Below are 416,251 nucleotides of genomic sequence, written 5' to 3'. Positions count from 1 at the left end.
CAGGGAAAGCCTTTGCTGTTTCCCTTGCTTTCTTTTCACTTGACAAACTCCTACTCAACCTTCAAAACCCAACTCAGCAAACATCTCCCCTAGGAAGCTCTCCTTAACTTTTTCTGCTGGGTCCCGCTGCCTCTGCTAAAGTCCACGTGAGGGACTGCCAAGAGGTTTGCTCTGTCTCACAGATTGAGTGCCAAGAGGGCAGGGACCTCTCTTTGAGAGAGTTTAACCTCTGTAACATAAGCAAGTTTACTTAATCACTGATTAAACCACTTTGTGCCTCAGTTTCCCCATTTGTTAAGCATGAATTATCACTGTCACTATTTGCCAGGACTGTGAAGGGGGTGTAAATGCATGAACATCATAAAGTGCTTAGAAGCATGCCTGGTACAAAGGAAGTTCTCTAGGAAAACAAAAAACAAAAAACAAACAAAAAAAAACAAAACAGAAATGTATCTAGAGGTCAGATACCAGTCCCACATCGAGTGCAGATAATGGGCTAAGTAACCAAGGAGCAATGGAGACAAGGATGTAAATGGGGTGGGGCACGATGGCTCACACCTGTAATCCCAGCACTTTGGGAGGCTGAGGCGGGTGGATCACTTTAGGTCTGGAGTTTGAGACCAGCCTGGGCAACATGGCGAAACCCCGTCTCTACTAAAAATACAAAAATTAGCCAGGTGTGGTGGTGTGTGCCAGTAATCCCATCTACTCTGGAGGCTGAGGCAGGAGAATCACTTGAACCCAGGAGGCGGAGTTTGCAGTGAGTTAAGATTGCACCACTGCACTCCAGCCTGGGTGTCAGAGCAAGACTCCATCTCAAAAAGAGAAAAAAAAAAAAATGCAATGGAGGAAAGGAGGAACCAGGGCACGGGGGTGAAGGAGACACTAACCCAGCCCCTCCCTAAGTGCAGGTATGGTGTCCTGCCCCGTTATGTGTCAGGCATAAAACTGGTGAACATTTTCTTTCTTTTTTTTCCTCCAAATTCCTGGTTTAATAAAGACTTGTTTGTTTTGAGGAAAAAAGTTCCCAAATATCAGGCTGTTCACAAAAATAACCCACAGTATCAACTTTAGAAAACAAATCTTTTTTTTTTTTTTTTGAGACAGAGTCTCGCTCTGTTGCCCAGGCTGGAGTGCAGTGACACGATCTCAGCTCACTGCGAGCTCCGCCTCCTGGGTTCACGCCATTCTCCTGCCTCAGCCTCCCAAGTAGCTGGGACTACAAGCGCCCGCCACCATGCCCGGCTGATTTTTTTTTTTTTTTTTGTATTTTTTAGTAGAGACGGGTTTCACTGTGTTAGCCAGGATGGTCTCGATCTCCTGACCTTGTGATCCGCCCGCCTTGGCCTCTCAAAGTGCTGGGATTACAGACGTGAGCCACGGCGCCTGGCCTAGAAAACAAATCTTCAGACTATAACACTAATTATTTTTCTAGAGGCTACATTTGACATGCCAACTCTCATTCACAAAAATACATTGTTACATTTGCATTTGTACATTGTTCATTGTTATGCATGCCAACTCTCATTCACAAAAATACATCGTTACGTTTGTACATTTGTTACATTGTGCATTGTTACACAGCACACTAATGTAGGGGTGTAACACACATACTTCGAACTCAAAGCTGCTTTCAGGAGCTGCTCAACTCAATGAGATTGCCTTTGCAGTTAGGAAAGCAATTACTGAACTTACGTATGAATGAAAAGAACTGTACTCCCTGCACGACAAGATATTATTTTGGAAGCAGTTGATAACACCATACATCCTTTTTACTGTTAAAGTCATAAAGAGATATCAAAATTAAAAGCAAAAATTACAGGGTAAGACTTAACAAAACTACTAGGAGTGTCAAAGGAAGTGAAAATGGGACTAGGCGCAGGGTAATATGAATTAATGAATACGGGAAGGACAAGGGTGAGGAGGACAGTGAGCATGTGCTGAAGACACTAGAGGAGAGGGTCTGGTGAAACATTTGATCTTAGACAAGCACCTAGGTAAAGAAATAATGGGAGAAGATTTCTAAGCCCCACCATGTGCTTAAGAGTCATCTTCACCATTGGTGCTGTCTCTGTCATCCTCTCCTTCCTCAGCCTCTTTTTCATCATCCTTGATCAACTCCAGCTGGTCATCCCCCAATCTTCATTATCCTCATCATCCAGTAGGTCCCTCTCCTCAGCAGAGTCATCTGCACCACCTTCAGACTCTATCTTCACATGAGTCTCACGTGAGCTGCTGCTCTGCTTCTCTTCTGACTTACCATTCTTCATCTCTACTGCTTGTTTGCTCTGTTTCTTTTCCATTTTTTCCGGGTCTTCCAGGAGAGAATCCACTTTTTGTTTTATCTGGGTCAACTCCTGCTTAATGGCCTGAAGGTCATCTCCTTTCAACTTTCCAGACTTGGAAGATCCCCGCTGTCCACTCTTAGAATTGAAGCCACTTTTGCCCCTTTGTGAGGTGTTTCCTGATACACGCTGATGTTTCAAGGGCACTACAGCCCGAGCAATAGGAGGAGGAGGAGGTACACGTGCTGGGTAACTGTACATCCTATCATAATCCCGTTGAAAGTCATAGTCCAAGTCAAAAGAGGAGCTGAGTAGAGGAATGGAGAAGGGTGTTCTGTTTCTGACCCGTACGTCTCCACTGCTGATCATTTCATACCTGCTTTTCCTCGGTTCACTTTTGGCTCTGCAGCCAGGTTACTATGTAAAACCTGGCCAGCGATTATTCTGCCATCTGCTGCTGCTACAGCGGCCCGGGCATTTCTCTCATTAACATACTGAATGAAAACAAAGCCCTTAAGAACAGCGCAGCCCACAATTTTGCCATACTTCTAAAAGATTGCCTCCACATCAGATTTCTTGACCACAAGAGTGTTGAGATTCCCAACGAACACGCGTTCATGGAGCGAGGATCTCTCTTGTTGGTAACATTGCTGGCCGTTGTGTTTGATGATAAGATTTCTCACAAAGCTGAAAATGTAGCTGAAGATCAAAAAAGTCTCACAGGAGCGGGCAGGGAGAAGAGATTCAATTCTGAGTCTCCTACTCCCGGGTTCTACGTGGAGAAGCCAACTACTGCTTGAGGTCGGCAACGCGGCCACAACCGCTCAGTCTTCATCTCTTCATCCCCCACCCCCTTTAAAAAAAAATAGAGACAGAATCTTCCTATGTTGCCCAGGCTGGTCTCGAACTCCTGGGCTCAAGCAATCTACCTGCCTCAGCCTGCCAAAGTGCCAGGATTACAGTGGTGAGCCACCACACCTGGCTGCAAACATTCTCTTAATGGTTGTGTTGATTTCAGTGTGTATTAGGGAAAAATGTATCTCATAAAACCTTAGATGTGATGGTTATTATTCCCTGAGACAACACTATAGTAGACATTTAGATTGCTTTAATGTTCAGGGGAACATCTGTTTCGAACAATACGGTGAAAAATTGTTTTTGGGCATGGCAGCTGACACCTGTAATCCCAGCAGTTTGGGAGGCCAAGACAGGTGGATTGCTTGAACCCAGAAGTTCAAGACCAGCCTAGGCAACATGGCAAAACCCCATCTCTACAAAAAATACAAAAATTAGCTGGGCCTGGTGGTGCATATCTGTAGTCCCAATACCCAGGAGGCTGAGGTGGGAGGATCACTTGAGCCTAGGAGGTCAAGGCTACAGTGAGCTGTGATCACACCACTGCACTCCAGCCTGGGGTGACAGAGTGAGACAACAATAACAAAATAACAAATAACAAAAATACAACAATAACAAAAACATTGTCTTAAGTGAACGAGGCAGTTTGAGGAATGCTGAACAAAGAAAAGAAAGTAAGAGAGGCATATTGGGGGAAAGGAGGCAGAGAGATAGAGAGAGTTGGGGAGATGAGGGAGAAAGGGATGGAGCCACCCAGAAAGGATGGAGAGAGAAGGAGCAACACACACAGATGGAGGGACAGAGAGGGAGAGGAGAGAAGGTGGGGCGAGGGAAAAATGAGAAGGGAAACAAGACAAGAGAAAACAGGGAGAGAACCTAAGGACAACAGAAAGGAGACATGGATGAATGAATGAGCGAGTGAAGGAATGAATAATCTAAGGCATGTATAAAATAAATGGTGAGGCTGGTTGCAGTGGCTCACACCTGTCATCCCAACAATTTGGGAGGCTGAGGCAGGAGGATGGCTTGAGCCCAGGAGTTTGAGACCAGCCTGGGCAACATAGTGAGTCTCTCATTAGTACAAAAAATACAAAAATTAACCAGGCGTGGTGGTGCATGTCTGTGGTCCCAGCTACTTGGGAGGCTGAGGCAGGAGGATTGACTGACCTGGGAGGTCGAGGCTGCAGTGAGCTGATTGTGCCACTGCACTCCAGCCTGGGCAACAGAGCAAGATCATGTCTCAGTAAATAAGCAAATAAATAAATAAAGGACAAATGGATGAGCCAGGGACCAGGAGCGAGGACGCAGGCTTTCAGATGCTGTATCCTGCCTGGGAGCCCCCAGTGACAGCTGCTCACTGCACCCACCCTCATGCCTGTGTTGCTGGGGCCAAGCGGAGCCACTCTGGGCTCCAGGCCTGGTCTATGTCCCGAAGTGGTGGCTATTTTTGACTCTAAGAGGCTGTGACTGCGCCACCCTCCCCTTCCCACTGAGAACCCTGGGCACCTGCTTTGCTCCAGCTCCAGAAAACTGAAAGTAAAAGCCGTCCCAATCATCCTTTGCCCCAGCCTTCCTGTCCCTCAACTGGTTTCTTAGAAATCAGCCACCTGGGCTTCCAGATGCAGCCTGGACTTCCTCTCCTGCCCAAAGGCCCCCTCCTCCGGGAAGGTGTCATGTTGCCAGCAAAGCCAACATCAGAGGCCTGTGCTGGAGTTGGGTGACCCCCAGAAAGCTTAGAGGGCATCTGCTGATCCTGCAAACGTTGATTCAGTGCCTTCTGCATGCCAGGCACAGAGCAGGCAGAGGAATCTGAGCCATTCACAGTTAGGATAAAAAGGATATAGGTGCTGGCTCATACCCGTAATTCCAGCACTTTGGGAGGCCGAGGTGGGCAGATCATTTGAGGTCAGAGACCAGACTGGCCAACATAGTGAAACCCCATCTCTACTAAAAATGCAAAAATTAGCCAGGTATGGTGGCGGGAGCCTGTAATCCCAGCTACTCGGGAGGCAGAGGCAGAAGAACCACTTGAACCCAGGAGGCAGAGGTTGCAGTGAGCCGAGGTTGCGCCACTGCACTCCAGCCTGGGTGACAGAGCAAGACACTGTCTCAAAACAAACAAACAGATAAACAAAAAACCAACCAAACAACCAACCAAACAAACAAAAAAACGGACTCAGACATGGCTTCAACACTACCGGACCCAGGCCTCAGCAGGAGCATGGCTAATCAGGCCTAGGAATTGTGAGGAGGATGATAGGAGATGTGAAATCAGGGGAGGCTCCCTGGAGGAGTTGCTGTCTGAGTCTTCAAACATGGGTGGCAAGGAGTTTCCCCCAGAAGCTGCAGGAAAGACATCTCAGGCAGCAGGAACAGCATCAGCAAAGGCCTGGAGGTGTGATCTCTAGCAATGGGCCCGTGTTACCTGCCATCATCAGAATAACTGTCCCTGTAGTAGCCATGTGCTATGGTTTGAATATTTGTCCCCTCCAAAACTCATGTTGAAACTGAATCCCCAGTGTGGCAGTATTGACAGGTGGGACCTTTAAGAGGTGACTGGGTCAAGAGAGACCCATGGATTAACGGATAGAATGAGTAATAGATTAATGGGTTATCATGGGTGTGGCCCTGGTGGCTTTATGAGAAGAGGGAGAGAGATGTGAACAAACACACTCAGCCCACTCACCATGGGATGCCCTGTGCCACCTTGGGACTCTGCACTGAGTCCCCACCAGCAAGAAGGCCCTCACCAAATGCAGTCCTTGACCTTGGACTTCTCAGCCTCCATAACCTTTCTTTATAAATTACCCAGTTTCAGGTATTGTGTGATATGCAACAGAAAATGAACTAAGGGCCAGGCACAGTGGCTCAGGCCTGTAATCCCAGCACTTTGGGATGCTGAGGCAGGCAGACCACCTGAGGTCAGGAGTTCGAGACCAGCCTGGCCAACATGGTGAAACCCCATCTCTACAAAAATACGAAAATTAGCAGGGCATGTTGGCAGGCACCTGTAATCCCAGCTACTCAAGAGGCTGAGGCGAGAAGTTGCTTGAACCCAGGAGGCAGAGGTCGCTATGAGCCAAGATCGTGCCACTGCACTCCAGCCTGGGCGACAGAGGGAGACTCCATCTCAGAAAAACAAAAAACAAAAAAAAAAAAAAGAAAGAAAGAAAACAGACTAAGATAGCATGTTTCTCTATTTTTTGCAAGGGAAGAAACTGAGGTTTAGAGAAGTGTTATCTGCCCAAGACTGCACAGCCTGAGTGGAGATCCAAACTTTTCTCACGTGAGATACAGGCAGTGCCCCGATCCCCATCATGGCTGTCAGGTCCGGACTAGGGCCTAGGTTCCCACTCTGCCCTTAAGGACTAACTTAAATCCTTGGCACCATCCTGTAGGGAGACATGTTTGGGAGCGAAAATAAGGCTTAGAGAGGTAAAGTGACCTGCGGCGCTTGGATTCACACCCAGGTCTGTTGGAGCCCAAAGTCCCTCCTCCTTCCGCTATATGAGGCGTCCCAGCCCTAGGAACACAGACCTGAGCCGATGGTCTCTGTCCCACATTCTAAGGAGCTGGAGGGCTGGAGAGCAGAAATCACGTGTGGCGTACTGTGAGCCAGAGCTTTGCTCTCAGGGAACTGTCTGGCCCGCATGCTCTATGGTCCTGAAGGAGCTGTCAATCACAGCACCCTGGCCAGAGATGGGTGTGGACCAGACCTGGCCAATCAGAGTTCCCCATGCCCCAATTCAGGGTAGGGACATGACCTAAGCTGGACCAATCAGACACCTCCCTTTTCAGCTGAAACTAACAGAATTGGCCCTAATTTAGCCAATTTAGCACACTGGCCCTAATTTAGCCAATGTGCCCACTGTATCAAGAGAGTTGATGAGAAAGACACGAGACAGAGCCCTGATGCATTGTGTGATCGCCTGCATCCAGCCATGCCTGAAGTCCACCTTGATGTCCTTGTTCCATGCGCCACATTTCCATTTTCACTTATGCTGCCTGAGTTTTGTTTCTGTCACTTACAACCCAGAGTCCTGGGTAACTGGAGTCTGGAGAACAGCATGGGTCAGAGGTCAGGTTTGGCTGGAATGAAGTGAAATGGAGCCACATGTCTTAAGAAGAGACACAATGATCTTCCAGTGTGAAAGAGCCAAGACCAGTTTTGCCAGGAGCTGGGGCCGACAGTGGCCCCCGTCACTTGCTGATGTCTGTGGTCAAGGAAAGCTTGAGGGAGAGCAAGTGGAACGCAGGGCTTCTACACTTTCACACCCCCTGATTTGTGGTTGCTTTATTTAGCTAGTTAGTTTTGAAATGGAGTCTCTCTGTCACCCAGGCTGGAGTGCCGTGGCGCGATCTCGGCTCACTGCAACCTGTGCCTTCCGGGTTCAAGCGATTCTCCTGCCTCAGCCTCCCGAGGAGCTGGGATTACAGGCGTGTACCACCACGTCCAGCTAATTTTTGTATTTTTTGTAGAGATGGGGTTTCACTATGTTGGCCAGGATGGTCTGGAACTCCTGACCTCAAGTGATGCACCTGCCTTGGCCTCCCAAAGTGCTGGGATTACAGGCATCAGCCACTGCGCCTGGCCTCACGGTTGCTTTTAATAACTTAGTATTTATTAGAGCAGTTTTAGGTTTACATCAAAATGGAGTGGAAAGTACATAGTGTTCCCATGTTCTCCCTGCCCCCACGTGCACAGCCTCCCCCTCATTAACATTCCCCACCAGCCCATGTTATTTTTTAATTTCCACATTTGTTTCAAAAAATGTTTAAAGAACCTACCAATAACGTTAGTATTAAATAAATTATATATATATACACACACATATGTATGTGTGTGTGTAATGTGTGTATTTCTAACCTGATTTCTGCAGATACACACACATATATAGTTTTTTCTTTCTCTTTTTTTTGAGACACGGTCTTGCTCTGTCACCCAGGTTGAAGTGCAGTGGTGTGATCACGGTTCACTGCAGCCTCAAATTCCTTGGGTTCAAGTGATCCTTCCACCTCAGTCTCAGAGTAGCTGTGACTACAGGCACGTGCCACCACATCTGGCTAATTTTTAAAAATTTTTTATGGATACAGAGGTCTCACTATGTTGCCCAGGTTGGTCTCGAACTCCTGGCCTCAAGTGATCTTCCTGCTTTGGCCTCCCAAATTGTAGGGATTACAGGAGTGAGCCACTGCACCCAGCCTATTCTCTCTTTAGAAAAGAAAAGACACCATTTCTTATGACCCATATTGCAACACACTTTTTTTCCACTTAGCATTTCATAAGCATCCTTCTAGGTCATTGACTAGCTAGGGAGGAGCTGTCATCCCCATCAGGGCAGTAAGGAAGCCCAGGCCCAGCCAGAATGGGGAACGGACCCAGTGTTGACCTTGGGATGTGGTTTACTTCACCAAGTGCTCCTAACCGTCCACTGCGGGTTTGTTCCCTTTTCATGGATGGGAAAACTGAGGCTTAGACTGGGGAAGTCACTCTGGCTGGGAGCCCCAAAGCCCTGGGCCAAGTGGGAAGCGGCTGCTGGTCAGTCCCTGTCAAACTAGACACAACCAAGGCTTTGAGGCTGCATTATGAGAGGAGGGAGACTGGCCTCCTAGGGAGCCTGCATGGAGGCCTGGCACTCCAGTCCCTAAGGGACAGCCTTGCCTCCCTCCTGCCTCTGCCAAATTGCTGGCCCTGGAGACGTGCTGTTGTTCAACTTTTCAGGATCCATCTGGTGCAGAGACGCTCCATGGCTCTGGCTCAAACTGCGATGGCACGCCAGGCACTGCTGGAAGTGCCATGTACACCGTCTCAGTCATCCTTTCTACCACCCCATAGGGGGAAAACTGTTACAATCTCCATTTCTCAGATGAGAAAACTGAGGCCCGGAGAGGTGAAACAACTTGCTCAAGGTCACACAGCTAACATGTGGCAAGGCCAAAATTAGCCTTCAATGAGTTGTGTTTTTATTTATTTATTTATTTATTTATTTGAGACAGAGTTTCAGTCTTGTCCCCAAGCTGGAGTGCAGTGGTGTGATCTCGGCTCACTGCTGCAACCTCCGCCTCCTGGGTTCAAGTGATTCTCGTGCCTCAGCCTCCTGAGTAGCTGGGATTACAGGCACGTGCCATCATGTCCAGCTAATTTTTATATTTTTAGTAGAGACGGGTTTTCACCATATTGGTCAGGCTGGTCTCGAACTCCTGACCTCGTGATCCGCCTGCCTTGGCCTCCCAAAGTGCTGAGCTTACAGGCATGAGCTACTGCGCCCGGCCCTTCAGTGAGGTTTAAAGCCAGACAGAAGCATTAATATCCAGGTTGGAAACTTTATAAATGTGTTTTACTTTTTTTTTTTTTTTTTAAGCCGGGGTCTTGCCCTGTTGCCAGGACTGGAGTGCAGTGGCATGATCCTAGCTCACTGCAGCCTTAAACTCCTGGACTCAAGCAATCCTCCAGCCTCAGCCTCCCAAGTAGCTGGGATTATATAGACTGTGCTACCACACCTGGCTAATTTTGTTTTGTTTTGTTTTGTTTTTGTAGAGACGGAGTCTATGTTGTCTAGGCTGGTCTCAAACTCCTGGCCCCAAGTAATCCTGCATCAGCCTCCCAAAGTGTTGGGATTATAGGCATGAGCCACTGCACCTGGCGGCCAACTCTGTAAATTATTAACTACACACACACACACCACACGCTTGCACACACATGTGACAGCTGGCTGAGCGGTCTTATGTGGTATGCCACAGGGCTCCGGCCTCAGCTAATGCTCTTCCTTCCTTCTTCCTGGATTCCTTCATTAGAAGCCAGACAACCTGCTTATTGCAAGGACAATGAATTCACTGGGCAACAGAGCCAGATCCCAAACAAACCCTGGACTGGGACACTGAGTGGGTACAAAGATGAAATTGAAGACATAAATATCCTACATTTGGCTTAAAAATATCAATTGCTCCAATAGAAGGTGACTTTTTTTTTTGAGACAGAGTCTTGCTCTGTTGCCCAGGCTGGAGTACAGTGGCGCCATCTCGGCTCACTGCAACCTCTGCCTCCCAGGTTCAAGTGATTCTCGTGCCTCAATGTGTAACTGGGATTACACCACGCCCAGCTAATTTTTTGTGTTTTTAGTAGAGACAGGGTTTCGCCATGTTGGTCAGGCTGGTCTTGAACTCCTGACCACAAGTGACCTGCCCGCCTCGGCCTCCCAAAGTGCTAGGATTACAGGCTTGAGTCACCACGCCTGGCCAAGGATGACTTTTGATCTTAACACTATAGTAGGATATAAACTCAAGATTAACCATGAGCGTGGTGTGGCTTGCACAAGTTAATGTAGCAATAGGGCCATCCTCAGCAAGCATGCGCCAAATGAGGAGAGACTGGTTCTCACTCTGGAGTGAGATGGCCAGAATGAGAAGGGACACAGAATGAGATCGTGCTGGCTTATATGCTGTGTACACATGAATCCTGAGCTCTGACACCATGCCTGCACAGGCTCACGCTTGTGGGTGACAGTAAGTGGTGAAAACCGAATGGAGAACATTTATATCTGTCCTGGGTGCACAGTGTGCTCAGTAAGTGGAAGTGGCTGTGGGTTTGACAAGGAGAGGATGGGTGAAAGAATTAGGAGCACTGCCATTATTATTACTGGTGACATATCATTAGATAGGAGATATAAGAGATATAAGATATATATTATGGCCGGGTGCAGTGGCTCACACCTGTAATCCCACTTTGGGAGGCCAAGGCAGGAGGATCGCTTGAGCCCGGGAGTTCAAGACCAGCCTAGGCAACCTAGTGAGACCCCCGTCTCTACAAAAAAATAATATTTTTATTTGAAAAAGTATTATAACATAAGGCCTATTGTTTATTGAGCACCTATTATATGCAATCACTCTGCTAAGCACTTTGCAGGATCTCATTTCAGTCTGCAGTTTTCCAGATAAGTCATGTTAGAGCATCATATGAAATTGCTGGTTTTGGAGGTCGAAACCACAAGAGTGTTGGCAATTTCATATGGCTCAAGCTAATATCATTTTCATTTTATAGAGGAGGAAACTGAGGCCCAGAGAGACCAAAAGCCTGACAGTCTTTCCTTCCCAAAAGCAGGTTAAGAAAACCCCATTGGCCTGGAGGCTTCTGCCTTTTCAGAGGAATCAGATTTTGTCCTTGGTTCTTCCTCCTCACTCCCCATCTCACTCTGCCCCTGGGCCCACCACCCCGCCCCATTGTGGCCAGGTCTATATTTACAACTGGGGTTTCTGTGAACTGGGGAACTGAGGAAGTGACTTATCCCAGAGTCATCACCGAGATGGTGGTACCCAAGAATTTGAGTTCTCAGCCACCCCACCTCCACCAAAGTGAGGTTTTAGCCCCTTCTCTGGATTTCTAGGGCCTAGTCAGCCAGAAACAGAAACTATCCGCCTGGATCCAGAGAGGCCCCTGTCTGGTGGGCAGGATGAATGGGGTGGGAGATTTGTTTCCATTTCTTTTCTTTCTTTTCTTTTCTTTTCTTTTTTTTTTTTTTTAGATGGAATCTCGCTCTATTGTCCAGGCTGGAGTGCAGTGGTTCACTCTCAGCTCACTGCAACCTCTGCCTCCTGGGTTCAAGTGATTCTTGTGCCTCAACCTCCTGAGTAGCTGTGATTACAGGCGCCCACCACCACGCCTGGCTAATTTTTGTGTTTTTAGTAGAGACGGGATTTCACCATGTTGGCCAGGCTGGTCTCGAACTCCTGACCTCAAATGATCCGCCCACCTCGGCCTCCCAAAGTGCTAGGATTACAGGTGTGAGCTACTGCGTCTAGCCTTGTGTTCATTTCTCTGAGAGCAACACTGAGGCACATCTGTGCTAAGTCTGATTGTCAGCTGCCCTGAGAAGCTTGTTCAGGGGCAGAAACAAGAGGAAGTGGGTTTCTGGGCACCTAGGGGTCCCGGGCTGGTGCAGCCCGGCCTGAACATCACAGAGGCTGGCGGAGCAGCCCCTGCCCCACCGCTCCCGGGGTTGCCGGTGACCTGGCAGCTGAGCCGAGGGCCGCTGGGCTGGAGGGTGGAGTGCTGCTTCCAGGTAGTCAGACTGAGATAGACGCGGCCGCGGAGGCAGCGGAGGAGGAAGGGGGCAGCCTTGTCCCCGCTGTGCGCAGCCCGCCCGCCAGGCACAGCCGGTCTTCGGGGAAGTCGCCGAGTTGGAGTTCCAGGAAACGATAACGCTTGTTGAAACCTCTTTCTTGTGGCCTGGTCTCGTCACATGGCTTGATGGGGACCAACGTCAGGCAGGGCCACAGGCCTGAGCCCGCTCGCACCCGGCAGCCGCTGCCACCCCCAGTTCCCCCCATGAAGAGGGAGGAGGGGGTTGGGCAGGAAGGTGGGCATTTGCTGCTTCCCCATCCCAGGCACCTGGCGGGCCACAAGCAGACTGGTCCCCGCTGGCTGTTTTCACCCCAGTAACACTCCTTGTAGGCTGGCTAAGCTGGCCAGGCCTCAAATGCCCCCTCCAGCAAAACGGGCTGAGAATGCCTAGGCTACAGGCTTGCTGCCAAAGTGAAGACAGAGCTTCCTCCTGCCCCTGGAACATAGCAGATGCTGAGGATCTAGAAATTATTTTTTTTCTCTTTTCTTTTCTCTTCTTTTTTTGATAGAGACAAGGTCTTGATATGTTGCCCAGGCTGGTCTCAGACTCCTGGGTTCAAGGCATCCTCCCACCTCATCCTCCCAAAGTGCTGGGATTACAGGTGCGAGCCACTGTGCCTGGCCAGAACTAGAAATTATTTGCCCCTTTCCTATGAAGCCAGGGAATGTGTCTTTCATCTTGCTAGAGCAGGGTCTTTCTTTTTTTCTTTCTTTCTTTTTCTTTCTTTCTTTTTTCTTTCTTTCTTTTCTTTCTCTTTTCTTCCTTCCTTCTTTACTCTTCTTCTTCTACTTCTCTCCCTCCCTCCCCCTCCCCCTCGCCCTCCTCCTCCCCCCTCCTCCTCCCCCCTCCCCCTCCTCCTCCCCCCTGCCCCTCCTCCTCCTCCTCCTCCTCCTCCTCCTCCTCCTCCTTCTTCTTCTTCTTTTACTTTTTCTTCTTCCTTCTCTCTCTCTCTCAGCAGAGTCTCGCTCTGTCACCCAGGCTGGAGTTCATGGAATGATCTTGGCTCACTTCCACCTCCATCTCCCAGGTTCAAGTGATTCTCCTGCCTCAGCCTCCCAAGCAGTTGGGATTACAGGCATGTGCCACCACACCCAGCTAATATTTTTGTTTTTTTGGGGGGCATTTTTAGTAGAGATGGGGTTTCATTTATGTTGACCAGGCTGGTCTTGAACTCCTGACCTCAAACGATCTGCCCACCTCAGCCTCCCAAAGTGCTGGGATTATGGGCGTGAGCCAGTGTGCCCGGCTGGAACCAGAAATTCTTTACTCCTGTCCTGTGAAGTCAGGGAATGTGTCTTTCATCTTTCTAGAGCAGGGTTTCTTGACCTTGGCTCTATTCACATTCAGAGCCTGGTATGGGAGGCTGCACTGTGCACTTTAGGACGCTTAGTGGCATCCCTGGCCTCTACCCACTAGATACCAGTAGTACCCACCCCTACAGCGATTTGTAACACTGAAAATGTCTCCAGACATGCCCAGATGTTCCCTGCATGGCAAAACCCTGATTTAGATTCAGCGCCTGACACATAGTAGTTGCTCAATAATTAGCAGGTCTTCAACCAGCAGGTCTGGTTCATTTTCACACCCTACCACCTGGCATCCGAGGGGTGCCAAGGGGTAAGTTGGGAGGCCATTTACCCTCCAATCTTTATCAACACCCATCATAAATATACTATCTAAATAAAACCTGTGCTGGAGGCTTAGAGTTTGAGGACAGCAAAGTGAATTGGGGTGGGTCAGTCCTGAAACAAGGAGGGAAGGGAAAGGCCACGTGCCTGTCAGGGAGACGCCCCTGGCCCCATCCCCCTGCTTGCTTCCTGGAAGCTGGCAGCCTGCTTTCTCTGCAGTCAGGAGGTCACAGGGATCCTCTCAGACGACGCTTCCGATGCTGGCTTTGGGATCTTACAAGGACAGCCAGATCCCAACAAGCCTCCCCTGTCCACACGTCCTGCCACAGACATGGAGCTTCCAAGGGTCTTCATTTCCCAGTATCTTTTTCAGTTCCCTGCTCTTCAATACGAACGTGCAATGGAGGGTCACTGAAACCTTGAGGGCAGCTTGTAAAATGAAAGTCAAAGACCGAAACCAAGAGAGGAAAAAAACTCCAAAAAAACAGAGCCAGGTGGGGAGAAACAAAAGTCTTCGAGAAAATAAGGAAGCTTCAGAGAAATAAAATATATTGCATTCATATAAGAAGAATAAGATGCTGTGAAAAGGAACACTCAGAATAAGAGAATAAGAAAGAACTAGAGGCTGGGCACAATGGCTCACGCCTGTAATCCCAGCACTTTGGGAGGCCGAGGCAGGGGGATCACGAGGTCAGGAGATTGAGACCATCTTGGCTAACACGGTGAAACCCCACCTGTACTAAAAATACAAAAAATTAGCCGGACGTGATGGTGGGTGCCTGTAGTCCCAGCTACTCGGGAGTCACATTATTATTATCATTGTCATCCAACTCGATGTGCTTCTTTCTAGCCAAATGACCTTGGGACAATTCCTTCACCAATTTGAGTTTGTATTTCCCCATCTATGAGATGGGGAGACATTATCCCCAAGAAGGATCAGAATAGGGCTGAAATGAAATAAAAATAGCAGCTGGGTGCGGTGGCTCACGCCTGTAATCCCAGCCCTTTGGGAGGCCTAGGCAGATGGATCACTTGAGGTCAGGAGTTCGAGACCAGCCTGGCTAACATGGCGAAACCCCTTCTCTACTAAAAATACAAAAATTAGCCGGGCATGGTGGCAGGTGCCTGTAATCCCAGCTACTCGGGAGGCTGAGGCAGGAGAATCGCTTGAACCTGGGAGGCGGAGGTTGCAGTGAGCTGAGATTGCACCGTTGCACTCCAGCCTGGGCAACAGAGCGAGACTCTGCCTCAAATAAGTAAGTAAGCAAGTAAGTAAATGAATAAATAAAAGTTAAAATAGCCCCCTTTGAAGGACCCTCCTGCGTCTGTCCCCCACTTTAATACCTAAGTCTGAATCACCCCTGGCTCTTAGGCCTATCCATGAGGAGCCCAGAGCAGAGGCTCAGGGAGGGTTTGTGGGCCTGATTCAACTCTGACCTCTGAGCTGTGAAGGACACTGTCCTTCCCAGGGCTGGTCCTGCCACTCAGGACTCCTTCCTCTCACCTGCTTCCTCCTCAGAAAGGCCTTTGTCCACTTGACTGTCCCTTGGTCCTGCTCCAGGCCTCCAGGGCTCTCCCAGTACGATGTTGCCATCAGACAACACATGAGGCTTTGCAGAGATGCCAACAGGAAGGGCCCTCTGGCATCTGGCCCAGGATCAGGCCTTACCTGGCAGATCCAGAAGCAGAGACCTTAAAAGGGCCAAGGCAGGTGCTGTGCAGAGTCCTGGCTCTGCAGCTCAAGGCGGCTCCACATCAGAGTCCCACCACGGCTCCTTCTGCCGTGCCAATGGGAGCCAGTTCACTTCTTGAGCTCTTGCGTCGCAGCTGAAAAATGGGAATAACACTGGCATTTATCCTATAGGGGCATATACATTGTTCATTTATTCAACAAACATTCACTGAACATTTATTATATGACAGGCATTCTTCCTGGCTCTGGGCTGTTGGCAGTGAATAAAACAGACCAAATCCTCTGCCCTTGAGGAACGTATGGTCTAGCAGGGAGAGAGGCAAACTCTAGCCAACAAACCTGTTAAACAGTACGTGGGCTGGGCACGGAGGCTCACCCCCATCATCCCAGCACTTGGGAGGTGGAGGTGGGAGGATTGCTTGAGCCCAGGAGTTTGAGACCAACCTGGGTAACACAGCAAGGCTCCGTTTGTACAAAAATTATTTTAAAAATTAGCTGGGTGTGGTGGTGTGCGCCTGTGGTCCCAACTACTCTGGAAGCTGAGGTGGGAGGATTGCTTGAGTTGGAGAGGCTGAGGCTGCAGTGAGCCAAGATCATGCCACTGCACTCCAGCCTGGGTGATGGAGCAAGAACCTGTCTCAAAAACAAAACAAGCAAAAGCAAAAAACTAACAAACAAAAAATCAGTATGTCAGAGGGAAGTAAAGTAAAGCAGGCAGTGGCGGGTGGGGTGTGGCTAGGAGGTGCCAGGTGTGGGTTGGTATTTTATTATGATGGCTAGGGAAGCCTTCTCCAAGAAGCTGGGAGCTGGAAGGGATGAGCAAGCTGCCCATCTGGACGTAGAGCCTTTCAGGCAGGTGGAAGAGCAGGTGCCAAGGGCCTGAGGTAGGACTGTTCCCAGTGTGTTCAAAGAAAGGTCAGTGTGGCTGCTGCAGCATGCGTGAGGGGTGAGAAGTCAGAGGTGAGGATGGAGAGGTGAGGAGTAGAATCAGATCACGCACAGACCATGGGTCCTGGAAAGGAGCGAGGCTTTGAGGCAGAGTAGGACGGGAGTGTCCTGAGCACAGAAGATTTTAAATGAGATGGTGCATGCACGACCATCTGCAGTGTGCCTGGCGCGGAGCAGGTGCTCCCTAATTGCTGGCTGTTACTATTACTGTTGCTGCTGTTGTTATTATTGAGAGACTAAGAAGCACATTGGAAACCATGAAAACCCAGAGATGCAAATTTTAATTGCCAGAGAGAGATTTTTCAACATTTTCAATGTGCTGTCATGAAGTATGAACCATGCAAATGTAGGTTTGACTACTTCGTTTTGTGGAAGAGCCACCTACGGCTAAGAGAGGTTAGAAGACTTACCTGATGTTGCACAGTGACAAAGGGTGGAGTCCAATTCACCAGAACCCAGGTCTGTCTCCTGAATCCAGGATCGTGACTGCTGGTTTGGCCGTGGGGGCTGAGAGGCCTTGGTACAGTGGGCAGACGGGAGGTCCCTGTATATGAAGGGCAGAAGCTTGGGGCTGCACCTGGGACCCTCCAACATCATTGGGAGAAAAGCCTGGAGCTCTCAAGCTCTGACCTGGCACAGTCAGGCAGACACGGCTCACAAAGACCAAAATAACCAGAGGCATCATTAAGGATGTCTTCGGGGTCAAGTAAAAGGAATCCTGATGTAAACCGGCTTAAAGAATCTGGAAATGGGCCAAGCATGTGCGGCTCACACCTGTAATCCCAGCACTTTGGGAGGTTTAGGCAGGAGGATCGTTGAGGCCAGGAGTTCAAGACCAGCCTAGGCAACATAGTGAGACCGTGTCTCTACTTTAAAAAATATTTTTTTAAAAAGGATCTGGAAATGGGCCAGGTGTGGTGGCTCACATCCGTAATCCTAGTGCTTTGGGAGGCCAGAGTGGGAGGATTACTTGAGGACAGGAGATCGAGGCTATAGTGAGCTATGATCACACCACTGCACTCCAGCCTGGATGATAGAACAAGACCCCATCTCTTAAAAAAAAAAAAAAAGGAAGAATCTGGACATGTAATATCTTGTTCAATAGGAAATCCAAGTTCATTTTCCTTCCATCTTTCAGCTGATATCTCGCTGTTGGTTTTATCTGAGGTCAGTCCTAAGAGGGCCAGTGAAGTTTCAGCCACCACATCAGGAAGAACAGAAAACCATGTCTCTCCCTGGGGCTTCCCTTAGGAGCAAGGAAAGCTTTCTTCATGTCTCATTGGCCAGAATTGAGTTACCTGCCCATTGTTGAAAGTCAGTGACCTAGCCGGGCGCGGTGGCTCACACCTGTAATCCCAGCACTTTGGGAGGCCGAGGTGGGCGGATCACCTGAGGTCAGGAGTTCAAGACCAGCCTGACCAACATGGAGAAATCCCGTCTCTACTAAAAATACAAAAAAAATTAGCCAGGCATGGTGGTGCCTGCCTGTAATCCCAGCTACTCAGGAGGCTGAGGCGGGAGAATTGCTTGAACCTGGGAGGCGGAGGTTGCGGTGAGCCGAGATCGCGCCATTGCACTCCAGCCTGGGCAACAAGAGCAAAACTCTGTCTCAAAAAAAAAAAAAAAAAAAAGAAAAGAAAGTCAGTGACCAGGAACTGGAAGTTTTTTTTGAGACAGGGTCTCACTCTGTCTCCCAGGCTGGAGTACATTAGAGTGATCACAGTTCACTGCAGCCTCGACCTCTCAGACTCAAGCAATCCTCCCACCTCAGCCTCCCAGATAGCTGGGATACAGGGAAGCACCACCACACCCGGTTAATTTTTTATTTTTTGTAGAGACAGGGTCTCACCATGATGTCCAGGCTGGTCTCAAACTCCTGGGCTCAAGACGTCCTCCCGTCTCAGCCTCCCAAAGTGTTGGGATTACAGGTGTGAGCCACCTTGATTGGCCTGGAACTTAATTGACAAGGGATGATTGTTGGGGAGTTCATCAGAGTGATTGAAAAACCAGCCCTGCCAGGCGCAGTGGCTCACGCCTGTAATCTCAACACTTTGGAAGGCTGTGGTGAGCAATTCATTTGAAGACAGAAGTTCGAGACCAGCCTGGCCAACATGGTGAAACCCTGCCTCTACTAAAAATACAAAAATTAGCCAGGCGTGGTGGCAGGCACCCGTAGTCCCAGCTACTTGGGAGGCTGAGGAAGGAGAATAGATTGAACCCGGGAGGTGGAGGTTGCAGTGAGCTTACGACAATGCACTCCAGCCTGGGTGACAAAGCAAGACTGTTTCAAAAAAAAAAAAAAAAAAAAGAAAGAAAGAAAAGAAAAAGAAAAACCATTCCTAACTCTTCATCCCTCCCTGTGTCCCTGCCCTTGGCAGTGTGACTTTGCTACTTCTCCCATCAAGAAGTTGAGTCTAGATCCCCATCCCTAGAATTGGGCTGCTTTGGCCAATAGGATGAAATGAAGGGATGAAGTGACGCGGTGATGTGCTAGATCTCAGCCTAGGCCTCAAGACACCTGTGGCTTCCACTTGCTCCCTCTGGACTCTGCCAACACCGGGAGAACAAGCCCGACCTCTCAGACTCAAGCAATCCTCCCACCTCAGCCTCCTAGATAGCTGGGATACAGGCAAGTGCCACCACAGGCTGTTGGATGATGAAAGTCACATGGAGCAAGAGGAACCCTTCTCAAGCCCTGTACTCTGTGCCCCAGGACCTTAGCATGTGCTGACCGTGCCCTCTGGACTGCTCTGGCTCATCTCCCGTGACTTAAGGCCACTGTTCTGTTTGGAGACTCAGCTCAGGCAACCCTCTCCCAAGAGGCTTTGCAGAACCATCCCCGGCCCCAGCCTGGGTCGAGGGCCTCCAGGGTTTCCTGTAGCCCAGTTTGTGTCACTCTGCTTTGTGACTCTCTATTCTTCAGTCCAGCTGCCTCATTCACAGATATGGAAACTGAGGCCCAGAGAGGGGAAGTGACTTGCCCAAGGTCACCCAGCTGAGGGCCGTGTTCGCTGCTCCTCCAGCAGGTTTTGTTCTTTCCTTTCCTCAGCATCTCAACCCACGAGAGCCTGGATGTGGCGGTCCCATGGCGGGAGAGGGGGCCTGTGCCCCCACCAGGTGCCCAGTCTCGAGTCAGGATGAGACTCCTGGAGGGTCCCCTGGGAGTCTCCACTGGCAGCACCCCCTCCCCACATCCCCGCAAGGTGGGCATGAGCAGCATTCCCTCTTCAGATGAGGATGTGAGGCTCAGAGGGAAGAGGCGGGCCCGGTCACGTGGCCATGGAAGGATGGGGGGATCTGATCCCAGACCTTTCTACAGCCTGCATTTGGCCTTCTCCATGGCTTTGGGGCAGAGCCAGGGCCGGCCACCACGGAGAGGAGCAGACAGAAACCCAGGGCGGGCAACGGGGAGGTCTCAGGCTGGATGGTGGGGAACCACCGAGGCAGGAAGACGCAGAGCAGAAAGTGAAAGGAACCAGAGGCCTAGAATAGCTGCGGGTGACAGAGCCAGGGGACTACAGACGCTGCCAATAAGAGAAACCAGGCGGCCCACGGAGGGGCGGGGCACCCACTCCTCAGAGAGGCGGCCCCTAGCTGAGGAGGCCCATGGCCAGGTCCCTGCTAACCCGGGCAGCCCCCGCTTGGCTTGGCAGCCTGGGTGGATGCCCAAACTGTGGGAATGGAATTGGGGTGAAGGGCTGTCTTGGGGCAGAGAGGGGCCCACTTCTAACTTTAGGCCGACCTCTGCATCATTTGGATCAATCACCATGAGCTTATAAGATCTGGGACCTGCAAAGCTCATCAAACAGTGCAGCTGGTGAAGCGGGGGCCGTGCCGTGAAGACAAGCCTGTTGGTTAACATCTCCTAGTGGCTGTCGATGTCTGTCTCCGGTGGCAGTTCCCTGCTGTGGTTATGCTGCAGGCTCCAGAGCCAGGCGGCTGGGGTTCAATCCGGGCTTGGCCTCTTGCTGGCTGTGTGACCTTGGGCAAGTCACTTCACTTCTCTGGGCCTCTGTGACTAATATCACTGACTTCACGGGGGTGTCCTGAGGATTAGCTGAATGAGTATAAGTGAAGCACATGGAACAGCTCAGAGAAAGTGCCTCATAAACAGCTTTTATTATCCACTGTCTCCATACACTGTATAGACACACACACACACACACACACACACACACGGGGAAAGTCCCTCCAGGATGTGCACAGGGACTCTTTTTTTTTGTTCACTTCTGTGTCTTCAGGGCCTAGAACAGTGGCTGGCACACAGCGGGTGCTCAATAAATGTTTGTGGAATGGAAGGAGCAGGGGAAGGAGGCGGGGAGGGAAGGAAGGGATGGGAGCGAACAGAAAGTCGGCTATTGCCCAGCGTGGGGCATTGATTCTGTTGCTGTGTTTCATTCCCCTATCACATTGCCATGCACCGCTTTGGTTAATTGAAAAACACTTGTCTTCAAGGAGAGCCAGCAACAGAGCAGGGAGGTGGCTTGCAAGCTGTGATGGTCTTTCAGTTCAGGCTGGCCCCAAGACACCCCCACCATGGCCTGCTAAGATCCCCAGAGACCCCCCTCTCCCGGGCCAGGGCCGGCGGTGGCAGCTGTGCGGCGTGTGGGCAGCTAGAGAGGTGACAGGAAGCTCAGCAGGACAGGCTGTTCCCAGCCTACCAAGAACCTCGAGGCGAGAGGACAGGCTGTTCAGGGCTGAGATCTGCATGCTCCCAGCCCCTCCCGCCCAGGGGAAGTGTCACCAGCATCCAGGGCGGGGACCTCTGCCCTGGCCTGGAGATCTTGTTGCTCTTCTGATCTCTGTGAGGAACTCGGCCCGCTTGCTTTCCAGGAACTGCCTCCTGCAACCGGCGGGCAGATGGTTCACAGGGAAGGCCCGGGGGCCCAGCCCTGCCTACCTCGCACCCTGCGCTGGGCTGCTTCGGACATGCCACTCACCTCTCTGGGCCTCAGCTTCCCCACCTGCAAAACAGAGAAAATAGGGCACCACATGTAGGCATACTGTGAAGATTCAGAGCAAAGTTCAACTTTTTTTGTTTTACCATTAATTACTTTATTTATTTATTTTTATTTATTTATTTTCCTGAGATGGAGTCTCACCTGTCCCCCAGGCTGGAGTGCAGTGGCGTCATCTTGGCTCACTGCAACCTCCACCTCCAGGGTTCAAACCATTCTCCTGCCTCAGCCTCCCGAGTAGCTGAAATTACAGGTGCATGCCAACACGCCTGGCTAATTTTTGTATTTTTAGTAGAGATGGGGTTTCACCATGTTGGCCAGGCTGGTCTCGAACTCCTGACCTCAGGTGATCTGCCCGCTTCGGCCTCCCAAAGTGCTGGGATTACAGGCATGAGCCACTGCACCCAGCCCCATTAATTACTTTAAAACAAATGGTGGCATCTAGGCACAGTGGCTCATGCCTGTAATCCTAGAATTTCGCAAGGCTGAGGTGGAAGAATTGCTTCAGGTCAGGAGTTTGAGACCAGCCTAGTCAACGTGGTGAAACCCCATCTCTACTAAAAATACAATAATTAGCTGGGTGTGGTGGCACACACCTGTAATTCCAGCTACTCGGGAGGCTGAGGCATGAAAATAGCTTGAACCTGGGAGGCAGAGGTTGCAGTGAGCTGAGATCATGCCACTGCACTTAAGTCTGGGTGACAGAGTGAGAATCTGTCTCCAAAAAAGAAAGAAAGAAAGAAAAAGGTGGTAAAATACACATCACATAAAAATCACCAATTTAAAGTACAGTTAGGTAGCATTTAGTACGTTCACAGTGTTATATAACCATCAGTCTAGTTCCAGAATGTTTTCCCCACCCTAAAATACAACCCCATATTCATAGCAGTCACCCGCCCAACCGCCCTTGTCCCAGCCCCTGGTAAACCCTAATCTATCTTTCTTTCTTTCTTTCTTTCTTTCTTTCTTTCTTTCTTTCTTTCTTTCTTTCTTTCTTTCTTTCTTTCTTTTTCTCTTTCTTTCTTTTTCTTTCCTTTCTTTCTTTCTTTCTTTTTCTTTCTTTCTTTCCTTTCTTTCTTTTCTTTCTTTTTCTTTTCTTTCTTTCTTTCTTTTCTTTGTTTCTTTCTTTCTTTCTTTCTTTCTTCCTTCCTTCCTTCTTTCCTTCCTTCCTTAATTCCTTCCTTCCTTCCTTCCTTCCTTCTCTCTCTCTCTCTCTTTCTTTTTTTGAGACAGATTCTCGCTTTGTCGCCCAGGCTGGAATGCAGTGGCGCCGTCTCAGCTCACTGCAAGCTCCATCTCCCAGGTTCACGCCATTCTCCTGCCTCAGCCTCCCGAGTAGCTGGGACTAAAGGGGCCCGTCACCACGCCCGGCTAATTTTTTGTATTTTTTAGTAGAGACGGGGTTTCACCGTGTTAGCCAGGATGGTCTCGATCTCCTGACCTTGTGATCCACCCGCCTTGGCCTCCCAAAGTGCTGGGATTACAGGCGTGAGCCACCGTGCCCGGCCAACCCTAATCCACTTTCTTCTTCTGTGGATTTGCCTATTCTGGACATTTCATATAAATGGAATCATACAGTAAGTGGCCTTTTGTGTCTGACTTCTTTCACTCAACATATTTTCAAGTTCATCCACTTTATGTAGCATGAATCAGTCTTTTATTACCATGATTCCTACAATCCATTCATTACTTTAAAAAAAAAAAAAAGGACTTCAAAAAGTGTTTATCGGCTGGGTACAGGGGCTCATGCCTGTAATCCCAGCACTTTGGGAGGCCAAGGCAGGAGGGTCGCTTGAGTCTAGGAGTTTCAGACCAACCTGGGTAATATAGCAAGACCCTGTTTCTACTAAAAATACAAAAATTAACCAGGTATGGTGGTGCATGCCTGTAGTCCCAGCTACCAGGGAGGCTGAGGTTGGAGGATCGTTTGAGCACAGGAGTTTGAGGCTGCAGTGGCCTACGATGGTGCCACTGCATTCCAGTCTGGGTGACAGAGGGAGACTCTGTGTCATAAAAAAGTGTTTATCAAGGGAAAACACAATCACTTACATGCACGCATCTGAGTGTCCAACTTGGTGAGTTCTGACATAGTTTTATGCCCACAGAGGCACCACCCAGACTGAGGTCCAGGGCGTCTCTAGCACGGTCCCTCAGACCCTCCCCACCTCCTGGCCAGAGGCAGCCCCTCCTCTGACTTTTGACACTATTGATGAGTTTAGCCTGTTGCTTCAGATGAGTGAAAGTGGACAGTGGGGATGTTTTCTAGCTCATCTCATTCCCTCAACGCCATGTCTGTGAGTTTCATTCACATCGTGTACGGCAGGAGTTTGTTCTTTTGCATTGCTGAGTGGTATTCCACTGCATGGCTGTTTCACACTTTATTTTTATTGTATTTTACTTTTTTATTGAGAAGGAGTCTCACTCTGTCATCACCCAGGCTGGAGTGCAGTGGTGCAATCTCAGCTCACTGCAGCCTCCACCTCCCGGGTTCAAGTGATTCTCCTGCCTCAGCCGCCTGAGTAGCTGGGATTACAGGCACCCGCCACCACACCTGGCTAATTTTTGTATTTTTAGTAGAGACAGGGTTTCCCCATGTTGGCCAGGCTGGTCTCGAACTCCTGGCCTCAAGTGATCCCCCTGTCTTAGCCTCCCAAAGTGCTGGGATTACAGGCGTGAGCCACTGCGCCCGGCTCCTCTTTCACACTTTATTTCTCCATGACCCTGTTGGTGGACATTGGATTTGTCTCCCCTTGGGGGCTATCCTGAGCCATGCTGCATGTGCAGGCCTGTGGTGGGCAGGTGCCTCGTTTCTCCAGGTTTTTGCCCAGGACTGGGATTGCTGGGTATAGGGTATGTGTATGGTTAGCTTTTGTGGACACCGTTCATATTTCAGATGGGTTGAATGACTTCCATTGCCCATAGTGGCACCTGAGAGTCGCTGGGCTTCCCCATCCTGAACAACACTCCGTACGGCCAGCCCTGCTGATTTTCATCCTCCTCTTGAGGGCCACTGTCACTTCTTTAGATGAAGTAAATATAATGATGAGAGAAAATAGCAACATAAATAGCCAGAGTTGATAATAATAGGTGGCTAATGCCTTCCACCACCCCAAGCCCTGGGCCAAGCACTCACATCACAACCATCCTAGGAAGTCCAGTGATTACCCCCCATTTTACCCCCATTTACCAAGGCACAGGCAGGGCATGGTGGCTTATGCCTGTAATCCCAGCACTTTGTCAGTCTGAGGTGGGAGGATCACCTGAGCCCAGGAGTTGGAGACCAGCCTGGGCAACATAGTGAGACTCCGTCTCTACTAAAAATAATTTTTAAAATTAGCTGTTGTGCACCCTTAGTCCCAGCTACTCAGGAGGCTGAGGCAAAAGGATGGCTTGAGCCCAGGAGGTCAAGGCTGCAGTGAGTTATGATTGTGCCACTGCACTCCAGCCTGGGCAACAGAATGAAATCCTATCTCAAAAACAAAACAAAACAAAACAAAACAAAACAAAACAAAACAAAACAAAACACCGAACAGAAACTGAAGCACAGAAGAAGGGGTCTCATGGGCTGCCAAGGTCACACACCCAGCAGAAGGAGCTTAGTCTCGAGTTGAAAAACCTCAGCCCACCTGGACCCCGGCCCCGACTCTGCCCTGACACAGGGCCCAGCAGGCTGTGGTTTGGGGATTTCTCAAAAGGACCTTCTGGAGCTCTATATGAGAAGCATAGATGGAGAATCCGACTCTCATCCTGCAGCCCCTCTCACACTCACCACACACCCATACACACTCAAGCATACACACACTCACACAAATGCATTCACACACATGCTACGCCCAAACACATTACACCCTCGCAAACACACACCATACATCTCATACACCACACACTCTTATACAATATACATATGCCATGCATTCTCACACACACGCTTACACACTTCCACACTCGCACAAATACCCCGCATGCATATATTCACATGTTATCACACACCTACTATGAACATACACCACACATTCCCTTACACTCAGCCTTTAGAAAGCACAAACTAGTCTGGAACACTTCTATACAAAAGGCAGTGGCAGGCTGGGTGCAGTGGCTCATGCCTGTAATCCCAGCACTTTGGGAGGTTAAGTTAGGAGGATCACTTGAGGTCAGGAGTTCAAGACCAGCCTGGCCAACATGGCGAAACCCCATCTCTATTAAAAATACAAAAATTAGCCAGGCGTGGTGGTGCACCCCTGTTATCCTAGCTATTCAGGAGGCTGAGGCAGGAGAATCGCTTGAACTTCAGAGGCGGAGGTTGCAGTGAGCTGAGATCATGCCACTGCACTCCAGCCAGGGCGACAGAGTGAGACTCCGTCTCAAAAAAAAGAAAAAAAAAAAAAGGCAGTGACAGGCAAGGGGACATTACTTCAAAGCTAATTCCCCCATTCCTGCTCCCTCCTGTATTAAAATCTAAGAAGGGTCCTATGGAAAATATCCCCCAGTGGGCAGCACTGGTGACTTCTGGGGGGCTGGGGATGTTCCACCAACAGCCCCACCAAGTCTGTAGTGCTTGTTACCCCGTGTCAGCCTGGGTACTGGCAGCCTTCTCTGGATTATCTCTCTTGACTGTCATCATGATGGGTCCGGTCCAAGATAGGATGTTATCCCCATTTTGCAGAGGAGGAAGTTGAGGCCCAGAGCAGGAAGTCACTCGGTCTAAGGCTCTTGCTCAATGTTGCATTTACAGAGAGAGGCTGCATTTGCCTCTTTGCTTTCATATCTGTCCTCTTGCTCAACTCTGTATGGTGAGAAGCAACATATCCTAGGCCTCCTTGCCAATTGACTCTCTACTGAGTTAAACAAATGGGAAGCCTGGCGGGAGGCTGAAGAGTGAGAGGAAGGGATAAACATGGTATTTCTCCCTCTCTCTGCTTCAAGTGGCATATTTGCAGCAGCAGGGACTTCTTTGTGGCTCCAGCATCCCTGGCAAAGTCTAGCCTTTGGAATGGTTCAGTTGCCATTCCTGCATTTCAGATGGCCCCAGCTCCTGGGCTCTGGTAATACAGGGTCCTCCGGTTTTCCCTCTTGCACTCCGGGTGGTACTGGCTTCCTGCTGATGCTCATCTCTGGTAGTCTCATCATTCATGTATCCATTTCCCTCTGTTTGAAATACCTGATGTGGTTTCTGTTTCCCTGAGTGGACCCTAATGGACATGCACCAAGGCAGGGATTTGAACCCAGATCCTGTGACTCCTGAGACTCAAGTGTAATCATTCTGTGACACTGTCTCTTAGTTGAGCCTTCCCTTGAAATTGTCTCCAGCTCCAGAGATTGCCCCATGTACATGTGTCTCTCACCTCCCTTTTGTCTAATAGAGCTGAGTTGCAATACCACTTATCACCAGTAGGGAGAAACCCATTCGGTGGCAAGTGCTCTGGCAGAATTTCATGTTTAGAAAGCTTTCCTCCTAACTTGTTCCTCAGTTGGATCAGAAAGCAAAAGTAAATTTAAATTTAAAAGAAAGGTCTCCTCCTACTAAAGGGAGTAATAGCTTCATTTGTTTGTTAACCAGCAGGGTAGTTAACTGTAAGACCATCTGGCCAGTTGAGATCCTCAATGAACAGAATTCTCAGCAACAGTGGAGAGTTTACACATTCCTCCCTGCCTACACAACACTGGCAGGAAGAATGGATGCACAGTTTTCCAGCGGTTTTTGCCAAAAATAGCTCCCAGAGGACCCAGGCATGGAACTTCTGATCTATTTCAGTGTATTCTTTGGGTCTAGAAATTTCTTATGGCTGAGCTGGAAAGTTCGACACAATGAGTTGTTTCCCTCTTTCAGCAAGCAACCCATGTAGGAGGGTGGGTCTGGAGCCAGAAAGACCCAAGTTAGCATCCAGGTCTTTCAGTCACCTGCTGTGATGCCTTGGGCAAGTTGCTGAACCTCTCTGAGCTCTGTTCCTCTTCTCTGTAAAATGGGGTTGATAATACTTGCCCTGCAAGATTCTTGGGAGAATTAAATGAGCTAAAGTGTATAAATGCTTGCTATACATTAAAAAAAATTGCTCATATCCTTTATTCTAGTTTTTTATGGTTTATTTCTGTTCCATGAAGACTAAGGCCTCAGCTGGGGAGGGGGTCACTCAAAATGTCTGGAGACTACTTCACTCACATGTCTGGTGGCTTTGTTGGCATGACTTGAAGGGTGGGTGTCACCATCACTGGGGACAGTGACTGATGTGCTGACATGTGGCCTCTTCAAGTGTCTTGGTCTTCCTTTCAGCATGGCAGCCTGAAGGAGTCAGACCTCTTAAGTTGCAGGTAAAGGCTCCAAGAACAAGTCTTCCAGCAAACAAGATGGAACTGTATGACCTTTTATGACCAAGTCTCAGACATCCCACGGCATTACTTCTGTAATACTCTCCTGGTTGAATTCATCAAAAGCCCACTCAGTTTCAAGGGGAGGAGATATAGATTCCATTTCCTTTTTTCTTTTTCTTTCTTTCTTTCTTTTTTCTTCTTTTTTTTTTTTTTTTTTTTTGACAGGGTCTGGCTCACCCAGGCTGGAGTGCAGTGACATGATCTTAGCTCACTGCAACTTCCTTCTCCTGGGTTTAAATGATCCTCCCACCTCAGCCTCCTGAGTAGCTAGGACTGCAGGTATGTGCCACCACGACCAGCTAATTTTTGTATTTTTGGTAGAGATGGGGCTTCACCATGTGGCCCAGGCTAGTCTCAAACTCCTAAGCTCAAGCAACCCACCTGCCTCGACCTCCCAAAGTGTTGGTGTAACACCTGGCGTAGACCCCACTTCTTAATCCAAGAAGTGGCAAAGACTTCACAGCTGTGTTTTCAAAGCACCACCCCTTTCGACTAGGCCAGTCCATCCCAGAGTATCACCCCATCAGATACGGGAAATAATGCCTCTGCAAATCAGATGGTCACTGCAGCCCTGATGGTAACAGCAAATGATCAGGAAAAACCCAAAGGTCCATCAATAGTGGGCTGGGTAAATACATCATGATGTTCCCACACAGTGGAATACTATGCAGTTTAAAAAATAGGCTGGGTGCAGTGGCTCACGCCTGGAATCCCAATATTTTTTGGGAGGCTGAGACAGGAGGAGCACTTGGGCTCAGGAGGTCGAGACCAGCCTGGGCAATATAGTGGGGCCCCATCTCTACAAAACATTTTTTGAAAATAATTAGCCAGGCATGGTGGTATGCACCTGTAGTCCCAGCTACTTGGGAGGCTGAGGTGGGAGGATCGCTTGAGTCTGGGAGGTTGAGGCTGCAGTGAGTTGTGATCGTGCCACTGTACTCCAGCCTGGGTGACAGAGTGAGACCCTAGCTCATATAAATGAATAAATAAATAAATAAATAAAAAACAAACAAGGTTATTCTGTGTATATTGATATAGAACCATTCTGAATGCTATTGTGCAGTGAAAAAAGGCAAGGTGCAGGACACTGTGTGTGCTAGGCAGCCTCCAGATGACCCACAATGATTCTCACCTCTTGGGGCCTAATGTTGTCCTCTCCCACATTAACTAAGGCTGTGTAATTAGGAGGATACAGTGGAAACATGTCTTCCAAGGCTAGGTCATAAATAATATTGCAGCTTCCACTCTGTCCTGTCTTGGACCACTTGCCCTGACAGAAGCCAGCTGCCATGTTGTGAGGACACTCAAGCAGCCCTATTGAGACATCTATGTGGTGAGGAGCTGAGACCTCCTGCCAAAAGCCACATAATGAGCCATCCAGAAAGTAGAGCCTCCAGCCCCAGTTGAGCCTTCAGATGACAGCAGCCCTGGCCAACTGCTTGACCACAGCCTCACGTGACACTGAGCCAGAATCACCCAGCTGAGTTGCTCCCAAATTCCTGCCCCTCAGAAACTGTGAGATAAAAAAGGTTTATTCATATTTCAAGCTGCCAAATTTTGGGCCTAACTTGCTATGCAGCAATAGCAATAGATAATGAATACAGTATGTACATGGATTCGTCCATTCTGACATTGCTATAAAGAAATACTAAAGACTGAGTAATTCATAAAGAAAAGAGGTTTAGTTGGTTCACAGTTCTGCAGGCTGTACAGGGAGCATGGCGCTGGCCTCTGCTCAGCTTCTGGAGAGGCCTCAGGAAACTTCCAATCATGGCAGAAGGCAAAGAGGGGGCAGGCATGTCACATGGCGGGAGCAGGAGCAAGAAGAGATGGGGGAGGTGCTATACGCTGGTAAATGACCAGATCTCATGAGAACTCACTCACTATCACAGGGATAGTACCAAGAGGGACGGTGCTAAACCACTCATGAGAAATCCACTCCCTTGATACAATCACCTCCCACCAGGCCCCACCTCCAACATCGGGGGTTACAATTCAACCTGACATTTGGGTGGGGACATAGATCCAAATCATATCAGTACAATAGTCTAACATTTGAGTAAATGTATTAAGTATTTCTGGAAGGAGGCCGGGCCTGGTGGCTCATGCCTGTAATCCCAGCACTTTGGGAGGCTGAGGTGGGCGGATCACCTGAGGTCAGGAGATTGACACCAGCTTGTCCAACATGGGGAAACTCCATCTCTATTGAAAATACAAAATTAGCTGGGCATGGTGGCAGGCGCCTGTAATCCCAGCTACTTGGGAGGCTGAGGCAGGAGAATCATGTGAGCTCGAGGGGTAGAGGTTGCAGTGAGCCAAGACCACACCACTACACTCCAGCCTGGGCGACAAGAGCAAAACTCCGTCTCAAAACAAAACAAAACAAACAAAAAAACAAACAAACAAAAAAAAACGGCTTGGCGTGGGGGCTCATGCCTGTAATCCCAGGACTTTGGGAGGCCAAGGCGGGCAGATCACGAGGTCAGGAGTTCGAGACCATCCTGGCCAACATGGTGAAACCCCATCTCTACTAAATTAGCTGGGTGTGGTGGCACATGCCTGTAGTCCCAGTTACTCAGGAGGCTGAGGCAGGAGAATCGCTTGAACCTGGGAGGCGGAGGTTGCAGTGAGCCGAGATCGTGCCACTGCACTCCAGCCTGGCGACAGAGCGAGACTCCATCTCAAAAATAAAAAGTATTTCTGGAAGGAATTGAGGAAACTGGTATCAGAAAGGGAACTGGGGTGGCTGGGGGACGACAGGGGCCAGCAGGGAAAGAGACCCTCTTATCTCTTTTGCATTTTGAACCATCTTTTCTTAAAATTGAACTAAATGTCAAATCAATAAATAAAAACAAAGTGCTGGTTTTTTGTTTTGTTTTGTTTTGTTTTGTTTGAGACGGAGTCTCGCTCTGTCGCCCAGGCTGGAGTGCAATGGTGTGATCTTGGCTCACTGCAAGCTCCGCCTCCTGGGTTCAAGTGATTCTCCTGCTTCAGTATTCTGCGTAGCTGGGACTACAGGCACCCGCCAGCACGCCCGGCTAATTTTTTGGTATTTTTTAGTAGTGACGGGGTTTCACCGTGTTAGCCAGGATGGTCTCGATCTCCTGACCTCGTGATCCGCCCGCCTCGGCCTCCCAAAGTGCTGGGATTACAGGCGTGAGCCACCGCGCCCGGCCCAAAGTGCTGTTTTCAGGCAGCCCCTACTAAGTAGCAGCTGTGATTATTCATGTCACAAGTAGTTCTCAAGCTGCCAGAAGCTTCCTGTGTGTATATGTTGGCTAGACCTGCAACCTCCATGGGTTTATGAAGAATAAGGTAGGCCCAGGGCTGAGAGGTACGTAGAAGCCCCATCATATACTAGCTGTGCGCTAGGGGTGGGCCACTTAACCTCTCTGAGCTTCCATTTCCTACCTGAAAAACAGGGATCATGGATAAAGTCATATGGGCCACGTGTTCAGCTATACGCCAGGCATGAGGTAAACACTTAATAGATTTGACTGTTATTATTGTACTTTTTTTTTTTTTTTTTTTGAGATAGGGTCTCCCTCATCTGGAGTGCAGTGGCACAATCGTAGCTCACTTCTGCCTCAAACTCCTGGGCTCAAGCATCCCCTCCTGCTTCACCCTCCCAAGTAGCTAGAAGCACGCCACCATGCTTGGCTAATTTTTAATTTTTTTTGTAGAGACAGAGTCCCGCTATGTTGTCCAGGCTGGTCTCGAATTCCTGGCCTCAAGTGATCCTCCTCCCTTGACCTCCCAAAGTGCTGGGATTACAGGTGTGAGCCACTGCACCAGCCAGATTTGGTTGTTTTTATTAATAAGGGCCAAAGATCCTGTCTTGGGCAAGGAGAAGGGAGGAACACACTGAGCCCACTGTCGCCACCCGAGGAGGTGGGCTGGAGTAGGTGGCCCACGGGGAACAAAGCTTCCCAGGATAGAAGGTGGGCAAGGGGTTATGAAGGCACCAAAGAGAGAAAGGGAGACTCCACCTGTGCACCCAGCACCCCTACCCCTCATCTCTCCCCATGCAGTATGGTGGGAGGGCAGCCCTGACTGCAGGGAAATCCACGCCTGCGCCCCTTCCCCCACCACCTGGCCTGATGGGCAAGTGCAGAGCAGGAGGCAGCTCACACTCCAGAAGGAAGAGGCGCACCCTCTCCCAGGGCCCCGGGTGTGTGCTGGGTGCCACACAGCCCTGCGTTCCAGCCATCCCTGAAGGACCCACACTAGGACAGGGCAGGACAGGGACCCACCAACCATGAGGCAGCCCCTGGAGGAGTGGGAGGGTCAAGGGGTACAGGAGGAGCTGGGGATCCCTGAGGTTGGGGGCTGCCCTGGGTGCTTGGCTCTCTCCTCCTGCTGTGCCAGAAAGGGTGCTTGGGTGACAGGCACCCACATGCCTCCAGATTACAGGGTACCAGGGCATGGCAGCAGGGTGGGCCTGGGGAATTCCCACATGGCAAACCTGTGCATCAGCCTGGTAAGGCAGAAGGGGTGTCAGGAAGCCAGGCTGTGGCTCCATGTCACTGCATGACCTCGGCAAGTCGCTTCTGCCCCTGTGCCCGGCTCTCCCGAGCTGTCGAGTGAGGCGTGGCCTCTGGGCCCCGAGGGGTTTACGGGTTGCCTGGGAGCAAGACAGAGATGAAAGGACAGGTTGGCAAGCCTGCCTGACTCTGAGGATGACTGGAGATGGTGCCCCTTTGGGGCAAGTCCCTGCGGAGGCACCTCCTGTCCTGGCCAGGGATGTGGGGGTCCCCTGCTCATGACTCACGCTTTCTGGGACTGACATTGTCCCCTGGGAGGCGCTTGCCAGGAAGGGCCTGATCTGGCCCTTTCTGCCCTGTGCAGATGTCTCAGCCTTAGCTGCGCCTGGCCCAGGCCAGGAAAATGCTGGCCGGCTCCGCCCCACGGCAGGGAGGGGGACGGCGCTGAGATGTTGGGGGCCTTTCTTCTGGACAGTGGACTGCATCTGTGCTCAGCTTGGTCGCTGCCCTGATGATTTTTGGCAACACGAAACTGATATAACCACTTGTCCTCAAGGAAACTGCACCCTGAAGCCATCCCTCGATCTGAGTCAGGGATCCCTGTCTGATGCGTCCCGTCTCGGGACTGGCCACCCTTGCACAAGTCAAAACCTTGTGCAAACGCCTTTCCTTCTTCTTCTCTCAGCCCCCAAATCTGAAGTCACCGTCCTTAGTGCATGTTCCCTAGAAGCTGACCCTAGACAGGGGTTTGGTGACCATGACATGGTGCTGGGTCACCCCGTAGGAGTCCTGATCAGGGGCAAGGGAGCTGGAATTTTATGCCCACCGCATGTGATTGGTTAAGGGATCCCCCCCTTCTGCCCTCTGGGCAGTGCGTGAATTCCTGGGAGCTTCTGCCTCTCCAGGGGTTGCAGGCAAAGCTGGTTCCAGCAGCAAAAGATGGCGCCTGACTAGAAAATGTAGGTAGCTGCTGCTGGCAGAGAAAGTTCCCTGGGGGGAGGGGTAAAGGGATGGGGGCTAGGGGAGGAATCTGGGAGGAGTTTGGGCAGCGCCTGCGACAGCAGCTGAATGCTCTCCATTTGACCTCTATTTCTGGAAAACATTTGCTTCTCTCCCTTCCCACAGCCGCCCTTATCTGTCACCAGGACACCCAGGAGCTTCCCAACTAAACTCCCTGCAGCTCCATTAACTACTACCTACCCAGGAGCAGAGGGACTTTCTAATGCCTATCTGAGCCAATTTTCTAGATCAAGCCGATTTTCTAAATGCCAATCTAGTCACTCTAACCACCTGCCCTCCGGTGGGCTCCCCCAGCCCTTAGTGGTCACAGACTCAGCCGCCCCCAGGCACAGGGAGGTGCCATGAATGAATGAAACCAGGGTGGCCACTGCAAGCCCATAGCCCTCCCCAGATACCTGTTTGATGGAGACAGCAGTTGAGAAATGCACCTCACCTCTGAGAAGATGACATCATAAGTGTGATGATGGATTGGTGTGGTGCAGCGGTAGGGGAGTGGAGGGTACAGGTCCCGTTCAAAGGAGGCAGCCTCTGCTCGGCTCCAGCAGATGGTTCTTGCAGGGCTGAGGGACAGCATGTGCGAAGGTCCTGGGGCAGGAGCGGGGCACAACCATGGGAGATGCAAAGGAAGGCCAGTGGGGCTGGAACACTGGGGAGGGGCTGGGAGATGGGGGTAAAGGAGGGGTGAGGGGCCTAGACCCTGCACTGACAGCAAGCCAGGTGGGCTGGGGGGCAGAGCAGTGTGATTCACGCCAGAGGAGATCAGGAGATCACCTGTGGTGTGGGCAGAGTTGGGATCATCGAGGAGGGGCCAGGAGACCAGATGGGAGGTTTCTGCCATGGATGGTCCAGGTGGGAGATGAGGAGGTGTGGACCCGGGCGGTGGCCTCAGGGAGGAGGGGATGAACAGGCTCAGGATGTGGTGAGGAGGCCTTGCTGAAGGGCCAAGTGTGGAGCCGGGAATGGCTGTGGCTGCATGTCAGTGGACTCGAAGGCTGGAGGCCGAGAGAGGGAGCCATCTACTCCAGAGTGCATCTCACTGCTGCTTCCAGGAGCCCTCAGGGCACCTGGGCAAAGACTGTCCTGGAGGGTCGTAGAGCCCCTTGGGGAGGGTAGGAAGGGCACCCGGGCTCCCACCCTGTCAGTAAGGTCAGATCAGCCCCACATCAGTTCTGGGGTGCAGGGGGAGGGAGAATAAAGAGGAAAAGGACCCAGGAAGCACTACATGATCCTAGAAGGGGCTGGGCACGGTGGCTCCCGCCTGTAATCCTAACATTTTGAGAGGCTATGGTGGGAGGATCACTTGAACTTCAAGGAGTTCAAGAACAGCCTGGGCAACACAGTGAGACCCCCATCTCTACAAAAAGTTAAAAAAAATTGTTTTAAATAGAAAAGCTCCAAGAAGGGGTGGAATCCCTAAAACATCTCCCACGCTGCACACCCAGGTGCTGGTGCTGGGTTTCCTCACTCACCTGCAAGGTGGTGTGAGGGGGGCTGGAGTCCACCATTGCAGGCTGAGGACTCAAAAGCTTGGAGAGGGAAAGGCCCTGCCCAAGGCCACCCAGCTAGAGGGAGAGGGTGTCATCCCCAGCACAGCCATGACGCCCCCATCTCTGCTTCCTCTTAAAGCCATGCAGAGGCCGCCTGCCCCCGCCACCAGCCCCCTGCCCTCCTGTGTTCAGCAAGCCCTGGCCACAGTCGTGACTTGCCTGAGACTTTCCCTGTCCTGGCCTTGCAGGGTTTGGTTCTGATTCTCAAAGCAAAATGGCCTCCTCTGTTGCTAAAATGTCTTCTCAGAGGATGGCGGCTTCCCAGCGGAGCTGTTGTGGGCACGAGGGGAGGAAGGAATACACAGGGGGTGTACCAAAGAGCTGCTTACCATCTTCCAGGCTCTCTGCTGAAGGCCGTGTGTGTTCCCCATTTTTTTTTTTTGAAACGGAGTCTCCCTCTGTCACCCAGGCTGGAGTGCAGTGGCGCGATCTCTGCTCACTGCAACCTCCGCCTCCTGGGTTCAAGCGATACTCCTGCCTCAGCCTCCTGAGTAGTTGGGATTACAGGTGCCCACCACTACACCTGGCTAAGTTTTGTATTTTTAGTAGAGATGGGGTTTCACCATATTGGCCAGGCTGGTCTTGAACTCCTTACCTTAAGTGATCTACCCACCTCGGCCTCCCAAAGTGCTGGGATTACAGGCATGAGCCACTGCACCCAGCTTGTGTTCCCCATTTACGGAGGAGGAAATGAAACGCGGTGAGGCGAGGAAGCAGACAAAGACAGAGCCCACTGGAGCCCTGGGCCCCTCACTCAGCTTTTAAATTGTGTGATTTGGAGGAAGAAGAAAATCAAGTACCTTGTGCAACTCTGTGTCCCAAGTTTTCATCCCTAAAATGACCCCACAGGACGGTTTCAGGATATTCTTCTGCGCCCGAGGGATGAGGTTCAGGGGACTCTGGGGGATGAGGCTGGTGCTGTTTGGGGTGCAGGGGTGAGCCCCTGAAGCAGCATCCATCCACTGCTTCCTGTGGCCAAGCTCCTTGCCCAGGGAACTCCCGGGCTGGCAGGAGGTGGCCGGGTGCCCTGTGTCTCCTTTCCCCATTTTCCCAGTCCTGTTGACTTTTCCTCCAGACCCCAGCTGTCCCATCTGAGTCCTTCTTTCTGTCTAGACAGAGGTGGCCCTGGCTGTGCCTCTCCTTTGGAACCCATGGCCCGAGGGGCGTGCTTGGCAGTGGTATGGAGTTGACAGACCTGCTTTCTATTCCTTTTTTTTTTTTTTGAGATGAGTCTTGCTCTGTTGCCCAGGCTGGAATGCAGCAGTGATCTTGGCTCACTGCAACCTATGCCTCCCGGGCTCAAGCAATCTTCTTGCCTCAGCCTGAGTAGCTGGGACTATAGGCACCCGCCACCATGCCAAGCTAATTATTGTATTTTTAGTAGAGATGGGGGTTTCACCATGTTGGCCAGGCTGGTCTCAAACTCCTGACCTCAGGAGATCTCCCTGCCTTGGCCTCCCAAATTGTTGGGATTGCAGGCGTGAGCCACTCAGCCCAGCCCTGTTTTCCATTTCTGAATCACATCTGCAAGTCTGGGTCAGCTTAGCTGGGAGGCAAGGGCACAAAGTCGGCCCTGGTGGGGAAACCCTGAGAACGAATCAGGGCTGTCCAAGTGTGAGGCAAGTGACATGTCCAGGCAGTCATGAAATTCCAACCTCACTTCCTCTTTTTTTTTTTTTTTTTTAGAGACAGGCTTTCACTCTGTTGCCCAGGCTAGAGCACAGCAGCACAGCCTTGGCTCACTGCAGCCTCGAACTCCTGGGCTCACGGGATTCACCTGCCTCAGCCTCCTGAGTAGCTGGGACTACAGGTGTATACACCACCACACCCAGCTAATATTTTAGCTTTTGTAGAGACAGGGTCTCATTATGTTGCCCAGGCTGGTCTCAAACTCCTGGGCTCAAGCGATCCTTCCACCTCAGCCTCCCGAAGTACCAGGATTACAGGCATCAGCCACCATGCTCAGCTCAACCCCACTTTCTTACGATCATGGTAGGTCACCCAAGCCTTCAATGGCTCCCCAGGGCCAGTCACACTGAATCCCAGGTCTGCCCTTGCTCATTGCCACTGCCTTGATCTTCTTTCTGGCCTCCAGGACTGTCTGCTGGGACCATTGCCGTAGTCTTTTGCCTGGTCCCCTACTCTCCCAGTCTTGCCCCATCTGGTCTAGCTTTTCCTCCTAGCAGCAGACTGAGCTTTCTGGAACCCAAATCTGACCACGTCCCACCTCCACTTACAGTATGTCACTGGGTCCCACTGCCCGCAGGCTGGCATCCAAGCTTGCTCTCGCCCTGGCATTCAGGATCAGCTGCCTTGGATCTACCCCCTGCCAACAGGTCCCCACCGAACCCCACAATCTGACCCAGATGAGCCATCATCCCCAACACTCCCTGTCGTGTCCCGGAAGCCTGACCTTGACCCTGGTCAGCTGTTTCCCACACCCCGAATGCACTTGCTGTCCTTCCCATCAACATGGGCTCCTCCTTCAAGGTTGGTCCGAGTGGTTGCCCCCAAGAGGGGCCTCCAGGATTCTTAGTGACAAGTGACAGAATCCAAATGTGGCTCATTCAAGCAGAAGAAAAGGTATTAAACAGATATTGGGGTATGCAAAACTCCCAGGAAGGCAGGAGGATCCCATGGAAAAGGGGAGGCAAGACGTCACCCCTATTCCTACCACAGAGCCAGCCTGGTGAAGTCCTCCTTCTTCACAGCTGCCAGGAACTCCATGTGGCCCAGGCTCCCCCCAGAAAGAGTCCTGGACAGGACAAGCCTCCAATTCAAACTCCAGAGCAGGTGCCTCTGATTGGCAGAGTCCAGTCACATGCCATGCCCTAGCTGCAAGGGAGGCAGGGAAAGTGGGTGTGGACTATTTGGGCTCCTCCCATGGAAGGCGGGCTCTACTTGCCCATTGTCCTATGTGGGAGGAGTTTCCTAACTCTGGGGTGGGAGTTCAGAGAGTTAGGGCTCATAGACTAAGGCTCTGTGCCTCCCCAAACCTCAGCATTCCCCATCTCAGGAGAGGCACAGTCGAATATCTGGTCACTCAGTCCTTGACACAGCCCTCTGCTGCACCCCAAGTCCACAGGTTCGACTTCCTGCGTGTGTCTTGCACCCATGGGCATTTCCACATCTCTGCCTCCTTCTCTGTGCAAGCTTCCGTGATGAGTCTCCCATGCAGTGGAGGAGACAGGCACTAAAATCATGAGGACAGCCCAGTGTGATACATGCTGTGATGGGGACATGCAGGGAGCCTAGAGGAGGCACCTGGTCCAGCTGCGGGCATCTGGGAAGGCTTCCTGGAGGTGACACTGCTGAGTGTTGGAGAAAAAATAGGAATTATAGAAACAAAGGTGTTAGGCCTTGTGCAGTGGCTCACAACTGTAATCCTAGCAGTCTGGGAGGCCAAGGTGGGCGGATCACAAGGTCAGGAGTTCGAGACCAACCTGGCCAACATGGCGAGACCCCATCTCTACTAAAAATACAAAAATTAGCTGAGCGTGGTGTACATGCCTGTAATCCCAGCTACTTGGGACGCTGAGGCACAAGAATTGCTTGAACCCAGGAGGCAGAGGCTGCAGTGAGCTGAGATCGTGCCACTGCACTCCAGCCTGGGTGACAGAGTGAGACTCGGTCTCAGAAAAAAAAAATAAAGAGAGAAAGAAAGGTGTTGGAGGCATCCTCTCAGGCTGAGGCAACAGCTTTGCAAAGCCACAGAGGTGCAAGGGGGAATTCCAAGGAGTTCTGGCATCACCAGGGGTAATGTGTGAGGCAGAGTTGTCAAGAGATGAGACCACTCAGGGTGGAAGGTACCCAATCACTGCTGGCTTATGAGGCCTGGCTTTGAGTGAGGGCTAGGTGCCAGGGCAGGGGAGTGGCATGGTCAGATGTGAGCTGAGAACGACCCCTAGGAGAGGCTGACCTGGGGAGCAGCCAGGGGTGTGACAGGACTGTGGGGAGCAGGAGAGGGACTTGACCTGGAAGACTCAGCTGGCTTCTGGGGGCAAGCAGAAGTTTGCCACTGCTGCTGCGGCATGTCTGGGCGAGGCAGAGAGACGTGGGCAAGTCCCTGGCCCAGTCTGGTGTCCTCAGTTTCCTTATGTGTAAAGAGAAGGGTGTGGTGATCTCCAGGCCAGGGGCTGAGAGCCATTGAGGCCACCCACTTCCTGGTCCTGTCCGCCCCACTCCCACGATGTACCAGGAGCTGGGGATGCAGTGACAAGAAGTGGAAGCCACAGCCCAGCTCTCATGGGCAGTGGGTCCGGGAGTGGACATGCAGTGATGACCTAGGTCTGGGCTGAAGAAGCTTTTCCCAGCAGTATGTAGCCCAGCACGCAGGAGAGATGCACCAGGAAAGGGATCTTAGCCGTTGACAACTGCCCTCCCATAGCAGCCCCACTGGGGCCAGGTTTCTTGGGACAATCAATGCCATCATTCCGGGAAGCCTACCCCAGGAGAGGCCCTGATTTCCCCCCATTTGCATAGCCACAGTAACAGGAAACAGGACTCACATTGCCTCATCAGTGCGGGCTGGGCCAGGCCAGGCCAGCTCAGGGCTCAGCTTGGATGTCCCAGCCTGGGCTGCCTCCTGGACAGCTGGCAGAAGCCCCATCTGGGCACTCCATCCGGTGGTGGCCAGACAGGTGGCCCGGGAGCTCCAAGGCTGTCCCCAGGCCCACCTGGATGTCCGACATGAAGGCTCCAAGCAGCTCAGCAGCATCCCCTGGGAAGGAAGGGGGGCTGTCAACAGTGACAGCTGGGTGCTCTATTGGGGTCAAAGTGCGCCGAGTTACTGCCAAGCTATCCTGGTTCCCAGAAATGATGTGTAGAACTTCCTGCCGCAAGGAGTGTGGCTATCTGCTACCTGGCCCCCCTCCATCCTCTCCCAGTTTCCCCCAGCTCCCTTCCAGAAAGCCAGGCTTTCAGCAGGAAGAGTGTTTCTCGGATGCCGTTCACTGGGTGCTGGGTGTGACCCAAGGCTCCACGTGCTGAGCTGGGTCCAGAAACCAGGAGTTTGGGGTGCAGAGAAGGGGCAAGCTTGAGTTTAGCCTCATCAGAGCCAGGTGCCCCTGGAGCCCTGGACCTCATGGGCCTCAGTCCTCCCACATCTGCCATGGGGATACTTGTGACTACCTCTCAGCGTTGACAGGAGGCACTAAAAGGGAAGGCGCTGTAGCAGTGCTGGTGACTGCGATACTAGCGCTCACGTCTGCCTTAGTCCCAGTGCTCCGGCCGCGTTGGGGCAGCTATTGAAAGAGAAGCCAGATTTCAACATTATATGAAGAGACAATGTGGTGGAAGTTTAGCCCTGTCCAAGATACCCTGTGGACACAGCCTGACCTGGGTTCGGATCTTGACTGTGCCACTTGCTGGCCGTATGACCCAGGGTGAGCTCCTCAGCTTCCCTGAAGCTCAGTTTCTGCATCTGTAGAATGGGAATGAATAGCGATGTCCATCCGTTAGGGCTATGGTAAGGAGTCGATGAGACACCACATGAAAGGGACCCGATAAAAGGGAAGGTGTGGATGACGGGGTCACGAGCCCACTGAGAGGATGTAAAGCTCAACCCTATAGCGGCTCCTGTGGCAGAGGCTGGGGTTATGGAAATAAGCCCCCGTGGCCGTGTTAAATCAACCCCCCAGAGAAGTCAGAGGCAGTGAGGAGGCAGGAAGCACTCAGTCCTAGACTAGGGATCCAGAAGACTAAGGAAGGCAAATGCCTGGCCAGTGACATCTGAGGAGGCTTCCTGGAGGAGGGGATGTCTGAGCTAGTGTCAAGGATGGACAGGTTTGGCCACCAACGTGAAAGGTCACATCCCAGGAAAGCAGCCAGCTGGGGCAAAGGCAGGGTGACCAATGTTTCTCTGCAGGCGTGGGAAGGACAAGCCACGTGGTTGAGGGATCACCCACTGCCTCCCCCACAGACCCCTGACTCCACCTCTCAGAGCCCTGAGCCTCCAGTCATGGGCACAGCCATTCTCTCTCTCACTCCAGGTCTTCAGACCCCTAGCAATGGGGATGCCCCCTTTCCTGGCATCACAGGAAAAAGTGGTGGCACATACCTGGTGGTATGGACCCTGTCCTTCTCCATGGGCCCCTGCTCTTCCTCCTCAGCATCATCGTTGCCAACATTGTAATTTGTAACTGTTTTCTGGTCATTTTTCTATGCAAATAATTTTTGAATGAACAAAATGGGGTTATGGTTTCCAAACTCTTACAACTTGCTTTTTCCTCTAAGGATACACATACCATGAGCATTTTCCCAGGGAAGCAATACTCCAAATCACCATTTTATTTTATTTATTTTATTTTGAGATGGAGTCTCATTCTGTCGCCCAGGCTGGAGTGCAGTGGTGGCTCACTGCAACCTCTGTCTCCCGGGTTCAAGCGATCCTCCTGCCTCAGCCTCCTCAGTAGCTGGGATTACAGGCATGTACCACCACGCCTGTTTTTTTTTTTTTTTGAGATGGGGTCTTGCTCTGTCGCCCAGGCTGGAGTGCAGTGGTGCAGTCTCAGCTCACTGCAAGCTCTACCTCCCGAGTTCACGCCATTCTCCTGCCTCAGCCTCCCCAGTAGCTGGGACCACAGGTGCCTGCCACCACGCTGGGCTAATTTTTTGTATTTTTAGTAGAGATGGGGTTTCACCGTGTTAGCCAGGATGGTCTCAATCTCCTGACCTTGTGGTCCGCCCACCTCAGCATCCCAAAGTTCTGGGATTACAGGCGTGAGCCACCGCGCCCGGCCTATGCCCGCCTAATTTTTGTGTGTTTAGCAGAGACAGGGTTTCACCATGTTGGCCATGCTGGTCTTGAAATCCTGACCTCAGATGATCTGCCTGCCTTAGCCTCCCAAAGTGCTGGGATTACAGGTGTGAGCCACCTCGCCTGGCCTCCAAATCACTATTTTAATGGCCCCATGGCATAGATGGACTGTCATGAATTTAACCAAGTCTGTAATCTCAGCAAACATTTCTTCAGGAGGGTAAGATGTGTGCAGCCAAGAGTACAAGGGTCCAGAGTCCTTCGGTTTGGTTTCTGACTCCACTTTTTTGTGTTTAAAGAGATGGGGGTCTCACTATGTTGCCCAGGCTGACCTCGAACTCCTGGGCTCAACTGATCCTCCTGCCTTGGCCTCTGGAGTAGGTGACTCTACTTCTTAGAGCTGTGTGACTCTGGACAAGTTACTCAACCTCTCTGTTTTTCCTTGGTTTCCTGAAAGATGAGAAACAGAGGAGCCCCTGCAGATGCCTAGTCATGAGACTCCCTTGAGCTCTTGGGTGTGTGGTGCTTAATGAAGCGCAGCGCCCTGGAGACAGACAGGAGGTGCCACGTGGATGGGGTAAGGGGTATTGTTGCTCTTTGTTGTTGCTATTTGGGCCAGGTATTGATTTTACAGTCTGGAGAGTGAAGGGCTCATGCCAAGTGGCATGAATGTTCAGAGTGACCACGACGGTTCAGTGAGACCTTGGTGCCTCTTCCCCTCCCTGGCCCCTTCCACGGAAAGCATCTGAGTCCCTTGCAGGGGGCAGGTCTCCAAATTCCCAGAAACATCTGGGGCTGGTTGGCCTCACAGGCCAATTACACCAGTGTCCCAGGAGTCTAGAAAGACGTTCTAGAAAGACACTCTCTGGGGAGAAAACCATACTGAAGTCTGCCCAAAATGCCACCATCACCCACCCCCTCCCTCTGGGTTCAGCACTGCCCTCTCCCTGGGTTCCCCTTTGCATGTTAAATTAATGCCCCAGAGAGGCTCTGCAGACGGCCCCAGTGACGGCCACCACTGGAGAGACTCCCTGGATGGATGGACAGATGGATGCAGCCCCAACTCCCCCACTCCCACGGGGCCCCAGCCAGAAGGCAAGAAAGCCCCTACCCAGCCTCTAACTGCTCAAAATCCCCAGCACCAAATTCCCCCAGCCTGGGGATCGCCAGGAGGGAGCCCTGCGTCCCCAGTGTTGGCCCCACCTCCCTTCCCCCAGGGGGCAGGTGCAGCCTAGCTCTGCTCTAGTGTCCCCTGGGCACTTCTGTTCCCAGACCAGGAGCCTCCCTCAGCCCCAAGCCTGGGCACCCCAAGGCTCTCCCAGGCTTGGGTGGCAGCATCCCTGGCTCTCCTTTGCAGGCTGCTCAGCCTCTCTGAGCCGTGATTTTCTGCAAAATAGGAATAATGGGACTATTAGATCGAATGACACATGAGATTGCCATTTTTGTGGGTCAAGATCAGACAGGCAATCAGCAATTTCTTATGGTTTCAGCAGACGGCTGCCTTCGGTAGGGAGCTGAGGACTAAATGAAGAAACAAACGAGCAGCCCTGGGCACAGAATTTGGCCCAACAAACTTTTCATTGTCATTCCTATTACTTATTGTGGTGGATGGGGCTATCCCTCTCCCACTTCAAGGATCAGCAAGCCCTGCCACTCGGACGAGGCTCCCTCTGAGGCCAGGAAGGGGCCAGGGGGCCCTTCCTGAGTCCTGCCCACAGCCCCTGACTCGCCAGGCTGGACACTCCTTGCTGAGTCTTTTAACTGTCATTTCCCCCAAAAAGCCCTTAATCACCCTCTGCCGGGCCAGGGGGAGGAACCGGGAGCTGCAGGAGCTGCAGGCTGGCCTGCAGGAAGATGACTCAGGGGAATCCTTCGATCCCCTTGGCACGATGTGGGGGAGTGATTAAGGGGGGCGTCACAGGTGTGCGCCATGTGTCCGTCACCTGGCCGCTGAACTTTTTCTGAGCTGGAGCTGCTGGAAGCTGACTCAGGGGGTGGGCCTCTCCTGCCCTCCTTCCCCTCCCCAGGGCCAGGTCCCCTCTCTGTGGTGCTGGGAGGCAGGCCCTGAGCATTTCATTCATTGATTCATTTCTTTCATTTGTCCATTCATTGTTATCAGATCGATCAGTGGCTCACTTGTGTGACTCATCTGTGGGTCCGGCCCTTCATTCATTAGTAATAAACTCCATGACCATTCGCCCAGCCTGTCCTCTGGGCCAGCTGCCTTGTCAAGTGGGTTTTCTCATTCAGTCCTCTCAGTGCCCTGGAGGAAGAGCTATTATTACCCCCATTACATGGAGAGGAAAACTGAGGCATGGGAAAACTCAGTAACGCCCTGTGGAGTCCGGATTCAAATCCAGACCTGCTGCTGTCTCTAGAAAAAAAAGTCACCGTCCCCCAAAGCTGTGCCTCCCCTTCTGTGTTCCTGTAGCCACGTGGCCAGGTAAAAGTTACCCAGGCCAGCCTCACCCCACGAGAGCAGGGACCTCAGCTCACCACCTGGGTCCAGCACAGGCTTCCTCCCCTTGACCCTGGGAGAGTCGAGTGTCTCTTTAGGCTAAGTAAGAGCCCCCAAACCTGAGTTCCATCCCCTGTGGAAAGCCAAGCCTTCCCCTGCAGATCTCTAATTTCCAAGGACTCACATCCTCACAGCCTCTCCAGCCCCAGTCTCCCAAATGTACGGAACTGGACCGGATTTCCTATAGTCCCACCTCTGCACATGGGCTCCCTCTGCTCCTCAATCCCGTGGACCCCAGCAGAAATGTCAGTTCTTCCCTGTATCCCTCAAAACAAAACTCATGCTCCCATGAGGCATTTGTGAGAAGCGGTGGTGACTGAGGATTTGGGGGTGTAAACGGGAAGGGGGTTTTGCAGCCACAGAGCTGCGATTTCATATTGACATCAGATCTATAAGCCACTCCAGCACAGACCACCCAGATGGACCTGCTGTGCCTGATGCTCTGTCTGTGGATTCTCCCGTGTGGTGGATTTTTCTGGTGGTTTCTAAGCTTTATTGTGAGCTCATCTTCAGCGGGGAGATTTGCTGCGTGTGCCTGTGCACGTTTGGGCTCCCACACCCCTCAGGACGAGACGTTTCCCAAAAGGGATGCGTTGAGTTTGAGTAATACTCCAGGGATTTCACCAGCTGGGGACCTGCATTCACACTGAATTCCCGGCATGAGATTCCAGCAACCCAGAGTAGAATCAACCCAGACCTCAGTCTCCCCTGCCCTGCCCCACCCCCACACTCCCAGGCTCAGACTTTCAATTTCTTAGACTTCCCGCTATCCAATCTCGGGCTGTTCCTAGGCTGGGCAGAGGGTGATGTACCTTCCCATGGGATGGGGGAAGCCCTTCAGGGTCCTGCCTTCATACTGGGGTTTCTGTTCCTGCTCCCACGAAAGTCATGACCAGGGATCAAGGCCAGTCTGAGTCCCTTTCCCCTTCCCCACCCCACCCTTCCACCTTGAGTTCCATTTTTATTAGTGACCCCTGAATTTGCTTTTCTTTGAGCTTTTTATTTTTCACTTTTTTTATTTTTGAGACAGAGTCTCGCTCTGTCACCCAGGTTGGAGTGCAGTGGCGTGATCTCGGCTCACTGCAATCTCCGCCTCCTAGGCTCAAAGGGATTCTTGTACTTCAGCCTCTCGAGTAGCTGGGATTACAGATGTGCACCACTGTGCCTGGCTAATTTTTTGTATTTTTAGTAGAGATGGGGTTTTGCCATGATGGCCAGGCTGGTTTTGAACTCCTGACCTCAGGTGATCCGCCTGCCTCAGCCTCCCAAAGTGCCGGGATTACAGGCGTGAGCCACTGTGCCTGGTCTCTTTTGAGCTTTTTAAAAACATTTGTGGCCGGGAGTGGTGGCTCACGCCTGTAATCCCGGCACTTTGGGAGGCCAAGGCAGGTGGATCATGAGGTCAGGAGTTCAAGACCAGCCTGGCCAAGATGGTGAAACCCTGTCTCTATTAAAAATACACACATTTGCCGGGTGTGGTGGCACGTACCTGTAATCCCAGCTACTCGGGAGGCTCAGGCAGAGAAATGCTTAAACCTGGGAGGCGGAGATTGTGGTGAAGCAAGATTGGTGACAAAGTGAGACTCCATCTCAAAAATAAAATAAAATAAAATAAATAAATAAATAAATAAATTGCAATTATTTATTTAATTTTTAGAGACAGGGTCTTGCTCTGTTGTCCAGGCTGGAGTACAGTGGCACAATCACAGCTCACTGCAGCCTCAACCTCCTGGGCTCAAGTGACCCTTCTGCTTCAGCCTCCTGAGTAGCTGGGACCACAGGTGCGTGCCACCATGCCTGGCTAATTTTTTTGTTTTTTTGGATAGAGATGGGGTCTCGTTATGTTGCCCAGGCTCTTCTTAAACTCCTGGAATTGAGCCATCCTCCCAACTTGGTCTCCCAAAGTGCTGGGATTACAGGCATGAGGCACCAGACCCAGTGGGGGCTTATCAATAGATATTTTAAAATCAGTTTCATTGATCCTGTATTAACTAGCTCCCTGGAAACCTCACCATGGCTTCCCACTGCCCTCAGGATCAAAACCTGGCTCCTTGGAGCCCTAGAGGCCCCACACATGACTTCATCATTTCACTTGCTTAATGCCAGGAAGGAAGCATTACTGTGTCCGAGGTGTGGATGAGGAAACTGAGGCATGGAGAAGGTGGTGATGTCGAGGAGGGGCAGAGGAGCCCTGTCTGATGCAGGGTGGCGCGGGGGGAAAGGAGACTCAGAATCCAGGCCTCCTGCTCAGTCCATCCCCCTGGGTGCCAGTCCCCAAGCTGTCTGCTGTAGCCGAGGGGGTTGGGACACACAGGAGCCACTGCCTGAGTCTGCCTAACCACTCCCTCCCTTCCCCAGAAGCAGACACGTGGTGAGACACACCCGGTCACTGGCACCTGTGAATGGCAAGTCAATACTGGGTGTGGCCCTTCCTTCTAGGAATAAGCTCCCTAGAGGTTCCCTTCACAGAAGTGGGCAGGGTCCTGCTCGTCACAGTCTGTCCCCCGGCCAGACAAAGGGCTCCATGCCTGGCCTCAGCACTCCCTAAGCCCACAGGGGACCCTGTCGTGGAGCTCCTCTGTATGCCCAGGCTGTGCAGGCATCCAGGTTTTGGCAGTGAGGATGGAGGGTCAGCGATTGAGAGCCTGAGCTGTGAGGTCAGGGGGACCTGAGTCCTAAGCATCTCTGGGATCTCGGGCAGTTTGCTTTCTCTCTCTGACCCTCGGTTTCACCATCTGTACAATTAAGCCAATGATAGCACCCACTTCATGGGGCACAGTGGGAGAGACAGAAACTGTAGGAAAAGCACTTGGTCCCTCTCCTCTCCTTTTTCCCCTCCCCTTCCCTCCCCTCCCCTTTCCTTTTTCCTTCCCTCCCTCCTTCGTTCCTTCCCTCCCTTCCCTTCCTCCCTTCCTCCCTTCCTCCCTTCCTTCTTTCCTTCCTTCCTTCTTTCCTTTTTTAAAAAAAGACAGGGTCGTGCTCTGTTGCCCAGGCTGGAGTGTAGCAGTGCGATCACAACTCACTGCAGCCTCTAACTCCTGGGCTTAAGCAATCCTCCCACCTCAGCCTGTTCAGTAGCTGAGAATACAGGCACACGCCACCCTGCCTGGCGAATTTTGGTACTTTTTGTGGAGATGGGGGTTTTGCCCAGGCTGGTCTCAAACTTCTGGACTCAAGCGATCTGCCTGCCTTGGCATATTCTTACGCTAACCTGCCTGGGTCTTGGGTTCTTTGTGAAATGGGGGAACAACAGAGCCTGCTCCTAGGGTCGGAGGGCAGAAGGAGCTGATGGGTGGGAAATGCATGGAGCAGGGCCCACTGGCGTGGGGCTGTGCAGGGCAGCTTGTTTCTCTTCTCTCCCGACGCCCATTCCTGCTGATGGCCGGGACCCTCCTCTTGTCACTTAAAGGTCTCTATGCTCTCGCATAGTCTCTTTCTGGGCTCACTCTTTTGATTCAGGACTCCTGTTTTTGTTTTCTTCCCACCCCATCCCTTTCCCTAGGGGTGGCGTCCTAATGGGAGAGGGGTCTTCTGAGCCTCTGGTTGGCTCTGGGGCTGTGCCTGGCCTTGGGTGTCCTGGAGTGGAATCTGTCTGGCTGTGGCTGGTCCCACTGTGGCATTCATTCTGGGCAGCATGGTTCTCGGGTTTGGGGCCTTCTGGAGTGTGGGAGACATTGCTAGATCCCCCAAGGTGTTCAGTTCTCTCCTCCTGGGCGTGTGCCCCCTTGCAGGTCAGTGGGGTCCTGGGCCTTGCTTCACGGAGTGAAATGTGAGCAGAAGCAACCTGTGTCTTCCTGGGCTGTCATTTCAGAGCTGGTGGCTCTCTCCAGGCTCCTTCCACTGTGGGAAGCCCTGAAACCTCATGTTGAGGCGGCAGCATTGTAAGAGCGTGAGGCCTCCATCAGCCTGGGAACCTGAGTGACTATAATGGGCTCGGTCCCTGCCACCCCATGCGGGACACGTGGTGGGTCCAGAACCACAGCCCGGCTGTGCTGAGCCACTGTGAGTTGAGGCTTGACTCTGCAGCACAACCTAGGCTGCCCTAACCAAGACACACAGACACCTAGGCCTCTCGCTGGTTCTGGGATTCCCAGGACCTGGGTGCAGGGGGACTTCCGGCCTTTTCTACGCACCTCTTATAGGCAGTGGGTACTGGGTGGGCACAGTCTCAGGCCCACTCTTAGCCTGTGTGTTCACGGGTCGCTCCCAGTCCCAACAAGAAGCAGCTCACAGGCTCGTCTGATTTCCACTGCACCTGCCCACTCCCATCCTCTGTGGGCTTTCACAGCCCACACACTCAGGGTCCAGCCAGGGCTGCTGTCTTCCTTTCTTCACCTCCCCAGAACGGGCACTTCCCACACTCCCTACCTGGTATTAAAATGATCTTTGGCCAAGCGCGGTGGCTCACACCTGTAATATCAGCAATTTGGGAGGCTGAGATGGGTGGATCACCCGCGGTCAGGAGTTCGAGACCGGCCTGGCCAACATGGTGAAACCCCTTCTGTACTAAAAATACAAAAATTAGCAGGGCATGGTGGCGGGCACTGTAGTCCTAGCTACTCGAGAGGCTAAGGTAGGAGAATCTCTTGGACCCAGGAGGCGGAGGCTGCAGTGAGCAAAGATTGTGCCACTGCACTCCAGCCTGGGTGGCAGAGAGAGACTCCATCTCGAAAAAAAAAAAAAATCTGCAAGTCTGATCTCCTTTCTGGACTCAATGTTCCTCCAGGATTGTCCCACTTACCAGCTGTTTGGCCTTGGGCAAGTTAACAAACCTCTCTGTGCCTCATGGTCTTCATCTGGAAAGACATAACATTGTTGGGAGAATTGAATACATTAATACACATAAGGCACTTAGTAAAGCAATGCCTTTTACTTGTGTTGCTTATCTACTGCCACATAACAAATTATCCCCAAAGTTTAACAGCTTAAAATAATAAACATTCATGATTTGGCACTGTTTCTGAGGGTCAGAAGTCAGGGAGTGGTTTCTCCAGCTGGTTCTGGCTCAGCCTCTCCCATGAGGCTGCAGTTAGGATATGGGCAGGGGCTGCATCATCTGAAGGTTTGGCCGGGGCTGGAGGCTCTGCTTCTGAGATGGCTCACTCACCTGGCTGTTTGCTGGAGGCCTCAGCTCCTTGTCACATGGGTCTTCCCACAGGGCTGTTTGAATGTCCTCGTGACACGACAGCTGACTACCCCCAGGGAAAGTGACCTGAGAGAGAGGAAAGAGGAGGCTGCAATGCCTTTTATATCCTAATCTTGGATGTTACACATCATTGCTTCCACATCTATTCATTAGAAGTGGGTGCAGTCTACACGTAGAGGAAGGACAGTTAAGCTCTATCTTTTGAAGGCAGGGGTGTCAAAGAATTTGCGGACATATTTGAAAGCCACCAAGTTGTCCAGGTGCGGTGGCTCATGCCTATAGGACCAGCACTTTGGGAGATGGAGGTGGGAGGATTGCTTGAGCTCAGGAGTTCGAGACCAGCCTGGGCAACACAGCGAGACCTCTTCTCTACTTAAAATAGAAAATATTAGCCAGGTGTGTTGGTGCATGCCTGTAGTCTTAGCTACCCGGGAGGCTAAGGTGGGAGGATCACTTGAGCCCAGGAAGTCAAGGCTGCAGAGAGCCATGATCGTGCCCCAGCACTCCAGTCTGGGTGACAGAGTGGGATCCTGTCTCCAAATAAAAATAGAAATAAAACCACCAAGCTGCTGAATCCACATGGGTTGCTGTTATTACTGCCAATCCTCTTGCTCCTTCCAAGGGGCCTGAGCACAGTAAGTACATAATGAATGCTTATTGAAAGTATGAGTGGACTGGGCATGGTGGCTCACGCCTGTAATCCGAACACTTTGGGAGGCTGAGGCGAGTGGATCACTTGAGGTCAGGAGTTCGAGATCAGCCTGGGAAACATGGTGAAACCCTATCTCTACTGAAAAATACAGAAATTAGCTAGGCATGGTGGTGCACACTTGTAATCCCAGCTATTCAGGAGAATAGCCCCTGCCCGTATCCTAACTGCAGCCTCATGGGAGAGGCTGAGCCAGAACCAGCTGGAGAAACCACTCCCTGACTTCTGAGGCAGGAGAATCACTTAAACTCGGGAAGTGGAGGCTACAGTGAGCCGAGATCATGCACCCCAGCCTGGGCGATAGAGCGAAACTCTGTCTGGAGGATAAAAAAAAAAGGAAAGAATAAAAAGACAAAGGAAGTATGAGTGCATGAATGGATGTGGGAGTGAAAAACATGAGCTAGAAGAGGAAGGAGAGGAGGCAGAAGGGAGGAAATGGTGTGAGGGGGAGGAGGGGCTGTGGGTTGTGCCTTCTGTGTTTCAGGCTTCAGCTCCTCTCCCTCCCTTGGCCTGGGGTCTGCCTATCCATCACCCTATCCCAGCCTGACCCCCAGGCTCCCAACCCTCTGAACCTCTGCCCTCCATCTGCCCCCTTGAGCTTGCTTTGGCACGAGACAGCCCCTGTTCTTGCTGTGGCTTCTGTGCCTCATGGTTCTAACATGGCTGCCCCAGCCCCATACATCACCTCCTTAGGAGAATAGATCCTGAGGGGGGAAAATATCTTTCTCTTCCAGGATCTTTAATTTGTCAGGGAGGAAAATCTTTTCAGGAAGCTCTCCCCTCTCCATCCAAAATTCCCCTACTCCTTATATCTCACTGGGTAAAAGAAGGTCACATGCTTACCCCCTGGACCAATCACTGGAAGGAAAAGAGGATGGCGATGATTTCTCCCTTGGTGCTGGGCTCAGTGCCTGGTGTACACAATGGGGCTCTATGGGCAGAGACATGCATGTGGCTGCTGGGCAGGCACTCAGGGTGACTGACCCCAAAAACCATGAACAAAGGTCTACAGGGGGCAGAGCTGAGGGGCTCCCAACAACTCACAGAAGCCTGGACCTGCTTCCCCAGGGAGCTGAGGCTTGAGCAGGGCTTTGAAGGATGCATGAGTTCACCAGGCCCAAGAAATCGCCTGCAAAGGCTCTGAAACACAAAATAGCAAATGTCAAGGTAATGAAGAGCCTCTCGGAGGCTAAGATAGTTGAAAAGTGAATCAACAGTCCAGCGATTAGACTGCCAGGCTAAGGGGCTCAGGTCTAACTTGTGGGCCATCCTTCTTCTAATTCAAGCCTTTAAAGTACCACTTCTGTGGTTGAACCATGGCTGAGCACCATTATTTAACAATTTATTTAAAACGCAACAATTTTAAAAGGTAATTTCAACTTAAAAGTACATCCCACAATACTCTACAAGCAGAACACCAGCCCAGCTTGCCACAAATAGCAGGTAACTAAATAAATGCAATGAAAATAAAACAAGGCCAGTGTGGTGACTCACACCTATAATCCCAGTACTTTGAAAGGCCAAGGTGGGAGGACTGCTTCAGGCCAGGAGTTTGAGACCTACCTGGGCAACATGGTGAGACCCTGTCTGTACAAAAAAACACAAAAGTTAGCCAGATGTGATGGTGTGCACCTCCCAGCTACTTGGGAGGCTGAGGTGGAAGAATCCCTTGAGCCTGGGAGACAGCAGTTACAGTGAGCTGAGATTGCACCACTGTACTCCAGCCTTGGTGACAGAGTGAGATCCCATCTCCAAAAAGAAGAGGAGGAAGAAGAAGGAAGAAGGAAGGAGGAGGAGGAGAAGAGGAGGAAGAGGAGGAAGAGGAGGAAGAAGAAGAAGAGCAGGATGAGGAGGAAGAGGGAGGCAAAGAAGGAAAAGATGAGGAGGAGGAAGAGGAGGAGTTAGAGGAGGAGGAAAAGATGATCATCATGATAATGACTGATGATGAAGAGAAAGAAGAAGAGGAAGAGGATGAAGAGGAAGGGGAAGAGAGGAAGAGGAGAAAGAAGAAAAGTTATGATGCAGATGGGCCAGGCACCATGGCTTACACCTGTAATCCCAGCACTTTGAGAGACTGAGGCAGGTGGATCACCTGAAGTCAAGAGTTCAAGACCAGCCTGACCAACATGATGAACCCCTATCTCTACTAAAAATACAAAAAACTAGCTGGTGGTGGTGGTACTTGCCTGTAATCCCAGCTACTCAGGAGGCTGAGGCAGGAGAATCGCTTGAACCTGGGAGGTGGAGGTGGCAGTGAGCCGAAATCATGCCACTACACTCCAGCCTAGCCGACAGAGCCAGACTCCGTCTAAAAAAAAAAAAAAAAAAAAAGATGATGAAGATGATGCCAGGGAAGACAAAATGATGATGGTGATTTTTGTTTGTGGAATAACAAAGGGAAGTAGAATAACAAAGGATAGGCTTGGCTTTTAGAAAGTGTTTCTCACAATCACCTTCTCACAGCTGAAAAGCATGAGAGGAAGCTCTGTGAGTAGCCACTGAGCCTGGAGTGTCCTAGGTGGGTGGCTGGACCCTGCACTGGGGCTGCTCATGGGGCTGCCTGTCCAGAGACTGCAGCTCCCTAAAGGCAGTGGTAGCTTCTTCAGCCCCCTGCCCAGCCTGGGACAATCCTGCCCAGAGGGTCATGGGACTGCAAGGCACCTCTCAGTAGCCACTCCCTGAAGCCAGAGACAAGGGCAACTGGTTTATTCACCAATCTTGTGGCATGTCAAGGAGAAAAGGGTCACTGTAGGAGTGCCTGCTGGGGGCCAGCCACTCATGACCCCTCTTGGTGAAGCTGGTGTGCAGACTTTGCACACAGGCACTCTGGAAAGAAGGTGTCTGAACTTCCATCTTGCAGGAGGGGAAACTGAAGTTCAGAGATGTCCAGTCACTTGCTCTTGGTCACACAGAAAGTTGGTTGTAGAATCAGGAGTTAAAACCATGCTTGTCTAGCCCCAGGGTCTCTCTGTACATGTGTGTACATACGGGTACACACATGCATTGCACACCTGTGTGTGTGTGTGTGTGTGTGTGTGTGTGTGTGTGTGTGCATGTCTCTGGGAGCCCTCCCCTGTGAGACTGGTAAGCTGGACTTTTGGCAGTCACCTTCTAGCTGACCTCCTGGCCTCCACCCTCACCCTGCCCCAGGGTGTTCTCCAAGCAGAGGTCTGAGTGGCCCTGTTAAAACCTAGGTTGTGCCACAGCCCTCTCCCCCCAGTCCTCCAGGGCTCCCCATCCTTCTCAGAGGAGAGGCCAAGGTATCCTCTGTGGCCTCCCCGGTCTTCCCCATCATTGCTCTGACACCTCTACCCTTACTCTCCCTAGCTCCTCTCCAGCCATGCCAGTGCTCGCAGCTCCTCCAGGGTGCTCCAGGGCCTTTGCACTGGCTGTTCCCTCTGCCTGGGGTGCTGTCACCCCAGACATCCATGAGGTTCTCTCACTCACCTCCTTCAATCTCTGCTCAAAGTCCTTTCTCAGAACAACCTTCCCTGACCTCCTGGTTTAAAACGGTAGCTCCTTTCTTCCCCTTACTGGCCTGCTGATCCCCCTTCCTTGGCTGTATTTTTATAGAATTTACCTATTTTTAATTTTCTTTGTTGCCTATGTCCCCTGCTGGGAGGTCCTTCCCTCCCTTGTCTGAGTCATTTACTGCTGCCTCCCTAGTGACCTGTACAGTGTCTGGTACACAGTATGTGCTCAGTCAACGTTTTTTGTTTGTTTGTTTTTTGTTTTTTTAGACAAAGTGCCACTCTATCACCCAAGCTGGAGTGCAGTGACATGATCTCAGCTCACTGCAACCTCCGTCTCCTGTGTTCAGGCGATTCTCATGCCTCAGCCACCTGAGTAGTTGGGACTACAGGCGCATGCCACCACACCCAGCTATTTTTTGTATTTTTAGTAGAGATGGGGTTTCGCCATGTTGGTCAGGCTGGTCTCAAACTCCTGGGCTCAAGTGATTCTCCCACCTCAGACTCCCAAAAGTGCTGGGATTACAGATGTGAGCCACTGTGCCCAGCTAAGTTTTGCTGGATCAATGTTCAAGTCCTGGGAGAAGCCAAGCCTTCCCTCTCCACCTGCTGAAGCCTCCTGGGGAGGGGCCCGAGGATGGGGCTTTCTAGTTCCCACCTCTCATGACAGATGCCATCAAGGCCCAGGCAGACGGTGCGCTGCGCCAATGGATTTTGGCAGCAGTTACTCTGAAAAGGGCTGTTCCCGCTTGGGCAGATTGGCAGGAAAAGCCCCAAGTCAATAAGGGGTGGGAGATAAGCATGTTCGAGAGAAGCCACTGAGATTGGGTGGGCTCCAGGCTGTTCCTGTGAATCTGCAGGGCAACCCAAGGTGGGGGCGGGGTGGGGCAGGTGCCCTGCTGTGGCACCTGGAGCTGGCACAAGGCCTGCTCTGGCCCTGGTCACGGTGTGGGGTGGGGGCTCCTTCTGTCTTTGGCTGCCTGTATCTGCTCTGTGAGAGGCAAAGGATGCCAGGCCCAGGGCACTGGACCAGGCTCGTGGACTCCTGCTCAAGGCACTGCCGACTTCAGATTTTAGGTCCAAGTCCCAGGGGGGACTTCGCTTCTCAGCCAAGTGGCCCTGGTTCAAGGGTCCGCCATCTGTAACATGGGGATAATAATAGTCCCAGCGCAGCAAGGTTATTGGGAGTATGAACTCCGATTAGGCTTAGAAACTGCTTAGCTAAGCCTGGCCTGGAGGAAGTGCCCATTAAGTGGGAGTTTTTGCTGCTATTTTAGCTGCAGCAACACTGCCTCATAGCTGTGTGACTCAGGATCAGTCACTCAGCCTCCCTGGTCTGGGTCTCAGTTGCTGTTCTGTAAAAGAAGATGATACTACTAGAAGGCTTCCCACCATCTACAAGAGACTCAAAATATGCAGGCTGATTGAGGCTGGGAAGCTGCTGGGGGCCTCACCTGGATCAGAGGAGACTCCAGCCCTGGAACGTCAGACCTCCAGCTGGGATGGACTAGGGACAAGTGGAGGGAGGGGGGCCGCTGGCTGTGGGAATGTCGAGGATGGAGAGGGGAAATCTGAGGAGGCTTCTCAGAGGAGGTGAACTCTGAGCTGGGCTGTAAATCGGGAAAGATTTAAAATGTACAACATTTGGCGGTGGGGAGGCTGTGGTGAGATGGGCACTTGTGTACATCGCTGGTGAGAGTGTCAGTGGTCCAATATTTTTGGAAAGCAATCTGGCAATTTGTAGCCAGAGTCTTAAGATGGTTTACCTTTCTATGATCTAGTAATTCCCATGCTCAGGACCTCTTCTGGGGAGGTAATATAAAATGTGGATAGACCATGAGGGTGCACAGCTAGCCACAGGGATACATTCCCTGCAGCAGAACTTGTTACACACTTTAGAAATGGAGTTTCCATGGCCAGACTCAGTGGCTCGCACCTGTAATCCCAGCACTTTGGGAGGCTGAGGTGGGCAAATTGCTTGAGCCCAGGAGTTTGAGATGAGGCAGGGCAACATGGGGAAAACCCATCTCTACTAAAAATACAAAAATTAGCCGGGCATGTTGGTGCATGCCTGTAATCCCAGCTACTCAGGACACCGAGGCAGGAGAATTGCCTGAACCCGGGAGGCAGAGGTTGCGGTGAGCTGAGATGGCACCACTGCACTCCTGCCTAGGCAACAGCATGAGACTCCATCTCAAAAAAAAAAAAAAAAAATGGAGTTTCCAGGATCGTGGAGAAATGATGAACCATATCATGTCACGCTGGGTCAAAAGCATGACATGAAATGACACCCACTGTGTTATTTCAATTCTAAAATGCATAGAAAAAAGACCAGAAAGAAATCTGCCAGGATGTCCACAAGGGTTGTCCTTTAATGGTGAGATTATGGGAAATACTGTTGTTCTAGACTTTGCCAAATTGCCAGGAGAGCTGTGCAGTCCTTTTGGCAACCAGTTGCAGCAACACAGCAAAAGAGAAAAATGAAACCCGGCAAAGGAAGAGGTGACGGCAGCTCAGGTAGACACCGGGCACACGGATGGTTTGTTTGGACACTTGTTGAGCCGCCGGCCTGGCCAGAGACCAAGAGCTGTCCTTTACCCGTCCTCTCCCTTGTGGCCAGTCCGACCAAACCTGTCAATTTTACCTGCTGAACATGTTGCAGGTCACCCACTTCAGCTGTGACCTGTCCCCACTGCCATGGGCTCCTCTTGATCACTCGTCACCTGCAGCTCCGGCCATCTTCTTGCCAGCCACATCCAGCCAGGCGGTTTTTTTTGTGTAAAACACTTCAGTGTGTGCCATTGCCATTGGTCCCTCGGCCAAGCTCTCCAGTGTAGCTTTGAAGGCCTCTGGGGGCTGCCCAGGCAGGCCCTCTGGGTATGGCACCGTCACGCTGCGTTCCTGCCTTTCTAGCTGGCTTCTTTACCATCTTCCATCTACGCCACGCCCAGCCTGGCCCGGGAGCTAGTGCTGCAGAGTGGAGCCAAAGAACAAACACGGGGATTGAATGAACAAGCGGAGTGGTTCCTACCATCCGCTGGGGCATGCAAATGGGGAGAGGGAACCCAGGGAGCGACCCATTTTCCAGATGAGGAAATGGAGGCCTAAGAAGTTAGTTTCTGTGCCCTGTGTGCAGATGCCACAGCTGGGAAGTCATGGTCTGCCTGTCTGTTGTTAGATCCTGTCCTTTGTGAGGGCAATGGCTGTGTTCAGGTCACCTCTGTGTCCCCAGGATGCAGCCCAAGCAGGCACACAGGCGGAGGTGGAATGAGAGAGTGAGGAGGCCCTGGGTCTCGGCCCATAGGGCAGCAACTTGAATATTTTTAGCTGCCTTCTTGGGGAGGGGACATGCGGGTAGCAGCGGAGAGTGCTCAGGAGGGTGGCCTCAGTTTACCCACAGGGGCTGGGCTAATCAAATATTGAGCTCCCTGCACCTGACCCAGGGGTTCGGAAGGGCTACTGGAGGTGAAGGGGTCAGGGTAAGGAGAAAATACTGTACCAGCCACCGATCACCAGTCTGCCCCTAGGCCCAGGTGTTGGGGGAGCTGACAGGGTGGGGAGCCCACACCTGCCAAAGACTGGTCCGTACTTCTATCCAGGTGGACAAGGGCCCAAGATCCTCACATGTGATTTTTAAAGAGAAGCCAGGAATCCAGGTATTTGTACCAGATCCCCGACGTTTAAAATCTTGGCTCAATGGTTCTTTTAAAAGCCTTTGATGGCCAAACGGAACACACAGAGGGGCTGCACTGGACCCAGGGGCTGCCCATTTGTAACCTCTGGTTTGGGGGGTGTGGCTACTGTGTTTGGGGTCTGGTAGCGCCTCCCTGCATCCACTCCAGGTCCCCAGGCCCCCACCAGTCTTCCAGCCCATGTGCCTGTTGAGTCTCCAATTTTCTGTCCAAATGAGGAGCTCACTCAGGAGCCATCTCGGCTCCAGGCGAGGCAGCTGGGAGGAAGCAGGACCTTCATGGCATGGGACAGTCCTCAGCCAACAGGGCATGAGAGTTGGGGGATAAATGCCTGACCTCCTGCCCCTCCCAGGACCAGTCCCAAGGCTCATCTATGCAGCTCTGCAGAGGGGCTCCAGAGAGGCTGAGTATCAAGTGCCCCCAGCAGTGTCTGGCGGTGACCAGGCCAGCTGTGCCCTGTCTACTGGCCTCCTGCCCTTCTCTCCCAGCTCCCACTCCAGCTTCCTGGGGCCACTACCCAAATAAACCAGCAGCACTGTGTCCTCCTTTCAGGCCTCTGATGTCAGGGGTTCCCCAAACGAAAGCCATGAGATTTTGCTCATGGCAAAGAAACAAAAATCCTTTGAGGTGTGACAAACGCCAGGAAAGAAATGGGTGGCAGCTGCTGATGGAGGAAAGCAGGGGTCTGACGTCAGAATAGTCCCTGGAAGTAACACTGATTCTGTGGACGGAGGATAACGACAGAGGATGGGTGCAGGTGCAGAGGTTGGGGAGGGGGCTGGAGGGAGGAAAGGCAGGTGCCAAGGTCCTGGGAGGGGAATCAGTTGAGGGGTCTTCCAGGACAGGGCAGAGGGCTTGTGTGCTCCAAGTGGTGGGGTGTAGCCAGGGTGGGCTGCAGAGGTGGGCCAGGCTGGCTTCTTATTTTGGGTGCTGTATCAGTCAGGATTCTTCAGAGAAACAGAACCAACAGGAGATACAGATAGGTAGGTAGATAGGTAGGCAGGTATAGATATATAGATTTATAGGCTGGGCACTGCGGTTCATGCCTGTAATCCCAGCACTTTGGGAGCCTGAGGCAGGATAATCACTTTAGGCCAGGAGTTCAAGATCAGCCTGGGCAACATAGTGAGACAAAAAAAACTAAATTACCAAGTGTGCTGGCGCACGCCCGTAGTCCCAGATGCTCCGGAGGCTGAGGCGGCAGGATCGCTTGAGCCTGGGAGTTCGAGGCTGCAGTGAGCTTTGATGGCAACACTGCACTCCAGCCTCGGTGACAGAGTGAGACCCTGTTTCTAAAATAAAATTAAATTAAAAATGAGATTTACAGATGCCCCTCAATTTACAATGAGGCTACATCCCAATAAACACATCCTAAGTTGAAAACAACTTTAGTACCTCGATAAACCTGTCATAAGGTTGAAAAATTGTCAGTTGAACCCTTATAAGTTGGGGGCCGTCTGTATTATGGGAATTGGCTCATGCAATTCTGGAGGCCAAGGGGTCCTAGAATCTGCCGTCTGCAAGCTGGGAGGCCCAGGAAAGCCAGTGTCGTTCCAGTCCAAGCTGGAAGGCCCGAGAGCCAGGGCCTCTGATGTCCAAGGGCAGGCGAAGATGGACATACGGGATCAAGCAGAAAGCAAATTTTACCTTTTTCCTCCTTGTTTTATTTGGGCCCTCAATGGATTGAATGGTGGCCGCCCACAGTGGTGAGGGTGATCTTCTTCACTCAGTCTACTCTTTCAAATGCTACTCTCTCCCCCAGCCCCCACTTTTTTTTTTGAGATAGGGTCTCACTCTGTCACCCAGGCTGGAGTGCAGTGGCCAATCTCGGCTCACTGCAGTGGCCAATCTCGGCTCACTGCAGACCTCTGCCTCCTGGGTTCAAGCGATTCTCATGTCTCAGCCTCCTGAGTAGCTGGGACTACAGGTGCCCACCACCACGCCCAGCTAATTTTTGTATTTTCGGTAGAGACAGGATTTCACCGTGTTGGTCAGGTTGGTCTCGAACTCCCGACCTCAAGTGATCCACCCACCACAGCCTCCCAAAGTGCTGGGATTACAGGCATGAGCCACCTCACCCTACTGCAAATTCTACTTTCTTGCAGAAACACCCTCCCAGTCACACTTGGAAATCATGTCATGCCGCTATCTGGGCACCCCTTAGCCCAGTCAGGCTGACACATAAACTGAATCATCACAGCTGCCTCTGAGGATCAGCTGGGGACCTTAAAAAATTCCAGGGCTCAGCTGTACCCCACAGGTGCTGGCTTTGTACCTCAGGGGGTACATGTAACTGAGGGGGCCTGGGCCTGGGCTGAAGCCTGTTTTTCTGGCTGGGCCGCTGGTGAGACCCCCTGGCTGAAATTGCATGTGCCAGGCTGGGTACAGGTGCTTGATTTACCTGCCCCCACTTCATCTACACAAGCAAGGACACTGCCAGAAAGGTTCCCATTTTACAGATGAGGAAATTGAGCCTCATGCGGTTTCACCATGTACTCAAGGCCACAGGGATGGGGAGCATTGGTGCAGGGACTTGAACCTCGTCAGCAACTCCAAAGCCTGCACTGCCACCTACTCCACCCTGCTTGAGGTCTCGCTCATCACTGAGATACCAGCAGCAGCTCGGTCTCAGCTCAGATACCTGTGGAGGGTTGGGGGACACAGAATTTCTGATGGTGGCAGAGGAAAGCCCTCAAACACTCCTACCCTTGGCAACCTGGCCCGGGCAAATTCTCCTGAAGATCTTTGGCTGGCCCTGGTAAGGCCTGGAAGACACCAGAGTGAGCACACATAGGGAGAGGCTGAAAGTTAGGGCCATGGGCATGGAGAACTGAATGGAATTCAGGCTTTAAGAATCTGGAACTGTATCCAAGAATGACTCCATCCATCAGTCCATCCATCCATCCAACATACATGCACAGAGAGCTCATGGGCCAGAGCCTGCACCCAGCTCCCACAGAACAGGTGAAAATAAAACACAGTCGTTGCCTGTGGGTGAGTCTATTGGAGAGGGAGAACTGAAATAAGAATTGCAAGGCTGGGCGCTGTGACTCACGCCTCTTGTCTTAGTGCTTTGGGAGGCTGAGGCAGGAGGACTGTTTGAGCCTAGAAGTTTGAGATCAGCCTGCACAAGTGAGACCTTCTCGCAATGAAAAAATTAATAAATTAACCAGGAGCGGCAGCATGTGCCTGTGGTCCCAGCTCTCTGGGAGGCTGAGGAAGGAGGATCGTCTGAGTCCAGGAGGTTGAAGCTGCAGTAAACTATGACCGCCCCACTGCTCTCCAGCCTTGGTGACAGAGCTTGACCCTGTCTCCAAAAAAAAAAAAAAAAGAATTCCACAGTTCGCAACACACTGTGATATGTGTGTGTCATAGTGGCATCTCTGATCTGGGATGACATTTAGGGGTACAAGGACTCAGACTTAAATACCCTAGTCCCAGAGTGAGCTGGTTCTTTTCTTCTGTCAGCATTTTTTTTTTTTTTTTTTTTGAGACAGGGTCTCACTCTGTTGCCCAAGCTGGTGTGCAATGGTGCAATCTCAGCTCACTGCAACCTCCACCTCCTGGGTTCAAGCGATTTTCCTGTTTCAGCCTCCTGAGTAGCTGGGACCACAGGCCTGGTTAATTTTTGTATTTTTAGTAGAGACGGGGTTTCACCGTGTTGGCCAGGCTGGTGTCGAACTCCTGACTTCAAGTGATCTGCCCACCTTAGCCTCCCAAAGTGCTGGGGTTATAGGCATGAGCCACCATGCCCGGCGTTTTAGCTCTTCTGATCCTATCACTGAGAAAATCTTGGTTAGGCGCCAATAGGCCTCCCCTATTAATGGCACAGGCAAGGCTGGGCCCAGAGCCTGTGGCAGGTGCTAGGACCTGGCTAAAAATTTAATGATATGGATTTGCTTGTGCTGCATTTGTTTTTATATCTTTAATTTCTGGCAAGGGTAATGGGTTGAATGGTGAGCCCTTCTAAAAAGGTGTCCATGTCCTGAATCTGGTCCCTGTGAATGTGACGTTATTTGGAAATAGGGTTTTTGCAGAGGAAATGAAGGATCTTGAGTTAAGACCACCGTCGATCAGGGCGGGCCCTAAATCCAATGACTGCTGTCCTTTCAAGAGAAAGGAGAGGGGGATTTGACACAGACACGGGGAAGAAGGTGCTGTGGGGAGAGGCAGGGACTGGAGTGATTCACTCATGGGGCGAGGAACGCCAAGTGCCGGAGCCACCGGAGCTGGGAGAGAGGCAGGAGGCAGCTTCTCCCTCTAAGCCTCCAGGAGGAGCAGCCCTGCTGGCAACTTGATTTTAGACTGGCCTGCAGAACTGTGGGAGAGTAAATATCTACTGTTTTAAGCTGCCCTGTTTGTGATCATTTGTCATGGCGGCCCTAGGAAATGAATGCTGCAGTGGTGCTGGTTTTCTGTTTCCAGCGAAAAGTCTTCCTCTTAAAAAAATTGAATTTAAAGGGCAAACCAAGAGTCAAGGAAGCAAAGCCAGGTGTGGTGGCACTTGCCTGTAGGCCCAGCTACTCAGGAGACTGAGTTGGGAGGTTTGCTTGAGTCTGGGAGATGTAGGCTGCAGCGAGCTGGGACCACACCAGTGCACTCCGGCCTGAGCAACATAGCAAGACCCCGTCTCAAAAAAAAAAAAAAAAAAAAAAGGGCAAGGAAGCGTCAGTGGAGGTGACAGGCAGGCGGCAGGCATGTGTTCAGGGGGCACGTGCTGCCCTCTGGGAGGAAGTCAGACTGAGCCAGGCAGTGTCAGGACTGCAGGGACCTGCAGAGCAGGCTGGGCCCCAAGGCAGGCGCACGGCCTGGGAGCCCAGGTGGCTGGTCTCTAAGTGGGGCAGGTAGACCCAGGGCTGGAGCAGGGCCAGCAGCCCCGGGGCCTGTGGAGGGAAGGGAAGCTTCACACTGCCCATCGGGCAGCCTTAAGTGAATCCCCAGGAAGCCCCTTCACCCCATGGGTGATTCAGAACCAACTTTCCTTTGGAGAAAAGCTCTTTAGACGTTAAGGGTTTTTTCCCAACGCCATGAAGTGCCACAGAGCAGTAGGACGTGGGGGAAGGGGGTTTCCAGCAGCTGGCTGGCCGGCAATCGGTCTTCCCCTAGAGGTCACCCGCAGGCAGGTCACTACCACCTGCCCTTGCTGGCCCCGCCCTCCGGCTAGAGTCAGGACGCTCTGGGCCTGTTGGGCATAATCACTGGACCCTGCGAGGCTTCGCTTCATGGCTACCGAGGGGAACCCTCCCGAGGCCCTGGGGAAAACACTGACAGCAGCCGGTATACGCAGGCCACTTCCAACCGCAGAGCAGGGGATATACAGACATGCTCTGGGGGCACCAGAGAAGTGGCCCCAGCCTCTCAACCAGCCCCAGGCGACCCCTGGGTTTGAACCTGGGCTGGGAATGCAAGGAGGGAGGAGCTGTCACCCAGCGGGTCTCAGACATGTAAATGCCCACGAGGCCTGAGACCCGGGTGAGGCGGGGGCATGGGAGGGCAGCTCTGCCCTGGGCAGTGGCTTCCTCCTTCTGTTGGCATAACCCCAACCCTTGGCATGCGGTGGGGGAAGGGGGTCCCTTGTTCATTCTTTCTCGACTCAACTTGGTTATCCTCTCAAGACCCAGAAGTTCCCTGCCATTTCTGGGTAGGGTTTAAGCTGGATGGTGAGATTTTGAGAACCTGTGATCCTGTTTCCAGGGATTTCAGGGTTTCACGCTGGTGGACGTTGGTGTTTCCGAGTCATGTCCACCCCCGCACTTCACCTCTGTCCTCGGTGGGGAGCCTTCCTGCTTCCCTCGGCCCAGCCTGGCAACAATGACGCTGCTCGCTACGCTTGTCCTGCGAGGTAGGGCTTGGCTGTCCAAATCCACAGATGCAGAGCCTGAGGCTTGGATGGGCAGCCACCTGCCCAACAGGGAAAAGATGCAGAATGTGGACCACGCTCCCTGTACCCGGCAGGGGTAGGGCGGGGACATTTCCTGATGGTGCCAACTGCCCCTTAGCAGTTATTCCCGGGTTGTATGAGCCCCGACAACCTCTTAGGAACCTGGGGATGGGAGGGAACCTGGTGCGGGGAGGAGGGAGAGGGAGGGGCTCCAGCCACCACACCCCTGCCAAGCAGCTGCGCCGGGATGAGGGGTCATTGGCTGGGAACCTTCCCCTGTGCCAGGCCACGGCCTCCTGCCACAGCCCCCAGGAGCAGCACGCTACATTCTTGGTAACTTTTTTTCTCTTTTATTGCCAAGTTTAAATTTACAAGGAAGTTCCAGTTTTCATTTCCACCCTCGTGTTCAGTACCCACGAAGCATGAGTCATGCTGGCGAAAGCAGGTACTTCCCTAGAGCGGTCCCGAGGCTCAGAGGCATCGAGGTTTTCTAACCCTCGGTTCTCACTGGGACAAAAATTATTTACATATTTTTAGCTCAAGGAAACATAAGGAACTCGTACAGTGTAGGCCCAATGTCAAGATGACTACATTAAATGCTTCAGATTTATTTATTGCATCTAGACAAGAAGATCAAAATCAGTTCACCCCACGCCTTTTTAAAAAACGGTGCATCTCAGAGACCTTAGAGGAATCTAGCGCGTCTGGCAGGGCTGCGCTTCTTCACCTGCCCCTTAGGTTGCTTGTGAACGCAAGTGTCTGGGTTGTGGGAGGCTGCCAAGGCTCCGGGAGAGGGACTGGGCTGGGACAGCGGCAGAGGAGGGGCTGCTCACGGAGGCCCCTCCTCCCAATCCCACGCGATGGTGAAGGCTGGCCCTTCCTGCCTGGGGGAGCGCCTCAGCTGGCCCCATCTGACCTGCTGGGACAGGTACCTTGCACGTCCAGAAAGGGACGAGCACACCTCCACAACAATATTCAAAGCCAAGGTTTGGGAGTTCCTGCGGCCAGCCCTGCTCCCTGACTTGGCAAACCCAGCCGGAGGTGCACAGGGGAAGGGTGGACCAGGGCCTGGGCCATAACTCTAAGTGCTCTCTGCAGGGACTTGGGGGGCGGGCCGGATGGGTCTGTGGGGGCTGACCTCAGACCTCTGAGGCTATGACCTGAGTGTCAGAAGCCACAGCCCCCACTGTGGGCCTTCCCACACTCCTGGCTCTTCCTCTGGATGCCAGGGGCCCAGCGTGTCCTGTCTGGACTGGCCTGTCTGGGAGCGCCCCAGCTATGAGGTTTGACGGGAGCTCCTGAAGACATAGCTGTGCCCACTGCCGCTGAGACCTGGGTGAGGTGGGGTCCTTTGAAGCCAAAATGGCTGGTGGCCTCCAATGGGCTGGCTCCCAGACCTCCTTACATAAGCAAAGCTTCTGGGAGCCCTGGTTATAGGAAATCCTCACCCCACACACCTGGAGGTGTCCCCCAGACGCAAGTTGCCAGCCCCAGCTGAAAGAGGCCCCTGAGAGTGACCCTGCAAGCCCACATGGGGACTGCCCTTTTCTTGGCCAGGGATGCAGGGTAGAAGCCCTGCCCTGAGCAGTGTCTTTTATCCTCCGCTGGTCCTCCCAGTCACCTTTAATCCTCTGCTGGTCCTCCCGGGCATGCTGTCCAGCCCTGACCAAGACCTCTCTCCTTCAGTGCTCAGTGGTTACAAGACCAGTTGGAGCCCAGAGACTTCTGACAGCAGGCTGGTGGCCCACCCGTGTGGCATGGAGTGAGCTGCAGGCTGTTCCTCCTGGTCACGCCTTGGGGTGGGGCAGCCACTTGCCTTCTCTAGTTTCTGCTGCCCCACAGACAGAGTCATTTCAAAACCAGAAGTGCATGTCTCAGGGGCTAGCCATCTCCAGCCAGGGCCAGCTTGATCCTCTCTACCCCTCTTGCTCTTAAAAAATTAAGCAACACACAGGCTGCCTGCTGGGTGTGGCGTGTCCCGTCTCCTGATGCTGTGGTCCTTCTCTCCATGATGGTCTTCCCCCCGCTCCACCCTGCCTTCCTTCTCTTCCAGGGATTCTGCAGATGGCCACGGTGGTCGTGGTTTGTCCTTCCTTTGGGTTTCTGCCCATGTGGCCCCCTTTCTGAGCTGTGCGTTTTCTCTATGGAAGCAAAGGTCCTTGTACCTGCAGCCATGAAGGCTGGGTGGGCACAGCTACCCAGAGGGCTTCTAAGGACTGAGGCCTGTCCCCATGGGCGCCACTCCCCCTCCTTGGCAGGACTGTGTTTCCTTCATGAGGTTGAAAACTGCCCTCGGCAGGCCTTGCCGGGACAGCTGGCTGGGCCGAGGAGACAGAGACCATGTTCTTCTAAAATGCAGGTGGCAAAAGATCTCAGCGCGGCTCCCGAGACTACCCTATGGCCAGGCTCCGGCGGATACCTAATGCCCCTGGTGGGCACATCTGCTGGCAGGTCTGGAGGAAAGTTGTGGAAGGTCTCACCAGTGACCAGAGAGGTGAGGGGCCGCTGGCCCTGGTGGACTTGGGGAGGGTGGATCACGGCCTGGGCTGTGAGTGCTGTGTCTGGCTCCCGAGCTGGCCGAGTAGAAAGGAACATCTTGGGGGCTGTGTCTGATGCATCTGGGTCCTTGCTTGTACACACCCAGTCCGAATGGGGAAGGGAACCATGGGGTTTCCATATTCAGATCAGCAGCAGTAGCAGAGGGAGAGTGACAGACTCAGAGCTCTGGGGACACCATGCCCTTGCAGCTGGAGGGGAACTGGCTCTGGGCCATCTCTCGGCACATGTGGGCACACACAGTCGAGGGCAGGTGACGTAGAGGGTGTCTTCCTTTGATTTCCATCATGGCCACAGGGTCGGGAGTCTTCACGGTCCCAACTGGTTCCTTCTTAGAGATGGTAACACTGAAGAAGGTGCTGGAAGCTGTCTCTGTTTGGTTTTGGTGAAGAGAAATGAGGAAGCGTCCTGAGTGGGGAGCTGGCTACATTCCTCCTTTTCCTGGAGAAATCTTTCCATGATGGGAGGCCTCTCGGCTGCTATAGCAGAAAACCATTCAGCCCTCTCAGCTCTGTGTGTACCTGAGAATACATGTATCTCCCTTGTTTTTGTTTAAAAAATAATCCAAACTTTCCAGGAAGGTACTTCATTATTCCACAGGCTTGCAGAGTTAGTGAGTAACAAAGAATCACTTAAATAAATGGAAAAAGCCACACTAAGAACTCTGAAACAAAATATCAGGAAAGGTCCAGTGAAAATGATCATGAAATCTTAACTGTTATTATTACACTTTTCACATGACATCAAACCTTAGTGTTGATGTTTTTGGACTTCTTTTAAATAGAAGTTTTAAAAATAAATGTTCACCTGCTGCCAAAAGCGGAAATAAATATCCAAAGGAGATGTTTATCTAAGTCTGCTTTTCTACAAATTTCTACGTACAGTGACCTGGTCCAATTCTTCTGTGCACACTGGGGCTGGTGACAGAGGAGCCATATGACAGAGGAAGAAAGAGGTGCCGGTGGGTCCTGCCACCCGGGGCTCAGAGACACGGAGCCCAGGCAGCTCCCTGAGTGGCCGGTGCAGTCATCTGCATTCGCCGCGGTGTCTCCGCTGGTCCCAGCCTGCACGTGAAGAGATGCAAAGTGAAAAAGGAATTCAAGGACAACGTGGGGCTTCTTCCCATTCAAGGGAGCGCAGGGATAGGTGGTTGAGATGGCTGCTGGGGGCCGCACAGAATGGTGGGTGCTCCCAGTGTGTCTTGCCAGTCAGCGGCACTGGGGTCCCTACCAGCGGGGCCACACACACAAAGGGAGGCCCCGGCACTGACTCAGTCCTCAGCGGTGCCCACAGGCTCAGCACATGCAGCCTCTTCGCCCACGGGCTCTGTGCAGGCGGCAGCCGGCGTGGACAGCGGGGGCATGCCGGTGAGGCTGCGGAGGCTGTGGGGGTCAACTGGGGGGACAAGGGTCAGCGATTCGACGCTCAGCGTGTCAGCCGTGTCCTCGCAGAGCAGGGAAATGGTGGGCTGCCGGGCAGGGACGAGGCTGGGGGACAGGCTGGCTGTCTCCACGGCTGCGCTCCTGGCCACGTTCTTGCTGGGCTTAGAGTCTGCTTCCGTTTCGTTGACGATTACCAACTGGTCAGGAAGGTGAGGCTTAGGCAGTTCTGGACTCATGGGGGCATCTGGATTGGGGGAGAAAAACCGGAAACACACTGAGCCCTTGAGACACCCCGTCGCACTGCGCCCTGTGCTCCCATCCTGAACCGCGGCCCTGGTGAGCTAGGTGGGAGGTGGCTGGCTGGCGTGAGGGCTCAGCGTGGCTCCACTCACTCCTTTTGGGGACACAGAACCTGCAAAATCCAGTCTGACTTAGGCCTGGGGAAAATACAGCAGGGCCTAGGGTTACCCTGACTTGTGATATGAGGGGAAAATTCAGGGCCTGTGCAAAATCAGCATGTGGCTTATGAAAGCACAGTTCCTGGGTGCAGAGACCCAGCTGACAGGCTTTATGTGTGGGCAAATCTCAGGCCTGCCTGATGATAAATACTTGTTTGGGAAGTAAATGGGCTTGGGTGTGCTCGTAATATCAGGCCATTTCCAGAGTATACATTTGATGACATTTACCCAAGAGGGAACCCACTGCAATATTAAAAAAAAAAAAAAAGGAAATTCTGTAGAACTTTTCAGCTTGCAAAACCAAAACAAAACCTTGGCCTGTCTCCTCCTCCTCCTCCTCAAAGTGCTGAGCCAGCACCCACCAAGGGGCTGCTGTGGTTCCTCAGGCCATTATTGTCCCGAGCTTCCCGGCAGGGGCCACTGAGAAACCACGCCAGGACAAGGCAGGTGAGGTTCCACCCAACGCAGTTATTCTTGGAGCAGCAATTTCTTTCCTTGGTGCTTTTTTTTTTTTTTTTCTTTTGGCGGAGTCTCACTCTGTTGCCCAGGCTGGAGTGCAGTGGCATGATCTTGGCTCTCTGCAACTTCCACCTCCCGGGGTCAAGTGATTCTCGTGCCTCAGCCTCCCGAGTAGCTGTGATTACAGGCATCTGCCACCACATCCGGCTAATTTTTGTATTTTTGTAGAGATGAGGTTTCACCATGTTGGCCAGGCTGGTTTCAAACTCCTGACCTCAAGTGATCCGCCCGCCTCGGCCTCCCAAAGTGCTGGGATTACAGGCATGAGCCACCGTGCCCGGCCCTTTTCAAAATCCTACAGACACATGCTGGCCCATTTGCCTTCCAGTGATGAGCCTGCCTGAACAGAAACACCAGATGCAGCTGGAATTCATTGTGGAAAACATCTTCCAGCACTTCAGATGCCGGGTGTTTAAAAACATTGAGAAGAAGACAGTGGGCATCCTGCTTGGAGGCAAATTCTCATTTGCACAGAGCTGGGGGTCCCCAAGCCATGGCGGGAGGTGCTGACGATGCTATATCGAGCTAAGAGTCTGACAGCAGCCTGGGACCCGGGAAGCATGGTAGAATTTTTTTTTGTTCAACGTGATTCCAGTTTAGTTTTTTATTTTCTCTTTTAAGTCAGGCCAAAATAAAACAGAAGAGCAAATGGAACATAAAGCAAAATAATGGAAAAACAAAGAACGAAATAAAAGCAGGCAGCATATAGAAAGGGAAGAGGGAGAGGAAGAGAGCTCCCATCACGGAGCGAAAGCACGAGAGACAGACTGGATTTCAAAGCACACACCGGCATTTCTCCCCACAAGACTCTGGGCAAGATGAACTCTAAAAGGTCACAATTCATTTCATTTCTTTTGTTTTTTTGAGACAGGGTCTCACTCTGTCACCCAGGCTGGAGTGCAGTGGCATGATCATAGCTCACTGCAGCCTCAACCTTCTGGACTCAAGTGATCCTCCTGCTTCGGCCTCCTGAGTAGCTGGGACTACAGGCCCGTGTCACCACACCTGGCTAATTTTTAAAGTTTTTTGTAGAGACGGGGTCTCATTACGTTGCCCAGGCTGGTATGGAACTCCTGGGCTCAAGCAATCCTTCTGCTTTGGCCTCTTAAAGTGCTGGGATGTGCACAGGTGTGAACCACCGTGCCCAGCCCAATTAATTTCTTCCTAATGTCTTTTTTAAAAGAGAGAGAGAGAGAGAGAGATCTAGAGGAAACCACTGCATGAGGCTTTGGTCCTCGCTCTGGGAGGGTGGCAATGGGCATCGGTGAACACTAGTGGAAAAAGTGATTTGAGGTGTGATCTGAGCCCAGAAATGCTGAGTAAACACTACATGCGAATTCTGGTTTCTTTGAATTTCAACTGATTTGCTCCATTCAGTAAGGATGGCTTGCGGTGCTGGGCTGGTTTCAGCTCAGGCGTGCGCCCTGACCTAGCACGATCTGCCTGCTGTTCCTCAGAACCTGTGGTTCCCTGAGCAGTGCTCACCTGCTCTGGTGGCCTCTGCCCTTGCTTCGAATGGGCATGAGCAGACCTGTGACAAACTCACACACATGTGGATCCACACATAAATTTTGCTGCTGAGGAGGCAGTTTAGAAATGACTAATTCCCCAAATGGCACTGTCCTACCATCTGGAGACAAAGTAGCCAAGCGTTACCTTCACGTTTTCTTAAAATTTCGATGTAAGTGTTTTCTCTCTTTGCTCAAGTCTGCATTTGCATGCAGATATTCAAAGAAGCTGGCCAACTTCGTTCCCTGCTCCTTAATGGGGTGTTTGGTTATGAGAATAATCAGGGATGTGGAAACCTTGTAGGCAAATATATCAAAAAGAGCAAACCAACTAACAATAGCATGCGCACAGAACTGATTTCTTCTTCAGGAAAAGGACCAACAATTTTTATTAAAAGGGTTGGTTTCCCCGCTAAAAGTAGCCTCTTTTTAAATAGGGAAAAAATAACCTCTTCTTACCCATCACCTATGACATGGCCTTGTTGTTGTTTAAGAACTGCTTCCTGAACTTGATCTACAAGGGTATCCAACCAAGGCAGGTGAAAAAGGAGAACTCTGCCAGGTTTTCATTGGGGGGAAAATTACCCAGTGAGGACACTTTTTTCTAGTCAAGTGCTGAGCTGCAAAAGTTACTGGTGAAGCCTTGGCTTCATGCCTGCTGGTGTTTTTGAACTCTAGGGCCACAAGTTGAGGCCAGGCTCAGGAAATGAGGGATTTGGAGAAAAGTCTGACTTCCTGGCCACGGGCTGGGGAGACAGAGCCGAGGGGGTAATGGGACATTCAGGAAGGCCACGTTTCCATAAGCAGCGGACAGACATCCCGTGGCTGTGGCCAGTGAGGACACCAAGGCAGCAGGTCCCCCATGTGCCTGGCCAGCACCTCAGAAACTGATCTGCAGGCCTAGGGTGGGGCCTTAACACATCCTTGTCAAGCAAATGGTGACTTCCAGCAAAAACTTGGATTTGTTGTGCTGGGCTGGGAAAAGGTGGGGCTGAGTGTTGTGGGGAAGAAAAGGATGGTACCTGTAGAGCAAGTGGAGGGCAAAGCTCAGAGAAAATAGGATTTCAACACAAAAGAAGGCAAAGGCTCCCAGCAGACAAGCGCAACGGCCAATGGAGAAAAGCGCATCAGAAACCACAGAAGAAGCGTCATAGGGGAGGCAGCAGGGATGGCCCCGACAGCGAGCCAGGCTGCTGGGTGGTGGCCCATGGATCAGCCTCACTGCTGTGTGGGTGCCACTCAGAAAGGGAGATGGTGGGGCCACATCCATCCATGTGTCTATGAGGGAAATGGCTCTTGGCTTCCGGTCAAAACAGGACTGAATTTGCCACTTATCTTAGATCAAGACTAGGGGAAGAAAGGAAAAAAGAAATGAGGAGACTTCTTGGTTGCTTTCTACAAATTCTCACTTTGCCAGCCAACTGCCGCCCAACCCCCATGGCCTAAACTGGGGGGACCCCTGGGGGACTTGGCAGGAGCATCTGCTTCTGGCCCGGGCCGAGCCTGACACTGGTGCACATGTCACAGAGAAGGACAGCGTTTCCAGGCTGTACAGGTCTGGCTCAGAAGGACTGTCGCGAAGGTGAAGGACTGTCGCGAAGGTCAAGGGCCGGGGATCTGGTCTTCACATGAGGTGAGGCCAGACAGGGAGCAGGGAGAACCAACTTTGGGGGAAAATGGGGAAGTGCCGCCTTGGCAAATGGCTCTGTGCTCAGGCCCAGCTTGGCCCACCTTGCCAGCGCGGACCCTGCCGACTGTGGAAATGCAGCGTGGCGAGTGGACGTCGCGGCCCGAGCGGCTCACAGGGGAGACCTGCCTGAATTGACTGTGCGTGAGGTGCCGTGGCAGCTGCCGTTCGGAGCACTAAACCCAGTGGCCGCCATGACTGTCGGCCTCCGACAGGCTGAACACTCGTCGGCGTCCTTTCCTGCCACTCCTGACTAGAGGGAAAACACAGCGACAGATCATAGAAAGCCTTTAACAATGGGACGGCAGAGGCGACATGGAGGGGACACTGAGCAGCAGCGGACGCTGAGCACTGACGAGGGGCGAGGGTCGTGGGGCAGTGCCCAGCATGGGCTTGTGGCCACCGGTGCATGGGGCGCTGGCCCCCCATGCAGAGAAGACACCCCCCATGCAACCCCCAGGATGAGGCAGGGTCGGGATCGCTGAGAACCAAATTGTTCACTCGTGCAACTTAACCGGGTTAGGGGCAGAGAAGGTGGAGTCCTGTTGGAAAGGAAAGATGGGTTCATCCGCAACATCTGGTCTTGGTCGGAAGCCTCAGGGGACGGAAGAACAGAATCACCTGTCAGTTTTAGACATGGCCCAGGAGTCAGGACACGAAAACCCGGCATCCTCAGGACAGTGTGAGGAGGGCAGGGTGTGTGGCTGGAGGACTGGCATCAAACCAGCTAAGTGAATCAAGCAGATTTCTGACCCCAAGTGAGGAGGTTCTTGGTGTCACACGCTGACGCCAACAGCACAGCTCCGAGTCCTGAGAAAGCTCAGATGCTCGAGGCGCTCCACGAGCCTCTCCACGAGCCTCTCCCTCAGCCACCTAACTGGGCAGCGACTTGGTGACCCGTGCCTTTGAAAAATCAAGACTGAACCACAGCAGGAGAGCGGAGACCAGGTGCCAGGTGGCCGAGTGGGGCTTCTAATTGGCTGAAATAAAAACGTCGGGAGCATCTCACTGCGAAGGGAGAAACCACACTCTCGGAGATGAAGGCGGGTGAGCACACAGCTTGAATGTGACGCCATAGAGCACTACAATGTGAAGGTCCTTAGATGCCACTGGACTATACACTGAAAAACGGCGAAAATGGTAGTTTATGTTACCCGTATGTTACCACAATAAAAAAGGATGATGCCACAGAGAAAACTGAGAAAAGGGACGATATCTTACTTGGGGTTTCTGTCCTTAAAACTCCAGCGGGACAGTGGTGACCGAGTTGAGTGGCATGTGGGTGGGTTTCAGGTCATCTGACTCTCAGTTGGCCCAAATGGGAGGTGTGGTGGGGTGAAGGGGGCTCTCTTGGACACAGGCACAGGGGTGGGTCCAGATGGGAGGGAAGCCGGGGAAGCTCCCTGCACTGGGCCGTCAACAGCAGCCAGACCTGTCTTTCTTTCTATAAAACCTCAGGGGACAATCAAGGTGGCCATGACTCATAACCCAATGTGGTTTTGTTTGTTTGTTTGTTTTGAGACAGAGTCCCGCTCTGTTGCCCAGGCTGGAGTACAGTGGCATGATCTCGGCTCACTGCAACCTCTGCCTCCCGGGTTCAAGCAATTCTTCTGCCTCAGCCTCCCGAGTAGCTGGGATTACAGACGCCTACCACCACGCCTGGCTAATTTTTGTATTTTTAGTAGAGATGGGGGTTCACCATGTTGGCCAGGCTGGTCTCGAACTCCTGACCTCACATGATCCACCCGCCTCAGCCTCCCAAAGTGCTGGAATTACAGGCATGAGCCACTGCACTTGGCCGTTTTTGTTTTTTAAAAATGAATGTTTAATTACACCTACTATGTGCTCCCCCAAATTAAAAATAAATAAATAAGCAGGCTGACATTCACACTGTCCTCATTTTTGATCAAACAGTTTTCTGTCTTCCCCAAGGTAGTTCACTTGGAATGTATGTGAACTCCAACTAATCTGGAGCTCAGAGGTGTGAGTGGGCTATTTAAGGAACTCACTGTAGGTCAGAGTTCTTATCTGAGGAGATGGTTTTCCTATCGGCATCTCACTCAGAGTGTGTGTGTGTATGTGACTGTGTGCATCTATGTGTGAGTGTGTATGTGTAGGTGCAGGTATGTGTGTGTGACCACGTACATACATTTGTATGCGTGTGACTGTATGAGTGTGTGCATGTATGTGAATGTGGCTGTGTATGTGAGTGTGACTATGTAAGTCCATTTGTATATGTGTGACTGTGTGAGCATGTGCAGTGGCATGTGTGACTGTGTATGTGTGTGTGACTATGCATGCAAATTTGTGTATGTGAGCATGTGCAGTGGCATGTGTGTGACTGTGTGCATGTATGTGTGTGGGAGTGTGACTATGCATGCACATTTGTAAGTGTGAGTGTGTGTATGCCCTGGTATGTGTGTGATTGTGTATGTGTGGGAGTGTGACTATGCATGCACACTTGTATGTGTGAGTGTGTATGTGTACTGGTGTGTGTGACTATGTATGCACATTTGTATGTGTGAGTGTGTATGTGCCCTGGCATGTGTGTGACTGTGTGGGAGTGTGACTATGCATGCACATTTGTATGTGTGGCTGTATGAACATGCGCATTGGCATGTGTGACTGTGTGTATGCAGAAGTGTCACTGTGTGGGTGCACAGTGGTATACCAGAAGATATTTCTAACGTTTTCCTGTGGCCCCACATGTGGTTCTAAAATTGGGTCTTTTTTCACTTTCCCGCTGTATATTCTTTGCAAGTTCAGCTTCTCAAAACCATAAAATGTTTAAGGGGAAAAAATGCTGATTCCAACCCTGCAATTTTCTCACTAGGGGCTGGCTGAGGCCTGCCAGGATAGCTCTGCTGGATGTGTGGGCGACAAGATGCCTGGCTCCTGGACACTTCGTGGGGAGGGTGTCGGGCTCTCCCCACAGAGCACTGGAGGATCTCACCACACTTCTCAAAAGGACTGGCCATTAAAGTGCCCTGGGGCACAGTTGCTCGGGTCATCAGGGAGTTCGGTGTTGACTCTCCCTTTGGTCTGGGGCCAGCACTGAAAGAGCCACTCCAGGGCACCCATAGCTCTGCCTCTGGCGTGCGAAGGAGGCTCAGAGGCAGGTGCTGCACACGGAGGGAGCCTCTGGGTGACCAGGGAGTCAGTGACCCCTCGGGGCTGTCCCCTTCCCCCTTCCAGCTGAGAGGCCCTCACCTGTACTGGGCCTGAAGCTACCGCTGGGCTATAGGCCGCGGCCCTGATGGGCATGGGGAATGTTCCTCAAAAGTGTCCTCCCCCCTGCCCACGGCCCGTCTGCATTTGGGAAGACAGAATGTACAGGCAGACCCCAGGGAGATGGGCAAAAGGAATCCACTGGTCTCTAGGAGATGTGGTTTGGGACCCTGGTGGCCTCATGTGAGACCCAAAGGCCACCTTCCTCACGGACCAGGGCCTCACCAACCCCTCATCCCCCGGCTGTCATCTGCAGCGATGCCACCTCTGGGAGCCTCCCGCACTGTTCTGCATCGGCTGTCAGAACCTGCTGCACCTTTCCTTTGTCACGGTTTGTAACTGCACATGCCTCTGGGTGGCCACCTGATAGGCCTCAGCCACCCCGCCTGCCTGCAAGATCATGCTTTTTGCCACATTGTATCCCGAATGCTGTGCACAGTAGGGACTTATCCTAATCCTGCTTGCTTGGAAAACAATAATTCACTGAGACAGGGAGTGGGGTGCCCAAACCCAGGGAAGATAAGATGCAGGGAGATGAGCCACTAAGAGGTTGGAAGGCCACGTGTGGGCCGGGCGGGTGGAGAGATCTCTTGGATCAGGTCTCAAGTCCACAAAACCAAGAGGACAGCCTGAGCCTAAATCCTGGGAGCCAGGCTGAGGTCCCCACGGGAAGGTGAGAACGTGTTTGGGATAAATGTGGAGAGTTTTCAAACTCAGGCAGGAAATCTAAGGTCCCCTGAGCTGGACGCAGGCTGGAGGCGGAAAACCCAACTGAGCATCAGCTGGTTTCACTGCCTCATGTGGGATGAACCCACGTGGGCTCCCTGGGGTCCACTTTGCTGCTGATTTTAGGAAAGCACCAGGCCTTCCTCCCCCAGGGGTTCACACCACCCAGCCTTCTGCTGGCTGGGGTTGTACATGTTAGCAGGCCTTCACGAGTGGGGCCGTGACTTTTCACTTGGGCCCTAGAGCAGCCACGCACGTTGGAAGGAGAAACATACTTCATGGGCTGCCTCCAACCAGGATCCAGATCGGGGCCCGGGTCTCTGCGACACCCTGGAGGTGCCTGAGACAGTCTTGGAAACCGCATCGGATATTCTGCTGGCATGGGCTTTAGGGCTGCCAAGGCTAGGCTTCAGATCCTGGCTCCTCTGCTGGCTAGCTGCATCCTCTGGGCCAAGTTGCACAGCCTTTCTGGGCCCCTGTGTTTTCTACTGTACAATGTGAGGCGGAGTGTGGCAGGATTCAACAAGGGGACATCTGTGAAGTGCCTATAAGCATGGTGTCTGGCACAGGTGGGCTCAATTTCAGGAGGAGTATCTACTGGGACGCCACACAGCAGGTGCACACTGAGAAGGCCCTGCCGTGGCTACAGCAGGAGCCTAGGCTGATTGGTGGGTGCCTGGGCCACACCAACTGTCAAAACAGCATGAAGGTCACTCCCAGCTTTTAACAACATCCTTGAACAATTCAAGTGTTCAAAACCGTGGGCTAGAGCTATGGAAAACTGGGCCTGTCTCATCACTTGGGGGATGGCATATCTTGTGTACTTGCCCAGCCAAACACCTGGCCATGCAAAGTGTGCAAAGGAGGGCCAGGCGTGATGGCTCATGCCTGTAATGCCAGCACTTTGGGAGGCTGAGGTGGGTGGATCACTTGAGGTCAGTAGTTCAAGACCAGCCTGGCCAACATGGTGAAACCCCATCTCTACTAAAAATACAAAAATTAGTTGGGCATGGTGGTGCGCACCTGTAATCCCAGCTACTCAGGAGGCTGAGGTGAGAGAATTGCTTGAATCTGGGAGGTGGAGGTTGCAGTGAGCCGAGACTGCGACACTGCACTTCAGCCTGGGCAACTAAGCAAGACTCTGTCTCAAAAAAACAAAACAAAACAAAAAACAAATCAATGGCAAAGAAGCCACTGGGGTTTCCTAGTTCTGACTTCGGAGGGTCTGGCAGCCGCTCTCTACAAAAGGGAGCTTCCTGGACTCTGGGAGGCTCCATAATCACAGAGACGGGATCGCCTCTGACTTAGCACTGTACCCTCAAAAACCACTTTGAGGACATGCTGCCCCTTGTAGGGGGCTGCAGCTGTCTTCTGCTGTCCAGGCTGAAGGCAGTGGGCGGTTAGGATGAATGAGCTTGGAGGAGAGGCCCTGGCCCACCCCGCTGCCTGGCTGGCCCTCCAAGGATATCATCTCTGGTGGATCAGGGCCAGGTCCCTGGTGGGTGGAAAGTTGGGTGAGCGAGCCACGCAGGGTGACCTTCCCTCATCAGAAGCCTGAATGCTGAGTCGCACTCTGAGCCAATGTCAAATCAAGCAACTGGCAGAAGGGCTCCTATCCCAACAAAGCTGTCTCCCTTCTCCTGTCCTTGGCTTTCTCTCCTCTGCGGCTTGCTGGAACAGCAGGCAGATGTTGGAGCCATCTGGTTAGGCCCATCCCTACAAGGAACATGGGAAGCCCATATGCTTTGGTCTGGGTGGACTGGGAGGGAGATTGCAGGCTGGCCTAGAAGTCTGGCCTCAAGACAGGGAGGAGCTTGTGGGCTCTGATGAGCTCTCCTGCCAGGGATCAATAGCTGCATCCTGAGGCATCTGTAAGAGTAAAGCCCAGGCTGCCCACCGGGCATGGCCCTTCATCAGGTGAGTTGTCTCAGTGTCTGCAGAGCCAGACAGGCAGGCTGGGCCTCAGGCTTTTACTGTCATGCTGCATAAAGAATGGGGACCTACACACTTGTCTCCGCAGGCCTGCTGGGGACGCACCAAATGGGAGCAGACACCTCGGAGGTCCTGACTCTCACTTATTGACTGGAACTGCCTGGCCACCTGACAGCCAAGTTAATAGCCACTGGATTTCTGAGATGAGAAGACATTACGCTGGTACCATGCAGGGGATGGTGGGGGTAGGGACAGAGGGGCTGAGGGAGGCCAAGAAAAAAGAAACTAGCACACACTGCAGACACCAGGCCCTGGGAAAGTGCAGAGTTGAAGCCTCAGGGGTCACATTCAGGTAGACATCCATATACAGAAGCCCATTTTTGATCATTTTTGATACTGTGGGTCTTTGCCGGTGTTAACTTTAGGCAAAGAAGTATATGGCTGTTTGTTCACTTAGCTGTTGGCTGTACGTCCTTAAAAATGACAGAAAGGTGACCACAGCTACAAGGGCAAGGAAGCTTTCATCCCCAGTGCAACGGTAAATATGTGCGTTGGGGTGCATGAACACACAACCCTGCATGCCCGCCCCTGAGCAAGCATGAAACGGGATCAAGAGGGCTACTGAGGGTGCGTCTTAGTTTCTGAAAGAAGCTCTGCTGGAGTTTCCCAGCTACAAGCCTGGCAACAGGGGTGGCATCTGCTTGGATGTGCAGCCAACCTTAAATTGGGCTCAGAAATAGCTCAGAAGGGGTGGTCATGCCCTGGAGCAGGTGCCGAGTGGAAGAGGATCTCTCAGTGAGGTGGCTGTGGGGTGACTTTCCTGCCTGGGCCTCGTGAAGTCAATATGAAGTGCAGGTAACATTGTGTGTGGATGGGAGAGACACAGGTGGGTTGGGGTGCTCTGAGCCACAGGCATGAACTGGAAATGCAAAAGCTGGAAGTGCCCAAGAGAGAGGTGTAGGTGCCCAGGGAGATCTTGGCTCCTGGTGCTGAGAGGATGGTGACCAAGGGCCCTCGACCTCCCTGGCTCTGCAGTAGCCCGTGTCCTCCTGCCATGATCAATCAATCCAGAACTCAATGAGAGGTGGGCCACGTGCCCCTGAAATATGATGAGTGAGGGCTCTGGAGGGGAACTTGCAGGAACAGTGAAGGATACTAAGGATCTCCAGTCAGAGGTGCAGGCAGTTGGTGTGACCCCCCGACCCATGGCGGGGGGATGCTGCTGGGGCACAGAACATCCTGCTGGCTCAAGGCCATGGATGCTCATCCCTGCTCCTCTGGCTACAATTTGGGGCCATGTTGTGCCAGAGGCCTGGTGTCTGTACTTCCCCACATCTCACACAGCGAATAGCTCACGGCAGCCGAGAACGAGGAGCTGGTGCATGTCCCATTCCAGGCTGACTCCAGGGGCTCCCATTCACTCCCGGGTTCCCTCTGTGCCATGTCTGAAGTGGAATAAGTTGAAGGATGGCAAGATACGACTTCATCACATCCTACCAAAGAGTGGCAAAGTGCGTGCCTACTCGAACAACTGGACCGCACCACATTTAAGGACAAAACTGGTATGTTACAGAGGAAAAAAAAAATCAGCAGGAACGCGATTCTTTTCCTAGACTGCAAACAATCCCCTTGGGAGACCCCTCCTTGTGACACCTAAGACTGTGGAGGTGATGATAGGGTGGGTTTAGGTGCAGCCCGCCTGCTGCCCATCAGCTCTGCAGTCAGTGACAGCTTCGGTGGGGACCGGCCTGAAAAAGGAGCAATTCTTCCCCATCTGGGAGCTGACCCAGCCTGGGAGGGAACATCAAGTTAGAGGAATCTCTAGAGGCTTCATGTGCAGATCACCTGAGCGGCATCATCCTTCAAGTGCTGTGACAAGGAGGACCTGGAGGTCAGGGGTTTTGGTAATGGTGAGGGATCACGGGGTTCTCCAAATGTCCCCATATCACTGAGTCACGTGGCCAATACCTGCTGGACTCTGGGCTGTGGAGGGGGTGGAGGACGAGCTGGTGCCTCCAGAGTCGCAGTGGCTGGTGCTCCCGCTGCCGCTGGGGCTCCCGCTGGCGGAGGGTGGCGACTGTGAGGACAGGGACGGGGAGCTGTGCTGGTTTATGCACTGGGCCACGGCGAAGCCTGCAAGACAAAGTACCAGGTGACCAAGTGGAAGCAAAGAGTAGGCCTGAGGGCCTCAATGTCATGGTTCCACTGAACAACCCAACCTCAGTTCCTTGAAAGTCCTGCTCTGTTCCCTGGAACAGGCTGACCTCACTGGTCGTGGCCCTGACCCAGCCACATTTTGAAGCTATTTCAAGGAAAAGGTTTATTACAGGTTTATTTCAAGGAACAGAGTACAACCAGCCACAGAGCTGAGTGTGGGGCCATGAGTCGTAAATCCGAGTGCCTGATACTGGCTCAGCAGCGTGCCAGCTGTGCCCTTGAAGAGGGACGTGCAGCCTCGTGGCAAGTTCACCCAGGGATGCTAGATGCCCTCATGGTAGAGTCTCAGGCTTCTGCTGATGGTGTCCAAGGAAGGGCACCGGACCCATGCTCTGAAGTCATACCTGGGGGACCCACGCTCTGAAGTCACACCCGGGCAGGAGGACAGTGCCCTGGACGCTCCTTCCAGAGAATTTGCTCTGCCCTTGAGGTTCTAGGGAAGTCAGGTTCAGGAACAACGAAAGCCCTGGCAAAGAGCTAGTGATGATGGTCTCAAATGGCCCTCAGCATCTCCGGGACCTGGAGGTGGAGTCTGCCCACACGTTTCTGCGGTAAACTGACCCAGCGGGGATGAACGAGCCCCTCATCTTGGAGACACTCAGACCTGGGTGCACCCCTGTTTCCCACACAGAAGCACCAGACACTTGAACAGCTATTGTGTTTCTCTTGAGTCTTTCCCAGCCACAACCTGGAGTATCACTACATACTCCCACTGTTGTGGGAATAAAATGAAAGAACTATTATCACACCCCAGAACAGGGTGTGGCACATGGTGAGAGCTCAGTATACATGTTTGTTCTTTATGTTTTTTTGCGATAGGGTTTCACTCTGTTGCCCAGCCTGGAGTGCAGCGGTGTGATCTCAGCTCACTGCAGCCTTGAGCTCCCAGGCTCAAGTGATCTTCCTGCCTCAGCCTCTTGAGCAGCTGGGACTACAGGGATATGCCACCATACCCAAATAATTTTTTTTTTTTTGGTAGAGATGGGGGTCCCACTGTATTGCCCAGGCTGGTCTTGAACTCCTGGACTCAAGTGATCCTCCTGCTTCAGCCTCCCAAAGTTCTGGGATTACAGGTGTGTGTCACCACACCTGGCCGATACGTGTTCTTTACGATAAATCAAAGCCCCTTTTATCCGGCCCAGGAGCCCCTCTTCTGGTGGACATGTGCTTTTCTGCAGGCCACGACTTCAGCCCCTAGGAGCCAAGCAGGACCCATGGTGATGGTGCTTCGTGGCACAGAAGCAGCCCCAAATTGCGGTGGAGATATGGGGGGGCGAGTCCTCCTTCCAGCTGAGAGAGGGGATCTCAACCCTCTTGGTCACTCCTGCAGCCTTCCCACTCCTCAAGCGAATGCATTCACCACAGCCAGCCCTGGACCCCATTCATGCCACCTGCCCTGCCTGAACTTCACACGGTCCAGCTCTCTACTAACACTACTTCCAGAAGGCCCTCTAGGCCCTGACCTCACCTTTCTTGAAACTCAGGAAGGCTGCAGGGTGTTAGCAGGGGTTGGCATCCTGCAACCTGCTGCCTGCTTGGTAAGTAAAGTTTTACTGGAACAAGCCACGGTCCTTTGTTTACAGAGACTATGGCTGCTTTCTCGATCAGCGGCAGAGTTGAGCAGTTGCCATAGCGACCACATGGCCTGCAAAGCCTAAAAGGCTTTTTTGCCAGGTTACCTGGCTCTGGACAGAAGCAGTGTGCCCATCTGGTGCAGGGGATGACACCCAGGTTATGGCACCAGGGAAGCCTGGGATTTAACCCTCCTCTGCTCACTTCCCAGCTGAGGGACCTTGGGCAAGTCCCTGATGTCCCTCAGCCTCCTTCCTTTCACCTACAGATGGGACCTGCGGCTCAGCTTAGGGCTTAGCAGGACTCTTCTCCGGGCCATCAAGGAGGGGCTATTTCCACTCAGGTTCATGTGAAGCTGTTTTCGTCTAAAGATCAGCTCCTTAAAAGGCAAGGGCCCTATTTATACCCCCAGTTGGGTTTTGGGGGTGACTTAACAAGCGCTGACTATAATGGCAAGTGCATGGGGCCCAGTGAAAGCAGGGTGAGTCTCCGAGTGAGGCGGTCATCCTGAGCACCAGCTCCTCTTGCGTGGAGGGTATTTCCTGCCCGCACCTACCGCAGAGGTCTGCTTGCGGAGAGAAAGGCAGGATGAATGTAGCTGGAGTTCTCAGGAAGAGGCACAATGTGATATATTGTGTGTGTGTGTGTCGGGGGCCCGCTCAGATGAACTATGGCAAACATCCGGCAAATCCAAACACTGGGCAGGAAGATTCCTTGGGGACACTCAGCCGCAGCCTCATGGAACCAGTTTTATAGCTGCTCACTTCTTAATCACTTAGAGCGGTAAACCCCCCAGTTTACAAGCTGTTTACTTGCCTCGAAAATGAATTACCCCTTAACAAATCAAAATGTCAAGATGGCTTTTCCCGAGCTGCCTATTTATCAGGGCCATGAACAGAGGGCCAGCCAGTGTAGTAACAGAGTTGGGATTACACCTTGTATGCTCCCGACAATGACCCCGGCTGGAAGGGATCAATGACATAGCCGTTGCCAAGGTGGTCACAGGCCCATTTGAAGAAGACACGTCTTTTCTCTTGCCCTCTTTAAAGCCATGGTTTATTACAGCATCATAAACCTGGTTTATTATCAAAAGACATCTGCAGTGGGACATGTAGGGTAGCAGATGAGAAGCTGGCACTGCAGTCAGGATGCTTAAATTCTTTTATTTTGGGAATGGGTTGGGATCAAGTCATAGATTGGCAGTAAAATCTGCATGTACTGAGTTAAACAAACAAACAAACAAAAAAATCACCAACTACCGATCCCATCCATTTGCAGGGTCTAGCTGAGCAGAGGTTACTGAACACATCTCTCCCTCACCCACTTCTACTAAAACTCCCACTTCCCTCCTTTCCACTCTCTCTCCCTTTGCCAGTGGCACTGAGACCAGAAAGCCACAGTGACTTTTGGCTTTTTTTTTCCTTTATTTTGCTGGATGGCCAAGGCCCCCCACCTGCAATTTCAAGGGGTTTTTCCCCAAATCAAAGTGGCAACACATCAGAGAATCAGGAGGGTGCTGGGGAGAATTCAGGGTGAATGTCTATGGCCAGAGCGCCCTGTCCTCTGGTTCCTGCTTCATCCCAGTCAGGCAGTCCCTGATGAACTAGCTTTGGCAGAGGTGCCAGAGGCTTTTGGTGTATGAATCAAACACACTTGGGCTGCGAAGTAGGTGCAAACACACAGACAAGCCAGAGATCGTGCGACAGGAGTGAAGGCAAACCGGCCTCCCTGAGATCCTCTCCAGTGATAACAGTCTTGGCTCTCCCTGGGTATGCTTCAAGGACAGCCTGCAAAATGTGTATCAGAGGCTGCATGGACTTTCACACCATCTGACCAATTCCACACCTGCAGCATCCCATGCTGCAGACGACACTGTGGGTGGATGCACATACCGAACTACAAGGATATTCAGCATATTGGTGTGCAGAACAGAGAACAGAAGACAGCTGATAAGTCCAAGAACTGGGGAAAGGCTAAGTGAATTCTAATCCCTCTAGATGATGAAATTCCCTGCTGCCAACCAACACGCTGGTAAGAGAAGACTAAGTGTTGGGGGAAATGCTCAAGATGGAGTCAATGAAAAAAGGTTAGAAAAAGCATGTCCCATATGTTTCCGCTCTTGCAAAAAATTTGTGCTCTCTTTCCCCCTTGTCCAGAGCAGAGAAGGCAGCTGGAGATTTGAAGCTGACACAGTGAGAGAAGCAGGTAGTTGTACTGCAGTGAGTTTTGTTATTTTTTGTGCTTGTCTGAATTTTCCAAGACTCCTATTGTAAACCTTATTTTAAACCAAAAAGAGAAAAAAAAGGGAGGATGATGGAGGGAACACAAACTGCCTGGGAACTGGATAGACTCAAGCTCCCGATCCTAACATCCTCCTGAGATCTGTTCTGCCCTCTGAAGCTCTCTCCCCTGGACTCACCAAGAGCAGGGCCAGGCAGGCCACTCCAACAGTGGGGGGAAACTATGCCCATGGTGAGACACATCCCCCACTTCCCAGGAGCCCCCAGTTTCACGGTCGGGGGGCGCAGCCCAGAGTCTTCCTGTTGCCCTCTGGCCGTGTTCTGCCAGTTATTTTGGGAAGATGAACTAATGAATAACGCTCTGGCATTTGTGAAGCACAAAAATACCAAGAAAAGGTCAGTCTTCTATTTTTAGGCCCACTGACAGAAGGAAAGCTGGGCTTGGAGTCAGAACCCCAGGTTTGAGTCCAAGCTCTGCCCAAACTGACTTCGAGACCTTGGACATGCCCCCCTCCTCCTCTTCTACAGGTCTTTAAGCTTTCCCCACCAATAATCACTTAACCATGTGATTCAAGATTCAGAGCCGGCCAGCAGCCGCCTAGGGGCTTGCACACGAGTTTCGCTTTGCTTATTTATGTTATATGTGTGTTTGTTGGAGGTACCACCATGGACACGTTGGGAGCTTTTACACACAGACCTGGATTTCTGCTTTCTTAAAAAATGAAAAGATCTGGCTTTATGGGGCCCCATTCCTGCAGGACAGCAACGGGAGAGAGATGAGCAGAGCTGGGTCCCTGCTCTTGCAACTTGCCTGGCCGTGTGGGCGTTTGAGTTGATAATCTCTGCTCTTTATGCCTAGATTGTTGGTCAAATCCATAGGACTCAGGGAAGCTGGAACCCCCAGATATCTTTCGAGTCAAGGCCCTCCTACAACCCCAGAATCACTGGGTGTGCATAGGAGTGGGGATGTGGAAATATGGCGATCTGCCTCCAGCAGCCTAGGTCAGTCCTCAGACCTCCTACCAAGAACCACTTGCTCTCAACCTTTGCTAGGCCGTTCCCTCGGTCTGGAGTTCTGTTTTGCTTCTTTTCTGTCTTTACAAACCCCTGCCCCATTCTTCATGGCTCACGCAGCTCAGCATTAGCCTGGGAGGAGTCTTTGCATAAGGTAGGGTTAACTATTCTCTCCCCTGTGCTTCTGCAGCAGCTCTGTCCAACCTTGGGGCCTTGATGGCTGTGTAGGAGTCGGCCTACCTAAGCAGGGCATAAGAAATTTGACTGCAAAGATGTTTAGGTATTTAGTGTGATGATTATCATTACATTAATAGCTAGCACCTGGAATCCTCTAGGTTAAGAGGGTTTTGTTCACTTTATTGGGAAGGCTTAAAACAAAAAAGCAAAAAGAAGAGGGTTTTGGACAGTGTTCTTGATATTGTAAGCTGTCTCTCAATAACCATTCTCCCTTTCGGTTGCAGTTACAGAACCCAGAAGCTAGTCGTGGCCAAGTGACTAAGTTGTGACCAGTGAGATAGAAATGAATGTGGCATGTGGGATTTCCTGGAAAGCTCTTTAAAAGGAAAGGGGGTATATCCTCCTCCATTCTGCTTCCTGGAAAATGGATGCAATGGCTGGAACTCCAGCAGCTGCCCTGAGCTATGAGGATGAATCACACATTAGGGACAGCAGAGCACTGAAAAGGAAGGAGTTTGGGTCCCTGACGTCTTTGTGTATCTCTTGACTACAAGGCTTCTTTTACCCGAGAGGGAAATTAACTTCCCCTTTGAGTTTATCTTTACTATGTAGTTGAACTTAATCTTAACTGATACAGTTAGGGAAAAAACTTTGTTAATGCGGGGATGTGAGTTAAGTCCCCTAGGGACAAGGGACGGGCTGGCTCCCAGAGTTTTTGGTGCAGAAAAAGCTGCCCTGTACCTGCTGGGTGGAATCTAGGTGTGGTGGGCTGAAGGGAAAGAGGGAAAGGGGCAAGTGAGGTGGGGAGGTGACCCGCCACCTAGGGCTTATGAAACACTTGGTCAACTCTTTCCCATGTGGTGCAAGTGGACTTTTTGGGTAGAAACCAGAGATGGGACCGAGTTTTTGTCTGGGTTCACACCTGGTCACAGAGATTACACACAATTGTTAAGACCCAGAAAGAGCGAGGCCCGAGAGAGACTAAAGGGTGGGAAGGGCTTGGATGTGTGTAGGCACAAAAACTAGTGGGCTTGCACCAAAAGTTTTCTGAATCTCCAAATGAGCAGGGACGCCCCCCGACCTCTGTGGCCTGCCTGGAGTTGGTGCCGCTTTGCACTTGGTAATTACTCTGAGGATACTGGCCATGTGACTAAAGTGCAACTATTTCAGGCTTAAAAAAAAATCTACCCTTGGAAGATGTGAAAACTACCTGAGATTATAGGGGATTCCACAGGAACCTTTTAGGGAGCTGAAAGGGAAGGAACCCAGTTGGCTCTGAATTCAATTTGGGGATTCTCCACTCAACTCAAAAGCACTAACCTCGCCCTGCAGCCTCATTCCCTACAGATGCCCTTACATACTACCTGTTTCCAGGAAGGGTTTGAGATGGCTTATGTTATATTTTAAAACCCAAGCCTAAATGCCATAGATACTAAATACTGAAAGCTACTAAAACAAAAAGTAAATAAGAACCCGACAATAAAAGGTGAAAAGTTATATCAGAAAGACTTCAAGCTATGGGAAGCTAATGTCACCATTTAACTCTGAGCTTCCTAGGAGCTAAGACCACAGGGAAAAAAACAGGCGATCTACACGACACACCAATTCACCCACAAGGTTTCTGTCCCATGAAACCCTCCTGGGGCATGTCTTTGAAAGCAGCTTAATGGGAGACACAACTGCCTGACTGCAGATGGAACCTCATTCCTCAAAGATAACGCCCTATGACAGCCCTTTTCAAACATTTTTTCTAAATGGTGAAACTCCAATTTATACATGAGATGAAAATGGAACTGCTCGGGCTGGCATGGTGCCTTACCAAGGAGGGCCTTCCCCTCCCCTTTCTAGACACTTCTGTGGATCCTACTTTTGAAAATCAGACAGGGCAAGGCTGGCCAGCCCGGTAATGTAATGAGGAGGGGCTGGAGATAAAACACTGGTGGTCCTCTCTATCTGTCATCTGTTTCCCTTTATTTAATAGACACACGCACACTGAGAAACCATTCTCTTCTATTAAAACAACAGTGCAGGCATGCTAATACATGCAGTCCATGGGACATTCAGCTTTTGTGCCAGGGAGATGGCAGGGCCTGGTAGAGACTGGGGCAAATCAGAAAGCACAGATTCCAGCTTCTTCTAACTGCTGCTGCAGGAGAACATGGACCTCAGTATGGCCGCAGTCTCCAGTTTGTCAAGAGAAGCTGGATATCTGGATTTTGACATAACACCTCCTGATTTTGAAAATGTTGACAGCTTCATTCATACTCCTTTTGAAAATTAAGAAGTGGGAAACCCCAAGCCAGCGAAGCCAGGCCATCTATCTTGTGAGCCGTTTGTATGCAACCAGAGGGGTCTCCAGCCTCTGTTTTTTTTTTTTCCCTGAGCTGGAGTCTCGCTCTGTCACCCAGGCTAGAGTGCAGTGGCATGATCTTGGCTCCCTGTAACCTCCGCCTCCCAGGTTCAAGCAATTCTCCTGCCTCAGTCTCCCAAGTAGCTGGGACTACAGGCATGCACCACCATGCCCAGCTAATTTTTGTATTTTTAGTAGAGATGGGTCACCAAGTTGGGCAGGCTGGCCTCGAACTCCTGACCTAAAGTGATCCTCTTCCCTCGGCCTCCCAAAGTCCTGGGATTACAGGTATGAGCCACTGCTCCCGGTCTCCAGCCTCTGTTTTTAACCCCAGGGTGTCTGTCATACCTTGGGGCCTCCTTGACCAAACTCTGGAGGTGGGGGGCTTTTGAGTCTGAGGTATGAGACTAAGACATTTAAATCTCAGTTAGAGGTGTGTCAAAGAAGTCCAGTTTTCAATAGACCTCTTTTAGGAAAAAGCTCTAAGATTTGGACAGGAGAGCTGCCTGCCCTAAGAAAAACCTACACTTATTTATGGTTGTTGCAGATTGCAAAGCATAATATAAAACCCGCTGAGGGCTGATTCGGGAGAAGCAACCCGTGCATTTTCCACAGTCTCTGCCGTGAATGAGGACCATGAGGCGTGGGTGCCCTGAGCTTGCCTTTCATTAGCAAATTCATTCCGAGGCTGTGGCTCAGGTTTCTGACGATGCAGTGTTCATATTTTCTCACCACCCATCACGATGCTGGGAAACAGTAAAAAAAAATCAATCGGCCCTGTGACCTCGCACACAAACTGAAGACAGCAAGTGTGCATGGCCTTATTTCTCCCCTTGTCGGCTCCTTCCTTGGATCTGCCCTTTCACCTCCCAGTGCAGCCTGCCAGGTCCCTGGGGCGAGAGATGGGGGGCTGGGAGGTGACTAAGTCTGGGACTTCAGCTGCTGGTGGCTCTGGACAGATTGCGGCTTACTAGAAAGATCTGCAGGTGACATAGAACCTTCTTGTTCGTGCTTCTGACTCAAGAAGCAGCTCTGGATCCTACACCCTGGCAAGATGACAGCAATACCCGAGGGCAGGCGGGGGCTAGGAGCTACTCAGTGGGGGGCTACCCTAGGAAAGCCACCTTAGGAAGACAGGGCACAGGGCCCAAACTACCCACGGCTGCTCAAAGAGCACGTGTTGGGGGCTGAGGAAGCAGGGTTCAGATTCAAGTCTAGCAACAGCACACCGACATGGGCCAGGTGAGGCCTGGGTCCTTGCCCGGGACTCCTCTTAGGAATCTACACAAAAACCAAAGAGAAACAAAAGCATTCACTGACATGTGGGCAGGGTTCAGATAGCAGTGACTCCAAGGGCCTGCAGGAGCCTTGGGGGGCCCCAGAAGTTTCCTCCCTCACTGCTAGGACCCTGAAGTTTGGGAAAGCTTCAGGTATATGCACAGAGACCCCTTTTCAGTATCCCTTTAATAAGTCTCAGATGATTTACTGTTTCAGTGCACAAAACTCTGTGCTTTCGGGGCAATGAAGGACTTGCCCCCAAATGGTGATATCTGGTTTTCTTCCTGTGCACTGGTGCTGAAGAAGCCACTTCCTGTCCAGCCCAGGGCGCAGGTCTACACATCAGGCACCTGGGGAAGGGATGTTCGTATGGCCTCCCGGGCCAAGCCTGAGCTGCCACCATGGGCGACCCCCACATCACTGATCACTGACTAGGCTGCACCTCACAACGCTTAAATACTTTTTATTTCTGATTGCTTTTCAACGGATAACATGTCCAACATACAAAAATAGCTGGGAACTTGCAGAGTCTTTTAGCCTATAGCTCTTTATCCATGGATAAATCCTCTCAGATTTTAAACACTATCCTTGAAAACCTGCAGAAAAGAAAAAATGGTCTTTCAGTATCTTGCTTTCTCTCTGTGTCCTAATTGTGCCCTTAGAAATGTTTTTGCTGTCGGGTGAAGGTCTGCCTGTGAGGGCTGCCAAGTCTAATGCCCCTTTTGCTACCGGCAGGGGGTGGGTGGGGGGGGGGGCGGGCATTTGGGCTGTGTGAATATGAGGAATGCGTGCATCTTACATGAGCACCTATCCAGGCCACAGAGGGTTGGATGGCACATGGGGGACACAGGTGGACCAGATCTTGGAATCTCTCGCAGTGGTGCAACCTTGCTTTGGATTTCTAGAACTGAAGGTCGCCAGGGCTGGGCTTGATTCCCAAGGACCCAGTCCCTGCCTCGCCCAGCCCCTGCCCTCTTCCACTGGTATTACCGTCTGTAAATTAGCAAGCAAAGACCTCCACAACAGTCTGTCAGCCAAGGCACTAGCAAGCTTGGGAGCGGCCATCTGGGCTGCCTCTCTACTGCGGCAGTCAGCAGGGCTGAAACGGCAGCAGGAGGAAGGCGGGTTAGACAGCACCCAGGAGACTCCCAGGCACAGGCGCTCACTGACCCCAGCTGGAGCAGAATCAGGAATGCACCAGGAGCAGGGTGGGTCACTATGGCCCTGCTTGCAAAGGATGGCCCCCCAAGGTTCTGGCTGGCCAAGGAGTGGCAGATTAGTTGTGTTTTTTTTTTTTTTTTTTGAGATGGAGTCTCACTCTGTCACCCAGGCTGGAGTGCAGTGGCACAATCCTGGCTCAGAGCAACCTCTGCCTCCCGCATTCAAGTGATTCTCCTGCCTCAGCCTCCCAAGTAGCTGGGACTGCAGGTGTGCGCCACCATGCTCCACTAATTTTTTTTGTTTTTGTATTTTTAGTAGAGATGGGTTTCACCATGTTGGCCAGGCTGGTCTCAAACTCCTGACCTCAGGTGATCCAGCCGTCTTGGCCTCCCAAAGTGCTGGGATTACAGGCATGAGCCACCATGCCCGGCCAGGAGCGCCAGATTCTTCCCCAGCAAGTCTCTTATCCCATCAGCCCCATTTTGACCTTTTTGGCCAGAAGCAGGGAGGCCGTACAGTGTGTATCCTACACTGACATGTTTGGCCTGCTCCGTGTGTTCTAGGAGGTGGCACTGTACAAAGGGGCCAGGGAATTAGTCTTGATTCTCTGCAAAAGGCACCTGCCGTTGACACATACTTAGTATGCACCCAAGGCAGAGAGCACCATGCCTGTGGACCCATTCCATTTGCTTGTGTTCGCCAGGACTCCGACTTTGCAGGGTGGGGTAGTTAACTTCTGCAGCTGGGTCACCTCACCAAAGTCTCTCCTACCGTGTGTTTTAACAGATTGGGGCTAGGCCAGACCGATGGCTGATGACGTTCTATGACACATCATCTACAACAAGAACTGAAGATACTATCTGGAACTATGTGAGTCAGATAGAATCAGGGAGTATGTGCGGAGCCACAGAAAGGCCGTGATGGATAACAGCACAGAACAAGCTTCAAAAACCCACAGCTGAGGTTGTTAAGTGGACAGGGCTCTGTTGACGTCTGCCCTGGCAGACCTGTGGGACATGGCTAACCGGACGGCTGGACACGAGCCTTCTGCTATCTGCAGGGGAGAAACCTGAAGAGCAGCAACTTGGCTTTAGGCTTGTCACTTTTACTCTGGCTACAGGATACGGTGGTGAGGAGAGTGCCGTGGCTCTGGGCATGTGACAGCAGGGGACCTGTTCACCCCACGAGCCTGTGTCCTCTAAAGCACTGTTGTCACTCTAAAGCAGAGTGACACCACCACACCTTACAGGGTTCGTGAGGATGAAAGCATTAACGCAATCTAAATGTTCAGGTAGCACTCGCTGTTTTGATTCCTCGGCTGGAATTTACGGTGCCTGGAACTTGGGCCCAATGAGGCAATAACTGGGATTTTCTTCTCTTTTTTTGGAGACAGGGTCTCACTCTGTCACCAAGCCTGGAGTGCAGTGGCATGATCCCGGCTCACTGCAGCCTCTTGACCTCGCCAGGCTCAGCTGATCCTCCCACCTCAGCCTCCCGTGTAGCTGGGACTACAGGTGCACACCACCACACCTGGGTAATTTTTCTGTTTTTTGTAGTGGTGGGTTTTATTTATTTATTTATTTTTGAGATGGAGTCCCGCTCTGTTGCCCAGACTGGAGTGCAATGGCACGATCTCAGCTCACTACAACCTCCGACTCCCAGGTTCAAGTGATTCTCTTACCTCAGCCTCCCAAGTAGCTGGGATTATAGGCAACTGCCACCACACCTGTCTAATTTTTTTGTATTTTTAGTAGAAATGGGGTTTCACCATGTTGGTCAGGCTGGTCTCGAACTCCTGACCTCAGGTGATCCGCCCACCTCAGCCTCCCAAAGTGCTGGGATTACAGATGTGAGCCCCCACGCCTGTCCTGGGACTTTCATTTTCGTAAGTGTCTTTAGACAAAGGGGTATGTAGCAAAAGAAATGGCCCAGCTCTTTGGAGAAAAGAACGCAACACAAAACAAAAGTCTTCCTCACATTAGCTGTTATGACTGAAGATTTTAGGAGTTAACAAAGTGAGACATGAGAGAGCCTTTCTAAAGGAACTTTAAATATCTAGGTTTAAAGGATTTATATGAAAATCGTTTACGAGAAAAATGAAGTTATTTTCATCTAGATTCTTAAAAACCTCATGTTACACTGCATTCAAGACACATGACTATTCTATTTGCATTTCTTTGATAGAGAGTTGAATGGATGAGCTTGAACCATATGCAACTGCCAATATTCAACTAACTTGACCTACAGAAACAGCCATTTCATATGGTTCAATCTACTCTAAGTCCATCCCTCTTAAAGATCCCTACCAGAATAATTCATGGAGGATGGGGACGGAGGGAACAGCCAGCAGTGTATTCAAACAAATAAATGGCTTTCCCCAATTCTCCATTTCTCTTTGCCCTGTCTGCGCATGTGTGTGCAGGAGTGTGCGTGTGTACACACCTGTGTGTGTTCCTCTCTCCAGCTACATTCATCCTTTCATTTCCAAAATCGGTAGCTTCAACAAAATGCTTAGAAATAAGGTTGGCACTTATGGGGAGGTGTGTGTCTTCTTGACAGATGACCCACAAAAAGGGGACTTATTAGGAACCAGAAGGGCTTCTCAAATGGGCTAGGTTGCTCTCTTTTCCCTTTGTTCCTCCTCACAAATGCTGAGCTAATGTGTCCAACATTAAAAATCACCCTAGCTATTATGCATTTGTAGTTTTGACTTATTTTTTTAGTATTATTAATATTTCATCATAAAAGTATTGATTTCCTTTAACTAAGAGACTTTAAAGTTTACTGTATTCTTAAGCATGATTTTATTATGTCTTGGGGTCAGATGTTTTTCCCTCCCCCAGAAGGAATGCTTTTCCTTTTCTATAATGTGCGTCAAGAAGAAAGGAGGAATTGATTCACAGAATTCTGCATTACAGGCAACTTTTAAGGAACGTATCTAGTATGTATACTTAGAGTGACGTTTCTTAAACACAACTGTACGTTTCATTGTTTAGCCTTTTTAATCTGTTAGAGGTAAGAACCAAAGCACAACATTTATGTTAAAATATGAGACAGTTTCAAAGAAGCAAATCTGGGAAAATTAAGACAACTCTGGACATGACCCTAAAGCTGTCAACTCCTCACAAGTGCTCCAGGGGTCATAAAAACCTTAGTTTCTATGTTGTCATCCTCTTCCTTCAAGAAAGGCAACAGAAAACGAGAAGGAGTCCTGCTGGCACGGGGACTACCTAGAAAAGGCACCATTTCCCTTTCTATGTAAATCGCTGGTGTCAGATGCCAATTGCACAGTTGGGGAAGGAAGGCTCCGTTTTACAGAACCCATCCAGGAAGCAGGCGGAGGGCAGTAACTGGCAAACAAACACAGCGCTCTGAAATGTTTAAATATTGAACATCCTTTCTCCTTCCTCTACATTTATTATTAACTTGGGCCCACATCACTATGTGCATTGACTTCATTTCTTCCCAAGAACCCAAGACACAATGGACAATGCTCAGAGGCTGCGGGGTCGGGGTGGAGTGGAGATTTGGGTTTCTTTCTTCATACCCTCGCTGGAGATCCTTTCCAGTCAGCCCCACGGTTTTAGAGCCATGAATTCCTGGAAGCGTCTCAGCCTTTCAATGACCCCTGGCGCCCGAACGCAGATGATTAGTGCCCCAAATATTGACAGACTGGACTTTCTTCCCCTTTGACACAGGGGAGCAGTGTCAGAGGGAGGCTGGAGGAAAGATGCCGTCACCACCTGACTGGCGAGATTGTGGGAACGTCATTAGGACAGGTGCTCTATTATTTGGGACCACAGTGGTGCCCTTAGCTTTGACCAGGTAGAAACAATGCTCAGGATGCTGTGTGAATGCTACAGGGGACCTGGTTAAAAACAAACAAAACAACCCTATCTACAGACACCAGTAACTGATGTCTTTTGCTCAGCTTCTAGACAACAGAGGGGATTGGCACTGGCCCTGCTCTGACAGGTGCAACCCACCAGATGTCAATGTCCTGGACCAGCAGCTGAGCAAACACAGAGCTTGGGCCCCCCGTCATTCCTCATGAAGATGAACATTTGGGATCAGAAATAGAAACCCCAAATCTCTCCAGAAAACAAGGCAGCACCTTTTCCTGGGAACAGATAAGGGTAGCAGGAGGACCATCTGTCAGACCCATGCAGACACCAGCCGCCCGCCTGCAGAGGGAAGATCTTGTGGGTGTGCTAGCAGCATGAGCTGGTTATGAGCACTCGTTTTTCCTGGGCTTTTAGCTGTTCAAGTGAAATTGTCCCAGATGACCGGCCTAAGGCTTCCACTTTCTTTTAAAAGACAGCACTACATTTGAGATCGATGTTTTCCCCTGAAATGCAGGCTAAATTTATCCTTCCGCGCATCTTGCTCTCTGGTCTCTGTGCTAAGCTGGCCCTTGCTGTGCTGAGTTAGGCATCTGCTGTTCAATGCTGGTTCCTAGCCGGCAGTACTCAAGCACCTAGTTCTATCCTTTTGCTCATCACACACACAAAACCCCCTGGTTCTCTGAGAGATTCCTTTGCTGCCTCATTCTCTGTAGTTCCGTTAATTAAGCTCTCACTTCCCGGGTTCCTCACCCGTCTCCAGCTCTCAGAACTACCCTAAAAAGCTATCAAAAGTTGGCTCCATTTGAAAGGCTCCAGAGAGCCCCTTCCCCAGCCGGCCCCCGCCCCCCGAAAGTGGCTGAGTACTCATTACTTGATTGCCTTTTGCAACAGTGAGCTGGTGCAGGCTGCCATGAGCTTAACGGACTGAACTAAATCAGAGAAGTCGCTACTCTCTCCTGGGCTCCCTTGGCAAGCTGCCCTGTGAGTGAAATTGCACTGATTGATTTAATGCCTGAGGCCCAGAGGGCCCAGTATTTCTGAAATCTCTATTCATCTATACAGATGCAAGAGTACATGCCCCAAACAGACATTTTGAGCTACGGTTTCTACTTTGCTATTAACCCATAGACTCTCTCTCTTTTTGGCAGGAATGAGAAATAAAAAAGTGACTTGATAGAAACAATGCCTGTGCACATGCTGGCAGAGGCGCACACATATGTGCAGAGGACTTCAGCCTGGAGCACTGGGCAGGAGTCATCTGAGAGCCCAGGTGAATGAAGACAAGGGCCCAGGTGTGACCAGGTGGGCATCCCCCTACTCTGCTTTCTGGAAGGCAATTTGGCAAGGTGCCACCCAGAGCCTGACAAATGGACAGTCCCCCTGACTCTAAGGAATGGTTTCTGGAGGAATAATTGGAAATGTAGACCAAGATTTCTGAATAAGGATGTTTGTCATAGGGTGCTTCATAAGGTAGTAGAAACAACGTAAGTGGCCAGTATAAGCGGATTAAGTAAAATCTGGCAAATTCAGACTGTTTTGTGTTTCACTGTGTCCCCTTCAAATTCTTAGGTTGAAGTCCTAACCTCTAGTACCTCAGACTCAGAATGTGACCTCGTTTGGAAATGGGGTCATTTTACAGATGCAATTAGTTAAAATGAGGTCATTAGGTTTGGTCCTAATCCAATATGTCTGTGCCTCCTAAAAAATGAAAATTTGGACGCAGATTTTCACACAGGTAGAACATCACGTGAAGATGAAGGCAAGACTGGGGTGATACTTCTATGAGCCAAAAAGTAGCAAAGATTGCCAGCAAAACACCAGAAGCCAAGGAGGGAGGCCTGGACCAGAGTCCTCCTCACACCCCTCAGAGGAAACCAGCCCTGCCAATACCTTGATTTTGCACTTCTACCCTCCAGACCTGTGAGACAATCAATTTCTGCTGTTTATGCCACCCAGTTTGTGGGACTTTGTTATGGCCACCTCAGGAAACTAACACTCAGACAATGGACTATTATGCAGTCATCAAGAATGAAGTTTAGAAGAGGCATTTTACAGTACAGGGAAGTGCTTCTGACATGATGGCAATGTTGTGAAAACAAAACCTTGTGACTTGGCAGTTCTGCTTCTTGTACTGCACGTGCACACAGAGAGAGGTGTGCCCAAGGATGCCCACTGCAACGCTGCCCGGGATAGAAAAAGACTAGGATGACTGAATCACTCAGCCAAAGAAACGCAAGTAGCCAAGCTTTGGAATACTATGCAGCCGTGAAAAGGAATGTGTGAAATCTGTAAGTGCTAACACAGATTCCTGATTTACAGTGGTGTCTGAAAAGAGCAAGGTGCAGCAGGGTATACAGAATTATGATTTTATTTAAGGGAAGCCCAAACCTTAACACAATTACAGATCCATACTTAACTCCTTATCCTAAACCTCTGTGGCCAGATATGTCTTGGAATTTAGAATCTTTAGGAGGTAAAAGGCCATGTAGGGCACACATAGGTATTACGTTACACTGTCAGCTGGGTCGTGAGCAGCTAAAACCAAACACTGAATTTTTGCAGAAACGAAAACATAAACTCACAATTACTGGCATCAATGACTCTAATAAACCCGCCCATAAATACCTGAAGGCAGGTTTTGGTTTTGCCATCATACGAGTTAGGAAAAATATTTTGATTTTCAGAGCTGTTTGGGTTTCAGAATTGCAGAGAAGGGGTGGTGGCTCTGTTCTGTTCATCAGCTCTGGCACATGTATGAAATGCAACTGCACAGAGAAGGGTCTGGAAAAATAAAAATAAGGCAAATGATGACTGAGGAAGGGTGGTAACTGATGGGGTCTTAAGTCGCACCTGCAATGTTGCAATTTTTTTTTTTTTTTTAAGACAGTCTCACTTTGTCACCCAGGCTGGAGTGAACTGGTGTGATCTTGGCTCACTGCAACCTCTGCCTCCCAGGTTCAAGCCATTCTCATGTCTCAGCTTCCCAAGTAGCTGGGATTACCGGTGGGCACCATCATGCCCAGCTATTTATATTTTTAGTGGAGATGGGGTTTTGCCATGTTGCTCAGGCTGGTCTTGAACTCTTGAGCTCAGGCAATCTGCCTGCCTCAGCCTCCCAAAGTGTTGAGATTACAGGCATGAGCCACTGTGCCCAGCCTGATTTTTTCAAAAATCAACAATCAACTCATGTATTTTTTTTTTTAAATGAGAGAAAGAGACAAAACAGGGAAGACAGAAGTGGAAAATAAACAGAAATATTAACAATGCTTTCTTCTGGGTTGATAGGATTGTGATTTCTTCTTCCTGTAGCTTCTCAGTTTTCATTTATAATATTCTACGTTCATGTATTAATGCACAAAAATTAATACAACGGGTCTGCAGTAATAGCAAAACAGCTGACCGGTTCCATCCATTCCTGTTATCAGCTCATCCCCAGGGCCTCAGTGACCCCATGGGGTCAAGTCCCGCTGCCTGCCTGACTCACCACCACTGGTGACTTGTGCTCCGACAGCCCCACACCTCCCTGGCTGTGAAGCCTGGCCCCTCCCCTGGCCTCTGCTAACATACTGGCCACTTTGATTCACCATCTCTCTTTCTCCCTGTCCTTTATTTTTCTGCCCTCTTTGGCCTTTGATTGCTTTTTGGGAGTTTATCATATTGAACTTGTATCCCTTTCCGGGAAACTCTATTAGTTTTTTCTTCCCTTTCACAATTAATAAATAATCATGAGAGCCCTTCTATGGATAGAAGTACATCCTGCCTCCTACACAGAACTGCTGGAGCTTCTCTTTTGTGGCTCTTCTGGGCCTGAGCTGAAGCGCACATCACCTGTCACAGGAGGGAGAGCATTCTGGTGCATCGCTGTGCTCGGAGAAAGGGTGCCAGCCGTTGGCTCATTATTTGAACTGCTCCTGGTCCTACAAGATGGCTGTGCTTTCCTGGCCATACAGGGGATGGAGCACTGGCCTGGGAGTCTAAAGGCTGGAGTATGGACAGGGAAACGGAGGCGCATAATATAAGCTAAGATGGTGGGCTTTGGTGGCAGACAGACATGGGTTCAAGCCACAGCCCTGATGCTGACTGGCTGTGTAATGGAAATTGTAGCCTTGAGCCTCCATTTCCCTGGCATAATATGGGGGAAATAATCCCTATGTCATACATCATTGTGAGGATTAAGTGAGAAGAGTACACACAACCTTGCTTGGCACAGTGTCTGATATGCAGTAATTGCTCAATAAACAGTACCTGTATTGTCAAGTTCTAGTGCCTCCAGACCTCCTCCACCAGGAGGTGGAGGTTTCTACCATACAAAAAGGCCACAACTAGCCCTAACTACATCCAAGACATAACATGTGGCATTTGAGATGACATTTTTAAAAGTCATTGGCATGAGTTGGACGTGGTTGCCGGCATACCATCTAGCAGCACCAGGAAATAAGTTCCGGAACAACAAACAGGTACTGGTCACCTGTTTTCCATCTCAAATCCACAACACGAACTACTCACCGCACTTCTAATGTTCACAGCAGTGATTCTAATTCTTTCTTTCCCAGAAATCATGAATCTGAGGTCAGACCACAATCAACAGAGATTTCTGGAAAGGTATGAAATGCAAACTTATCTCATAATTTACAGGAAAGAAAAGGAAACAGGAGGCTATTTTACCAGTAAGAACAGAGTTTTTTTCTCAAAGTCAAAAAGAAATGGAAAAAAGGCACGTTTTAGGGAAGAGAAAGGGTGCCAGGTGAGTCTGGATTGCATCAAGGTTTCCAAATTATTCCGGAATGTGTTGCAGGTTCCAACTTCTTTTTTTACATTTGGACTGCTTTAAGGAAAATGTTACATACATTGAACTATTTTATGATCAAAATGGGACACAAATGAGATAATCTGGTCTTTATGTGCTGTCGGATGACAGCTTTGTGACAGTCTGACAAGTTGAGAGCTGTATTTTTTAATACAACAGTTTCATTGAGATAGAATTCACATACTGTACAATGAATCCATTTAAAGTGTACAATTCATGGACTTTAAGTGTATTCATAGAGTTGTGCAACCACCTCCACAATCAATTTAGAACATTTTCATCCCCTACCTAAGAAGTTCTGAGTAGAGCTTGCAGCAGGGGATTACAAACACTTTACTCCTAACCCTGCTCTGCAGAACAACCTGGAACCTCGCCTTCAGAGAACCTTGCCCTCCAGGTTCTGTCGGCCATTCTCTTGCACGTGGCTCAAAACATTTCATCTTCAAATCAGGCCCAAGTCCAAGAACTTTCCCTTTCCAAAGAATTCATTACAGGAAAATATCCCAGGTCAAATTCCTCCTTTTGTACTAATGATGCGAGTAGTCAGGGCCACGGCAGGGCATGCTGGGCTGAATATCTACCTGGGATACAGGACTGGGGTCTCAGCTCCCCTTATCTGGCCAGGGCGGAAATTGATGACAAAGGGGAATTCTGTGCCTAGCCAAACTGTTGCCAGGTGTCAAACGGGCAGCAACATATTCATTCCTTGGGGATTGGGCAGCCTGTGGGCTGAGACATCAATGCTCTCCTGTCTATGGCAGCCCCTGTCTGGGACACAAGGTTCTCGGCGCTCTTCCTCTACCTCCTCCTCCCAGGTCAACATCCTTTCCTCAGAGAAGCCTTCCCAGACACCTGGTCTGGGTCAGATCCCCTTACTGGACATTAACTCAGCATCTGCCAGTTCCCTGAGGGCACCAAACATGGTGGGAAGTTCTAGACTATCTAAGGTGTCCACAGTGCCCATGAGCTCCAAAGGGGCTGATGTGTTTTGTTTGACTAACCCCTGAGTCCCCAGTGAACAATGTTTAGCACACAGAAGGGGGGATTAAAGATCTGTTGGCTCCACCATCCATCCATCCCTCTCTCCCTCCCTCCCTCCCATCCGGCCATCCACCCATCCATTCCTGCACCTCTATCCATCTATCCACCCAGCAGCCACCTACCCATTTACCCATCTGCCAGTCCATCTATCTATCCAGGCTTCTATCTATCCCTGTACACCAATCAATCCACCTACCCATCCATCCCTCTCTACCCATCCATCAATCCCTCTACATCCATCCATCCCCTCTCCCTCCACCTCCATCCTTCTATACCCATCCATCCTTCTACACCCATCCCTCCCTCCCTCCCTCTACATCCATTCATCCATCTACCCCTTTACCCATTTATCCATCCTCTATATTCATCTATTTATTCATTCATCCCTCTATATCCAAATATCCATCCATCGATCCATTTATCCAGTACTTACCAAGCACTACCTATATGTCTGGTATAGCCCAGGACTTGGAAATTCAGCTGTAAACAAAACACAGTGCCTGTTTTCCTGGAGCTTACAGTTTGATAATGGGATGGGACAGGGCAGGGCCAGTCAAGGAGTAGAAAATGTCAGGAGAGGTTGAGTGCTCTGAAGGAATGAGCAAGGTAGAGACCCCTGGAGTGCTGGGAGTGGGGACAGGGTTGCCACTATATAGAATATCTGGCAAGACCTTCTGAGATGGTGAGGTCTGAAGAATGATCTGAAGGAAGCAAGGACAGAGCCACATAGGTACCCAGGGCGACTTCTCCAAACAGAGGCCACCCAGGTCAGGGCCCTCCAAATAGGAGCATACCTAGCAAGGTCAAGGCTGCGGAGAGGCCCCTTAAGTTGCCTTGAAGTGGGCCAAGGGGACCATGGCGGGGGTGAGGTTAGTGTCAGGAAGTGCAGAGGGACCAAACTGTGTAAAACGTGGGGCTACCGTGAGGACTTTGGCTTTCATCTGAGTGATGGGAGCCAGCGAAGAATCTAAGTAGAGGAGACACTTGACCCGACTCACACCCTGAAAGGATCTTTGGTGCTAAGAATGGACCATAGAGGGCAAGGAGAGCAACAGTGGGGCTGAGTTTAAAGCCACCGGCCCAGGCTTGGCCAAGGTCAGGAGTCAGCACACAATGCCCTGCGGGCCAAATCCAGCCACCTGCTGTCCTGCCAGGGAAGACTGATGGGGGCACAGCCCCACCCACTTGGTAACGTATGCTCTACAGCTGCTTTGGCTGCAATGGGAGAGGCTTGTTGCGACAGAGACCATATGGCCCTAAAAGCCTGACTCTCTGCTGCTTAAAGAAGTTACCCAGCCCTTTGCCCAGGAGACAGGTGTGGTGGTGAGAGGTCCTTGTCATGACTGCATCTCCCAGGTAGAGCTGACAGGCTTGGGGAGGGACTGGATGCAGGAGTGGGAGAGGCCGCGGATGACATTGGCTTTGGTCCTGGACTAATGGGTGGATTTGGGCTCCAGCTGTGTGACTCAAGGAAGTGTTGTTGGCTGCCTCTTCCTTCCAGCTAAGTGTGGGTCATCGGGCCCCACGGGTAGCCCGCCCTAAGGCCGGCCCCATCAGTGACTGTTTTCCCGCTCCAAGGGCTGTGTGTGGTCGGAGTAGAGTGGGACCTTCGCCCTCTGCTTGAAGCCCATCAGCTATTCCCTGGGCCCTCCAACCAAGTCCAGGACAGGTAATCGGGAGCAGGGGCCATTCCCACGTGGCTTTATCTCCTGCTGACCCCTATCCTCAGGCTGCCTGCAGGACCCATGTGCACATGGTGGTTTTCACAGCCCGCTCATTCCCCCTGCCGGGATGCACCACGTGAAACCTAGCTCATCCTTTAAGACTTCCTTCCAGAGCCTTCCCTGCTCTAGGTCTGGTACAAAAGTGAGTTAGCCCCAGGACACCATGAACTCCATGAGGGCAGGGCCATCCAGAACCCATTTCCCAGTTCTTAGCACAGCCGTCCCCCAAGGCATGACAAGCTTTGTGGAATTGGCCTCTCCTGAAACTGGCCCCAGCGCACAAAACATCCCACTCCTATACCCAGAATCCCTCCTACCCCAAGCACGCTAGAGCCACTGCTCCTACAGAAGAGAATGTCACCAACGGCCCTCTCTTCACTGTGACTTAACTGGGTTAGGCCTGGATGTTGGGCTTTTCTAAAAGCTTTCAAGGTGATTTTAAAAATGCACAGCTAGGGCCGAGGACCACAGGGCTGGCCTGGCTCAGGCGTGGGCCTCAAGCTGGGGAAGATCCTACAGGCATGAGGGCTCCGTACTTCCAAAAGAACCATGCCTCTGGGCACCTAGGCACTGTTAGGGCTGCCTGTAGGTCCCTCTCAGCTGAGGGGAGGGTGGCTTTTCTTTGCCATTGTGAGGTTCCAGTTGAGTGGCTTCCTGATCATCTAGTTGGCTGTCCCACAGAAGTTGTGGAGGTACAGGACGGAGAATGAACACAGCTGTCTGCCTGGAGGAGCAAAGAGCTGACCCAAGGGCTATGCTGAGCTGAGCAGGCCTCGTCACCCCTGGCAACAGGAGACTGAGGCCGCTGTCCAGCTGCAGGCTGCAGGGACGCCCCAAGAGGATGGATGTTCACTCAGCTCCTTGCTCTCCTGGGATAGCATGATTTGCTCATTTGGGTGCAGTTCCCTACCAAGTTTCAGAGATGTATTCACTCTAAGGTGGATAAGGTAGCTTGGGAGATGACCAGCCTAGTAGTATTCTGAGAAAGTGCCGAGCGACAGGGCTAGGAGGCACTCTCAAGGCAAGGTTCTGGGTTTGCAGATTTAAGGTCAATGACTTAGAATTATCCTCCAATGGGCTTGATAATTATGGGGTTCTGATCCTTCTGGCAGGCCTCTGAGCCTTATCAGTAACAACACAGGATAGGGAATAAGAATAAAAAATGAGAACACAGAGCAGGAGGCCAGGGTCAGGCCAAGCCAGGATAGGACACTGGCTTTGCTGTGCACTAGCTGTGCAACTCCAGGTAAGTTACTTAACCACCCTGAGCCTCAGAAAACCTCAACTGCAAAATGAACATATGCCTACCTTTCCCCAGGGAGGTTCTGACGATGAGCTAATGCATGAATGGAAGATGCCTTTAACAGCTTCAAGTGCAGAAGGTGTCACATCGATGGGGACCCAGGGGAGCCTACTCTGCTCTCACCCTGGGCGCCCCTGCACATGCTATTCCCTATCCTGTCTGCTCTGAGGAACACTCCCACGATCTGCTGGACGGCAGATGCAGCTGACAGCAGTAGCTTCACTTAAGCCCTTTGTTTTAGGTTAAATGAAGGTTGCCAGGTAGAGGTTGCTAGGGGGAGGGTGCTAAGGGAAACTGCTATATAAGTGGCATGGTTTTTACAAGCGGCTGTGGCTTTCCCACCCAGCCTGCTGCCACTGGACTGACCCTGTACATTAAGTCCTTGATGAACCCTATGTCTCATTTGCTGGCACCAGGTCTCTTCTTCAGCCTCTGGAACCTGGTGCCATCCCTACTGAGGTCAAACGAGGACTGGCATGATATCTGCCCACTCACCTGCTCAAAGATGTCTTCCCCATCCCTACTAGACCAGCCAGGCTCTGTATTATAAATGCATTAGTAATGGGTGTTATTAGTTGAATGCTGTCTGTCACTCTCACAAGACTGCAAGCTCACCAGGTCACCAACCCCAAGCACAGGGCGTGGCACACAGTAGGTGCTCAATAAATGTTTACTGGATAGGCCGGGCACAGTGGGTCATGCCTGTAATCCCTGCACTTTGGGAGGCCAAGGCCGGGTGGATCACCTGAAGTCAGAAGTTCGAGACCAGCCTGGCCAACATGGTGAAACTCCATTTCTACTAAAAATACAAAAATTAGCTAGGCGTGGTGGCAGGCGCCTGTAATCTCAGCTACTTGGAAGGCTGAGGCAGGAGAATCACTTGAACCAGGGGGGCGGAGGTTGCAGTGAGCTGAGATTGTGCCACTGCACTCCAGCCTGGGTGATAGAGCAAGACTCTGTCTCCAAAAAAATAAAAAAGTTTACTGGAAAAAGGAATGAATAAAAAGACAAGCCACTGCTTTCCTCAGAAGCCTACCTCTGTAGATCCATGAAGACAATAAGCTAAAGAAGTCCCAAACTCACATCACTGAAGGGCTTAACTACACTCTTGGCCAGACCCAGAACCTTCCAGAAAGATTCTAAATTTGCTCCTGACCAGCAGACCTTAAATCTCCACTGCAGAGGCTCCTGTGCCTGGGCTGCACCAGTGTGTACCACTGCAGGTCAGTGCCTTATTATGATTTTTAAAAGAGTTCTAGCTCAGAGCCAGCCGGGGCTGTGAAAAGCAGGAGAAAAAGCTGTTGACACATCACACCTATCGGGCAAATGCCACTCGGCTCATGAAGCCTAGACAGCTGCTTAGTGCCAAGGGCCAAGCACAGGCACCTCCAGGCCTGCTTGATCACAGCGCTCTGACAGGCGTGCCCAGGAGCCACGCATGTGAGGCTGCAAGTATGATCACAGTGCCCCCAGCTTCCAACTACAGCTCCCCCAGGGCAAGGCCAAGAATTTTGTCAGGTTCCCGGGCCCTGAGGAGGATCCCTGGACACTGGACTGAGCAGACTGTGGGGGTCCGATGGCCTAGCAGTGGGTTTCAGCAACACCACCTACCACTGAGTGACTTCGGGCAAGTTACCTCACCTCTCTGGGCCTCAGCCTCCTCCCCCGGTAAGTAGGGAGAGTAACCATACCTGCCTCCCTGCTGTGAACCTGGGCTGTGGAGATACTTAGCCCAGTGCTGGCAGCTCGATGAGTCTCACAGAATGCTCTGTCAGACATCCCCAGTGCCCGAGTCATTTAAACCTTTCAACCTCAGGACAGTGTGGGGGCCAAGTGCAAAGCACACTACTGCTTCCTGTTGTGTGACCTGCGCTGGTCAGCTCACCTCTCAAGCCTCTCCCACCTCACTACGCTCTGCGGTTACTGAGATCACAAATGGGAAATGCTTTGCCTGTCCCAAGCTGCTACACGATGTGCAGAGGCAGCGCCGTTCTCAGGAGCAGATCTGTCATAACCAGGCACGCTGTCCCCACCGCCATCACTGACCATGCTAGCCAAGGGCACCTCCCACATCCCAGACCGTCCCTCACCCAGCTGCCCTGGTTTCTGGTGGGACCCCAGTGGCCCCGCACTGCTGTCTCCAATCCACTTCCCACACGGTACGTGCAAGGAGCTTGGACAGACATGCGTCAGGTCCAGCCACTTCCCTGCTTCGCGGCCCCGAGGCCACCCAGAGCACGCAGAATGAAACTCACATGTCTCCTTGCACCCCTCCAGATCCCCCACGGTCCCCGACAACCCAGTGCCCCCCACACCCCGTGCTCTGGCGGCATGAACCCTCTGGGTGACTTGCCCTGTTGAGGCCCCCACCACTTCAGGTATCCCCCTGGCCCCATGGTCATCCTTTTCCATGTCTGCCTCCTGTGAGTGAGCTGTCCTCTGCACGGGGGCCTAGGACGGGTTGCAGGAGGCACTTGGTGTGCACTGGCTGGAAGAAGGAACCATGCCAGAGATGGTGACTTCCATGGTGGCTCCAACAGGGCAGGTGCTCAGAACTCTACCTGCCTGGTGCTGTCCATATGGCTGGCAGAGCCCAAAAGCACTGGCTAGAATACTTGGGAGGACCCTACGGAAAAGCCTGGAGGAGCCAGGCCAACTGCTCTGCAAGTGACTCCAGCCAGGGCCATGAAGCTGGGAGTGCTGGCTTGCCACCCCTGAGCTTGCGACCTTGGGCAGGCAGCTCTATCCGTCTGAGCCCTGGCTCCCTCCTCAACAGCAGTGGCCATTATGACACTACGATAACGTGAAGCACTCACATGTAAAATGCTGGCCCAGCTAAGCTCCTGCTGTGTGAGGCAGGTCCTATCATCAGCCCCATTTGAAAGAAGGGGACACAGAGGCTCAGGAGCTTCACAGAACTTCCTGACATCACATAGTTGTCTAGGGGTAGGTGTGGATTTGAACCTGGGGGGTCTGGCTCCAGGGTGTGTGGCCCTAGCCTCTTGATTGCAATGGCTTCCTCGGCAGGGCTGTGGCACAGTTTAAACAACACAATGGCTTACACCTGGGCACAGCAGGTGCACTGATGATGGTGGCTTTCAAGCTGCTCAAGTCCGGCAGCTTGAGCAAGCCTTTCAGGTGCTTCGTGTTGGGTCAGCACAAAGGGCCACTCTGTGGGACATGGTGGGGACAGGAGGACAGGCCAGATTCTGCATTTGTTCTTTGCTGGATGTGGAGAGAGGGCAGGATGGGAAAGCCATGGCCTCCACCAGGCCAAGCACTGCTTTGAGATGCTAGACCACTGTGCTGAGCCCGTGGACATTTCCCTTGGGCTTCATGCTGGAAATCTGGCCAAAAAAAGAACGTTTTTCTCCCCAAATGCCCAAGACTTTGTAAATGTCAACTATTTCAGAGCATTTTCCGGGTTACTAAGAGCGGTGGTGGGGGTTTTTGAGGAAGGCTCATTCCATCCACACTGACTCTTCCTGCCACCCAGCCATCCGTGAGGTTCAACAGGACATCCGTGAGCCAGGAGGCTGGAGTGTGCCTGGAACCCAGCACCGGAGACCCAGCTGTGGGCCGGTGAGGTCATCGTGCTCAGAAAGCCACAACAAAGGGGCACGTAGGTTACCCCAGAAGCTCTGCAGAGCCTTCAAATCAACTTAGCAGGAAGAGAAAGAACAAAGGACAAGAGATAACTTTTGTTCTCAGGAAGCCGGTAGAAGAGGTAGAAGAAGCAGGCACCCTCTCCAGGGATGAACTTTGAGACTCCGGGCAGGGGACCTTGCTTTCTGACTCTTGCTTGCCCCAGCTATAAAAGTAGGACTAATAACTTTATACAGTATTTACATACTTATCTCCTTATTTTGTGTAAAGCACCTAGCCCAGTGCCTAGCACATAGTTGGCATTCAATAAATAGGATTTTTATCCTGGGACCTTAAATAAGTCTGTAAGGCTAGAAGTAGACCACATATGCCATGAGCCTGAATTTTACCAGCTAGCAAATATTTTCAGAGGAGTCACTGCACTTCACAGTCCAAACTTTGCAGTTCATACAGTTGAAGCATCTGCTCCCCAAATCACGCTGTGAATTTCTCACCCTCAACATGGAAACTGAGGCGGCGACTTTCAAGGACTGAGCTCACAGCAGGGAGTGACAGAGACAGTAAAACAATCCAGCAGCCAGGCTGATGGGTTTTGGAATGTGTTTTTGTGATTACTCTGAGGCTTCAGCAAGCAGGCTGTGTAAGTGTGAAGAGATGTTGCAAAACAGCCATTCCTATCACACTGGGATAATATTGACTTTTGGCCCTTTGGGAATTTGAGATGTTAAAAAAAATAATACTGTGTGTGTTTTTGGAGAAAAGCATATTTATACTAAATGCCATGGCTGGACAGCTGCAAATAAAGAAAACTGTATTTTAGTCATGGGATTCTGGTTATAGAGAGAAAAGAAGTGTAGAAAGCTGTAACCTCAGCAGAGGTGCCAGGAGGTGGGAACAGAACCCACTGGTGTCTCCATCATGCCAAGCTTGGAGGTTCTGTCTGAGATGACAAGCCAAGCTATGAGTGGGCCACCCCGGAGACCCCCACCAGTTCCTGGGGACCCTTCTAGTCACCACAACTCCCGAAGGCCTTCTGGACAGAACAAGACCCACAAGACACACAAGGACTGTTGGGTCAGAAGTTGGGATCATCGAGATGCCCTTGCTAGCTAAATGCACAGAGAACATTCGGGGAGGGAAACCAAGCCTTCTTAAGATTTTGCCTTAAGCTAGCTCTGTGGCTTCCCACTCCCTCAGTCAAATTGGTCACCAAATCCTGTTAGTTTCTCAGCGTAGCTATTTCTGTTTTCACTTCATGGTTATTTACCCTGAGGAAACCCTTGCGCAAGGGCACTTGGAGATGCCTATTTGTTAAAGGACAAAAAATTGGCCACCACCTAAACATCCATCAGTAGGGGACTGGCTCAATGAACAGTGGTTTGACCAGATGATCGCAGCAGTCAAAATCGAATGAGGGTGCGCCTGCGAACTAAAATGAAAAACACTCCAGGATACGCTGTTGAGTGAAAACAGTGGTCATTTAGGTTTTTTGAAACAAGCAATATAATCCTATAGTACAAGTAAGTGGCAAATGGCCAGAGAAAGGTAAGGAAGGCCGCACCCCAGCCTGTGGGACTTTTCTCATCCGCCCACGGGCATCACCTGACGCACAGCTGTGAGCATGCAGTGAAGGGGCCAGAATGTGTCTTGTGGCCTTCCCACTCCACCCTTCTCCTCTGCCCTTCCCAACTCCAGTCAGTTAAAACCCAAGTCCATTTTGCCACCCATGTCCCCTGATCTGTCTTAGAACCTTCAATGGCTTCCTGCTGCTTCTAGGATAAAATTCGAACCATGGGGCAAGCTCACAAAGCGCTTTGCTATCGGGCCCTGCTGAGCTTCCCAGCTCTCTGTTCATCCCTACCCTGCAGCCACACCTTTGCATGTGCCAAGCCAGAAGCACCACAGAGCCCACTAGCTGGCAAGACTTGCTCACAGTCCCTCCCCCTGACCCCAGGCTTCTCTGTAAGCCCTGTGCAGTGTTTATTTGATTCATCAAGGGCCTTAGTAAACGCTTGCTCAGCCAACCTTCCTTTTCCTGACCCTCGTCAACATGTTTGTCATGTCACTTCCTTGGAATTGTAAAAGTTCCTTTAAAAAATGCCAATTCTTTCCCTACCCCAATTCTTCTCCACCAGGCGGTCCCGTACCCTGGCCCCCAGGAGCTGCCGTGCTTTGAAGAGGCCATCAGCAGCATGAAGGAAACGGCCACGTGGAAAATCAAATGGCTTCTGCCTGTCTCTGAGGCACCATTATTGCTGCATCTCTGCCTTTTGATTCAGTTGGTTTTTCCCATTCTTAGTGGGTCCTCACGAACTAACTCTCCTTCCCACCAACTGTGCACTCGGCAATACTGCTTATTTGCATTTCCCTTTTTTTTGAGAGGGAGTCTCGCTCTGTTACCCAGGCTGGAGTGCAGTGGTGCGACCTTGGTTCACTGCAACCTCCACCTGCCAGGTCCAAGCAATTCTCCTGCCTCAGCCTCCTGAGTAGCTGGGACTACAGGCACACACCACCACGCCCGGCTACTTTTTGTATTTTTAGTAGAGATGGGATTTCACCATGTTGGCATTTCACTTTTTTTTTTTTTTTTTTTTTTTTAGATGGAGTCTCGCTCTGTCACCCAGCTAGTCTGGAACTCCTGACCTCAGGTGATCCACTCGCCTCGGCCTCCCAAAGTGCTGGGATTAAAGGTGTGAGCCACCACGCCCAGCTGGCATTTCATTTTCTTGGATCCCAAAGGCACTCTAATTCTTGGGAAGTGGTTCCCAAACCTTGTTCCAGGGGATTGTCTTTGAGCTAGTCAGAGAGATTTTAAGGCAAAAATCAAATCAAGATGGACTTTTATCAACTTACATACAGAATTAAGGGCTAGGAATTTTTCGTTTCTCGGTTTTCTGCCATAAAGGGGCCTTCACACCTTGGCATCTCCTATCACTTGTCTGTTAATGAGAACTTGCGGTTGATAAAACAAATGATTCAGAAGCAAAGAAAAAAAACACCAACAGAAAAGGCTTAGGATGTTTCCTTGGGTGATTTTATGGACTTTTCCTTTAGATACAGACTTGAGACACAGATGCAAGTCATGCTCTCTGATGACTTCTGTACTCTTGGTTCACACGATGGAGTAGAATACAGCAAGAATATGTGGGGTTCCCAAAGCTCACCTGATTTCCAGGTGTTCTGCCTCTGAATATGCTTCAGAACGGAGGGCATGGCGGTTCACGGAGTGGAAACCAGGGAGCCCTGGCTGGCCACTTGTGAGCTGGTAACACTGGGCACTGAGGAATGACACTAGCTTCCCAGAGCTGTTGTGAGGCTCCGGGGGACTGCCTGGCTCAGATGGGCGCAGTGCCAATGATGGCAGTCAGCACCCCAGGGGACAGGATGTGTGCTGGGCTGGAGGCCCAATTTGTGCTCTTCTCCAGCCCTGGCTCAGCCTCTGAGAGCTGTGGGGCCTCAGGCAGATTACAGGATCTCTTCTGTGTGAGGAGGAAAATTCTGCCTGCTCTATTACACCCCGGTGTTTTACCAACGCCCAGGGAAAGTCTTTGTGAAAGAGCAACTCTGTGCCACTGCAGCATGTCTTTGTAATTGACAGCAGAAGGACTACTGCATTCGTAATTTTGTTCGTGCTAATTGATTAATGTGTAGAAAAGGAACCTATTTTCTGGGGTCCCAAGGCTCAGCCCTTAACTAACAACAACAACAACAACAACAACAACAAAATGGCAAGAGCAGTTAACCTTTGCTGCACGTTTTATATGGGTCAGGCATTGTTCTGGGCACTTAGGTGAATGAACTCATTTTATGTCACAAGAGCCTAATGAGGTGACACTTGTATCCCATTTTTTGTTTTTCGGTTGTGGTACACATAACAGAATCTACCATCTGAGCCATTAGTAAGAGTACAGTTCAGTTCTTAAGTCCACTCACATTGTCGAGCATCATCCCTGTTTCTTATATGAATAAACTGAGATCCAACAAGGTGAACCAAATGGGTCAAGGCCACCTAACAATTTTCCCGTGGAGGTGGAAGGCTGGGACTTGGGCCCATACTCTTTGGCTTGTGCTGGGTGCTTTCATTCTGCTGCTTCTCACCTGGGCAAATACTCTGCTGCTGGGAAAAGAAACCCCATTGTGAATGAACAGGAAAAACAATGAAAAAAAGGATGCTGGGATTGATCATGGACACCCTGGGGTGGGAAGATTTGGTAAGTTCGATCTTTTCTTGGTGTCTTCCAGTCTTTTCTGTTATGCACTAGATGTGCTTGACTAGGAGGCTGGAGGATGAGGCTGGAGAGCTCTATCCTACGTGTGGGGCCAGGCCCGTGCTGGTGAGCACACGGGGTGTGTGGCCAAGCCACCCGCTCTGCCACTGACACTGGCCTGTGCTGTGCTGCCGGCATGGCTGCCCTGCTGCGGGCCCACCCGAGCCTACAGAACATTCTAAGGCATGGCCCAGGTCAAATGGCAGATTGCATATGGGGTTTGTTCTCTCCCCCCACCTACTGCACGGGCTTCTCTATTAGCAACCAGGGAGTGTTCCCTGCCATCTGACACACTCTTATGACCAGAAGGCTCCCGGGCATACAGTCGCTTTGGCAGTATGAGTTAGGTAATGACCCCAAAGAGTGAAGCAACACTCAGTTCTTTGGAACTCTCTTCTTCCCCTCCCTCCACCTCCCAGAAAAGCATCTGGGCAAGATGGCTGGCCCTGCCTACTGTGTCCATATTTAGCGAGAGAGGGCTCCCCATGACAAGTGCTACTGTGTCTATTGGGAAAGTGTCTTTGGGGGGCATGTTGTGAGTGGGGAAACCTTGCAGGCCCGGATCCGGGAACGCGGTTCCTTCTCTGGCTGTGTGAGCCCAGCTCCAGATTCCCTGAGGCTCTCTCTCTCCACAGCTGCTCTGGAGCCCTGAAAAGAGGCTTGGCAAACAGGAGACCCCTTGGACTCAGCTCAGGGCTGATTTTTGAGTAGGATCTGTTCCCCACACCCCTGCCCCACCACTTGAAGGCTGATCTCTTAGAGGCAATTGCCAGAAAGCTTTGAAAGGGGCTCAAATCCTGCTGCTTTTGTTCAGGCAGGATTTTGAAGTCATCCTTCTGCTTTTTGTTCATGCACACCAGGGACAAACCTGTGCAGGAACGAGCCCTGCACCGCTAGCCTGGTTTGGAAGTGGTGGTCTCAGGACGGAGCATCTTTCTGGATTGCTGCTTTGCAGGTTTGTCCTTGAAACACTGGAAGTGGGTCTTGGGGCACGAGGATGTGGGCCTATGCCAGGGTGGATGACGGAAGAGGGGAGTAGGGAACATTCTGTCTAGACCAGGGGCATCCCTTGAGGCCCCTCTCTAAGGAGGGCCTATCCTACTGATCTCTGACATTCTGAGACAGGCAGAGCTGCCATGCGAAGTAGCTCAGTCATTGCAGGTTGAGCAATCCAAATCTGAAAATCCAAAATCCAAAACTTTTTGAGTGTCGACATGACACTCAAAGGAAACACACATCGGAGCATTTCAGATTTCGGATTTTTAGATTAGTGAAGCTAAACCAGTAAGTAAGTATAATGCAAATATTCCAAAATTCCCCCAAATCCAAAATTCAAAACACTCATGGTCCCAAGCATCTTGGATAAGGAATATTCAACCTGCACCAATGCCAGCCTTGAAGCAAATGGGATTTAGAGGCAGGAAGGGGAGGTACAGATCTCAGCCTATCTCATGTGAGCTCTGCAGTCTTGCTTTGAGCCTCAGTTTCCTATCTGTGAGGCAGAGCAAGTGATACCAGCTTCCAGGGTGGTCGGGAGGATAGAATTTGTGCATATAAAGTGCCCAACATGGTTAATTCTTCCAAATTATAGCTCACACTTCCAGAAATAGATACAAATTTTTCTGTCTAAAATATGCTTAGAGTTGGAGCCGACAACGTAGTTTTGCCTGGTACCAGTGAGGCCTTAGGTGGCTGCTGTTAGGCCCTTCTTTCAAAAAAAAAAAAAAAAAAAAAATCAGAAAAGGGGAATTCACATTAGCTATGAATTAAAAGTTGGTTCAGCATGGTGGTGGGACTCAGGGTCTGACGCTGGAGGGAGGGTATCTGGTGTGACCTTGGGTAGGCCACTTTCTGACCTGCTGAAAGGGAAAATGGTAACATCTTCCTTCTGAGGGCTATTGGGAAGCTCGAACAAGAATAATGCATAAAGTGCTTAGCAGCTCAATAAATTTTGCTTTATAAAAGGCCTGAGGGTAGGAATCAAATTTCCATAACTCACGGACCCGCCTCACTAACCTGCTGGCCCAAGTCTCTAAGCAGTGAGCTGAAGGCTGGGAAAGGGTTAAGACCGGGCTGGAGAAGCTGGAGGAAGCCCCAGGTCCTTCTTCCTGTGTGACTCCAGAAAGGGTATTTTTTGCCTTGGGGAGCTACAAGGAGAGAACTGGCTCCAGTTTTATAATCAGAAACAAGAAAAATAAGAGGACTAAAAAATTAGTTCCTGGAAAATGCCACCATGAGATGACATTAGCACCTAGGACGTTATTCTCAGGGGAGGTCTGAACTGATGTCTATGAATGAAACATCAATTTTCTTTTTGCCTTTTTGGATGGCGGTCAGAGGCTTTGCGGTCAGCTCAGCTGGCTCATAGCACACTGTCATTTCTGCATTCTTCCTAAGTTACTCAGCTGCCAAGGGCTGCCTCTGGAACCGGCGAGGCTTTTCCACGGAACTATTAAGTGCTCTGGGTCACGTGACTGACCCTGCCGGTTTAGGTGCCTTTGATAAAGATAACACCGGTGAAAAGCAAGGCATGGCCCAGATACTCAGGAGAGTCAAAAAAAAAATTTTTTTTTTTTTTTGAGACAGAGTCTCACTCTGTCACCCAGGCTAGAGTGCAATGGCAAGATCTCAGCTCACTGCAACCTCCACCTCCCGGGTTCAAGTGATTCTCCTGCCTCAGCCTCCCGAGTAGCTGGGACTACAGGTGCCCGCCACCACACTGGGATAATTTTTGTACTTTTAGTAGAGACGAGGTTTCGCCATGTCGGCCAGGCTGGTCTCGAACTCCTGACCTCAGGTGATACAGGGGAGTTAAATATCTACCACAAGACAGCTGGAGCCCCAAACCCAGTAGGAAGCTGGGACAGGAAGTGAATAAAGTCCAGCTTAGCCCTTAAGGGATGAAGTCCAACTTGCCAGCTCACACCCAAACCACCACCAACTGGCACAGGGTACCAGACCTGAATAAGACAGAAATACCCTGGCCTTAGGGGTTTACAGTCTGTTGGGAAAACAAGACTGAACAATTCCTCCAGCCCCATCCTCTGTCCCCCAGCCTCCCATCCACCAATGCATCCATCCGCCCACACATCGGTATTCACTGAGCAACTACTTCATAGGCATCCATGAGCACTGTCAAGGACAAGACAAACGAGGTTCCCCACAACCCTGTACCCACCCCCTGGCCAAGTGCCTTCCATTCTAGTGCAGGATAGTGTCAGAGAACAAGGAATACAAGAGGCAATTTCAGCTAAAGCTAAGGACTATGAAGACCATGGGAAAACGGTCTGGCAATTCCTCAGAAAGTTAGATTGTCACATGACCTACTTTTTACTCCTAGGTATATACCAGAAATAACTGAAAACAAAACAGGCGTTCAAACAAAAGCTTGTGCACGAATGTTCGCAGCAACCCATTCAACAATAGCCAAAAGGCAGACACAGCCCAAATGTGCATTGATGGATGAAGGTGGAAGCAAAACAACGTCTATCCATATAATGCATATTATTCAGCTAAAAGAAGGATAGATGCACCTTGAAAACATGATGCAAACTGAAAGAAGCCAGGCATGAAAGGCCATGGATTGTATGATTGATATGAAATACCCAGACTACGTAAATCTATAGAGACAGAAAGCAGATTAGTGGATGCCAGGGGCTGGATGGGGGCGGGGGCGGGGGGGGTGGGTGGGCGATGACTACTTAATGGCTATGGGGTTTTCTTTTGAGGGGATGGAAATGTTTTGGAACTAGAGGAGAGGATGATGGCACAATCTTGGGAAGGTTCTAAATGCCACTGAATTGTTCACTTTCAAGTGGTTAGTTTTATGTTGTGTTAAATTTCACCTCAATTAAAAACAAGCTGCCGTGCAGAGAACTAGGGTGACCTGGGCACTCAGGGAAGGCCCCTTTTTGAGGTATCGGAGCAGAGCCCTGAGTGCTGAGAAGGAACCAGCCATGCAGAGGGCTCCAGGCGGAGGGAAGCACGAAAACAGAGGCCCTGAAATGGGACGCACTTGGCCCTGGTGAGGCACAGCCAGCCAGCCAGTGCGGCTGAAGGGCTGGATTGTGTCATCTGCAGAGAGCCGAGGGGAGAGAGGGCTGGGAGCTGATCCCAGAAGAGGGCAGGGGCCAGACTGCATGGGACCATGGGCCACAGAGAGGGGCTGGTGACAGGAGGGGCTGGTGGGTTTTAAGGAGAGAGCAGCAGAAGAGGCAGAGAAGTCCCTGTCCCGGAGTTAACAGGCTGGTGGGGAGCGGTTGATGGTAAACCAGGTGGGAACAGGTCACTTTTTTGTCATGTCACTAAGCCCTCATCTGCAAGGGCCAGGAGATGTCAACCTGCCTGGCTGCTCCTCTGAGCTGTGTGCTCTGCCAGCCCTTCCCACACCCACCAACCCACCAGGGTAACACCTGTAAGCAGCTCTGGTTCCCTGCGGCCTCCTGAAGCAGCCTCTGGGCCAGTAGGAGCCCAGAGTGAGGAGCAAGGCTGTTCTGGGAGGCCGTAGCCCCTGACACCCCTGGGTCATTTCTGGGGAACAGCTTCTGCTCTGGGGTCTGCTGGTCCACTTGGAGTTTATGGAAAGGGTGGCCTTGCAGGCGAGTTTTGGACACCCTGCCCATCATGACAGATTCTATCTCTAGAAGCAGCTGTTGCCATGGGCCAGGTCCATGAGGCACTAACCACAGCAACATGGCACTCAAAGCCACAGAGTGCTCAGGCTAGAGTCTAGGCCTGGCCATGCCTGCCCACCCCCACATACTGGCCGCCACTGACCCCCCTCCTTGGCCAGGCGCACGCACAATCCCTCGTGAAGCTGAACATTCTGTGAGGGTGAGAGCCATCAACATAAAACCAGCCAATAAATAGAACTTGTGATTTTTTTTTTCTGAGCCAAATGGAAGAAGAAAAATACACCAAAGTGGCTAGTCACCTATTAGCCCTGATTTATACACTACTTTAATATCTCATCCAAGGAAATGAAAGGCATATTTTCATCAAATACAATCGTTTATAGCTTCTAAAGGGGAGACAAACTGCTCTATGACAATTACCTGGGCCCGCAGATAAAATCGGAAGATGTGTCCTAATAAAACACCCTTGTCTGGCAGCCACCCCGAGGCAGCAGCCAGAGTTGTTTTCTTCCTTGTGAATTATTATCTAGGCAGAAGCAAGGACTCCATGCGCTGTGCGGCCTATGGGGAGGGGCACCATTGTGGAGGGTGGGAAGTGGTCACGCCCCAGCACCCACGGGCCCTTGATGGCAATGGTGACATGTCACAGTATCAGAGGCCAACCTGGGCCAGGTTTCTGATGACCGAATCTCCCTCCACTGCCCGGCTCCCCGTGTCACTACTCTGTGGCTTCTGTAAAACTCTGAGTAGGAGGAGGGTGGTGAAATTCAGTTGATATGCAACCAACCTAAATCTGTCACCTGGGTACATGGTCCTTGGACACACATCTTGCTCGCTTGGTGACAGAAATTTAGCCGAGGGATGCTGCTTAAGGTCTTCTCGGTTCTCAGTTCCTTTGTGTTCCCTTGTCAAAGTTCCATGGACTAAACCACCAAGTATCTAGGGCCCCAGAGGGACTTTCCTTGTCTTCCCGTGTTCAGAGAAGGGAGAAGGCCTTTGATGGGCTCTGTTCCAAGGCTGAGCAGATAACAAATGCAGGCTCATTCTTCACTCAACGATACTAAGTGGGGGCACAGAGCTAGGCGCTGAGATGCAGGGTAAACAGCACAGAAGGTTCCCACGCAGGCAACCCTCTCTGCAGGGGAGAAAGACTATGACCAGGCACACAAAGGCATCAGCCAGGTAAGGAACCTCAGTGCTGTGGATAAACGGAACCAGGCTAGGCTGGGTGCGGTGGCTCACGCCTGTAATCCCAGCACTTTGGGAGGCCGAGACAGGCGGATCACAATGTCAGGAGATCGAGACCATCCTGGCTAACACGGTGAAACCCCATCTCTACTAAAAATACAAAAAATTAACCGGGCGTGGTGGTGGGCGCCTGTAGTACCAGCTACTAGGGAGGCTGAGGCAGGAGAATGGTGTGAACCCGGGAGGCGGAGCTTGCAGTGAGCCAAGACTGTGCCACTGCACCCCAGCCTGGGCGACAGAGAGAGACTCCATCTCAAAAAAAAAAAAAAAAAAGGAACCAGGCCAATGCAGTGGCGGGAGGGGACAACCCTAGCCAGGAGCTGATCTGAAAAGGCCACTGAAGAGGCGGCACACAAACTAAGCCTGAGCCGTTAGCGGGAGGCAGCTACACCAACATCTGGGTACAGACATCCAGTGCAAGGCCCTGGGGCAGGGAAGGCCACAGTGATTTACAGGAGTGGGTCTCAAAGTGTGGTCTGGAAATCCTTGTTTTCATAAAAATAGTAAGACATTTTTCTTTTATGTTCATATTCCCAGGGGTGTACTGAGGAGTTTTCCAGAGGCCACAGAATGCATGCTATCACAACAGACAGAAAACAGAAGCAAAGAGGAGAATCCAGATGTCTTCTATTAAGCCAGGCATTAAAGAGACTTGCAGAAATGTGCAAGATCAATTTTTTTCTATGTTTTGGAAAACAGAGTTATTGTTCATAGAAAACTATGTTAGTTATGCATATATGCAATGGGTTTATTCAAGAAGTATATATTGAAAGCATTTCTTAGTTTTAATTTCTAATGTCATAAATATCTATAAATATAATCTATCTAAATGAAAGCTCTTTAAGTTCTGTAATACTTTTTAAGCAGATAAACACGTGGGTGCTGAGGCTAAAACTCTGAGAAATGCTAGCTTAGAGGAGCAGCAGGGGCTGGCAAGGCTGGGGTTGGGGCTAGAGTGAGCTTGGGGTTGGGGGAACTTCATCTGAGAGGCCAGTTGGGGCCGGATCTCACAGCCACCACCCAAGATCAGAAGGAGAGATGTGGATTTTGTTCTAAGTGCAACAGGAAACTACCAAAAAGCTGGAGGCAGGGGTATGACGTAATCTGATTTAAGTACTAGAATGATCCCACTGGCTGAATGGAAGCTAGGGATCCTGAGAAGGCTTCTGTTGCAATCTTGGGAGATCTGGGAGAGGAGATCTCGGATCTCAGTATTTTCTGGAGGCCAAGCAGGCTGGTGGGTGTGGAAGCAGGGTGAAAAGTTTTAAGAATGATTCCAAAGTGCTGAGTGGCTGCTGCTGTGGGGGACCCTGACTACTGAGATGGGGGTGGGGGCAGCCTATGCTCCCACCATGCCAAGGCTCAGGGATTTCAACTTGCTCTTCAGGACACAGCTCTGGTGCCAAGCCAAGGTGGGAGGGCAGCGAGGCCTCCCTCTTTGCGGGGGTGGTGTGATAAATAAGAATGTCTCCATCTCACTCCTCATAGCTGAGTGGCACTTCCAGGGGCAGTCAGGGGAGACACAGCCAAGGGGTGGATGCTGCCTTCAGCAGCCACCTCTGACTTGCTGTTGTCCCAGTTGGCACAGCCTCACACTTGCTGACCCTGGGACCAGCAACAGGACATGGGGCATCCCAGCTGTGCCAACCACCCCGGCAGGCAGGCCCAGGTTCTGGAGCCGGGCCACACTCCTGGCATTTGATGTTCTCACCCACCGGTGGAAGGCCAGGCAGGGTAGAAGAGGTAAGCAATAAGTCATCCTAAAGCATTCTGCAAACAGAGAAATGATCATGTAGATGCTGAAGAATGGGCCGCTTGGCTCCATGTATTTATTTACATTCTACCTTGTTCCAAAAGGGCTCAGAACAGAAATAAGGCCTGGGCTTTTCTCTTTAACCAGTAAGTTCCGAAACTGAAAGACGCCTCAATGACCCTAAAGAAGTCATTTCTTACCAGGTCAATTTGTACTTAGTTAACTTAGACTCAGTCACACTTTATATTTACTTAGCAATCATAGCCACAGAACACGAAGCAACCTGCAGAATTTTTTAAGCAAAGAATCCTCCTGACCCTGAAACAGGCAGAATCATCTCACATTTCATCACTGAAAACAGGCGGTGCCACAATCAGTCTCTCAGCCTAAGATTATTTTTTTCTTTTCTTTTTGAGACAGGGTCTCACTCTGTTGCCCAGGCTGGAGGGCAATGGTACAATCATAGCTCACTGCAGCGTCAACCTCCTGGGCTCAAGTGACCCTCCCACCTCAGCCTCCTGAGTGTAGCTGAGACCACAGGTGCCCACCACCATGCCTGGCTAATTTTTTATTTATACTAGACACGATGTCTCACTGTGTTGCCCAGGCTGGTCTCAAACTCCTGGGCTCAAGCAATCCGCCTTGTCTTAGCCTCCCAAAGTGCTAGGATTACTGGCATGAGCCGCCATGCCCAGCCCTGAGACTGGATTTAAGAAAGAAACCAATCACAAGCTGTGGGTGGCAGAGTGAATTGGTGTACTGTTTTCTAGAGTTCACGTTGGGACTACATATATCAAGATTAAAAACCTTCCCCTTTGGCAAATTCACTGCTAGGAATTTATCACACAGACATGAGAAATTTGCACAATTACACAAAGACACCCTAAGGATGCTCACTGTGACACTGTAAGAGCAAAACACTGGAAATGACCCAAATACGAAACAGCAAAAAAGATTTTTTTGCCCATCCATATGACAAAATACCATGTAACAGTTAAGGAGAATTAGGTTGATTTATACGTGTTAATGTGTGACACTTTCTATTAAGGAAGAAGTAGCAAGGTGCAGCATCAGACATACGGTATACCCCATGTGTAAAAAACAAACATATGCATGACATACAAAGAAATATTTCTGGAAAGACAGGCAAGAAACTGTTAACAATAGTTACTTCTGAAGCAAAGTAGACTTATTTTTCATTTGATCATCTCCTGTCTGGATTTTAAAAAATCATATGCCTACGGTATATACATATAAATAATGAATTATCAAACAATGAAACTAAAATAAATCACATGGGGGAACCAGGACTCGGGTTTTGAGCAGGTTCCTATGGCTGCGTTTTGTTCTTAAATCAATAACTGCTTTTGAAAACATTTCACAACACTTGCAACTTAAGTTTGAAGCCCTATATGGGGAGGGGTTAAGTTGTGAGGGAGAGCTTGGCCAGCGCTCTAAACTTTTGCAACCAAAAGAAAGGCTCTCTTTCGAGGGATCGGGGTGCATACGGATTTACTTAAAGCAGACATGTCAGAACAGGAAGGGGAGAACTCGGTCTTCTGGAGAAGTGGTCCTTTCCACTCTGACAAATCAGCAATGGACTTTCCATTCAAGTTTCTGTTTTGGGAGGAGCGGAGGAGCAGGGTTAGAGATGAGCTGTGGCAAAAGTGGGAGGAGACGCCCTCATATGGAAGGAGTGGACAGCTGACCTGTGGGCAGCACGGCCTTCTTTTGAAGTCTCACTTCTTCAGGGGGTTGTAACCGGAACCAAACACACTCTCTCTTTCTAGTCATCTTACATGGAGAAGGAAATTACTCTCCCACAACTTCAGCACTAATCATTTAAATGTTTCCAAGAAATTTCCAAGAAAATTCTTAGTCAATTCTGAGAAGTTCTTCCACATACCCAACAAATCTCTGGAAAACCAAACCAAACACTAAAGGGAAAGCCAAAATTTATTTTGGGGGCTGTGTTTAATCTTGCGCTGTGCTTTGACAAATTCTAAGAAGCTGGTGCTGCCAGCCGACGGGGCTTCTGAGAGAGGAAGGGCAGCTCACACAGGCTCCACAGAGAGAAAGACCTTGAACGCCCACCATGATGAACGAGCTGTGGCGCAGGGCGGGGGGCTGGCTCACCTGGCACCTTGTCCACCGATGCAAACACGGAGCGCTGCACTGTGGGGTCGCTGCTGCCCCGGCGCCCCTGGTCGTAGAAGCGGAAAGGCAGGTGCTGAGTGGAGGTGGAGGAGCCGAGTCCAAACCCCAGGACTTCAGTGGTGGGCTGGATTGGGAGGTCCAGGAGGGCTACGGTCAAACAATAGCATGGTTCACTCTGAGCATGTGGGATAGAGGGGGGTGGTGAGAATTTGGGGGGGGGGACATCGTAGTGGCTGTGGCCCTGCCAGGCACATCACTTGGGAGACGCCAAGTGGGCGGCAGGCAGCCTCAAGCTGCAGAGACCAGTGGAACATCAAAGTTCCCACTGAGGCTCAACGCACAAGCGGAAGCCAAGTGAGGGCTTCGGGCCAAGGTTGAGACCAAGGAGAAAGGGGTTTGAGCCTGGGCTCCTCGAGTGGAATGGAAGCTGGGTCAATTTCCACTTTGGATTCTCAGCTTCCATGTGTAAAGGACCCTGACAAAGGCTGTTTCAGACCCCAAGCGAGTGGGGCCGAGTCTGCCCAGAGAGTTCACACGTATACGTGTGTATGTATATCCGCACATGTGCAGGAGCATGCGAAAATATGGATGTGCATGTACATGTGTAACTCTGAGTGGGTGTTTATCTGTCTCAGCCACTAACCTCCCTTCCATAAATAAACCTCCCAATATATCCATACGGAGGGGCTTTTTAAAATCAATTTAAGAAATACCCAAGGCTTTAGTTCTAACAGCCACTTTACAGCATAATTCTCAATTTTCAAATGAAGTATTTGGCCTTCATGCCAGCTGTGAGAAATTGCTTTACATGAAGAAAAAAAAAAAACTCTCTGAAAATAAATCTTAAAAGAAAGGGCTGAATGATTTAAGTCACTTTGCACATTACAGAATGCTTCAGTAATGATTTTGTAGGCCAAGTTTCAGCTAAGTGAGAAATGAGACGGGGACGACAACGTGGGACGCGGGCCTGTGCAAATCAGCACAGTAAATCATCGCATCGGTAACGCCCAGAAACTGGCCCTCTGAGGGTTTATTTTGAGACAGGGTCTCACCCCGTCTCCTAAGATGGAGTGCAGTGGTGCAATCATGGCTCACTGTAACCTCCACCTCCCAGGCTCAAGTGATCCTCCCGCCTCAGCCTCCCGAATAGCTGGGACTACAGGCGTATGCCACCACGCCTGGCTCATTTTTGTAATTTCTTTGTAGAGACAGGGTCTTGCCATGTTTCCCAGGCTGGCCTCGAATTCCTGGGCGCAAGTGAGTTACCCGCCTTGGCCTCCCGAAGTGCTGAGATTACAGACATGAACCACCGTGCCTGGTCAAGGGCTTATTTTAAAGTTATCCCTTGAGAAAGCACCCCCACATCCCCAGGTAGGCTTAAAATCCTCTCAGCAGCCACCAGGATGAGCACTGGTGCCTGAACTGAATGGCACTGGGTATCTTGAGAAAGACTGTCATTTTAGGAGTTGACAGCATGCCTTCCCCCCACGCCGAGGAGAAGGCCTTGCCTTCCTGCCCAATGAACGCATCTCCCTCATTTCTGTGACTTTCCTTGTAATAAATCCTGGCCTTCCTAATACTGGGCAGTGTTGGGCTTCCTCAGAAATTCACCGCAATCCCCGTGAAATGTAAAATGACTTCCTTCCAAGGGTTCCAGCCTTTCACCAAGCAGGGCTGCCTCTTATAAGAACTGGGAAGGGGAAGGAGGAAGGGGTAAGTTTACAGTAGGAAGTTCTGCCTGTGGGTTCTGCCTGTGTGACTTTGGGCAAGTCCCTGAGCCTGTTTCCTTCTCCGTAAAATGGGCAGAGCAGGCCCTACAGAACTCCAGAGTTGTTTTAAGGATCGGAGGTGGTAGAGTAACGTCAAAGCACTTTGTTAACATATGCTTGAGAATTTCAGTGTGAAGGGCTGAGAAGAGTGGTCCCACACTGACGTCTACTTATTGCTGGCCTCCTGCCTGCTAGGGAGAGCTCCTCTTCTCTTCCATGCAGCCCTAGAAACTCACCAGAAACCAAACACCCAGGAAATGGAACTTCCTCGTATTCGTATATAAAACAATTCCTGAATCATACGTGTCTTCTTCTATGCTATGGGGGTTCTCAAGGTCAGTGTGAGAACTACAAACAGCCCTGACCCACCAAGTGCTCAGAGGATGCCCTGCCAGGGTCCAGCCACTCACCAGCTATTCTCTGCATCTTCATGCGCCTTGCCTGGATGCGGCCTTTGGCCAGGCGCTGCTTGGCGATGATGCAGCGGATGTGGTCTGAGAAGATGAAGGTGGCCTGGAGGATGGGGAAGGGCTTGGAATGGGGGCTGGACGCAGGCTTGTGGATGGTGATGTTCAGGGCACGGCTGTCGTCCTCCACGCCAGTCACCTGCATGTCCTGCACAGTGAGAAGCAAAGGAAAAGGCATTCGTTGGGTTTGGGAGGAGGGTGGCTAGGAGCTGTGGCATCATGAGGCATCTAGAAAGAGGTCTCCAAATTCATCTCTGCTTTTGATCTAAGATCGACAGCCTCCCAAGTCCAACAGAGTCATGGATGGGCACAAGGCAGACCAGGCCCAGTGGGAGAGGACAGTGTGGGAGGAGGCACAGAGTACCCCAAAGGAGCGGATGCTGGTGGTGGTGGCTGGTGCCTGTTTTCCATGAGGACTGGGGTCAGCTCATGAATAACAGCGTACCCCCACAAGCCTCTTCAAGGGGCCACAGGTAACACCACAGGCAAACTCTTACTTCTGAGAAGCCAGAGATAATGAACCAAAATTACTATTACCATCTGGCATGATCTCAGATATAGTTGCTCATCTACTCATCAATTTCTTCCTTATTTCTTCTAAGAAGGGGACATCGTTGGCAACCATTTGTATGTCTTTGACAAACTTCTGGTCCCCAAAGGGAAAAGCTAATCCTGAGAAAGGGACAGGGGCTGGGCACGGTGGCTCACGCCTATAATTCCAGCACTTTGGGAGGCCGAAGTGGGTGGAACACGAGGTCAGGAGTTCGAGACCAGCCTGGCCAAGAGGGTGAAACCCAGTCTGTACTAAAAACACAAAAATTAGCCAAGCATGGTGGCGTGCGCTTGTAGTTCCAGCTACTCAGGAGGCTAAGGCAGGAGAATCGCTTGAACCCGGAAGGCAGAGGTTGCAGTGAGCCGAGATCGAACCACTGCACTCCAGCCCGGGCAACAGAATGAGACTCCATCTCAAAAAAAAAAAAAAAAAAAAAAAAAGAAAGGGATAGGGAAGGTCATTGAGCAGAGATTTGAAGGAAACTGTGTTTCAAAGGTGGAGAATAAATGAACATGTAGCAAAATATAATAAAGACAAACCAGTCTAAAACCTCAGAACGGACTCTGCATAGACAATCTACTCCCATGAAGGTTTGAGGTGATCTGATATAAAAGCCTGAGAGGGAATGAACACAAAAGTCAGAAATGTTAAAGGAGGTGGGGACAACATTGGAAAAGGCTCACAGAGGAAGATGGTTGTGGTTCTCAGGCACTACATTTGGCACAGGCTCTTTGGAGATAACACCCCCATCAAAACGCGGCAGTAAGATCAGATGAGGCATTCTGCATTTAAAGCAGGGAGTCTGGTATAGTAAAGACCTGACAAATAGCACCCATTGGAAGACGGCCAAAAAAAAAGGTTTATGTGGCTTTCATTGTCTGATGGAAGACACATATTAATTCTTCAGGGGAGAAAAACACTTGCCTGACACTAAATTCTAAAGGAAATTAATCATAAGCCTAGATAAAGCCTAGATAGATAAGCATAAGTCACTTAATGGATAATGTCTTACATGGAGTGTTTCTTTTAAATGAAAGATTCTTCTATAGTTGTTTCTCACACCACACTTTGTAAAAGACACTTTTACAATAGAAAGATCCTGAAGAAGAGGAGGCTGGGGAAGAGGCTGTAACAGTAGCTTCAAGTATGTGGGTGGTTCTCGCAGAGAGCAGGACACAGACAGCAGGTCAGGCTGCGGCAAGGCAGAGGTGGGGCGGCCTGAGCCAAGGCCCTTCCAGAAACCAGGGCTGGCTGGCAAAGAAATGGACTGCCTTGAAGTAGGGCAAAGTTCAGGCCTGAAGTGTCAGCTGGACATCCAGGGACAAGGGGTATGGCAGAGGGGCGACCTGGGAGGCTGCTTTCAACCCTTCTGATTCTTTGCTTTATTCACTCAAAGAGCTGGTACTAGTTATCTATCACGTTGACAAACTTTTTTTTTTTTTTTTTTTTTTTTTTTTGAGACAGGGTCTCACTCTGCCGCCCAGGCTGGAGTGCAGTGGCACGATCTCAGCTCACTGCATCCTCTGCCTCCTGGGTTCAAGCGATTCTCGTGCCTCAGCCTCCTGGGTAGCTGGGATTACAGGTGCCTGCTATCATGCCCGGCTAATTTTTGTATTTTTAGTAGAGACGGGGTTTCACCATGTTGGCCAGGCTGGTCTCGAACTCCTGACCTCAAGTGATCCACCTGACTTGGCCCCTCAAAGTGCTGGGATTACAGACACGAGCCACCACGTCTGGCCCACGTTGGCAAACATTAAAAACAAAAAAAAACCCAAAAAATCCCCAAAACCCAAGCCCCAGCTTGGTACTTGGCAAGTTAGAGCCTAGCTCTGCTGGGGTGACGTTGAGCGGAAGGGAATTCACAAAAATGCCAGTGGCAACAATCATTTTAGAGTGGTATTTGGCAGTGTCTACTAACACTTAAAATTAGTACACCCCAGCTTCTTGGTATCTGCCTAGGGAAACCTTGCCCAAGTGCATAAAGAAGTAAGAGTGATTCTGTTCATGGCAGCACCGTCTGCTGAAATAGCAGAAAACTGGAAATAGCCGACACGGCATGGGTTAAGTATGCCTTGCTATAGTCACAAAGCAGTGAAAAAGAATACCAGGAAGTCTGCGTGTACTAATGTGGCTGGCTCTCCAAGACACACTATTGATATTGAATGACAAAAGCAAAGTTTAGAACATATTCAATGTGATATCATAAAAAACACACACATACACTCTCAAGTATATGTATATAATTTTTAAAAATAGTACATGTAGTTACATTTATATATGCCTTTGGCAGAAAAACAGATCTGGAAAGGTCACACTGATAATGAAGATTATCTCTGGTGGAGGGGAGGTGTAAGAATCGAGCGTTTTGGTCAAAGAGGACTTTGCTCTTATCTGTGCATTTATGTGGTATTTTAGCTTTTTTTTGGGTGACAATTTGTTCACATATACCTTGTATAATATCACTACAAATTAATGATAAAGATGACAATTGTGTGTGGTGTGTGTGTGTGTGTGTGTGTGTGTGTTTGTAGCCAACTGAGAACAGATCCCAGAGCTCCTGGCCATCTTACCTGCAATAGGCCTGCAAACTTGACCACTCCCCAGCCAAGCCTGGACACATCAGGCTCCACCAAACTCATCTGGTAAATATCCACAGCCAGGAATCGCTGGACCATGCCGCCATCCTTGGTGATCACTGTACATGCAATCAAGTCGCTGTTATCTGGGAGGAGGAAGGTGAGAAGAGAATGAGGCACAGTCTGGCTGCCCAGGGTGATGGAGACACCAAAGCTGACTCTCATTCTATCAGGAGCAGAGCTCAGTGGTTAGAGCCCAGGCCTAGAGTCACACAGACCTAGGTCTGAGTCCCTTCTCTGACAGTTATGCCGGGAAAGTTTCTTTTCCTCTCTGGACCTCAGATCCCTCATCTGGATAATAAAGAGAATGCACACTCCCTCAAACTGCTACTAGTTAGGACTGATATAAAGCATATAAAGTACATAAAGCATCTGTCCAATGTTTACTGCATGTTAGGTGCTCAAGCCGTAGCTTAAAAACAACCAGCATGGCTGGGTGCCGTGGCTCACGCCTGCAATCCCAGCACTTTGGGAGGCCAAGGCAGGTGGATCACCTGGGGTGAAGAGTTCGAGACCAGACTGGCCAACATGGTGAAATCCTGTCTCTACTAAAACTACAAAAGATTAGCTGGGTGTGGTGGTGGGCACCTGTAATCCCAGCTACTTGGGAGGCTGAGGCAGGAGAATTGCTTGTATCTGGGAGGTGGAGGTTGCAGTGAGCCAAGATCGCGCTCTGCACTCCAACCTGGGCAATAAGAGCAAAACTCCGTCTCAAACAAAACAAAACAAAACAACACAACACAAAACAAAACAACAAAACAATCAGCAATCCAAGAAAGAAACTGAAGATGACACAAACAAATGGAGAAACATCCAACGCTCATGGATCAGAAGAAATGATATCGTTAAAGTGACCATGCTACCCAAGGCGAGCTACACATTCAATGCAATTCCTATCAAAATACCAACATCATTTTTCACAGTATTAGAAAAAAAATCCTAAAATTCATATGGCACCAAAAAAGAGCCCAAAGAGCCAGAGCACACCTGAGCAAAAAGAGCAAAGCTAGGCCAGGTGTGATGGCTCACACCTGTAATTCCAGCACTTTGGGAGTCCGAGGAGGGAGGATCGCTTCAGCTCAGGAGTTGGAGACTAGCCTGGGCAACACGGCAAAACCCCATCTCTACAAAAAATGCAAAAAATTAGTTGAGTGTGGTGGCCCACACCTGTAGTCTCAGCCACTCAGGAGGCTCAGGTGGGAGGATGGCTTGAGCCCAGGGTGGTTCAAGGCTGCAATGAGCCATGATCATGCCACTGCACTCCAGCCTGGATGACAGAGACCTGGTCTCAAAACAAACAAAAAAAGAGCAAAGCTGGAAGCATCACACTACCTGACTTCAAATTACAAGGCTGTAATAACCAACACAGCATGGTACTGGTATAAAAATAGACATATAGGCTGGGTGCTGTGGCTCATGCCTGTAATTCCAGCACTCTGGGAGGCCGAGGTGGGCAGATCACTTGACGTCACGACTTACAAGGCCAACTTGGCCAACATGGTGAAACACTGTCTCTACCAAAAAATAAAAAAAATTAGCTGAGCGTGGTGGTGTGTGCCTGTAGTCCCAGCTACTCGGGAGGCTGAGGTGGAGAATCGCTTGAACCTGAGAGGCGAAGTTGCAGTGAGCCAAGATCGCACCACAGCACTTCAGCCTGGGTGACAGAATAAGACCTTGTCTCAAAAAATAACAAAAAGAAAAACACATGGACCAACAGAACAGAATAGAGAGCCCAGAAATAAAGCCACATATTTACAGTCAAGTGATCTTCAATGAAACTGATAAGAACATACGCTGGGGAAAGAACACCATCTTCAATAAATGGTGCTGAGAAAACCGGACAGCCATACGCAGAAGAATGAAACTGGACCCCTCTTTCTCACTGTATACAAAAACCAACTCAAGATAGATTAAAGACTTAAATGTAAGACCCAGAACTATAAAAATCCTAGAAGAAAATCTGGGGAAAACTCTCTGGACATTGGTCTATGCAAAGAATGTATGACTAAGACCTCAAAAGCACAGGCAACAAAGCCAAAAATAGACAAATGGAACTTACTTAAACCAAGAACCTCAGTAACATTTCAGTGCTTCTTTAAAGACTAATGGCAGTTTACAGTTGTGATGGTTAAACTGAGTTCACCTAATTAAGTAAAGACAGTAAAGCAAGAGTCCCCTGAGCCATGACAGAATCACCAAGCCCTCAACTCAGGGTATGACAATTTAAAGCCAAGCCCTGCAGTGGATGTTGTACATGGATGGGCATTGGATGTGTACAGCACTTGGCCCTTCAGAACCAGTTTTCCCATTTGTAAAATGAGAATTAACGTCCCTTATCTTGAATTGTTTGGTGCGTTAAATGAGAAAAGGCGGGAAAAGCATGGGGTCTTGTGCATAGGAGTCCTCTGCATATGCTAGGTTCCTTCTCTTACTTGAAAGTTGTCCCCAGCTGGGTGCAGTGGTTTGTGCCTGTAATCCCAACAGTTTGGGAGGCCAAGGTGGGTGGAATGCTTGAGCCCAGGAGTTCAAGACCAGCCTGGGCAACATAGTGAGACCCTGTCTCTACAAAAAGCAGAAAAAAAATTAGCCTCACAGCTACTTAGGAGGCTGATGCGGGAGGACTGCTTGAGCCCAGGAGGTAGAGGCTGCAGTGAGCCATGAGTGTACCACTGCACTGTAGCCTAGGTGACAAAAGCGAGACCCTGTCTAAAAAAAAAGAAAAGAAAAGAAAAAGAAAGTTATCCCCAAATTCAATGTCTAATTTAATGTCTACCCTTGACTTGGAAATCACCAGGGTAACATAGGACCATTAGATCTATGGTCTACCGCTGTATGCAATCCTCTGCCACTTATGTTTTAAACAAGAGAGCTCAGTCCGGAAACAACCTAAATGTCCCCAAACAGGAGAACTATTTGAGTGCAATTTTTTCCCACCAGATGCAAAATTATATACCCATTTAAAAATTGTTTAACCGAACTGTGGACAGTGGTTACCCATGAGGAGTGAAGTGAGAATTGGGGGTAGGAGTGTGTGTGTGTGGGAGAAGTATTAAGGGGAGAACTTTCATTTTTATTCTATGTCCCACTCTACTGGGACATTATTTTAAAATGAGAAAAGTATTCAAGACATACTTTCGAACACATATAATAAGCCCAAGTTAAAAATCATGTTTTACAAATAATTGCAATGACTGTGGAAAACATTATAATTTTAAATGAAAGATGATAAAAATGTTATTACCAAGAGTTTTGTATGTTTTAAAAAAAACTATCCCTACAAAGAAATACTAGTACAGAGAAAATGTGCCAAAACATTAACAGAAGCCTCTGATTAGAAGAGGGTAGGTGAGATGTTTTGTTGTTTCTTCATAGTTTTATTAAAGTATAATTTACACGCCATAAAGTTCACCTATTTTAAGTATACAGTTTACCTATTTTAAGTATACGGTTTGAGTTTTAGTAATTTTTTTCTTTTTTTGAGCATAGTACCCAACAGTTTTTCAACCCCTGTCACCCCCCTGCCTTTGGCAGTACACAGTGTCTATCGCTGCCATCTTTATGTCCATGAGTATCCAATGTTGAGCTCCCACTTATAAGTAAGAACATGCGGTATTTGGTTTTCTGTTCCCACATCAATTCACTTAGGCTGCCAGCTGCATCCATGTTGCTTCAAAGGACACGACTTAGTTCTTTTTTATGGCTGTACACAGTATTCCATAGTGTATACGTACTACATTTTCTTCATTCAGTCCACCATTGATGGGCACCTGGGTTGACTCCATGAGTCTACTATTTTGAATAGTGCTGAGTTTTAGTATATTTATGGCTATGTATTACCACATCCCAGTTGTGGAATACTTCCATCACCCCAATAGGTTCTGTTGGGAGCACATTAACCAGATATTTGGCTCAACTTTATTAGGGGAGGAGAAGGGTAACATGGGTGGTATCAATTTTGGCCAAAGCACACGATAACAAACTGGGCTCATGCATTCTCCAAGGATTTCCCCCCTCTCCTTTTTCAGTTTTCATCCTGATCTAAAAGCACAGGTAAATTTCTCTTTCCTTTCTCGGGTAACCCCCAGCAACATATGCCTCGGTTCAATCCTCCGACAGTGTAACCTGTCTGAGATTCTGGTTTCATGTGGATGTCACCCAGTTGGTCCTCTCGGTCTTTACAGGCCTCGTGTTTCCCTCTATTCTCTCCAGCACATGACCCCCGAAGTCAGCCAGGTACCCCCACAGCAAATCCCAGCTCCAGATAGGCTTTACTGAATTTGTACCTTTTTTTTTCTTTTCTTTTTCTTTTAGACAGTCTTGCTCTGTTGCACAGGCTGGAGTACAGTGGCACAATCTCAGCTCACTGCAACCTCTGCCTCCTGGGTTCAAGTGATCCTCCTGCCTCAGCCTCCCTAATAGCTAGGATTATAGGCAAACACCACCACGCCTGGCTATTTTTTTTTTTTTATTTTTAGTAGAGACAGGGTTTCACCATGTTGGCCAGGCTGGTCTCAAACTCCTGGCCTCAAGTGATCCGCCTGCCTTGACCTCCCAAAGTGCTGGGATTAGAGGCATGAGCTACCACATCTGGCCCAGTTGTGCTTTCTTATTATCTACAGCAAGAACCTTCTTTCCTTTCCCAACAGTCCAGCCGGGTATTTGAAAATATTTTTTAAAAAACATATTTTAGGGCTGGGCACGGTGGCTCATGCCTGTAATCTCAGCACTATGGGAGGCCAAGGTGGGAGGATTGCTTGAGCCCAAGAGTTCATCCTGGGCAACATAGTGAGACCTTGTCTTTAAAAAAATTTATAATATATATGTTTTAATATATTATGAAATATATTATATTAACATAAAATGTACAATAGTATGTTTATCTTATGATGAATTTTTAGTTCCATACTGGATGATTCTCTAGATGACTAGTCTTCTACATTATTAAAAAAGGAAGTCATCATATTCATTCTTATAAACATTTTCTTTGTGGTAGGTAGGGTTTGTTTTCTTTACTCAATACTTAAAACAGGCCGGGCGTGGTGGCTCATGCCTATAATCCCAACACTTTTGAAGACTGAGATGGGTGGATCGCTTGAGCCCAGGAGTTCCACACCGGCCTGTGCAACATGGCAAAACCTCACCTCTACTAAAAGTAGAAAAATCAACTGGCTGTAGTGGCATGTGCCTGTAGTCCCAGCTACTCAGGAGGCTGAGGCAGGAGGATCACTTGAGCCCAGGGAGGTTGAGGCTATAGAGAGCCGTGATCACACCACTGAACTCCGGTCTGGGTGACAGAGTGATGAGCCCTGTCTCAAAACAAACAAACAAAACTTAAAGCATTTTCTCAGTGGGAATCTTTTAAAAAATACTCTTTAAAAATAGAACAAAAACAATAAACATGTTCTTTCCTTTCTTTCTCTTTCTATCCTCCTTCCCCCTCCTCTCCTTTCCCTTTCCTCACTCTACACAGGACAACTTGACTACCTTCTGTTTTCACATTCACAAAAGAAGTTCATCTGAGAGTTTGATCTGGGAAAACGGACACAGTCATACACGTCAGTGTCAATGGGGTTTGTCCCAGGCAGTGCGACTCCCTCATAGAGCCTGGCTGCCTGAGGGGCTTCAGCGGAAGAAAGACCTGCCACCTCCACCACAAAGAACAAAAAAGGAAGGATAAAACCCCAGAACGGAACAGCTTTCAGAAATGTAATTGAGACATCAAAGCCCTGTGAGAACACAGTGAGAGATTTCATAAGAAAACTAAAATGCGGCCACACCAGTGAGACAGGAAGGATCCCAGGGAGGGAGCTCTCGCTTTTCAGAGGCTGTGGGGCAGTTAAGGAGAAATGAAGCGGCTTCTACAGATTACAAGCAAATGCTATCCGCAAGGGAGATCAAGGAATTGCGGGTTTTGGGTGACTCCTTTGTGGGTCCCGCCAGTATCATTTTAGGGAACTCCTGTACCCTGCCCCAGTCCTCGGCTGCTCCACACCCTGGCTGTGGAGCCCTGGGGGACACAGGCTAGTCACCTTGGGACTGCCATGGGGTCTTGGGTTGAGGAGAAATCCAGGAGAGAAATGCTGAATGGAATCCAACTCGGCCCACCCTCTAAAGCCTCTGCCTGCAGGCTTCATGCATGCATTTGGGAGCCAGCAGGAGTATGCTGAGTGCTAAGGTACCATGGGAAGGACTTGGTGGCAGACGGCTCTGTCGTGGTATGTGGCAGCCTCCCTGCCTGACACTCAGGAGTGGCCATGGCAAGGAGAGGCCAGTGCAGCTGACAGGTGACATGAGACTGCCTGGTCATCCATCCACCATCCCCAGATCTCACTGCCCATCGAATCTCCAATTCTACAGGGGTGGGGCTTAGGATTCTATTAAGAAAATTATCAGAAGACAATGATCAGATCAATTATCCCTATGATTTAAGAGGCCAAAGATACAGTAGTAAACGTGAAGGATTTGCATAGGCCATTCACAGATGAGGGGAAGGGGGCAGCCAGGAATGGGGATTGCCAATAAACACACACACACACACACACACACACACACACACACACACACACACACACGGCCATCCTCATGGGAAATCAGGAAACAACTCAAAATACCATCTTCTGCCCATAGGATTGGCAAGAATAAACATGTCTGATAACATCAGGTATAATGAGGATGCAGAGAAACTGGCATTTCTCAAAAGCTGCTAGTGGGAGAATAAATTAGCATAGCCGTTTTGAAGGACAAATTAGCATTATTTATTAAAACCGAAAGTTTCACATTCTATGACCTAGCAATTGGTATGTTCCCAAGAAAAACACTCACACGCGTGGGCTAAAAGACTGTGAAGAGTCAATTTTCCAGCAAGAAGGGAAAGCCTAACTAAAATGTGTTTATTCCTTCTGTGTAACACCAAGGAGCAATGACATGGAATGAATTCGCCTTCCAGAGAGTTCAAGAGAGCCAAGTCTCAAGAACATACGATGAGTAGAAAAAGAAGCTCCAAGGTGATTTTAGTTTCTTTTTCTTTCTGTTTTTTTTCTTTGAGACAGGGTCTCACTCTGTCACCCAGGCTGGAGTACAGGGGAGCGATCATGGCTTACTGCAGCCTCGGCCTCACAGGCTCGAGTGATCCTCTCACCTCAGGCTCCCAAGTTACTGGGACTAAAGGCATGCACCATCCATGCCCAGCTAATTCTTTATTTTTTGTAGAGATGGGGTTGTGCCATGTTGCCCAGGCTGGACTCGAACTGCTGGCTCAAGGGATCCTCCCACCTCAGCCTCCCAAAGTGCTGGAATTACAGGCCGATTTTAGTTTCTACACACTGCTCTGATTTTCTAAAGGGAAAATAGGTATGTTATTTGCACACTTAAAATTGAATAAAGAAATAAGTGAGTCTCTTTCCACAGCTTTACACAAAGGGACTCAGGTCTTTATGAGGCCCAGCCAGGGTTGGGGAGCAGCACTAGGCCAAGCTGCTGGCCAGCCGGGCTCTGCCTGATCATGCAGATGATAGACAATCACTGAGAACCAGGTGATGGCGTGAAGCCAAGAGCTCTCTGACAGCACCCTTGGGACATAGCTGTGGATGTTTCCAAGTGTGAGTTCTTCTCACAGTCACACCTGTGAGTTCAAGAGCTCTGGTGTCCAGTTCAGCTCACATGTGCACGTGCACAGTCTGGTGCCTACTGGGGCCAGGCTCTGTACTAGGCACTAAGTACCTATACTGAGAATGAGGCTTGGCCCCCACCAAGAGGAGTTCAGGGCCCAGGTGGAAGGCTAAGGACCATGAAAGGCTGTGCAGACCAAGCCTCCATTCTGGGGAGGAACCAGGCCCCACAGGCAAAAGGTAGGATGGCAGATGTCTCCATCTTACCCAGGACCCTGAAGGTATGGCATGCCTCCTAGCGGAACCTTGTTCCAAGGAAAGGTGACATAGCCCTCCTACTCCCAGGCACTACCTTTTATTTTTCTTTGGGGAGGGGAGAAAATTTGCTGCATGTCATATGTATGTGTGTGTGTATGTATGTATGTATGTATTGACTGAGATAGGTCTGTCACCCAGGCTGGACTGCAATGGTGCAATCATTGCTTACCGCAGCCTCAAACTCTTGCACCCAAGCGATCCTCCTGCCTCAGCCTTCTAAGTAGCTAGGACTACAGGTGTGCCATCATTCCTGGGTAATCTTTTTTTTTTTTTTTTTTTTGTAGAGATAGGATCTTGCTATGTTGTCCAGCCTGGTCTCAAACTCCTGGATCAAGTGGTCCTCCTGCCTTGGCCTCCCAAAGTGCTGGGATTATAGGTGTGAGCCACCACACCTGACCCATTCTATTTTATTTGAAAATATTAAACTTATCAACCACTTTCACTAGATAACACATTCCTAGGTTCCCATTTTAACAGGTATAAAACCTTTTTACAGTGGATAATAAGTGTCTCCTGTGCCCCTCTGCAGAGGCAACCACTGCACGGGCTCTTGTTGCCTGTCCACTGTGCATTTTCAAGCACTCATGGGGCTATGTTCTCCTCTCCATTTCCTTTCTTAAATGGTGGCATGCCACCCACACTGCCTACATTGTACTTTTGACACTTCCTGATGGCACATCGGCACTGAGACACTCCTTGTGATTTTTCATAGCTGCGTTCTCTCCCACGGTAGGGAGAACTCTACACCATTTAACAGCTCTCCAACTGGCAGACATTCGGAGTGTTTAGAAGCTTTTGCTACAACATTCAAAGGAACATTCTTATTCATACGCACATGCGAGAGTAAATTTATAGCAGCAAAGGAGAGCTTATGCTTAATTTTTCTAAAACATTTGTATTCTATTAAAATAAATTTCAGAAGGAAACTTCATATCATTACCATGAATGGAAAAACAGAATTACTTACAATCATTAAGGTAAACATGAAAACTGATTAGAGGAGAAAAGACCATTTATTAAATTACAGCCTAATGCCTGCTCTTTTGATAAAAAGAGGAAATCTGAGTTACAGAGTTTCTACGACAAACTAGTCTGAATCTGAGACCTTCTCCTTGGTGTAACAGCACAGACTAGAGGGGCACTGAAATGGATTTTCTTACGGACTATACTTTCCAAAGATGGCCACAGCAATATTTCTTACCTACATGTTCTTCTCATAGTGTGACTTTGACTCTCCTCCCATCAAGTGGTGGGGTCTACCCTTCTCCTTGAACCTGAGTGGGCCTCAGTGATTGTCTAGACCAAAAGAGTACCAATGGAAGTGATGCTTTGTGATTTCTGAGGCAAAGTCATAAAAATGCTCTTGGAACCTATCCACCATGTTGTGAGGAAGCCCAAGTAGCCATGGAGACACCCACAGAGAGAAACCAAGGTCCAGGCCCACAGCCAGCTCCCAGTCTATACACGCCAGCTGATGCCATGTGGAGCAGAGTTATTCCCATTGAGCCCTGGGCAAATTATACATTTGCTAGCAAAATGAATTCCCATAGTTGTTTTAAGCCATGAAGTTAATATATGTGGTTGGTTACTCAGCAATAGATAATTGTGATGGTAATTTAATTTAGTGCTACATCCAGGCACATCTAAAATTCTAAAATTCTTTCAGTACCACCAAGAAGCTACATGCTGCATCTCAGAAGACTGGCCTAGAGAAACAACTCAGGATTGGCTGTTTTGGGGACCTTGGAAGATCCTGCAAGTATTTAGCAGAATGAAGGGAAACTAGCACAACCATTTCCCAACACAACTTTAAGATGCTGGGAAGGAAGAGGAGAAAAGGAAAAAGCATGAAAGAAAAAGCATGCTGTTACCATGAAGAGCAGTATCACGGCAACTTGAGCTTTAGCACTGTGCAGACTGGGTTTAAAGCCCAGCTCTGCCAGTTATTAAACTGTGTGACCCTGGGCCGATCACCTCCCTTTTCTGAGTCTCAGGTTTCTGCCTTATAAGAAGAACACTTAACCACCTGCAGGACTGCCCAGGGTATCTGGGAGGGGCATGGGGCTGTGCCCAGCATGCATCACAGAGGCAAGCTATGGTGGTCATTGTCAGAAGTGGTCCTAGTGTTCTCCCAGCACAAGTCAAATTGCTCGGAAGTGCCATGACATTTCTGGAGCCATGACTCTCTCGTTGGAACCCTTCTGCCTAAGGTACTCATGTTTTCTGAATGCAAACTCTTGACTAAATGAGTCTCTTCAGAGGGAGAAAATGAATCATGGTTTTCGGTTGTTTTTCAGAATTCCCGTAAGGTCATGGAATATGCAAGATACACAGGCCCCCCGGGCTCTGCAGTGAGGCCTCCCCTGACCCCTCATCCCTGGCTGCTCCCCCAGTCCCTCTCTACATTTCCCTAATCCCCAGCCCCATCCCAGTGCCTGTCATTCTTGACTGTGTTGAAGCATCCCTGTCCAGACTGTAAGCTCCCAAAACAAGGGGTCCTGACCAGTATCACTAGCTGCTGTACCCTCTGGAGGGGGTCTGGGCAATGGCTGGTGCTGAAGAAGTATTTGTGGATGGGATGGAAGGAAGCTAATGTCTTTTGGTGCTCCCACTTGGAGGCCAGGGACTGCTCAATCAACTGTTCTTTTAGCTCCTGGGCTGAAGCCTTCCCCTACAGCCCCCTCTGACAGGCTGTAGCCCATTACTGAGCGATAAATGGGGCTGACTGACTTTTGCTGTATTTTAATAATCCCTTCACAATAAAATACGGATGCCAATCCATAATTTAATTCTTAGCATTGGTGGCTCCAGCTGCATTTAGAATGCAAGTCTTTTTCCTTACAGGGGGATATCCAGGCCAGCAGAATTCCAAGGCTTTGAAATCCAACAGCCTGTTTTAGGCTACGGCTGGAGTTTAAATTAGCAGTTCAGTAAACATTAGCAAATCTTTCAAGCACGTGTGGTTAATCAGAGGTCAGGAGGGGCTGAGGAACAGGGAACACTGATCCCTTGAGGGAAAGGCAGGCTCACCCTGGAATTCCAAGAGCAGGGCCCACAGCTGATAGGACACCTGGAGGGCCCGTGGCTGCACGTGTGAGGGAGGGGCTGTGGTCTTGGCCCCTCCACACACCCATCCAGCCTGACTTGTTTCTATTCCCGAGTCTGCGCTGGTACCAGGGATTAGTGAGGGGGAACTGCAGTGGCCTGTGGGTGGTGCAGGGAGGGCAAAAAACACTGAGCATTGCTGGCTTTCACCGGAGTTGGGGATGCAGCACCATTCCAGGCTTTGGTTCTCTAAAGCCATGTACTGAAAGATTATCAGGGCTGAGTGAGGTGGCTCATACCTGTAATCCCATTACTTTGGGAGGCCAAGGCGGGAGGATTACTTGAGCCCAGGAGCTCAAGACCAGACTGGGCAACATAGCAAGACCTCGTCTTTACAAATAATAAAAAAATTAGCTGGGTGTGGTGGTGCACACCTGTGGTCCCAGGCTGAGGTGGGAGGATAGCTTGAGCCTGGAGTTCCAGGTTGCACTGGGTCATGATCGCACCACTGCACCACTGCCTGGGTGACAGAGTGAGACTCCATCTAATAAAAAAAAAAAAGTCAGGGCTGTTTTGAATCAAGGCCCCTGCTCCCAGTTTTTTTTTTTTTTTTTTTTTTTTTGAGACAGTCTCACTCTGTCGCCCAGGCTGGAGTGCAGTGGCGCGATCTCAGCTCACTGCAAGCTCCGCCTCCCGGGTTCATGCCATTCTCCTGCCTCAGCCTCCCGAGTAACTGGGACTACAGGCGCCCGCCACCACGCCTGGCTAATTTGTTTGTATTTTTAGTAGAGATGGGGTTTCACCATGTTAGCCAGGATGGTCTCGATCTCCTGACCTCGTGATCCGCCCGCCTCGGCCTCCCAAAGTGCTGGGATTACAGGCATGAGCCACCGCGCCCGGCCCAGTAGTTTCATCAATGACAATGGCTGCTGGCACCAAGACCAACCTTTATAAAGTGCTTTTATATGCCAAGCCCCAACTTTCCACTTGACATGGTCCCAGATCCTATGAGGTGGCCACAAACTGCAGCAGGACAAGTGACTTCCCCAATGACACAAACTGATGAGTGACATATGTGGCTGAGGGATGCAGCCAGATGGCCATGTGAACTTCACACTCTCCTGAACAAGCTGATCAAAACCTGGCATTCCAGTCCCCTGGCTGAGGCCAGAGAGAGCACTCATCTGCCTCACAGCCTGGTGCCCCCTCTACCTGGGCTAGCTGCAGAGGGTGGGTGGGAGATGTTGGCTGGTTCTGGCAAGGAGACAGTCAAATGATGTGAGCTCTCAACAGGCAAGCCCTGAGGGTTTAACTCCCTGGTGGCCAAGGATCTGAAGCCACCTCCATGCTCCTGGACTGCCTTGGCAAGGTCCCCCTTTCACAGGGCACTTGGTGGCCCCTTCGAGCAGGAGACCTAGTTCCTTCTTTGGCTTAGGAAATGCTGTCTCTCTTCTACCCTTGAGAGTTTCTCTTCCTGGCATGCAGGAGAGACTGAAGCTGGGTGTCCGCCCCTTGGGCTCTTTTCAGATGCTAGAATCCATCAGTTAGCAAGACCAGTCAGCAGCCTGCCCTCATGGTGCTTCAGACCAGCAGAAGGATGGCTACCCTTCCAAGCTGCTGGACACTTGGGGAATCAGCCTCTGTGGGATGGAGACGGTTCTTTGTGGCACAGAATTACATTGGTGACTTGAGGGAAAATCAGCCTCGCATGCCTCCCTGATGACAGAATGCAGCTGCAGGAGGGGCCTTGGCCACCATACTGCACTGCTGGGGAGTACCTGGTGAGTCACGGCTCAGTGCGGGGTGGAGGGGAGAGGAAGCCTAAGTGGTCCGAGGGGTCAATCAACAGCCCAGGAGGACAGTGCAATGCATCTCTCCCAGGTCACCACCCTGTCAGAATCCACTGAAAACTGAAAACAGCAGCCATTCTGGGGCATAAACAAATCACGTTTCCTTGGGAGCTAACTTGAGTGCTTTGAAAAGGAAGCCAGTGCTGATTCCAGTGTAAGCCCAGCAGAGCTGGAGTGACAAGGAACTGGGCCCTGGTAAATTCTACAGATCACCTGAAAGAGGCAGAACAGCATGGTAGGACACCTGGACCTTCCTGAGCCTCGACTCACTCCGGTGGGGGACTTCATAATCCAGGACACTTTCAAGACAAAAGAAGGGCTGAGACTGTTCCCACCGAGGGTGTGAACTAGCACACTCAATTAGGTTGGCTGCTTCTCCTGACAGTCAAATCAATCCTTTGAAGAAAATTAAGTAACCATTTCTCCATCAACCCAGCAACAGCTTATGGGTTATTTGCTGCAAGTAGCAATCAATTACTTTTTCTTCTTTGTGGCTCCCTAAAGCATTCCTTCCCAGCATGAAAAGGGGGCAGTTGTGAAGTGTGATATTTCCTGGACAGAGAGTGGGTCTTGGCACCTTTCTACTGCCAGGCCTATAAGCCGCACCCTCTAACATGAAGAGGAAAAAAAAAAATGTACTGGTGGCATTTCTGGGATTTGTAAAGGAAACCAGCAATGAGGTATGTAGATAATGGGGTATTTGTTGAAATTCAGTTACCCGGGGAAACTGGGACCTACTGCTTGGTTTTAAGGTTTGAGCTGTTCACTGGGCGTCCCACTACAGGTGCCACACTGATGTCCGGGCCTCTGCCGCCTCTCCACACCCCTCTGCCCACACCACCAAGAGTAACCGGCAGAGCACTGTTAAGAAAACTCTTGTGTTCTCCTAACACATTCCAGCTCCACTTCCCCACCAAGAAGCACAGGTCTGAATGCAGGGGAAGCTGTGCAGGGCAACAGTCCCAAGCCGGGCCTGGGCCAAGTGCCTGGAGTTGAGTGGTAACTCTGCCACCTTCCAGCTGTGGTGACCCTGGGCATGTGACTTTGCTTCAGTTGTCTCATCTATAGGCGGGGGGTAATAAAATAATTTTATAGCTCTACTTCATGATATGCAAGCTGGAGTATTTGGGGAGAAGGGTACTGAGGCCTGCAATTTACTTTGAAATAAATTTTTAAAAAGATTCACTTCCTCACCTCTAAGGAAAAGTATCTTAAAAAAAAAAAGAAGAGAAGCCAGGTGTGGTGGCATGCAACTATAGTCCCACAACTCAGGAGGCTGAGGCAGGAGGATTGCTTGAGGCCAGGAGTTTGAGGCTACAGCACTAAGACTAAGCCTGTAAACTCCAGCTTGGTTAACATAGCCAGAGCTATTCTCGCCTGGGAAACATAGCAATACCCCATCTAAAAAAAAAAAAAAAAAAAAATTGGGCTGGGTGTGGTGGCTCACACCTGTAATCCTAGCTGCTTCGGAGGCCGAAGTGGGAAGCTCACTCGGGCCCAGGAGTTCGAGGCTGCAGTGAGCTATGATCAAAACACTGCACTCCAGCCTGGGTGAGAGAGACTCTAACTCTCCCCCACAAAAAAGTTTGGTGGATAAAGTAGATACGTGATAAGACAAGTAGACAAGTATGAGGGTGTTCACTATACAATTCTTTCAACTTGGTTGTATGCTTGGAAGGTTTCAAAATAAAATTTTTTGGGGAAAAATGGACTTCCTAGCATTGTTGTGAAGTTCAGGCAAATTACAACAGATTTGACACAAGGTGACTGGTCAGTATGCAGAATCTGCACTCAAATTATTAGTTTTCTGGCCTCCTTTATATCACTTTTGTGTGATGACTACAGGATCCTATCATTGTGAAGATCCATTTTGTTCCCAAGTTGAATAGCAAGGATTTGAATGGAAAGAGTTTGGATGGAGCCCTCTGTAGGACTCTTTCCAGAATCTCTTAACTCTGCAGAATCTTCATGTCTCCCAGCACACTCAGGGCCACTGAGGACACTGTATCAATGCTCACTTTACAGATAGAGGTGGATAAATCTGTCACTGGCTCACTCAGCAACTATCTGAGCAGTGGCTGTGTGAAGGGTTGGCTGTCTTTGTGACTGGTACACGGCCCAGGAGCAATAACTAACTGAAAGTGCCATTTTCAGGCAGGGAGCTGAAGGCTTGGGGAGGCTGGGTGCCTCAATCTCAGGTACCCACAGGCTGGGGGAAGTGCTAGCTTTGGGCTCAGCTCTGTCTGCTTCCAAAGGTGGGGTTTTCCACAGCTACTTCCTTTCTCTCAGTATGAAAGGCACATGCCATGTCTAGTAAAATGAGGTGACTGGTTTTCACAGTGGCCAGGAAAACCAGTTGTGTGTCTTCATCTTTCCCCCGTGTCAAATTTTAAGACTCTTCTTGGGAGAATGGAGGATGAGAATTTTACCCTCCTTGTTCCCATGTGTCCAGAACATGTATGGGGGCAGCCTCTCTGACTGCTGAAGTCTACTTAAGGATGAGCAACTTGCAAAAGCTTCACTCCTTGTTCCTCTTCTTCAATACGTGCAGTTCACAGCTTGACAACTTGGTGAAAACACAATTACCAGAAACCGAGTCCAAGGGAGCAGCAGTTCCAAGTACAGTCTGGCATATCCCCTTATCAAGTGACACCCAGCTGCCAGAGACACGATCTCATCTTACAATGCATCGGTGACCACACTTATCTCTGCTCTCGGAATGCCACATTTGCATAGTACATTGCATAATTTCCTCTCTGAAAATGGCCCTGTTTAGCATGAGTAAATAAAATTGCCTAACTCTGTGAGGCAGCCAAATGGAATACTTGAGATTTCCAAGAAAAGATCTGAATACTTAAGCTCATTATGCAGCCAGATAAAGTCACATGGAATCTAGGTTCACACAGCTCCTCTTCCCCGCTGTTCAGCAGCCCAGCAGCCCAGGAACAAGGGTATCCTGGTCTTCGGAAGCCCTCTGTGATGGCTCTGCTCTGGACCTTCCACAGGATGTGGTCAGGGTCTCTCTACCCCATTTGTGCCTAGGGCTATGGGGCTACTGTGTGTCGGGTACTGGGCTACAGGGATGAAGAAGGCAGATGCATCCTTACACTGGGTGACCCTTCAGAGGCTGTTTCCTTATCTGAAAAATGAGGACACCCCTACTTTGTAGGAATGCTGTTGGGAACAAGTAAGCTGGGGTGCAGAGAGGGCTTGTGATTTTTCTCCACCTTCGTGGTATGGGCCCACCTCTCCTTCCTCCCTCTGGAGAGAAGTTCTTGAAGATGGGGCTACATCTTCTCTTTCCCTTGGATTTCCTCTGTAAGGCACCTCATCAGAAAAGTACACAAGGGTATTCCAGAGAGCAGATCCTGGCCCAGGGTATTCTCCTTCCTTAGGGGGTGAGGTCCCCAGGCAGAGGACATAGTCTAGAGAATATGTTAAAACCTCTGGGATATGCTGGGTGTGGTGGCATATACCTGTAATCCCATCCTTTGGGAGGCTGAGGTGGGAGGATTGCTTGAGCTCAGAGTTTGAAAACAGCCTGGGCAATATAGTGAGACCCCATCTCTATGACTCCTAGGGAGATAATTTTAATAAAAAAAAAATTAGCTGGGTATGGTGGCACATGGCTGTAGTCCCAGGTACTTGGAAGGCTGAGGCAGGAGGACTGCTTGAGCCCAGGAGGCAGAGGTTGCAGTAAGCTGAGATTGTACCACTGTACTCCAGCCTGGGCGACAGAGTGAGACCTTGTCTCAAAAAAACCCCCCAAAACAAAACTCACCTCTGGGATCTATATTACTAACACTGCTAGAGAAGGCATCTGTGGGTGCCACACACATCTGTGGGGGATCCTGGTACCCACAGATGCTGGCCAGACCTCAAGGAGCTCTTCTGGTCAAATGGATCTGAGCCTGGCATTCAAGGCTCTTCTAAGCAAGGAGGCATTCTCTCCTGCTAACATCCAACCCAGATTCTCCTCCGACATAGGCCAGTTGTGGGGAAGAAAAGGCTTCATAGATGGAACCGGTACACCCATTCATCACTGCCTCAGACTTTTCATTCAAACATTTCTGGGGGTGCTGGACTCTGCTTGGCAAAGAGGACCACAGAGATGGGTAAGACTTGTCCCTCAGGGGTTCCTGTCTAGCATGGGAGCCCAAAGAAGTGACAATTACATGCCATGGGACAAGAGCCACAGCAGGGGAAGACCAGGAGGATGTAGACTGCTGGAAGACAGGCCATGACACAGCCCAAGGGTCAGAGAAGGCTTCTTGCAGGAGGTGATTTATTTTTATTTTTTTGAGACGGAGTTTTGTTGTGTTGCCCAGGCTGGAGTGCAATGGCGCATTCCTGGCTTATTGCAACCTCCACCTGCCAGGTTCAAGTGATTCCCCTGTGTCAGCCACCTGAGTAGCTAGGACAACAGGCATGCGCCACCACGCCTGGCTAATTTTTGTATTTTCAGTAGAGACAGGGTTTCACCATGTTGGCCAGGCTGGTCTCAAACCCCTGATCTCAGGTGATCCGCCCACCTCAGCCTCCCAAAGTGCTGGGATTACAGGAGTGAGCCCTGTGCCCAGTCAGGAGGTAATGTTTTAAATTGATCTTGAAAGAAGCCCAGCAATGGGCCAAGCAGAGGTGGAGAGCAGCGCCACTGGGCCTCTCTGGGGGGACTGCTGGCTCCTCCCCAGCATATTCTTGGATCTGACCCTTGTGGGCCCAGCACTAGCCTCCCATTTTCCACCAAACCTCTGGGGTTTGAGGCTCTTCACCTCATTTCCGCCAGAAGGTCCGGGGAGCATTCGCTTGCCCATCTCTCAGGCCCTCCCTCTGTGTCTGTCCCTGAGTTTCAGCCTCCAGGGACAGTTCAGCCTTGTGGTGAAGGCACAGTGAGGACCAGGCCGCCTGCTGCTTTAGACTGAGCTCTGCCCCTTACCAGTGTGGGACCTCGGCTTGTTGCCGTCTCCCCTCTGGCCCTCAGGTACCTCATCAGCAAATAGAGGTGATATTAACAATACTGTCCCTATAGTGTTACTATGAAAACTCAATGATGTTTGTAAGGTGCTAGGATAGTGCCTGGCACTTAGGAGTAACAGCAGCTCTCTGAGTTCCACCCAGCAAGAACCAGCAGGATTTGGTGGGGAGAACACTGAGCTGAGATGGAGAAGGGGCCTGGGTCTGATGCCCAGTGGGGCCACTTACTAGGCTGTGTGGCCTCAGTCAGGGCAACCGACCTTTCCAGGTGGACCTCAGCTTCCTTGTCACTCAAATGAAGCGGTTGGGACTAAACCACATGCCTCTTTTCTGATGGGAAAGAATGTCTAAATTTCATACCAGGGGACACATTTATAGCCGTTTGGCAGAAATTAGTTCACAGAGTGAATGCTTACCGGCACAGCAGTCTGATTTTTAATTAGCTTGTGGGAATTCAATATACTTCAAACATTAACAGTAAAATATAGGAGACCTCTGGTGGAGACAAGCTGTACCTTTGGACTTAAACAAAAGCGTATACCTCACAAACCAAATTCCCTGCTTTACGTTTTTAATCTTTTGTGTTCAAACTGATTACTAATAAACTTTGGGCAGCAGAGCAACATTCTGGAAGCATGTGATTTAAGTGAAACGCAATCTTATCAGCACAGCTGTGTGTAATACAATACCACACCCCCAATCAGATGGCCTTATTTAAACTACGTTTCAGCCATGGTAAAAATGGAGAATCTCAAACTATTTTTCCCTCTGAGTTTTTAATTCTTTTAAAAATGAACTAGGTGCGGTGGCTCACACCTATAATCCCAACACTTTGGGAGGCTGAGGTAGGCAGATTGCTCAAGCCCAAGAGTTTGAGACCAGCCTAGGCAACATGGCAAGACCGTGTCCCTACAAAAAAAAAAAAAAAAAGCAAAAATTATCTGGATGTGGTGGTGTGCACCTGTGGTCCCAGCTACTCGGGGGGCTGAGGTGGGAGGATCACTTGAGCCTAGGGAGGTCAAAGCTACAGTGACCATAATTGCATCACTGCACTCCAACTTGGGCAACAGAAGGATACCCTGTTTCAAAAAAAAAAGAAAAGAAAAGAAAAGAAAAAAATGAACTTGTACACGAACTACTTATGAAATTCATGAAGGGCAAAATAAAAAAGGGAGCTCCATTCATTCAAGAAACTTTTATGGAGTATCTTCTAGAACATTAGTTCTATGAGGGCAAGGATTTTTGTCATTTTTGTTCACTGCTCATGGCCAGGCACACGGTATGTGCTCACTAGACGTCTGTGGAGAGGAGGGATGCCTACCTTGGACATCCAAGGTGTTGGAGAGACAAGATAAAAGGCTCAGTCCCTGCTCTGTAGGACCTCACAGCCCAGTAGGGAGAAAACAGAATGAACAAGACACGCAGAGTGTGACACGCAGAGTGCGACAGTCAAGGACATGCAGGGAAGGGGCATGTACCATGGGCCAGAGGCAGGAGGGAACATGGTGAGTTTGGGAAACTCCTGTCCTTTGTTGGGGCTGGGATATGAGGAAGAGGGCAGTGAGGACTGTTGGGGGTGAGGCTGCGGAGGGTGGGGACCCATCAACAAGGGTGGCTTATTAAAGCCACACCTAGGACTATAAATAGTTGCCCAGGAACTGGGGACACTAGGAAGATCACTGCGAGAACTGAAGGTTTTTGCCTATCATTATTCAGTGAAATGTAACTCAGGCCCTTAATTGGAAGCTTATAATGAAGACCTGGACTGGAACTTAAAATATAACACGAACAAAGAGTTTACTAAGCATATTAAGAAAAAATAACATGACATTTGTTCCTTTATTTATTAATTCATCAAACAGTTACTGTGTATCTACTATGGGCCAAGCACAGTCCCAGGTACTAGGGCTGCAGGGCTGAAAATGAAGGTCTGGCCCTCACGCAGCCACAGTCTCAACAGACAGACCATAAAGCAGTAACTGAAAGAAATCTGTGAGTATAAACTGTACCAGCACAATGGAAAGGTATATTCAACCCGTTACAGACTTTGTTTAAAAGTTCATCTGCAAACCCTGCAAATAAACTCTTCAAAAGTTCCAGCCACTTGCAAACATATACCCATGCTAATTTCAGATACTAACAGTTACAGTGTAATATTTAATAAGCATCTGACACTGAGCTAAGCACTCAAAACCACCCAGCCCAGGCAGTACCATTATCTGCACATTACACATGAGAAAGCTGAGACCCTGAGAGGGTCAGTAACTGACTTGAGGTTGTGCTGCTAATGTTATCTTCCGGGAGGTCAATTCCCAGGACCCCAAGCAGGAAATGCCCAAGTGAGTCAGGTCCAAGTCCCTCCATGTGCTTGAAACCAAACCCCAATCTTGTAAAAAGATTCTCTGGGCCACACTAAGTTAGTGAAATCTGGACCAGAAGGGTAAACCACATTTGGCTGCCTGTGCTAAGAAAGAGATCAGCAGCTTTCACAGCAGGAGCAGGGGTGACTTCACTTTGGCCGGGCCGTGTGCATCACCGCCTTCAGCTGCTCTTGCTAATTTCTTGGCAGAGGAAATCCACCAGCAGGCGGAGAAAGGGAAAGGTGAAAGAGAGACAGGAGATTTTGGCAGGACCGTAGGAGGGCATGATAGGTGGTGAGAAAGCCCAGGCTCCAAATTGCTGAGTCCCCCGCAGTCTTACCTCCCTGTTAAGGAATGACTGGCTCTGAAACTCCTGCACCTTCTTCAGCTTGATGCACAGAGGCAAGTTCAGAGCTAGGAAGCCATGGATTGAATTTTTTTTAGGCAAAAGTTAAGAAAAGAGCTAGTCAGGCTGTCCAATAGTAAATAAGTGTGTCATAGGCAGAGCCACCGTGGTCAGACAGTTGGCAGGGGTGTAGAGCCTGTGTACCCAGTCAGCCGTGCCTCCAAACCCCAGGTGCAACTCTGGCTAGATAGGTAAGAATCACAATCCCCACTGTCTCTGCTTCCTGCCACATGCTGGACACTTAAACACAGCACAGGCTCTGGGCCTCTACTTTCCCATCTGTAAACAGGGGTGAAAACAGCACGTGGGTCCCAGGCAGGGAAGAATGAAAGCAGAGAGCAAGTGCCCAGTCCACACCTCTGTTACTGTTACCATCCTCACTTTGCCCCGTCCTCGCACCTGGGTGAGGAGGTAGCCACACAAATCTGGGCTTTCAGTTCCAGACGAGGACGCCTGGGCCCCAGCAGAGTTGACAGCATGCAGCCACACACTAGAAAGTGACGGAGCTGGGATCCTGAAAGACTCCAAACCCTTGCCTTTCTTGTTTCCTGATTTTACCCCACCTGCTAGACAGCGCTGCTGCCCAAAAGGACTTTCTGCATTGATGGAAATGTCCTACGACCATGCTGTCTAGTACAGAGCCACCACACATGTGGCTATTTGCATTTCAATTAAAATTAAATACAATTAAATATCCTTTTTCCGTTGTCTTGCTATCCACGACTGAGCACTTGAAATGTGGTGTGACAGTGGAACAGAAATGTTTAATTTTATTTAACCTTAATTTTCATTAATGTAGATTTAGACAGCCACAAGTGGCTACCGTGTTGGACAGCGAAGGGTTAGAGGGAAGAAAACGAGACCCTGTCCACTGTGTGGGACCGTGGGAAACAGCTCTGCTCCACGTCTGCCGATGAGCCGTGCATGAGAATGACCTGTCCTGGCAAACCCGGGTGGCATGAAGCAGCCTGGCCCAGGGCCTTGGAGCTCCCTGACCTGGAAGGAATGGGGCGCTCTGGCCACATGCACTCTTGGCTCACTCAGCCTGGGGGTTATGACTCCCATGCCTCACCTTAGCCGCCACGCTCTCTGCAGAGCACACAGAAAGCCCATTCCCACACAGCTGTCTCTCCGTGTCACAGAGCAAGTAGGTATGATCAATGGGCATGGGGTGCCACAGGTCTCACTGCTGGAAGGGATTCCTCATGGGTCACCTGCCTCCCTCCACCCTGGCCTCTGAGGATGAGCAGGGTCTGACCTGCTCACTGCCTGGGCATCTCTCTGTCCTGGCCCCCACATAGGACTGGGCCCAGTGGAGGGGTGGGAAAGGCTCTTGAACGAAGGAGTTGAAAAGTTACTCCCACACACAGCACTTGGGCGAGAATGTGCAGGCAACTGGAAAGGCTGAAGCTCACACACAGCGTCTTGGGAGAGATCCAGGGTTCCTCGAAGGGAGGCCCATTGGCAGCCTGGGGCACCCGGTACTGGGACAAAGTGCAGATTTTAGGACTCCAGCCCCACCAGGCTGGTTCTCAGGGTGCAGGGCCCTGGAGGGTCTATGGACAAGTGGTTTGGAGACTTGTCAGATCCCAAATACCATTATGGATGGCCACACTAACGCCCTCACGCTCAGCTCTTAGGAAGCCACAGCTGGGACCCCACGTCTCCTTACTGAAGAGGCTGACAGTTCTTGAAGGTGGAGGGGACTCAGCAGCAACACTAAACAGGCTGGGATGCAAATACCTGGTAGCAGTTTAGAAGAAAAGGCTACCTGCCACTTGGTCCCCTGTCCCTTTCTGCATCCTCGGCGTGCACAGGCACGCATTCTCAGTACACAGGCTCACATGGCCGTTCCTTGGAGATGGGGCTGAGCAGGATCTGACTTCTGTGTCTCCATCTTCTGGCTTTTCTGTTGAGGGGTGGGCACTGAGAACTCATTGTTTGCCACCATGCTAGTGCGTGCTGCAGAGGCCTCGGTTAATCCCTAGAGCGGTGGCTCCCAAACTCTACTGCATGTAGGATCACCTGGGATCACTGAAAACAGATGCTGGCTCCTGCCCCCAGACAGTCTGATTTAATTGGTGTGGGGTGTGACCTGGGCACCGGGCGCCTTAAAGCTCTCCAAGTGATTCTACCACACAGCCAAGTCTACATACCACTTGGCCTTGTGGCATCACTTGTGGGAGGCAGACCTCCCTACACCTGTCGCCCGTGGGCCAGCTGAGGAGACAAACCTGCCCAAGGTCATACCCTGAGCCAACACTGAAGTTGGTGGAGTCTGATCATAGGTTTGTGCTCCTGCTATTATAATGCAAGGAACTCACAGCCCATGGATAATTGAAAAACAAAGCAAAGCACAAAATCCTTTTCCTCATCACACTCTCAGACACTGGGGCAAGACGTTTCAGGCCATTCATAAAACAGACGTAAACCAATGGGGCCAAAAAGCTGCTGGATTTTTCACACACAGGGAAAGCTCACTGAAAAAACACCAGTAAATACGGAGGCTGTAATGCAACCCCAGGACTGATGGATTGCTCATAACATCCCCGGGAGTTAATTAGAACAGCCCTGAACTCAGTTCTGTGTCGGTGCTCCTTGCCATTAATGATTCAGGTAAAGAAGGAAGTAAAATAATAGGGCAGGGAAGGAAATTAATTGAACTAAGCTTTTTAAAAATATTTCTGATGCATCAAATTCTAATGAAAGATTAACACACACAATGGAAATATTAAAAGGCACTTACAGAGGCCCCCAAAACACAGAGAAAGAAACCTGTCAAGGGCGAGGGAGCTGATTAAATCTTTCAGATAAGAAAATTGGTAAGGGATGTGAGGCATTTACTCACAGTTGTGAATTTTCATCAGGAAAACAGCCCCTGGTTACTCACCCAGCTGCTCACACTGGGACAGCCTTCCTGGAGGGCAACTTGGCAATTGGCAAAGAAGTCTTTCAGCTGGGCATGTCCTTTAACCTGTTCTAGAATTTTAGGTTACCGCCGTTCTCATGGTTGGGTGTAGAGATTCAGCTACAGGGAAGTTCAAACTTGGGGTGGGGAGGACTTAAAAAGGGAAAAATTCACAGATACTGGGAAACTAAATCTTGGCAGGCCCTCATGGTGGCATGTTATACAGTCAGTTTTTTAAAAATGCTGTTAAAATGGTGGTTCCTAAACTTTAGTCATTTCCTGACCATCCTAAGGATTTTTTCCTAGTTGTACCACCTGTACCGTTTATGTGATGTTTTCTTTAGATTATGTCCCTCCCTTTGTATTGAAATTTATAAGGAAAATTTCATTTACATCAACGCAAAATCAGCATCATCTTTCATAGAAGACATGATTACGTACATGGACAAAATATTCCTACATTTGCCAACCAAGAATTGCCTCAGGCACCACCTCTGGAAAAGTCTTGATGAGACACACAGCTTGGTGATGCAGGGACAAGGCACCCCCATAAGGCCTGGAGTGAAAAATTAAGGTTATCGAACAGCGTGCACAGGGTGACCTCATTTTTGTAAAATGAACTCATGTGGTTATCTTTGGGGTATGGTATGGTTACAAGTGTTTTTTAAATGCTTGTTTCTCTTAATTTTCTACAGTGAATAGATAATACTTTTATAATCAGGAAATAAATTTAGAAAACTTTCAATGGTCTGTATTCCTCCCGTGGGTCTCTGTGTGCTTCTTGGGACACAGGTCTGGAAGAAAACATACCCACTGTGACTGTGGTTATCCAGGGAAGTGGGATGAGGAGGGTGGACATTACTTAGTTTTTATTTTATTTTACTTTTTGAGACAGGGTCTCACTCTGTCACCCAGGATGGAGTGCGGTGATGCCATCACAGCTCACTATAGGCTTGACTTCCCGGACTCAAATGATCCTCCCACCTCAGCCTCCTGAGCAGCTGGGACTATAGATGAATACCACAACACCCAGCTACATAAAATTTTTTTTTTTTAGAGATGGGGTCTTGCTATGTTGCCCAGTCTGGTCTCCAACTCCTGGGCTCAAGTGATCCCCCACAACCCTCGCCTCAGCCTCCCAAAGTAACTGGGATTACATGCGTGAGCCATGGTATCTGGCCTTAGTTTTGTTTTCTTACAAAGACAAGGTATTTGCACAGTATTTGTGTAATTAAAAGGTAATGGCTGGGTGTGATGGTGTGCACCTGCAGTCCTAGCTACTTGGGAGGCTGAAGTGGGAAGACTGCTTGAACCCAGGAGTTTGAGTCCATTAACTTCCAAAGTGAAGGTCTCCTTTGGTGCCAATCTTACGCTACAGCTACGCTTCTAGCTCCCTTTTTTTTTTTTTTTTTTTTCTTTTTGAGACAGAGTTTTGCTATGTCACCCAGGGTGGAGTGCAGCGGTACGATCTCGGCTCATAGCAACCTCTGCCTCCTGGGTTCAAGTGATTCTCTTGCCTCAGGCTCCCAGGTAGCTGGGATTACAGGAGCCTGCCACCACGCCCAGCTAATTTTTGTATTTTTAGTAGAGATGGGGTTTTACCATGTTGGCCAGGCTGGTTTCGAACTCCTGATCTCAGGTGATCTGCCTGCCTCGGCCTCCCAAAGTGTTGGGATTACAGGCGTGAGCCATCGTGCCCGGCTGTAGCTCCTGTCTTACTCAACTGTCCAGAGCACTGTGGCAAACCCTCAGCTATGCTGACTGCCTGGACTCTGTTCCTGGAGTGGTCATTCCCAACACACAGACCAGAGCTGGCCCGTGGAGAGAATGTCAGGACTGATCAAGGTGAAAATGGGGAGGTGGGGGGAGCCCTGCACCCAGAGTCAGAACATGATGTGCCAGGCTGCTATGAGGGCCTTTCCAGCCGTGACCCCTGCACAGCCTTTTTTCTTTTTCATCTTCTCTTTCCTTTCTTTCTTCTCTCTGGTTCTTGCTCTAAAAGCACGACCTAGAAAAGGCAGGCTTTCCACGTTCCATAACATTACCGCCCACTTTTTCCTGCTATTTACATCAAAGATCCCAAGCTCACACATTTGAAACAGAATGTCATTTAAAAGACTACCCACTTAAAAAAAAAAAGAAAAAAAAAGATTAGCAACTGTTCAAATAAGAAACAAGTCATGGAAAATGTGACTTTCATTCTAGTTCTGCTTGATCACACCTGCTAAGAAGAAAGTAGAAACTTCAAACGCATCACAGGTACTGAGGGAGCCCAGAGCTGCAAAAGGTTAAGTGCTTTATCGGGGATCATCCAGTAGTAGGAAACTTTTTCCATTATGTGCTTAAAGGCCCACAGCCCCTTTAAATAGCCCCCTGCTACCTCATAATAACGATAACTTGATTCATTCTACAGGCTTTATTGATTTAAATGTGATTCACGTAAAATTCATGGCAACCATGCAAACCTAATTTTTCACATTTGAGCTACATTAGAAACTACACGGCAGAGGCAGGAGGGAAATGAGAGAAGGCATATTCGGGCAGTGGGGCCAAGGCAGGCATGCAGGGCCCCACAGGAAAAAAGGGAGAGATTTTTCTAAAGAACTCAGATGCAAAAAGAGACACACAAGGTCAGTTCTTAAGAAAGGAGCTTGCCTGATGTGGCCTGGAAAAAGTTGTAGGGGGGGAGGTGGTGCCTGTAAATGCTTCAAACTTCAGAGGCAAGGCCTTGTGTGGCTCTCAGCTGCCCCTCCTCTGAGCAGCTGGAGCCAAGAGGGCCCGTTAAGCCACAAGAGCACTTCTGCCTCCTCCCACAAACCTCACATCTGTAGATGAAGCCGGCTCTGGCTTCCAGAAGGTTTACTGCAATCACACCTTAGGGCTGGAAACTTATCAGGCTCGGCCTGCCCAGGACAGGCGCAGAGCTTCTGAGTCAAGCCTCTGGAACCCCTGACTCATGTTACCCTTCAGTTTCCCCTTTGAGCCCCTGGAGCCTTCATCTTTGGTCACCTGAAGGTGACACAGCAAGGTGGTTCATTAGGACAGCCACAGGCTGGGAAGGGGCCCTGTACAAAAGAGGAAGTACTCTGGAGGAAAGGTTGAGACCAGGGCATGATTTAGAGGAATGGGGTCAGTCCTGCTTCCTAATGCCACAGTTACAAAAGAAGGCAGAAATTAACCACCATGGCTTCTACAAGCACATGATAGGACCTGCCTGTCGTCCAAAGACCCTCGTCACCCCTCCACCCCAACAGGCTAGGAAGCCTGTGGGTCCTCCCTTCTAACCAAGCCTGCCCCATCCCTGAACGCACCGTGGCTTGGGTCACTGTCCTCTCACCTGGGGTGAATGAGAGAGGCATGTTTCACCAGCTGCCGCCTCCATTCTTGCTACCTCATCCCTGCTAACTGTGCCATGGAAGTGGGCTTCCTGGAGCTGCTCCCAGCCCACTTTCCTGTCCTTCAGCAGGGCCCCTTCTCTGCACTGCCACACCCTCATATCCTGGCTCGCCTTCTACCTCCTCTTGCTCAGTCTTGTACACGCCCTGCCCTCTTCCACCTGTGCTGTGCCCAGGGTGCATCTGCCCACCCTCGGCGCCTGGCTGATATTTACTTCTTCAAAAATACGCCCACTTTGCTTTAAGACAGATTCATTTGGTGACTCCTCAGTGCCAGGCGGTATAGATATGAAGAGAAAGGTGACCAGTCACTGCCCACCTTCCAACCCTTGAGTCCGGGCAGAATCACTGAAGTGTCCAGCAGGGCATGCTCCCGGCCTGTACACTGGAAGCCTGTTTGTTCCTTTGCCTGAGTGCCACAGGAAGTGTCAGCTAGGGTTTAGGAGGCCTTGAAGCACTTTTTGAGTCCTAGACTCATACTCACTGGGACGAGTATGGCCACGGTAACCGCACTGGCTGAGGAAAAGTGGCTTTGTTCTCCAAATGTCCCAACTCCAGGGCCCAGGCTCACTGTGAGGGATGGCAGGGAAGGGCCACTCCAGTGAAGCCTACTGCCCTTCTCTCTCTCACTCTGCTGTGCTGAGCAGGTCTAGCTGAATTCATAAGAGATGAGGGTGCACACCATGTGATGCCCCAAAAGCACCATGAGAAGGGGGTGCAAAGGCTGTAGGAGCCAGCAGGGAAGTGGAGGTGGTGGGGGGTACAGGAGGAGGAGATCCCTGAGATGGGTCTGGACAGATTGCCCAGGTAAGGATGCTCCTCATCCCAGCTCCTCCCTGCTCCATGGGGGCCTCGACACTGGGGTAGGGGGAGCTTCCTGCCTCCTGGCCTGTCTCCCACTAGACTGGGGACAGTCATGATGATGAGGATAACGACAGTCACCATGCATTGGGGATTCTATTATGGATCAAACGCTTGTTAGTATATTTAATTGTCACGACCACCGTGTTTTATAGAAGAGGAAACCGAGGCCCACAGAGTTTCAGAAGCTCGGCCGAAGTCATACAGCTCATAGACGACAGACCCAGTCCTCAAACCCTGATAGATTCTGACTCCAGAGCACCTACTCTCACCATTGTGCCACGAACAAAAGGAAGGAAGGAACCAAAAGTTTTGGGGACAGGAACTGAAATCAGTTATGTTCAAATCTGTATTTGCAAAAACGTTCAAGGAAATGCTGGAAATGCCTGCAAGCCAGGGATTGGTTTAAGCATGGGCTTTTTTGTGTTTGTGTGTGTTTTTGTTTTTGAGACAGAGCCAGGCTGGAGTGCAGTGGTATGATCTTGGCTCACGGGAACCTCCCGGGAGGCTGTGATCCTCCCGCCTCAGCCTCCCAAGTAGCTGGGACTACAGGCTCCCACCACCACACCTGGCATGTGTGTGTGTGTGTGTGTGTGTGTGTGTGTGTGTGTGTGTTTGTTTTTGTTTGTTTTTTGAGACAGGTCTTACTCTATCGCCCAGACTGGAGTGCAGTGGTGTGATCTTGGCTCACTTCAGTCTTGACCTGCTGGGCTCAAGCGATCCTCCCACCTCAGCTTCCCAAGCAGCTTGGACTACAGGTGCATACCACCACACGTGGCTAGTTTTTCGTTTTTGTAGAGATGGAGTTTTGCCATGTTGCCCAGGCTGGTCTCGAACTCCTGACCTCAAGTGATCTGTCCACCTGCCTCCCAAAGTGCTGGATAAATTACAGGCGTGAGCCACTGTGCTTGGCCTAAGTGTGTTTTTAAGGAGCTTGTTTTCTGTCGATAATGGAGGGCTTCTGCACACTGAGTCCAAGCAGACCCTACAGTGAGAGAGGGCAGCCGACGGGGAAGCCTTCTGAGGAAGCAAACCCATGGCAGTCCCAGGGTGTCAGAACACCCCTGCTGAGTACCTGTTACTTAAGCACACCTTTCCTGCAAAGAAAAGTGGGGTAACTTACGAGGGGGAGCTCAGGCATCAAGTTCAGCTACCCGTGGGTTACCAGAAAGCCTAGCAGATCATCTGCAGCCTGAGTCATGGAACTTGAGCTTACACCTATCAGAGGCCTGCTGTGTTTCAGGCATCGTGCTCAAAGCTTTCCTGACAATTTTCCTCATTTTTCAGATGAAGGAAACCTGAGGCTCAGGTTAAGCCATGTGCTGAGGTCACCTGGTTGGCAAGCAGCAGAGGTAGCTTGAATGCTGGCGGTCAGACTCTGCGGAGTACCCATTTACCCACTAACTCTACCCATCTCCGAGCCAGCGCCCTTCCCTGTGCAGTGCCAGCCCCTCAGGACAGCCCTGCAGAGGTGGGGGAGGCCTGAGACTCAGTAGGTGCAGAAGGCTGCCAGGGCACACAGCCCCACCCGCCCTACGAGGTGAATCACAGCCTTCAGAGCATGCTCTTGCCTCTACCTGCTGCCTCTCAGGCGCCACTGGGGCCAGACCCGGGGGCATCCACCACAAAGTAAGGCTTCTTCATCAAGTGGCCGATACTGAATAGGCCTGTGAGCTTTTACTGAAAGCCACACACAACTTCCCTTTTACCCTTTGAAATAAGTGATATCATTTTCAACACCAGTTATCCATCTCCTGTGTCTTTTAATAGAAGCAGCTCATGGTGTGAGTTGGGGGAGATATAAACACAGGAGGGAAAACTGCTTACCTCACGTCTTTATGGAGAAAGGAGATTAGGCGCTTTAAAGGCAAAATCCTGGCTAGGCTTGGTGGCTCACGCCTGTAATCCCAACACCTTGGGAGGCCAAGGTGGGCGGGGTGCTTGAGCCCAGAAGTTTAAGACTAGCCTGGGCAACGTAGTGAGACCTCATCTCAAAAAATTAAAATAGGCTGGGCACCGTGGCTCATGCCTGTAATCCCAGCACTTTGGGAGGCTGAGGTGGGTGGATTACTTGAGGTCAGGAGTTCAAGACGAGCCTGGCCAACAAGGCAAGAAACCCTCTCTCTACTAAAAATACCAAAAAAAAAAAAAAAAAAAAAAAAAAATTAGCTGGGTATGGTAGCGCATGCCTGTAATCCCAGCTACTTGGGAGGCTGAGGCAGGAGAATCACTTGAACCAGGGAGGGAGAGGTTGCAGTGAGCCAAGATCACACCACTGCACTCCAGCCTGAACAACAGAGCGAGACTCTCTCTCAAAAACTAACTAAATAAAATAAAATAGAAACAAAAATCCAGAGAGCCTCCTAAAACACTGGACTGTAGATTCTCTGGACCTCCAGGCAGGATGTTAGGTAAGCGGGGAGTTGCGGAGAAATGTAATAGGAAAGTGGTCCACTGTGAAGGCTTCACACACAGGCTCCCCGGCAATGCTGCAGACAGCCATCAACATCACTCCGCTGCCTGAGGACATCTGGTATGGAAGAACTCCAGCTGGGTTGTCCATGGTCCCTTTCCTGACAATGGCCCCTAAGAATCATTCCATGAATCCACAAACACAGGAAAGTAACAGCCCATTCTTAAGCTCTTCTTCAACCCAAGAATTTCAAAGTGAAATTCTGACCACACTTGAGGTCCAGAGTTCGAGACCAGACTGGGCAACATAGCGAGTCCCTGTTTCTATTTTTTAAAAAAGTGAATGTCTGACAGCTCACTCCCATGACTGACGCAGCCTGGTCGTATGAGGCAGGTCCCCCTTCTGCGGTTCTTCCAGGGAACCAGAATGCAGGGGACGCATGATTCTACGCAATGGAGTGTTTGGTGGAGAACTAAATAAGCAAGCGTATTTCTGGGACTATTTTAAAATAAACAACGACCAAGCAGAGTTAGGAATGTCTAAACAGATATTCTGAGTGTAAAGGATGGTGGAGGTTTGAGAGAACACAGCTGTGTGGCCTCCAAACACACATGAAGGAGGCAGGAATTCCAACCGCTGGAAGCCTTTTCTGGCACCTCATTGATGAGCAAAGGCAGGGATGGAAAAAACGGAGCAGAGCACAGGGTTGACTGGTTTGGACCGGTGCCTGGCGGTGGCTGGGTGGGCCAGCCCATGCTGCGAGTCATGCCCAGCACCCCTCAGTAGGCTGCCCTATCATTCTTACAGATGCCATTTCCTGAGTCGGGCCCTTCCCTGGCCACCTGGGATATATGGGAAGAATTCCCATAGCCACTTCTGACCAGGTGACCAGGCGACCAGGTGGACATGCTCAGCAGATGGGTAAGCTTCTGCTCGTCATGCTGGCACAGATGACAAAGACCAACAGGGGCCAGTGTGGGACAGAGGGGAGGAACAGGCATTTCCCTGCGCTGTTGGCAGGAGGTTTGATGGGCAGCTTCTTTTATGGAGGGCAATTTGAGCAATTTCACAGCTAGGACTGCCTCCTGACAAAGTGCTGTGTTTGTGAACTGAGTTGCTAAAAGGCTGACCCCTCAGCGTTCTGTAACATGGACAATTGGACACAGCCAATGCATATCAACAAGGGTGATGCACAAGGGATGGTCCCTCGGGTGCTTCCATTTAATGCAATGACGGCAGATAAGCCCACCCTCATACCCTGATGTCCCGACGCAGGAAAACCCCACTTTAAAGTGCCAAAACCAAGTGCAGAACAAGATGTCCATGGTCCCATTCATGTAAAAACTACTGCTACTGTCATTCATTTAGTAAAAATTTAGTGGGTGTCTACTAAGTGCCAGGCCTGTGGCTGGGCTGGAGTGACCGTGGTGAACAAGACAGCCCGAGGCTATCCACCCAGAGGAATACGTATGTGTGCAGGTGCGAAGAGCTTGGTCCAGAAGGACACCCTCCCCCTCCCCTGAACGGAGGCTGGGAGTTCCTGCTGGAGAAGCAGGTGGCCTGGGGGGAAAGGGGGTACTGTGGGTGGCTGGGGAAATGGCAGGGCACTTTCACTTTTTACTCTACAAACTGCACTGTTTGAGCCTTTTACAATGTGAATATGTTTCTATATTACTTGGTAGCCTAACAAGTATGCCTTTAAACAACAAAAGGAAAACCCGAAATTACTAACTCAACGGCAGGACCCCCACCCGACTCAGCCCAGGACGGCGCCCACTCCATGGGTAAGTGATGGGTACAGATGGCAATAAGTAAGCCAATTTTCCAGCCAATGCTAAGGTTTTGATCTGGCAAACTTCTGGGTCCTGTGAAAGGAGCAGGGGTGCCAAGCACTGCCTCTAGCCGCACATCACAGCCCTCTCTGGAGAAGCTCTCCGCGCGTGGCTGGGGGCCTGGTGCACTTCCTGCCCGAGGCTGTGCACCAGATGGCACAAATCCCACTCCCTGAGAGCACCAAGCTTCCTACCCAGGGGTCGCCATGGGCCTTCCTTGGCGGCCTTCTTTGGGTGTGAGAAATACACCAAGGTCTTTCTGGGCCCATCCCCAACGAGGCTTTCACCCACACCCAGCTGAAGATGGTACACAGATAATGGCCCGGAAGCATCAGCCACAGCACCTGAAGCAGAAACATTTCAGATACCCTGGTGTGGGACAGACTGCCTCCCACCTGGCAAGGATGAGCTGGTTCTGTGGAGTCCTAGCTGTGGATGCTTGGGCTGGTCATGTGACCTCTCAGAGCCTCTGGCCTCAAAAGCATGAAACAAAGTTGTTAGCTGCTGCAGAAGTGCAGGAGGATTCCAGAGGATTTCTTTCATCTGATTCAGCAAGGGCCCAGTCAAGCACCTGGCACAGGGCAAGGCCACATGTGTGATCCGCACTGAGGGACTGGGGCTGTCAGCACAGAGGCCCCTTTCGAGACAGAGAGCCCCCAGCTGAGAGAAAGCTCTAACAGGGTGTTCTGTATGGAAAGAGGATCTGAAGGTAGCAAGAGCTCTGAAACTCTCAGGCTGCAGAGGCTTCAAAGGCTCTCAGACTTGTCCCAAGAGCTCCCAGGTGGAGGAGCCCAGGGCGGCTGCACAGCGGGGGAGCTCTGACCAGCTTCTCAGACACTTCCTGCCTCAAACTGGGTAGGCCTCCCCTCCCAGCCACCTTGTGTGGAAGCAGCACAGTGACCTGGCCAGCGACCTGGGCAAGCCCCGTCCTCCTCTCTGGGCCTCGGTGTACCCATGTAAAAGCTGACCGATGAGCTTGGGAACAGATGCAGAATCTGTCCAGCAGAGCTGCAGCCATTCCTGGTGATTGTGAGAAATAATTCATATCTGATTCTCCACCCTCCTGGAAGAAGTGTTGGTGAGGCAGATATAGAACTTCCTTGCCTGAGGCCAAAAAGAACCTGGGGTTGAATCCCACTTTTACTTGAATACTACTTTTACTCAAACACAGGGCTTAACCCAGCCTTCTAAACCAATGGTCTGCCAAGCAAAATCTGTCCACATTTAATATCTATAGGTAGCATAAAAAAACAAGTAGTAGTTTAGGTTTGTTCCACAAATTTAAAATTACAATACTGCATATTAAATGTGGTTTGTTAACTGCTTCACTCTCCCTGTGCTGTAGGACGAAAAGTCCAGCCTAACACCTGGGGAGGCAGGGCTTCCTCCTGGACGTGAGAGTGGGCCTGGCTCTTGGGACCGGGTCCAGGTGAGGCTCTGTGGGCAGGCAGGGGTCCCAGGGGAGCCTTAACAAGTCCACCTTGTGTGCAGACTATAGGGGGCAGCAGGTGGGGGATGGGGGTGGGGACAGGGACCTAAGATGGTTTTAGATGGCACCTACGTGAATGGTTTCTAATTTTATCTCAACCTCTATTTAGCTTCAGATGTTGTGAGAAAATACATATTTAGTTTATGGATCTCCTGATTTCACGGGTTTAGGTTTGGACTAGCTTAACTTACTCCATCTTGCCCTGACAGGGATAAATTGTGAGTACATTCAAAGAAAATTACTAAGTAAGTGATCACAAGGTTGGTTCTCTGACACGGCAAACATCTCAGGTGGTGCTGGAGGGCCTCCCCCTGAGGATTCCTGGTGCCCAGACACAGAACTGCCTCTGTCGAGCTGAGGTGACATGAACTGAATTGAAGGAGATGGGGTAGCGCTGACTTAAAAGATGACACCAGGCTCTGGAAAGGCAGGAACTGGGCATAAATGTCTCGGCTCTCAATCACCTGGGGTCAGGAGTTTGAGACCAGCCTGGACAACATGGTGAAACACCATCTCTACTAAAAATATAAAAATTAGCCAGGCATGGTGGCAGGCGCCTGTATTCCCAGCCACTTGGGAGGCTGAGGCAGGAGAATCGCTTGAACCTGGGAGGCGGAGGTTGCAGTGAGCAGAGATAGCGACACTGCACTCCAGCCTGGGCAACAAGAGCAAAACTCCGTCTCAAAACAAACAAACAAACAAACAAAATAATGTCTCGGCTCTCACCATCCCCATCTGAATTCCACTTTGGCTGTCCTTAACAGGAAATTACCTACCAGTGAGGTACTATCCGAAGCCTTACCATATAGCAAAGCACTGTTAAAACAACATGGATCGCATCACTGAATCCTCATAATAATCCCACAGTAAGGGGGAAACAGTTCCTAGCCCCACTTTACAGATGAGGTGGAGGAATTTGTCCAGGTCACAGAGGTAGCGAGTGGGGATCTTGAGCCAGGTGGGGTGGCCTCAGGCCTGTGCTCCTCCCCACCAGCCCCATGGCCTCCACTGTCAGCCCAGGGCATGAGCCCAGGGCCCTCCTTGAGCCTCATCCTTGGTCCAGTGCTTGTGTGCACACCCCAGAAGCCAAGGAAGCCAAAGTTCCCTGGAAACAAGCCTAACTACCAAAACAAAGGCAATAACAGTAACAATGCACTTTCAACAAACAGTGGCTCTGCGCTCCACACACTTCATCCTCACTGACTCCCTGTGAAGCGGCTATTACTTAGGATTCTCCCTACTGCCCAGAGGACTAGCTGAAGACCCGAGAGGCCTCCAAGTCACTTCCCACAGGTACTGATATGGTTTGGATGTTTGTCCCCGCCCAATCTCAGGTTGAAATGGGATTCCCGGCCAGGCACAGTGGCTCACGCCTGTAATCCCAGCTCTCTGGAAGGCTGAGGTGGGAGGGTCACTTAAGCCCAGGGGTTTGAGACTAGCCTGGGCAACAAGATGAAACCCTTTCTCTACAAAAAATACAAAAATGAGCTGGGTGTGGTGGCGCACACCTGTGGTCCCAGCTACTCACATACAACACTTGGGACCAGAGTCCCACACAGTGGGATGAAGCCACTCAGATCCAGACAGGAGGCTGTTCTTGGCTCTAGAGACCCAAGGCTACCACAGGACAATAACAACTACCAAGCACTTATAACACACGGCACTGTCTTCAGCCATTTCAAATGCATTTTCTCACCAAATCCTCCTATGTTATGTTGTTGGGCCTCATCATCTCCATTTTACAGCTGAAGAAACAGACACGCAGAAAGATGAAGAGGACAGCCAAGGCCTCACGCACGTGACAAAGCTGGGTCTTGGCCGAGTCTGCCTGCTTGCCAGCGTGCTGCCCCAGCACCTCCACGGGCACTCAACCTGAAGCAAGCGTGCTTTCTCCTTCACTAACCCATCCCGCCATCTGTTTCTTATAAGCCACAGATGTGCCCTCTGACCATCCAATTAAGGCCTGTGGAGTGAAAATGGGCCTGTCACATTCTTCTCTGACAGCCAGGCTGAAAGCCCCCTTCCCGTGATCCTCCTGGAACCCAGGGTGGGGGCTTCATGGCCTCGTCTGTAAATGAGTCCAGTGCTTGGTGCTGGCCGAGAAGGGTGGCACAGAGGTGCCTTTCAACCCTTCAGACAACGACAGGCTCCTGGGGAAGAGGGGCTTCTGGTGCTGGCTCCCTTCCCCCAGGCCTGACAAAACTCCGACTCTCTCTCTGCAAAAGGGCTGCTGATTTATATCCAGGGCCAAGGAGAGGCCTCCCCAAACTCAGGGCCCTCATGGGCCGTGAGTTATTCCAGCCTGCGTGCAGCCTTCTGGCCATGGGCCCTTTCTGCCTTCAGAATTGATGGCACCATATTAATTTTCCTCGAGGTAAATCACCACCCAGCCCCGGCTACCTCTTTCTCCACAGTGTCTTCGAGAGGCGCTGAACAAGGGCAGGCTTTTTCAGGGGAATGGAAGGGGCACCAGGTGGAACGCGAATGATTTACTAGATATTCTGACATGTCGATTGACCTTTCCAGTTTAAAATTGCCTCCCTCCACAGTGGAGATGACTCATATAGCCGGCGAGTTCAGAAGACTAATGCTGGGCCTGCGAATTAAGTCTTGATCTTATTCCAACTTCTCTGTGGAGAAAGAGACCCACGCAAAGTGTGTCAGATGTCTGTCAGACCAGGAGGTTTACAGGCTTCCTCTAGGGCCCTGGAGTCATGGTCTATTTTTGGAAAACAAGGCCAATGTCCTCATTTGTGGGCTCGGACCCTAACCCACTCGCATTTCCATTCATTCATATCTGGCCTGTCTTCACTGAGTACCTGCTACACTGTGGGCCCTGGGATCCAACTTTGAATAAGAATTGGGGTTTCTGCCCCCAAGCAGCTTGGTACCCACATGAACCAAAGAACCACATAAAAATAGAAAATCACACACAGTGGGAAATGCCATGAACAGAGAGAGATCTGGTGGTCAGGGAAGATTTTGCTAGGAAGTAAGCTGTCTGCAGAGTTGAAGGTGTCAGGGAGTTGGCCAAACACAGGGGACCATGGTGGCAGGAATAAGCATCCCAAGCAGAGGGATGGGCCTGTATGAAGGCCCAGAGCTGAAGGGGACACACTCAGCAAGCAGGGGACTAAAAGGGGTGGTATGGGTACATCCCAGAGCCAGGCCGCGGGGCTGGAGAGAGGGCTCAGTGTGGTCCTGCTGGGGCCCATACGGCTTGGGCTTGGACTCTGCTGGTGGAGAGAAAACCAGCAATGGGGGGCTGGGACAGAGGCAGTGCTGTGTTCCCTCAGGTTCCCAACCTCCTGGACAAGGTGAAAAGCTGGTTTCCATTCCGGGTAGAACACACACAGGCAAGGGGAGACCACAGCCATCCCCTTGAGCCCTGTAAGACAGACTCTTCATGTCAGGTCCCCCTGGGCCAGCCTCCCTGCCTCCCAGCGGACAGGGGAGCGCCACAGGCAGCAGGAGGCTGGAAGTGGAGGGCTTGCCCCAGTTCAGGAGAGGACTGGGGCTTAGGGCCAGGGCCACCTGTTTATTCTGGGCTCCTTTAGCCCAAATCAGTGTTGGAGGAAACTGGCAGATATTATTACATGGGCTTAGGAAGGAAAGAAAAATGGTTGGGTGATGCTAGGATGGAGTGAGAGGAGGTGAAGCTTCGGAGGAGACCGAGGGCTCTGGAGCTGAGTGGCCCTGGGGTCACGTGCTACCTGGGCCCCTCCCACATGGGGCCTCCACACTTAAATCCTCAGTGCCTGGCACATGATGAGCTGCCTTGGCCAGGCACAGTGGCTCCCTCCAGTAATCCTAGCACTTTGGGAGGCCAGGTGGAAGGATAGCTTGAGCCCAGGAGTTTAAGACTAGCCTGGGCAAAATGGCAAAATACTGTCTCTACAAAAAATCAAAAAAATTATCCAGGCGTGGTGGTGTCCACCTATAGGCCCAGCTACTTGGCAAGCTGAGGTGGGAGGATTGCTTGAGCCCAGGAGTTTGATGCTGTAGTGAGCCACGTTTGTGCCACTGCACTCCAGCCTGGGCAACAGAGCAAGACCCTGCCTCAAACAACAACAAACAAACAAACAAACAAACAACAACAACAACAACAAAACAAACAAAACCTCAATCCCCCTACATGGTGAGCTGCTGATGAGGGGCAGCTCTTACTAAGCAAACCTCCTTGGCTGGCTGTGTGTCTGCAGGACTTCTCAGAGCCTTTGTCTGGGCTCTCCAGGGGTCAGTGTTGTTGCAGGGGCTGGGGCTGAGGGTAAACCACAGATCTATGGGAGGAAGAGCTGCAACCTTAAACTTAGATGGGGAGCTCCCACTCTCCCTAACTGGATGGAGAAGCTGTTGATGCACAGCTGGGCTCCCACAATTTCCAGTGCTGAATATAACCCCACGCCCACACACAACTAAACAAAACTAGGGTACAGATTTGCCAAATATGGAAGTTTTAAAATTTTATATTCAGGGCAGGCAGGACTTCTACCTCAAGCCAGCTGTGAGTCTTAGGCCTTAAAGGAAGAAAGCGTTCCTTTCCTTCCAGAAGAGAGAGGTGGAGGAGAGGGAGCACCAGCTTAGCTTGATCGCCAGGGCTGAGCTGGCCCAGGATGCAGCAGGGCCTCCATAAACGGCTGCTGAACGAATGCACAGCCGCTCCGGCTGCCTTTACACACCACTCATTCCCAATTCACCAGTAAACCCACTGGGATAGAAGCCTCATCAAGTCTTACCTGTAGCCCCAAATTTTAACCCAAAAGAGTTCCTGTCTTTGGTGTCACCCAGCATCAAGATTTGGGGTGGGCTGGCTCCTGTTTTCAAGAGAAACACTTTCCTCACAGCAGGAAGAGAATTGAAAGACCGGACCCTAGGTCTTCTGGCAAGGAACAGCCTCAATGGGGAAGTGGCAGCCACCTGGGAGCCCTAGGGCCCTGGCCCTGCAGGGGTGAGAAACTGTCCACGAGCAGATCTGCACTTGTACAGAGCACGCCGTCGCGATTTCCCACGTGTACAGGTGTACATACACACATGCACACACTCACGTGTGCACACAGTTTCTAAGGTTATTTTGGGTTTGTTTTTTAACAAGAGCCATCAAAATCAAGGGAGACATGCACGAACCTTCACAGAACTTCAATTCTCATACATATACTTGAGGCCTGAATCAGAATGTTTTCCCATCACAGTCGACAATATTCTTCTTTTTTTTAGACGGATTCTCACTCTGTCGCCCAGGCTGGAGTGCAGTAGTGCCATCTTGGCTCACTGCAACCTCTGCCTCCCAAGCTCAAGCGATCCTCCCACCTCAACCTCCCAAGTAGCTGGGACTACAGGTGCATGCCACCACACCTGGCTACTTTTGTTCTCATTTATTGAAAAAACAAAAAGGCACATTTATTTCATTTCATTTAAAAACCAACCACTTTAGTCAAGAACTAGCGTTCTGCAGCGGACCATTTAATGACTGGAACTCTCTAATCCTTTCCTGGAGAAAGGCCTCTTTCAAAAGCCAACTTGGGCTTTTGGTTAAAATTCCTCCTGGCTCAAATTGGCTGGAGAGAACCCCTATGCTCTCCTGGCTTGGAACTGCTGTCCTGTAAGAAATGATAGGGCCCTATGGCTTGAGGAATCCAGGGAGTGGGTACCTTGTGACTAGGTGGGGAGGGGAGTGGAAGGGTCAGATGGCCATGGAGGAGGATTTTTGAGCCTTTTAGTGCAAAAAGGAAAGGAGAGCTTGGGGAGACGTGAGCCAGGGCTACCTGGAGGAGCCCTACCTGGAGGCGCCACAGCAACAAGGACATGGGTGAATGGAGAAGACGGGCAAGAAGGGCAGGATGTGGCTGGGTGCCCAGGACAGAGGAGGCAACCTGGGAACATCAGCGGGCTCAGACCAGGGGCACCCTAGAGATGGGAGTAGAGTGGAGAGGGGGCTGAGGGAAGAATTTTAACTTGTACCAACAAAGTGGGGCTCTTTTGTCCAGACAAAAGGACAAAAGGTTGCTGTTTCTGAGACCCAGGGGCCCACTGGGCATGCCTCCACCCTGCACCGGGGCTGCAAGGTCAGAGGGATCTGCCAAGGACAGGGCAGGAGGTGGGGCCCAGGCCATACAACTGAAGAGCATTTGAGGGGTAGCTGTCTCCTGCCTGCCTGTTCATCTGCTTAGTTCTCCAGGCTTCCTCAATTGCAGCGTGTCCCGCAGAGCCTCTGCCTACCCTTCCAGCCCCATCTGCTGCCAGTTTCTGCATCCCACCTGGGGTGGGCTGTAATAGCCCCCAAAGATGCCCACGACCTAATCCCTGGAACCTGTGAACATGCTACCTTACAAAAGGGATTTCATGGGTGTGACTGAATCAAAGAGCCTGAGCTGGGGGAGCTTATCTTGGATTACCTGGACAGGCCCAATCTAATCAGAAGGGGTTCTAAAAGTGAAAGAGTGAGGCAGACGAGGAGGTGAGAGTGATGCAGTGTGAGAAGGACTCATCCTGCCACTGCTGGCTTTGAGAATGGAGGGAGGGGCCATAAGCCAAAGCACAGGCGACCTTTAGAATCCAGAAAAGGCAAGAAAACAGATTCTCCCCAGAGATTTCGGGAAGGACCAACACCTAGACTTTAGCCCAGTGAGACCCGTGGCAGACTTCTAACCTCCAGAGCTGTAAGAGAATAACTGGGTGTTGTAGAAATGTGTAGCAGCAGCCATATGAAACGAATGGACCGCCCAATGTTCCAGACACGGGCTACTGACCTGGTAGCCAAACATACCTGTGTGTCTTCACTGCAGATGCCCCCTCTGCCTGGAAGGCCCTTCCCCAGGTTGTCTGCTGCTTCACACTGGCTCAGAACAACCCTTGGCTCAAAGGCTCGGACGCCCAGAAGCAATTCTTGTCCCTGTTTACCCACCCACCCCCAGCAAGGGCCCAACTACTCTGTATTCTTCTTGATCCTGCAGTTTCCAGCAGAGCACCTGCACCCACCTGCTGAAGTGCATCACTGTGCTAGATGCCTGAAGGGAGGAGGGCTCTGTCCTGTCCTTGTGTTTCTGGTGGCTAGCACAGTGCCTACCATTCAGCAAATGATGGATGGACGCGCACGGGAGTGGGTGAGGAAACACTCAGAGTCCCTGTCTACAGTCAAGTGTGCAATCTGCAGTCTGGATCTTGTGTTTCTGGTGGGAAACAGATGGGATCTATTATGGTTACTGTGCTATGATAGGAACAAGATGCCATGATAGGAAGGGAAGCCGCTGAAGCCAGGGGCCCTGGGAGACCTCAGGAAGTGGCAACAGGGGCTGCATCAATCTAGTCTGGAACCTTCTGCTAGACACTGCTTGGGACTCACATTTCCCAGAGTCTGCCAGCATGGCTCATCAGACTGGAGGCAGCAAAGGGAAGGGGGCCCAGCAGGGAACAGTGAAAGCTGTAGATGTTCATCAGTTTTGCTGCTCTGAAGAATGCAAACCATAGCTGGGAGAGAGTCGAGTTTTATGAGAAACCAGTTAAAGGCTAAAGGTTAACCGGAGTCATTTAAATGACATGCATATTTCCTGGCTTTGCACAGCTCTGGAAAACCCCAACTGCATTTAGAAAAATGCAAAGTGTATTATAAAATTCAAAGGCCAGGGTATAGGTAGTAAAAAAAAGATAAATGCAAAAAGATAATGTGGATGTGCCAAGTTGAAAAACCAGGAAGTTGCATGCGGCTTTTCTACATGAGAATTTGGAAGGAAAAGGAAAGAAAGTCTATCTCACCTTGAACCTTGTATAAAAAATGGTGGCATCCCAGTCAGTCCAAAGGCTGGAGGGAAGATGGGATGAGAACTTTTGGCTCTTAATTATTAGCAAATGACTAAAAAGTTGTGAGGACTGGGGGAGGCCAGCTCAGCCCCAACAACTTCTGAGCCTCCATGGTCTGGCTGGCTGACTCTGGCCTGGACAGTCTCTACTCCTAAGGCATTTTTATGACTGCCTGAAACAAAACAGGCCATTTCCAAGACTGGCACTGGTTCAGAACAACCACAAGAGATAGGGATGGCTGGAGTTTCAGTGCTGCAGGGAGTTTCAAGTTCTGCAAGGGAATCTCCTGCCTAGCCCATGCAAGTGATTATACACAAGGCCAAGCACAGAATGGGTTCAGCTACCTTCTGAGCACACATGTAGCTGTGTGTGGGGCTGCAGGGCTGCAGGGCTGGGGAGCATCCAGGAGGCCCAACCTATTACGCAGGCCCTTCCTCTCAAGACAGGTGCCCAAGGCTCGAGAGGGCAAGTGATTTGTCTTCAAGTCAGGTAGAGGCACACTGTATGCAAGCTTAACTTCCACAAACTCAACTACACGGATGCAGGAAAGTGGAGAGGAGAGGGAGAGAAGCGTAAACAGCTTAAATACCACAGGCCTCTCGGGCTGCCAGACCCATGAGGGAACCTTAGGGGCAGATGGGAATCTGCCTCCCTCATGGGCTTGGCTCTTCCTGCCTATCCCTTGAGCGCCCCTCAAAGTGCCCAGCATGATTCTCCCTGGTAAAGAAACCAGGATTTCATCTGACATGGCCAACCTCTTCCTCTAAAACCTGCTCAACGACGGGGTCTACTGCAGCCCTGCAGTTCAGACTGGCTGTGCCGGACCCACTCCTCATTGAGAAATGTCATTCACCCATGAGGGATCTGTGAGGGTGACTGGGACGGCAGGTGGTTTCCACCTGAGAAACTGACTTTGGAACTTAGAGAGATGTGACTGCTGTACCATGCTACCAAAGCCAGCCTTCCTGATGGCCTCTGGCTGATTAGCAGGTGGGCAAGGAGAGTTCCTAGAGGGAACTAGAATTCATGGAAAGCAGCAAAGCAGACACTGAGTGCTGAGTTCCAGAACATTCCTCACTCTGTCTAATCCCATGGTTCTCAACACTGGCTATGCAATGGAATCCTTTAGGGAGCATTTGAAAATATAGATGTCAGGGCCCCACCCCGGAGCCAGTGACTCAGAACCTTCTGGAGTGAGGTCTGGGTACAGATTGTTTTCAAAGTCCTGCTGGGCCAGAAACCACAGGGCCTTCGCACCACCCACCCTCACGCTTGGTCACAGCTCTGTCCTGGCCTGGCCTAGGAGCAAATCAGATGCCCCTAGAGCGGTTCCCCTGTGGCAAACACATTTTCACTTCTATTTTCAGGCAGGTCAAAGTAAAAATGAAAATTTATGCTTTTACATGTCCCAAGCTCAGTATTCTGTACATTTCTCTAAACACACACACACACACACACACACACACACACACACACACACACACGTTTTTTTTTGTAGAGATGGAGTTTCACCATGTTGGCCAGGCTAGTCATAACTCCTAGCCTCAAGTGATCCGCCTGCCTCAGCCTCCCAAAGTGCTGGGATTACCGGCATGAGCCACCGCGCCTAGCCATATTCTGTACATTTCTTAAAAGTTTAGAAGTATGAACAACATTTGACATTCATTTGAAAAATCTGTCCAGGCCGCCTGCAGCACCACGCATTGTGCTGGTCACCAGCAATACAGAGACCCCTCACACCCTCCACCAGAGTTCTTAAGTCTTAAATCAGGATTTTGCTCTTTTTGTTTTTGACAGGGTCTCACGTTGTCCCCTAGGCTGAAGTGCAGTGGCTCGATCACAGCTCACTACAGCCTCAATCTCCCCAGGTTTCAAGTGATCCTCCCGCCTCAACCTCCCAAGTAGCTGAAACTACAGGCACACGCCACTACGCCTGGCTAATGTTTTTTCTTTTCTTTCTTTTTTTTTTTTTTTTTTGAGACAGAGTCTCACTCTGTCACCCAGGCTGGAGTGCAGTGGCACAATCTTGGCTCACTGTAACCTCCACCTCCCTGGTTCAAGCAATTCCCCTGCCTCAGTCTCCGGTGTAACTGGGATTACAGGCGCATGCCACCACATCCGGCTAATTTTTTTGTATTTTTAGGAGAGACAGGGTTTCACCATGTCAATCAGATTGGTCTCCAACTCCTGACTTCAGGCAATCCGCTCGCCTCAGCCTCCCAAAGTGCTGGGATTACAGGAATGAGCCACCACGCCCGACCTTTTTAGTAGAGAAAAGGTCTCTCCATGTTGCCTCGGCTGGTCTTGAACTCCTAGGCTCAAGTGATCCTCCCGCCTCAGCCTCCCAAAGTCCTGGGATTACAGGCCTAAGCCACTGTGCCCGGCCCTGCTCTTTGTTTTTAAATAGATTCTAATGATCAGTCCTTGTGATTTCAGGTGCTTCCTAAGCCTCAACTTTAACGGGGATTTAGGATTCAAGGTCACAATACTTTTCAGCGTTTCTGCCTAATCTGAATAGAACCCATCTCCCTCCTACAAGAGGGTGGGAGGAAGTGCTGCTCCATTCTTCGATTCCTGATCTCCCCAGCAGGCCCTGGGGTGGGCTGGAGAGTGTGCATTGGCTGAGGGCAGGGTGGACCTGGTCAGTGGCTGGGCCAGACTCTGGGGCAATTGGCAGGCCAGCTTCCTGGGCTGGGAGAGGTGATGTATAGGAGAGATGGCCTTCTCCTGACTTACACCTTCCTTAAAGGTCGCGCTGTCTGTCACTGGTTCAGAGATTTGTTTTGGGTGTTCTGTGGTTGATCAGATATCAGGGCCAGAAGGCAACCCTCCCCTCCTGAGGCCTGAGCAATCACCGGATCCTGTGTCAAATCTGGTGGCTGGGTTCACTGGGGAAGGTGGGCGTGTGATGCAGGGGAACCCAGCAGCTTCAGGGTGAGGAGCTGTGTGTAGGCGGAGCCCCAGACAGCTCACAGAGTGGGCTGGAGCGAGGGATGTCTTGAAACTCAACGTTAATCCTCAACCCCACTCCCCCCATGAATTCCTGTTTTCTGTGGCGGCTCTTACTGCCCTCCCCTCCCCGTCAGCCAGATGTTGTCAAGGAGGCTGGCTTTGGCAGCCCTGTGGGGCAGAGTGGGGGTTTTGGGGCACCCTGAAGCCGGTGGCCCAAGGGGGAAATCTCTTGAGCTCCGTATGACTGGGCTAGCACAGTGAGGAGCAGATGGGGGGCACACATGGCACAGTGAGCTGACACCACAATGGGAAGCCAGGACCACTGAAGGGTCTGACGTCTATTTAAAAGGATTCTACTGGCTGTTGGTGTGGAAAGGGCAGAGGAGGAAGCTGACCCCCTAGTCCCAGTTTTCTAGAATCCCCACCAGCTGCAGGGGAGCTAAAGGCAGTGAGACGGAGCTGGGTTCTCTATCTATGTGATGCTTAAGCTGGCAGGATTTGCTAAGAGCTTGGTCACAGGGATGAGAAGAAACAAGGATATTCCAAGGTTTGGCTGAATAACTAGAGTGATCATTTCTTGACAGAGGAGTAGTGGGGTTTGGATGAGAAACCCAAAAACCAGCTTCTTTGCCAGCCCTCGTCAACTGGGCTCTATCAAGACGCCAGGCACAGTGCTAAACACTGATAGGCAGCGTCTCATCCTCCTGACATCTCATCCTCCCAAGCACCTCATCCTCCCCCTGGTCAAAAAACATGCCAAGGCCAGGCGCAGGGGCTCACACCTGTAATCCCAGCACTTTGGGAGGCTGAGGCAAGAGGACCGCTTGAGCCCAGGAGTTTGAGACCAGCCAGGGCAACATAGCAAGACTCCATCTCTATAAAACATTTAAAAATTAGCTGGACATGGTAGCACATGCCTGTGGTCCCAGCTACTCTAGAGGCTAAGGTGGGAGGAGCCCTTGAGCCCCCGGGGTTCAAGGTTGCAGAGAGCTATGATTATGCCACGCACTCCAGCCAAAGCAACAAAGTGACACCATGTCTCAAAACACACACACACACACACACACATACACACACACACACAGACACACACACACACACACACACACACACACACAGACATATCCAAGGTCACAGTGCTGGGCTGGGACTCAACCGCCAGCAGGACCCCTGCCCCTCCCTGGAAGCCCTCTGGTGCAGCTGCACCCAGAAGCTGTCCACATCCCAAGGGTTGATGTGCCTCGGAAGTTACTGCTTTTTGAGCAAATCTAAGCCACTAAGTCCCTTCCTTTGTGAGAAATCAAAACCATGGTCCCATTTCCAAATGTGTGGGAAGGACTGGTATTTTGAAAAAGTATTTCAACTGTAGAGTGCCTTCAGCAGAAACAATATAGATATTTTTTCTTGAGATAGGGTCTTGCTCGATTGCCCAGGCCGGAGTGCAGTGGTGCAATCATTACTCACTGCTAATTTTTAAAAAAATTTTTGTAGAGACAGGGTCTCACTATGCTGCCCAGGCTGGTCTCCAACTCCTGGGCTCAAGCAATCCTCCCACCTCAGCCTCCCAAAGTGCTGGGATTATAGGCATGATCCACTGTGCCTGGCTTAAAAACAATAATTTTAATAGGCAAAAAAAGCTCAAACAGTCTCCACTACTCAAATGCCTCATTTCTCTAATGCATAGAATTGAATCTAGAAATCCTGCTTTGTAAAGGAAAAAAGAATAATTTGTGTGTGTGTGTTTTTCAGAAGAACTGTCCTAGAGCCACTTCAATACATCAACAACAAAAGAGGGCACAGTCATTAGGTGACCTTGTGATCTCAGCAGAACATGTCTCTCTAATGTGGCTCAATTATGATTGTAAGTTTATAAAACAGGGAAAGATTACAGGAATATACATTAAACCACATCAATGAATGCCACTGAGGAAAAAAAAATAGGTCCAGCAGACAGGTACCAATCAAATAATCAATACACAGGAAACAGCTACATCACCCTCTCCTTTAAAAGAACCAAATAATACTGCAATTGGATTTACTTAAAAATTTTCCACTTGAACAAAACTGACAGCTCTATTACAATCCCATTTCCAGTCAGTTTATAGGATACAAATTTCATTTCTCCATATTTCTACTTCATTTCTGAAAAGTGGCCAGCAACATTATTCATCAAGTACACAGGGAAGAAGTTTAATTCATAGAGAGGGGAAACATTGTGAATTCCATGTTTTCCATTTCCTTAGAGAATTGGTGGTTTAACTGAAACTTGATTTTTTTCCCAATCTGTCAAGTTCAGGGTGCCTGCCTCAAAGTGGGGTAAGGAAAAAGAAAAAAGAAAAAAAAGAGAAGAAAAGAGGAAGCATTTTAGCCCTTAGAGAGGTTAAATAATTTGGGGTAGCTCAAACGTTGAAATCAAAACAATCTACATTTTTAGAAAATGCCAAGATGGGTTTAAGATACTTGGTATATGTCATTAGAGGGGGACAAAAGTCTGCAGTGGGAACCTGACTATTCAAATGTATGTTAATGATGAACAAACATCATTTTTCTAACTCACAATCCAACTGCCTGAAATTACTCAAGATGAGATTTGGAAATGCTATTTCTATGTTAATGAAAGTCCTTCAGTGTTTATGAATAATTACAGTGACTGCTAAAGCTTTAATCAGTTCAATCCAAGAAGCCTTGAGTGTCTACTATGTGCCAGGCCCTGTGCCAGGCCCTAGGGATATACAGAGCGGTAAGCGCACATCTGAAATGTGCACAAGGCACGTGGAGCAGGAGGAAGGAGGCTGGGAGGGCCATCCAGGCAGGGGCGACAAGGGCAGGCAGGCTGTGTCCAGGAGCCTGTGAGCAGCCTGGGCACTGTGTGGGCAGATGCAGCAAGACATATGGGAGAAGAGGAGTGTCGTGGGTAGCTTGGGCCGCTGCACTGCGAGGATCTGAGAGTTTACAAGCAGGGACATGATGGCGGGTTAGGCGCCTTTTACATACTGGGCATCAGGATGGATGAAGCAGCGTGGCGCAAGGCCATGGGCTGGGGTAGAATGGGGGAGATACTGGGCAGGGGAGAGGTGTGGAGAGGCCAGACCAGGGATGGGGCAGAGCTGTGGAGTCCAGGGAGCTGATGATCCCCCGATCGTGAGGTTGGAGGAGGGTTGGGAGTGATTCCAAGTCAGCAGGTCGGGTGATGAGCAGCTGCTCCATTAAATGTCTACCTGTGGAGCGACCCCATGAGGACTGAGGACTGTGCTTCCTTTAAAGACAAAAACACGGGACCCCGGGGGTGGGGGCAGAGAACAGGCCAAAGTGCCACAAAACCACACTCGCCTTGCAATCCAACTCTTTGAATGCCATGTACATACTTGCCTCTTGGGTTTCATGTTAACATTAGTCCACTTCAGAGTCAGCACTAAGCAAACCGCTTCTCCAGGGCCCATGCCTGGATGCTTGAACTAAATTGCCCCCAAGGAGCCATCTGGGTCTGATTCAAGTTCCCACCCCATCCTGTGGTTTCAGCTCTTCAATCAGACGGCACCCACTTTCCTGAAAGTCATCTTTCCAAGAACCTTATTATCTAGTTAACAAGCCTGTGTTACCTCCTCTGCTTTTCAATGTGTCCCCTGGACAGAAGCAGTCACGAGGCTGTGCTTTGTTAGGATTCCGACAAAGAACCCTCCAAAGAGAACAGACATATTTCAGTGCCCAATATGCAGTCAAGAGGAAGAATTGTAATGACTGTTTCTATCACAAACACTTGTGTACACTTAGTGTGATGCTGAGTATTTCTGATGGACTTTTCTCTTTTAATCAACAGAACAGTCCTGAGGTAGGCACTATTAGACCCACTTTACAGATGAGGAAGAAAGGCTCAGAGAGGTTAACTAATTTGTCCAAGGTCACACAGCAGGAGTTAAAACCCAGGCTTTTCTAAATCTGGGGCTCCAGTTCCTAAACATTATACTCCCCATCTATTAAATGTTGGATTTTCAAGGACTGGATTATCTCTCTCTCTCTCGTCCCTTCCTTTTTATTTTGAAGATTTTCAAATTCTCATAAAAGTTTAAAGAATAGAATAGGCCAGCTGTGGTAGCTCACACCTGTAATCCCAGTACATTGGGAAGCCGAAGCAGGAGGATCACTTGAGGCCAGGAGTTGGAGACCAGCCTGGGCAACATAGAGAGACCCCATCTCCACAAAAAATAAAAAAATAGGCAGGCATGGTGGCACGTGCCAGTAGTCCCAGATACTACAGGCTGAGGTGGGAGGATCGCTTGAGGCCAGGAGTTCGAGGCTGCAGTGAGCCAAGACTGTGCCACTGCACTCTAGCCTGGGGGACAGAACGAGATCCCGTCTCAAAAAGAAACAACAGTGTAACAGACAAACATGTACCCTTCACCTTGATTCATCACTTGTTGACAGTGGGCTGCATTTGTCTGCTCTCTCATTATACCCGCACACACACACAGTTTTATCTTCTGAATCAGTCCAACATTATAGGCATCAGACACTTTACCCCTACACACTTCAGCCCATACTTCCTAAGAACAAGAACATACTCCCACAGAACCACAATGGCATTATCACACTCAAGAAAGATAATATTAGCCAGGCCAGGGGTTCTGCCTGTAGTCCCAGCTACTTAGGAGGCTGAAGTAGGACTGCTTGAGCCCAGGGGTTCAAGACCAGCCTGGGCAACACAGCGAAACCTCATCTTAAAAAAAAAAAAAAAAAAAAAAAAAATCAGCCAGGTGTGGTGGTGCACATCTGTAGTCCCAGCTAGTCAAGAGGCTAAGGTGGGATGATCACTTCAGCCCAGGAGTTTCAGGTTGCAATACTGCACTCCAGCCTGGGTAACACAGCAAGATCCCATCTCTTAAAAAAAAAAAAAAAAAAGAAACGTAATATTGACCTCAATTATATTACTCAATCACAATCCATATGCAAATGTCTTCAGTTTGCAGAAAAATGTCCTTTAAGGCTACTTTTCCCCCTCAATCTAAGATCAATCCAGGCTGACAACTGTCATGTCACTTTGTTTCAATTATCTAGAAACAGTACCCCTCTACCTTCGTCCCCCTCTTTTTTGGTCTTCCACAACATTTACATTCTTGAAAAACTCAGGTCGGCTGTCTTCTAGAATGTTCCGTATTCTGGATTTGTTTTTCATTGTCTTTCTCATTTATGCCACTCATTTTCACTAGGATGAGAGGCACATGACAATGCCTGGGTCATCAGCAAAATAAGCCAACACAGAGAATTTTCCAGAACTGACAGGACCACAAAACTAGTACTGGTTTTACAAGAGAAAGAAATCAATGAGCTCACATTTTCACAGACTGACAGTCAAACCACATACTTGCTTGGGGAGCTTCATAATACTTTTGCTGGAAACGAATCTCCAGGCAATCCGATGAAAATAGCCAGGGACTTCCACTCTGCCTAAAAGCTCTTGTCTGCAAAGAAGCTGGGGCGAAGCACGCAGAATGCTAGGAAGTTGGATCCTGCAGAATCTTTATGATATTCACATTAATCCGCAAATGAAGAATAAACAAACAGGGCGATGTGGTCAGGATTTCAAACATGGAGCAAGAATTTGGGGTACGGTTTTCGTGTGTGAGCTTTCATGGGCCTCGTGGTGCCCTCCAGTGTACTTGTGCTAGGGAACAAATGGTTTGCAGGTTGGGGTTGGTAAGAAGGCACAGTCAGAGCAAAGACTCTGAGGTGGGTACATGCCAGGTGTGTTTGAAGAAGAGCAAGGAGGCAGAGACAGGGAGGTGGTGTCACATAATAAGCCTCAGGGGTAAAGGTCTCTGTTTTTTATTCAGACTGGCATGGGAGCCCACTTTGAACAAATGAAGAACATGATCTGGCTTCTCGTTTAAAAGGAAGACAGTTCATGCTGCTGAGAATAAACTCTAGGGGACAAAACAGAAGCAAGTGACTGGGCAAGAGACTACTGCAATAATTCAGGTAAAAGATAATGGCACAGCTGGGTGCAATGGCTCATGAATGTAATCCCAGCACCTTGGGAGGCCAAGATAAGAGGAATGCTTGAGCACAGGAGTTTGAGACCAGCCTGGGCAACATAGTGAGATCCCATCTCTAGCTTAAAAAAAAAAAAAAAGGCCGGGTGCAGTGGCTCACGCCTGTAATCTCAACACTTTGGGAGGCCGAGGCGGGCGGATCACGAGGTCAGGAGATCGTGACCATCCTGGCTACACAGTGAAACCCTGTCTCTACTAAAAATACAAAAAAATTAGCTGGGCGTGGTGGCACGCGCCTGTAGTCCCAGCTACTCGGGAGGCTGAGGCAGGAGAATGGTGTGAACCCGGGAGGCGGAGCTTGCAGTGAGTGGAGATTGCGCCACTGCACTCCAGCCTGGGCAATAGGGTGAGACTCCGTCTCAAAAAAAAAAAAAATGGTGGCAGTTCAAACAAGGTGCTGGGAGAAGCTGGGAGAGAAGGTAACATCCTGACAATACAGTCGTCCCTCCATATCCATGGGGACTGGTTCCAGAACCCCTCAGAGGACACCAGAATCCACAGATGCTCAAGTCCTTCATATAAAATGGTGTCGTATTTGCATATAACCTATGCACATCCTACCACACACTTTAAACCATCTCTAGATTACTTATAATAACTCATACAATGAGATGGCTATGTAAATAGTTGTTATGCTGTACTGTTTTTAAAATCTGCTCATTTTGCATGGTTGTATTTTTTTGTTGTTGTTTTTTAAAAATATTTTCAGTCTGGGTATGGTGGCTCATGCCTATAATCCTGGCACTTTGGGAAGCTGAGGCGGGAGGATCGCTTAAGCTCAGGAACTTGAGACCAGCCTGGGCAACATAGTGAGACCCTGTCTCTACAAAAGATTAAAAAAAAAATCAGCTGGACATGGTGGCACGAAACTGTGATCTCAGTTACTCAGGAGGCTGAGGCAGCAGTAGGATTGCTTGAGCCTGGGAGTTGGAGGCGGCAATGAGCTATGATTGCACCATTGTATTCCAGCTTGGACGACAGAGCGAGACCTTGTATAAAAAAAAAAATAGTAATAATAATAGGCCAGACACAGTGACTCATGCCTATAATCCCAATACTTTGGGAGGCCAAGGTGGGTGGATTGCTTGAGCAGAGGAGTTTGAGACCAGCCTGGGCAACATAGTGAAACCCTGTCTCTACAAAATATACAAAATCTCAGCCGGGTGTGGTGGTGCATGCCTGTAGTCCCAGTTATTTGGGAAGCTGAGGTGGGAGAATCACCCTAGCCTGGGAAGTTGGGGCTGCACTGAGCCGTGATTATACCACTGTACTTCATCCTGGGCAACAGAGTGAAACCCTGTCTCAAAATAAATAAATGGCCAGGCACAATGGCTCATGCCTGTAATCCCAGCACTTTGGGATACCAAGGCAGGCGGACTATTTGAGGCCAGGAGTTTGAGACCAGCATGGCCAACATGGTGTAACCCCATGTCTACTAAAAATACAAAAAAAAAAAAAAAAAAGAAAATTAGCCAGGCGTGATGGCATGCACCTGTAATCCCAGCTACTCGGGAGGCTGACACATGAGAATTGCTTGAATCTGGGAGGTGGAGCTTGCAGCGAGCCGAGATTGTGCCTCTGCACTCCAGCCTAGATGAAAGAGCGAGACTCTGTCTCAAAAAATAAATAAATTTTAAAAATTAAATAAAAATAGAAATGTTTTCAATCTGTGGTTGGTTGAATCTTCAGATGCAGAACCTGAGGACACATAGGGCTGACTGTATTTTGCGGCAGAGGCTGAATAGGTCTGCTGACCAACTGGAAGTTGAGCTTGAGAGAAAGAGGGGAGTCAGGGATGAGCCTGTGGTTTTTGCCACCAGCATGGAACTGCCATCAACTGTCTGGAAGCCTGCAGGGAGACAGGTTTTGTGGGAAAGCTCACATCTTGTGTTTGTGGTAACCAAGAAATGTTGGGCAGGTAGCTGAGTACACAGGTCTGGAGTTCAGCAGAGACTCTAGCAGCTGGGAGAAGGGTTCACTCCCATGAAGAGGAGCAACTGACTGCTGCCTGTGGGGATGCAGGCTCTGCGTGGACAGACTGTCACTGTCTCATATTCAAGGTGATAGCTAGGTTTTTACGATAAAATATCCTGATTTTAAAACATTAGCAACATAAAATTCGCTTGCAAATGCTTTACTAGCCATGAAGCTACATTTGTGGGCCCACCTGCCTGAGGACCAGCTGTTTGCAACCTCTATATCCACCTTATTGTTCTGCCTTACAATAACCCTGCAAAGTTGGGCATCGCTGTTCTCATTTGATCAATGAGGGAACTAAAGCACAGAGAGGGGAATAGATTTGTCCAAAGTCACATGGCTAGGAAGAAGCATGGCTGAGATTCGGTCTGCATTTGTCTAGGATCCAAGGCTTCCTCCATAACCGCAGCCTGACTTTTAAACAGGCAAGTCCTGGCCTGGAAACAGCCAGAAGGAGAGCAAAGGGAAGGTCCACAGCAGCCTGCCTTGCCAGGAGGTGAATACAACCCAAATAGTTGGGTTGTTGTTAATAATTAGCTTCAAAGGTACGACGGTTTGGAGAACACGCCGGATCCAACTGGATGGACCTCTGTGCAATAAAAGCCCCTGTACCTAGGCCACAGAGTGGACAGAGCAGCATTCAAGACAAGTCTCTGGGGCAAACCAGACTGTCCGAGCCTGGTGTGGATGCCAGCTTGTGGACACCACCTCTTAGTTCATGCCTTGTAGGCCTGGCCTCCCCATGGGGCTCCCTGCTGTAATGCTGCCCTGACCCATAAATCTCTTCCACTGAGGCCAGAGAGGGCCTTTTGAGATACAAATCTGATCACATCAGCTAGGTAAAAACTTTTCTCACTGTTTTTAAGATAGAACCCTGAACACTTGATATGCCCACAGGGCCTGCATGGCTTCCTACCCAGCCTCATCTTGCCAACCACCTTCACCCTCCCACTCCCCGACTCTGTGGCCACACTGCCGTCTCTCATCTTCCCCAAATCCCCATCGGCCCCAGGGCCTTTGCTTCTTCTGCGCCACTTCTCGGCACCCACACCCCCCCTGCAGCCCTCAAATGGGCCCCTCCTTCAGAAGCCTCCCTGACCTCCAGCCAGGTTAAACCCCGTCACCTGCTCTTAGAACAGGAAACACGGTGGTCATCTGAGTTTGATCTGTGCTGCTGTGATTGGAGTTTGCCTTCCCCATAAGCTTGGAAAGACAGAGTCACTGGCTTTTGCTAGAGTAATTGGTCTGCACTTGCTTTTTTTAAAAAAAAAAAAAAAAAAAAACAAAAACAAACAAAAAAAAAACCAAAAAAAAAACCCCCACAACAACAACAAACCCACTCCCCATTAAAGCACAGTATGTGTGTATACAGTTGCCACTACTGTTTCTTGGAAAGACTACCCTCGTTCTGAAATGATGTGCTACCTACTCAATATTAACAATGTCTTTTCTTTTATGGAATGATTGTTCATAAATGCTTTTTTTAAAAATGACTACTCGGTAAACAAACAAAAGTTGGCGATCCGTCCCCAAAAGCTTTGTTTTTTATTTTTGTTTTGATGCTTTTCTGGGCTATGAAATCCTAAGGGCTGGGACCTACTGTTCTGTACTTGATGAGTATTTTCCAGGCCCCCAGACCCTGGGAAGTATGTTCAAGCCTGGGAGAGCACTCACACCCAGTGTACAGAGGTCTGCTTATTCACAGACGTTTCTCTGCAGGTTTCAGGACTTCCCTTACACACCACATGATCTAACACACTGTCGCGAGGATCTTTTGAGGAACAGCCAGCTAGGTTATGCCAGGCAAGAGTAAAAATGACCCAAAATTGCACCATGGTTACGTCAGAAGTCTCAGACAACAGAATATCATGCAGGCTACTAAACACAAGAGTTCTGAATCTATGAAGTAGCGAGGAGGCTTCCGGACTGCTCCCCCGCCCACCGGACATCCTGGCTGAGCTCCCTCATGGCACGTCTCACCTGGCCGCCCGACCAACTTCAGCACCTTCTGCTTGGAACCAGCTCCTCCTCCAGGATCAGCCCTGCTGATGACAGAATCACCATCCTCCCAGCCCCTGCCCCCTGGACTGCCCCAAGCTCAGAACCCCAGAGTTAACCGAGCTCTCTGGCATCGCCACTGCAAACTGTCACAAAATGCTGTACCCAGACTGTCCCGTCCCTCTTTGCCCACTAGCACTGACCCCTGGTCCCTGCCACAGCCTCCTAAATGGCCTCTCTGCAATTCTGTCAGGCACTGTTCTAGGCACAGCACAGATAATGCTCATCTACTCCTCCCAGCAAGTCCTATTTCACAGCTGTGGAAACTGAAGTGCCGGGAGACTCAGTTCCCTTAAGGTAATACAGCTGGCAAGCAGAAGGCAGCAAAGCTGGGACTTCCATCCAGGCACAGTCTGGCCCCTGAGTCCATGCTCCTCGCCGCCCTGCTGCAGGCCTTTCTAGCCCCCAGTGCAGCTCGAAGGCCCCTTCTGGGACCGTCTGACCAGGCAGTGCCAGCTCTAGAAGTGTCCGTTTGGGACAGATGTCCCTGTGAGAAAGCCCTGTAGTTGAGATCTGGCTCTTCCCAGCCACTGACCCACTCTTGCTACTTGTGTGCCAGCCACCCAAGTTTCTGTGAGGACCCTGGGACACAGCACCCTCTCTCCCACCTCAGCCTCACCTCTGCCATCCTTAAAAGGCAGTCCTCATTTCTGTGCTTTCTCGTAGAAGCTTCTGGTCCCTCCTGGCACAGCACCTCTTCAGAGAGGCCTTCCCTAACCAGCCCATGAGGATTTTCCTCCTGGTTATTCTCCAGCATGGACCCTGCTCATCACCTCTATGGAGCCATCCCAATCAGTCTGTGATCATGCATTTACTTAACCTACCTGTTAGTGGTTGCTCCCTCCACAACTGGAAACACCTCAAGAACAGAAGTGAAGTCTGGCTTTTGCTCACTCTCACATCTCAGCTCCTAGCACTGTGCCTGGCATACAGCAGGTGCTCAATAAATAGCTGAATGCATGAATGGGTCTTCATTGAATGGGCTTCACGAATTGATTTTAGAAATCAGAATACAAGTTAGATACATGTAGCACATGCTATGGCTGCAACTATGTGAATGTTAGGTGCCCACATGAACAGGCTGCAAGGAAACTGGACACTGAACACACCTGGTTGCCAGGTGTCTCTTTGGGGTGTATGGATAATGGACAGATTTCTCCCCTATTGTGGTTGCTCATGATATTTGGAAACAGGCAAGAATCCTTTAAGGAGGCTCTGAGGTCAATCCCAAGGAATCTGTGGTTTCTCCTCAAAGCCTGCTTGTCCCTGTTCAGGAGGCACACTGGAGTGAGTGAGTCTCACAGCCTAGACGGGATACAGCTCCCTTCCTCTGGCCAAAGCAGCCAGAGCTATATCTTTCTTACCCCTCAAAACAGTGCCATCATCCGAGCAATGACCTGAATGTCTCAGGACACTGTTCTCAGAGTGTTGCTTAAGCAGAAAATGCCAGCCCCATGGAGCCCAGCAGGATGAGTTTCAGCTTGCGTATTCAGCAGCTGCAGCAGGGAAGCAGCCAACTCCCACTCACTGGGCACCTACTAAGTGCCAAGCATGGTGCTGTGAGCTTTACATGTGATCTCATTTGAGCTCCTTGGAAAGTCTTTTAGAACCCTGTTTTGGTTTTGTTTTTATTTTTTTGAAAGAGGGTCTCACTCTGTCCCCCAGGCTGGAGTGCAGTGGCATGATCAGGGTTCACTGCAGCCTCAACTTCCCGGGTTCAAGAGATCCTCCCACCTCAGCCCCTCAAGTATCTGGGACTACAGGTATCTGCCACCACAACCGGCTATTTTTTTGGATTTTAGTAGAGACAAGGTCTCACTACGTTGCTCAGGCTGGTCTTGAACTCCTGAGCTCAAGTGATCTTCCCACTTCAGACTCCCAAAGTGCTGAGATTACAGGTGTGAGTCACCACATCCAGCCCTAGAACCATTTCAAAGGTAAGGCTACTGAGCCTCACAGGCATGAAGACTCTGGGGAAGATTACAAAGATGATTACTCCAATGATGCCAGTGGCTGCAAAATCAAATGTCAACAAGACCCGGGCGGCAGCACATGGGTGAGCACAGGCCCTGTCTACAGGCCCCTGCACCCTGGCCTCCATTCCAAAGCAGCAGCTGGGGCTGGGGAGGCACTCGGTTTGCAAATGGTGGCAATCAATTCCATTAAAAGGAACAATACAAAGTCCTTCTCTGTTAGAGAGAGGTATTTCTAGATGTAATAATATGATGTCTTCCATTTGCTTTAATACACTGTGTGGGTGGGTGGCGTATTTTAAATAGACAGATGAAAGGGCAGATAAAATAAAACTTAGCTAAATGGTAAAAACTGTTGAAGCTGAGGGCTGGGTATATGGAGATTCATGATGCTATTTTCTCTAGAAATCCACTGTTTTATCTAGTTCCTCCCCTCTTCCCTTCCCTCCCTTCCCCTTTCTTCCTCCAATCCCTCCTTCCCTTCAACTTCCTTCCACTTCCCTCCCTCCCTTCCTCTCTCTCTTCCTTCCCACCCCAGCCCCCCATCACTCCAGCAGATGTGGCACACGTGGCTGCCAGTTCCTGACCTCTGCCCTCTGCCACTCTCCTCTCTAGTGAAAAACAAAACAGGCTTCACTTTAAGCATGACCAGTTTGCCTCTTTGCTGAGTGGTGACCACATCTTTAATGCTCCCCATGAGAAGCCACCTTTTATGACAGCCGGAGCTCGGCTGTCACACCCAGCCGAGAGACCTGCTGCTGGTCAGCAAGCACTTGGGGTGGCTTCTGGGGAATATCCTTTACGCTGTTGTTTCTTACTGAAGTGTGACAAGGGGCAGTGAATACACTTTACGCCACCTCTTCCTGCTGTTTGGAGACAGCACTCCTTTAAGCCTAGCAGACCACATGGAGTCAGGTAAATGGTGAGCAGTCCCTAACATTTCTCCCGGAGTCAGCTTTCTCAAGTTCATCAGGGAGACAAAAACATGCCCAGCTTCCAGTCATGCAGCAAGCAAGAATGGCTTCACCTGTCCTTCACCTGTATTTTGTATACAGAAGGCGTTTGGTCAGATTGCACACTAGGGTGATTTTCCCCCACAATGGAAGGTGAGGAGAAGCTCCAGCATTTACAATCCCTCCCTCAAAAAAAAAAAAAAAAAAAAAAGGAAAGAAGAAAAAAACCAAATAAACCAACAATACAGGCATATCTTATCCTAGTACCACGTGCTTCCATAATCCCTACTATTTTCTGAAAGTCGCCCTCCTTAGCAAAAGACATAATTTGCAATCAGGCTGGGCAAAGACAAACAGCCATTACTTTCTTAATGGCCAACTACCCAAAAAGGCTCAGTTAAGTGATCTCAACTAGCAATCTAATCAATTAAAATTGATAAGTGAAAAACTTTGAACCTTTATTCCAGCAGGCCATTCCTAGGGGGAGGAGAGAAGGAATGTGAATTCCCAGCATAAAATTTAATTCCATTTCACGGATGCAAACATTCTTGCTGCCCTGATGAAGTGCCCCCTCCCCACTGCCCTCCCCCACCCCCCCAAAGCAAGCTCTTTCTCTCCTTGAATCAAATCAGAGAAAGACTGGTTTATGATTCTTTGCAGCCAACTTGATCAATTTAAACCCTTAGAGAAATTCCTGTGGCCATTTCTCAAGGGCAAAAGGGCCAAAGGAGTTGGGCAGCAGGCAGAGAGGCGTCACAGCTGCTTTATTCTTCCAAGAAAGGGAAAGATAAAACATAAATAAGGCCAGAAAAAGAAACCAGACAACCAGGTAACACACAATACTCATTCACTGAGAACCTCTACGTGTCAGGCGGCATGCTATGCTCTTCACACGCATGACCTCCTGTAATACTGACTACAGTTTGCTGAGTACAGTTACACGGTAGGCACTATGCTTGGTCACGTGATATTTCATGTTCTATTTCATTCAATCCTGAAAACAATTCTGTATTTTAAGAAAGACCATCTCGTTTTACAGGAGACGAAACGGAGGCTGTGGGGGTCCTGTCATTTGTTCAAGGGAATACAAAGCAGGGTCTAGATCACAACTCTATAGTTTTGTCAAAACTCATTGAATTATACACTAACCCTTGGGGAGTTTTTTTGTATATAAATTATATCTTAATAAAGCTGATTTAAAACAGCAACAACAGTGCTACAGAGAGTGGCCCTGTGCTGTTTCTGCCCACCCAGCCACCATCCCTTCTTTGGTGGCTTTCCTTTGAGGGTCGCCTCTTCCCTCTCTCAGGTGATGGGGTTCAAAAGGAACTGGCCCTCCCTCCCTCCCAGCTCCAAGGCTGGGCATGCGACCCCAGCTTAGACAATCAGTGAGTCACATTCCTCTGACCACTGGCTGGTTCAGGGATGGTCATGTGCCCCAAGCTAGGCCAATAACACGTCTACCCCAGACTTTAGAGAATTAAAGGGAAAGAGAAGCTTCTCTTTCCATCAGGGCTGTGTAGCTGGCTCAACAAATCTTGGGGCTGCTGAAGGCCATCTTGCCACTACCTGGTGAGAGCCCTCCTGAGGATGAACAGAGGAAAGCAGAGTTGGGAGACGGAGGAAGGCAGCTTCCTGATGACAGTGTCTGAGCACCCGGATCCAGCCATGCCTGAAGGTAGCCTACTCCTGGACTTCCCAGTGACATCAGCCAATTTCCCTTTCTTTTCCTTAAGCTGGTCTAAGGTGAGTTTTCTGTCTCTTATAACCAAAGACTCCTAATATACCACAATGCCGTTAAGAAACAGAAAACCATGCTGCTCATTAGTGTGCCTGTGCCCTGTAGCAAATGGAGGAAAGAGAAAGCTATACAAATACGAGAGGGGTTCCAGGAACACGGTCAGGCTTTATGCCCATTGTCTTCTCTAAAGCTGAGCCTCATGCTGCAGATGAGAACAATGAGGCACTACACAGCGGAACAAGTAGCTCAAGGTTATGGGCTGAGCACGTGGTTCTCCAGCCTCCAAAGCCTTCATCCTTACCTAAACACTGGTGTTTTGCTTTTTACAAGTTTCTTTCTTTAGCAGCAGAACCCTTTTATCATTAGAATCATATAGAAAATGCTTAATATATAAAACCAACCAAACCGATGCCACTATGTTTATAGGGAGGACAGGAACCCTGGAGTTTGTTCACCCTTGCTTGAGCCTCCAGGTGCTCTGCAGAGACTTTTTAGAGAACCAGCTGTGTGAAAGCAGAACCCTCAAACTGATCTCAGAGAACCCAGGGGCCTTTTCTTCAAAACCTGCATGGGACATGCACACCGCTGGCTCAAGGTCACAGCTCAATAATAGTACAAAATGTAGGTTGCACACTGACCCTCCCAGTGGCGTGTGAATCAGCAGAGTGGTGTCCCATGTCCCATGTCCCCCAGCCCCCTGCTGTGACTCAGAGCAGCCAACTCACTCAGATCCAGGACATCATCAGTCTTGATCAGGTCCTCCTCCCGAGTCAGCGGCAACTGTGTCTCAGGCTCCCCTCGCAATTGCAGTGACAGGGAACGCAGCATGAAGAACACCCGGATGGCCTGGACCAACAGTTCAGAGAGCAGAGAAGAGTGAGATTGCAGAGTCATTTCAGTGAGATGCCCCACACCCAGAAATGACACCATGACTCTCTATTAAAAAAGAAAGAAACGCAATAAAGCCCACCTCTTCGGGTGTTTTGATTCTGGTACGTGCTTTTATAACAAGACAGAAAAAAAAAAATCAAAGGGGGAGTAGCCTGTTTTCAGTTATTCACAGGTTCAGGTTTGGGTTACTTTACCTGAACTGAGCACCCGTCATCTGCCAGGACCTTGTCCCCAAGTATCAGGTGACCTTCATAATAATCCCTGCCCAGCAGTCAGCCCCATTTCACAGACCGGGCAGCTGAGACCTAAGAAGGTGAAGTGACCTGCCCAGGCCATGCTTCCAGCAAGGGCTAGACCCTGAGTCTGTCTGTCCCAACCAAACCAGCATGGGCTCTGGAAAACCCAATCACTCCAAAAGCATTTCAAGGTACTACCTACTGAATACGGGGGTGGGGCAGACAGAAGAGGGTGAAATGAAATGCCTGTGGGCTGCAGGGCCTGAGACCTGAGGAAAATCCTACCCTGGGTGAGTCTCTTCAACTCCCGCTCCCTTGGTCTTACGACAGGGGGTGTGCTGCTGACGGGGCAGAGACCTCGCACCTAGCAGGTGGGCAGTGACCTTGGTTCCCTGAATGCCCCTCAGGCTTTCCCTGCCAGCAGACCAGGGGCACAGGTGGATCCACCAGCACAGGGATTCCTGGCCCATAGAAGTGGTGTCTGGTCAGAATTGTGTGGCCACCAGGTACTTTCAGAGAGCAGAAACAAAGCAGAGTCCCAGCAGTCGGAGCCGTGTGTGCAGAAAGCAGCCTCCAGCCCCAGGACAGGCTTGCCCACCAACCAGAGCAAGGAAGCAGAGGGGCAGTCCACAGAAAAGGCCACCTGCAGGCCTCTCTCCCTGAGGCACAGCTGCTGGGCCTGACTGAGGGTGCAGTGCCCCATGGGGACAGCTCCAGAGTCAGACACATGAGGTCTACATCAGATTCCCAGTTCCACTAGGCTGGGCAAGTCCCCTGACTTCTGTGAGCTTCCTTTTCCTCATCTGTAAAATGGGCATGATAGCTCGCATGCCTGCTAGGAGGTTCTGAGATAACGCAGGAGGGAAAGCAGCCAGCACAGTGGGGTTGGGGGGACAAACCACTGTCACCACTAGGGAGCTGCAAAGGCGAATCCCAGTGCGCCTTTGGGTCTTCTTGTTTATGGCTCTGAAGGCTGCAGTCTGGACCTAGGTGAGGGGAGGTGCCCTCTATACAGCAGTGTGCCTCCCAAAACTAGAAAGGGGCCAAATTACTGTCTGCAAAGAGGTGCACTCACACTGCCTCCTCATACCCCAGGCAATGAGGAGCTGGTCAGCCTGCTTACACCCAGTGCTGCCTTGCGCCCTAACCAGTGGGAGACCTTGGAGCAACTTCCTAATGTTGGAACTGGAAGAGCAATCCTATCTCCTGGCCCTATGCTAAGGTAGTGCAGTCCTCTGTAAACCAGAAAGCACTGGAGAAAGATCAGCTCTTAAGTTATAATGATGATGATGGTGGTGGTAGCATTCGTATCTGATTGTCAACAGTTTTTAAAAGTACAGTCTTCATAAAGACATCTCTAACAATTGGGAGAAAAAGAAGTGTAGTTCCATTAAAAAATTCAAAAGAACTTCTATTTTTTAAGCACTTACGGGGTGGCAGGAACTGTGGGCACCTTATTGTAACTTGAAGATTTTATGGAGGAAGAAACAGAGCTGAGAGGGGCAGAGTTATTTCAGCTCACACACCTGCTAAGTGGCTGAGCTGGGTGTGAACTCAGGAATGTATGACATGTGTGTCACTTAACCAAGTGCACCAGGAAACTTAAACATCCATGGCAGTCCAAGTACAGAAAGCCCAAGACGTGGGTGGTCACTTGAAATATTTGGCAGCTTGAGCTCTCAAATAAGGAGTCATGACCATGAGGATGAGAAAGAAAGGAAACGGCCCATCACAGCCAGGTCCAAGTCAAGGAGACGCTCATTTCTGTGCCCAAACGCCTGTTCCTCTTGGGGTTTTGAAGGCAAATAACTCATGCAGGACCAGAGCAGGTGGGTAAGAAAACAGAAACGTGTGGCTTTCTGCAGCCCACCACTCTGAAAAACTGTAACCTTTCAATAAATACTTTAAAAGTTCAGAATTTGGCTCCCAATATAGGCCAATATCTGCTTTTGCCTTGCAAACAACACATGGATAATAACAATCATCATCATAAATATAAAATAGAATATAATACACATACAGTCAGCTCTCTGTATCCATGGGTTCCATATCTGTGGATTCAACCAACTGTAGATCAAAAATATTAAAAAAAAAAAGGGTTGCATCTGTACTCAACTTGTACAGACTTTTTTCCTTATTATTCCCTAATCAATACAGTATAACAAACTATTTACATAGCATTTACATTGTACTCAGTATCATAAGTAATCTAGAGACGATTTAAAGTCTACAGGAGGATGTGCATAGGTTATATGCAAACACTACGCCGTTTATATAAGGGACTTGAGCATCTGTGGATTTTGGTATCCTTGGGGGAGCCCTAGAACCAATTCCCCATGGATACCGAGGGATGACTGTATAATAAAATCTCTCAATGTTTTTCCTGGTTCCTGCCCCAACTCCTAAGAGAAGGAAGGACACATGAGAAGCCATGTCCATGAATCTGAGGCGGGCCGATTCCCACAGGGCGGGGAGCTCCACTCGAGGCAAAACCTGGGCTCCCATGGGGGTAGGGGGGTTATAAGGGCCTGGTAGGCACATTGGGCAGCCCCACAACTCTGTAAATTCACAAAAGAAAGCTAAAATATGAGCATAAGAGCCATAAAATTCACCCCACCACACCCAAAACAATAAGCACTCTCTTGATTCCCCATGGCCTGCCGCATACTATGCCAGCTGTACGGGGTTGTCTCATCTAAGCTTTTAATGACTCTGCATGGTTCCTATTTTACAGATGGGGAAACCAAAGCTGAGCAATGACAGGCAGCCTGCCCAAGGTCAGTTAGTGAATAACTAGATTCCAAGCTCTGTGTTCTTCCAACCACACTCCTTGACCTCCAAAAGATTTAAGGCTTGGGACCCAGGGTTTTATTGAGCGCTTTTCTTTGCTAAATAAAGACGCAAATTTAAAAGTATTATTAAAAAGGAAAAATAAATTATTATTCTTTCAGATTCTTCCATAGAATATCAGGAAGGACTGACCCAGGAAGAACAGGTTAGATTTTGAAAAGGATGACAGCTGACCAAGCTCAAATATAAAGAGATTGCTCCAGTTTCTTTGCTTCAATGAGTCTGGAAGCAAATTCTGGCAAACTCAATGTCACCGGGGAATCAGTCCAATGAGCAGGGGAAGGTGGGTGGCTCTGTAGTCAGACACACTGTGGCTCAAGCTGGGGCTTGGTAATCACGTGACGTGCCCAAGCCCAGGCTTGTGTTCTGGAAATGGGGCACCCACCGTGCAGGTACAACGGGATGGCACCGGTGATGTGCTGAGCCCACGAGCTGGCCTGGAACAAAGGCTCGGTTTTCACCCTCCTGCTTCCTTGCTGCATGTGCAAGCTGCCTAGTTTAGGCGACAGTCACTCAAGTTAGAAGCCCACTGAGGCCATGTAGCTGTGAAAGTCAGTCATTCTTAAAAGAGGGCCGAAGCAGTTTAATGTGGGCACAACCCATCGGGAAAGCAATTTGGCAATATGCAGAGGGTCATGAAAAAAACACATTCATACCCTTTGAACCAGAAATTCCGCTTCTGGGAACTTATCCTAAAGAAATAATTCAAAAGAAAGAAAAACACTGTATTCATGAAGCTGCTCATTATAGTTTAGTTGAAAATAATGTAATACTGGAAGCAACGAAAATGTCTACTTGCAAGAAAATGCCAGATGAACCTTTATGAGGCCATAAGAAATGAGACTTATTTAAACTGTGACAACATGAAAAACTTCTTGTGCTACGACGAAAAGAAAGAAAAAGAAGGGATGAAAGCAAGACCACAGTACACTCTTTTTACAGACAAAGATAGGAGGAGCACAAAAGATGTCTAAGTATTGTTTGTTTAGGGTGATGAAATCATGGGAAAGACTGTTCCCTTTACTTTTGAAACTGCATGAGATGTTATTGTATTTTCTTTAATGTATAATACACATCGAAAAAATAAAGCAAAATATTCTATTTCCTCAAGGCCAATAGTGATAAACACAAAAACTGCTTGTGGTTTTACAAAGGAACAGGGAAACAATGTGGGGACAAATAAAACCTCGTGCAAATATGGGTGTTTCATAACCGCTTCCAAGATGACTATATACAGATGGCTAGTGGCTTAAACTTGGATTTTGATATTCACCAAAAAATCCTATTCCTAACTCTCTTTTCTCTGGCATTAAGCTTTGGTAGATTTAGATCATGAAAGACCCTATTTCTTTCCCACCTTACATACTAGACTGCTCCATCTCTGTTCAGACAATGCTTCCTGAGCACTTACTGTCTGCCAGGCCCTGGGCTTGTCACTTCACAGCCACACTCGTCTACTCTGGGCAACAGCTGAGAGGCAAGACCCACGAGGGACCTGAGGTTCCGGGAGGGTGAGTGGCTCGCTCAAGCTCATGCAGCTGGAGTTGGGATTTGACCCGTGGTTGGTCTGACTGACACCACTGTTTTCCTTCTTCACTGCTTCTCTCAGGTCCCCCTACATGTGGGATGGATCCAGCCTAAGCCCAAAGTTCTGCTCCAATGTTCTCACTGGACCCCAACAGCTCCAGTGACCTTCATTTCAACATGAATTTCCCTTCTCAGCTGGCATGGCTCAGTGGACCCCTTGCTGTTTTGGTCTTATTTTATATTATTTGCTCATCATTCTTGTCTTGCATCTTACTCAGAGCCTGACACCTAGAATATGTTCAACAACTATGTTGAAAGAAAGAATAAGTGATGTGGTTTTTAAAATGCAAGAGAGGGCTGGGCATGGTGGCTCACGCCTGTAATCCCAGCACCATGGGAGGCCGAGGCAGGTGGATCACCTGAGTTCAGGAGTTTGGGAGCAGCCTGGCCAACAGACTGGGGAAACCCAGTCTCTACTAAAAATACAAAAAAAATTAAAAAATCAGCTGGACGTGGTGGCTCATGCTACTGTAGAGGCTGAGGCAGGAGAATCACTTGAACCTAGGAGGAGCAGGTTGCAGTGAGCCGAGATCATGCCACTGCACTCCAGCATGGGTGACAGACTGAGACTCGTCTCAAAAAAAAAAAAAAAAAAAAAAAAAAAAAAAGCAAGAGGGAAAACGGCGTTATCGTGAGATGCCTCCCCACGGCCTGCAAAGCGCTACCACCATCCTCTCCTGTAGCTGCGCTCCTGCCCCTCCCTCACTTAACTATGCTCCTTGAACATGCCACACTTGGTGGCATCTCAGGGACTGGATGTGTGCTGTTCCCTGTTTGGAAAGTGCCTCCTTTATCACTTTAACCTTCCTGGCTCCTCCTCATGCTCCAGGTTTCAGCTCAGATGTCAACTCTGCAGAGAAGCTCTTCCGATCACTCTATCTGCAGGAGGAGCGCTCCTCAGCCCCTGGCTATGGCATGCTGTTTCTTTCCTCCAGAGCTCTGACTGTGAGTTGATACCCAACCTGCTATTCTCTTACTTGTTAATAAACTTTACCTCACTAGGTAAAAAGAGCGGTCCAGAAGGCAGGGATGTGTGCTCACTCATTTCTTCACCCCCAAGGCTAACACAGTATTTGGCACATAGCAAGAATCTAGCAGCTCTTTGATGAATCTATGAATATTTAGGAATGATTTGCCAGGAGAATTGTTTGAACCTCTTTGACAAGTCCTTAAGGAAAATAAAGGATGGAGTTTCTAAAAAGGATCAGCCTCCTTTAAAAAGTCTACTTGGTGGAAAAAAAAAAAAAAAAAGAAAGAAAACCTTTGAATCCAAAGGGGTAGCTTGGAATGTTCTTTGGATACAAGCAAAAAACTTGAAACGAACCACATAAGCCCTCAATTGCTTGCTAAACCATGTAACTTCCTTTAGCTCAGATTCAAAGCACATTGGTGTGTTCTGATTTCTGAAGTGGGCTTGAAGAGCTAAGCTTCTGGATGATTCTAGATGGCTACCTTGCAACAGGAACCGTAGTGAGATGAGTGGCCAAAGCCACCCTTCAGAAAGAAATTATTAAAGTCACAAAGGAAGCTTTTCTAAAGTGGATGCCTTGGCTTTGAGGTAGCCTGGCCTCTTTTATATCATTCTGCTACCCAGGGACCCTGGGAGGACTTGAGAGTTGCTTTTGGAAACTTGTCAGACAGGCAAAGAGACTCTAGAGAAGCTGAGATATTCTCTATCTGTGCTTCAGCCAGCCACTCGGGTTGTGCATCCTATCCAGGACAAGGGAGGTGGGCAGCACAGCCCTGGGAACCTGCAACTCTGTGACATGTGAGGGGCAAAAAGACTATCATCGAGACCTGCCATTGGCTTGCTGCCGAGTCCTCACGATAACTCTGGAAAGGCAGGCACATTTTACTTGACAGATGGAGACAGCAGCTCAGAGTAGACAAGAAGCAACCTCCCTTCTGCCACATGCCTGACAAACTGGCCCCTGCATTTCTCCCATCTCTCGCCTGTGGATCAGGACCATCTGCCCCAGCCCAGCAGGGCATGAGGTCATGAAACTGTGTTAAGAGGTGACAGCCAAGGTTCTCAAGGGGCTCCAAGGCTCCCGTGATCTGGCTCCTGCCAGCACCCCCAGCCTCATCACATCCTCCTGTGGGCTCCAGCTGCAATCACTGCCGTGTTGGTGCCAGAATGTGCCACCTGTCTCTGGGCCTATGCCTCCCTATCTGATGCCTGTCCCACTTCCTGCTCCAGGTGGGATTAGTGACCTGACCTAATGCTGCTTGAATAATGGCCTGAGCCACATGACCTGCCACTGTCTCTTCCCACTTTGACCTCTAAGGCTCTGATTTCTTCAGGACTGGGGCTGTGTTTTTGCTGTCCCAGTGTCCTGAGCAGAGCCAGCAGATCTCAAGAAGGCAGTGTGGGAAGCAGTGGATCAGAATGCCTAAGAGTCTAGGTTCTGGGGGCCACATTGCCTGGGCTGACTTGTGGCTCAGCTACTCACTAGCTGGGTGACCTTGAGCAAATCACCAGACCTCTCCATGCATCAATTTCTTCCCCTGTGGACAGGGCGTGGTGGTTCACATCTGTAATCCTAGCACTTTGAGAGGCCGAGGTGGGCGGATCGCTTGGGTCCAGGAGTTCAAGACCAGCCTGGGTAACATGGCAAAACCCCATTTCTACAAAAAATACAAAAATTAGCCGAGTGTGGTGGCACACACCTGTAATCCCAGCTACCCAGGAGGCTGAGGTGGGAGGATTGCTTGACCCCAGGGGGCAGAGTGTGTTGCAGTGAGCCAAGATGGCACCACTGCACTCCAACCTGGGTGACAGAGCAGGACCCTGTCTAAAAAAAAAAAAAATTCTTCCTCTGTAAAATGGGGATAATAATAGTGCCAATCTCCTAGGATGGTTATAGAATTTAATGAGGAAATTCACATAAAGAACTGATTTGAATTGATCTACTTCATAACAGAGGCTATGTGTTCATAGAAGTGGTAAGAAAAACCCTGATGAACTGTGAACCAAAAGAAGGTAGAGTGTGGGCTGGGTGTGGTGGTACATGTCTGTAATTTCAGCACTTTGGGAGGCCAAGGCAGGAGGATGGCTTGAGGCCAGGAGTTCAAGGCTAACTTGGGTAACTTAGCAAGACTTCATCTCTATAAAACATCTAAAAATTAGCTAGGTGTGGTAGCTTGTGCCTGTAGTTCCAGCTACCGACGCTGAGGTGGGAGGATGGCTGGAGCCCAGGAGTTTGAGGCTGCAGTGAGCTATGATCGCAACACTGCACTCCAGGATGGATCACAGCTCACTGCAGCCTCCAAAACAACAACAACAACAACAACAACAAAAAGGCAAAGTGGAATCCAGAGCAGCAGTGCTCAGCGTTCAGTCCTCTGGACCTTCTGGCTCAGGGGTGCGGGGGGATCTCCCAGGTGGGGCCTTCTTGGCACAGGATGCTGTAGCCCTGGCTGGGGGTGAGCACGTCAGCATCATGAAGCAACACATACACATCTGTCAGAACCAGTCCTCCAGTGAAAGCTGATGCCAGGACGTCCAGTGCAAACACTGCCACCCACAAACAGAATCGTGTGCCTGGCAGGGAGGACATGGAAGGAAGGCGTCAGTGGGCCGGACAGGGTGGGTCCTGCGGTGAGGCTTGTGGGTTTGGTCAGACAGTTGGAAATGTGGATTGACTCAAGACACATGGGTCCCACTTCCTCTGCACCCCCAGGCTTCCGAGGTAGAACCACCAGCTGCAGGGAGGAAGGTTCAGACTCCTCGTGTCTGAGGTGCAAATGACAGGTCATTCCTGTTTTGCAAAATCCAAAAGTGAAACACCTCTGTCACACACGAATTAACTCAGATGATAAAGGCTGACAAGGGGAGCTGTGTGCAATGAATTCCTCTGAACTATACACAAATACTCATGTCTCCAGTGAATGATTTTCTAGGAAAAGGTGATGGTGCTTTCTAAGAAAGAAACTCTGATCTTACCCGGGAGATAAAATACCATGAACACCCCTGAGGACACTGCTTCCTAGAGTACCTGCTTCGGAAAAAAAGGGCTGATAACGGAAGCACACACTGCAGCTGGTTCTGAGAACTAATCTTTTCACACATATCTGTCCTGCAGGCTGGTGAGATTCACATTTAATTTGACTGTGTCCCAAGAGCAGGTAGATGCCTTAACATCGCACTATCTCTGGGGGTCCTGAGACCGCTGGGCTACGATTTCACACCAACCTCACCTGCACTGGATGTACCGTGCTCACCCCCGATGGTTCACAGAAAACTGGCCCCATTGCCTTACACTCCTGAGCTCAGGGCTTGTCTGTCTGCACTGGTGAAGGCTACCTCTCTGCAGCCAACACTGGGTGCCAGATGCAACGGAATGCCAAACCCTACTTCCCAAAGGGTAAAAACATGCCTTGGAAAGTCATGCCTGGGGGCAAATGGGTACTCTCTATCCACTGTCTAAGCTGTGTTGAGGGCAGGCTCTTGACTTTGACAAAGAAGCCCTTTCCTCCCTGGTCTGGGAGTGGTTCTGGAGAACAGTGGCCCAGGAGATGACAGGTCCTGTGCTCACTCACCCGCCGGGTCTTCTCCACATCGCCACACGGCAGCCGCTTCACGAAGTCAATGCCCGTCAGTGGCGTGCCTGTTGGGGGCAGCAGGATGGAGGCGTCCATCATGAGATATTCCACGTTCATGGGCTTCATCTAGAAGAGACATTACAGGAAACCTCAAAGCAGATTCCTTACTTGGAAGGAGGAAGGGGCCGGGGGAGGTTGCACAGGCCCCTCGCCTTCAACCGCATTTAGTAAATGTAAATGAGTGATCTAAATCCTGGATTTAGATTGAAGTAAAGCACAGAGGCAGCCAGATAAGGGAGCAATATGCCTTTTGGTTTTCTAAATTGCAGATTTTTCCTTTAATTGAAGCAGCAGCTCAGACTCTTGAGAAGTTGCATCCTTGCTGTGAAAAGCTTGCTCCTCTTCGCATTCTCTCTCCACCTCAGCAGGGACAGGGATTCTCAGCAGGAGGCCAGGTATGCTTTATCCCTGTGGGTGCAAGCCCGTCTGCCACCTGCTTCCTCCTCTCTGTCCTTCCAGTGATGATAACAGCTATGGCGATGGCAGCTTCCGTTTAACGAGAGCTGATTCCGCTGCAAGCTGTGACCTAAGGGCTTTTGAGGAGCTGCTTCCCACTTTGCTGATGAGGGAACACAGTCTCAGAGAAGCAGAAAAATGGATCCAAGGTCGCTCAGCTGGTGGGTGGCAGAGCCAAGACATGAGCCCAGGCCTGTCTTGCTCCAGGGCCTCTGTGATTCCCACCCTAGGACCAATGTTTCCCCTTCCTTCCTTGTCCCCTTCACATCTTACCTGGGATAATATAACACAATCATTATTGGAGCATCTACTAAGTGCCAGGCACGTGCTGGGATCACCTCCTGCTGGACGGCAGGTGCTGGTGGGCCCATCATAAAAGGGACACTGAGCTCAGAGGAGGAAAGGCGCATGCCCACGGCCACTGGGCCAGAGCTGACGGCCTCTTTCCACACCACCTCTGCGAAGCCTTCTTTGAGGACTAAGACACAGGGTGACATCCCCTCCCTGCCACCTCTCCCAGATCTCTGCTGCATCAGTAGTAGTAATCAATGCACACGTGTTGTTGAACACTAACATTTCATTTCCCTGGCTTCACAGACGAAGGGTAAGCTTTCTGCAGAATTCATTTTACTCTTTCAAACATCACAAGCTTTCCTTGTGTCTTCTCTTTTCAGAAAGTGGGCTTCAAACATACCACTTTCCCCCTCCTGCTAGGTAAAGCTGACTACATAGGGCAGGGATGTAGCGAGGGCTCAGTGGCCCAGATACCTGGTGCTATGGTTTGAACGTGTCCCCCATAGTTCATGTGTTGGAAACTTAATCCCCAGTGTGACAGTGCTGAGAGGTAGGGCCTAACAAGACGGGATTGGGTCTCATGAATGGAGTAATGTTGTTATTGCAGGTGTGGCTCAATGATGGTGAGAGTGACTTTGTTATAAGAGTGAGTTCTGTTCCCTCTTGCTCTGTCTTGCCCTTTCGCATTCTACCATGGGATGATGTGGCAAGAAGGCCGTCGCCAAATGCTGGCACCTGATATTGGACTTCCCAGCCTCTAGAACTGTAAGAAATTTCTTTTTTTTATAAATTAAGTCTGTGGTATTCTGTTATAGCTGCAGAAAACATACTGAGACACCCGGTGAATGGGCCAGAGGGCCAAGGAGCCACTTGGTGCATGCTGCTTGCCTTCTTCTTTTGGACACTTTAAGTACTTTCCTCCAGAAGCCTGAGGTCCCCCACTCCAAATCCTCTAACCCCGCAGGGGTGGCAGTTCCTGCCTCACTCATTCACTTGCAGCTCCCTTCCCCTCTACTCCTGCTGCCCCCTACAACCTTCCCAGTGAACCCCTCAGGCCTGCTGGGGGCAGAGCTAGGCCATCACCTCACTGAACCTTTTGCATTAAACCAGAGGCAATAAGGGAAATGAAGGAAAGGTCACAAGTCATGGTCTGACTTTGGTACAGCAGCTGGCCTTGGAGGGCCTGTCCCCACCCCCTTCCACTCAGAAGCTGCATTCCTGAAGGCTGAGGACTGATTTTCAGATACAGAGCAAGGGCGTGGCACCTTTGTATTTCTCTGGAATGCCAGGCATTGTATAGGACACACAATACATGTTTGATTAAAACAAACAAACAAACAAACAAACAAAAAAACCTGGGAAGCTCCCCATGGTGGGAGGGGGAGGAAGTATTTGTTGTGTATAGACCCATGAGTATTTGTTGTTGTGTATGGACCCATGAGGCCTCTTGTTGGCTATTTCATATACAGCCTGGGTGGCTATGAGGTAGGGATCCCCCACCTTACGGATTTAAAAAAAAAAATTGCCAGGTGCGGTGGCTCACGCCTGTAATTCCACCACTTTGGGAGGCCAAGGCGGGCGGATCACGAGGTCAGGGGTTTGAGACCAGCCTGGCCAGCATGGTGAAACCCCGTCTCTACTAAAAATACAAAAATTAGCTGGGCGTAGTAGTGGGCGCCTGTAATCCCAGCTACTCGGGAGGCTGAGGCAGGAGAATTGCTTGAACCCAAGAGGCAGAGGTTGCAGTGAGCCGAGAACGCACTACTTGCACTCCAGCCTGGGCGACAGAGCAAAACTCTGTTCGAAAAAAAAAAAGAAAAAAATCAAGGCTCAGAATTTCAGCAATGCACTCAAGGTTGCATTGTCAAAAGCAGACACTGAGCAGGGGTTTAAGAGCTCAAGCTTTCCCACATGGTCAAGTGCCATAGAAGCCTGACATTTCCAAACAGGAAACCAAACTGTAGGAAATGACATTGCAGGGGGATGTCTCGGGGGTAAGAGGAAATAACAAATGACAACTGAATCCCTTCCACTCTAATGAATGGTCTGAAGGGTGGAAGACTGAGCCTCTCTCGAAGGGGCTGGAGGAATGATGAGGGGCTGTAGATGAGCAGCCCACGGGGGCCTGGCACAGGGTGCTGCTGGGGTGTTTCTGGAGATGACTTATGCCAATTTACACCTTTCCCCTGAAAAGGCTCCACGGCAGCCTCAGACATGCAGTGACAAAGGACGTGGTGAGGGCCCAGCTGTCCCGATTCCTAGGGAATGGGCTGCGAAGCCAAGGAGCCAATTAGTGCACGCTGCCTTTTTCTTTTTGACACTTAAAACACTTAGGTTTATTATAAACTTCCCAAATCACACATGCTTTGGTGGGTAATATCCACAAGAAGGATCACTTATCACGTACTTATGGAGTACCTAGCCAAGGGCAGGTGCTGGGATAACAGAGACAAACGCGCAAAGCAGAGAAAGCTGGGATCTTCTGAACCTATGGCTTCCCGCGATTCTGCCTGCGGGAGGAGGAAGGAAGCCCATGTGCTGGCACTACAGACTGGAGGGAGAGCTGCATGCTGAAACATTCCAGTGGAGCAGCAAACAGGGAGGCAGGGACATAATACATGGAGAAGCACGGGGGATGCGGGGCTGGGCTGTCCTCCTCTAGAAGCGTGGCTCTGCCACTCACCGGCCGGGCAGACTTGGGTACATCACTAGACCTCTCTGACTCAGTTTCCTCATTAGCAAGTGATATGGTTTGGCTCTGTGTCCTCACCCAAATCGCACCTTGAATGGTGAGACACATGAGAATCCCCACGTGTCAAGGGCAGAACCATGTGCCGGTAACTGAATCATGGGAGCAGTTTCCCTTATACTGTTCTCATGATAGTGAGTAAGTTCTCATGAAATCTGATGGTTTTCTAAGCATCTGGCATCTTTTCTCCTTGCACTAATTCTCTCTCCTGTCACCCTGTGAAGAGGTGCCTTCCACCATGATCGTAAGTTTCCTGAGGCCTCTCCGGCAATGTGGAACTGTGAGTCAATTAAACCTCTTTTCTTTATAAATTACCCAGTCTTGGGTATTTCTGCGTAGCAGTATGAGAAGAGACTAATTCAGCAAGAAAGGGACAATGGCAGTAGCTATTACCGTTGGTTGGTGTGAGGATGAAGAGATATAATCTGTACAGCATGCTATATACATCCAGCACAGAGTAAGTCCTCAATAAAATGATACTGTCCCCAAAATTACTATTCATAGCAGAGAATCATCCTGATTCATCGGACACCTCCCATGTTAGAGGGAGAGAATATAGTCTGAAATTTTAACAGTGGTGGGGATCACAAGACACCATTCTAAATCTGCTTCCCCATCAATCTGTGCTATTTGGTCACAAAGCCCTAAGTCAAAAAACTCCCTCTGGGATGGGCAGGGGGAGCTTGGCAGGGACACAGGCGCACACCAGCCCAAGTGTGTCCCAGCCCCTCACTTACTGTCATGCTCCTATACTCATCTTCAAACATGTCCAAAAAAATGTCTTCTCCCTAAAAAGAAAGGAAGGGAGGGAAGAGGAGATTATTCATATTTTTTTCCATAAACAACAGAGTATTATAAACTCTAGTTTGTGGCTTTAGAGGCCATCTGTTTCTCATTAGTGAGTTCTCGTAAATCACCAGGAAGTAAAATGCACACGTGAACACAAACACACACGCTCAAATGACAGACCAAATATCAAATTGCACTATTCAAAATTTTCTCCTTCCTTTTTAAGTATATGGAGTTAGAATTCTTCTGTCAAAGCAGTTAATTAAAAAAAAAACTACTATGTAGGATTAAAATATAGAAAAGGCTAATATTTCAAGTGTTTAACATTATCTATTTTGTCGAGAACGGCTGGAGAAATGGACAATCCTGTTTAAGTTACCACATTAAAGATACAAGGCTCCACACCTCTGGAAGGAAGAGTATAATTAAATAAGTTTAACATTACAATTACATGGCTTGTTCTATTTGTTTATGAGGAGTGCTTTCGGGGTTATGTTGTTCCTCAGGGTCATGACTGCCTGGGAGGGCCCCTTCAGAACAGCACGGTGGGCATAGTCTTGGTTCTGATACACATAACCAAATCCAGCTTTACACCTCTCGCCTCCTTGTTCCACTGCATGAATGGCATGTCTGTCTAGGGTATTGTGAAGATGAAATGAGTTAATGCACATGAAATGCGAGGAGGCACAGAACCTGTCACTCGTTCAGGGTTGGGTCAGTGTGAGCACTCACTGTCATGGTAATCTCTACTGGACAATGACCCTTAGAACTGCTGCATCTCTCTCACAAGTTCTGAATGAGACACACACACACACACACCCCACACTTGGGGTGGGAAAGGGAATAGATCCTTTTTAGGTTTTTTCAGTTGTCAGAACTACAACTAAATTTGAATATTCTTGTGTGACATAACTACCACCACCAGGAAAGACAATTCCTGAAAACATCTAAAAGCTGCTGAGAAATTATACTTAGGGTATAATAAATGTTATGGGATAAAAGTAAGAAAAATCTGGGTTGGGAGAAGGGATCCAGAATTTAAATAAAGCTCTCCTTTTGTTAATAATAAAGAATAACCCTCTGGGAAAATGCCTACCTATATGTCTTTCTGTTTTTGCAATCCAAAAGCTTTCTAGAGGACATAAACTTAGGGCAGTTATACTGGAAAGAGGTTCAAAGATGACTAATGCAACCCTGAGGTTTCTGCTTTCTCGTGGGCTTTGCTAGTGAGGGTGTATCCTCACTTGGAGGCCAAGTGCGGTTTGGGATGTTCTAAGGGGAAAGTGGGATTTCCTCCTCAGTGTGTAGGGGCCCACCACGGTGCCACCCTTGTCTGGGTATGTCCACTGCTGCAGCTGGATGGGGTCATCTGAGCCTGGCAAGGTCGATCTCCAAATCATATAACCTCATTTTATCTCAACAAACACTGACAATAATGCAGTCGCTTAAAACGATTCCTGCAAAGAAACAGCAGCTTAAAGAGGGCTTGAATAATGAAAGTACAGGGGACAAGGAAATGGCAGTGTTGCCACCTTCCCCATGTAGGAGGATCTTCATCAGCCACGTTAAGAGGGGAAACCATCACTCGCAGGATCTGCAGAGACCTGATCCGGAGGCCAGCAAACTAGAAAATGACTACTTGACCTATGGATTAATCCACCATGGCTGACGAGTGATGAGCCTTCCCTGAAAGACACATGAGGCTGGCAAGGCCTGAGTGTTTCTGCTCCCCACCACCCCCCACCACCCAAATTCATATGTTGAAATCCTAATTCCCAAGGTGATGGGATTAGTAGGTAGGGCCTTTGGGAGGTAATGAGGTCATCCAGTAAGATGGTGCCATCTATGAGAAAGTGAGCCTTCACAAGATATCAAATCTGCCTTGATCTTAGACTTCCCAGCCTCCAAAACTGACAGAAGTAAATTTCTTTTTCTTCTTTTTTTGAGATGGAGTCTCACCTATCACCCAGGCTGGAGTGCAGTGGCGCGATCTCAGCTCACTGCAAGCTTTGCCTCCCCAGTTCATGCCATCCTCCCACCTCAGCCTCCCGAGGAGCTGGGACTACAGGCGCCTGCCACCATGCCAGGCTAATTTTTTTTGTATTTCTTAGTAAAGACAGGGTTTCACCATGTTAGCCAGAATGGTCTTGGTCTCCTGACCCTTGTGATCTGACCGCCGCAGCCTCCCAAAGTGCTGGGATTGATTATAGGCATGAGCCACCATGCCCGGCCCAGAAGTAAATGTCTATTGTTTATAAGCTACCCAGTTTATGGTGTTTTGTTTTAGCATCCCAAATGGACTAAAACATATGCCTTAAAAGCTAAAACAAAACCACGGCAATTAGTTTTTTTTTTTTTTTTTTGAGATGGAGTTTTCGCTCTTGTTGCCTAGGATGGAGGGCAATGGCGCTATCTTGGCTCGCCGCAATCTCTGCCTCCTGAGTTCAAGTGATTCTCTTGCCTCAGCCTCCCGAGTAGCTGCAATTACACGCATGCGCCACCATGCCTAATTTTGTATTTTTAGTAGAGACGGGGTTTCTCCATGTTGGTCAGGCTGGTCTTAAACTCCCGACCTCAGGTGATCCACCTGCCTCGGCCTCCCAAAGTGCTGGGATTACAGGCATGAGCCACCATGCCTGGCGGCAATTAGATATTTATAAAACCATCTGGAACCTGAAGACAAAGCTCTGCAAATTTTTCAGATACTGAAAGTCATGGTGGCACTTTACAAAATCTCAATAAACGTTAATAGAGGTTTAGAAGTCTGTATAAGGTTTCTTAGCACATATCAATATAAATAATATACATGTATATGGTTCATAAATTCATATGTAATTCATAAGTAATTTTATATGTGTAAGCATATATAACTTATGAACATAAGTGCATCATATATAATTTATTTATATGTGTTTATACGTACGTAGTTCATAATTTACATATAATTATTCCCAAATAACCAAATCCATGTATTACTGAGAAACAAATTATCATATACTGGGGCTGAGTCCTCAAAAATTTTACTGATAAGACAGCTTGGACAGAAAAGTTTAGATATTGCTACTCTAGGGACTATGAAATTGAGCATTTTTATTCAGTAATTATAGGCATAAAAAATAACTGAAGACATATAACGTTTATCTGCATAGAACCAGACACCACACTTCTGTTTCTACAATACACACCATGCTGCTGTCCATCTGTGCTCTGCCAATTACCTTATAAAAATGTCGTACAAGGTGAACACTTTCTTCTCTCGCACCCTGTTAAAAGAGAAGGAAGGTGTGAAGGAGGCAGGTCTCATATAGGTGAGCAAGTCGGGCAAACTACGAATTCTAAAACATGAGTGTGTATAAAACAGATCTGGACTAATATCCTTAATGTATAAAATGGTGTTTTTTTTTTTTCCCTTTTCTTGAGATGGAGTCTTGTTCTGTCACCCAGGCTGGAGTGCATGGAGTGCAGTGGTGTGATCTTGGCTCAGTGCAACCTCCGCCTCCCAGGTTCAAGTGATTCTCCTGTCTCAACCTCCCGAGTAGCTGGTATTACAGGCACCCATCACCATGCCTGGCTAATTTTTGTATTTTTAGTAGAGATGGGGCTTCACCATGTTGGCCAGGCTGGTCTCGAACTCCTGACCTCAGGTGATCTGCCCGCCTCGGCCTCCCAAAGTGCTGGGATTACAGGCACGAGCCACCATGCCTGGCCTATAAAATAGTTCTTAATGAGAGAGAGAGGAAAGGAGACAGAGCTCAAAATGAAAATGGGGAAAGGATAGGTAATTCGATTGTAATGGCATGAGAAGCTGTTAATATACAGTTAATTGGGGGAAAATGGGTTATAAAATATGGCCATCATGACTCCTTTTTTATTTTACTTTTCCAAGACAGTCTCAATCTGTGGCCCAGGCTGGAGTGCGGTGGTACAATCATAGCTCACTGCAGTCTCAAACTCCTGGGTTCAGGCAATCTTCCAGCCTCAGCCTTCTGAGTAGCTGGGGTTACAGGCATGTCCTGGCTAATCTTTTTTGTTTTTTTAGAGATAGGGTCTCACTATGTTGTCCAGACTAGTCTCAACTTCTTGGCCTCAAGTGATCCTCTCACCTCAGCTTTCCAAAATGTTGGAATTACATGCATGAGCCACTGCACTTGGCCCAACTACATTTGTATAAGACAAAAAATTCATTTGTAAGCATGTGTGTGTGTGTGTGTATATATATACACAAACATATATACACACTTATAAATGAATTTTCATTTACATATGTAAATAGATGTTTCATTTACATATATTCACATGTACATATTTACATATTACATATGTAAATATACGTAGTGTATAATATTTACATATTGTATATGTAAATATACTTCTTTATATATATAATTATTTGCTTATAATACTTAAATATATTATTTACATATATAATATGTGTGTGTGTGTGCACAGACACAGACAAAATGTCAACTATAGTTGTTACTTTTACCTTTCTACTTCCTAAATTTTCTAAAATAAACATAGAAAATAAGAGGTACCATAAAAGCCACTGAAAATTTAACATATATTTTAAACACAAAAACCATAATCAATGTGTGTATGTGTGTTGATGTGTTTGTATGTGCAAAAAAACTTTTGTAATACCAAAGAAAAAATTCAGAAATCCTGAGGACAAATACAGAATCAAATAATTGCAACAGAAACTACTAAAACTCAATTAAGTGGACTCTTCAGCGAGTCTCGGCTGAAAGGAAGTCCCTGCTGAATAAGTAGGTTGGAGTGGGGTCTCAAGAGAGCAGCCCCTGCTGCTTCTAGCTGGTGACCGATGACACCACGGGCCAGGGCTCCTATCTGGATGCCAGCAGCTTCCCTCCTGTCCTCCTGTCCCTCTCCCTTGGCCCACAGGAAGGAGGAGCGGAGAGGGCGTTACCTCCAGGCAGGCCAGGTGCACGTCCTTCATGATGCAGCCAGCACTCATCAGGACTTGCTGCTTCAGAAGCAGGCAGCTCAGCTCCAGCGTCGCCAGCCGGATCTTCCCATCTGCAGAGCACACCAGGGTAAGCCTTGCACACCCAGGGTGGGGCGCCCTTAAACCCAAGACTGCTGCCTATCCACGTTGAGGCTAGCAGGTCACATGATAGACCAACTGCTCATGGCTCCCAACATCCAGTGGGGACACAGTGGGAACCCCCCATGCCCAAACCATTCCCCATCAGTTAGAATTCAATGTTCTCCATCAAAACTACCTATACCAAATACTTCCCTGAAGTCCCTTTACTGACAGGGTGCAGGAAAAAGAGGGTGACTAAACACTGTTGAGGCCTGGAAAGTGGCCCTGCACCCCCACTTCCTTTAGAGAGCCGCCAGTCCCACTCTGGGTCATGTGATTTGGGTGGAGCTGATCCTCCTTCCCCGTTCCAGGGTTGGGCACATCACCTGGCCAGTTGGGGTGCTCCATATTCCCTTGGTCCCAGTGACTAGGTAAGAACCAGGCAAGGGAGCCAGTCAGAGCCAGTAAGGCTCAACCTCACAATCTGCTGGAACTGCTGGGTTAAGAGAAATTCTCCTTGTGCCGGGCTGAGCAGAGGACCGTGGTGACGCCCTGAGGGGCACAAGCATTATAATCTATATCGGCCACCTCCTCACCCTTGCCAGCATTTTTAATCTTAGTAAAGTATTCTACAAATATCACTTCGAGATCTCTCTTCCAACTAGACTGTTCAAATCTAAGTGTCTCCCGTAGAGTAAGTCTAGAGTCTCAGTGCAGAAAGGGCTAGCTGGAGGGGCTGGCATTTATCTCGTCAACCCAGAAGGTGGCAGAGGCCAAAGGTAGAAAAATACTGTTTGAGCCCCTGGATCCAGCTTTGCCTGAAGCTAGGCCTCAGCAGTCTTTATAAGCTAACACAGCTTTGTCTGCTTGTATTGTTTAAGCCAGAGTGAGTCGGGTTTCTGTCAAGACCAAGAGAGCTCTAACACAGCTTACTTACTATGCTATTACTTACTTACCACTGTGAACGAGGCACAGTGCCGAACACTTTATATAGGTCCTGAAGGAATCTCTATAAAAACCTATTGCAATGAGTGCTGGAAAGATTGAGGCTTAGAAAAGTGAAGTGACTTGTCCTAGGTCTCATAGCTGGGTAGTGGTAGACTGCAGGTGCTCAGAAAGCCAAAACCCGCATCTGGCATCTCTCCTAGAAGCATCTGTAACTGACTGACTGAAGGACAACTGCTCTTATGCAAACTCCTCTGTGGGTCTTTCAAGTTTATTTCTGGTGAAAGGTCCCACTGTGGAGAGGAGGAGGCCTTCAGGCTATGCCTCTAAGGCCTTGGAAACATCAGAGACCACGATAGGTCACTGGGAAAAAACTAAAGGCAGATACACCCCTCTGCCCACCTCCCTGCCAGTCCCTTTGTTAATGCATTGTAAGTCAGGTGAAAATAAGTGAGAAAAGGGGATCTGCCTAAAAAATGAAACAGCAGGCCAGGCGCAGTGGCCCAACCTTGTAATCCCAGCACTTTGGGAGGCCGAGGTGGGTGGATCATGAGGTCAGGAGTTCGAGACCAGTCTGGCCAACATAGTGAAACCCTGTCTCAACTAAAAATACAAAAAAATAGCTGGGTGTGGTAGTGTGCACCTGTAATCCCAGCTACTCAGAAGGCTGAGGCAGGAGAATCGCATGAACCTGGGAGGCGGAGGTTGCCGTGAGCAGAGATCACTCCATTACACTCCAGCCCAGGTGACAGTGCGAGACTCCATCTCAAAAAAAAAAAAAAAAGAAAAGAAAAAGCGCTATCACAAAAAATAGGTCTTCCCAAACATAATACAAGCCCCAGGGATGACCAAGGACTGGGTGGTCTCGGCTCCATCGGCTCTCCTGGCCCCACCCCACTCAGCCCCAGCACTAGCGTAACCTCTCTTCAGCTGCCCAGTCCAAGTGAGTTTTTCTCCAAGCGCATTCTCACTCCTACCTGTTTCCATACCTACCCACAACTGTTGCTGGTAACAAAACTCTGTCTCCTACGTCTACTGGCCCGTTAAACCTTCGAATGTTCTCCCCTCACTCCACTGTCAGCCTAGTTCTTTCTCATAATATTACCTTGGGCCACCCAGACATAGCGGGGTGGGGGCGAAAACATTGACAATCTCAGCAAAAGAAGGGCGGGGTGTGGAAGAAGAAAGATGGTTACCAAGTGGCAGGGGATGGGATGGCAAAAGGAGACCCAGAGCTAAGACACAGTCCCAGCAGGCAGGAGGGCTGGCCCAGGATGCAGGGGTTGAGAGGCAGAGGGAGAGGTTGGGATGGGCCCGGATTCTCAGAAGGCTCAGGCCTAGCACCCAGGGCTCAGGCTCCCAGTGGGGTCTGCTTCCTACAACTGCGTGGCCCTGTGGACAGACAACACCCCAAGTGGGCACCTGGCTGGGCAGCGTTGTTCATGATCCTGATGAGTCTTTCAGCTAGCGGGTGGTTGTAGGTGGTCTTCTCGGCCGCATTTGGCACGGGGAGCTGGATTCGCTCTAATTTTTCAGGATCCATGCCTGGAACAGAGGAGAAGGATGTAAGTGGAGGCCTCCTGACTACCTGACCTCCTCATACCGAAAGGTCCTGTAGAGTGGGGTTTCCTCAACTTCAGCCACATATGTTCCCTCTTGGTGATTTCTTTTCCTTTTTCTTTTCTTTTTTTTAGTTTTTAATAGAGACAGGATTTTGTCATGTTTCCCAGGCTGGACTTGAACTCCTGGGCTTCCCCAAGTGCTGGGCCTCCCAAATTGCTGGGATTACTGTTGTGAGCCACTGCGCCTGTCCCCTCTTGGCAACTGCTGTCATGACTGGTTGCTGTTGGTGCCATAACTTATCGCAGAGCTCTCCATAAACTGAACTTACATAAATGTATTAAAACATACATTTTCTATTTCTTATAAATAGGAAATCAGGATTGATGCAATAATTGCCAGTAATAATATTTTAAAAATCAAAAAATGTTTTTGCATGCTAGCCAATGACTTTTGACTGCCTACTCATGGTGGCCCAAGACCTGATCTTTGTTAAAAAGGGAGGTTGGCAGGTACTTAATAGTGTTGGAGAGAAGCTAGCCCCAAATGGTGGCATTCTCCTAGACACAGGGAAGGGAGTAGAAAAAGGGGACACCATCCCATAGCACAACTCACTGCCACTGTGTGCCAGGTCTGAGGGCCACCTGAGGCCACTCCCGTATTACGCACCTTCTACGCTTGAGGAAATCCAGGCCTAGAGAAAGAGAGACTAGACACGAAGGAAATACAGTCATCCCCAACAATTGTGCCCTCAAGCTTTTAATGACAAACTCAAAAGCTGAGCCCCACCCTCAACACATGTAGGAGGAATCAAGTTGTGAGCCAGGTGAGGCAGAGGCCACGCCTGCCCCTGAGGGTGACATTAGCAGAAAGACACTAAGCTAAGCCTTTCTTACAGAAAGGTGCACATATTAGGTTGGCACAAAAGTAATTGCAGTTTTTGCCATTAAAAGCAATTGGAACACCGCAATTACTTTTGTGCCAACCTAATACAATGACACCAATACAGCAGAGATCTATCATTAAGAGGCAAGGGAATCATTTTTCCTCCAGTGAAAATTCAACAATTCTTCCTGCCAAAACTAACAGCATTTGAAAGATAAAATATTAGATGGGGGTGGGGAAGGTAAGTGGGAAAGGAAAGAAGAACAGGCAAGTGTGTGACTTTGAGCCCTGTTGTCATTTCTCCTAAAGAAGCACACAGGACCTGCAGTGACAGAAGACCTGTTAGGGCTACTAGAACAGTTCCTGCCTGGAGTAAGAGGTCTTCAAACTCCTTATCTGCTCAACTGACGTGGCTCTTCAAAAATACACTTACAGAAACAAATATTTTGCTTGATCCAAGCTTGGAGAACTGAATGGATTATTTGCGCTTGTACCACGTCTTTTCCTGTTACTCTACAAAAGGGGGAAAGGTGGCACTTCTCGGAACTCTTAAAATACGGTCCCTTGAGTACCAGATGACGCTTCATTTAGAACCTTGACAAAATAGTGGAAGATAGCATTGAAGAGATGATTGTCTGGATTCTAAGTAACTCCTGCACATGCACATTGATGTAATAAGAAGTAACAATATATCTTGCTTTTCTGAATTCCTTCCAGCTCCCAGAAAGAGGCTAAGTCATACCAAGGAGATGACCTGGGTGAGGGACGGCCTAAAGACTTGAGTAGGGTAGTAGTCTCTCTCATGCCCCAAAACGCCCCACAAATGTGGGTTTCCTCAAAAAATTTCATTGCAGTGAAAATTTAATTTGTGGCTTCTGTATCCCATGTTAATGCTAAATGTGTAACTCTGAAGGATTCTGGCTTATTGAATGGCAAGAAGAATGTCAACTGAATCTTTCTGGCATTTGTTTTTTCCAGAGATGTTAACACTGTCCTAACATCTCTCTACTCGTTAATTTCTGGCCCTTTGAGAACTGCCAGTCAGTGGTTCTGGGGGTGGGGGTGGGGGTGGGGGTGGGGAATAAAAGCTCCTCTGTGTCCCAGGTGCATTGCCCAACTTTATAACCCATCAGCAGTCACTCCGCTTCAGAGAGGATAGCAGAAAGGGCCTGGCTGCTCGCTCCTTCTAGAATGGGGCAGTGGCCACAGAACCATGGAAAGAGGCAAACTAGGACCAGGCCTTGAATTTCCAGAGAGAGGTCCATTTTGTTTCTTTCCTATCATTGCCCCTCCGTCTCCTTAGAATTTGTGGACAGTGAGGAAATCTGGGGCAAGCTCTTTTCTTGACAGGAAGAAAAGCGTCCCAAGATGATCTCGACTTTTCTCAACTCTCCGTGAAGGGAAGGTCCCAGAGGATAGAAACACTTCTCTCTGTACCAGGTTCCAAGTCCAGCCTTTTCCTTTCATGAGGAAGTTAAGGCCCAGAGTTGTTATGTTGTTTCCCCAAGGTCACAGAGCAAGTCAGAGACACAGCTCAAACCACTTTCAGGTGATCCCGAAGGTGGGTGGGGTCCAAATGGGAAAGGGTGGCAGCACCCACACAGCCAGCCCACCAGGAGCACACAGGGGGCCCGTCCTCTTGGGCTGACAAAAGCCACCCCTCTGTGTCCCTGGGCTCACCCTCTCTTAGGGGGACAGCTGGGTACAGCAGGAATGAGAAGCCTAGCGGTGGGGTGCGGGAGGAACTTTGTTTTGATACTTTACCTCTTTGAACCTCAGTTTCCTCACCTGTGAAGTGGGAATAATTATGGTAACTACCCGCCCCACGACTGCTGTCAGGATCGAAAGAGAAAAAGCACTGTCACAGGCCAACAACTTTATCTCTCATTATTATGCACAAATGGGAATTTTTAGTTTGAGCACTGCTTAATGCATGGATGAGAATTTTTAGTTTGAGCATGACTTCATGTGTTTCCTTATCATTCGTGTTATAAAAGGAAAGTTAGGCCGGGCACGGTGGCTCATGTTTTTAATACCAGCACTTTGGGAGGCCAAGGTGGGCAGATCGCCTGAGGTCAGGAGTTTGAGATCAGCCTGGCCAATGTGGTGAAACCCCGTCTCTACTAAAAATACAAAAATTAGCTGGGTGTAGTGCACATGCCTGTAGTACCAGCTACTTGAGAGGCTCAGAAATGAGAATTGCTTGAACCCAGGAGGCGGAGGTTGCAGTGGGCTGAGACTGCGCCACTGCAGTCCAGCCTGGGTGACAGAGCGAGACTCTTGTCTCAAAAAAAAAAAAAAAAAAAAAAGGAAAATTAGAACAAAAGAACACAAGGATAAAACCTAACAAGAGCTAAATCAAGCTACAGACAGCCCAAAAGAGGCATGCTGAGCTGCTGGGGGCCCCTCTCAGGGGGCGAGCTGCTCAGGTTGGATCCTAAAGGATGAACAGGAGTTTGCCTTGAACTGGACAGGGAGGGCCAGGACTTGCCAAACCAAGGTGGGACTGCAGGGAGTGGAGCAGACCCAGAGAGGTCTGGGTGGGAGAGAGCCGGGGAGGGGGTGATGAGGTGGAGGATGGGGGAAGGGACAGGCAAGGCTTCGTGCCAGGATCCTGGAGGGTGATGCAGTGGAGGGGCCCAGGAGAGGCAGCTAGCGGGCCGTAACATAATCTGGTTGTGCCCTGGCTGACTGGGGTGGTTCCATTCCCCTGACTGTTCCAAGTGGTCTCCATGCTTCCGGCCCTTTACCCCAAACTGACCTGCTAGTGCCATGCAGTCCATGTGAGGTAGATTTTACCACCAGCCCTGGGAGGCAGAGAGCAGAGGTGATTCCACACAGCACACGGCAAAACTATATAACAGAAACCCCTCTGAACATCTCCCTTCTTTCCCCAAAGCTCCTTCTGGGCCAGGGGCCCCATTCTCTCTCCCAGCTCTTTTTCCCACCATGGCCTTTAAAATCCTCTCTTTGACTCCAACTATCCAGTGTTTTGAAGGAGGCCTTATCATTTACCAAAATACTCAGTCAAAACAAACAAACAACAACAAAATCACCAGTCTCTCTGGGGAAGGACAGAGTGTCTTTGGAAGGAAGGAGGAGAGGATTCTGCTAAGATGACAAGATTGCCTTCGCATGGTAAGCTCTGAAGAAATGGTGACCATCAGCCAGGCATATGACGTAGAATGCTTCATTTCATCCTCATGACATTCCATGAAGTGGCTAATAGTATTTCCATTTTATAGACGAGGAAGCTGAGGCTCAAAAAAGACATGAGCTTGCCTGGGGTCATGTGGAGAGTGGAAAGCCCAGCCCTGAATGCAGCCATGTGGCTCTTACCTCCCTCCTCTCTGCCGTGTACCATGATCCCCGCTGGTTAACGCTCTTTCCCTCCACCTTCCCAAGCTATGTATGTCATGTGATCTAGTGGTGTTCTTGGCACAAACACAACAGTCCATACATTTTTGCTGAATTAATTTTTTAAAAAGTTAAGTAGTTTTGATCAAATTTCGGGCAGAAGATTAGACAAATCTCAAAATGAAGGGGAAACATACGTAAAATAGAAGCCACCATATGACAGCTGTGCAAAAAAGCCCAACCATCACCCACACAGAAAACATGCTAGAAAGAAATACGACACTGTCAGCAGTTGGTTATTTTAAGGTGGTACTATCAAAGGCAAGTGAAAAAGCAACTTATTCTCATTTTTGTTTTCTATAACAATCATTGCATGACCATCACTGTACTTAGGATGGCATTTAATTTGTGGCGAACATTAGATTTAGGTTTAAGCCTCCTGCCTGAAACAACCTGGTGGCTGATGGTTCTGAGTGGCTAAGGTCAATGTCACCCTGTAACAGGGGCATGCATGTGAAAGGTAAGACGGCTCCTGTGTGCAAGGACATACACACAAACACACACACACACTCATACACACACAGACACTCATTCACACACGCATGCATACCCCGTGGTTTTTGGTCACAGAAAGGCAGGTTTTGCTGCAAACCCAATAGCTTCTTTGCCAGTCATTTCCCTCTGACAGAAATAAACACTGTGGATAATATATTATCCTATTTGCTTCAACTCTTAAGTGCTTTGTGACAGACAAATTCCAAAGAAACCCTGCTGCACTTCACGGGAGCACTAGCTCATTCTGGCTTCCAGCAGACCACATGTTCCCTGCCCCGCCCACAGCCCTGCCTTAGGGGTCAGAGCCTGAGCTGCCCACCGACTCAGAACGGGTGTCCCCTGTCCACCCGTGGACAGGGGTGGAGGGCGGAACTCTCAACTAACTCATTCAAAGAATCCAAAACAGAAGGGAAGGGTGTGGCCCCACAGTGTCAGTAACTCTTACTAAGCTTCCCTCTCAGTTCTGATATCTGGATTCTTCCCCCTTAGTAGTAGCCCCCATTTAGGGTAGAGAGGTAAAAGACCCAGACCAAAGATGCATAAGAATAATTAGACAGATCTGGATAAAGACACCACGAGAACACCAGGTAAACAGTTCAAACTTTTTAAAAACGTCTGTTGACCACACAAAGTCTCCTTGGCTGCAGTCACACAAGTATTACCAGCTTTGGAAGACTATAGACCAAAGATTTCGAAAGCTAACCAGATGTTGGGCCGATTTCCAATGTACTTCTAATTCTGGTTATGTGTCAGCCAAGATCCAAACTGACGTTGTGCAAGTTCTCCGCATGGCAAAAGCTTCCCTTTAGCCTATTACCTTTCAACCTTTTCCATATCGCTCATCCATGTTCCATTAACTTCTCAGCAAAACAAAACACAAAACACAAAGAGCCCAAGACTCCTTCTTCCTGGGTAAACAATGACAAATGGAGTGGCAGGAGTAGAAGGTTGGTCACTGAACTGGGGAACCTTCAAGATACAAAAGCTGTAAAACTCACCCCCATCCCTCCACCTCTGGCCCAGGACTCAGCGGACTTGATAGAAGAGCGAAGGCTGCATTTTCTATTACAGAAACAAACCAGAATTCATTATGTGGCCCAACTGAATCACAACAAGCGCCTTCCGCCAACCGGTCAACCCTTTCCACTGTGGGATATTCATTTCGGTGCAGCATCTAATCTATTATGATTACTGGAAGGCCTGAGCTCACATTTGGTTTTTATGAACGTGGCTTTTATGTTAAAATTGACTATGAGGAAAAAATCTATGAGAAAGAGACCAGGTCACTTGGGACCTGATTTGGGGGGTAAGGATCTGGAAAAGTGAGGCTGAAGGTCAAGTGCAGCCTGATCAGCTGCTGCATAACCAAAAACCAATCACTCAACCAACCTCCACCAGCAAAGCCCCACCAAATGCAGACTCTGTGCTCACAGGCCAGGACTGAGCATAAACCAGGTGGCAGCTCCCCCACGAGGCAGCTTCCCCAGGCACCTGGGCCTCAGGGCACCGGACTTGAACTTTTCCGTTTCTTCTCCAAACCTACTCCAAGGCCCATGCTTGTTAGTTCTGGAAATGGCACTATTGGTCACACAGGGAAAGGAGTCAGGAACCTGAGCCTTACCCAGGCTCCTCCCTTCATGCCCCCTCCTTTCAAATCAACCAGAACCCCTCACCCCTAGCCTAGTGACTCTCCTTGTCTCCTCATCCTAGTAAATGCACCCCCACCATTGCTCAAGCCAAATCACAGGAGTCATCTGACTCGTCCCTTTCACTCGACCCCTACATTCAATCCATCAGCACGTCCTGGCTCTAGCGCTGAAATAATCACAAGTCCTTCCAGTTTCCTCTACTCCCCAGCCAGCAGCCTAATCCAATCCACATTATCTCGCCTGGATGACTGCAACAGCTTCTTAGCAAGTCTCTCGGTGTTCCCTCCTGCAACTCATCCCCACCCCCAGTCATCTACTTTCTGTCTGGTAGCCAACGTTTCTTTTAAAAACTTCCATCTGACCACATCACTGTCCTACTTAAAAATTCGGTAGGGGTTTCCCATTGCACTTGGAGAAAAAATGGCAATTCCTCTTCAGGGCCTTCAAGGCCCTTCATGACCTGGCCCCTGCCCGCCTGGCCAGCCTCACCTTGGCCCACTTTCTGCTCCTTCCCACCCCGGGGCCTCTGTACATGCTGCTCCCTTCACCTGGAGGACTCTTGCCCCAGGTCTTTGCAGAGCTGGCTCCTTCTCACTCTCTGGGCTGTGGCTCTGCTGGTCCTTCCTCAGAGGAGCCCTCCCCGACCACCCTGACTAGCACCTAGTAACCCCTGCAGCACAACCACTAGGCTTCCTCATCACTCCACCCTGTTCATTTCCTTCTACCATTTGTCACAGTCACAATTAATCTTCTTGTTCACTTCAGTGAGACTCATCTGGGCTTGTTTGAGTGCCTATGACGGGGCCTTGCCCTGGCAAGCGCTCAGCAAGTATCTGCTGAATGATAAGAAAGCCTCTCAGTTTCACCTCTCATCCCTCCCACCCGCTGGCTGAATTACTGCAAACCCATTCTGAGAGGTGCAGAGTGGGTCAGCTCACTAACTGACCAACTGCCCCCCAGCAGCCCCACACGGCTCATAGGAACACAGTTCAGTCGCTGCCTGTGCCACCCCCTGCAGACTGGCTCCAGATGCCTGCCTCTTGGGGCACCCGCTGCCTCGGACATGCTGCCACTCACCCTAGGGAACGGGCAGTGATCTGATGGATATGCCACAGGCTCTCATGCCCCTTCTTGCTCTGTCCTCTACCATAGCCCGGGTGTCCTCAGGAAACGGGTCCTCACTCCTGCGGGCAGAGTCCATGCTCACCACCAGGCAAGTGACCCTCTATTGTGCTGACAGCCTCCTCGTAGGACTTTTCTGTCCAAGAATGACTGATGCTTTCTTGGGCAAGGGCCTGGGTTGGTCTGCCTGGAGTTTGTAGTCCCCATGTTGAGCACACTGCCTGGCACACGGCCGGTGCTCCACATGCATTTGCTGAATAACTAATTACATGAGGAAATTCATCAGAAACTGCAAGCTATTCCTCCTGATCACTTAAGCCTCCAAGAGGCCTCTCCTGATTGCTCAGGCGGATGTAGTACCCTCTACCCTCAGCCTGCCCCACCGCATTACCTAGTTTTATTTTCACTGTTGCACTTCTCGCTACATGGGATTATTTTACTTGGTTACTAGTTTACTGTCTGTCTCCTCTAAGAGAATCCAGATTCCATGAAAGCATTTGTTTGCTTCACCACTGCATCCCCAATACTGATCCCAGTGCCTGGCATCTAACAGGGGCTTCCAAAATATTTGTTGGAAGAATGAATGAATCAATACATGCATAGCATTAGCAGAAAATGGGAGAAGGAATTCAATTTCCTTGAATATACAGTTCTACTCTTCCAAGAAGAAATTCCCAAGAAAAAGAGGTAGGATGCCCAGGCGGGAACACAGGTGAGTGGTCTCTCCAGCGCATAAGATGGATGAAGGTGCATGGCAGCACACCCAGTAAGCCATGACGTCTCTGCTCCCCGTACAGGTCAGGGCTGCAGGAAGGAAGCCCATGGAGAACACCAGTCACCAAGATGAGGAGCTTGCCCACTGTCCCATGGAGCCTGGCATCTACACCACACAGACAGCACCTTCTTTGCTGAAGCCCTGAGCTACAAGCTGCCAGGAAGAGATGGCCTTGGGGACGTGCCACATAGCTGAGCAGCAACCAATCAGCAAACTCTGGCTGAGCACTGACTGAGTGCCAGGCGGTAGGCTGGGTACTGCAGGGAGCACATGGTTTCTGCCTTCCAAGGCCTAGCAGTCCAGAATGGGAGAGAAAAAATACAGAGAAAAGGCGGTATTAAAAAGTGCCACAGGAACCTCATGGAGATTAAAAAACATCTGGTCTTCCCAAGATGTTGTTATGAAAATGAAAAGACATGCCACAGACTTGGGGGAAATCATTGCTAAATGCCTCTGATAAAGGACTTGCATTCAAAATACATAAAGAACTCTCGAGGCTGAGGCGGGTGTATCACTTGAGGTCAGGAGTTCGAGACCAGCCTGGCCAACAGGGCGAAACCCTGTCACTACTAAAAATACAAAAATCAGCCGGGCGTGGTGGCGCACACCTGTAGTCCCAGCTACTCTGGAGGCTGAGGCAGGAGAATTGCTTGAACCTGGGAGGCGGAGGTTGCAGCGAGCCAAGATTGCACCATTGCATTCTGGCCTGGGCAACAGAGTGAGACTCCGTCTTAAAAGAAACAAAACAAAAAAACCCAAAAGTCTCGAAACACAATATTTTTTTTACTCAATTCAATTTAAAAAACGGGCTAAGGATTCGAAAAGACTCTTCACTAACAAAGACATGTATGGCAAAAGAAACACATGAAAAGATGTTCAATGTCATTAGGGATATGCAAATTAAGATCATAAGATACCACTGCAAACCTATTAGAATGGTGAAAACTAAAAAGGTGGCCACACCAAATGTTGGAAAGGAGGTAAAGGAACTAGAACTCTTGTACACTGGTGATGGGATATAAAATTATATAGGCATCTTGGAAAACAGTTTGGCAGTATCTTAAAATAAAAGCAAACATACACATATCTCCCATAATTATATGGGAAATATGATTCAGCCATTCCATTCCTAGGTATTTATCCAAGAGAAAAGAATGTATATGCTCATACAACTCTCTGTATGGGCATACATTGTATGGGGCCACACAAATGCTCACAGCAGCTTTGTTTGTAATAGTCCAAAACTGGAAACAACCCAAATTTCCATTAACAGATGAATGAATAAACTGTGGTATGTTCATATAATGGAATGTTACTCAGCAAGAAGAAATGAACTACAGATACACACAACATCATGATGGATCTCAAAATAATTAAGTGGATTGAAAGAAGCCACATGAAGAGGAGTACATGTTGCATGACTCTGTTTATACAAAATTTTAGAAAGTGCAAAACTAATCTAGCATGACAGGAAGCAGACTGGTGTTACTTGGGGAGAGGGGTGTGGGAAGCAAGGGAGGGGAATGAGGAAATGTTTGGGATGCTGGATTATACACTGCCTTGATCATGGTGATGATTTCACGGGTATTTACATATGTCAAAATATTAAATTGTGCACCTTAAATATGTTCAGTTTATTGCATATCAATTAGACTTCAATCCAACTTTTTCTTTAAAGGTGCTATGCTTCTGGCCAAGATGGACTGAATTTATCCTACTAATTCAGGCAACTTAGAAAGCAAGACAATATATACAAAACAATGGTTATCAGACTCTGGATGAACAGGCAGCATAAGAGAGAGATCCCTGAGAGGGAGAAGCACAAAGGCAGTGGCCCAGTGATTGCTCCAGCTTGCTGTCCAGTGAGAGTATCCGGGCCTCAGCAAAGGGATAGAAAACCCAAAGACTGTGGTTCTCTCAGAGAAGGCAGAGTCTGGAGTTCAGGGAGATCAAGGGGTTAAAATTCATGGACAAGATAAATGAAGAGAGAGCTGCAGAGAGAGAGCTCAGACATGTGCAGAGGGTTCCTTTAGAACCTTGCTGTGTTCTGGTCTGTGCATGCACATGAAGAAAGGGAAAGACCTGCCAGAATGAAGCCTGTGGAACAATTCCTGGAGCTCACACTGGGGGGGCCAGTGTGGAGAGACCACCTCACCATGGGACACAGTAGAGTCTCAGAAGGGTAATGTCTCAGTAATAGGGCGAAGTTAGCCCTAAACTGAAGGCTGTCTGGACCAGCTCTCACAGAGCTTAAAAGCAAGCCTCAAAAAAGGATCAAACCAACTCCAATTAACTGAACCATCAGCCCAAAAATATTTACAGGAAGAATCCAGCATCCAACTGTGAAAAACCACAGTAACTGTCAACCAATCAAAAATGACCAGGCATGCAAAAAATGGGGGAAGGAATCCAAAAGCAGGAGAAAAATCAATAAGAGAAACACAGCTAGAAATTATACACATGACAAAACACAAGAAATCAAAAGGGAAACTGTGTAAAATTTTAAGCTGAATGAACCTCATATGTTAAAATTTACTGGATGCAGGTAAAGCAGTGCTTACAGGGAAATTTATAGCATTAAAGTCATAGAGAAGAAAGGTTTAAAAATCAATGACTGGAAAGGGAATAGCCTGAGGGATATTTTTCTGATAATGAAACTGTACTATCTCCTGATTAAGTGGTGTTCACACCTATCCATACATGTCCCAAAATTCACAGAATTAAATACAAAAATGAGTTAATTTTATGGTACGTTAGTTTAAAAAAATAAGCTGATTTGCTTAAAAAATCAATGATCAAAGCTTCCTACGATGATTAAAATCAATAATTAGAGCTTCTTTTTTTTTTTTTTTCCACAGCAGAGACAAGTGAACCTTTATTTTTATGCCTTTCTTCCTATGTGTATTTCAAGTCTTTTTCAAAACAAGGCTCCAGGACTCTCCAGATTCAATTATGTCCTTGGGCTTGGTCGACTGCTGCAGGAGTCTTAGGGAGCCTTGTACAAATGCTAGAGTGACTCATTTACCAACATTAAACCCTAGGATAGATGCAACAAAGCAGGACTCCTTCCTCCATGGAATGTGCCGATTTCAGACGACGCAGCACCCAATGTAGAAAACACTGGAATTTTTCCTTGGAACTAGACTCTGATGAGAGGTGCTTGACATGAACATAAGCTACTGTCTTTTCTTTTTGTTGAGACAGAGTTTCGCTCGTTGCCCAGGCTGGAGTGCAATGGCGTGATCTCAGCTCACTGCAACTTCCGCCTCCCACGTTTGAGCGATTCTCCTGCCTCAGCCTCCTGAGTAGCTGGGATTACAGGCATGCGCCACCATGCCCGGCTAATTTTTTATTTTTAGTAGAGATGGCATTTCTCCATGTTGGTCAGGCTGGTCTCGAACTCCCAACCTCAAGTGATCTGCCCACCTCAGCCTCCCAAAGTGTTGGGATTACGGGCGTGAGCCACAACGCCCAGCCAGCTACTGTCTTTTCTTTGACCCTTCCTTTCCAGTTTTTGAAGACAGAGCAGGAAATAATCTTCTCTGAAGACACTTGATAAAAATTCCCAAAACAACAAAACACATGCTTCCACTTCATTGATCAAAAATATACTGCAGTTTGGCACCTGGGTCTAGTTCAGCTGGCGGATGAGCTGATTGATGCGTTCACCCCGATAGCCAAGTGTGCCCATCTCCTTGAGGAAGCCCACTCTATTTTTGGTAGCATGATGGGCCACTGAGAGGTGGAAAGGGCGCAAGAACCATGAGATCTCCTGGAAATGCTTCCCTGGGAATGCAATTTCATGAATGAGGTCTTCCAAGCAAATGATGCCAAACTTCCCCAGGTGCTCCTCAATCACTGTGTTGTCTGTCAGAGGGATGGTCTTACTCTTGACCTTGGCTTGTCCACGTTTCAAAATGAGTTCTCGGACAGACTTCAGATTTGGAAATCCCCAGGTCACATAAGTTTCCACTATACGCAGCATTTGTAGATTCTGGGGGGTGACTTTTACAAAGACACCACTAAAAATTTTCTTTAGGCAAAGTCTTGCAATGGTTCTCTGCACCAGTAAACTCACGCCATCAATCCTTTCGATGCGTACAACAAAGGCCAAGGAATGTTTATCTGGCAATTCCACGGCATGAGGTTTCACTTCTAGTCGTCTGAGATGCACCTTGTCAGGTTTCTGCTGCCAGTAATCATGTAGGAATGATTCCAGTAGCTTAAACCTGAGCCCTTTTCCTTTCTTCTGCTCCTTCTTTGCCAAAAGTTCCTGCTTTGCCTGGGTGGCTTTGAGTGCCTGATAAGCCTTCCTCTTTTTCAGGAGATTTTCTGGAACCAAAGGGATTTTTCTTTGCTCTTCCTCCGCCATCTTTCTAGTGGTGCAGCTACTGATCATGCGCAACCCCACCACATGGGAAAGACAGCACGCGCGCTGTTTACTTGACCATAGAGACGTCTGTTCTAGCTCACGCTGGAGGACCCAGTCAGCGTTCACTTAGCCATAGTGAGCCATTGAGGTCCTGCTAACCCCCATTCCTGCCAAAAGTTGCACCGCTTCCAGGGTTTTTAGAGCCTGTGTCATTTTTAAAACCCAGCCCTTTTCTTGTAAGTTACAGTTTCATCACAAGCAGCTTGGCTGTGGACAATAAAGTGCTTCCCACAATGCCTAAAGCTTCTTTATAAGAAGTTATAAAACAAAAAGTAAATTAAATTGGAAGCAGCAGAAGGCAAAAAAAAAAAAAAAAAACCCCAAACAAACATAAGAACAGAAATCAACAAAATCAAAAACAGCAGAACAATAGAGGGTAGCAATAAAATTAATAATCCTCTAGCCAAAATGATTAGGAAAAAAAATGAAGACCTAAATTATCAATACCATCAATCAGAGAGGGAACATCACTACAGATCCTACAGACATTAAAAAGATAATAAAGGAAAAACATAAAGTTTATGCCAATAAATTTGACAGTTCAGATGAAATGACAAATTCCTTAAAAGACACAGGTTACCAAAGCTCACTCAAGAAGAAATACGTAACCTTAAAAAGCCCTATGCCTACTGAAGAAATTGAGTGGTTAAAAACCTTCCACCAAAGACAACTCCATATTCAGATGGCTTCACTGGTTTAAGGAATATTTATGGAAGAAATAATACTACAAAAATTCCTCCAGAAAATCAAGGAGAAGATAATATTTCTCAATTCATTCTATTAGGTGAGCATAACCCTGATAGCAAAACCAGACAAGAGAATTACAAGAAGACTACAGACCAGTATCAGTCATGAACATAGATGCAAAAATCCTTAATATCTATGATTTGCTCACACATTGATAAAAAAGAATGGCAGTTCTCTATGGATGTGAACCCATGTGCTGAAATATGATGATGTGAGCAGAGCAAGGTAGAAAGCACAATATGGGTATCTCCATTTACAGCTAAGTGGGCAGTCATACAAATAAAACCATATATACTCCTACTTGGGTTTGTTTGGCTATCTTTAAAAAGACACAAGAGAAACCGGTAGCAGGAACTGCCTTTGAAGAGGAGAGCTGGGGTCAAAGGTGGGAAACTTTTTCCCTATATACCCTTCTGCCACTAATCAACTTATTTATCATGATTAATGATTTAAGAACACATAAACTTAGTTATATCATGTATGTTCTAATGCCTCTAGCCATAGGCTGTCTTAGTAAAACCCAACTCTATCTACTCCCCAATAAGCTTATAAAAAACCTACTAAAATATCACTTGATTTTTTTTACTATGCCAAGCCTAGCTCTTGGCAGGGGTTAGAAGGAATATTCCTGAATTCTTCTTTGAAGAGATTCTGATGTGGAGGTTTCAGAACGTGCCCATGTCAAGCCAGGTGGGGCAAACAACAGTAACTATTCCCAGGGGTCGGCAGCAAGGCGGTGAATGAATGAATCCCAACAAAACCTGTCAACCCCATGGGAGTTGGATCCTGGCCAAGTAGCCTTAATAGGGGAAGCCAGAGAACCACACCTTTCTTCAGAAAGGAAACCTATGCTTCCACCAAGTCCACCCAGGGTCTATTTCAGCTCTGAACACAGAATAAGAACACCAAGTGTTATAAATAGCAAAACCAAGATTACAATTTGACTGATTTCAGTTCTGATGTTAGGAAAGAGGTCAGACGCTAAGTCAGTTGTAAATCAAGGGGTCAAAAGAAAACCACAGGGTGAATATAGTCATCCTGGGTTAGGCACTCAAGTCACCTTCCTCCATATTGCCTGAGTAACCAATTCCTGTGGCTTCAGTTGGTAGAAAAACACCTGAGAAATTCTAAAGAAGCTAAAGAGGAGCGGGAGTCAAAACCAAAAAGGACCACCAAAACCAGAAAGGAAATTCTGTACAGAAAGCACCTTTCTTTGTCCTCCATGCAGCAGAGGGGAAGGATGCTATGGGTATGCAGGGCCCAGCAAGGAAGTCAGGCAAGGCAAGGGTGCTTACCTTTATTATGAGACATGGCATAGAGGAGGCAGAGCACGAACAGGGCATGGTAATCATCATCCGGGCTGTCCAGCGCGTGGTACACCATATCCAGGAAGGGTCTGGAAAAGAGGAGGGGCATGTATGAGCCTCACGGTGCACAAGGGTGAACACCTCCCCTCTCTAACCTGCACATGGGGTGCTAGCTGCCTTTGACACAGCTCTTTAGGCCACAACTGTGTGCCTGGTCCAGCACCACGCACTGAGGACACAGACAAATGAGAGACAGGCTCTGCCTGCGGAAGCCGCTATCCAGAGGGGAACCTGACCAAGGAACAGACTGCTTGCTTAGTCACACAACAATCATTCACCAGGTATTCCAGACACAGGGAATCAATTATACAAACTCCCCACACCAAAGCTCCCGTGTCAGCTGGTAGACACAGAACAAACAGACATCAATGCAAAGTGATGTGTGTCACAAGCCAATGAAGAAAACAGGACAGTGTGATGTCACACAAGGCACAAACAACAATCCAAACAAGTTCAAGAACATGAGCCCTAGTGCCAGACTGTCTGGGTTCAAATTCTGATTCTGCCTCTTCTTAGCTTTTTATTCAGCAAACCCTTGGGCAAGTCACATAAAACCTATTTCCCCATCTGTATGGGGTGGAGTCCAACCTTGCAGGATTATTGTGAGGATTCAAGCGCAATGAAGACTGAAAAGCATTTAGCACAGGGTCAGGCACTGTGGACGGTGCCAATGCATGGGAGCTGCTATTTGATTTCTATTTTTAATATACCAAGGGCACTACTTCATGATTTCACTTTGGCAGGGTCCTGACCCAGCAATTTCTCAGGCTGACTTTCTCTGACTGCGAAGAATCGATAGTGAGGTCTCTCACCTCTGATGCTTTGTGGGTGAGATCTGTAGAGAGGCTGCAAAAATCGGAAATGGCACATCCCAAATGCTGCCTTTCCAGGTGAAGGGCCTCACAGAAAAATACTCTTCAACACCAGGAGAATAGAATATGCACAGGTCTGGCCCACAGGCCAGAGGCTCTGATCCTCCCACTGTCTGTGGCTGCCCCCTCTGAATGCCAGGCTGAGGCCAAGAGAACAGAGCACCTTCATGAGTGACCAAGGGCACATTTAATTTCTGGAAGGACACCCAAGCTCCAATGAACATTGGATGCCTACGGGGAGTGAAAGGGGACTGGGGAGAAACAGGGAGTGTTCACTATATAACCTTTGACACAGTTTTGAATTTTTGACTCTATACATGTATCTCTGATACAAAATATTTCATTGAAAAATGCAAAAAAAAAAAGTAGGAAAAATGTACTTGTCATAACATTTCAAACACACACGTGACACACAAAAACTAAAAAAAAAAAATGAAAATCTTAAAGGGGACATTTATGTTCCATCCCCATTTCTCCACAGCCCCAGATGGGGCACCACCTTTCAGATGTGTTAATAGTTTTGCCATGTGTAGATTTGGGTTTTGAAAGCCTCCAGCAATAACACTTCCAGACTTAGGAGTAGGATAACATTTTCTTGTAAATCAGCTGCTTGAAATTTGGATTATATTTTCATTTGGGAATAATATGAATAACCAAATGCCAATAGCTGGGTGGGTACCATCTTTTATGAGATGAAGTATCATAAAACCATTAAGCGTTTTGTTTACGCAGGGTAGAATAAGGTGAAAAGTTTGCTTGGGAGTTGATATTAGATGGAAAAAAAGAATACAAAATTATAGACACAATACGGTCCAAGCTTCTGGGAGAAGGGAGGGTGAAATTCCCAGAAAGTTCACATCGGAAAAAAAAAAAAAAAAACTGGTAAAAAAAATAACCAAAATGGTAGTCCCCCTGATTCTGAATGTTAGCAGTGAAGACTTTTTCCCCCTTTATGCTTTTTAAGATTTTGCATACTTTCATAATTTTAAACTTTTTTTTTTAAGAAAAGAAACGATGTTTCGAAAGCTTTAAGTTTCTTAGGCCTATATATACATATATATATATATATATATATTTTTGAGATGGAATCTCGCTCTGTTGCCCAGGCTGGAGTGCAGTGGTGTGATCTCGGCTCACTGCAAGCTCTGCCTCCCGGGTTCACGCCATTCTCCTGCCTCAGCCTCCTGAGTAGCTGGGACCACAAGCGCTCGCCACCACGCCCAGCTAATTTTTTGTATTTTTAGTAGAGACGGGGTTTCACCGTGTTAGCCAGGATGGTCTCGATCTCCTGACCTCATGATCTGCCCACCTTGGCCTCCCAAAGTGCTGCGATTACAGGCATGAGCCACTGCACCCGGCCTCTTAGGCCTATATTTAACCCCCAGTGCAGACAGAGCCCATAATATATGGGGAATATAAAAACAGTCTGTTTTTTACCTTGCTGTTTCTTGGGGCAAGTGGACCAACGCCAAGATCCAATTCACAGCCTAGAGAACAAACAGCCACCTTCCTTCCCACTCCCTGCCTCAGGAAGGCTGAGGCAGGAGGATTGGAGGATCACTTGAGGCCAGGAGTTCCAGACTAGCCTGAGCAACATAGTAGGATCCTGTCTTTGCAAAAAAAAAAAAAAAAAAAAAAAAGGTAGCCAGACATGGTGACTCTGGCCTGTAGTCCCAACTGCTCAAGTTGGGGGGACAGAGGGCAGTGGCAGTTTCTTACAAGCTGCAACTCGATACCTTGACAAAGGAGAAAGCTGCTCTCCACCTGGGCCAGTCTCTAACCCGGCATTCAGTCTCACAGTCTAGCAGAAATCTGGCCTGGAGGTTCCCAGGACTGCATGCGGCCTAACTCAAGGCAACTGAATCAGCTTCCATTAGAAGCCATGTGCTTCAAGATGCCCAAAGTTAAGAAACAATCTCAATCAACTCTAAGAAAACCCTTCTCTCCACCAAAATTCAGAAAAAAAGAAGTCATCAACCCCAATATTCAAACATAACATTTTGGTCTGTTTTTTTAACCCTTTTTTTGGTGGCGGGAGAAATACATGGGTGTTTCTCTTCCATTAGCAAAGCCACAGTATTACCATACTACGAAAAGTATGTTCTCTGTTTCCATTTATCAAACCCTAAGGAACTGAACACATCATGACAGTATTCACCTAAAAGCAGCAGCAGATATTCTGAGCGAGAGTCTCATTCTGTTGCCCAGGCTGGAGTGCAGTGGTGCAATCATAGTGCATTGCAGCCTTGACCTCTCTGGCTCAAGCAATCTCCCACCTCAGCCTCTCAAGTAGCCGGGACTACAGGCACCTGCCACCATGCCCGGCTAATTTTTTAATATTTTCGTAAAGATGGGGTCTCACTATGTGACTAGGCCAGTCACAAACTCCTGGGTTCAAGTGATCCTCCCCCCTTGGCCTCCCAAAGCGCTAGGATTTCAGGTGTGAACAACCATGCCTGGCCTAATCCTCCATTAAGCAGATACCTCTTCCTTTGCTTAAGCAACATCCCACTACTGGTTATTTGGGGCTCTTCTAATTATTTATAGTCTAAAGAATGCTGTGCCAAGGTTGTCCCCAACCGTCTGTGTTTAGAATTACTTATTTTTCAGAGCTTTGGGAGTTACATTTTTTGCTGTGAAGCAAAATCTAAAAGGTCTTTGTACTCCACTGTTTTTTTATTTAGCAAAAACTAAAAATGGCTCCCTTGCACATCTGATAAAAATTAATCCCATCTGTTAAGTCATTGAAACATTTGCCAAGCAAAGAGACAAATAAGATGTGGAGGAAAAAAATTAGTGGACTTCACATCTTCACTTGAAGTTGGATTACTAAAGAGGATGGGGGGCCGTGTGTATTTCCACCACCCCTCCCTAGGGGCTGAGGAAGTGAATGCCTCGCAGGCTGACAGAGAAATCCTGGTGTGGTGCATTTATGAACAGGAAGGTAGTGCTAATCAGGAGGCTGTTGCAGGGGTCTGTGCAGTGGGGCTGCGAGGTAAGGAAATAACTCTGAAATGAAGCCCTGCTACCAGCTACCAGCATACGCTGGGAGTAGCCTTCCCTCCAATCCCATTGTGGAGGGGCTGGTGCTATGGCAAGGTTCCAGGAAATGTGGGGTCACCCAGGTTTAAGAAGATGTAGCTACAGATGGCCATCGATGAAATGAACAATCAGGCAAAAAGTCAAAGGTGGATGGCAGCACCAACTCATGTGGCCAAGTCAAGAGGGCAGGCCCTATAGATGGGGTATGTGTTTGTGTGTGCAGGGCAGGGAATGAACCAGGCAGGGAGATCCAAGCCCAGCTACTGAGGGGATCCTTCCTTGGAGCAGCAGAGCATTTCTAGGAGCAGCCAATGTGAAGCAACCCATGTCCTTTAGACAGAGCCAAGCTCCAAAGTGCCAGGAGCAGGGCAGGGAGAGAGTTGCGCTATCCTGGCGAATCTCTTTGCAAAGGAGTGAGCATTACAGTGTTGAGTGATGGCTCCGTCTCCATGCTTCTGGGTGGCCAGAGCTGGAGAAGCAGGGAAAGAAAGGGAGGCAGCATGGTCGGGCTGAGGGACAGAAGAGGCTCTGGCCCTAGGGCTCAACCTCCCCACTGAGCCCTCTCCTCTTCCCTGAGAGAGCACTCAGCATCGACCTCTCGGGCAGCTACCTGCTCCATTGCGTGCTCTCAGAGCAGGTGGCGGCGGCGCTTTTCTCCTCGTCCGTGGTGTTCTGCTCCTGCACGGAGGTGCTGGCGGCCAGCTCTGAGAGCTTGCTACGCTCCATGATCACCATCTCGATCTCTGGAAGCCAAAATGGAGACTGGGATGAGTCCAGACAGCTTTTCAGCCCTAGATTTATACACATGCTCATGTTGGAGAATAAATATGCATAAATGACTCCAAACACATCAAGCACATGTCCGACAGCAGCGACCTGAACACCAGAGACACACTGGGGTGGAAATAAGACAGAGGCCAGAGCCTCTCTTTCCATTCATCACAGCAACACCAAGAAACGTGTTCCTGTCTTTGACAACAAAACACAAATTGCAATCATTTATTCTATTTCGAGAGTTTAAAATCGTCTTTTTTACTTTATTGATACCACATTTCCTTCCCAAAGGATTTCAGGCAGCTGAGAAGATATGACATGTGGTTGATAAACATAATCAACCTCACTGACAACATTCTAAAGCTCCTTACATTTTTTTTTTTTTTTTTTTTGAGACAGAGTCTCGCTCTTGTCACCCAGGCTGGAGGGCAGTGGCGCAATCTCAGCTCACTGCTACCTCCGCCTCCAGGGTTCAAGTGATTGTCCTGTCTCAGCCTCCTGAGTAGCTGGGATTACAGGCGCTTGCCACCACACCCAGCTAATTTTTGTATTTTTCGTAGAGACAGAGTTTCGCCATGTTGGCCAGGCTGGTCTCGAATTCCTGACCTCAGGTGATCCACCCACCTCGGCCTCCCAAAGTGTTGGGATTACAGGCGTCAGCCACCATGTCTGGCCTAAAGCTGCTTACATTTTTAATAGAAAGCTCTGATGTGACTGAAGCCTTTTGTTTTCCTTTTTTACTTACAACTTCCAGAAGGCAGAGAGAGATTAGGAACCTCATTTTTTCTCCCCATTAAACAAGGGTAACCTGTAGCAATCAGCTTAAGCATGGTGTGCATTTTTATTTTTCAGAAAAAGTTATGAACCACCAAAGAAAACATCTTGAATTAAAGATGGATGAGGGTTGGGCTTTATGGTGTCCCCATCAGAGTTCTTGGCTGTGCGGGCGTGGACTTTCAAACAGTCAGCCTTTGGAACTCAGAGTTCACATCTTTTTCCCCACCTTCGGGAGACATACAGGGGGTTAAAAGAGATGACAAAATGTGAACCTGCACTTCTGTTTCCAGAGGGATGTGAACACATACCTTGGGCTCAGACACCGCCTCTGCCATGGTCTCCCTCCCCCCGGCTCATGCAGGGACGTCTGCCACCTCTTCTGCCACCCTAATGTATTCTCCACACAAACCCAAGTGATTTTAATGAAATTAGCTCATGTCACTCCTCTGTTCAAAACTCCCAGTGCCTACTCATCACTCTCAAGATGAAATCCAAACACACGGCCTGGCCCCAGTCCACCTCTGACCTTACCTCCTGGCCATCCCTGCCTGGCTGGCTCATGCTGCTCCAGCTGTGCTGGGCTTCTCACTATCTCTTGAACATCCCAAGCTTGTCTCCATTTTTTTTTTTTTTTTTGAGATGGAGTCTCGCTCTGTCGCCCAGGCTGGAGTGCAGTAGCATGATCTCGGCTCACTGCAAGCTCCGCCTCCCAGGTTCACACCATTCTCCTGCCTCAGCCTCCTGAGTAGCTGGGACTACAGGCACCCGCCACCACACCCAGCTAATCTTTTGTATTTTTATTACAGACAGGGTTTCACCGTGTTGGCCAGGATGGTCTCCATCTCCTGACCTCATGATCTGCCTGTCTCGGCCTCCCAAAGTGCTGGGATTACAGGCGTGAGCTACCGCGCCTGGCCCAAGCTTGTTTCTATCCAAGGATCTTTACACAGTAATTTCCTCTGCCTGGAAGGCTCTCACACCAGGTCTCTCCTAGCCAGGTGTGACTGGGGTGCATCATTCAAGGCTCAGTTCACATGTCGCCTCCACGGAGACATCTTCCTGGACGCCCTCTTCACCTGTTTTTTTTTTTTTTTTCTTTTTTGAGACAGGGTCTTGCTCTGACACCCAGCCTAGAGTGCAGTGGTGTGATCATGGCTCACTGTAGCCTTGACCACCTGGGCTCCCGAGTAGCTAGGAACACAGGTACATGCCAGCACACCCGGCTAATTTTTTAGTATTTGTAGAGATGGGGTCTCACTATGTTGCCCAGGCTGGTCTCAAACTTCTGAGCTCAAATGATCCTCCCACCTTGGCCTCCCAAAGTGCTGGGATTATAGGCGTGAGCCACCACACCGGCCTTCACCTGCCTTTTTTTTTTTTTTTTTAATACCTCTTTAAAAATTGTTATTAACTAAACTAAACTCTACACTTTGGGCAGATTTCATTAGTTTTTCCCAATGTCTTTTTTCTGTTCCAGGATCCCTTTTACATTGAGTCCTCATTCTTAGGTTCCTCTGGATGTGACGTTTCTCAGACTGTCCTTGCTTGTGATGACCTGGACATTTTGAGGAGTACTGGTCAGGCATTCTTGAGAGTCCCTCACTCTGGGTTTGTGCAATGTCTTTCTGCTATTTAGACTGGGGTTACAGGTTTTGAGGAGGAGGACCACAGAGGGGAAGTACCCTTCTCATCACATCCTATCAGGGCACATACTATCAATATGACTTATAACTGTTGATGTTAATCTCCAATACTTGGCCAAGCTAATGTTCATCAGCTTTCGCCACTGTGAAGTCACTTTTCCTCCTCCTTCCATACCATACTCTGTGGAAGAAAGTCAGTAAACACAGGCCACACTTAGAGAATGGGACATTAGGTTCTGAAACGTCTTCGCGTATCTCCATAAATTATTTGGCATTCTTCTGTAGAGGAGATTTGTCCTTCCTCCCCCTTATCTTGATTTTACTTAATAATAATAGCATTCATTGTGACTTGGCTCTTACATTCTCTATTGTTCTGCTTCTTTACTGTCTGCCTTCCTCCACTAGAACAGGGGTTTTGTAGCTGTCTTATGTGTCTTGTTCTCCACTGTCTAATCCAGTGTCTGGCACAGAGTAGGCACACAATAAGTATCTCTTGAAGTGATAAATGAGCGACTGGTCTAGCCCAACACGAGATGTTTTGGCAGCGGGCCCGAGTGGCAATGATTCATGGTAGCTGTGATCTGAGGCGGGGTGGGCCACTCCCCGACAAAGTCTGTGATCAATGTGGTCACAAAGTGTTCTCGTGGGGAGATATCTCATGCCCCAAGAGACTCTCCCCAGACTGTTAGGCATGACTGTACCTGCAGGCACCCCTTGGCATGGAGGAGCACCCCCCCCCCCGCCCCGATATTCACATGGGCCCCGGCCCTATGTGAGGTTCACTCTCACCATCCCCCTTCCCTCCCATCTGATCTGAAGTCAGATGTCAAAGATCAGAGTCTCCCACAGGGCGGGCCCCATCACACAGGTGGGAGCCAACAGTGCTTTCTAAGTGGTGTGTGGACAAATGCTTTGTTTGCATAGTTTTGTACTTATTTCATTGTGCATTGGAAGAAAATTCTAGCTGCACAGAAAGCCTTCTGTGGATATTAGTGCTTAGAATAAGGCTAAATTTTGGGAAAAAAACAAGTGAGTCAATTCAAAGAAAGCTATCCAGTAAACAGCAGAGCAAACAGTACACAGATATGGCCAAGAGCTGGAATGTGGGCTGGGCGTGGAGGCTCATGCCTGTAATCCTAGCATTTTGGGAGGCTGAGGCAAGAGGATCCCTTGAGGTCAAGAGTTTGAGATCAGCCTGGCCAACATGGTGAAACCTATCACAAACATTAGCTGGGTGTGGTGGCGGGCGCCTGTAATCCCAACTACTGGGGAGGCTGAGGCATGAGAATCGCTTGAACCCAGGGGGTGGGGGTTGCAGTGAGCCAAGATTGGGCCACTGCACTCCAGCCTGGGTGACAGAGTGAGACTCTGTTTCAAAAAAAAAAAAGAAAAAAAAAGAAAAAAAAGAGTTCGAACGTGGTGCAGACTGCTGTCGGGGAAACATAATTCTCTTTCCCTTCTGCCATTTTCACCTTCACCAGCCTCCTTCAGGCACCTAGTGTCCTCCAACTACCTTGGCCATCTCCAAAGTGGGTATGGACCTCAGTGGGCATGCAAGATGATTCCCTAGGCAGTAGGTCTTTTAACGCTTCTCATCTTTTAAAATCTATTTTGTTTTATACTGTCCATAATACTAGCATGATCATATTATATATAATTTATAATACATAAATTTTTACACATATTTGGGAGATGTATGCTTAAATGTCATATGTATAGGTTTGCTTGTGTTTACTAACAAGGCTTGCCATCAGACATCTGAAGACTCCCAAGCAAGCCTGTGAGGCTAGCCTCCTCCTCGTCTCCCAGCCTCTGGCCTCTGCCCCATGAGGCAGAGGACGTGGCATAGGCCCACCTCCCCTACAGCTGCAAGTTCTCCTTCCCCAGGCTCAGCTCTGCCCTGCTTGGTTGACACAGTGGGAACTCAGCTCCAAGTACTTCCTAAGGTTACAGGGCCAAGCCCCAGCACCCTGGCCTGGAGGCCAAGCTTTGTGACGTAGTTGTCCCCTTTCTGGCTTAATCTCGTTGGACACCAGCAGAATTCCGGAGCAGAGAAGAGGGTGAAGACAATTCAGCACCAAGCTCATCCAACTTTTTTTTTAAGCAGCTGAATACTAATTTGCAGGACAATTTTCCAGGGCATCCCACCACAGTCAGCAGATGAGCGCAGAGCTGCTCCAGGAAAGGGTGGTGGGCATCAAATGCCTCTGACTGCCGTGGGCTCCCTCGTGCACTCCATGAGGCCCCTTTCTGGAATTCTACGGCTTCACACAAAACTGCTTGAAAACCACCGTCTGGTCCAACCCTGGATATTGAGTATGAGTGCACAGAAACCCACAAGTGCAGTGATTCTTAACACAGCTGGAAATGCAGCAGCAAAGCCAGGACCGCTCCCCCTTCCTCACCCCCAACCCCCGTGTCACATCTTGACGCAGAACCAGACCCACATGGGCCTCTCCACACAAAATGGGATTTCCACACCCTGGCTGTGACACCTGTGCGCACAGCTGCACCTCACAGTCCTCATCCAGCTAGCACAGCTGTAGAGTGAGTGGCTCCACTTAATTTTCTAGATGAATGCGGATCAGATCTTCAAATGTCAAGGAAAGGTTTCTTGCTCTTCTTTTTGATAGTTTTATCCAAACAACCCTTATAGGTACTGAAACAACCCTTATAGGTCTGCCAATTCCCTGAAGCTCTATGCAAAGTGCTATGTGGGCATGGGACCAGTTGGTAGCAGGTTTTTGGGGGAAAGGGCTCCCCAGATTCTCACTGCTCTAAAGTGAGTATCATCTTTAGAAGAGGACATCAAAGAGGACTTGACCTCCCCTGATGATCAGGGTCACAGGGAACCTCCTCATAGTGCTACACCTGAAGTTGGCACGGTTCTGTGCCACTCCGGGCCCCAACTCCAATTGTCCCTGTTGTCACTGGCCAGCCTCCCTCCCAAGGTGCGGGCGCCACACTGCTGCCACCAAGGAAAGCAGCTCAGTAGGCTATGTGGATACAGAGTTCCACCTATGGTCCCCAAGGCCGGGACTGAGGCACTGAGGCTGGATTTCCAGGGGGCTCTGACTGAACCTCAGTTATGATACTATTTGGAGTTTGAAGGGACTGAAGCAATAGTTTAATTTGCTTGCTTTTATGATTTCTGTCACGTCTCTGTGTTACCTGTACTATTTTTCATTTTATTTGAACTATTACTTTTTTTTCACTTAAATACAGCTTAAAAGGAAAGTTTAAATCACCGTTATACTCTACAACCTAGCAGCCCACTTGTAGGTCTTTCTCCGCAAGACACACCTCTGGAAGTATGCAACTGCACATGCACAAGGATATTTACTGTAGTATTCTTTGTAATTGCAAAATACTGGAAACTACCTAAATGCCCAGGCATAACAGACCGATGGAATCAACTATGGTACATACACACAGCACAGCTGTGAAAAGGAATGAAGAAGATCTGAGAAATGATATGGAGTAATTTCCGGAGACATTGCTAAGTGGAAGGAACACATATGCTACCCTGTATGTAAGAAAGGAAAAGAAGAAAACATACACAAATCTGCTTATTTTTACAGAAAGAAACACAGGAAGGAGACTTCTTCAGTACACAATCAAGTTGGTTATCTATAAGAGATGACAGGAATTAAGTGGAAGGGAGGAAGGATACTTCAGTTTGCTAATATTCCATGCATTTTTAAAATGAAAATTAAATCAATGAGAATGAGAAAGAAGAAGCCTAAACTGGAAATTTTAAAAAAGAATCCAAATTTCTTCTTCTTCTTCTTCTTCTTTTTTTTGAGACAGAGTCTCACTCTGTTGCCCAGGCTGGAGTGCAGTGGCATGATCTCAGCTCACTACAACTTCTGCCTCCCAAGTTCAAGCAATTCTCCTGCCTCAGCCTCCCGAGTAGCTAGGATTACAGGTGTACGCCACCATGCCCGGCTCATTTTTGTATTTTTATTTATTTATTTATTTTTGAGACAGAGTCTCACTCCATCGCCTAGGCTGGAGTGCGGTGGCGTGATCTTGGCTCACTGCAACCTCTGCCTCCCAGTCTAACGGGATTCTCCAGCCTCAGCCTCCCCGAATAGCTGGGACTATAGGTACACATCACCATGCCTGGCTAATTTTTTTGTATTTTCAGGGCTCCACCATGTTGGTCAGGTTGGTCTCGAACTCCTGACCTCAAATGATCTGCCTGCCTTGGCCTCCCAAAGTTCTGGGATTACAGGTGTGAGCCAGCACACCTGGCCTCATTTTTGTATTTTTAGCAGAGATGGGGTTTCACCATGTTGGCCAGGCTGGTCTCAAACTCCTGATTTCAAATGATCCGCCCATCTCAGCCTCCCAAAGTGGTGGGATTACAGGTGTGAGCCACCATGCCTAGCCTGAATCCAAATTTATTTTAAATGAATACCAAATCCACTCTGAATGGGGAAAGGAAGGATGCTCAGATTAATCCAAGTAGCTTATAAACACAATACAGCAGATCTTTGAATAACATCATTTCATTCAACATTGTTGCATTATAACATGGATGAGGATAAAAAGAAAAAAACTGATTCCCAGTCCCGGCCACCGTCTATGTGGAGTCTGCATGTTCTCGCCATGTCTGCATGGGTTTTTGCCACATATTCTGGTTTCCTCCCTCATCCCAGAGATGTACATGTTAAGTTCCCTGGCATGTCCACACAGGCGCAGTCTGAGTGAGTGTGGGGGCGTGTGAGTTTGTCCTGTGACAGGATGGTGCCCTGTCCAGAGTTGGCTCCCACCTGGCGTCCTGAAGTACCCAGGCACTGGTCATACAAGATCCTAAACTGGAAATATGCGAGTTGGAAAATAAATGAATACAAATGATTGTCAAATAACAATTCATAAAGTAGACGATAATACAAATGCATGACAATAAATGATGTGGTATGAAAGCATTCAACAAGCCTACCAGATTTGTGATTGGTTTTGAACCTCGTGCAGGAAGGAGGTGCTCCTTATGATTTTTCACTTTGCAAACATTTATTCCTTGATTTAACCCACCACCACCATGACTGCTGTTCATTCATTAATTCACCAAAAATCGGGTAAGTAATTATCTTACATGTTTTCATAAATCTTTCTTTTTTTTTTTTTTTTTTTTTTTTTTTGAGACGGAGTCTCACTCTATCGCCCAGGCTGGAGTGCAGTGGCGTGATCTCGGCTCACCACAAGCTCCGCCTCCCGGGTTCACGCCATTCTCCTGCCTCAGCCTCCCGAGTAGCTGGGACTACAGGCACGTGCCATTCCGCCTGGTTAATTTTTTGTAGTTTTAGTAGAGACAGGGTTTCACCGTATTAGCCAGGATCGTCTCGATCTCCTGACCTCATGATCCGCCCACCTCGGCCTCCCAAAGCGCTGGGATTACAGGCGTAAGCCACCGTGCCCGGCCCATAAATCTTTCTTAAGTGTATGTACAGCTCACATTTATTTCAATGTTTAATGCTAGAAGTATTTTGGGCCTTTATGTAGAAGTTAGATATGTTTTCGTGACCAGAAGTATGCCACATGAACTTAACTCCTGTTGATATCAACTCACCTATGGTAAAATTGGTTTCTTTATACATAATTTCCCTTAAGGTCACAGTTTCTAAGAACCTATCCTTGATGTTAAGTGAGGAATTAATGTGCTCAGCTATATATCCTCTATATGGGGATAAGTAAAGTATTGGGGTGGGCATGGGGGAGGGAAAATTGCAAAAACATCCTGAACTGTTTTTTAAGCAATAAACAACTCTAAGTGAAGCAATTCTGAAGCTTTTAGGTGCATTATAAGATTGGGCAAATCAGTGAGTAGACGTTGTTAGGAGTCAGGGCTCTCAGTGTACAAGAAGAAACATACAAATCTAAGATGGGAGAGGACAAGAAAAAAAAAACCTGTAAATTCACTGGAATTGGGGGTACTGGTATGAACATATGATTTCTAAAATACGTGTGTGTACGCATGCTTATATGTATGTATATGTAGGCACATATAAATGTACACTTTGTATATGTACATACATAGATTTCCTAGCTTTCTCCACTGAAAGGGCCAAACTGCAAAGATACCTCAGTAGCGATGAGCACATCCAGTGCCCAAATCTTGGCCTCTAATACCCCTGCCCATGGACAGGAGCCAGAGAAATGGTTAATTCCAAGGACAGGCAGAGGAGGTACTAGATGAACACAGAACACCATGTTATGCCAGAAAGTGTAAGTGACTGCTCAAAAAATCACCAGGCAAGCACATGACAGCCAGCTTGAAAGGGTTCCTGCAGGCCAACTCTGGGACAATTTAAGCACCAAAATAATTAAATACAGTAATGCACTATAAACCATTAGAAAATTGGAATCCATGAGTCCACACCAATAAGAGATAAATAAATAAATGAGAAGAAGGGAAAGGTCTTGCTTACAACAGAATGCCAAGGGCTGACTTTTAAACACAGAGAGAATGTTGAACGTGGAAAATCATCTTTTCCTGCCCATTACGATAGTGACTGAACCAGGCAAGAATCATCAACAAATGTCAAATCTAAGGGGGAATTTTAACAAGGGGCTGAATATCTGTATGATCCCAAAGTGTCTCCCTGTGGACTGCTTATTAGTTGGGAAGAAAAGGAAGGTCATTACACAATACAGAAACTGGGCAACACCTTAGTCATGTGACCAAAACGAACATCACCCAAGAGGGACAGAAGGACATCATGTGCCTCCAGATGTGACACCCTGAGAAGTGCATGACATCACCCATGCCGTGTTCCAGCCAAGAACGCATAATCTCAGTCTAATCACAAGGACACATCACACAAAGACAAAATGAAGGACGTTTTATTAGAACAAAAAAAGGAGGAGGTTCTGTATTCCTCAAAAAAAAGTCAATGTCGCAAAAGAGAAAGAGATCGTGGAAATGTTCCGGAGTAAAGGAGGCTGGAGGCGTGACAACGGAAGGCACCACCCGCCTCTGGATTGGACCTTGCACTGGAGGAGAGAATATGCTAGAAAGACATTATTAGGCCAATACAACAAGAACACAGCAGGAGAATACTATGAATTTGACAGCTGTGCTGTGCTCATGAATGAGAACACCTTAATCTTAGCAAATGCTCATGATGCTTCAGGAGGAAAGGGGCACGATGAATGTGCGTGGGGTGTGTGGGGCGGGTGTGCAGACAGAGAAAATACAATAGGAAAGTAAATGGTATGAAATGTTACAGGGGTAAACTGGGTAAAGGGTAAACAGGTGTTCTTTATACTATTTTTGGCTTTGCACCTTTTGTAAATTTGAAATTATTTTCAAATAAAAAGTTTGGGAAAATTACCATAAGCATAAAACCAGTATAAATAGAAAGCAACTACAAAAATATACATGATGAATAAACAAAAAGGTGCTAGGGCCTGTTGTGTGCATTGAGAAAGGGAGATGAAAGGGAGATTCATGTTTATGAAAGAGGTATTCAAGTACTAAATACCTGTCACAGCAAATATGCAGGCTCCCCCACCCACCCTATCCCCTGCCATGGAGATAATCATTTAGAATTAGAGCTCTTGCACCATCTTCTTTTTTTTTAAGAAACAAGGTCTCACTCTGTCACCCCGGCTGGAGTGTGTGGCACGATCACAGTTCACTGTAGCTTCAACCTCCTGGGCTCAAGGGATCCTTCCACCTCAGCCTCCAGAGTAGCTGGGACTACAGGCACACACCGCTGTGACTGGCTAGTTTTTTATTTTTTGTACAGACAGGGGTCTCCCTATGTTGCCTGGCTGGTCTTGAACTTCTGGGCTCAGGTGATCCTCTTGTGTTGGCCTCCCGAAGTGCTGGGATTACAGGTGTGAGCCACTGCGCCTGGCCACCATATTCTTTAAGGCTCTCCCTGTACCATCTAAAACCATCTCTATATTCTGCAGTGGTAGAAATACTTATGTACCCTCAACTCTGCATGTTAAGGCAGGGGAAACTGAAGTACCAAGGCATTAGTCTCTGCCCCAGGCTACTGTGGGCTCTTTTCTTTGCACTGCCCCCTTAAGTTGTGGAAATGAGTGCCTGCACAGTATCAGTTCCCATGCCAGGCAGCATGGCCCGTCATGTCCAACACTCCAGCGCCTAGCCTTGTAGGTGGTACGGCGCCATCACACAACTGAAGTTTCCCGCCTCTAGGAGCTGAGTAATGTGATTACCATCCCACAGCTCATGAGGCTGCAAAGCTGGGAGCAGGAACTCAAATCTCCAACTCATTTTGCTTTGGCCAGTACCACCCAGACCCTCTGCAGCCTCTATCAATTCTACAAAAGCCTCAAAGGCAGGAATGGATTTGTATACCCATGTTTATAGCGGCATTATTCCCAATAGCCAAAAGTGGAAGCAATCCAAGTGTCCATCAACAGAGGAGTGGATAAAGAAATGTAGTCCAGCCATATAACGGAATTATTATTCAGCCTAAAAAAAAGAAAGAGAAGGAAATCCCCAGCACATGCTACAACATGAATGAACCTTGAAGACTTTATGCTAAGTGATGCAAGCCAGGCACAAAAGACAATACTGTATGATTCCATTTGAATAAACGACCTAGAGCAGTCAAACCCATAAAGACAGAACATCAAAGGGTGGGGTGGGGAGTTATTAAATGGGCACAGTTTTGGTTTTACAAGATGAAAAATGAAAAGCATTCTGAAGACAGATGGTGGTGATGGTTATACAACGTGAATGTACTTTTTTATTTTTTTTGAGACAGAGTCTCGCTCTGCTGCCCAGGCTGGAGTGCAGTGGCGCGATCTCGGCTCACTGCAAGCTCCGCCTCCCGGGTTCACGCCATTCTCCTGCCTCAGCCTCCCGAGTAGCTGGGACTACAGGTGCCCGCCACCACGCCTGGCTAGTTTTTTTTTTTTTTTTTTTTTTTAGTAGAGACGGGGTGTCACTGTGTTGGCCAGGAGGGTCTCGATCTCCTGACCTTGTGATCTGCCCACCTCGGCCTCCCAAAGTGCTGGGATTACAGGCGTGAACCACCGCACCCAGCCGAATGTACTTAACACTACTGAAATGTGCACTTAGAAATGATTCAGATGGTAAATTTTGTTATACGTATTTTACCATAAGTTTAAAAAAAGGAAAAAAAAAGGGAGCAGGGAAGGCCACATCTTTCCACTTGTTGTCCAACTAGTGCCTATGTGGGGAGGCACTGGTGTGGGCCAGGAGAGTCCTGAGGGCCCTCAGCACCCAAGGACGTCCACTTCTGCCTCTCTAAATGACAGCTCTGGCCAGATTCTTGAGCTTCCCTGATACTCTGACACACTCATTTTTCAAATTACAGCAATAATTTAACAACTCGCCCGGGCTGATGTCCATTCGAATCTGATTAGTATTTGGTAAATGAAGTGCTTTTCAGGGAAATGGCAGGCATGGCCTCCCAATAGTCTTTGACTTCACAAATTCAAGGATTTTCTCAGTTGCCCTCTGTGTTCCATATTCCAGCGATCACAGCAAGGACAGACTGAAAAAAGATGGCAAGAGGGGAATAAGACCTTCAAAGGAAGGCTAAGGGGAAAGATGCCTGGCTGGTTACCTAGGATATAAGGGACAGCCTGCATGTAATTGGCTGGCTTTTTAGCAGAATTTCAAGAAGCAAACAGCCCCTGACAACGACCGAGAGTGTGTGCGCTAAGTGCTCTAAGTACTGGGGGCAGCCCTTCCTTTGTTTTTTTATTATCTTCTACTGCCCAGCAGGAGATTGAGTTGAGAACTGTTTTCGGGAAGTTGCTCTTCAGAGGCTTTGTCCTAATTCACCTCTAATTCTCCTCCTTATCCCAGTTAAGCCCATCTGAAAACCTGACAGCCCCACAACATCTCTCTACTGCAGCGCCTGGGCCTGCTGATCCTTCTTCTCCCTCTCTTCCCACCATTACACACACACATACATACAAACACACTCACTCTCACACACATACTCACCTGCACACTCACTAAGCTCACTTACTAGCTGTAGAAATTAACAGAGAAACGGGTCCCACAGAAACGTGCTTGGTGCCCAAGTGGAGGTCATGCAACCACACTCAAATTGCTGTTCGAGCGCCTCACTCTGCCCTCCACCTTGGCCAGGGTTCGTAGAAAGCTCCTGTGTCACATGCTGAACGCTACAGTGTTGATGTTCTCACTTATGACAATCTGAGGCCCAGGCATTAGGAAGTCCCCTCTATAGGTGGAGAAGTGCAGAGAGGGCAATTACTTGCCCAGAGCCACACAGCTGTTCAGGGGCAGAGCTGGGATTCAGATCTCAACTCTCCGATAGTCAGTCCCTGGCTTGCCCCAACCAAGACACTGCCAGGCCTGGGGCTGGCTCTAATTTTGAAAGAGGAGCTGGAAATGAGGCCAGGTTTCATCCCATTTCAGTAGAGACTTCCAAAAGAAAAAGAAAAAGGCAAGATGGGTCTCTAAACTCCCAGGTACCCTCTCAAACCCAGCTAACCTGGCAGGTTCAAAGGCCTATCATCTTTACTTCATGCCCTTGCTGGAATTTCAACAAATGAGTAGGCTTTGAAGGTGAGTCCGGGCAATTACTTTTTCCATAGGCAAAAAAACAGTAGTCCAGCCCTATTTTTACATGAGGAGTTTGAAGGATTCAGTCCCTAGGATATGCTTATTAAGTTACTGCTCTAAGTAAATTCCAAAAGAGATAACTGTCCTTTCAGACTCAAGGGCAAGCTAAAAAACAAGCACGTACCCTAGGAAGTCTGCCTTCCTGGGCAGAGTGAATGCTTCTTTGCCTACAGGGACGATGATATCCTTCTTTTTTTAGTATTTAATTTCTGCAAATTTAGGGGCCCTGTGATTTCTTGGTTGCAGAATGAGTCACCCATTACTTGGGACCTGAGGCAGAGCAAATTCCTCTGTAGACTGGGGAAGGGAGTGGATGGGTTAGGGGTGCACATTCATTTCACACAACTTCCTTGTCTGAGCTTAAATCTGGAGGAGGTGTGAATTCTGGGTGCTGCATTTATAAAAAATAACAACAACAACAACAAAACAATACACACTAATGCCATATCCAAATTGGGTCATGGCAAAACTGTGCCTCGTGACCACATGCCTTTTTTACTCCTGTATTTTCCCCGTCTTTTAAAGTCAAAATTTCACTACTAAAATGGGATTGGCAGGGTATGCAGAGGCAGAGTGTCAGCATCTCTTTCCTTAAGAGTCACCATGTCCATCTGTCGATAAGTCCGTGGATCTAGGGACAATGAAAGGAGCTTCTAGAGAAGAAATAATGTGGAAGAGAAAAGAGCCGCATGTCTATCTCAAAATAGGATGGCAGAAGATGGCCTTGAGAGAGAAGGGGAGTACCCAGAAATACAGTGTGACTTTCTAGGGGGAAATCTGCTATTTCTGCTGGCCCAGCATCCCTGCCCCTTGCTTCTGATAAACGCATCTCATTTTTTACTGAGGGAGCCACTGTAGCATAGATTTGTCATGCGGGCCAGGCCAATCGGTCCAGAATATCTCTGGGGGTGGGAAGAGGACCCAAGTCAGGCCCACAGTACCCACAAGCATTGGCCCCAGGACTTCAGTGGCAGCCACTGGGAAGGAGAAGCCCCCTCTCCACTTGCTGGCCAAGCTGGGACGATGTGAGCGCACCTGGGCCCAGCCCTGTCCAAGCTTCCCAGGAACATGAACAATAAACACCCTCTTTGCTTAAGCCAGTCTGAGTTGGATTTCTAAATCTTGCAATCGCAAATATCAACGTATCTTCACTTAAAAAAAAAAAAAGTCATCATGTGAATTATATTTTCTATATTCAGAAATTTCCAGACAGGAACAATGAGGTCCAGAGCTTCAAGAGGCCATCCAAGACACACAATAAACCTAGATGCTGAGACATGACTGCGAGTCAGATCTCGCATCTTCTAGGCACTGCCCAGCATCTACACTGTTCTCTGGTATGCAATGTGAATGAAGAAATGTGCCTGACACCCTTCCGACTCACAGGAATTAACAGCTGTGCAGTTTCATCCAAACACAGATACCGTCTAAGGAGAGAACACCCACCAACTGCACCTTCACATTTACAAATAATCAAGAGAGCAAATATATAATTCAGAAAGCTCCAGAATACAAGTGCTGTTGCCTGGCAGGACCGGTCTATGAAAGTTGTATGTATTTATGGTGAGCTGAGTGACAAAATGACAGATCCATCATATTTTGAAATGACTAATGTGCTCAAGAAATTAGGAGGGCATCAAAATTGCACAGGTCATTGAGAGCCATGTGTGACTGAGCCCTGAAGCACCAACTGTTCAAGCAAAGCCTCTGGGGAGATTCCTGGGTCCTGTGTGGCACGATCTGGCTAAGTAACCACCTGGAAAACAGGCTTTTGGACGTGGCAGAAATTCGTTCCCTTGTACCCTGCCCAGGGCAGCTGGGCACAGCTTCCAGGAGCCCCTACTCTAATTCAAGCAGTTCAAGCTGAAACAGCAGCCTGCAGAACTGGCCTGAAGCCCCTGTGTGCCAGGACTGGGCTGGCTGGCTGACTAATTTGATTGTGATTTTGGGGCTAAGCCTGTCTGATCCACACCACTGTTAGTCACAGCTGAGGCCTGGTTAGAGAGCATCCTTAAAAGGACTGGAATGAAAGAGGTAGCATCTTTCCAAAACAAAATCGATGAGAACACAATGCACAAAATGAGGTGAAGATGTCCATTTCTCCCCCAGTGTGGCAACAGAACAACTAAACCTAGGGATTAGGCAGACATTTTTCTTCAGCATTAACAACAAAATAATCAGAATGACCCCAATAAGCAAATTAGCATGGCTTACCTTGGGTTTGGCCTTCCCCTCCCCACCACAGTGATATTTATTGGCAAAGGCTTCCCAGGCCAAAAATGAATTCCTAAACCAAAACACCTATTGCACACTTTAAACAGAAATAAGAGGAGGCTGGAGATCTCAACCATAAAAAGAGGTCTCGGTGGCACCAGAGAGACATTTTGGTTACGCTTGTTGAAATGTGATCATGGTATTCACTGACAACTGCCAAGAAAGTCATGATGGAGCAAGCAAGGTGGTGGCGGAGGCATTCTTTGGCTGCAGAATCTCAGGCAACTCCCAAAAGCAAATGAGCTCCCAGTCACTGAACGAGTGGCTCTGTGTTACAGCTTCAGATGCCCTGGACTGGGAAGCTCACGCAGTCCTTGCTGACAGGGCTGTGGAGAGGTGGTTTCAGAGCAGCCACTGTGAGCCCAAGGCCCAGGAGGAGGGCTCACAGGAAGTGTTCCCCACACCCACAGAGACTGCAACCAGACTGCTGAGGAGATGCCAAGTTCATTCCAGAAAGTGTGGCCAGACCTTCCTGAGAAGAGCCCCAGCTCCACTTCTACCAAGTATCAAGCTCCCCATCACTTCCCGCTGCCCCCAGCCCCAGTGCCCAGGACGACGGGCAGAGACCCCAGCTGTGTGGCTGTGAGCCTGGCCCATGACACAAGCAATAGGGCAGTTCCATTCTGCTTAATCCCAAGAGTAAATGATCTCCAATTCAAGAAGGTTTTAGCATCTCAACGAGAGGGAGGTGAAAAATTGACCAGAATTCCCAAAAAGGGCAAAAGGAGGAATGAATGATTTTGCTTACAGAGCACATACGTACTACACACGAGTGCACCTCATTCTAAACAGACAGGACTTAAAAAACCTTAACGTAAGAATTGAGAGAATTATATTTGATTTTTCAGTATTTTAAAAATACTAAACACTTTTTTTTTTTTTTTTTTTGTAGAGACAGGATCTCGTCATGTTGGTGAGGCTGGTCTCAAGCTCCTGGGCTCAAGTGATCCTCCCACCTTGGCTTCCCAAAGTGCTGGGATTAAGGTGTGAGCCACTGCACTCGGCCTACAAGCATATCATTTCATTAAACACAAATCCTCTTTCTTCCCGCAGTGCACAGGATGCAAATCATAACCCCAGGTTATTGGGAATAATTATATCAGTAATAAGGATAAAGATAATAATAATTCCATGCTGCTCCTACTGTCATAATAATGACGAACACTTCTGCAGCATCGAAGCCTTTGCAGCATTTAGAATGGGCCAGGCACTGTTTGGAGCACATTGCACATATTCGCTCATTTAATTCTTGTATGAACACTACAAAGTAGGTACTATTTGTTACCCTCCTTTAATAGGTGAGGAAAACTGGCCCCAGGTCACCCATCCCATGAGGGCGGGACTTGCCCTGGACCTGCATATGACATACACCTACAGCAGCCTCCGAGTGGCAGGGCTGTATAGAATGAGGTACGCCAGTGTGAGGTAGGAATCGAATCACTGGCTGGACACTGTGGGGAGCAGAAGTCTGGGTGGAGAGGGCACAGGTGGCAGCCTCGCTGGCGGGCTGGCTGGCGGCGCAGGCACAGGGCGGCGTTCATGGGGACACTCACCTTCACTCTCCCCACTCGTCTTGATGCCTTTTGAACCACCCTCTGTACCTTTAGCCTTCTCGGCGTCTTCTTGGGCATCCTCGGTGGGCCCTTTCTCCTCATCTTCTTCTTCCCCAACGTTTTTGTAGTTGGGTCTCTTTTGCACCCGCCTCTTGCCCTTGTGCTTGTTCATCTCAAGGGACCGCTCGAGTGTCTCGGTGGGTTTAATGAAGCACCGAATGCTGGGCTTGGCCTAGGAAAGTCCAACGAAGGCAACAGGTGAATTTGAACACTAGAATCCTGCTGGATGCTATCAAGTTGCCCAAAAGTTTCTGTCCTAAGAAACTCATCTCCAAAAGAAACCATTATATCATAAGATAGCTGCACTCGCATGCTTACTGCGGGACTATTCACAATAGCAAAGACATGGAATCGGCCTAAGTGTCCACCAACAGAGGACTAGATAAAGAAGATGACATGTATACACACGATGGCATAGTATTCAGCACTAAAAAAGAAGGAAATCATGTATTTTGCAGCAACATGGGGACGATTATCTTAAGTGAAATAACTCAGACACTTACTGCATATTCTCATAAGCAGGAGCTAAATAACATGTGCACATGGCAGCAGAGTGTGGGATGATGGACAATGAGACTGGGAGGGGTGGTGGACTTGGAGGGGGTGGATGATGGGAGGGTGTTTGGTGGGTCCAGTGCGCATTACTCCAGTGATGGATGCAATGAAGGTCCTGACTTCACCACAATGCAATACATCAATGTGGCAACACTGCCATTTTACCCCATGAACACAGACAATAAAAACATATTTTAATAAAGAGAAATTAATCTCCAAAACAAATGCCACCTCCAGATCTATTATTATGCCCATTATTAACATCATCATCAAATAATCAAAACAACAGTGCCAGCTACCATTTACTGTCTACTGCCCTAAGTCAGAAATGGTGCACTTTACCAGCAGCAGCTCTACACTCCCCAAATATTAGCTGTTTGTGTAAGGAGAACTTCTGATGAACACTTCTGTGGTACTTTCTTATGTGTCAGATGCTGTTCTCAGGCTCTGACTATATGATCTCACTTGAACTTTATAGCAACTGCATGAGATATTACTGTGTCATCCTCATTTTACAGGTGAAGAAACTGAAGCACAGAGACAGAAAAGGATCTGCCCGAGGTCACACAGCCAGGAGGTGGCAGAGCCGGGATTCAAAACCACGTACCAGCCACACAAGCTGTGTCTTAGCTACAGCCCACTGATATTATTATTAATTTTAACCCAAATAAGTTCATTTTAAACAAAACTATCACTACAGGCAATGGAACACTAGCGTGCCTTGCTATTATATTAAACATAAATAACCAGAAAGAAAAAGCCAGGTGTAGTGGGTGTTGTCAAATTCTGGCTCTCATTAGAAAGGGAGCCTAGTAAGTATCAGCAATAAGTCAAAGATCAGCTCGCCCCAGAGGACAAAGTTCTTCCTTTAAAAAGTCAGAGATGGCCGGGTGTGGTGGCTCACCTCTCTAATCCCAGCACTTTGCGGGGCTGAGGTGGGAGGGATTGCTTGAGGCTGGGAGGTCAAGGCTTCAGTGAGCGAGATCGTGCCACTACACTCCATCCAGCCTGGGCGACAGAATGAGGCTAGTGTCAACTGTGGTTCATGCTTCATATTAGTATATCTCAGTCTTTATAACAACCATAATATATAGGAATTATCAGTCCCATTTTTATCATTGAGAAAATAGAGGAGCAGAAAGGTTAAATAACTTGCCCAATGTCACACAGCTACTGAGTTGGAGTCAGAATTTGAATTGGGGCTTACTGGGGCTTGCCAATTCCAAAGCTCACACTCTTCCTAAAAGAACAGTGTTTCACCAGGAGCTAAAACTTAATTCTACATTTAATGCTCTTTAAAGAGGAAGGCCAGGCACATGGCTCACACCTGTAATCCCAGCAATTTGGGAGACCAAGCTGGGAGGATCACTTGAGCCAAGGATTTGAAGACCAGCCTGGGCAACATGGCAAAACCCCATCTCTACAAAAAATAGAAAAATTAGCTGGGCATGGTGGCATGCCCATGTAGTCCCAGCTACTTCAGAGGCTGAGGTAGAAGGATCGCTCGAGCCAAGGAGGCAGAGCGCCAACATGGCGCCACTGCACTCTAGCCCAGGAGACAGAGTGAGATGTCTCAAAAAAGAAAATAAAAAAAAAAGGGTATAGACATGCAAACAGACTAGAAAGGCACAAAAGACAGAAGAAAATTGATTTGTTTAGGGCGGGATTTTGATTGAAGTGTTTTTCTCTTATCAGAGTCTGAAATAATGTTCAGATATCATTTTGTAATTTAAAAAAAGTTTCAAAATAAACTTTTCCATTATCTTGATATAGATTATCCATCTGAATTTACCCCAAACGACCACCAATTATATGCTGGGGAACACCGTACCTTGCCAATAAATGGAAATGTGCTCAAGGAACACAGATTAATTTCAATAACGCTCAAAACAAAACCTAATTGAAAGGTGAATTAGCATCCAAATATAAACATTAATTTTTATTTGCCCACTGTGGATTATTCAACCACAAAAAAATGACACATAAATTGCTGCATGATTCTACTGTCCAGGAAACCCAGATAGCGTATTACAGACGCCAATAACCGAGGGCCCCCAGATGGGAGCGTTCTGAGAATGCACTGCTTGACAGACAGCATCCATCAGAGCCCACTTAGGATGCCGGGTGATCGAATGCAGCCTAGTCGCCCTCTCATCTTCTCCTGAAGCATCCAAACCCAGGAAGTTAGCTTCCTCCCATCACTGCCAACTCCTAGTGAATTTCAGAGCCGGCCACACAGCAATCAAAGCTTTCAGAAACAGAAAATAGAGACCAAGCGCAGGGCAAAACGTCCCCTAGTTTGAAATTAAGAGCAGAAATTCACACAGACAGATATAGAACCCCTCCCTAAGCTCTGTGTGGACTCAGACATACAGAACAAACTGGCAGAACTGACGAAGTGAAATAAAGTGCTCAGCGCCTGGGGCTGGCCAGAGTGGTCTGAAACCCAACCCAGCTGGCCTGTCCTAGGCCTCAGGTTCCTGTTCTAAAACATGGAGAGTAATTCTGGCCCCCTAGAACCAAAGGAACCCATGGATATAAAGTTCATTCAGAGGCCGGGCGTGGTGGCTCACGCCTGTAATCCCAGCACTTTGGGAGGCCCAGGCAGGTGGATCACCTGAGGTCAGGTATTCAAGAGCAGCCTGGCCAATATAGTGAAACTCCGCTTCTACTAAAAATACAAAAAATTAGCCAGGTGTGGTGGCGGGCGCTTGTAGTCCCAACTACTCGGGAGGCTGAGGCAAGAGAATCGATCGAACCTGGGAGGCGGAGGTTGAAGTAAACCAAGATTAAACCACCGCACTCCAGCCTGGGCACAACAGAGTGAGACTCCGTCTCAAAATAAATAAATAAGTAATAAAGTTCCTTCAGAGAGTGCCGAAACGGTGAACATCCAACACAAAACATTACCTTCTTTTCCTGCTTACATCTAAAAAAAGAAAAAAAAAATCAGCTGCAAGAATGAATTTTAAAACTTTCCAAAGGGATCTACTTTTCTCAGTGATCAGGTGTCTGGTGTGGGAGGGCATGCTTACTGGGGAAATTTCAAACCTTTATAACACGACCTTCCAGTAAACAACTGGAAATAACCTAAATGTCCATTGATAGGGGAGTTGTTAGGTAATTATGATCTGTTTGTCCAAAGGGTGGGAATCTAAGAAGACTGGGGCCTTTTTATTCCTAAATAAACTGATGCAGACTCAGCACCAGGATGAAAATGCAGGAAGGGAGTAGGCAGTAGGGTCCCTTTCAAGTAAAGCTTTTCAAAGGCTATACGTGATGGTGTAAATGCGACTTTTCCTGGAAAGATGCCTAAGAATGTATTGGCATCTTGGGGGAATTAAAAAAAGCAGTGGCACTGTGTACACACCCACACAAGCACACTTTTTTTATTTTATACCTTTTGGTTTGAGATTTCTAATCATGAACATATATTAACTTTATTTTAAACATTCAGCTGGGTGTGGAGCTCATGTCTGTAATCCCAGCACTTTGGGAGGCTGAGATGGGAGGATTCCTTGAGCCCAGTAGTTCAAGACCAGCCGGGGCCACACAGTGAGACCCTGTCTCTAAACATATACATATAAATAGATACATAATACAAATTCAGCAGGGGTCATTTGGACATTGGGACTAAGGACTATTTTTGCTCCCTTTTATTCTATATTTTAAAAACCTGTTTTTTGTTTTTTGTTTTTTCTTAAAGCTAACACCAAAACATCACAGTTAGCATGCAGAGGCTGGTAGAATTTGGCTGGGAAATGTGGGCAGAGATTTGTGACCATTTCTGTTGCTCCGGTCACCCTGCTTCTGGCTGCCAGCCTCCAAGGATGCTCCAGTCTGAAGCCCCTAGGAGAAGGGCCCCTGTCCCTCCTCTCGCCACTGTGCTCTCATCTCTACCCCACGGTGCCTGGACCAGAGCAGGGGCGGACAGGCTGCTGCTGAGTGAGCTCATGGCTGTAGGAATGAATGTTTGTACCAGGCTGTACCCAAAGGGCAAGACAGAATGATGAAAAAAGGAGAAGAAGGAGAAGGGAGGGAAAGAAGGGGAAAAAAAGCCAAACTTTCTCAGGAGCTAAACGTAGCAGAATGAAAGAGCAAGCTCACCCAAACTAACCAGAAGTGGAAAAGCCCACTTCAGAGTAAGAAATCACAAGGCGTTTGGGTTGATTTTCTCATAAAGAAAGTACACAACACATGCCCCAGGGAAAAGTATTCTGCAAAGAAGGTCTACATGTCCCAAATGCCACAGGTTTAGGTTTCACCACGCGCTCATCTCCCAGGTGCCTGAGGCTGGGCTACAGGAGGAGCATGAAGGGAAGGAGCCTCTTTGCTGACTGCAGTGAAACACAAGGGAGCCCTGAGCTCTGCAGCTGAATATTTGGGCTGGCTTCTGGGGTGAGGGCCAGCTAACAGTCAGCAACTACATTTTAGAGGTGCCCCGGGGCCTAACTACTCCCTAAGCGTCTGCACCTGCCTGCTGGTTAATGACGTCTTCCATCAGCCTTGAACCCCTTCACCTGAGGCTTTGGTCCTTGCTTTTTCAAAAGTCAAACACTTTGGGAAAGGTGAATCCCCAGGGATCAATCTTTCATGGAATGGAGGAATCTGTGTGCAGAAACTGCAAAGGGCAGCAATGGGATGGGAGGGAGGATGGAAACAACCAAAGACTGGGTGCCTGAGTGAACGAGAGGAGACACATGGCTGAGAAGACAGATGTCAAACAAACATGTTCCACCAGGTGTGGGTACAGCAGCTTACAAAGACCTGGACACAGGCTGCACAAGAAAAAGCAAGTTGCAATCAATCAACAATTAATGATTCAGTTTATGGTTAAAATAAAACCAAAACTATAGGGCTGAAACATAAGTGCATATCATGTATTCCTGGGTTGATACTTACATGAAAATACACAGCGAAAGGTCTGGAAGAATATACAAACTGAGAACAGTGGTTCCCTCTGAGGAAGATACTGAGGTTGGAGGACCTTTCACTTTCTGCTCTACCTGCGTCTACATCACTCAATTGTTTTATTACCAGCACTATTTAGATATTACCAGCACTAGAAACTTTTATTACCAGCACTATTTACACGTAAAGAACATCTTTACAAAACGCATTAATGCCACTGAACTGAACACTTAAGAATAGTTAAGAGAGTGAATTTTATGTTTATTTTATCACAATTTAAAAAACTTTGAAAAGGCAAGTTTATAAGTTAGGATGGTGATTCTCTTGGGTGGGGTGGAGGTATGGGTTACAAACTGAGGAGGGGCTTTATGGGAATACCAGAAATGTTTTCCATCTTGACTCGAATTATACATGAATATAATCATGTGCACAAAATCATCAAGCAGTACATCTAAGATTACTAAACTTTTATGTACTTTATTGTATTTATGTGATTCCTCAATTTAAAAACTTTCCCAGGCTGGGCGCAGTGGCTCATGCCTGTAATCCCAAGATCTGGGGAGGCTAAGGCAGGAGGATCACTTGAGCCCAGAAGTTCAAGATGAGCACAGGAAGCATGGTGAGACCTTGTCTCTACAAAAAATACAAAATTTAGCTGGGTATGGTGGTGCATGCCTGCAGTCCCAGCTACTTGGGAGGCTGAGGCAGGAAGATCACTTGAGCCCAGAAGGTTGAGGCTGCAGTGAGCTGTGGTCGTGCCACTGCACTCCAGCCTGGGTGACACAGCAAGACCGTGTCTCAAAAACAAACAAACAAAAAACACCAAAAAGTTTACCAAGAGGATTTTCAATGAAGTTGGATTGCTGTAATGCCCTAAATACAAGGTAGGACAAAGCGAACAGGTGGGAGAGCTGGATTCACTGATCACTGATGAAATGAGGGGGACTCAGGTAAGCGCAGGAAGCCACAGGCCACGCCTCTCAGAGCCCACAGTCCACGCCTCTCAGAGCCCACAGTCCACCCCTCTCAGAGCCCACAGTCCACCCCAGACAGGTGAATCCTGGTGAATCCTGCATTTATTGCCACATGGCCCATGCAGACGCTGGAAGAGAAGAGGTTCACACAAGAGTGATGGGGCCGCAGAGGAAGGGAGGGAAAATGCGCCAGGGCTGGGAGGCATAGGGGGAGCTTAGGACGGCTTGATAGAGGAGGAAATGACTGATACAAGTCTTGGATGTCAACAGGACTTCAGCAGCATGCTCAGGAAGGAAAGAATAGTAGGAAAGCCAGCTCAGAGCCCAGGAGGAGCCAGCTCTCTAGGTGTGCCCAGAAGCCACTCACCTTTTACTTCTGCTAAGGCCTAGGTCACCTGGGGCTGGTGCTTGGTGACAGTGGTGGTACCCTTGGACCCAAGGTGCTCGGCCAGCTCCCCAGGTAGGGGCAGATGCACAGCCGCTGGACTTTGCAGGAAGTCAGGGCAGTGGTCCCCGGCCAGCCAGTAGCCTCTCAGTCAGGCACTAGCCCGTGCTGCTCACAAAGGGGTTCTTCAGGCTCACAGCCTCAGAAGAGATATCAGATACCTTGACTCAATGCCCTATAGATGCAACGTGTTGAGTGGGTTTCTCAGCATCTATTCAGTGGGGCAGCAGGGAGGGGAGAAAGCAGTTGTTGGCGAGTGACCAGGAAAGGGGATGTAAGGGCACCAGGCAGCCTGCCCAGGGAAGAATCTTGGTTGAGCACGAAGGAAAGAGAGACCGGTGGCCAGAGGCATCAGGTAAAGGAAGGAGAGATTCCAGGGCCTGAGATTCTGTCTGAATCTATCAAAGCTGTTGTGATAATCAAGCTAAGAAGACCCTTCCAGGCTCTCCTAGGCCGAGCCTACTCACCCTCTGAGGATGCTTCCTCAAACAGCTCTGCTAAGCGATTTGAGAAGTAGGAGAAAGGTTTTCCCCTTAAGAAAGGAGACAGGCCATGGTGACTAACAAAAAACATGCCCAGGCAGACCTGGCCCCAAGTCTGAGACCCACATTCTACTAGCCAAGCGACCCTGACCACAGGAGCCTCAGTTCCTCATCTGTAAAACAGAGACAAGAGTAGTTCCATATCACACGCCACCATGGGGGTAGTGTGGGATCCAACAGGCAAAATGCCTGGTACAAGGGGGCACCAGAGAAATTTTCATTGCCCTTCAACCCCCTGGCAAATAGATCACGAGGATGGAAGAGAGGGCAGGGGAGGGGCTTTTAAAGAACAGTCATGTTCTATGCTTTAAACTTGACTCCCAAGCTCCCAGCAACTTACTGCTCGCTGGCCTTCTGCTTTGTTAGTGGGCTAGACTCAGCCTCCCCAACATGCTCCTGGGCCCCTGGCTAACCTTCCCCATCTCCGGCCTCAGGCGCCAGGACTGGCAAGGTACACAGCAAGGTACAAAGCCAGGGTGGGATTCAGAGGCCCAGGGTCCCATCCACCGTGGTTTCAGTCCTGGCTCCACTGCTTCCTACCTTCTCCTCTATAGGTCTCAGTTGCCACAGCCATCAATGGGCATCATATTAGCATCTCCCCAACAGTGCTGCTGAGAGGTGCCAAGAGATGGCACACTCTTGTTACTCTTTCCAGGTAATAACAGCCATCCTGAATACTCAGTGAACACTTAAAATGTGCCCAGCATGGCTCTGAACACTTTATATACATTGTCTTGCTTTATCCTACAAATAACCAAATGGGGCAAGGAACTACACAGGTGAGGATCTTGCCCAAGGTCACCCACTAGTGAGAGGCAGAGGCAGGATTTGAACCCAGGAATAAACTAGCCCCAGTGCCCAGGTGCACAACCTTCCTGCCACATGGCTCAAACACGATTCCCTTCCATATGCATTTGCTGCACCTCCCAACGTTGGGCCAGCCTCCCGGGAGCACTGATGTAAAGACTAGGCCATGCCGACGTCACACTAATCAGAGAAACAGTAGCTCTTTGCAACAAAAATGCAGTGACAGTTTATGCATCACTCAACAGGTGGTCCTCTAGCCTGACAATTATATGGTTGTCTATAATGTGACTCTTTTCACTTTTTTTTTTGAGACAGGATCTTACTTTGTCACCCAGGCTGGAGTGCAGTGGTGTGATCTTAGCTCACTGCAACCTCCGTCTCCTGGGTTCAAGTGATACTCCAGCCTCAGCCTCCCATGTAGCTGGGACCACAGACACACACATCTTTTCACATTTTTACCTGATAAACACAGAGACAAAAAGTCACAGGAGGTCACACCCACTGTAACCAACAGCACTGTAGCACATGGCTTGGCCACTGGCTGAAAAAGGAAGCCGGGTGATGAGTGCAGCAGAGTGAACCTGTTCTCATCCAGAAGGAGGTGATTGGCAAGCAAGCACCAGATGGGTGATGTACCCCAGGGTGATGTATAGACATATGCCTTACTCGCCAATCCAGGAGCCGCGTGGAGCTGTGGAACCAAAGCCCAACATGCATGAAGAATGCACAGCTGCAACATCAGTGAGGCGATTTGACGGCACTGCCGAAATGTAAAGGAGAAAATGAATGCTATGGAGTGGGGAACATGCAAAGGTAGCAGGCCGCTTCCATTAACAAGGAGAACACGGCATTCTTCTCCATGAATTACCAGTTATCAAGTGTTGCAGCTGCAGAGGCGTAAAGCAAGGAAATGTCCATCTCTCAGGAATTGGAACAGACTCACAGCACTCACAGGCCTCTTGCAGCCGCGTGCTCAGCACTTGACGCTGAGATGAGGAGCAGGTAACGTCAAGATGGTGCTGCAATTTCCTCTTGGAAAGTGACCTCTGGCGTGTCACTAAGTCTGTAGGGGGCCAGCCTCCTCTCCCTTGCCTTCCCCATCCCAGGTCACCTTCTCTGTCCCTCTCAATGCCAAGCAGCATGTCTGGCACTGTCTCTGGCATTCAATCAAGAGGGAATGCTTGTGGGATGAATTAATTGCAAGATCATCACGAGCATTGAACAGGCCTCTTCAATCACACAAAATGAGGCATCTCACACTCCCTTACTAAACAATGACAAACCAAGCACTTATTTGGTATTTCTTTGGAAAGAGTATTTTACTATATTTTGAAAAAGATGAACTGTGAAACACTGGTTATTCTGTTACTCAGAACAGCCCAAAATGCTACACTGCCCTGACATCTCATGCCAAACTGGAAAACATAATTGCAAGTGGTGATAAAAAGACTTGGAATAGAAACAGTGTGAGATTTGGGGCTAGTCACCTGCAATCCCAAAGGAACAATCACGGAACCTTGGCTTCCTTATGGGGAGCGTGTGACAATAACACCACCTCGCTCTCTTTCATTATGAGCGTGAAATGAGATGTTCAATGAGACAAACAAGTAAGCTTGACTTCTTTTCTTTCTTTTTTAGACAGTCTCACTCTATTGCCCAGGCTGGAGTGCAGTGGTGTGATCATGGCTCACTGCAACCTCCGCCTCCCAGGCTCAAGAGATGGTCCCACCTCAGCCTCCTGAGTAGCTGGAATCACAGGTACGCATCATCACGCCCGGTTAATTTTTGTATTTTTTTGAAGAGACAGGGTCTTACCATGTTGTCTAGGCTGGCCTCAAGTGATCTGCCCACACCGGCCTCCCAAAGTGGTGGGATTACAGGCATGAACCACCAAGCCCAGCCAGGTTCATCTTCTATAAAACGAAAACCGTCCCTCTCTTCCACCAACCCAGGATATTTCTTGAATGCTGGCCTCTCTCCTGATCCCATATACACCCAACTCCTTCCCACAGAGGCCTCTGACTCACCATTTCTCATGTTTTGGCCACGCCCCCCGACCCAACCCCTCAACTCTCAGCAGGCCTAGCTCCCTGACCTCAGTTCTCAATATTAGGCTCCCTCCTTAGAGGGCTTCCCTCATCATACCTCCCAAAGTTGCTTCTATTTCCTTCCCATATCCAAATCTTAAATTTGTGAGGATGAGCTGGCTTACTGTCTATCCCCCACAAATAGATCATCAGGGAAGGGACAGATGTCTTGTTCATTCACAGCACCTGCCTGCAACTTGTAGGGGCTCAACAATTACTCGAGGCAGGGAGTGCACAAGGGTAAGTATGGCAGCCAGCCTCTGCCTCACAGATGGAGCACATTCTGCTCATGTCAGAAAATGACCCACCCAGAACTCAAGTGTCACCCAGCACAATATTATTTGAGTGAATAAAACCATTTAATGTTATCTTTTTCTTTTTTATTTTTTAATGGATGCATTATAATTGTACATGGTTATGGGGTACAATTTGATGTTTTAATATATGTGTACGTCATGTAATGATCACATCAGGGTACTTAGCATATCCATCGCCTCATGTATTTATCATTTCTTTGTGGTGAGAACATTCAAAACTCTGTCTTCCAGCATGATCTCACTTGTGGAATCTAAACAAAGTTGATCTCATAGAAGTAGAGAGGAGAACAGTGGTTACAGGAGACTGGGCAGGGAGGGGATGCAGGGATGCGGATGGGGAAGATGGGGAGAGGGTGGTCAACAGGTACAAAGTTCCAATTAGACAGGAGGAGTGAGATCTGGTGTTCTATTGCACAGAAGGGTGACTGTGGTTAACAGTAAGGTATTGTATTTTTTCTTCTCTTTGCCCATGAAACTAACAAATTTGTCCCCGTGCGTATCTGGAGGCTACCAGGAAGCTGTCCTGGGGCCAGGTTATAAGCAACCCAGCAAGTGGTCAGCAGGCAATCAATTTCAGGCCAGCCAGGATCTGCTACTCAACTGGCCTCAGAACTCTCTAGGGAAACTCCCACTCATTAATCACCTCCAGGGATGAGAGCTGCACTGCCCTCAGGCATGAAACGAATGACTCACACCACCAAGCCACTCTTGTGAACTCTGCTGGAATGCCCAGAAAGGGCAGGGGTCTCTGAGAAGTGAGCAAAATGCTCCCTTCTTGCTCAAGTGCAGCCCTCAGGCTCCCATCAGGCAAAGCATCCCGCAGCAAAACCAGTTTCAAGGACTCTGACACTGGCCAAGACCGGATGTCCACCGCTCATTAGAGATATGTGTTTGATTCCCGTACCGAGACTTGTCACATCAAGACAATCAACGTTGACTGCAGGAACCATGCTAGACATGGGGACACAAAGACGAAGAGGTTCCAGTCTCCTTCCACAGCAACTCCTGAGTCCTCCAATGGCACATAGGTGCCATGTCCCTTGGACACTTGTTCTCTCCAACCTCATCTCCTACTTCCCATCCCCTTGCCACATTGCCCTTTGCTGTTCCTCCAACACACTAGGCACCATCCCACCGCAGGGCCTTTGCACTGGCTGTTCTTTTTTTTTTTTTTTTTTTTTTTTGAGACGGAGTCTTGCTCTGTCGCCCAGGCTGGAGTGTAGTGGCATGATCTCGGCTCACTGCAAGCTCCGCCTCCCAGGTTCACGATGTTCTTTATGACCAAAATGCTCTTCCTCCAGATACCAACATGACTCACTCTCTTGCTTCCTTTGAGTCTGTGCTTCCACCTCACCTTCCCAACAAGGCCAACCCCAGCCACCTTACTGAGAACTGTAACACTCCAGCCTCCGAGCATTGCCCATGTCCATCCTCTGCTTCACTACTGTTTTCCCAGGGCTTCTCACATCTAACGTGCCCTGATGTTACTATTTGCTTTATTGTTCCTCTGTCTCTCTGCATGAGACCCAAGTTCCTGGAGGTCAAGGTTTTTGTTTTGCTCACTGGGTATATATCTCCAGGGCCTAGAACAGTGCCTGGCATACGGCAGATACCCAATAATTATCTGCTGAATATCTGAATAAATAATACTGACCTGGCTTCAGGTAACTCAAAATCAGGTTAAAAATCACAAATATCCGAAGAGGCTGGCCCACTCATGAAAACTAACAATGCCACAGGGGACAGAGGCCAGAAGTGGCATGTACCTCATTTGTCTGTCCTCACCCTCAATTTTCTGATTTTAATTGAAACCCAGAAGAAGTCACCAATGGCCCAACGCAATCAGAAAAGGTCCCCATTCTACATGGAGCTGCCTCCAGCCTTGTGGCTGCCCCAAGCCCATTCTGTGTCACACACTGCAGGACAGATATAGAAAAGCCAGCTAGGGTCTAAGTCACAAGGCTTCTTCCCCATCTGCCTCCTGCTCCCATCCCTGCCCACTGTGCCCACTCCATTGTTACCAATTGGCTTCTCCAGGATGTAGCAATGAAGGCACCTGCCCCTTCTCTGGCTAGCTGGCCCAAGGCCAAAACCCCGGGCCTTTGGTCACAGTCACCCGCGGCCCTGGCTAAAGCCTGCTCCCTTCTCAAGTACTAAGGGACATTGAGACCCTCCTCAGTTGTCCAGCCCACCTTCTGCCCCAGGAAACAGAGAGACGCAACTGTTTCTCAGACAACGATACGCTCCTTAGTACCGGACCTCATGTTGCACTCTGGATTTTGATTATATCAAATCCTCTTAAACATAGACCAGAGCTGCCACATTCAATACTTCGGTGGGCAAGAATGGCACCTCAGAGCCGTAACTGCAGTGAGGGATTAGGGGATAGACCTCAATGGCAAAGCCAAAAGGGAGAATATACACCAAGCTCTAATTCCCTTGTGGGAATGTCTGCAATGGGTCAATTAAGGCCCTTAATTTATAGAAGTCTATCTTTACCCTTTGATATTCACAATCAACCTTCTCCCAGAAGCCTATTAGCATTTTCAGGAAGAAGAATGTGCGCGCCTTGGAACCAGCACTGATTAGCTGGGGGATCATGAGTACAGTCAGGGTCACTAAAAGACTCAGGAACTCTAATCCTGGCCGGAAGGGGTGCTATCCTGCCTGATGCATTCAGCACACGGGAGACTCGGCTGACATCGGATACAAGTTTGAGTTGTAAAGAAAGCCCTGCAGCAGCGACCAGGGGAGCTAAGTCAACGATTAATGCTCTGAATCTGCAAACACACAACCCAGAGAAGCAAGGCTGCTACTTTCCTAGCCACTGGCTCCACACACCATATCCTGGGGGAGTATCCGGCTGGGCAGAGAGTCCTGCTACTAGAAGTGACAGGTGTCCAGAGATTCATCTGGAAACCATCCTAACTGCTAAACTGGTATCTACAGACAGACTGTCAATGTCCTTATGTGGAGATAAGCAAGCCTATTCTGCCCCAGAATCCTCAGACCCTGACTTCACAACCAGCCAACCATATGAACCCACATTAGCAGTTAAGTATTTATACTTTCCAGCTGGGTGTGATGGCTCATGCCTGTAATCCCAGCACTTTGCGAGGCCAAGGTGGGTGAATTGTTTGAGCCCAGGAGTTCGAGACCAGCTTGGGTAACACGGCGAAACCCCATCTCCACAAAACAAAAAAACAAAAAAAAACAAAAGTTATCTGGGCATGGTGGCATGTGCCTTTAGTCCCAGCTACTCAGGAGGCTGAGGTGGGAGGATCGTTTGACCTGGGGAGGCTGAGGCTGCAGTGAGCTAGGATCACACCACTGCTCTCCAGACTGGGCAACAACGCGAGATCCTGTCTCAAAAAAAAACAAAAAACAAAAAACAACGACAACAGTATTTGCACTTTCCAGAAATTAAATCTGGGTCTGGCTGAATGGAGAGCACAGTATACACACAGTATACACACAGAGGGCTTCACCTACCATCACTCAATGGCAATGGCTAACATTGGTGTTTCATCATCACTGTTATTACTAACACTTCTCCCTCTGTGCCTTGGTGTCTGCTCAAAAGCCACCCCACTGAAGGGCGCATGGTGTCTGTTTCCACATTCATCAGTCCAGAGACAGCTCGTAAGCCCAGGGAAGAAGGTCCCAGGTAGGAGGTGGAAGGTCACTGCGCAGCCTTAGGAACTAAGGTCATTATAATGATAACATCTAATATTTATGCACTTGCTGTGTACATAAAAAGGCTTTGGAGTAAGCACTTTACACGGCACTTAATTCTCATCATAAACCCATGTTTGCTATTCTCACTGGAGAGGTAAGAAACTGAGGCCCGGGAACACCTAGTAAAATCAGGGACCACGATTTGAGGAGCCCAGGGAAACTGGTTACAGCACCCACTCCACAAGGCTGCCTCTGGAGGTGGAACATGGAACAGCACCAAAAGCAGCCCACTGCAAACCCAGCCACTGAGGCAAAGAGAAGGCGGCATTCAAGGGGCAGGCTAGGAAGTGACTTCTGCTCTGAGAGTCATTACAAGAATGTCACGAGAGCCCTTGTGACTCTGCTACCACTTCACCCACTGAGTCATTCACTCCTGCACCGAACACCTCCCTGGGCATCTCTGGCAAGCCCCATGATGGCACAGGTGGCACAGGCATCTCCGAGACATGGTCCCTGTCCTCATGGGAGGAGGGAAGCCCAGGGAGGGCAGGGGTCAGGTCGTTCCAGTGCACCACCACATCCCTCATCTCTCAGCACAAGTACACAACAGATGGCTGCTGAAGGAATGGATGAATAGATGAATAAATGAATGAATGCAAAAATGAAGGAAACCATTCCACAGAAACCCAAGAGGAAAAAAAAGTCCTTTAAAAAAAGTACCTACAAGTAATGATGCATATCCCAAATTCTAATCTATATGTTCATTCTGCAAAAACAACGAGATGTTAGCAGTTTCAGAATTAGTGTTGTCCTACTCGATTTCCCCACACAAGAAACACTATCTGCTCTGCATTCGAATTATAGCAAGAATTAGCCTTTAGCAGGAACCATATGATTTTAACGCACAGATGAATTTCAATTAGACATTCATCTAACCATGCTGATGTGTTTTCCATTTAACCCTAAATTACAGTCCTTTCAAATAACTGTGATCTCCCCTCTGCTTCTCTCTCTTCAATTTTGGTTTGGTTTTGTGAAAGGTCTGCTGGTAAAAATGAGGCAATACCAGTAACTTATCTACAAATTACGGGAAGGAGAAAGTAGGTTAAAAAAGACCAAGAAACTTAAAACAAGTATAATCAAACCACATCCGAGTTGGGCAGGAAACAATAGGAGTCTGTTCTCGCTCATAGGGAAGGAAGGTAAATCGTACCAGGACTATTATCAAACAAGTCACAGAAGGAATTCAGCCTGTGCTCTTCCCAAACCTGAACGATAGTCATCAGATTACAACCAACTTCAACTTCACACTGAGAGAAAGGTAGTAACTGGAAGCAGAAAGCCGACACATGTGGGCTAGCAATTCCCTCCACGCTACAGAGTCTCATTTTCAGTTCAGGTGTCCACCACAACTGGCTCTTACATCCCAAAGGCAGTTTGTGTGTCTCTCACAAGGGAGGTGAGACCTTCATCCTAAGAAGAGGCCATATCAGGAGAGAGGACAGATCTCCTAAACACTTCCCCTGACTAAATGGTTGAGCTACAGCCAGTGTCCTAAACTGAGAGGTTGCCAGTAACCCGCAGTTTGCTTTTGCTCAAACATAAATCCTATGTATCACTGTCAATATCCTGCTTGTGAGGGTGTACTAGAGTTTTGCAAGATGTTACCACTGGGGGAAACTGAGGAAGATCTCTCTGTATTATCTGTTACAACTGCACGCAAATCTATAATTATCTCAGTAAAAAATTTCAATTAAAAAAAAAACTGCATAAAAGCTGGGTGCAGTGGCTCACACCTGTAATCCCAGCACATTGGGAGGCTAAGACGGGCAGATCACTTGAGGCCAGAAGTTCAAGACCAGCCTGGCCAACATGGTAAAATCCCATCTCTACTAAAAATACAAACAAAATTAGCTGGGTGTGGTGGTGCATGCCTGTAGTCCCAGCTATTCGGAGGCTGAGGCACGAGAATCACTTGAACCCTGGAGACAGAGGTTGCAGTGAGCCGAGATCACGCTACTGTACTCCAGCCTGGGCGACAGAGCCAGACTCTGTCAAAAACAAAACAAAACAAAACACACCAAAAAAAAAATCAAAAAAACTAAAACTGCATAATGATGGATAAATGGATAAAGAAAGAAAAAGAAAATGTGGTATATTTCTTGGTACACACACACACACACACACACACACACACATTGAGCCTTAAAGAAATAAATTCTGATATATGCGACAACATGGATGAATCTCGAGGACATTACATTAAGTGAAATGAGCCAGTGACAAAGACAAATGCTGCACGATTCTACTTATACGAGGTATCTAAAATTGTCAAACTCATGCAGAGAGGAGAATGGTGATTGCTGGGGCTGGGGGGATGGAGAGTTGTTGTCCAGTGGGTATGAAGTATCAGTCATGCAGGTGACTCCACAGAGCAATGGATAGCACATTGTACTTCTGAAGTTTCAGTATGCAAGATAAATGAGATCTAGAAATCTGCTGAATGATGCTGTGCCTACACTCAACAATAATGTTAACCATACAAATAAAAATGTGTTAAAAGGGTAGATCTCATGTTGTGTTCTTATCACAACTCTAAAAATGCAGCAGGCCGGCTCATGCCTGTAATCTCAGCACTTTGGGAGGCTGAGGCGGGTGGATCACGAGGTCAGGAGATTGAGACCATCCTGGCTAACATAGTGAAACCCCGTCTCTACTAAAAATACAAAAAATGAGCCGGGTGTGGGGGCAGGCGCCTGTAGTCCCAGCTACTTGGGAGGCTGAGGCAGGAGAATGGCGTGAACCCGGGAGGCAGAGCTTGCAGTGAGCTGAGATCGTGCCGCTGTACTCCAGCCTGGGCGACAGAGCGAGACTCAGTCTCAAAAAAAAAAAAAAAAAAAAAAAAAAAAAAAAAAAATTCTGCAGGCCAGGTGCAGTGTCTCACACTTGTAATCCCAACACTTTGGGAGGCCAAGGCAGGCAGATCAGTTGAGCTCAGGAGTTCAAGAGCAGCCTGGCCAACATGGTGAAAGCCCATTTCTACTAAAAATACAAAAATTAGCTGGGCGTGGTGGCACATGCCTGTAATCCCAGCTACTTGGGAGGCTGACGCTTGAACCCAGAGGCAGAGGCTGCAGTGAGCCGAGATCACGCCACTGCACTCCAGCCTGGGCGACAGAGACTCCATCTCAAAATAAATAAATAAATAAAAATAAATAAACAATGCTGCAAACCCCAGAGCCCAGCAATCTCTGGTTTCATCTCTTAGAACGACAAGTCTAGCTTCAGCACTGCAGAGGGTATCTTACAGTAAGACAATCTGAGATGAAGCCACGGCAGCTATCCTCAGGCTTGGAAATCATGCAACTAAAAAAAAAAAAAAGTCCCGAGGGACCCAGTACATCTCCAGTTGCTATTAACATATTAACATCAATGTAGTCCCAGTTAGCAGTGGGCAGGTTTCACGGTAAACACGCCTCATCTGATGGGGGCAGGCTCTGCGAAGCTTCCCGTAGAAACGTGCATTGATGGGGACCAGATCTTCTGACTGTTGGAGAAGATTCCAAAAATCTGGACTTTTCTTCCTAAATTTTAATGTTGGCAATTCAGAAAATTTTCTTTTAAATACTGCAAAGACCAAACCAAATGAGTCTGGTGGCCAGTTTGCAACCCAGCAGGCACTTGATGGGCACTATATATATATATATATTTTTTTTTTTTTTTTTTTGAGATGGAGTCTTGCTCTGTCGCCCAGGCTGGAGTGCAGTGGCGCAATCTCAGCTCACTGCAAGCTCCGCCTCCTGGGTTCACGCCATTCTCCTGCCTCAGCCTCCCGAGTAGCTGAGACTGCAGGCGCCTGCCACCATGCCCGGCCAATTTTTTTTGTATTTTTAGTAGAGACGGGGTTTCACCGTGTTAGCCAGGATGGTCTCGATCTCCTGACCCGGTGATCTGCCCGCCTCGGCCTCCCAAAGTGCTGGGATTACAGGGGTGAGCCACCGTGCCCAGCGGGCACTTTATATTTTGCCCCCATCTCCATCAGCTCTCTAGAGCAGGGCTTGCGCTGCCTGTTTTCTAAATGGAGTGAAACAACCTGCCCGAGACCAGGTGGCTGGCAGGGCACTCTGCACCTCTAACTGGAGGCCCTGCTGATTCTGCTGACTCAGCCTTCCGTGACTTACATTCATTTAGCAAACGCTAGTTTAAGAAAGTTGCAGAGAAATATCTAGGGCCCCATAAACTCTGAGTCAGCTGTACATTTGCCAGACCGTGTGTTGTCATGAGATGGACCACTAGGAAAATCTTTAACACATCACCCCTGTCACCTCTAGGCCAAAGCCTCTCACCAAACACTTCTTCCCTTTAGAGCGCTTATAAGAGTTAAGACAGTGAGTTATTTGCATATCTGATCCATGTCCACCTCTCTACTGTACTGTAAAGCTCGAATACGGCACAGACTCTTTATGACATTGTGTATCCCCAGAACTAGCATGATACTTGGCCCAAAGAAAGAGCTCCATCAACACTGCTGAATGAATCAAGAAAGGGATAGGCCAGACAGGGGCCATGAAAAGGCCCCAATCAATTCACTAATGCCACCACCACTAACAAGGACAGAGTTTCTGGGAAGCTTTTCAGAGGCGCTAATGCTCCCCTGAATAACAAAATGACCTGGCCAGACCATCATACACCAAAACCAGTGGAAGGGCAGGGGCCTCTTGTAATTGTACTCCATGCAGTGGTGGCCTTTCATCCACAGGGTCACATTCCACCCATTCATGTAGGTGGGGCAGCAAATCTACTACCCCAGGGCGAGCTGGCCCTTTTACCAGCCTGGCCACTGCCTGAGCACCTGGCTGCAGAGAGGAAACCTTTATGAAACAGCCCTTGTATAAAACGCACTATGCTCATCTCACTTACCCACTCTAAGCTCCTTATGGCAGGGATCTCACCTGTCACTGAATCAGCTGCAGCCTGGGCTCCGCATAAGTGAGATGAGCATTTGTGCAGCCCAGACTGCAGCTGATTCAGTGACAGGTGAGATCCCTGCCATAAGGAGCTTAGAGTGGGTAAGACCTTTGAAAAGAGGGAACCAGGTGCATCAGGAACCAGGCTGTAGGTACGGTAAAGGCGCAGGTTCAAAGGCACAAATGCTGGACATGCTGGGGGAAAAGCAAGTCAGACCAGGATTAAGGCAGCTGGAGCTCAGGACATGTGAGCAGGATCTGAGAGATGACAGCAGAGATATACAGAGGACAAGATGGAAAAGCTTCAAGAGAAGTCACAACACTGGCCATCAGGTGTTTTCCCTCAGCAGTGTACCAAATGGAACGCCAAAGCTCCTTCCTGCAGACCACAAACATGCTACTTAGTCCAAAGCTTGATGATCATTTAAAACTAGAGATTACACGTAACAATGCGTTTTTCCCGCTTCTCTAGAAACATGAAAAAACCTAGTAATCCTACATCCATATTCCTGCAGAACAGCAGCAGCCTGGGGTAGAACAGGAGCTGCTCGCCAAGGTGGCATACACTCTCCAATTTGCCACACCCCTCGCCACTCTCTACTGCCCTCACCTGGGGCCTGAGTCATTCATGGATGTTCATCGCCCAACTTCTGTAGACATTAGTTCCTCTGATAAGGCATTTTCTCACTGTGTCCCGATAACAGTGTCTCACAGATATGCAACCTAAGGCCCGGAGTGGTACAATTCCATGTTTAAGAACACACAATCAATCAAATCCAGGTGGTCCCTGATCCCAGCTTCTCTTGGGTATGCAATCAAGACTCTGATTAGGTTCACTGAATCCCGGACCAGCTTATGCATCATCACTGCTATATATTCAGAATGTTAGTTTCTGATTTTAGAGAAACACACAGATTAGCAAAATGAGCAATGGTTTCCTGTTAAGGTCAGTCCCGAAGCTAATGACTTACAGAACTTCTCTGAATATCCTGTTCAGTCTTAGCGTACATCTCAGACAGATCACCATTCAGAATGACTTCAGCTAACGAGTTCACCAGCGGTGCATGATGTATAATTAAGAAGACCTGGCGGAAAAAAAAGAAACGGGATTTGCATGAAAGTGTGCGGTATTTTCAACCTCTTGCTTCCTGGATCAGAAGCGACCAGGCTGGGCTACCTAAGTCCTGTATTAAGCAGCAATTCCTACGATGCAAAATTCAAAGAATGAGCCACAGGAAGCAGGACTCGGTTCCACTCTTGTAAGGTCAGTCTCTCCTTCAGACTGTTGCCTATTTGGCTGGCTGCTCTTCCTCGGAAGGAAGTGCATTAATGCGAGACTGTCCCTCATGGCTGGGTGAAGCCAAATCCGGCTGAAGTGGAGCAATGCGGGAAAGAACAGCCAAACCAGCACACTCCTTCCTTTCCATGGGCATTTTAGTGTCAAATTTGGTTATGAGAAGACTAGAAGGCACTGTCCCAATACTTTAGTGATACAAGAAGAAGGGGCCGGAGAGTTTTGTTCCAATCAAGGACTTGGCAGAGGGTTGGCTACACAGAGATTCCATCACGGGAGGGAGCTCTGACCCTGTGGTGGGTTTTAGCACACGGGGATTCCACAGCATCGTCAGGAGGTATGTGAACTACGGGGCTGAAAATCACACGAGACAGAGGCAAACCCAGGTGGGCCAGGATGCAAAATCAGAGGGCTGCCTCTGGGCTAAGCTGGCCCTGCTCCCACACCTGTTGCCCAATGTTCAGAGGACCAGCTTTAAGAATCAGGGTATTCAAAACTGTCTTGCAAAGCTGGCCTAGACATGCCTGCTATTTTGTTTTAAAATGTAAAGGCAAGAGGGTGTAGCACAGGGTGTGGCTTATCTACCATTTGCATAGAAAAGCGTGTGCATGTTTGTATTTGCTTATTTACATATGCATAGGCCAGGGTTTCTCAATCTTGGCACTGCTGACAATTTGGGCTATAACTGAGTATGGAGGGAGGCTGTCCCAGACACTGCAGGCTGGTGAGCAGCATCCCTGACCTCCACCCACTAGATGTCAGTAGCACCCCAGCCTCGGTCATGACAACTGAATGCATCTCCCCAGACACTGCCAGGTATCCCCTGAGGGGCAAAATTGCCCCTAGTTAAGAACCCCTGACAGATGTCTCTGTTAGGACATACGAGAACCCTGTAACCCTAATTGTCTCTGGGGATAGAAGTCAGGAGCCTGAACAAAACTAGAACAGAAACCCGGTTTTTACATGTTTGAACTTTTTAACTTTAAAAAACGTTGTTTAAAAAAAATTATTTTTTAAAAAGTGAAGGCAAAAATCAACACAGGCTGCCTCTGGGGAGTGCAGTTGGGTGCTCAGGGTATAGAGTGAGAGAGACTTTTCACATGCCATGTTTTGTACTGTTTGAACAAGGGGAATATATTATTCTAACAAATACATAGAATTCAAATTAGATAAAAGGTACAGGCAGAATGGCCATGTGGCACCTCCCTATAAAAAATTGCATCTTTTAAAAAAATACTGGGAACCTTTTCTATCACAGAGACCACATAGTATGATTCAATGAGTTAACCCACGTCCAAGGCTTGGCAGGCCCTTAAATGTTAGCAATGATGATTTTTCTCACCTTCCTTATGGCCGAATTACTGCCACACATCACTCTACCAACAACACAAAACACCAATCACTGTGGTCATTCATTCTCAAATATCCGTTACGTACCTTGAATGAATGCGGCCTTAACTGATCATTTATTCCTTCTTTTCAGTCCACAAGCATTCAGTGAGCACCTACAAAGGCCCCCCTGAACAAAGCAACCAATTCCTGCCTGTGGACACACACAGTGCTCATTTCCCTGGCTCTGAACCCAAAAAAGAGGGAGGGTGAGTAACTGTAAGGTACGTGGAAGCACGTGCAGGCCAGACTCAAAAAGCTGGGCCCAGCTGCCTACACCACACTCTGTTAGCAGTTTGGTTTTAGGAGGACAGCATCACCTGTCACACCAAATTAACGTCATCCATAAAAATTTTCATGGTTTTCTAGCTATGCTTGTAAAATAATTTGCAAGTATGCAATGATTTTATATTGAAGTAGGGGCTTTCAGGACACAGGATTTATACCTGATTTTAGGTTTTTCACACATTTAGGTCACATTTTCATTAAGCTAAATGAAAATGCAGGGGGAAACAGGGCTTCAGGTTGTTTATCTTTAAAAGGGATGTATTACTCAAGTTTGAGGAACAATGAATTACAAGCTATGTTTTCTGTGAGATACTGAAACAAGTAATTGGGTGCATGGGCTACTGGTCCTTTACAAAGCAAACCGGTGAGGGAGGAGTCTCAGAGAAAAGTCCTAACTCTCTCCACTGACGTTCCCGCTGTGGGCAGTTGGCGGCCATGCTCTCTGGAGGAGACCCTGCCCGGGCAATGCTCCAACAGCTGAAGGGTCCTGAGGATGCTTTCCATATGATTCCTGGGGCTGAGAACTGGCTTGCTTGGGTCCTGTTGGACTCTCAGAATCTCAAGCAGGAGATGCCGGCAGACTTGGAAAGAGGCAGCAGAAAAAAGCTGCCAGGAGAGGCTGGGGTTTATGCTCAGCGCCGTCGTACAGAGCGGCATTCAGACAAACTTGGCCTCGTGCAGAGCTCTGAGCAAATAGCCCCAGAATAGGACTCTGGGCTGTGAGTGATGGTCAGGACATGTCCGGATTGGCCTACCTGCCGGGGAGGAGGTGGCCTCTGAACCTCTCCTCTTGGGCCAAAAAGACAAAGCCCCGCCCCAAATTCAAAACAGCTGGGGATCAAGTCAGAAGGACAGTTCCTCATCAAAGCAAATAAATACCTGTGCCATTGCAAAAGCGGAAACAGAATTCTGGGTAAATGCTGGACTACTTAATAGTCTAATGAGATGCCCTGAGAGTCTGGACTGCTTGTAATAAAAATATTTTTAAAGTTATGTAACTGGGTCGCCATGGAGTTTTTCCCTTCTTGTAAATATTACATAATTACATGAAGGAAACACACTTGTTGAAGGAGGGGAGGGAGATAAATTGGCTCAAGACACAAATCTGAGAGCTAAGGTTGCTACAAGATTCCTTCCACACGGTAATCTGGGAACTAGAACCGCGATAAAGCCCTTTAACAATAGACTCATTTCAGGAAGTTTGTTACACCAAGGTTGCTGTGTGTATGCACGCTGTGGGTTCTGCAGTGTGGGGCTTCATTCAAAGCTGCAGGAGTAAAAGCGATGCAGCCCACATTTCCAGGGCATTTCAAGCACTCCTCAGTTGTTTTGGAAACCTCAGTCTTCATGGTAAAAATCAACTATACAAGTTAGGTTTGGTTTATTTTTCATTTCTCTTTGGATTTCCATCTCCTACCATGAAAAAGATACACACTACCTCTATTTAGTACCTGGAAAACAGAAAGCCCCTTCTGTTTTGCTGTTATTTTACTCCAGCATGGGGGGGACAGAGAAGATGGGGTGATAAGGCCTGGGGATTTTCTTCAAGGCAGTGGCACGCCAAGGGACCCCAAATGTAGTGGGGACATTGGTGAATGATCAAGCATACCTGTGACAGAAGATAAAGAGACACCGGCAGGCTAATTTTCGGCCGTTCTCCTCCCTAGTGCAGGGTGGCAGGAGAGAGAGAGAGAGATCAGGTCACACAAGCGAGCAGCACAAAATACACAAAGCCAAAAGCCTTCTGTGTGAACAAAGGCGTCCTGTCCCACTGACTTCCTCCACGGCCCTAGGGCTGTCCTTTCTTGGTGCTACTCAAAAGTCCACTCCGCAAAATCCCACTCAATACTGTTTGCAAGGACACTATTTTTCCATCTGAGAAACCTTTCACCATTACTCACGGATGAGAGGCTGACCCACGAGAACTTGCTCCTTAAGTTACCAAGCACGTTCATTTGTACCAGCTGGGGCACTGGACGCCCCGGCAGGAGAGGCCTCCAGGAGGCCTGTTCTTGGGAAGTTATTTTCAAAGCATGGGGGAGGAGGTTTAGGGCACTCTGGCCTTGGAAAAGCCCCTCGTTTATAATGAATTTCAAGATGCTCCATTTCACACCCACCCTGTTAGAGAAGAATAGTTAGGCCCTCATTTTGCAGCCGAAGAAACGGGCTCAGGTTAACTGCTTTAGGTCACAGAGTTAGGAAAGGGAAGAGGCAGAATTTGAATGCAGGTCTGAAAACTCCAATTCTCATACTTTGTCTCTGCCTCCCAGAGCTGCCTCTGGTAAAGCTAAGGCGCTTATTCACCTTTATAGTCTTCTCACACACACACTCTGTCTCTGTCTCTCAGGAAATAAGAGGAAAGGAAAGGAAAAGCAGCGTGCTTTGAAAGGAGTCTCCCTCCGGCTCAAAGCCTCAGTCCTGGCTGGGCACGGTGGCTCATGCCTGTAATCCCAGCACTTTGGGAGGCCGAGGCAGGCGTATCACCTGAGATCAGGAGTTTGAGACCAGCCCGGCCAACATGGTGAAACCCCGTTTCTACTAAAAATACACTTTCTTTTATTTACTCATCTGTAGTGAGAATCTTGAAAACTCCATCCCCTTGGAGCACCTCTGCATGGTGACCAGCTGGCTCTGTCCTGCCTCCTGCTGAGGCCCTTTTACCTCCGGAGGAACTGCACAGAGGCCTCCCCTCCAGAAGCAGCATTCCTCACAGGGGGGCCCTGAGAACCAGCAGCACAGAATCAGAATCACCTGAGGGATAGGTGAGACATGCAGATTCCTGGTCCTGAGGCCCTGCATGTTACCAGCCGTCATCCCCACAGGCCTCTGGGGCCTGCTAACAGTGGACAGTCACCACCCTGGGACCGTTCCCTGAGTGTGCTCCATCCCTTCCCTCCATGCTGCGCAAGTTCTGTCGCTGTCTGTATCTTCTCCAAATCAGTGGGTTCTGGCAACTACCAGGAAAAGTTACTGGGGAGGAGAACACTTCAGGGAAGGATGCACAGAAACCAAAACCCTACATTTGTAGATGTTTCCTGTTTCCTCCTGATGTCGGTAATCTTTTCTCATTCACTTTTATAGTCTTCTCACACACACACACTCTGTCTCTGTCTCAGGAAATAAGAGGAAAGGAAAGGAAAGGAAAGCCAGTGTGCTTTGAAAGGAATCTCCCTTGGGCTCAAAACCTCAGTTCTGGCCATAATCCCAGCACTTTGGAAGGCCCAGGCAGGTGTATCACCTGAGGTCAAGAGTTTGAGACCAGCCTGACCAACATGGTGAAATGCCGCCGTCTCTTCCAAAAAGTACAAAAATTAGTCAGGCGTGGTGGTATGCACCTGTAATCCCAGCTACTCGGGAGGCTGAGGCAGGAGAATTACTTGAATTCAGGAGGCGGAGGTTGCAGTGAGCCAAGATCGCACCACTGCACTCCAGCCTGGGTAAAAGAGCAAAACTCCGTCTTTTAAAAACAAACAAACAAAAAAAAAACCTCAGTCCTGATTTGCAATGCTCAGCCCCATTCCAGGGGACTGGGGACTGTTCTTCCCCACTTCTGATGGCCTTCAGCCAGCGGGAGCCACGGGGCTGGACCCACCTTGTCCTGGTTCTCCAGTGAGTACACGTAGAGGGGCAGGAAGAGCCTGTTGAGCAGGTGGTCAGTGAGCACATCGTTGAGGAACTCACAGTTGATGATCAGGATGTCATTGAGATAGTGCAGGTGGTCTAGGTGCTCTGCCACCAGATCACTCAGTTTACCCCGATTCCGATGCCTGCCAGGAGAAATGACCACCTCAGCCTGGAGGCCAACACTAGGAGCCTTTGAGCCTAACATCAATGGCCTGAGACTTAGGTCACTGTGAGTTCATCCACATATTTGAGTTAGTCTCAAGAGACACTTATCCTGGCCCCTACTGGGGAGATATACAAGGGAAAATGGGCAGGTTTACTAAAATCAATTTCAGGGGACTGCTGGGGTCTCCCAGAATGAGGTAAACAAAGCAAAATGCTGCTAAACTCTTCCAGCAAGCCACTGCATAAGCACAGCTACTAGCCACTGTGGCAAGATCCCCTGGCTCCCCAGATAAGCAGCACTAATGGAGCAATAAATCCACTGTAATTAAAATGCTCCAGAGGAGTTCTAAAGAGAAAAGCAGGCCTCCAGAGCCGTGGCCACCCCAGTGGCCCTGACGACATGCAGACATAGAGCAAAGACATGACACCCCTCCCCCAGGCCCCTGCCCTGGAGGTCTCCGTCTCCCAGCAGTTAGCAACAGCATGCTGGGGATGGGGGGCCAGGGGGTAATGTCTCTTGGGTGGAGTCAGTCTCACACTCCAGAAACAGCTGGTGAGGATGCTTTCACCACCCCCAAGGAGTATGCAGCAAATGCTAGCTAGGCATTTTGTTTGTATTGTTGTTATTACCCAACTGATAGATGATCATTTTTGACAACAGCAAATTAAAATATAAAAGCAAATAGAATTCAAAGTCTCAAACCCACCACTAACAAATATCCACTATTAACATTTTGGGACTTATAACCCTAATGTCTGTTTTTTCTACATTTTTACCTCTCCTAGTAGTAGTCACATCTAAAATATAGATGTCACATTTCTATCCGTCTAACTGTATATACTTGAAAAAAAAAAAGTAAAAACAAGATCAATTCTGCTTCTTTTACATAATTCTGGATAATTATTCCTTTTATTTATTTATTATTATTTTTTGAGATAGGGTCTTGTTTTGTTACCTAGGCTGGAGTGCTGTGGCATGAGCACAGCTCATTACAGCCTCAACCTCCCAGGTTCAAGGGATCCTCCCACCTCAGCCTCCAAAGCATCTCAGATTACAGGCACCTGCTACAATGCCCAACTATTTTTAAAAATTTTTCATAGAGGGTGGAGGGGTCTCACCATGTTGCCCACGCTGGTCTCAAACTCCTGGACTCAAGTGATCCTTCTGCCTCGGCCTCCCAAAGTGGTAGGATTACAGGCATGAACCACTATGCCCAGCCAATTATTTCTTATACTTCAACAAGATATTTCAGCTGGGTGCAGTGGCTCATGTCTGTAATCCCAGCACTTTGGGAGGCCAAGGCAGGCAGATTGCTTTAGGTCAGGAGTTCGAGACCAGCCTGGCCAACATGGTGAAACCCGTCTCTACTAAAAATATTAAAAAAAAAATTAGCCAGGGGTGGTGGCATGCACCTGTAGTCCCAGCTATTCAGGAGGCCGAGGCACAAGAATCACTTGAATCTGGGAGATTGGGTTGCAGTGAGCCAAGATTGCACTATTGCACTCCAGCCTGGGTGACAGAGCAAGACTCCATCTCAAAAAAGAAAAGAAAAAAGATATTTGGTAAATATTTACAGCAAATACATGTTGTAAAGCCTAACAGTATAATGAATGTCTATGAACCCACCGTGCGCCTGAGACCTAGAACATTTATGCACAATGTTTTGCACTTTTCTCCCACTTAATAAGATACTTTGGAACATTTTCTCTAATGGTATATTTAAAGTGCCTCACTTTTTAATACTTTGGTTTAAAAAATATCAAAGTAATATATGCAGCTAGGTTTAAAACTCAAATAGCATTGATAAGCTGATAATGAAAAAGAGCAGCTCCTGGCCCAGACTCGCCTCCTCCACTGTTTTTTTCTTTTCTTTGAGACAGTGTCTTGCTCTGTCACCCAGGCTGGAGTGCAGTGGTGCGATCTCAGCTCACTGCAACCTCCACCTCCTAGGTTCAAGCAATTCTCTTGCCTTGACCTCCCTGGTAGCTGGGATTACAGGGGTGCACTACCATGTCTGGCTAATTTTTGTATTTTTAGTAGAGATGGGGCCAGGCTGGTCTTCAACTCCTGGCCTCAAGTGATCTGCCCGCCTCAGCCTCCCAAAGTGCTGGGATTACAGGTGTGAGCCACCGCACCCAGCCCTCCTCTACTTCTCCTCACTGTCCAGAGGCAGTTACTTGTTTCTGCAGATAGTTCCTCCCATATTTCTAGAAAATCTGCATGGACTCCTATTTTGCAATTGAGCCATTTTAGGTATTATCTATTGACCTCCTGTTATGACAGAACTCTTCCATTCTCTCTGCCCCTTCCCCACAAGTAGTTATCAGTAATTGGGGTTGATGTCATAACATTCCCTGTGGAGCCAAATAGAGGACTATGATTTCATTTCCTTGCTTGTATAACTTTGTTCTTTCTATAGTTAAGTGTCTCATTATGTCTCGCATCCATGACTGTTTAAATCCATAAGGCTTCTAGCTTTCCCAATTGCTCCAATGGGTCTGCCCTGGTCCCTTTAGCATCCTGACCCCATCTAGGTGCACCTCTCACTAGGCCTGGGCAAAGCTGTCACCCTGGAGCAGTGGTTCTCAAGTGAGGGTGAATTTGCCTTAAAGGGGACATTTGGCAATGTCTGGGGACATTTTTGGTTGGTACGACTGGGGAGGGGTGCTACTGGCATCTAGCAGGTAGAGAGGCTGGCGATGTTGCTAAAAATCCTACAACGCACAGGACAGCCCCCCCAACAATGGTGCCCAGTTCAAGAGGTCAATAGAGCCAAGGGAAAGAAATCCTGCTCTGGAACTTCTAATCATCCCTTTGAGGACAAAACCACCATCCTAATCTGTTTTTTAAAAGAGATTTATTGAAGTATAATTCACATTCCATAACATTCAATTATTTAAAGTACACAATGTAATGGTTTTTGGTAGAGTCACATAGTTGCCTGACCATGATCACAGTCAATTTTAGAACACTGTTATCCCCCCTGCAAAAAAAAGCACCTTATGGCTGGGTACAGTGGCTCACACCTGTAATCCTAGCACTTCTGGGAGGCCCAGGTGGGTGGATCATGAGGTCAGGAGTTCAAGACTAGCCTAGCCAACACGGTGAAACCCTGTCTCTACTAAAAATACAAAAATTAGCCAGGCGTGGTGGTGCATGCCTGTAATCCCAGCTACTCCAGAGGCTGAGGCAGAAGAATCACTTGAATCCAGGAGGCAGAGGTGCAGTGAGCCAAGATTGCACCACTGCACTCCAGCCTGGGAGACAGAGCAAGACTCTGTCTCAAAAAAAAAAAAAAAAAAAAAAAAAAAAAAGCAAGCAGCCCCTTACTTGGCCGGATGTATGGCTCATACCTGTAATCCTAGCACTTTGGGAGGCCGAGACAGGAGGATTGCTTGAGCCCAGGAATGCAAGATTGGCCTGGGCAACATGACGAAACCCCATCTCTACTAAAAATCAAAAAAATTAGCTGGGCATGGTGGCACAGGCCTGGTGGTCTTAGCTACCTGGGAGGCTGAGGCAGGAGGAATGCTTAAACCTAGGAGGTCAAGGCTGCAGTGAGCCATGATCACCCCACTGCTCTCCAGCCTGGGTGACAGAGCAATACTCTGTCTCAAAAAAGAAAAAAAAGCCCTATACTCATTAGCAGTTGCTTCCTATGTCCCCACACAACATCCTAGCCCTAGGAAACCACGAATCTACTTTCTGCCCCTATAGATTCACCTATTCTGGGCATTTCACTAGGCATAATGCTTTTGAGGTTCATCTACGCCACACCAAGTGTCAGCACTTCATTCCTTTTTATCGCCAAACACTATTCCATCGTACAGACAGACTACATTTTGTTAATGCATTCATCAGCTGACAGAGCCCCTTGACCTTCTCACCAGCTGCGTAGCAGCCCCATCTATGGCTGTACTGAATTGATTTACCCCGCCTGCTCTGGGAGGCGTCTGAGTTGTTTCCAGCATTTCATTATTACAAATAGGTGAGCAGGACCTTTTACAGTACGGAAGTCCATGCTCTGCCTACACAGAGGTAGGGAAGTGCGGTTCTTGTGTTTATTTTTCCTTGATGAAAACAGAATTCTCCCCTAACCACCCTGTCTATCTACTGAGTGGCCCTGGGGGTGTCACTTACTCCTCATCAGTCTGCACGCAGTCATCGAGTTCGATCACATGGCTCCCAATGAACCAGACCAAATTGGAGAAGTAAGGAACAGCAGTTTTATCTCGGATGTAGTGCAGCATGGCCTGGTTATCCACTGAGAAAATTCACAGAAGAAAAAAAAAGTCAAGCTACCAAAAATAACTTGGGGAAGATTAAAAAAAAAACAAAAACAAAGCAAAACCCAAAAACCACAATGAAAAAGCCCTCTGCTATAATCTGAAATTGTCTGTCTTTCCTGGAAATACTTAAAAATGTTTATCTTATTCATAAAACTATAGTCATCAAGGCAGTTCTTATGATATTTTATACTTAAAAATAAATTAGTTGGGCTAAACATTAATGGTGCATGGGAGAGCCTACTTATCAGTAGCAGACTGAGCTAGACTACACTGAGAATTACACCATTCTCAAGCAAGGTATTTACATATAAGGGTAGATTAAGAAAGCAGAAAACCAGAGGTTAATAACTTACATGACACTGGAATAAGGAACACAGGAATCGTCATTGAAGGAAAAGCAAAAAACAGACAACAGTTAACAGGGTTAGGACCTGGGAAGGTGAGAGAGCTGCTCAGAGGGAGAGAGACTAGGGTGGGAGGCATCTGCACAGAGAGATAAGGTTAGAAGGAGACAGGAGAAAACAGAGCAGGAGGCAGCAGAACCAACTGTGGCTTGGACCAGGGTCACAATCTTACAAGCCTGCCACGTTGGCTAGTTGCCAGAGGTCCAGCGTGTGACCTGGGAGCACGGGCCTTGACCCCAAAGGGGCAGCTGCTTCTGTGCCAGCTGACCCCCCCAACTGCAGGACTGTGGGCCTTGACTAGCCAAATCTACATCTTCAAGGTGCAAATCCAGATTATCATGGAAGATCTCCCAATTTTTAAATACTGGCAACTACACATTTTTTCAAAAACTAAGCCAGTTAAAACATGTCTGATGGCTGGATATGGCCCACAGGTCCTCAGTTTGCGACCCCTGGGTGGGTCCAGTTGGGCTCTTAGAAAGGTTCTTAAATTTAATGTAAGCCCAGTGCTAGGCTGGAGTGAGTCCCTGAGAAGCCCCCACCCTCATTAGGGAGTAATAACATTTTGGCTCATGAAAGTCAAAGCCCTTTCATCCCTGAGAAAATAGTCCCATCTCCACTGTGGTGACTCCGGGGAAAATAACCCAGGAATTAGGCAGAGAACTTCCAAGCATCGCCTTGGAAGGGCAATTCCAGTTCAGGAAACTTGTGGCCAGGCAGCCTTTGTGTCAGTGCAGCGGAGAGTGGGGGAATGGCTTTTTCCCTGGGGCAATGTTTTGGGCATTAAGAACATCTTGAGGGAAAGGAGGAATTGTTAGTGCTGGGCTTTGCAGCCTGTTGGGAATACAACATTGCCCCCTGCTGTTCACAATGTGACATGCTTTTATATATTACTTAAAAGTCAAATTACCCCTTAGCTGTATTAAAGTATATTTCACAAGCCAAGACACAAAAATTTAAATGACACATTAAAAAGACAACTTTGCTTTCTCAAATTCTAAAACATAGCCACTCTGAATCCCACACGTGCCTCTCAGGACATCCTACTTCTATGTAGCAGCATGAGCAAGACTTCGACATGCCTGGAGAAGGCAAGGATTTCCATGAGCGGCCAGCTAAATGCTAGGGGATTCCAAGTTTTTCATGAGAGAAGCTGCCACGGCTCATCATCAATGTGCTCCCTCGTGACAATCGGAGAACTGTACGCACACACACGGGAGTGAGTGCTTGCTGCCAAGTCAGAAATCAGCCGAGACACAAGCCCATGAGGACACTTACCTTTATAGACATTCAAAGTTATGGTTCTTACAGCAATTCTAACCATGCTTTCAGGGTGGTTGAAAAACTTGATGGCTTCTGTGTACAGGGCAAAGTCATTGGTGTGCTAAAACAAAAGAAATAACGAAAACAAATTATAAGCCCATAAGCCAGGCCTGGCCCCACCCCAACTCTCTGAATTCCATCAGAGACTTCAGAAAAAGACAAAAAAAAAAAAAAAAATGTTGCCAATGTGAACCGTAAGTCAGTGGTTCATTCCCAATGGGGCATGTAGAAAGGGACAGGAAGGCAAAGCCATGGAAGAAACAGAAGAGTCCAAGTCCGTGTGGTGGTGCACACCCATAGTACCAGCTACTTGGGAGAGGCTGAGGTGGGAGGTTGGCTTGAGCCCAGGAGTTGGAGGCTGCAGTGAGATGTGATCGTGCCACTGCACGCCAGGCTGGGCAACAGAGCAAGACCCTGTCTCAAAACAAGAAAAAAGAAAAAAGAGCAGTAGTAGTGGTAGTAGTAGTAATCACTGATTGATTGGCTGGGAGTGGTGGCTCATGCCCAGAATCCCAGCACTTTGGGAGGCCAAGGAGGGGGGATTGCTTGAGGTCAGGAGTTTTGAGACCAGCCTGGGCAATGTGACGAGACCTCATCTCTACTTTGAAAATTATAATTAAAAAGAAAATGAGTCCAGATAATGTCAGACCTGGGTTCATTACCCATTCTACCACTTCTAACCTGTGCAATGCAGTATTTCTAAACCTCTGTTTCTACATCTATAACATGGGGATAATAACATCTACTTTATGGTTTCCAGATTAAATGAGATCATTTCTGGTCTTGTGCTTATCCCAGCACCTGACACCTAAGAAGTACTCAGTGGGATGCAGGGAAACATGAGGGGAAGGCTGGTGAGAACCTTCTGAGAAAGTTTTCTTTGGAAGTTAAAAAGGGACACAAGAAGGGAAGTGATCTCATCAGGCATTTTGGCAGTGGCAGCCAACCTGTGACCATGAGGGGTTGAACCTGAGGATGGATGCCAGCTGTATAGTCAGCAGAGCAGCAAGATGGGAAAGCCTGGGTCCTCGCTGATACTGTTGAACCACAGGATGAACCAGCCCCAGCACGACCAGTGCCTGGACCTTTTGGTGTGGGTGATACATTGACCCTATTGTTCAAACCCCTTTTAGGTGTGAGGACAGGAGCAATTTATTTATTTAAGTTGTTCATTTTAATAATTCTCCCAAAGAATGTCAGGGACATTATCTTATCAACAATAGCAACGTCTATGCTTTTAGGGAGCTATGTACATACTGGCACTTTGAAGACATCATCTCATTTAATTTAACCCCTAATAACCCTACAAGATGTATATTCTTATCCCCATTTCTCAGATGAGGAAACTGAGGTTCAGAAAGGGACTGGGACTTCCTTAAGGTGACACAGCAGGGAAGTGACAAAACCAGCCCTGACTGGAGTTCCTGTTTTTCCCACAGGGCAACACTTCCCCAAGACAACATCTGGGCATGTCTCCTCTCTACCAAGTATAAAGCTCTCAGAACAAACTGAATTTTACATTAACAATGGAAAGGCTGGCCAGGTGCTGTGGCTCATGCCTGTAATCCTAACACTTTGGGAGGCCAAGGTAGGAGGATCGCTTGTGCCCCGGAAGTTCAAGGCCAACCTGGGAAACATAGTAAGACCCTGTCTCTACAAAGAATTACATTTTTTTAATAGAAAGGTAACTTATTTAATTAAAAAAATTTTTTAAACATGCCAAAGTCAAAAGTGTTGCCATGAAAATCATAACAAGCATATAAGAGCTTTGTAAACAGACACAAGACCATCCAGATATAAGGCGCTGCCGTAAAAAAAAAAAAAAAAAGCCACGTGTGGCTTTACACCCACACGTGCCCCTCTGGCAATTACTTACCTCATTATAAAAGAAATGGACAGTGTGGTTGTTGAGTTTTAACGAAAGTGTTTTCAGGAACGATATATAATAGGCCATAATCTCCTCATCAGAAAAGTCAAATTTATGAACGATGATAGAATTTACGTAGTTATTTGAGAGCAAATAATCTAGAGGGAGAAAAAAACAAAACAGGTTAACTCATGCTGGAGGAAAGATAAGCCAGGTAACAAGCAGATGACCACGTTAATGTACTTGAATCAGGTAAGCCTCTGGGTTGCTGGGATTAAACACACTAACTGGGAAGAGCTTAACTTTTAACCAGCAAAGAGATCATCTTCAATGTACAGTCACCAGGAAGTTCAAAGGCATCACCAGAGAACAGCCCTTCCCCGCCCTCCCACACCAAATAAAAAAAAGACACTCCAACATTTTCTTTTCATTGATGGCAAAGTGCAACAAAGAGCTGGGAGTAGGGGGAGATTAGCTGGTGTGTGGGCATTTTCACAAACCACCCATGAATGAGGGTAAAAAGCTGCCCCCTTCTGCCATCACAAATCACATCATCAACTCTGAAGGCCACAGTAGGGTTTTTTTCCTCCTTATATAGCAACATGATTGCATAAAGGTCCCTTCCTGCTGAATCCCTACTACATGCCGGCCACTAGGCTGAGTGCTTTACATGACCATTAACCATCACATGATCCTGCTCATTCTTCCCATTTTGCAGATGAGCAAAAACATCTCGGAGATGTTAACTTACCCGTGCACAGAGACAGTCACAGAGAAGGGATTCAAACTTAGGTCTGATGTCAGAGTTTGTCATGCATTATGGGGGCCCAACAATGAAAACTGGGTGATGAGGGCCCAAGGGCACTGGGGTCAACTGAAGAGCAACCCCATTCCCCAGCTCCCAGCGCCTGGCCCTGCAGAAATGCAGGCCAGTATGGTGAGGGCTTTCAACAGTGAAGAGAGGCAAAACCAGATTCCAACACTGCATCTCCTGATCCTGACATGTTTGCCACTGAAATCAACTAGCTTTTAAAGCTGTGCTGGCCGGCAAAAACATGTCTACTAGCCAGCTGCAGCCTATGGCCTGCAGTTTGATATCTCAGTGTTGGGCCCTTGCCAGGCATATTTCCCTCTGTGTTCTTACCAGCCACCCTGCAAGGCAGGCACTGCTGTCCCATCGCCTGTCCTTTGGAATGTTGTGTGAGTGCTGCACCAGCTCACCTGCCCGGCCCCCAGGACAGCTAAAGGCAGAACACGATTCACACCTGCTGGGGGCATGGTTTGGAGCCTCGCTACTCAGAGTCTTGTCCTCAGATGGGGAGCACAGCAACCCCGGAGCTTGTCAGACCTGTAGGATCTTGGGCCCCGGCCCTGCGCCACGGAGTCAGAATCTCCAGGGGTGGGCCCAGCACTCTGCATGTGAGAAGTGTGCAGGGCTCCCCATGCGTGCTAGTGTTTGGGAAGCTCTGGGTTTAATCGTGGACTTGGACTGGCCTGCTTGTGTCCACATCTCGCCCCTGCCACTTCCTAGCTGTGCTGTGACCTTGGGCAAACTGCTGACCCTCCCCACGCCCCAGTTTCATGAAGCCAAAACTTCCTCATGAAGTAGTGGTAAGAGTTAATGGAGAAAATGCACAGAAAGCACTCAGGACAGTAGTAGTAGTCACTGATTCACTGGCTGTGTGAATGGACAGCATGGGCCGCAATGCAAGCACTCGATAATGTTAACTGCCATTCTTCTTATTATTATTACTATTATTCGGAGATTCAAAATCTCAGCTTTAGCCAGGTGTGATGGTGTGCACCTGTGGTCCCAGCTTGAGGCCAGGAGTTCAAGGCTGCAGTGAGCCATGATCGTATCACTGGAGACTAGCCTAGGCGACAGGGTGAGACCTGTCTCTAAAAACAAAACAAACAAAGAAAATCTCTACCATATTCCAGGACTGAAAACAGTTGCTCTTGGGTGAAGAGGAAATAAACCATTAAGTTATTTGGAGCCGTCGAGGTACCTAACTGAGGTCGATCAAAGTCAAACTCAACAGTCTGTTGGGAATCATCAAAAACACCACAAAGAGGAATCTGGGAGCCCGGGATCGTGATGGAAGCCACAGTGTGGGCCTGTGGCGTGGTCCTCCTTGGAAGTCAGTTCTCCGGGAAAGCCACTGCATTCAGAAAAGCCACTGTGCACTCTGAGCAGGCATGGCAGACAGGCTGTGCGGTTTGTAGTCTTAGAAGAGCAGTTTTCAAAATCGCCTGCTCATAACACTACTGAGGCAGTGCTTGGGGATCCCTCCAAGCAAGGAGTCAATGGGTCTAAGGCAGAATCTTAGGAATCTTAATGTTTTTAAAGATGGGGTTATGTATATCACAAATCCTAAGTGGACAGCTTGACATATGTGGAAATATACACACACATATATGTATGATATGGTTTGGCTATGTCCCCAACTAAGTCTCATCTTGAATTGTAGTTCCCATAATCCCCACGTGTTGTGGGAGGGATCAGGTGGAGATAATTGAATCATGGGGGTGGTTTCCCCCATCCTGTTCTCGTGATAGTGAGTTCTCACGAGATGTGATGGTTTTGTAAGGGGCTTCCCCCTTTGCTGAGCACTCATTCTTCTCCTTGCTGTTGCCATGTGAAGAAGGATGTGTTTGCTTCACCTTCTGCCATGATTGTAAGTTTCCTGAGGCCTCCCCAGCAGTGCTGAGCTGTAAGTCAATGAAACCTCTTTCCCTTATAAAGTACCCAGCCTCGGGTATATCTACGTATAAAACACATAGATACATAACCCTAAGTGCCCAGCATGATGAATTTTTACATATACACACGGTGTAAGCACCATCCAGATCCCAAATCTGACATTCCCAGCTCTCCAGAAGACTTCCTCATGCCCCTGCCCAGTCAGTACCCGCTACCCCAATGCAACCCTTATTCTGCTTCTAGCACATCAGACTCGTTTTGCCTGTCCATGAACCTTATCTAATGGAAGCAGACAGTACGCACACTTCCTATGTCTGGCCTCTTTCGCTTATTACCACATCTGAGGGCTTTCCAGGTTGCTGTGTATGCAATGGTAGTAGTTCATTCCTTCTTTCCTTTTCCTTTTTCTTTTCTTTTTTGCTATATAGTAGTACATTCTCTGAATAGTCCACAGTTTATTTATCCACCTGGAGTCTAACATGGGTATCGTGTCACCCAGGTGATTCTGATACCCAGAGCACTTCTTTTTCTTTCTGTGTCATTCTGGCTCTTGCTGGGGGAGAAGTAGGGAGGGGTAATGGGCTGGCAGGATAAGGAGCTGTTGGGGTGTCTTACTGAGCCCTGCTGTGACTGGCTAGTGGCTTCCAGACCACCAGCAGCACAGACACCATACTGGGAGCTTCAGATGTGCAACTGTGAGTCTCTCAGCTGTACCCTGGAGCTGGAACAGCGACAGGCTCCCTCCACTCCCCAGCAGGGACTTTTCCAGGGCCTCCAAGAGATGACTCTGTGGGTGGTGGGGGGCCACCATAGGACAGTTGGAGGTGCCTCTATTATCAGGCTGGGATTTTTCTACTACCCCCTCACTGTGTGGCTGACTTTCTGTGGTATCCTTTTCTAATAAACCCGGGAGCCTGTACGTAATCTCAGTCTCTCGGGACTCTGTCACTTAGGTCACTAACCCCAACAGGCAACAGGTGCATTTGTGAAATGGTAGCTTGTAATAGTGAAAAGCTGGAAACCACCTAAATGCCCGTGGTCAGGTTAAATAGATTATAGCACAACAAGCTGCCACTCCTAAACCAAACCAGGCAGGGTTACAGAACGGGACAATGAGATCTAGGATACACTGGGAAGGTGGGAAAAAGAAAAGCAAACAGCAGAATGGCTGGTGCACAATGGATCGTTAGGGTTGAATTCTGCAGAAACTTGACTTTACATTTTTCTAACATTTGGCTTTTCGTTATTTAACAATGAGGACATTTTTTCTTCTGTGATTAGAAAACAAAAATAAAAGCAAAGGTCTTCTATCCTCCTCACCCCTTACAAATCCAAGTTCTGTAAACGTGCAATGATTTCTACCCTTTTTGCAGGGCTTATAAAAGCACTGTGGTGAAGGGGCTATAAAGCCAGGGGCATCTGCCTGGGTTTCCCACAGCAGGGCACCCTTTTCGGTGCCAGGACAAGAAAAGCCACGCATACTGCATGATCTCAATTACAGGGAGAATCTAAGACAGTCAAATTCATAGAAGCAGAGAGTCAAAGGGTGGTTACCAGGGACTGGGGAGGAGGGAAATGGGGAGACGCTGATCAAAGGGTACGACGCACGATGAGTAAGTTCCGGAGCTCTCATGTACAGCACAGTGACTACAGGTCATCCTACTGTGTTACAGACTTGAAATCTGCTAACAGATCTACTGCATATTTTCATCACCCAAGGTGCACACACAACCCCCACCCACACACACGCACAAAAGTGAGGTGATGGATATGTTAATTCACTTGATTGCCGTGATTATTTCACAATGTACACATTTTTTTGTGTATATGTATATATTAAATCAAGTTGTACACATTAAATATATACAATTTTTAAAAGCCACATAATTCAGAGAAACACTCTAAAAGCCGTAAGTTTTGATCGCCCCACCCCCATCTCAATCCAGTCACCCCGTGCCTAGCTGGACTTTGAGAGGCTTCCCAGGGCAGGGACACTGAGGGTGATGTTGCCTTAAAGGATAAAACCGACACCATGGCCATGTCCTATCTGCCAGACCCTGTGCCTCGCTCTGAACACCTGCTCTCACGCTCACGCCCAGCCACTCTATGCTGCAGCCACTGTGCTCTCCTCTTGACAGATGCACAAACAGCAGCTCGGAGCCTTCACTGTCCAGGCACGTGCAGGGAGCCAGTGTGGGGCAGAACTGGGCCTGGGACCTGGTTCAGTCTGAGTCAAGGGCCTGTGCCACTGAGCTGGATCTTCCCCTCAGAGCTTTTAGAAACCGCAGTCATTTCACATCCAGTGAAACAGGCGCTGGTAACAAGGGAAACCATTTAGGGAGACAGGAGTCGGCCCACATTTGTCAACTTGCGGTCACCGGGAAGCATAAGGCGTCTCTGAGGCAGCAGCACCACCTAGCGGCGGCTGCGAGAGCCATCACTCAGCAGCCCTTTCACCTCTCCCTCTTGGCCAGAGGAATGCCACCATCTCTACCTCTTTCTGCCCACTGCAGACTTTTTTCAGACCTGTCCTGGGGACTTAGAGCCTGCCTCTGATATAGACATTTGGCCACTTGTCCCCCACTTCTGGCGGGCAGGGCCCGGGCTTGGTGAAGTCACCTTGGAATAACAAAGCTAGCAGTCTAGCGTGGAGGATTAGGAACCAAACCAGGGTTTCTCAGCCTCGGCACTGGGGACAATTTGGGCTGGGTAATTCCCTGTTGTGGGGGGCCTGTCCTTAGCAGCACCCCTACCCTCTACCCACTAGATGTCAGCAGCACCCCCAAGAATGTTTTTAGATGATGCCAAATGTCCCCTCACTGAAGACCACTGAGCTAATCGCCTGGGATGAAACCCCTTCTCTATTCTGGCTTTGCTAGAGCTGGCGCCTGGGTGTTAAAATGAAAGCACTGATGGCACCTGCCTCTCAGGGGTGGTTATTACGGATGACGAAACTGAGGCTTAGTGAGGGCAGGTAAGAAGTTCGGAGTCACACACTCACTAGCTGGGTGGAGGGACTGAAGCAGGAGGGTTGGTACCAATGCACACACCCTTGCCTGCCCTCTGGCAGAGATCTTCCTTGTCTTACTTCTTCCAGTGCTTATTCCATTGGCTGATGATTCAGCGACCCCAACTCTTTAATAGCAAGTCATAAAGAAGAACTGCAAACACCCCCAGCATCATCAGCAGAGGGGAACCCTCTGATAGTACCCACCACACAGAAACAAACACAGGCTTAGGGACTGAACTATGTCTCCCTCAGGTTCCTACATTGAAGCTCTAACCCCCATTGTGGCTGTATTTGAAGACAGGGCCTTTGGCGAGGTAATTAAGGTTAATGAGGTCATAAGGGTGGGGGTTCTCATCCAATAGGACTGGCGTCCCCATAGAAGGAGGAAGAGACACCAGCTAGCACTCTCTCAATTTCTCTCCACTCACACACAGATGAAAGGCCATGCACAGCAAGAGGGTGGCCGTCTGCAAGCCAGGAAGAGAGCCCTCACTAGAAACCAACCCTGCTGGCAACTTGATCTTGAACTTTTTTTTTTGTTGTTGTTGGAGACAAGGTCTTGCTCTGTCACCCAGGCTGGAGTGCAGTGGCACAATCACGGCTCACTGCAACCTCGACTTCCTTGACAAACAATCTTCCTGCCTCAGCCTCCTGAGTAGCTGGGACTACATGTGCACACCACCACACCCAGCTAATTTTTGTGGTTTTTTGTAGAGACGGGGTTTCACCTTGTTGTCCAGGCTGTTCTCAAACTCCTGAGCTCAAGTGATCTGCCCACCTTGGCCTCCTAAGTGCTGGGGTTACAGGGATGAGATACCATGCCTGGCCAATCTTGGACTTCAATGCTCCAGAACAGTGAGAAAACAAATCTCTATTGTTTAACCCACTCAGTCTATGGTATTTTGTTAGGATAGCCTGAGCCGACGAATAGTAAGCGCAGACACAGAAAACCACGCCCAACTTCACCCTGCTACATGCACAGCAGCACAGAGGCAAATACCAAGGAATGTCCTTACAAAGTGAGGTCTCGTGACTGATGTTCTCAAAGAGGATGTTCAAGGTCTGCAGCAGCTGAACGCACACGTAACGGCCCGACTTTTGCCGCAAGATGTTCAAGAAGAAAACAAACATATTCTTCTCCAGGAAGAAGCTGGGGAGAGAATGGAAAAGCATCAGTGGCTTGCTTCCACATGTGGAAACAGAAATTATTATCTGGTTTCATTCACAACACAAGTATTAGATTCACCCCTCTCCCCCAAGGTATCTGCACAGGTCATGCCACCCATTGTCACCCGCCACAACTGGAATTCCCAGCAAAGGAATAAGATATAATTATGAGTATTAAATGAGTTTTAGATCTGGGCACAGTGGCTCATGCCTGCAATCCCAGTACTTTGGGAGGCTGAGGCAGGATGATCGCTTGAGGCCAGTTCAAGACCCAGCCTGGGCAAAATAACAAGACCCCTACCTCTACAGAGAAGAAAAAAAAAATTAGGCGGTGGTGCATGCCTGAAGTGCCAGCTACTCAGGAGGCTAAGGTGGGAGGACCGCTTGAGCCCAGGAGTTCAAGGCTGCAGTGAGATATGATCAGGCCACTGCACTCCAGCCTGGGTGACAGAGCCAAAAAAAAAAAAAAGAAAAAAAAGAAAAAAAAGTTCCCAAAAAGCTTTAGCCCTACGGTTTTCTTCCCCTTAACTGCCAGTTTAATCATGAGAAAAGTGAGACAAACCCATTTTGGGGGACATTCCACAGAAGACCTGGCCAGCATTTCTCAAAACTTTCAGGGTCGTAAAAACAACAGAAGACTAAAAAAGAGTCACGGAACAGAGGAGGCTGGGGAGATATGACAACCAAATGTACTGTGGCTCCCAAATTGTCAAGTTCTAGGGGAAAATAACTAGAAAGAAATACACAGGTACTGATGTGGTGGAGAAACCCTACTAACCCATCCCCAGGTCTGTTTCTGCCTTTCTCCTTGTGGATAGGATACTTGTCTGTACACAGCCTAGCGGCACTGGCTTCTGGGGGTACACGTTGGCTCTTTCAGTCTTGAAAAGGAAACAGACCATCCAGTGCCTTTCTCTAAAGGAAGAGAATGACGTTTCTAGTTATGTGTTCTCTGTACTCAAGCTAACACCAGATAATCTTGCATCTGGGACACTTGGAAGAAATGAGGTGTGCCTGCGGGCTGACTCAGTTGTGGGTGCCTCTCTGTCCTCGTCTGGCATCTCCACAGTGGTGAGGTCATGGGCCTGGAACTTACTCAGTGCTGCCTGATTCTGTCTGAATCCATGAACGGATAAATGAAAAAATTTAAATGGCCTAAAAAAGACCCTTACAATCTTCTCCAACTCGGAGGCCCATCTGCCTGTAAATGCCATTCATGTTGACCTCCAGAGTATTTCTGTCATTTGGCCTATTTTTGTCTACCTTCAGTTCAAGCTGCATAAATCAGTGACTCCTAAGGGCCACCAGCAAACTCACTGCCGCACTGTGACCAACTTGGGAACTTGTTAAAATGCCTGTACCTAGATCTTGCCCCGGGGATTGACAGGGTAGGTCTAGCATAAAATCCATGAACCTAGATTTTTTAAAACTCCATAGGGGAGTGGGCAATTCATTGGGAAAAAAGGGTGATTGTAGGACTGGAGCATTTTACAGTACCAGGAAGTAAGAAGTGCTCAAAAAACAAAAGGAAGAGAGCATATCGAGGGGATACAAGAACCAGCCTGAAAGAGCTCCTAATAGCCAAGGCTGAAACAACTTGAGCAATAAAATAACAACATACTGAATTATAGCCCAAAGTATAAATAAATATCCACGAGTCCATATTAATATAAGCAAATGACTGCATAAATGAGAGAGAAGAGATGAATCTTCCATGCAGAAGAATTTCAAATAATACATGTAGATACTGCCCCCTTCTAGAAGGTAGACCTTAACCCCCACCCCCTCATCATGAAAACGTGGGGTAGACTTGGTGACTCTCTTCTAAAGAACAGTGTGGGGAAAGGAGAAGACAGTAGCTTTATAGTAGAGAAACCTGGCAGACAGCACCTTAACCAGGTGATAAAGGTAACATCACCAGGATGTCATGTGGATATTGTGAATGCCTTGTGATGATGGCAAGAGAGGGGAACTTTACTCCTATAGCTTTCTTCCCCTTAACTGCCAGTTTAATCATGAGAAAAACATGAGACAAACCCAGATTGGGAGACATTCCACAGGAGACCTGGCTAGCATTTCTCAAAACTTTCAGGGTGGCAAAAACAATGGAAGACTAAAAAAGAGTCACAGATCAGAGGCTGGGGATATACGACAACAAAATGTACTATGGGAACATGGATGGGATGCTAGGACAGAAAGGAGATATTAATGAAAAACTGGCAAAATCCAAATGAGGGCTGAAGTTGACTCAACAATACTGTACCAATGTCAGTTTCTTAGTTTTGCCCAATTCACCCCAGTAATGTAAGACACTTACAATGGGAACATTCTATACTATCTTCGAAACTATTTTATAAATCTAAAATTATTCCAAAATTTTAAAATGTAGTAAAAACAAAATTTTCTTAGGGACTTTGTTGGATAACTGTTTAAGAATCATGGAGACCCTAAGAGCTCAGCAGCTTTTCTAAGATGACAGATGGACAGGGTGTCATCTTGGGACCTAGAATGACACGTCCGTTCTAGGCAGGGTGCAGTAGCTCATGCCTGTAATCCCAGCATGTTGGGAGGCTGAGGAGGAAGAATCGTTTGAGCTCAGGAGTTTGAGACCAGCCCTGGCAACACAGCAAGACCCTGTCTCTAAAAAAAAAAATAAGTCCATTCTAGTCAAGGGGGACACAGTTTCTCATCTTTAACCCAAGGGTCTTTTTGATTTCCAAAAAGATATTTAAAAAAAAAAAATTCCAGCTGGGCACGGTGGCTCATGCCTGTAATCCCAGCACTTAGGGAACCTGAGGCTGGTGGATCACCTGAGGTCAGGAGTTTGAGACCAGCCTGGCCAACATGGCGAAACACCATCTCTACTAAAAATACAAAAATTAGCCCCACGTGGTGGTGCATGCCTGTAATCCCAACTACTCCAGAGGCTGAGGTAGGAGAATTGCTTGAAACTGGGAGGCAGAGGTTGCGGTGAGCCGGGATCCCGCCAATGCACTCCAGCCTGGATGACAGAGCAAGACTCCATCTCACAAAACAAAAAAAACAAAATTCCCCATGGATCCTTAAAGGAACTAGGTCTGTATATAAACACAAATTCATGACTCGCATGTTCTGCTTTGGAGATCATAGCCACTGTTTACAGGTTTGCATTTTAAAGAGTCTGCATTTCCACAAGTAGCTTTATTGGATAACCTTGCTGATGAAAATATAAAGCTACCCTGAACCTATATTCAGGAACTTGCTCAGTGCTGCCTAATTCTGTCTGAATCCATGAAAAGGTAATATCCTTCTTATTCGGATATCTAATAAGAAACCAGGTTAAAAATAGAACACTTTTACTTTTCAAAAATGAGTTTTAAAAGTGGCCTCAATATTTATAATACAGACACACACACACACACACACACACACACACACACACACCCGTGTTTAGTGGTTGTCATAACCCAGCCCCAAATCCTTCTGCACTAAGACATCAAGGCAGATCTATTAGGGAGGTAGTTCACAGTTAACAGCCCTTGCTATTTTTTTTTTGAGACATGGTCTCACTCTGTCACCCAGGCTGGAGTGCAGTGGCAAGATCATGGCTCATTGCAGCCTGGACCTCCTGGGCTCAGGCAATCCTCCCACCTCAACCTTCTGAGTAGCTGGGAACACAGGCACACACAACCATGCATGACTAATTTTTTAATTATACGTAGAGACGAGGTCTCTGTATGTTGCCCAGGCTGGTCTCAAACTCCTGGGCTCAAGCGATCCTCCTGCCTCAGCCTCCCAAAGTGCTGGGATTACAGGTGTGAGCCACCGCGCCTGGCGGCCCTTGCTTTTTAACTGTCCAGTGAGGCACGTCTGTCTTTATCATTTGCTATCATTTATTCCTGTACCAGGCACTAGACAAAGAGAACTTTTTCTCTCTCTTTTAAAGGTAAAGAAACTGAGGCTTAGGGAGATGAAGAGCCTGGCTGAGGACTGCTCACCTAGGAAGTGGTGAGTTGCGGGACCCCTCACTGATTCTGGGTGTGTCACTTTTCCACCGCTTACCAGCTATGTGACCTTGAGCAAAAAAGGGGACACCAACAGGGCCTCTACCATGGGGTGGGTGGGAAACTTAGGTGGACCATCTCATCAGGAGCTCAGCCCTGTGCCTGGTCATCAGTAAACATGGTAACTGGGAGCCCTCAGGGACTCCCCCAGGGCACAGGCCTTCTGTTCATGTCAAATCTAACCACCAGACATGTTCTCCTTCCTTTGGGAAAATAATCAGACACAACCTGAAGGAAAATTACCCATGACATTTTCAGGTTTTCTAGAGACACTCATTTCCATAACTTCCCCATTTTTGGCTTGCATTTCTATAGTGCTTCAAGGGCATTTTTTTTTTTTTTTTACAGCTAGACAGAGATAGATATCTAGGCAAGATCAAATTAGCGTCAAATCCTGACATCATCCAGAATGACTCATAGTATACATTTAGAAAAACATTCAAAGAAGAATAATCAAAGAACAGCAATCATTAGAAACCCTTACTCAAATACAGAGCTGTCATTTTGATCTCCCCAGATCAGGATCTCAGTGATGGAACGGATGGTCTCCACTAGCAGGTTCCGGTTCTGTTCTGTGACTGTGGTGTTTTTGGTCAAAACGTGGTACAGATACCTGAGAGAAATGAGAGAAAAGGAAATTAAAGGTTACCAACTGAAATGCAAGCCAAGTTCCATGACCATTAGCAATATTTTGGAGACAATGCAGCAATGCTTTTTCAGGTTTGGGTAATGCAATTTCCCATTCAGATTAGATGTAACTCACAACCCCAGAAAAATAGCAGACAATGCTTTGAAGGGTTAAACCAAGGACACACCAACCCAGACGGAGACAAGAAAATCGTCAAACCCTTGAAGTCAACTACTCTCAAACTGCAGTGTGCAAGAGAACCACCCGGAGAACTGAATCAAGTGGGGGCTCCTGGAGCCCCCTCGGAAATTCAGATTCAGCAGGACTGAGAGAAGAGCAAGTAGCCACCTGTTTCATATGCTTCCCATCATGTTGATGCCTTCAGAGCAAGTGGGGACATACAGCTCAGGCTGGATGCCTAACACGGGGCCTGCAGCCAGGCTAATGTTGAGGTTTAGAGAGATGGAGCCACAGCTTAGGAAGGCTGGGTCCCACAGCAGTTGCTGGGACAAAAATCACATGCAATTCCCCTTGGAATGCTCACAATCCTTCTCAAGTGCAGTGAGCCCATCAGAACTTATGGCTCAAATGATCTGGGTGGTTTGCAGCCCAAGGGCAATGGTCTTATTTGCTGAGAACAGATTGTTAAATTCACTGAGTTAAATGGGCTGGCTGGGAGCGGTGGCTCATGCCTGTAATCCCAGCACTTTGGGAGGCCAAGGTGGGTGGATCACCTGAGGTCAGGAGCTCAAGACCAGCCTGGTCAACATGGCGAAACCCTGTCTCTACTAAAAATACAAACATTAGCTGGGTGTGGTGGCGAAGTCTGTAATCCCAGCTACTCTGGAAGCTGAGGCAGGGAGAATTGCTTGAACCTGGGAGGTGGAGGTTGCAGTGAGCCGAGATCACACCATTGCACTCCAGCCTGGGTGACAGAGCGAGAGTCTAAATAAATAAATAAATAAATAAATAAGGGCTGCAGAGGCTATGGTGCTGTACTTCATCTACCCAAACAGGCCTGAATGCCAGGTGCTGGAGCTGAGACAGGTAGACACCTTCCAGTCCTCAAGGCCTCTTTGCTGGTGGGGGAGACCAAAAGAATCACCGAGGCCAGTCCTGAGCAGCGCGGGGACCAGAAGCCTAGCTGGATGCCCTGGGAGTGCCACCGGGCACGGCTTTTAAGATGGCTTCTCCAGGGCCCACAGCCCCAGGTAACTTCACCTGTCAAGGGAGCTCAGGCTTGAGAAGGAAAAGCAGACACCAAGAGGAAGTGACTCAGGAAAAGGGCCCTCCTCTCCTGATTTCTTTTATGGCTAACTTCAGTTTTCAGGGCTGGGGGTCTGGTGAGAGCAAGGAAGGAAACGTCTAGATAGGATTGTCCCATCTACAATCTCTAAAAACGGGTAAGACATAAAGAGGAAGCAGCCTGAAGATGAAACAATAAAGAACAATCTGCTATTTAAAGGGGCTAGGGTTTATTTACGAATACTGTTTGTTATGCTTTAAAGACCTAGTATAATCAAGCATTTAATTAATTTATTAGAAATTGCATGTAATTTTTAATATGCAGTAATTAGAAGAGCCCTCAAAAAACACAAATCCTCAACCACTTGTACCCAAATCTACCAAAAGGCTGCGGGAGGGGGCATGGGCCCAGTTTCCCTCTATAATTAGGTAACTCAAACAGCACTTGAACCACCCTGGGATGAATCATTGGAGGACCCACTCCCAAATCTACATCTTCATCTTGCCTCAAGTGCATCTTCCCCAAGAGTTTCAAACGGCAGAGTTTTCCAAACTGCAGTTCCCAGGCATCCTGCATCAGAATCACCTTTGTAAGTTGTCCCAGACCCATTGAATTGGACTTTTGGTGCAGGGCCCCAATCCCACTGAAGTCTGACAGTCACCGCACCACTCCAGCTGTGGCCATCAGTGACACTCTCCACGCAGGCCCCCATGTGCCTGACACCCTGCCAGTGACAAGACATCGTTGGCAATATGGGAGAAGGGCAGATTCTCCCTCCTCTCTTCTGTGTACATCTATTAGCATCACACATCATACTCCTGGTCAATGGGAGACGGTGGCTTAGGTGGGTGGGTCTGCTCTGAAGATCCCCAACAAGAAGAAGAAATTTTAAATTCTTTAGGACCACATGACTTCAATTGATGGGGCTTTCTGCTTAGAATGCCCTTGCTGTCCTTGTCATCCAGCAAACTTTTACATTTCAAAACCCAGCTCGGGCATCTCTTGGTAAAGCGTTCCCCATGCCCCCCTCCCAGGTGGATTTAATTGTTCCCTCCTCACTGGCACCTCTGTACCCACACATATTTGCTACTGCACAGCCCACCCTCATTTGCAAAGATCTGCCTCCCATACTAGACCTGAGCTCCTCAAGGTCAGCACCATCACCTTATTGATCTTGCTGACCCCAATACACTCCAAATGTCTGATACACAGCAGGTGTTCAATAAATGCTGAATGGGGCAGGGGATGGTCTTTGTAAACATAACTTAGATCAAAGCATACACGACTGAACATAGCCAGGGATCCAAACGCCAGACACGGCAAGTGACAGCACAGAGCTCTGGTGAAGAGGTCAGGCTTCGGAGTCTGGCAGACAGACTTGGGCTTGACCTTTGGCCCTGCCACCTCCTAACTGTGGCCTTGGACAAGGCGCTTCACCTCTCTGCAGCTCAGATTCTACACAGTGGTGGGAACAGTCAAGGCTTCCTCACTGGGTTGTTCCAGAGAGGCAACGTGACCATGCACAGAAAGAGCCAAGCACAGCGCCTGGCACAGAGCAAGGGCTCAACAGAAGCAGGCTTGGCTGCCATGGTGATTAGATTATGGTCATTGTGGTGGGGGCCGTTATTCACATTATTACTACATTATCTAAGGAATATTCCAGGAAGGTAGAAAAGAGATCAGGCTAGATTCAAACAGGGAAAGAGGGCTTCAGGGCAGGAGTCGTGATGGGAAGGTTCAGCGAAACCAGAGCAGGAAGTAGAGAAAGTCTGGTATTTCCTGAGAGGCACTAGAGTATATGGTTAATTACAAACACTGGTATAATTAGAACATAGGGTTAATCACAGACACTGGAATGCCTGGGTCTGAGCACACCTCCATCACTTATTAGCTGGGTGATCCTGAGCAGGTTACTTTCCCTCTGTGCACCTCAGTTGTCTCACCAGTAAAATGTAAACAGCAATGGTACCTGAATACTTTAGTATCTACCTATTTTGGTGGTGTTGGGAGATAACAGATAACTAACTTGGCAGTTACTATGTATGATACAAGTGCTAGCTATTGTTATTGTTGCCCTTATTAAATAATTTCTGGGGGAAAAAGACCTAGTAACTACCAGAAGGCCCTTATAGGCAGAGAGGGCAGGGCGGTAAGTCCTGAAAAAAAGATTCTAGGAGCCCCCACGTGCCTGGTTCTCTGCGAGGGCTTCATGTGACCTACAGACTCACAGTAACCTGAAGATGTGCACACTGTTGCCACTGCACAGGACAAGACAGCAAGTGAGGTTTGGCGACGTTCAGTAGCTCGCCCACAGACCTGTGGCCAGGAAGAAAGGTCTGAGAACTCCATTTGTTTCTTGGCCTCTCAATACTTGGTGTTCTTTGCCCTGGTCGGTGGCGCCATCTGCTGGGTATGCAGTGATATTGCGTGGGGGCTTTCTTCCAGTAGTGAAACCGGGTGCCTGTTCATATATGTTTATGGACTGTTTGAATATCTTCTTTTGTGAGGTGCCTGTGCAAGTCTTTTGCCCATTTTTTTTTTTTTGAGACGGAGTCTTGCTCTGTCGCCCAGGCTGGAGTGCAGTGGTGCGATCTCCACTCACTGCAAGCTCTGCCTCCTGGGTTCACGCCATTTCCCTGCCTCAGCCTTCCGAATAGCTGGGACTACAGGCGCCCGCCAGCACGCTCGGCTAATTGTTTTGTATTTTTAGTAGACATGGGGTTTCACTGTATTAGCCAGGATGGTCTCGATCTCCTGACCTCGTGATCCACGTACCTCAGCCTCCCAAAGTGTTTGGATTACAGGCGTGAGCCACCGCGCCTAGCCTGCCCATTTTTAAAATTAGGCTGTGTGGCTTTTTCTTGCTTTTCTTTATATACTCTGACCACAAACCCTTTACTGGAGATAAATATTGCAAATACTTTCTCTGATGGTGGCTTACCTTTTCGTTCCCTTTATACTGGGTCTTTAGATGAGTAGAGGTTCTTAATTTTAATGTAGTTCAATTTATTAATCTTTCCCTTGGATGGTGTTTCTTGTATCAAGCTTAAGAGGTTCTTACCTACCCCAAGGTTATAAGGAAATGCTTTTTACTTCTAACAAAGTTACTGTTTTACTCTTCGCATTCTGACTTTGAGTACATCTGGAACTGATTTCTGTGTAGGATATGAGGTACTGGCCAAAATTAAGTTTTTCTATATGGAAATCTACTTGACCCAGCACCATTTACAGAAAAGGCCCTCACTTCTCTACTGCACTCCAGCGCCACCATTGTCATTAATCAGGTGACTACCCATGTGGGTCTCATTCTGGATACTCCAGTTTCATTGATCTATTTGTCTATCCTTGTATCAAGACCATACTGTCTGATTACTGCAGTTTTACAGTAAATCTTGCCATATAGTAATTAAGTCTTCCAACTTCTTTCCTTCTGTTTTTCAATATTGCCTATTCTTGGCCCTTTTAATCTCCATATACATTCAAAAATCACCTTCTTCATTTCCACAAAAATACGTGCTAAAATTTTCTTAGACTTGCCCTACATCTATGGCTAAATTTGGAGAGAACTGACATATTTACAATAGTGTAACATTCTGATATTTACAGCATTTGTTTCCATGCTCACTTGACAGGAATCTTGCAGATCTATTGTTAGAGTTGCTGCTAGGTAGTCGACATTTTTTTATGCTATTGTAAATGATATTGTTTCAAATATTCATTTTCTAAATGTCTTTTGCTGGTATACAGAAATACTCAGTAGACTGCAAGCTCCAAAGCTCAATGAGGGTTACACCTTCACCTTGCTCGTCTTTCTGTCCCACAATGCCCTGGCACACCGTTTTACACAGTGTTTTAGGAAGAGATGCTCAATATACATTTGCTTGAATGTAATGGGGGGAAAGGCTGAATGGATTAAGATTTAATGTTTTAATGGTGTATCTAATTCCAGGGCTTTGGAAGATTAGGTAATTCAACCACCTCAGAGATATAAACATTTTAATAACTTTTTGTTGTTGTTGTCATTTTCTGAGATGGAGTCTTGCTCTGTCATCAGGCTGGAGTGCAGTGGCGTGATCTTGGCTCACTGCGGCCTCCGCCTCTTAGGTTCAGGCGATTCTCCTACCTCAGATTCCCAGGTAGCTGAGTTTATAGGCGCAGGCCACCATGCCCAGCTAATTTTTGTACTTTTAGTAGAGATGGGGTTTAGCCATGTTGGCCAGGCTGGTCTTGAACTCCAGACCTCAACTGATCTGCCTGCCTCGGCTTCCCAAAGTGCTGGGATTACAGGTGTGAGCCAACTCACCCGGCCCATTTTAATAAAACCTTCTGATTATAAATGTAACATTCACTTTAGAGAAGTAGGAAACTTTGACAACAATGAAAGAGAAACGGCAACCGTGGTGCCTAGAGATGACTGCTGCTGGAGTTGCAATCTATTTCCTCGGGTCTTTTTCTTTGCTATGGATATTTACATAGTTGAGGTCATGTTGCATTATCCATTTCAGTGCCAATCTTATTTCCCACCTCAGCTAAAACAAAAGCACTTTTTTTGGTTATTGACAACTGTTTGCAAATATCTGTAATGGCTACACAGTATGACACTGAAAGGACAAGCACAGTAGCAACTCTTTTGAAGGGCATTAAGATTCCTAATTGTGTGAGTGATAACAATGTTGCTATGACCATCTTTGTATGGAAAGCTGTGTCTTTATCTCAGAAAAGTTTCAAAGGACAGAATAATTACCTTGCTACTTAACGGCAGCAAATTAAAATGTTTCTCTTACAATGATAACCACTGTTAGAATGACAACGTGTTTTCTCAAACTATGTATGTACCTCAGTAAAACAGATGAAGCTTCCTATTACTGCCAGTCTCTGTCTGAGTGCTTCGTTTAATCCCAGAAACAATCGACCCTTTGGGGATGATGCTCTGGGAGCTGAGGCATCTGCCCAGGGCCCTGGTGCAGCACAGGAGGTGCCTAGGTTACAACCAGGCAGACTGAACTCCAGACCCCATGATTACAACCCTTCTAGGACTACAGAAATGCAAACAATGAAGTAAGCAACAATTTTATTGGCCAAGAATTTACATGAGGTTATGAATGCCTAACACACAAAAAATAAATTAAAAAAACACCAAATAGATAAACCAAAAAGGCATGAAAATACTATCAGATCTTATGGAAAGTCCTTATAAAAGGCTCTAACTCCCATTTGTCTGGAAAAGAGCCAGTATTCTCATATCCCCAGCAGGAGCTCTGCAGATGCAGTCTCAATATCCGAGCTTTGCCTGTTAGCTAACTCTCCACCGACAGATGAGCTTCAGAGTTTGAAATGCCTGGAGAAGAGAAACTGTAACCAACACACTCGAGGTGCATCACCAAGGATGACAGACGTAAACAAATCTGGCCTCAATAGCCTCTGCTTTCTCAAGAGTCACTAATTTCACAGGTTAAACCACTACAGTTAATAATGCCCCATATCCTTCAAAAATTAGCAATTCAGTCCATTTCAGAGACAGGAATACTAGGTCCAAGTTCATTTCAGTGACAGCATTTTCTGCACGTGCTATGCCTTGCACCATAATGAGCTTATTAGGATGCTCCTCCTTCAAGATTTTGAAATGTACATTTGCAAGGTGGGGCATGAGAAAGGATAAGCAGAATGATAGGAGGTCTGGGGGTTAGAAATTTACCCCCCAATGTCCACACAGCTCCAAATAACAATGTCTCAGGTGTGGTAGAGGGATGGGAGACACAGAGCCTGTATCTGTCTGGCCTGTTCAGCACTCGGGCAGAGGCCCTGCAGACGTTCCCCAGTGTGTCCCACTCTGTGCCCTGAAAACCACCATCTGGTCAGTGTTCAGCCTTCTGGCCAGCAGGACAAGGAGAAGCTTCACGGAGGGTGGAATCAGGCTAGAGGATTAGAGAAGGTGTTCACAGGCTGTGCTTCCCCTGGTGAATCATCCCCCAAAGATGTCAAACAGGGCCGGCAAGTGAGGCTGGGCCGGGGATGTGTAGGGTATAGGCAGGGCTATACCCTAGCTTTCTTTAGGGCTTTAGCCCTAGAGAAAGTCATGGCTGTGGCACAGGTGCTGTGACTAAACTGGGGAGAACAAGCAGTTGTTGGGAAAAGACTGGCCTTTTCTGAAAACAGAGGTCTGCCTCTCGTTCATCCTGTGACAAATATTTGTTGATTGCTTACTATCTGCCACGTCCTGTGCTGGCATACCAGTACCCAGCTGAACAAGCCATACAGGCTTTCATGATTCTTATGTTCAAATTGGGAGAAAACAACAAAAAAGATATGTAACAAAGGAAGACAATGTCTGATAGCCAAAGGACAGGAACCCCGGCCAGCTTCCTGAGGGTCTAACTCAAGGCCGAGATGAAACTTTAAGAACGCACAGGAGCTAACAGCCGACCCACTCTTTGGCGATGAGAAGTATATAATAATGTGTTAACTGTGTGGGACAGTGTGAACAGGCACAGAAGAAGTTAGAGAAGACAGCAAAACTCTTGTTGGCTGAAGTCACCAGGGCAATTTTTAGGGAAGAACTGGCATTTTCGGGATAGAGCTAGGGATTTGGATGGGCAGGAGGAAAAGAGCAGGGGACCTCAAGTGGGCAGGCGAGGTATGTGTGTGAGTGGACCACCAACAGGAGATACACCTGGATGACAGCAGCTGCTACCGTAACTCACCAGGGGACGGCAGCAGAGCCCCTGCTCCCCGCCCCACCAACACATGTGGAGGCCCACCTCCAGTCTGCCCCTCATCCAATCCATTCTGCCAGCTTCAGCCAGACCACAGCCTTTCTGTAGTTAAAAAACCTTCAGTGGCTCCCTACTGTTCTCACTCATAGTCTGAATTCCTTAAAGTGATTTACAGGGCCCCAGGGGACCTGGCCTCTGGAGACTGCCAAGCATGGCTCTGAGCTTGGGTCCTCACTTCCTCTTCACCCAGTGAACACTCCCCTGCTGAACCACGTGAGTTCTGCCAATGTGCACTGCTCCCCTTGCCCCACTAGGCTTTCTCAAATGCCTTTTCCTCTGCCTGAAACATCCTTCCTTCCACCTGACACCCCGCTGCCTGGTAACAACGACTCACCCCGTTGGTCTCCATTTAAACAGCGTCTGCCTAACAAGGATGTTCCTAACTCCCTGTGCTCCCAAACTAGATGGTGGGAAGGCCTGGAAGAACTTAGACGTGACATAGTGGGAGCCTAGGACCCATAATATGTGGCATGGTGAAGACGATATTTTAAGAAAATCAACATGGCAATATTGTACCCCAAGCTCTAACACTGTCAGTGCCACCTTAGCCAAAACTTGAAAGCACCAAGAGTAGGTGTGCGTCTGTCTACCTGCCATGGATCCATTCTCCGCCTTCTTTGGGCAATAACCCCTGATTCTCCCATGGGGAACCACTCTTTTCTCTCATTCTTTTCCACTAGCTTGAGTGGAGCTAATCCCACTCTTGCTCCAGGGAAGGGAATATGAGTGAGGAATGGCCAATCAGATCCCCCTATACCTTTGGCCAGAGTGACAGTTCAGGGGTGGCATGAGACCTTGCTGGTCCAGGGATACTCAATCTCAATTCTGGACTTCTGCTGGCAATATTGAGAAAAGAAGCTCTCTTTTTCCTCAGGAATGCTAAGCTGATATGATGTAAGCCTGCAGCCTGCCTGAAAATGACACCAACAGGAAAAAGGTAGAGCTGAAAGGTGGAAAAAGGCCGATTTCTGACGGCTCCAAACACCTGGATTCAGCCATGGTTTAGCGGGGACAGACCATTCAGTGACATGAGCTATTCAATCCATTTGAGGCTTAAGGCAATTCTAGCTGGGTTTCTGTCACTGGAACCAAAAATCTTGACCCCCACACAAAGTGGACCAGAATGAAGGCCACAATACAAAAACGACCAATTTCTACCAGCCGCAGACTTGCAGTCCCTGGTAAAGATGATGTTTCAGTAGCAATCAAACGATTCCATCACTCAGGCTTCCGCTTGGTGGTGGACATTTGTCAGTCAATGTCACAGCCTTGCCACTAATCTGGACAATAAACCACCCATGGTGTGTAGCAAATAACCTCTTGACTACTTCAATCTGCCTGAGCTAAATCACTAACTCAGTTCAGCAGACAGAGACCACAGGTATGAAGTTTTCTACCATTTAGCAAAAGTAAAACCCTAACAGGAAAATTCCTTTCCAGTTTGCAAGCTGGGAGTGTTACAAAGAATAATGAAGCTAAAAACAGTTTCCAGCTCTCTGTGCTATCTTCTCAACCTTTCTGTAAATCTCAAACTGTTCTAAAAAAGTAAAGTCTAGGCCGGGTGCAGTGGCTCATGCCTGTAATCCCAGCACTTTGGGAGGTCAAGGAGGGCAGATCACAAGGTCAGGAGATCGAGACCATCCTGGCTAACACGGTGAAACCCCGTCTCTACTAAAAATACAAAAAATTAGCTGGGCGTGGTGGCGGGCGCCTGTAGTCCCAGCTACTCTGGAGGCTGAGGCAGGAGAATGGCGTGAACCCGGGAGGCGGAGCTTGCAGTGAGCCAAGATCGTGCCACTGCACTCCAGCCTGGGCAACAGAGCAAGACTCTTATCTCAAAAAAAAAAAGAAGAGGGTTTCCAGATGCCTTGTGTATTTAAAAAATAATAATAATAAATAAATAATTCTTTTAACTATCTTAAACTTTCCCTCTCCATCCATACTGCTCTAGGTCAAGGTAAGAGTGTATTAAGAACTGTCACTTGTCACTGGTAGGGTGACCAGTTTATACTAGTTTGTCCAGGACTTTCCCAGTTTTAGCACTGAAAGTCCCATATCCTGGGAAACCCCTCAGCCCAGGCAAACCAGGACGGTTGGTCACCCGAAGTGTCAGATAAATCCCAAGCCCCTTCCTACTTCCAGCCTTGTTTCCCACAGCTATCAGCCCCCACCTGGACATGCCACAAAACCCGCAGGGTCCTGGTCACAGTGCTCCGCCTCCCGCCCCTGCTGCCCGCCAATGGTGGCTTCTGTTCATTCTTGGAGAACCCGCGCTGGTGTTGTCTCCTCCAGAAAGCTCCCAATAAGGGTTCCCACAGAACCCTGGGTCCATGGCGATCTCAGCACTTATCACACTGTACAGTCACTGGCTCTACAGCTGTCTCCCCCACCAGCCTGCAAACTCCCTCAGGGAACGAGCTGTTCTGTACCCAAGACCCAAGATGTTTACCAACAGAGCCAAATGCAGAGTGGCACAAGCCCCAGGGTGGGCACTGGCTGTTTACAAAACTCTTTTCCAAGTCACTGGGGGATCTTCTAACCCCCCCACCAATACACAAATCTCAGGTTCTTGGGGCTGTAATATGGATTAAGCTGATCTGCCTGATTCAGGGCAGGCAACTTGGGTTTCCAAAGAAGCATCCGATAGACATGTGATCTAAACAATGAACCCAGGCAGTTCCCAGGATACTGCAAAGGAACCAGAGACCGTTTACCATTCCCTGCTGGCTGGCAAAGATGCCCCATTGGCGATGAGACTCAGCCAAGTCAAAAGTGTTCTCAAACAGACTTATTGGGAAGTTTTATTCAGAAAGACAGTATAATGAGCACAAGCTCGGGAGTCAAATCCTGCCTCTGGTACCCTTCAGCTGCTGACACCTGGGGGCAAGTCACTGAAGCCCCCTGAACCTTAGTTTCCACTTCCGTAAAATGGAAACAATAATGGTTCCTGTAACTCAGACTTGTGAGGACTAAGGGAATTAACACACAGGCAGTCCTTAGCAAATACCTGGTACAGAATAATGCATTCGATAAATTAATAAATTAAGGTAATTTAAAAGGGCTAGAGTTAAGCAGAGTTAGGTGAGAACCTGGAGGTACCTGGATGCCGGCAGGAGGCCCAACCTCCTCTGGATAACTCCCCTCCCCTCCTCAGCCACCTCCGCCCACTCGATAAATTCCTGAAATCCTTCAACCACTCCCTTTCCCGGCCAGCTGCCCTCCCATCTAAGATCCCCACCTCCCTACCCACCCCAGACTTGTCCTGGGCCTCTTTCCTCCCCTTGTCTTCTCTCACCACCTCCTGCTCTAAAAGTGCCCCTCACCACATAGTGAACCCTCCTGCTCCCCACTCTTCAAGACTCACAAACGTTTACTAAATGCTGCTCCATGCTAGAAAGGTCACAGCTGAGAACTGTGGCCCTGCCACTACCCCTACCCCACTCCCGGGGACACATGAGAAGTCCCTATCTAATTCCCTCCCACCAATCCTTTCCACAGCCCCGTCTCCCTTCCACTACTTCCCACCATATCCCTAACCCTATCTTCCTCCTTTCCCATTAGTAGTCTCAGGATCTCCTTCTGGAAACCTGCCTATTTCTTGACACTGAAGATTTGTCTACTCCCCTCTTCAGCATCCCCGCCATTTCCCTCCCTAAAGCCTTTCCCTTCATACAGATCTCTATTTTTCATCATCCTCCACACCTGCCCCCAAATCCTGGGTCCTGGCCTGCATGCTCTTCATCTCTCCCCAATTCAATCATTCATTTTTCCACTCTTTAAGTAAGCAGAGAGCAGTCCTAGATGCTGGGAATACAACTGTGAACAAACCAAGCAGTCTGTGCCCTCGTGAAGTGCCAGTTTAACAGAAGACAGAAAATAAGTATAAATAAAAAATAAAGAATAATCGCAGAGAGTGGAGAAGCACTCAATGAAAGCAAGAGAAAGATGTGATGGATAGGAACTGGGATGGGGGGAGCACGTTAGGTAGGGTGGTCTGGGAAGGCCTCGCTGAGCTGATAATAAACACAGCTACCACTACTGGCCACCTACTATGTACCTACTGGGTCAGTCACCTTCCATTTCCATTACAATGTTCACGATCCCCATTTGCAAATGGGAATCTGGAGGCTCAGAGAGGTGAAGTAATTTGCCCAAGGTCACACAGCCAGTAAATGGTGGTTTCAGGATTTGAACGCAGGTGTGGCTGCAAAGCCAGCCTCTTAATTTCTGCACTCCTGGTCCCAAGACCCTATCTGCCACCTGTCCTCCCCCAGAGCTGTAGAGTCATTCCCTCCTCAGAGGTCTCTATTTTTCATCATCCTCCCCAATCGCCCCAAAATCCTGGGTCTCAGCGTGCATGCCCCCAGCTTAGACTCCCCTCGGAAAATAATCTGTTCTTTTATAATAATTAATGCCGTTTAATGAGCAATTGTACGTGTTCTGAGCTTAACGTTCATTCTCTTATCCAACCAACTCTCAACACAATAGCAGGAAGCAGGTGCTGTCACTCTACTCTTTTTACAAGTGGGGAACCTGAGGCCTACATTCACACAGATAGATTCGGACCCAGATCTGCCCGACTCCAGGACCCAGGCCTTTGACCCTCTAAGCTGTTCAGTTTAAGAAGTACCCCGCCAGGAAACTTGGTGGACACCGTCAAGAACAAAGTCTGTGTCCATAAACTGAAATCGCATCCTCTCGCTTTACAGGTGGGGATACGGAGACTCTGAGAAATTAAGCGACTTGTCCAAGGTCACACAGCCAAGAGCGACGGGGTCAGGGTTCGAACCCAGGCGCCCTGACTCCCGAGCCCTCGCTCTTAACCACCACACGGGCTTCCCCGGGCGCCCTTCGCCGCCGCTCTCACGCCTCCTAGAGCCCCGACCCGGAGCTCGGCGCCCCGTCCCCCTGTCCAGCCCCGAGGCCTCCCGCTACGCCCCCCACACTCACTTGAGGTGGTCCAAGGAGTGGATGTTGCGGGAAGTCTTGCCATGGCCCCCGCCCACCCAGCTCCGCGAGCGGCCAAACATGTCGGCGGCCCCGACCCGTCTCTCGTCTCACGGTCTCATGCCGGACCAGCAGAGCGGCCCAGCGCCCGCGGCGGTAGCACAAGCGGAGGATGCGGCGGCGGAGGCGGTGGAGGAACCGCGAGCCGCCTTCCTCCCCGGCCCACAGCCCAGCACTGACATTCAGCCGGAACCGGCCGTTCGACCGCCGCGCTTTACGGCCGCCGCCGCGTGGGGCGCTGGGAAATGCAGTTCACCCGCGTGGCCTTCGGCGGCAGGACTCCGCGAACGGACTACAAGGCCCGGCATGCATCGTGCAACCGCGGGCCTACGGCCATCCACAAAAGGCGGGGCGAGAGGAGGAGCGACCGCAGAATCCTCCGGGTGGGCGGGAATTGGAAGCTTTGGGCGCAGTCCCGGAGAGGGAATCGGCGTAGATGGGTCAAGGAAAGTCACCACTGTAGTAACAATTACTAGATTTATAATAAGAATAAGAATAGTATTGGATGGTGTATACTATGCAAAGCCACTATCCTAAGGGCTTTACATATTAAGGTATTTAATTTTCACAACCATCCTATGAATTGGGTACTATTATCGAACCTATTTTATCATCAGGGAAACGGAGTCACTGAGAGGTTGACTTACCCAAGATCATGCAGTTAACAAGTGGCAAAACCAGGGTTCATAACCACGCACGCACCCTTATTTTTCATTCCCTTTATAAACCAAAACGGCACTAGATAACAACCTTATTTGTCCTGACAGCCTTTTTCTTTTTCCACTTCAATTAAGTGTGTGTGTGTGTGTGTGTGTGTGTGTGTGTGTGTGTGTGTGTGTGTGTGTGTGTTGGAAAAGGCTGGATGCAACAATGCACCAAACTGAACATTTTGTACTTCCAGAGGATTCCTCTGGTCTTCAGCCAGAATCCATGCTATTTCCCAAAGTACCACGTTAAAATGAAAAAGGAAACACCCAACTTTCTGCATGAGCCAGAATATATCTAACTTCTACCCTGGATTAGAAGTGGTAAGTTCAGTGTGGGCAAGACTTCTCAAGTTTACCATCCATTCATTCATTCAGTCACTTCTACATATCAACCTTATTAAAGGTCCACTGTGTCCCATTAACTCTGCTCAAGAAAGAACTGGGCCAGAGGCCAATGTTCTCCCCAGTGCCTAGCACAAGGTTTGGCACATAGCAGGTGTTTAACAAATATTGGTAGAGTGCATGAATGAGTAAAGGTTTGTTTCACCTTCAGCAGTTGGAGAAATGGATAAGAGTGGAGAGTTAATGGTTTGTCCTGTAATTCATATAGAGTGGGGCAAGACAAAGTCATGGAGCAAAAAAGAACAGGATCTGGCCTCCAAAGAAACACACCCAGGCTCAGAAATGTAGGATCCCTGGGCTCGTATTTTTCATCTGTAAAAAGTACGCACATACATACTACACTGCCTTGTATACCTCCGATTAAGCGATGCATGTAAAATACTCAGCTCAGTGTGGCCTGAGATTTAAAGGTTTCTTGAACTGCTTTGGAAGGCTCTTTGGGCGAGATCATGTTTTCCTGAAAGACATGCAACGGTTACCCAAGAGCAGGGGAACCAGTGGGTGGGAGAGACTCACTTTTCTGTGTACTTCACGGTTGTTTGAATGTTTAGCCATGTGTATTATTGCTTTTAAACATGATTCACAAAGTAAAAAGAAACAAAAAGCATCCTTATGGTTGAAGATCTGAACTACCTCGGAATCTCTTTATTCAGGTGTTCCTTAACTCTAGGATGCAGGTTCCGTAGTGGGCGGACCTTCCAGCAACCAGAGTTTGGAGAAGCGAAGGGGACACTGGTGGATCTCCACCATGAAAATTGGCGCTTTGGGAATGTCCAAAATTTCCAGGGCAACCGTCCGTCGCCCCTCCCCGACCCCGCCTCCTTTTAAAGGAGAAACGGAGTCCCAAAGAGGCATGCAGCAAGGTGCAGCGGTAGCCCGGGTTTCCTTCGGCTTTTGCGGCCTTAGCATTATGTCTAGGTTTGAACTGTGTTCAGTCTCTTTTACCTCCCCCTATTCGATACGCAGAGCGAATTCGATTTGAGATCTGAGGGCAGACCCGAACCAGGAAAGCAACTCAGACGCTAGGGCCCCGAGGGGCGGAGCGAAGCGGTACCCGCCCCCTGGCGGCCGGAGCCAATCAGCGCGGGCGTTGAGCCGGCCAATTAGCGCGTGCAGGGGGCGGCCTGCCAATGAGCTCGGGGCCCCTCGGGAGGCGGAGCTCCGAGCGCCACCGGGAGGGCTACGCGGCGGCCGCAGCCATGGGTGCTGGGCCTGCGGGGGCGCGGGGGGTGCGCGAGGACCTGCGGGGCGGGGCGGGAGAGAAGGCTGCCGGGACCGGCCCTAGACACTGAGCCGCGGTGGGATCCCCACCGGCTCTGCGAGGCCCTGCGAGCGCCAGGGAGGCGCCACGAGGGAGCCGGGCAGCCGCGGGCCACTTCAGGGGGGCCCGCCTCGCCGCCCGGGCGGTCGAGAGATCCTTGGGGGCACATCTCGGGGTGCGGTGACCCGCCCGGCGCATTTCGGGGGTCGGGGCGCAATTGCCAGGGGACATCTGGAGCCCGGCCCTGCTTCTGTCGGGCTCCAGGGTACCCCTGGATGGCTGCGCTGTGCCCTCGCCGGCCGCCCGGGCGCCGCAGCGGCTGAGTTCGCCGGGATCGCCGGGCCGCCGCCCTTGCCACCCGCTGCATGCTCGGCGCCCGGGTCGCGGCCCACCTGGACGCACTGGGCCCCCTGGTCCCCTACGTGCCGCCGCCGCTGCTGCCCTCTATGTTCTACGTGGGCCTGTTCTTCGTCAATGTGCTGATCCTGTACTACGCCTTCCTCATGGAGTACATCGTCCTCAACGTGGGCCTCGTCTTCCTGCCCGAGGACATGGACCAGGCGCTCGTGGACCTCGGCGTGCTCTCCGACCCCGGCTCGGGCCTTTACGATGCTGACTCGGAGCTCGACGTCTTTGATGCGTACTTGGAGTAGGGTCTCGACTGCTGTTCCCCTCTTCCCTACACGATCCGCAACCCATGCCCTGGACCAGCCGCCCAGATCATGCCGCCGCAGCTGGTTGGGGGCACCATCTGGACGGGGATGGTTCCCCAGGAGGAGACCCTCCCCTGCCTCCGAGGCCTGTAAGTGCCCTCTCTGAACAGGATGAGGGCGGGTTGGGGCGCTAGCAAGGGAGAGGGAGGAATTCCCAGGCCGGATACACACCCCTCCCTCAGGCTTCTCCTCCGTTCACCTCCTCCAGGTCTAACTGGATGCCAGGAATGGCCAGACTCCTCTTAAGCCCTTCGTTTGGGCTGGAAAGCTTCCTCCAGCAAAGGGGACAGCTGGTGAAAAGGAAGGAGACCCCGAGACTAAGTTACATTTGGGGTAGCTCTGTGACTTACCCCCAAAGCTTATGGAAAAAGCCTTCGCTCCCAAATCCATTTGAGGCAGAGCTGTCAGCTCCTCCTCCAGTCCTCATCCTGGCTTGATGATGACCTTGGCTTTTGGGGGATTCTCGCTTGTCCTAGAAGGATAAAGATTTAGGGGTGTCAGAAGACACAGGGAGCCAGGCACGAATCACCTTTGTACTGTGGCCCTTGGGGTAGCTGGGTGGGGATTAAGTGCAGGGGCTCTAGGCCAAAGCTGTGAGAGGAGAAATCGCAAGCAAAGAAGCCCGTACTTCCTTTTGGCCTTGGGTTTGCTGCTATTTTGGAGTCAGGTTTCAGGGTGCCCCAGCTCATCAGTTCTGCAGCTCAGAACTGCAGGGGCTGCCAGTTTTGTAGGCTCCCTTCACAGAACAGGCAGGCAGGGAGCTGGTGCCAGGGCTCGCTTTGTCTGCAGTGTTTGCAAGCGCTCAGGGGGCTCTTAGGTCCTCGGGAGAAGGCACCACAGGGTCATTGCACTGAGATGGTCAAGTCCTGTCTTTGGGGCTGTGACGAGGGAGCTTTGCATCCAGCATCCAGCCCACTGTGTATGTGAGAGGTAGGGAAATGAAGGTCCAGGAAGGAGTAAGACTTGGTCATAGTCACAAGGAAGAGAGGCAGCTAGACTCAATTAGAGAGAACACGTGAGCCAGACAAGCTGTCAGGCAGCTGCCAGGTCTGGTGAGGGTCACAGGGCAGGCAGGAACGCCTTGGCTCAGCCCCTGAGACTGGACAGTACTGGAGTGTCACTGGGCACAGGGTCTAAGTGGCAATGAAGAGGGGATGCTGAGATATGGTGGGCAAGGGCTCCTTTAGGAAAATGGACACTAATGCCATTCACCGCAAGCAGGCTGAGTCCACCCCTCTCCTGCATTACCTGGCTTTGCCAAGACAACCACAGGCAGAGGGTGTCTTAGTTCAGTCTGCTATAACAGAACACCATAGGCTGGGGGACTTAAACATTTATCTCTTACTGTTCTTATAAGGGCATTAATCCCACCCATGAAGGCTCTGCCTTCGTGACCTAATCACCTCCCTAAGGCCGCACCCCGCAATACCATCATTTGGGATCAGAGTTTCAACATATGAAGTTTGAGGAGACACAAACATTGAGTCTGTTGCAGATGGTGGTACAGGGTGGGGTAGGACCTACTGACAGCATAGCTGGCGGCAGAGGGCTCTCCTAATGGGTTCACAGTGAGATTTCTTTGAAGAAAAAGCTTCAGTTGAGCTCAGTAACATCTTAGCGAGAACCAAGTGCCAGGGGGAGTGTGTGCCAGGTGCTCTGCACACCTCCCCAGCCTGCCTGCCTGCCTGCCATCCATCCGTCCGTTCTTTTACAGAATGAATGCTTGTTGGTTCAGTACAGTGCCTGGTGATTGAACACAGTGAACAAGACAGACCAAGCCTTGGCCCTTTGGCACTTGGTGAGGAAGACTAGTAGGAACCCAAACAAGAGAATCAGATTTTTTCGGAACTATGAAGGCAGGCAAGAAGGACATGAGCTTCCCTGTTGTGTTCACTGCCATGTCCTCAACACTTAAAACTGTGCCTGGCCTCTAGTAGACGGTCTCTGTAGGTGTAGACATGGAGTGAAACAGAAGTGAAACGGTAGGATAGAGATGGTGGGCTGCTTTAGCTGAGGGGTCAGAGAAAGCCTCTCTAAGGAGATGATGCTTTTGAGCTGAGCCTTAATTTGATAGAAGGATCTGGAGAAAAGCAGTCCAGGCTGAGGGAATCAGTGGTGCCAAGACCTTCAGGTGAGAGAGAGTTGGTTTTTCCGCAACCAAAAGGAGGCCCATGTGGCTGGAGAACAGCCCCAGGAAAGGTCAGTGAGGTGGGTGGGAGCCATACCATGGAGGACCTGGAAGGCCATAGCCAAGAGCAGTGGAAAGCCATTGGAAGGTTCTAGGCAGGAGATGACACAATCCCATTCCCATTTTGCAAAAATGACTCTGGCAATTGTGGACAGAATGAGCTGAGGGGTAAGAGGGGAAGCAGGGCCACCACCTCAGATGCTGTTAGTTGTCCAGGCCAGAGGTGACAGAGGCTTGGATGAGGGGAGTTTAGTGAAGATAGAGAAACATGAACAGACTGAGAACAACTCTCAAAAGTAGAACCTATGGAATCCATTCAAAATCTGTACTGAGCATTGATTGTATCGCACTCCTGTGTCTAGGCCCTTTGCATATGCACTCACTCATTCAACAGACTTTGACCCTGCCTGCTCTTCTGCCAGGCCGTGTGCTAAGGGCCTGCGATCCCAAGATAAATCCCTGTCTCCAAGCCAAGCATTTGACTTTGAAGCAGTGTAACTTGGTGAGGAACGTCTTATTTTATCTCTTTACCACATCAACAGAAACACTTCCCCTTCCAAATGAAAACATTGGCATATTCTGAACTAAAAACTGAATCCCAAATGCTTCGACATATTTTGCAGCAAACGCTGTTTAAGCAGAAACACCAGGAAATATCTCTCAGGGACACCCTTGCAAAGCTCTCGGGGTGTCAGGGCCTGACCCTGGGAAGTGGGGAGGCCTGGAGAAGTGGTGGAAGCCATGCACAGCCTTCCCTCCTCCCCACCCTCAAATCCAAGCCAAGGAGGCCTTGCCCCCAAGTGCCGAGGAAGCTCAGAACCCCAGGGTATGAGAGGGGTAGCTAGCAGCAGGGAAGCCGCCAGGAAAGACCTCAAGATGATCTGACCGAGCCTCATCTCCAGGCCCCTTTCCATAAGCAGGGGAACGCCGGTAGTCAGTCCTGCTCTTTCTCAGCCATTCTCATGTGGTCACATGTGTTCCCCACACGCCAATCCAGGAAACAGTGACTAAGGGCGTGGAGCATGTCACACAGTGGGGCCCAGGATGAATCTCAAGATGAACAGGTGCACCTACTTTTGCTCCCTCTTTTTTTTTTTTTTCTCTTATGTGTGGACCCACATAATTCAGTTCCTCAAACATTTGCTGAGCACCTACTTGAGGAGGCAGTATTAGGGTCATGGTTAAGAGCCAGGGCCCTGGGTTCACATCCCAGGGTAGCTGTGACCTTGGGCATGCTGCTTAACCTCCCTGTACTTTGGTTTCCTCTTCTAGAAGATGGAAATAATGAAAATCTCCCTTGTTGTGAGGATTAGGTGAGATATACATAAAGCACTTAGATCTCCTTGTATATAGTAAGAGATGTATTAATATTAACCACTCATATTCATAGTCGGATACAATGGAAAGCGTGTTATACCCATGCCCTTGCAAATGTACAAACCTGCACCTATACTCATGCATGAATATTTATATCCTGTGAGCAGAAGAGGACAGGCTGCCTGAGTGCCAGGGAGGTCCAGGTCTAGCCTAGCTGGGGGAGACTTCCCACTCTGCCTTCCCAGCCCCAGGACCCTTAGGAGAACTTTCTTGCTGCCCTGTGGTCCCCAGGGCACCAGAACCCTGGATAGCCGGCTCTGTGGTTTTCCTAGAGTGTTAATTGTTGCCCAGGAGCAGGGAATGGGGAATCGGGAGCTCCCTCCTTCCCAGGAGAAAGGGCTGCAGTGGCTGGCCTGGGAGCCAGGGAGAGTCTTCACGTCCCAGCAGTTCTGGTGCAGAGGCAGCTCAGTTGGATTATTCGTCCCGGTTCCTAATGAAAGTGAAAGCTGCTGGTACCTGCCAGCCCTCTCTTGGCACACAGCGAGCTGAAAATGCAGAGACTGGAGAACGTTGCCACCAGAGTCAGCTTGTCCTGGTGCAGCTCAGATTTGGAGCTGAGGGTTATCGATGCATTGGTCTATCTTATTCCAGGATTTCCTAGGCTTCAGTTATCTCCCAACTAGGAACCACAGCTGCTCCTTCCTAACCTGGTCCCTCCTTGCCAATCTGTGGCCTGTGCTATCAGCAGAACCCCTGTGCCGGACATAGAGCTGCCCAGGTCAGAAACCCAAACCTTCCACAGGGACACAGTCAGATTTGAGTTATGGGAGATCCCACAGCCAGGGGTCAGGGCGGATGCAGGAAACCAGGCCAGGAAGCTGTGGCTGTCATCTAAGCAAGAGACAGACAATGGTGACACAGGGAGGCAAGTATACCCCCAGGCCTGGCCACCTCTCCAGCTCTGCTCCTGACATGAGGCTCACCCAGAAGGTCCTTGGCCATAGGGTACATTGGTGCCAGCTGCGTCTTCAGACAGGAGAAAACCCCAGTATGTGTCTCAAGACAGTGAGATGTCAAGAGTCCTGCTCTCTTAGCCCTGAATTATACAAACTGGAGATTTCAGCCAAGAAACAGGCAGGGTCTGCCCCACTTACAGCTCATGTGTCTGTTTTGCCGAACTAAGAAAGTGAGGGCTTCTCTCAATTTGGATATTCATATTTCTGGTTTATCTGCTAGCTTTCCTCCCAGAACTTCTGAAAGCATACTCGGCTTTTGGGAAACCTAAGATCACAATAAAAGTGGCAGACCTCTTTATCCCTGTCTCACAAATAAATGGAGGCACAGAATGGGGAAGTGGAGGCCGAGGGAACAAAGCCAACTAAGACTGCCAGCCCGGTTCCCTGGCCACAGCACTGAGGGTTTGAGGGGTGCCTCCAGTGAGGGCTCCCCATCCCCGACCTTGGAACACCAGCTCATAGTTTCTGCCAGGCCTATTTCATACGCACTCTTCCAACTTTTTCCTGAATTAAAAACAAACAAACAAACAAAAACCTCTGTTATGAAGTAATTTCACACTTACAGAAAAGTTGCAAGAGCACAAACAATGCCCGCCCAAACTCACCAGTTGCACCAGTTAGCACTTTGCTCATGTACACGTGCATGCTCTTCCCTCTGTTTGTATATGCATGCCTGTGTATATGCACACATGTGTATATGTGTAATTTTCATAAGCATTTGAAAATGGGTTCATTATGCACCTTTACTCCTAAATAATTCAGTATTTATTTCCTTAGAACAAGGACAAATTTGCATAACCACAGTAGGGTTGTCAAAATCAGCAAATCTAATATTGATACACTATACAATCCTATGACCAATCTCATCTACAACTTTATTCAAATTTTATAGAGGCTGAGGTGGAAGGATCACTTGAGTTTGAAACCAGCCTGGGCAACATAGTGAGACCCCGTCTCTACAAAAAGTAGGAAAAAAAAAATAGCGAGGTGTTGTGGTACACGCCCATAGTCCCAGTTACTCGGAAGGCTCAGGCAGGAGGATTGCTTGAGTCCGGGAGTTCAAGGCTGCAGTGAGTTATTATTCCACCACTGCACTCCAGCCTGGGTGACTGAGCGAGACCCTGTCTCAAAACGAAAAAAAAAAAAAATTGTCCCAGTAGTGTCCCTTAACAATAAAAAGGGGAGAGTTGAGGTCCAAGATGCAATCCCAGATCAGCTTTTGCATTAATCTCGAGCCTTCTTCAGTCTGGATCAGCTCTTCAGTCTGTCTTTCTCTCTTGTGACATTGACATATTAAGCAGAGTACAAGGCTGGTGTTTTGTAAACTGTCTCTCAATTTGGGTTTGTCTGATGGTTATACTCGAGATTAGATTCAGATGAGGCATTCTTGGCAGGAATATTGCAGAAGTGAGTGTGTGTCTTCAGTGCATCTTATCGAGAGGCACATGCCATCTGTCCCCTTTCTGGCGATGTTAACTTTGATCAGTTGGTGAAGGTGGTGTCTGCCAGGTCTCTCCACTGTCAAGTTACTATTATTCCCTTTATAATTTGCAGTTTAAGATGAAATGCACTAGTTTTAGTGCTTCATCTGTAAAACTACTTTTTTATGTGAATTTATTTTTTAAAAAATGTCTGTCACTAAAGAGAAAATCATCATCGCTTGGCATGGATAAAAACACTAACTGCCAAAGTCATTAACTTTTGGCCAAATACCAAAGCCAGCTAAAGTCACAGGGCCTTGGCCTGTATTCTTTGTTAAAAAGAGATTAACAACTGTCGGGTGATAAACATAAGATATACCAGCACCAAACTGAACTTTCTCCTCTAAATAATCATAAGGATTGACCAAAAACTGAAAAGCAAATTGCTTGCTCACTATATGTGATTCCTTGTTACTTAGGGTCACCTCCGTATACCCTCTAAAATTGTTACTTACATGCTTTGCAGTTGGACATATTTTGGTTTAAATCCCAGCTCCACCAACACCTCAGACTTCATCTCCTAAGCCTCGGTTTCCTTCTCTGTAAAACAGGGATAATAGTAGCACCTGCCTAAGGGCTTGTGCAAATTAGATTGGGATAGTGAATGATGTATAGTTGGTGCTTGCTTAATGAATGACGTGGTCAGTGTCAATGGCGTGTCAGACCCTGAAGGGGCTCTAGCCCAGGAAGCCTTCCCCCTTTCCTTGGGTGCCCTTCCTCCTGAGGACTGGTTACCAAGGAGGGTGTGTCTGTGTGGGCAGCCTTTGAAGTAGCCCAAGGGCGGTGATAATTGGTACCCAGCGAGTCCCCAGATGGTGCTGGTGCCCTCACAGCTGCCATCCCAGGCCCCAAGCTTGGAGTGGCGGGGAACTCCCTCAAGGGTAAGGCTTCATTTCTGGGAGTCCCTCCTGGCAAGGGGCTTGGCTGGGTGGTTAAAAATAACTGCCTCTCCCACATCTCCATCACCTGCCCCAAGCATCACCCTGTGAAGCCGCCAAGGAGGGTTCCATTAGACCAGGGAGGAAACTGAGGCTTGCAGAAGTTCGATGACTCATCTCAGATACCCATCTATGAGGTGGCAGCATTGGGCTCCTGGCCACGCTGTCCTGATGTTTCCCCCAGTGAGGTGGTCTGCTGGAGGCGTCCCAGGGCGGTAGTGAATACGCAGCAGCGGATCAGATCAGCTCTCAGGGCCCCGACACCCCCTGAGCACCTACTGCTTTGCCCTTTTAACTGGCACAAGGCTCAGTTATACAGGCCAAGGGTATCAAGCTAGACTTCCTGGTTCCATTTTCATTGTATTTTTAGCATTGCCTTCTGTGTATGACAAATTCTACTGCTTTGGGTGTTATATGGTGACATAAATGATCTTATTAAAAAATTGGAGTTTAAAAAGTACATTGGTTTAAAATACTAAGTAAATAATAGTCCAGGTGGTTCTTGGATGTGGCAGGACCTGGAGGGAGGCACTGGGCAAGTGCTGCCCTTCCAGAGGGCTCAGGGAGTCTTGGGCGTGACCAGCTGGAGGCACGTGGTAGACCAGGCATCTTCACAAAGCCCGCTGCTGATCAGCTTTGGCAGCCAACGTGCAAATCCGAAGCCAGGTTTGAGAAAGTGGTCATCATTTCTCTGTGACGTTGGCTTTCCTCAGGGACATGGACCTGTGCAGAGACAGGCAGCTTCTCCTTTGCCGTCTGTCTCCTTCCGGCCACCAGGAGACAGCCAGACCCCAGCCATGCCTTCATTCTGAGATAAGGTAGAGACCCTCCTGCCACATAGCCTGTCACCAGCGTGGAGGATCAGAATGGCTGCGTGAGTAGGGGAGGGTGACGTCTGTCTTTAGCCACTTTAATTGATTTTTTGGTACATGGAGAAAGGAATGAGCAATGGGTTTCTAGAAGGCAAGGTCTTTGAAGGAGGAAAAGTGCTGCTGCTTTCAGAAGGCCCCTAGCCTTGAGAAGGTTCCCTGCCGGTATTGGTTTCTACCTGGGAACAGGTGGGGCTAAGGAGGGAAGGAACCACCCTGTACTGATGTCTCGTGTGTGCTGGGTATTGTCAGGCACTCCATGGACACAAACAGCCCAATGTGGTGGGCACTGTCCCCTTTTCCAGATGAGGAAACTGGCCCAGAGAGGGTGGGTGACTTGTCTGAGGTCACACAGCCAGGAAGGGGCAGAACCACAATCAGCACAGACAGGCTAAATGCAGATCTCACAGCATTTGCCCTGAGGAGCAGGACAGCGGGCAGCTGAACTCTAGGAAAGAATTCCCTTCTACCACTTTCAGAGCCTCACCCACCAGTGCGCGTAAAACGCCAGGGCCATCTTCTTACTTAAGCCACATCCTGAACCAGGCAGCTTCTCTGCAGAGTTACTGAGCTAAGACATTGCTTCACGAAGGGGATCTAGCACCCAACTGTCATTCTGACTACAGAAACCAGCCAGCCAGCCACGTCCTCTGTCCAGCTCTGGGGAATGGCTGGAATGAAAGGTTACAGTTTCAGAAAGGGGGAAAAAAATCTAGTGGCTGATAACTTGTCTGCTGTGCTCTGATGATGTCAGAAGGTTGGAGAACCTGCTGCCCTGGGTTCTATAAGCTCCAGCTCTGGGGTGCTTTTCAGCCTGGGGCTCTTGATGCCTTAGAAGAAACTTGTTCAATCCGTGGTGCGGCCTGTAGGCTGCATACAGCTCAGGACGGCTTTGACTGTGGCCCAACACAGATTCATAAACTTTCTTAAAACGTTATGAGATTTTAGCCTGGCCAACATGGTGAAACCCCATCTCTACTAAAAAATACATCAATTAGCCAGGCATGGTGACATGCGCCTGTAGTCCCAGCTACTCAGGAGGCTGAGGCATGAGAATTGCTTGAACCTGGAACTGCAGTGAGCCAAGATCATGCCACTGCCCTCCAGCCTGGGTGACAAAGCAAGACCCTGTCTCAAAAAAAAAAAAAAAAAAAGAATTTTTTTTTTGGTTTGTGTTTTTTTGTGTGTGTGTGTGTGATTTTGTTTTATTTTTTAGCTCATGAGCTATCATTAGTATATTTTATATGTGGCCCCAGACAGTTCTTCCACTGTGGCCCAGGGAAGCCAAAAGATTGGATACCCCCATCTCAGAGAAAAGGGACGAACCTGCAGTGCCGAGTGGTTTCGGCTTTGGGGTCAGGCCACGGGGGTTCAAATCCTGGCTCTGCCATTTATGAGCTGTGTGGCCTTGCACGGCTTGCTTAACCTCTCTGAGCTCCATGTGAAATGCAGGGATGATGGTCCTACTTGGCCCTACCTCCTAGAGTTGTTTTTGAGGGATAAGTGAGTTAAGACATGAGTTCGAGTAGTACAAGGTGAACACAAAGTAAATGCTTCATAACACAAGTGTTGTCACGATTTTCATTTAGCGTTTGCCAAGGCTGCCATTGCAAGACACAGGAGCGAAGGGGTTGATCTCTAATAGCCAAAGTGTGTGACAAATGAGAATTGAACTGTGTCCCAGAACATCCTCCCGCCCTACACATAGAAACCTGGGGTCACCTCCCTGTCCTCGACTCACTGTGTGACTTCAGGCAGAGGTCACCACCCTCTCTGGGCCCTTTCATTCTCTGCTATGGACTGAGTGGGACCAGCTTGGATCAAAATCCTCAAACCTCATACAACACTGTCAGCAGCTTTTCCTGTATCTGCCTGTTACCTGAACTATTAACAGTTTTCTTTAAATTGGCTCCTTTTAAAGTAAAATGTTTTGAAAAGAGAAACTTTTGTGTTTTTTTGAGACAGAGTCTCACTCTGTCACCTAGGCTATAGTGCAGTGGCGTGATCTCGGCTCACTGCAACCTCTGCCTCCCTAGCTCAAGCGATTCTTCTGCCTCAGCCTCCCGAGTAGCTGGGACCTCAGGCACCTGCCACCATGCCCAGCGAATTTTGTATTTTTGTTTGTTTGTTTTTAGTAGAGACGCGGTTTCGCCATGTTGGCCAGGCTAGTCTTGACCTCATTTCGCCATGTTGGCCAGGCTGGTCTCAAACTCCTGATCTCAACTGATCCACCCACCTTAGCCTCCCAAAGTGTTGGGATTACAGGTGTGAGCGACTTGGAAAAGAAAAACTATATTACTACCAGAAATGGAAACTTGGCATCACTTGCTATAAATAGAAGGTAACCCTACAGATAAACACAATGAAAACCGGAGTGTTAGTAAATTCCACGTGTAGCCCATTCAGACTGGAGATCTGCACACAAGAGGGCAGCTACAGCCAGACTAGCGCCTGGCTGGGACTGTCGGGGATGCGGTTTGTGGTCACAGGACTGGGAGAGGAGTGAGGTCCTCACCGAGTGATTCCATCTTCTCTTTTTTTTGAGACAGGGTCTCTGTCACCCAGGCTGGGTGCAGGGGCACAGTCATAGTTCACTGCAGCCTTGAACTGCTGGGCTCACGCAATCCTCCTGCCTCAGCCTTCCAAGTAGCTGAGACTACACTATGCCTGGCTAATTTTTAAATTTTTTATAGAGACAGTCTCACTGTGTTGCCCAGGCTGGTCTCAAACTCCTGGCCTCAAGTGATCCTCCCACCCCAGCCTCCCAAAGTGCTGGGATTACAAGCATGAACCACTCTATCCAGCTGATTCCATGTTCTCTAACACCCTATCCACACAAATCTGAGATGGGCTCAAGGATGACCACAGGCCTTGGAGATCTCTGCAGTGAGCATCTGTGCGGCTGAATCTGAGTAAAGGATTCTGCTTCAGGCTGCTGGCCAGCAGGTGTCTCAGGAGCAGGCTGGTGGAGGGCAGCTATGGAGAGACATTAGCTCTGCCTGCACTTACAGCCTGAGGACCAAGCAGGCTCTGGAGGCAGAGAAAGGCCTCAGCAAAGAAGGGCAGGTCGACCTGCAAGGAAGAGTGAGTGGAGGGAATGGGGCGGGGCACCCACAGCCTCTGCTAAGGTCTCATGGCACTTAGCAGGGTCCTCAGCGTCTGCTAAGAGCTCAGGAAATGGTACCTGCTCTCATTCAGACCGTTTCCATCGTTATTACCAAGCCAGTGCCAGCTTTGCCTCTCATAGCTGTGCATCTTTAGGCAGGTTACTTGGCTTCTCTGAACCTCAATTTCTTATCCTATTAAATGATAAGAACCTCAGTTTCTTATCCTATACGATGCATGGGTCTCAATGGAAACAGTTCCGCCCCCTTAGGTCGACCTTGGAAATAGGGTAGGAGGGCATTTTTAGTTGTTCCAGTGGCCAGGGGTGCTACTGGCATTTAGTGGCCTGGAGCCAGAGATGCTGCTAAATGCTCAGTGCCCAGAACAGCCACCCCACCTCCAAGAATTGTCCTACCCCAAATGTCAATAGCACCCTGTCAAACAACAATACATGTCACATGTTTAACATACAAGTTCTGCGAGATGTTCAGTGAAGTTTGCGGAAAGGATAGTGAGCTGGGAGATGAGGCTTGGAATCAGAGCAGGGCTTGAGGGGGCTGCAGAGGGGTTGGGCATGGGAACACGAGGTGCTACAGAGACACTGGCACCCGGCTAGGCACACAGAGAAGGCAGTGGGAAACGGGGACGTGCCAGGGGGCCAGGCCATGGAGATGATGCTGCATCCTGGGAGAAAGAGCCAAGTGGGGCTGCTGAGTAACTTGGCTGTGGCTATTGCCTTCCTGTAGGTTGCAAAGCATTTTTCCGGGCAAGGTGGAAGGTGTTGCCAAGCCCTGCCCACTACCCAGCGCTGGCTCAGCTGGCCCAGAGCTGCAAGTCAGCCCTCAGACCCTGGGTGACTCCTGAGCAGGCTGCACCAGCATCCCCCTCCTCCCTCCCAATAAACAGGACAGTCCTTCCTCTCCCGTGTGACATTGCACTGGTTCTCCAGCCCAGGGTCTCTGAGAAATTAGGCAAATTCATTAAAAAGAGTTTTATATTTGCAGAAAGACATTTTCAGCCTGAGTCTGGGGCTCCCAGTGGTTCCCTAAATTTGAGGGATGGAGGAAGACTTCCCTGCCCCACCCCAAGCCTCCCGAGCCTGGTGGATTGGTCCCTGTCCCCAGCCAACCTGGTGGCAGGGTGGGGCTTCCGTGCTAATAACCCCCCTTTTTCCTTCTTGTTAGACCTGCTCCCCTCAAAAGCTTCGTGCCAACAGAGAGGTTCCTGTTTGAACCCAGGAGAGTGGAAGAGAGATTGGGACTGAGTGCTGAGGTTGGGAAGGCACCTGCTCCCACAGAAGGGGGAACGCAAGAGGCATCCCAAGACCTCATCTGCCTGCAGTGTCAAATCGATGGCCTGGCCTTGGCTTCTGATTATTTGCAGCTGCGATGGATGTTTACAGGAACCCAGCCAGAGTTTGCCTCCCTGCACTTCATCCCGGAGCGCACCTGCTTCCCCCACTTCACCTTCGGAGAGGACACTTCAAACTGCGGACACACGCAAAAGCGACTCCCAGCTCCGTTTGATGTGAGTTGAGCCTTCAGGCCAGCTGGGTTTAGCCCGAGGCTGGTCTTAGATGCAGCGACTGTTTCAGGGGTGACTCAGAAGAAAAAGAAGCTGAGGAAGCTGTTGGGGGGCTGAGGGTGGGATTCTCGCTCCTTCATTTCAGGTTACTCGTTCTTCAGCAAGTTGGCAAAACAGACATCATGCTGGTGAGTGCCACGTTACTCCCCTGGCTGGAAATGCTTTTCTGAAAGTATGAGTGTTGTGCCTACTTAATTCTGATAAACCTGTCTAAGCAATACTTAGGAGGCTTACTTCTTTGGATTAAAAAAAAATGTATGCAACTCCAACCCCTGGGGCCCTGCCTTTTTTTTTAACTTTGAGATTCGGGAAAGGAGTTCTAGGCAGAACCTTGTGGCTGACAAACAGCAGAAGATCCAGTGGGGTTGAGAGAGTCTGCCCCAGTCGGGCTGGCGTGAAAGTCCCAGGCTGGCCCCCTGCCCCACTCCACAAGCCAGGGACAGCATTTGGGGTGTGGTGGGAAAAGCCTGAAGGCCAAGCTGGAAACCAGGCCTGAATCCCATAGAAGTGGGGGTGGGTATCCCCTGTGTCAGGCACATGGTAGACCTTCATTAAAGATAGGGGGGAAGGGCTTGGCATGGTGGCTCATGCCTGTAATCCCAGCACTTTGGAAGGCCGAGGCGGGCAGATCACTTGAGGTTAGGAGTTCGAGACCAGCCTGGCCACCACGGTGAAACCCCATCTCTACTAAAAATACAAAAAAATTAGCCAGGCATAGTGGCGCACACTTATAGTCCCAGCTACTCGGGAGGCTGAGGCAGGAGAATTGCTTGAAACCAGGGAGGCAGAGGTTGCAGTGAGTTGAGATCATGCCACTGCATTCCAGCCTGGGCAACAGAGCAAGAGAGGGATTAAATGAGTGGAATTGGGAGCTTGTAGTTTCACGGAATACAAGCAGTAATTCTCTCCAGTTTGCAGAGCACTTGATTTCAAAGCACCTTCACATACACACCAAGTGAAGCAGGGTTCAAACGATTGACCCCTTTCTACAGGCGAGGAGACTGAGGTGTGGGAGAGTACAGGCGGCAGAACTCTGGGGGGAGACAGTTGGAGCACCACTTGCCCTCAAGTGATGCTAAAGAAAGAAAAGCTACGAAATCTGAAAAGAAGACATTTGAGAGCCCCAGGGAAAAAGGTGAGCGTCAGGAGGGAGACATTTGTATGCAGAGAGAGGCCTGCGAGGAAGAGTGACCATTTGGAAGGTGCGTGGACTTACAATCCACTGGACATGGAATTGCACTATCATGCCCTGATTCCTCCGAGCAGCGCTTTACCACCTGACAAATGGGGTTCAGGGGCACTTCCGGCACACTGTGCCTGTCCCTGCAGAGAGGTCCTCCAAAGAAGTCAGAAGTCCATTCCTTTATAGGAGTGTGACTATAAGTATCACTTAGATCTGTGACACGGAGACAGTAATTTATCCACATCTTACGATGACTGTGCGTTAACTACGAAAAGATGCCCCTCTGGGTTAAAAGGCTCCACACCAGGACTCCCAGTTTGGCAAGCAGAACCCAGACTGGTTTGCAGCCCCCATGTTCCCCCTTGTCCCAGGTGCCTTTGTGCAGTGTACAGACTGGCCAACCTCACCTGGCAGCCCTGTCCAAAGAGTTTTTTTAATTTGCTAAAATATAAGACTCACCAGGGCAGGAACATCTTATTCATGACTGTGCTGTCAGTATGTATTTGCAGAATGAATGAAACCGTTAGGTGAGGATTATTTGTTCATTTTATGTTATTGAGCACCTATTATACACAGGCGCCTTGCTGGGTACAGAGGGCACAGCAGTGTACAAAGCGAGATGTTTCCCGCCCTCCTGGAGCTCATGTCCTAGGACAAGAGCAGACTGCATAAATAAGTGAAAAAGATAAAACTAGTGATGGGGTTGGAGAATGGGGCAAGTCCCGAAGGATGAGAAATCAGCCATATGGAGAGCTGGGAAGAACATTCCAGCCAGAGGCAAGAATGAAACACAGATATATGTAATAATGACAGCCAACATGTTATTGAGCTCCAATTCTTAACGTATTAGCTCACCACACCTTCACATAATCCTATAAAGAAGGTGCTGTGGTTATGCCCATTTTACAAATGAGGAGACTGAGGCACAGAGAACTAGCTTGCATAAGTAAGTGGTGAGGTGGGCGTTGAGCCCAGGCAATCTCGTTCTAGAGTCTCTGCCACTTGCCCCTAGACTCTTATCCCTCTTGAGTAGGAGTTTAGCACAGTGTCTGGCACACAGTCATCACTTATTGAGCTAATACTTTCTGAGCGCTTTGAATTTCCCTTGCACTGTGATAAGGGCTTTGCATGTATCTGCTCATTAAATAAACAGTAGTGGCCGGGTGCGGTGGCTCACCCCTGTAATCCCAGCACTTTGGGAGGCCAAGGCAGGCAGATTACCAGCCTGGCCAACATGGTGAAACTCCATCTCTACTAAAAATACAAAAATTAGCCAGGCGTGGTGGTGCATGCCTGTAATCCCAGCTACTTGGGAGGCTGAGGTGGGAGAATTGCTTGAACCCAGGAGGCAGAGGTTGCAGTGAGCCGAGATCATGCCACTGCACTCCAGCGTGGGCAATAAGAGTGAAAACTCTGTCTCAAAAAAATTAAATAAAATAATAAACAGTAGCTATCATTAACAAATCGTTAGTGTTAATAACTGCAGGCTCTGACCTCATTTCATCATCACACAGACCAAAAGCAGTGGGTCAGACCAAAAACCTGGCACATGGCACAGTGGATGATCAGAGCACACCTTAGTGCTCACTCCTGTAGGCGCACACACAGGAGGCCCATGGCCTCTGTAGAGTCTGCAAGTGCAGGGATCCCTTGCAGGGTGACACCTGAGCTATTTACAAGCTGAACCTGGATGGCAGCACCTGATACCCTTTGCAGCCAGTTCGAGGCAGGAGGTGCTTGCCTGTCTGCAAAGATCATCAACCACGCAGCCGGGTCTGGATTCCTCAGACCCTCTTGACACCCAGCTCTCACTTGCTGGGGAGAGGAGCAGAGCTTGGGAATCAGACTGATCCTGTGGGCACTGGGGCTGGTGAGCTGGAGCTGAACAGGCAGCTCCCACTGCCACCAGGAGTAAGCTAAGATGTCTTGAATTGGGGCTTCTGAGCAGACTATGCCCGAGTGAAAAGCAACAGTCGTGCCGGCAGCTCGCTGGGTAGAAAGCGGAGCTTCCAAGTCCCTTTCGGACTCCCTGCAGCCAAGGTGGGACTCCGTCTCCGCTAAAAACCAGCTCACTCCCAGGACAGAGCTGTGTGTCAGAGGCAGAGGCAAACATTCCCCTTGGTAAGCTTTTGGTGCTTCAACCTTTCTCATCCCCAAACAATTAATTTTCCACTGAATTTTAGGAAGCCACAAAGAAAAGTCCTCTCAGAAAAGAGGACTTGAGCCAAGGTGGGCTCTGGTGTGTGCACGCGTGTGTGTGTATGTGTGTGTACGTGCACACACGTGCATGTGCACATGTGGTGAAAGGAGGGTGGGTAGGACAGTAGCAATCCTTGTCACACTGGCCAACAGAATATGGCAGAAGTGGGCTGGGTGTGGTGGTTCACACCTGTAATCCCAGCACTTTGGGAGGCTGAGGCAGGAGAATCACTTGAGGCCAGGAGTTCAAGACCTGCCTGGGCAACATAGTGAGACCCTGGCTCTACAAAAATAAAACTAAAGATTAACTGGGCTTGGTGACTCACACCTGTAGTCCCAGCTATTCGGGAGGCTGAGGTGGGAGGATCACTTAGCCCAGGAGGTTGAGGCTGCAGTGAGCCGTGATCATACCACTGCATTCCAGACTGGGCGACAGAGTGAGACCCTGCCTCTTAAAACATATATATGTAGCAGAAGTAATACTGTGTGACTTCTAAGGCTAGGTTATGAAAAGTGGTCTCTCTCTATCCCCTCCTTTCTTTTTGGGACACCCTCCAACCCAGCCACCATACTATGAGGAAGCCCAACTAGCCCACATGGAGGGGTCCTAGCCAACTATTCCGTAGTGGCACTGAGGCCCCCAGCCAACAGCCAGCATTGCCTGTCAGACGTACAGAAGAATGAGTCTTCAGGTGACACCAGCCCAACCCTCAAGCTGCCCCACCTGACACAGAGTAGGACAGAAGGAGCTGTCCCCGCTGAGCCCTGCTCAAATGACAGATATGTGAGCAGAATAAATGTGAGTGTTGTTTTAAGCCACTATGATTTGGGGTGGCTTGTTACATATTAGATAACCAGAGCAGTGGGTACCCCAAAATGGTAACAGGGTATGAACTCAAACCCTGGACCTGCCTGTGACATTAAAGAGACATTTATAATGTAGTGAAAAAAGACACAGGAAATGAAGCTGTGCTTCCAGTCTGTTCCCCTCTCACCGCCCCATTAGTGTCCCATTAGCTGTTTCCCTGCTAAGGGCTGGTGCATCTGGCCAGGCCTAGCTTTGGCTTTGGCCAACAATGTCAGTGCATTGAGTCCCATAGACAAAAGCAGCTGCCACTGAAGCCCAGCCTGTTGCAATCTGGGGAATTAGCAGGCTGGGGGTTGCCCATCAGTGTCTTCTGAGTGCCCGGTGTGCCCTGTCAAGGTGTCTGGTCGGAGAGCAGGGTGGAGAAGTACTTTCTCTGTGGCCCGGTGCAGTGGCTCACGCTTGTAATCCCAGCACTTTGGGAGGCTGAGGTGGGTGGATCACCTGAGGTCAAGAGTTTGAGACCAGCCTGGCCAACATGGCAAAACCCTGTCTCTACTAAAAATGAAAAATTAGCCAGACATGATGGTGGGTGCCTGTAGTCCCAGCTACTCGGGAGGCTGAAGCAGAAGAATCGCTTGAACCCAAGAGGCGGAGGTTGCAGTGAACCCAGATCGCACCACTGCACGCCAGCCTGGGCAACAGTGAGACTCTGTCTAAAAATAAAAAAAAAGAAGTACTTTCTCCCCAGGGTGGCAGGGGCCTGGGCAGGCAGAATGGGGCTGCCTCTGTCACTCCCTCTGGCCTGGCCGTGGCTGTCCGCAATGTCCTTCAGAGAAGGCCTCGGGGCTCCTGGGTGGACCGCAGCTGCCACCAGGCATCCACCCAACTGGGCGCTAAAGGAGCCTGGAGCCGGGCCTGTGTCTGTCAGCAGAGCAAGATGTGGTTCATTCCGCAGCCGGGCAGGGGCCAACCCTGAACCAGCAGGGGCCGGGTGCCAGGATGCTGAGGCTCATGGGATACAGCCTGGAGAAGAGCTGTGTCCACAAGTACCCAGTTCAAGGTCCAGCGTGGTTAGTGTCCTCAGAGAACATGCTGTAGCGGGAGGAGCCAGGAGAGGGGGTTTAGGCAGGACACTCTAGGAGGGGCAGCTTGACACCTGGGAAGGGTGCTATCAAGATGGGGGGATGGGAGGGGCAGTGGAATGGAGGTGGACGTGCAGCACAGTGCGGGGAGCACAGGGCTGGGGGACAGTGATCTTCATAGTGAGGAGCAGGAGACTTGTCAAGCAAGTTCATCTGAGACAAACCCGGAGCATCAGGGCAGCCACCAAGCCGAAACAGCAGCTGGGAAGGCTTGGAGTCCCCAAAGGAAGCTCTTCCAAGCACTGAGGCTGTGGGATGTGGATGGCCAACTTTCCTGTCCCCTGATCTCTAAGCCTGACCACAGGGACCAAGCTCGCAAAGCCTGGAGGACAGCTCCACCGAGCCCAGGGTGGAGATGAGGGGATGTCTCTGATGACGCATGCGTCCAAGGGTGGTGGCCTAGCCCCACCTGTGTCCCGCCCACATTTTTTGAATGCCACCTTCACAAGGACACTGCCCCCAACCCACTGCGGCTCTCCCCTCCCAAGCCCACCCTGGTTACCCTGTCCAGAGCACAGCTGGGATCATCTCAGGCTGATCCGTGAATCCTGTTGTTGCAGGTGTTCCTGGACACTGAATGGGATGGTGGGCGTCCACATCCTGCAAGGGGGGATGGGACTCAGAGCCAGGTTAGAGGAGAGAGGGCGGCCTGGGGCCCCAGTGACAGCTGCCCCCAAATCCCTCCTTCCACCCAGCCTAGAACGTTGGGGACTTTTCCCCTGGCAAGATACCGACCGGTGTGGGTCATGGGGAAAAGGAGAAGCCTAGGAGGCCCGAGATTCCTTTATGGTTCTGCAGCTGACTTGCTGTGTGACCCCAGAAAGGTTAGTTAACTGCTCTGTGCTTTATTTTCCTCATCTGTAAAATGGGTCTTGTAAGACCCACCCTGTGCGTCTTAGAAGAGGTGAGTGATTGTGGAGATAAAAGTGCTTTGAAAGAATATAAAGTAACCAGTATTGGACATCATGGTGACTTAATAAAAGATAAACCTGAACCATATGAAATTGCCAATTTTACAGGTCAAAAATGGGTGGATGTCAGCAATTTCATATGGTTCAGCCTAATATAGCATTTATTGGCATTTTTGTGTGCCAGCTACTGTTGTTATAAGAGCTTTGTAGGGCTTGATTAGTTTAAGCCTCACAAAACCTCTTGGGTGGATATTATTACTGTCCCCACTTTACAGATGAAGAAGCTGAAGCCAGAGGGGGAAGTGTCTGCTCACCCAGGGTTGCAGATTGGTGAAGGGAAGAGCATGATTTGAGCTCCGGGGTCACACTGGGCCACACGCCTGGGGAGTGAGTTGTTCTCCACCCACCAGGGTTGCCTGGACTTACGCCAGCGTCTCCACATGAGGACACCTCCGAAGGCTGGCAGCGAGCTGCTGGGCCCCGGCAGCCGTGAACTTGTTGTACTGGACGCTGGCAAGAGAAACTCACCTTGGGGCCTGGCCCTTGGGACTCCCCAGCTCCAGACCAAGGCCACCCCCACATCCAGCTCTTCCAGGACACCAGGGAGAGACTTCAGTGTCTCCCACCCCGGGCTGAGCCACCCACCGCCCAGACTCCCACACTCACTCCATCACCCGGAGGGACACCATGTCCGGAAGCACACGAGCCAAGCTCTCGGCTCCCACGTCGCAGATGCAGTTATTGTACAAGCTGTCGGAAACAGAGGCCAGGGGGAGGGATTGGAGGCCTGTGCATGGTCAGCCTTCCAGAAGCCACCATCCCTAGATTCCAGAAAAAGCCTGGTCCCACTATCCCTGGGGGAAGGAATCAATATTTATTGCACAACAGAGCCTGGCATTGTGCCAAGTACTTACATAGGCCATTGGGATGGTTCCCATTTTCTAGATATGAAAATAGAGGCTAGGAATGAATAAGTGACTTGCTCAAAGTTTCTGTCCCCAGGTCCCACTAGTTCTCTTGTTCAGGGCTGTGGTGATTGCTTCTAGGATCTCAGTGTCCCCTGCAGCCTGGAGGTCAGCCCCGTGGGAGTCACCACCTACTGGGATTACTGCCCCATTTTAAAGACAGGCAAACCAAGACCCAGAGAGTTGAGACCACTTCTCTGTGGTCAAACAGTGAGCCCAGGAAAACAGCAGGACTAAAAGGAAGTCATTTCTTGCCTTACTGTGTGGAAACTGTCAGAACAACTTCCCAAGTTCAAATCCCAGCTATGCCTCTTACTGCCTATGTGACCTTGGGCAAGCTACTCAACTCTTCTGAGACTCAGTTTGCCCATCTGTAAAATGGGCATGATAGAGTCATTGTGGGGAGGAGTAAATGAATCAATGCTGATATAACATTTAGAACATGCCTTGGTGCCTAGAATGAACTAAATGTTAGCTATGGTTCTGACTACATCACAGGAACATTGGTGAGGGTCGCATGAGTTAACATAGAGGGTGTGACCAGCACTGGGGGCAGGAAGAGAAAAAGCCAGTCACTGGACCAGCTCCAGTTTCTGCAGCATATTCACAACCAGCATTAGTAGCAGTGAAAATAGCATGATGAGTGTCACTGATGCCAACTTCAGCTGTTTACTCGACACCAAGCAGCCTTTTAACAGGTCAGGTGCTGCTGCGGGTATGATTTCAGGGCCATGACTTTGCCATGATTCAGCCTCAGAACTCCCTTGCAGGGCTGCATATAAAAGCAGCAGGTGCAGTGGCTCACGCCTGTAATCCTAACACTTTGGAGGCCGAGGCGGGTGGATCACCTAAGGTCGGGAGTTTGAGACCAGCCTGACCAACATGGAGAAACCCCGTCTCTACTAAAAATACAAAATTAGCCGGGTGTGATGGCACATGCCTATACTCCCAGCTACTTGAGAGGCTGAGGCAGGAGAATTGCTTGAACTCGGGAGGCGGAGTTGCAGTGAACTGAGACTGCACTCCAGCCTTGGCAACAAGAGCGAAACTCTGTCTCGAAAAAAAAAGAAAAAAATAAATAAATGCAGCAGGTTTACACTGCTGCCAAGTGGATTCAGGCTAAATCAACTCACATCACGGGTCGGCCGGTACCAGTGCAGAAACTAGATGGGGGTTTTGCAATCTCTGAACCCTGGAGACCCTTCCTCCACCCCACAGGGAGAGTAATCTGACCATATTTCATCGATGCCAAGACATATATGTCACCATTTGAATATCATTGAGATCAGGATGTGTCTTATAACCAATAGCGTGTCACAGTTTGCATTTTGGCCTCATATTGGGGTCTTACAATGGATGGCATCTTAGATTCCATGAAATATGATGTTTCTTAAAGGGTAAATCAGGCTGGGCATGGTGGCTCACACCCGTAATCCCAGCACTTTGGAAGGCTGAGGTGGGTGGATCGCTTGGGCCCAGGATTTCAAGACCAGTCTGGGCCACATGGCGAAGCCCTGTCTCTACTGAAAACACAAAAATAGCCTGGTGTGGTGGCGGGCATCTGTAATCCCAGCTACTTGGGAGGCTGAGGCATGAGAATCACTTGAACCCAGGAGGCAGTGCTTGCAGTGAGCTGAGATCATGCCACTGCACCTTAGCCTGGGCAATAAAGTGAGACTTGGTCTCAAAAAGAAAAGAAAAGAAAAAAGAAAAGTGTAAATCAGATCAAGTGTCGCCTTCCCAGGCCCACCTACTTTTCCATTCACACTGAAAAACTGCAAATACCTCTTGTGACCCACAAGGGCCTCCCTGTGTGATCTGGATTCCCCTGACCTCCCCTACTTCCACCATTGCCCAGCCTCTGTCCCTCATTCACTACACACAGCCACAGTGGCCCTTCTGACCCTTAAAACACAGCCCCTTTTCCCACTTAGGGCCTTTGCACCTGCTGTTCTTTCTTCCTAGAGTCCTTTTCCCCTAGAGCTTCCCACGGAAGAATCATCTCCCCAGAAGTCCTGTACCCTCCTGGGGCTTGTTAGTTTCCTTCCCAGCATGAATCACTGTTTTACAATATTTTATTTATGTATGTGCCTAATTCCTACTACGCAAAGAAACTCAAAAGCAAGAACGACATCTGTCTAGTTCATACTTGTATCTCTAGTTTTTAGCACAATTATGAACCAGACAGATTCTATTTTTGCTTCTGAGTTTCTTTGCATAGCAAGAAGTAAGCACCTACATAAATAAAATATTGTAAAACAGTGATCATGCTGGGAAGAAATTAACAAGGCTCAGGAGGGTATAGGACCCAGCTACTTGGAAGGCTGAGGTGGGAGGTTCGCTTCAGTCCAGGTAGTCGAGGCTGTAGTGAGCCATCATTGCACCCCTGCACTACAACCTGGGTGAGACCCCATCTCCAAATAAATAAATAAATAAATAAATAAATAAGTTGGCCGGGCATGGTGGCTCACGCCTGTAATCCTAGTACTCACTTTGGGAGGCCGAGGCAGGTGGATCACCTGAGATCAGGAGTTTGAGACCAGCCTGGCCAACATGGCGAAACCCTGTCTCTACTAAAAATATAAAAACTAGCTGGACGTGGTGGTGGGCGCCTATAATCCCAGCTACTCGGAGCACTGAGGCAGGCGAATAGCTTGAACCTGGGGGGGGGCAGAAGTTGCAGTGAGCTGAGATCACACCACTTCACTCCAGCCTGGGTGACAGAGCGAGACTCCATCTCAAAAACAGAAATTAAAAAAATTAAAAATAAATAAATAATAAGGGACCAAATGCCATCTTTCCTGGGAATCTGACTCTGGTTGTCCTCAGTAAGTGAAGAGCTCTGGCGAAGAGGAGAGCAGTTTCTCTCAGTCTGGCGAGTAAGAAGAGCTGGTAATGCTGAGTTGGATGACTGGGGCTCTGGTCCAAGCTCAGTCCGCTCATTACCTCTGGGACCACACCAGGGCCTGGATGGAAGTCACTCAAAAGCAAGAGGTGCTATGCCAAGGCCTACCAGAAGGTGGCAGTGAAACACTGACCGGCATGTAAGTGACAAGGCCGGCAAAAGCTGACGTACGTGGTTAGCCTTCCAGAAGCCACCACCCCTAGGTTCCGGAAAAAGCCTGGTCCCGCCATCCCTGGGGGAAAAGGAGCAATATTTATTGCATAACAGAACCTGGCATTGTGACAAGTGCTTACATAGACCATTAGGATGGTTCCCATTTTCCAGGTAAGAAAACAGCGGCTAGGAATGAATAACTGACTTGCTCAGAGTTTCTTTCACCACGTCCCGCTAATCCTTTTGTTCAGGGCTGTGGTGATTGCTTCTAGGGTCTCAGTGTCCCCTGCAGCCAGCACGATGTGGGTTCCCTGCGCTCTGCAGCCCCCCAGCTCAGCACCTGACCGGTATCCGGGGCCCCACTCACCTTAGCCTGAGCAGGGATGCAGCGAGCGAAGGCAGGGCCTCGGCGAGTTTGTAGGCACCCAGGTCAGTGATGTTGTTCTGGGACAGACTGCGGGGACACAGTGAGGGGGAGGGCTCAGGACCAAACTTGCATGCCTCACTTTGACCTCAAGGAGAGTTCTGGGTCATAGGCTGTGAATGGCGCTGTCGACAGACTTAAGCTACCTCTCGGTAAATAGGAGGATACTGTTAGGTCCTGTGGCCAAGTGGGAGGGCAGGGATGAGGAGGTGGATGGGAGGGAGAGTGCACCCTCCTGCCCCCACCTGTCCCATGACTTTACAACATCCCCTCTTTTCCCTCTGCGCCACTTTTCAGCACTATAATGAAATAAGTGTTGGCATTATTTGTTTAATGGCTGTGTAATCCTTTCTGCCGGGTTGTGGGCTTCACATGGAGCAGGGCTGTGTCTGTTTTGCTCATTACTGTATCCCTGTGCCTAGAGCACTGCCAGGCACATAGTAGGTGCTCAATAAATACTTAAGTGGGGTGGCGGGTAAGAAAGAGGGGGACGGAAGGACTAAGGAGAAGAAATCTAGCTTACAGTGTTACCTAGGACACTAGAAATTACTGGAGAAGTCCCACAGTCCTACAATTAAGGAAATTGCTAAGTAAATTCCGGTAAATTATTTGGCCATCCTAAGACCTTGGTTGTGAGGGGGAGTGTGGGAAGATTTTGATATCCTCTAGGTTCAGTAAAAAATCATGTTGAACTGGGCGTGGTGGCTCATGCCGGTAATCCCAGCACTTTGGGAGGCTGAGGTGGGCGGATCACTTGAGGTCAGGAGTTCAAGACCAGCCTGGCCAACCTGGTGAAACCCCGTCTCTACTAAAAATACAAAAATTAGTTGGGTGTAGTGGTGCATGCCTGTAATTCCAGCTACTTGGGAGGCTGAGGTGTGAGAATTGCTTGAACCCAGGAGGTGAAGTTTGCAATAAATAGATCGTACCACTGCACTCCAGCCTGGGCTACAGAGCGAGACTCCGTGTCAAAAAAAAAAAAAAAAAATCCCATTGAACCAGGCACAGTGACTCATGCCTGTAATCCCAGTACTTTGGGAGGCAGAGGCAGGAGGATGGCTTGAGCTCAGAAGTTCAAGACCAGCCTGGGCAACGTGGTGAAACCACGTCTCTACAAAAAAATACAAAAATTAGCGGGACGTGGTGGCATGCACCTGTCCCAGCTACTCAGAAGGTTGAGATGGGAGGATTGCTTGAGCCTAGGAGATTGAGGCTGCAGTGAGCCATGATTACACCACTGCACTCCACCCTGGGTGACAGAGCGAGACCTTGTCTGAAAAAAAGAAAAAAAATCACATTGATCCTCCTGTATCTTATCCATCTCCAACTTCCCAGAGCCCAGAACAGTTTTTAAAAAGTTTTACTGTTTTGATAATAATGCTTTATTGATAAATCCTAATCTATCTCTCCTATTTCACCCCCCAGTATAATTTTCTGTCACCAAACATTATTTTCATTACTGTATACTTTATAATTACCGACTTGTTTACTTGTTCATTGTGTCTCCTCACTAGAATTTAAGATTCCTGAGGTCAGGGGATTTATTTGTTTTGTTTAAAGCTGGGTCTCCAGGGCCTAGAAAGGTGCCTGCACATAGTAGGTCCTCCTTAAATATTTGTTGATTAAATTAATAAATGGTTGGGTAAGTAAAGAAATGATTGAGTGAGCGGTTGGATGAGGGAGTAAAGAAATGACTGCATAAGTGAATGGATGAATCATTGAATGGAAGGATGAATGGCTGATTGAATAGGTGAATGAGTGAATGGATGAATCCACTGGGGCTGGGCATGGTAAGTCACACCTATAATCCCAGCACTTTGGGAAGCGGAGGTGAGGAGATTCCTTGAGGCCAGGAGTTCAAGGCTGCAGAGGTATGATCATAGCACTATATTCTAGCCTGGGTGACACAGCGAGCCCTTGTCTAAAAAAACAAATTTAAATTAATTTTGAAAAAGTCAGCCGGACTTTGGGGGCCCGATTCAGCAGGAAGGGCAGGCCCAGCTCACTCACTTGAGGGTTTCCAAGGACTTCAGCTGGGGGAAGGTGGCTGAGAGCTGCGAGACACCCTCGTCCCCGATCTTGTTCTCACTCAGCGCATCCAGGCTGCAGGTGGAATCAGATGGGGGCCATCAGCTAGCGTCCTGGGGCCATCTGACCCTTCCCATCCCAGTGAGGGCCTCCTCAGCCCTGGCACCTGCCCTTCCCACCCCCCAGCTCTAATACACCATAGGCAGCCGGCACATTCCTGAGCTTTTCAGACGAGGACTTCATCACCTGGGGGCTCCAACCAGGCAGCCAGAGGGCAAAGTCTAACTCATGATGGACTTGAATCCCTGTTTAGCTTCTTAGGAACTAAGCCCCTGAGGCTTGGCAACTTCCTTAACCTCCACTGTAAAGTAGGACTATGCTCCCCAATCCCTCCCCAGCTGAATTGCTGAGAGCAGCAAATGAGGTTGTGAGGAAAGGAGTTTCAAAGGTCACGAAAGGATCTACAACTTTTTTTGTCACTGGGGATTCCCATCTGATGTGGCGTCATCTCATCACTCATGTGCCAGCCACATTGAGGATGCAGTAGGCGGAAGAGAGAAAAAAAGGGACAAAGTGAGGGCTTTTCTTTCTGCAGGTGCCTTGGGGGCAGGATTTGGGGTTGTCAAAACCCAGAGGTTGCTGGGCACTGTAGCATGCACCTGTGGTCCCAGCTACTCAGGAGGCTGAGGCAGGAGGACTACTTGAGGCCAGGAATTCGAGGCTGCAGTGAGCTATGATCACAGCACTGCACCCAGATGTTGAGAGGAAGGGGTCCCAGAGTCTATACTCACTCCAGATGCTGCAGGGAGGAAAAGGCCGTGAGGATCCGCACCAGTTTGGGGAAAGCCTGGGGGCCTGAGACAGGGCCCAGCCTAGGAGGCAAAGAGCAAGGGTAAGACCTCCAGTCACAGTCACAGCCCCTCATTCAGCCCCAGGGTGGGGCAGAGACAAGGCACAGAAGTCAGGTCCTGTCTGAGGCCCCTCCTCTTCCCTTCCACCCCAGCCTCTTAGGTCCCTGCAACCCTTCCACGTAGGACCCCAATCTTTTCTGCTTGGGGTAGATTTCATAGCCCCCCATAAGAGGCCAGTTGAGGCTGGGAACAGTGGCTCATGTCTGTAATTCCAGCATTTTGGGAGGCCAAGGTAAGAGGACTGCTTGAGCCCAGGAGTTCAAGACCAGCTTGGGCAACATAGTGAGACTCAGTCTCTACAAAAAACACAATAATTAGCCAAGTGTGGTGGTGTGTCCTGTGGTCTCAGCTTCTTAGGAGGCTGAGGTGGAAGCATCGCTTGAGCCCAGGAGGTGGAGGATGCAGTGAGCCATGATCACACCACTGCACTCCAGCCTGGGTAAGAGCGAGACCCTGTCTCAAAAAAGAAAAAAAACAAAAAAAGAAAAGAAAAAGAGGTAAGTTGGGCTCCCATCTTGGGGCTCCCCAGCTTTTGTCTCTAAGTAGGGAGCCAGTTCTTACTCTTCCCAACATCCACAGATACCCTTCTCCCGCCGCAGCCTGGGGAAGGGGTCCTGAAATGCCAGCTGACGACCACTGCCAGTGGTAAACCAGGTGGTTGACTAATATGCCTTTGCATTTTAATAACAAAAGGAACCATTTGTTGAGCATTTATTATAAGCCAGGGGCATGCTAGGCCCTTCCCTCGGCCTAGATCTCATTTACTCCTCAAGACTCTGAGCTATGGGCTCTTATCTCCATTTTACATATAGGGAAACTGAGGCACTAGGCGATCAAATAGCTCACACAGGGTCACACAGCCTGGATCAACATTTAGAGCAGACTTCAAGGGGATGAGAAAAATAAGGACAACGAAGGGCCGTTTAGTTTAAAAATATGGTTAAATGCATTCCATATAAAGAGCTGTCTTTTATTCTGCAATTATGTCCTTTGAACTTTTTCAATATTAGAATGATCATTCTTTGGTAAAATTATGGTGCCAGCAGTGGGTATTTTGTTGTTATTTGTTTGTTTGAATGAGCATCCTTGATAAACATTAAAAAACAGTAACCGCGCACGGTCACTCGAATTCATTCCGAAATGTTCTCGGCCTCTGAAATCCTGAAGTCTGAGAACACTGGCCTCAGCAAAAGGCCACAGGATCAGAGTTTGACTCCAGGATCTGGCATTTGGCTCCCTGCTAAAGGCCTTGGCAAATCCCTTCACCCTTAAGTCTTGATCTCCTCAAATATTTCACCCCAATCTTATGGGGGTTCTTGGATTAAGGCATTCGTTGTTAAATATTGACCGCTTGCCTACTATGTGCCAGGCCCAGGGAGGAAAGTTGTGGGCCAAACAGACGAAAATCCCTGCCTTCTGGGTGCTGACATTCCAGGGGGGAAGATAGACAGATAATCAAAGAAATCGGAAAGCAAGCTGATGTCTGAGACAATGAATCATATGGAAATATACAGTGGTGAGGGGGATGGAGTTTTTTTTTTAACCATGAGGGGAATGGAGTTCTATTTATTTATTTATTTATTTATTTTTGAGATGGGGTCTCACTCTGTCATCCAAGCTGGACTGCAGTGGCGTGATCTCAGCTCACCGCAACCTCCGCCTCCCGGTTTCAAATGATTCTCCTGCCTCAGCCTCCCAAGTAGCTGTGACTACAGGCACCTGCCACCATGCCCAGCTAATTTGTTTTGTATATTTAGTAGAGATGGGGTTTCACTATGTTGGCCAGGCTGGTCTCAAACTCCTGGCCTTGTGATCCACCTGCCTCGGCCTCCCAAAGTGCTGGGATTACAGGCATAAGCCACTGCGCCTGGCCAGAGTTTTATTTTTAACTGTGAGGGTCAGAAAAGACCTCACTGAGGCCGGGTGTGGTGGCTCACGCCTGTAATCCCAGCACTTTGGGAGGCCGAGGTGGGGGGATCACGAGGTCAGAAGATTGAGACCATCCTGGCTAACACGGTGAAACCCCGTCTCTACTAAAAATACAAAAAATTAGCCAGATGTGGTGACATGTGCCTGTAGTCCCAGCTACTCGGGAGGCTGAGGCAAGAGAATCACTTGGACTTGGGAGGAGGAGGTTGCAGTGAGTCGAGATTGTGCCACTGCACTCCAGCCTGGGTGACAGAGCGAGACTCCACCTCAAAAAAAGAAAAAGAAAAAAGGAAAAAGAAAGAAAGAAAGGGAAAGAAAGAAAGAAAGGAGGGAAAGAAAGAAAGAAAGAAACAGGGAAAGAAAGAAAAGAAAAGGCCTCACTGAGTAAAGACCAGAGGAGGTGAAGGCATGAGCCATGCAGATATCTGGGGAGAAGTATTCCAGGCAGAGGGCACAGCCGGTGCAAAGGCCTGGAGGCAGAAGCATGCCTAGGAGGTTGAAAGCCAGCAAGGAGGCCCTGTGGCTGGAATGGAGAGAGCACCCAGCGAGTGTAGGAGATAAGGGTGAACAGGTGAGTGGGGACTGAACTGGGGAAGGACTCTGTGTACAAACGAAGTCCCTGTAGGGTTGTGAGTGGCTAAGAACCCTGATTTGACAGACAGATGAGGTCTACAGGGTGCCTGGGCACAGTAGAAGCCTGAGAAAATGCCAGAAATAGTCTTTTCCTTCCTTCCTTCCTTCCTCAGAACCTCCTCGGGGGCTTCCGGTCTCCAGGTGGCTGATCACCCGGCTCTAGGCTGTTCCACCCCATGGCCGCTGTTCCCCAGAGCGCAGTTCCGATCTTGAACTAGGGGCTTTTTCAGCTGAAAATAATTTAAGGCCAGAAAGGGCCCTCAGTTATTGTTTTCAGACATTTCCCCTTTTCAGCATCATTTTTACCTCTGGACAAATTTAGCACCTTGTCTCTGTTCAAAACAAGAGACACTGGCTTTTTTCTGGGGCACAGGGGAGCAGTGATCAGGGAGAGCTGATAGCTTGTGGGTGACCAGCTGGGGGACCACGGGCAAGTCACTTAACCTCACCAGGCCTCCGTCTCCTCATCTGTAAAATGGGGAAGATGATGACTGTCTGTCTTCCACAGTAGCTCTTGAGATTAATGAGATTATATATAAAATGCACTGAATTATAAGCTGGGCATGGTGGCTTACACCTGTAATCCCAGCACTTTGGGAGGCTGAGGTGGGAGGAACATCTGAGGCCAGGAGTTCAAGACCAGCCTGGCCAACATGGTTAAAGCCCGTCTCTACTAAAAATACAAAAATTAGCCAGGTGTAGTGGTGTACACCTGTAATCCCAGCTACTCGGGAGGCTGAGGCAGGAAAATTGCTTGAACCGAGAGGTGGAGATTGCAGTGAGCCAAGATCATACCACTGCATTCTAGCCTGGGTGACAGAGCAAGACCCCATCTCCAAAAAAAAACAGCACCGAATATACCACAGGCATAACAACTCCTTCCTAATCATTAGATGATCTAGACCCCTACCAAGGAACAAACATTCATTTAGCTTTTTCTGTGGAAGGAGCTTAGGGCCAGGCTGACCTGACCTTTATGACTTTGGATAAACAATTTAAAGTCTCTTGTTCTCAGCATTGCCATTTGTACAATGGGGAGATGATGACAATGCCTGTAGAGGAGGGTGGCCTGAGATAATTGAGATGGAAGGTGAGCTGCAAATTTAAAAGCCTGTTCTGGCCAGGTGCGGGAGCTCGCACCTGTAATCCTAGCACTTTGGGAGGCTGAGGTGGGAGGATTGCTTGAGCCCAGGAGCTCGAGACCAGACTGGGCAACATGGTGAAATCCTGTCTCTACAAAAAATACAAAAATTAGTCAGGTGGGGCATGCCTGTAGTCCCAGCTACTAGGGAGGCTGAGGTGGGAGGATCACTTGAGCCTAGGGAGGTTGAGGCTGTGGTGAGCTGTGATTGTGCCACTGAACTCCAGCCTGAGGGACAGAGTAAGACTCTGCCTCAAGAAAGAAAAGAAAAGGAAAGAAAAGGAAAGGAAAAAGAAGGAAGGAAGAGAAGGAAGGGAGGGAAGGAAAGAGAAAGAAAGAGAATGGAAAGAAAGAAAGAGAAAGGAGAGAAAGGAAAGAAAGAAAAGAAGGAAAGAAAGAAAGAAAGAGAGAGATAGGGAGGGAGGAAGGAAGGGAGAGAGAGAGAGAAAGAAAGAAAGAAACAGAGAGAAAGAAAAAGAAGAAAAGGGGGAAGAAGGGAGGGAGGGAAGGAAGGAAGGAGGGAGGGAGGGAAGGAAAGAAAAGGAAGGGAAAGGAAAGAAAGAGGAAAGAAAGAGAGAAAGAAAGAAAGAAGAAAGAAAGAAAAAGAAAGAGAGAAGAAAGGAAAGAAAGAAAGAAAAGCTATATTCTGACAGATCTAAATATAATAATTATTGTGCTTTCTTGGGGCCCATGTATGGTGGGCTGCCCCTCCTCAGTGACCCAGACACAACTGGACTCCCTAGAGCCTTGCCTAGGTCTCCATTTCTGTCACCCCAGCAACACTGCCTAGGGTGTGGCCCCCAGCCCTGGCCACACATAGAGCAACCAACTGTCCCAGTTTGCCTGGGACTAAGGGGCTTCTTGGGATGCAAGACTTTCAGTTTTCAAACCAGGATAGTCCCAGGCAAGTAGGGTTGCTTTTTCATCCTAGCTGCACATCAAAAGCTCCTGGGAATTTCAAAATGGGGGAAAGATTCTCCCTGGGGAGGCCATCCCTTGGCTGTGGAAGTAAACAAGCTCAGGCACAAGGGACGTTGTGCAGTTCCTGGCCACAGGAGGGAAAAGGACTCCATAGTCATAGTGGCATCCTCCTATGGAAGGTTGGGGACACATTGGGCCTTTTCTGATCCCTGGCGAAATTACAATTCCTGGAAAGCCTTTCTTACTCCCCTCTCCCCACTCAGCTCATTCCTTATCCTCACTGAAGCTTCAGTGCAGATATCACCTCCTCCAGGAAGTCCCCCTGACCTCCTCCAGAGGGGAGTTGATTAGACTGTCAGCTCATGAGGACAGCAGCCTCAGTCATTCAAGTGCTCAATACCTCTGTTGAATGAGTGATGGGAATGACCATGTTAACCAGCAAACGGGTCCATTAGCTTCAAATCTGAGAACCTCCAGCATTTGCCCACACTGGTCACTTTCCAGCTGCTGGAAGCTATTTCCAAAGTGGTGGGCAAGAGGGTAAGAATGATTCTGGAGATCTATCTCCATTCAGGTGGTACAAGCCCAGCTAATGCTGCAGGGGAAACCTTGCGCAGACCCACAAGACAATCCACCCCTTTGCTTACGCAAACTCCAGTTTCTTTAGGTCCCGAACAGCAGGGAGCTCCCCAGCTGTGTCTTCCGAGGAACTTCTCGTCCTGGAGAGAACAGGCAATGTTAGGGGGAGCAGGCACTGCTGTCACTGAGCCCTTACCCATGGGTCCCATGATGGCTGCCCCAGTGCCCCAAATTCCCCAGGGGGATTGCTTTCCTTGGGGCAACTGTTGTCCCCCTCTTAAAAAAAAAGATCTGTCTGGGTGCGGTGCCTCGTGACTGTAGTCCCAGCACTTTGGGAGGCTGAGGCAGGAGGATTGCTTGAGGCCAGGAGTTCAAGACCAGCCTGGGCAACATAGCAAGATCCCTGTGTCTACAAAAACTTAAAAAATCATCCGGTGTGATGACGTGCACCTATAATCCCAGCTACTTGGGAGGCTGAGGCAGGAGGATCGCTTGAGCTCAGGAGTTCCGAAGCTACAGTAAGCTATGATCGCACTACTGTATTCTAGCCTGGTAGACACAGCGAGACCCTGTCTTTAAGAAATAATAAAAATAAAAATAAAAGATCTCAGGACTGTATCTTTCATGGAAATGAGCCTCAGATTAGGCACTTACCAGTACCTATCCCAGACAGCACTTAAGAGGCGCTCAAACAATGTGTGATGAAGGAATGAATGAAAGACAGTTAACTTGTTCTGTAATCAAGTTTTGTCTGCCTTCTGGACCTTAGCTCTGCCGTCTATAAATTTGGGACAACAGTTGTCCTAAATGCCTCAAAGGGTGGCAGTAGGTGTCACTTCTGTTACTAGGTGCACAAGGCATCCTTGTTAACTCCTAGAAGGGGAGAGGTTCTCCATGGCTTTAGCTAAGACTTGGGCACATGATGGCAGGTTTTGAATGCAGCAAAGTTTTCAATTCTAGAGGCTCCGCCTGGGCAGCGAGTGCAGTGAGAGACTCTGGTTAGCCATTGCCCAGAAAGAGGGCATGGGGTGTCCCAGAGGACAGGGGGCACTGGAAATGCCCATGACAAACTTGAGAATGGGTCCTACATGTCCTCAACCTGCATGGCGTGAACCACCTCCCATCCGCCTCTCCTCTCACCTCTGAGTCTGCACAAGCTTTCCCAGGTCTTCCACATCCTTCAGGGACTTGGCTTTGAAAGGCTCGATGGTGAACTTCTCCTCTGCTGCCTGAAGTAGCTTGGTCTCCCCATGCTGCTGCAGGGACTCCCACAGCGCCACCGTGTCGCTCAAGGCAGCCCTGTGGAGGGAGGGCCTCAGACCCAGGCACGGTGACCAGGCTAGACCTTAATGGAAGGGCAGCTCCATGAAGGGTCCTCCTACCTATTAAAATACTTTCTTTCCTTAGCTCAACCTCTACCTTTCCCAGAAAGCCTTCCATGACCACTCCAGCCTTTATTGATTCCTACTTTCTCACAACTCACACAGTGGTTTTCTTTCCCTTTTTGCTTCGGCTACCAGGAAGCTCACTGCTAAATTATTGGCACAATTATGTAGGACCTTACAGCTTGGGTAAAGTATGTTTAGGGGGAAATATGGAAGCAATCCTCTGGCGATTAAGCTGAAATGCTCAAGCAGATTGCAGACCGACTTAATGAAACCAAATTAAGGAATTTAGCCTTCATCCTGACAGTGGTGGAGTGTCCCTGAAGGATTGTAAGCAGGGATGGGATACAATCAGATTCAAGTTCTGAGAAGATTGGTCTGGTTGCTGAATACAAAATGGAGTGGAAGAGGAGAGAATGGAGGCAGAGAGTCCAAGGGGAGGCCATGGCTTTACTCTTAGCATAAGAAAACGGTGGCGTGCTCAGGGGGTGGAAAGAATAAAACAAATTTGAGCCCAGGTCAGTCTCAGATTCTAGACATACCCCAGTGACTGGCACATGGCGGGCCTTCAAATATTGACTGGGAGAATGCCATTGCCTCTCACTTGCTGTGTGGCAAGTGGCTGCCCCTCTCTGAGCCTCAACATCCTCATCTTAAAAATGGAGAGAATCCATTCTGCCCCACCCGGCTGCTCTGCATACTAAAAGAGACCCCACAGAGCACTGGGCTTGGCACCAAGACCGCAGTTAATGCCCAACACAAGGATGTCTCTTCCCCAAGCCCCTCACCCCACCTGAAACGGGTGACACAGCTGAGTCCCACGAGGCTCCCCAATCCAGAGGGGCAAATGCCAGTGCTGCGGAGGTCCAGGGAGAAGTCTTGGCCCGCCGCCTCCAAGGCCTTGCCCAGTACATGTGCATCAGGAGGCGTGAGGCGGGTGCCCAGAAAAGAGAGGCGGCCGGGGAGCTCCTGTACCACGTGCTGCCAAATTCCAGCCTCCTCGGCCTCGTGGGCGCAGTGCAGCAGCTCCAGCAGCTGCCGCGCCCGCAGTGTCCCCGGCTGCAGCCGCTTCAGGTACCTCGCAAGCACCTTCTGCTTCCTGTCCACCGAGGCAGCCGCCGATGGCCCGAGTAGGGCTCCCAGGCAGCGGGCGGGAGGCTGGAAGATCAGCCCAGCCAGAAAGCGTGGCACGCCCTCCAGCCAGTTGTCATAGGGCCTCTTCTTCCTTGGGGTCAATGCTAGGTACTGCGGGAGCTCCTTGTCCTTGATTTCGCCACTCAGAGCCAGCCACAGGGCCCCCAGGAAGCATTGCAGGAGGAAGCTGGGGAAGGCCAGCTCGGACTCTGCGGCCCGCGGTGGGTGTTGGACTAAGCCTTTGGCCATCGCCCAGGTCCTCACGTCTGCGGATGGGAACTGGTCCTCCTGTAGGGTACTTTGATGTCTGCGGCCCAGCTCCCAGGCCAGCTTGGCCAGCTCTGCCAGGGCCCCGGGGGGGCTGTCGAGGGCTGCACGGCCCAGCAGGCCGACATAGAGTCCCGTGAGCGTGGAGGGCAGCTTGGCGTCCTCCCCAAGCTCCAGCAGGGCCTCTGAGAGCTGGCACACTGCCCGGCACAAAGTAGGGCTGTGGCTGTGACTGAGAAGAAGTGGCCGGTCCCGGAGGAGCGTCAGGGCTCTGTCTTGGTGCTCTGTCATCCCTGAGCTCTCAAAGTAGCGCATCACGTATGCCTGGGCCTGCTCCATGGAGAAGCCGGACAGCTCAAATAGGGCGTCGGCCTTGCTCAGGCTCTGGACCAGGCGGCCCCGGGGCCGGGCTGTGAGGAGGAGGGTGCAACCTCGGAGCAGCTTCTTCTGGAAAAGGCCGGCCAGCAGCCCCCGGAGGGAGCAGGGCTCCGCCGGTGCCGGTCCGCACGTGCTGTGCAGGAAGCCATCTTGCGCTTCCAGCTCCTCGAAGCCGTCTAGGATGAGCAGAACGCGGTCAGGTCTCTTCAAGATGTGGCTGAAAACCTCATCGGCCGCCACGAGTGGCTGTGGGCCCAGGGAGAAGAGCAGATCCTGCAGGCCATAGGCATCCCCCGGACGGTTCAAGCAATGGCAGGGGACAGAGAAGACAAAGTCGTACTGGGGAAGCCGGCCACAAGCCCAGGCCCGGCTCACTGCCCCAGCCCAATAGCTCTTGCCCTGACCAGCTTTGCCCAGCACAGCAATCACTCGTGTCTCACGCGGCCGCCGGTGCTCCTTGGCAGCCAACAGCACCTCAGCCAGGCCTCCTTGGGCCAGCTGCCGTTCTGCCCAGTCCGGGGTGGCCAGTTCCCGCTCCAGGCTCTTGCTGCTGCTCCTCTCCAGCCTGGCCTGCACCAGATCCACCTCCACTAGGATGCCATCCGGGCCTGCGGGCTCGGCACCATACGTGTCCTGCAGTGAGCGGTAGAACTGCTCCACCGGCTCTGCAAAGGCCAGGGGCGTGTCAGGGTGGGGGTATGTGAGAGGCAGGGCCAGGGCCAGCCACCACAAGGCCAGCACTGCCACCATCATTTACATCTGTTCCCCACACAGTTTTTTTGTTTGTTTGTTTTGTTTTGTTTTGAGACAGGGTCTGGCTTTTTTGCCCAGGCTGGAATGCAGTGGTGTGATCACAGCTCGCTGCAACCTCAACCTCCTGGGCTCATGCGATCCTCCTGACTCCACCTCCCAAGTAGCTGGGACCACAGACATGTGACACCATGCCCAGATAATTTTTTGATTTTTTTGTAGAGATGGGGTCTCACTATGTCGCCCAGGCTGGCGTGCAATGGCACAATCATGGTCCACCACAGCTTCAACCTCACAGGCTCAAGCAATCCTCCCACCTCAGCCTCCTGAGTAGCTGGGACTACAGGCGCCCACTGCCATGCCTGGCTAATTTTTCTTTTTTGTTTTTTTGTGGAGATAAGTTCTCACTATTTTGCCCAGGCTGGTCTTGAGCTCCTGGGCTCAAGCAATCGTTCCGCCTTGGCCTCCCAAAGTGCTGGGATTACAGGTGTGAGCCACCACATCTGGCCCCCATACAGTCTTCATCATTTGCTTCATTCAGTCACCCACCACTCATTCATTAGTTCACTCATTTCCACACCCATTCCTTCACTCATCGTCTCTCTTGTTTAAGTGTCCACTCCTTTTAGACCTTTTCTCTCTTTTTTTTTTTTGAGATGGATCCTGCCCTGTGCCCCAGGCTGGAGTGCACTGGCGCAATCTCAGCTCACGGCAACCTCCACCTCCTGGGTTTAGGCGATTCTCCTGCCTCGGCCTGCCAAGTAGCTGGGATTACAGGCACCCACTACCACGTCTGGCTAATTTTTGTATTTTTTAATGGAGACGGGGTTTCACTATGTTGGCCAGGCTGGTCTCGAACTCCTGACCTCAGGTGATCCACCTGCCTTGGCCTCCCAAAGTGCTGGGATTACAGGCATAAGGCACCATGCATGGCCATCTTTTCTCATTCCTTCATTTACTCACTAAGCTTTTTCTTCGCTTGATCACTACTCACTCACCATGGGGAGGTCATGGGAGGGAGTGTTAAGAGTTAAGACAGTGGAGCCCACGTGTCTGGGTTCAAATCCCGGTTCTACCACTTGCTGGAGCAATTCTGAGCATGCTATACATCCCACCATGCCTCAGTAGCCTCATCTGGAAAATGGGGATAATATTGGGATTGTGTGAGATGTTAATGATTTAGCATACCTAACATGCTTAGACCAGTATGTGAGAGTAAGCATTTAGTAATTTAGTAATTCTCTTATTCACTGGTTTATTCCCACTTTCCATTGCTCCCATCCTCATCAACTTCTCACTTCATCCACTCACTCACTTCATCATTCGCTTGCCCCTCATTCATTCTCTCAGCCTGACAATGAAGTGTTAACACCCAGTGCAGGCTTATTGAAGGGCAATAAATATTATTTGAGGGAGTGGTGGAGTGAATGGTGAAATGATGGCATAATCAAATAAGTGAATGAATGAATGAATGAATAAATAAATGAGTGTGTGAGCCAACAAAGAAGGGGTTGAATAAGTGTCAAGTGAATGAGCAATGTGAAGCCAGATATGGGCTTCCATCTCCACCACCCAGGGCAGAGAGATCCCGCATCACTCACCAGGCCATTTTGGAAGCTTGTTGGAGACCTCTCCAGCTGCCGGGCATTGGGTGGGGGACGTCTTGTGCTCTGGAGATGGAGAAGCAGGTGCCAGATTTAGGGTGAGGGTTACCCCTGGGGACCCCCCTCCCTCTGGGCCACTTAGTCCTTACAGCCTTCATGGGCTGAGTTTCCCAAGATGGAGGTTATAAGATAGCGGCCTGAGGCTGTATCTAACTCAAATATGTCTTTCTTTGGCCAACTGTACTTTTAAAAATTTCACTCATGTTTAAAAAAGAAAATCGCAATATCAGGCTGGGTGCAGTGGCTCACACCTGTAATCCCAGCACTTTGGGAGGTCGAGGCAGGTGGATCACTTGAGATCAGGAGTTCGAGACCAGCCTGGCCAACATGGTTAAACTTGTCTCTACTGAAATTACAAAAATTGGCTGGGTGTGACGGTGCACACCTGTAATTCCAGCTGCTCCGGAGGCTGAGGCAGGAGAATCACTTGAACCTGTAGGGCGGAGGTTGCAGTGATCTGAGATCGCACCACTGCACTCTAGCCTGGGCAACAGAGTGAGACTCCATCTCAACAATAAATAAATAATAAAATAAAAATTAAAAAATCACAATATCTATGTAAAAATCAGGGTTTTCAACTTCAAAAGATCTGACCACATTGTCTGGCTTTTCTGCTGGGTAACAAGCAGCTGAAGGCTGATGGCTGTATTTGGATGGGATGTGGATTCTCTAGCTGTCCATTCCCCCACAACCATGCCTCCACTCCCTGGAGACCCTCCCTGTCCCGACTGACCCCTAAACATGACCTGTTGTCCCTACAGGCAGCTTTGCTTGTGGATCTTATTTGAGACAATTCCTTCCCCAGGGCCTCGATCCTGCTTCTAGTACCTCTCACAGGCCCTAAGGGTCCTTACCTGTCATGTTTGCTCGGGAGGTCAGGGCAGGTTCAGGCATGCTGGGCAGGTCAGTGGCTGATGGAGCGAAGGGGCTGGTGGAGCCTGGCCGGTCTGGAGATGTTGGGAGGCCGTGGACAGTGAATCCACTGGGAGGGGGTACTTGGCTGGCCTGGGGCACCTCACCTACATTGGGGGTGGAGAGTGGTGTGAGAATAACCAGGTATTGATTCCAGAAATGCACTTGGGTCACCCCTACTCCAAACTGGGCTGTGGAGCTCAGGAAGTCTGGAGAGAAGAGAGTAGAACTTCCAAAGGAAGATATTTCAGGACAGAGCTGAAGAAAGAGCTCTGGAGTTACATCTAGCTCCTGGAACCTTGCTTTTCCAATCTGTGAAATGGGTGCAATTAGCTCATAAGGAACTTAGGGCAGGTACTACTATTGCACTCTTCCTGCTGTGTGGTCAGTGCTCATTTTCCTAGATATCAGGAACTGCTTCTCTGCTTCTGAGATACCAGTGCGTTATACTGAAACTGTCTTGCAACCAGGAATGGATGCTCTGGACTTGAGTGGAAGCATCCTCCTGGTCTCATCCCTGACAGCCCAAACACACCTTCCCTGAGACAAGTCACAACCCCTCAGTGTGGTGGGTCAGTAGGGACCATTTTACTGATTAGGAAACAAGACAAATCAGAGAAAGCTATGCAAGGATGCACACCAAACTATTCACATCAGTATACTAAAAGAGTGAGAGAGACAGTGAATTCTTGTAAACATCACTTGTCATTAGCTTATTAGTGAGCATGTATTGATGTTGCAATTTAAAAACAAAAACATTTAAAAAAAATAAGGAAAAACTAAGGGTCAGAAGGGGAAAGCAACATATGGAAGGCCACACAACCACTCTTGGTCATGCACCCAGACCACCTCAGGAATCTCTGCTCTTCTGCTTTGATTTTTGGGAAATAGGGACAGAGAAAGTTGTGCTGGGGAGGGAGGATCATGAGAAGGTGCTAGGGCACCACTGCCAAGTGCATGGAGTATGGGGAGGATGAGGTCAGGGAGCAGTCAGGTAGGAGGGAGAGGTGGTCGGGGAGCCAGGCCCCGCACTCACCATGGTAGATGAATATACTGGAGACCCCTGTTCCAGCCTCAGAGATTTGCCAGAGCCCATGGGGCAGAGTGGAGATGGTGGGGACAAACTGGATGGGTCCCTCAGGGAGATTCAGGCAGCTCAACGAGGAACTGGAGAAAGGCACTGCAAGAGACAAAGGCAGTGAGGTGGGATCTTGCATAGCACCTGTGTTTGCGATTCTGCTTTTGCTTATTTGATTAATGTCTGACCCCCCTAAAGGGCCCTAATTTCCCTAAGAGCAGTAGCTGTTTCTGTCCTGCCCTGATGGAATTCTTAGCACCTAGCAGAGCAGTTGGCACAGAGAAGGGGCTCCATGAAGAGCTGATGAACGAATAAGGCTGGCAGGTGAATGCTCTAATTGGTGGAGATTCCCTCCTGATGCTCGCACGGATGTGTTTCCTTCTGAGGCATGTTCTCTGCCAGGGATTGAGCTGACGGGGGCCCCAAGGATAAAACTGGCTGGGGCAGAGGTGAGTGACACTGATAGGGTTGGGGAGAGGTGAGGTCCAGTTCCTGACAGTCCCTGCCTTAGTGTCAACTCCTTATCCACCTCCCAAGAGGGAGAAAGCCCACTCTCTCCAAGCCCCCTAACATACTGGGAATCTGGTCGGTTTTCTCCAGGCGCATCTGGCCGGAGGCTGGCTCCTGGTTGAACAGCGCAGGCAGTGGCAGGCAGGGCAGGGTGGAGCAGTCGCTCACTGGTCCCACTAGGAGACTGCCAGTCACCACAGTGGGGGGCTCAGCTGTGAGGAAGTGGGCTGTGTTAGAGACTGGGTGCTTGGAGGGGCCTTCCTGGGATGGGGAGGGCCCTGGAGTGGCATGGATGTCTCTCCTGACAGAGGAAATGCTTGTCATCTTCTCAGCCCTGGCTGCAGCTGTGTTGATCAGCAACTGCTCTGTGCCAGGCAGTCCCCCAGTCCTCTCCTTGTGACTTGGCTCTGAGAGCTATGCTGAGCAGGACCCTAGGGCCTCCACACGGAGAGCTGGGGCAGAATAGAACCTATGAACAATCTGTTAGCTCCAAGCCCCTACCACCTTCCACAAACAGTCGTGAGCCCCTTAGAGGACTCTAAGGGACCCCAAGCTCTCAGCCTCTACCCAAAGAAGGGCAGGGGCTGCACCATGCACCATCCCCATCAGACTTGGGCCAGGAGTTCAATCTCTTCCATCCCCTCCCCAAGGCATCCACCCTTCCCAACCCCAGCCCACCTGCCCTGCACACCTGGCTTCCAGTGCTTCAGGTCTGCCGGAAGCTCCTCTGGGAAGGCTGCAGAGAAAACATGTGATCAGCTGCCCCAGGGAGAGGATGTCCCAAGCCAGAAGGGGCTCAGGACTCTAGCAGGCTATACGGCCTTAACTTCAAGGCTGGGTAGTGGTCTTGGGGGTCCATTTTCCTCCCCTCGCTCTAACATTCCAACCCCAGCTCCTTGGCTTGAACCCAAACCCCATCTCAAACCATACCAGGCAGTGTAGCAGCAGAAGAGGCCGAGTCACAAATGGGGACACAACATGGGTTTGAGCCAAAAAACAAAACAAAACAAAACAAAGGAACCTGCTTTTGAACCGCTTCCTAGCTGTGTGCCTTTGCAATGCAGCTTCTCTGAACCTTTGATCTCACATCTATGAAATGGGGGTGGTGGTTCCTACATTGCAGGAGTATGCCAGAAATCAGTGAGTGAGTATCAAGCACTCACAGCAACAGATTAAAAACCCACGTGTCCCTTAGCAAGGGACTGCTTAAACAAATTATGGTTCATCTACCCAACGAAACACTGCATGGCCTTAAAAGAAAGGATGCTGAAGTACACGAGGGGAGTGTAAATCTGCAATTTACATTTGAAATGTACATTGAAATGTACCAAAAATATAATGAATGGGTGTGTGGATGGATAGAGGGATGGACAGATGAATAGAGATGTGATAAGATGAATAAAACCCAACATTAATTGTAGAATCAAAATGGTACATGGTGGGTATATGGACCTTCATAGTACCATTCTTTCACTTTTATTGTATCTTGAAAACATTTTTTTTTTTTTTTGAAACAGAGTCTAGCTCTGTTGCCCAGGCTGGAGTGCACTGGCGCAATCTTGGCTCACTGCAACCTCTGCTTCTTAGGTTCAAGCGATTCTCCCACCCTAGCCTCCCTGGTAGCTGGGATTACAGGTGTTCGCCACCACGCCTGGCTAATTTTTGTATTTTTAGTAGAGATGGGGTTTCACCATGTTGGCCAGGCTGGTCTCAAACTCTTGACCTCAGGTGATCTGCCAGCCTTGGCCTCCCAAAGTGCTGGGATTACAGATGTGAGCCACCACGCCTGGCCGAAAACTTTCACAATAAAATCTTGGGGGGAAATATTTATCAAATGAAAACATAAAGAAGAAAAACAAGAAAAGAAAGAAAATAAAGAAGCTGCTGAAGATAGGACCGTGTCCTCTCCCTCAATAATATGGAACGTGACCTCCCAGACAGGGAGTAATGAAGTAAATGAAGAAAGCAAAATGCAGAATAGTGTAAATAAAATGTGGTCATTTGCATGGAAAATTAAAGCAAATACAGGAGCTCGCTTTATTTCTGACAAGGCAAAAAGGAAGCTGGTCACATAGGTTGACTAAGATAGGAGCAAAACTGAGGGACTACAGAACAGGAGTGGGAGGGAGATTTTTTTTTCACTGAATATTCTTTTGGTTGTTGTTGTTTGAGACAGAGTCTTACTCTGCCACCCAGGCTGGAGTGCAGTGGCGTGATCTTAGCTCACTGCAACCTCCACCTCCTGGGTTCAAGCGATTCTCCTGCCTCAGCCTCCCGAGTAGCTGGGATTACAGGCGTGCACCACCACACCCGGCTAATTTTTGTATTTTTTGGTAGAGACGCGGTTTCACCATGTTGGCCAGGCAGGTATCAAACTCCTGACCTCAAGTGATCCGTCCCCCTTGGCCTCCCAAACTGCTGGGATTACAGGTGTGAGCCGCTGCGCCCAGCCTTCACTGAATATTCTTTGCACTTTTAAAATCTCATACCCTGTGTGCGATTCACCTGTTTAAGAACTGAATAAATAGATACAGGACTTACACATGGTCAGACCCATAATAAGTACTCAGTTAACTGTTACACCCATTTTACAGATGTTTTCATTCAACAGATATCTACTGAGGTGCTACTGCATACCAGGCACTGCACTAGATGCTGGGGAAACAGTCACGAGCAAGAAAGACAAGGTCCCTGTCCTCACAGTGGGAGAGCAAGGCGTAAAATATGTCCAGATGGTAATGAGTGCTAAACTGCAAGGAAAAAGACACACAAGGTGAGAATAACTGAGCTAATCTACATGGAAGGATGGTCAGAGAAGGGTTCCAGGAAGAGGTGACAGTTTAGCCAACACCAGAAAGATTCAAAGGAGTCAGCCATGGGAAGAACTGGGGGAAGGGCATTCCAGATAGAGACTATAGCAACTGCAAAGGCCCCGAGGCTTGAAAGGGCACATGGGTTATAGGAGTGGAGAAGCTGGTGGTGGCTGAAGTGTGGTGTCTCATAGTGGGTTTGGAGAGGGAGGAAGGGCCATACAGGCCTTGTGGCATGTATTTTGTAGCCATTGGAGGGTTATCAGGGCCATGAAATAATCAGATGTACATTTTAAGGCTCCTGTTGGCTTTTAAAGGGCCTCCCAACCAGACAGGACTTAGCGAGGGAAGCAAGTTGGACCCACAGCAGGCTTTGGAGTCAAGGAAAGGCCAGGTCTCAAGCAAGGCTAGGTTGGATCAGGGAGGGGCTCACTCACGTCTTTTCTGACTTTTCTGCCCAACTTCTGCTGGCATCTCCATACTCTCACCGATCACTTCATCTGGTCCTATGTGCTCTACTTTGAGAAAAACCAGAGACCAACTCACACAATCAATGAAAGCCCAAGGTGAGTCTCTATTGTACCCACCTTGGGGAGAGGGGTCTGACTGCCCATCAATGAATGGTCGTCAGGTATTAGGGCACCCCCCAGGGAACAAGGCAGGAAATGCAGGCTGAGCCAAGACCTCCCCACCCACCACAAACTTACTGAAAATGTCCTTGCTCAGGCCCTCCAGCTGGGAGTCCTGGAAGACATACTGGTCCAGTTCCGCTGCCCAGACAAGGAAAAGCGCAGTCAATCAACAAGGTCTAACTGAAGGCCCACTGTGTGCCAGGCCTTGGGCTGGGGAACCTCTGGGCCTGGCACACAGTGGGGACTCAAGAAATGTTTGTTGAATGAATGAATGATCAAACAAATGAATGAACACTGACACTCCAGGGGCCCTTAATCTAATCAAAAGGATGAGGTATGTATCCATGAAAACTTATCTACTGCTACAAAGAAGAGCAAGGCAGAATGGTAGAGTTACTGCAGGATTTGAGTTCAAATTCCACCTCTACTTTCCACTAGCCCTACTAGCTGTGCAATCTTGGGCTACTTATTTAACCACTGTGGGCCTCCATTTTCTCATCTGTGTAAGATGAATAAATAATGCCTACTACCCAGGAATCGATGGTGATAATTAGAGGTTCTACATCTAGAGCATCCAACACAGTAGCTGGTATACAGTAGGCACTCAGTAAATAGTGGTAACTATATAAAGGGGTACATGGCTCAGAGCCCTTGGAATATAGGCACCATGACATGAAGTCCGAGAAAAAAGGTGTATGGTGGAATAGGGCAATCAGGGAAGGCTTCCTGGAGGAAGGGATCCTGGAACCAGGCCTTGAAAGATGAGGCAGAGTCTGGGAGAAGGAGAACAGATAGCTTTCTGGGTCACAGTGGCAGAGTGAGGAAACTTGTTCAGAGTATGTTTAGGAAACCCTGAGAGATAGGTGACGGTGGTAGAAGTTTCATGCTGGGGAAAGTTAGGACTTGATTTTATAAGCAATGGGGAGCCATAGAAGGCTTCTGAGCTGAGGAATGGAATGATGGCCATAATGAAGGTGATGAAAATGAAGATGATAATAATGATGGTGATAATAATGATAACGGTGGTTGTGGGGTAGTACCTAACATCTACTGAATGCTTACTCTGTGCAAATTCCTTTTCTAAATGCTTTACACATTGTAACTTATTCAGTCTTACAACCATCCCGTGATGGTGGGTGTGATTATTATCTCCATTTTACACATTTAGAAGCTAAGGTCATATTTCAGGATGCTGCAAAAGAATACTTGCCCAGGCCTGGGCTTCACCTTCCAGAAGCAGAGAGAAAACCCACAGACTTGAGGAGCAGACTTGGGTGAAGCTGCCTGTTATGACGTGAATGTTTGTCTTCTCCAAAACTCATGTATAAATGTAATCCCCTATGTGGCAGTATTGAGAGGTGGGGCCTTTAAGAGGTGACTGGGGCTTTTCCTTGATGAATGGGTTAATCCGTTCATGGATTAGTGGATAAACAGGTTAATAAGTTAATGGGTTGTCGTGGGAGTAAGACTAGTGGTTTTATGAGAAGAGGAAGAGAGACTATCACACCGAAACCTCTTGCCTCGTGATGCCCCACACTGCCTTGGGACTCTGCAGAGAGTCCTCACCAGTAAGAAGGCCCTCACCAGATGCAGCCCCTAACCTTGGACTTCTCAGCCTCCATAACTGTAAGAAATATTTTTTTTCTTTATAAATTACTCAGTGTCAGGTATGTTGTTTTAAGCAACAAAAAATGGACTAACGCACTGCCTCACCTATTTGCTTAGACAGCTTTCGCTGCCTGTGGAGATGCCACTAAGGGGGGAGAAAAACACCCAAATCCTATGACATGCCCAAATCCTTAATGACTGCCTCCAGTTGTGAGGAAATGTGAATGTCCTCAGCCCCAATCACTTCTGCTTCCCCCATGTAAATCCCCAGGAAGGGAAGGAAGCAGTCAAGCTCTCAGTTCTGTAATTTCTGAAACATGAACAATTACTAGTCCCCTCCATTTTCTTCCTTGGTATGATTTTCAATACACTGTGCTCTGGGGAAAAATTGGCCACATTTGGATCAAGCACAGAACTGCTGAATGCTGCTGTTCCTGGGTTGGCAGGAAGAAGACCACTAAGAAGAGTTTTGCAGGTTGTTCACTGCACACAGGTGCCCAAGCCAACAAGGAAAATGGGGGCAGGACTCCGGCTTGCACTTTGCTAGCCAAGCAGTTACTTCCTGGTAGGGGCTGCATCCTCCAGAAAAAGGCCACTTTTTTCTATTTCAACATAGGCTCTGTATGAGGTGGTGGTGATGCTGGTGAGAAGAGATTCTCTATCCCACGTCTCTCCCCCAAAAAACAAACCACTAGCAGCAACACCACCACCACCTCTCCCCAAGAGTCCTGCCCTTGTCTGAAAGCTGTAGCTCTTCTTAAGGCTACAAATTAGCTTCTCTGCTTAAGCCTTAGCAAATCTTCCAACCCCAGACACTTTCTTTTTTTGTGGTTAAAAATGGAGACTTTGAAACGAGAAAGACCTAGGTTAGAATTTCAGATCTGTACATTACTATCTCTAATGCAAACTTGGGTAGGTCGTTTCACCTCTCTAAACCTCAATTTCCTCATTTGTAAAAGACAGAAACTAATAATATGTATTTCCTTTGTTGTTGTAAGGATTCCAGATGATAATGTATGGACAGCAATGAGCATACTATGAGTATCCAGTAAATGCTAGTTATTACAAATACTAGAGTAGCTTGGCTAAGGAGCTGGGAGGAAAAGGGAAAGGGGTGTATGGTATGGGCTTTGTAGAAAGGATGGACAGAAGAGCAAGAAGCAGAAATGCGTATAGAAATGGAGGTGGAGGATGTAAACATGAGATTTTGTTTTCTTGGTGGTCATTAGTGAAGGGGCCTATTTCCCCCACTGGCCTCCATCTCCCCTCTCTTCCCTGGAGTCTCCGTTCCTCCAGCCATTGCTCCGCATCCCCCTTGCAATGATTTCTGTGGGAGGGGACTGACGTGGCTCATGATGAATGGGTGATATTGACAAGTGGCAGCAAAGAACTCTTGCCCTTGATTGTCCTTTTCTGGGCTCAGGTGCTTCCTCACCGATATTGGCATAAGCCTCCCTGGTCTCTTCATCACCTTCCATGTCACACAACAGCCTGCTGAACTGGTCGCAGTTGATGGTGTCTGTGTCGGGTTCTGGGAGGAAAAGTCCCTTGGATGAAGAAGGAAATTTCTGGAAAGAGGGCTGGTGGGGAACGAGGGAGAGGCGGGGCAGGGCTGGGAGATCATCCCCATCTGCAGAGAGCGTCCCACAGACGTGGGAGCTGTCCGTGGTGCTGACGGGAGGGCAGGGACCAGAATTTCCCCTGATTGCCGTCTCTACAGCAAGCTGAGGGGTGGGGGATACCGGAAGAGACCAGAGGGAGGAGGGCCCACCTGAGTAGAGCTCAATCTCTTCTTCTCCAGCCAGGTCCATCTGGTCATAGAAGTGGTAGAGGCACAGGGGGTCAGCATCGCTGTTAAGAAGCTCCAGGTAGCCACCTTCTAGGGGCCCCAACTCCATGGTGGCACACTGTGAGCTGCCTGGGAGGGAAGACAATGCTCAGTCACCTCACAGGGTGTTGGAAAGAGGCAGAAAATTGACACCTACAACAACTCCCAGCTGGTGAGGGCTGGGGATGAGAGGAGTGAATAAAAGCGCTCATTCAGCACCTCTTATATGCTCAGCGTGGTGGAGAGAGCAAGCCACATTCCCTTCCTCCAAGGAACTTACAACCATATGAGAAGATACCCAGGAGGTAGAAAAGGGAACTGGAAAGTGTGGATTCCATCAATCTCACACCAGAGAGTCAGGAGACCCGTCCCACATTTGGCAATGCCATGAGTGGTAACAGCTAAGGTTTATAAAGCACCTCCTATACGCCAGGCACATGAGCTGGCACATTTAATACTCATATCAGTAACCATGTAAGGAAGGTATTATTATTATCCTCACTTTGCATATGAGAAAACTGAGGCTCAGAGAGGTGAAGTGATTTATGTAAGGAAACCCATGTCCAAGTGGAACCAGGATTTGAACCCAGACAGTCTGACTGAAGTCCTGCATTTAACCACAATGCTCTACTGCTTTGGGTGGACTTGAGCAAGTCTCTGCTCCTTTCTGTGCCTCAGTTTCCTAATATGTAAACTGAAGGAGTCTGAGCAGATTCTAAGATTTCCTCATCATTTGTTGAAGGGCATATTAAATACTTTTAACACTATTTCATTTAATCTTTAAACAATCCCAAATGTGGATACCTCAAATATCCTGACATGATCATTATACCTTCTATGCATGTAATAAATATTCACATATACCCCATAAATATGTATCATATTATGTATTAATAAAACAAAAGAAAACAAGAAAAACCAGATATATCCACACAAAAACCTATACACGAATGTTCACAGAAGGATAATTCAAAATAGCCAAAATATAAAAACAGCCCAAATATCCACCAAAAAATAAATGGATAAACAAAATGTTGCTTATCTATACAATAAAGTATTCCACCATTAAAGGGAGAAAGCACTGATACATGCTGGAACATGGATGAACCTTAAAAAAAATGCTAAGTGAAGAAGCCGGACACAAAGGGTCACATATTGTATGATTCTATTTATTTGAAATGACCAAAACAGGCAAATCCATGGAGACATAAAGTAGGAGGGGTGGGGCGTGGTGGCTCATGCCTGAAATCCCAGCACTTTGGGAGGCTGAGACAGGAGAATCGCTTGAGCCCAGGTGTTCAAGACCAGCCTGGGCAACATAGCAAAAGCCTATCTCTATTAATTTTTTTTTAAGAAAGAAAGCATATTAGTGGTTGCCTAGGGCTTGGCAGAGAGGGATTTTGGAAGGAAATGGGGAACAACTGCTGATGGGTCTGGAGTTTCTTTAGGGGGTGATGAAATGTGCTAAAATTGACTGTGGGGATGGGAGATGGTCACACAACTCTCTGAGTATTCCCAAAAGAACACTGAACTCTACTTTTTTTTTTTTTTTTTTTTTTTTTTTTTTAAGACGGAGTCTCTGTCACCCAGGCTGGAGTGCAGGGGTGCAATCTTGGCTCACTGCAACGTCTGCCTCCCAGGTTCAAGCCATTCTTCTGCCTCAGCCTCCTGAGCAGCTGGGATTACAGGCACCCACCACCACACCCGGCTAATTTTTGCATTTTTAGTAGAGACAGTGTTTCACCATTTTGGCCAGGCTGTTCTCAAACTCCTGACCTCAAGTGATCCGCCTGTCTCCTCGGCCTCCCAAAGTGTTGGGATTACAGGCATGAACTGTACTTTTTAAGTGGGCAAATTGTATATGTGAATTACATCTCAATAAAGCTGTTAAAACCTAGGAAGTAAGCATTATTGTCTCCATTGGCAGATGAAGAACTTGAGACCCAGAGAAGACAAGCAGCTTCCTCAAGATCATGTAGCTCTTGCTGGGGAAAGCCAAGCTGAAGGCTCATCTGTGTGGCTCTAAGGCTCCTGCCAGGATCCGTGGTTCAGGTCCATGTTTCCATGGTATATTCATTTCCCAGGGCTGCTGAAACAAGGTACCAGCATCCAGGTAGCTCAGAACAACAGCACTTTATTCTCTCATGGTTCTGGAGGCCAGAAGTTGAAGCCAAGGTGTCAGCAGGGCCACGCTGCCTCTGGAGGCTCGAGGGGAGAATGCTTCCTTGCCTCCTCTAGCTGCTGGGAACTACTGGTGATCCTTGACTTGTGGTCTTGTGGCTGCATCACTCTAAACTCAGCTTTAGTGGCCACATCACCTACTCCTCATGTAGCAAGTCTCTTTCTCTTATAAAGACACTTGTCATTGGATTTAGGACCCACCTAGATAATCCAGGATGATGTCATTTCAAGATCTTTAATTCTTTTTTTGCCTTCTTTTGAGACAGAGGCTTGCTCTGTTGCCCAGGCTGGAATGCAGTGGCGCTGTATCGGCTCACTGCAACCTCCACCTCCCAGTTCAAGCGATTCTCCTGCCCCAGTCTCCTGAGTAGCTGGGATTACAGGTGCTCACCACCATGACCAGCTAATTTTTGTATTTTTAGTAGAAATGGGGTTTTGCCATGTTGGCCACGCTGGTCTTGAACTCCTGACCTCAGGTGATCCTCCAATCTCAGCTTCCCAAAGTGCTGGGATTACAGGCATGAGCCACTGCACCCAGCCCCTTAACTTAATTCTATCTGCAAAGACCCTTTTCCCAAATAAAGTCACACTGACAGGTTCCAGGGATTTGACATGGACATATCTTTTGGGGGGCCACCTTTCAACCCACCACACATGACATGCAGATGAAGGCTGGAAAGAAACAGAGGGAGCTTCCTGGAGGAGGTAAGAGGAGAGCTGGCCCTGAAGCTGGAAGACCAGAGGGAGGCTCCTACTGCCCTGTTCTGGGCCCAGAAGAGAATACATTGAAGAGTAAGCTCATGAGAAAACACACACTCAACTTGCCACCCCATTCCTGAGACTCATTTTCTTTTTCTTTTTTTTTTTGAGACAGAGTCTCACTCTGTCGCCCAGGCTGGAGTGCAGTGGTGCAATCTTGGCTCACTGCAACCTCTGCCTCCCGGATTCAAGCAATTCTCCTGCTTCAACCTCCCAAGTAGCTGGCATTACAGGCACCCGCCACCATGCCTGGCTAATTTTTTTATTTTTAGTAAAGATGGGGTTTCACCATGTTGGTCAGGCTGGTTTCGAACTCCCGACCTCAGGTGATCCACCCGCCTTGGCCTCCCAAAGTGCTGGGATTACAGGTGTGAGCCACCACACCCGGCCCAGAGACCCATTTTCTTTCACGCATCCACAGCTTTCACTGCCTGGGGAGAGGCTCAGCACAGACCCCCGGATGTCACAGAGAATGATCTTTCCAGTCCAAGCTGGGGCACTGGCTGGGCCCACTTGTTCATGACGGTTGAGCGGGGGCTGCAGGAACCCAAACATAACCGGCTTGCAGCGAGATCCCAGCCAACCATGACTAGAGGAAGCAGAACTGAAAGATGGGGCCACCGCCCTTTTCCTGGAGCAGGGCCAAAGCTGGGAGATGGTTGGGGGTGAGATGCTCCACCTCTCCCAGCCCCTTGGTCAGGGACACAGGCACAAAATCTGTTCTCTCAGAGCAGTGAGAAAAGACACCTTTGCCCCAGCTCCTGCCTGATGCCCGCCTCCCATTCCACCCATGCTCTTTATTAAGAACCTACATTGCAGCAATCTGCCTCCTCTTTGAGGCAGTGTGATCTCGTGACAAGAGCTCCAGACTGATCCTAGCAACTCCGTGAATGAGTTGTGTGACTTTGGACTTTGGGCCATATCTATAAAATGATTCCATATCTATAACATTTCTATAAGATAATTCCATATCTATAAAATAATAAGTTACCCAAACTCAGTTTTCTCACAGGGCATTGGGTCTGCCAGGGACCTTCAAGCTTGACCTCTTTCCTTCACTCTGCAGATGACAAGACTGAGACCCCGGGAAGGACGTGACTTGCACAAGACCTCATAGCCTGTCGGTGGCTGCCCCTGCCCCTTCTCCCCCACTCCCCCTGCCAAGACTCCCAGGCTGGTGCTCTTTCCCCCCAGTCAAAATGTTCCCAATGAAATGATCACCCTTGTCCTGTCTGGGCTCAAGCATAGAGACACAGGTGGTATCACAGATGGGGGATGGTGGGAGGGACCGCAGGGAGGAGCCTGGAGACATTTAGCCCACCCCCACTTATTGATGAGCTCTGCTTCAAACTCTGGATGACACTGCTGTGTGGTTAAGCACACAGTCAGAGAAATAAATTGAGAAGGGAAAGAAGGCAAGTATCGTGAGCTTTGGCGTAAAATTTACCAACTTTGAGACTACCCCTACCTACCAACACACTGTAACCTGGGCAAGTTCATTTTTTAAACCACTTGGAGCCTCAGTTTCCATATCTATAAAATGCGAATAATAATTGGCAACTCACAAGGATTAGGGGAGTTAAGTCACGCGGAGCCCTTAGCAATGGGACTGGCAATCAGTAAGTGCTGAATGAACAGAAGTTTAAGGCAGCACAGCTTCTACATGGTGAGTATAATATGTGTGATGGCCATCATTATTAGTTTGCTTCTTACGTTTGTGAGAGTGACAAAGGGACCCTTTCCCTTCCATTTCTTCCGAGGTCAAACTTTGTGAAGCCGAGCTTTCTGTTCTTTTGCATAAGGGGACCCTGCAGACTTCATAGGAACAAGAAGGGCCCCATAGGCCGGGCATGGTGGCTCACATCTGTAGAAATTCCAGCACTTTGGGAGTCCAAGGCAGGAGTATCACCTCAGTCCAGGAGTTTGAGACCAGCCTGGGCAACATGGTGAAGCCCTATCTCTACAAATAACACAAAACTTAGCTGGGCGTGGTGATGTGCATCTGTAGAACCAGCTACTCAGGAGGCTGAGGTGGGAGGATAGCTTGAGCCTGGGGAGGTGTCAAGGCTGCAGTGAACTGAGATTGCACCACTGCACTCCAGCCTGGGTGATAGAGCCAGACTGTGTCTCAGAAAAAAAAAAAAGGCCCCCACAGCCAGCAGGGCAGCTTGGATGGTCTGGCCACGCTCCCCATCACCACCACTGAGAAGTTGCCTGGGCAAAAAGTCACCAGAGGGCCTAAGATCTGCGTCATTGGCTCAACCTGGACAAGAAGAAACCCCCTCCCAGAAGCCCCCAATACACATTTCAGCGCCCCACTTCCTGCTTCCCTAAGACTGAAGCCTGCACCTTAAGCACTTCCTCTTGGGTGATCAAGGATTTGCAGCTCACAGTGGACTTCTGCCTCCATCCTCCACACCATCTGAGTTCCCAAAAAGCTCTGGGGAAAAGGCAGGGTAGAGTGTTATGCCCATTTGAGCTTAGAGGAGGTTCACACGCCTCAGTGAAATGGCTTGTCCAAGGTCATGTGGTTTAGGAGCTTGCATCTGAATTCTGGCTGTGATGCCTTAGCCAAGTCACTTGACCTCTCTGAACATCAGTTTTCCCAATATTAGTTCTGGAGAATGAAGATTGCCTTGCAGCCCACCACTGTGGGAGGCCGAGGCAGGCAGATCACTTGAGGTCAGGAGTTTGAGACCAGCCCGGGCAACATGGTGAAATCCCGTCTCTACTAAAAATACAAAATTAGCCAGGCATGGTGGCGTGCTTCTGTAATCCCAGCTACTTGGGAGGCTGAGGCAGGAGAATCGCTTGAACCTGGGAGGCAGAGGCTGCAGTGAACCAAGACTGCGCCACTGCACTCCAGCCTGGGCGACAAAGTGAGATACCATCTCAAAAAAAAAACAAAAAACAAAAAACAAAAAAGATTGTCCTGCAGGATCATCAGAAGGCCAAGGGAGTTCTGTGTGGGGTGCCAGCTATGTGGGAAGCCTACAGTCAAAGGAAGCCCATTACATTAGAGGGTGTCAAAGCTGAAATTCAGGCCCAAGACTCTAGGTTTCCCCACAACGCCACAGCTGCCTCCCAGTCACACCAAGATCTACTTGAATCTTGGCATGGGACCTTCCTCTATCCCCAGAGCCAAGTTTCCTATGTCTATAGATGCTTAGGAAGTGCTTCAAAGGCCCCTTCATTGGACTGTTTCTCCAAACCACATTGCCAGAGCGGGATGGAGGGAAAAGATGGCCCTGATCATCCCGTGGCAGGAGAGAGAGCCCTTCAGCTCTCCCTGAGGGCAGGGACTGTATCCCTCTAGCTCACCTTCTCCCAGCTCTCAGCATGTTTCTGCGCATGGCAGCCTCTCTTCATCCGTGGCAATGATATAGAACTAGAATTCACAGTGTCCAGCAAGTGCCAGGTACCAAATGACATGACTCGTAGGCATTACCCCATTTGGTCTAACTTACACATCAGCTATTTGTATTCCTGTTTTTCAGATGAAGAGACAGGCTCAGAGGGATTAGTGGGCTGAGATTTGAACCAAACTACCCATCTCCAAAGTCTCAGCCCACTCTATAGCCTTTTTGAATTGCTGTTGGCCCCCCAGCACCCCGGCGAGGGAAGGCGTGGGTGGCAAGACAATTTCTCCTTTTGAGGAGCCATGTGGGGGCAGGGCAGAGGCGCGGTCTGTGTCTTTTTGGTAAATGGGCAGTATTTTTAGAAGGTCCTCTTTGAAACTGTGCTTCCCCCTGGGCCACCACCTTCCACATCCAACTCGAGAAAATATTCCTGATCTTTTTGCCATCAAAAGTCCTTTTTGGGGTTTATTTTCATCCCCACTTCACACTGCATGCAGGATTTGAAAGGCTAAGTGTAGACACTAAACAGGTGTCTGAAATAACAATTCACCTCTCTCTCCCCCGAGGGAAATCAGGTGTCGCCACAATGTTCTAACTCAGACTTAAACTATCTGAAGATCAGTGCATGCATCTCTTCTGGGAACAGCATAACGTTCCATCTCAGCTGGTGGGAGATGAATGGAGCTCAGATGGTGAGCTTTGGGGTGAAATTTCCCAACTTTCAGGTTATCCCTACCTACCAACGCACTACAATCTGGGTAAGTTCATTTTTTAAACCACTTGGAGCCTCAGTTTCCTTATCTGTAAAGTGGGGGATAATAATTGGCAACTCATAGGATTAGGGGAGTTAAGTTGCATGGAGCCCTTAGAAAGGGGACTGGCGACCAGTAAGTGCTCAATGAACAGTAGCTTAAGGCAGCACAACTTCTGCATGGTGAGTACAATATGCGTGATGACCATTTTTATTATTAATGTGCTTCTTACCTCTGTGAGAGTGACCAGGGGAGATTTCTCTGTGTCTGGGGCTGTGCTAGATGCCTTGCATTTACTATTCTGTTTCAACTGTTAACGGCAACTCTGGGAGATTGTTGTTATTATAGCCATTTTACAGACGCAGGCGCTGAGATTACGTCCAGTTCATTAGATGTTTTCTTCCCAGAGGCGGGGAGTCTATCTTTGAGGGTCTAAGGAGGCACTGAAAGGGAGAAGAAGGCTCTTTTGCTACCCCTAAAAGCCTCCAGCACTGCTCTGAACTGTGATTAAAGAGCATGAGAAGGAGGCCAGGGGTGGTGGCTCACGCCTATAATCCTAGCACTTTGAGAGGCCGAGGCTGGCGGATTACTTGAGGTCAGGAGTTCAAGACCAGCCTGACCAGCATGGTGAAACCCCGTCTCTGCAAAAATACAAAAATGAGCTGGGCGTGGTGGTGGGTGCCTATAATCCCAGCTACTTGGGAGGCTGAGGCAGGAAAATTGCTTGAACCTGGGAGGCGGAGGTTGCAGTGAGCCGAGATCACGCCACTGCACTCCAGCCTCGGTGACAGAGCAAGACTCTGTCTCAGACAAAAAAAAAAAAAGCTTGAGAAGGAATACTTCCCTACTCTTGACCATGAACTTCTCCTCCTGAGGAATAATGGGAAGACCTCTGAACTGTGTGCCTAGAGACATGGTTTGAGTTTCTGCTCTGCCTTTGATCCTGAGTACATTACCTTAGCCCTCTGAGCCTCCGTTTCAACGAGTGTTGGAGCCCCTTCAATTGAGTCTTTTTGAGATTCTGATTCCTCGTTGCCTGGCAGTCTTCTCCTTTTCCTTTCCCCCAAGGCCCCCCCCAACACCAACCTGCTCCCCAACCTCATGACAAGCTGCTTCCGGGGGCCAAATGGTGTTGGGAAGCCAGGGGCCTAGGAATGCCTATCTACCATGACCAGACCCCAAACAGCTTCTTTGTGGGGGTAGTAGCTCAAATGAGTTCCGCTTTTGCTCATGCACCCTGTAGTCCTCCAGATAAACTCTAAGAAACATCTCTCACTTTTCCCCTCTAAAGCTGTAAAACAATGATTCACTGAGCACCCCGTAAGAAAGTCACTGAGCTCAGTTCCTTACTGGCCCCAAAGAGGTTTACCACACAGTCCCTGCCAAAGAGGCTTGCAATGTAGACCCAGATGATATTTTAGGAGAGAGACAAAACATAATAATAGCATAGTGGTTAAGGGTGCAGGCTCTGGGTTCAAATCTTAGTTCCACACTTGCTGTGTGACTTTGCAAATGTTACTCAACCTCTCTGAGTCACAGAATCGACTGCATTTTGTTGGCACAGTGCTTATGTCACTGGGTTGTTGTGACTTACCTAAAGTGACTTAGCGAGTAAGTGGTACTAAGATGTAAACTCCAAAAATAAAACAGCAAAGTGACACTTGATACTGTACAACTGGCAAAAGTTAGACATCTGGGAAATGCCAAGTGTTGGTTACACGGGTTTGTGGGAATGTAGATGGATGGGGCCGCTCTGGAGAACGACCTGGCATCATGTAGAATATCTAAGGATATGTAGATCCTACCACCTGGCAATTCAGCTCTTGGGTCTATATATCCTGAAGAAATGTTCCCACAACTCCCCAGGAGAACCCATCTGAGGATGGTTACTGCTGTGTTATTTGTGGTGACAGAGAGTTGGAGGTCACCTAGGTGTCCATCACTGGGGGTGTGGACAGGTGAAAAGTAACCCCTGCACTCCATAGAGAACAATGTCCGTGATTAGAAGCAAAGATCAAATGCATCAGAAGCAAGGCAAGTAGATCCTAAAAACATAGTACAGAATGCAAAAGTAAGAAACTGTGGCCAGGCGTGGTGACTCGCACCTGTAATTCCAGCACTTTGGGAGGCCGAGGCGGGTGGATCACCTGAGGTCAGGAGTTTGAGACCAGCCTGGCCAAGGTGGTAAAACCCCATCTCTACTAAAAATAGAAAACTCAGCCTGGGTGACAGAGTGAGACTCCATCTAAAAAAAAAAAAAAAAGGCAAAACATGTTTTATAAGAGCACATACAAACAGAAAGATACACCTGAAATGCATTAGAATGGGCACCCAGTATGGGAAATAGGGACATTAATGAAGAGAAAACCCTCATGTGAACCAAAGATCATAGTGTACCATGACCTGGGCTGCACTGGGCAGTTAATCGAAGGTTTAAAGGCCCAGGGGTTGAAAAGAAAAGAAACAAAGGAGGATTCATGGGGTGAGGTTGGTACCTCTATGGCTCACCAACAATAGGGCCTGCACAGAGCCTGGTACCTATAGATGTTCACAAAGAAACAAACCTCTGCTCTTGCCACCCCACAGGCTGTCTGGTGATGGCTTGATTTGTGCCCAAGAGCCCAGGGTCCTGGGGAAGAGATAGGAACATGCTGGACTTGGAGCAGGATGGGGGAGGAGCTGGATGTAGAGGAAGAAGCCCCTCACTCTCCAGCCTGCTGTTTGCAAACCAAGTGTAGATATCCCAGGAGAACGAGACAGAGAGAGGACTTAAGAGAAACTACTGGTCTCACTCAAGACTTTCACTTCCTGGAGTGGCACGAGGAGGTCACAGGAGACGGAGAGGAAACTAAGGCATGTAGCAACACTGCAATGCTCAGGGGCTTATGGGCCTGGAAACAGTTGCAGGATCTGATCATTTGTCCTCAAGGCAGGGAGACTAGAAGACGTGCGTGCATGTGCCTGCATGCATGTGTGTGCATGTGTATGTGTGTAATGGGGGCAGGAGGTCAGATGAGCTTCGTGTCAGGAGAGGTCTGGAGATATTGCTATTGGTTGGCTCTAAATCCCCTTTCTGACCTGCAAGCTCCTCAGCTGTGCCACAGGGGCTTGGCTGCAAAATCAAAAGTTGAATCCAGTCGATAGGCCTATTTGTTTTGTTTCCCAAGCCAATATAAGTGTGTGTGTGTCTAAATCACCATCACAATGTCTCTATATAGAGTACACACAATTGTTACCAGAGGCCCCACTACTCCCTATTGCCTTCTGCCTGGACACATTTTACATCATTATGGCCCCTTTGGTATTTGGATTTGCCACCCTTGGCTTGGAGGCCCTTGCAGGTCCCAAGATAATGGCTTGGGAGGGATGGGTGACTGGGGCAGGGAGAGGCAGGATTCAATTATGTCCTGTCCTGCAATGGAATTGAGGTGTACAGTAGGGTCTTTTTCTACAGAGGGTCTTGGAGGGGACTGGCCCTGGGTACCCAAACAGGCCAGTTCCACACAGAGAAGGAGCAGGAAGCACTAAAGTTGCAGCATCTGGGGTGTTGGGTGCACTTTCCCAGCTCTGCTGCCAGCTCAGATGGAAAGGTGATTAAGAGGTAAGCTGTCTGAGATCACACCTGTAATCCCAGCACTTTGGGAGGCTGAGGAGGGAGGATGACTTGAGGCCAGGAGTTTGAGACCAGCCTGGGCAACATAGTGAAACCCCATCTCTTCAGAAATAAAAGATACAAAAATTAGCTGGGTGTGGTGGAGTGCCCTTGTAGTCTCGGCTACTTGGGAGGCTGAGGCAGGAGGATGGCTTGAGCTCAGGAGCTTGAGGCTGCAGTGAGCAATGACTGTGCCACTGCACTCCAACCTGGGCAACAGAGTGAGACTTTGTCTCATAAATGAAAGGATGAATGAATGAATGAAAGAATGGTAAGCTCCCTGGGAACTGTGGGATGCAAAGAGCTGCTCCCTGCTGACACCTGCCTGCTGCTCCTTTTTGCCATCCCAATTCCAGCACCGTTGAATGGATTTCCATTGCAGCTCCCTGCCCTTTGGGTTTGAACCAACCAGCCTCTGGCAAACAAAGTAACTTCAGAGCAGGAAAGTGGAAAACAAATTAAAATTGGCTGCAATCCCTAGCCAAAGGGCTTCTCAGCAGTTGGAGGCAGGTTAAAGAAAGAAGGACAAGCTCAGTCACAAGTGAAATGAGTCTGTGTGATACTATAATGTCATATACATTACATCATGTATCTGTCCAAACCCACAGAATGTACAACACCAAGAGTAAACCCTCATGTAAACAAACCATGGACCTTGGGTAATAATGATGCATCAATGTAGGTTCATTGATTATAACAAATGTATCAGTCTGGTGCTGAGTGTTCATCATGGGGGAGGCTATGCCTGTATGGGAGGACGGAGGTAGATGAGGGATGTGAAGGTCTAGCTTCCTTGCTGTCCCAGCTTGAGTGCTCCCTATGGGATTGGCTAAGACCTCTGTTGTGACTGCATTGCACCTCAACTCCTGCTGCTTCCCAACCCTGCTTTCTTCCCTTTTCCTTCGGGTGTTCCCTCCTGTGAATGTCCCCAGTAAACCTCCTATATGCAAATCTCCATCTCCTACTTGGCTTCCCAGACAATCTGACCTGAGACAACTTACTTCTATTTTTCCTCCAAGAGGGACGTGGAAATCCTACAGGACCCCACAAAAGACACCACAGATGCCCCCTCTGAAAGTTCAGGCAAGCCACCTATCTTCTCTGGGTCCCGATTGAGGACACTGACCTCATAACAACTTGGAAAATCTTAAAACTCGAATGGGCCATCATCTCCAGCTTGTGCATTTGCCAGTAAAGGGTAAAGTTATTGTGGGTGAGGGGCCTGGTGGTCCCAGGATGAGAATGAAGATGAGCTGTATGAGCTGCAGCCAGGAGACCTTCGGTCCCTGTCCAGAATGCAGGGTTGGGATAAGAGTTCCCTTCCCCGCTTGCCTGGTCTGTCCCAGCTCCAGATAGCCTCCCTTCTGCATGCCACTCCTAACTGCAGTCAATGACCTGGAAAGGAGTCCAACAAGTTTTTCCTGGAAGGGAACCTGACCCTGGTGCTGGGGTAGGGGGTGGAGTGATGAGGATCTTGTGACTGCAGTTAGCAAAGCCAGGCCCCACACTCCAGTCCTGACCCATCCGGCTCTACTTAACACAGTCCCCCCGCCAGCACTCTGCTGGGTGCTGGAGACCCCAAGATGAACCACGAGCCAGTCCTGCTTGCTGAGATCTGACTACGGAGTCCAGCCATCGGCAGGCTTGGCTGTGAGTGAGAATTACCTGGGAAGGGTGTTAAAAACACAGCGTCCTGGGCCTCACCCCCAGTGATTCTATTCAGGGAGTCTGCAGCCGGGCCCAGGAATCTGTATTTTCTTTCATTTTTTTTGAGACGGAGTTTCACTCTTGTTGCCCAGGCTGGAGTGCAATGGTGTGATCTCGGCTCACCGCAATCTCCGCCTCCTGGGTTCAGGCGATTCTCCTCCACCAGCCTACCGAGTAGCTGGGATTACAGGCATGCACCACTACACCCGGCTAATTTTGTATTTTTAGGAGAGACGGTGTTTCACCATGTTGCCCAGGCTGGTCTCGAACTCCTGATCCCAGGTGATCCACCGGCCTCAGCCTCCCAAAGTGCTGGGGTTACAGGTGTGAGCCACCATGCCCGGCCTGGAATCTGTATTTTCAAAAATTTATTTTTATTAATTTATATATTTTTTTCCTAAAAAAAGGTCTTGCTCTGTTGCCCAGGCTGGTCTTGAACTCCTGGTCTCAAGCCATCATCCTGCCTTGACCTCCCAAGGTGATGGAATTACAGGCATGAGCCACTGCACCAGGCCCCTTTCTTAATTCTTATATCTTTCCTTCCTGAAGTCTTTCAGCTGCCCTCTGCTGCCATGCCCTTGGTCTAGTAGTCACCAGACCCTCAGCATAGATTTTACAATAGCTTCCAGGTCTTTCCTCTCATCCGGTTTCCCAAACTGCAGGCATTCGTCTTCCATCTTTACAATTTTTGGGGTCATATTGACATATCACCTGTTCTACAATTTACCTTAGTATTTTTCTTAAATTAACTTTTTAAAGAAACTTAAATAGACCGATTTTAAAAGAAAGCTTTCTAGAGTTGAAAGCGGGGAGTCAGACAGATATTTGTCCACCCATGTACCTAGCAAGATTATTCACAATAGTCAAGAGGTAGGAACAACCCAAGTGTCTATCAACAAATGAATGGATGAACAAAATATGGGATATCCACATATTAGAATACTATTCCGCCATAGAAAGGAATTACACATGGCACGACATGGATGAACCTGGAAGACATTATGCTAAGTGAAAGAAGCCAGGCACAAAAAGACAAATATCACGTAATTCTATTTATAGGCGGTGTCTAGAGTAGCCCAAAACATAGAGACAGGAAGTTGGAGTTACCACGAGCTGGGTGGAAGGGGCAGTGGGGAGTTATTGCTTATTGGGTAGAGTTTCAGTTTGGGAGGATGAAAAAGTTCTGGAGATGGATGGTAGCGGAGGTTGCACAACAGTTTGAAATATTTAATGCCACTGAAATGTACATTTGAAAGTGGTTAAAATGGTAAATTTTATGTTATATGTATTTTACCATGATTTTACAAAAAGAAAACTTTTTTTTCCATGTATAAACGGAAAAGCAAAACCAAACCAACAGTATCACTTGTGGTTGAAAAAGAAACAATGTTACTAAAATAATCTCAGCTTCTTTACCACTTTGTTAAAAAGAAATCTTAGCAAGCATTAGGGCACTGTCAAACATCAGGGAAAATCAGAGACTTTGTCCTTGATGTCAGAAGGATTGAAGGAATCTGAAAACTATCTATGTCCTTCCTATGAGAATCGGTGGTAACTAATGCCCCTTTCTGAACTGTCTTTTGACTGTGTGTGTCTTGGTCTTTGGAAACCTCCCATCTGCCTATGCTTTCCTCTCTGACTTTTTTCTCTCTCTTTTTTTTTTCCTGAGACAGTCTTGCTCTGTTGCCCAGGCTGGCGTGCAGTGGTGCAATCTCAGCTCTCGGGTAACCTCCACCTCTCGGGTAAACTCCGCCTCTTGGGTTCAAGTGATTCTCGTGCCTCAGCCTCCCAAGTAGTTGAGATTACAGGTGTGCACCACCATGCCCGGCTAAAACACAAAAAAGTGTTTTAGTAGAGTTGGGGTTTCTCCAGGTTGCCCAGGCTGGTCTTGAACTCCTGGCCTCAAGCAATCCACCCGCCTCGGCCTCCCAAAGTGCTAGGATTACAGGTGTGAACCACTGCTCCCGGCCCCTCTCTGATCTTTCTAAACAATCCCTTTAGGATCTATAATAATTATTCCCAATGCATGAATATTCTTTGGTGGTTTTCTAAAGTGCTTTTTCTGTACACATCAGACATCATCAAGCAAGCTCTCATGTTTTATCCATTTTACAGATGAACCTCAGAGAGGGGAAGTCACTTGTCAGTGTGACTCAAGGCAAATCTGAGGCTAAGTCCAGAAGTTTCCTACCTCCCTCCAGCCACTTCCCTGATTGCCTGGAACTAATCCAGAGTTTCCTTGGGTTAATTTCTGATTCTGCTCTTCTCAAGGTATCTGAGGCTGGGTCTTAGGACATGAAACCAAGCCCCAGCCATCAGACAGACTGGGTATCAACAGGTTTCTCTCTGACTGCCTGGGACCTGCCCTGCATTTGTGGAGGTTCACATCTGCTTGCTGCACTGGGCTGGGCTCTCAGTAGACCAGGGTTCAAATCCTGCGTCTGCAAACTGCTTGCTATGTGGCGTTAAGCAAAACAAAACAAAACACCTCCTGGTACTCCTTTTCTGATAGAGGTTTTGTAACAGGGAGAGAGTAAAGAGATGAGACCACATCAGCGCCTCCCAGTGTCTCTGACTTGAGGGACTTTTGCCCCACAAACGAACATTGGAGTCACCTGGGATAGATGGTTTAACCTGCAGGATCTCAGCCTCACCCCAGGCCTAGCCAACCGGGCCTGGGGGTGAGCCCGGGAACCTACATCCTGAACAGGTTGATCATCCCAGGTGATGTTCATGTGTGGGGAGCCTGGGATTCCCCACTCAGTCATCTCCAAAGACCCTGCCTCCAAACGCTCTGAGATTGTTGGAGACCAGGTCATCCCCTAAGGGAGCCGGGGGTTTGCAAGGTGATCATTTGTTGGAGTCAAGTTCCTTTGGCTCCTCTTTCTCCAAGAGGAAGAAGTACCTGTTTCCTTAATCTCACTCCGGAGAAGTATTTATTTATTTTTTCTCTGGAGTGGGGAGCAGAAACGGAAGACTTCCTGCCAAAGTTAGACACTCCAGGCTGCGGCTGGGGAGGGAGCCATGCCTTGAACTTCTAGGCTTTTGCCACCTCTCCTGTGCCACCTAGGGTGGAGAGGGGCTGTGGGACTCAGGAGGACCGCGGCTTTTAAGAGTTCCAGACTAAGCTAAGCATGGTGGCTCCGATTCCGGCTTTCCTGGACCCCAGGGAGATCCAATCTCCCACTCCCACCCCGGCATTCGCACGCTGGCTTTCCGGGGCGCTTTAGCCTCTCTCCTTAGAGGGTGTGACTCAGGGCCCCAAAGCGAGGTAGAGAAGTGAGAGATCAAGAGATCGGTTCAGTCCGGGGGGATCCCTCCCCCACCCCTCCCAACAACACACACCTTCGCCAAGATGTTCAACGAGAGTTGAGGACTTATCCCATCCTCTGGTTAAAGGTTTGGCTCCCTACTGCCTCCCTGAGCAGGGCCCCCCGCCTGGAGAGCCCAATACCCAAGATTCCAGAGTTAGAGATGGAATATGACCCAACAGGGAAAGTGAAGCTCAGGGAACGGCGGCCCTGGTCCAAAGTCTGGCGTACAAGAAGGGCGCGCACCTCTGCAGGATCCCGGGCGCGCGGAGTCGGCCAAGGGTGGCCGGGGGAGTGTGTCTGCTCCGCGCTCCCAGTCTGCGCTCCGGCTTCTCTGCAGAAGCTGCCGCCAGGCTTTCCTGCCACCCGCCCACGGCCCCGGAGCTCTGGGCACAGCAAGCCAAGCTCCGGGTTCCCGGCTCCTGGTTCCCGCGCAGAGTCGTTGCGGGGATGCTGGAAACGAGGTGTTTCCCGGCCCTACATTTTGCATATTCCATCCCCCCATCCTCCCAGACTTGCTGTGTGACCTTGAGCAAGTAGCTGACAGTCTCGGAGCCTCGATTCTCAGCCCGACCTTAGGGGTTACAGAGGAGACTTTGGTCACCTACCGCTGTTCCCCGGGCTCCCGCGCGCGCTGCTGGTGGCCTCTCCCTCCCGCCAGCTCTGGGGCCGCGGCAAGTCTGTGGCAGCTCGTCCGCTGGTCATCCTACCTCCCCGCCTCCCCGCAGTTCTTTTTCCCTTTCACTTTCTTTCTGCAGCGCTGAGCTCGGGCCAGGCTGTGGAGCAACCAAGCACCTACTGTGGCCACCACGTGCTTTATCAGAAGTGGCATCCCAACTGCCTGGGGCATCCAAGAGGTCCCTGCCTCCAGTCGGTTCCTCACAGTGGCCAGCCCCACTTCGGGGAGAGTCCCAGGCCCCGGGCCAGGAGCCAGGAGCTAGGGAGCCACTTGGGCAAGTGATCTGCAAGTCCTGAGTTGCAGGGAGCTTGTCCCCACCCCTGGGTGGGTCTCTGTTTCTCTCCAACTCAGTCCAACCGTGAAAGTGGCAAACCACCTCCGAGGGCACATGGCCCCTGAGATGAGCTAACTGAGCTATTCACTCCTCTGATGCTGGCCCTAGGGAGGAAGAGAAAATCCCTCAGGTACCTTCCATGGATGGAAAACCTGTGTTACCATGACCACACCCCCAGCCGTGGCAAGAGCCCTGCCGGTCCTTTTCAGAGGTCTTGGATTCCTGCTGGGTCCTCCAAGGCATGAGACTTTGAGGTGGTCACTTTCCCTTTTCAGGCCTGAATTTCCTCATCTGGAATTGAGGGAGGGGGCAAGGTTACCTCTGACTTCTCCCCCTCCAACACTTTCCCGTAGCAACTTAAGGCTGCACCCAACCACACCGGCAGACCTGTCATCAGTCTCTGGGTTCAAAGCAAACCATACATTTCAGGGGAGTCTGAGAAAAGGGATACCACCCCTTTAACCATCCAACAACAGCAATGCCAATAAAATTGAGCTCCTATGAGCTCAATTCCAGTTCCTATAAAATATTGGACACTGTGCTAGGTCCCTCATCATTACCCTTTCATACAGGCTTTCCCACAGGTCCATTGTACACTCCAGGAAAATTGACTCGAGAATGTAAACGACTTCTTCAGGGGCACACCCTTCCCAGCCAACGGTGTAGCTGCCATGCTGCCTTCAGAGCCGGTGCCAGGTGTCTGCACTGTGCTCTTCCCACCATCTGTTCCCCCGTCCCCTGACCCTTTTTAAACAACACCATTAGGAAACTGGGGGGAGGGCAGCATCCGCCAGCTCTCCCCAGCTGCTGAGGGCTCAACAGCTACACCTCAAGGCTGACTCCAATTTTGGTTTCCCTGCTTCTCTGGGTATGGAGTGGAGTCTGGCAGAGGTCCCGTCCTGCAGAGGCACCCCTCAGTATTTACCCAAAGGGAGGCGAGAAGACCTTGCTGTGGGCCGAGCCAGGCCAGCATGCTGAGAGTTAGTGACACACTGCCCGAAAGTCTGACTTCTAGAACCTTTCGGTGCTGATACATGGTTCATACTCCAGACACCTGGCTGACCTGAAGTCTCCCTCCGGTGGAAGGAAATAGACAACTCTTTCACATCTTCCAATGGCCTGCCCCAGCAGGACACAGACTCCTGTTCCCATCCTCACCCCCATCCCCAATTCAGAATGGTTTCTCTGTTTATCTGGAATGGCAGGACCAGCTGAGACTGCACGCTAAATTAAGATGCTTTCCCGGCCTTTTTACCTTGGGGCTCTGACAGGTAGGACCCAGCAGGGCGTGGAGCCAGGCAACGCATTGTGTAGGAATCCCAGCCAGGCAGCAGCTCCCGGAGTCTGGCAGCCCCTCCTCGTGCCCTCAGCTTCCCCAAGGATGCCTTCGGATGCCCAGCTCAGAAGCACACAGCCTCATCACTAGCCTCATCACTAACCAGTCACCAGTTGGGAGCCCGCCAAGCTAAGCCAACATGCAAAGAAACAAGTGAGGGATCATCAAAAAAACTCTCCCTGCAAGGTGGCCCCAAGCGGTCAGATTTCTGTTTCTGAACACCCTCTAATTTTACCACACTCCCTTAAGCCCTCCCCACACCTCTGAAATTAATTTCACTTCCTTACTGTGGACTGAATTTGGTGAAGACAGAAAGTTGCACAGAAAGTCTGTTGGGGGAACCTTCAACAGTCTGACGTTCAGAAATGATGATCACAATGGAACCGCACTGGTGCCAGCTGCCAATATCTGCCACCTTCTGCAGGATGGGGCCAGTATCATAGCCCTCCGCCCAGATGCCTCAAGACAAGCTGAGAGCCTCTGCTGGGGACTTCTTAGATGCTGCTCTCCTCTACCATGCCTACTCCCACACCAAATTGCCCTGAATTTCTCTGGAGATCATAAGTGGCCCACCTGTCATTTTCATCCCAAGACATTGGACTAAAACATAAATTATACCAAAAGAGTGTTAACCCAAATATGGTACCCTTGTAGTCAGATGGTTTGGGGTGACCCGCCAAAGTGATGCTAAATAATACTGACTCCCATAGGGAGAAAGTTAGTGTCTTTTCCAGTCTCTGCCCATCCTCCTGGTGGTATCAAGGAGGAAGTCTCAGCTTGGTGTGAACATGTCTTTAACACCTCTTCTAATATATGATCACTCTGTTTTATAGAAAGCAGCTCTCTAGCCTCAGAGCCTTCTACAGTCAACAGTATCTTGCTATAATCTAACATCACTCTGCTTTCTTGTTAAATGGTTACCTCCTGTTTTTGCCATTTTTTCCCTTTATAATGGGACGTAAAGTTTTATTTGAATATAAAGTAGATGGCTGGGCCAGGTGGCTTGTGCCTGTAATTCCAACATTTTGGGAGGCCGAAGCAGGAGGATTGCTTGAAGCCGGGAGTTGGAGGCTAGCCTGGGCAACATAGTGACACCCTATGTCTACAAATTGTTGGGGTTTTTTTTGTTTGTTTTTGTTTTTTTTTAGACGGAGTTTCACTCTTATTGCCAGGCTAGAGTGCAATGGCATGATCTTGGCTCGCTGCAACCTCCGCCTCCCGGGTTCTGGGTTCAACTGATTCTCCTGCCTCAGCCTCCCGAGCAGCTGGGATTACAGGCACCTGCCACTATGTCCAGCTAATTTTTCTTTTCTTTTCTTTTTTTCTTTTTTTGAGACGGAGTCGCGCTCTTTCGCCCAGGCTGGACTGCAGTGGCGCTATCTTGGCTCACTGCAAGCTCCGCCTCCTGGGTTCACGCCATTCTCCTACATCCAGCTAATTTTTCTACAAATGATTTTTTAAAAATTAGCCATGTATGATGGTGCACAACTATAGTCCCAGCTACTCTGGAGGCTGAAGTGGGAGGATCGAGTGTGCCCAGGAGTTGGAGGCTGCAGTGAGCTATGATCATGAAATACACTCCAGCCTGGGCAACAGAGTGAGATCCTGCCTCTCCTAAAGAAAAAGAAAAGAAAGATAAGTAAAAAAGGTGAGTGGTTAAAAAAAACCCTGTCATAAATAATAGTAAAGTGTTATGTGGAAAACACAAAAATGATGAAGGTGGTACTGAAATGAAGGTTTGGAAACATGACTTGTGTGCCTCATGCATTTTTGCTGAAAGAGCACTGGACGGGGAACTTAGTAGCAGGTGTGTGACCTTGGCCTCTTTACTTCCTCTCTGTGGTCCTCAGTTTCCCCATGTGTGAAATGAGGATGATGCCCTTCTTTGTAAGGTGATTACTTTGAAGCCTTCACTGTTTTCAGAAGTCCCCGGGTGAGGAGTGGGGTAGAAATTGACAAATAAGAAATGCTGAGTCAATTTGAAACAGCCTTGCTTAGTGGGGCTAACAAACGGATATGGTGAATGTCAGAAATTCTAAGAATGACCAGGCACAGTGGCTCATGCCTGTAATCCTAGTCCTTTGGGAGGCTGAGGTGGGCAGATCATTTGAGGTCAGGAGTTGAAGACCAGCCTGGCCAACGTGGCAAAATCCTTTCTCTACTAAAAATACAAAAATTAGCCTGGGCGTGATGGTGCGTGTGCTACTCGGGAGACTGAGGGATGAGAATCACATGAACCCGGGAGGTGGAGGTTGCAGTGAGCTTAGATAGTGCCACTGCACTCAAGCGTGGGTGACAGAGTGAGACTCAGTCTCAAAAAAAAGAAAAAAAAAGAAAGAAATTCTAAGAAGTCTCATTATCCTATGACCTGGTGCCACGGGAGAGGCGCCTCTGACTGCTCAGCTGTCTTGAGGTCCCATATGGGGGTCCCTTTATGTTCTCAGAGACAGCTGGTTCTGATGTCCCCCCATCCCACCCTCAGACCGATGGCCAAGGCAGCTTTGGAACTTAGAATGGGCCAGCCAGGACTACCATCTCTCACCTGGGTGACTGCAGCTGCCTGGTACATCTTCCCTGTACCAGAGGTTCGTTTCAGTACCACCTTCCTCATCTACATCTTCCCTGACTCCTCCAGACCCAGTTCTTGTCCACAAGACCTGAACCTGACCATGCCTGTGTCGGTGCAGGTCTCTGAGCAGAGCAAGTGACATCCGTCAAACTGTGTGTTTGACTGATGGCAGAGGATGCACTTTGGCACCTGAAGGCACCAGGGTAGAGAGTCTACAGATGAGTGGCAGTGGTACCCAGCCAGGAGCTGAGGCACACCTGGATTTCAGCTGTGGCAGGTGAGGGTGTGGGGATGGAGAGGGAGGGGGCCGGATGTCTCAGAGGCAGAATGACAACCTCTAGCACTGAGTGAATGGGGGCAAAGAGCACGAGGAGGAATGAAGCCCACCCCAGGCTTCCTCTCTGTTGAAACACCTGCATCCTTGTTCCTGCCTCTTAAAGACTCCTGCAGGCCGGGCGTGGTGGCTCACGCCTGTAATCTCAACACTTTAGGAGACTGAGGCGGGCGGATCACCTGAGGTCAGGAATTCGAAACCAGCCTGGCCAACATGGTGAAACCCTGTCTCTACTAAAAATAGAAAAATTATCCAGGTGTGGTGGTGCACGCCTGTAATCCCAGTTACTTGGGAGGCTGAGGCAGGAGAATTGCTTGAACCTGGGGGAGGTGGAGGTTGCAAGTGAGCCGAGATCACACCACTGCACTCCAGCCTGGGCTTCAGAGCGAGACTCTATTTCAAAAAATCAAAAACAAAAACAAAACACAACAAAACACAACAACAGCAACAACAAAAAACTCTTGCAGAGGTGATGAGGATTCCCCGAGCCCAGGTCTGCTTGGGACAAAGTCAGTTCTCTCCTGAGACGGGACCCCTGTCAGGAGAGGTGCTGCTGAAGCCGGTCTTACCCTAGGGATCTGAATTTATTTGTCTCGAGTCAGAAACTAGCATGCCAGCAACCACTAGCACCCAGCAGAACCATCATTAAGGTTGCCATGCTGGGGTCCCCTGGCAAGTCCCAGGGAGAGATGGGGAGTAACTAGGTCTTCCAAGTAAAGAACAGTTGTTCTGGAAAAATTGCCGGTCCTTGCTGCAGTCTCCCAAAACAGATTCTGCTCAGTCCTACCTTTGCACCTTGGTTCCCTGCAAGCCAAGGAAGAATGCTGGGAGCTTGCTCCCTCCCGGTGCTGCTCTCCTGCCTTCTCCCTTTTGGTCTATATTTTAGCCATCCTGCAAAGCTCGAGTTCCCACCTTCATCGCGCTTCCAGCTAACTATAATTTTCTTGCTTTGCTGTGTTTTACAAAACTTGCTGCAACATTATTTGGCAATACAACTTTAACTTTCAAGTTCATAAGCATCATCTCTGCTACCTCTGATTAGATCATACATCTGTTAATGTCTAGGATCAGGTCTTTAATTTTCTGCACTTACCCCAATACCTACACAAGACTGAGCATTTGAAAGACACATTATCAGGCGAGGTGCAGTGGCACACTGCACTTTGGGAGGCTAAGGCAGGTATGTCGCTTGAGCCCAGAAGTTTGAGACCAGCCGTGGGAAACATAGCGAGACCTCATCTCTACCACAAATAAAAAAATTAGCCGGGCATAGTGGTGCATGCCTGTAGTCCCAGCTACTTGGGAGGCTGAGATGGGAGGATGTCTTGAGCCCAGGAGATTGAGGCTGTAGTGAGCTGTGATTGCGCCACTGTGCTCCAGCCTTGGCGACAGAGCAAGACCCTGTCTCAAAAAATAAAATAAAATAATAAAATAGAAGATACACTATTCTAAGACCATTTGAAGGAATGAATGGAGTTTTAGATTTGAATGATCAAGGCAGCCTCCAGTTCCAAATGGATGAAGATTCCTCCCCTACTAGGTTAAAAGTCCTTCTTCATCTCATGCTTTTTGGTGAAAGAGCACTGGATGGGGAGTCCACCATAATTTCTAGCAGGTGCTAAATAAATGATTCAGGAGAAGGAAAGAAAGGAGGCAAGAAAGGGAGAGAAAGAGATCGGTGAATAGGGAGATAGGTGAGTAGAATACAACTGCTATGTATCCAAATTAGGGAGGGACATGGGAGGGTGTATGAGAACCTGGACCTGCTGATGGATTGTTGTAAAGGGGGCTTAGCTGGTAGGAATGCAGGGAAATACTTTGACATGTAAATACATGGGAAATATATGGGTGATTAGGTAGGTAGAGAAATGGATTAACTGATAAGTAGACATGAGTAAATAAGTGTATAAGTATGTAGACAGTAGATATAAATAGATAAATTGAGAAGTAGATTACCACCATAAGACAGGGCGAGAGGCTGGGCACAGTGGCTCACGCCTATAATCCCAGCATTTTGGGAAGCTGAGATGGGTGGATTGCTTGAGGTCAGGAGTTTGAGACCAGCCTGGCCAACATGATGAAACCCTGTCTCTACTAAAAATATAAAAATTAGCTCGGCATGGTGGCAGGCGCCTGTAATCCTAGCTACTCGGGAGGCTGAGGCAGGAGAATTGCTTGAATCTGGGAGGCAGAGGTTATAATGAGCTGAGATCACGCCACTGCATTCCAGCCTGGGCTACAAAGCAAGACTGTGTCCCCCCCACCCAAAAAAAATTAAAAAAAAGACAGGGTGAGAATAATGATAATAATAATAAAAAGAAGTAGATATAGGAAGGTAGGTACACAGATCAGGAAAGTTGGAGGGCAGGCAGGTAGGTGGATGGGAAAGTAGACAGTAAGGAACGCAGGTGAACTGCTCAAGGTCATAGCAACAGAGAACAGAAACCGTGACTGGTTGGAGAAGTGCCAGGCTTGGGGGCAAGCTGTGTTTGGAACAGGCTGGCCTGGGAAAACCCATGGGGAAATGCCAGCTTCCGGGTACAGGTGTGTCTCCTTCTGTGGTTCCTGGGGTAGAGGGCCAGAGAAGCAGTCCAAGATGAAAGGCACGAGTCTTCCTCGCCAACACATCCCCCTCCCTGAGGCAAAGGAGACTCCCAAAATCAGAACAGGGGCTGGTTCTCAGGAAAGGAAGCCCAGAAGGTGAGAGGGCACAGCCTCTCTCCTCTCTGGTGTGTCACAGCTCTGGTTTCTCACATCCTAAGGGCCAGATGGGGAAGGAAGCTGGAGGAAGGGAGCTTAGCGATCCCTAAGGGTGGGGTGTTCCTCCCTTTCCAATAAATCAGGCGACTTCCCAGAGGGAGCCTTTGTTCTGTCATTCCTAGAACTGAGACCTCATGGGCAAAAATGTCACGCAATGAAATCAGAACAACAAAAACAACCAACAAAGTAGAGTCAGAGGAATCAATAAAATGTAAGACCCTGGCAGGGGTGCCCTACAGCCTCTGAGAAAGTATGCAAAATGGGCCCCTTTGTGCCTCGCATTCCATGGTCAAACCCAAGGCCAGCTGAGGTTGCCCCCACTTACAGTCATCTTTCCACCATGCACGTTGGGCTTGTGGTTGCCTCAGACGCCAGCCTCAAGGCTGAGTCAGAACCAGCTTCCTCTTGCAGGGAGTGTATGGGGCTTACACTGAATGGTGTCCCTGAGCCCTTAGATCAGTGACTCTGAATGCTATTATCATCTCCACTTTATAGATGGGGAAACTGAGGCGGGGCGCCCGGGAAGTGCTCAAAGTCATACCTCTTGGAATTGGGAAGGCAGGACAGGCACTCAGGCTGTCTGAGGACATGGCCCATGTGCCAGTTCAACTCGAGGGCAGGGGCCACATTGATTTGTTTCTCAAATATGCACAGTACCCAAGCACTCAGCACTGCATTTTGCATGGGGTAGGTGTCTAGATATTGTCTGGGGCCCCCAGACTGCAGTAATTATTTTTCTTGGTGCCTCAAACCCCTGGTTTATCTTCTTCCTGTTCCATTCTCCTTGCTGTTAGACTCAGAGTGGTCTGATATTTATACAGTGCGACCTAATGCCAAGCACTGCCTTGGAAGGTTTCTACCTACCATCTCATTTAACCCTCACTAGAGCCCTGGGAGATTCGTATCATTGCTCCCATTTCAGAGATGAAGAAACTGAGATTCCGAGTGGTCTAGTCATGTGGCCAAGGTCACATGGTACGTAAGGAGCAGAACATGGCTTCAGATCCAGAGCTGTCCAGCTGTCCAGCCTCCAGCCTGGTTCTTTTTCCATCATCACCCATCCTAGCTCCCCCTTCTTTGGCCTCTGATAGATGTTGTTCAGATGTTGTGACCCACTGTTGACCAGGGACTGCCTAAATGTTTGCTTTAACTTCCCACTGAGGCACCTGAGTTCCTCCAGGGCAAGGACTTTGACTCTTGGGACTCACTGGAACTTTCCTGGGGCTGGATGCACACAGGTTGCTCAGTGTAGCACAGAGCGAAACCCCTAAGCTCCCATCTCCAGAACTGGGCTTTCTGCACAATTGCACCTAAGGCACTGCAATATCTGAAGGGGACTTCTGAATCATCAGGCTGGTTTCAGTTTGAAGACTGCCACCCTATTTGGGGTAGATTTACGGTAGCCCCTTGGGTTGTTTAGAAGAGGAAGCTAAAGCAGTACTTTTTTTTTTTTTTTTTTTTTTTTTTTTGCAGGAAGTACTGCAATTGGCCAGGACTCATGAGACCCCATAGTCTCCCTCCTCAGGTCATGACCAGAGGCAAATCATTAACTTCTCTGTGCCTCAGTTTACTCATTGGTAAAGTAGGAATAATGGCATTACATGAACTATCCATTCATCCATCTACCCACTCATCAACGCATCCATCCACTGAACATTCAACAAATATATATTGCATACCTACCCTGTGCTCAGGCCCTGTGCTAGGTATTTGGGACATATTGTGATCAAAACATAGATCCATGTCCATGTGGAGTTTATTTTCCAGTGGGAGGGTCAAACAATAAACAACACACACGTAATACAAAAGTAAGATATACAGAAGGTGGGGAGCCAGGCGCAGTGGCTCATGCCTGTTATCCCAGTACTTTGTGGGGTGGGCGGATCACTTGATGTCAGGAGTTCAAGACCAGCCTGGCCAACTTGGAGAAACCCTGTCTCTAAAAATACAAAAATTAGCCAGGCATAGTGGCACAAACCTGTAATCCCAGCTATTTGGGAGGCTGAGGCATGAGAACTGCATGAACCTGGGAGATGGAAGTTGCAGTGAGCTGAGATCTCACCACTGCACTCCAGGCTGGGCGATAGAGCAAGACTCTGTATCAAAAAAAAAAAAAGTGGGGAAAAAATCAATCTGGGGAGGGGGCTCAGAGTGTGGAGGGAGGAGTTGCAATTCTAAATGGCTTGGTCAGGGCAGGCTTCATTGATAAGGTGCAAAGAATAGAAGGAATTTAGGAGGTTGACCAAGAAAATGCTTAGAGAACAGTGCTCCAGGCAGAGGGAACGGCATGTGCAAAGGTTCTGAGGCAGACAGTGTGCTGAGCGTGTCTAAGGAACAGCGAGGGTGCCAACATGGCTGGAGTAGATGAACAAGGCAGACAGGAGTAGGGGATGAGAGCAGGGAGCTGATGAGGTAGGAAAGGCCTTGTGGGCCATTGTCCAGATTTAGCTTTTTCTCTGAGTAACGTGGGAGCCAGTGCAGCGTTTAGCACAGCAGAGGGCCAAGGTCATTATAGAGTGGTTGAGAGGGAGGGTCACAAAAACCCCACATGGATGATTTCCTTTTCCGAACCCCCATCAAAATGAAAGTCAGTGCCCTTTGTTTACAAACCATGCAATTCTCTTGCCCTGTCCTCTTTCTTCCCCTCTGAGAGCTGCCCAGCAGCAGCACACCTGCCCACTGTCGCAGGTCAAGCCTGGCAGCCCTGGAGGGAAGCTGGCTGGAGGGCAGAAAGAGAAAGCAGGAAAAGAGCAACTTGCCCTGCACCCCTCCCAGCTCCCCGAAGACCACACTGGGCCCCGAGTGCAGTTCCACTTTCTGGAGTCACGTGGGATCAGAAATAAATATATTACCTCCCGAGGGAGGAAACAGAGTTAAATAACAGGAACCAGCACTCTCGGAAAGAGGGGGTGGGAGGGGCTGAAGTGTCCGGCAGTGAAGGCACATGTGGCTGGGGCAGGAGGGGCTGCAGCCAGGGAGAGAGGAAGGTTCTGGCTTCTCCCCCAGGTGGCATCTGTGCCACCATCAAGACCACACTGGCTGTCTGCGCCCCTGTTGAGAAGCCAAGGGAGAATGTTTGGGTGGTAAAGATGCCCCTTTGCCTAGGTGACTGTTAGGAGGAAGAGAATTAAAGAGGAGTCCAATAGACGATGGAAACCACTTGGGTGAGAATTTGACCACAAGAAGAACCAGCCCTGTAGAAATGTTGTCTTGGCAGGAAAGCTGGTAAACAACACTGCCCTGGTGCCCAAGATAAGGCCGCCAAAATGCATTTGATGCCCTGAAGGCTAAGTTGAAGATCAAAGCTTGTCTGTCTTCAAATCCAGTCTTCACCGCTTCCCACCTGGGGGACCTGGGCAAGTTGCGTCACCCCTGGGCAGAGTCTGTTTTCTTCTTTAAGTGTTAAATAAGGATGGGGATCAAAGGGCTCAAGGTCAAGGGAGAAGTAAGAGGGTTCTAGATTGCGCTTAGGCTGTTTCTGGCACACTAAATAATCAATGTCAATCACTGTTATTCTCTCAAGACTTGCATTTCAGAAGGAGATGGAACAAACACCGTCTTTAGAAAGTTATGACCAGGTTGGGTGTGGTGGCTCATGCCTGTAAGCCCAGCAATTTGGGAGGCCAAGGTGGGAGGATCGCTTGAGCTCAGGGGTTCGCAAGCAGCCTGGTCAACATAGTGAGACCTCATCTCTACAAAAAATAATTAAAAAAAAATTAGCCAGGCATAGTGGTGCATGCCTGTAGTCCCAGCTAGTTGGGAGGCTGAGGTGGGAGGATCACTTAAGCACCGCAAATGGAGGCTGTAGTGAGCTGTGATCATGCGACTACACTCCAGCCTGGGCAAGAGAACAGACCCCGTCTCAAAAAAAGAAAGAAAGTTGTGACATTACAATGAAGGGAGGACTTCTTTGTAAGTGGGTAGGAGACGTAAAAAGTTGGAGGAGCCAAGGATGTGAGTGGAAAGAGGACAGTGCAGGCTTGTCTTTCTGGTTTGAGATGATTGTGTGCCACCAACGCTCTTAAAAATAAGGCCTTCATTCTCTCTCCCGTAAGCGAGTTCTTATTCTCTCTTTCTCTCTCTTTCTTTCCCCCACCTTCTCCCTTTTTCTCTTCCTCCATCAGCCTCCACCTTCCTTCCTCTCCCTCCCTTTTCTCCCTGTCTCTGCCTGTCTCTCTGTCTCTTTCTGTGTCTGTCTTTCTCTCCCTTCCTTTCTCGCTCTCCCTCTGTCTTTCGGTTTCTGTCTCTGTGTGTCACACAGACACACACATGCACACACAAGCAAATGCATGCAAACGCACACATGCCCCCCCCCAACACACACAGTGGGCTCTGCTTTCAGCTTTTTCTCTGGCTCCTCCTTTCTCTGCACCCCATTTCTCTATTTTTTTTTTTGAGATGGAGTCTTGCTCTGTTGCCCAGACTGGAGTGCAGTAGCGTGATCTCGGCTCATTGCAACCTCTGCCTTCCCAGTTCAAGCAATTCTCCTGCCTCAGCCTCCTGAGTAGCTGGGACTACAGGCACCCACCAGGATGTCTGGCTGTTTTTTGTATTTTTTAGTAGAGACAGGGTTTTGCCATGTTGGCCAGGCTGGTGTCGAACTGATCTCAGGTGATCCACCTGCCTTGGCCTCCCAAAATGCTGGGATTACAGGCGTGAGCCAGTGCACCCGGCCCCATTTCTCTCATTTTGACTCACACTGATTGTGCCTGCATCCATCTTCCCCACTAGACAGCAGACCCCTTTGAAGGCAGGAGCTGATCTGTCCATCCATGCCCCGTTAATGTTGGTGTATCGTCAGGGCTCAGGGAGTGAACCCAAGCAGGCATTTGGCTGCGTGCCCCTGGGATGGTTCCTTCCAGCAGAGTGGGAAGCACGCCGTTCGCTCCAGCACACCCAGCAACAGAGACAGTGCTCCAAGTTTTCACTGCTCCTGCCAGCTCACTAGACACTTGGATTTCTCACCAGTCTGCCTTCCCATTGACTTCCCTTTCAGAGAGGAGGGAAAATCCTTGAGCTGTCTACAGTCTGTCATTTCTCCTTGATTAAAAGTGATGCCAACTTACCACCATGGTCACTGTGGCCGGGGCCCCTCTCGGCTGCTGGGGGCTGCAGCCCACTCCGGGCCCACCCCAGGAGGGCCAAATCCAGGTCTCCTTTCTCTAGTAGGGTCAAAGAGATCTTCCTGGCCAGAGCCTCACTATCAGGCTCATGGAGCAGAGTGCAGTGGTATTCCCTGGAGAGGAGGTCCTCCTTCAGCAGGTTGTCCAAGAGGGCCTGCACCAGGCTGGGCTGATGGCTGGAGAGCAGCATTCTCACCTGAGTCAGGATGGCCTGGAAGTTGTTCATGGCAGCCCTTGGAGTCAGGGCAGCTGCCCTGGCCAGTGCCTGGAATCTCCGCTCACCCAGCATGCAGCATCCAAAACATGAAGTGAAAACCAGGACGAGGGAACCTCTGCAATTTATTACAGTTTATTTCTACTTAGGAAGATTTCCTCTTTTGCGTTGTAGGCTGGGGTTCCTGATGAACGGATGGATATTGGCTTTTGGGTTGATTCAGACTCCACAGATATTCTCTGGGTCCTACCCAGGTGCATGTGCCAGAGAAGCCCACAGCCTTCTGTTGGAGCCAATCTAGTATTGCTAAGAGGAAGGCGACATGCCTCCTTAGAGGACCTATAGGGTAATAGGTCTTTTCAGATGTTTTACCATAGCAAGAAGGCATTGTGGTATAGAGGTTAAGCAAATAGGCTTGGAGCTAATCTGCCTATGTTCAAGTCCCAGATCTGCTGCTCCTTGCCAATTATGTGACTTTGGGCATGTTACATAGCCTTTTTTTTTTTTTTGACAGGGTCTTGCTCTGTTGCCCAGGCTGGTGTGCAGTGGCGTGATCATAACTCACTGCAGCCTCAACTTCCCAGGCTCAAACAAACCTCCCATCTCTGTTTCCCAGTAGCTGGGACTACAGACTCACACCATCATGCCCCGCTAATTTTTTATTTTTTTATTTTTAGTAGAGACAGGGTCTCACTCTGTTTCCCAGGCTGGTCTTGAATTCCTGGGCTCAAGTGATCCTCTTGCCTCAGTCTCCCAAAGTACTGGGATTACAAGTGTGAGCCACCACGCCTGCCTTACTTAGCATTTTTAGTCTCTGTTAACAGTACTTACATGATAGGGTTGTTGGGAGGATTAAATGAGATAACATAAATAGAGTCCCTAGTGCATTATCTACAACATGATAATAATACAATAAATATGAACCATCATTATTATTGATTAATCATGCAAATTACTATCACCCTGAGTTTAACCTCACAAATCCTCAGTCTCCTCCTCTGCAAAATTTCCCACTAAAAGCAATCGAAGCTCATATGCATTTAAGGGTCTCTACACTGGACCTAGTAAGCACTTAACGAACACTGACTATTTGTTAATACTATCCCCAACTTACTAATGCACAAAACAGAGGATTTGCATAGAAGCCAGTCTGGTTTATGATTCTAAAAATCCCCAACCCAGTTTTAAAGAACCATAGGCGACTGTTCTCCTGCCCATTCTGTAACATGCCGTGACTTTGTTTCCTTCCAGACTCAGGATTACCATCTCTCAGCTGGGGCCATTTGCATTATTCATTTAAATGAGACAAAGGATTTCCATTTCCAGTGTGGCTGACCAGCTCCCATATGATCAACGCTACCACAGGTAACAACTATAAACTCTGGGGAGAATATAAAAAACAACTATCTGAAGGCACTGGAGAGTGACAGGCCAGGCAGATACTGGAAGGGAGTCAATATATGGAAAATGAGAACTTCACAGGTGAATTTCCCAGTTCATGAGTTTAGTCTGAAGGCAAGTTCCAATCAGTGCTGTGCAGGGCAGTTAAGACTTCATGCCTGTGGTCCCAGCTACTTGGAAGGCTGAGGTGGGAGGAGCACTTGAGCCTGGAGAGGTTGAGGTTGCAGTAGGCTATGATAGTGCCACTGCACTTTAGCCTGGGCAACAGAGTCAGACTCTATCTCAAAAAAAAAAAAAAAAAAAAAAAAGAAAGGTTTACTGCCCTTTATAATCAGAGGATAGAATTTGGGGCAAAAATACCTACTGGAAAGTAGAAATCCCAGACAGAGAAGGAGAAAGGAGTAGCCCAAATTCTGTATATAATTGTCTAAATATCTGGCTGGCTTCTGGACCATGTATATATTCGTAGGTCAGACTCCAAGCAGCTCAGCTAAGGCTAAATAAGCTGAACGAAGATTTGAGCTGCAATGGGTGTAGGGGTAGGAGATTTTGCATTTGATTCCAGCCAAGTTATGTCCCTACTGAAATAAAACCCAAAAATATTAATGCTGTTCAGATTATAACAGAATCCAGAGTGTTTACAACATATCCCTAATGTCCTGTGTTCAATACAAAATTACTTGACATAGGCCGGGCGCGGTGGCTCATGCCTGTAATCCCAGCACTTTGGGAGGCCAAGGCGGGTGGATCACGAGGTCAGGAGTTCAGGAACAGCCTGGTCAACATGGTGAAACCCCATCTCTACTAAAAATACAAAAATTAGACAGGCGTGGTTGCAGGTGCCTGTAATCCCAGCTACTCGGGAGGCTGAGGCAGAGAATTGCTTGAACCCAGGGGGCAGAAGTTGCAGTGAGCCGAGATTGCGCCACTGCACTCCAGCCTGGGTGACAGAGCAAGACTCCATCTCAAAAATAAATAAATAAATAAATAAAAACAAAATTAGTTGACATATAAAGAAACAGGAAAAAGGTAACATTTTCAAGAGAAAAAGACAATCAGTGAAAACTGGCCTCAAGATGATGCTGATGTTGAAATTAGCAGACAATGATTTTTAAAGCTGTGATTATAACCATGGAGGAAAAAGACATCTAAGATGTAAAGGAAAATATCCTCATCAAAACCAAATATCGTATGTTCTCACTTGTAAGTGGGAGCTAAATTATGAGGATGCAAAGGCATAAGAATGATATAATGGACTTTGGGGACTGGGGGAAGTGTTGGGGTGGGGCAGGGATAAAAGATTACACATTGGGTACAGTGTACACTGCTCAGGTGGTGGCTGCACCAAAATCTCAGAAGTCACCACTAAAGAACTTACCCATGTAACTAAAAACCACCTGTTTCCCCCAAAACTATTGAAATTTTAAAAAGTAGAAAATGGGGACAAAAGATATGGTGTGACTGTGGAAGACTAGTCAAAGAGATACAATGTTACTGGCTTCAGAGATGAAGGAAGGAAGTCACAAGCCAAGGTATGTGAGTAGCTTCTAGAAGCTTGAAAAACCGCAGAAATAGATTTTCTCCTACAACCTTTGGAAGGGAATCAAATTCACCTTGATTTTAGCCCGTTGATACCCATGTAAGACTTATACAGTAATGGTAAGAAAATAAATTAGTGTTGTTTTAAGCAAAAAAAAAAAAAAAAAAAAGAAAGAAAAGAAAAAAGAAAAATAGCCAAGGAATACAGATTTGAGAAGCTTAGCAAATCTAAGTAGGATAAATACAAGAAAACCACACCTAGGCACATAATAGCCAAACTGTTGAAAATCAAAGCTAAAAAGATACTCGTGAAAGCAGCCAGTTCAAAATAACACAGTACATATAGAACACCTGAATGATCACCGACTTCTTGTTTGAAACCATGGCGGCTGGAAGACTGTGGAAGAATATCTTAGAAGAGATAAGATTTTAAAATATGTTCATCCTGAGTTCTACATTCAGTGCAAATATCCCTCAAGAACGCAGACAGAAATAGACATTTTCAGATAAAAGAAAACTAAAAGGATAGGTTGCAGGAGATCTGCATTACAAGATGATGAAACAACAAACAGTGGGTGCACAGAGCCAGGGACAAGGATCTGCTGTCGTAATCACTTAATAAGTCTGCTTTGATTGTTCCTATCAATCCAGTGGCCACTTGCCATGTGCTTAGTCAAGAAAACCTGGGTGCCAGCCTCCACTTGGCCACTGACTCACTGTGCCTGGCAAGAAACTTCCTCTCTCTGGACCACAATGTCGTCACCCATGAAACACATAGGTTGGATTACATGATCCCCAGGATTTTTCACTTCTGAAATACTACAGTTTCCAGGGAGGTGTTACCTAGTTGCAGAACCCACTGGTCTTGAGCTCAGCAATATTCCCCTGCAATTAATCACCAGTGTATTACTTCTCCCATCTTTACTTATTCAGAGCTCCCTGCATAATTTTTTTTCTCCTCCAAATCACATGCAATCTGTACTATTATTTACCTAATATTTTGTTTTACTCTGTCTTACTGATTTAATTTGTTTTAAAAGGAAATTTCCTATCTTTATCACAATTGGAAAGCCAGTATCCCTTGTGCAAGAATAGTAGGCAACTGTAACAAAAAAACCCATGCAGAATGGAAAATGATAATATGAAAGTTTAGATTTCAGTTTCCTCGAGTTTCTGATCCTGGGGACCTATCTCCTTTTGTGACAAAAGGTAGTTAGCAAGTGTTAGAAAGGTATTAAAGATAGAGTAGCACCAAGCTAAAGCTCTCTTGCATCAGCAGATAAGTAAAAATGTTAAGGGTATAGAAAAATGGGAATTCTACTTTGTTGGAGAGCATGTAGAATGGTGTAATTGCTTAGGGTAGTAATTTGGTAATGCCTACAAAATCATTAAATAATACTCAGGATTTCCACTCTTCAGTATATATGCCAGAAAAATTCTTACACATGGGCATTATGAGACACAAAGCAGGTTTGTTTGTGCTAGAAAAAAAAAGAGAAAGAAATAAAAATCACCGTAAGAATAGATAGAAATGTCTTATAAACATTCTGGAGTTCGTATGCCTTTAACCAATTAAACTTAATAGACTTAATCAAAGTGTAGGAAGTTGATGTTTGTTAAAATAAAGTTATTCAAATAAATTACACATTGGGACAGTGAGTGAGTTTTAAAGGTTTAATAGTTGAATCTTTTATCATCTTCTCTCCTTCTGTTTCATCATAGTATAGTGTTACATGTAAAAGTGAATCCATAAGCTATGACCTGGGACTGCTACATTTCTAAGAAGAGACCCTTAACACAGGTTGCTAAAGGTACAACATTCAGATATAGGTATTCTAGAGTCTTCTCCTCATGAGCTCAGCTGCTAGTACAATCTCCACACCAATGGTAGCATTGGTCATCTATGATTACCAACCTGTAATTCCTTCCAGAATCATCATAAGTTATTTGCCATCAGGGCTCTCTGTGACTGCTCTTCCACAAAAAACTGGTCATTTTAAAGAAAATACTGTTCATCTTTTTTTTTCTTTCTTTCTGATTCAGGATCTCACTCCGTTGTCCAGGCTGGAATGCAGTGGTGCAATCATGGTTCATTGTAACCTCAACCTTCTGAGCTCAAGTGATCCTCCCACCTCAGCCTCTTCCCGTGTAGCTGGGAGTGTGCCACCATGCTTGGGTAATTTTTAAATTTTGTGTAGAAATAGGGTCTCACAACGTTGCCCAGGTTGGTCTCGAATTCCTGGCTTCCAGCGATTCTCCTGCCTCAGCCTCCCAAAGGACTGGGATTACAGGTGAGAGCCACTGCACTCAGCCTAGCCATTATTCTTTATAACTTTTTTGTTGTTGTTGTTGAGACGGAGTTTGGCTCTTTTTGCCCAGGCTGGAGTGCAATGGCATGATCTCGGCTCGCTGCAAACTCCGCCTCCTGGGTTCAAGTGATTATCCTGCCTCAGCCTCTGGAGTAGCTGGGATTACAGGCACGTGCCACCATGCCTAGCTAATTTTGTATTTTTAGTAGAGACAGGGTTTCACCATTTTAGCCAGGCTGATCTCAAACTCCTGATCCGCCTGCCTCGGTCTCCCAAAGTACTGGAATTACACGCGTGAGCCACTGCATCTGGCCTTTATTCTTTATAAGTTTTTATATGTCTAAAGAATCCTATTAGATTGAGTCATATAAAACTGCTGATATTTGTTTGTTTTAGATTCATAAAAATTGCTGTTTCATATGGTGTAACCTAATATAATGATGAAGATGATGATGATTGAGAGGGGGCTTTCTTACTAAGTGATTGGTTGTTATTTAACACCTATGGGTGAACCCCTTTTCCCTTAGTTATCTGCCTGCCAGAAGGGTGACACAGAAACCACACTTTGGGAAACACCAGTTTAGTGCTTGGTGTCATGGTTCTGTTACCAATCAAGATCTGGGTCTTGACTCTGAAGACACTAGGGGCCCTGGGGATGAGAAGCTTGGAGCCTGAGGCTGAAAGCAGGGAAAAGAGAGGGTGCTGAGGGATCTGTTGAGAGGGGCAGTGAAGTTGGTTACATGTAAAATGCCCAGGCTCTATTTCCCCAGTTCACGGCTAGGAGCTTAGGTGGTCCTTGACGTCACCTACCTGTTGGGTGGGGGGCAACTGGCTTCTCTAGTTCCTGCTCCTCCAGCTGGAAATCAATGATGATATAATTTTAAAAATTCAGATATCATTTCTTGAGTGAGAATACTGGGGAGTTAGATGCTTTCTGTATATGATCTTATCATCACCAAAAATAATTCAAGGAAAGCATCAATCATCTTACTCTATGGATGCGGCTAAGGTGTAAGTTACAGAACCTGGGCCAGACCCTGCGTTCCTGGGAGGAACACTGGGCTGCAGATTTTGAAAAGGAGAAGAGGGCTGGGAACACAGCATCTGCTGGAGTGGCTACTTCCCCTTGAGAGGAAGAGGATCAGCTCCCTGGATCTATGGGCACGTCCAGGCTGGCCCCTGTGGCTGCTGCCTGTCTGCCCACAGACCAGGTTGTTGCATCTCAGCCTGAGTCACCTTGGCTGCTGCTCAGGGCTGTGGACTGCTACCTTTGCTTTTTGGGTTTCCCTGCAAGACATATGGAGTTCACTCCTGGCTTATGACTGAAAGCAGTGGGGAGAGTGGGTGGCGTGTCGTCTACAGGATGACATCACCACCTCCGTCATCACCACCTCCATCATCACCACCACCATCATCACCATCACCATCATCACCACCACTATCGTCACCACCACCATCACCATCATCACCACCATCATCATCACCACCACCATCACCACCGCTATCGTCACCACCATCACCACCACCATCACCACCACCACCATCATCACCATCACCGCCACCATCACCACCATCGCCACCATCACCACCATCATCACCATCACCACCACCATCACCACCACCATCATCATCACCACCACCAACACCACCACCATCAACATCACCACCAACATCACTACCATCACCACCACCATCACCACCACCATCACCACCATCATTATCACCACCACCATTGCCACCATCACCATCATCACCACAACCATCACCACCGTCATCACCACCACCATCACCGCCATCACCACCATCACTACCACCATCATGACCATCATCATCACCAACACCATCACCACCACCACTATCACCACCACCACCACCATCACCACCACCATCACCACCACCACCACCACCACCATCATCACCACCATCATCATCACCACCACTGTCATCACCACCATCATCACCACCACCATTCCTGCCACCTTTATCAGTATTCTTCTATTTTTCTGAGAGAGAGTCTTGGTCTGTCACCCAGGCTGGAGTGCAGTGGCATGATCTCAGCTCACTGCAACCTCCGCCTCCCGGTTCAAGCGATTCTCCTGCCTTAGCCTCCTGAGTAGCTGGGATTACAGGCGTGCGCCATCACACTCTGCTAATTTTTGTATTTTTAGTAGAGACAGGGTTTCACCATGTTGGCCAGGCTGGTCTCAAACTCCTGGCCTCATGTAATCCACCCGCCTTGACCTCCCAAAGTGCTGCAATTACAGGTGTCGGCCACCGCGCCTGGCCATGTTGTTAGTATAAGTGGATTTGAATCCCTGCTTTATTACATATAAGCTTGAACATGCCCCCTTATAGCGCTATGTCTTAGTTTCCTCAACTGGGAAATGATGTTCATCATATGTTAGACTAGGCCTGGCGTGTAGTAGCCATCTAACAAACTCATTCATTTATTGAATAAATGAATCAACCCCAGTGGGGCACTAACAGAAACAGGGAAAACAATCATGAACAAAAAATCAAAGAAAAAAAAAAGAAAATTGCCAGTCTTATGCAGCTTACAGTCTTATTAGTTAAAGGTAAATCTGGGCCAGGTGTGGTGACTCACACCTGTAATCCTAACATCTCAGTGATCCTCCTTCCTCAGCCTTCCAAAGTCCTGGGATTATGGGTGTGAGCCACCATGCCTGGCCTGCTCTGAAGTTTTAGAAGACGTAGACTAAATAGTCAATGCAGACAAATTACATTTAGTAAACTAAGATCAAAATTTCCAGGTCAGAGTGCATTTTTTCTTTCCTTTGAAGTCTTATCAAGAGCACATTCAAGATAAATGTTCTCTTGAATAGAGATGCATATATACAAAGACATACACCTATCCTTAAGTATTACCTTTCCCATTTTCTCTGTTATTTACTTCTGAAACTCCAATTTGTTTTATGTTACACCTGTCTTCTATGTCTTTTAACATATCTCTTACATCTTTCTTCTTCAGAATTAGTGAATCAGAAAATCTACTAATTTACCATTTAATTTGTGTACTAAGTTTTCATTTTTAGTTATATTTTTCATTTCTAGAAGTCTTATTTTGTTCTTTGTAAAATTTACTCATTTAATTTTTATTTTTTGACAGAGTCTTGCGCTGTTGCCCAGGCTGGAGTGCAGTGGCGCAATCATAGCTCACTGCAGCCTCAACCTCCTGGGCTCGAGCAATTCTCCCACCTCAGCCTCCCAAGTAGCTGGACTACAAGCATGCACCACCATGTCTGGCTAATTTTTTAAATTTTTCTGTAAACATGGGGTCTCCCTATGTTGCCCAGGCTGGTCTCAAACTCTTGGGCGGCCTCCCAAAGTGTTGGAATTACAGGCATGAACCAATGTGTCCTGCCCAGTTGTTCTTTATAGTCCCTGTTCCCTGATTTTTTTTAAAGCTTCTCTGTTAATCTTCAAATAAATTCAGCATCTGATTTGAGTTGGTATTTGAAAATAAATAAATAAATAAAATAAATATATTCAGCAGTCTTCTAGTAAATGTTAAACAACTGTATCACTGTCTCTTTAAAAAAAAAAAATAGAAGCCCTAATTTAGAGTTTGCCAACCTCCGTGGTGTAAATATTCCCACCATGGACAATGTCAGGCTACCAATATGATATTGCTGCACGTGGAGTTGGGAAGAGATGCCCACAATCAGCTCTCCCGAGCTCCGCCAGCTGGCTTAAGCACATCTTTGATTTTACACATTTGTATCTCTATTCGGGTATCCGAAGTCTCTGGGTTTGTTTATTTGTCTTTTAGAGACTCTGCTGCCCAGGCTGGTGTGACCACTGCTCAATGAATTCCTCAGTTCGAATCCTTGAATTCCTGAGCTCAAGTAATCCTCCTGCCTCAGCCTCCAAAGTAGCTAGGATTATAGGCGCCTGCTACCATGCTCGGCTAATTTTTAAACTTTTTTGTAAAGATGGGGCCTCACTATTTTGCCCAGGCTGGTCTTGAACTGCTGGCCTAAAGTGATCCTTCCACCTTGACCTCCCAAAGTGGGAGGGAGCCACCGGGCCTGACCTCTGTGTTTACTGTCTATGGTTTCTATTTACTTCCACTCAAGATGCTATGCTTCTTTGCCTGTGTGTGTAATTTTTTTTTTTAATGTGAGCTCTTCATTTCTTTAGAACTTCATTGTAGGTGACCTTTGAATCCTGGAATAAAGTTAAATTCCATTAGAGAGGAGTTGACTCCACCTCTGCTAATCTTAAAGCACCCTACTTCCAGTTTATAACATCTTTATATTATTATTATTATTATTACTAGATAGCATGAATTCAGGTCACAAACCTGAGTAAGGACCCCTTTGTAATGACAAGTTCTCAGGTAAGATATTTTTCTTTTCCTACTTTCAACCCTAAGATTGGGACAGGCAAGTTTCAAAGCTGTTTCTCTGGTAGGGTTTAGCTCTTGCTCATTCTTACAGTGACAGTGTACTCCATTAGGGTTCTGCTGTATGCAGAAATCTACCATTAAATCTACCTGTGGACGGGTGCGGTGGCTCATGACTATAATCCCAGCACTTTGGGACACCGAGGCGGGCAGATCACTTGATCTCAGGAGATGGAGACCAGCCTGGGTAACATGGCGAAACCCTGTCTCTACAAAAAATACAAAAAAGTTAGCGAGGCTTGGTGGTGCCTGTAGTCCCAGCTACTTGGGAGGCTGAGGAGGGAGGATCACTTGAGCCCAGCAGGGTGAGGCTGCAGTGAATGTGAATGCACCACTGCACTCCAGCCTGGGTGATAGAGTGAGACCCTGTCTCAAAAAAACAGAAGCAAAACAAAAATTCTCACCTGAGTTCTCCTAGTATGCTCTACAGCTTTCAAAGGAGGAAGCTCAGGTTCTCTAGAGTTTGATAGGAACCTTCAGGAAAAAAAAAAACACCTTTACTGAGTGCTCACCAGCATTCTTAACTTCATGCCATTTGTAGGATCTAAGGAGCCTTATCTTTGTGCCAGACCAGCAATGTGTTTTATTTTTATATATTTATGTATATATTTTTTGAGACAGAGTCTTGCTGTGTTGCCCATGCTGGAGTGGAGTGGCACAATCTCGGCTCACTGCAACCTCCGACTCCCTGGTTCAAGCAATTCTCCTGCCTTAGCCTCCCGAGTAGCTGGTACTACAGGCATGCGCCATCACACCCAGCTGATTTTTTTGTATTTTTAGCAGTGGTGGGATTTTGCTATGTTGGCCTGGCTGGTCTCAAACTTTTGGCCTCAAGTGATCTGCCTGCTTTGGCCTCCCAAAGTGCTGGGATTACAGGCATGAACCACCATGCCTGGCCCACCAATGTGTTTTAAAATGGTTTTGTTTTTGTCTTTGTTTTGAGACAGAGTCTTCCTCTATTGCCCATGCTTGGGTGCAGTGATGTGATCATAGCTCACTGCAGCCTCCAACTCCTGGGCTCAAGCAATCCTCTCACCCTGGACTCCCAAAGTGGTGGGATTACAGGCATGAGCCCCTGCACCTGGCCTAAAAGGATGTTTTAAAATATTTTATCCAGCAGTTTAGTTGTTTCAGTGGGCAGAGAGAGTCATGAAAGTATCTAATCCTCCACAGTGGCAGAACTAGAAGTCCATTACCTTTAATATATAAATGACGTCAAGATGCATGAAATTTACTACACTATTTTCTCAGTCCTTTTCCTCCTCGAGCCCTCTATTGTCCTCACACTCTAAAAGGCATAATTTCTAGGAGTTGAGATAGCTGCTATAGTTGCCATAGGTCCTTCTGAAACTGTTTATGATAAACATGCATTAAATAAAAGGACTTCTCGGCCCGGCATGGTGGCTCATGCCTGTAATCCCAGCACTTTGGGAGACTGAGGTGGGTGGATCGCCTGAGGTCAGGAGTTCGAGACCAGCCTGGCCAACATGGTGAAACCCAGTCTCTACTAAAAATACGAAAAATTAGTTGGGTGTGGTGGCCTGCACCTGTAAACCCAGCTACTTGGGAGGCTGAGGCAGGAGAATCGCTTTAACCTGGGAAGTGGAGGTTGCAGTGAGCAGAGACTGCACCATTGCACTCTAGCCTGGGTAACAGAGTGAAACTCATCTCAAAAAAGAAACACTTCTCACGTAAAGATAAAGCGAATTAACTATGATGTGGCGATGTGGCTTCTGTCCTTCTACACATGCTCCAAAACAAATCCACTGGCTCTGAACTCAAGACCTGCTCATCTGCCTTTGTTCCCTGAGTCAGTGAATGATATTCCTTCCCGCCCGCTCCCGGGACAGCCAGGCGGGAGACCCGGAATCATCTTCCACCTTTACCATGACCTCCCACACCATGCAATCTGTTCCCAGGTCACTCGGTGATGTGTTCTTGGGATTTCTGGAGTCTCTTGTTCACCTCCATCCTTCATCCTCACCCAGCCTTAATTATCATCTGTAATTTTTGTTTTGTTTTGTTTTGTTTGAGACGAAGTCTCACTCTGTTGCCCAAGCTGGAGTGCAGTGGTGCTGTGTCAGCTCACTGCAGCCTCTGTCTCCTGCATTCAAGAGATTCTCCTGCCTCGGCCTCCCAAGAAGCTGGGATTACAGGTGTGCAGCCACCAAACCCAGCTAATTTTTTTTTTTTTTTTTGAGACGGAGTCTTGCTCTGTCACCTGGGCTGGAGTGCAGTGGTGCGATCTCGGCTCACTGCAACCTCCGCCTCCCGGGTTCACGCCATTCTCCTGCCTCAGCCTCCCGAGTAGCTGGGACTACAGGCGCCTGCCACCACGCCCGGCTCATTGTTTTGTATTTTTTAGTAGAGATGGGGTTTCACTGTGTTAGCCAGGATGGTCTCGATCTCCTGACTTCGTGATCCGCCCGCCTCGGCCTCCCAAAGTGCTGGGATTACAGGCGTGAGCCACTGCGCCCAGCCAATTTTTGTATTTTTAGTAGAGACGGGGTTTCATCGTGTTGTCCAGGCTGGTCTGGAACTCCTGACCTCAGGTGATCTGCCCCCTTCGGCCTCCCAAAGTGCTGGGATTACAGGCATGAGCCACGGCGCCCGGCCTATCATCTGTAATTTAAATTCTCTTCGTCACTTCTCATCTGAACCTGGCTCCCTACATGGTCTAAGCACATGACTTCACAGTTAGTCCTCCCAGCAATCCTATGTGGTAGGTACAATCATCATTCCCATTTTACAGATGAAGAAGCTGAGGCTCATCAAGCTTAAGTGAGGGTCCCAGGCTAGTCAGTGGTGGAGCCTGACTCCACACAGTGGTCTCATCTAGAGTCTCTATCGTAACCACCACTCTTGAAAGTTTGGCTGGGCATGGTGGCTCACACCTGTAATCCCAGCACTTTGGGAGGCCAAGGTGGGCGGATCACTTGAGGTCAGGAGTTCGAGACCAGCCTGGCCAACATGGCGAAACCCTGTCTCTACTGAAAATACAAGAATTAGCTGGGTGTGGTGGGGCGTGCCTGTAGTCCCAGCTACTCAGAAGGCTGAGGTACAAGAATTGCTTGAACCTGGGAGGTGGAGGTTGCAGTGAGCCAAGATCACACCACTGCACTCCAGCCTGGGTGACAGAGCAAGACTCTGTCTCAAATAATAGTAATAGTAATAGTAATAATAATAATAATAATAATATTTGTTTTCCTGCCTTCACCGTCATCCTCCGTGGCAGCTACAGGGATCTTTCTAAACTGCACCACTGGTCATGTCCCTCCTTATCGCAAAACCCTCCAGCAACGCTTCCCACTGCCTTGGATGAAGCGTCAGCTCTTCAGGACGGCTCTTTTCACCCACACAGGCTCATCCCCTATCACAGGAAATTGTTCCTACTTCATTCTATTCACTCTGCCTGCAACCTCACCACAGCCCAAACATGACATCAGAAAGGAAGCCATGTTCTCCTGTCCTTCTCAGACTCTGACACACTATTCTCTAACTGCACAGATTTCTCCTTCATTTTCCCTTGGTGAACTCCTACACATCTTTCAATACCCAGCCCAAATGTTACTTAGTGGAAGGCTTCGCTCACCTTCCTGCAGAACTGGTTATTGTGTCCTTTGCCCTATAATACCTTGGCAGGGGATTTTTTATCTTCAAGGATCATTAGTGCCAGAGAAAGACAGGTAAAAGCAAATCTAGTCAGAATGGGACTAAAACTTCATAGTAAATATTGAGGGGAAAAAGGATTTGATTATTTGATTGAGACTCTACCTTAAAAATGAAACTAAATGAAACTAAAATTTGTAGACATTATTCTGTCTTTAGCTAATGAAATTATAATTGCAAAACTGTACACATTTTTAGAATGAACAGAGTATGAAGCCAGGAGTGATGTATATTTTTTCTTTTAGGCATAATTTTCTGATAAAAAATTTGTTGGAACACATGATATGACCGTTTTCTGCAAGTTTCAGGCCATGATCACACAGAAAGGAAGTCATTTTTGCAAAAACGTTAGAAAGTACCACTAGTTTCCCAACGGGTCTTTCTTTGTCTTTTCATAATGAAATTATCTGTTTTAAGCGCCTGTCCAGTCTTCTTGTCAATTTCCTCTTCCTCAGTTGTTTCTTAGCCTAAGTCTACCAGATGCTTATTTGTTGATATCTTTGTGGGTGCATCATTTACATTGACTTCAGGAAATTCTGTAACTTGGCAAGGATGGCAGCTTCATTTTGCAAATGATTGCATACACTCAGAGACAGACAGACTAAAAGAGGGTGTTGATATGATGGTCAGAGCCAGACTAGGGTTCAAAAAGGAAGGTTCTGCTGGTCTGGAGTCTAGTTAATTCTATTGGACTGATGTCAATTTCCTGGTGCTAGTAATGCAATGTAGTTATGGGAGATGTTCCAGTTGGGAAGAGCTGGGTGAAAGATACACAATACCACTTGACACTCTTTTTGCAAGGTCACTTGAGTCTACAGTTATTTCAAAACAAAAAGTTAAAAATATTATAACAATAACTCACAGTCAAGAAGGGCCTAAGGAAAGGTGGAAATGAAATGCATAAGACCTAAACTTGGAAATTAAACTTACCTAAGACCAGATACTTTATTAAAACATTATTAAAATTTATTATGGATGAAGGGTGGGGGCCAGATAATGAACACTTGGATTTTCACTAAGTCCTTTCATGGAATTATAATTACTTATTTAACTGCCTGTCTTCGCCTCTTGGGACTGTGAGCTTCTTAATAGGTGGGAATGGGTCTTATTGACCTTCATGTTCCCAATGCCCATCATAGGGGCTGGCATTAGATTTAAACCCCTAGTAATGAATGAATGAATGAATGAATGAAGCCTCTGATTTGGTCTTGGCCTAGTTAAACCCTGGGAAAAACAGTGCCTATGGCTTCTCCTGTAATGGTGGCTATTGTTTGGGTTTCCATGGTAACAACAGTTGCTACAGGTTATGGAAACCCTGCTGGAAGGATTTACCTGCTATGATTCTGCCTTCTCTAAGCAGATGGTGTTTGTCCACCTACCTCTCCTACCCCCTGAATCAGCGAGGAGGGCTTGGGGAATTTCAGGAGTGGTATGTTTGGGAAAACGCAGTTTTGGGTGAAATCACCTCCATGGGCACCTGGAAAGTGACCTGTAGATAAGAATCAATTCTTCCTGTAGAGGCTGGATGCGGTGGCTCCTGCCTGTAATCCCAGCCCTTTGGGAGGCCGGGGCAGATCACCTGAGGTCAGGAGTTCGAGACCAGGCTGGCCAACATGGTGAAACCCTGTCTCTACTAAAAATACAAAAAGTTAGCTGGGCATGGTGGCACACGCCTGTAATCCCAGCTACTTGGGAGGCTGAGGTAGGAGAATTGCTTGAACCCAGGAGGCAGAGGTTGCAGTGAGCCGAGATCATGCCCTTGCACTCCAGCCTGGGCAACAGAGAGAGACTCTGTCTCAGAAAAAAAAAAAAGAATAAACTCTTCCCCATGCTGCTCAGCCTCAGATTCTAGGAGGGGGTTTCAGAGTTGGCTTTGTTCCCCTGGAAAAGAACAACTCCATCTTCAAAGTGAGAATATTATTCCCTACACTGTCCTTTCCTCGTTTCTTCTCCCTGAAACTTATAAGAAATAAATCCAGCTGTCCATACATAGTCTCTCTTTCTAGAGGCAATCTATGGAAATCTTTAAATATCATTCTGTAATTATGCTGTTATGCAACTTGACTCTCAAATGTTTCGTGTAATGTATTTTGGACCCCTTTCTATGTCAGTGCATGCAAATCTGCTTCATTCCTTTATTTGTTTTGTGTATTTACTTGCTTCATTCCTTTTAATGGCTCTACAATATTGTACAAAATGAATATATCATTGCTTATTTAACCAAGTCCTTTTAATGGTGGACGTTGACATTGATCTGGTTTGTTACAAACAATGTTGCAATAGTCATGTACATTTGACTTCCTAGCTGTTGACATCTATTGCCAACTTGCCCACTGCTATGGTTCGGATATGGTGTGTTTGTCTTCACCAGAACTCATGTTGAAATTTGACCTCCAATGTGGCGTTGTTGGGAGGTGGGGCCTAGTGGGAGGTGTTTGGGTCATGGGGATGGATCCCCCACGAATGGCTTGGTGCTAGTAATGCAGTAATGAGTGGGCTCTGCTTGACTGGATTAATTCTCATGGGAATGGATTAGTTCCTTTGAGAGTGGGTTGTTATAAAGCCAGGACACCTTTGGGTTTTGCCTCTTTGCATGTGTCTGTTTCCCATTTGACCTTCTCTGCCATGATATGATGCAGCATAAAAACTCTTGCCAGAAGCTAGTGTTGTGCCCTTGAACGTCCCAGCCTGCAGAACCACAAGCTAAATAAACTTCTTTTCTTTGTAAATTTCCCAATCTCGGGTATTCTGTTAGAGTAGCACAAAACGGGCTAACACATCCACCCAAAAGGTTGTACCTGCTTTCACACTCCCAGCTATAGCATGTGACCATGAAGCCAAATCTCTTGAAACAAAAAGAAATCGCATTAGCCATGAGGATGATGATTAGCGTGCAAAGGAAGAATGAACCTCACTTTACAGGGAGCTTTCTTAGCTATTTTTTGTTTTACTTTCAGCCTCCTAGCAACCTTGCAGGGATGAGGAGAATGATGAGTGATATGGCTATTATAATCACTACTCATTTTGCAAATATTTGGTGTCAAGTCCATGCAGGATACCATGTAGAGGGTAGGCCAGGGTGCTAGAGACGGCCAACAGGAGAAGGCACCTCTCTGGGGGATTAGGTTCCTGCACATCCTCCTCCAGCCCAGCTCCAGTTTTTTGCTACCTTTAGAGCCAGACTCCTTGAAAGCATTATCTATACTCCTCTGTCTCGGATTCTTCTCTTTTCTCTTTTTTTCTTTCTTTCTTTCCTTCCTTTTTTTTTTTTTTTTTTTTCTGAAACAGTGTCTTTTTCTGTTGCCCGGGCTGGAGTACACTGGCACAATCATGGCTCACTGCAACCTTGACCTCCCACGTTCAAGCAGTCTCACTTCAGTCTCCCACGTAACTGGGACCACAGGTATGTGCCACCATGCCTGGCTAATTTATTTTTATTTTTTAGCCATAAGGTCTCACTGGAGACCTAAATAAATAGGGAGACCTTATCTCTAAAAAATAAAAATAAATTAGCCAGGCACAGTGGCACACATCTAATTATTTAGGTCTCCCTATTTAGAGGTAAGGTCTTGCCTGGCTAATTTATTTTTATTTTTTAGAGATAAGGTCTCCCTATGTTGCTCAGGCTGGTCTTAAACTCCTGGGCTGAAGTGATCCTTCTGCCTCAGCCTCTCAAAATGCTGGGATTACAGGCATGAGCCACTGTGCTTAGTCCCATTCTGTTAAACCTCCTCCAATCAGGCTTTTACTCCTGCCTCTCTCCCAAATAGCTCTCGTCAAGGTTGCTGTTGCCACATCTAACATGAAAAACCATCAGCATTTGCCATGGTCTACCACTCGCTGCTTGAAATGTTTTTCCAATTTGGGGTTGCTTCTCCTCCTGTATTTCCCCCTCATCACCTCCACTTCTCAAATTAGAGCACACCAAAGCTCTATTCTCAACCTCTTCTCTCTCTTTTTTTTTGAGCTGGATTTTCGCTCTTGTTGCCCAGGCTGGAGTACAATGGCACGATCTCAGCTCACTGCAACCTCCGCCTCCTGGATTCAAGCGATTCTCCTGCCGCAGCCTCCTGAGTAGCTGGGATTACAGGCATGTGCCACCACGCCCAGCTAATTTTGTATTTTTAGTACAGATGGGGTTTCTCCATGTTGGTTACGCTGGTCTGCAGTGGCCCAATTTCAAGCAAATGAGTATTTCGAGCAAACTGTGTCTCCTGGGTTCAAGCGATTCTCCTGTGTCAGCCTCCCGAGTAGCTGGGCTTACAGGCATGTGCCACCACACCTGGCTAATTTTTGTATCTTTAGTAGAAATGGGGTTTCACCGTGTTGGCCAGGCTGGTCTCAAACTCCTGTGCTCAAGCGATCCTCTCACCTCGGCCTCCCAAAGTGCTGGGATTACAGGCATGAGCCACTGCACCCAGGCTTCTTTTCTCTTTTCTAGCCACATTCACTTCTTGGGCAATCCATCCAGCCCCACGTCTTTAAATACCATCTGTATGCCCTTGACTTACACACGCCAGTCACCGTTCTAGACCTCCTCCAGGAACTCAATAATCCTAATCCACTTCACAACGCAACTTTACATCTGCTTCTTCCGGGAAGGCTTCTCAGATTAATCCACCCACTGCTCACCAGTTTTGTATTCTCCTTGTCCCCAGCATTTGCAGTTGCTGACAACGTTGAAGCTTCACTGGAAGCTTGACATCTTGCAAGAGTTTTCACAGATCAAATAGCACATATTGGGGAGCCTCTCAAAAATTGCGTTACCTTGGGCAAGTTAGTTGACTTCTCTGAGCCCATATCTGTGAAATGGAAGTAGAAATAAACTCCTACTTCTTAGGGTTTCTGTGGCACCCAAAGGAGACATGGTCTATGAAACACCAGTGCCCAGTACACAGTAAGTGTCCACTACATATTAGTATTTATTACTATATATTTTTTTTGAGGCAGAGTCTCACTGTGTCGCCCAGGCTGGAGTACAGTAGTGTGATCTCCCCTTACTGCAGCCTCCGCCTCCTGGGCTCAAGTGATCCTCCCACCTCAGCCTCCCAAGTAGCTGGGACTACAGGCACATGCCACCATACCTGGAAAATTTTTGCATTTTTGGTACATATGAGGTCTTGCTATGTTGTCTGGTCTGGTCTTAAGCCCCTGGGCTCAAGGGATTCACCCGCCTCAGCCTCCCAAAATGCTGGGATTACAGGTGAGAGCCACTGCACCTGGCCAATTTATTACTATTATTATCTGGAAATGACCTGGCAAGGTAGACGTTTTGATCTCCATCTTACTATGACGAGCCCAAAGCGCACAAGACTAGAACAATTTGTGCAGCTCACAGTAGCCAGCAGGAAATCAAGCCACATTTCCTCCCTTTCTGTTTTACTTCCCCACATCTTTTAGAGATTCCTTTTCTAATATTCCACTTTACAGCCAATGGCATTGATCTTACATGTGAATTTTGAATCATTCTCCGATTTCTGGTTTCACCCCACAACAATGACAATACTCTGCTTCCCAGGCCTTTGTGACTTTTGCAAGCATGCTCATGTAGGATTTCACACTTGAATCACCCAGTAATCCTGCAATATGGGGAAGGCACATCCCACAACGTGGGCAGGCACATCCTCATTTTGCAGACAGGAAAACTGAGAATCAGAGTGGCAAAGTCACTTGTTCATGATCTCACAGCACAAAATGGCAAAAACCATTGTTAGAATTCAAGGGCTAAGCCAGGGTTCACCTTCCAGCCTACCACAAACTCATATGCCTTCTCTTTCCCCCTCTCTCCTACCACCAAAAGATTCTGCATTCAGCAGACACTCAATGAATGCTTATAGGGAGCTGCCCCCTCCAGAGAGGGTAACAGTGTGCACCATGATCATCTGCAGACCCCAAGGAAGACCCAAGAAAGGCGAGTGGGTTGAGCGGCTGCCTTAGGCTGACCCAGCTCCCGAAATTGTGTCCCCAGCTCAAGGATCACCTAGGGGATCATTCTAAGTATTCAAAGTACTTGGGTAGAAAGTATTTCAAAAACAAGTTGGTTGTTTATTCATGGAACTTCCTCCCAAGACAGAGAAACCACAGGGGTAAGTTCTCTTTTCCAAGTAAGTACATTAATCTGCTTCTCCAAATTTGAACTGTGCAGGGGACAGATTCCCCGAACTCCTGCAAAGCCAGATTCCGCCCATGCGGGAACCAACTTCAACCAATGTCCACCATTCTTCAATCAACGAACGTGTTGCTAAGAGCCTACAAACTGCCATTCTCTGTGTGTGTGTGTGTGTGTGAGTGGTGGGGTGGGAGGGTGGACAAGAGTGGTTGGCATGCAAAATGAAGTATTTTTATTTATTTATTTATTCGGAACAGGGCCTCACTCTGTCAACTAGGCTGGAGTGCAGTGGCATGATTATAGCTCACCACAGTCTTGAACTCCTGGGCTCGATCGATCCTGCCGCTTCCTGAGTAGCTGGGACTACAGGCATGTACCACCACACCCAGCTAATTTTTAAAAAAATTTTCGTAGAGATAGGGTCTTGCTATGTTGCCCAGGCTCAACATGAATTATTCTTAATGTGAAGGGAAATGTCTTCACAGAAGGTGTTAGGGGCTGAATTGAGTCCCCCACCCCTATTCATATGGTGAAGTCCTAAAACCTAGCGCCTCAGAATGTGACTGTAATTGGAGACCAACTCTTCAACAAGGACATCGGGTTAAAATGAAGTCATTAGGGGCCAGGCGCGGTAGCTCATGCCTGTTATCCCAGCACTTTGGGAGGCCGACGCAGGCAGATCATGAGGTCAAGAGACAGAGTCCATCCTGGCCACATGGTAAAACCCCGTTTCTACTAAAAATACAAAAATTAGCCGGGTGTGGTGGCAGGCGTCTGTAGTCCCAGCTACTCGGGAGGCTGAGGCAGGAGAATCTCTTCAATCGGGGAGGCGGAGGTTGCGGTGAGGTGAGATCACGCCACTGTACTTCAGCGTGGGCAACAGAGTGAGACTCTGTCTCAAAAGAAGTAAAATAAAGATGGAGGTCATGCTATGTTGCCCAGGCTAGTCTTGAACTCCTGGCCTCAAGTGATCCTCCCGCTTCAGCCTTCCAAACTCTTGGATTACAGGCATGAGCCGCTGCGCCCAGCCAGAAAATAAACCTTTTTATTGCCGAAGCCACCCAGTCCATGGTTCTTTAATATGGCAGGCTGAGCAGACTGATGCAAAGGGAACGTCCTTTTACATCACGGATTGTGTCCATTGTTGGACACAATTTCCACTCCTCCTTATCGCCTTGCACATGCCTGCTTTACTCATCAACATTGCCTCAATTCTCTTGACGGTGTGTGAGTTTATACCTACTAAAAGGCTACTTGTGGAAAGGCTAAGAACTAATTTCCATCTTCCACCCCACCTGACTGCCAAACCTGTTATCATCAGGGTGCCTTCCCATCCATTCATTGGAACAAGATATTGAAAGAACCACCATTCATCTACCGCTCCGTATTCTTCCGTTCCAGGAAAATTTCTGGCTTTATTTCTTTGATGCCTTCTTCTCTTCTGCCTTCTCACTTCTCTTTTTAGAGAATCCCTAAACTCTTTTAGTCAGTTGTCTGGATACTCATTCATAGAGGCCTCACCTGTCTTCCGTACCGACCCAGCCTTCTGTTGCCCTGTATAGAAAGCAGAATGATGGGAAAAGATGGAGGCAGGTAGAATGCAGTGAGTTAAATTGTGTCCCTAAAAAATATATGTCCGTGGCCAGGTACAGTGGCTCATGCCTGTAATCCCAGCACTTTGGGAGGCTGAGGGGGCAGATCACTTGAGGTTAGGAGTTCCAGACCAGCCTGGCCAACATGGTGAAACCCCGTCTCTACTAAAATACAAAATTACAAAATGCAAAAATACTGAAATACAAAAGTACAAAAATTAACTGGACACGGTAGTGCAAGCCTGTAATCCCAGCTACTGAGGCTGAGGCAGAAGAATCGCTTGAACCTGGGAGGCAGAGGTTGCAGTAAGCTGAGATGGCACCACTGCACTCCAGCCTGGAAGACAGAGCGAGACTCCATCTCCAAAAAAGGAAAGAACAAAAGAAAAGAAAAGAAAAGAAAGGAAAGGAAAGGAAAGGAAAGAAAAGAAAAGAAAAGAAAAGAAAAGAAAAGAAAAGAAAAGAAAAGAAAAAATGTCCGTGGCCAGGTACAGTGGCTCACACCTGTAATCCCAGCACTTTGAAAGGCGGAGGTGGGAGGATGGCTTGAGCCCAGGAGTTCAAGACCCACCTGGGCAACATAAAGAGCCCTCATTTCTACCTTAAAAAAAAAAAATGTTCAAGTCCTAACTCTCCATACATGAGCAAACTTAATTCGAAATAGGATCTTTGCAGATTTCATTAAGAATCTCAAGATGAGATCATCCTTGATATAGGTTTGACACAGGTCAAAATCCAAAGACTTGTGTCCCTATAAAGAAAGTAGAGGGAGATTTGAGACACAGGAGAGAGAGGAGAAGGCCAGGTGAAGATGGAAGCAGGGACGCCCAGGGGTGGTGGCTCACACCTGCAGCCCCAGCACTTTGGGAGGCCGAGGTGAGAGGATGGCTTGAGTCCAGGAGTTCCATACCAGCCTGGGCAACACAGAGAGACCTTGTCTCTACAAAAAAAGTTCTAAAAATTAGCAGACATGGTGGTCTGCGTCTGTAGTCCCAGCTACTCTGGTGGCTGCGGATCACTTGAGCCTGAGAGGTGGAGGCTGCAGTGGGCTATGATCATGCCACTACACTTCAGCATGGGTGACAGAGAGACCCTGTTTCAAAAAAAATAACAAGTCTCCAGCATTTTATTTTGGGGAAATTGGGTTTGGTTCATGCTGGTCCCTCTTCCCTGTTGCAATGGTTTTACTGAATGAAATCTTCTTCAGTGCATTAGCTAGTGGTGGGCTCTGTTTATCTTTGATGGGCAGAGCCAGAGGTATAAAAACAGTGTGCTCATTCTCCTCCACCTTCCAATCTCCTGTCTGGGCCCCGCATTGGCCAATGGGAGCCTGTGGGTGGTGGGCACCACAGCTGCCTGCTGATTGGGGCTCTTATGGTCAGCATCTGTGCAGACGGCAGGTGGGGAAGGGAAGAGAAGGGAGGGGAATCCCTCTGGAGGCAACAGAAGCTAGCCAGCACACCCTGCTTCCTGGGCGCTTCTCGTGGCATCAGCAACAGTCTTATCATGACTGTCCCTTAAAACATTCCAAGGCTGGGTGCGATGGCTGATGCCTATAATCCCAGCACTTTAGGAGGCTGAGGTGCGTGGATCACTTGAGCCCAGGAGTTTGAGACCACCCTGGGAAACTTGGCAAAATCCCATCTCTACAAAAAATACAAAAATTAGCCGGATGTGGTGGTGTACACCGTAGTCCCAGCTACTCGCGGGACTGAGAAGTGGAAGGATCGCTTGAGCCCAGGAGGTCAAGGCTGCAGTGAGCCAAGATTGCACCACTGCACTCCAGCCTGGGTGACACAGCAAGACCCTGTGTCCAAATTAAAAAAAAAAATTCGAAAATGTCTCACTTCTTCTGGGCAATGTGCTCTGAACTTCCAGCTTTGGTCTCAGGACACACCTAAGACACAGCGGCTCTCCAGGTGGGTTCTGATGTCAGATAAAGACATGCATGACCCTGCCTGTTGGGTCACACGGCTGGCAGGATGGCTCTGAAGGCCTCATGTGTGTCTGGCCTGTGCTTAAATCCCAGCCAAGGGAAGCAGCCGCCCAGTCCCAAGGCCTGGCTTTCGGTTTCAGGCTGCCTGTGGTCACACCAAACTCAAGGACTCTAGAAAATATTGTCCTGGTTCTGCAGCCTCTGGAAACCCCCTAAAACTCCCAGCAGGTGGGAAGGTGCAAGGGGCTGTGAGGAGGAAGCCTCAAAGGCCCCAGTCCCCACGCCTCGCTGGGGTGCCTCTCTCCTTCTAGGATCTGGGAGTAAGGTTTCTCTTCTGACATCCTCAGCCTGGCCCTCCTGCCAGCCTCCACCCCTCACCAGGAAAGGAGAATACTCATTTATTATATTTTATTTATTTATTTATTATATTTATATATTTATTATATTATTTATTTTTACAGACAGCATCTCACTTTGTCACCCAGGCTGGAGTGTAGTGACATAATCACAGCTCACTATAGCCTCGAACTCCTGGGCTCAAATGAGCCTCCTGTCTCAGCCTCCCAAGTAGCTGGGACTATAGACATGCACCACCAAGCTCAGCTAATTTTTTAATTTTTTTTAGAGACGAGGTCTCACTCTGTTGCCCAGGCTGGTTTCAAACTCATGGGCTCAAGCAATCTTCCCACTTTGGCCTCTCAACATGCTGGGATTACAGGTGTGAGGCACCATGCCTAAACTGGAGAATATTTAAAATCCAGAAAGGAAACAAAAACTGTGCTATTAGGAGGCAGGACAATGGTTCCTCTGGCAGGGGAGTGGCTGGAAGCGACTGACCCCCACAGGGGCTTCTGGGGGCTGCAAACATCCTGTTTCTTGGTCTGGATGCTGGATCTCCGGGAGTGTTCAGTTTCTGAAAATGCATTAAGTTGTACATTTATGATTTTGCACTTTATATATGTTATGCTATTGTTTAAAAAATATATATATTTTTTGATAGAGTGAAGCTTTGGAAAATAGCCTGCCAGTTTCTCAAAAGTTACAAAGGGAGCTGGGCATGGTGACTTACACCTGTAATCTCAATGCTTTGGGAGGCTGAGGCAGGAGGATCACTTGAGACCAGGAGTTGGAGATCAGCCTGGGCAACATAATGAGACCCCCATCTCTACAAATATAAAATTAGCTGAGCATGGTAGCGCACTCCTGCAGTCCCAGCTACTCAGGAGGCTGAGGCAGGAGCCCAGGAGTTGGAGGCTGCAGTGAGCTGTGATCCCACCGCTGTACTCTAGCCTGGGCCACAAAGTGAGACCCTCTCTCTCTAAAAAGAAAAAGTAAAAAAGAAAGGTGTTCTAAAATTGACTGTGGTGAAGCTTGGACAACTTTGTTTGTATACTAAAAGCCAATGGCTGGGCACAGTGGCTCACACCTGTAATCCCAGCACTTTGGGAGGCTGAGGTGAAATGATGACTTGAGCCCAGGAGTTCGAGACCAGTCTGGGCAACACAGGGAGACCTCATCGCTATAAACAAATTCGAAAAGTTAGCAGACATGGTGGTCCAGCTACTCGGAGGCGAGGTGGGAGAACTGCTTGAACCCAGGAGGCGGAGGTCGTGCTGCTGCACTCCAGCCTGGGTGATAGAGTGAGACTGTCTCCAAAAAAAGAAAGAAAAGAAAAAAAGCCATTGAATTGTACACTCTTAATGGATGAGTTGTATGGTATGGGAATTATACCTCAATAAAACTGTTATAAGAAATTCAGCAGGGCATAGAAAGGAAACATAGTGAGTTTTTGGCCAACGTCAGCACCATCACCTCAGATTATTCCACCACATCGTCTGCTACATACTTGACTAGCCTGGACTCCAGTAGACTGAGCCCTGAGGTGCAGTCGTGGCAGAGAGCAAGGGGGACGAGGCAGACGACGAGAAAAGCGAACTGATCCTTGAAGGGCGGCCTGTGGAAACCGACAGCGGGAACGAGTTTCCCATTTTCCCCACAGCTTTGACTTCGGAGAGGCTTTTCCGAGGAAAACTGCAAAAAGTGACTAAGAGCAGCCGGAGAAATTCTGAATGAAGTGAAGTAAGTTGCACCGAGGGAAGTTTAACATCAAGTTTAGATAGCCGGAGACAGCTCTTCAGTTCCCATAAACTCATCACATGTGATATTCTCTCCAGGAAAAAATCAGCGAGATTCAAGTCAGACAGTGGAAGTCTAGGAGATGCCAAGAACGAGAAAGAAACACCTTCATTAACTAAAGTGTTTGATGTTATGAAAAAAGGAAAGTCAACTGTGAGTTTACTGACACCCACCAGAGGTGGATCCGAAAAACAGGAATCCACATGGAAAACGAAAAAAGCAGATCAGCTAAAACTGAGACCCAGAGCCCCTGCGGATGACGTGTTTGGAGTAGGGAATCACAAAGCGAATGCCGCGACTGCTAAAAGGAAAAGCACCCGGCGCAGACATACGCTAGGAGGGCACAGAGATGCTACTGAAATCAGCGTTTGGAATTTTTGGAAAGCGCATGAGCGGAGTTGGGAGAGAGAATCTGAACTTTCAGCTGTAAGCCGGTTAAAACCAAAATGCTCAGCCCAGGACGTTTCCATCTCAGACTGGCTGGCCAGGAATTGCCTACACACTAGTACCTCTGACCTTAGCAGCGGAGAAAGCGGAGATCCCCAGGCAGAGAACCCAAGGACACGAGAAATAGCCACGACCGACACACCTTTGGCTTGTCAGTACGACACAGGCAGTTCTTCCAGCACCTTGGCTTCAACAAACAGGCCCCTTCTTTCCATACCACCGCAGTCACCTGACCAAATAAACGGAGAAAGCTTCCAGAACGTGAGCAAAAATGCTAGTTCTGCAGCGAATGCCCAACCTCATAAACTGTCTGAAACCTCAGGCAATAAATCACAATTTCATCCCTGTCTTTAAACTGGGGGTATGTCTACTCTAGCAAGTAAAAAGCTACTGTTACACATTCCAGCAACTCTGTCAATATTTTCTTGTACCAGAATTGTTATTATGCAGCCTTCATTTGGGCTGGTTTCATCATTTTGCACTGTAAAATAGCTTTACAGTGCATTGCTACAGCCAGAAGAACATATATATATATATTTAAAAATATATCGGATAGTCATATACAAATGAGCGAGGCATTTGTTGCAACTTACTACATAGCATATACCCCAAGTCACTGAAGAAAATCGCCGGCATTAGTGTGCAGCAAATTTGTTCTTTTGGTTTCATCACAAACAGAAGTGCCTCATCATAAAAATACATTTGGTTTTCAAGGTGCCCTATTGTTAAAATTAGATAACTTACGTTGAATAAATGAATGTGTTTTATCGGTAACAAATTTCATTACATTTACCAGTTTTAACACAGGTGGATACAGAACTTCAATTCTTTAGTCATTCCAGGTGGATCTGAGTTTTATATTCAAACTTTTGATACAGTTTTTGAGTTTTGCGTGACTTGAATTTTTAATCTTTCTGCAAAATACATAACTTAAATGAACATATTAAATGTGTATCTTTTCTGCAGATACCAGATTTGATAGAAATGTTGTAACATAGGTGTGTAGATAGTGGATCCTGGATGGAACGGGCTTCTTTATCAAGAAGAATATAATTCTGCATAAGGACTTAATGAATCCAAACCTGTGTCAAGCCTGTGTGCATACCCAATTAAACACGAAATAAAAATCATTTTGGTGAAAAAAAAACAAAAAAAAAAAAAAAGAAAGAAAGAAATTCAGCAGGGCATTAGCATTAGAAAGAATACCAGACCAAGCCGAATGAATGCCGGACAGATGGCCCCACCCACAGGGCTGCACCGTTGCCTACCAGCTGGGCTCCAGCCACCGGACAAACATAGACAGTCTGTTGGCTTCCCAGGCTCAGGAATACTCCAGATCATAACCTGGTGCAGAGAATCTTGAAGGCAGGAAGTACAGGCAAGATACAATGCAATCCTTGGGTTCCCTAGAAACAGATCCTGAGATAAGGATGCGGGTGGGAATAGTTTATTTGGGGAGGGATCCAGGAAGGAAACGAAGTCAGAATAGGTGATGAGCAACTGAGGCTCAATTCCACTTTGGGGCGAGGGAGATGGGGCATTTACCCTCCACCCAGACCATCACTACGGGGGGCTGCTCCTGGGGCATTCACTGCCTCCTTCTCACCCTGGCCCCGGTGGATGGAGCCCACAGGTGCAGAGCCACAGCTTGCCTGGGACATTGGGCATGTGCTGGATTTTCGAGTGCCAAGGAATTGGGCAGGGCAGCTCCAAATCCACCTTGCCTGAGCAGCTCTCAGGTGCTGTGAAACCCTGGGTAAGTCCTGGCCCCCACAGGCCTCAGTTTTCCCTATCTGGAAAGTGAAGGTGATGAGAGCAGTGTTCTCAATGGGGCATTTGGCCATGTCTGGAGACATTCTGCATTGTTACAACAGGGAGGGAAGGTGTGTCTGGTATCTAGTGGGTGGAGACCACAGATGCTGAATCCTACAGTGCACAGGACAGAATTTCACAACATAGAGTTATCCAACCCAAAATGTCAGCAGTGCCTCAGCTGAGAAACCTGGGCTAGGATCCACCCACCGCAGCCTCCCAAAGTGCTGGGATTACAGGTGTGAGATACCGCGCTCGGCCGAGAAATTCTAAGAATGATTTTCAACTTGAACATGCCAAGCTCTGAGTATATCCCAGGGAAGGCTTATGCCAACCTCATGCCAGTCAGGGGCCACTGCTCCTGTACCACTGAGGGCCCCAGGCTGCCCCTCAGAAGCAGACGAGCCTGGGCTCCCTGGCTCCAAATCTGCTGTAAGCCTCTCCTGGTTCTCCTGTACAATACTGGGATACCCCTCATGAGCTCTGGGACCAGAAGCCAGGACCATCCTAAAGGCCTGGAGACGGCCCTATAAGTCCTCAGTCCTCAACCCAAACCCTCAGATTTTTAAAAATAGATTCTACTTTTTAGAGCAGTTTTAGGTTCACAGCAAAACTGAACAGAAGATAGAGGTTTCCCTTGTCCGCCCTCCCCCAAAACAGGCACAGCTTGTCCCATTCTCAACATCCCTCTCCAGAGTGGAACATTTGTTACAACTGATGAATCTATATTGACACATCATCACCCCAAGTCCATGGTTTACATTAGGGTGGATGAATGTGCTCGAGGTACATTCTGTGAGGCTGGGCCAATGGGTAATGACATGAATCCACCATTACTGTGCCATACAGAGTTTGCCCTGCTCTAAAAATCCCCTGTGCTCCACCCGTTTATTCCTGTCTCCCCTCAACCCCTGGCAACCACTGATCTTTTTGCTGTCTCCATAGATTTTCCAGAATGTCATAGAGTTGGAATCATACAGAGAATAGCCTTTTCAGATTGGCTTCTTTCACTTACTAACATGCATGTAAGTTTCCTCCATGTATTTTTGTGGCTTGATAGCTCATTTCTTTTTAGCAGTGAATAATATTCCATTGTCTGGATGTACCTCGGTTTTTATCCATTCACCTGCCGAGGGACATCTTGGTTGCTTCCAAGTTCCGACAATCATGCATAAAGCTGCTATAAACATCCATGTGTAGTTTTTTGTGTAGACATGAGTTTCTAGCTCATGTGGGTAAATGCCAATGGGCCTGATTCCTGGGTTGCATGGTAGGAGTATGTTTATTTTGTTAAAAACTGCCAAGCTGTCTTCCAGAGTGGCTTCACCATTATTGCATCCCCACCAACAGTGAATGAGAATTCCTGTTGCTCCAAAGGGGGGAGGTACTACGCACTTTTAAACAAACAGATCTTGCAATAACTCACTCACTCACTATCAGAAGGACAGCACGCAGGGGATGCTGTTCATGAGCACCCATTCACGAGAAACTGCCCCCCTGATCCAATCACCTCCCACCAAGCCCCACCTCCAACATTGGGGATTACAGTTCAACATGAAATTTGGGTGGGACACAAATCCAAATCATATCACAGCTGGACTTAAGTCCTAGCTCTGCCACTTACCAGTGGGACCTTGGTCAAGTTGCTTAATCTCTCTGGGCCCTGGGAGAAGCAGCACAGTGCAAAGTAGCACTTGTGTTTTGGAGTGTCTGCCCATGTAGCTCTTACACTGGGGCACCTATGGAAACTGCCATTTTTTATGCTTAGTATCTTAATACTGAAGTCCCTTTGTCTTGGTCCATTTCATGTTGCTATAAAGGAATAACTGATGCTGGGTAATTTACAAAGAAAAGAGGTTTATTTGGCTCATGATTCTGCTGGCTGGAAGTTCAAGACTGGGCATCCAGTGAGGGCCTCAGACTGCTTCCACTTGTGGTGGGAGGTGAAGAGAAGTCCACGTGTGCAGAGATCACATGGACAGAGAAGAAGCAAGAGTAGGGGCAGGTGCCAGGCTCTTTTTAACAACCAGCTCTCTTGGAAACTAATAGAACAAGAACTCACCCCATGGGAGGGAGAGATCCATCCCCATGCCCCATGCCCTAAACACCTCCCATTTGGCCCCACCTCCAACATTGGGGATCAAATTTCAACATGAGGTTTGTAGGGAACAAATATCCAAGCCATAGCACCCTTTTCCCACTGGCAGTCCTGAGAGCCTCTCTTCATGCTTAGTTTCTACTCCTCTGTACCCTGGGTAAGTGCTTATCTCTTTAGGGGGCTTCCCCATGCATGAGTCATGGAGCCAGTGTCTTAAGCCAAAAGATCTCAAACACGACACCACAGTGGACAAATATCCATCTACCCATTTTTTGCATGATTCAAAATAAGGTAAGATATAGGTATGGCTGCTGTGACAAAGGCCAGGCAGAGACAAATGTATTTCTTTCTTGGGTAACAGTCCAAGTATCAACTATTCAGAACAGATAAGGGGGCTCTATAGGGCAGGGTCTCAGCTTCCCTCTCTTTCTTGGTTTCCCAATCTTTATTCATGGCTCCCACCTCATGATTCAACATGGCTGCTCCAGCTCCTACCATCACAACTGCATTCTATCAGAGGGAAAATATAATCCCAAAGTGGCACAACTTACTTTATTAGCTTTACTTTACATTACCATACTCCTTGCAGGGGAGGCCAAGAAGGGTGATCTTTAGCTGATAGGACCATGAGCCAGCCAAAAATCCTCATCTGATGTAAGAAGATATTAGGGTCAGCTGGTAGTTTTGCCCTACATAACAGAACAGATAAAAGTTTAATTTTATTCATGTGGTTGGATGAATACTCAGACCAAGGGGTGTGAGGAAAAGGCCCCCAAATCCCCAACAGAGTAATGGGCAAGAGGCTGGAGTGAGACAGAAGCCTGTTTGGAAAAGCTGTCAATGTTTTCTTTTGTTCAGTCAACAAACAGGCATTGAGCATCTCCACTGTGTCTGACACTATAGCAGACACTGGGTGTGTGCAGTGAGGAAAGTGGGTGAAAAAGCTAGGTCGTTCCCAGCTGACATGGTGATCAATTTCTTGCATGCCTTTAGTATCGTGCCTCTGTTTACTGAGCACCTAATATGTGCCAGGCCTGGGTAGGGGATAATGAAGCGGAAACAAATCCAGCCTGACCCCAAAAGACTCTCACAATGAATAGGCACTGCCCACAAGCCACATGGGAAAGCCCAGCTCCCTCTGTTAGAATCACACCTGCCTAGGTTGGGGTGGGGGTGAGGAAAGGAGGAAGGATGGCCTGATCTTCATCAGCATCAGTTGCCTGAGCCGTGGTTCCAATCTCACCCCATGCTGTCCGTCTGTGGCCCTTTCCCCTCCTCTGATGTTCAAGGTCTAGAGCAGGATTCATGGCCCTCTCCACAAGGCAGTGGGGATCTCAAGAGACTTGGACCTCTAGAAGTGGCCAGGGCAGCGGTGTGGCTGGCTGGTCTGTTATCCAGGTGGCATGGGGAACACGTAGAGTGACCCACTCATCCTGGTTTGCTTGGACTATCTCAGTTTTAGCACTGCAGAGCCTGCCTCCTGAGAATCCCCTTGGTCTGGGGAAACTAGGAGAGTTGGCCACCCTAGAACCTTGGATTCTGTCTGGGTCCTCCCCTACTCCCCAAATTCTAAACCAGTGGTTCTCCACCCTGGCTGCACATTGGCACCTCCTGGGCAGTTTTTTAAGAACGCTGCTGCCTGGGTCCCCCTGCCAGACGAATTCATTCAGAGTTCAGGGTTGAGGCTGGGTGTAGATCTTATAAAAACAAAAACAAAAACAAAAAAATCTCCCAGGGACCAGGGTGTGAGCCCCTCCTTGGGGATGGGGCTGAGTCAGGAGATGGTTGAAGGTAGATTTTTGTTTTCTAGCTCCAGTGAGAGCTGAGGAAGAGGGGAGAAGGAGCACTGGATTGGGGTTCATTGACTTATTCCATCACCCACTCATTCATTCATTCATTCATTCATTCATTCATCAATTATGTACAGGGGACCTGCTATCAGTCAGGAGCTGTCCTGGGGCTGGGGACATGGACTGGGGGAAGAGGGTGATCATGAACCTGTTTTCAAGAAGCTTACATTCGAGTTGGGGAAACACATAGTCAACAAGCAAGTCACCTGGATACTTCCAGATGAAGATGGGAAGGAACTTGATGGAGTGATGTGTTGGATGATTGGGGGTACATCAGCTCCTGAAAGTCAATGGTTGGGTGCAGCATCTGGGGGCTTCACCACTCCAGACCTTTGGCCTTGACTGTTGGGTCTTGAGGCTTCTAGAAGACAGAGACAGCCCCCAGGCAGAGTCCCAGGTGTTTGCCAGAGAGTGAGTGTCATAAGGTCCTAGTGTGGCACCAACCGTGGCTCCTCCAGAAAGTGACCTCTGAGCTGCCACCTGAAGGACATGGAAGAGCTGGCCGTGTGATGAGCATGCCAGGGCATGTGGAGGGCATGCCAGGCAAGGGTGATGGCGAGGGCATAGTCCCCAAAGCGTGTGGAGAGTGTTCCAGGTAAGGGAGATGGCAAGGGCATAGTCACCAAGGCGTGTGGAGGGTGTGCCAGGCAAGGGAGACGGCGAGGGCATAGTCCCCAAGTCAACTTTGGTGCATTCCAAGAGCAGCTACCAAGGACGGTGGGTGGTGTGGCCCGGGCTGGAGAGGAAGATAGAGTGGCAGGGGCTGAGAGTGGGGGAGAAGTCGCCAGGGCCAGGCCACGTGGCACTGAGATTCAACTGTGTAGGCAGGGAAGCCTCAAGAAAGTTTTGAGCAGGCGTCTACGGGATCCAGTTACTGCTGGGCAACAAGCTCACTTTGCATGTGGTCTGGAGGTGGGATTGTAGGGAAGGGCACAAGATGAAAGAGGAGAGATGGTCTCACCCCCCTGGGTGGCCTTGGCCAGTCCCTTTTCTTCTCTGAGATTCAGCCACTTATCTGGAAAATGAGGCCAAGAAGTCCCACCCCATATGCTTCAGAGGGGCATTTCAGCTGTGCACAGTGGCTCATGCCTATAGTCTCAGCATTTTGGGAGGCCAAGGTGGGAGGATCACTTGAGTCCAGGAGTTTGAGACCAGCCTGGGCAGCATAGCAAGACCCTGTTTCTAAAAAAAAAAAACAAAAAAAAAACTTTTTAATTAGCTGGGCTTGGTGGCATGCACCTGTGTTGTCCCAGCCACTCGGGAGGCTAAGGCAGGAGGATGGCATGAGCCCAGGAGGTCGAGGCTGCAGTGAGCTGTGATTGTGCCACTGCACTCCAGCCTGGATAACAGAGTGAGGCTCTGTCTCTAAAAAAATAAAAAATAAAAGAAGGGTGTTTGGTGACTCCCATGAGCGGAAGTCCCCTGGCTACAGTTGGATGAAAGTCTCCTGGCTGTGGCAGAACACAGGGAGGGGCCTTGACACCACCCTTTGGGTAGAAGTGGCCATGCCTGGACCCACCAAATGCAGACTGGGGCCTTTCTCAAGTTCTCTGCTTTGTGGTTGGGTTTTTCCAAGTGAACTGAGCTAAAATTATGAATGGTGAATGCAGCGTCTCGGAGGTATAAAGGCCAAGTGAGGCTGAGAAATGAAAATCCAGTCCTCGAGGTACCTTGGCCAAGAATCCAGGTGCCGCATTTCAAGACCTGTGTTTGAATATCCTGAGCTCACTCATGGGGAGGGCTATCTGATTTGGGGGTCCTGTTTCTCCCAGGGGCTCCTCAGTCCCTCTGTAAGTGAGTTGATGCTGATAGGTATGAGGGCTCTACCACCTCCACCTGCTGACACTCCCCAAGCGCCAGCTGGGTTGGGGTGCACATGGATGGGGGTGAGTGGGCATCATCCATTCTTTTTCCTAGCAGCTCTGGTCCCAGCTGGTGTGGACTGTATGTGGAGAAAGTAAGGCAGAGAGGCCAGTGACTCATTTAGGGCCACCCTACTGGTCAATTCCCACCAAGGTAGTGGATGACAGAGGTGGAGTAAAGACTCTTTCCTCTGTGTCACCATGATGGTGGTTGGCAGGAGCCCACAGTCCCTCGGATCCTGTCACCATCTTCATTCCCACCAGGTCCTGGTGAGCTTTCACTTCCAACAGCAGCCCCTGCACCTCTTAGCTAGAGACACTCCTCATGATGTTGGAACCTGCTTTGCCTGTGTGTTTTCCTAGAGCCAATGGGGCAAGGGCAAGATGGACAGGAGAGTATAAATACCCCAGCTCCCCCCTCCCACTGGAGACTCTGAGAACCCCCTGTGGGGTGAGCCACAGTTACCTTCTGTTAAGGGTTGACTATGTCCTTCATCTCAAAATTCCTATATTGAAGTCCTAACTTCCTGTACCTTAACATGTGACCCTACTTGGGGATAGAGTCATTGCAGACATCATTAGAAAGATGAGGTCACACTGGAGTAGGGTGGATCCCTAATCCAATATGACCGGTGTCCTTATAAAAAGGGGAAATTTGGACACAGACACGCATACAGAGAGAACATCATGTGAAGATTGGATTACGCAGCCACAGCCTAGAAAATACCAGAAACTAGGAGAGATGCTGGGGACAGATCCTTCCCTAGCGCCTGCAGAGGGAGCAGGGCTCTGTAGACACATTAATCTCAGACTTCCAGGCTCCAGAACTGGGAGACAATGAATTTCTGATTTTTAAGCCACTCAGTTTTTGGTACTTTTTGATACACCTTTGAGGGCCTTTGTCTGCTGTCACACCCCTGTGTGGCCTCCCTGCCTCTCAGCCCATCTCTCCGACCCTCCCCAGAGCCCTGCCTAATCCCTAAGGTGCTCATGCACCCTCATGCAGGGTATGGTCTGCTTCTGGGGAATCCCACCTGACAGCGGGTTTTTTTTTTTTGTCGTTGTTGTTTGTTTTTGAAACAGAGTCTCGCTTTGTCGCCCAAGCTGGAGGGCAATGGCACAATCTCAGCTCACTGCAACCTCTGCCTCCCAAGTTCAAGTGATTCTGCTGCCTCAGCCTCCTCAGTAGCTGGGATTACAGGCATGTGCCACCACAACCAGCTAATTTTTATATTTTTAGTAGAGACAGGGTTTTACCATGTTGGCCAGGCTGGTCTCAAACTCCTGACCTCAGATAATCTGTGTGTCTTGGCCTCCCAAAGTGCTGGGATTACAGGCATGAGCCACCATGCCCAGGTTACAACAGTAGGTTTTCAGGAGCAATGGCAAACTCGCCAGTGGCAGAGAATGAAGTGAGCACACTGGTGTCTGGGGGTGGTGAGCTCGACTCTGCAACCCCATCTAAGGGGGGATAGCACCGCTCAGCTCCCACCACAGGGAATTCAGGCTCCATGTCACCTGAGCTTCCTTAAGAAAAAACAGAAGTACAGACTTCAAAAAAAAAGTGACATCTGATTTTTCTTTTCTTTTCTTTCCTTTCTTTTTAAGAGACAGGGTCTCACTCTATCACCCAGGCTGGAGAGCAGTGATGTGATCACAGCTCACTGCAGGCTTGAACTCCAGGGCTCAAGCGATCCCACCACAGCCTCCCAAGTAGCAGGGACTGCAGGCACAGGCCACCATGCCCCGCCTGGTTAGTATTTTTATTTTTTATAAATAGATATGAGGTCTCGCTTTGTTGCCCAGGCTGGTCTTGAACTGGCTTCAAGAGATCCTCCTGCCTTGGCCTCCCAAAGTGCTGGAATTACTGGCGTGAGCTACTACACTTGGCCCCAATTTTCCAATACTGGCCATTAACTCCATGAACGCTGCCTATTTTTTTTTTTAACTATGCAGGTCCAACCCAAACATGTCTGGAGCCCAGAGTTGACCCTTGGGCAGGCACTTTGCAACCTTGGGTTAAAGGTTTGGCAGGGACTGTGCACCCCAGTTTTGTGTGATGGGAAAAGCTATGAGCAGGGAGCAGGTGGAGACCTGATATCTACTCATGGGTCTACCACTGGTTTGCTGTATGCACCTGCTTCAAAACCTCTCTGAGCCTCAATCACCTGATCTGTAAAATGGGTATCATGCCATGCACTTTACCTCCTGGAGTGAAAATAAAGGTGGCTTGACATAATTTATTTAGCAAACACTTACTATGTGCATGCAATGTGCTGAGTATGTGATAAAACATTAACTCCTAGCCAGACCCAGGGGCTCATGCCTGTACTCCTAGCACTTTGGGAGGCTGAGGCAGGAGGATCACTTGAGTCTATTCCAGACCACCCTGGGCTGCATAGCAAGACCTTGTCTCTATGAGAAATAAAAAATTAGCTGGGTGTGGGGTGTGCACCTGTAGTCCCAGCTACTAGGGAGGCTAAGGCAGGAGGATTGCCTGAGCCCAGGAATTGGAGGCTGTAGAGACCTATGATTGCAGCACTGCACTCCAGCCTGGGTGACAGTGAGACCCCCATCTAAAAGAAAAAAGAAAAAAAACAAATTAGCTCCTGCATTCTATCCAACAGCCCTGTAGGGAAAAGAAAGAGAGATCAGACTGTTACTGTGTCTATGTAGAAAGGAAAGACATAAGAGACTCCATTTTGAAAAAGACCTGTACTTTAAACAATTGCTTTGCTGAGATGTTGTTAATTTGTAGCTTTGCCCCAGCCACTTTGCCCCAGCCACTTTGACCCAACCTGGAGCTCACAAAAACATGTGTTGTATGAAATCAAGGTTTAAGGGATCTAGGGCTGTGCAGGACCTGCCTTGTTAACAAAACGTTTACAAGCAGTATACTTGGTAAAAGTTGTTGCCATTCTCTAGTCTCAATAAACCAGGGGCACAATGCACTATGGAAAGCCACAGGGACCTCTGCCCTTGAAAGCTGGGTATTGTCCAAGGTTTCTCCCCATGTGATAGTCTGAAATACGGTCTCGTGGGATGAGAAAGACCTGACTGTCCCCCAGCCCGACACCCGTAAAGGGTCTGTGCTGAGGTGGACTAGTAAGAGAGGAAAGCCTCTAGCAGCTGAGATAGAGGAAGGCCACTGTCTCCTGCCTGCCCCTGGGAACCGAATGTCTCGGTATAAAACCTGATTGTACATTTGTTCATTTCTGAGATGAGAGAAATACCGCCCTATGGTGGGAGGCGAGACATGTTTGCAGCAATGCTGCCTTGTTATTCTTTACTCCACTGAGATGTTTGGGTGGAGAGAAACATAAATCTGGCTTACGTGCACGTCCAGTCATAGTACCTTCCCTTGAACTTCATTATGACATAGATTCTATTGCTCACATGTTTATTGCTGATCTTCTCCTTATTATCACCCTGCCCTCCTACTGCATTCCTTTTTGCTGAAATAATGAAGATAATAATCGATAAAAACTGAGGGAACTCAGAGACCGGTGCCGGTGCCCGGTGCAGGTCCTTGGTATGCTGAGCGCGGGTCCCCTGGGCCCACTGTTATTTCTCTATACTTTGTCTCTGTGTCTTATTTCTTTTCTCAGTCTCTTGTCCCATCCGACTAGAAATACCCACAGGTGTGGAGGGGCAGGCCACCCCTTCACGGCCCTTAAAACAGGTCATGATTCTCATTTCACACTGAAGGAAACTGAGGTTCAGAGAGGTTTAGTAACTTGTCCAAGCTATTTATTTCCCGGCTGATAAGAGGCA

General features: G+C 48.8%; 3 protein-coding genes, 2 long non-coding RNA genes and 3 pseudogenes across 82 annotated transcripts, besides 67 other annotated features; 3 read left to right on the top strand and 5 right to left on the bottom strand.

The window, feature by feature from the left end:
* Positions 1 to 1,843: 1,843 nt before the first annotated feature.
* On the bottom strand, positions 1,844 to 3,127 carry HNRNPCP4 (heterogeneous nuclear ribonucleoprotein C pseudogene 4; annotated as a pseudogene).
* Positions 10,347 to 10,641: a silencer, noted in NCBI's record as "tiled region #4189; K562 Repressive DNase matched - State 5:Enh". NCBI's record gives its function as "represses a minimal TATA promoter and a strong SV40 promoter by Sharpr-MPRA in K562 cells {active_cell/tissue: K562}" and the evidence as "EXISTENCE:reporter gene assay evidence [ECO:0000049][PMID:27701403]".
* Positions 12,209 to 12,448: an enhancer, noted in NCBI's record as "active region_10425". NCBI's record gives its function as "activates an Ori minimal core promoter by ATAC-STARR-seq in GM12878 lymphoblastoid cells {active_cell/tissue: GM12878}" and the evidence as "EXISTENCE:reporter gene assay evidence [ECO:0000049][PMID:35858748]".
* Positions 13,923 to 14,219: a transcriptional cis regulatory region, noted in NCBI's record as "candidate enhancer chr16.1224 targeted for multiplex CRISPR interference". NCBI's record gives its function as "positively regulates ATF7IP2 gene expression with high confidence in K562 cells {active_cell/tissue: K562}" and the evidence as "EXISTENCE:mutant phenotype evidence [ECO:0000015][PMID:30612741]".
* Positions 19,539 to 20,098: an enhancer, noted in NCBI's record as "active region_10424". NCBI's record gives its function as "activates an Ori minimal core promoter by ATAC-STARR-seq in GM12878 lymphoblastoid cells {active_cell/tissue: GM12878}" and the evidence as "EXISTENCE:reporter gene assay evidence [ECO:0000049][PMID:35858748]".
* Positions 20,529 to 20,608: an enhancer, noted in NCBI's record as "active region_10423". NCBI's record gives its function as "activates an Ori minimal core promoter by ATAC-STARR-seq in GM12878 lymphoblastoid cells {active_cell/tissue: GM12878}" and the evidence as "EXISTENCE:reporter gene assay evidence [ECO:0000049][PMID:35858748]".
* LOC107984859 (uncharacterized) lies at positions 20,629 to 34,658 on the bottom strand. 7 transcript variants are annotated; one of them, XR_001752080.2, is made up of 5 exons: positions 34,128 to 34,658; positions 33,790 to 33,916; positions 32,318 to 32,476; positions 21,469 to 21,492; positions 20,629 to 21,371 (listed from the first exon to the last, which is right to left on the bottom strand). It is a non-coding gene; the product is annotated as an uncharacterized LOC107984859 (long non-coding RNA). The 7 variants fall into 7 exon arrangements; XR_005647017.2 differs by having other exon boundaries at positions 33,790 to 34,658; XR_007064984.1 differs by lacking the exon at positions 32,318 to 32,476 and having other exon boundaries at positions 33,790 to 33,941.
* Positions 21,089 to 21,138: an enhancer, noted in NCBI's record as "active region_10422". NCBI's record gives its function as "activates an Ori minimal core promoter by ATAC-STARR-seq in GM12878 lymphoblastoid cells {active_cell/tissue: GM12878}" and the evidence as "EXISTENCE:reporter gene assay evidence [ECO:0000049][PMID:35858748]".
* Positions 32,238 to 32,287: an enhancer, noted in NCBI's record as "active region_10421". NCBI's record gives its function as "activates an Ori minimal core promoter by ATAC-STARR-seq in GM12878 lymphoblastoid cells {active_cell/tissue: GM12878}" and the evidence as "EXISTENCE:reporter gene assay evidence [ECO:0000049][PMID:35858748]".
* Positions 32,478 to 32,737: an enhancer, noted in NCBI's record as "active region_10420". NCBI's record gives its function as "activates an Ori minimal core promoter by ATAC-STARR-seq in GM12878 lymphoblastoid cells {active_cell/tissue: GM12878}" and the evidence as "EXISTENCE:reporter gene assay evidence [ECO:0000049][PMID:35858748]".
* Positions 34,210 to 34,804: an enhancer, noted in NCBI's record as "H3K4me1 hESC enhancer chr16:11304646-11305240 (GRCh37/hg19 assembly coordinates)". NCBI's record gives its function as "activates a minimal SCP1, AML or CMV promoter by ChIP-STARR-seq in primed H9 embryonic stem cells {active_cell/tissue: H9 hESC(primed)}" and the evidence as "EXISTENCE:reporter gene assay evidence [ECO:0000049][PMID:30033119]".
* Positions 36,532 to 36,601: an enhancer, noted in NCBI's record as "active region_10419". NCBI's record gives its function as "activates an Ori minimal core promoter by ATAC-STARR-seq in GM12878 lymphoblastoid cells {active_cell/tissue: GM12878}" and the evidence as "EXISTENCE:reporter gene assay evidence [ECO:0000049][PMID:35858748]".
* Positions 38,785 to 38,854: an enhancer, noted in NCBI's record as "active region_10418". NCBI's record gives its function as "activates an Ori minimal core promoter by ATAC-STARR-seq in GM12878 lymphoblastoid cells {active_cell/tissue: GM12878}" and the evidence as "EXISTENCE:reporter gene assay evidence [ECO:0000049][PMID:35858748]".
* Positions 38,865 to 38,954: an enhancer, noted in NCBI's record as "active region_10417". NCBI's record gives its function as "activates an Ori minimal core promoter by ATAC-STARR-seq in GM12878 lymphoblastoid cells {active_cell/tissue: GM12878}" and the evidence as "EXISTENCE:reporter gene assay evidence [ECO:0000049][PMID:35858748]".
* Positions 39,275 to 39,414: an enhancer, noted in NCBI's record as "active region_10416". NCBI's record gives its function as "activates an Ori minimal core promoter by ATAC-STARR-seq in GM12878 lymphoblastoid cells {active_cell/tissue: GM12878}" and the evidence as "EXISTENCE:reporter gene assay evidence [ECO:0000049][PMID:35858748]".
* Positions 42,228 to 42,307: an enhancer, noted in NCBI's record as "active region_10415". NCBI's record gives its function as "activates an Ori minimal core promoter by ATAC-STARR-seq in GM12878 lymphoblastoid cells {active_cell/tissue: GM12878}" and the evidence as "EXISTENCE:reporter gene assay evidence [ECO:0000049][PMID:35858748]".
* Positions 42,341 to 43,137: an enhancer, noted in NCBI's record as "H3K27ac-H3K4me1 hESC enhancer chr16:11296313-11297109 (GRCh37/hg19 assembly coordinates)". NCBI's record gives its function as "activates a minimal SCP1, AML or CMV promoter by ChIP-STARR-seq in primed H9 embryonic stem cells {active_cell/tissue: H9 hESC(primed)}" and the evidence as "EXISTENCE:reporter gene assay evidence [ECO:0000049][PMID:30033119]".
* Positions 43,130 to 44,329: an enhancer, noted in NCBI's record as "P300/CBP strongly-dependent group 1 enhancer chr16:11295121-11296320 (GRCh37/hg19 assembly coordinates)". NCBI's record gives its function as "activates an origin of replication core promoter dependent on BRD2, BRD4, P300/CBP, MED14 and CDK7 cofactors, with strong dependence on P300/CBP, by STARR-seq in HCT116 cells {active_cell/tissue: HCT116}" and the evidence as "EXISTENCE:reporter gene assay evidence [ECO:0000049][PMID:35650434]".
* Positions 46,097 to 46,597: an enhancer, noted in NCBI's record as "H3K4me1 hESC enhancer chr16:11292853-11293353 (GRCh37/hg19 assembly coordinates)". NCBI's record gives its function as "activates a minimal SCP1, AML or CMV promoter by ChIP-STARR-seq in naive H9 embryonic stem cells {active_cell/tissue: H9 hESC(naive)}" and the evidence as "EXISTENCE:reporter gene assay evidence [ECO:0000049][PMID:30033119]".
* Positions 47,634 to 48,142: an enhancer, noted in NCBI's record as "H3K27ac-H3K4me1 hESC enhancer chr16:11291308-11291816 (GRCh37/hg19 assembly coordinates)". NCBI's record gives its function as "activates a minimal SCP1, AML or CMV promoter by ChIP-STARR-seq in primed H9 embryonic stem cells {active_cell/tissue: H9 hESC(primed)}" and the evidence as "EXISTENCE:reporter gene assay evidence [ECO:0000049][PMID:30033119]".
* Positions 48,143 to 48,652: an enhancer, noted in NCBI's record as "H3K27ac-H3K4me1 hESC enhancer chr16:11290798-11291307 (GRCh37/hg19 assembly coordinates)". NCBI's record gives its function as "activates a minimal SCP1, AML or CMV promoter by ChIP-STARR-seq in primed H9 embryonic stem cells {active_cell/tissue: H9 hESC(primed)}" and the evidence as "EXISTENCE:reporter gene assay evidence [ECO:0000049][PMID:30033119]".
* Positions 62,102 to 62,231: an enhancer, noted in NCBI's record as "active region_10414". NCBI's record gives its function as "activates an Ori minimal core promoter by ATAC-STARR-seq in GM12878 lymphoblastoid cells {active_cell/tissue: GM12878}" and the evidence as "EXISTENCE:reporter gene assay evidence [ECO:0000049][PMID:35858748]".
* Positions 62,102 to 63,083: a biological region, named in NCBI's record as "H3K27ac-H3K4me1 hESC enhancer GRCh37_chr16:11276367-11277253".
* Positions 62,197 to 63,083: an enhancer, noted in NCBI's record as "H3K27ac-H3K4me1 hESC enhancer chr16:11276367-11277253 (GRCh37/hg19 assembly coordinates)". NCBI's record gives its function as "activates a minimal SCP1, AML or CMV promoter by ChIP-STARR-seq in primed H9 embryonic stem cells {active_cell/tissue: H9 hESC(primed)}" and the evidence as "EXISTENCE:reporter gene assay evidence [ECO:0000049][PMID:30033119]".
* Positions 63,084 to 63,969: an enhancer, noted in NCBI's record as "H3K4me1 hESC enhancer chr16:11275481-11276366 (GRCh37/hg19 assembly coordinates)". NCBI's record gives its function as "activates a minimal SCP1, AML or CMV promoter by ChIP-STARR-seq in primed H9 embryonic stem cells {active_cell/tissue: H9 hESC(primed)}" and the evidence as "EXISTENCE:reporter gene assay evidence [ECO:0000049][PMID:30033119]".
* Positions 63,407 to 301,029, bottom strand: CLEC16A (C-type lectin domain containing 16A). Of its 40 annotated transcripts, none has more exons than NM_015226.3 (24): positions 300,796 to 301,029; positions 287,683 to 287,811; positions 283,005 to 283,138; positions 276,284 to 276,432; positions 274,363 to 274,468; positions 273,034 to 273,039; positions 272,532 to 272,655; positions 268,194 to 268,368; positions 266,211 to 266,264; positions 262,602 to 262,715; positions 242,288 to 242,519; positions 225,268 to 225,400; positions 220,672 to 220,772; positions 205,717 to 205,839; positions 203,230 to 203,339; positions 201,521 to 201,565; positions 198,251 to 198,301; positions 193,952 to 194,080; positions 184,571 to 184,691; positions 124,827 to 124,978; positions 121,647 to 121,851; positions 119,447 to 119,614; positions 79,041 to 79,205; positions 63,407 to 67,258 (listed from the first exon to the last, which is right to left on the bottom strand). In NM_015226.3, the coding sequence occupies exons 1-24, from the start codon at positions 300,873 to 300,875 to the stop codon at positions 66,903 to 66,905; spliced, it is 3,162 nt and encodes a 1,053-aa protein (NP_056041.1). In that variant the 5' UTR covers positions 300,876 to 301,029; the 3' UTR covers positions 63,407 to 66,902. The 40 variants fall into 40 exon arrangements, with proteins under 40 accessions (NP_056041.1, XP_005255268.1, XP_005255271.1 ...); XM_005255211.3 differs by having other exon boundaries at positions 242,336 to 242,519; XM_047433853.1 differs by lacking the exon at positions 63,407 to 67,258 and adding an exon at positions 71,317 to 71,439.
* Positions 64,726 to 64,885: an enhancer, noted in NCBI's record as "active region_10413". NCBI's record gives its function as "activates an Ori minimal core promoter by ATAC-STARR-seq in GM12878 lymphoblastoid cells {active_cell/tissue: GM12878}" and the evidence as "EXISTENCE:reporter gene assay evidence [ECO:0000049][PMID:35858748]".
* Positions 70,906 to 71,419: an enhancer, noted in NCBI's record as "H3K27ac-H3K4me1 hESC enhancer chr16:11268031-11268544 (GRCh37/hg19 assembly coordinates)". NCBI's record gives its function as "activates a minimal SCP1, AML or CMV promoter by ChIP-STARR-seq in primed H9 embryonic stem cells {active_cell/tissue: H9 hESC(primed)}" and the evidence as "EXISTENCE:reporter gene assay evidence [ECO:0000049][PMID:30033119]".
* Positions 99,988 to 100,655: an enhancer, noted in NCBI's record as "H3K27ac-H3K4me1 hESC enhancer chr16:11238795-11239462 (GRCh37/hg19 assembly coordinates)". NCBI's record gives its function as "activates a minimal SCP1, AML or CMV promoter by ChIP-STARR-seq in naive H9 embryonic stem cells {active_cell/tissue: H9 hESC(naive)}" and the evidence as "EXISTENCE:reporter gene assay evidence [ECO:0000049][PMID:30033119]".
* Positions 103,710 to 104,288: an enhancer, noted in NCBI's record as "H3K27ac-H3K4me1 hESC enhancer chr16:11235162-11235740 (GRCh37/hg19 assembly coordinates)". NCBI's record gives its function as "activates a minimal SCP1, AML or CMV promoter by ChIP-STARR-seq in naive H9 embryonic stem cells {active_cell/tissue: H9 hESC(naive)}" and the evidence as "EXISTENCE:reporter gene assay evidence [ECO:0000049][PMID:30033119]".
* Positions 104,289 to 104,866: an enhancer, noted in NCBI's record as "NANOG-H3K27ac-H3K4me1 hESC enhancer chr16:11234584-11235161 (GRCh37/hg19 assembly coordinates)". NCBI's record gives its function as "activates a minimal SCP1, AML or CMV promoter by ChIP-STARR-seq in naive H9 embryonic stem cells {active_cell/tissue: H9 hESC(naive)}" and the evidence as "EXISTENCE:reporter gene assay evidence [ECO:0000049][PMID:30033119]".
* Positions 104,867 to 105,445: an enhancer, noted in NCBI's record as "NANOG-H3K27ac-H3K4me1 hESC enhancer chr16:11234005-11234583 (GRCh37/hg19 assembly coordinates)". NCBI's record gives its function as "activates a minimal SCP1, AML or CMV promoter by ChIP-STARR-seq in naive H9 embryonic stem cells {active_cell/tissue: H9 hESC(naive)}" and the evidence as "EXISTENCE:reporter gene assay evidence [ECO:0000049][PMID:30033119]".
* On the top strand, positions 110,543 to 116,222 carry LOC105371081 (uncharacterized). 2 transcript variants are annotated; one of them, XR_001752081.2, is made up of 2 exons: positions 110,543 to 110,630; positions 116,095 to 116,222. It is a non-coding gene; the product is annotated as an uncharacterized LOC105371081 (long non-coding RNA). The 2 variants fall into 2 exon arrangements; XR_933069.4 differs by lacking the exon at positions 110,543 to 110,630 and adding an exon at positions 115,377 to 115,491.
* Positions 132,267 to 132,561: a silencer, noted in NCBI's record as "tiled region #12604; K562 Repressive DNase matched - State 5:Enh". NCBI's record gives its function as "weakly represses a minimal TATA promoter and a strong SV40 promoter by Sharpr-MPRA in K562 cells {active_cell/tissue: K562}" and the evidence as "EXISTENCE:reporter gene assay evidence [ECO:0000049][PMID:27701403]".
* Positions 132,267 to 132,561: an enhancer, noted in NCBI's record as "tiled region #12604; HepG2 Activating non-DNase unmatched - State 10:DNaseD". NCBI's record gives its function as "activates a minimal TATA promoter and a strong SV40 promoter by Sharpr-MPRA in HepG2 cells {active_cell/tissue: HepG2}" and the evidence as "EXISTENCE:reporter gene assay evidence [ECO:0000049][PMID:27701403]".
* Positions 140,102 to 140,241: an enhancer, noted in NCBI's record as "active region_10412". NCBI's record gives its function as "activates an Ori minimal core promoter by ATAC-STARR-seq in GM12878 lymphoblastoid cells {active_cell/tissue: GM12878}" and the evidence as "EXISTENCE:reporter gene assay evidence [ECO:0000049][PMID:35858748]".
* Positions 140,592 to 140,641: an enhancer, noted in NCBI's record as "active region_10411". NCBI's record gives its function as "activates an Ori minimal core promoter by ATAC-STARR-seq in GM12878 lymphoblastoid cells {active_cell/tissue: GM12878}" and the evidence as "EXISTENCE:reporter gene assay evidence [ECO:0000049][PMID:35858748]".
* Positions 144,934 to 145,043: an enhancer, noted in NCBI's record as "active region_10410". NCBI's record gives its function as "activates an Ori minimal core promoter by ATAC-STARR-seq in GM12878 lymphoblastoid cells {active_cell/tissue: GM12878}" and the evidence as "EXISTENCE:reporter gene assay evidence [ECO:0000049][PMID:35858748]".
* Positions 150,671 to 150,720: an enhancer, noted in NCBI's record as "active region_10409". NCBI's record gives its function as "activates an Ori minimal core promoter by ATAC-STARR-seq in GM12878 lymphoblastoid cells {active_cell/tissue: GM12878}" and the evidence as "EXISTENCE:reporter gene assay evidence [ECO:0000049][PMID:35858748]".
* Positions 154,092 to 154,181: an enhancer, noted in NCBI's record as "active region_10408". NCBI's record gives its function as "activates an Ori minimal core promoter by ATAC-STARR-seq in GM12878 lymphoblastoid cells {active_cell/tissue: GM12878}" and the evidence as "EXISTENCE:reporter gene assay evidence [ECO:0000049][PMID:35858748]".
* Positions 192,945 to 193,094: an enhancer, noted in NCBI's record as "active region_10407". NCBI's record gives its function as "activates an Ori minimal core promoter by ATAC-STARR-seq in GM12878 lymphoblastoid cells {active_cell/tissue: GM12878}" and the evidence as "EXISTENCE:reporter gene assay evidence [ECO:0000049][PMID:35858748]".
* Positions 194,107 to 194,684: an enhancer, noted in NCBI's record as "H3K4me1 hESC enhancer chr16:11144766-11145343 (GRCh37/hg19 assembly coordinates)". NCBI's record gives its function as "activates a minimal SCP1, AML or CMV promoter by ChIP-STARR-seq in primed H9 embryonic stem cells {active_cell/tissue: H9 hESC(primed)}" and the evidence as "EXISTENCE:reporter gene assay evidence [ECO:0000049][PMID:30033119]".
* Positions 194,685 to 195,261: an enhancer, noted in NCBI's record as "H3K27ac-H3K4me1 hESC enhancer chr16:11144189-11144765 (GRCh37/hg19 assembly coordinates)". NCBI's record gives its function as "activates a minimal SCP1, AML or CMV promoter by ChIP-STARR-seq in primed H9 embryonic stem cells {active_cell/tissue: H9 hESC(primed)}" and the evidence as "EXISTENCE:reporter gene assay evidence [ECO:0000049][PMID:30033119]".
* RPL7P46 (ribosomal protein L7 pseudogene 46) lies at positions 217,032 to 218,632 on the bottom strand (annotated as a pseudogene).
* Positions 228,587 to 228,881: a silencer, noted in NCBI's record as "tiled region #10204; HepG2 Repressive DNase matched - State 5:Enh". NCBI's record gives its function as "represses a minimal TATA promoter and a strong SV40 promoter by Sharpr-MPRA in HepG2 cells {active_cell/tissue: HepG2}" and the evidence as "EXISTENCE:reporter gene assay evidence [ECO:0000049][PMID:27701403]".
* Positions 237,216 to 237,920: an enhancer, noted in NCBI's record as "NANOG hESC enhancer chr16:11101530-11102234 (GRCh37/hg19 assembly coordinates)". NCBI's record gives its function as "activates a minimal SCP1, AML or CMV promoter by ChIP-STARR-seq in naive and primed H9 embryonic stem cells {active_cell/tissue: H9 hESC(naive and primed)}" and the evidence as "EXISTENCE:reporter gene assay evidence [ECO:0000049][PMID:30033119]".
* Positions 239,397 to 239,633: a silencer, noted in NCBI's record as "fragment chr16:11099817-11100053 (GRCh37/hg19 assembly coordinates)". NCBI's record gives its function as "represses an EF-1alpha promoter that drives an FKBP-Casp9 reporter gene in an ReSE screen in HepG2 liver carcinoma cells {active_cell/tissue: HepG2}" and the evidence as "EXISTENCE:reporter gene assay evidence [ECO:0000049][PMID:32094911]".
* Positions 263,554 to 263,623: a silencer, noted in NCBI's record as "silent region_7196". NCBI's record gives its function as "represses an Ori minimal core promoter by ATAC-STARR-seq in GM12878 lymphoblastoid cells {active_cell/tissue: GM12878}" and the evidence as "EXISTENCE:reporter gene assay evidence [ECO:0000049][PMID:35858748]".
* Positions 264,690 to 265,189: an enhancer, noted in NCBI's record as "H3K4me1 hESC enhancer chr16:11074261-11074760 (GRCh37/hg19 assembly coordinates)". NCBI's record gives its function as "activates a minimal SCP1, AML or CMV promoter by ChIP-STARR-seq in naive H9 embryonic stem cells {active_cell/tissue: H9 hESC(naive)}" and the evidence as "EXISTENCE:reporter gene assay evidence [ECO:0000049][PMID:30033119]".
* Positions 265,190 to 265,691: an enhancer, noted in NCBI's record as "H3K4me1 hESC enhancer chr16:11073759-11074260 (GRCh37/hg19 assembly coordinates)". NCBI's record gives its function as "activates a minimal SCP1, AML or CMV promoter by ChIP-STARR-seq in naive and primed H9 embryonic stem cells {active_cell/tissue: H9 hESC(naive and primed)}" and the evidence as "EXISTENCE:reporter gene assay evidence [ECO:0000049][PMID:30033119]".
* Positions 273,266 to 273,443: a silencer, noted in NCBI's record as "fragment chr16:11066007-11066184 (GRCh37/hg19 assembly coordinates)". NCBI's record gives its function as "represses an EF-1alpha promoter that drives an FKBP-Casp9 reporter gene in an ReSE screen in phorbol 12-myristate 13-acetate-treated (for megakaryocytic differentiation) K562 erythroleukemia cells {active_cell/tissue: K562(+PMA)}" and the evidence as "EXISTENCE:reporter gene assay evidence [ECO:0000049][PMID:32094911]".
* Positions 273,767 to 274,061: a silencer, noted in NCBI's record as "tiled region #12638; K562 Repressive DNase matched - State 5:Enh". NCBI's record gives its function as "represses a minimal TATA promoter and a strong SV40 promoter by Sharpr-MPRA in K562 cells {active_cell/tissue: K562}" and the evidence as "EXISTENCE:reporter gene assay evidence [ECO:0000049][PMID:27701403]".
* Positions 279,997 to 280,076: an enhancer, noted in NCBI's record as "active region_10406". NCBI's record gives its function as "activates an Ori minimal core promoter by ATAC-STARR-seq in GM12878 lymphoblastoid cells {active_cell/tissue: GM12878}" and the evidence as "EXISTENCE:reporter gene assay evidence [ECO:0000049][PMID:35858748]".
* Positions 291,546 to 291,615: an enhancer, noted in NCBI's record as "active region_10405". NCBI's record gives its function as "activates an Ori minimal core promoter by ATAC-STARR-seq in GM12878 lymphoblastoid cells {active_cell/tissue: GM12878}" and the evidence as "EXISTENCE:reporter gene assay evidence [ECO:0000049][PMID:35858748]".
* Positions 295,880 to 296,029: an enhancer, noted in NCBI's record as "active region_10404". NCBI's record gives its function as "activates an Ori minimal core promoter by ATAC-STARR-seq in GM12878 lymphoblastoid cells {active_cell/tissue: GM12878}" and the evidence as "EXISTENCE:reporter gene assay evidence [ECO:0000049][PMID:35858748]".
* Positions 300,957 to 301,016: an enhancer, noted in NCBI's record as "active region_10403". NCBI's record gives its function as "activates an Ori minimal core promoter by ATAC-STARR-seq in GM12878 lymphoblastoid cells {active_cell/tissue: GM12878}" and the evidence as "EXISTENCE:reporter gene assay evidence [ECO:0000049][PMID:35858748]".
* Positions 301,237 to 301,416: an enhancer, noted in NCBI's record as "active region_10402". NCBI's record gives its function as "activates an Ori minimal core promoter by ATAC-STARR-seq in GM12878 lymphoblastoid cells {active_cell/tissue: GM12878}" and the evidence as "EXISTENCE:reporter gene assay evidence [ECO:0000049][PMID:35858748]".
* On the bottom strand, positions 302,572 to 379,387 carry CIITA (class II major histocompatibility complex transactivator). 32 transcript variants are annotated; one of them, XR_007064880.1, is made up of 21 exons: positions 368,211 to 368,395; positions 350,165 to 350,311; positions 349,829 to 349,924; positions 346,861 to 346,923; positions 346,591 to 346,668; positions 344,035 to 344,079; positions 343,409 to 343,555; positions 342,792 to 342,935; positions 341,698 to 341,862; positions 340,781 to 340,849; positions 337,444 to 339,094; positions 336,406 to 336,564; positions 335,334 to 335,405; positions 329,943 to 330,023; positions 329,134 to 329,226; positions 327,067 to 327,153; positions 323,343 to 323,426; positions 323,103 to 323,186; positions 322,268 to 322,365; positions 310,393 to 310,477; positions 302,572 to 304,407 (listed from the first exon to the last, which is right to left on the bottom strand). XR_007064880.1 is itself a non-coding variant. In XM_011522485.3 (20 exons), the coding sequence occupies exons 1-19, from the start codon at positions 379,364 to 379,366 to the stop codon at positions 322,290 to 322,292; spliced, it is 3,690 nt and encodes a 1,229-aa protein (XP_011520787.1). In that variant the 5' UTR covers positions 379,367 to 379,387; the 3' UTR covers positions 302,572 to 304,407; positions 322,268 to 322,289. The 32 variants fall into 32 exon arrangements, 28 of the variants coding, with proteins under 28 accessions (XP_011520787.1, XP_047290076.1, XP_047290078.1 ...); XR_007064879.1 differs by lacking the exons at positions 302,572 to 304,407; positions 368,211 to 368,395 and adding exons at positions 307,472 to 308,960; positions 366,551 to 366,626; XM_011522485.3 differs by lacking the exons at positions 310,393 to 310,477; positions 368,211 to 368,395 and adding an exon at positions 379,021 to 379,387 and having other exon boundaries at positions 346,591 to 346,671.
* Positions 302,986 to 303,535: a silencer, noted in NCBI's record as "silent region_7195". NCBI's record gives its function as "represses an Ori minimal core promoter by ATAC-STARR-seq in GM12878 lymphoblastoid cells {active_cell/tissue: GM12878}" and the evidence as "EXISTENCE:reporter gene assay evidence [ECO:0000049][PMID:35858748]".
* DEXI (Dexi homolog) lies at positions 303,125 to 316,702 on the top strand. Its single transcript, NM_014015.4, has 2 exons — positions 303,125 to 304,024; positions 316,034 to 316,702. The coding sequence occupies exon 1, from the start codon at positions 303,588 to 303,590 to the stop codon at positions 303,873 to 303,875; it is 288 nt and encodes a 95-aa protein (NP_054734.2). The 5' UTR covers positions 303,125 to 303,587; the 3' UTR covers positions 303,876 to 304,024; positions 316,034 to 316,702.
* Positions 314,921 to 314,970: an enhancer, noted in NCBI's record as "active region_10401". NCBI's record gives its function as "activates an Ori minimal core promoter by ATAC-STARR-seq in GM12878 lymphoblastoid cells {active_cell/tissue: GM12878}" and the evidence as "EXISTENCE:reporter gene assay evidence [ECO:0000049][PMID:35858748]".
* Positions 333,136 to 333,185: an enhancer, noted in NCBI's record as "active region_10400". NCBI's record gives its function as "activates an Ori minimal core promoter by ATAC-STARR-seq in GM12878 lymphoblastoid cells {active_cell/tissue: GM12878}" and the evidence as "EXISTENCE:reporter gene assay evidence [ECO:0000049][PMID:35858748]".
* Positions 358,197 to 358,316: an enhancer, noted in NCBI's record as "active region_10399". NCBI's record gives its function as "activates an Ori minimal core promoter by ATAC-STARR-seq in GM12878 lymphoblastoid cells {active_cell/tissue: GM12878}" and the evidence as "EXISTENCE:reporter gene assay evidence [ECO:0000049][PMID:35858748]".
* Positions 365,768 to 365,847: an enhancer, noted in NCBI's record as "active region_10398". NCBI's record gives its function as "activates an Ori minimal core promoter by ATAC-STARR-seq in GM12878 lymphoblastoid cells {active_cell/tissue: GM12878}" and the evidence as "EXISTENCE:reporter gene assay evidence [ECO:0000049][PMID:35858748]".
* Positions 366,418 to 366,537: an enhancer, noted in NCBI's record as "active region_10397". NCBI's record gives its function as "activates an Ori minimal core promoter by ATAC-STARR-seq in GM12878 lymphoblastoid cells {active_cell/tissue: GM12878}" and the evidence as "EXISTENCE:reporter gene assay evidence [ECO:0000049][PMID:35858748]".
* Positions 366,618 to 366,667: an enhancer, noted in NCBI's record as "active region_10396". NCBI's record gives its function as "activates an Ori minimal core promoter by ATAC-STARR-seq in GM12878 lymphoblastoid cells {active_cell/tissue: GM12878}" and the evidence as "EXISTENCE:reporter gene assay evidence [ECO:0000049][PMID:35858748]".
* Positions 368,088 to 368,137: an enhancer, noted in NCBI's record as "active region_10395". NCBI's record gives its function as "activates an Ori minimal core promoter by ATAC-STARR-seq in GM12878 lymphoblastoid cells {active_cell/tissue: GM12878}" and the evidence as "EXISTENCE:reporter gene assay evidence [ECO:0000049][PMID:35858748]".
* Positions 368,178 to 368,257: an enhancer, noted in NCBI's record as "active region_10394". NCBI's record gives its function as "activates an Ori minimal core promoter by ATAC-STARR-seq in GM12878 lymphoblastoid cells {active_cell/tissue: GM12878}" and the evidence as "EXISTENCE:reporter gene assay evidence [ECO:0000049][PMID:35858748]".
* Positions 368,298 to 368,367: an enhancer, noted in NCBI's record as "active region_10393". NCBI's record gives its function as "activates an Ori minimal core promoter by ATAC-STARR-seq in GM12878 lymphoblastoid cells {active_cell/tissue: GM12878}" and the evidence as "EXISTENCE:reporter gene assay evidence [ECO:0000049][PMID:35858748]".
* Positions 368,698 to 368,777: an enhancer, noted in NCBI's record as "active region_10392". NCBI's record gives its function as "activates an Ori minimal core promoter by ATAC-STARR-seq in GM12878 lymphoblastoid cells {active_cell/tissue: GM12878}" and the evidence as "EXISTENCE:reporter gene assay evidence [ECO:0000049][PMID:35858748]".
* Positions 373,484 to 374,683: an enhancer, noted in NCBI's record as "BRD4-independent group 4 enhancer chr16:10964767-10965966 (GRCh37/hg19 assembly coordinates)". NCBI's record gives its function as "activates an origin of replication core promoter dependent on BRD2, P300/CBP, MED14 and CDK7 cofactors, and independent of BRD4, by STARR-seq in HCT116 cells {active_cell/tissue: HCT116}" and the evidence as "EXISTENCE:reporter gene assay evidence [ECO:0000049][PMID:35650434]".
* Positions 402,332 to 402,561: an enhancer, noted in NCBI's record as "active region_10391". NCBI's record gives its function as "activates an Ori minimal core promoter by ATAC-STARR-seq in GM12878 lymphoblastoid cells {active_cell/tissue: GM12878}" and the evidence as "EXISTENCE:reporter gene assay evidence [ECO:0000049][PMID:35858748]".
* LOC729945 (Rho GTPase activating protein 21 pseudogene) lies at positions 404,040 to 405,995 on the top strand (annotated as a pseudogene).
* Positions 406,494 to 407,013: an enhancer, noted in NCBI's record as "H3K4me1 hESC enhancer chr16:10932437-10932956 (GRCh37/hg19 assembly coordinates)". NCBI's record gives its function as "activates a minimal SCP1, AML or CMV promoter by ChIP-STARR-seq in primed H9 embryonic stem cells {active_cell/tissue: H9 hESC(primed)}" and the evidence as "EXISTENCE:reporter gene assay evidence [ECO:0000049][PMID:30033119]".
* Positions 411,263 to 411,392: an enhancer, noted in NCBI's record as "active region_10390". NCBI's record gives its function as "activates an Ori minimal core promoter by ATAC-STARR-seq in GM12878 lymphoblastoid cells {active_cell/tissue: GM12878}" and the evidence as "EXISTENCE:reporter gene assay evidence [ECO:0000049][PMID:35858748]".

The sequence above is a fragment of the Homo sapiens genome, chromosome 16, assembly GCF_000001405.40.
Source record: "Homo sapiens chromosome 16, GRCh38.p14 Primary Assembly".
Classification (NCBI taxonomy): Eukaryota; Metazoa; Chordata; class Mammalia; order Primates; family Hominidae; genus Homo; species Homo sapiens.
Note: the sequence above shows the minus strand (reverse complement) of the source record. Positions and strands in the feature narration are given on the sequence as shown.

Coding starts and splice junctions, on each gene's coding strand:
- CLEC16A (NM_015226.3), bottom strand. CDS start 300,875: ATGTTTGGCCGCTCGCGGAGCTGGGTGGGCGGGGGCCATGGCAAGACT. Junction 276,433..283,004: donor CAGTCACGAGACCTCACTTT/GTAAGGACATTC, acceptor TTCTCCCTCTAG/ATTATTTGCTCTCAAATAAC. Junction 242,520..262,601: donor AGGATATTCAGAGAAGTTCT/GTAAGTCATTAG, acceptor GGACTTTCCTAG/GCCAAGCCCAGCATTCGGTG.
- CIITA (XM_011522485.3), bottom strand. CDS start 379,366: ATGCTGGGTGAGCGGAGATTCCAGGCACTGGCCAGGGCAGCTGCCCTG. Junction 346,672..346,860: donor CCTGAGCAAGGACATTTTCA/GTAAGTTTGTGG, acceptor TTTTTCTCAAAG/TAGAGCACATAGGACCAGAT. Junction 341,863..342,791: donor CAGTATATTCATCTACCATG/GTGAGTGCGGGG, acceptor CCCCCAATGTAG/GTGAGGTGCCCCAGGCCAGC.
- DEXI (NM_014015.4), top strand. CDS start 303,588: ATGCTCGGCGCCCGGGTCGCGGCCCACCTGGACGCACTGGGCCCCCTG.